Source organism: Vanellus vanellus (assembly GCF_965231255.1).
Source record: "Vanellus vanellus genome assembly, chromosome: 3".
Classification (NCBI taxonomy): domain Eukaryota; kingdom Metazoa; phylum Chordata; class Aves; order Charadriiformes; family Charadriidae; genus Vanellus; species Vanellus vanellus.
The window spans coordinates 125,268,620-125,780,514 of NC_138907.1; the positions used below are offsets into that span (position 1 = coordinate 125,268,620).

Here is a 511,895-nt window from a genome sequence, read left to right on the forward strand (position 1 = left end):
AGGCCTGGCAGATGTGACACAGGGCTTAAGGAACACTTATACCCTTCTGATGAGAGAGCTGGAGGCCTGGAAGGACAACCTCCACCTACATTTAGAAAACAGAGACCAGAGGGTTATTCAGCTTCCCAAAAGTAGATGTCTATTTGGGGATAAGCTGAGCTGCTCTCTCAGCTTCATCGTTTGGATCCCCATTGACTACGACACGCTAATAGACATGCCAGTGGTCCCTTTATTAGGCCATTTGAGATACCTTAGGGTTCTCCAGCTGCCCTCTAGCTGGTAGTACCGAAGAGCTGAGGGGTCTTATAATTTCATTTCCATGTGAATATCTTGCACGTGCTGGGCAATCTCAAATGGCACCAGATGTCTAAATTTGGGCAACTGTGTCTGTCCATGCCCCTATCAATACATTCATTTTGGATACCTACACTTAGGTTTGTGTACCTGAGTCTGAATCATGCCTAATAGAAAACCCCAGGATGTCCTGGCTCCCAGCCATGAACTCTACCTGAGTTAGAGTGAAACTTTATTCTTTTAAGAAGTCACTTGTCAATATTCTTTATTCCTGAGCCTCCTGAGTTGATTGTATGTACTTTAGGTGGGAGCAGAAACACAACAAGCAGGAAAACTTTATTTACGCTAAACCTAATAAGGCTGAAGATTTTGTGCATATTCTGCTGAAACTGCATCTGGAGACAATTCATATATATATGTACAAAGTCACGTTCAGGAGCATGCAAGGACTCCTGTACAGGTGCAGGTTAGCATGCAAATGCATGCCTGAATCTGTGAGCTTCAGTCGTTATTAAAGGGATTCCACGACTTAATAATTTTACTGAAACTTTAGTACTAAAACTCCCCAAAAAAGCAAAGTTGGAAGAGGTATTTTCAGGGTAATTGGCATGTCTCTTAGGCTCTTTTCACGAGCTGACTATAGCCGTGGGTTATTATCAGATGTTCAGATATCAGATTATCAGGGTACACAGGGGAGTTATTCCTGAGGTAGAAGACAAGCAAGAGGAGGAGAACACTGGGACCATGGACCCTGCACAAATTGGTCTTTTAGTTGCTCATATATTTTATTGATGTTGCAGAGGAGAAGTAAGAAAGACTGAAGAAAATTCCTCAGCAACTCATACCTCAATGGCGAAGCCTTCGTGGCCTGAGGGTTGAACTAGGATCCAGCACGACTAAGAGGAGGAGTTGAGCAGCTTGAGTTAACGTTTTGGTTTAACTCTGGTGAGCAGCTACGCCTCACACAGCCGCTCGCTCACTCCCCCTCAGTGGGATGGGTAAAAGTGAGAAAACTCATGGCTGGAGATAAAGACAGGCAAAAGCAAAGGCTGTGCTCACCAGCAAAGCAAAATAAGGAGTTCATTCAGTACTTCCCATCAGCAGACAGACGCTTAGCCATTTCCAGGAAATCAGGGCTCCATCACACACAACAGTTACTTGGAAAGACGAACACCATAACTCTGAACATCCTCCACCCTTCTTTCTTCTTCTTCCCCCAGCTTTTATTGCTGAACATGACGTCATACGGTACGGAATATCCCTTTGGTCAGTTGGGGTCAGCTTTACCCATCTGTGTCCCCTCCCAACTTCTTCTGCACCCCCAGCCTACTCGCTGGGGGGGCAGTCTGAGAGGCAGAAAAGGCCTAGATGCTGTGTAAGCACTGCTCGAGAGTAACTCAAACATCCCTCTGTTATCAACATTGTTTCGGTCACAAATCAAAAGCATAGCACCATATGACCCCCTATGAAGACAATTAACTACCCCAACCAAAACCAGTACAGCTAAGAAGCTATCCCCTCTCTCTGAGCACTGACAAACTCATGTTGGTTCTGTCTGCTACCTGCCATATGTGTTCTCAGTCACTTTGTATCTGAGCATCTTTGAGGCACGTGTTAAGCCATCAGAGAAGCTTTGGTTACCTGCCAGCTGTAGGAAACTGCTGAACGTCCAGACAGTGAGTGCTTTCATCTATGGTCACTTTTGAAAGGACTGAGCACTCTGTGAGTCCAGCACAGAAGTAGATGGAAGGAAGATGACTTGCAGGGGAAGCAGAAAGACCCCAATGTGTTCATGGGCACTTGCAATGTGCCAACCAGAGGATTTATGAGGCCTGAACAAAAAAGAAACAGTATGGGTCATGTGAATGCAACCTCAAAACATCAGGAAGCGTCAGGAAGTTTCATACTGTGCATAATTCCTCTCTTTCGCGTCATCACAAACACTGATAATGTCCTCAGTGTTGTCCAGAAATTGTATGAAAAGCCCTGGCATGGGCCCAGGGAGATTATAATTGGTAAAGACATGAAAAGAGGGAGAGAATGTTGGCACTTATTGCAAGTCTAATACCAATTCAAATCCCAAGGGTGGTTTGGTGAAGCAGTTCTGGGAGTTAATGATACGTGATGCTGATAATAACTTCTTCATCTCTTGTTTAACCCAAGTGAGATGAAGAGCACCCTATAAAAACTCATTCATACGAACATGATCTGTGATTGGTTCTTCCCTTAGTGCAAGAGACAATAGTGAGCCAAAATTAATGTAATAGGTCTCTGGCATCCCTAATATCTACAATTCACTATCCCACCTCCTATTCCCCGAATTTCACACATGTACACAAAGCATAAAAAATAATAGTCCATTTTAGAATTGGAGAACTGAGGCACAAAGGCCATATCTGTACCAGCAAATTAAACCTTTGCAGGACACACTCTCCTCTGAAGCCATCTGGCATTGTGTGGATGTGACTCTGCAATTAAACTCTCTTAGCCTCCAGAATAATGTGATCATACCCTAACTGCCCACTGGGAATGGTCCACAGCTCATGCTAACTCCCAAAACATGTCCAGGAATTGACTAGGAAGGGGTTCAGTTCACTTGTGAAAGCTACACTGATCACAGTTCCAGTACCACAATGGTGATGGCCACTGCAGATGCACTAAGATACGTGCATGACATGATTTCTTCACTGCCAGATAAGAAGAATCAACAGCACTTCTAGGATATGAACTTTGACTGTCTAGGAAGAGCCACGAGACTATCACCTTGCACCAAAGTTCAGCCCTGCACAGCTCTTGTCTATACCTCTTCCCTGTTGCACCTGACGTCTGCAACTTTGCATCTCATAACCACCTTTCCTAAATAGAGCCATTTAAACACTTCTACCGTTCTCTTGGTTTGTTTTCTGTAGGTCAGCCGCTGGCTGGGTGAAGCTCCAAGTATGGCACCCAGCTTCAGTACCCCCGCTTTGGACCTTTCTGAACGTGTTCCTCAGATTCCCAGGCTCAGTTCTGCAGGTGCGTTGAGGCCAACAGGCAGCGTGGGCAGAGACAGATGTTCACACCTTTGTCGGATCTACAGCTGTGCTCAGAATCACTCCACGTAACCCCTAAAGGTTACGCTGCCACTCCATCTCTTCCCCAACCCTTTCGCTGTGCTTCTTACCCTCCAATTTGTTTGACTTAGTTGGACTCTTTTGTACTTACTTCTGGCTTTTCTACGCACAGTTTATGCACCAATTTAACTAAATCAGTTTAGAAACCAATTTAGTTAAATCAGTACAACCCCCTTGGGTAGAACCAGATGGAGAATACCTTTAATTGATTTAATGTGAGTCAGGGTTTTTTTAGTTGATATGCCCTATTTTCTTGTTGATGTGTATCAGCAACACCCCACCACCAGTACGAACATGGTATCTCACATCTATGAAAGAGAGGAATTTGCCCATGAGAAAATAGGTCCGTTTGCATTCCCAAAGTATTTGAATAAGGTCTTGGTTTCCCCTTTTGCTCCTCCCACTCCTGGTGAGTAGCAGCGTTCTATGCTTAAAATAGTCTATAATTTTTAATATAATGATTCATTTGAAGAGGTGAGACGAGCAGAAGGCTCTGGAGAATTGTAATAAGATAGAAAGCCGACACTACAAATACAGTGCACGTCGCTGGTGACTTGGAAGCTGTAACTATCCTTTCACTGAATAAAAAAGGCTTGGAAAATGATTCCATTTCACACTTTCACATTTTATAACCCTTACATTAGCCAGGCTGAGAAGACAGCCGAGGACTGAATGTACAACAGGGCTGAGATGTCCTCCTCAGCAGAGAAACTGGAGTGGGAAAGGAATCCACCACGCTGCCCGAGTCCCATCTGAGGACGGAGGTCTTTTTATCCCATGTTCTGTCTTTCATGGACATTACATTATTGTTTATACAGAGACAGTCAGCAAAATAACTCCAAATTAATTGAAGGTGGGAATTTAAATTGCGTTCAGTTGGACATAATTCTAAAGGAGCCTAAACTCTGTCTTGCTTCACCTGATGGTAAACTGAATGAAGCAAAACTGAATTAAAGCCCCTTTAATTCTGAATGAGAGAGTCCACACGGCATTTTAATTTAGTTGCACTAATCCACTTCAAAAATTAATTCACATTAATTTTCCTCAGTATCCCTGAGCAGATCTGCAAAGCTGCCTGAGGGAGTTGGGAGCAATTTCCCTGTATACGGAAACGGAATGAAATAGGCTCCAGTCCAATGGCAACTCCACAATAGTGCCTTGTGTGACCGCTGTTATTCCAGAATTAAATAGAGAATGATTTCAAATTATCTGTTGTGCTCTGTGCCCTCATCCTGCCTTCCTTTGCCGTAATTTCCTTAATCCCAACAACATGAGAAATGAGCCCGAGATTTCTAAATCCCGTACTAAATCCTCATCCACAAAATTACATGACAACATGGAATGGCAATTCAGGTTCTAGTTATTTTTATGGGAAGCATTCCTTCCAAAATGGAAATAAACATATCTTCACCTTACTCTGCAGGGCTTTGAATTTCAGCATATCTGGGGCTAATTGGAACTCTGCAAACCAGTCAAAGTCAAACTGAAACTCTTCAGTTTAGCTTACATCGAACTAAATGTAGTGAGAGAAGTATGTGTAAAAAAAAACACCACAAAACAGCAAAAAACAAAGCAAATTGACTTTTAAAAGTTGCAACACTGTTTTTTTATTAGTGCAAGTGAGTTAGATATATTCTCCTAACTCGTACATTGACTGTATCATTTTCTTCACATATAAAATTGCAATGAAGTCCATGTTTTTATTTCAATTAAATTTCTTCCTGATTTCTTAAACTTTTTTTTTTTTTTTTTTTTTTTTTAGAGATAGTGAATAGTAATTTTGGAAAATTCCATGCCCTTTTGCACCTCATTTTTATAGCGGAAAAAGGTTTTGGCTCTATTTTTCTCTGGATATATAGAAATTGATTCTTTTTGAGAAAACTAAGCTAGTTAAACTTTTTGGGATAAACTTACACAATGGCCTATGAAAATCCTAAAGCATGTGAAAAACAATGTTCAGCATTTTGTACTAACACGGTACTGCAACTTGTGAACTCATGATAGCATTCTTACTTTGAGGCAGCCAGTTTCAGAAAATCAATAATCATGCAGTAGCTCTTGCAGGCACAAACCAGGCTGTCTTTGCCACTGGGAAACAGATTTTACTGCTGAACTTCTTCAGTGAAAATAGTGATTTTAGGTCATCGCTGTCAACGAATCAGGTGAATGTATTTCTTGCATTTTCTTTATTACTCTTTTCTCTTGACATCTTTTTTGCGTGTATGCATTGTATAAAATGGCCATATTTAAAATATACAGGTTTCAGATGCCTCTTGCAATATGGATGAGAAAAAGCAGCGTGTTCTGCTTAGACCCTCTGGAGGGAGAGTTGTGAGAGGGATAGTACAGAGGGGACCTTCCTACTGCAAATAAACATCTATTAGAACGTAAGTTCTTATCTATCCATTACCTCTTTTTGAGACATAACCGTTAAAGCAGTGGGTGAAAAACAGTCTCATTTTTGTTGAACGTCCTGTTGGTGGCAGCAGTTACAGTACATTGAATACATCAGCAAAAGTAAGAGCCTGTTCTGGCCAGGTAGCTCCAGTATGCCATGTACAGGCAGAGAGGTGATTGTGGGTGAGGATCTCCCAAAAGCTGATGACTTTGCTGAGACTTCAACAGTTCACCTTCCACAGAAAAACAAAGAAAGGAGTAGGGGGAAAAAAAAAAAACAAACACCAAACCAACACCAAACCCCAAAACTGTGTCCCAGGAGCACTGCAAAACAAAACTGTGTATGAGAGGTAGAGCTGGTAAAGCTCTGCGAATAAAAGATAAGGTTGAGCGATTGGTCTGGTCTGTGCGGCTGAGGAAAGTGATGGGCAGTGAAAATGTGGAGGGAGAAAGAGAGGGAGGCGGGGATGGGGACAGGGATCACTGGGTTTAGTCATTAAGGAGGAGAGTTGAAAGCTCACCGTTCTCTAAGTCATTTGCTTGTCATACGCCTCATGAGGAGGAAAAGGAAGAGAACAGAGAAACTAGATTGGAGGAGGACAGGGACATCTGAGGAAGAGTGGCAGTTTTCTAATCAGAACCAAACTCCTCCTTTTATCTCTTTCGAGAAGCAAAAAGAACTCATGGAGCATAAGTAAAACCTTCTTTCCTCCTTCCTGTTTTTCTTGAGAGAATAGATATTATTGTGGGGGTAGTCTGGAAGCAGAATTTTTCATTGTCCTGGTTTTCATTCAGACTTTGCTGTTGATATCAGGTGGTTTTGGTTTTAGTTGCCCAGCTGGGGTCACTCTAAAGAGTGACTGCCTTTTTCAGGATTTGTTGTGGACACCCACTCTGGAAATGCAGCATCTTTAAATTAGAAGGGCATACAGTTATCGAAGCTGAGGAAGTTCCTGAAAATGATAGCGAGATGGAGAGAAACGTTGTACTAGGGCCTGTAGCGATAGAGGACAAGGGGTAATGGGTTTACACTGAAAGAGTGTAGGTTTAAATTGGACATAAAGAAGAAATTCTTTCCTGCGAGGGTGGTGAGCCCCTGGCGCAGGTTGCCCAGAGAAGCTGTGGCTGCCCCATCCCTGGAGGTGTTCAAGGCCAGGTTGGACGGGGCTTGGAGCAACCTGGGCTGGTGGGAGGTGTCCCTGCCCAGGGCAGGGGGGTGGGAAGTGGATGGTCTTCTACATCCTTTCCAACCTGATCCACTCTATGATCCTATGACTCTGTGATCTATAATATAGACATAACAGAGTTTGACTTAGAGGAAGTAATTAGTCATTGCATGTCCCTCCTACTAATTTAGAGTCAGACATTTCACCATTTCATTTTGCTTTATTTGCCTCATTCATTTTAAAAGGAGACCAGTAGTCCGGTTACAATGTTTTCTGGCATAAAGGGATCTTCCATCAGTATCTCCTCTCTGAGACCGGGACTTTCCTGTCCAATGGACTTTGGAGGAACAAACAGAGACTCTTCTACTGCGGGCACAAGTATGAGATACTTTGCGCCATTTTGTGGCTTAGGAGTGGCTCCTGATGCTTTATTGCACTGCTGAGAAAACTTCCTGTAGAACTTTAAAAGGACTTCTAATGCCAGTTTCCACCTTGTAGGGGTAAGAGTTTGTACACTGAGGACAGTACTGGAGCTCTGGAAGAGAGACTGGGAAGGTATTTTGTACCTGCGAGTTGCAAATCCTTTTACATAGCAAGCACTTAGGGCAAGCTGTGTAAACTCATTTTTCTTAGGCAAACATTCTGGAAAGCAAAGAGTTTTCAACATTTTCAGGGATCCCCCGAGCTCCCATTGCCAGCTAGCAAAGCTGGATTGTCTCCCTTACAGGCAGCAGTGAAGTTCCTTGGAAGAAAATGAGAAGGGAAGAAAACAAAACAGACAAACCTCAAAGTCCCCAGGGGAATGAATAGAAATAAACACAGTCAATGTGGAAATCAGTGTTGATTCCTGCCATCAGATTCTCACTCGGTTTGACCTCAGGAACAGCACTGACATGTACCAGAGGGCAGGGAGTAGGGAAAAAAGGTAGGAGGCATGACTTGAGCAGCACGGACAACTGATGTGTTTTTAAGAAGCCCTGTGCCTTGAAGTTGTTAACATAAACCGCCTTCTAGTAGTTATACTTAGCTGTTATTTAGATAAGCAATAATAGTGGAATTTCTTCCCAGTGTTTAAAGCCTTTGGTAAACCAAGAGCTTAAGGGAGCATCTACGCTTTTTCACTCAGTAACTTTAACTACACTCTGTTAAATCACTAAGCACCTATGGTCCCAGATCGCAAATCATTACACAACTTTGATAGAACTAACAAATTAAGACTCAGGTTAATGTCATCAAACGTTGTCTGTCTTAAACTCAGGCATCTGATCTCGTGTGGCTCCCAAAGAGAGGTATCTCCAGTAGGCAATTGTGCCACTCGTGATTGACATCTATCTCAGGAGAGGAAACTTGATACCAGAAGCAACTGTAGTTGCTGTTATCTGGTTGTTATCTGGTTGCAGGATGCTTTTCTTGCTCTCCCCCCCTCCTCCCCCCCTCCCCCAAGCTGTTTCAATTTGTATAGCCTCATTAAGGCACTACGCCATCTCTTATAGAATTCAGATTGCACTCTCTTCCCTCTCCAACTCCATGCTGCATCTCCCACAACCTTTGCTGATGATGGACTGGCGCTTGCCACTTCTTTGCTTTTCCAGGAGAGGACTATTACAGTGCATTCAGAGATGCAGCTGGCCCTGTGATCACCAGAGAAAGAGAGGAAAGGGACATCTAGCCTAATTTTGAAAGGTAGCGTGTCTGTATTTGCAAAGCAAAAGACTTCGGTTTTCAAGTTTTGCTGAAAAACTGGTGTTTACCAAAGGTTAGGAAAAATATCTGTCCGTCTTTACCAAGAACACATATGAAAGTTTCAAATGTCAAAGTGTGGGTCAAGGCACACAGGCATTCCTGTGTCTTAAACAAGCAGCTAAATAGATGAACTGAGAAGAGGAGCATCATCTGTCCCATTAGCCGTCAGCTGCTTATTGCCCTAGGCAAAGACAACATATTGGGGGACTTTGTTATATTTTCTTTTTCACTTGGCTAGTTCTGTTTGAGTCAGTGGTTCAGACTAATTACCAGAAAATAAATAATAAAATATGTAAGAGCCTCAGCAGGAGTCAATCTCTTTGCATACAGAAAGAACCAGTTCAGGTCTCAGCAAACCTGCACGGAGCCAGGAAATTTAGCAATAAAGTTAAGGGCAAGAGCAACAAAAAACATACTTAATTTTGTTCTGGTTTTATTCACTTGATCAATACCTGGACATCCTGACAGTTAGCACCTTCGGTTTCAAAGCACACCATGTAGTGATTGGTGTGCTGCCTTGGGCTTCATTTCTTGTTTTTCCACAAGTGGTAGAACATTGCTGTGATGATAGGAGAAGAACTAAAGATATTCAAACCTAAATTACCCTCACTGTTCTATTAAAATGCCTTTGTCTCAAGCCATGAGGTTTTCTTTCCCCCTCATTTTCTCCCTCTTCTCCCTGCCCTACTGGAGGGGAAGGGGGGGTGAGCAAGGGGCTTCGTGGTCCTAGTTGCTGGCTGGGGTTAAACCACAATATCTGTGCTTAAATTCAAGATGTCAGACCAAATTTCTCCTCCAGCACCCCTTTACAGTCAATGGAAAGAAAGAGGCACTTTCTGAGAGCAATTTGTCTAACCCATCTTTGATACACAATTTAGAAGGTGATCAGTTATCCTCTCTGAGTACCTTTACTTCTCATTATTGATTTAGAAGAAACCACAGAGATTAAAATTTGAATTTAAACACCACGATTATGTGTTTTTAAATTACGTAAAAAAAACCCCTATGATTCCAGAATTTAAGGAGGACAATGTTTTGAAGTAAGATTTTAATGTTTGAGGCATTGGTTCAAGCCTGATACCCGTTAGCATCTGAAACAACAGTGGGATTCACCTCCCGTCGCTCTATACCACAGGAGCCATGGCTGTCATCACATTCGGTGCAGAAAAATAAGTGTGGTTCTTCTGCTGAATTTTAGAAGTACCTTAACAGAGAAGGAAATGCAAGCTCTTCCTTCTCTCCGTTGACTTTCAAGGCAGTTGGGATACAGCTACAGTCACACAGATATCTGATCTGCAGAAACATAACTGGATACCCCCTGAAGGCACTGTTTATGACTTAACTGTTTCTTTCTATCTTAAAGCTTCTGGTGGAACTCCAGGAGTGTGAATTCAGGTTGAATTCAGGTTCAGTTCTCTGTCCCCCGCAAGAAGTTGGAAGTAATCTCGATTGCTGACTACGATGCACATGTAAAAGTATGATTCAAGTTGAAAAAACAGCTTCAGAAATTAAGACTTTCTCTCTGCTGTTCCAACTACCTCCTGTTAAAACATTTGAACTGCTTTTTTTTTTTTTTTTTTTTTTTGTTTTTAGTAGCTGCCCTATTTGATCTGTATTGGAAATGCCACTAAATAGGATGGTCTTGGCACCATTCCAGCAGCTTCAAAGATACTGTCGTAAGAGCTCCTGAGCTTGTCCAATAAACCTCATAGCACAATGTCTCTCAATTTTCATTCCCTGTTCCAACATCTACTGAAGTGCCTAATGAACAGGCAATGGAATAAATTCAAGTGAATGTTCGTTATTGAAGTTTCTGGAAAAGTTAGCAATGACGTTATAGTGTCAGAAATGAGAACTTTGGGAAATTTACACTGGAACATATCTATCATTTGATGTGAGGAAAAGGAGTTTAATCTATATATTTGTGGAACAGAATGGGACCTGTTTGGGACACAATACAATTAAACAGAGGTTCAGTAGAATAACGGGTAAACTGATGCTACTTTCTTTCGCTTTATGATGTTGGGCTGCATTCAATTCCTGTTGGTTTTGTTGATGTCCTTGTTTTGGTGGATGTTCAACTTTTCTCAAATAATGCAAGTAGCTGTTTCATTTGTGTCTGTGCCCCAACTCACTTAGCAGAATCTTATGGCTCTCCCCATGTACACTTCAGTTCTAAACAGGGAATAAGTAGCTTATATTGCCGAGGACCTTGGCTTTAGAGACTAAATTAAAATTGAATGGTTGTGATGGCTCATGACTCATTGCCCACCTGATACAAGCCATAAATTCAAGAAGAGTAGGCAGTATGCCAGTATGTACCCAAAGCTGTTGATCTCTCCCAAGGGCTTGACCCTACCATCCTAAAAGCAGCAGGTCTAACAACAATGAGGAGGGTGTTGATCTGGGCATCTTGGCCAAGTGCCACCTGGTTACAAGCCTCCGTTTTAATAGCCGAGTTGGTACTGAGTTAGTACCAAGCTGCTGACCAACAATGGAATGATGTTGCTTTCAACAGGAAAAAATATATAAAGAAGGATCAGCAGACATTTGGGGGAATTCACCAGCTCACTGGAAATCAGGCATTACATAGAACTGAAACATAATAATGAAATTTTGCCTTCCAGAACTTAGTTGTGAGGATCTCAATATTTTTTTTTTATTTGTTAATGACTGCATTTAGCATCCTGGCATTCCTATGAGCTAGAAAATATTTTTATTTTCTTCATTCATATCCCAGACAACGTTCAGAAGACTGATAGGTGAATTAATTTCTTTTTTTCCCCATGGTAATTCCTAAGTAAAAGCTTTTTTTTTTTTTCTTTTTTTTCCCCCAGAAATACAGTTTAAGTGAAAACTTTTTAAACACTCCTAACAACCTCAACTATTCATTTTAACACCCAGAAATATGGGGATTAAAAAAACTGCAAACTTAGTTTCTAGCCTTGGAAAAAAAAAATTGCGTATGGCCTTAATGACATGAACAGTATAGATCTTGGGTCAAGAGAGCTGAAAAGACATGCAAATAAGTCTTTCTAGGACTGGTATCTTGGTGTATGAATTAATCTTCCACAACTGAGCATGGTTAGTCAGTCTTATCTGAATCAGAGTTGTTTTCTTACTCAAATCTAACGGATTTCAGATAGCGACATTAACAGCTTCTAAGATGTCTGTGAAAGTCTCATGATACTTCAGTAAATGTTTATTCTCATTCATTTTTAAGTGAATGTCATCTTTTTTCTTAACCTTATTTGTGTCATCCAAAATCAAAATTAGATCATATTTAGAGGACTACAGACTAGCACGTTACTTTTACTCAAAGCTGGTTGGTAACAGAGGACTGAAGTTTATTATGTGATATTTCCGTTAAAATATATCTTTCAGTGAAAAATGAAAATATCCTTTAAGCTGTGTATTTATTTTCTTTAAGAATAAGGAAAGAGTATATGTAAAAATGACCAACACAGGTGAAAGACGGGGAGAAGGAAACACAGAGAGGTGAACTGCCACATTTATATCATTCGTTATTGAAAATGGGCGATTCCACTTTCAACATCTTTTTAATCAACTCACTTGAGGTCTAATTTTCAGCTGAACCATTCAAATCTGGATATATACACATGAGAAGTCAATGCAATGAAGATTGCCCAAACCACAAAGGATGACCGTAAAATCTGCAAGACTTTGGATTTTATGTGAAGTCACGAGTCATCAAAAAAAAAAAAAAAAAAAAAGTCTGATTTGCAAAGCTTTTGATCTGTGTTTGGTAAAAGAGAGTGTCAAGTAGCGGTAGGGAAGTAGCAAGAGACAACGAGAAGGTTTTGGCCACTAAGGCTGTATTTCTACTAGTAAGCTTTAGGTGCTTGACGGGTATCCCACGTAGTCGATCATGATTCCAGTTATAGTCACCAAGAAAAGTGCTGTCAGATAGCAATTTAGCCCAGGCTGGATGTGCACCCCTCTCCATAGAAGCCTCTCTCTTTCCACTGATCACGGAGGGAGCCTAGGGCAACTACGCATCTAACGCAGGAGCCGCAGTTAAGCTAAATGAATGAGGACCACCATAGCCTGCATGCCAGTAAGCTGCAGTCTTTGAGGGCTTAGTCCTGCCACACTGTCATCAGAATCAATTATATTCCTGAGTAAATCAATTAAATGCTGGTTAACCCCAATAGAAAGAGAGAAAAAGGTCCTTTGTGAGCGGGAGATTGGAATTAAGTTTTTTTCCATAGGAAAATCATGGCTGGACTCCAAGGCGTTTTAGAAGTCTGATTTGTTTTTCCTCGCATGTTCTTCTGGTACATTCATCTGCTTATTTGTTTAACGAATGTGGTGCTGGTGAGAGATGCTGGATTGACGCCTTGGGGAGAACAAAGTCTTTTCTTTGTCCTCAGGCATGCTGTACCCGTGCTCCACAACCACGTGTCTTCCCTCTGACCTGAAAGGACCACCTTTAAGGGTGAGAAAGCAGCTTAGTACCGTGGGCCTTTTTAAACTTGCCCTTTCCTCTGCATCTACCAGCAAGGGACAGAGGGTCATTAGCGCTTATTTTTATAGACAAGGGCACTCTGTCAAGAGTTTCGTTTCACGTCCAAAGCTTGCTCATAAATTTTGTTGGCCTTGAAATTTCACAATACCAGGAGCTTTTTTTTTTTTTTTTTTTTTTATTTTAAGGCAACTGCTGGCCAGGCTAGCAGTACTGTTTCTCTCAGAGACTTTCCTGCCCCTATTTCAATCCAGGAAATTATAAAGGTCATGAAAATAATAATAAAAAAATTAAAATATTAATGGCAAGAACGTTAAAACTCACTCCATGGCTCTCTTTATATCTCACTTCCCTATATAATTGACTGCAGACCTCAGTCAAAAAATGATTGTATGCCATGCTTTGCTCTTACCCAAACTCTTTCTTTGTTTTTCTACAGATAAAACTGTCTCATAGGTGGTTAGCTAATGTTACCCACTTCTGGGTGTTTCCCTTCATCCTTTGTACCACTTGTGGCAGTGGAAACCTCATGTAACATTCCTGACCTTCAACAGGTCATTTTTCATGCAAAGATTAAAATTTGATGACACTCCATCTTTCCCTACCAAGGCCTTGAAAAAGCTTCTGCATGATGGGGGGCATGAGAGAGCAAAGTTGGAGAAAGGAGAAGGGAAAGCAAAGGAGAGAAGGAGAAAGAGAGAAAGGAATAGAAACAACCTTCCCAAACCATCTCTGATGAATTTTAGGAAAGAAATATTTTTTTTTCTTTTCTTCATTATTGGGTAAATACTGTCGAAACATGGAATATTGTATTAGTCTGAAGCACCTACATGTTAAAGCGCTTTTCTGAAAGTGGGTCCCAGGCTCTGCTTTGTGAGTTGGCTTAATAAAGGGCTTTGATCCTGAAACTTTGAGAGAGTCCCCATTTCATCTGAAGGACAAACTCCCAACAGTGGGAAGCAGGAGCAGAGTCACAAACATTTTCTTCCTTGAATGAAAACAACCTGTGCTCCACCAATGTAGGTTACCCTCCTCTGACATCCCTTCTTCAAAGGAGGGGAGGCTGCTTTGAAAACAATATCCCAAATCTCATGCTGGTTATGAGATAAACACTCTCGATATGGGTCTTTTTCAGTACTTCGGGTTTCGGAGGAACTTCTGTTTTTCAGCATGTGCCAGTTTCAGCTGTCTCTGTATGAACAGGTCTGAGGGTTTGAATATACAGAGCTCCACGGGTAAATCTGTTGCAAGTGGTATCTGCAACATCTTATTATTAAAACGGCAAAATCAGAGCTGCTGCGCCTTCTCCTCTTAATGTACTTCTTTATTGAATGTGTCAGTAAGCGTCTCCCATTTTAATATTTGATAAATATAAAGAGATGGGAGTGCTGCAAAATACTCGCTACCACTCATTAACGGATCCAGGGCATCCTCCTCAAATTATCACCGTGCGCCCTCCCTCCACCTTTTCTCTTTCCAACCCCTCCCCCCAAGAAACAAACCAGGAAATTTGTTACAGGAAATTGCCGTTATTGTTGTTATTACCATTGTTATTTCTTCCCCCTCCCTCCACCCAATCAAGAGTGCAAAGCCAATGGACGGAGAAGAGTAATTTGCCTGGAAAGATGACATTTAGGGTGTTTTGACACCAGCGCTGCGTTTTTAACATCCCTCCCTCTGAACATGTTATCATTAAAACTTCATGGCTATCGTTTTATTTATTTATTTATTAGCAGCAACGCCACCTCTCCGCTCGGCAACGCTTCCTGCCTTTGCGATTTCAGCAGCGCCTGACCCCATTTCAGTCAATTTTCCATATCCTGCCTGTCTCGTATCCGCCGAGGGAACACACTGATGCTGTGTTTATGCTAATTTTATGCTCTCTGAGTTGTGTCTGTTATTCAAAGCAGTTGAAGCAGTTATTGCCAGTAATCTTATTTCTGCGAGAGCCCCCGGGGCAGAGCGAGCCTCGGAGCCGGTCCTGCAGACCGCGTCAGAGCCATCACAGCCTGCTGGTAAATGGCAGCTCTTTCCTGCAGAATCTGATATCAGTTACTTCGCAAACACAGTAATAAAATGAAACAAATCAGATTTTCAAGTAAATAAACCAGACTTCAATGGCAACAACAATGGTCAGGACAACAGGATTTTAATAAGTGATGCTATACAGGGGAAAATATTGGAGTGCTGCATCCCTTCTTCTTCTTGCTCTCCCTCTGGCTCCAACCCAAAATTAGCTGCCTGAACCCCTTGCAGACTGAAATCAAAATAATAAAAAAAAACCCAACATACTACCAGAATGGGGTCTGCTCTCCTGGTTGGTAAAAAAAGGCATTCACTGATGGCATGCATGGAAATTCCCCTGCAAATGTGTTCTGATCTATTGTGTTGGGCAACAGAAGAAGAACATGAATTGTTGTTCCTGGTTTTCTACTCTATAATATCGGTGGGAAATTGCATGAGAACTTCTGCGTTAAGGGACAGGCAGCTGGTACCTACCAGGAAAAATTGTTGACCTTCTGCTTGGAAGACCTGGGCACAATTCACAGTTTTGCCACTGTTTTCTTGGGCACCCTGGGCATGAAATTTAAGGATAGATTTTGAAGTGCCCATCACCTTTTCAATACGGCTCTAAAACAAACAAACTCATCAGCTTCCTTGGCACCTTCCTAAAATCCAAATATTCAGAAGACAGAAAAAGTGTTTTATTCTAAAATAACATTTAAAGAAAAACTTGAAATTCTACATTTTCAGATAGACTTACCTTGGAAAGTATTTAAAATTTTGTCAGAAAGCCAATAGTTGGGAAAAAAAATTGAATTCTGTCCAGTTTTCAGTTGCCAAAAATGCAAACCATTTTTCTCATACGAAACATTTCCTCAAAAAAACCCTCCAATTTAAGAAACATTTTTCAACAAGAAGACATTCCGAATGGAACATTTTCATGTTTTTCTACTGCCGTCAACAGCACTCAGCTTTTATTGTGATGCTTAAGGCCATGTTTTCAGCATACTGTGCTCTTTAGAAACTTGCCCAGTTGCAGAGTCCTCTATAACAGCAGGAGCTTCCATATATAAATTTATATATGTGTATATACATATCTGTATACATAAATAAAGTATAAAATCCTGAATTCAGTCTCTCTGTACCGTAGTTTCTTACCTGTCTGATTATCTGATTAATAATTTTATTGCATTACTCAATTTTCAAACTTTTCTGAAAGTCTCTGTCTTCTGTTCTGGATGCTAAACTTCCGGAATAGGAGAAGTTTTATCATTAGTTCACTTTCTTCATATTTTGTAAATCTGATATAAGGATTTGAAACTGTACTTTTTTCTTTGAAATCATACAAGACCGATGGAAACATCCACATCACCCACGCCCTCCTCCTGGAGCAATCTTGATGGTATATCTAACGGTAAATTAAATATGCCCTGATCGTTCACTGTCCCTAAAGCCAATTCATGATCATAGAATCATAGACTGGTTAGAGTTAGAAGGGGCCTCTAACGTCATCCAGTTCTACCCACCTGCCATGGGCAGGGACACCTCCCACCAGCCCAGGTTGCTCCAAGCCCCGTCCAACCTGGCCTTGAACACCTCCAGGGATGGGGCAACCACAGCTTCTTGGGACAACCTGGTCCAGTCTCTCACCACCCTCACACTAAAGTATTTCTTCCTCATATCTAGTCTAAATTTACCCTTTTATAGTTTAAAACCATTACACTTCGTCCTTTCACTCCACTCCCTGATCAAGAGTCCCTCCCCAGCTCTCCTGGAGCCCCTTTAGGCACTGGAAGGGGCTCTGAGGTCCCCCCAGAGCCTTCTCTTCTTCAGGCTGAACCCCCTCAGCTCTCCCAGCCTGTCCTCCCAGCAGAGGGGCTCCAGCCCTCCCAGCATCTCCGGGGCCTCCTCTGGGCTCGTTTCAACAGGTCCACGTCCTTATGTTGGGGTCCCCAGAGCTGAAGGCAGAACTGCAGGTGGGATCTCAGCAGAGTGGAGTAGAGGGGCAGAATCCTCTCCCTCACCCTGCTGGCCACACTGCTGGGGATGCAGCCCAGGATACCATTGGCTTTTTGGGCCACCAGCACACATTGCAGGCTTGTGTTGAGCTTCTCATCAACCAACATGCCCAGGTCTTTGTCCTCAGGCCTGCTTTCGATCCTTTCTCCGCCCAGCCTGGATTTGTGATTGGGATTGCCCCGACCCATGTGTAGGACCTTGCACTTGGCCTTGTTGAACTTCATGATGTTTGACCACATCTGTTATAAGAGTTCTTGGTTGCCAAAACACTGTGTGGCCCCACACAAAATATATGTTGGAAGTGATTCCTGGTCCAGGGATCGTGGATATCTCTCCTGAGCCAAAACCACTCTATAAATTTACTGTCAGCAGTGGAGTTTCAAGGCCTGGGAATGTTTTCTGGAACTATTTCATCTTATAGCACACACACAGCCTATGATTTCTGATCTTCTCTGATCCAAAGATGAGCAGTATGTGTGAGGGTATTTGTGAGTTCTTATGGAGGTAATAGGCTTCGATAGCCTTCAGCTGTGGCAGTGCAAGCCAAAGTGGCAATCAGAAGACGTGTTCAGATCATCGACACTGAGAGCAGATTTTGACTAAACTTCAGCAAATCACATCTGTATATTAACCAACCTTAACTAAAGTTCAAGACCTTGGCTTTTTTTTTTTTTTCTATTCTGTGAAGTGTAATTTTTAAATTTGCCTATGTTGCAGATTTAGCACTGACGTAAATAGACTAGAAAAACACAGAAGAGCTGGGCTAAACGTCTGAAACAAGTGAAGTCCAGGAGAGCTTTTCCTTGACCTCCCAGGCCAGGATTTCACCACCACTCTCCTAACTTGGCTGTTTAGCTGCCTCTTGAGTCTGAAACCTTTACCAGGGCAGGATGGTGGCCTGGGCTGGAGATCCCGACAGATCCAATTGCTGCTCAGTAATTTCCTCCATCTGGGAGCGAGTCTGGTTTGTACCATGTGCCACAAAGAAGAGACGCCGAAACTAGGACTGCAATTAAACACACCGTAGCAGTTCACATCCTAAAGCGGACCGCAGGACCAAATGCATCCTACTGGACTTGATGATCTGAAGGGTCTTTTCCAACCCACGTGTTTCTGTGGTTCTGTGGTTCTGTTAACGGAGCCGCACTGTCTGCTAAAAAGCTGTACTTGCTGCTAACTTGGACAGCACTGTTACCTTCAGGAGACAAAATATTTTTGTCCCTAACTGTTCCTAAACTACTGTAAATAGCAAATAAATAAGAGTAGTACTGAAAACATTTTTTTACAGGGACTGAAATAAGTGGCATTATTTTTCCCCACTCTATATTTCTATTTTTCTTCCACACACATTTTAGATCTATTCCAATGGAAACTTGGGCACAGAATAATTTTCCATAAAAGTATTCATTTTTTTTTTAAAGTCTAAGCTTTTTCTTTAAAGCATGATCATCAATTTAGTTTTATTCCTTGAGAACAAAGATGTTTAGAAAAAATGATTTTTTGAAAACATTTCCAAATGAAAACAATATAGCTCCTTTAAGGTAAAAATAGAAGCAGAGTATTCTGCCTACTTCTGGACAGGTGTTCCTTCCAATAGTTGCATTTGACATGGAGGTATTTCTGCATTCATGAAACATATGTCAGTTGATTGGATTGTTCTATAGACTTCTTATCTCAGAAAAATATTCAGAATGTATATCTGTATATATAATCTAGATTAAAATTAAATTGATGGGCTCCATCAATGCTATTCCTTCTGAAGTAAATGAAAAAGTTATCCTGACTTTGATAGGAGCAGAATCAGGACACTTAAACTTTATGAAAGTGTTCCTTTTATTTTTACATCAATCTTCTTTACATCATTCTGGAAGAAGAAGTCTCACAACAAACGCATATGTCTAAGGTCCTTCATCCAATTACTTTTATATTTTGGCAATTCATACCTTTCACAATGGAATGTAGAAAAAAAATGCCTTATGAATTTTCTGGATTTTTTTTCTTTAATAACCTCTAAATATGTAAAAACAAATATAAATAGAAATACAGTCTGGGCGTGTAAAGCTTTGACAGCGTTTTCAAGTATCCTTTGGCAGGAAACGACTTTTTAATATTAATGGCAAATCGCTAGATTTATGATATCTAAAGAAACACAATTTGCTGTTTCTTTACATATTTGTTTTACATGTTTGGAAGCATTTTAGGCTGGGAGAATGAGTATTTATTGCGTATTTGATCCATGAGGCTGCAGTTTTCAGGAGCTCCAGTGTCTCAACAGTTCAAGCTCAGGGGTCCTCTTGTGCACCACTGAGGAAGGTGGTGATTCACCACCTGACAGGCAATACCAGCGCAAGTGTCACCTAAGCTAAGGGTCATATCTCCAAACGTCTGGAAAAAAATATATGATATATGCTGTATCATGAAACTGTAGAATGATTTTTTTTTCTTCTTTTTTCTGTTAACAAAATGAACCTAATAGAGCCAGGCTTTGTTGAATTTCTTATTTTCTAAAAAATACAAATCCAAGACAGTGGAAACTATCTGAGGATGTGGGTTAAATTTGGCAAATTCTTACAAACAGTTCAAAAGGGGAAAAAAGTATTATTTTTTTTTTTCCAGAATAGATTTAGAGATTTACACATCATAAACAAAAGCAAAACGAGGAATACTACTAATAGATCATTCACCCAGAATTCAGTAGGACAAAACTGCAGTTGTGACACAAACCTGGGGACGGATCCACATAACCTGGAAAAGTACTCCAACCAGTGGGATAGAGTAATTAACTTGGGTTAATTGAGCTGGAGCCAGCAGCTGTGAGGATAGTCTCTAAACCATCAGGCTATTCAGGATTTCTCTCTTCTTGTTCTGGACAAAATTTAGCTTTTTTTAACTAACTGATGCAGCACACAGAAGAGAAAAGGAAGGAGGAAGTCCTACTTAGAAGCTTAACATCCCTGAATTGCATCTGTAGCTAATGGAGACAAATAGATGTCTCTTGAGCTCCCGTGTAAAATATGTGTCTAAGCCTGGTGGAAGAAATAATCTCTTGGGGGCCTCCTGTGTAACAGCTTTGTGTTTCAACCCCAACTTGAGATGTAGAAGAATCCCGTATCTCCCCTGCCTGATGCTAACCCAAACCTCCCTTTTCCTTTCAAGACAAAAAATTAGCTTTGTCATTTCAAAGAAAAAGAGGCTAATTTTCCTATTACTGCTCAGTTCCTTGTGGTATCGAAGATATTACCTTATTTTAAACAGGTTATTTAAATTACATATATTTTCATTTTTTTCATTTAGCTCCTTTTATTGTATTATTTATTTCCACGGCAGATAGGAGGATTTTGAATGTATCGGTTATTTCTCATTAGAGAGAATAGCGCTACGTAAGACAGTGACAGGCCAGCCAGCTTCATTACTTTCCAAAATTAGTCTACTTAGAGCATAGGTTCCTTGTCCCTAAGATATTTAGACAAATTTTCTATAAAGAACTTTCTCTTCCATCCATTGTGCATGGTCTAGCACAACGTAAGCTTTCACGATTGGAATAAGTAGGTTGAGCTGTACCGCCAATACAACCATTATTATAGTAAAACAAAGTAAAAAAAAATAATTCCCAGGTCTGAAATTTTATCTCATCCTTTCACATGGAGTCTGGATGAATGTTCCTGGACTACACCAAAGGACGTCAATTCTTTCCATTATACAGACACCAGCAGGAGTATGGATTATTTCATTGTGAACGAACATGAGAGTCTTAAAACTACCCACTTGGGTAGGTCATTGGACTTTTGCCAATGTTAAGAAATGCTAATAACGTCAAGAGAGGTCAGAGATTTACTTTTTATTGAACCTAATAAAGATCCATCATTTCGCTCACTCTTTCTCTCCAAAGTGGTCGTTATTTACCCCAGACTGAACACTACTAGTTAGATGATTTTCAAACATTGTTTCCTTCCTGTTTCTCTTAATTGGGCTGGAGGTACAATGACCCAAGTGAATTGGAGCACTGAAATGCTAAAAACAAAGTACATCACTTATTTCTCTCCGATGCAGCAGAGCGCGCGCACACACACACACACACACACTTACACACATGCACACACGCACACTTGCGCACAGACACACTATTTTAAGTCCCAAATATTGTGTTGAAGCATTTCTCCCTCACATATAGGCTTGGGAAGAATTTAGTGCTAAATAAATGCTGCCTCAAACCAGGCAAGATAAAACATAAATCATTGCATTAAAAACCTCTAACAAGTCTATCTGCTTTTTGAAATGACTGGGAGATGAAAGAGAGGAGTCTCATTTAAGAAGGCCCAGCGGAACAGTTCTGCATTTATATAGCTGTTATCAAAAGCAATTCATTTGGAGATCAAATAGACTGACAGATAGGACAAGCAGGGGATCACTACTGCCTTCAGGCAGCCAAAAGCAAGGATGGTTTCCCAGTACCATCACTAATATTGGGTCTAGTCAATGCTCGTGTCTATTATGGCTCGCAGTAACAGCCAGCTGAATGTTAATATACACTTCTTAGACCCCGATTCGATGCCGATTTGGAGCTGAGGGAGTAAATAGTGTACATCCCTTTCTCTGCCTTTTTTCCCTCGTCTTTTTCTTCTAGGAGTACCTCCTTTTGTAAGCATTGTGTGTCTGATTAGTGTTTACTTCTTAAAAAGGCAATGCCGCCGAAGACAAAAGCAGGTTTCCCCGTGTCCCGTCGGCACCGACAGCACCTCTCTTCCTTGCCTGCCGGAGACACGCTGCTGCTTATCTACCCAAAAAGCTCGATGCTGTTTGCTCCTTCCAAAATAAAAAGAGAAACGCTGCGCCAGCCCAAGGCTGGCTGCGATTTCTCCAGCGCAAGGATTCAGCACACCCATAAGGAAAACTTATTTTTGCCTCTCCAAAACCACTACCCACCACCGCTGTGGTAAACTTGATGACTTATTCTGATCCGAGCCACCTAAAATATGTTTACAGTACGAAATAAGACAGGGTGAAGGAGCGACCCCTGGTTTCGAGATCAGGTAGCCCAGAAACGGCTTGTGTTTACCCAGTTTGAGACAAACCTCCTCAAAATGATACTATCTAATCCACACTACATCACACTTACAGCTTCTCAGGATCCCATGAGATGCCTCCATGGCCCTAAAACATGAATATTATTTTCTGCTGTTTTTTTGTATTTTTTTTTTTTTTTTCCTAATGTGAGGTCTGCCTTATGGCCACAGTGGTGTTTTTATTGCATCACACTGAGAATATATGTTGCATGCCTTGGGGTGTATTATGAAAGGAATTTAGGATGCTGCAGAGTATAAATTCTGCCAAGGATTAGCAGATTCCTCCCAACCAAAAGTAGCCATAATTATACTCCAACCATCTTATGATATATCTTAACAAGGGATTTGGGAACCAAATGGACTGGACTTATTTCTTACAGAAATCAGTGCTCCGCGAGATGCAACTGCCTTGAAAAAGGGGGATTTCAACTTTCTAAATGAGTAAAATAACAAGGCAGAATCAGCACAAGGGCCAAAATTTGGAAGATGGCGTGAAAGTGTATGGAGTGACGCTTGCAATCAACTTCTTTGCTGTATTTTTTTTTTAATTATTTTCTTTTTCTTTTGTTTTAATTTTACATAGTCAGATGCAGCCATCATTGTATGGAGAGCACTGGAGACTTGTTCAAGTGATAAATTACTGGGTGCTGTAGGAGGAAAGCAAGAAACACGTAAGCTAGATAATTTTTCCAGGAAAAAAAGGGTACTTGGAGTTGTGGAAGGAACAGGAGAAGGAAACAAAGGAACCAAAAGTAAGAGAAAAAGGTGGGGTGGAAAATATGTGAAATTGAGTGCAACTGGTAAAAGTAGAAGGCAATACATCAATTCAGGATTTAGGGCGTGATATTAACCGATATATAAATATTCCTTACAGGCACTGAACAACAGTTAAAAATTTGGCTCTTAAGTCCTACAAAATATCCTGCTTCTAGTGCATAGCCCCCTTTTCTTCAACGCAGAACTACAAATTGAGTCGATCAACTCAGCCTGGGAAGGGATGCACAGAGGGCAAAGAGGGAACATGTTAGAGAGGGAATGACCATTCACTCCCTCCTCCATTAAAAGAACCAAGAAGTATAAAATAAATAGCTTAAGGGCCAGGTTGGAAACATTCCAAACGACTATTTCTTCAAGGAATACACCAGTGAACTCATATGATGACACTTAAAACTTGCACAGGTTAAAAAAACAGTAGGATAAATAAATGGCAAGAAATCATCAAGGAACGTTAAATAGAAATGGGCTTCCTCCGAGCTGTGAGTCACAGGACAGTAGGAGAATATGCCAGGGAAATATCAATCTTTGCTGTCATGCTCTTTCTGTGGCAGTCTGGCCACTATTAGTCACTAGGTTAAATGGACCTTTGATGTGGACCAGCCAAGTTATTCTTATGTCGCCATCACAAGATGCCTCTTTCCGGTTCTCTGCTGGGTCTTACTCTTTGTTCCACAGCAGAGCTGCCCTGCAGATAGTTTGCCTGCAGAGTTCTTGATCTGCTGACCTGAGGACCTATTCATGGGTTAGATAAAAAAACCCACTGTCAATGAAACAAAGCCATGGTCCTTCCAGTGCAGCCAGCTCCGTCGTAAGGAAATGCAGCACAACACTTGGATGCCGAAAAAGATGGGATGAAATACTAATTATGGTAAGACTTTACAAAAAAAGGCTATCTGCCCCCGTGAGAGTCCAAGCCTCCAAGCTAGTCTCTGGTGGAACAAAAGTAAGTTGTCAGATTTGAATAATTTCCCTGCATGTAGGTAAATCCTCACATTTCTACATCCCCCACTCCACCCCCTCCTTCTCCCCCCTCTCTTCAGTTTTGCAAACAAGAAAAGAAACACTAGGAGCTATTTCACTGGATAACCATGCAAATGAAACAGGAGATTTAAATGTCTTAGCAAGGAGATCAGAGACACAGTTGGAAACAGCTGTAAGGGGCATTGGAATGATTATGAGGGAATAGGATGGGTGCATTATTTGGCTTGGTGACTTCATTAGTGATATTTGGCATCAGATGCTCAGCTGGTGTAAATCAGAAGAGCTCCTCTGTGTCTGCTCACCCCCTCTGAGGATTCACTTATTTGTCCTGAATATGGATTTCTACATTATTCTATTTTCTTTTTCTCCACTGCATTGGTCTCCGGGCAGCATTTTGAGAATAGGAATTTAAACCGTGAGAAGATATTTTGTTAGATGGAATAAAACTCAGGGTACGTCTGTTACCTTGAAGATTTTGAGGTCTTATTAGAGACAAATTCTCGACTGAGCTTGCCTACCAGTAAATGAAAGGTAGGAATACAGGATCCTTACACAGCCTAAACCCCAAAATTCCCAGTCTCTTGCTATTCAAAATAATTGTTGAAAATGTATCAGCTGTGGCTTTTTGTCCATACAGCAATATCAAATATCTGTGTAAAATTCAATAAGAATTTTCCCTTCTGAATTCCATGGTCCTTCTTAAATATTTCCTGAAATAAAATAACTATGAGATAGGAGTTTTTCTTCATTTTTATCTTTTTAGCTATTTTCACAACAGATATGGAATTACTGCTCTGCTCCAGAAGCTCAAGACCTGCCTGTACTTTTACTGTTTTTAAAGTGGAAGAATCTTTAGCAAAAAGTAGGAACATGATTTCTCTCCTTTGATACATTGTTTGTACAAATCACAATGTGTCCCTTGTTTTTGAATCTCTACCATTCAGTCTTTTTTTTTTTTTTTTCTATTTGAGGGAGGTGGGAAGAAATAAGCAATCATTTGAGACATCCTGTCCAACAATATATGTCAAAAAATTCACCCATTTCTGTCGATGGAGGTGTATCTACAGATGGAAAGGGTAAAGAAGAAAGAAAACCCATTTCTTTTCATGCAGCCAGTGGACACACAAACTTCAGACTAAGTAATGAAAGCGATTGCACCTGTATTCAGCAGACAAGATGTCGGTGGGAAGTTTTCTATCAATAACAGCAAACTTCTCCTTTTGTAAAAGGAGGTGTCCCCACCTTTCCTGGTCAAGCCAAGAGTGCGTGTCCCAAACAGTGCATAGTCTATTGCTTCCTCTGCCCAACCACTTGGGTGGAAACCTATCTAACACAGGGGAAGAATTTTTGTCTGTAAAGTGTTGGAAAACAGACAACTTTGGTCAATGTCTTCAAAAAATATCTGTATTGAGAGGATTATTGAAAGCTTGGGGAATTTGATTTTCCAAAGAAGCTCATAAAACAAAAATGTTTGAGGAAAACAGGCAGTCCCTGTGAAATGTTTAAAGTTTAGCTAAATATTTAATTTTCTATCAAAAAAAAAAAGAATGTTACAAATTTTGATCATCCTCATTGAGGGATCTAGCATGGAACCACAGTATCTTCCATAATAATTCTGGTGGTTATCAGGGCAAAGTCAGAAAGGAAAGATCGAAGAGTCATAGAAAGATTTAGGCTGGAAAAGACCATCAAGTCCAATACACAAACCTAACACTGCCGAGTCCACCACTAAACCATGTCCCTCACCCCCACGTCTGCCTGTCTTTTAAATACCTCCAGGGATGGTGACTCCACCGATGCCCTGGGCAGCCTGTTCCAGTGCTTCACAACCCTTTCGGTGAAGAATTTTTTCCTAATATCCAATCTATATGTCCCCTGGTGCAACTTGAGGCCATTTCCTCTTGTTCTATCGTTTGTAGCTTGGGAGAAGAGACTGACCCCCAACTCGCCAACCTCCTTTCGTAACCCCAGTTCCTTCATCTCCTCTTCGTAAGACTTGTTCTCTAGACCCATCACCAGCTATATAGATAGACATATAACACTGCAAACCTGTCTCCTGTAGGGAGATTTAAATAATGCGGATGCTAAGCAGAAAGACTGAAACACTGGCTAATGCTCTGAAATCCATAACTGTTGGGTTTTTCTGCCCTTCTTCTGTGTGCCTATGAGCAAACTGATGCACTTCATCTCTACTTGCATTGCCCACCCCAAACTGTGGGGCTGACTTCATTTGTATCTGTGTGATAATGTGGAAATTCTTGTTTGGAAAGCACGTGAGAAAAGCAGAGTTGCATTGTCAGTGCTGAGAGACTGCACAGGGCAGTGTTAAAGTCGTTCTTCACCAAAAGAGCTTGGTACAGGCAGCAGAGGTGTGGGGGGTCAATGGGACTTCTTCCTGATGAACTTTCAAAGTCGTCAGTTCATGGAGGTGCAAGTTCAAGAAGCACCTCTGCAGAAATCCATGTAATTATACACCAAATGACACGAACCCCTGGTCAGAAGGTATAAGCAGAAGGTATATAAAGCACGCAGTCCTCAAGATGATGGTGCTTTTAGAAGGTCCTTCATGGACAAGGTCTAGGGACTCTTGTTAGTCCGAACTGAATCTGCATTCACCATAGCAAACTGCAGAGGCACCTTTCAAGTGGTGCCAGAAAGGCAAAATCTTATCTCTATGAATACCTTGATCAGTCATCTTATGAGCGGGCACCAGTACATCCTTTTAACGTACCACGGCCCATTGTGTGTAAAGAAAATGTCCACGTTTTAAGCCCTCGGTGCTTTCGTTTCACAAAACACTGTTCACAAGATAACTGCAGGCTGGAGCCATGAATCCATTTTGCCTTATTTACATGAATTTTCCACAGAGTCCTTCAGGAGGTATCACACTCAGCACTTCCCAAAGGAAATTATGTGTATAAAATTCATGAGAAATCCTGCTTTCTCTAGAGTATTAGTAGACATCTCTCTATTATGCAACCCAGGAATATTATAAACCAATAAATAAACCTTGAGATGAAGGGTATTTGCCTCACTGAACCAAACATTTTGAGAAGTGCGGGGACTATATGTGCAGTGGTTTTAAAAGATAGTCTTGTGTTTTGGTTGTTTTTTTTTTTTTTATTTCTGAAATATCCGTGGTGATTAAGATCAGAGCAGTACTGGTTTAGCCTCTGCAGCAATCTTAATACCAGAATATGATTCTAATCTGTAATCATCCTTGTAATACGCCTATTTTATCAAGCAATATTAATGAGCCTTATATATGTCATATCCTGGTAGAGCAGAGGAGGAATTTGATGGCTTAATGCAAGTGACTCTTTCCAATTTTTTGTCCATTTGAACAGAGTAGGGCCAGGGTTCATCTGAAAAATGAGTTTGTCGCTGAGCTCAGGCTTCCCAGTCTGCCCATTATAAAAATCAATGCAGAATACATAGCTGTTATAGACTTTACAAAAGTGGAAGGTTATTTGAAGCTGCATTTTTGGAGTTACTAAGCTGTGTTTGGCATCACAGTTTGTATTCCACAACAGTTTGTACTCCACAGATCTGGGAAAGACTTAACCTAATGGATGGCTTTGAAAGAGGGCTTGTATAAGCAGCAAATTAACCACATTTACCTTTTAGACCTTATCTAAACCAGATAATGGACCAGATAATGGATCAGATAATGTCCAGAGAATGGACCTCATGGAATTGGATGGGCTTTGGAGTCAGACCAAAAGAGACACAGGTGGCTGCTGCTACACCCATTACTTATCATTTCTTCGGAGACAGCCTCTAGCACTTCACTGGAAGCATCTCTCACATTGAGGGGAACCTTGTGAAAAGCAAGTCCTGAGATTCATAAGCAAAAACCTGTCTTAGCTTCCTAATAATGCAGTCAGAGCTTTCCAGGATTGCTTACCGAACCTTTGTAAGATGACATGATTAGGCAGGAAAGACTTAATTGTATGGGATTTTTCTTAATATTAGAGGGTTGAAACAGCCCTGGATGGATAAAAAGGACTGGAAAGTGGTGTCAGAGGTGCGCCTGGCTGCCTTGCTTCCTTTCCTGGGCTCTCTTCTGTCTTCCCCTTGCTGCGGTGGGATATGGCACTGCCACCCTCAGCACACCTCTCCCAGGATGCAAGGGGAGGTCGCACACAGCCTCTCTTGCCTCTTCCTATGTCCTCCACCATCAATGCTGCAAGAAGTAGCTTCCTTTGTCCAGCAATAATTCCTGCTTGGTCTTGGGAAAATGAAGAGGGATGGGAAAAGGCGGTGGGACAAGCCGTCTTCTGAAAGACACAAGGAGATTGCTGGGCCAGTGCAGGAGCCAGGGGAAATCCTCAGGGATCTTATTGGTCTCTTCTGTCTGTTGCCAAGGGTGATGGTGGGTGTAAAGATGACTGCAGAGACCTTTGTGGAGTGTGCCAAAAGTGGAGAAGGAGGTGTTCAAACAAAACCATTTAGTCTTCTAGTCAAAACTGTGGCAAAGATCTGCCACAATCGCCCCCTCCCTTACTAAACTATTTGCTGATCGCCTCACTCTTCACATCCCAGTAACTCCACTCCAAATTTGCCTGGCTTATGGTATTTCATCTACGCAATAGAAAAGCTCTTTATTTTCCAAATTCTGTTTCACCTACAGGTATTTTTAGACTGTGACCATGTCATAAAATCAGCACTTTCAGAGGTGTTTTATTCCTCTGTAAGACTAAGATACAGGTAAGAGATGCCAGGTGAGGCATCTTCTGAAGGTACCCATTACTGGCTACATGGAAAGCCTAAATGACCCATTTACACCGGGCGTTTAATTTCCAGCTGGTTTAAAATTCCTGTTTTTTTAATTTTATTTTTTTGCTATGCAAAGTGTTTTCCCCATCTGTGTTTCCTTTGTGAACCCTCTACAAAATTATAAACAACTTCTTGAACTGGAGAGATCAAAAACAGAAGCAGTATCAGTCGTGGAATAAAAGCAACCTCTTCTTATTTAAAAGTTTTGTGTCTATGCAGCAAAATAACATTAGCTCCTTTGTAAGACCTTTATCCTGAAAGAAATCATCTTTAGTTATTATCTATTATGACGACAAGTTGTTTTCAGTCACCAGCTGTCAGAAAAGAAACTCTGCCTAGAAAATACAGCCATATCCTTAAGTACAATTTTTCTATCATTATAATAAAATGTACCTCACTTGTCTGAACACGGTTGATCCACTGATCCCACAACATAAGCGATCTGTCCTCTTATTTTATTTATCATCCCCTGAATCGCCATCTAATTAACCAATTGGCTGAATACCAACTTCTAGATTATCTTTGTGTTTATAGATAAAACACTGCTAAAATAGCATCAGGACAAAAACTGATCCCTCTGTGACCAGACTAGAAAGAGACCTGCTCGGCAGAGACTTCTATAAACACATCGTGAGGCTGTCAGCCTATTTTTAATCCACTTTAAGGTGTACCATGTTAATTTTGTGCATTTTTTTTTCTAGTTTTGTAATCAAAATGTCCTGGTGCACCAATTCAAATGCCACACAGATGCCTATTGCTCGAATACTGCTATCTTTATCGACTGAACTTGTAATCTCATCAGAAAAAAAGCTATCAATTTAGTTTGACAGAACCTATTTTCCATAAGCCTGTGTTGGCTGACGTTCACTGGATGTCCCTTCTTTATTTCTGAGGATGGGGGACTCTAGGGTATGAGGGAAGAGAGCTTGCCATAGCATATACATCTGCAGCTTCAAATTCGAGCACCAATTGTCGGCTCGTCTCCTGGAGACTACGGCAGTCAGAAATGGCCCTGAAGTTATTTTATGCTTTGCTCTCTCCAAATCAAGACTGTCCTGTCTAGAAATCCAAGGAGGCCTTTTTCAGTCTCTATATAAATAATTCTTTCATACAGCCAACATTATTAGTCATAGTGTGCAATTGGTTCTGTATTAGAATAGTAAAGAAGCCCACTGGCAGTGTGAAATGACTGATCTCCGGTGTGGATGTATCTGGAGCTCCGAGTCCCAACAGCCGTCTACCTTGAGGCATGGGAGAATTTAAGTTGGTGAGGCGGAGGAGGGATTGGTGATATTAGGGAAGCTGACAATTTGTGTGACATGACAGCTGTTCTGCACGGACTGCACTTTTCTTCTCCTTTTTTTTCTTTAACCCTCAGCACCTTGCAACCGAAACCAGCCTACATACTCTATTTCTATTTATTTCTATTATTTCTATTTCTATTTCTATTTCTATTTCTATTTCTATTTCTATTTCTATTTCTATTTCTATTTCTATTTCTATTTCTATTTCTATTTCTATTATTTCTATTTCTATTTCTATTTCTATTTCTATTTCTATTTCTATTTCTATTTCTATTTCTATTTCTATTTCTATTTCTATTTCTATTTCTATTTCTATTTCTATTTCTATTTCTATTTCTATTTCTATTATTTTTGTTCCTATTCCTATTCCTATTCCTATTCCTATTCCTATTCCTATTCCTATTCCTATTCTTAGTCCTAGTCCTAGTCCTAGTCCTAGTCCTATTCCTATTCCTATTCCTATCCCTATTCCTAGTCCTATCCCTATTCCTATTTGTTTCTTTCTATTTATATCACTATCACTATCGCTATCACTATCTCCATCGCTATCACTACTATCACTATTACTCTTTTGTTTCAAGGGTGGTTTCAATGGCAACTGGGATGCCAGGATTCAACTGCGCTTGGAAAATAATTAGAAACAGCCTCAGTGTTTAGGACCCTGAAGCCTGAGTGGGCAAAGTGGACCGAGGTACGGAGAAAAGCTCTATTAGCATTCTCATTTTGCACGTGAGGAGCTGAGGGGCAGAGACATTAAATGAGTGGCCTAAGGTCGGAGAGGGGAATTGGTGGCAGGATGCAGACTTGAACTGAGGACAGCTGATATCCACCCTAATGCATGAGCTGCAAGTCTTGCCCTGCGTTATTTTTCAGTGTTGCCTGTCTCCATTTTCCTCTCTGAAACAGGATTAGATAACAAAAATGGTGTAGTGAATTTGTCTGAGGACAAATAGCCAAGGGAAATGGCTGCTTTTGCTGATTTCTTTTTCACTTGTTCCTAGTCCAGGCTTTAGTGGGTTGCTTAACTCTTCCCTGCTTCATGTTGCCTATCCCTGATTCATGGACAAGGGCATAGCTTTTCCTCCAAAAGGAGTTAGAAAAGGCAGTGATTAGGGCTGGAAGGAGTCTACTATTTGTCTTTGAAAGGAAAACCAGAGGTGTTGATTCTTTTTTTTTTAAATATGAAAGCATTTAAATGTTTTCCAGAGTTTTGGGGGACTGCATAGACCTTCAGCCTCCTTGAAATGAAGTGGTGTAGGCAATTCTTGAAAGACCTTCAAGATGAACAGGAGGTAACGGGCACAAACTTGAACATAAGAAGTTCCATCTTAACCTGAGGAGGGACTTCTCTCCTGTGAGGGCGGCAGAGCACTGGCACAGCTGCCCAGAGAGGGGGGGGAGTCTCCCCCTCTGGAGCCATTCCAAACCCGCCTGGACATGTCCTGTGCCACTGCTGGAGGTGCCCCTACTCTGGCAGGGGGTGGGACTGGGGGAGCTCCAGAGGGCCCTTCCAACCCTCACCAGTCTGTGATTCTGTTATTCTGTGTTGGGAACCTTGACTCACCTTGTGGTTAACTCTCAGGATCATGAGATGGGCAAAGCCCTGAATCCCTGTAACATCTTAGGGGCTGCCTCAGGTGGGGGAACCAGGCAATCCCAGGACCCTCACCTCCAAGGTAAGATGGTACTGGAGATTATTGCTAAGAGGGGGAATTACAGAGCAGGCAACTATTTTCAGAGTGAAAATTTGTCACAAAAATTTTGCTTGTGCAGTATTTGTGCACTCCACTATGCTTTTCCCATCAGAAAATAACTCATGATGAGTTGGGAACTGATCAGTGAAGGACCCCTCTGGAAGTAGGAAGTGCATAGCCAGATTAAGCTGAAATGCCCACTTGACAAGGATGGAAGTCAACCACCTCATCTAAGCTACACCCGCAGAGACACAGACACTTCCACAGGGTGATCCAGCCCGTCCTGCAATAGCTGTGCATGAAAAGTGAGGTAAAACACCCACCTGAGTGCATACCTGACTGTAATAACCACACGCATGGAAGAGTTAGATTGATCAGACACCTAACTTTTAATAATTAGGGGTAATGAGTGTAGATGAAAGGTAGGTGGTCTTGGTTTTGCTCCTCCACTGGGAGTCTCAGAGCGCAATGGTCCAGTGCTTCCGGCATCACACGCTAAGATGGAGGGTTGGTTAATCGGTGACTTTGTCAAAAATATTCTCCAGTGCCACCTCTTGAGAGTAAAGGAAAATTTGTTTTGTGTTCAGGGTTTATCCCATATATGTATTGTCACTCTCTTAATTTCAAACTCTACACAGCCTGGATAAACAGATATAAATGTCTTCCCACTGTTATGGAAAGGAACAAATTGTTTTATGCTCTGACTGTGAATATCAAGGAAGTCAAATCAACCATGATTTTGCTCAGCAACAAGAAGCCTTGAATTAAAAGCTTCTTTTTCTGCCAATTTAACCTCTCACAGTGGACCAAGAATCTCATCCTCAGAGAAAGAGAGGTATTAGGACCCACAGCAAAGAACTTCTGATGCCATTCACTTGGGAATAGTGTTTCAGACTTCAGTACATCATATAATTTACCACGTAATTTTAGATTAAACAAGTGGATACTGAGTCATCTTTGGACTCATAAGCTACTAAGCCCAGTGGTGGACATGAAGATAAAACATCCCGATGGGCAAGTCTTAAAAGGGAGTTGCAATTTATGCTTCAGCTAATCATCGTTGCTGTGTCTGAAAACAAGAAGGAAGCATGAGGCATAACGGAATGAAATGTAGCATCCTTCTCCCTGCAATGCACATCTTTTCTCTGGGATTAAAATAGGGTTTGCATTTTAAATTTTCATTTACTAAACAGAAAAATATTTTACTAGGAGGGAATGGTATTAAGGAGAAATGATTCTTTGTGTGCCCTCAGGCCTGGTGAAGACAGGATTTGATTTGCTGTGTTAGGCTGGAATCTGGATTGATACACAGAGATGAGAAGGTGTTTAATAAAATTTACATTTCATTTTCTCACTTGACACCAGTCTCCTGTCACTCACCAAATGAAGGGAATACGACAAATAACTTTTGTCAGCACCTAGACACGGAGAGACGGTCGAGGGGGGGGAGGCAGAGCAAGGGTGGGATATTTTTAGCATCATTCCCTTTGACGGCTGCGAGACTTGGTGCGTCTTGGGCACCGGCTTCATCTTTGATGTACTCTGTAAGGGAGAGGTGCTTCAAGAGCGAAAGCACAAATTAATCCAACCACACCTAGCCCATCCCTGGGGATGGACAAATGACCTGCTGGGGAACGAATGGGATAACCTACACCCGAAGCAGCAGAGCAGTTCAGCGCATGCTCCACGCTCAGCTTGCGTGTAGCTCCTCTCTCTGACAAACGCAGTGTGATCTGGCTTGAGTCCATCTTCCACAGTGCTCCTGCAGAGATCCTTTTCCACACCATTGTTTGGGCCGCGTCACCCGTTTCTGTTCTTCTTCTTTCTCTACTCATCCCAAATTCAGGTGACTGGTTTTAGCACTAAACCCTTTCATCCCAGATTTCTTTTCACCTGAATTTTGGTTTCTAATCAAGGACCTAAAACCAGGGTCTTAGTCAGCCTAGTCTTGTTCTTCACTCAATGCTTCAGAAAAATTATTGTTTCTAGAGAAAACTGAATACTTCTCTGGAAACATTGGAGCTACCACTTACTGCATAAGGTTTAACTGCACAAATCCAAGGGGAGGGAGATATTTTGCAGGAGGACTGAGTATATATTCTCCTTTTCTTCTGTTCCTGTGGGGTACTACCCCTTACCTTTTCAGCTGAATTTTAGTCAGGTCCCTGCATCCCACAGGACTGTACTGGGACCAGTACTGTTTAATGTCTTCATCAATAATGCAGACAGTGCGGTCGACTGCACCCTCTTCAAGTTTGTAGATGACAGCAAACTGTGTGGTGCGGTTGACATGACTGAGGGACAGGACGCCATCCAGAGGGACCTGGCCAAGCTCAAGAAGTGGCCTGTCTGAACTTCATGATGTTCGACAAGGCCAAGTATCTGGGTATACAGGCTGGGGCATGATGAGATTGAGAGAAGACCTGCCAAGAAGGATTTGATGGTACCGGGCGATGAAAAGCTGGACATGAGCCAGCAATGTGCACTGGCAGCCCAGAAAGCCAACCACATCCCGGCCTGCATCCCCAGCAGCGTGACCAGCAGGGAGAGGGAGGGGATTCTGCCCCTCTGCTCTGCTCTGGTGAGACCCCACCTGCAGTGCTGTCTCCAGCTCTGGAGCAATCAACATAAGAAGGACACGGACCTGTTGGAGCGAGTCCAGAGAAGGCCACAAAGATGCTGTTTAACATCTTTGTCAGTGACATAGACAGTGAGGTCGAGGGCACCCTCAGCAAGTTTGCTGATGATACCAAGCTGTTTGGTGAGTTAGACACACTGGAGGGGAGGGATGCCATCCCGAGGGACCTGGACAGGCTGCAGAGGTGGGCCCAAGCCAACCTCATGCAGTTCAACAAGGCTAAGTGCAAGGTCCTACAGCTGGGTTGGGGCAATCCCAAGCACAAATCCAGGCTGAGCAGGGAATGGTTGGAGAGCAGCCCTGAGGAGAAGGACCTGGGGGTGCTGATTGATGAGAAGCTCAACATGAGCCAGCAGTGTGCGATCACAGCCCAGAAGGCCAACCGTATCCTGGGCTGCATCAGAAGTGTGGCCAGCAGGTCAAAGGAGGGGATTCTGCCCCTCTACTCTATTCTGGTGAGACCCCACCTGGAGTACTGTATCCAGCTCTGGAGTCCCCAACAGAAGAAGGACATGGACCTGCTGGAGCATGTCCAGAGGAGAGCCACGAGGATGATCTGAGGGGTAGAGCACTTCCCTTATGAGGAGAGGCGGAAAGAGTTGGGGCTGTTCAGCCTGGAGAAGAGAAGGCTCCAGGGAGACCTTCTTGCGGCCTTCCAGTCCCTAAAGGGGGCCTATGGGAGAGCTGGGGAAGGACTTTTTATTGGGGCATGTAGCGATAGGACGAGGGGGAATGGCTTTAAACTGGAAGAGGGCAGGTTCAGGTTGAACATTAGGAAGAAGTTTTTCCCTGTGAGGGTGGTGAGGCACTGGCACAGGTTGCCCAGAGAGGTTGTTGAGGCCCCATCCCTGGAGGTGTTCAAGGCCAGGCTGGACATGGCCTTGGGCAACCTGGTCTAGTGGGAGGTGTCCCTGCCCATAGCAGAGGGGTGGAACTGGGTGATCTTCAAGGTCCTTTCCAACCTAAACCATTCTATGATTCTATGATTCTATGCTGCGAGGGCTGGAGCCCTTCTGCTATGAGGACAGGTTGAGAGAGTTGGGATTGCTCAGACTGGAGAAGAGAAGGCTCCAGGGACACCTTATTGAGGCCTTCCAGTACTTAAATGTGGCTCACAAGAAAGATGGGGACAAACTTTTTAGCAGGGCCTGTTGTGATAGGACAAGGGATAATGGCTTTAAACTAAAAGAAGGAAGATTTAGACTAGACATAAGTAAGAAATTTTTTACATTGAGGGTAGTGAAACCCTGGGCCTGGGTTGCCCAGAGAGGTGGTGGATGTCCCATCCCTGGAAACTTTCCAGGTCAGTTTGGATGGGGCTCTGAGTAAACTGATCTAGTTGAAGATGTCCCTGCTCATGGCAGGGGCACTGGACTAGATGGCCTTCAAAGGTCCCTTCCAACCTAAATCATTCTATGATTCTGTGAAAAACAGCTATGATGACTACCAAAGGTGCTTCCTAAGTTGACCTCATGCTCCACAGAAAACTGTGCTTTTCTTTGGTTATGTCACCTAATATGTGAAATCTTGTGTCTCAGGTAGCACCTACCTCCTGTCCGCACCCCCTAAAAGCACACCCCTTTTATACATTAGAGAAATCCCCATGCAAACACCCTTTGTTGGTGTGTTATGAAATCTTGGAACAATCCTGTGGTGTATCTGGCTTTTGTTCTTGGGATCATCTGTATAATGTTGATCAACTAATCATCACCCAACATTTTGCACATATTAGTAGGTATAAAACTGGAATAATTTCAAGTACTGGCAAATGCATAATGGTTGAAAACATTAAATCTAAAAAAACTTGTGAAACTGCATAATCAGTAAGTACCCATAATCACCCTTGGAGTATTGCATCGTGCAGCTTTCCTGATCCAGTGAAGGTTTTCTCTCACAGTTCCTAGTCCACTGAAGTTTTTTATCAGTGTAATTTCATTCTTAATAAGGCTATTCATTGCAGAATCAGAAGCTCAGAGAAAAGCTTTCTGACCGGATACTTGCCTCCTTTATTTGCCACTTATACCTCTCATCCTATAGAAATAAATGCCATAATGAATGTCATAATAAATAGGGATTGGGATTTATACCATATAGAGATGATGAAAGGGTTTATAATCTCATTGCTGTTATTTGGTTTTTCTTTTTTCTTTTTTTTTTTTTAATTTTGTCTTAGGCACACAATTCCTTCAACCCAGTCTGTAATTAATTTTACTACATCACCAGTTATCTCTGCTCCCTAACCAGGCTTGTCATTTTAATTTTTCACAGGCTTTCTTTTTTTCTATCCACGTGCCTGTTCCTGTATCTTCGTGAAGTCTCATCAACTCTGGCCCAAAGCCTTAGGCAAATTTATCTGTAATGCACTCCTCTACTTCAGACATAAGAGGAAAAAATATCACTTCCACAAAATGGGGGGGGAGGGGAAAGGAAGAATAATTTTGACCATACATTGTCTAGGAATTCAGACGAGCTTGAAGAGCTTGGTTAAAAATAAGGCATCCTTTCAGCTACACTCTTATTTGTGTTGATAAAGGAACACAAGTGCTATTGGAGATGGGACTACAGGAAAAGGTTGGCAGGTGGAAAGCCCAAATGACAGAATCATAGAATCATAGACTGGTTTGGGCCGGAAGGGACCTTGAAGATCATTTATGTCCAACCCCCTGTCATGGGCAGGGACATCTCCCACCAGCCCAGGTTGCTCAAAGCCCTGTCCAGGCTGGTCTTAAACACCTCCAGGGATGGGGCAGCCACAACTTCCCTGGTAAGCCTGGGCCAGTGTCTCACCGCCCTCACAGTATAGAATTTATTCCTGATATCTAATCTAAATCTCCCCTTTTCCAGTTTAAAACCATTACCCTTCATCTTATCACTACACTCCCTGATAAAGAGTCCCCCCCATCTTTCCTGTAGCCCTTTAGGTATTGGACGGCTGCTTTAAGGTCTCCCCGGAGTCTTCTCCAGGCTGAACAACCCCAACTCTCTCAGCCTGTCCTCATAGAATCATAGAATTGTCTAGGTTGGAAGGGACCTTTAAGATCATCAAGTCCAACCGTCAACCTTGCACTGCCAAAACTACCCCTAAACCATGTCTCTCAGCACCACGTCTACCCGTCTTTTAAATACCTCCAGGGGTAGTGACTCCACCACTTCCCTGGGCAGCCTGTTCTAGTGCTTGATAACCCTTTCTGTGAAGAACTTTTTCCTAACATCCAATCTAAACCTCCCCTTGTGCAACCTGAGGCCATTTCCTCTTGTTCTATCACTTGTTACTTGGGAGAAGAGGTCGATACCCCCCTGCTACACCCTCCTTTCAGGTAGTTGTAGAGACCGATAATGTCTCCCCTCAGCCTCCTTTTCTCCAGTCTCAACAACCCAATTCCCTCAACCACTCCTCATCAGACGTGTACTCCAGACCCCTCACCAGCTTTGTTGCCCTTCTCTGGACACGTTCCAGCACCTCAATGTCCTTCTTGTAGTGAGGGACCCAAAACTGACTATATGCTCCACCACACACTCAGTTAGTGCGCAGCACTGTGGGAAATCAAGATCGATAATGCTGCAGTTTTATCTGCAGCTAAAGATATTTTAGCCCTGCTTATTCCATTAGAGTTCTAGACATGCAAGTTATTACTTATTCTGCAAACAAAATATGGATAAACACAAGTATTGTGAATTAAAGGATTAATTAAAGCCCTTATCTGTTTCCAATATGTCTATTTTTTTTTCCCCAAAAGAAGACTCCTTTCAGCATACGTTCTGACATTTGTAATTCTGTACTATTTGCTTTCACACTGCTTGGGTGCGAGAGTCACCTACTTGGAGTAGAACCACAGAAGGGGAGTGGAGTTCAAGGGATGGAGAAATTGGATCCTCTACCACATGAAAGCATCTAAAACTGGGTATCAGCTATGGAGGAAAGAAAGGGTCTCCAAATCATTTCACCAAACCTGGATGTCTCTGCAAGGTATATCTTTTTATTCAGACCCTGAATCACAAGCCTTAGAGATCTACCATGTCAATTCACATAAAATAATATTTTGGCCTCTGCAGAAAGTACTGTAAGAAATTGTTTTACCAGATCATGGAAGAGGTCAGGAAGGCTTCATCCTCAACTGTAGTACGCCAGAACAGCTCCTGTGCAGTCAGCCAGAAACTTTGCTTGACGCAGACTAATTTCACCTGAAAAAGATGCTTATAAACACAACATGGTGCAGGAGCCAATGCTGGTGAGTCTGGTTTTGTGCCTAGAAAACTGTGTCACTCACTGACCAGAATCTGCACCTTAGCTCCTTCAGCTTGAAGTGAACTGGTTTGTGGTTGGTTTGGTTTGGGTTTGGTTTGTTGTTTTTTTTTTTTTTTTTTCACATCATGGTTTCTTATCTTCTCTTCCATTGCTGTTCTGGCCAGAAAGCTCATCTTTCTGCTTAAGTATTTTTTTCTGCAGAGGTCTATAAATTTTATCTTGTGCCACCAGGCCACCTTGCAACCAAGAATTTTATGGTACGGGGAGGGCATAATAAAGTTCCTCATCTTCCAGCTCAGTAAAGCAAAGCACAGAGGAATTCTCTGAGCAACTGAAGAACATCAGCATTATTATTATCATTCATAAAGAGCAGTGTTTATAACAAGTCAGTGATTTAAGAGTGTCATAAAATGATGCCATGGTGAAGATTTAACTCAGTAACATACTTTAATTTAAAACAAAAATAACAACACAGATTAAACAAGGGAGGAATGGAAGCACTTGAGTCACAATGAAATGGAAGTTTGGGTTTCCTCAGAAAAGGGAAAAGGTTTATGCATATGTGGACATTCTTTGAATGAAACTAAAGGCATGATTGGAAGAAATGGGAAAATTCCTATATATTCATTTATATGTATATTCCTATATATTTATTTATATGCGTACGTACCAATCAGAATTGCTCTAGACACTAAGACTACATCAGTGCTGGTATATTAAAGCGCCAGAAATCCAATCCGCACTGTTGACTTGTTAGGCTAATCCCTGAATGCTTTTGAATGTAATCTCAAAGCTGACCCAGCTAACGCTCCCCTAAACAACCCTTGGAGAGAGTTTTAGAAGTGCCAGAAGGACTATTCCCAACAGGCAGTTTGGGTGCACCCAGCCTGTTTGGGAAGCTAAGAAAGGTCAACGTCATAGACATGGCCACAGTCTCCCGTTGGCTGCAGATCCAGGCAACAGGTTCCTTTGTCCACGCGCAGCGTGGCAGTCTGGTTCCCCGTGTTAATATATGTGTGTTTTTATCTGACCACAGAGACAAAGACTCAACTTTGCATTCAGTGCAAGCCAGGCAAAGCTTGCTTTGTCAGTGGTCCACCATCTCACATCACTTCTCTTACACCTCTGCTGCTATCACGGCAACATGCTCTCCGAGGTCATTCTGAGGTTTGGGTATCCTTTCGGTCTTCTCTCTTTCCTTGCTGTAACCAGCTGAAGGCTGGTGGCCGTCCTTCTGGCTGGAGCACCCCGAGGCAGTTGGCTGCTGAAGTTCCAGAGAGTCATCAGGAAATGTTGCTCTGCATAGCTGTTGGCGACTGTCGCTTTTCCTAGCAGAAGAAAAGGGGTCTCTGACCCCCGTCTTAAACTCGACAGTGCTTATCTTTCTCACTGATTTGGCTTCACAGGGCTGCATGTTCAGCTCCTCAGGTTGTCCTGCGGCATGTCCCATTGCTCCAGTTCCTTCCGTATCTGTGAAAGCAAAACTTGTTTTGCTTTACAATAATAGTACCTTCATTTTCCTTACCCTTCTATGCCTTTACTGTGTGTTAACGTCATTAATGAAAGAAAAAGCAGTTATTGTTGGAGAAATGATTGCAAAGGGCCACAAATTTTAATTTGATGGAAATAACTTGTTAAAACCAAACAACCATAAGCTTTTTCCACAAACAAATAAAAAGCAGCCAAAATAGCTGGTTTGTTCTTATTGATGCACTGACAGCTCCTAGAGCATCTTCCAAGGGTTGACAAATATTTCAATAAATGCTTAATAATAAAGTATATCGAACACAGACGGTTAATCAGCTATGTATTGCTAAGACTGATAATAATTTTAATACTACACACCTATAAAATACATCAACCCTCTATGAATCAAGATGTCATATAAGGTAGAACTTTTCATTTCCAATGGATTTGAATCCTACTGAAGGCAGAGCCTTGAGTGCTACTCAATCCTACTCAAGGCAGAGCCTTGAGTGACCTGCAATGTTGTATAAAAAAGATGATGTTGAAAAAACCGAACTGTATATCATACATTTTTCATGTGAAAACTAAAAATGTTTACATCTTAATAAACCAAATGGTTATCAACCACAGAGGCAGAACCTCTTCTAGTGTTACAGCAGATGGCTTCTGAGCTGACAGGGTGTGCTGTCACTTCAACGCAAGATTGGCAGTCTGCTTCATTTGGATGCTAAAAAAATTTGTAAAATTCTTGCAGTCCTCTCCCTTCCCCCTGAAAATGAAATAAAACCAGTCCAGACCCAAAACTTTTATACTTGTTCCAAGTCCAGAACTACTCCTAGATCACATATGTCATGTATTAGTGGACAATATCTGCTTTTGTTGTCCATTCATCAGCATATATTATAGGTCCTTATCACAAATGACCCCAGAAAATGTACTGTTATCATTCCTTATTTTTCAGGTTTCTCCTTGAAGTTTAACCCTTAGCAGCATGCAACATTCATTCCTGTGGTTTTTCAGACCTTTTCCTCAGATTCAGTCTCTTCTCCCTTTCTTTAGTTCATTAATTGGAACTCTATTTGCTGGACTAATTTTGCCCTGTCTTCATTTATTTTCTACAATTTCCCTATTTCTTCATGCTTACACTCGCTTTTCCCGTTAAGAGGTGCTGCTTTTTTTCAACTTGTACATTCATAGCTTTCAATTTCAGGATTGTACCTCTTGGAAATCCACTGCAAAGTTGTCAGTAAATTTTCAGTACTCACGTTTCTGTGTTTTCCTTCTTAAGATTGCTTTAACATTAGGTAGTTGGCTGTTTTGAAGTACAAATTACATATATCACTAGGTTCAACTAAGGGAAAAATTAGAAGGGCCAAAGCCCAACTAGAACTTAATCTGGCTGTTGCTGTAAAAGACAACAAAAACTGTTTCTATAAATACATTAGCAACAAAAGGAGGTCTAAGGAGACTCCATCTTTTATTGGACGTAGGGGGAAACAGTGACAAAGTATGAGGAAAAGACTGAGTTACTTAATGTCTTCTTCGCCTCAGACTTTAATAGTGAGACCAGTTGTTCCCTCAGTACCCTGTCCCCTCAGCTGGAAGACAGGAAAGGGGAGCAGAATGAACCCCCATAATCCAAGAGGAAATGTTTAGTGACCTTCTATACCACTTAGACACACACAAGTCTATGGTGCTAGATGAGATCCACCCAATGGTACTGAGGGAGCTGGCAGAAGTGCTCACCAAGACACTGTCCATCTTTTCACTATTTACAGGTTGCCCAGAGAAATTGTGGAAGCTCCATCCCTGGAGGTGTTCAAGGCCAGGTTGGACGAGGCTTGGAGCAACCTGGTCTGGTGGGAGGTGTCCCTGCTCATGGCAGGGGGTTGGAACTAAATGATTTTCAAGGGCCCTTCCAACCTAAACCATTCTATTATTTTATGATTCTCAGCAGTCCTGGCTAACCAGGGAGGTCCTGGTTGACTGGAGGTTAGCAAATGTGACGCCCATCTACAAGAAGGGCCTTAAGGAGGTTCTGGGGAACTACAGCCCTGTCATTATGACCTTGGTGCCAGGGAAGGTTATGGAAGAGATCATCCTGAGTGCACATGCGGCACATGCAGGACAACCAGGTGATCAGGCTCAGTCAGCATGGGTTCATGAAAGGAAGGTCGTGCTCGACTAACCTGAACTTCTTCTGTGACAAAGTGACCCACTTAGTGGATGAGGGAAAGGCTGTGGACGTTATCTACCTAGACTTTAGTAAAGCCTTTGACACAGTTTCCCACGGCATTCTCCTGGAGAAACTGGCTGCTCATGGCTTGGATCAGCGTACTCTTCACTGGGTGAAAAACTGGCTGAATGGACGGGCTCCAGGACTTGTGGTGAATGGAGTTAAATCCAGTTGGTGGCTGGTCACAAGTGGTGTTCCCCAGGGCTCAGTGTTGGGGCCTGTTCTCTTTAATATCTTTATCAATGATCTGGCCCCACCTAGAGTACTGTGGTCAGTTTCAAGTCCCTCACTACAAGAAAGACATTGAGGTGCTGGGCCATGTCCAGAGAAGGGCAACGGAGCTGGTGAGGGGTCTGGAGCACAAGTCTTATGAGGAGCGGCTGAGGGAACTGAGGGTGTTCAGCCTGGAGAAAAGGAGGTGGAGGGGAGACCTTATCGCTCTCTACAGCTCCCTGAAAGGAGGTTGCAGAGATGTGGGGGTCGGTCTCTTCTCCCAGGGAACAGGCAACAGGACGAGAGGAAACAGCCTCAAGTTACACCAGGGGAGGTTTAGATTGAATATTAGGAAAAATTTCTTTACAGAAAAGGTTATCAAGCACTGGAACAGGCTGCCCAGTGAAACGTTTGTGTCGCCATCCCTGGAGGTATTTAAAAGATGGGTAGATGTGCTGCTGAAGGACACGGTTTAGTGGTGGTTTTGGCAATACTACGTTAATGGTTGGACACGATGATCTTAAATCTCTTTTCCAACCTAAACAATTCTATGATTCTATGATTCTATAAACAAGATGATCATGTAATGATCCCCTATAGCAAAGCTTCAAGTTCTTTCTTCATATGTATTGATACCCTCTTTATCTTCAAAGGCGCTATTTTCAACTGTGAAAATACATCTTTTCAAATGAGTTTGAATTAATGGAGGAGGCTAGAAGTTTTCTGGATATGAGCAGATGAAATACTGCCTTGAGATTTATATGACATAGTAATCTAAAATATCCTGATTTTTTAAAATTAAGTACAAACTATTCAATATCAATAAAGCATACAATTAACTGGATTAAGTACCAGCTAACAGACAGAGCTTAGGCAGTAATAATATATGGGAAATAATTCTCAGAAGTGGGGATGTGTGGCAGTACCAGACACTGCCACTGAAATGGATGATATTCAGTCTTTCCACCAGTGGTTTGGAATTAAAAATAAAATTGAATCTGATGAAATTTTGTAAGTGGTGGGAAAAATGGCAAACTGGTAGAAAGGAAGAAGGAGGAGCTGATCTGAGCAACCTAGGAGCAAGGGATGGAGACCTCACCTGCGGAGTGGGAGAACCTCTTCAGGAATACAACAGTGATTTCTGGACGATGGTGGACAAGCAGTCCAGGATAAGGATCAATAAGGTATAATACCTGAAAGGACTGGAAACTGAAGCTAGGAAATGTGAGCTGTTAGAGGATGCAACTTTTCAGTGGTGAAGGTGATAAACCACTGGAATAAACTGCAAAAAGAAACAATATGTTCCTCCACCTCCAGGTGCTGTTCTGTTAACTATGTGTTAGTCAGCAAAAGTTATTTAATTCAAGAGAGAGATAATTATGTGAAGCTGAGGAGATTTTTTTCTTGTGCCAAGGTCAGACGAGGTAATATCTTAATCTCTTCTCCCCCGCAGTACCATATAGCTATGCATAACAGCTTTCTTCCTCATCTCCATCCTCAGCTACTTGTTCTGGGACAACAACCAGGCCCGTTCCTCCACCGGACTTTGCACTGTATAAGCACCTACAGAGAAAAACTCTTTGCAAGACTTACTGTGGTGATTAATAACAAAGGCTCCGAACACTTAATTGTATTAGAAAGGTGGGATTTCTTATGGGGGGAACAGCTATAAAGCAGAAACTAAACAAAAAGACTGCAGCTTTGATTTCTTCTCTCTCTCTCTCTCCAAAACCAACAGCACTTTAAATAAGGGGAAATCAAACATTAGGCGCTTCCAAGTCGTCTGTATTAAATTCACTTAAGATATTGTTATCCTTGTTTAGATTTGAACATATCGGGGAATCTTTTTGTCTTGCAACTATTCCTAAAAGACTTTAAGTGGCTGGATTGCCTTTTTCTGACAAAAAAAAAAAAAAAAAAAAAATTTCCATGAATTATTTACACGACGGCTCCAATCAACGCTATACCTGTCAGCCTCCCCAGCCAAAATGAAAGTTCACTATGTAAAGGTGCCAAGGGAGAATGGCAGCCTCCCACTGCGAGTTTATAGACAGAACTAAGTCAGCACGCATTATGTGTCAGAGCCGACATCAGACAGAATCAGATCCTTTGATCTCAGACCTCCACAGGAAGCTTAGATCTCAGACAAATTAGATAAAAAATGAATTTATAGCAGATATGTATCCTAAGGCACACAGCTGAACGCTGTGTTTTGGAGGAGTACAGCAAATATCAAAACACATAAACTGCAGAATTTCCTCTCTCCTTCTCTCTCTCTCCCTCTGCTTTTGTGATAGATGTTAATTAAAAGGAGATAAAACTCCAGCTCACCTCTTCCTGCCTCTTATGTAATCTGCAGGCTTTGGGAAGGAGGTGGGAAAAGAAATTCCCAAACCAGAGTAAACGGGTGGTTCAGTGGGGTTACCCGAATGCCCTTAGATCTGCGCTGTTGGCAGGTGAGACACAAAAAGAAAAAAACCCCAACCCCAACTACTATAAGAACATTTCACACTCGCAGTGAGGGAAGCCAGTGCTTTATGTTGCCAGCCACATGCCCCCGAGGCTGTCTGCTTTCCCGTGACCTCGGAAGAAGTCGTGTTTGATCAGCAGCTGATGAAAAGACAAGTCTCGAGGAGGTGTGAGGAAGAAGGCTGTTTGTGGCAGAGACCCTGGGGAGTAAAGAGGGACACACAGGGGCAGTGGGTGGGAATGTGGGAATGGAGCTGCTTTGGGGTTCTGGCTTGGGCTCAGTGCTCAGAAGTTGCAACTTGAAGGTCCAGTGAGGGGTGGAGACAACGGAATGAGCCCTGAGTGGTTTTTCCCACCTCCAGTGTACCTCACTGTCCTCCACAGCCTGCAAACTTGCCCGGAGCTTTTTGAGCAGTTATTGCCCCAGCACTTGGAGGGAGGCGAGGAGAAGCCCTGTTGCTCCAGGCATGCTGGAGACACTGTGGGAATGTCAGTCCCTGCCTTACTCCAAACACACTAGCTGAAATTATGGACTCACTGAGCGCAAGGGGGATTATGGTGTTGCCTTCAGTGGAGCTAGGATTTCAAACAATATATATAGAAAAGGAAATAAAAAGAAGATAAAAAGGGGATAAGAAGCTGTGGCTGCCCCATCCCTGGAGGTGTTCAAGGCCAGATTGGACGGGGCTTGGAGCAACCTGGGCTGGTGGGAGGTGTCCCTGCCCATGGGCAGGGGTGTTGAAACTAGGTGATCTTTAAGGTCACTTCCAACCTAAACCACTTTATGATTCTATGATTCTGTGAAAATGACAAAAAAATACCAGGGAGGAGGAGGAGGTAATAAAGTGATAGACCTGAGAAGAACTGTGCCGTTGATCTTATACAAACCTATAGTTTTTTAAGAGACCTAAACTGACTTTTGATGTCCGTCTGTTGATAAATTTGAATTATTGGCACTGAAGTCTCACCTCCTGCTACAGGCACACCGCTTTTATTTTCTGCTTGATTGTAGCAAGGCTGGATGTGAGCTCCACGAGGCAGTGCTTGTTTATGGGGTGCTTTGGTACTGGCTTTTGGTACATCAGCTCGTTCAGTCCTCGTTTCTGTATTGAAACATACAGCCGCATCACTCTCAATCAATCATCAGCTCAGCAGCAACTATCAATTCAAGCTACAATATATTGCTGGTGAATTAAAAGATAATCTAGAAGTGTTCTTTCTGCCCAAAAGCAGAGAGAAGTGCTTTATCTTCATACCATGTTGTGTTTTACCTTTGGAGATCCCACCCGTTCTCTTCAGTAAAATCTTTCCTTACGTCGTCTTTATGTTTGGTAATACCAGTAATTCAGACCTTAATGCAGCTAGTGGTCACGGTGCAGTTTAGGAGAAAGACTCTTTAACCTGGATTTGCAAAGTTACTTGAAAGCAAAAGTTTGGTAAAACCAGCGAGGTCTTGCAACCGGTGGGAGACATCTTATTAACTGGGATGTGCACTTACTCCTCCGCTGCTGTGCATTTGGCTAAGTCCCAGCTTGAGTTAGCACATCTGAAAGGCCAATCTATTGGTGACTTTCAACATCTCCAGAAGTTTTAGGTGCCAGCTTGGCAATCAAGCCACCAGCAGTTACAGTCACGTCCTTTTATCTTCAGTTCTTCTCTTACACAAATAACTTTATGCCTCCTGCAGTGGGAAAGTGTCCTTGAGGCAGCTATATTTGTTTTAAGGCCAATGCTAAAAAGAAATCAACCTTAAGTTAAATCAGTAGAGGTGTGGATCTGCCTGGGGGAGAACTCCAGAGAGGTTGTAGCCCTCTCATGACCACTTTGACTCATCCGATGCCGACAGTGTGATACGGGACACGAGCGTGGCTGTGCCGCTGTCTCCGTGGAAGTCGCGCTGCAGCTGTGGTTGGTCCTTGGACGACACCAAGGCTTTGCATAACCTCACCACAGCAATATCTCACTACGCTGTCCTTTATCAGGGAAACACAGTGGCTGAACAGACCACTGAAATCATAGCAAATACTTCCATCTTTTCTCAATTTTTTTGCCTGCGCTATAGAAATCTGATTTTCATCATGTTTCACGTACAGTTAGAAATTTTTCCAGCCAGGATTCAGGCACCCGTTACGGGCACAAAACTGTGTAACCCTGAACTACGTACTATACTGCGAATTGCTGAACTTCTCAGAGATTTTTATGAGTGCCACTGTCTGAACCCTGCTGTGGCCACTCTGGAGGTTTGTTAAATAAAACAGGGAGTCTGCAAGTATAAATTTTACTGGGAATTTCCAACTTACTGTTGCTTTTGCTCTTCTTGAACCAGCAGAACGCAAGAGCGAGGATGAACCCAGATGCTGCTGAACCCAGTGTGACAACAAGGATCAAGCTGGCCTTCGCTCCCGTGGGGACAGGGAAGATGGTAAATGGCTGAGACAGCACAGTAAATTTAGCCCCTGAGAAGTTAAAGCAGTCAGAGTTTGTTACAAAAGTAAGAACACTGGTTTCACGGGTGAAACACCAGGTTATAGCCTTTCAACAGTGATGCTGCCGTTAAAAAAAAAAACATGCAGGAACAACCCGTATCACAGTATCACAGTATCACAGTATGCTAGGGATTGGAAGGGACCTCAAAAGATCATCTAGTCCAATCCCCCTGTCGGAGCAGGAACACCTAGATGAGGTTGCACAGGAAGGCGTCCAGGCGAGTTTTGAATGTCTCCAGAGAAGGAGACTCCACAACCTCCCTGGGCAGCCTGTTCCAGTGCTCTGTCACCCTCACTGAGAAGAAGTTTCTTCTCAAATTTAAGTGGAACCTCTTGTGTTCCAGCTTGAATCCATTACCCCTTGTCCTATCATTGGTTGCTACTGAGAAGAGCCTGGCTCCATCCTCATGACATTCCCCCTTTATATATTTATAAACGCTAATAAGATCACCCCTCAGTCTCCTCTTCTCCAAACTCAAGAGACCCAGCTCCCTCAGTCTTTCCTCATAAGGGAGATGCTCCACTCCCTTAATCATCTTAGTTGCCCTACGCTGGACTCTCTCCAGCAGCTCTCTGTCCTTCTTGAACTGCGGGGCCCAGAACTCAGTAAGCCCATCTGTCTCCAGATCCCACATTAGCCAACGATATTTATTTAGGACTGAGCACCAGGAAAAAAAACAAATACATAACAATACTCCTCGAATATAAGTTCCCATCCTTCAGTGCTTCCTGCAGCAGAGGCAGCCGCTTTGTATTTAACAATCCTTAACATTTCTTCCATGAATTTGTCCGGCTGACTGCCAAACCCGGAAAATACAGTCACAGAGTTTCCATTTCCGAGGCCATACAGATCAGGCCCAGAGAGAAAACATGCACATTCTGCCGAGCAAGACAGAGAAACCAGTTGCGACAAGGAAGGTGCTAAATCTACACAGTTTTTACAGTCTGTACCTGATTCATATCAGTGTAAATTATGGGGAACCTATAAACATTCACTAACGTTAAGCTGAAGTCCATGATGCAGAAAACTCCCTGTGCACTTGTTGATATTTTCCGCCGTGTCAATAATGAGCATTATAAATAAAAAATGTCAGCGTCCTTGCTGTTAACATGGTAAGTATTTAGTCTCTTGACGCACACAAGCTGTGGGTGATGCTCTTCACCCAGAGATACTAAAGTTTTCTGTAAATGAAGTCAGAACCAAGCCAGCCACTACCTGCACTTTCTATGGTCAGGAGTTCGTTTGGTCTCAGCATCTGAGCTTCAATCAGAAATATAGAGAGGTTTTGGTTCCCTGAGTCACTTCCAAAACTCATTTTGAATGGAGATGTGCCTGGGAAGGACAGGATTTTAACAAAACTGGCCCTGGCACTCTCTACAGACCAATTTGAAGGATGTGAATTAGCACATCAACTCATTACCTGTCTTTCTACCTGACTCATTATCAGTCCTAACCCCACAACTCTAATCACTTTGACAGATAAATATTTCTAATCATTTTGACAGATAAATTTTTTTTCATCAATTCATTAAAAAAAAAAAAAATCAAAAACACTGTCAGGTGGAGGCTTGAAGACTAAGGTAAGTAGCTGTAAGTACTTTTATCCGAAACTAGTTAGATTTGTGTCAATATTGTCCACCTGAAAAATGCAGAGCTTCATCAGAAGAATGTGGGAAGCATGTTCCAATTGGGAAAAATTTGCCTGCAGGTACAAACACATATGAACTACAGTTGAGAGGAGAGAAGTAATCTCACGGATATCGAGGACTCTACAGAGACAAGTGCTTAAAGGTGCTTCACACTACTCTAATAGTTTGTGAGCAGTCTGCTATTGGTTTAAACGGAAAGTGGATGATCAAGCCCACTGGGACCCGTATCAGTTAAGTGACTGTTACTGCAAAACACGGAGCAAGACTATGCAGCAGCGCTATGAATAGTCTACTCTCCCCAGGAGCTACCACTACAGCACTTGGGATTATTGCACTCAACATCAGCTGCATCTTCTGAGCTGTCCCCAAATCGCGAACTATGCCAGGGTCCAGAGAGAAACCTGGTCATGAAAATGCATCCCAAACATCGTCAAATATTTGATTGTTTAATTTTTTTTTTTGTTTATCATCTCAACCAATAAGCAAATACCTTCAGTACGAGTCTGGCAGTATAAAAGCCTTTATTCTGTCTCCGGCATGGGTCCCAGTTACAAACAAGCAAAGGGGATTGCTTATTTGGTGTGTGCTTTTGCAACGCATATTAAAGGTGTACAATACTCTCATTTATGCAGGTGATACCTACAAAGATGCATCAGCCGTCCGCTTTGCCAGCTGTAAACGTCTCTTTGCAGCACTCTAAGTGGCTAAATGTTTCATAAAAGGGATCTGCATTCGACTTTTCTTCAGCGGAGAGAAGATTTTGACTCCCCTGAAGTAACTTTTAAAACACATTTCATTAAGCTGTACTTCCCTGTGAGGTGCTGACTCTCCATCTGCTCCCACTGAAGGGAAGGCAATGGGAGCTGCAGATGTTTGGCAGCATACACCCTCTAAATAGACGCGTGTCCCCCCTTTAAAAGCCCACCTCCAAGTACTCCCTGCACCCCAGTTCTTCCTTTTGCAAAGCTATGGGCAACACTTGATGTTGATTAGTCACTTGTGACTAGGAGGAGCAAAGGTTTCTCATTAAAAACGATTTCTAGACTTTCATTTAATTCCAGAATAAGAGGCATTTCTTGGGTTATAAATCCTATCCCATGCTATTGTGTGTACTGTGTTATACAGCACTACCCATAAATGTATTGAGCTCCATCCAAAAGCAGTTTGATCTCCTGTTCTCACTATTCCTATCTATTAAGATAGGCTGTTCAGAAAAATGCAGTCTAAATGTTAGCAACCTTCTAATTTTTTATCTCAGAATTTTTCACTAGCCACTTCCACTTCACCACTTCACCTGTCTGATGTGTTTGCCCTCTCTGTTTTTTCTAGCTGAAACAAGCCACATTTTCTTGGAGTTTTCTCATTAAAAAATGCTCAGTCCTCCCTCTCTGTACCTACTCCTTTTTGAGATGATTTCTGAACACGCATAAACAAAATTATCTTCAGCACTTTAAAGCAGTGCTCATCAGGGCTTTATGCAGTGGAGCACACATCGCCTTACCTCTCATGGAAATATTTCTATCCGACCTTCCTGAGCTTCTAGGAAATGGCCTCCAGTTACGCCAGCGCAGGTTTAGATTGGATATTAGGAAAAATTTCTTCACAGAAAGGGTTGTCAAGCATTGGAACAGGCTGCCCAGGGAAGGGGTGGAATTGCCATCGCTGGAGGTATTTAAAAGACAGGTAGACGTGGTGCTGAGGGACATGGTTTAGCGGTGGGTTTGGCAGTGTTAGGTTGTTGGCTGAACTTGATGATCTTAAAGGTCCCTTCAAACCCAGATGATTAGATGATTCTATGACTCTTTCCACCTGATGGGTCTCCAGTTGCATATATATATATGGAGATATATATATCTGTCTCTATCTAGATATATATATATATAACCATATATGTATGTAATACCAGAATAGAAACTTTACACATGATCTTACAACATCTGTATCTGAATATATCTTTGGACTGCATGCCAGAGAGCATGTTCCTGCTTCTCCATTGATGTACCCCAGCAGCCATTCTGAGACAAGAAACCAGCACTTTGACCCCTATATACTTTCAGAGCCAGAAACGTAGATAAATTCAAGCTCCTGACAGTTGGACAGGTGCTTCTTTTGTGCAGATGCCCTGAGCTTTTTCCAAGCCAGAATTCGTGTGGTGCCTTATCCCCGGGGTGCCCACATGCCCTTCAGCTGGGATTTCTAAAGAGGCATAAGCACACCTGCTGCTTCAGCATTAGTGGGCTGCTCAGAGATACCCCTACGGAGCCCAGTCCTGGAGGCATAACCTGTCGCACCCATAAAGATGACCAGGTGCAGATAAATAGTCAGTGGTCAGTAGGTCGAAGGAGGTCATTCTCCCCCTCTACTCCGCACTGGTGAGGCCACAACTGGAATACTGTGTCCAGTTTGGGGCTCCCCAGTTCAAGAGGGACAGGGAACTGCTGGAGCGAGTCCAGCAAAGGGCAACTAAGATGATTAAGGGATTGGAGCATCTCCCTTATGAGGAAAGGCTGAGAGAGCTGGGACTCGTTAGCCTGGAGAAGAGAAGGCTGAGGGAGACCTTATTAATGCTTACAAGTATCTAAAGGGTGGGTTGAAGGAGGATGGAGCCAGGCTCTTTTCAATGGTTCCCAGTGACAGGACGAGGGGCAATGGGCACAAGTTAGAACACAGGAAGTTCCGTTCAAATACACAGAAATACTTCTTTACGGTGAGGGTGACAGAGCACTGGCACAGGCTGCCCAGGGAGGTTGTGGAGTCCCCTTCTCTGGAGATTTTCAAGACCCGCCTGGATGCAGCCCTGAGTGATGTGCTCTGGGCAATCCTGCTTTGGCAGGGGAGTTGGACTGGATGATCTCTAGAGGTCCCTTCCAACTCTGAAACTCTGTGATTCCGTGATTCCATGATTCCATGAAAAGGCACTATGAAAATAACTGGGAGCACAGACAGAAAAATTCTGCATACAAACAGGAAAAAAAGAGGGAATAAGAGGACTCAATTTACAGGAAAAAGTTTTCTGTGGTAGCTTATCTGACCTTGAGTACCTGATTCCTCCACAGGATACATAGGTAGGCAATCCAGGGAGAAAGAGGCTCCTTTCGCTGGCAGTACTTCTCTGTACTAACTCGTTTTGGTTTTGGAGATCATGCATGAATAGCACAGGAGTCTCCCAGCCCTCTTGCTGCCTGGGTAATGCCAACTTCGACGTGTAACGGAAGTCAGGTTATTTAGAGGTTTGGTGTTGCTCCTCTTGTTCAAACAAAGCTTGATTCCCATTTTATAAAACCTGACCACCTGTAGGGTTTTGAATTCAGTTACCAAACCAAAAAACATGCAGAAAATGGATCTTACCTGGAGGTGATGTGACAGTGAACACAAGTTTCCAGTTTGTTCCTGAGCTGGAGACGGCCAGATTGGAAAAGCTTGCACATCCATCTATGACCTGCACTTGGGTGAGCCCTGCAGAGTAATAAAAAATTGCATTGCAATTAACAGCATCCATATAAGTACCACCTAAGTGCCTCAGACATCCCTTGTGACTTTAAGGGGACTTCAGAAAGCCTAAATTCAACATCCCTCCTAATCGTAAAATATTTGTCTAACCCCAGAACTTTCACATAGGGTCAGGTCTTCAGAAATACTTGGACACCAAATTCTTGATGGACTGGAGGACCTTAGCTTGAGAGTCTTGGTTCCTTGAGCTCATTGTGAAATGGCATTTACTGTACATCTCCGTGTTGTGGGGGTGTAGCACGAACACAGATGTTATGATCAAACAAAGGTCACGGGCTATATAGACGCATTAGAAAGTTCCAGATATTCATATTTTAGATTTAACTCATGTCTCGTGTGACAAAATCTGTTACCAAGGTTAGAAGAGTATTAGTGAGGGACTGAGTATTTTCTGTCCTAAAGGGCTCGTCTCAAAGAGCCAGCCACTGCAGCTAAGGCAAAAGAGCTGACTGTTTTGACGCTTTTCTGATTTGTAGGTGTTTCACCTCACCATTTGGGCATAGTCATAGAATCATATAAAGTTTTAGGTTGGAAGGAACCTTAAAGGTCATCTCATTCCAACCCCCCTACCATGGGCAGGGACACCTCCCACCAGACCAGGTTGCTCCAAGCCCCGTCCAACCTGGCCTTGAACACCTCCAGAGATGGGGCAGCCACAGCTTCTCTGGGCGACCTATTATATTATTATATTACCTCATGTCTTACTGTTAAATCATTTTGAACTTTCCTTCAACCCTCTCAGATGCTTTGAAAGGAATTTGGCCATGAAAAATGTCTGTGGGGACTGCCCTGAGATCGTACAGGAGAGACTTTCAGCTGGAAAGCTGGCAGGGGAAAGCTCCATGCGGAGCATTAAAACAAATCCTGGGGGAGCCTGTTCCTCCATCACTTTACTTGTTCTAAGCTATCAGGGAATGCATTCTGACCCAACATTTACACCTGCCATGGTTGTTAGTTTTGTAGGCTCTTGTTAAAAGTTAGAATTTACTTTGCAACTGGATCTCCATTTTATTGTGTGTATCTTTGAGCACCAGCCAAGCCCTGGCCTTTGAGCAATGCTGACCAGGTCTGGGCTCCATTCAGGCTCTGGGAGTGAAAGGGGTAAAATCCTGAAGACTGACAAATTTCTAAATGTTGGTTCAGGTGGGGGTGAGAAGGCAGAACTTCCTTAGGATGCTGGACCTGCTCCAGTGATCACAAATGCAGACTTTTGCCTGCTCAAAGACAACATGTAATAACTATTCGCTTTATGAAGCAGGTGGTTTAACATTTTATTGCCATTAAGCTGCACAGGTGAAGGTACATAAAGTCCGAATGTGAGGAGGGCATTTATACTCTGCCACCCCCGTGTCCATGATATTGAACAAAGTGGTGAATTAGCAAACATCTTTGTGAGACGTCTCGCGATCGCAAATGCACAGGAGCGTTCAGCAGGTAGAAACAAGATTTTTGATGGTAGGCCAGACTGCAGGACAATTTTTCTCTGGTTTTATGCCATTTTTTGTGCCTACACCTATATGATACAAACTAAACGGTGCCAGGATCTGTTCTTTGGCACTGAAGGACTGGCAGCCCCTGGCCAAACCTCTTAAACTCTTAGAGCCTCTGCAAACAGAGGTTTGCATTGCAGACCGCCTACTGAGATTACTTCCTCGCTGTGTTGACTTCTGAACCACAGCCAGAAACTGCCTGAGACAAGGTCCTGGGCAAAAGCATGCCACATTGTAATGATTTAGCAACAGAAACAGAAAAGTTTCCTCTCTCAGTGATCCAGTATCATTTAATGTTCTTATATCCCAGATAGTTTTGTCTAACTATGTGTTTCTCTACTTTTGCACAGCATCTAGCCCACCAAACCCCCAATTTCATTGTGAGTCTCCAGGACCAGCTGTGATGTATAAATAAGAAGTAATTTATACTGTGAATAGACTCGGTGGAGATGTGGGAATCTAGATTCCTCTAGCTGCTCCAGTCTGATCCTGGCTCATCTATTTATCTATCTACTATGCCTAAGATCCTCCTTATGACAGTATCTGCCCAGACTACCAAGACTTTTCTTGGCTCTGATGCTCACTGTAGCACTGCTTTTACAGAGGGTCTTGTCAGCTGCGTTCAAATACTTTATAATTGCCATTTCTAGTCGATGATGAAGCCTGGAGTGCTGTACTGTACTTCTCAACAGAGACTATCTCAGCTTTCGGGCACATATGCTTCAAAGCTCAGAATATTACAGATATATATGGGAGTCTTCACAAAGATCTCTCAGGCAAGATGGTATTTAACATAGAAGCAAGCTAATTTGGAGCTAAACTACTTTCCATGAGGCAGTTTGGCTGCTGTCAGATGAAGCAGCCTCAGTGTGCTAGACGGGACCCATTTCGATTAAATGCTGCTTTCATATGCTTCAAAAGACGAGTGCAATAAGGACGTTTGTCAAAGGAAAAACTGCAGCAAACTATTACATGCAGAACATCTGTACTACGCAGTTCTTCCTTTGCTGGAGTTTATTGACTATTAATTTGATGCATGTATCTTTTAAAGAATGTGAAGTGCATTTTCATTCAGTGACTTTCCTTTCTCTTTTCCCCTCTTTTTCTTCTTTTCCTTCCCTTTCTTTCTTTCTTTTTTCTCTTTTTTTTTTCCTTTCTTTCTTTTCTGTCTTTTTGTCTCCTTCTCTTTCTTTTCCCTTCCTTGACTCCTTCCTTCCGCCCCTCCTCCCTTTCTCCCTTCCTTTCTCCCACTGTTAGCCAGTAGCCGATACAATAATCTGTGGTTCATCTAGACCCATGTTCCTAAACCTGTGAGGAGTACCACCCTGAAGAGGCACAAAAACCAACAGAAAAGACCAAAGGAGTTTTATAACCTGTAAACCTGCAACTATGGTAGGAAGAATTTCTAATTAAGGGAAACATGGACTGAAAGGCTGAGAAGCTCTGATCTACATCATGAGTGCCACTTATCTTCTCCAAAGGTGAACTTTTCAAGTCAAAGCCAGCGTAGAAATGGCTTTTACTGCAAACAAAGTACCTTACCTGTAATAGGAAACCCCACTTTTCAATGTGTGTGCTGTTTGCTTACCTTTAAAGATTATAGCAACAAAAATTAGGATACTTAACAATCAATATCATTTCCACCTTCTAGTTTAAAAGAATATGATCATCCACAGGTTTCTGGTTCGTCACTGTGCTTAAACAAGGTTCTATATCTGAGCAAGTTCAGAACTTTAATAACTTCAAGGGAAATATTCGCACACTTCGAGTTAATCATGAGTTCAGGTCTTTTGATAAATGAAGACCAGAAGGGAAACATTTAGATCCCTCCTGAAAGGCATTTTCACATTGAAGTAGGCTAATTAAAAACAATAGGCAGTTGATTCTGTCTTTATTTGGCCAGATCTTTGCTGGGACACACAAATTGTCATTGACACTAAGGAAATTGCCCCGATTAACATTAGCTGAAAATCAAGTATTAAGATTTCTAATTATTCATTCTTTTCTTTTTTAATTTAAGATATGTCTTTTCAAGATAAAGTATTGGATACACTTCCTTTAAGCTCCCAGAATGCAAAAACACTTTTTCTTTCTCTAGCGTGTGACTGGGAAGTTCACCAAACTTCTACTGCAACCTTCTTTTTTTCAGCCCAAAGACTATCTTTCAAATCCAGTCGTTCTCAGGGAGAACTCCTAAATTTGTCACCACCGTTCCACATTGCTGTTTTGTCATAACACCTGCTATGAGAAAATACATCCAAACCTTTTAGCACAGCCTCGGAGGAGCCCTTGAGGTGAGCTGATACAACCCAGGGTTCTGAGGGAGGTCCCAATTTGTCAACTCTTTGACCCTGGGAAGAAGAACAAAAGAGAAGAATTAAGGTCTTGTCTCCTCAACAAGAGGAAAGAAAATTTTGATGGCTTTAACAGGGGCTTAACAGCTTAAAAGGGATTTAACAGTTGTGGCTGCCCCGTCCCTGGAGGTGTTCAAGGCCAGGTTGGATGGGGTTTGAGCAACCTGGTCTAGTGGAAGGTGTCCCTGCCCATGGCAGGGGGGTTAGAACTTGATGATCTTAAGGTCTCTTCCAACTCTAACCATTCCATGATTCTATGATTCTATAAACAAATGAAATAGTTTTTTAATGACCAGTGAGAAGACAGTTTGCATCTGCATGTTACAAATGTCATAACGCTCACCATAACTCTTTAAGATGAGTTTAAACTCATCAGGAAACAGTTCTGGCAGCTTTGGGTTTGTTTCAATAAAGTCTGTCAAGGTTTGCTGCTTCACTTGAAGCATCTAGGGTCATATTCACATCACCTACGAGAAGTAGCTAGATTTGACATCATGGCTTTTATGGTGTCTAAGTTCACAGAATCACAGCACTTTTGAGGTTGGAAGGGACCTCTGGAGGTCATTTGGTCCAACCTCTCTGCTGAAGCAAGGGTCACGTAGAAGGAGTTGCCCAGGACTATGTCCAGGTGGCTTTTGAATATCTCCAAGGATGCTGACTTCACAAGTTCAAGGAAACTGAGTAGACTCACTCTGTCTAATTAGTCAGGTTGAAGATTTAAGTTCCTCATACACTCAGTGAAAGAAACTAATTTTGATACCTAAATTACCCAGCCAAAATAGGTGTGCAGGATCTAGATCCTATAATATATGTGTGTATAAAACTACTAGCTATCAGTTTCTTTAATTTTTGAGAGAGTTACTGGTTCACAAGTCTAGTAGAAAACCTGAAGCATGTCTGAAGAAAGGGATGAAAGTCACGGGAAGATTCAGTTGCCTAGATGTAAATTTTGAGTGTCAGATAGCCAACAATATTTGACATCCAGTAGAGTTGGCTTGTGGAACGGTCTTACCTTTCTACAGAACCTGGGAGCCAAATAGCGTATTCCACAGCCTACAACACAACAACATGACTACATGTAGGGAACTGAAGTCAACAGAAAGAATCTGAAAGTTCTGTGCCCCACAGTTGTAAAATCAGTCTCATGGCTAATGGGTATACAGAGCTGGCTTTATTGTAAAGCAACTTTGCATCCAAAAATAATATCCAAAAGCTGTCCAAACTCGGACCTGCCACCATGCTTCAGGATCATCACTGTAAAAATGTCAGAACTGGAGCTAGTTATTCTGCGGCTATACTTTTGCCAGTCCAGTAAATGGGAATGATTCCATAATAGAAATTGGTTGGAAAACAGGAAAGAGGACATGAAAATATAAAGGAAATAGAAACATAGCAATAAGCCATGCTATGCAGATTTCACCTGACTTTAGGACTGAATCTAGTCCAACAACCCACCAACATCTAAGGACTCGTTGGACATAGCTTGCTGCTTCCAGGACCTGAGTTAGTACCTCTGGCAGTGGTAAATCCCATCACACAGAAGTCCAGGCTTGTTTTAAACATGGTGATCTCTACACAGCATTGATCTGCACGGTGTGGCCTTGCTTGGGCAGACCAGGATACCCCATTAGACCTGACATTGCCAGCCTTCGTGGTTGTGTTGCAGTTCCCACATTCCTCAATTATATCCTCTAAGCTTTAGAAGCAGACATCAGAAAACCGCACACAATCAATTCTACAGCACAGATCTAACCCTTGCAGGAAAAAGCCCAATAATGTTAACACAGTCCATCCTGGAATGTTCCCAGAATGGGAATGACTGCTTATTTATAGAGTTATCCTTTGCTGTATGTATTTATAGAGCTGTCCTATGCCATATTTAGTTCTGTCTCTGGCTTTTGGATTGAAACAGCACAATTGTACAGAATTAATAAAAAAATTTATCCACAGAGGGACAAATCCTACCTTCCTGTCCAGGAAAATGATTTTCGGTTGTACAGGAAGCTGCTTCTCGATTTCGCCATCTGATGGCTGGACCTGAACAGAGATGTTATAGGGCCTCACGTACAAGCATGTTCCTGAGTCTTGTCTGCTTCCGTTTCTTTCACGTGCAAAGGAATGTTAAAAAAAAAAAAAAAAAAAAGAGAGAAAATTAATGCTATGAAAACACTCAATGCTAGTCCCTAGGAATGACAGGTTACTTTCTGTATTTTGTATTCTGTATTTTCTGTACTTCCTGTTACTTTCTGCATTTCCTACCTTAGTAATGCAGGTGGCAATACTTGGTGTCTGTTATCAATAAGAAGGAGCACTATACAAAACGACTACTTATTTACCCCGTCATGGCACTTTGATTCCTTGGACGAGAGCAGCATTTATGGAAATATTGACCAGACATCACTTCCAAGCAGACGGCAGTACCAAACCAATGAAAAAAAAAAAAAAATCCTTTTGTTTCAATCCCCAGTTTACAGATGGAAAAGTGAGAATTCAACAAAATAAATTATTTCCCTGGTATCTCATGGGAAGTATGTGACAGAGAGAGGGATTTTATGGATTCAGAGACCCGATGCCTTAGTCCTAAAGTCTTCATTGCAGTGCACTGGTAACAGTGGAGGCTGCAAACACTTCCTGTCCAGCAGAAAGATTTCCAATAAATACCTTTGAGCTCTTCTAAAAGTTTCAGTTCCTCTGCACAAGCGCAGCACTGACAGGGCTTTATTTCTTTCTCCTGCCGTACCTGTGTTCTTATCCTTCATTATCCGCGAAGTCTGCATGCTGAAATGTAGCAGCGTACAGACACGCCATGGAAAGACATTCTTTTTTCCAAGACTGAAATTTAAATTAGAGCATCGCAGGAGAGGGCTTCTGCATTTGAATAAAGAATCAGCACTTTATTCTGAGCCTGTATCATTGCATTCCCTCTCCCAGTGCTTTGTGTCATTTAGTATCTCATATATATATATATATAATTTATATATATATAAGCCCCTCTAATCTGCAATTGCAGTGAAGCGGCTGGGGGTTTGATATTGTCTTGAAATGAAAGTGGAAAAGCTATTCATTCATCTCTAGTGCTGGCTTAAAGGTGTTTACAAACAGAAGATATATGGAGCTTAAGTTTCCTTTAAGTCTGTTTTTCGGTTTAGGTATTTATTTTCTTTTGTTTTGTTTTGTTTTGTTTTGGTTTGGTTTTTTTCAGGTTGTTACTATGCTTTATAAACCAGAAACTGTTTATACTGCAGCTGATGGGAAATGCTGGGAGGGCTGGAGCCCCTCTGCTGGGAGGACAGGCTGAGAGAGCTGGGGGTGTTCAGCCTGGAGAAGAGAAGGCTCTGGGGAGACCTTAGAGCCCCTTCCAGTAACTAAAGGGGCTACAGGAAAGATGGGGACAAACTTTTTAGCAGGGCCTGTTGCAATAGGACAGTGGGAAATGTCTTTAAACTAAAAGAGGAAAGATTTAGACCAGACACAGGGAAGAAATTTTTTCTGCTGAGGGTGTTGAAACCCTGTCCCAGGTTGCCCAGAGAGGTGGCGGATGCCCCATCCCTGGAGACATTCCAGGTCGGGTTGGACGGGGCTCTGAGCAACCTGATCTAGTTGAAGGTGTCCCTGCTCATGGCGGGGGGGTTGGACCCTTCCAACCCAAACTACTCTATAATTCTGTGGTTCTATGAAACACTGGTCTGAACCATAAACACTGGGAAGGTCAACCAAGGGTTTAAGGATACCTGACATCCCAAGAGTTATAACAAGAGTTTACTCAAAAAGTTTCAGTTCTTATCTTGGTTCTTTTTCTTTTTGGTCAGTGGGAAATCTGAAAGGCAGTGATGTATTTGAAATTCATGTCGAAGGCACCAATGGTTTCCTGAGTGGTCTTATCCACCTCCTTCCATAAATGTGCATTCGGCACTGTGACTGAAACAGCAGGAAGAACACACCGAGCCACTCCTGTTTTCATGGCACAGATCTGCACTCTCTGTGAGCTCTCTGGCTCCAGCTGAGTCCAGACAAGTTTAGGTGAATCTTGGCACGGCTTCTGTAAGCCAAAAATGTTTGTGGTTTGTTTTTTTTTTTTTTTTTTTCTCTCTCCAGCTTCTTTAAAACTACCTACAAACCAGAAAAATATGGGCATGAGATGCCCTGCCTCCACACCCCACACCCTACACGGTAAACCAGTGCTCATCTCACGCGTAAAGGAAGGGTGCTGCAAAATATGGTTGTAGGAAGTAGATGTTCCTACTCCCCAGGCAAGGACTGACTAACGGCAAGGAAAAAAAAAAAATACACACACACGCTTAAAAATGAATGTCTCTTTGCGGGCAATTTGAATCCAGCTAACACATCACAGCACATGGTGTGCGTATGTATTAGAAATAGCGTGGCCAGCAGAAGTAGGGAGGTGATTGTGCCCCTGTACTCAGCACTGGTGAGGCCACACCTCGAGTATTGTGTCCAGTTTTGGGCACCTCAATACAAGAGAGATATGGAGGTGCTGGAGCGAGTGCAGAGGAGGGCAACGAAGCTGCTGAAGGGCCTAGCAGACAAATCACATGAAGAGCGGTTGAAGGAGCTGGGACTGTTTAGTTTGAGGAGGAGGAGGCTGAGGGGAGACCTCATCACTCTCTAACTCTCTACAACTATTTGAAAGGACACTGTAGAGAGGTTGGTGCTGGTCTCTTCTCACAGGTAATTAATGACAGAACAAGAGGGAATGGCTTCAAGCTCCAACAGGGCAGATTTAGACTGAACATTAGGAAAGAATTTTTCACAGAAAGAGTGGTCGGGCATTGGAATAGACTGCCCAGGGAGGTGGTTGAGTCACCATCCCTGGATGTGTTTAAGAGACGTTTAGATGTGGTGTTGGGGGATATGGTGTAGGGGAGAACTTTGTAGAGTAGGGCAGATGGTTGGATTCGATGATCCCAAGGGTCTCTTCCAACCTAGACAATTCTACGATTCTATGATTCTATCCCACACGGTCCAACCTGACTCGCTGTGAGGGACCTTCTGCCTTTAGGGTGCGACCCTGCATGAAGCGAGTTACGTTCCTGCAAGCAAACGTCAGCATGGAGGAAGAGGAGGAGGAGAGAGGAGCATCCCGCTGCTCCCCTGGTGATTTGTGCTGGAAGGAAAATAGGCTTTCCCAGCATAGCTTTGCATGGGAGGCGGGGATGGACAAGGATGTCTGTAGCCTAGCAAGGGCTGGAGCGAGCAGACCTGCCTTCCTCCTGGTGGGCGAGAAGAGCATGTTGTTTTGTCACTACCCTGAAGGCTCTTGCTGGGGAGGAGCGGGCTGGTTTGCAATTCCCTGCTGACAGCGCTCGGTGGGGAGCAGCTCCGTCGCTCAGTGCCTCGCAGCTCTTCTGACCGTGGGCACAGCGGGCAAGCAGGAGCTGCTCCTGATACCTCAGTCAGCAGGGACACCAGGGTCAGCATCCCAGATCACCATCAGTGCTGACACACATATGCTGAACGTGCTGAGACTCGGCAGGAGAGCAAGTGTCTGCTCTTTAGGAGCAAAGAAATTAGAGGTCGTGGAAAGTAGAGAGTCTGCTGCAGGTATTAAGGCATGAGTGAGAAACTAGGTGGAGAGATTTGGGGCAGAGGGAAGGATGTCTCCCTGAAATCAAAGAGAGTTTGTCATTTTAATTATAACTACAATAATAACTATAAGAATAATGATACTAATAACAACTATAATAATAACAACCATAACAATAACAATAATAATAATAAGGAGGAGGAGGAGGAGGAGAAGAAGAAGAAGAAGAAGAAGAAGGAGAAGGAGAAGAAGAAGAAGAAGAAGAAGAAGAAGAATAGCAGCTATTATTATCGGTTGACTTCAAGGGGAAAGAGATCAGGTGCAGAGCCTGGGTCAAGAGTCCATTGAAGTCAATGAATATATCTATATTAGAAAACATATATCTATATTACAAATAACAAACCTTGGCATTGAAACTTGATCAACTCTACTGTTAAACTGCCAATGCATCGTAAGCTGTGGTCCAGGCCCAAGATCAAAGTCCAGGACAACCCCCAGGTGGTCTGGGAGCTGCTACAGTCAGAGGATATTCTCACTTGGCAGTTTGGATGAGGCCACCCTGCAATGGTGGGTGAGAGGATTGAATTTTATGGACACAGGCTAATCCATATTAGCCGGCCTCAGTGCCAGGGAACAGTCCCTGGCATATTTAATTCCCTAATAAACAAAGACAATCAGACTAATGGAACAGTTGTCTGGGTACGTCTGCAATGCTGGTGTTGTGGCGTCAGTATACCCTTGGGAGGGGAAGGAGACTAGGAAGAATTTGGGGAATAAATAGTATGTCAAAATGCATCACGATCAAGCCAAAGAGATTTTTTGTTGTTGTTCTTGAAAAGGTGGTGATTGCCGGTGAGGAGAAGACATGCTACAAGAAAGAAGATGCTCTAGTGAAGACAGGAGATAAGCGATCTGAGCTCTTGTGTAAGGCATAGTAGGTTCAGATTCACTGATGGGCTGTGAAATTTAACATCTTTGAGTGAGAAGTGCGTTCTCCCATTATGTGGTGATGAAGATAGCCAGATACCTGGTGCCTGTGCCCTCTCAGCTGCACTGTTAGAGCTTTGACTCCCCCTGCAGATCTTATCCTTAAGTAACAAAGACAGGGGAAGAGAGACATGGGCATCCAGAAAACAGTGAGGAGCCTGAGGTCATTAGGAGGAATAGCAAAAGAGCTATCCAGAATGACTTTTCCTTCCACCGGTGCCCATGTTTTCTCATATTATAGAAAGAAATTAAAACTAGAGGAAATAAACTCCAGTGGGAAGCAGGCTGCAGTTTTCCTTGACATCAGAGAAACAATAAATCCATAAGACCCCACCTGGAGTACTGCCTCCAGCTCTGGAGTCCCCAACAGAAGAAGGACATGGACCTGCTGGATCGTGTACACAGGAGAGCCATGAGGATGATACGAGTGCTGGAGCACCTCTCCTATGAGGAGAGGCGGAAAGAGTTGGGGCTGTTCAGCCTGGAGAAGAGAAGGCTCCAGGGAGATCTTATTGTGGACTTCCAGTCCCTAAAGGGGGCCTACAGGAGAGCTGGGGAAGGACTTTTTACTGGGGCATGTAGCGATAGGATGAGGGGGAATGGTTTTAAACTGGAAGAGGGCAGGTTCAGACTGAACATTAGGAAGAAGTTTTTCCCTGTGAGGGTGGTGAGGCACTGGCACAGGTTGCCCAGAGAGGTTGTTGAGGCCCCATCCCTGGAGGTGTTCAAGGCCAGGCTGGACATGGCCTTGGGCAACCTGGTCTAGTGGGAGGTGTCCCTGCCCATGGCAGGGGGGTGGAACTGGGTGATCTTCAAGGTCCTTTCCAAACTAAACCATTCTATGATTCTGTGATTCTATGATTACTGAACATATCTCCTTCTGAGGACTAAACTAATAGACTGAATAGGACCCATGATGTTGGACATTACTGATGTCTCCTGTCTTTCATGTAAGTTGAGTAAATAAGACCAAAATTCAAAACCCAAGGCACCTAAATGCATATTTTAGCTGGCATCAGCAGGGAGCTTTGAAAAAAACCCTGGAGGTCAGGTGCTGTGATGGCAGAAACCTGACAAAAGAACATCTAGTAGTGCAGAGGAGGAGCAAGGGGGGCGAGGTTGATGGTGAACTGGGGTAAGAAACAAGTAACTGAATTGCTTCTGTGAGCAAGGCTGGACAAGAGGAGTATGCTGCTTTATCTAATCATTGTGAGGGTTTCCTTTCATAAGGCAAAGGTGCTTCAGTTAGAAGCTGGATATTTTGTGGCTGGCGAAAGCATAAGGTAAATTGGTTAGACTGAAAAAGTTCTGAAGAAGAGGTCCAATGTATACTCTCTTGGAGTATGTATTAATTAAAATACCCAGCCTTTTTGTCCAGCTTCTTCTGACATTAGCTTTTTGGGGCACTACCACCATCAGATCTCCATTTCCCTGTTTGCTAGAGACTGTCCAAGATCTAAGTGGTTCCCAACCTAGTTTTCAGGACTTTTTTTTCCTCATTTTACAAATCAGTAAATATAGTCACAGAACACGAACACAGCTATTTGTCCTGGTTTGAGGTAAAACAGGACCAATTTTGTTCAGTAACTTTACTTCTTAAGATGGGCCTTTTCTAACTGCTGAAATTAGCAGCATATTGTGCAGACACTGTTCGCTCTCAGAGTGATCAGACCTATGTTGTAGCTGGTGCCCGGACATGGTGTGCGGAGAGGCTCTGCTTACGCTCATTGCTCTGATCCCCCGGGGCAGGGAACTCTGGTATTTGCCCCGTTGGGGGGTCGGAAGCGGAACAGCGCAGAGGGGTCCCACCTGCGGGGAGGAGCGGACAGGACGGGTGACCGAAACCTGGCCAACGGGGTATTCCATCCCATCTGCCTCATGCTCAGTGTAAAAGCTGAGGGGTCAAAGGGTCAGTCCTCTTCCTTCAATGGCCAATGTCTGAGGAGGACTCTGTTCGTCTGCCCTTATCCCGATCCTGAATCCAGATCCGGAATCCAGTTCCCGCCCATCACTGAGTCCAGCCTGGGACTGCCCCAGTGCCAGCCGGTGTCGTGATTGTCATCTCAGGAGATTGATACGGTTTTGTATATATTTCATTATTTCCTTTTTATTTTATTATTAATATTTCATTAAAGTAGTTTGGTTTCTTCTAAACTCATAAGTCTCTTTCTCTCTCTCTCCTGCCTCTCTCTTTTTTTTGAAGAGACATCAGGGGGAACATTTGTCACTCGCCCGGTGGCCAGTTCAGCCCAAACCATGACACTGTCCAGGAACACACAGGCATGTGTCCCCCAGAAGGTCAGTCTTCCCCCCCGCTCAGACAACCTTCATTTAGCGCTTTTCAATCCCTGTGGCACCTAAAGCTGAAAGCAAACTGCTGCCTGGTGGGATGCAGCTGGTGGAGTCCAGATTCCCGCAGTCTGGAGTGAGAAGACACCTTAAATGAAAAACAAGGATACTGGAGGGATTTAACGGATCCACTCAAGGGTGAGGTGGGATCACCCAGGAGCCTTTAGAAGGAGACGGACAGAGCCGATGTGTCAGATAGGAGAGAAATATCCTCCAAATTCATTAGTGACTTTCATTAATTGCTGTAAATGAGTGGAAATACGCCGACTTACAAAGCCGCCTGCCAGTGTCGGGGAGCTAAGCCAGGCCTCCTCCATAACACACTCCCGAAGTTTACTGTCGGAGGAACGTCTTTTATTAAATGTAAACAGCATCCCGCCGGAGGTCAGAGCCTTGCCGCTGCTGCGTATCCCAAGGTAATACCACTTTAAGCTCCACATAAACTCTTAAACAGTTTCTATCCTAAAACCAGACCGTAGGTGGTACAGTTTTTTACGATATGTTATAATAGTGCAATAAATCTGTTAGCTTAAAATCGAATCTCCGTGGCCTTTTAGAGAAATCATCATTAAATGTAAGGCCCTGTTAATGATGCCATCCCAGTGAAATTGTTTAATCTGCTAGGGGGGTGAAAGGTCACCAAATGAATTTTTTATAATACATCAACTTGACACGCAATAGGGAAAACTGTAATAGATAAAAGCAAAGGAAAAGGGCACTGTCTTCTTCTGATAGGTCAATAGCAGCCAAGAGAGTCACTCATCCACTTTTCCTTCACTACCGTGCTCCTTTTCCATTTAATATGGACACCCAATTAATACCTCAGCACCATAGACAACCTCATTTTAGGTGAATTATAGCAATTTCTTCCCCCTTCTCCGAAATGAAAGTGATCACAATACATCATAGCATTGTGCGAATTAACGTTAATTGATTCGAGTTACCAAGCATTGATGGGCCACTTCTATAATCTGGTCCTTATTGGGAGCTGGAAGGGATGGAGGGAAGATTAGATTGCATCCTCCGTTGCTTTGACGACGGCGGTCACCTGATGGCTTGTTAGACAGTTGTACGCTTCTATTGCTGGCCCCAGTGGGGTCGTCAGTAAACTGGAGTGATGTCCAAACATCATTACACGCTGCTCCGATATTAAAGCAAAGGGATTAGCACCTTATTGCAAGCAACCTGGATTTGTCATTGTGCTGTCGTTATCCAATTTCCAGATGATAATGTGACTGTGGCCTGCGGGCGCGAGGTCCTACAGCCAAACCAAGGTGTGTGTGTATATATCTCTATATATCTATATATATACACACATATACATACATACACCCCCACAAAGACCCAGCACCCAAAGCCATTTAACCCTCTGCTCGCCAGGCTCCTGCTAACAAAGCATGTGGAAGAATTTTTCCCCCTTTCCCACCCGACGCGTGGCAGCAGTCGAGCATGATGCGAGAGCAAAGCAGGCTGACCCGGGAGCCCACAGAGCTGTCACTCACTCGAATGTCACACCAGACAGGCTCTGCTGATAGAGGTGACACCGTTCACATGTTAAACAAGGCGGAGTGGGGAAAGGATCGGTCCCTCGGAGACGTGACCGGCAGCTCCTCTCTGCTGTGTCTGCACGTGTCGTGTAAATCATGGCTTTTACTGCAGGTCCCAGTAATTGTTAAGGGGGAAAATGGATCCATGAGCGAGGCAGGTTTTGTTTGACAGCACTGGGGTACCAGCACTGGAACCACATGTCCTTCCAGTCCCTGAGAAAGACAATGGGGAAACTTCTGGGTCTCCTGCATGTGTCCAAACAAACAAAACTTCTGGGGGAACACCAGGGAATTGCGAAAGGCTCCTCTTGAGATAATCCTTTTCATTTTTAACTGAGGCTTAATAATACAAACCCCACATTTGAAACACCCACAGTCATGTGGGGAATATATGGCAATATATCCCTCCTTCTCCCATAGAGACCTGCAAAGTCTGTGAACCTCATGAGGTTCAACAAGGCCAAGCGCAGGGTCCTGCACCTGGGCTGGGGAAACCCCCAGTATCCATACAGGCTGGGGGATGAAGGGATGGAGAGCAGCCCTGAGGAGAAGGACTTGGGGGTCCTGGTGGATGAAAAGCTGGACATGACCCAGCAACGTGCACTCACAGCCCAGAAAGCCAACCATATCCCGGGCAGCAATCAAAAGCAGGGTGGTCAGTAGGTCAAAGGAGGTGATTCTGCCCCTCTGCTCTGCTCTGGTGAAACCCCACCTGGAGTACTGCATCCAGCTCTGGAGCCCCCAACATATGAAGGACATGGACCTGCTGGAGCGGGTCCAGAGGAGGACCATGAAGATGATGAGAGGGCTGGAGCACCTCTGCTACGAGGACAGGCTGAGAGAGTTGGGGTTGTTCAGCCTGGAGAAGAGAAGGCTCCAGGGACACCTTATTGAGGCCTTCCAGTACTTAAATGTGGCTTATAAGAAAGATGGGGCCAAACTTTTTAGCAGGGCCTGTAGCGACAGGACAAGGGGTAATGGCTTTAAACTAAAAGATAGCAGATTTAGACTAGATATAAGGAAGAAATTTTTTACACTGAGAGTGTTGAAACCCTGTCCCAGGTTGCCCAGAGAGGTAGTGGATGTCCCATCCCTGGAAACATTCCAGGTCACATTGGACGGGGCTCTGAGCAACCTGATCTAGTTGAAGATATGCCTGCTCATTGCAGGGGGGTTGGACTAGATGGCCTTTAAAGGTCCCTTCCAACCCAAACCATGCTATGATTCCATCATTCCATGATTCTATGAAAGTTCTGCACTCCTTTTCCCGTGCCTCTCACACCCTCTTTATTTTCCTCCTCCTCTCCTCTCTCCTGCTCTCCTTTGATCTTTCCTACCTCCTGCTCCCTTTCCGCAGAGGAACCAGGTGGTTTTTGGAAGCCCATTGTCAGAGCAAGCTGTGTTTTCCACCTCAGTTACAGTGCGGGTAAGACTTTTAATTGCCTGAATCTTGTGATTCACAGGTGTAACCTTTGAGCTGGATCGGCAAATTTTTAGATAGGTTTACCACGATCATAACAGGAATGTAGTTTAAATATAAGGATCAAAGGGGGAAGGTAGCTCAGGGGACTTGTAGTTGGTGACAGAGCCTTTCACCCCTACGCTGCCAGAAGTGTTCCAGTCCAGGAAGGCAGTGGTGAAAAACTATTATTATCTGATCTGCGGTAGCAATATGAAGCTTCATGTCCGTTGTCTAGAAGTGTAGTTTGGAGCTTTGTTTGAAAATTTGCAAGGGAAATAATGGCCTCACACAAGGATCATATGCAAAAGGGCAGACTACTTTGGTTTTAGTTTTTTCCCCCACAAAGCCAGACACTCAATTGCACTACCTTTAACCTGCAGGAGTGACTCATATACCTACTCTGCAAGGTCTACCTTGGAACAGCCCCTGAATGAAAAGCATTTCTCCTTAAGCTGCAATTTAATTCCTCTGCTGAGCATGGATGGGGGCCACAAGATATCTCCTCAGTTTCCCACTCGGAATTAAATTTGAAGAAAAATGCTAAAATAGCAGACCTGGCGTCTAATATCTACATAGTCAAAGATATTGTGTGGCACCATTGTCCCTGGTATGGCTGTGCCTTCCTGACACCATCAATTACAGCCAGTTCAGTTCTGATGCCCAATTTCAGTACCTGGATTTTCTGCTAAAAGCCCACCTGAAGCAAAAAAAATAGCAAAAGGTTTTGTGATAAAAAAACTTCACATCTGGGACCCAGAATGACTTCCTCCAGACTCTTTTCACACACAAGCTTCCATTGCCACCATCTTCAGTGCACAAAGATCAGTCTGAGTCTCTGAGTTCTTGATGATCATCTACCTCTTGTTGGCAGATCCCGCAACTACCCAGTTTCCCACTTTGCAAAGAATTCAGAACAAAATAATGAAAGTCATCCTGCTTACTCAAGTAAAATATGATTACACAGTTTTATATGAAATAATATGCATCGGCCTCCACTTTATTCTGATGAAGTTTCTTATCCCATTGCTCCTACAAATAGCCTATTACAGAATCCCACTCCTCTGATTAGAAACCTTCTAGGTTTCACCGTAAATTTATTCATGTGTACTTTTCCACGGTTTTGCTAGACTTCTAAATGAGTTGTTGGCCCAAAATGGGTTTCAGCAATTCCCAAACTATTTTAAAAAAAGAAAAAAAAAAGTTCAAAATATTGCTTTGACCATGTGTAGAAAAACAAATTCATAAAAATAGATTGGTGTTGAATGGGAAATGGTCTTCTTCCAGTTCTGTTGGCAGTTCTTCCAGTTTATTCTCCGAAAAGGAACCTTCTTCTATTTTTAAATGTAAATTTATCTCTTGATACTTTACACCCATTTGTTCCAGTGCTGTCATTGTCCATTACTGTCTAGAGCTTCCTCTCTGGTATTTACTTCTCCAACATATTTTCATAGATGGGATGATCTCTCCCCTCAGCCTTGCTTTGCCAAGTTAAACAAACCAAGCTTTTTTATTCCAAATCTTAAAATAAACCCCATTTCCATGACCATTTTAAATGTCCTTCCCTGTATCTACTTGAACTGAGGTTGTCTTTTCCATACATCAACAAGCAGATTGGCACATGCTACTCAAGAACATGCCCTCTATAGTGTCCCTATGGACATCTGACTTGCAGTTATGTAACCTTAATTTTAAGGAGATTTTAAGCTTACAGTTCAAGCTCCTGAGTATCACCTTTTCCACATCTTCTCTTCAGGGGTGCGTGGCAGATAAAACCTTGATAGAGCCTCAAGTGCTGCAATAACTGCAGCTGTGAGGTCAGGATTTTTAGCATCCTGCCTTTGCCTACCCACTGGAGGAAAAGTCGGATCCCTACACGGGAAAAAAAAGTTGTCGTCTCCCTTTTTTAAAACCCTGTGCAATTCCATACAGCAGCCTGCCTGAAACCTCCGCAAAAGGTTACCAAAGCCAAGCATTTTTGGGTTAGGATGTGTCAGAATTAATCTAGTTTGGACTTCTAACCCTGCCCGCCTGTGTATATGTCGTGTGACATAGCAAATTAGTCGTAATTTTTAATTTAGTCCTCTGCACGGGTATTGATGTCTGAACGAGCAGTTCTATGATGATTTGCTTCACTTTTATTGCTTACTGTGAGTCTCAAACAGCGTTACTTCCTGCACATACCCTGTTTTTCGCATTATCCCAAACCTAACTTTCAATAAAGAAAGATTAATGCCTGCAAATTTCAGTTCGTAATAGGTTAAAGGTCCATCAAGAAGCAGCAAAGCACCCTGCACTAGTGTGGGGATACGGACTAAATGGCTCCTGGTTGACTGTCCAGCTTTATATTTCTGATTTTGTGTAAAGGCACCCGCACAAACACACACAATACGTACACTGTTGTGCTCTCTTGTTCTTTCACTTTTATGTTTATATTGATACTAGGCAAACTTTGCAAAACAGAGATTTCTATCTGTAAAAACATTGTGGTATATATTAATGTACAGACATTCTCAGAAAGATAAAGCTGTGTGATAGTCATCTCTCTGATTCTCCAGAGGTCACAGCAATCACCTCCATCTTTCCCCGACAAAGCGATGAGCCGTGCTTGAAGTGCCCCTAACAAAGGAGTGAAATTAAAATCATGTAAAAAAAGCATCTCAAATCATAACAGACAAGCCATTTTCTGAAAGTCTCGGCTATGTCATCCACAGGCTTACTGCCTCACTACCCGACCACAGCGAGGTTTCCAAGGCTCCCTTCAGCCTCGCTGTCCTGGGCTGCAAGGACGAACTCCCATCCTCTGCTGATCAAAGAGCTTTTTGTGGTTGTCTTGATGCAAAAGGAGCCACGAGTGTGAAACTGCAGGGAGGCTGGCCCGGCAGGAGTGCAGGTCCTGCGTATATCTGACAGCCTGATTGCATTTTGCACGACTCAGGGGTGAAAATATTTTTTCTTTTCCTTCCACAGAAAAATACACGGGGATACTTAGCCTGACTTGTAATCCCAGCCCCATTATCCTTGCCTGCGCTAGCATGTACTGCCTAAAGAGAGACAGATAGACAGGGGGGGATACTACATGTCCCAACAGGAAAACCCTGATTTCATTTCACAAGTTATCTGTGTCCTTATTGCATCAGAAATGTCAGCCATGAGTAATTCCAGAAAAGCTATGACTGATGGGGAGCAATAAATAACACTGCAGAGGAGCCCAAGCAGCTAAAGGTGGATGATCTCTGATCTGGTCCTATGATCTGGGGATGTTAGTATTCTCTTTAATAGACATTCTAGGTCTTTCCCTACTGAGACAGTGAATCTATAGCTTTAAGCTGGCTCTGCTCTTGTCCCTGTAATAAACCAGCCTCCTTCTTAGGGACCTCTCCTGATCCTCGCTGCTTAAACTGGTTTCACAGGGCATGCACAGATGGAAAGACAAACCCCAGTCGGGAGAGCAGTCCCCAGTGTGGAGAAAATGTCATTTGCGCTTGAAAAAAGACAGGCACAAGGTTTCTTGCCCAGTACACAGAAGAGGGTGGTCCACTCCTTTAGGTGATCTCTGCTCCCCCCCCCCATGATGTCACACTGATGGATTCAGGAACCTACAGGCATTTAATAGGGTTCTGGTGAACTTAATCTAAAAAATCTATACCTTGTTCCTTTCCCACAGTTTAGCTATTGTTGCTCCTCTTGTTCTGTTCGTCAATAACGGACATACCGAATGAGGGGTCCTGAACCTGTCACATTCTTCATGCTATGGCATGTCTTGGGACGGTGTAAAGACAGGATAACATTTCCTAGCACAAGCTGTAATCCTTCCCAAAACATATTTTTTTCTGTCCCAATTTGTAGTATCCTATGTTATAACACAAATACCCCCACTGACAATAGTGATGTTAGTTCTGCTGACAAAAAATATTGTATATCTTTGGAGTTTGGCGCAGATTTAAGATTTGATCTCGCAAAGAATAATTTCCCACTGTGCTTAATGTAACACCACTTAAAAAAAAAGTTAAAAAAAAAAACAACAAACCAAAACCAGACAAAAAAAAACCAAAACAAAGGTTCCTATGGTCACAGACCAGTGTCCTTACTGTTGGTGCTTCACTACCATAAGCCACATAGTGCCTAGTAGAAAAGTTAAGCATGTGAATAATAGCTTGAATCACTAGCAGCCAACAGACATCAGAATGGTACAGGGGTCAGTGGTAAACGCTGGAGGATACGGTATTAATTAGAGAAAGTAAGTCTTAGACAAATCCATTTTCTTTCTTGCATAGACGGAATACACTTATCCTTGGGTAAGGCTCAGTAGTGCACATCAAAAAAACAACATTATGCAATATCAAGAGAGTACACAATGCGGTTGCCAAACATCAAATCCCATGGCCCCTATTAAAAACAGATGGGATATTACCTTTTTCATATTTCCCATATGCTTTTAATACAGATTCAGGATCTGAGTCTGCAACGCACTGCTGTCTGCTCCTTCCCCAGCCTTGCTCCTCCCAGCCTTCTCTGCAGATAAGGGCTGCCGTCTGGGCCGTGCAAACAGTGGCTGCAAGAGGCTGAAAAGAGCAAGACGGGGGCAGAGGAAGGAGGGACAGAAAGGGTTGTTTGTTGCTGTGGTGGAGAGGGAAAAAATGACCTTCAAAAACTGAGCCTTGGTACAGAGCATCAATAAAACATCAGTATGTACAAAAGTGACCAAGAACTAGACAACTGACAGAGCTCAAAAGGTCGCTCCCGTTGGGAAATCACTGTAAAGTAAAAGACTGTCTTGTGTTGTTCTGTCAAAATCAGCTGCTTGCCTGATGCTTTATCATCTATGTCAAGAAACAAATATAAAGATAAAACGCACAGAAGGGTTGGTGGGCTGATATACATTATAGAATCATAGAACCATAGGATTGCCTGGGTTGGAAGGGTCTTTTAAGATCATTGAGTTCAACCATCAACCAAACACTGCCAAAACCACCCCTAAAACATGTCCCTCAGCACCATGTCTACCTGTCTTTTAAATACCTCCAGGGGTGGTGACTCCACCTCTTCCCCTGGCAGCCTGTGCCAGTGTTTGATAACACTTTCTGTGAAGAAATTTTTCCTAATATCCAACCTAAACGTCCCCTGGTGTAACATGAGGACATTTCCTCTTGTCCTATCATGTGTTACTTGGGAGAAGAGTTCAAGACAACGGTCTTGAGATGGAGACAACAGTCAAACATGGGCACCTAGACCATGTGGTGCGTTGGATCTGGGCAAATAAACTGGATGGATTGGCTCCTGGAAAACTAGGACTGAAAAGGTATTTCTGAATACAGTGAGCAAACAGAGGCCCATGAGCTCTCCTGTTTCTGTGGAAAAATGGGCTAATGGGATCATTGAGTTCTATCAGTAGAAAATGGGATTTAGCGCCACTTTTGCGTATGGCACTGATACGGAGGAAAACTGTTGGCTTTTCAGACATACACACTTCAAAAAGGACTCAGAAACCAGAGACAGAGAAGGAAAGAAACACTCTCCAGAACTCAAACCTTTCAATTTATTAAAAAGCAGACAGCTAAGTGATTTGATTACTTTGGAGGTATCTGGAGGAGGAGGAAGAGTCAATGCCCAGAAACTCACTGATGTAACAGTGAAGGAAAGAACAAGAGACTCTCGCGGGAAGCTGGAGACAGGGAGGCTGACAAGAGAAAACAAGCAAGTACTTGTGACAGCGGAACCAGGGACAGCATCCAACATCCAGACACACATTCAGGTAGTATACGATATGTCTAGCGCTTGTATCTTCAAGACCAGATGGTTTTCTGGAATAAGTATTTTTGTCAAAAAGAAAGGTTAACATTGAGGTATCAAAGTGAACAGTAGTGGCCTGTGTCATGCAGGAGATTGAAGCAGAAGAACGAACAGTCCTTTCTGTCCTTAAAGTTTAAAAGTATATGAATCGAGGTTTAGACCCACAAGTAAATTAAGGCAACAAGCTGTCTTTCATAACACATCTCTGTGTTATGTCAACTTATAAACATTTGTAGATTTAATTGCTTGAAACTTAAGAGCTATCATAGTCTGAACTTCTTTAGAAACATTGACTTTACCCAGTACTTTATAGTTTCAAGGCAGGCGAGCAGGAACTCTGTTCCTGCTTTAAAGCATCTCTGCACTACAGAGATCCACGAGCATCAGCAGAATACCACAGTAGTTCACACGCAGGAGTCCAGGCAGTACTCGGGCATAGCTTTGTTGTGGAAACTTTATAATGCGTTTCACCAGTGTTAGTCCTATTTCAGTCAATGGAGAACTTACTCCCCACCTCAATAACCAGATCAAGTGGTTAAATTGCCTCACTACACTTAAATCGGTAACTGCTGGTACTGCATCCGGTACTCACCTGTTGTCAGCTTCTGCTGCAAACAGTAAGGCAGGCTGAGTCACCATTAAGCTATCAACCGGCAAGCCAAGGCCTCTCTGAAGGTCTCCAGTCTGATGAGTGTTGATAATATTTCTGGCCAAATTCTTTAAGCTGTCACTTGTCAACTCATTTCTTGGATGGCCGGGTGGATCGCCAAGTTCTATGATGAGAACCCTTGATGGACCAGCCTCATCAGATGGCTGCAGAGCTCGGGTACTCACTGGTCCTCTCCCCACCTTCTGTGAGCTAGACCTGCTGTAAAAGGCCGTACAAAATGCCATGTTAGGGCAGTGATATTTCTTTTTGCTAGCGTTGGCTGAGATTACCTTCAACATGCTTTCTCCTCCCAGCACATGATGGACTACTCTGACTTGGTCATGTCCAACCTTCAAGAAATCAGCTAATCGATGAATTGTACGTGCTTCATCCTCTTCCCCAACAGCTTCAGTTACAGTGAAAGCCACAAGAAGGGAAAGGCCAGCAACTATTTCTACAGTTTCCTTCTCATGCAGGAGAACATAGAGAAGATTGTCCTCAAAGCTAAAGTAATTGGCTCCTGCCCCTTCGTTCAGTGAGAAAGAAGATGGGGTCGGAGGGATGTATTTCCCTTGAATGAAAACACGAAGGCTGAGTGGTTCATTGTAGAATATAGCAAGGGGCAGTCTGGTTGCATTTTGGCCACTGAGGAGGTAAAGCCTGAAAGTCAGAGGTGTTAGGTCTGGGAAGCATATTGTAGTAAGTTTGGTGGATGGCAACACAGAAAAGAAAGTAGAACGATGTTCTGCAGGATAACACGATGCCTGCAACATCACATCGCTGAAGGTGTCCATAAAGCTGCCAGTCATTGCTACCACTGGAAACAGTCTCTGACTGACCATACCGGGATCCAAGTTTTCTAAGATGACAAATGCATGATCTGCCTGTTTGCAGAAGTAGCTTTGTACTGAGGGCTTGAAGATACACTTGATGTCATCTCTGTAAATTCCTGGAAGAGAACAGAGGGAGATGGGGAGAGAAAAAGAACATGAATTGTTACCGACATCATCTCAACTGTTTGTGGTATCACTGTGTTTTGTTTTTTTTTTCCCATTCAGTGCTCCAAGTCAATTTGTTGATGCTAAATTTTACATAGTTTTAAGAGAAGCTTGGACACTAAGAGATATTAAATAGGTAGAAACTGCATCTACCTCAAGATGTTCTGAAAATGGTTGAAGACTACTAATGAATGACAGAGAAGTAGCACATACACTTGCCTTGTTCTTTCTAGATGTCAAATTATGGCCACTGTTGAAAGAGCAGGCACGCTAGATGGACCTTTGGTCTGACCCACCACTATGTCCTTATGTTGTCTACATTCTCCTGATTCCAAGCCTGTAGCTGGGTAAAAAATCAGGGCACGACTGCACTTCTTTGGAAAGATGACTTAACGGTACGCAAAGCCCTCTCGTGCCACTCACAGGGACTGTATGGAGATCCTTACTTGTTCTCCACGTGTCTATGCTCCCATGGCAGTCAGTGAAGATCTGGAGTTTAAATCGTTTGCCCACAGGCAGGCATCTAGTATCGCATGGGATACCCTGAGGTATCTGAGGCACGTTACAGAGGGTCTACAGAAGACCTATGCATGTCAAGGGTGGCAGCTGGAGGGCCGGTGGGACACCCCATAGCACCTGAAATTACACTGGACACACATTTGTGGTTACTGAAACACTCCCAATTCCCCAGCCATCAATGCAGACAGAGCAGTTTAGAAAGCCGTGAAGTTTACCCTGAAACATCTCTGGTTTGTCAGCTGGATGGCCCTTTACAATCCTCTAACTTTAATGACCAGAGGTAGGATCCTGTCACTTAAACGCAAGTGCATAATGTCACCTGGGCTCCTTTGGGTAGCTACAACATCTGCAGATGTAACACATGATCCACGGGAGTACAAAAGCCATTTTAGGTAACAATTTAGATGCTCTTTCACTGAATATTAGGGCAACTAAGATGATTAAGAGATTGGAGCATCTGCCTTATGAGGAAAGGCTGAGAGCGCTGGGACTCCTTAGCCTGGAGAAGAGAAGGCTGAGGGGAGACCTTATTAATGCTTACAAGTATCTAAAGGGTGGGTTGAAGGAAGATGGAGCCAGGCTCTTTTCAATGGTTCCCAGTGACAGGACGAGGGGCAATGGGCACAAGTTGGAACATGGGAAGTTCTGTTCAAATACACGGAAACGCTTCTTTACGGTGAGGGTGACAGAGCACTGGCACAGGCTGCCCAGGGAGGTGGGGGAGTCCCCTTCTCTGGAGATTGTCAAGACCCACCTGGATGCAGTCCTGAGTAATGTGCTCTGGGCAGTCCTGCTTTGGCAGGGGAGTGGGACTAGATGATCTCTAGAGGTGCCTTCCAACTCTGAAAACTCCGTGATTCCGTGAATATGACAGGAGCTAAGACACTTGCATGTGTGGCAGAATTTGCCACCGACTCCCATCCCAAGTGTCTGCGGTGACAAGTCAAGAGGATCCTTTTGTGGAAGGATCTATACAGAGAGATACATACAGTCTTCTGAGTTAGGGTATGGTCCCTCTGACCAAATATAGGTCTCTGCTTCAAGATGAGAGAAATTCTGCCTCAGGCTGTAGTGATGAGACCATCACTGATTAAAAAGGGAGAATAAAAGTAAAAGAGTTCAGATACGGGCACCAAAAGCGTAAACATTTCTGCCTGGAGCATCTTAGGAAAAGATGTGTGTTTCTGTTTTTTCCTTCCTCTCTTCAAAATAAAATCAAAGGAGGAATTTGCTGCTGTAGCCAGCTCTAATCCTCCTTCCCTCCACGCGCCCGCTCCTCCCCTGGTTAGCTGTGCTCACGAACGTGTTAGGCGAGGCACGGCCAATGTCTAAACCGACTCCGTGTTCCTCATTCAGCAGCTCTGGGGACACGCAGGCAGATCAGCAGTGCCCGGCGCTAATGATAAAAAGAAAGGGACAGCAATATCCTCGAGTCACGAAGTTTTGGATGAATAAAAGGGCATTCCCCTTATCGAGGGAACGCAACGTGAAACTCACTGCGGTGAAACTCACTGCTTAGAAGGAAACACCGGGCTCCTGGAAAAGAACTGAACTATGAGCAATCACTCTGGGCGCTGCTTATAGCTCCATCTCGATGCCTGGATCCTGGGGACGCTTACCTATGATTTATTTCAAGGGGATTCCTCATTTGCAGACCGCTACCCAGGTCTGTGAGCGTTTCCCAGAAGGAGCTCTCGCTCTGCCCGTCACCGAGGAAAGCAATGAAATTACGTAAATGTCAAGCTTTGTTCAGGGAGGACGTCCAAGCCAGATAGGATCTGTGCAAAACCCCCTATTTTTAGACACCCGCTTACCATTTTCTTTCCCTTTGTCTTGCCTTTCCCTTTTTTTTTTTTCTTTTTTTTATTTCGCTTTATGAGTGTCAGTATTTTGCTTTCGGCGCATGCTGGGGGCAGAGGGAGAGGCAGCAGCAACTTCATTTCAGAAGCAGAAGTGGAAACGCTGCACGCGGAGACGTTGGGTATGGTCCCGGAGCGGTGAGAGGCTGACACATCTCATCGTCTGCTCCCCCGGAAACCCCCCATCTCTCCCCTCCCCCCCCCCGGTGACATTTCTCTTGTCTACAAATGGGATTTGCTGCCTTTTTGTGATTTCCCAGGACTTTCCTTCTCCCTGCCTGCCTTGCTCGGTTTCCTGTCCGCGCAGCCCCGCACGCACGCGTATGGTTGCTTGTCTCCTTCCAAATGGCCTTATCTGCCAGTCACAATTTCTGCAGCCTGCAATTTCGATCACTTTTAAATGAAACCCACGCTGGCCTTAGTAATCATAATGTCATTTACAATTTACCACAAAACACGTTTATTCGGTTAGTAGCACATCGGAGAAAGAGAACTCCGTATGAACTCAACTGCTGAAGCTCTAATCTGATTATTTCCTCATGAAAATCCAAGCAGGGGTGCTTGTAAGAGGGGTCTGAGAGGAGAAGGAAAAAGTGAGTCCTGGCCACAGCTGACTCTCATAATCAATGCGAATAGATAAGTGAGGCGGCGTGTCAGGGCCAGCAGCTAATCTGCCCCCGGGCTTTCCTCTCAAAAAGGCCATAGTGGACAGGACTTAATAAATACTGAGTGACCACTGAATATTGAGCTGACATGTGCTATTTACATTGGCGATGAGCAATAACAGTGATAAATTCCAGGAGCATCCCCTCGCATAGGGTGAAATTAGATTAAACAGGTTATGTTTGTCCGTGCCGGTGTGTTTGCACACACGTGTGTGTGAGGGGGGGGGGGGAAATGGGGAAAAAAGAAAGAGAAACCTGGTGAGCACGAGTCAACTGGAGACCTTATGAATGGGTGGCAAAGATGGAGAAGATGATCCTACCTGCGGTGATATGTGCACAGGTGACGTCAAACATCACACCAGGAGCTGTGTGCACCTCAGCAGAGGAAGAGGGCGCATGTGTGTGCGTGTTTGGCACTCTCATGGGCACGTGTGCCGGGTGTGTGTCCCGCTCGGTGCAAGAAAGAGAGAGAAATAATAGGCAGAGAGTGCGCGTGTCCGCCCTCTCCAGCTGTTCCCTCAGCCTCCGAGCGCAGACTCGGCTTTCCGCAGATTCCCCTATCATCAAGTCAAGTTTATTATTTAATTACATACATGCACATACACACGAAGTCACACAAACATGTATATCTATATGAGATTTTAGCACTCAGGTTGCTTCTAGGGCTCCTGACAAATATTAACTTTGTGTCAATATTTGTCCTTCCTGTCGTGAAATGAGGATTTTCCACCTCATTTCACATTTGAAAAGAAAAATGCGCCGAGGGGGTCCTCTTTGCTTAGGAAAAAAAAAAACCACCACCACCACCAACATCTCATATCCTTTATTTAGAAAAATGGAGCGGGAGGGAAGGAGGGAAGAGTATTTTTAAAATAGATGTTTTGACTTAAAGGCACATAGAGTCCTTTGCAAGTCTCCTGCCTTTTCCCTAGTTCCCCAATGCCAAATAAATAAAATAAAATAAAATAAATTCTACATTTAAAATTGAATGAAATACATCAACATTAATGATTTTCCCCTTCAGGTTAACACCACCATTTCCTTCAATAATTTTTACCCCTTTCGTGATAGATTTCGCAATTCATGGTACAGGGAAAAATATAGTCATTTTTTGACAAAAACAAAAGGCAATGTCACTTTTTTATCAAAATAAAATAAATCTCCCACAATTTTCTTTCCATACGACTGGATTTGCCCGTCAGTTATTTCTAATTTAACTACAATTATAGTTACAAAAATATAAAAGCGAGTAGGGGAGGAAGGGGGAGGGGAGAGATAAATGGGACACTGTTTAGAAATTGCGATTCATTGGCCTTGGGCTGGCCAGCACGTATCTTTGCTGAGGGGGAAATATTCATCAGCATTAACTGTTCCTTTTGACCTGCTGACATTCAAATGTGAAATAAAAAAAAAAAAAAAAAAAAATAAAGGGCCCAGCAATAGGACCTTAGAAATCTAGCGAAGGTAAATTATTCTGAGGTCAGTCGTTTTATCTATACAAAAGGTTTTCTATGTTTCTTGGGTTCAGATGTTCCCCATATATAATTTTGGCACCGATTCTCCTGTCTAATCCCTGGCACAGGATCCTGATGCCTACGCGCTCATCCTTTGAAAGCAATGGCTCTGCACATGCTGATCTTGTAAATCTTTTCGTATGTAAAGGAAAACAAACCCATCGGCTTCAGCGGATGCTGAAATAAGGCGTCCCCCATCGTTTTTAGAAATCCCACTGACTGTAAATTAGGGATATCACTCAATTGAGTTTAGCAGTGTTCCCATGGGGGATAAACGCACAGATATGTAAAGGCAAGTAACTTATTTGTGGTGGGTTTCTCGCAAGGTGAGCTTCGGGAACACACGCATAGGAACGCATGGTGGGACACGTGCTTGCTCGTGCATTTGTGTATGTACGTGTGCGAGAAACACACACATATATACTCATAGCAGGGAGCGTGTAAATAAAAATGGAGCGATTGCTTTAGGCTGTTAATTCTTTCTTTTAGAGAAAATGATTTTAGAAGGAAATGAGTCTCATAACATCAAACTGTGTGGGGTTTTATGCTCTCCTGTTTATCGTTCCTCCATAAAAACTTTGAAGCCCCTGGCCAATTTCAATCACATTTGTGGACTCAAAGATACTATGTTCCTACAAGTTTTGCTGAAGTAGGTGCCCAAGTAGAGAAAAAACAATTATTAGAGCTCCCACTGAAAGGAGAAACTTTGGTGTAAGCTCACCCTCGTTACACACCACAGGACCCGCATCAGCCCTTCCCTTTCACACACAAATCCGTGGTAAAATAGGTGTAGTACTTGAAATATTTGTCCTCGCATTCATTGTTTGCATGCATTAATACAGACACACGCATTGTTAGTATTTATTCACTGTGAAATCAAGCATTATTTGCATCTTTCATATGGTTATATATTTTTATGCTAGCACCAACCCTCCAGAGCTCCCTCGTGCCTGAGAGGTGAGGCACTTATGCTACAGATGATAGTATATCTTTCCAAGTTATGAACAAAAAATTGCAGTTTTCTAGTTCCCATAGTAATAAAACATTCTTGACCTTAAAGCATAAGTGCACAAGTAAAGTCTTAACAAGAGACACCAGAAGCCCACCGAGGCCAGGATGCTCTCCAACAGTGATCGAAAAGAGTCACCTAAAAAGAGTATGGGAACAAAGCACAAGTGTAGCAATGTTCACCCAAAATGCTCCTCAAACCTTTCAGTGCTTTACAGGTCAGGAACCTCTTCAGTCAGAGAGATCATCTTTGGTCTTTTGTACCTGAGACAAAAATAATCAAACCTATCTCACAAAACTTCGAAAAGATGGGGAGGAGAATAACGTAGCCAGGAGAATATATCTTGAACCCTCTCAAAGGAGGTGGGGCGGTAAATCTGAAGTACCCTTTAGTGAGGTTGCCCAGCCCAGGCCTTGTGTTGTGGTTGAATTAAGGGATGTTACTTACAGTGCCACAGAACTTCTCAAATGCCCTGCTGCCCCCGCAAGGGCACCTGGAAATGCCTTGGCTGTCTGGGCCCAGAAGACTCAGCTGGAACTGAGCTGCTACGGCACTGCATGCATCAAAAGTAATAAAATAACCAGTGCCAAGGCCAGTTCCTTGTCCCTGAGGCCAGTTGGCGTGGCATTCCCATAGTGTGAAAGTCACTGACCCTCCAAAAGATGGTGGTCACCTCCAAACTGCCCTTTTGGACTGGCGCCTGACTTATGATAATTTCTGGAAAGTCCCCAGGAATTGGCTTGGGCACTGCTGGGTCGCCTGGGACCAAACTGGGGTTGGAGCTGTTCTCTTGATATAGCAGGACAGACGGGGAAGCTCCAGTGTCCATACCTTAGTGATGCTTGACTCAGTAGAGGTAGACATCGTGCCCGTTCCTGCTATTGCCAGCACTGCCCCAGAGCAGCTTGTCTTTGAACTTTTTATTGAACTTAATCAGAAAGACACAATTAGGGAGGATTTTTGTCCCCATTATCATTAATGATTAGGGAACTTTAGTCATTTTAACCATCCTGACAACACAAAGTTCCCCATAATGCTTATTTAGGGGATAAATCCAATAAGGTGACTGCTCTGATTTGGTTACCTCAAACCAGGACAGTGACAAAAGCAGCATTACCTGACATTATATTGTGCGTGGGGACAAAAAGGATTAAACAGCGTAATGGAGCTATACTTCGTGATTCTGTGCATTTTTAGAGAGTGCCCAAAAGTGCGGTGAGTTAAGCACCCTTAAATTGTAACCCTGAATGAAGGAGAATGCGGGAGTCATTACCTTAAACCCTACTGTAACGCAGTCAAAAGCATGGCATGGGACTGGGGTGAACAGCACAGAGTGAACCCTCATACGACAGCACAGGTGAGATCATTTGGGTCTCCATAGCCTTCCTGAGCTCTAACAATACACAGCTAAGGGTGGAAATGATGCCTTTTTGTACAGCACATGGCAAAATAGGACCCAGGGCCTTGACTGGAGCTTTTAGATGCTCTCATGAAGCAGATAGTACAAAGAAACTACTCCCCCAAACCTCTTGAAGTCATTAACCATCGTTCCAAGAGCCAACAGCTGAGCGTGAGAGGGATTCTGTCTCCCAGGAAAGATGATTAAAAGAGAAAAAACATAAAGAGAAACATCTTTTGGTCCAAATTATTTCACCCTCGATAAAACATGCTGGTCGGCAGGCATCAATTTGCTTCTCATGTCACTACCAAAGCCTTTCCCATTACGTCTCCCCTTAAGATAATCCTGGTTTCCTTTAGGTGTATTTAAAGCCCAGACGGATTTTTCTCTCCTCCTGACGAGCAACCCCGTCGACCAAAGCTTTGGTCAAACTGATACCCGGCGCTCAACATACAGGCGAGGGGCAGCGAGCGGCGGAGCCTTTGCCGAGGCGGTTCCAGCCACCATCTCTCTGGCCAAGGAATGATAAAACTACCACTGCCACCCGACAGCAGAACGGCAATTTCATCGGATGCCAGACTTAAAAACGAATGTGGCCGTGCCATGCACTGCTCTGAGCTCTGGATATAATGAGTTTTGAATGGGAAGTCCCGGACACAATAAATCTGTGCCATATGTGACCATTTCCTGTGTCAGTTCCTTTCTCATAACCAGTGGAGGCTTCGCCCTCCCCCTCACTTTCCCTTTCATGACCCCACACCAGGGCTCTGAAATCTTTCAGGGCTGCTTGTGGGCCCCAGGCCTTTCCACAGCGGTTGCATAAATAAATGAGTTTGACAGCAAACATCATAACGGTTAGCGGTAATGTGTGCTCCACACAAGTGCTTGTGCTACTCGCCGGAGAAATGGGGGAGGAGAGAGGTCGGTTTGTTACCGCAAACAAAAGTATGTTCTCTGACAAGTGGTGAAAGAATTAGTCAAATAAACTTGAACTCTATTAAGACCATCGCTGCCAGTTTTTGTTATGGACGGGGAGGTTCTCAGCTTCTCTTTCCCTCCTTGGCCCGCAGTCACTGCAAAGACAAATCATCCTTTTCTTCTGCAAAAATAAAGTTAGGGGATAAAATGAACTGCCTCAAAATAAAATTTGCAGGGAACTCCGTTTTAGCGTTATTATTATTATCATTTCTTCCCAATGAGAACAGTGCTCTGGTCCTGGGAACGGACTCACAAAGAGACTGAACAATTTTCCATTAGAAGCGGGCCAGAAGGAAAACACCAAATACCTGCAGATTTTGGAAGTATTCAGGTTAGAATTTGGCTTAAAAATGAAAATTATTTTTATAAGACATAGGTGAAGGAGAGGACAAGACAGAGTCCAGCATTTGCCCTGAATTTTTTCCCCTTTTTTAGTTTGTTAACAAATCAAAATTTTGACTAAATAGCAAAATTTTACTAATTTTTCAGATTTACCTGAGAAATTGTAATATTTTTGGACTGTGAAAAATTTTTCTGTAAAAATATTTTATAAAAACCCTATTTGTTTTCCTAGATACATCATTTAATCAAACGTATTTCAAATATCCCAAGTTCAACCTGAAAGACTGCAGACACCTTAATTAGTATATTAAAGCGTATGAGTTTGTAGAAGCTTTATAAAAATGATCAGGAAGGAAGGAAGGTTGGTTTCCCACGTTCAATGCAGAGAGATGAAAAAACAAAGTGTTAATATTTTAAGCAGGAAGGTTTAGGTTAGAAATTAGAAAAATATTTTCTAGTTAAAAAAAAAAAAAAAGCAAGGCCTTGAAACAAACTGATTAGGAACATGGTGGAACTGACACAACTGAAGAGTAGGTTATATTAATTGCTTTCAGGAGCCCTGTAAGTATAGACGCCGCTTTGGAGTAAGTGGGTGGGTGAGGTGACTTCTTGAGGTCTCTCCCCACCTTGCTCAATGCCACCAATATCTTTTTATCAGCAGCCCTGTGTCCACTTTCTTTTTATTTATTTATTTATTTACTTATTTATTTGCACCAGTAAGTTATAAAAAAAGTTACAATCTTGTTTGTACCTGCCTTGACGGAAGACACAGCCCTAGAGCCTGCGCTCATGACAGAAAGCTTCGCAAGCACAAGAGTCCCTGTGACATTATTAGGGTGATTTTGAGCAATATTAGTCCTGCATGGGCTATGGAGCTGAATCTTAAACAAGAAGGATTTCATTATAGGTACAGACAGCTATATTATGCCATGACATATTTATGACAATGAACAGTAATGGGAGGCAAGTATTTTAAGCCTTAGAAGTCGAAATTAATCTGAAAGCGTAGCGCAGAGTCTGAACACCTATGAAAACATATTGAAGAGCTAAAATTTGAGATACAAAGGCTAGAGTCATTATCTGAGCACATAGAATGGGACTCATCACATTAATTTTAGCTGCCTAAATGTTAAGCATCTAGTCTAAGCTAATTGTCTAGTCTAAGCTGCTCATTGAGACAATAATCATTAGAGAGAGGAGAGAGACTTTTTGAGGGCCATTCATTCCTCTTTCCCTTGGATGCATTGTGTCACTTCTGGAGGTGTCTGTCTCTGTTGGCTGTATGGGAAACCCGGACGGCCAGTTTGGACTGAAGGCCTGTGTTCGGACGGGTGAAGTTAGGTGAAATGAGCCTGACTCCTAACGATGTAATTAACACGGCTTGCAGAACAGCTAGGATAATAGCGGTTCCTGTTCTGAAATAAGTGGGAAATGATCACTCTGTACACACCTCTAAAGCAACCTTCACCTTTAGTTATGAACAAGGAGAAAGACAGAAAGAAGGGAGATGAAGCCACTACCATGTTAATCTAGAAAATAAGAAAGTTCCTCCACCCCTGACAGCGATCTAAACAGACTGCAAAAAAAAAATTTTGAGAGAGACCCTGAAAAAGATCAAACTCTGCATTTAGCATTTGTGGGTGTGATGGCTAAGCCACCCAATCCAGATATTCCCACCTGAGCCTGGTGCGGTCACCCTGCAGACCACGGCTCGCTCTGCTCCTGAGCAGTACAGCTCCCACAGGAAAGAGAGGGGGCACTGAGCAAAATACCTCAGAAAGCACAGAAATAGAGAATTTATTGCAAAAGAGACATCTGAGAAAACACAACGAGAGCCGAAAAAACTAATTTATAACTTCTGGAACCAACACGGGTGCAGGTACAGAAGCAGACTGGTTTCAAACACCACTTACAAGAAAATCAAACATGTCTGTAGGCAAAGTCCTAAAATACCGTGCCTACATCGAATCTTAGGAAAAAATAGGTCAGAAGAGATTTCTGGATGTCATTTATTTCAACCTCTTGCTCAGAGCAAGGCTACAAAGTTAGACCAGGCTTCTGAGGGCTTTGTCACAAATCATAGAATAACTACATTTTAGGCTTTTATATGGTTACTAGGACAAAACTCCTAATTTAGAGTATGTCCAGAGAAGCTGCCAGGGTTGCAAATGACTTGAAGAAGAGCTGTGATGCTAATGACGCTTTCATACATAACTTCACACACTTGCAAGAGGGTTTGAAGAAGCTTTCAGGCTTACTTTTGCAAATAGCTGTTATACTCGCATGTGCCGGTTTTATGTAGTCCAAGGTCCCTTCCTTGTTCCATCAAAGTCAACTGGAGAGCTCCAACAGGGAAAGAGTAGGTTTGGAGCTGGAGCATCTCTTGTGCTTTACCAGATAGCGTTCTTCATCTTCCTACGTGAATGCACTCAGAGTTCCACTGATCCTGGTTGTGTGGTACGGTGCCCATGGAGAAAAAGAATAACTCCACTGGTGGAGCACTGCAAACACCTACTCACTCCTGACTGTCCTGCTCTAACCAGTAGGCATCACTCCCTTTGCATTTTATTCCAGACTTGCTGGTGAGCCGTTTGAAATTTCAGACAGCCCTTGGAGTTATTTTGGCCAGGGAGTATATTTAAAACTCATTGTGCCTAATGTTGTCTTTCTACAATTGAGAAGTAATCAGGAAAGACGTGAAAATAAATAGACAAGTGAGAGGCAAAATGAAATATGAAGTGGCTAGAAAGGAGTCTGCTCTCTAATGTATTTTTTCAGCTTATTATTGTAAAAGCCCAGAGCAAAAGAATAGCTTTGAAGAGTCTTTTGTTAATAGTGCAAAGGTTGTCTTTTTATTTTTCTTAACTTTTTATTTATTAACCACACTACACATCACACTTCCATAAATGATGGCCGGGTTTCAGGTTACGGGAACTTGTTTAGTCTAAAAACACCCCAGCCTGCAACGGGAAACAGAAAAGAGAAGTAACGGCCCATCATACGGTGCTTGAAGGGACTAAAACCGAAGCCCATTTGTTCTCTGCTTTTCCCTGTAATTTCTGGTGGTTGAGCTTGCAAAGGTTGGGATGTCTCTGTTTGGATGGTTAAAATGCATTCCCAGCAGGCCACTTCCCCAGGTGGCCTATTTGATGACAGCTTGATGCTTAGGCCAATATAAAACAGCTGACGTTTTGACCCTATCTGAGAATAAAATCATAAAGCTGCATTCCTACATGCGGCAATCCTTCAGAGTGTTGTGGAAAAAGAAAAGAAATGTTATGGAGGGCGCTTACCTCATGCTCAGTCCCTGAAACATGGTGGTCAATAACATTTTTGAAACTCTTAGTGTTGGGATACTATACATTTACTTATCATTGCCCTGGCTATGTGGTTGTCATACAAATATTCAATTGCTACAAAATTTCGTTCAAAGGTATCGTGTAGGAACCCACTAGCTGTGCACAGGAAACCAGACAGGTGCATTAAGCAGATTTGTTTCTTTCAGATTTTGTAGTGCTTTAGCACCGGTGGAAAAAAAAGAGCACAGAAACAGGGTGAAGATGGGCAGAGCGATACAGGATTCCCAAAGGCCGCTCAGCTCAGGCATCCTGATGGTATTTGAAGGATGCCCTTCATGCATAATAGTCTATATTATTTAACTGTTATGAAAAGAATTGCCAGTATGGACAATTTTGGGTCTGGTTTTTTTTTGGTGTAACATCAGCATTGCCAGACAGATACATAAGATGAGCACAAGCATGATTTCCACTTGTTTATTCCTTGGCATCAACTACCTGAAAGGAGGACGTAGAGAGGTGGGTGTTGGTCTCTTCTCACAAGTTACAACCTATAGGACAAGAGGAAAAGGCATCAAGTTGCACCAGGGAAGGTTTAGGTTAGACATTAGGAAAAGCTTCTACACTGAAAGGGTTTATCAAAAACTGGAAGGGAAGTGGTTAAATCAGGGAATTGGTTGAATCACCATCCTTGGATGTATTTAAAAGCCATCTAGATACGGACATCTAGATAGGGACATGGTTTAGAAGTGGGCCTGGTAGTGTTAGGTAATGGTTCGACTTGGTGATCTTAAAGGTCTTTTCCAACCATAAGGATTCTATGACTCAACAGTATCAGAATATATATCAGAATATTCCGGGCATAGCAACTGACAAGCTTAGCTGGCAGGCTCTCATCAGGAACCTGCATGGGCCTTTCTGATGGTTTGGGCCACCAGAGCATCTCTCAGCTCCATGAAGAGCCCAGCCAGTTTGAAGAGCCTACGAAGAGCCAGTCTGGCAGGTTTTGCTCAGTTCTCCCATCCTTGCCTGGCAATAGTAAGGGACACCAGGCTGAAACTTTGTGGCTGGTGTTTGCATCCAGCTAGCATGGAAAAGTTCATTCCAGAGTCAGAGTACAGTAAGTACTGAGTACTAAGTACTAAGCATTAAGTACCAGGTACTAAGACTAATCCAGTAGGTAGAAAATCGGTCCAACCCAGTTCTAAATTTGCGCTGCCTTATCAAGACATCTGGGCTGTAGCCACTCTCCATGAAAGCCACAGGAATTCCGTTTATGTGTTATTTCCCTGGGGAAGAGCTTTCAGCAGATATCTCACTTTCCAACCCAAATCCTGCCCAAAAGGGTGGTACGCTATGTCAAACGCGTGTTGTCAGTTCTCAAAAAAGAACTCATGTTTTTCTTGTATGTTATGTTTCCCGGAGGTCCGAAAAGGGTTAATAATTCTGGCAGCACTGCGGTCTGTCACCTGAATACCCAGCCAGAAGGATGTGCTGTGGAAAAGATCCCTGTGCTGCCAAGGACATGGAGGGGAGGAGGAACATAAGGGAATCTTGCCTTTTTTTTTTTTTTTTTTTCTTTTTTCTTTTGCTCTTGGTGGTTCACATGGAACAGGAGCTCAGACACAGAGGCCTCAGAAGTAGAGATCTGAATTTAATAAAGCTGTCTGGAGGGGGAGGGAGACAGAGAAAAGAAGATCATGGAGATAAGAGAGGCAGAGATAGGAAGAGAGGAAAAAGAAAGAACATTACAGCTGACTGGCGATGGCTGTGCCCTTTCAGGCTCAAGTGGGCAGAAATGAAACATTTTTTTAAGAGGTGGGACACCAGTTCATTAAGAAAAGAATATGAAAGAAAAAAGAATATTTTATGGTAAGAACACGTACTTCCATGCCACTGTAATGAGATCAGGCAAAAGGCAAGGAAAGGGAAGGACAATGGCAAGGCACTGCAAGGCAATTAATATAGCTGCTTGATTTCACTGCAATTTTGCAGTGAAAATTTTTTGCAATTTTTACACCTACAGTATGCAAGAAGAATTAGGCCCCTGCTTGGGAAAATTACCTCTTTGAAGGTAATAATAAATCCCTCAGATTAGAAAAATTAGAGGGTCTGTTTGCTTCACCCTTTCTGCTACTTTTCTCCCGTTTCTGCTTGGAGAATAACAGTTAACTGAGGGGCAGTAGGGAGGAGGAGGCTCATCTAATCCCCACTGACATCAACAGCCCTCTCCACCAAGGTACCCAGTTGACTTCTTGATAGAGAGCAAACGCACTGCCAAAGCTCCCATCTAGGGATGCTTTTTCTTTTCTTTTCCTTTCTGTAAGATTCTGTTTGTTAGAAAAACCAAAAAGACACCAGAGGGAAAATAAATGCAGATTCATTTTTAATGCATACATTTCATTTTCAGAACATGGTGGGCACTTCAGTGCTGGGTGCTGGAGGTGCAAGGGGGAATTTATCTAATCAGTCCTCCGTGTCCCTGCTTCATTGACATAATGTGGTCCTGCCGATTAAAGCACTGGAATCACAGCTCTGCATTTTCCTTCTCTTTCATACTAAAAATATTGATGTGCTTTGTACGATGTGTAATTGCCATTATTGTATATGTGCCTAGAGCATGTGCAGAGCTGAAATTGAAATAAATAAGCAAACAAAAGTCATACGATAGGAAGCCTGTGATGGTATGGTGGGGGTTGGTGCCATGGCCTCACGAGCTGAAAATAGGATTTGATACTGCTGTGACTGGTTCTGATAGAGTGAGATTCGATAAGACTAGAAGGAAGGCTGCTGTGATGCTCTAGTCTGACCTCCTCTTTTTATATAGCACAGACCCTCAGTAAACACCTAAATCAAATACCTCTTTTAGCATCCCGGGTCAAAGCTTCGCCATCCAGAGTCTTCATCGGAGCAGTCCTGATTTACATCACCTGGGGATCTTGCCCAGTATCATACATCCTCGTTTGCTCCCTCTCTTTCTCTCTCTCTCATACACATGCGGTAGATTTGTTCTTTGCATTTAATTTATGCAAGCGAGGCACAGAATACATTTCAGTAACGCCAATTAGATACGCACTAATTTCTTCTCTGTGAAATAGCAGTAAGTAATTAATCAGAATTTTGATCACAACTCAGTTGGCAATTCTAATTGCACTTGCCATTTCCACAGCAAATACGGAATCATTATCTTTTTCGCCTAGTCCTCTCCTCCTAATCATCCAGGGCGCTAGAAGCAAAACATTTCCAAGAACTAGATATTGTCTCTATCAACCGGCAGCCTTAATACCTTTGGACTGAGGGTTAGTGGGTTCAGTCCGCGCCTGTGTTTTATTTCAAGCTTCATCATAATTTTAAAGCGAATAGCTAGTGGCAGGCTGGCTGCTTGCCTGGGGGAGGGGGGATTCTGCCTCATAAAATTATGAGAAAGGATAAAAGCTAGCAGCTCACTCCATTAAAAACCTTCTGGGAGAGCACTAAAGACACCTGACCTTTGCACAAGCATCCAGTAGGCATCGAAGGGGCATATGGACATTGATCGGATCTGTATCATCAAAGCCTGCACCGCATCTCGGAGCCACGACAACCACGTTTTAGCTCCAGGCATTACCAGTCATCTCGGTACCGAACAGGGTGATGAGGGAAGATCAGCACACCGTGGTTGACCATAACAGTGTTTATATCACCATTTAGTGACCATTCTGCTGATCTGTGCAAAATGGCAGCGCTGGACAGGAGCAAGAATAGATTGAGATTATCTGCCTGGAAAGTGTTATGGCCAGGGATCTGTGGGGATGGGACCCCCTTTTGATATGTTCCAAAAAAAAGCTGACAGTGAGACACTCCTTGGAGAGCTTGGGATTGAAAGAGAGCACGAAAAGAAAAAGAGCTTTACCATTTAGGAACTGAGCCCTACGGGGAGCTGAGGGTGTACCTACACCAGGTCCATCCTTCAAATTCAGCCTGGAGCTTCACCTCCTCACACTGCTGGGAACAAAGGTTTCTTAGGACCTGACAGCTACAGCCTAGTGTAATTATAAGATTCGTCACTTAATTCAAGCCCAGATGGTTAGTATTCTCCCAGGTAATCCCAAGACATACACAGTAAATTCACCAAGACATTCACAGTAAAACACCAAAACTGAGATACCAATTCTGTCCACTTAATAACTAGTGAAGAGGTTTACAAGAATCATAGAATGGTTTAGGTTGGAAGAGACCTTCAAGATCATCTAGTTCCAAGCCCCCTGCCATGGGCAGGGACACCTCCCACTAGACCAGGTTGCTCAAAGCCCCATCCAACCTGGCCTTGAACACTTGGAGGGATGGGTGCAAGAAGTCTCTGCATAGAATATGTTGTGAACAAGAATAATGTTGGATCTACTTTTACATAAAATTCGAGCAAGTAGCATCAATAAAACCCACTTTTTTGAAGACTGTCCAAGCATCTCCTGTCATCCTCAAATCTGTCTTCTCCCTGCCCGAACCAACAAAAATCACTGTAAGAACAGGAAGAAATCACTCAGTCCTTTCCTTTGCTTCCTCAGGTGTTATTTTTAGCTAATCCTCTTGCTTTTATTCCATATCTGAGAGCTTAAAAGGAAGGATTTGAGGGAAACAGTAACCTTTCAAAGTCCAGACACCAAACCTGGGTGGGAGTCACTCTCAACTTTAGTGCTGCCAATGGGGACTGAAGAGGGACAAAACATCTCAGAACCTAGCTGTGAACATCACAGCCAGGAACAACACGGTCTGAGATTGTGCTGGGCCGGATTTCTTTCTTTCACTGAGGACAGAAAAATACAAGCAGAAGAGATGTCTGAACTGCCACGGAGACATTTCTTCATCTGGGGTTGGGGTAGGCATGGCATGGTAGACCTGTTGCCCATGCTGAAATATCTCAAAGGCTTTAACCATACATTCTACCTACAGTGAGACACAGAAGTTTTCCATCAGCCTTAAAAAGCGGTTCACTGAGGCTATGTCTACACTTGTGACGGCTTATGCCTTAGTCCTGGTACTCAGTCACACATAGTTTACATTCCTAGAATTGGCGTGTTTTTTTTTGTCTAGGTCAACTAACGTTGAGCAAAACAGTGTCTAGGAGCTGTCTGAGGGTTAGTGTGGTCTTCAACCATTCTAGTTTGGATGCAACCAGTCTGATCTGGAGGATAAGGGAATTTAATAATTAGGCACATGGCCACACTGAAAGTCGACCCTAAGGCCATAAAATTGGCTCTGGTGCTTTGTAGTTTACCAGCACAAAGGCAGTCGGGAGGTTTGAGATCTTCTCAGCCACGTTGTGTGGAGCAGTACCACCATGCTCCTCACTGTTCTTGTGAGAACTATCCTACTCCAAGCAGCTCAGGAGCACCGGTAGAGTTAAAAATGAGATGGCCAGCAGCAGATTTTTCCTAACCGACTATCCATACTTGTACAGAGTCAGCAATGACTGTGCTGAGTATATAAACGTAACAGAAAGTAACTAGAAAAGGCAGAAAAGAACAAAAAAACTGTTCAAAAAATTTAACACATGGGCTGCAAAAGAGAAAAGATGCCTTTTAATCGACTATAATCAGGGTTGCTTAATCACCACAGAGTGGAAAAAAAAAAACAAACCAGCAGTTCTTGGAATCTTTGAAGACCGAGTAAACTGACACAGCACAGATTTATGAAGACAGCAGATCACGTCCCAGATCAGCTACAGCAGCCAAAAGAAAAAATAAGAGCTTTAAAACCAGAGGCAGTGGGATACAATCAGAGTAGTGCAAAAAACATCGACTTCAACACAGATATATAAGTAATGAATGGTCCTGAAGAGACATTCTGGCTACATCTTCACTAGTAAATTAAATGTGCCCAGGAGTATTCCCAGACATCGAGGCCAACCGACATGCTCTGGCTGCATTCATCTATTAAACTCTCTCAGCTTTCAAAACAGGATGGATTCATCCAACAGACCAACTGGGAATGTTCCTTGGCACACATTAACTCCCAGACTGCGCCCAAGAATCATTTGGGAGAGCGCTAATTGGCCCAGGACAAAAGCATGCCAGGGGCTGTTGCAACCTTTTTTTGCAGAGCAGAGGATCGTGTTGCCATGTCTGTGGCCTGCCACCGCTTTATTTATTTCGGCATGGGCATAGCCCCTTATCCACGCTAACGTCTGCCCCTGGAGAACGCTGCTGTGGCCACAAAATTACCTGCAAAATTTAAGAAAGGGGCACAGGCCACGTCAGTTAGAGGTGTACCTCGAGCCGAAGGAAATGGACAGGGAAACCTGCAGCCAGCATTAATTCCGGGCAGCTTCAAGACAAGAGTTCACACCCAGAGGCAAAGACCAAGCAGACGTTGTTTGAAATATTTGGTCTTCTCCTGGTATTGTTGGAGGCTGCTGATTTTTTTCCCACTTAGATCTTTTTAAGTTGTTGCGCCCTCGTTGCAAACAAACTATTACTGTTCACTCAGCAGTTTACAAGACTGGAGCTGACGTTCTCTTGCACTAGAGAAATATTTTAAGTGGAGAAAAGCAATTTGAGGTGATTATTATCACCTCATTATTAGTGAGGCAGGAAACAAAGCTGTTGCTGCCTGCCTTCTGTTTGTCGCAAGAGCACGCTTCGAACTTGAGTGGAAGAGGAGGAAGGGACAACCTAGTCACCTTCCAGCTGTTATCTCCCTGCTGGAAATGAGCAATAGATTAACAGCAGCTGAAGAGAGACATGTCTACCCGCTGCACCTTAATTAATACAGGGAGGACGGGTTTGGGAGGACTGGAGTCACCACAGGAGCAAACCTGGGAATAATTTCCTGTCTCTACTCAGCTGGTGCCTCGCTGGGTTGATGCAGCTGCACCCAAAGCTGGGCTTTAATAGTCTGTCCTAATCTTTGAGTTCAGTGAGGTTATGGCCTCGTGTAACTGTGGGAAACAGTCTGATGAATGATGCCGTGAAATAAGCCTCCTCCTCAACTCATCACGCGCGGGCATCTCGCTAAGCGAGGTGCTCTGAGAAACAGCGGGTGAAATGTGTGTGTATAAAGCCCCGCAAGAACAAACTAGCTGTGGAAATCCTTCTTACAGACACGGTGAGCAAATACAGGAGCAAGCGTGGGATGAGATGCAGCGTGGCTACACCACCAGGATGCTGCCACCAGTGCTTGTTGGAGAGAACAATCTGTTGTCTGCCTTTGCCTTGGCTGACAACTGTGAACCTCAGTAGAATCCTTTGCTGTTTCTTTTAACCTCGCGGCATGGTCTGCGCAGAAATATTTGCTCCAAGCACAGGCTCAGAGACAGACGGGGCTGATCCACTGCAGACACCAATGCCAGCAGGAGTCAGAAGCATGGGCCAAGGCTGTGTTCTCACAGAGAGCAAGAATAGCAGGAGCATGAGGTTTGCCCTCTTGGTAGGACCTCGACTAGGTCCAGCGTCAGGAACATCACCTCAGCCCACATACACCTGTGCACGAGCACGCAAGGGACAGGGCAGGAGCACGGCTCCCAGACGAGGTGGAGACAGATACCACTGCCCAGCCTGAGAGCTGTCCTCACAAGGACCATGGACACATCTTGGCCATGTGTTTCAGTTCCCCTTCCTCTTTAGATGCTCCACTGGTGGCTCTTTTGCTTGCTGTGGACGGGATTCCATTGTGCATCAGTGCAGAGAAGAATGAAATTATTGTGGCCTCTTATTTGAGACCTCCTTTGCATTTTCTGTCTGCTTTGCTCCATGGTGTTTGTGCTGGCGTTTGGATTTTCTGTGGAAAGCCACCTGGATCAGGCTCATTACCACCCTTTGCCAGGTGACTTGGGAGCAGTATGCGCACCTGAACAGTGAGTGGAGGGCTGAGCTGACGCATCCTCCTGGCCTGAAGGTACGGGGACGTGCAGGGGCATAGCCAGCATCAGGCTGGGTGACTCCAGAATGTGGTGCCATTACAAATAGCACTTTGCCTGGAGGCCCATCCAGTTGAATTAGAAAAAAAAAGAACCATTAATTAACTTGACTTAAGAGAGGGCTCATGCAGGGCAATGTGACCTTTTCTCTATGTCACATGCCACACGGATTTTAGCCTCCCCCTGATGCTTTGTCACCGCCAGTCCTTGTTTTTTAGATCACTGGATTGCAGGGGGGGGGTGACGGTGACCAAAGGGATTGGGGCAGCAGGAGAAAAGAAAGAGATGTCTTCGTTATTCCGGTGGTCTGTACACCAAAGACAGCAGAATCCCGTTATCCATCTACCATCTATTACCTTGCAACGTAAATATATATATATATGTATACATACTTTATTCACGTGTGACAAACACATGACATGTCACGTGTACGTTCAGTTAATATACACGCTTAAGGCAGTTTTGGCAATATTTTGCAGGAAAGCTAAGAATGGTATCAGTTTACAAAACGGAGAATAGAATTATTTCATGCCGCTCAACTTTTGCATAAATGTGATGGCAACAGAAGGAGCTTTCTTCGGTTCAACCAATCAACCCAGTGCATCGCTGCAACAGCCCAATCTACTTAAAATTTGTCCTTCAATTAGCCCGCCTCAGTGACGGGGGGGGGGGGGGGGGGGAAACCAGTTAACAGCCTCAGTGCAAACTGATGAGAGTGAAGAGACATTGGGCGAATAAAATAAAGACTTGCAGGAAGGAACCTCCACTCTCTTTGGCTGCAGGTCATAGACAGTCCCTGATACAGATGATTTCTGTCTGGGAGATTCAGGCAGACATAAGTGAACCTGCGTGCCTCTAACCCACTGTCAGGTTTCCCTCTGATATCCCTGGGGTCAAGACAAACGTATGGCCAGGTCTGCTAGTCTCTCTGTGGGAACAGGTTGAAAACCACATCTTCTGAGGCTTCCTCAGATGAAAAGTCACCTAATTTGGGGGTGTAGTCATACCTGGGTTCTCACACACCGTGTAATTTCAGCTTTGTAAAACAGGAGGAAGGACAGTGCTGGGGTTAAGGGCATATGTAGATCAGGGAGGGCATGTCAGTCCTTCAAAACTACAGACATGTTTTTATGCTAAGATGTGATAAGCTCTGTTATTTTAAAATGGGTAATGTGAATCTTAGGTTATTTTCATTTACGTCTTTCCCCTCCCCCCCTTTTAGTTGAAAACGAGTCTACTGGATTTCTTGTGGAAGCAAGATTATGCAGTCACCCCCTGGATGTGTTCCTCTACCACTGCCTTCATGTATCCTGGCATTTTTTTAGTTCACTTACCCTCTTCACTTAAAGGGGTCAGAGGAGATATCTTAAAAACATCTTTCAATAGCAAAACTCCTTCCAACCTCTAGTTTTTAAGCAGAAGGAAAAGATTCCTTCAGAGCTTTCAATTTCTTCATCAGTCAGTCACAAAAGACAAAACCAGAGGAAATAACAGTTCCCAAGTGTTCATGCTCACAGGACCATCTCCTAGTTTGGAAAACTAAAAAAAAATCACATCAATATTCATTTTTATGATTTTTTAACACAATAAGTATTTTAAAATCACCAGTTGTATCTAATTTCAAATAATATTTGTTGGACTGCTATCTTGGTATTCCTTTTACTATTACTTTAAATCAAAAAAAAAAAAGACAAGGGAAACAAAGAAAGATGAAAAAGTTCCTTTAAACACAAACATGAAAACTCAGGTTTGCATGTGAAATCAAAATAGACAGACTTTTCTAGATAAAACTGGAAAAAATAGTTTTTATCTCAAAAGCTTGAAAAAGATTTTAAAAAACCCAACACTAAAATTGCACAAGCTTAGGTATTGACATACTACACAAAAAATACAAGCCACATAATGATTGAGGCAAAAAATCAGAACCACTGCTATATTGCCCATATACTTTTTCTTTCACATCCACCACTAGATCAGAGATCTAACAATGAGTCCGGCAAAATTTCAATGAATGACAGCTACTGGCTCTCAGGAAATTTCAGTCAGAGGGAGTGAATATCTCTTCTAGATCTCACTGGAAAACCCAACCTTGATGCCTGGTACCATCCTCAGAAAGTCATGGGTTTGCATTACTGTATTTTCATGAACCAAATTACAATGGAGTTTTACAAAACCAGTTCTGAGAACATCTCCATTGACCACACGGGAAATAGTTTCCATGCAATTCTTTCTTTCTGAAAGTCACCGAGGTCTGGCTTCTCATCTAGCTTAGATGTTCATATGTTTATACATGCACATCTAAGTCAGAACTTTGCTCCTTCAGCTGAGAGAAATCAACACCTTGCAAGGGAAATTTATGCATCTTAGAAACCAATTGTAGGGTGAGATAAGTTATTTCAGTTAGGCAAGATGAATCTTCTGAGTAGAACTTGAATCTCTCTTTGAAATAGCAAGCTATTCTAACCCTAACCATGACATTGAGGATACACCTATGCCTTCTCCTTAGCTCACCACAAGGTATCCTTCAAGACCTGGCCCACAGACCACAGTAACAATAAACTGGAAATGAAAGGCCCCAGGAACAAGGGAAAACCAACTTTTTGGTTGTAGCACATGTAATGAGGTGAGCCTCTGTCTGCCTGAAAGCTTCGTAGATGGCAAGGCACACCTGGACAGGTTGTCCATGGGAGGCTGCAGGTATTGCTGCCCTGACATCATCTGCCTGTGTGGTCTTTGTGGGGGTGAAATGTGGATGGATCTGTGAGCTTCCCAAGCCTTGAGTTTCTCCACAGATCCCTCTTTGAGGGTTGTGTCAACACAGACATTGAGTTCAGAGGTGCAGGGTTTCAGCCTCTGAATTAGAGATTCTTTTTGACCACACTGTTGAAAAAGAAAATACAAGGAAAAAACACTTCTCAAATTCCGTTGGATAACATTGGCAAAAAAAAAGGCATGTCTATGTTATACCCACATCTATCTTACGTAGAGCAGAAAACCTCAGAATGGCTTTAAAAATACTTGTCCATGTCCCGTTAAATCACTGTGGCTTAAAGTATTGAAGGTGGGTTTTGAAACTTCTCTCAATGAAATCTATGCTTTTATCTCAGTGAAAACACTCCCATCTTACTAAACAAACACGATGTGATCAGCAGTGGACCTCAGAAAATCCTCTCACATCTCATTATCCCACAGTTTAGATTAGGGCTTTTGTAGCTTGACTCCATAATTCAACCACAAGATCAGCTCTGTTCCCCTCTGCCTGAGCCTCTGCAGTGCTAATATATTATTTCTGTAACATGAAGAGTAAAGAAAAAGAATATAACATGTTCTTGCAGCAACAAGTTAATTTTGATTTAACCTTCTGGTGCTTGACATAGCGGGCACTAACACTTTGGTTGTTTAAAAAGAAACACCAAGTAAGCAAGCAATAAACCCTTACTCAAGCAAAAAGCTTCCCGAAGGTGCTGGCTGCGTTGTCTCCCGCAACACAAAGTCTTCCCTCCTCAGTCCTGTTGGCGAAATAGGGTTATGCCCTTGCCATGCCAAGATGGACCCTATTGGACCTGCTAACCATGAAACAGCTAACCTGTGAAAAAGGGTCTGAAGATGAATTATGAGGGCTTTCACCCTGAGACCACCGGAGGATGGAGAGGAAAATCAAGATGAGACAAGCCACAGTAAGGTTTCTGGCTCTGCCATGGACTTGCTCAAATCCCACAGACCTGGCTGTGCCTCAGTTTCCCCTCCTGCCCTTTGTTTCCTCCATTTAGAGCTGTAAATTCCTCACAGCAGGATAATCTCTGGGTGTATGATGGTGCCTAGGATCTCCACTCCCATTTGCACAGTATGATAGCTCTTAAACAACTTCAAACACACAGAGACTGAGGCACTGCTGAGGAGCAGCATAAAAGGAGTTGCGTGCTGGACTTTCGCTCTTGCAGTTCAAGCAGTCCAGCATTAAGGTTGCTCAGCTGGTGGTACAATCCACTTTTATTTCTCACTTCAAAACTTCTTTTTCTCCTGGGTCCTCCATCAGACCTCTGCTAATATGTTCAAGTTCTTTGATGCATCTAATGGTGGGAAGAATTTACCTTCCCCAGACACTGCAAGTCACAGACTGAGATTTCCAGACAGAACCAAAGAATTTGTTGTCTGGTGTCCAACTCCTAAGTAATTTAAGACTTAGACATATCTTTTGCCAGGGAACAGTCTTTCACCAACAGACCCAAAGTCATCCTAACTTCATAAAATCACAGAATCATAGAATGGATTGGGTTGGAAGGGACCTTAGAGTTCCAACCACCCCCCTGCCCTGGGCAGGGACACCTCCCCCCAGCCCAGGTTGCTCCAAGCCCCGTCCAACCTGGCCTTGAACACCTCCAGGGATGGGGCAGCTACAGCTTCTCGGGGAAACCTGTTACAGTGCCTCACCACCCTCAGAGTGAAAAATTTCTTCCTAATATCCATTCTAAATCTCCCCTCTTCCAGTTTGAAGCCATTCCCCCTCATCCTATGACTACAGGCCCCTGTAAAAAGTCCGTCTCCAGCTTTCTTGTAGGCCCCCTTTAGGTACTGGAAAGCTGCTATAGAGACTATAGAGACTTCACTTCCAGATGATCACAGCTGAAGCGGCTGAGCTTAGGCTGGCACTGAGTCCTCATGAGTAGGTCACGCTGAGGAAAAGACGTGAAACGGCTGAGGAGACGTGGCCCCCTGCTCACTCCACACTGGGAGCACAGGCGAAGCCACCACGTGCTCCTTGCGAAGGGTCACACAGAAAACTTTGAGGAAGGATCTGGGTCAGCTTTGAGCTAGGGCTGCTGTTTTGGGTTTTTTTCTTTTTTTTTTTTTTTTTCACTTCACCCCCAAACTGTAGCCTAACCCTTTCAAAGGAAGGCACCTGAAAAAAGAGACTTTGCTTTTTGAAAGACCTTCAACACATCTGCCTCCCACTGGAGCTAAGAGAAAGGCAATATTATTTTCCTAAGCAGCCCCCAAACTGTGAATATAAAAGCATACAGATTCAACAGTCACAAAAAAAGAGGAATAAGATAATAACCCTGGACAATGAGAAAATTACACAAGTTCACTTTCCATGTCAGTATGCATTTCCCTTTAAGAATTTCCATTTCCCTTTAAGCAATTCTATTATTCACACATAGCATTTCTAATCATTCTTTCAAGTGTTTCTATGTAACTTATCAGGGCTTAATGAATGCCAGAATAAGCACTAGAGGGAAAATCCACATAACTGGACAGTAACCCAAAGGTTTTAACAAGACCTCTACATTTTTCTTTTTTAATATAATCTTTATTCAAGCATTTTCTGCTTTGATCAGAAAGATGGCTTTTTTATTGGTATTATTATTGACTTTTTCCCACCCACTCTCTTCTATAATCCACCATCCCATAACTTGTGAGCCCTTCAGGGTTGCAATGAAGAGTTATTAGTTACAAAGGGCTTCTTTGGAAACACAATCTACAAGTAAAATCGGTCAAAGTAAACAAGTTAACTTCTATACTGCCTTCTACCGAATCAGGCCCCACACTCACTTTGCAGAGAGAATAGTAAAAAAAAACCAACTGCAAACACCCAACATTGATACATGAATGCGTTAGAGAACGAGTGACTTGTGTAGTCTGCCATACATGGAGGTGGTGTTTGCTATTAAAATTAATTCCTACAGATCACCTTGTGCCCAGAAGTGGTCAGTCCCACAATTTCCAGGGCACTTTGTCACTGGAGGTTAGAATGGCTAAAAGAGTGGATGAGACGAGATACGTCAACAAACAGCCCAGGAATTGGATCTACTTTCAGGTCAAACTGTCCTTGAATGGCTGCTTTGGGAGGTACGGCTACGAGAAAAAAAGTCACAGAATCACAAAATCACAGAATCACAGAATTATCAGAGTTGGAAGGGACCTTTAGAGATCATCTAGTCCAACTCTCCTGCTAAAGCAGGATTGCCTAGAGCACATTACTCAGGACTGCATCCAGGCGGGTCTTGAAAATCTCCAGGGAAGGGGACTCCACCCCCTCCCTGGGCAGCCTGTGCCAGTGCTCTGTCACCCTCACCGTAAAGAAGTGTTTCCGTGTATTTGAACGGAACTTCCTGTGTTCTAACTTGTGCCCATAAGTCAGTCTATAAATTCTTAATACTCTTCCCACAGAATATTGGACCGCCTTCAACAAGACATTAGAAACACGCTAAACCTTGACCCTGATTTTTAAAGCCGGTGTTGGAGTTGTGTGGGCTTTGACTCCTGTTTGCGCGGCACTGTTGTGGGCAGCGCTGCGTTCGTACTTGAGCTCTGGCCAGTTTGGGGTTCTCTTCTCTGGAATGCTGGACAGGCATACACACAGTCAGATCTTTTCTCCAGAGAGCCTCGGGCTTTCCAAGAGCGAGGGATGTTTTCAGTTTTGTGTGGTCACCGACTTCCATTGGGCTTCCTTCTTACTTCAGACACGAGTTTGAGTGACTGAGGAAGTTTGTCTCCTCAGGCCCTAGAGAGGCAAAGCAGGTTTCCCTCACTGCACGGTGGTCCGGACCAGCCACCTGAAGCAGGCTGCACAGGGAGCTGGACAAAACATGTCCTCTAAAGCTGACTTAGATGTCTTATGCTGTGGTTTTGAACAGTGAGGGAGACATCATATACCTTTCCTGCAATGAAAAAGTGACTTTTATTGGTTCTACTTACACCTCTAATAATGTATAATAATAGCATGTAACATTTAAAGTGGGAGGGCTGAATAGTCCTCAACAAGTGACACAACCTATTCCTCTGCCCCACAGCAAGCCGTGCTCTACTGGGTTTCATTCCTGACAGGTGCTCCTATAGCTTTATTGCTTAGCTCCCTCTCCAGGGGTGGGAAGAAGACAGCCATGCCCGTCTCCTAAGGCACAGGGACCAGAGACACGGTCCAAGCCAAGCCCTACTCCCATGTGAGGTATGATTTTACCGTGGTCACTCCTCAGAGCCAGACATGGACAGAAAGTTCAATTAATTTGTCACAAGGCACACCAAATCCGTAGCAGAGGTCCAAGAAGAGCCAAGGGCTCTCCTCAGCTATTAGGAAAATTATATTTACCAAGTGTCTTCTTCAAATGAATATTTATCCAATAGAGCTGTACCCTTTACTTCTTTCATATTTATTTTTGGTACAAGCTTGAACCCAGTTGGCGCCTTTGAGCAGCTAATGCTACAATCTCCTATCGATCCCACAGGGGGAAGAAAATAGCGTGCTTGCGCTATGGACCTTATAGGGATGAAACTTCTTTTTCAGCCCAGTAACTGTTGTGTCCTAGCGAGCCTGGGAAGAAAACAGTGAGGCAGACTTACTCTAGTTTTGCAATCTGTTTATTAATTTCAGAGAAACCACCGCAGGAACAAAGTTTATTAGTGAGTAGGAGGAGGTTTCAGGAACAGAGCCCAACAGAAAATAATCAGCTCCCTTTAATTAATTACATACAGTTTTATTGCATAACTGATGGGTTTAAACCTTGGCCAATTAGCTTGTCAAACACAGAAGTTAAATTCTCTATTGGTCTCTCAAGTAAAGTCTATGCCAAAGTTTTAATTCAACTTGCCTTATCCAAGCAACCAGAAAATAGGGCCTCTTGAAACTGAAATTAGTGGGCAGTTACCCAGAACTGTAAAAAGGAATAGAAAAGACAAAGAAATAAACCAAAGACACAGAAGTCCCAAGCAGGACCGACATCCAACTCGGGTCCGTGACCCCCATTCAGGGGTAGATTATAGCTGCAAGGTTGCCCGGTCTGGACAACCTGTTTGCTAAGACAGGTTGAGGTACTGTTGCTTATTTAATGTGCTTGCAACACAGAATAAAAAAGAAAAAAAAAAACAAAAAACACACCACCTTTTCTTTGAAAAGAAAAGATGCGCTAGGAAAGCTTACGACACTTCAGAGTGGTAACTGCCTCACTGGCTGGGTTTCTCTTTTCCCAGCAACTGGAGAATGCAGGATGATTTTGCAAACTTATATATTTATATACGTGTATATTAAAATGCATATAAAATTTTATACGGTAAGTTAATGACTATGTTTTTGGCATAATCTTAGAATGAGTATTTGATGTCACTACCCAAGAAGCAAATATTTATTTTCCAGTTCCTTAAACGCAATGCTAGTGAACTAACTATTTTTCCAAAGCACTGATCTGTTTCTCCATAAAGGCATTAGGAAATCCATATGTTCTTTTCAATTAATTGCCTTAACTAATAATTGTGTTAATAATCACAGAATCACAGAATCACAGAATCATCAGAGTTGGAAGGGACCTCTAGAGATCATCTAGTCCCACTCCCCTGCTAAAGCAGGATTGCCCAGAGCACATCACTCAGGACTGCATCCAGGCGGGTCTTGAAAATCTCCAGAGAAGGGGACACCACCACCTCCCTGGGCAGCCTGTGCCAGTGCTCTGTCACCTGAACCGTAAAGAACTGTTTCCGTGTATTTGAATGGAACTTCCTGTGTTCCAACTTGTGCCCATTGCCCCTCGTCCTGTCACTGGGAACCAATGAAAAGAGCCTGGCTCCATCCTCCTTCAGCCCACCCTTTAGATACTCGTACGCCATAATAAGGTCTCCCCTCAGCCTTCTCTTCTCCAGGCTAAAGAGTCCCAGCTCTCTCAGCCTTTCCTCACAAGGGAGATGCTCCAAGCCCTTCATCATCTTAGTTGCTCTTCGCTGGACTCACTCCAGCAGTTCCCTGTCCCTCTTGAACTGGGGAGCCCAAAACTGGACACAGTATTCCAGTTGTGGCCTCCCCAGTGCAGAGTAGAGGGGGAGAATGACCTCCCTCGACCTACTGGCCACACTCTTCCTATGCAGCCCATGATTCCATTGGCCTTTTTGGCGACAAGGGCACATTGCTGGGCCATGGATAATTTACTGTCTACCAGGACCCCCAGATCCTTCTCCTCCAAGCTACTTCCCAGCAGGTCCGCCCCTAACCTGTACTGGTGCCTAGCATTCTTCCTCCCCAGGTGCAGGACCTTGCACTTGATTTTTTTGAACCTCATTAGGTTCTTCTCTGCCCAGCTCTCCAGTCTGTCCAGGTCACGCTGGATGGCAGCACGGCCCTCTGGGGTGTCAGCCACCCCACCCAGTTTGGTATCATCAGCAAACTTGGTCACGCCACATTCCTGAGCACCCCAAGGTGCTCATTGTGTCAACCATGCGTGCGCTGAACTTGATAGAGTGATGACATCCATTCAAAGATACGCCTTATAAATTAAGATCTTGCATGTTTTGGCTCAGTAATGACCACAGGAAAAGTTGGTTTTGGGGTGAACCAACCTCTTGGTCCAAGCTTAGACAACATTTACATTTTAATGAGTTAAAATGACCTATTGAGTCCCTGTCCCATATCCACTATGGCTGAAACTGAGATGGACGGTTGCTGCACTTACTGCTTTTTTGTGGTGTATTTATCACCCTGACTACATCTACACCAGTAAACCAAATAGTGTTAGCGTGCGATCTGATGCATTTACTCATGATAACCTACACACTTCAACCATTACACAGTTTTGGTGTCTGCAACTAGCGCTCTCCAGCACCATGCTCAGGCATGGCTGGATCTAGGCAGGAGACGAAATGCTGTGGGTACATGGACATGGCTGTGGGCAAATGGTTTGGTTTAAAAGACTTGTTTAATGTCGCTGGATTACTCAGACGGATTTCAGTAACCACCTGTGCTGCGAGACCTTCCTTTCTTCTCCTCCAGCCCTTATTCATCCCACATTTTTCAGTTTCTCCAGGAGACGAGGCAGAGCTCTTCTATACAAACATGTGGTACTACACAGCCCTGAGCCACCTCCAGAACAATCACGTTTTGGACCAAATGAGTCAAAACTGCTTGCTTGTTACTGTGATCATGCAATGCAAGACCGTGTCAAAACCTCAAAACTCAAATAGGAGAGGAAGGGAAACTAAGGTCATACAGGCAGACATCTAAGTGCTCGCCGGCTTTAGTAATGCCGCATGGACACTGTTAATTGCTGGTATGGATTTTTTCCCAGTATTTCATAGGAGCCTTAAACTAGTTTAGGATCACATCATACCAGATGCTACAGAGACACTTCTTTAGTCCCAACACTGAAATCTCATCACAGACCCATGAGTGGAGGAAACAGGAAGATTGACCTCATTAGACAGGATAATCAAGTGACTTCTTCAAATTCAGATGAGAAGGTTTTAGCAGAGTTCTGCGATGAACTCAGACCTGCTGAGTGATTCTGCAGCAGCCTGTGTTTCCCTGTCACTCTCACAGTAAATGACTCCTCGCACGCTGATGGCTGAACCTGCTGGCTCCTGTAATGCAAGTCTGCCAGTAGCGAAACCTCTAGCATGGCATGTTGTAAACTAGGAGGACACTTAAATTGGCCTTTAGAGGTAGACCTGAGATTGCTCTGCCCACAGTTCAAACTAGAAGGACCATGCCCAACTTGAAGTGGAAGCTGTGTAACCACATTGATGTGGAAACGTGCCCATCCTAGCCAGTCCCACCCTTGTGTGTCTGTGTGACACAGCTGCTGGTTAAGAGCTGGCCGATGTCCACTCAGCCCGGACCACAGACAGACAAGAGTGAGTTTTCTTGGAAGAAGTCACGTCAACATGGCCAAGGTGCGATGGCCCCACAAGAACTTGTCTTTCAGTTCTGCTTTCACATCACTGTCTTCAAGCCACAAGGCGATATTTACACTGCTTTTCTCATGGTTCTTTTACAGCACTGAACCAGCGTGGAAAAACTAAAGATGCTTTATCTGAAACATCCACGGAGGAAATCCTGTATCTCCGATGAACCTGACTTCCTCAATTTCCTGTTTGCTGCACAGCTGTCTGCATTGGATGGGTCTCAGGGACATTTTTTTGGACATATTTGTCTACCTCAGTTGGAAGCCAGTCTCCCTGAGTTAGAACATAAGAGTCTATAATCTTTAAAAAAAAAAAAAAGTCACAGTGAAAACAGAAAGAATGAAAAGAAAACAAACCAATAAAGAATCTATCCTGTCATAACATTTGAGGTTCTGGTATTTGCTGGCTTTGGAGTAGGTTCAAGATAAATGAAGGAAATGTGTATTTCATTAAATGCTAATATTTGGAAGATAAGAGGGAAAAAATGATGAAATGCTTCCAAGCGCAGTTGTGAGGACAGTGCCTGCGTGTGTGTGTATAAACACACACACTTGCATACACACAGACATACAGCCGTGTTTCTCTCTGGTTCAGAATACTGCTATGTAGGAAGAATTACAAGGGAGGGAAAAAAAGGGCTTGTTTTCCCAGGCCATTGCTCTTCATGTGCACGGCAAGGGCTTTTGCACTTCTCATTCTCCATCTCTTTTCAGAATTGCAATTGAATCCGTCCGTGTTTTTTTTTTTTTTTGTAAATGAGATACTATCATAACTAAACAGTCACTGACACATAGATAGGCATAGATTAAAAAAAATCTCAGTCCTACACAAACTGTGCTAAGTGCCTTCATAATAAGGCGGCTTAATCAAAATCTAAGCAGCGTTTTCCCAGTTGACGGCATACTTGTTAATGGCTAAACTTTGAGATCCTTCCACCGCAGATGACTCTCTGTAATCCCTTGGCTCCTCACCGACCTAGTCTGTAAAGTTAGAACATAACACGTGTTTGCCTCCTAGGGACACAACGTCTTGGGCAGCAACAAGGGTCGTGAAGCGCCCAGGATTCTTTTGTTAATTGGCAGATGCTATGCGAGGGAACTAGAGCACGGGATTTAAGGCTCCAAATCCTCAAGTAGTTTGAAGACGGCTGAAAGAAGGAGAGCATTTGATGCCTGCGCTTCCAACACGGCAGCAGAGCAGGAACCGAAATTTTCACAAGCATTAGCCAAAGCTTAGATCTTTCACAGCCCATCAGAAGATCATGAATCTCTGCAGTTTATTTTCATAGATTTCATAGATAGTTCTGGACACAGGTTGCTGGTTTTTTTTTTTTTTGTGGGGATAGTGGATAGAAAACATTTCACTGACCTCAAAGTTGTTTCCCTGCTAACCTTCAATCCTTTACTGCAAGTCCATAGGTTCTAGAGTTTAGACATTTGTTTTCTAACATACATCAAAAAAAGCGCTCCATTTTGCTCTTTGCAGCTGAACCATTTCTGAGCAAACTTGCAGACAAAATCTTTACCCAGGCATAAATCTAACATGGGAAAAGAAAGGCATCAAGTGTAGCAAATAACATAAAAGTACAGAGTATTCAAAAAAAAAAAAAAAAGTAGAAGCAACTGAAAAACAGGGATGATGATGGAACGTGTTACAATATGGGCTGTCAAACTGTGGCTTGCAATGAAATTCAGTGGTACTTTTGGATAAAAGCCATTGATCCGTGGTAGCATCCTTTTAGGTGGACAACACCTGCCAAGGAACTGCTCAAATGCCATGGTCTAGGTTTCAGGTAAGGCTCTATGGCAGCAAGGAGACAGTTTGGTCGCTGACTGGGAAGGCTGAGGAGGTTAAGAGGTTTGGAATTAGACCCCTGATTTGTGGAGAATGTGGTAAATCATAGCAGAAAGGAAGAAAGAAGTGACACAGAGTCAGAGTTTTGGTTTGGGGTTCAGAGTATCTTGGAGGTCCTGTCAGGTAAAGGAGGTAAGGGGTCCTGGCTTGTGGAGGTGGAAATGTGCGTTGGGGCTGTGGATCTCGGTAAGGTCAGGCAGAATGAAAGAGCAAAAAAGGAAGGGACTTGAGGCTGGGAGTCCTGGGGGGTACTAATGATGTGAAGGCTAGCTTAATGTCAGGAGATTTTGACTTTCTTGTGCTAGATTTTGGGCTTCGTCAGAACTGTCCTCACTTCTACCTCTTCCAGACCTCCCCTCCTCTTGTGCACACCACTCGACATGCAGATGTGCTGGATTTAAGGAGACTTTATCAGCGTGTTGTTTGAAACAAGCGTTGCCGAACCTTTCTCAGCAACAGACATCTCCAACACAACATCCCACCCAACTGGGAATCTCTTTGTACTGGAGATTATAAATCAGTTGAGCCCTCACCTTCAGAAATATTGTTTTCCCAATAACAGTATCTCACGCATGAATGGAAAATGTTATAATCCCAGTTTCATAACTTCAGATAGAATGGGGGACTAACAGATTTATGTTGGTATAACCAAGGGAGAATTCATCCCAAATAGTTCTAAATTATTCACAGTGATTAAAGATAACTGAAAATTTATTCTGGAAGCTAGATTTCTATGTTGTTATTGAAAGAAAACTGGGTTTTGACTAAAATCAGGTCATGTGTGTCCCCTCCAAATAAAGGAGGAAAAAAAAATTATTTTGGCTGAAATATTTTAAGCATTAAACACATTATTTTATTTTTTTTGGGGGTGTGTGGAAATATTCCCAGGAAACTCCAGTAGGAAAACCGTTTCTACCTGCTTTTATTCACCAGTGTTTCCCAGAGGAAAAACATTCGTATCTCATCATTCAGACGGCTTGCTATTTTTCTCCCTCATGTTAGAGCTCTGATTAAGTGGAAAAAAAATAATCTTGGGTGTTTTGTTGTTTGGGTCTTTTTGATCTGGTATCATCAGATAAAATCTGAACAGCTTAAATGTTCCAGTTTTCTATTTCCACATTTTGTAGTTACTCAATAATATGCTACAGCAGAGGAGAGTCAGGAGTTAAAGAAACCAGATTCACGAGAAGTGGAACCAATGCTTTATTACAGAGCTGTGGCTGGATTCCCTGGCACCTACCAATGTGCAAAAGTTTTTGCTTTATTTGGGACACACAAAACTGGAGTTTCTCTCCAAAGAACATTTCTTGGTATCCAAGAAATGGATACCAAGAGATACCCCCCTTTGGGGGGACAGGAGGTTCACTGATAGCGATTTTCTTCCCAGACCAAACTATTTTTTTTTTAACCTGTAGGAGTCTATCATCTTTGAGAACTTATCCATCTACTACTTTTGTTTGAAATTGAAAATAGGTTAAGAATTACGGGGTGGGATATGGCACTCACATACGTATGCACATACACTGCATGATCACATAAATCTCACACTTAAAGAAGCCCACTTAAAAAAAGAAAGACAAACATGACGTAATGACATCAAGGAATGGACTGTGTTTTGGCAGTTCAGCTGATACGCTCTTCTGCAAAACTCAGGAATGCAATCCACTGGGCGCCAATCCAGCGGTGCTCTCTGGTGCTCATTCAGAAATGTGTCCCCCAGAGGCTGCCCAACGCCCTCTAAAATGGATAAGAAAGCTGCTTTGCTATCCACAGGCCTTGATCAGTCCCACAAAGAGGAGGAAAAGAGGAAAGAGAGAGATATCCCTTGGTGTTTGCGCCTGCTTCTCTTTCAAATGGAATTAATGGTGGTTTAATGGGGTATGAAAGGATGTTTTACTGGAAACAATGAGGAACAATTGTCTAGCTCACGTTTCATTTCCACAGGTCATTATTGCATTAAGAAGTAAATCGACCAAGTCCGGTAAATAACAGTCTGTGTTTTGCCCAGAGCTTCAAACCAACAATCTTAGCAGTCACCAACTAATATTCTTTGTCAGTTTTAACCCTTGCAGGGATCTGCTGGGGGCGAAACAATTATAGTCTTCACCCCACCCTAGCAGGTAAGCATTATTCATTTTTATTTCTCATCCCTTCTTCCCGCAAACCCCACGAGGCTGGGTTTTTGCATTGTTGTTTTGTTTATTAGCCAACCTAGCCAACTGTGTGTCTGGTGGCCTTGAAAAACAACACGTATTTTAGCGACTGCTGCAGGCGTCTTTAAACAGGCTGCTTCCCCTGCAAAATTAATTGTTGCAAAACGCAGCGCTTCCCCTGTAAAGCTCTGCAAACTAACGCTCAGCAGTTTGGTGGGATTATAGATATGCCTCTGAGATGTAAGGGAAATAATATAGTTATACTTGCAGGATGAAATTCACATTTCTTTTCTTTATTATTTTTTTTTTTTTTAATTGCACGAACACAGGCATCTAGTCTCCTTAAAGGTAACAGCCGTCACGCCTAGAGAGGCTGTACGACGACGACGTCGGCTGCTGTCCTCAGCTCTGTCCCTGACTCACTTCTCCACCTTCCTCTGATTCTCTTGAAGCCTTCTGGGTTGACTAGCAATATCAGCAGCTTCTTCCAGAAGTACCCAAAAAAGTCTCTGGATGGCACCTAACAGTAATAAACCTCAGCTACTGACTCAGATCTGTGGGCATCACTGAAGTAGAAATGATAAATAAGAGTGAAACAGTGTCTCGGGAGAAAAGGTATGATGTCTGAGCTGCTGAGCTTTGAGGAGAGGTCCAGGATAAGGAACCTGCCTCAGTTTTGGTTCCCTGGTGCTGTAAACTCTGCTCAGACCCTGTACACCATTTTCCATGGGACTAACCTCTACACCTACGCATTGCACAACCTTTCAAGAGCATTAGCATTCCACAAGAACAGGCAGACTGGCTGAGAGGGATCAAGCGCATGGCTTGGGAGAGAATCTCTCTGCACTAATTACCTTCCTGTTAGTCACTCTTTGTCTTCATCAGCAGTATTTAGAAAGTCCTAATTACCAGACCTTCCCACTACAACACCCTGGCCTTTGGACCCATAAATCACTGTCAGAACTCAAAGGTTCTTGCAGACCACTGAGCAACCTTACCAGATTTTGAAAACAGGTCCAGAAAGGGCCTTCTGAAGTTATTTGGTCCAACCCCCCACTTCCCCCCCCCCCCCCAGGGAAAGATCATCTCTATCTGGATCATCTATTGTATAACTTCCACAGGACTCCACAACCCACTCAGGCAAACTGTTCCAGTGTTTTGCTGTCTTTGTTTTAACATTTCCTCCCCCACGTCTAAAATTATCTTTCATGACATTTCAGCCCATTATTTCTCATTCTGTAGACTTGGGGAGCAATTTATGTCTTTCTACTCCACAGGACTCTTCCACATTTTTGAAGGCAGTTCTTAAATCTCTCCTCCGTCTCTTCTCCTCAAGACTGAGGCACCCACCTTTGCCAACCATTCTTCCTACCTTCTGTTCTACAGATGCCTCATGAATCCTTTCACCTTTAACTGACAGGCTTCTACATTAATCCATAGGCGATGTGTGCCTCAGTTACTCAGGTTTCATGGACCACCACCGCTTTATAAATCACAACTTAAGAACCACTACTCTGAAACGTAGCCGCATCATGTCAATGATACAAAAGCTTATTCTCGGGTCATAGACAACATTTATATACAGAGAAAGGTAGAGAGGTGGATATCAAATGCAGAACTAGACTTCAAAATGAAGGTGATGTGGTGTTTTGGGGGCGCTGAGCTATTTTTTAGCTCGCAGGGAAACAAACGGGCTCTCCAAGAATTCACGAACTTTAAAAATGGTGTCTTTTTTCCTAAATAGCTCCTTAAACACAGGATTTTAGTTTTGAAAATGGCAAACCTGGTGTTTTATCCTCAGAGGTTAAGGCTAAAAGGAGAAGCCAAGAATTTCTGACAGCAATTGTAGGCATAAACTATTTGCTGGCATGTCTTCCAAAACGATTGCTATCCTAAGGGCCAAAGTTATCTCCCACAGTCAGGGACCTGACTTTGCAACCACTTTTTCCAAATTTCATTATCACTAATACATACGTACAAGTATTTTACATTTTATGCAGCTGAACATGGCCGCATGCCTCTTTAAAAGTACCTGAAGAATTTAGAAAAGAAGTAGAAAGGGTGGTACAAAAAGCTAAACTCCATCTACAGAGATGAACGTTCAAAATGGATGGGTTTACCCAAAGTTAGAATCATAGAATCATAGAATCATAGAATCATAGAATCAGTGAGGTTGGAAGGGACCTTTAAGATCATCAAGTCCAACCATTAACCTACCCTGATAAAAACACCACCACTCCTAAACCATGTCCCTAAGCAGCTCATCTACCCTTTTCTTAAACACCTCCAGGGATGGTGAATCCACCACCTCTCTGGGCAGCTTATTCCAATGTTTAATAACCCTTTCAGTGAAAAAATGCTTCCTAATATCCAATCTAAACCTGCCCTGACATAACTTGAACCCATTTCCTCTTGTCCTATCACTTGTCGCCAGGGAGAAGAGGTCAGCTCCCATCTCTCTAAAACCTCCTTTCAGGTAGTTGTAGAGGGTGATAAGGTCTCCCCTCAGCCTCCTCTTCTCCAGGCTAAACAACCCCAGATCCCTCAGTCGTTCCTCATAAGGTTTGTCCTCCAGACCCTTCACCAGCTTTGTAGCCCTTCTCTGGACACGCTCCAACACCTCAATGTCCTTCTTGTAGTGAGGGGCCCAAAACTGAACACAGTACTTGAGGTGAGGCCTCACCAGTGCCGAGGATCCAAGTTCTTTGCATTCATCATGAGAAATGCGCTTGATGGCCTCCATGAGAATAAGAAGATAAAGTTTGATAGGCTTATACATTTGCACATGTAGAGATATATATATGTATATAAATATGCATTTCTCTATACTGATCACATAGACAATGAAGAATGCCATTCCTCTTACGTCCTAGCTTCAGAATTAAGGAAATAACATCCCTGAAAAAGGAAAATAGCTATTTATCAGAGGCTGAGATACAGATGAGATTGGGGGAAAGCAATTTATAGTATTTCAAAACAAAAATGTCATATGGCCAGATCGGCCCAAATGCTGACCCAGTTTGCTCCTTCCCGATCTCCAACTCTGGCTTATTCTCCATGATTTATGAAAACACATTACGCAGAGGGGTGTTTTGCCTTGGTAGAGCTATCCCCTGAGGCACAGTCTCATGGTGGCATCCAGCTGAACTGTGGGCCTTCTTTCCCAGCGGGTGGATTCTCTGCCCAAGGATGTCCCTCACTCTGTCGTGCTGCCCTCGATGAGCAGAGCTGATCCTTTAATTCAGCAGGTTCAGCCCTCTCACACCTGATGAGCCATCACATAGGTATCAAAGATAGAAAAATAACTTATTTTCCCTTTGGCTTACTTTAAAACTTGTTCTCCCATGAACATCAAAAAAATCCTCCCAACTTTGTTCTTGACTTCGGTCTCAACTTAATTAAGGTCTGCCAAAATCTGTACCAGGGATCCGTTTTCAGGAAAATTAAGTAAAAGTTAGGGGCATTTTCTGACCATATTAGCTTTGTTTTTTATAAAACAATAACTTTGTAACAGCTCTTTTAATCTCCTCCATTGCCATTTTCAACCCATTTTGCATGGGCCATTTATTGCAGAAAAAGCAAATTTCTATCTGAGAACAAAAAAATAAAAAAGCTTCAGAGGAAAACAATAAATGTTTCAGGCCAATATTGCATCTGTTTCATTCCTTGCAAATCTACCAAACCTGCATTCTCTTCTCAAACATCTTTAATTACTACACATGATTATGCATAGCAGGTGTAGCTAATCATAGTCCCTGGAATATTAAATATATGTGGTGCAACATTTTCACACAGCTTTAACGCTAGATTATAGCGGCAGCCTGTGTGTCAAGATGATACTTTTCCTCAATTATTATTTGCAATTTTATTCAATAATAAAAATTACCAGAAGAAAGAAGATTGCCCCAAAAAATCCTTGATCCACATCCCTGGGAATTTTGGGCTGTTTACATCTAGATCTGACATTTTATCTTATTTTTCAGGAAACCTAGAAAACCTCTGCATATTCAGATATGATATTTAGCCTCAACACCACACCATCTTTCAGAGAGTTTTTGTAATTAGCAGTTGACAAAATCGAGTGTTTAAATGTCTGTGCAAGATGCTTCAGATAAGCAGTTACATATGAAATACCTACACTTTTATGATCTAGAAAGCGTACTGATTACCTCCGGAGACCAAGCAAGGCATTTTACTGCTTTAGATTTGTCTAGATTGACAACAATATAGGAAAATGTAGTCTCAATTATCTGTCGGTCAGATAAAAAGATCAATTGTCCACAACACACTAATCTTCTCTCCAACAGATTCCCACTAAAGCTGACTCTTTTTTTTTTTTTTTTTTTTTTTTAATAAAGCACTTCTTCAGCATTTTAAATGCTAATAATAATAAAAAAAAGGGGGGGGGGGATTTTTTTTTTGTTTAAAACCACACTCAGAATGTTAGTGTTCAATAAAGTTCCAAAAAATGCTCCAGGCATGTTTTTTAATAACAAAGTAGCATGTAAAATACATTTTTGGCTGATTCTAGTTAATGCAACCATACTTTTCAACCTGTTTAAGCAAGGTGGGGTGCTTTTAGATTAAGAGTCTGGCTGTCAGGGTTTTGGAAGGATATGCATTAATTCAATGTCTGACCTTGGGCAAGTCACAAATTCTATCGTCTGTCTGGGAAGCTACTGTCAAAATATATGCCTATCCCACAAGGGTATTACAGACCTAAATTTTACTAATGCTTCTACTGTATCCAGAGAACTTTCAAGGAGGTGTCAGGTTTGTGTAAGGTAGAAAATAAATGCAGTTATGCACAATAAATACAAGGAGAATGTACTAAGAACTGGAAGAAAATGTTGCACAATAGCTAAATCCTACAGCCCAGAACTTCTTTATCCTTCAGTACATCAGAATTACTCCATGGAGTCAAAGTAAGCAGAACAGGGATTCCACCAGTTGCACTATCATAAAATAGGATACACAAAGAAATTGCTTTCACGCAAACCTAAGGATCTTTCGGCATCTCTTCAGAAACCAACATGGAAGTCATACTGGGAACACTGAATTATGATTAACAATTACATGAGACACAAAAAGGTTATTCTTCTGACCAAATCTGAAACCATGCTAAAGGGGAAGAATAAAAACAGGAAGGACTCACTTTTGGATTTGCTAGCAGACACAGAGACGTGATCATCCCACTCTACTCAGTGCTTTTCAGGCTGTACCTGGAGTACCGTGTCCAGCTCTGGTACCCACAGTTCAAGAAAGATGCGGACAGACTGGAGAAGGTCCAAAGGAGGGCCACAAAGAGCATCAAAGGGCTGGAGAACTTGCCCGGTGTGACTGAAGGAGTTAGGTCTTTTCTGCCCGGAGAAGAGGAGGCTCAGGGGACCTCATGACTGTATTCCAGTATTTAAAGGGAGGCTGCAAAGAGGACGAGGGCTCTCTCTTCGCTATGAGTCACATGGAGAAGACAAGTCGCAAAGGCTACAATTTGCGCTATGAGAGGTCTTATGCTGCTATAAGAAATGTTTTTTTTTGTACATTGAGAACAATCTTTCACTGGAGCAACGTCCCCAGGGATGTGGTAGAGTCTCCATCACTGGAGGTTTTCAAGATGTGACTGGACAGTGTGCTAGATAATCTCATCTATGCTCCCTTTCCAAGAATGTTTGGACCAGATGACCTTTCAAGGTCCTTTACAAGCTAGGCTGTTCTATGATTCCATGATTCTATGATTATTCAGCCAAAATTGCTTTAAAAAATGCCCACAATCTGTCGGCCAGCAAGAAGAAAATATGTGTGTTTGTAGGCTCTAGATTAAAATGTAGAATCATAGAATGGTTTAGGTTGGAAGACACCTTAAAGCTCACCTAGTTCCAACCCCCTTGTCATCGACAAGGGCACCTCCCACCAGCCCAGGTTGCTCCAAGCCCCATCCAGCCTGGCCTTGAACACCACCAGGGATGGGGCTTCCAGAACTTCTCTGGGCAATTTGTTCCAGTGTTACTTGAAATGCTTGGGTTCATCCCTCAGACATCCATGTATCAGCCCACCTCACTCTTGCCCTTAAGGTGCAAATCTCTGTTTGTTCACCACTGTGAACAAATTTGGTGAATTTATTCACCAATGTTCTACTGGAGGCAATGGAAGTGGGGTCAGATGTATCTTCTACCAAGCTTTGGTCCTCAGCTACCTTTCCACCAAGGGAAGAAAATGATTTTCAGTGTCTCTGGGAGTTGGCTATCGTTGGGTTACAGATGTTGTCATGAGGCAGTACGATAACAGAGTCTTATAATTATTGCAGACAGCCAGCAAATGCTTGAAACTTTAACTACAGGATGATGGCTGTATCAGCAATCTTTCATGGAACAGGGGTCTTAATCTGGACACAGAAATCCGTAGAGTGCACGAACTGTTCACCTCTCCTTCATTCTTCAGCTAGACACACTCGTGTTTATAGCTAATTCTGCTGTACAGCTTGTGGTGCTGGTATTTCCTGTATCGTGGTAGAATTTAGTGCTCCAGGCCTGGCCCCAAGCTCTTTTGTAAGAGGTTTAGTATAGAGATGAGTTTTGGGAGAAAAACAGTTTGTCATCCAAAAATGGCAGCTCAAAGAGATTAAAATAATTACAAATTCATGTTAAACTCATTAAATTGTTTTGGATAATTTGAAAAATGATACTGTGAAAGTTCCTCATAAATGATTCAGGGGCAAGGGGTGTTGGAAAACATTTCATTCTAAACTTTTTGCAGTGTTATATTTAAAAGAAAAAAAAAGAGAAAAAAGTACTCTTGATTAAAAAATAATTATGCTTTGTTTGACTCAAACCCACTTTTATTGTTGCTCCTTTTTCTTTTAGTTGAAATAATAATAACAAAAATCTTAGATCTATTCCTCTTTGGGGTTTCTGAGTTTGTTTTGTTTTTTTTTTTGTTCTGAATTCTGTGGTTTATCCAGAAAACTAAAACTTCAGTTTTACGTGAACAACTCTGCTTCTACAGAAAGCCACAATACAAAGAGCTGGTCTATGACCCAAAGATCGAACACGGGAGGTAAAAGATCAGGCACACGGGAAGACAAAAAAAACCAAACGAGTGGGAACATTATTAAATATACATCGCATGGCTTCCTCCTGCCCAGCTGCAGTGAGCAGGACTCAGGAAGTCAAGCGGTTCCTCCTTGCCTATCGCATACGTGCACACATATATATACAAAAATAATATATTACATATATCCTATATTGATTGCGTCTTCAATAAAAGACATCGGATGAATTCAGCAACATTAATATCGTACTGAATGATCCACTGTGCCCCAGTTATGGCTCTGACAGCCTCTTCCCTCTGGTATTCTTCTGGGACAACATCTTCTTGGTTTTTGAGTCACTGAAGTACATTGAGTGTTTTGGTTTGCTGCCCCTGGACTAACCAGAATATGTAGAAATGGCTAAGGGACAATAACCTCAAGCTGATTGTCCAAGCTGGAAGCTTAAAGGGCATATATATGTGCATCTGGATGAAGGTGCAATTCAGAGGATGTGGAAAGCCACAGCTTTTGAGTCTCAAAGAAACTTGTAACCCTGAACTGTGGAAGTGGCAAGGATGTTGATTAGCTACCTGAAAAGACTATCATCTCCTGTTTCTGTGCTTAGTCAGGCGAGCAGAGCCCTAACCGCTGCGTTGCAGCGCTCTGTTGAAGCTACTGGAGGTGGTCAGAATTACCCAGGTCTCACAGGGTACCGGGTGGATGTGCAGATGAGAGGATCAGCGGGTTGGTCTTATCTACCCATATAACTTAAGTACCAAATGCTCACCTGGATTCAGGGCAGGTAGAACTCCAAGGGCCAAATTCTACTTAACAGCATCATAGTGCCACCCTCGTCACTGGCCTTGAAGCCTTGCCTTGCCAAGGGGGAATCTGGCCCCACAGAAGGTCTGTGGGAGCAGGAAAGGCCAGCATTTTCACCTCTGTCCAGCGTGGGAGCCTGTATTGCGCTGTGCAAAATGCTCAGTGCTGCAACTTCCAAGAGGGAGAAGGAGGGAGGAGAGAGGGGAAGAAGACGACCACAAATTCACCTTAGCATCAAGCTGCGCCTTTCCAAATGTCAACCTCAAGAGGAAAGGAACTGCAGGTCAGAACGAGGAATTAAGCACACAATCGCAAAGGGGGAGGGGGGAAGGGGAAATAATCCCCATTCATATCTGGGCAGCAAGAAGAAAACACAGCAATTTTGTTATAGCCTCAGAGGCAGGCAGCATTTACCATATGCTGTCGCCTCCATTACATGAGGAGATAAACCCTGTGGAGCACAGGTTGCGCTGTCAGTGCGCTTTAGATGGTGGGGACTGCTGGCACGCGTACCGCCGTGTGCCAGGGCGTGCTAGAAAACGGTGCGAATCTAAGTAAAATCCAGGTTTCTGTATGTAAAAGTACGCGCGCATCGACGTGCAGGTGCTAAGTGGTAACACCGATCAGGTATTAGCTCTGGCATGCGATTCGTAATCAGAGTAGAGTAAAAAACGGTGCGTTTGCATCCAGACAACACATTAATCAGCCCTGTAAGCAGCCAGTCAGAGCGGGAACCGTAGAGGAAAAGCCTTTACTGGATACACATTAGATATTTTGTTTAAAGATTAAAGTTCTTCTCGTGTTTAATCAGTTTTAGAGTGGGATGGAAAACAGGATTAATTACAGTCCCTTCCGTCGGTCTCCCATACCGCCGGAGTCACAAATGATGCGCCTCTTCAGCAAAATGGCCGCCAGGAGCAGCAGGCGCAGGAAATGCTAATTGTAATTAAAGAATTTATTTGGAATCAGAGAGCAGAGTTTTAATCAGGATGAGAACGGAGCCTTGCTGTGTGAACCTTCAGAAAGTGGTTACCGAGCAGAATGGGCCTTTTTAAACCGGAGAGAGGGGTCTTTAAACTTCTGGAGTGGGTTTTCAGCTTGATTATCTCCTCAGTGGGGTATGGATGAAAATCCTCACTGGGCCAATTATTGTTATTATTTTGCACTTCCGTAGCACTTACATGGCATGTCTTACTTAATGCTCTCCGAGTCTTGTGGTGTGCCCCTCACGACAAGAAAGACACTGAGGTGTTGGAGCGTGTCCAAAGAAGGGCAGCGAAGCTGCTGAGGGGTCTGGAGCACAAGTCTTCTGAGGAGCAGCTGAGGGAACTGGGGGTGTTCAGCCTGGAGAAGAGGAGGCTGAGGGGAGACCTTATCGCTCTCCACAACTCCCTGCAAGGAGGGTGTAGCGAAGGGGGGAGTCAGTCTCTTCTCCCAAGTAAAAAGCAATAGGACAAGAGCAAATGGCCTCAAGTTGTGCCAGGGAAGGTTTAGGATGGAAATTATAAAAAATTCCTTCATTGAAAGGATTATCAAATGTTGGAACAGGCTGCCCAGGGAAGTGGTGGAGTCACCATCCCTGGAGATATTTAAAAGATGTGTAGATGTGGTGCTGAGGGACATGGTTTGGTGGTAACTTGGCATTGCTAAGTTAACAGTTAGACTTGATGATCTTAAAACTCTCTTCCAACTATAATGATCCTATGATTCTATGACATACCTGCAAAGGGCAAGTATGTTCTGGTCTGGTCTTAAAATGAATGAATTAAACCCTAAAGGGGCTAAAGATACCAGGTGACGTGATTCTGCAAGAAGGCAGAGAGGTACTGGTGGACACAGAACTGTGCAGTGACACCTCCCAGACTTCTACGCTGTAATTCATTACCTCCATCATGATCCTGGAAAGGCATCACACAGTCTGGGACCACCACCATCTCGACCTCAGGGGTGGACCTCGATGAAAGCCTGGGGTAAACTCACACTGCATGGCTGAAATGTATGCATGACTTTGCAAGCACTCCAGATAGCACAGGTACTTACCCGCTTGCAAGTAGAACTGTGTCCATTCAAATTCTGACTTTGGGAAAACAGAAACAGGTGGTTCTAGGTCCAGGACACCTCCATCCAAATCCTTGAAAAGGGCCTTCCTTGAGCCTTTGCATCTCTTTTCAGGGAACATAGTGTCTTCAGAGGTCTGTACACTGACAGGTAGGAGAGGCAATGTTATTATGAAGAAGAGAGCAAAGTAAAAACATTGCGCTGTTGCTTGTAATTTGTTGAAACTGGCAACAACTGCACATACACGCAACATCTTGATATTTACTAGGTGAACTCACGTGCCCAAGAAAAGAAAAAAATAGAAAATAAGTGAAAAACGAATGAAACCTAAGTATTTCAGTCAAAGTTTGGCATATTTTTCAAATAAATTCTGTAACAATATTTATGTTTTGGCATGTTTGTAACCAAACTGCCAAAAATCCAAACCAACATCCTCTGTCTCCGAATATTAGTTGGATTTGGACAGAGAAAATAATCTTTTTTCCAGTATTTCTTCTAGCCCCAAATGTCGTTCTCTCTGGGGTTTGTTTAGGCCAGTGTAGACCGTCATGGTCCTCAGAGCCAGCTATAAAGTTGTAGCTTGAATATCCCTGGTTCTCTCGGATCTCCTGATTTGAGGAACTGCAGTGAATCAACCATCAATATCCATATGCCATTAATTTTTGACCTATGGCTGATGAAGTCTGCAGTGGTTATCGCACCAAGTGACCAGGAATATCTCTGTTGCAGTGCTTATATCATAGAATCATAGATTGGTTTAGGTTGGAAGGGACCTTTAAAAGCCATCTAGTCCAACTCCCCTGCAATGAGCAGGGACATCTCCAACCAGACCACGTTGCTCAGAGCCCCATACCACCTGGCCTGGAATGTTTTGGTTTGTTTTCTTTTCTTTTCTTTCATACCCAGGTGTTTGGAACTGCATCTGAAAAGATTATTGTCCTAATTTGTGTTCTAATAAAAAACTTGAGTTTAGAGATTCAGTGTCATTTTAGTGGATTTGATGGGCTTAAAGTGACGTGTACATAGATCTCACCTCAAAGCTGTGCCTGAGACAGGGTTTCATCACTCAGTCACACATATCTAGGAGTAAGTGATTACTCAACCAGTACTGTTTCCCACACAATGAATAGCTATTTCTGTCTTTCTAATGACAGTCTCAGGTCCTAAGAATAGAATTAGATCATACTTGAGAACAATACTAATAAGATAAGAGAGTTTCAGAGCATTAGACCAAAGTTGAACAAAGCTCTTTTTGGACGGCACGATAATGTATCTCGGCAAACTACATCTGATTTTCAAATAAGTTTATCAAATTTTACCATCACAGGAGGAAATTGTAAGTGTAGTGGCTTGAAACAGCCAGAAAAACCGATATGAATTTCTCTGTGCATCATTAAAGACTGGCTTCCACAGAGAGAGGTATCTGCAGCAGGACAGGTTTGTTGGAGGCGAATTCACCTCATCTGAGACGTATATAGGAGAGTTGAGAAAAATAATTTCCTAGACAGGGGTCTCTATTGACTACAGAATGAGTTTAGTGTCTTCTTTATATTGCGTGCCTAATTTTTGGATCATTAAAGTGTAGCGAGCTGAATCGCATTCGGAGGGTCGTAAGTGCTTTTAATTGCATTTTGACTAAAGGTTTACCACAGCTTAAAGGAACTACCCAACCGGTTGTAGCACTCCTATTACAAAACACAATGAGTTACAATGACGTGCAATCAAGCGAAGTCCATGGAAAAATCTACAGATTGTTACACGGATACACATTAAGTCTTGAAGAAAACTTAGAATTTCTTGGGCTTAGGTTGGAAAAACCCAATCATTGACATTTTGAATGAGGCAAACAGATACAGGCAGAGTTTTACAGCAAGGGCAGAGAAACAAAGGGGTCAATGCCCTCAATTAACACAGGTCAAAAGAAGTGGAGAAGAAAGACAGCTCCTCTGATGCTGACAGCTAATTCAATTCTTGAACATCTCTCAGAAGATCCAGCATTTCAGCTGGTTAGGTCTACCAGTGGGACAAGCAAAGTACTTCATGGTCCTGCCATATTCCCTGATGTTTCTATTTCCTCTCTTGCTCTAAGGCAGCACTCACCTTCTCTTGACAGGACATATCCATCAAGATATCCCTTCAGGACACTGAAGCAGAACAATGCAGCCACAGCCTGGATCAAGCTCAGCGGTTGCAAAGGTGGATTAAATAAATGCATGCAGATAACGCAGGAGGAGCACTGAGAGATGTAATCTCCCTCAGAGCTTTACCAGACTACTAAGAAAGCATTCAGTAACCCGTGTGTATTCATCATGTTTGAAAATCAGCAGCTCTTGCAGCAGACTGCGTATTCGGCAGCTCGCGAGTAGCATAATATTGTGGGATGGATACCGGAGTGAAACATAATGGGAGCTGACAAGCTGGACAGGTCTCAGAAATCTACAGCCAAACTAACGCCCAGAGCAAAAAGCAAAAATGTAGAATAAAATAAAAATTCTGGCAGAAGGCTGGAGGGGCTCTAAACATAGCTGTGTGGGACACCTCCAATTATTTTTGACTGGCAAGTGGAGTCCGTGCTGGATTTTTCTTTGCTACTTCAAGGCTTTCCTGACATAGCCCCTGTACTGTGTTCACGGGTTGTAATAAATAAATAGGCACGCGGTTTCCATTGGATGGGGTATGTCTAAACCGCTGCAACCAGCAATGACTTACGGATACAGACGAAGCTCTGCCCTCCCTCCTCCGTGTTCCTCCACGCAGATGATATTCTCCCTGGGCAGGAGCAGTTCTGGCAATCATTTGACAACTCACAGCCTGCCTGGTACTGATCAACATTTCTGATGTGATCTCGCAGGCAAAAATCAAGCTCCGCTTCCCCAACCAAAAGGATATTCCCTGTCTCGGGGTTTTTTGCTGGAGGTGCTGACATTTTCTGAAGCCTGAGGCTGAGAAGCCAGAGATGCTCAGGACGGAGTTTTAAGAAATGGGATACGTGAAGCTTGCTTTGCTACACAAATGTCAGTAAAAGGGGAAATCCAAAAGGATCAGTCTGGAGATGCACCTTGATGGAATCTGAACTTCAAATTTTAAAAAAATTGCCCAAAACTAAGGTTGTGTTTTTTTTTTTTTTAATTTTCTTGTTTGTTTGTTTTTTTTTTCTGGATTCAAGTTTTTATGCACATGTTTATTTGATGTCTGAGCTTGTTAATTTTTGCCAGACAGGAGCAGGGACAGAGACAAAGCACGGGACTGCTCTGCAGCTAGACATCCAGTCTAAACCAATTGCTCAGACTCTTTGTAAGACAATACAAAAAGACAGCTGATACAAACAGAGGTGAGGATAGTCCCAAAACTATAGGTGCGCTTTTTTTTTTTTTTTTTTTTTCACAAATCATTGAAAAAGATAGTTCAAAATGAAGCATATTACCTTGTTGGGTTAAAGTAGAACTTGTCCTTCTCATTGACAAGTAGCATCCTTGATCTCTCCGCTGTGATAAGAGGCATGATGCCTAAATGGTCAACATTTGACATGATGCAGACATCCCTGTCTTCACTGTAGCAGCTCTTTGTAAAACCAGTAAAGGTGACTTCTGCCAGGGATGAAGAGAAAATCAAGTGAGGAAAAGTGGTTAGAGGAGTGCCAGAACTAGAGAGGGAAAGGCTCTGCTCTATGACATTTTCCATGTTAAATTGCCCCCATATATATATATGTACAAAAATAACTTTTAAATCAGACTAATTGCATTGATCATAGATCTTCGGTTGGCTTTAAAATATTCCACGGCCAAGTTATACCTTAAGTTGACACAAACCAAGTCATGCCCACAGGAAATGGAATCAAAGGATCTAGTGAGAAAGAAACAAAAGCAAGAGCGATTGATAACTTTTCATCTGAATTGGTTAGAACCATTTTAATGACAACCTTCCTTGGATGGTTTATCGACTTGCCAGATGTTAATGTAAGATGAGCTGGCTCTGGTGAGATGTGCTGGGCTCCGGCACTGAACTCTTGTGCAGCCACAAAATCCATGCTTTGCCACAGATATTCTGTGAGACCCTGGGCAAGTCTATTTGTCTTTCTCTGTCTCCCTTATTCTTCAGTAAAAAGGGGTTAATATCTTTTCTTACAAAAGTAGGTAGCAGTGAGGGCTAAAGACATTAAAAATTGTGAAGTATTTAGATCCCACCACGGGAACCAGCTATCTAGGTTCTGCTATACGCAAATATTACTCTGGGGACTGTAAAATTAGTTTGAACCAAAGACGAGGGATATATAACTGACTTTTATCCCTCTTGTACAATCCCCTATAACAATAAAAGCCATAACTGTTTCTGTGCAGCTGTAGTCATTATGTTCCACACAAATTCTATACAAAGTGTGCTATTCACTTCTCAAACTTAGTATGTTTATTTAGCTAGCGGTAGCTGTAGATCAGAGAGATGAATCAAGTGGAAAAATAGATAGCACAGAAGGCGGGCGTGTTTGAGGTAAAACACATACATTAGCACATGACATAATTATATGGCAATAGAGTCAGGAAGTGAAAAGTACCAAATAATTTTTTTTTTTTTTAATTGAACTCTATCGAACTGAAGCAGAATTCTGTTATTAATTCCACTGAGGCTCAGATTTCCCCACCACGTTCATTTGTGGGTGTGGAAGGCTGCAACTTCAATTGGAAAAATGTAACAAGTGAAGCAAAGCAGCGACAGGATAGTCTGGCCAGCGGACACGGTAGACCAACCTTTCAGCTTCATGTGTCCCAGAACTTTTGGACAATGCCCAGTTTTGTGCCATGGGTTATCTGGCCTTTGGCTGGGAACAGTGGTGAACGTAGGCCATAAAATCCCAACACGACCTCTTAGAGGGTAGTATGGTGGTCGATCCTGGGCTGTTGGATCAGCTGACTGAGGTTTGATCCTGTCTCTGATGCAGTCAAAAGCTGAGCTTGTGGCAACAATGACGGAGTTTCTAACTTCTATGAATCTTTTCCCCGTGTGGCATTGCTTGGCGTAGAGGCAGTACACTACTGGCATGAGACCCACCGTGTTGTCCACCAGCACCACATTGTCCACGATGACACTGCTTCCAAGGTGGAACATGACACCATAGTCGTAATTCTTATAGGACAGAAAACCTGTGATTCTAGTGCAGGTCTGAAATCCATCTCCCCGGTACAGATGAATACCATGGAGACTTGAATGGGCCACGTTTTCACCGCAATACTCTCCATCTAGCAAACAGTCTTGGCCCCTGATGTGGAAGCCAATTCGCTCAGATCCTGCCACAGCATTGCCGCAGAGGGAGACCCCAATGGCAAGGTTCACCTTGATGCCAGCAACCCAGTTTAAGAAGCCTTCTGGCTGCCTGCTCAGAATAACAAGGTTCCTGATAAGAGAATGGTTTTGCCCTTCCAAATCGATGCCAGGTCCGACCGTGTTGAACACCACGTTATCATGCAACAAGATCCAGTTACTCATCACTGCTTTAATGCCAACTCCGCAGCTACCATTAATGCTGGATGACACCACCGAGGACACTTGGGATATATTCCTGAATTCAATGGCAGAAAGCTGAGGAGGCCCAAAGTTCAAAAATTCAGTATTTAAGAGCTGAAGGACACCTGCAAAGAGATAACTATAGTGAAATAAAAGCTTATCAATTTATGTAAGAACTGGTAAGAATGACCTGTTTAAACAGCACTTGGGCATACCGTGGCAGGCACTCTTTGTCAGCGTATTGCCAGCAATAGTTCTTTGTTCATAAAAATATAAATAAAGTTATAGTAAAAGCCAGCAAACCACAGAACAGCCCCTCCTCAAATATGTTCCGTTATTTATGAAATATTACTAGGAATCATGTTTTACACTTGTCGCCCGGTTACAGTTTGCTCAGAATTCACACGTGCGAATGGATACATCTGTTGTTAGACAGTCCTTTCTTGGGCTGAGCTGGTCTGGTGGATGAGGACAGGTGAATCCCAACTACCTTCAAACTCTGTCCCACTTGAGTCTGTAAAACGTCCCACCAGCATCCTCCCAGCGCAGGCCACATCAGATTTGATCTGTACGTTGCGTGTTAGGAGTCCGACCTCTGCAGCCAAAGGGATGCGTCTGCCGTCTTCTGTGTCATGGGAACGCCCTGGGGAGTTTCAAGAGAGAAAATGTGATAAGTGTCCATCATACCTATAAAGCAGTGCTTTGAGGGACATAAAGCCTGACAGCTTATGCACAGCTTCTCTGCAGAATCTGCACTGACATTCAGGTGTGTTTTTTCCTCCAGCACAATCTACGTGCATCAACACAAAAAGAGAAAGGCCACCTGCCCATCAAATATTCGCCATGCGCTTATATTTTACCAACATATTTCATTTTTAGAAGAAGAAGGTGCTAAATCTTTTCCCCGCGGCGCACAGATGCCAAATCAATGAAGAGGTTCACACTTCATTTTTTCTAAGCTACGTGTGCTGGGGTTATTCTTCAGTACACTGCAGAGCTGATCTTCATGAATTCTCGTCAGGATCAGACCAATGACAATGCTAAAAAACCAATTTGCTACGGAATCTTGGTTGCTGGTGCTTTCTAAAACAAAGCCTTTCAAAACGAGACTTTTGAGAGAGTTTATGCAGGTGTCTAGCTTGGAATTCATCTCAGCTGACTTGAAGTATGGACAGATATGATTTGGTTATCCAAACTGTTTTTATGTACAATGGAGAGCAATAGGCAATTCTCAAGTGCAATTTTTTATCTATTTTATACATCTGCTTTAGGGGGACATGAAATACAATCGAGCAGTATGTGGTTTTCTGCTTTGATTATCAAGGGAGCTGAGAGTGACTAGCTCATGTGTGAATATTTACTGTAGATATCTACATTTGCCCAGGTGAATGCCAGTAATCTTACTTCTCCCATCAGTCCTTTTTTTTTTTTTTTCCCATCTATATCTAATGACTGCTGCACTACTCAATGTGTATGTAATCATTTCATCTCAGGATGCGCTTACTATATCTACATTAACAAAGAAAATAGGTTAAGAAACACTCTCTGGCAAGACTGACTGGCAGGTTTCTTCCTTCCCTCGCAAAAAAAAAAAAAAAGAAAAAGAAAGGCCATGCATAAACAACTGTAAATGGGGTCTAGACGTGCTATCCTTTACACTGCACTTTTTTTAAAAAAATGCAATTGTCATACAAAACTGTGCCATGGGGGCTACTATCAATTAACACTATGGATAATTGCAGAACAGGGCTCAGTTCCAAGCGAAGCTGTGTTTACTAGCATGGCTACAGCCATTTAAAACACACAATGTTTCCGAACCTTTTTATCCTTCGTACTAGCTGCTGGGCCTACTAGCTTGAATAAAGATTAAATTAAAAAAAAGTATTGCTATCCACAGGAAAAAACCCTGGTTTTGCAGCTTCAGAATTTGACCTGTTAATAACAAGACTTTTATTTTTGTTAAGTATATGGTAATAAATTTACTTTATAGGCTGAAGTAAAATTAAATAAATTATCAACAGTGCATCTCTTTCCAGTTAAATACAGATCCCATGTAATCTACACAGGATATAGAGCTATATACAGATTTTATGTTTATTTACATACAAATACATCAGTTTCATGCCATGGAGTTGATAAAATTTTGCACTTGCAACTCCATGAGTCTAATTATTTTGCAATTTGAACAAAAGGATTTTTTTAAATTTTTCAGGTTTTGGAAAACCGCAGAAATTGTGGAAATGGCCTAAAAAAACCTGCATTTCGTTTTTTCCTTTAAAATTCCAGTTACTTTCTCTCTCTGTTAACCAGTTCTATTTAAAAAATGTGAAATACCAGGAAGTTTTCCAAAAGTGTTCAGCACTGAATTAATTCTGTTCCCCGAAATCCGTGTTAGAAGCAGCTATTCTGTGCAATTTTGAACGTTGCATTTTCAATATGAAAACAGTAAGAAAAAAGCATATGGAAAAAGAACTGAAGATAGCTCAGCGAAGTAGAATTGATCTTGGTGAGATCTGAAATGGAACGCCAATTCTTCAGAAGAAAATCCTCTCCAATGGAAAGACATATTCCTTACCGATATGCCTGTGCAGAAGGCGTTCATGAGTTCTTATGCTATGACCATTGACCTCTTTGAGTGTAACTACTTCAGCTTGGTGGGCTTCGTAGGAGGAAGAGCTGATCACAATACCCCCACCATGATTCCAATCCACTTCATCTTCCACAAAAATCCTGTCACGCCAAGATATTAAGTTAATGTCGTTATATTTATGAGAGTTATGCCCACAGGTTTCCTAAAAAATGAACAACAGTTTTGCCTAGGCAGATCTCGGAAAGAATCCACAGGCTAAGCTCTAGGAAAAGCCCCTTTAGGGCTTTCTGCAAAAACAGATGTCTAAAATATGTGGGAGGAATTTCATCTTGAAACTTTTATTATACCATTGATTAACAAGGGATACAGTTCCAGCAGAGAGTTACAGGGCTCAAGTAAGTCACCTATCAAAGATGTGTCAGACCATTTTTGGTGCCGGGAATATCCTACAGGGCTGAAAGTCAACTTTGGCTTAAACACCGAAATGTAGGTGTCTATGTGTAGGGGTATGTGTTTGCACTTGGCATTTAAGCTTCCACTACAGTTGATCAGTACTGCCAGTAGTGTGTGGAGGGCAATTCAGCTCTCTCTGGATTTGGAACACGGGACAGGATTTGATTGCCTGAGCAAGAGGACCTGTTGCTATCTGAGGTCTTCCAGGATACCTAAAGCATCAGCTGGTAGATATGATAGGACTTGTTCATGCAACATTCATGGAGACACAGGTGGAAGCCATGGAGAGGATTCAAAGGCATCTCAGATGAACCCAAAGGCACCCCAGATAAGACCAAAACCTGTGTTTATATACTTGAATCCTGACCTTGGCAGTGGAATAGCCCTCTAGGCTCCAGCAACTACAACTCCACTGACTTGCATGGGAATTTAAACACCTTTTTCAACATTTCACACAGATCCCGACATTTATCTGTTTTAATCTTGAACTGAAGATGCCCCTTTGCTTTCAAAGTTATATTTTTAGTTCAGGGTTTTTTTTTAGCTTCACATACAGATGATAAAAACATCTAGTGAAAGCAAAATTGATGATGATCAATGTTTGTAGATATTTGATAAACACCCAAAGGGTCCTATTACAGGGTGACTGGTGCTGGTCAGGTGATCATCTATACTCCTCAGGTAATTGTTGAGAAAATAGACCACCGAATGAATTCAGAGAATGCCTCATCATGCACTTAAAAATAACCAAAGTGCAGAGAGAAAGGGAAGTCCTAAAAAGTTGTAACTAGCAAGCTGTGTTGCCAAGTTTTCCTAGTGTCGCATCTCAGTTTTTTTCAAAGATGAGTAGGCTCAAGATGAGTACTTCCAATTTTCAGCACCTGTGAACATTCAGTAGAGAAGTCTACCATTTTGTAAGATGCTAATCCATTGAAATACTAATTTAGGTTTTCACTGCAAGCAAATAAGTACTTTTTTTTCTCTCCTTCTTTTCGAAAACATAGGTCCTTCCCTAACTCATGTGCTGATTCATGCTGGAAAATATATACAGCAGCTTCTCTCAGCCAACAAAAAGGCCACTTCCTTCAGCTTTCGTATTCTAGCACTGGCTTGCCTGTTTCCTGTATCTAAATATGTTAACCCTTAGCTGGCTATTAGTAAAGTTTTCATGATAAATAGTTTTGGGTTTTTTTCTTTGTCTTTCTTTTAACACTGGAAACAACTGTTTGTGTCATATTTAGGGTGGAAGAATGAATTCCAAATACTTGCATCTTAGCACCTCGTCATATTTCATATAAAACATCTGGGCAGCACACCAGTACTCGCCTGGATCCATTTCATCCAAGTGTTTAACTGTCATGCTTCAGTCAGGAATCTGCTTACTCTGAACTCCCATCCTTATTAGGGAAAGAGAAGAATTTCCCAAGGGTGATTCTAATGTCACATGGTTTGAATCAGCATCTGGAAGTCTCTCCACTGACTATACAGTAATCCTAAACAATTAATCTACATTAGACACCGAACGGTGTGAGAGCTATCAACAGATGAATCCTACTTGTGAGGTCTTTGTGCTTCTATTGCCCAACTCTATGATGAGTTTCCCAATGATTCCTTCCCTAAATGCTGATATTCCACCTCTACCCAGATGGGAACTCTTCTAGTGAGCTTTTGTTAGGTCTGACTGATAAAAATTTTTCTTTGAATATGTGTCTTTTGATCTAAAATGAAACACTTGGAAGAATTACAGCAAAAGGCAATGAAAATGTTGTGCAAGACAGAGTCAAGAATGAGAGCTCCAGAGAGAGCCAGTAGGTGCCCACCCCACACTGACTCATGGTCACTGCACTTCCAGGGGACATCCGGTTTAGGTGAAAGGTTTGAACTTCAGGTCAAAGACACCTATTCCCTTAATAAGCATCAGCGCCAACACCACTTTCCTGGGTAGTTTTGGCTAAACCTTCAGACTAACTTCATGGTATGCGATGCTGAAGATGAGTCAGCTGCGGGGGCTGTAAAAGCTTATGGATGGGCAGCAACAGGGGAGAGAGAAGGTAGGACTGCAAAGCTATTTTTGCCAAGGTTGTGAAAAACCTTGGAAGGCTCACATCCCAGACAGAAACTTTACTCTTCAGACTATACAGGCTATACTCCAAAAAACACTTCATAAAGATCTAAGATGTTAAAGAACGTCGTTCATAACCAAGTTTTGCTTAATTCAGAGATGAGACTCTAATGTAGGTGTCTGAAACCAAAACGAACATCCTATTCACCAAGATATTAGCCATTTTTTAGTATATCCCTTCTAAAAGGAAAGAAAAAGGCAGAGGGAGAGACGAAGGAAGGGAAGGAAGAAGGACGAAAGAACAGAAGCAAGCAAAGAAGGAAGGACAGAACGAAAGGAGAAAATCTCAGTTTCATTTTTCTTTATGATTAAAATTAATCTAAAAATCGTGTCATTTTCTTGCAAGATGTAACAGAGTTGTTCTTCTGCCTAGATATATTTTAAACAGAGCCTATCACAAAGGAAGAGAGTAATACAAGTCACAGGAACATTAATAGAAGTCATAGGAACGGGAGCCCAAACTTAATATTTGAAGGCATATTTGGGCAAAATACCACCTTTCATTGCCAGGAGCAACGTTAGTTCCCAGATGTGTCCAAGACGTCTTAGGATAAGCGCTATAAATTTGTACCTTTCCGTAAACCCCTGGAAAAAACAGAAGAAAGAGATCAAAAGTTAGGGGAAAGAGAGACTTGAGAAGAACTGAACCAATAACCAAATACATAGAAATCTTTATATTTACTAAAACCTGTTTCTATATTTTATAAAAGTTGTAAGAATAACACATGGCCTCCACTGGAAATACAAAGTGAATCAGAAATAAATCACTAATAAAGTAAAATCACTATTACATGCAAACGCAAGAAAGGGAATTGCACCATAGAAGTATCTTTAACTCAAATTGGAATTGTAGACAAAACTATCTACCTTAAAAAGAAGTCTACCTAAGTTAAAAAAATAAATAAAAAATCCAGGAAAGAAAGATACAAAAAATTACTCAGTTATTATTTATACATCTGTTCTGTGAAAAATTAACTATTTATTTCTGGAAAGGGGATCCAGAACCAGGGCAAAAAGCCAAAATACTGAAAATTTTCATATAGGTGACGTGTTCCAAGAAGATTACATTTGAGGCGTGAAAAATTTCCAATTTCCTGCATTGAAATATTTTGTTTCAGTTTGCTGACTTCATCTGAGATCTTTCAGTTTGAGTCGGTTCAACATTTGTTCTGCCTCTCTAATAGCGACACCTTGCTTCAGAGGAGTTGCGTTTCAAGTGGTGACCTTTTACTGCTTGGGCCAATCTCCTCCATGGACAACTTTTTCCATGACTTACTGAGTTGCTATAGTCCAAAAGGAGACTGCAGCACGCATTGGTAATGCAACCCTGATCATCCCACCGAGACAGACACTCAAAAGGACTTCTATGATCTTCCATTTGCTATGGTTTAAGAGGATAGCATGAGCAGTTGTGAAGTCTCATTTGATCTATGATAGTGTGCATCTATCTTCTCTTCAAGCCCCTAAAATCCTAGGAAGTCAAATTGCTAGCTACTGTTATGCTTCAACTCCTAAGTAATTTAGACTTAACCCCCTCCTTAGAATCCAGAATCAATTAGGTTTCTGTCTTGCCTTCTGAACTTAGCTGTCTGCTAGAAGTTTGTAAAACTGCTCGATGAATGCATGCAATTTTTTATCAGTGTCACTATCAGAAACAAAGTGGAGGGCTTTGTTTGCTTTGTTCATTTGTTTTTTCTCTTGATTTCCTCAATATTTCACAAAACTTGATCGAGGCAATTTCTCTTGATAACAGTTTGAATTTCTGATATCTTTATAAAAGTTCATCAATGAACAAAGTCTTGCAATTCTCAAGTATTGTTTAAAAACTTGGTTTAAGACATGGAAAACAGAAAAGTTAACTTATTTCTTTAATCATAATTATATGAGTAGATGTAAAAGTTAACATAAACCTCCTTTTGTCAGTCTTTCTGTGAGTCTAAATGTTTGGAAATACTTAAATGTGTATATTTGGATCCATCCAGTAGTTCTTGGATGTAATTCATCTCACTCAAATTAGGCATTTAAAAATAGTGATGTGAGTTTAAGCTTATCATCCTAGCATGGAAACTTGAGGACAATTTATTTCATCCTAAGAGAGACCAAAAGGAACTGAGACCAAACTCTCCACTCAACGAGGTCATCTTAGTTTTAATACCTTTAACTTTGACAACTACCTTTTAAAATCTCAAACCGAGAACCAAGACCAAACCCTTGTACGTGTGTGTAAGTCCTTTTAAGTCCTCTCCAGTTTCTCATATAAGGACCTCAGGATTGGACGCCTGGTTGATCACTTCTGTCAAATTTTGCCAAAACAAAATCTCCACAGAAAATTCAGGAACCGACTTGGTGAAAGTTAAAAATTTTCGCTCAAAAAACGTGTGTACCTTTGTTGGGTGTTTTCCTGTATGGCACAGTAACAGGCTCAACAGCAGTAGATTTGGTTACTGTCTAAGATTGGTTTCCTGTGAAAAAGTGAACTCATGTTTCATACCAATACTCCCTGGGTGGACATGTATTTCCTCCAGACGATCACAGGGAATCCCTTCAGATGCCCGAAGAAGGAACAGCAGCTTTAAATCCCTTTTTAGGGGATGTTGAGAAGAACCTGCAACAGAGACAAAACAGCAAAAACCCACCACAGAGGTATCAATGATTTTGAAATGCTGAAACTGGCGGAGGGGGGAACTGAGGTGTGTGAGTCCGCATTTAAAGGTCTAAATGGCTGAACTAGCATTTCTCTCCTCAGCCTATTTTTGCCTTTCTTCTCCTTTACAATTACCCCAGTTCCCAGGTAATCACGAGTTCTGCAGCCAGGATGGGTGAAATGGTCTTTCAGACCAATGGAAAGACTGAAGGAAAAGAGCAGGGGAAAAGAAAATGCCCAAGAAGTTTTGGTGTGCACGATGTCACTCTTATCTTGTGGTGATAAGTCTGTACAGTAAACTGTATTCCAACTGTGACTTCATTTATTTCACCCAGGGTAGTTTACAGTTTCAGAAGAAAATGGCCCAGCACTAAACAGATACTGAGGAGGAAAAAGTAGGACAGTTTTTGCCCTGGAGAAATGTATGCGGAGTCCAGTAAAAGAGTTCAGCGTTCCTTTAAAATTAGAGATTAAATCAATTATGCAACAGAAAACTGCAGCAGATGTAGAACTAAAAAATATATACATATCTGTACAAAATTAGCTGGCCTGTCATGTTCTTTTAATATTTAAAAATTACTAGTTTGGAAAAGAGAGTCAATTTTGTATCCTAAAGAAACATTCCTCTTTAAGAGCATTTTTTTAATTAAGTGAAATCAATAAAAAAATTCGTTGCTCCCCACCAGTGTCTGACTGATATCTGTAGATATTTAAATTCTCTATACAGCTTTTAAATGGGTAAAAGACAAACAGTACAAGACTTGCATGCTCCCCATCTAATATATCTCACACCAGTGAGCTCTTCTTATCTTCTCTGGGGACATGGAGCAGGTTCAGTCTTACAGTGTCCATCGTCCATCCAAACCATCTTTGACTTTCTTGTTTAAACTCCCATAACTGTGGTCTGAACAGAAGAAAACCCACCAGTGGGCTGTAACCAAACGCTACTTTCAGAAAGCAAAAGTAGTGATAAGTGCTTTCATCGCTGATGCACCGGGTTAAACAAATATCCACCTGGAGCAGCAGAAGAGTTGTGTAGACCTTTGTGTCTATTTTTGTACACAGTGATTGTTTTCCTTCTTCACCCTCACAGCAAACTGTGATTTAAAATACTCAGCCTGAACATACCTTTCCCAATCCTCAGGTCAACCTTGCCCTCTGGGACAAAGTTATTAGCTACACCGAAGACAAAAGAACGACTCAGCAAAAATATTGGGAGACCTTTATGTTGACCTCACAGTGTTATTCACAATTACCAATCATGATGATGTCCCCTTAAAGTGGGGGATTATTATTAATTATCATTATGAATTACTGTTGGTGGTATTATTTTACTGCTGGTTACAAAGCATTCACTCTTTCTACTACTTAAGTCAGTTAAAAACAGCTATTTGACATATCCAATTCTCAGCTCAATTTTCAAACCATTTTTATGTAGGCTTCCGGGCTTAACAATAACAGACAAATGCTTGGAAATGTAGATTCTAAAGGATTGAACTGGAAGTTATCACTTCTTTAAAAGAATTACAACTACATTTAGCTAAAATTTGTGATTTTTAATCCTAAAAAGTGTAACAATAGGTTAAGGAATGTTACCCTTGTTAAAGAAAAAACAAACACACAAACCAAGAATGAGAAACAAAGAAGTTCTAACAAATTTATTCATAATATCTCATCACTATATTAAATCCTTAGAAAAGAAAAGAAAAAATGGGAAGATAATGTTCACAGAAATGTTTCAGTGGCAGGAAACTGTAAATGGTATATGACACAAAAAAAGAGCACAGGAGATATCTACGAGTAGTAAAATTAGACTTGTTTTAAGTGTATTTAGAACAAAAATAATCTTAACACTTGCTTATTTCCATTAATAGTTCCATGGTTTTAAATTAATGGATTTCCGTAACTTGAATGCAAGTGCTATGTAAGAGTTGGCCCAGACACTCATTAGACTATTAAGGCGGACTTTTCAGTAAGTTTGGGGATCACTCGTGATGTCTCAGAGCACTTGAAGAAAGCTGATATTGTGCCAATATTTCAAACAAAGATAAAAGTAAGAGCCCCAGGTAATTACAGGCCTGTCAACTTGACACTGATTCTAGGGGAAAAATAAATAAAAATGGAATGTCCAACTCTGAACACAATTAATAAATCATTAAAGGTGGGTGATGTAATTAATGCCAATCAACCTGGTTTTGTAGAAAAAAGGTCCTGTGAAACTTCCTTGTTATCATCTTCTAATGAGTTTACAGGTTTAGTTGATAAAGATAATAGCTTTGATATCATATAATTGGCTTCTCCAAGGCACTTGACTTAGTAGCACAAAACTTTCTGATTAACAAACTACACTGGTACGACATGAACATGGCACACATTAATTTACAGGCTGACTGATGAGAACAGGGGCATTGACTCAACCAGGGCTGCCCTTGCAAGCCCTGTGATGCGCAACGTTTTATCAACGGCCCAAAGTAATGTGAAGATACTGAAAAAAAGCAGATAAGCTGACACAAATGGGAAAAAGAAATTTAAGAGATGGGCCGGCAGAGTCAGCAATAATTTGGAAGTGAAGAATTTTGAAAAGAAAGCAAAGAATGTTCAGAATATAAGGCCACAAATCTTGAAACCTAATGCTTTGTGAATGGATGGAGAAAAAAAGAAAAAAAAAAAAAAGGGAAAAGCTGAGCAAGGTCTGAGATCAGCACTTTGCATTAGTCTAAATACAGCCCCACAGAAGGGCTCATGAAAATGAAGATATGGAAACGGCGGCTTCATAGGGAAATCCAAAATAGTTAATGCACACGAGTCACTGGGGCTGGATAAGTTTGATCACCTTACGAAGTAACTGGCATATAAAATCACAGCTCTTGTAATAAGTAGTTTTGTTAAAACTGCCAAGTTGCCGTAAACACTGGAATCATTCTGCAACACGTCCGTGAATGATCTGGGCTTTAAGTGCCCATCTTTGAACTCTGGATGTCAAAACTTCAGGTTACTTGCCCCACTTTATTGTGGTGAACAAGTCCTACATGGGATCACAGCAAACTGTCAAATTACCCATCCTGCAGGAGGCGCGCAGAAATGGATCCCGCTTCATACTCCTACTACAACTGGAAGGCTGAGCAATTTGATGAGCAAGCTGGCGGGTCATAAGGTGAGATTGTAAGGCTCTGCTGGCTGAGAACCAGAAAAAAAGGTAGTTGCAACCAGAAACTGGCAGAAACGTCTGGTGAGATGCGCAGAGAAGGTCAGGAGGGACTAAAGACAGCACACACAGAAAATAGCCAGGGCTTCCTCAAACACGTCTTCGTCCAGCTGCAAAGTTTGTGTGGAATTTGAAGGGTTCGCTCATCTGTCGGGATTTGGCACGTATCTGTGAGCCCGAGCAGTGCTCGTAAGCAGCGGTTTGTCCACTCTGGATGTTTCAGGTATTTCTTCAGTGCAGACACAGGTCAATCTGTTGGCATGTAGGCAGCGACTGTCCAACTTCCAACGAGTTGGACTCTCTGCAGAGGCACTGCACAGTCAGTTTGTGCCTTCACTGTCTGTCTGATGGTAGATGTCACATCAAATGGCCTCATTGGCGATGTCTGACCTTCTACAAGGGGTATCTAAAGCTGATGTTCCTCCAGGGAGTGCTGGAACCACAATGCATGCATACGTGGTGCAAAAAAAAAACCCATATATGGCAATCCTATATAAAAAAACAACCTATGCTGCTAATAAAGTCACCACTGATTATATATTTTCCTGAAGAACTGTGAGGTCCAGATGCCTGGATTGCCACACAGAACTGTTAGCTCGGTGGTACAGCTGATTCATAATCCTCCATCAGGTCTACCCTCTGGAGAGGATAAAACCCTACTATGCAAAAACAGAAAACAAAAAAGGAAGAACAGAGAGAGAGATGTGGTTTTTTCTACCCAGATTTTCACTTATTCGGGACTGCAGCCTGGATCAAGTTTACTGTTGAGTTTCAAAAGCATTTTCCATTGTTTTCATATTTCAGTTTTATTCCAGATGTTCTTCCTGACAGTTTTTTGTTGTGTATTTCTTTTTCTTTTTCCAAAGCAAAACCCATTCAGTTCTTTCCTAGAATAGTGGGTGTTTCCTCCCTTTGAGCCTTTCCTTTCTTTACAGCATAACACTCTGCAACAGCTGTTGTGTATGAGAGCAAGGAAAGGTCTGAGATAAGATCCCCTCCCTTCCATTGGCAAATAGACTTTGCTGAGTGTCTTGTGACCACCTCCAACATCAGCTCTGCATTTCCTGAATCCAAAACTTCTCGGACTCTGCCTGCCCAGCTATTTTGAAAACTCGTATATTGTCACCAGAAAATCTGAGGAGTTTTTATTCATGGGCAGAGCTGGACAGTCATCTATTGTTGGTCCTCCTCCCGAGCTGTTCCTTCAGGTGTTCAGAGTGCTCTCTGCAAAGAAGGCTGTAAAAGCAGCCTGTAAACAAGGAGCCATGGCATGGGTTGCCTCTTACAGATGGTGATGCCAAATAAACAGAAGAGATGAGAGAGAGACAGCTGTGGAGTAGGAATCAGCAGCCAGAAGCGAGAGGTGAATGTCCAAGGAATAAGTGAGACACGTAGGATAGGATTCAGCTGCCTAAATACTGGCGTCTAATGCTGCCTGAGAGTCCCAGCACCCTCCTAATCCACTATGTGAGGTTGGCAGATAACAGACAGCGATCGGTGACAGAACAATGGCTTTTTAGGGAGAAGCTGGAGGCCAGATGGGACACCTGAGGGTGCCCAAAGTCACACGAAGTCCTTATAGTTATGCAACTGAACCATGTTTCCAGGGAGATTCATAAACTTACATTTAGGTTTCTCAATGCAGATGTTTCCATGTTCTCTGGCTGTTTGAGCTAACAATGATCAGACAATACAGCGTAGACTGTAACTTGCTCTAGATACCTGTATTGGCCAGTCCCACTGACTGCCGTGGCTCCACTGACTGGATTGGATACATCTCTACCGAAAGAGCCAGCTCACATGCTGATGTCCACTTGTAATGCCTAAATTTGGGTGTCTTAAATATGTGAACCAAATCCCTTCCCTAGATGATACTGTCAGTTAGAAGAAACCAAGAGGCTTGGGAAGGGTAAAGACCAAACAGACGGAGGCGGAGAGATGAATTGAAGGGGAGGCAGATGGTGCAAAGAACTTTTCAAACCACTTTTTCTGAGATGGGGGATGAAAAATTGCTCTCAATACATCCACAGCATTCCATCTTCACACAAGTTGAATAGCTGTGCAGGGGTGCTACGTGACTGCAAGATGGGACTCAGCTCACAGCTAAAGAAGAGGGGACGCCCACAATAGAGGAACTGGAGAAGCTGGAAAAGAAGAATCAATCGGTGAAACTCACTTGTGTCCTAATTGTCGCTATAAAGCTGAGCATTAATTGTCACTAACACGTGGCTGTTTCATGAAGTACGGTGATTTACCCTTTGGGAAGTCGATATGGGGGTTCTTACTTGTATTGAAAAGGAGGGGAGTGAACATATTAGAGCTCTCTTACCACAAGCAAGATAAAAGACATCTGAAATGTCTGGGGTTTCATCTCCAGACAATCAAGCCATGAGCTAATGATGACCCTAGGCTTCTTGCCTCAAATGAGTGACATGACTGACAAGAAGCCATCACGAGATATGCAAAAAAAAAAAAAAAAGAATGTGACAAGTAGAGACTAAAAAGAGAAATTCTATCTGGATAATTACTTAGTGAGTTCTACTATAAAAAGCAAAAAAAAAAAAAAGCCTTCCAGCAAAGAGCAGCTGAGTACAGTGCAGTTCAGGATGAGTCCAATGGATCAATTTGTTCAAAATGAACTTCAGCACTTTCTGCAGCCTTATCAGGAGCTGAGGGCTTTGTTCAGCAGTGGAACAGGGTGCTTTCTGCACATATCTTTAATGCTGACTTACGAGTTAAAATGAATGGAACCATCCTAGCAAAGAATCAAAAAAAAAAAACAAAACCCAACCTCTGAGATGTTGAGCTCAATATTTCTTTTCTTATTCTGACACAGGTGTGCTGATGGTATTTAGCAAATCACATCATTCTCTGAAACTCAAACTGTCCTTCTACAAACTGGGAAAATAGCTAATCATTTTACAGCATTGCAACACAGGGAGGGAGAAATAAATGGTGTTTCTAAAATGCTATTGCAAATATCACCATCAAAGAATAGAGTTTGAAAGTCTACATGAAAGAGAGAAGCTCCGTGTCTGGGAGCTAGGACTGCTAGAGAAGAAGTAATCAGAAAGTCGTCCTGGGTCCAACAACACTGAAGGACAAGGAACATCCGGAGAAATTACTGTGGGTGTAGATCCACACATTTCATTTCTGGCTTGTCCGAGGGCTCTGACAGAGTTCTTGAAGCCCTTTGCAGAGTTTCAGTCACCTCACATCTCCCAGTGATTCTGTTGATCAAAATTTACACTGGATTGTGATCATAGATTGTCGAGGAAAGTGATGACAAACCCTCCAGGAACAAATGTGCCCCAAGAATCCTGATCTCCCTCACTGTGTTTTCTCATCCCAGTTTCCCTGCAAATTATTGCTTTGATAAAATTAATAAGGTTCTGGTGGATGTTTCATAAACTCCAAATTTACACTATTTTTTTCCCCTTTGTTATATATGTCTGATCATCACTCAGTTCCTATGTACTTTTAGTCTTGTTTCAACCATCTGACTTTTTTATTCCCCACAGACAGGATGCCAGGTGTTCTGAAGGGCACCAAAGTTCAAGATTTGTTTGTAGAACTTATAATTGTTCTCTAGCAGTTTAAGTGAACAAAATACTCAGCCTCTACCAGGAAGTCTTTGGCCCAGGCCACTGAATTAGAAGCCACGGCACATCACCAAAGATTGCAATGCTGAAAACAGGGCATGGAGAAGTTACACAACGGGGAGGACCTGGGGATTTGGCTCACGTGACGTTAACCTCAGATCCTGCTCGGGCAACGCTGAATGCTGATGTCCACATCTATTAAATCTGTTTACTAAACTGTCTCATTATCTATTTTGTGTCAGGATTTCTTTAGGGTGTGGTGGAATTGGACAGATGGGCTTCAAAACCTTCCTTCAGGCATGGAACAGTCAGGATTGGACAGATGGGCTCCAAGAAGTTACCTTTAGGCCTCGAACACATGGGAAGAGAAAGAGGAAGGGAAAAGAAAAAGCAAGCATAGAAGCCAGTATAAGATGTGGGAAACTTGCAGAGTCTCTACCCGCCTATCATCTCACAGCTGAAATTAGAGCACAGATACCTCTCCAGAAGACTCTGGACTACGATTCAACAGCTGCAAATACCTGTTTGGCTTTTAATATCATTACTACTCACAGATGTGCTGGAGGGGAGTTTGTGCAGCAAAGAAGTGCCTCAATGTTTTTTAATAAGTGTTTTTAGCAATGAACACATGCTTTTTCTTAAAACCAATATGGAACCATATTTAAACAACAAAAGATTGTAAGTAAGAAATGATTGAGACCCTTTTAAGTATATATATATATATATATATTAACCTCCCAGATTAGGCTTTCGAACCCCTTTTTTCCAAAGAAAAACACAAGGCAGTGAAATAACTCTTTTGGCCGGTACTGTATTAACTAAACAGTCCCTTGAGATTAACAACAAACAAATATTGGAGCAGACTTCCTCAGGAGGTGATTACACAAACAAATTCTCTTTTTAAAGTTCATGAAACCAATCTTGGGAAAGGTCAAGCGGTGATCAACAATGTGATCCCAGCATCCTAAGGATTCCTGTAAGTAAATACAATGCCTGGCTTTAGAAACCTCGATACTTAAAAGGAATTATGTGAGTAATTACTTCTGTGTGGAAAAACATCGATCGTGTCCGTTGCAAATAATGTGGAACAGCCCCAGTGACATTGGGGACTCTGAAGCCACTAGAAGTAGGGGCAAGGTGGTACCTCCTTGAAGTCCTGGTGCTCATCTGTACAGAGGGATGAGAGGAACAAATGTGCTGAATCCAGCCGTGCCAGTTTCCCACCACAGCAAGATTTCCAGGCGCTCTGGGATTCTCCGTGACCCTGTTTATGTTGTCTTTAAATACTTCTGAGCCACCTAGAACGTGCCTTACTAACGCCCACGGACACCAGGCACCACCTGAACACTACGGTAAATCCTGACCCGAGGGATTATCGTCTCATAAAAGAGCCCCACATGAAGTAGGGAGGATTTTTACACATATCGGGTAAAATCTCAGCCGTGATGCCATCAGGAGTTTTGCCAACGACTTCAGTGGGGTGAGGGTAGCAGTATTTGTAATGTATTGCTATTAAATGAACAGGTAATTAGCTCTGGTGGACGATCGTTGTGCTTAACCTGGATCCTGGGTGTCCATGTCGCAGATACCCAGACAGCTATGTGGCGTGACAATGGCCGGCGTGTTTACAGTAGCGCTCCACGGTCTTTCTTCCCACTTCCTCTGTCTGCCAAGAGCAGAAATAAACCCCAGGCACCCATGCGACGGGCTGCTCACTTACCCACTTTCAGCGTACCGCCCACCACCACGATGCAGGCTGCACTCAGGACGTTGCTGGAGTTGCTGGGGAACTGGAGGGTCCCCAGGATGTAGAGGCCTCTCAGAGGGGGAAGAGCTGTATCCACCAGGATGGTCCGGTCTGAGAAACAAAGCACAGGGTTGTTTAGAACGATGGCGGCCTACCAACGCTACTTGCCAAAACGCATGGGGTGGAGGTGAAGAACGTTATCTTTGTTTGACTTTTGCTGTATTTAGATTGTTTGTGCTCAGAACTACTGGAGCAGGACTTGTGTGTTTGTGCAGCATCCACAACCAGAGCCTCATCTACAGCCGGGGCTCCGCGGTGTGGCTGTAATCTGATCAATAAATAATAAAATCATATTTACAATGATATTGTCACATGCTTAAATCTCATCAAATGTCATTTGAACCTTTAAGAATGCGTGTGAAGGGCAGCAAGTCAGAGACATGTTAGTCTCGCTAGGTGAGTCTGGCTCTGTTTATGAAAGTAAATCTTGATCACCCAATGCAATGAACCGGGAGTAACTTAAGCTGTGTCCTGACAGCATTTTTCCCCGTGGCATTGAATCGAACAAGTGACAGAGGTGAAAAACCCCAACAGTGTCAAATAGGTGGTGCATGGCACAGAGAGCCTACAGGTCCCCACCTTGATACCAGCAGTGATCGGGGTGACCAGCTGAAGCCCCACACCGTAACCCACCTTCAACAACTCCCTGCCGCTACTTTTCCCTCTCTGCAGTTTGGCTTTGCGGTCTCAGATTTTGCGTATAAAAGCCCTTCTCTTCCCCTCCAACCAAGAGGAAATCTCTGCTTATATCAACCCATCTGCCGGAAGCCAGACTTCTTCGATTCTTTATTCACAGGACCACTCATTCCCTATGAATAAATTAGTTAACGGTGTCCGGGGGAAGCATGGTTCCCTCATATCCTTAAGGACAAAACAAGGAGCATATTTTTAGATTGCAGAACAGATTGGGGACTGTCATTGATCGAACGTGATTACAACGTCACTGCTGCCTCCTAAAGCTGCAACTCTGCAGCCTGTGAACCTTTTAGATGCCACTTAGACTTTCCAAATAGGACATGAGGAAGGAGGTAACTGGTGCATCGTTTAGAGGTAGAGGTCAATTCCACCCTCAGGGCCCACCTCACGTTCTTTGATGTCACTGGGGGCTTTTCAGTTTATTGCACTGGAAAACAGCTCAGGCCCTGAAATTGCGGTTTTCATCTCCTTTCATTATTGACAAGAGTAACAGTTTCCTGGCATGGGACATCTCTGAGTCAGTGGATGTCCCTGGAAGAAGGAAAAACAAGGTATTTCCTTGACAAAGGGTTCAATGAGATGATCTCATTGAGACTTGCACAGAACTAGCTTGCAGAAAATAAAGATTTTGAACATAATGGCAGCTGCCAAATCCTACCCAGAGGTGTGCTGTGACTTCTGTTGATCTCGTATGCATTTATTGCGAGGCGCAGATATACAAAATGGGAGAGAAGAAGGAACGCCCATCTTTTCCAATGGATTTTGACAGAGCGGTGAGAATGTGACGTGAAACTTGAAACAGTTTTGCTGTGGAACATAGGAAGAGCCACGAAGTCTTGGCAAACGGATCAGCTGCTTCACAGTTTTGATTCTGCCTATAGCTGTTGGCAACTGCTTTGGATGAAGACACAAATGACCACGCAATAGGTAGCACAGGGAAAGTTTTACCCCAAAAACATGGGTTTAAGAATTCTTAAACCTTTGTGCTAAATGGCTCGAGTTAGCCAATTCTCCCAAATCCTGTTCGCAAGAAATGTAAACAAAAACCACACAAAATACACTCAGGAGTGGACTGAAAAAATATAAGTAGACAGCCTTAATATTAGCATCACAGAGCTTTTGACTCGTTGGTTTTGCAGTCCTGAAGTTTCACAGCTTCAGGGCAGAAGAAACTTCTACACAGTCCCAGGTCCTGGGTCTGCTTGCAAGATTTGGTTGTCTCTTCTACACACATGTTCCTACTCTGTCCCTGTAACTCAATTTTCCCACCTCTTCCATTCCCATTATTTTTTTTTTTCCATGTTTCTCTCTGGACATTGGCAAGGGACACCCTGAAAGCCCAAGACCTCTGTTCTCAAGGACTACGCCAAGTACTGCAGCAACACATGGTTCCTCTGAACACCCCATCGCAAAAGAAATTCCCTGCGTCCTCGGGCTGAAGCATCTTTCAAGCATGCAAAATTTTCACAGCATTCAGATGTAATAAGTCTCTACAGGGTAAGTGCAATCATTTATTATTTTTTTTCCCCAAAATCTCATACTGTTAGTACTTTGTACATTTTTAAAGGCATGAAGAAGCCCCTGTCTATAATCTCTTTACAGGACAGGTATAGTCCTACGCCCTGCGGAGCTGCGAAGTGAAGGCACAGTATGTGAGGATATGAAACAGAAAGAAGAGAAAAAGGGGGAAGATGTGGTTAAAAAGGTATCTCTCAGACAGAAGGGGAATCTAGTTTGTGAAATCACAGCTCAAGAATGTGGCAAAAAGCTGCAGTTGACAAAGGCCATAAGTATATTCATCAAACACAGACTGAAACATTTTTACAAGGAAAAGAAGAAGTGCTCCTAGGCATACCATTTATATGTCAAGTTTCAGTCTAGAACAGATATTTTTGCTGAGTTGCACATCTTTCTAAAAAAGGTTTTATAAAGGAAATGCTGACTGCTCTGTAACTGTAGCATCACGTATGTAAGCCTGGAAATACAGGAGTGAGAAATCCCCCGTTCAGAGACATCTCAGCAAACCTATGGCTTCCTCAGTTTAAAAGAACAACACTCTGGGGTGTGACGCTTCGAGTGTGAAGTCCTCGGAGGGTGAAATGTTGCTCTGTAGAAACAACAGGATGTTCCTTTGAGGAAAAAAGTCCTTCCACGCTTGGGGAGAAAAGCAAACATATTCAAAGGAGACGTCCTTACATGGTCCTTACAGAATAGGTTCATTTATGCAGTATGGGGAGATGATAACTAAGGGGTTAAAATCATAAACTTTAGGTCACTGAGCTCAAGGGATTTACTTTCAGAGAAAGACAAACTGGAGTTGTTTTTCTCCCATTAAGACATTCGTATAATAGCAAGCAACCACTTCCAGCAAACCGTAGTTTGAGCCTGAAAACAGGGCTGTTTCATTATACGTATACTTTCTTCAGACAAAAGCTCACAGGTATGCCACAATCTGAATGTTCAGATGTACAATGCTGAGAAGTCACTAATGACTCCAGCAATGACACAGAATGCCTTTGATCAACCGCATCGCTATATAAAACACCATAGCATGCCATTGAATGGAAATCAGGCACAACAGAAGAGCTATTATATGAGATACAGTACTCCAGCATTCATCTCTTCAAACAGAAAAAGTTCAAAGAAAATCAAAATCAGAAAATGAATAACAGAGTGAATTCCACCACTGGAAAAAAAAAAAAAAAAAGAAGAAGAGAGAAATTGCCAGAGGCTACATGATATCATATCAATACCCTTCAAAACAGCATTCCATCGCCTGGAATTATAACACGTTCTCCTTCCACCCAGAGCTCGCTGAGTCAGGAGCGTGTCACACTGAAAACCATAAACCAAAGCCTGAAAATCCGAGGGCTTGAGAAGTTAATGCCACTACTGGCCACCAGAATGTCATGACTAAACTCATCCAGCTTGTTTTTCAAGGTGGTGTCACTGCTGAAGGCTGACGCATGTGAGAGGTCCTTGTGGGATGGCTGTGGCTCTGGAGGATGAACCTCCAGAGATAAAAGCACAAGTTACTGTAGCCTGAGCTAAAACTTTCCAGCTGGGGTTGGAAGAGACTTGTATCTGCTGGGGACCCAGACACTGAGGGGACTTGTGGCACTTTAACACGAGGGATCCACCTCTGTTGCATGGGAAAATCATCCTGGTAAAAAGAAGCCTATGAACTCCTGAAGTCTTAGCAACGCTTTCAAAACTGGGCAAAAAATGGAATAACTTAGTACACAACCCCAATTTCCAAGCCCTCCAAAAAGCACCTTCTAAATGTGAAGCAGACACCAAGCAGTGACACAAAACTCGAGGTTTAAATATGAAGATTTTGCTAATAGAGGTGTTTTCTAGCTTTTCAGACTTTCCTGAGTGCAGCCCATGAGGCAGCCCTACTGATGAAATTTTGCTTATTTTGTTAAGTAAGCAAATTGAAGTCTTCGTTAGCTAAGTTTAGGCAGTGCCCTGGCTCTTCAGTGAACTCTGGGAAACCACATTCATTCAGAGATTTCAACACAGTGTCAGGCTCGGAGCAAAGTCTTCCCCTGCACTTCTGCACTCTAGAAATGAATCATAGAACCATAGAATTGTCTAGGTTGGAAGAGACCCTTGGGATTATCGAGTCCAAGCGTCTACCCTACTCTACAAAGCTCTCCCCTACACCATATCCCCCAACACCACATCTAAACGTCTCTTAAACACATCCAGGGATGGTGACTCAACCACCTCCCTGGGCAGTCTATTCCAATGCTCAACCACTCTTTCTGTGAAAAATTCTTTCCTAATGTTCAGTCTAAATCTGCCCTGTTGGAGCTTGAAGCCATTCCCTCTTGTTCTGTCATTAATTACCTGTGAGAAGAGACCAGCACCAACCTCAAATGAGCACTAAATATTTATTATTTGTTTTTATAAGATTCTAAAACTATTCTTTGGGGGCTGAAAGGACTTACCCGGTAATGCGCAGCATACCAGAAGTAGGCCCACAGTTTGGCTTTCAACCTGAAAATCATGACAGATGGCTCCCAGAAGAGAATTTATCAGTAATGAAAAGACAGCGGAGAGTGAGACACAGCTGCATCTTGCCAGAAGTGAATCACAAAAACTTATTTTGGTGTGTACAGCAGCACAAAGTTTGGGTGGTTTGCAGAACGTTTGCTGTCACGAGAACAAAGTCCCACTTTTCTGTAGCCATCTGGAGTCATTCTGAGTTTAGCAGGGTATGCAGAAGCCAGTGGACGTGGCAAGGGAAACATCCATAAAACTCCACGATTAAACATAAATTTAAAAACTGTCAATTTCATTTTAGATTTTGGACCCAAAGCAAGGGGCTGACTTTCTCGCCGCTGGAAACCCACACACACACTTGTGGCAGCAAAGCAAGGTGTGACAAATGGACCGAAAATTCGTCTTGCCTAACTACATTTTAGGTGCCCTCATTCGAGCAAAACACCCAGGGCCCTTATCACACCGATGATGACTATGACTCCAATTTAAGACCCTGCACTCTGTTGACTCCCACTGCCAATAAGTGTTTCAACACCTCCAAGCCAGCAAGGAAGAAGAGGGAGAGTAAAAAGAAAGTAGAGGGAGTATGATCAGAAAGCGCAGGCATGCAATAGAGCAGTTCTCTTTCAAAATAGATGGGTGATAGTTTGTGTTCATGTTTGTGTTCATGTTCTTGTGCTAAAATTGAAGGATAATTCCAGAAAGGCACTGGAGAGAAGAATAGCTTCTGCTCACCAGCTAAGCACACGTATATACTCTAGCGACAGGAGCTGAGATTTTTATCGCTGATAGGAAGACAGTCACAGAGTATGGCTCTCCACCCGTCCGAGCAGGTGGTGCATTTTCATACAGCATTTGCCTCTTTCCTTTCCGACTATTAAGTATTTGGTTGAGGTTTTGCTGTTCAGTAAAGCTCCTCTGAAGAGCAGAGATGGTTTTATTGTACGCTGTGGAGCAAGCTGCTCTAAGCAGCTGAACACGGTGATTCAGAACTGGGAACTCCGAGGGTCTCATCCTGCTCAGGCAGCAACTTGCATTCTGGTTTTGGGCAACCTTTATTATCCTGTCCCCTTAGTTCCTCATAGGCAGAGAATATTCCTGTCCGTGGTAAAGCACAGATCATATCTAATAGTCCAACCCTTATCCTGCTGCCTACTGACCAGTAGACACCAGTATGCTAGAGAGAATCCCACATCCTTTAGGACAGTGCAAACATTCCCCTGTTAAACTGACCGAACCACCACCGCTCTAAATTCGGAAGGTGTTATTTCTGACCTCAAAGGCTATGTGGTCATGCTGCACAGCGCCAGGCCTGAGCTAATGAGCTTTGCCTCTCCAGAGAGCTAATTAGTTCTGGTATACCAGCGTGCTGATGCAGCAGTATTGTTTCCAGTCCCAGAACTAGATCAGTTGGGATGGGTTGTGGGCAGCAGCGCGCAACGCTTCAGGCACAGCTTAGTCATGAAGGGCCTTGTGGTATGTGACAAAGGCTGTGGTCAATATCCCAGGTGGCAGCTAAAATGAGTTATTTTATCGAGAGGATTACACTCGCCTTTGCAGGAAGCAGAGAGGAGTTTTATTCATAGGTGAGTTTGCAGTGCACCAAAGGACCATCAGAACCTCAGTATCCAGCTTCCACTCTCTCACTCTAATCTAAACAGCAAAAGTCAAAATCCTTAGCCATTTTTTTTAATTAATTTCTTACTTTCTGCTTTTGTGTAGATTGTGATTTACCTCCAGTGACCACCTGAGCATGCTCTACGCGACCAACTCACTGTCAGTGCAGAGGCCTTAGCTACCAGTGGCACCCTCATAGAATCATAGCACAGTTTAAGTCAGAAGGGACCTAAAGATCATCTGGTTCCACCCCCCCTGCCATGGGCAGGGATACCTTCCACTAGACCAGGTTGCTCAAAGGCCTGTCCAACCTGGCCTTGGGCCTCGTCATACCTGCATCTGACATATGGTTTGGAAAACTGAAATGATATTGTGTTTTGACAATCATGGGCTGGTATTGGTGAATTGGTTATAATGTGATACCCAGGAATTGAAACAGATGATCTGGTGTTGTCTCTGGCCTGGTTCTCAAAGAACTATGAAGGACAAAATACGCAATGGCATGCAAAATCCAGCAGTAGCAAGAGGATGTGAAAGAGAGCAAAGCACATGAGAAATGCCCCGGTGTTTAATGCCTGCATAAGGGGTCAGATACAACGGAGGTGAAAGTGAAGTAGGAACCAGGGAGTGCAGGACAGAAAGGACACTTTCTGTGTTTCTGAATGGCCGGCAGGCACATGTTCAACATGAAGTACCAGTGGCGACACTGGAGTAATTTTGTTGGAAGAGAAAAGCAAGTCCAGTGTTCTGGGTGCTGCACTTGGGCTTTGGAGATTGGGACTCAATCCCTGTTCTGGTACAGCTTCCCACCAGCGAGACCTTTACATGGATGTTAGTGTTGCTTATACCACCAATGCAAATAGATATAAACCTTCATATCATGTTTCAGACAATGTACATTAACTGCAAGTTAGGTTCATATCTCAGGTGCTCCTGAAAGTGGTCTGGAGAAAAGAGGTTCAGGCTTCAATGTATGGCACCTGAACTGAGCTATCTGATGGGAGTTAGGTGTCTAAGCTCCCACTGTAGTAAATTCATTCAGGCATTTAGTACCATCTGAAATGCCCTTGAATATTTGAGACCTGATACAGAACTGACAAATATGACATAGGGGACACCTGTGACCATCTCGAGTTTCACCTGGGTAGCAGGATGTTTCTGGAGTGCTGCAAACAACACTAGAAATCTCTCTCTCTCTCTCTCTCTCTCTCTCTCTCTCTCTCTCCCAAAAACTTCATATAAGCAGGTGACTTCAGCCTTGGAACTCTACATAATACCATCAGTGAAGAACAACTCAATTCACATTAGATACCCTCATTTGGTCAGTTAGTAACTCTTCCAGTAACTGTAATGATGAGGAACAGGTTAAGATGCCTAAACATATGTGCTTACTGCTACCTTAGATGCACATAGGACACAGAACCTACAGGAGATAAGCAAACCCCTGGAGGGACATTTCTGTGTCTTCTCTGGCCTCTGAACTTACAAACACTTACCCACATTTATGCGTTACAGCTAGTGAGATGGCAGAACTGAAAAAAACCCGCCACATTGTGCTTGTTTGATAGGAAATAGTGACCTCATCAGAAAATGGAAATTATCTACTCTTCAGTTTAATCAAAGTTCCACCCAAAAAGTCAAGAAAAACATTATTTCAAACAGCCTGGGTTTTTTTAATGTTTGTCAGAAAACTGAAGATTAAACTAAATATTCATTGAAGGTTGAACATAATTCTTAGTTTAACCTGAAATTATATATAAGTATTACTTTTAATGACACAGGACAGAGAAGTCTTAACCATGACTGAGGCTCCACACCCAAATGCCAACACAAAGCAACAGAAACTTCCTTCCACAAACATTTCATAAGCCAAAACCAGGTGGAAGACTAAGACACATGGAGCAGTGTTATCCCCATATCCAGAAGTGGAGCCACGGTAGGCAGAGACACTTATCTGGTTTCAAACAAAGGAAGAGGAGCCAGCACGATGTCCCACAGTATGTGTGACAGATACTTAATGAACAGTATTCATAATGTCATACAATAATTATGTCTGAAAGGGACCTCAGGAGATCATCCAATCCAACTTCCCGATCAGAGCAAGGTTAGCTATTAGGTTAAAAGTTTATCACAAGTTTTCTCCTCCAGATTTCATTGCAAATTGACTAGTATTTTTGCTAGAATTCAGAAGGCTGTTCATGTAATGAGGTTGTAAACTGAGCTGGGATTTTAATGTAACTCAAGTCTGAGGTTGAAAGGCATAGGCTAAAACATCTAGGAGGCATCCACAGCAAATGAATAGAATAGAATAGAATAGAATAGAATAGAATAGAATAGAATAGAATAGAATAGAATAGAATAGAATAGAATCATAGAATCATAGAATCATAGAATCATAGAATCATAGAATGGTTTGGGTTGGAAGGGACCTTTACAGGTCATCTAGTCCAACCCCCTTGCAATGAGCAAGGATATCTTCAACTCGCTCAAGTTGCTCAGAGCCCCGTCCAACCTGACCTGGAATGTTTTCAGGGATGGGGCATCTACCACCTCTCTGGGCAACCTGGGCCAGGGTTTCACCACCCTCATTGTAAAAAAATTTCCTCCTTACCTCTAGTCTAAATTTTCCCTCTTCTACTTTAAAGCCATTACCCTTTGTCCTGTCATAATAGGCCCTGCTAAAAAGTTTGTCCCCATCTTTCCTGTAGGCACCCTTTAACTACTGAAAAGTCACGCTACGAGTACACTGTTTCAGTTGGAAAGGACCTACAAATTAATTGAGAGATTATCATTGACAGTGGGAATTGCAACAGGAAAGTACAATGGAAGGTGGTATAATTGTGGAAATGTAAAATATGCTCCCCGCACAAAACACAGAGGTGGGTCAAGAGATGAGCCCTTTGTGAGCTGTGATTTTGGGTCTTGCAAATTCTCTGCTCCAGAAATAAAGTCCCTGCATATTATTAAGTTTGAATATCAGTATGGGTTAATAAGTGTGTGTGTGTTTGTGTGTATGTGTGAATGGAAAAAAAAATACTATTCTGTTCCTCAAAATCGCACTTTTGGACTGTAGTCAAGATTTCAATGTGATAAGGAACAAACGTGGTGCCCTGCACACACTAGAATGGGCACTATTCCCAAGCAGCCGGCACTGCAACACAAATACATGTCCTAACATAGAGATACCCCAGCACCCCTACAGAAATGAAACAGCTTTCCTTCCTTCCTTACTAGGTAAGATGATGACGTCTTCCCCAGGGCCTGGGATGCTGTGGTTGGATCCACCCCAACCTTTTCCCACGTCATTCCATGTCTCTGGGTGCGACCATTTCAAGACAGCATCAGAAGGAACTACAAAACAGGACATACAAAGGCAGAATTATCATTTTCAGTAGCGGGGAACATTATCATTTCTTTGATAGTCAAGTGTCCGTGGCATTAACATCCTCCTTTTGTCACTGATGAAGCAACACTAACTGCTTTTTGTTATTCTCCATGCTTAAAGGAAGCTGCCTGATGGGAAAACAGATCTCTCCCAGGACCATGTTTTCAAAGTTAAAGGGCAGGGAAATAACTGAAAAAAACAGATTGAAATTCTTTGGGAGCCATCAAAAGCAAAGCAAATCTTGAGGTTTGTCGTACTTGTGTCACACCTTGTGAATATGATTCACAAGCAACCGCTTCATTGCTTTTATTTACACCATCCAAAGCTCTGAGCACTTTGAACACAAATTTAAGATGAACAAATGAAAATAAAAGCTCAGTCACCTGTGCTTGGTGGCAAAAAACAGGTGATCAAAATAGTACCTAACCCCACCAGAAAGTGCCAAATCTTCTTAAGCATTTTTTCTCCCCCATTGCTCTAGAAAGCAGATTGAATTCCCAGAGTATGGGAATTTCCACACTTTCCCAAAGTATGGAAGATTATTAAAAATGACCGATCAACTCTCACAAGCCTGTTAACCCTCAGAAAAGCAGGAGTCTTCCCATTGCAAGGGGACATTAAGACCTGCCGTGGAAAAAAAAAAAAAAAACATGTCTGAGACACCTAGCCACACCTGCTCCTCCCCCAGGAGAGTAAGGAAAGCCTCCGGGGGAAATATCCTGTCCACAAAGTTTAGTAAGACCTAAACTACTGCAGGCAGGGCCTCCCTCTGGAGGCCTCTACAAGCACCTACCTCTGGCCTACCACTGCAAAGGAAATTCTGGTGCTTTTTGGGGGGTTTTTTTTTTGTTTTTTTTTTTTTTCTTGAGGAGTGCTCCATTAGGTATTGAAAACACAGGGGCAAGCTCATGCTTACACATGGGGGGTTAGACCCCGCTCATGACACCGTGGAGTGGAAAAGCCCTCCATTGCCAGCGCAGGGAAGCACAGAGAAATTAAACCTAGGTGGAGCCCCTTAAGGCTGGGTTTGCCTTTCCGTTACTTGTTCTTTCAGGGGGAAACACTCTGCAAAAGCGTCTCTGAACCCTATTGCCGCATAAATGATTATTGTTGTTAACACGCAGCAAGGCAGCTATGCAATAAGACCAAACTTTGGAGGTCTCCCCTATCTCCGGTGCATTATTTTCCATCTGATTCGACATGTAACTGTGCAGTAATGTGACGCTACTACACTAACATCACTACGGAGCACTAAAATACACTGTAGTCTTACATTCTCCACGACCTTTCTGATCTGCTATGGTATCTCTCAACCAAAGTTTATAGCCCTCTCTGCTGTGGAATCACACATTTATCATGAGCCATGGTAGAAACGGCTCAATGAAATGCTTAAATGAATGCCAACGTCGGGTTGACAGAGCTACAAAATAAAAAAGTGAAAAATAACAATCTATTTCTGAAAAAGTAGTAAAAAAGAAATGGTGTGACTCCCAGACTTCAGAAAGACTGTCACGCACCTGGGGTGGGTAAAACTGTCCTTTCCTTCTCTTTCAGTGTGACCTGAATTAAGTCAGCTCCTGCGACTGAAAACAGAGAATTATAGGGAGTTTCAGCAAGGCCTTACAAATTAACAACAAAAAATCATAGTAAATGAGTTGCTACGTGTGATTTCCTGGCAACATTTTACATTTCTAACAAGAAAAAAAAAATTAAGAACAACTTTACATATTTTGTAAACATTTTGATCTTTTTATACTTTGAGAAAGGATTAAACAAACACATTTCAATTTACAGATGCGGAGGGTCTCAAGACAACTCATTAGAAACAGCCAAAAGAAAACATTCAACAATCAGAAATTCTAGGCTGAAACATGAATCTCATTTATCCCACTATAAATCCACAGCAGTTCCACTAACACAAGCGATATTACACCATTGAATGCATAATGTATTAACTGGCTCAAACAGCAAATTAAAGCTTTTGTTTTGTAGTTTGGTTTTGATTTCTTTTTTTCTTTTTTTTTTTTCCCCAAAAATCTGGTATCTGAAAGAGGTGCTTTAATTAGTCAGACTTCATAGACTGAAGACAGGGACCCTGTGTTCTCTACTGTGAAAAGAGGTCAGAAGCAATTATCACAGTTGTAACCTTTGTGCCAGTATATTGTCAGCAGGAGAAGGGCCAGGATAATGCGAATCAAACTGAGAGGAGCAGGAGAAAACTACTTCAGACCCAGCTAAAAGCTACCTCCTCTTCATCTCCAGTGGCATATAAAGGCACTTCCTTTCAGTCACCAGACTGGAACAACCGTAGGTTAAAATAGAAACACTCTGACAAACGTAAACCTCCTGTCCGCTGCCCAACCCCTTATGCTGACCCTAAATGTCATCGGAAGACTTTTTTGGTGGTAGAAGAATTGTATAAATGAAGCCATTGTCAGAACTTTCCTCAGTTCCACAACACACCAAGAACTTTCCTACGTGTCTATCAACCCACCGATGGGATTTCATGCCATATTGTAATTTACTTATTTTATCTTTAAACAAGTCTCTGTACTTTTAAATTGTGAGAACCGTTCTTCCCTACCTCCCTCCTTTTCTCCCAGTGCAACTGAGCAAATTTAAAATAACTGAGGTTCATTAATTTTAAGTGTTCAATAAATTAATATGAATAATCAAAAAACTTGATTCTTTCTGATAATTACTATTTGATGTCAGTTGAAAGCATTCGATTGAGATGGCAGCATATGCTCCTATGCCAAATGAGGCTTCCATAATTAAATAGAAACTGATTCCACGAGGTTTTTCTCATATCTGATTAATTAGTAATCAGGTGCCTCAGCCCTGTTCTTCAGTGACACCTTCTCTCCCAGCGGTAGCTGTGATCTGATCCATATATCAGTCAAGTCGGTCTTCCCCAATTCATCTCAAAGAGCTCAAACGGAGCAGCATCGCGTCTTTGGGTGGCCACAAGGTGGACCTCTGAGGAGAAAGAATGATGTGAAGCTGCTAATTTAAAGTCTTTGACACAGAGTTAATGTGGCTTTTAGACAATACTCTTCTACGGGTACTTTTGTGGTTATGGTGGCCTTCCTTCTCATAGCAGGGCAAATCAGGAGTCGAAGGTGTTACATCAGTCAAGAAAAAATGAGAGAACCAAGCCCTGACACTATCCTTTTTCCAATAAGTATATTTTGACAACTTTCCTGCGGGTCTTTTGCTTTATTTTGCAGCACTACAGTGCAATCATCTAATTAAGGGTGTTTGTATTGTCCAGAGGAAAGCCGTTCTAATTAAATCCTGAGGGGACATAAAATGTGATCAATATGCTATATAGACCTCATAATAGGGTTCAGTCCCCTTGCACAGTGAAGAAAGGAACTGTTAAGACTTAACTCAATAGAGTCATGTCCAGAGTCAGGGCAAGGATAAAAGTTTCTCATATTTAAATTGTCATCCAACCACAGAACACGGCAATTCAAACCATTATAAGTCATTTATACACGAGTGCAGGAATCGGGGGCTGAATTCTCCACAGCCCTTGCAACTTGCACAATTATTTATGTCGATGGGGTGTCAAGTGCAACAGTTGTGAATCCGTAGTATTTTGTTGCCATTCCCCACAAATACGCCTAAAACCTGCTCAAAAGAGGAGAGATACAGGCCTTGGGAATAATCAAGACTCCAGTGACATAGTCCTCCTGGTTGTTTTTCTTTGCTGCTGAGTACGTTATCACTGTTTCTGGACAGGACAGGAAGAGATATAGGCAATACAGACGGACGTCATTACTAAACATTGAATTAAGGTGACTCTTCCCAAAATGTAGTTATAAGGCTCCAGGGTTTAGTTGTATAAAACCTTTATAAGGCTCATCAATTTTCTGTCTTATTACAGCTCTTCCTGGATGTTTGGGCTGTGAATCATAAATATAGGCCTTCTTGACGGTACTCCTGGTAACTTTCTTCTGGTTCAGGGCTCCTTGAGTGAACATGAAGGAGGAGCAACTTAGTCTTTTATCAGCTTTGCAGCGATGGGGAATTTTGCCTGTGGATATTAGGAAGGGCTGAAACTAGGATAAATGGCTCCAATAGCCTGACTTACAAATAACAAGCACCTCCATGCTATTTAACATCAATTGGGCGAACATACATCACAGGGAAATCAAAAGTTTTAGACAGCACAATCCACAACACGGTGAGACACACCTCTCGAAACTGGAGAACCTGGCATAGGATATTTTGTCATCCTCTACCAGGATCCGTTACAGGAGGTGCCCAGAAATATGGTGTCATAGGGACACTGTAGTGAGAAAAGATGTCAAAAAAAAAAAAAAAAATCTGGGGGCTAATGGACACAGATTCTTGCTTTCAGCAGAGGCAGAGGTGAAGGCACGAAATTCCTCCTATAGAGATTGCACAGTCGAAAGACCATCCCTGAGAGGATTATAAGGGCATTTCATCATCTTAGTTCTGTAACTGCTATGTGCTCGGGTCGCTCTGCTGCCATGCCAGAAGGACAGAGCAGGAGCTCATCTGCCAGGAGATGGTTGGTTTTTCTCTCTGTATCCATCACAAAGAGCACCTCTTTGCTAAGAACTGACATTTCATTTCATGGAGGCCACTGAGCAGCCCATACCTGGCCAGCGGACCTTCTGAAACCAGTGATAGAGGGTGAGTTTTATCTAGCTGGAAGAAAAGACTCATGCCTGTACAACCAGTCCTCTGCAACAAATTAACTCCATTCTTTGGGTCTTTCACCTAGGATTCTCCTTTACCCCTGAGCAATAAGGCTGCAGAAAGCATCTTTGTTTATTTGTTTTCTGTATTTTAAAATTAGAAACAAACATTCTTAAGAGCCTGGTTTTTTCTCCTGTACAAAGCAATTACAGAAACCCACAGAGCGTAACGGAAGGGAGGTCATTCTTTAGGAATTTAGAAAAGACAATAAGTATAATCAAATTATTTTTTTTAAGAACTATGGAAACTGTAAACCTGCTTCTGACACAGCAGTAATATGAGGTAGAGCCTCAGGCCCTCTTAACAACTCACACATGAGTAGCTTGAGCAAAGTCAGCAGGATGACCCATCTCCATAAAAGTTGTGTCTACTGAAAAATGTACTTGGGGTAAATAAAAAGTTCGATAATCCTTTCAGTGATGTTTTCAATAATGTTTGTGTCCAGCACTTCAATTTTAGAAAAAAAGCCAAGATTAATATGGAGATGAAGCAAGCCAACACTTTGTTTCGTTCCAAAAGAAAACGGTTTAAACATTTCAAAAGTGAACAAAAAGGAAACAACATTTCTCTGGTTTCTAGCCAATTCCAGTATTGCCCAGAGACCTTAACCAAGGAGCAGTGCCACGCTGTGGCACCATATGCTCGTATTTGTAACAGACTTAAAAAGCTCATAATGCTATTATTGTAATTTACACAGGATATTTTTCCTAAAAATATCACAGATGTCCCAGTGCGACGTTTTTTTTTCACCTCCCTTGTTGCAATAAGGTTTTTTTGATTCAGTGTGGTCTGCTCTCATGAAACATGGTTGACCCACAACCCACCACTGCTTCGGGCGCCCACACAGCAATTTCGGGGCCCATCGGTGACCTTTGAAGAATGCTTCTGTCAAGACGTAGGGTGCCCCAGCGAAAATCAGGATGATGTTATGAAGACTGAACAGCGTCAAAGCAAAGCTGATGACGTAGAAATGACTGGCACGGGATGCCTCAAGCTTCCTCATCCCTCCTTCACCCAGCATCCAGCAGGGACACGGGGTTATCTGTCCTTCGATGCCGATTCCTTTAAAATGGTCTGAAAAGATGGGGGGCTCATGGGTTTGTTAACAGGGTTTCGTGTATTTAGGGAGCAGGGAGTGCCTTTGTTAACAGGATCATCACACGGGCAGCCCATATAGAAGAAACGTTCTCCATTACAATTATTTCTCTCCATTCAGCATCCCCTGCATTGTCCCATGCCAAAGCCTAATTTACAAAACTGCAAGCATGCAAAGTACCAGGACAACTTAACTCCTTTAATCCCCTCCATACGGTATATTTTCTTGCCTTTTGTGTGAGACAGACCCTTTTTTTCTCCCCCAAAGATAAACAAACACTCGCAGGACGCCAGGCAATTTTGGATGGAATGGGGGGAGTGGGGGGTGGCACGGAGAAAGCCTGAGCCCGACACAAACTGCTGGCCAAGGCGGCTTCATTCAGCTGCCCGCTTCGTTTGAATAACAATATCTTCTCAGTCCTGGGGTTCTCCCTCCCCTTCTCTCCCCCTCTCCCCCTCCCCCCCCCCCCCCACGCCGGCCTGAGCAAAAGGCTGTGTGAATTCGGGAGCCTGCTTGTGAATGAGCTGGCATCTGATCCGTATTTACCGACGTTAATTTGGGATGTAATGCACCCCTGCCACTTCCCCACCGTTTGCCCTAAAAGGCTTTCTGATGGGCACAAAAGCGGAGGGTCAAAAGTAAGTTGACCCCTGCCAGAATGTACAATTATTGGAAAGAGGCGGTACACCAGCAGCTGTCGAAACCCCACCGGCGCGGCCAAGTGCTTCCAAAAGTCGGGGGATGACTAATACGCCGGAGCTCTCCCCTCCGCCCTGCGAGAGCCGGCGACTTTCTGCAGGAAGAATTATGGCCCTCCCGAGCAGCTGCAATAATTGTCTCTCCATTGTCCCCCCAGCCCTCCCTCCGCCACCCCCTACAAGTGCCCTTTGTCGGCGCGGAGTCAAGTGATTATGTGCTTGGGCTGAGGCTGTTTGCGCCCAGCTGCCCGACTGCTGACACACGAGCACCGAGAGAGGGGACCCGCGTCTGCGAGACGGGACTCCGACATACCAGACCTTTTACATAAGTCAAACAGGAACAAATGACTCTTTATCAGCCCCCTTCTCCCTTTGAAGTGGCGGCTGCTTATAGGCCCTTACAGCTTTTCCTCCTTAGCCCGAGCAAACATCCTCCTTTTGATATGCTACATGCTCATTATCTCTGCCCCATTTAATGATTTTTGATTGAAGGGTGGCAGCGCAGTTGCCAAGAGGGTAGTTAAAGAGGCTCCACGCAGTCAGGACGACAAGAAAGGCTTTCCTTGTGCAGCAGCCTAAATTTGGAGTTTCTTAACAGTGTGTTCTTGTTCTTAGCAGCAGATAAGGGCTGAGCGTGAAATTCTTAATTAAGCAGTAAATAGAGAGTGGGGTGTCAGCAGATGCAGCCTGTAGCCATGGAGACCAAGTCAGATGAAGGAGGGAGCTGAGACTCAACGCCGGCCCGGGGCTCGGGCATGACTGACAGCTGAAGAATCCGACAAAGCTTGTAAATGGGATTAATTAGTTGGCTAATTATTTCATATAGTTAAATGTAAATAAAAAATAAAAAGAAACCGGCTTGCGGAGTTAGGCGGGAACGCATTCTGAAGGCCAGACCTTCAAGCGTTGTCCTCTCTGGATCAGTGCGTGGACTGGTGGGCTTTTAGGGCCAGAAGGGACTATTGTGGCAGCCTTCTCTGACCTCCTACGGAGCGTGAATCTCGCCTCATGAGGTTTCTAATAGCTTCTCGTAGAGCTGGAGCATATTTCTCTGAAAAGACGGCCAAGCATCGTCTAAGGACCCTGAGTGATGGAAAGTCCACCACATGCCACGAGTCTGCTCCGATGGCTAATTATCCTCACCCTCTCAGCCTGCACAGCGGAGATTAGGAGAGAAATTAAATGGCACACCAGGGCTAGGAATCCGCTCGCTTTGTTTCAGACTTTTACCCTACCAACAGCATTAGATATTAGGTACCCGACACTGAATTATTGATCTCGCCGCTATAAAAGTCCTTGCTGAAAATGTTCACAGCATGAATTATACATGTTAGGTGTTTTCATAAATTTCCCCTCGCGTACTCTGGATGATTGTTTCTCTCTGTATTAAAATGAGAAACAACAACGAGCTCTTCATATAATAAAAATCAAGATGAAAGGAAGGCAAGAGAAGGACAAAAAAGCATCTATGATGCAAGAGTGACATATGCCGGCCAGATCACTTTGTCCCAGTCTTCCCAAGACTGTCACCTCCTCTGTTTTCAACAGTAGTAAGAGGCCAAGACGGAGGTGTCATCTTCTGAGCTTTCCCATGCTGCCCTATTTATCAAAGTGCAATTCAGGATACGCAAACTGAAAAGCAGTTGACTTTTCGATTTGAAAGAACAAATTGACACTGCTGGTAAACTGAAATAATAAAATCGTATTTATTCTTTCAGTAGATACCTGGCATAGTCTTGGGTGAAGCTTAGACTCAACCACTAGATCTATACCCGCCAGTCTATATCTATCCTATACCTAAAAAGGTCCAGGACATGGAACTAAGAGCTGGACCACTATAATCTACATGGTTATATTGCTGGCCAAGTTCTTGCCACAGCTTTGGCCCAGACCAATGCGCTCTCCCAGATGGTGACCATTATGGTTTGGGAGTTAGCACAGGACAGGGTTCTTTCCTAATTTGAAGCCTGGGTGCTTCCAGCCTGTTTTGAGAGACAAAAAGTTAAGCTGGATGGACACAAGCTGCGCAATGCCAGTTGGCCACAGGACCAGAGATGGACGCAGCAAGTGTGACTCTCAGACTGAGGTTAAGGTATGGGGTTCTCCATTTCTCCTCAAATGTACGTTGGACGGTTTTCATTGCTGTCAGACTAAGCTCAGTGGAACGCCTGCCCGCATTCCAGCTGTTTTCTTCTCTACTGTCCCACTGATTGTTCCAGTCGCTCATTCCTAAACAGATCCTACATGTACATGAGAAAGCTATTTGCATGGCATCTCATCAGTGCAAATCAAGAGAAATTAATTAAAACTAAACGGATTAGATCAGTGACAAAATTTTCTGTTACTGTGAAAACTAGCATCTTTATACTTTAGCTTCCCTGTATGACAGTCAGGAAGGATAAGCTATGCTTCTCAAAGGCACTGACATGTTTTTGTGATTCCTGGTTCTGCAGTTATTAATAATGTCAGCAATCATTACTTTGACTTTTACATATAGAACTTGTATCTTTATAAAATCATTTTCTTGAGAATAGGAATTGCAGAAAATGTCCCAAATTTAAAAGAATAAATGAAACTCAAATAGCTATCAGTAAATATCTGAATTTCTTTAAAAAATGGCCACCACACTTCATGATCTAGTGTACAAAGCCAACATACTCAAATGTGTCAAAAAGTCTATGACAACTCTGGAAGTTTACAGTTGTAGGAAAAATTCTTGCCCAGTAATCCCATTGTCTTCAGTGGGCTCAGCCTAGATAGATTGCACATGATTTATTAATGATACCTGTGATATGGGACCAGCTGACAAGAGAGATCATTAGTGGATTTTAATGCCTTTTCCTCTCCAAAACACCAATTCAAATTCAACTGATGTCACATCACCCACTATTTATGACACTTTCCTTTTGTTGATAGATCAGGCATCAGATAGATAAGATGAAGAGGGACCCGATGTGCATGCATTTACCTATTTGATTGGTCTTTTTGAAGGACCTCTCACTTCCTGAAAGGCCATTGGCAGATAGCCTTGTGTCTAAGGCCTTGTGTCGTTTGGGGTTTTAAATTAGAAAGACATATCAGCTCTGTCACCACTCTTGAACAAAAAGGTACATTGCATCCCTCGCGTTGCACTTACCCAAATAGGTTACCTTCCTCAGTCTGCTGTCAAGATACCAGTCACAGCTCCTATGATGTCCGTATGAAGGCAGCGATTGGAGCGGCTCTCCAGTCTTCGTCCCGCAGGACACCACAACCTCAGGATGCGCAGGGACATCGTTGTGTTCCACCAGCAAGTAATTCCCAGTCGTGAAGTTGCTAAATGTCACTGAATACTAGAGAAGAGGGAACCAAAATAAACATGCCTGTGTCTGCGATCAGAAATCCACGGAGTGCAGTATAAAGGGATAAAGAGGTGGCGCTCCTCACAGGTGACATATTCTTTTGCAAAATGTGTATTGGAAACGTGGAAGAGAGGTGTAAAATTAAGCAGAAGGCAATGGTGAATGCAGACAAAAGCAACTGCCCTCATCATCTTTAAAAGGTGCAGAGGCCCAACATATTCTGAAAAACATGCCTCAGTATGTCAACAGGTAGTACAAATTTTGTTAATTCCTAAACACCACACTGAACTTTCATCTAAGACATCCAAAATCATCTTCCTGCTCCAAGTTACTAGTGGGAGCTTCAGGGACTAGGTCATCGTATCTAAGACCCACCTATATAGAGATTTCCTCAGTGCACTTAACACTTTTTTTCCTCTCTCTGCTCGCCCAGAAAGATGAAATCATGATTATCTCTTCCAAAGATAATTTTGAAATTACAAAAAATTCCCGTGTTACCTGGAGCTGTTTGCTGACCAAAGGGTTTTCAAATGTCAACGTGTAAGTCTCTTTATCCAAGAGGAGAACCATCCAGCCATACAGGTTTGATAAGGTATCAGGGACGTAATTGACTGTGGTTGTCTTATTCCTACTGTCAGTCACAGTTAAATTATAGGGAATGTCTGGAACTTCTTTTCTGGAGGAAAACAAATATAATCACATTTTTTCACTGAAATCTGCCATTTTGCAACCTTTACAGATCTGTTTTTACTTGTGTTACAGTAGTATATGCTGGCAGTCTCTCAGAAAGTGACTTCATTTGAGTAGTTCTTTACGAATGCAGTAAGAAACAATCTCTTCTGAAGTGCCAGGAAAAGAGAAAGAGAGATAAATAAAAGCCCAGAGGAGCAAAGCTTGTGCCAAAGCAGAGCAATGGCAACTGCCAGGGTACCAACGCCTTCACTGTCAGGCTGTTTCCCCATCCACCAGACTCACGAGCTTCAGGTTCAACTTTTAGGGTCTTCCTCTTCATCAAATGGTTTGGTAGAGTTTTCTGATTACTCACTCACATTTGAGTAGACAAAAGTTTCGTCGAGGCTGAAGGTGCAAAAAGCTGCTCTGTGCCCCGGTCAGTGCGCAGTACGAAGCTGGGGCTGCTGCAGGCTGGTGAAAGCCTTCACACGATGGGTGAACTTTTAGCACAGCAGTTCTTCTGAGCATCCAAATGAGAACTCAAACCCCTATTTCACTAGAACTTTGCACTCCTAATTTCTGTCCAATCTAGTTAGAGAAAAAAAACCTCGCTGAACAGATCAACAGTAGTAATTCTATCATTACTACTGTTACTTCTACATAGGAAGAAATTTTTTACTATGAAGGTGGTGAGACAGTGGTACAGGTTGCCCAGAGAAGCTATGGCTGCCCCAACCCTGGAGGTGTTCAAGGCCAGGTTGGACGGGGCTTGGAGCAACCTGGGCTGGTAGGAGGTGTCCCTGCCCAGGGCAGGGGGGTTGGAACTAGGTGAGCTTTAAGGTCCCTTCCAACTCTAAACGTTCTATGATTCTATGATCATGAGTGGGCATAAACCCTTTAGATTTAAGGCCTCTGGAGACCTTTCTCTACTAAAAATAGGAAATAGCACAGTGACGCTGGGATTGGTATAACCACCCTCCTTGACTTCCTCACCAAGGGCAGGCTCTGTCTTTTTCCTGGACATAGACTTTTTTCAAATTATGCTAAACTGGTATTGATTATTTGGTCATCTGTCCAGAAAAACCTCCTACTGTTATGATTGCTGGTTTCCCCAAGATGGAAGGCTGGGTAAGGTAAAGTCCAGAGATACAGAATACTCTGATTTCAGGAACGTCTTTGTTGAAAGCAACAGCTCTGATTGATCAGGGACACTTGATCATAAGCTGTCTCTTCAAAACAAAGATCTTACCTCCAGTCCTCAGCATCCTGTATTCCTACAACAGCTCTTGAAACGGATGGAAACCATATTTGAAACTATGCTCTGGTTAGATACACTATGTTATCGCTTTACATCTGAAATAAGACTGGGAAGGTCTCCTCTGCTTCTAGAGGCAGCAAGGAGGAGCAAGCTCCTCCAGAGGACATCAAGTGTGAGGTGGGCTAAAATGTTCCCTGGAGCTGGTGTTTCTCCATGGCCTGAATGAATTTGGGTGACAAGACTTTCACATTTGAAATGACATTTGGTATCAAAACTCAGGAAGAATAAATCATAGCTTAAGAATCTCCTCCCTGTCCCCATACTGCACACACTTGCACAGACTGTCTAAGCTTGTCTGAGAATTTGATGCATCTCATCTGTAGCATCTCTGTAGCAACTGGTAGAGACAATTCCCCACCCTGAGCCTGATCCCAGCTGGTTTGCAAAGGGATTGATGCAGGGCTGGATATGCCACTGAAGACACAGGAGGAGCTCTGATGGGCACATCCAAAATTCTAGCAAGGGTCTTACCCCATCAGCACCAGCATGTCCTATCCCTGGCCCTACCAACACTGGGCATTCTGGTAAGAAAATTGGCGTTACAGCTGCACAACTGCAACTAACAGGTTTTTTTCTTGTTTCTTGCATTCTTCACATTATGCATGGGGAATTGCTAGCGATACACGTCCCAGGACTGCAGATCTCGTTCCTAGCTGAAGAGAAGCCGTGCTGGCTTGCCAAGGTAGCCTGGGGCCGTGATTCTGCCATAAAGATGAACGCGGCAGATTTATACATGAATCAAGTGTTGCTGCAGGATCAAGGCAAGTTGGCAGTTTCCCTTTCATCCAGTTGGCATTTGAGCTGACACTAAACTTCAAAAAAAAAACAACACCCCTCTTCTAAACATATCTGAAATGGTATTTCTAAATGTTGAAGTATTACCCTACAACTAGACATCTCAGCACATTACCCAACACTCCAGACTGGGTATGGCTTACTTAGCCAAGACAGACAGTGCTAAAACTCATGTCATCCTGCAATTTGCCTGTTTGTATTTGTAATTTTTATTTGTTTTTCCCCTGGTTGCTTTGGAGACAATATATAATTGCAATAGGGGTCATCTTGGAGGAGGGTTGCCTGCAGAATTTTTATTTTTTTTTCTATTTTAAAATCAGTTCTGGGTTTTGTTTTGGTTTGGTTTTGTTTTGTTTTGTTTTGTTTTGTTTTGTTTTGTTTTGTTTTGTTTTGTTTTGTTTTGTTTTGTTTTTGCTCTGATGGCTGTCACTTTGGCAAAGGACTTTCCGGTTACCCGGAAACGTTCAGCTGAGAAACAGCACTGGGAAACGGGAGAAGTGTGAATCAGCAAAGAATCACTCAACCAGAAGATATTGGCAGACCAATGAAAGTGACTGGAAGGAGTTTATAAGGCTTAAACAGCTTTCGTACTACTAATAAACCTCCTCTTATAGGCATTAGCTGGACCAGGATATTAGGCTGCTAATTAAGCAAGTAAATGACGACAAGCACATTATTGCCGCTGTTATCAGCACCTGCGCAGGTATTCAGGAGAACGTTTCTGGCAGTAGAAACACACCACACATAACGTGGTGCCACATTAAACTCTCCCGCACAGCAGAAACTGCCTTATTGAGTTACAAAGGCGCACAACGCCACGGCAAGTGACGGAGACTCAGACCTGTCCTCTGTGCAACGTAAATCCATGTGTTTTTTCTCTTTACTCATTTTACTCTCCATCGCTGGAGGAGTCCGATGAGACAGCTTGAATTGCTTTTCTCAGGGAATTCTCCCTGGTATTTCCAAGAAATTTTAAAGACAGAGAAGAAAGCCTGGAAGGGGCAATCCTGCTGGGATATAGGGAGGGATACACACCACCTGACTGATCTGGCAGAAAGCTAGGTGTCAATTCCACATTAGCTGTGTAGATTCATGGAATCACAGAGTTTTCAGACTTGGAAGGGACCTCTAGAGATCATCTAGTCTGACTCCCCTGCTAAAGCAGGATTGCCCAGAGCACATCACTCAGGACTGCATCCAGGCGGGGCTTGAAAATCTCCAGAGAAGGGCACTCCCCCACCTCCCTGGGCAGCCTGTGCCAGTGCTCTGTCACCCGAACCGTAAAGAAGTTTTTCCATGTATTTGAACGGAACTTCCTGTGTTCTAACTTGTGCCCATTGCCCCTCGTCCTGTCACTGGGAACCACTGAAAAGAGCCTGGCTCCATCCTCCTTCAGCCCACCCTTTAGATACTTGTATGCCATAATAAGGTCTCCCCTCAGCCTTCTCTTCTCCAGGCTAAAGAGTCCCAGCTCTCTCAGCCTTTCCTCATAAGGGAGATGCTCCAAGCCCTTAATCATCTTAGTTGCCCTTCGCTGGACTCGCTCCAGCAGTTCCCTGTCTCTCTTGAACTGGGGAGCCCAAAACTGGACACATTATTCCAGTTGTGGCCTCACCAGTGCAGAGTAGAGGGGGAGAATGACCTTCTTGGACCTACTGGCCACACTCTTCCCTGTGCAGCCCAGGATTCCATTGGCCTTTTTGGCGACAAGGGCACATTGCTGGGTCATGGATAATTTACTGTCCACATTCATGGATAATTTACTGTCATTCATTCATTAGCTAGTGAATACGAATGTGAATGTGAATTCACTAGCTGGTGAATTAAATGTGACTCCAGCTGTGCTGGAAACCAATCTTGATAAGAGTGTATAAAGGCACCTCAAATAAACGTCTTAAACTAGGCAGCTAACTTCCAGATGGCTACAGTTAAGTGAAATACGTCTTTCCCAGTATGTGTCCTTATAATAGACAAGTCCTCTCTCCCTAGACTTCAGAGCTGGATGGACTTTTGACTGCTTCACACACTACCAAGTCTCTTTTTCAGTTAATTGATTGTTCTCATGTTTTGGGACAGAGAGACAGGGAGCCTTCACTGGAGAATTTTTGGTTTGAAAATGCCAATTTTTTATGCCAGCAAACTTTTCTGAGGACCTTCACCTGGAAGTTTGTTCATGACCCAGGAAGAGAAGGGAGCAGGAGACATCTTATGGCCTGAAATCTCTGGGATTTCCTTGACCTGGAATGCCTTTTAAACACCTTGCTTGAGGTGTTGCCACCCATAAACACATACGCTACTCCTGACAGAGTGCCAGCACACCAAAATGAAAATTTGGGGAACCTGAAAAACTTTGCAGCTCAGTGCAGAAGATAAGTGGTACAAGGCAACAACGAGCCTGAGACTGCATTCCCCTCAAAAGGATGTCAGTGTGATGTTTTTTTTCACCTATATGCCAAACAGACACCAAAATGGAAGTACCCTACTAATGGAATTACCAGTCACAATTAGCACCATTTCCATTTGCCCTAAATAGCCAGCGATTTCACTGTGCCCTAAATAGCCACCAATCTACCTCTCCTTAATGTTAATGAAGCAGAGTAGTGCTCGCGCACACGAGTATTTCTAATTCAGAGGATCCGAGGGAGCCTGCACGCATCATTAACGTGGAGAGCTTCATTATCAGAGGAAAAAGCCTTCCCCTCAACTTCCCCTGGCTTTATTTGAAAGAAACTAGGAGGCAATGGTCTTAATGCAAAATTAACCCTCACTTTAAACTGCTGGAAGCCTTTACAAACTGTAAGGGGGGAAAAAAAAAAAAAGGATGAGTCATTGGAAAGGCTGTATTTTTATATTGAAACAGGTTTCAATTAAGGAGCAATTTGCTTGAGAAATATGGCAGGATTACAGGATAGGGCTTTGCAGTCTGAGCCACAATTTAGCGATTGTGATTGTAGAAACCGTTATGTAATTTAGCTGAAGTGCATTGTGCGGAACTGCTCGACATAGATGGGCCACAAAGGATTTGTTAAACCAATCAACAACATCAAGTAGAACAAATATTAACTCTCCTGTTTATGTTTACCATTAACTTACGTATCCTAAGGGTCCATATCTGTGTGTATGAAGGCAGACGCTGTGTTTCGCTCAAAACGCTTTCTGTTTGATACATTTGTGTAATAATCCATTATGATTATCCTTCTCCAAAACAGGAAACAATATAGCATTGAACTTCAAATGCGACACCAAATGTTTATATCAACAGTCCAATTTCTTGTTGGCCAAATGGAGACTAATTCCAAATTATGACCACACCAAACACTTTACAGGTTTGATGCTGTGCCCAAAACCGGTTCATTTTATTTTAATTGCCAAGAATTAAGAATTTTCAGCTGTTTTGAGTAATTGTGTGTGTCTTTATTGAGAGACCAAGGACATGATTCAAATCTGCCTTATATTATTAACCCTTGCCATCAGTGAGTTTTCACATCTGCGGGTCTTTTCGAAAATAACTACATCTTTGCCCCTGATCCTGAGTAGCCACGATGAGATAGGTCTTCTGAATCTGAATTAAAAGAAGAATAGAGATGATGTCTCAGGACCAGAGAGGGTTGTGAATGACAAGCTAAGATGGCTTCCTCTAAGCTAGTTTTTGAGTTTCCTACCCCTGGCTTCCTAAGTCATCTGTGTTGCTAATTCAGTTCCTCAGCTCCTATAGTTTGCAGGCTGCTGTTTTAAGGAAAACTAAAATCGGATACAAATTCTGAGCTCGAAAGTGGCTGGTAAGCCAGCAGTTCGAACACCTCTGCAGTGTATGCATAGCAAAGACCTGTGGAGGACCACTTTGTCCCTCCACTCATCCCACGTCAGGCAGAGCTCTGAAGCTTCCAAAGTGAATCTTAAAATCTGGACACTGGTACTTTGGGCATGTTTTTACTGCACCTTCATTGTCAACTTGCAGTCCTCTACCAGTTAATACCCTGTTAGGGCTGATAATCCGTTGGTTATGACGGTGAGTCCCAGCTGGCGTGCCTGGCTTGGATCTATCCAGCCCACAAGAAGCATCTAACAAGCTTGCCAGCCTTTTCCTGGCAAGCGAAGAAACCACAGGGCTAGCAAATGCTGCCTCAATGCTAAATATATCTCCTTGCACCCAGAAACATCCCAGAGAATGGTCAGGCTGAGGGGGTAGCCCTGGGGAAACATCTTCTCCTGCATACTCATAAGCCTGTGCAGGACGTGGCTTTGCTGCCAATGGTCCTGGCTGCAGGGTAAATGGAAAGGGGTCCTACACCGGGAACCAAAGTTCCCTTGGCTGCTTTGGTGGGATGGCCCAGATGCCAGAAATATAGCGCAGTAAGAGCTGAACCTCTGAAGTTCAGCTGACGTGTTGGTTAACTGAGCAGTCAACAGCCAACGATTTAATATTTGCAACTTCCACGTTATGCCACGGGAGCCCTGAGAGGGCTGGGTTACGAGGCCAAGTGAGCGCGTGAGCTGCCCCGTGCGTGAATACAGTCGTGTACACAGGGAGGGTGCGTGACCAGAGAGCTACTGAACACGCACACATTGAGAGAAGTGTGATTGGAAGGGTGTTTCCCAGCAGGTGGGTGTTCATCTGAAGGCACCGCAGTAAGTAAATATCAAAGGAAAAGCAAAACTAGAGTAACCGTTCGAACTCTCTTCAAGACTCAAAGACACGGAGGTAGGGGGTACGCTATTCTTTTCACACTAACCCATCAGCAGCGGCTGGGTTTGCCGCAACTGAATGCGTGCACTACAGGAGAGGATATTAGACCAGCTTTAAGAATTAAGGCTATAAAGAAGAAAGTTAATCTTTTCCTCTGCAGCAGACTAAGAGGAGGGAAGCGATAACAGGCTTGAGCTACAAGACTGGTGCTGAGCAAGTCCCAGGTTTCCGCAGCGAGAAGAGGAAAGCAAATGAAAGGGAACAAGAGGCAAACTTCCTTCTGGTGTGCGTAGCCGCAAAGTGTTTGGAGTCCCCTTTGCCGCAAGGTGCTGCCCGGCTGCCGATTATTCTAATGCTCTCCTCTTGTAAAAATTATGCATAATGTGAAGAAACTTTTAAAGTCACTTAATCATGTTATGACAATTTTTTAATGAAAATTTGTTTTAATATTAATAGAGACTCATATTTTCATGATAATATGGGTAGCGGTGGCATTTGGAGCAGCCGTATCTAGCCTGCAGCCACGCTGTGCTGTGCCATGGCATAAGCTGTTCTTCAGACTACTCAATAACTTTCTCACATATAAATTTATAAAGACTTTTATAAGCTTCAATTACATTTTTAAAAGACATTAAAACCCTCTTTAAAGGGTGCTTAAGTGACACATTAGTTTAACTTTTAACTGGACTTCATGAAGAAGGCTTTTTTTACAGCAATGCAAGCTTGGAAATGGATCCCCATTGCCCTGGAAGTTGTTGGGTGAAGCAGTTCAGGACAGAGAGTCAGAGAGTCATGAAATGCTCAATAAACTTGTTTTGATTTTATATATATAAAAAAAAAAAAAAGTCCATGAGAGTTTTTCTCTAACAAAAACCTTTTTTTTTTTTTTCCAAACATCTGTTTAAGGGGGAAAATAGTGCCAATACACTATATGCATTCTGGTAAATTAAACAGCACAAAGACAGCCAGTCACTTGTATTCAGTTGTCCACATTGTAACCTAAATAATTAAAATGGTCCCAGATATGCTTTTAGCTCACATCAACCAGCCCTATCCCAGACAGCTCCCAGGCAGGGGATCTTTCCTAAAAGGCAGTGCTGATGGAACTGCCCTTGATGTTACCTCCATGTCCAAGGCTTGCGAGTTGCCCTCAACGTCAGGGAATGAGACTGAGGTTGCTGGGACAGAGGTTGCCATACTAGGACTCCCCTCTCAAAATCCTTTACTTGTCTCAATCTTTAAGATTTTTGGAGCTGTAGTCCATTCCTGAAACAGGGGGAAGCAAAAAAACCACCATATAAAGCCCCTCATGTTTTTTATTGAGGAACCCATAAAAGGCACCACTGTGGCCCAAGAGGAAGATACCGAGCACAGGAGATAAGACTGTTTTACTGCTATTGCCTGAAACTTTCTCCTTGTACAGCGTGACTTCAGGCCAAAATGAGGATGCTCTTGTGCCAGCACTTCATCCTGATGATCAGCAAATGTCGGTTCAGTGCTTAACGCCTGGGCTCAGAGGCTTGTAATCTGTTTTTCACCCGTGGTTTTGATAGCACCCCTGTTTTACTGACTACAGGGTTTACCACGAGTGGTAAGTACAACTAGCAAATTGCAAATTTGACAGGTCGCAGATTCCAGGGCCTGGTCAAGCACAACAGAAGGATGTATTCCAGAGCAATTTTTAGTTCTTTGCTCATCAGAAACTAAAGAAAGCCAAGCAACAATACTTTTATCTTTTTACTGAGATTAAATGAATCCAAGAGACTGGAAATTTTTCCTGTCACCCACCTATCTTTATTATCTCTATTCAACCTCTGCCAGTTATTCCTAGTCATGTTTTGATCTATTAATCCTAAACTATTCCCTTTTTATTGAGAACACTCTTCAAATACATCTGGACAAAATTAACCCATTCTTCTTCTCCTCCCATCCCCTCATTCTCTGGTCATGCTGTGGATACCTTACTAATTGTCTTTCATCCTTCACCCCCTCCAGCTCCTTTCATTCCCCACCTTGTTCCTCTACCAGGTCCGTTTTGGAGCACTGTCCCTGTCACTGAAGCCTCCCTGACTCCCCGCTTTGAATGCAGACTGCTGCCGGTTCTGCTTGGCTGCGTGCTGACAGTCTTTCAACCTAACATGACGGTGATTTGGCTGGTAGGAGCTACCCAGGAGGGAGGATCTGGAAGCAGCACAAGAGGATGCTCTCGGTTTCATGGGTTACTCAAGGGACAGGCTAACAGCTGGCTTCTGCTACTCCGACTGCCAAGTATCTTTGATGTAAGTTGACTCCCAGCTCATGTAGATGAAGAATAAAGAAGGGAAAGAAAGATGACTTGCTCAAAAGAAAAGGTTGATTGAGAAGCGCCTGGTCATTTATATGATTAATCTAAAACCCTTAAGCAATTTTATGGGCAAGACAAAGTTTAGGTCAGGGCTCAAACTTTTCCAGAGTTCAACAGCAGTGGTGCAAATGAACTCCTCTTTGTACTCACTCCTTAACCACCTTTTGATTCAAGGAAGAATAAGGTGTATTGAATACATTACCTATCACGAATTATTAACATTTACATTGTGGCAGTATCCAAAAAGACTCAAATCAAACTACAGGCAATGATGTGAGAAGTTCCATCCACCTGCACAGCATCAACCCAAAGAACTGTTAGTCCGTATAATCAAGGTAAACACAGACTAGAAAGGGAATTGATTTTCTAAGACCTCCTGGTTAACTGGTCCAAAAAGAGGACTGGCACAGTTGTATTTTGTCTTCTCCACAGTACCCTTTTTTGTTAAACCAGAATGATTCCCAACTCCTAATTTATTGCAGACTTTTCATTATGAGAAACAGTAATCACATGCAAAGCCTGCAGGTAGCTGAAAGTCTTATAATTTTCCCCTTCAATGGAACATGTGATTATTTTTTTTCCTATTTGGGAAGGTGTTTTGTTTCCTCCTTCTTCTAAAACATGAATTATAAGACAGACATGAATTATTAATAGCCCTCTGACAGAGCACTTCGGGTTTTCTGCCTGTGTACTACTAACCTGAAACAACAAAAAAACGGATAATGGTTCGGGCTTGTACTTCAAAAAGAAAGTAAAATGTTGAGGAGGACACTAGGAAGGGAAGATGAGCATGGGAAAAAAAGCAGGAGTGGTGTTTAGATCACTAAAAGCCTTTTCCACCCCCTTTCTTTTCACGCCAGGAATTCGCAAGTGTCTTCCCTGGGTAACAGAAGTGGTGGCAGAACTTTGCTGAGCAGTATTTCTCCACTGGATCCTTTTAGCTGCCAGCTGCTCAAAGGCAGGAACAGGTCTAGCTTGGGGCGGTACGTGCAGCAACAGAAGTGAGCTGGGAGCTGTATGACCACCAAGGCTGATGGGAAAGACCTGGCTGTATCCCAGGACTGGGTTATTACAAACATGGGATACGAGGCAGTGACAGCAGGAGGCTGAACTCTCCAAACTGATTTTCTATCCCTCCAGAAATTTAAAAAAAAAAAAAAAAATTCTAAAGTGGCATTCTGTTGCAAACTTATAGTAGACATGATTTACTGGGAGTGTGAAGAGATACCAGCAAGGAGGACATGGACCATACATCATAAGACACGGTTATATCCGCACAGATACACAAATGTTTTCCAACAAAACCATGTCTGATCCACTTATAGAACGTGTAAGCACTCAGACACAGAGCTGTGGCTACTCCTCTTCTGATAAGCTAACTGGTGATGTGGCCTGCCCTCTGGCCTTGAAGCCAGCTGGCATGGCCTGGCCATATCCATGAGATCAAATGCCATCAGCTTCCAAAACAACATGGGCACGTATAAACTGCCCTACTGAAACTGGTTCCTTGGGTTGTGTTGACCTCTAAATTGTACCAACGAATTGCTTGGGCATGGGATAGCTGTCCTGGCCTAAAACCATGCCGGGAACCATTCTGAGAATTTAACAGTGCAACCAGCTGAAACTGGAATGGGTTGAAAAATAAGCCAAAAAGAGAGACAGACTACATTTACATATATATGTTCATGGACAGATGTGCAAACACTTCCTGTTCTTGCAAAAGTTTTATTTTCTCTAAAACCAATGCACAAGACAGGTAGAGGAAAAATAGTCTAGTGGTAGACTTGGCAGTGTAAGATTTGCGGTTGGGCTCCATGATCTTAAAGTTCCTTTCCAACCTAAACGATTCTATCATCTTTACAGTAATTTTTGCCAAATTTTGAGAGCTATATCACATATTTACTGTACTCCATTTCACTCATAAAGTAATCTGTTCCTTTATGCTTTGGGTTCCTCTATCATGATTAAGACAACAAACAAATGGGATTTCATTTCTATCTATAAAGAGTGGTATTGTCACAAGTGCCCATTGAAATCAAATGAAATCTGGAATTTTAACTCTGGAAAGGCAGTTACCTATCTGCCAAAAAAGTTCTGTTACTCACAATAACAGAAGTTTATTCTTGAGTCTTATATCTCCCTCCCATAACTATAGACTGAGACAGATTGCTTAGGTTGTGAGCCTGGGTCAGTCGTAATAAAGTTTGATGATCTGAATTGACTAAATTCACCTTGTAGCAAGCAAAGAACAGCAAAATGAAAGACCAGAAAGTCCTGATGAGGTGGGTTAGGAAAGCATGGCTCCAACAGAGTGGCAGAAACATATCTACTGGAATATCTATTTTATTTAAACACATCATGAACTTATTATATCCTCTATACAATATGGCATGAGAGCTGGGCCTGCGACATCATAAAATGTTGAATCCAGTTTTAGTAGAAAACATAATACATGAATCTGATGGCTTATGAAACTAACACAGCAATGACATCAGATGGCAAGGATTTTCTGCCTAGGACATGAAAAGCTACCCTATTCATGACCACCCATTCTTTGGGAGGATTTGGGGAAATCTCTCACAGTAAGCATAAAAGCAAACACTCTCAGAACTTGACTTAAAATCTAATTCAATTCAAACTCTTTTTTTTTAAAAAAAAAAAGACTGCATCTTATTATCAACTGAGGTGTTTCTCTCATGATGTGGAAGTATTTTATAGGTCGGCATTCAGAAGATCTTGGCAAAGTTTGCAATTGGCTCACTAAATCTCTGTCTGTCTGGGGCTTGGCCATCAATCTCACTTTAAACATCAGCACCCACCTTGAACTGGATTCTTAATTCTACAAATGCCAGTTTATATCCCTCTGGTAATTTGAAGAGTGACAAAAGAGCAATACACCACAGCCTCCACTTAAAGGCCCACTTAACACTGGCAAATTGCCTCTGGACAGGAATCAAGACTACAGATAGGATACCAAGATAAGAAAGATAAGCAGCTTGCTGAGAACATCAGTTAAAAAAAAAAAAAAAAGAACTTGGGCAGGCCATATCTAATTTAGTAAATAAAATAAACCAAAGACTGTCCTCCGGCCTGGAGGCCAACTGGCACGCATGATTCTCAAAGCTGTCCGTGCAACTATGTTGCCTCCCAAAAACATAATGCCTACATCCAAATTACCAGTTGGGAGTGGTGCTTCTGCTATCTTTCAAACCATGCCTGAGAACTGTCTGGGTCAGAACAAGTAGCCAGAACAAAACCAGTGCCAGAGACCACGTGGACAACACCACGGACTAATGTATGCCAGTGCTCAGGCTTTTGACCTAGTTTAGGACCCAGCAGAGAGGCAGGAGTCCTGGGACCATGTTCAGACCCAGCAGCTCTCTCAATATAAAACATAGCAAGCAACAACCATGGCGATTTTTGGGAAGTGGAATGGTTACTTACAAATGAAGAGACATACGGTGGAAAACAAGGTCGCTGCCACAAACGCTGCCACCAGAAGCTTGACTGAAGTTGGCACTGGTTGTGCAAGACACCGCCAGGATATCTGTGGAAGGGAGGAGATGACTTCCTTTCTGCCCTGTGACAGAGCCGTCGAGATCCTCAAGGATGGCAGCGTGAGGAAAGGGGAAGGACACTTGGAAAGGTGAGTTGATGAAGGTCAGACGTTCAGCTCTCACTGTAAAACCACCTGGGAGGAACAAGCAGCAGTTCAGAAATGGAGACTGACCTCTTCGAGTAATAGGCCTGAAGACATCTCTGGAGAAAGAGACTAGCTTCATTTCACCTTTGCTTTTGAAAAATTTCTGCTGAGTCAAGAAGAAGTGGAAATTAAGGAACATACATAAATTAATAGAGATGGTTGTAGCAATTGCCATTGCCATGTTATGGCCAGGTCCCACCTGTCCAGTGCCCTGCTGTGACAGAACTTGTGGTTACAGACTCTCCTCTGATCCAGGTGCTGCTGCTGGTCCTACCAACATCTCCTCAGTGACTCCGAACGCTTCTTCACAAGTCCCACTGCCCAAAGTCGCAATCCCCAAACCAGTGATTCTCATAGATCCTTTCTGCCTCGTTAATATAAGATAAATCCTTTAGAGATAAGGACTGTTTCTGTGTGTGTAAATATACTTGTGTGCATATGTACAGCACCGGGCACAATAAAGCCTTGGTTGAAAAGTGTGGCTGGACCATCTTTTCATTACCGTGACACAGCTACAAAAAGGAGGAATATTCATGCAGGCTAAAGCACAGGAAGTTTTTGAACACATCAATATTTCCAAAAGTGTCAGAAAATCATTGCCCCATGGACCATAACAAGTCAGCTTTGACACAAGCATTCCGGCACCACATTTGGTTACTATTTGACTATCATATTGTCAGCTGTAGCTTCTCCGAGTCAGATTTTACTGTTCTCCCTGTCCTTTGATCTCACCTCCCGAAGTCTTTTTCTCTGTTATGTTATTGTAGGGCAGTATGCGTTCATATATAAATATATTTAAGAGGTAATTGCAGTTGGAACATTCTTCAAAGAGCCTTTGGGTACCTCTTCAAAGCTCAAAAGGACGCTTAGTTTACGCGTTATCTTAGGCAAATTCACCTAAGGTTTAGACTGGCCTGAGGTAGGAGCTTGGTGAAATTCTGCGAGCTTGTGTCATAGCTATTAAAGAAATCATCGCTCTTGAAATTTTACCTCCCAAAATGAAGAAGCCGTAACAAGCCAGTGTATAAAAATCCCTTGCACGGAGAGAATGAAATCAGTGCAAAAATAAGGCTATCTTCGTCTTAAAAATATGTGTGGTATAGGGTTTCAACTTAGTGATGAAGGTATTTCCAAGGTAGATTAGGGAGGACCCACAACCTCAACTGGTGCAGAGCAGCTGAAGGGTCTGGTTCAGCCCATCAGCAGCGTCAGCAAAATGCACACACTAAAGGGGGTGAGTATTGTTGAGGACTCGTTGCTATGCACATCTCCACAACCCCAGCTCAGGCATTTTCTCAGTTCGTCTGAGCTGCACATCACACACAGTATTTATCTTGCGTCTACATATTGTCATCTCATGTCCCACCTCACTGCAGATGAGGGAGAGCTATCATCCGTCTGTCCTGGGTGGGGAAGCGAAACATAGAGTGACGCTTTTGAAAACCATTCATACAGTGAAACCTAAGGAGAGCAGGTGTGCAAATACCTCAAATCCTAGCTCTTGATCATTCACCTATAGCAAACATAGGGACAAGATTACAGGAGCAAAACGGGGCCAGTACTCTTCATCATATGGTGCTTTTTGCGGGATTCAGCTGAAATATCTATCAGTGGTTCTCAGTGGAAACTACGAACTTCTGAACAGCTGAACCTGAAATGGGAAGAAGCCGGGACTTAAATAAGTGTAAATAAATACGCTGGGGCTTAAATAAGTGTAAATCAGACTCACCCTGCCCTTGGTAACAGCCAGAACAAGTCCTGATCGCTGTGCAAGTGTGAGCATCAAAGTTCCTGAAAGCTGTGTTGGAGATGAAGAGCTGGTATCTTTTGGGAGTTTTTAGTCCTGCTGACATACAGGTCCTGTCCTGCAATGAAGAAATGAAGAGCTCTGGGAAACGTCTCACCATGTGAACCTCCAGGTCTAATGAGTCCAGGGTGCAGCAGCTGGGACACAAGGATGTGATCGCACCCAAGCCCAAGGCTGTGGGGCAACGTACTCCGTTTGAAGGACAGAACTAAGCTGTTGCTTTGCAAACTCTTTAATTCACCATTTGCAGTATGTGACAGTATTACATTCAGGGCAGTGATTGCCTTGTTTGCTTTGTCCGGGTTGTTGCGTGCTAGGTAAGGTTGGATATTTGAAGGAAAAGAAAACTTCACATTCCCTGGGAAGAAAGAATCCACCTGGAAGACACAGTGAGCGGCTTTGTTTACAGCCCCTTTTACTTTAAATCATCTCATCCAGCAGGCAGGAAAGTTCCCTACTCTACAGAGCTAATCATCCTAATTCACCTTCTAAGAAAAACCTGAGCGCTGAGATTCAAAGCTCTGGTGTGTGATTGGGGTGGGGGGAAGCATGTAGGCTCTCTCCAAAGCTCTGCTTGACATCAGGGTCCATCGGAACAGCAGCTTGTAAATCAGTAAGAGACAGGAAAAAGTGTAAAACAGGAAAAGGAAGAGCAAAACCTACAAGTGATGGGAAACACAATGGACAAACTGGATTTTGTGGTGATTGTCAGCCATGACACAGGGGAGGTGTAGTCCCCTCTGCCAATTTATCGTGGAGGCAGGCTGGGAAGAAGGATGTGCGCAGAGCTGGTGGGTAGCCTGGAGGGGAAAGGGCTGGCAGGCGCGCGTGATGCTGTTTTTGAGGCCAATAAACACTTTTGTGGAACAACTCTCAAAAGCGACAGTAGAGATCTAATTGAGGAATCCACCCTCTGTGAAAACATTCTCTTCAACTGAAAATGTGGAATGAAATGTGGAGTTGTGGAGTCCCCTCCTCTGGAGATTTTCAAGACCCGCCTGGATGCAGTCCTGAGTAATGCGCTCTGGGCAATCCTGCTTTAGCAGGGGAGTGGGACTAGATGATCTCTAGAGGTCCCTTCCAATTCTGAAAACTCCGTGATTCCGTGAAATGAACTTTTAAAAATAGTTTATCACTTCGAAGAGATGGTGCTAACTTCAGTCTCATTAAGAGACAGTAGATAGTAGATCCATAACCTTTTTTACTCTGAAGCCAAAACACCTGGGGTGATGATCCCGGCGATCTTCTTCCAAGTCACTGCTAAGCAGAAATCCCTGGCTTCTGGTAACAAATTGGTCAGAAAGACTATCAGGTTTTCTGCTTACACTTGCCTGTTCTTCCATCCCACCCCCATTTCTACCTTTTTTTTTTTTTTAGTTAATTTATTTTATTTAAATAGATAGCAAATAGAAGAAGGGTATGAGATGACGATTCCTCCCTAGCGTGTGTCACCTGTCTCAGACCTCCTGCTTTTTCACGAAGAAACGCATTTCCTCAGAGGGCTCCACAAGGGCAATGAGTTGCTTTATGAAAGCATGGAAGAGAGTTGCTGAACGTATAGAAGCCAACTGAAGTCTTCCCCTTGCCTTTTACAGGCCCTGGGTTTAGCCCTGCCACTAATGTTTTAATTGATCAAAGCCCTAATTTTTAAATGCCCCGATATTTCCAGAAAACAATCTTGTTTTAAAGCACTTCCTTCAAAAACTGGAAGGGCTAGCAGAGGGGAATATCCAAGGTTCCCATTAAATTAATGTCATAAAGTTTTAATTGATATTAAAGAGACATCATTATTAAAGGGGGAATTACATAAATTAAGATGTAAATTATGACAAGGAGGCTCTTATCATGAGATAATCAAAGATAATCACCCCCCTGGGGTACTGCAAGAAACAAGGCACAGCTGAGCGCCTCTAAATCTCTTAACAAGTACAACATCGGAGTCCTTCCGTGGATCCGGCAAAGCAAAAACAAAGACATCCACCCTTTGGTGTCCAAGAGAAATTCATCGTGTCATTGGGATGCTGCAAGGTTGGACTGCTGAGGCCAGGATTATATCTTGGTTATCTATATACTTTCTACAAAGCAATACAGAGATGTCTTTCTGTGAGCTTCTGAAGAAAACTCATTTAAAGCTATTTTTCTGCCAGAGAGAAAATTAATTTCATAAACAACAGCAGAAAACTGAGCAAAGCAAAAAAAAAAAAAAAAAAAGCCATCAAAATCATGAACAAGCAGCTGTGGCCAGTGGTAACTAAGATTCCATTGTTATCCATGTTATTAATCTGTTAACAACCTGGTAGCACCCAAAGGACTTTGTCCAGCTGCCTAAAGAAATAATGGAAGAAGATCACATTTACGGCATAAATAAAAAGGTTACATTTCGACGGCAATTTTCATTCTCATGTTAAAAAGTAGCACTGTGTTCCAGGCGGACCAATGATGCCATGAGAGAGCAGAGGAAACCGAAATGTTAACTGGGATAGAAATCAAATCTGTTGTTCCCCCTCATTATTCTCAAATCACTGAACTAAATCCAGTTGTGTATGGTTAAATGGTGTCTGTTTATTCCAGCACACGGTATGGTATTTGTATTATAGTTTTTTTCTTTTTAATTTATGTTGAAAAAGCTTGTTTAAATAAAAATTATGATTTCTCTCAAAAATTCAGATTATTTGAAACTCCAAGTTTTTTTTCTGAGACCATGTCAATCTTGGAAAAAAACACAAGCAGGGAAAAGATTAAAACATGTCTTACTAAAATTCTGCAGCTCCTAAATTGAACGGAAGTGTGATTTTGTTTTTACTTTTGTATGTTGTTTTATAAAGAATGTACATGAATATGCATTATAATATAAAATCTTCTAAGAGTTCCAAATTCAAATAGAAAAATCAGACCCCTTGCTTCAAATGTATTTCAAAAAATCTTCAAAACTTCCATAACGAAATAAAAATATGTTTGGAAAAAATGCTGAATTTTCCTGCAGAGTGCAATCTCCGGTTTCTCAACAGCTGCTGTTTATTCAGCTCTACCATCAGCTGGTATGAATGGAGCACCTGAAAAATGATGCAGGATCCAGCTGATCAAATGCTATTGCTCTTCTGCCGCTGTCAGCAGAAGCAACAAAATCCTTGCTTTTTACTGGGAATGCTCCAGGTTTCTCTGCTTTATCATCAAATCATCGTCCCTTGCAGGTGCTGCTGCTAAAGGCATCATCTTTCCGAGGAGCAGAAGACAGCTAGAGGACTGAGCAAACAGTGGCCAAACTTCATCCTGAAGCTGTATTTATCTTTACATACAGTCTATTTAAAATCCAAGTGTTACCCAAGCTGCCATGGAGCAGGTGCTGGTCTTCAGGTTGCTTTCTTTTTTTTCTCCAAATTCCTATTTGAAGGGTAGCTGTGTAACTCAAGAGACGGTGCAATAATTCCTGCAGTGCTTACCTTTTGCCCAATGTGTCCAATTAAAACGCTATCAGCTACAGAAGTGTTTCCCAGGCTTTCTGCGATGTCAATGCCAAAGTCTTTGCAAGCGTAAATCGAGAAATGTTGGATTTCAAGGTTGCTGCTTCTAAAAATCTGTATAAAGGCATAATAAAGGATTAATACTAAATAATAATTTTTAAAAAATGGTTTACAACTCGACTTCCCTTACAATGCAATAGAAAGGGGAAGTGCAAAAACACATAAAAGTGTTTAAATGTATATTTAGTGTTTGAGAATCTCCCCTTAAGATCTAGTTACTGCTTTCAATTAATAATACAAAAATCTTTACGTTTTGTTAACTTATTTTCATGTTAAAAGGAAAAAGAACAGTATGAAAGAAAATCAGAACTGAGAATCAGTAACAGCGAGGGTAGAAGTGCTCTAAATTTTGGGGGGTTTATTACTGGAGAGAATAGTAAGGTAAAGAAGTTAATTTTTGTAGCAGAAAGATGTGTTGAAAATAACCAGAGGTATTGCTTGCAGTCACCTAACAGCGAGACGACTGTTCCTAGAGGGAGCCCAGGGAAAGAAGCAGAATAAACTTAGTTGCTCATGTATGCTAGGTCAGTAACACACACAGAAATTATAAGTTAGGCAGAGAAAAGCACGAAAAGAAAATAAGCTTTTCCTGAAAGAGGATGCACCAGTCTGAAAAAAAAAAAAGAAAAAACAAACGCACTGAAAAACTGGACCCCTACAAAGGAAGAGCAATGGGATGGGTTAGACTAGAAAACATGGCTTGCAGAGAGACACAACCATTCTCTTCGGGTCATCAGATGGGGGGTTAAGAGTATCACAGCCTCTAAGCACCAGTATGGGAAGAAAGTGCCAGATAATAAAGGGTGGTGGTAAAGATCACGGAATTTTCAGAGTTGGAAGGGACCTCTAGAGATCATCTAGTCCAAGATCCTGAGCATCTGTCCTGGTTTCAGCTGGGATAGAGTTAATTTTCTTCCCAGTAGCTGCTGTGTTTTGGATTTATTATGAGAATCCTATTGATATAACATATTCTTTCAGTTGTTGCTAAGTAATGCTTTAACTAAGTCAAGGACTTTTTCAGCTTCCCATAGAAGCTGAGAGGGAGCATAAACAGGACAAACTGGCCAGAAGAATATTCCATACCATAGATGTCACGCCCAGTGTATATATAATGGGGGTTGGCCGGGGGGCAGGAATCACTGCTCAGGACATCCTGGGCAACCAGTCGTCAGATGGTGAGAGCAATTGTATTGCATTGGCTGCATCCCCAGCAGCGTGGCCAGCAGGGCGCGGGAGGGGATTCTGCCCCTCTGCTCTGCTCTCATGAGACCCCATCTGCAGTGCGGCCTCCAGCTCTGGAGCCCTCAACATAAGGACATGGACCTGTTAAAGCGGGGCCAGAGGAGGCCATGAAGATGGGCCTGGAGCACCTCTGCTGGGAGGACAGGCTGAGAGAATTGGGGCTGTTGAGCCTGGAGAAGAGAAGGCTCCGGGGAGACCTTACTGAAGCCTTTCAGTACTTAAAGGGGGCTTATAAGAAAGATGGGGAAAAAGGTTTCAATAATGCCTGTAGGGATAGGACAAGGGGTGATGGCTTTAAACTAAAAGAGGGGAATTTTAGACTAGATATAATAAAGAAATTTTTTTTAGAATGAGGGTGGTGAGCCCCTGGTCCAGGTTGCCCAGAGAGGTGGTAGATGTCCCATCCCTGGAAACACTCCAGGCCAGGTTGGACAGGGCTCTGAGCAACCTGATATGGTTGAAGATGTCCCTGCTCATTGCAGGGGGAGTGGACTAGATGGCGTTTAAAAGTCCCTTCCAAACCAAACTATTCTATGATTCTATTCTATGATCACTTTATTTTGTATATTTTTTTACCATTATTATTATTATTTTTCTCCTTCCTTATTTTTCTATTAAAGTTACTTTATCTCAACCCATGAGTTTTCCTCCTGCTTTTTCTCCCTATTCTCCCTACCCTACTGGGGGCGAGGGGGTGGTGGAGATTTACCGGTCCAAGTTATTTGTTGGCGTTAAACCACAGCAACATCACAGAGGATGGTCAGGACAAACGTACCTGTGCTCCACCTTGGCTGCTCCAAGCTGTGAAGTCGTTGAACTGTACAGGTCTGTTTGGGCTGTCTGGTAAATATTCTGGGTACACCAGCAACCCGTACCTGTTTGGGGAAGAGAGCAAAGGAGACTGTTTCTTTACAGTGCATGTATTCGTGAGCAGATATTCCTATTCATCATGTTGATATCTAAAATCTTAAATCTGTAACAGTTCTCTGCATGAGTCTTTATCATTTAATCCAAAATCAGCGACTGGTGGATAGCAGTATTTGTTTTAGGCATCTAATCATGCCAGAGAACATACTTAAAATTTCTTTTTTCAAGTGTTTTCAGAATTAAATACACCAGGGTTAACAACCACGGTACAGTACCACTGACGTGCTCACTGCAAAACACCCCCACCATGCTCATGAGCTTTCAACCAGTGTTGGCTTTAGATGAGCCCAAGACAAATCTGAACGGATAAGGTTTTTCTAGATCCTGGATTCAGCCAACTTGGAGTACGTTCCAAATGTGCGTGTTCCCGAATGCAGCCTTTGGCTTGACCTTCTCAGAGATTTTGAATCCAGATTAACACCCAGATTTGCTCAAAATTCAGGTGACTTCATCCACTATTAGCAAAATGTAATTTTTTACTATTGCTTCGGCTTTAGGGAACTACAGGTGAAAACTCAATGAATAGCCGTTCCTGGGTGCTTCAGGAACAACTGTTCTATGTAAAGTGCGACACATGTACAGCGCCTTTTACCCCGTCGGACTGCAAAGTGCTTCGTCTCTATTTCAATCTACTTAATCAGAGGCTGAACTCTAACAGCTGAGCGTTCATGCTGCTATGGTGTAAAGCATCTGGAGGTCAGAAATGCTGCTCCACTTTGCCTAAGCCAGTGTCACGTCTCTAACGGTGGCCTGCAGGAGGTGTTAGAGAAGGACTGTAAGAAAGACATGGTGTATCTGTTCTGCACGCCACCCTCTTCTGCCCAAAACGCCTGGCATACTTTAGAAATGAGCTTTAAACGAAACACACGAGCACATGCTCCAGTGCTTTGCTGTTAAATGGTTGATGAGGAAATGTGTTAAATGTGGCACCCGAAACTGCATCAGGATCATTTAAACGAGGGGGTAAATTGAAGGAGCTTGTTAACGGCGCTGGAAATGCTGCAAGTTCACAAATTGGGCTTGAGATCGAAGGAGGACTGTATTGAAACTACTAAGGAAACCATTCGCCATCAGGCCCTGAAGAGCAGCCCCAGCCTCGCTGCTGTCACACACTGACGTTGTTCTGCTGGGGAGAACTCTGCCTACAAGAGAGGAAGCCCTCAAAGGATGCAAAATTGAAAAAAAAAAAAAAAATTAAAAACTATCCCGAAAGGAAGGGAAAAGCCTTTTCTGTTCACCACTGTGATTATAGTAAGCACTACCATGCACTGAAGGAAAATCTCTTTTAGCAAAAATCCCCAAGTACCTTCTGCAGGAATGAGCCACGTTCTCACTGAAGGACAGGAGAGGCATTTTGGATGGTCCCTCAGGGGAGAGATGAAAGAAATAGCCATACCCAGCAGCACACACTGTGTTACCCTGCAGAGAAGCATAAGTGACTGTGAAAAAAAATTTACCACAAATTTCTGAAAATTAAAATAAACTTAGGAAAAACCCAAATTAAAATCTCATCTGAGGCCCATTCAAATTCTGGTCAGTCTGACTGGCAGAAGCTGGTACCTTGTTTCTGTGTCCTCAATTTCATCCTGTTTTCGCTCTGTCTTTGAACCAGTCTTAAAAAAAAAACAACTGCTCAAGTCAGCCAACAAGGGTTGGTCAAGCAATAGAAACAAATGACAGAAAAATGGTATTACCATAGTTCTTCAAGTAGGTGAGTGTGTGGAAATCATCTTACCCTTATAAAATCCGTTCTAAGTAGGAAGGTCATGTCATGAAAGAAAGGTAAATCGCAAACTACTTAGCATATTAATTTACTTCTCAATCTGTACCTTTCTCATATCTCCCAAAGCAAATACAGCAAAAGGAAACAACATTGGCACTGAAATGTGAGACCTCTAAAAGTCAAGAGAAAGCAGAGAACTACATCTTTGGGATACGTCAGTGGCTAAACAACTAAACTTACTCAGATCTGTGGTAAAATACTTGGTTTGGACTCTTTTTAACAGGGTGAGTGAATAACCATAAGAAGATGTGAGTTAAGTTCTTGTCATTATTGTATCTTAATGAATCATAGAATCATTTTGGTTGGAAGAGACCTTTAAGATCATCAAGTCCAACTGTTATTATTGCAAGGGGGGGGGGGGGCGAAGTGAACATAATATCTGCCTGGCTTTAAAATTACGAGTTTGGTACTTATAGAGTCTGTAATGTGGTTTACATACGGTGAGTTAGGAGCTTTTCTACTCTAGGGGAAAAAAAAGCCCAACCTGCTCTTATCTGCTTCATTTGGACAGCAGCCAAACCTAGAAGGTTTTGGATGACGTCCATACAGTGATGTTTTCATGTGTGCATCTGGGCATGATCCCTCTCACCTACCTTAGATGTATAAAAGATTGATGCTGAAGTCCAGGCTGGTAAACCTAGGCTCCCTTTCCAGGCAAAAATAAGGCATAGGCATGTCTAGAGGGCAATTATTCTGGTCTGTCCTTAGGGAAGATTAATTTCTCTCTGGAGGAATCTAGTTTGCTAAGGGGAACCTAAGATGAGCTTTCTTACAGCTATAAGAAGAGTTTGTTCTCTAAGATTGGGACCCACCACTACCATTCACAGGTCACTGGACAGTGTTAAGAAACGAACGACTTTTTGGTCCCTGATGGTCCAAATCAAAGCCAAGCCTGGTGACCCAGAGGTGAAAGCCTCCATATGCCAATTACTTCCTTCTGACCCATCCGAGTGTGTTCCCTGCGGTCGTGATCTCTGACATCTGCCAAGCAACGAAGTATCAATACCCAACGCACTACTTTCTCTGTCCCCTGGGAAAACTGCTGCTTTTTCTGAAAGTGCGGCCACAGACCCTTTTCCTTTAACAAAATACTTCTGCAGTCCAGTCACATTATTTCCGGGATCTTTTACTTGCAACTCCAATCGTGCGTTCTACAGATGATTCATAAGGAAAAAAACCTGCATATTTATTCAGCCAGCCAGTGGCTGGAGGGCAGGGGTTTTAGGCAAGCAGGGAATTTTGTGTGGAAATCAATTCTTTGTGGAAGTCAGTATATTACGAATGTCCGTGCAACCAAAATTCCAGAGAGAAATTATCTCCCTCAGCATGCCAAATACCTGGAGGTCTGCATTGCAAGTCAGTAAAATAAAGTGGCTGACGTTTTAAGTGTCTCTTAACCGTACAACACTGCTAATGTAAATATTTCATGAATTTCTTTTAGGTAGCCGGAGCTCAAACTGGTGACCTTAAAGATGACATTAAAGCTCTGCGGAGTGTGCCCAGCACCACTGCCCCAGTTTCAGAACCCGGCAGGATGCACGGAGTACCCCAATGGGCTCCCTTCAACGTGCACCCACTTTGCAGAAGGTTTTAGAAAAGATCTCGGTAGGGGTGAAACGGTGAGAAACAATCGATGCCACACTGGTGCAGCCTCAACAACTCTTTGGTGCTGTGGAGAATAGCTGGGTCGGGTGGCATTGGGAAACGAATTCATTTACCAACAGGGTGACCATCGGTCACTCCTCTGACATGGAAACACGGGCTGATCTCCACCCAGTTCATTCATTTAAGCTGTTTCCCACTCCTCAACACCATGGCAAGAAAGGAAAGGGAGGATGCTTGTTGAATTTCTTAAATCCAGCCTGTACGTTGTTATGCATGAGCACTGCGTGCTGGCTCTGGGATTTAAGGGCGTCAAATGTTTATGAATAGGAAGTTACTACAAAAGGTCCACGACCCACTGGACCCAAGAGAACCAAGAAAAGAAGATAAAAAGCTATTATATTTTTTCCTGCACACAGAAAGAAAACCAGGTACATAAGGCATCCCTCTCAGCAACAAAAGAGCCAATATCAAAGAGGGGCATCTTCAGATCCTCATGCTGATAGCATTTAAAAGGCAAGAAAGGAGCCGGCTAAGGAAATTGTCTTATGACACTAAAAAGTGATAACCGGGGCTTCCATACTTTATTAAAAAAACCCAAACTAACCTTGTAATAATAATTTTGCACTTATACTGTATGAGTATAAAATTTTACCTAACACCCTGATTCACAAATGCACTTAAAAGCTTAAGTCAAATGGAAACCGGTGGGAACTGGGTCTCCGAATGTCTTTGTAGGCTCAGGTTTGAGTGACTGCTGTGTCCCAATTTCTACACCGTTTAGGAGACCACTGATTTTCAAGGAAATTTAAGCTCTTCAGTCACCGATGCAAATTTAGGCTCCCAAGTAAATTGAGTAGTTATGAAAATGTTATTGCAGGACTCAGTGTGGAAGGCTTAACCCATCATGCACAGAAGATGTGACGCAGGCTGGACCTAGAGCTGTCTATCTAACCTGTAATCCTTGCCTTAAAGATTGCAGCCGGTACATTTAAAACCGGTTAATTGAAAGATGGCAATGTGAAAAAAAAAAAAAAAAAGAAAAAACAAACACAAAACCCAACAATGACCTAACATTAAAATCTAGAAGGGGAAATTTCTATTCCGTATCATGGCCTGGAAACCAGGCAGGGGGAAGTTGAGTCTTTGCCATTACACTCTTCAAACCTCCCTATTAAATTAAGATTATAAATACCTAAAAAGCCACATCCAGTTCTTGAGCCATTTGATCAGCCAAAAGGTGCTGAAACTGTAACATCATGATGCTGGTGCTGAACCATCATCCCTGGCATTTAGTGATTATTGTTGTACTAAGAAGTTCACAAGACACAGGTGTTTTGCTTAGAAAAAGTGTGACTTTTTTCCCCCTTAATATCCGCGTCCTTTCATGTCTCCTGCTGAGCACTGCTTGGCCCTGTAGAACAGTAAGCGCAGCTAATAATAATTTTAAGCGAGGCAACTTCTTCGTATTTTCCTTTTGCTGCCGCAACGCCTCAAATAGCCCGCTCCGGGAGACTGCCGACAATGAGGTTTATCAGCAACCCTTCAAGGGCCATCTGCTATTCTGCCTTGAGTAGCACATCTCTGGAGAGCAGGCTTAACCCTGATGTTCGGGTACGCAGCCAGAGACGCAGCTTTGGGCATACCTACAAAGACATGTCAACCGAGAGAGCTAAACAAATGTGCTGAAAACCCACCACAGTCGGTTCACACGTACCCGTAGAGATAATTGCAGCAAACCTTTTCAAAAGCTGAGCCACTGGCGATAGAGCAGACAGCTCCAGGGTAAGTCAGCGCATGATAGTACAAAACTCTGTGTTTAGTGGAGCTGAAATTCATGTGATTCTGCCTAGTTGTTGTGTGTTTTAACCGTATTTGATGGTCTCAAAAATGATAAATACGCCCTTGAGGGAACTGCGGAAAAGTCCTCTTCTTCTCCCTAAGTACTGTTGTCTTCATACTAACATAAGAAATGCGTTGGTCTCTTTTCACCTTCAAATTTAGGTGCAATTATTTCCTCTTAGAACACAAGCCCAGGTGGTGATTAGGTCTTCACATACACTTAATAATTGGTTTGGTTTCTGTGGGTTAGCGATAGAGCAGCTCAGGATTTTTTTTGTTTTTTTTTTTTAAGGAAATGTGGATTTGTCACAACAGAAACTGTGGCAAGGAAGGTCAGTATCTATGAAATCTGAGACTTAAAATAGTTGGGAGGGAAAAAATGGTTTGAAATCACTGGAAATCATAGTTTCTTTCCATGAAGCACTTAAAAGTGACTCTATTCTGAAATGTGAGTGACGAATAAGACAAAAAAGTGTATGAACTAAAAGAAAGCATCAGAGAATTAGTGAATCAAAAGATTTTTACTGAGCTCAACTTTTTGATGTGAGGGTTGTTTGTTAGCTTTTTAAGAGTTCAATGTTTTATCACTGTTTAGAATACAGAAGTTCAGTTTCTTTTAAAATCAATGTCATTTCCACAGGACAGGGAATGCGTTCTCCTTCTCACCCTGGAATGCAAATCTTGGTCTATACATATGTTGTCATTTTAAATCCAGATGGAGGTGCGTTTGATATTGCTGAATTTTAGTGTGGTTTTCATCAGTCTATTAAAATTGAGATTTATTGTTTTTTAATGACAAAAGTGGGAAAACATTCTAAAGAAGCTGAGCCTAAGCTTTTTTTCCGGTTTTTATGAATCCATGAGTATTAGAAAATAAAACAACGTTTTAAAGTACCACAGGATGAAGAATCTCATTGCAATATTTCATTCCACTCAAGTGCAGTAAGATTTTTCAGTAACAATAAATTTGCCCATGAATATAATTCATTTTGCATATGTGCTTGTTTTAATATCCCAGCACAAGTACAGTTTCTGACAGCTCAGCCAAAAAACAAATGTTATGCAGAAAAATGAAGCTCTGTGTCTTTCTGATATCTTTGATTAGAAAGGCAATGCTGTATTTTATACCTGAACTGCTTACCTTGATGTGGTTGGCAGGAGCCCTGACGTAGATCCCTGCTGGTGACAGAGTCTCAATGTTGGATAAACCGTCTGTTCCAGAAAGACCAATCACTATGTTGTTACTGACTCTGTTCCCCTCTTCCAGTCCCTCTCCTTTAAAAAAAAAAAAAAAAAAAAAAAAGGAAAAAAAAAGAAAAATGTTGAAGATAAGAAAAAAAAAAAAAAAAAGGAAAAAGAAACACAAATGTAAATATAGCTGGAAACCCTCTATTATGAACCCTCTATTATGCAAATCACAGCACTTGCTGGGTTTTGCCCTGCCTACGCTGGAACGGCTCACCTGGGAATTATCTTTCCCTGGGTAAATCACGGTTTGAAAGGCACTTAGAAACCTGCATTTAACACACGGCAGAGATGGCTATGAGATGGTCAAAGACGGCCGTGACTGCTCAACATAGTGGTAATAGCATGGAAAGGGAAAGGCTACGTGCTTTAGAAATGTCAGGAGGCCACAAGAAAGATCTGACAAAATATGATAAAAACCAGTTACTGCCACAAAGACCTTACACTCTAATGAGATAAAAACAATCAGGGAAAGGAATATTACAATATATATTCTACAAAGAGGCAACAGAGACCATGATTCTGCAATTCAATGTGCACAAAACCCTGTACCAGGTGTTATACAGGAATATAATGCCAGCCATACTGTACCACAAGTTTATGGAGAAAACGAATAAAGAGAATATTATAAAGCACATTTGCAGTTGGAAAAAAGAGAGATTCAGAGTGGGGAAGTAGCTTACCTATGCACAGGCAGGCATGCTTCTGGCGGTACTAGAATTCAAAGTCCTGTCTATCTCCTGTGCCTCCATACATTGCGATACTTACGTGTAAGAAAATTTCTAAATAGACTTAAAAACACCTGGTGCAACTCCGCATGAAAGTGGGGGGTTTGCCCCCCTAAGCAATGAAGTATGAGAAGAAAAAGGAAAAATCAATCAACCAATTGATCACACAACTCAGAGTCATGGGGAGTCCCAGATTGACTAAGACTATTGAAGTGGAAAGAAAAAAAAAAAGAAAAAAAAGAAATATATTTTTAAACTGCATCATAAAGAAATGTGCCACCCAATGGTGGACAAGTGGACGGTCCCATACAGTCCCCTACAAGTCAAGTCCAAATAAGAAGACATCAGGGTATGTCCCCTCGCTCTGGTGTTTTAGAAGCAGATTACAGAATGGATCATCTCTGTTTGGCCCATATCAGGAGCAAATTAAATATATTTAGTTTTGTTTCTCAAATATAAACTATTATCTTCAACTATACCTGCTCAAGTTCTGTTCCAAATACAAATCCCTTCCCCAATCGTTACTGCCCCAAATGTAAGCCACTTCATAGGGAAAACCTATACCCTTTGGTTTTGTGAACGGCAATAATTATTTTTAGCCTTCCTCTCAGTCTTTCAAGCCTTTCTCCATTTTTGGAACAAGACCTACTTCGGAAATATTTCCTTGCCAGGCTGTATTTACTACTAACAATGCCACTACCAGAGCATGAATGGGGTCCTAAAGCAGACCTTTTGACAGCTGTATAGGTTTTTCAGGTGGCATAAAAGGTCTTGCCTTCCAAGCTGAGACCTGGTGTGTCCATTAATTTTAAGCCCAGAGCGACTTTTTATGACTGTCTTGCAAACCCGCTGAAAATAAGAGGTTTAGATGAAATCACTGAGGGAGTCCAATTCTGGAGCTGCAAATAGGCAGCTATAATAAATATTCCTTCACAGGCAACAAAATGATATATAAATTCATCCATCAGACCCTCTGGAGCTGCCGACAGTGAAGCTATTAAGGACATCTTGGGGAAGAGGTCTATTCAGGCTGAGACTTCAGTGGAAACGTTCAGCTCAGCTCAGAGCCCTTTAACTCAGACACGTGTCCCAGCACGAGTGAGCCAAGTCGTGCCGACAGGTTGGAGATCTTGTTCTGCTTCCCCACGGCCACGAGGGCTCCACGCATCACCTTGGGCAAGTCGTTGCATCTCTCTGAGCCAGCTCTCTTTTTCTGCGCGATGAGTACAATCACTCTCCTTCTCTAGGTCTCCTCTGTTTAAATCATCGTCTATCACTTCTCGTTATGTGTACGTGCAGGACCCAGCAGAGGCACTCGTTCTCTGTGTGGAACTGCGGGATCGGGACTGAAGGCTTCCCCTCCCCGACCCCCCTTTGTTTACCTTAAAATTGGTCATTTTTATCGCATCTCTGATGGAAAACAAAAATCACGCTAAATCTATAGGTATTCAGGCAACATGAGATCCCAGCAGAAGATGCTGCAAGTCAGTCTCCTGATGGTTAGTTAGGAGAAATATTTTGTTGTTTAACATTTTTGTTGCTCCAAGCTCCAATTTATTTAAGTGCTAAATCCTCTGCTTAACTTTTAACATATGCTTTCACTCCATTATCTTCGATGTCAAATGACTGAAGTTAAAGGTAAGTATGCTTTTAAATGCCTCACTGAACTGGGGTCTTAAATATCGCATAACGGTGCTCTTCCAAAGACAGATAAATCAATCCCCTAAAAAAAGTCTCCTTCCACTTGTTCGCTGAAAAAAAAGGGGATCCAGATCAAGTGAAGACTGACCTGAAGAAACAAGGAGTGTATGGTCAAATGGAAACAGCTGCTAGGACTTGCACGTGGAATTGTGGGAGTTTTATTCCGGATTCAGTGTTACCAGAAAATGCAGATGTGATTAAAGTTCTCAGGGTGCAGTTAAGGATCTGCCATTCTTTCTGCCAAAGGCATTTTCATGCAAACGGTAATCAGCACGCGTTACTGTGACACGTAGGATAGCTGTTTCCCTGCTTCACTTACCCAGTAGAAGCCCATGGCCTGAAATGTCGTAGAAAACATTACCGTCCACGCTAAGGTTTGAGATCCCGGTCAGACGGAGTCCTTGGCCAAAGGAGTCCAAAACACAACAGCCACGTATGTATGAGTCTGGAAAGAAATGAGAGCTGTGAGCAAAAAGCACACTGCAGCTTGAAGGCCTGGAGAGTTTCGTATTAGCTCCTCATCCCCTGATGCTGTGCCGTTGATCCTTTTGGCTCCCATGAGACTGCTCTGTTGCAGCTGCCCACCCTTAAGCATCTGGCAGATCTTCACCAACAGGCGGGCATTGCTGAGACCGGCACAGTAGAGAAGAGGGGCCCTGGGCGGAGAAATGGGTGAATGGAGGTGGTCTACTATTGTGAGGAAAGAGGAGAAGATCCAGTGAAAGGACAAGGTAGGATCCCAAGAGTGAAAATCTCAGGCAATTGGATGGTCGAAGTGGGATTGAAGAAGAAGAGGAATGTTTCAGAAGGGCGGTGAGGACAGGGCAGCTATCTTGTACACCTTGTCTAGCCAGGCATGGTGACCTGTCCACTGTACTTCAGGATCATGGCCAGTGCAGCCTTCTGCCACCAGAAAGCCTAGACCCCCACTCAGTGTTGAAGATGGCATAGGAAAGGCATAAGTGTGTGTTAGCTGGTGGAGAAAGTCCCATACAGTACCCTTAAAACTTTATCTGAGCCCACCTAACTTGATCCTATCACCACCAGTCTTCAGAGCCCTCATTGCCGCTTCCACAGAGGTGAATTTTGCGCTTATCAGTGACAAAGTCAAAAGAACTGAATATGTCCTTTAACATTCAGGTTTATTATTTATTATTAGAATTAAATTTTGGGCTATGCTACCACACAGCCTTGACCCCCCTCTGGGCTCCCTCACAGTATATTAGTGCTTTCATTTCCAGAGTTAGAAGTAGCACGTCAACTCAGAGGCGTGGCATAAAGATGAAATATTATTTTAGGAAGAAGCTGTTCAGAGATGCAAAGGCACTAAAGCAGCTTAAAGCACTCCATCAAGTTTCACCCGGGCTTAGACTACAGGTGAGGTTTTCTCACTTTTACCAATCCAATTTGTCGACTGACTTGAGAGCTGAGCAGGTTCTGAGGACATCTGCTCCAGCTTTGGGCAGGAAAAGGTGGACGTTTGGGATCATTCGGGCCCGTCTCCAGTGCAGTTGTCTCACCTGCCATCCATGCATTGCCAGCAACAGTAAGGGCGCTGCAGTGTTGCCGAAACGGTTGGCCCACGTGGCGGAATTGGACCCCCTCCACCTGAAGCCGGCTCGCCTCTCCATGGAAGGCCTCTACAACCATGATAGCCCCCAGGTCCCGAGACCCCAGCTGCCTCTCGCTTCTCTTGTACAGACACCTGGAGCCACCTAGAATACAACCCGGTGGGAGCTGTCAGTGTTACTTTCCCATGGTGACCATGGGATGTGCAGAGTGCCCCAAGCAACATCACGAGACCCACCACGTTGACTCAGTTAGACTCCATCTCCAGCAGTGATCTTAAACATGGGCCCAAAGACAAACAGCCGCAGGCAAGAATATTTGATACCCCCTCTAAATATTCTCATGGTTCCTTCCCTAAGAGTCTGGACACTTTTAGATGAACATATATTAAAACCAGCAGGAAGCCGTGGCAGTTTTATGCCTTGGAAAGCTCCTTGTGTTCAATTTTAAATAGTCCTATGCATGGGGAAGATGGATTTGACATTGATTTACCTTGGGTGAGGTACATGAAAAGGGGATTGGGCACGGCTAAACTGAAATGAGAACATTTTGAAATTTGTTTAAAGCTCTTGCTCTCCCCGCTGTGCCCGCAGATGGGTGAGGAACTGTTACTACCCACAGTCTGAAGACAAGGAAAGCAAATCATGGGGCTGAGGGAGGTGTAGACATTCCCGAGAGACATCCTTCCACGGGTCGGTGCTTAGGATATTTTGGTACGTGGGGATTCAGGCTACGAATGTGCAACTTGGGCTTGTTCAGTGGAGGTGCAGAGAGGATTTCAAATTCCGGCACCCTCCGCTTATGCTCAGTAATGCTCAATTTTCTTTAAAAGAAGGTAAATTAACCACAAACAACACTGCCCTCTCATCTTCTGGTGACTCCTCTGAGAAATCCTCCAATCCTTTAACTCAAATAGAAACCTCAAACGGTTAGCACATTTCAGAGACTATATTTATGAGTTCCACAGAAAATGGACCATAAATCTATGAGTAATATAAGCAGCTGGCTGAAAGCTGAAGGCATTTTATTTTTAAAGAAAACCTTGCACCTGGGTTGCCAGATAACCTAACTCTCCCCGAATTATAATCACTGTGTCTGATTCTGCTTCCTCATCAGCTGGCGTAAAACAGGAAGCCTCCTATCAAACTTTATGGTGTTTCATAGAGGTAAAACTAAAGAAGAACTGAGATACCACCATTTCACCAGTGTTACTATATGCCACAAGAAACCGTCACCTGTTGGTTTTGTTTTTTTTTTTCCTGGTATCCCTAAACACTAAACAACGTCTCAGTATTTTACACTAAAGAGTACAAACAGCATTGGGCTGTTTTGTTTTTCCCTCTTCTTAAAGCGACTAAATAGTAAACACAATTAAAAATTTAATATATTATGTACACTGAAACATGTTTTTAGAAGATACTTTCTTTTCTACACCCTTAGGCTCAGGCAAAACTAAAGGTTCTTTCCCAAGATGGCTTGAAAAAACAATGTGAAAATCGTACATCTGAGATATTACAGTGAAATGCGGTTTAACTCCCGAGACTTCACACTTCAATGTCAGACAATGTTTGGAAAGATAAACTCACTTTCCTGGTGCTGGTATGCCTCAAAGTCATCCTATTAAGAAAGATCTCTAATACACAGTGATACCGCAATATGATTTTAATGGAGCAATTTTCCTCCTCGGTACATTTCAGTGAGAAAAGACCTCCTCACCTCTTCTAACACCTGCTTTTGCACACTCTCTGAGGTGGGACAGCCTCTCCATCGTGACATTTCCTTGAACGACAACCCTTCTGCTGATCAGTGCCACCACAGCACTCAAAGCTGGGCTTTGGCCAGTCACCCATCCCTCTCCAACATTGTGGGAGTACCTAGGGAAAGACGAAAAAAAAAAGGTACAAAAGCATCTGCACCTGCCAGATGGGAAGAATGATGGTTACCCTAAGTTTATGACTCCAGCTGCCCAAATTCAGAGCTGGTTTGTTCTGTCTCACCATGGAGAGTGGCATATCCAGTGCGCAGGCATATATGGTCGAGGTATATTTTTCCTTGGCTGATGTTTCTTTTCATCTTTTTGTCTCTCAGGCTCACAAATTTTCCTTAGACAATGTATGTTTACACCGAAATATTTCGGCCTTTGAACTTCCTTCATCTTCCCAAGATGTATTTTGGTGAAAACCATCTGCGCTACCTTCCTCATTCCCCAGATACTTCTGAAAATTACACCACTACTCTTTCTGGGCATTGGAGTTGGGCTGCCTCCCAAACCGATAACATTTTTCAACACTGGGGCTCCGGGTTATGATGATAAGAAGTACAGTTTGACCAAGAACTCCACACACAGAAGAGAAAGAGAGCGTAAGTCAGTGAAACTACAGCTCACTGAAAACGCAGCAGCAGTATTTCCAAACTGAAGTAATTCACTTTGAGTGTGTTGTTAATCAGATTTAGTAAATCAGTCAAGAAGGGAGGATTTTTATCCTTTCTACAGAAGTCAGACACTTTTTGGGAAAAAAAAAAAAAAAAAAGCACTTTCTCAATAAATTAACTATGCAGTAAAATTCTTTGTCAGCTCTATGTAGAGGCCACTGGTCTGTACTGGCCATCAGTGTTTTCTGCTTCAAAGGTTTTCTGAGTTCATGGTTATGATACAGAATTTAGACATAGTCAGAAACATTTGGGACTGAACGTCCACTAGCTTTAGGGGGAGCGAGGAAATGAAATATCTCTGACCACCTTTGTTAAAGGGATTTATATAGTTATTACGTCCAATAGGAAACTGTAAATCCTCACTTTGACCAAATCTTCCCCTGGTTTAGCTCTCTGCTGTAGAAACCCCCTTGGCCCCTGAAAGGATACCTGAGTGGCGATCTAAGGTACAGCTCCGTGTTGTTCACAGACTCAATAACAGCCATTTCTTCTTGCTGCTCTGCGTCTCCAAGACCTGTCCTTCCCACCAGGATTTCGTCACCGGGTTGCCAGTCAACAGGTTCCTGGAGCACTAATTGTGTGTCGTTAGCATGAGCTGATGATTTCAAGAGTGTGAAAGCGACTCTGGGCATCCAGCCTGAAAAAAAAAAAAAACAAAAATTAAAAAAAAAAATAATTAAGAGCAAGTCAATCAACATGAAAAAGCCAGGAGCAGAATGTTTAGAGAACACTGCCTCACTTGGATCATCCCACAGCCACTCATTGTTTTTCGATGCTGTGTAGGAGAGATGGGATTAATGCTACAAAAGAGGGTTTGTGCACATCTGTTTGGATCGGAAAGGCAGAGCTTTCCAAACAACTTCTTCGTTTCATATTTTTTGTCTTTATTGGTCCCCAAAAGCTGAAAAGAAACATGCTGGAAAAAAGTTTGCTCAACAGGCCGTGGGAGCTGAGGTTCAATTTCTTTTCCCCAAACTGACTTCCCTATGTGAGAAACGGCTTCTTCTTAAGCACCCTTTATAACCAACGGAGAAAAGCACTGTCCGCAGGGACCATCATCCTTCTCGGAGTGCAAAAAGCACTTCAAATTATCAGATTCCCCGGTCAAGTGTCCAAAACAACATGCAGCAAATCCAGTCCCACAAGTAACCTGCACTTACAAAACCACATGCTTCTATCAGTAACATTTCAGAGACATATGGAAAGACAAATGTCACCAGTTTCAAAAACTTTTAAGAGCGCCTACAATCTCAGCTATCAACACAAGGTCATCTTGAAACTGTCTCCAACGGAGGAGCCAAAATGAGGGGTCATTTTTTGAAATCTTGGGTTAAGTGGCTTAAACTTTTAATATGAAAAATAATTTCCTTCGGCCTTTTTCATTCAAAAGCAGAAATAACTTCCCATACCATTTTAAATGTTGGAACTTTGGGGATTTTTTTTCCGTAAAACATGAATCTCAGAACACACTGCTGAAGCATATTCTTGGTGAGGCCTTAATTGGGCTGGACCTGAAAATATATTTTCAACTTTAAAGTTCAGTTGGTGTGAAGGTCGTATAACATCCCTGGGCATGGCGATGAGTTACAGGTTTGGCAGGAAATGTGAACACATGGGTCAGCATGACTGCAAGGTGAAGAGAAGCCCCCTCCATCGGCGACCTTAGGCCACCACTGGAAGGCAATAGCAAGGCTGCAACTGCAGATTCCCAAATTCCCTCCTCTTCAGTGGACGTACTACCAAGTCTGTGTGCAACAAGCCCCAGCAATGAACCATCTTGCCATTTCACCCTCCCTTCTTCACATCATGAGGTTTGCTTTAATTCTTGACATTTCTTTTTCCCTAGCAGGCTTTGGAACAGATTGGTCCGGTGAGATCCGACACACTGAACACCATCAGGGGAGAGCATGTGCCTCACACACCCACCTTTAGTATATTTTTCCTTCCCTCCTTTGCAATAGATCATAATTTACCTTTAGCCCACAGCAAGTTACTGTCCTCCCTGGCTGTACTATAGAAAAGTAATAACACCAGAAATCACTGAGGGTAGAGGTTGCATCCAATAAATCATTTTCAAATTATTTTAAGCAAGCTTCTCTCTCTCCATATGCTGTTTCACTTTCTTGTTGCTTATACTCTGCTGTCCCAACTCTTTCCTTAATGAAGATAGAAATAGGGAGTAGCACCTCCAAGTTAATAAATTCACAGCAGAATGAAAGAAGGAAGAATCAAGTCTTTATACTCCATCATCTTGAAGTACATTTGAGCACCTGCTCTGTGTGTCAATGATGGGCACCTAAACCTATCTGAGATACTTCTGGCTTATTATATTTTATTTGTTCTTAAATCAGACTTGAAATTTATCAACTTCCAGCTAAGGAGATCTCCCAGACATCCTTCACTTAATGTGCTTCAGTTCCTATCGTGGAAATGTTTTGGAATACATCAAATGGACTTCCTTCAGATGAAACTAATGTAGAAGCTGTAATCCAGTGGGACACTTTAGATGCTAATGGATCTGGACTGGAAAGACTCTACAGTAACCCCCAAAACACGTACAGCGTGGACCCTCCATTCTCAGCATTTACATCATTCGCTCTACAGATCTCCTTCTATTGGTCCATGCTGTCGTTTAACGGAGACATAGCCAAAACCCACCTTGCACCATTCATGAGCATAGACATCAAAGATTTTCCGTGTGAGACCTCATCCTCATCACAGTTTTAGCCAGCTCGAAAAAAACCCTCTTGATATCCGCCTACGTGCACTTTTACTAGCGGCAGTCTCATCATCTTTATTCATTTACTTCTTTCATTGAGTGATCCTCGTGAAATTTTAGGACTCGCATAAAAGCGAACGACTGGCAGGAGCCATCTGCGTGTTGAGCAGCATACAATTTTTCTCCAGCTCTGGACATTTTGTTTATAGTACTGATTTGTGTGCATGTGTTAATGTGTGTTTGCGTGCGTCTGTGGCCAGCCACACAACTGACTCCCATTGTGAACATCTGTCACACACGCACTACAGCAGCCATTATAAAAACACTGCTGGGCAACAACTTTTATCATTAAGAGGTGCAAACCACCATTCTGCATTCACAATATGCTGCAAAAGGATAAGGTTGTTTCAGGCTTTTTTCCACTTCCAGGCTCTGAAACAAAAACTTTTAAGGAAAATCTTCTCAAGTTGGTGTTTGTTTTTTTTTTTTGTCTTCTTCTTAAAAAAAGAGTATTCAAGGTATCCAAACATCCCCCCTTTTTTTTCCTTTTTCTTTTTTGACTTCTTACACTGCTCTCCCAGCCTCCCTCTCTGTCTCCCATTCCACAGTTTGTTTTACTTTTTTTCCTGATGATTTAGAAAGGGTGGGATGCGTAAGATCTACTTCCAGTTTCCAATAATTTTAGTATATTTTTGTTAGGAAAAAAAAAGAAATAAAAGTCTAGCAGATTCCTCCTTCTGTGCTTCCCATTTATATTCCCACATACTATACCACCTGTGTCCTGGTTTCAGCTGGCATAGAGTTCATTTTCTTCCTAGTAGCTGCTGTGGTTTGGATTTAGTATGAGAATAATGTTGCTCATAGAACCATAGAATGGTTAGAGTCGGAATGGACCTTAAAGATTGTGTGGTTCCAACGCCCCTGCCATGGGCAGGGACACCTCCCACCAGCCCAGGTTGTTCCAAGCCCCGTCCAACCTGGCCTTGAACACCTCCAGGGATGGGGCAGCCACAGCTTCTCTGGGCAACCTGCGCCAGGGGCTCACCACCCTCACAGGGAAAAATTTCTTCCTCATATCTCATCTGAATATCCCCTCTTTCAGTTTAAAACCGTTACCCCTCATCCTATCACTCCACTCCCTGATAAAGTGTCTCTCCCCAGCTTTCCTGTGAGCCCCTTTCAGGTACTGAAAGACCACTACGAGGTCTCCCCGGAGCCTTCTCTTCTCCAGGCTATATGTCATAACACATATTGTTTTAGTTGTTGCTAAGTAATGCTTATAGTAAATCAAGGGCTTTTCCAGCTTCCTATAGAAGCTGAGAGGGAGCATAAATAGGAGAAGCTGGCCAAAGGAGTATTCCACACCATAGATGTCATGCTCGGTACATAAATGGGGGTTGACTGGGGGGCAGGAATCTGCAATCACTGCTTGGGACGGACTGTGCAACTGATCATTGGGTGGTGAGAGCAATTTGTGTTGCATCACCTTATTTTGTATATTCTTTTGCCGTTATTATAATTATTATTTCTCTCTTCCATTACTGTTCTAGTTAACTGGCTTTATCTCAGCCCATGATTTCCCGCCCCGCCCCCTACTCTAAGCAGCACAAGTGACACACAGAATTTGGTCAGTGATAATTTTCTGATGAGTTGACTGAGGAGAGTGCAGAACCGAGGCATCTTTGCCTTAACTATAACATACTCCTACCTAGCCCTATGGTTTTGATGGGACCCCATCATACACCCACACAGAAATGTACTACACTGCTTCTCGTGCAGTCAACGCCCACTGCTGTTTAAAGTCACCCATTCCCCTATCTAGAAACAATTTACAGCTGGTAACCCTAAAATTTAACTTTTTTTTTTTTTTTTTAAGTAAGTGTAACTTTGCAACCTATATGTCACATATTTCCAATTATAGGAAAACTCCAACTTCAGTATTGAACAGGTCTAAACAAAGTTAGCTTGAAAAAGAGCACAACACCCACTGAGCCCCTCAGTCACTATCAACACTGGTGTCTGCAGTTGACTTGACTTAGTTTGGAGACTGTGGGTTGGCTTCAGGTGCCTGCATATGTCATATTAGATGTACAATTGGCCTCTAACTGCTGTTCCAGAAAGACACGGGTCTAATGCAAGTTCTGTGTCCCACCTGCCAGATCCATATAGATACACGACACCATTCAGGGTACCTCAAAAGGTCTTTTCTATTAACACTCAGGTAACTGAACAACCAAACAGCTAGCAGACAGCCAAATCAAATTACTCCTTGAATAAATTCCCTTGAAGAAATTCTGCTCATCTACCAGGGGTGGGCTTACTGGATAGGATACACCACTTTTCAGAGGCACTCCTACACCCAGCTTTTAAAAAAGGAGGGGAAATGTGCTGATGAACATCTCAGGAGGGAATGACCTCCAGCTGGGAGACAGCCTTTACTTCCCAGGGGTCTTCGCCAGCTTCTCTCCTTCAAAGAACCAAGGAACTCTCTACAGAGGTCATGAACAGCTGAAGAGGGTTCCCTGGAACAAAGATCCCTGTCTCTGCAGTCTGTCTACAGGACCACCCTTTGGAGGTCCAGAACCCTCTTTCTTGTTTCCCCTTGAAAACAAACTCTATTTCAGATGAAACATGCAGAGTTCATAAAATAACCTTCAGTGACTGGGACTGGACTTGTGCAACAGGTAAATAAATGACTTGTTTGAGAACAGCAGGTTTAAAAGACAAACAGCAGCAGTATATTTAAATTATTTCTTCCCCCCAAAAGTACTGCAAGCAGAAACACTCAGAAGTACTGAAAAATAGATGAATCTGTATAACTCCTCAATTATTGAACTCATTTTTAATAATTAACTAAGCTCAGATTGGAAAAAAAACACATCTTGAGATCTAAAGCAGAAGTGCCTTCATGTTAAAGGGACAGGATGGAGCCTTTAGACTCAAAATGCCATTGCAGGCAAAGTAAGAATTAAACATTTTACTAAATGACTTGACAGAAACACCTTTAAATACTGAGCAGAGCAGAACCGTATTGTCAAATGGCAACCCAGAGACGCAAGGGACTTCAAAGCAAATTCCAGAATGAATAAGTCACATCTGGGCACCGGGACCTTGGTTTATGCTTCCTGTTGGAAGCATGATGTGAAAATGCAGTCTTGTATAGACCTAGCAAACTTGTTAAGAGCAAGGCAGTTCTGCTGTGTACAGTGCCACTCTTTTCTGTGTCAAGTAGAGAAGAAGAAAAATAGTATAAATTTTATTTCTTACAGCCCCTACTACAAAACTTTTTATAAATCAACATAGGATGCTACAAGACTTCACGAACTGATTTCACCTAGTCCTAAGTGGTTCAACCTTTGACCTTCACAGAGATGTCTCAGAGTCACATCAAAACTCAGCAAACTCAGCAAGGAGTGTCAGGGCATACTTGTCTTCAGGATTACAAGAAAGTCTGTCTACAGTAGGCAAAGTGTGGATTGCACCGAGTGTTGTAGGTTTAGATAAATTAGGTCATTATTTGTAATCCTCCGATCACAAAATACATTAATAATATTTCCTCTTCCAGGCGCGTTCATCGGGTGCCTCAATGGGTGTTGAAAATTCGAACTGGGTGTTGGATAGCTATCTCTGATCCCCAGCTTTGCAAGCAGAAGCTGTTACCATTGGAAACACTGAAATAGAGGGGTTTGAAAAAAATGACTATAGGGTAGGGAGAGGCAGCTGTAAACTAACTAATTAGGAGTCGAGTACTATAGTCAATGGGAAAAAGAGGCTCCTGCAGAGACTACACACTCCGAACCACCTTCTAGAGGAGCTTCTTGCCTGCCCACTGCAGGCACAGGGGAGTTGTCTCCTAATTCAGGCAAGAGGATTGTCCCAAAGTGACTCAGAAGCACTTCAGTGGCCAAGGAGCCTTGGAAACTCCAGCTGCCCTGACTAGTGGCTGCCCCCACTAAGCGACAGGTTCCTTCAGACCTGGAGGGATGCACAGACCTGTCCTCCCTGATCACTGATTCCCTCCTCTCCGTTATAACTCTAAGCACGTCTCCAGCTTTTCTGCCAGCCTCTCACCACCCCAAAGCAGAAAGAGAAAGACAAAAATGCAGTGGTAGTGATCTCAGCTGAGAAATGCTGCTCCAGATCCCACTCCTCACCCCAGTGGGAATTTTGCTCCAGACGAAACAACTCCTTTAAAGTCTCTGTTTGTCAGACCGGAGGGTTATGAAGTGTTGAAGTGTTCATTTTACCCATTCCTTGTACATTTATGAAAAAATCACCTCCTGCCCACTGTCTTAAAAGGTCTTCCAGCTTCCACCAGAAGGGAAACTGGGATTGACAGTGGTCACCAAAGGAGGTGCAGAGTTTGTCAACTATTATTTTTATGAAATTAAGGCCCACCATGCTAGATATTCCAAACATGCCGCTAGCTAGGGCCAGACCTAATGGGAGTCTCTCCACTGGATACAGACAAGTCCTACCACAGCGCACATTGACCTGAGGAGCCTACGGCTGCGTACTCCACTCCATGCAAACATGGGTGAGACCTCCATGAGACAAAGTTATTGATCTTATTGTACACAAAGGAAGGTGCAGAGGAGATGCAGAAAGGCTAAGTGGTTACACAAGCACCGGGATAAAGATAGGAAGAGAGTTTCCTCTGAGCCAGACCAGTTTCTCAAAAATGAAGCCTCCCATTCCAGCTAGGAATAATCTAACGCATCTAAAAAAACAACACTTGGATTCCTGTTAGAACATAAGGAAAAACTTCTTTGCTTTGGGTGATAGAGCACTGAAACAAGCTGCACAGAGAGGCTGTGGAGTCTCCTTCTCTTGAGAGGTTCCAAACCCTGCTGGATGCCTTCCTGTGCAACCTGCTGTAGGTGAACCTGCTTTGGCAGGGCGGTTGGACTGGATGATCTCCAAAGGGCCCTTCCAACCCTGACCATTCTCTGATTTTGTGATTTTCAGTTACTACTCACTCTTCAGATATTAGGTCCAGAGGCAGTTGGCTGAACTGCATCTCCATGAATGTCTTGGAATCATTTTACAAGAAGGGGAAACTGAGTCAGTTCAAAGAGATAAACTGAAAAGTGACCAGTTTGTCCTGGTCTGAGAAGCAGATCAAAACCAACAGAGGAGGTCAGAGCCCCCTGAGTCACCCCCAGCTCTCTGCCAGGACACCATTAGGTGTTGATACTGCAGTTACCTTGTGTTACTTATCTCCCGTTCTCCAGGGGATAATGTTCCAGACAACAACTCTCCTTTGAATGGGAGAATGTGCCATTACATTCCAATCTTTTTTCAGTCTCCAACAGCCACTGCCTGCACACTTCTCTTCCCGTTGATCCACAGTTTCTTTCTCTTCATCTTCTTGTAACTCCTGTCCTTCACCTGTCCCAACCTCTCCCAGAGGATGATTCCAGTCAACACATAAATCTCACAGCCTTGCCCTTTCTCTTGTTGTTCCTTCCAACCTGTTCCCTTTCTTCTTTCTGTGTCTCAGTCTGTTGCCACATCTCCCAACTACATCTCTTCCTCCCATAACTTCAGGAATGTGCGGAGCATGGGCAGAGCAAACTGACGGATCAACCTGTTCTCCAGTTGATTTGTGAAGGCTTGAGGCTTGAGCAGGCAACCTTAGGCAACATGATTTTTTCAGCCTGCTTTGTTCAAGCATTCAATTCTTCTATCCACAGTTTCACCCTTTACATCTCTTCTTACGCTTCCAGGTCTTCCTGTCAGGTTCTGCCACTTCGTGGTCTGACTTCTTCTAAGTCTTCCCTCAACCTGTATTTTTTCTGTCTACTGTTTTCCTTCTGGAGAACATTCCTTTGGACTCCTGGCTTATTGTCTTCAACGTCAGCCAAGGCCACTGATACCACTTCTTTCTTCCAGCCAAGCTGTACTTTGGGTGCTGTGTTCCGAGACTGATGTTCAGTCATTTGGTTATATACACCTTCAAGTTTCTCCCCATGACTTTCTCAATTTCCATCTCTGCTTCTCCTCCTTTTCTCCAACTCTCTTTCCAACCCACAGGCTGTCTTGGGATCAGTCTGTATTTGAACAAGCCTTGTGTTCACCTCTTCTAAGCATTTGTGATCATCAGCTTCTTGCGCATCTACAACACATAAATCCAGTCACAACCAAAAGCAACTTTGGAGAAAGTCTTTAAGTCTTCTCGTTCTACAGCTCAGCTTCTTTCATAAGGCTGTCCTGTGGAGCTGTTGTTTTTTTCCAACATTTTCAGAGTTACTGGCCATAAACTTTCAACTTTGTTTGTTTGTTCCCAGAACATGCTGCTTCAAGATACAACAGTCCTTCCCTGGAGTATATTCAGCACAGTCACTCTTCTGTGTCTGATTTATCCTCTTGCAATCTTCATCCACAGAAAACGTTCACATTCTTACTCCAGTGGCAACCAGAAGGCATTTGAAACCCCAGATCTCACTGCCTAATGATTTCCCCAACCACCAGTTTGCTCTGAAAGAAACTCTTGCCTTTCACACATTTCTATTTAGTTAGATGAATTCCACCTTAAACCTATAGGGATGCTCCAGAGATAAGAATGTCAGTGGCTAGGTGACATGTTGCTTAGCTGGAAAACAGAAGCCCCTGACCTGAAACCAAGACTTTTTGGAGCATACGTTGCCACCTAACTTCTTGATACCCAGGGAAGCTCCTAACCAAGCCTGACAGCAACCAGCGTGAGGCACACCCAGAGTTAGGCAGAGCAGGAGAATCCAGGTTGTGCATGGGAGTGTCGGTAGAAACTAGACTCCTTAGATGGGTTTTAGGAGGACTGGTTCCAGCCCTAAGGCTGCCATGGGACTGTTGGTTTTTCTCCCAAAAAGTTGTTTAAATGTTTTAAACAATCTTCCTCTTCTGGCGTGGGACAGCAGGCTTTGAACCCGTCTCCTCTAACTACACAGGGGCCAGGATCCTGCCGCATCTCGTCTTCCCTCCTGTTTCCCACAAATTAATTAACTAAGGTTACGAACACACAGTTTGTTTGCAGTTTTGACAAACTGTAAAGCTCTTTTACACTTTTTGACAGTTTATTGGCGCTTTAGAGTTGAGGTAATGAGATCCCTTTATCCCACAAAAGGAATTTACAAGATCTGCAGGGCTCAGGCACACAATCTACTTACCGTGACTGTACAAGTTATACTGCAGATAATCTGTCAATCTGTTGCAGCTACATTGTAAATCTTTAGTGTAAATGAGAGTAAGATCTTTCAATTCCCATGAACAAAGTGAAAAGAAAAAGCAGTTTACATCCCCCCCAAAAACGAAAAGAATTTTGCAAGAGACAGAGTTAAAAACGTAATTCAATGCATTATAGCTATTGTAAAAAAAAAAAAAAAAAACACACCACCGGCATAAAAGTCTCCAGTAATAAAACACAAAACAATTTACTGCAGCATTTCAGGTGTCAAACTGCCTAAGGAATCCAGCTTCCTCACCACTGTCATAATCCCTTGTTATTCTCTTTTCCCTATCCAAATTGCACTGCCCACTCAGACTTAGTTTAGCCATTCCTAAAATTTCCAAATGTCAGAGTGATAAATGGCAATGCACCCACTGGAAATGGGCGTTTCAGAAAAGGGAATTTTTTAAAAGTATATTTTTAGATCCAGGACAGAGACTTTTTGCTGCTGCTGCTTCAGTTAATAAAACGAAACATAAAAAACAATAATCGCTAAAATTCCTTCAGTGAAAAAGAATAGAAAATCTTTTCCAGAAAGCCTCCTTGGTCAGGATAGCACGCAGCTGTGCTGCTACAGCTCTCTGTGGTCAAATGGACCTTAAAGCCCCAGATCCTTAATTAAGGATCTGCAGAAACTCTTTCATGAACTTGGATTAGATGAAGAATTTGGTTTAAAAAAATGTCCCAGCTGCCTCAACTCTCGCAGTGACTAGTCCAGTCACTGGCCAGAAAGCGCAGGGCATCAGAAAGGGGAGGATGAGAGCTGCTTCCCCACCTTCTCATCTGTGTTTAAAAACACCCACCTGAACCGTGAGCCCTCAGCCCTCTGAACCTGAAGGTTTCCATCTTATTTTTGCTCCCCGTTAATTCCAGTCCTAGGTATATTCCCTAGCCATTTGCACAACGTTTCTAGCCTGTTCTGCAACGAGAGGAGTCTGAGTTTGTTGGTTGTGTTTTGGTTTTTTTTTTTCCCCCACTACGCATCTCAGAAAGACAGGGATGTCTCTGCTCTGAAAGTGGGAGATGTCTTTCCACCCCCATACAGTCCTGCAGGACAAACTGCCGTGTGTGGGCAGCTCCTGGGGAGATGCAGACAGCTCTGCTGCTACTTCCCGACACAGCCAGAGCAGAAAGCTTTTCATTCATGCCCCGAGGTAAAATAGGAGGCCCTTTCTAATTCATAACTGCTCATTAACCCTTGGGACACCCAGGAGTTTATCAGCTTTTTGATCGCTGCACAGGCAACCTGCAGCAGCCTCCGTGCTGGGCGCTCAGGATCACCCTGGGTATTTTAAATCGCATGTGAGGGTGGGCTCAACCCATACCTCGTCTGATGTCCCCATTGTGTGGGACCAAACCCAGCATCAGGCACAAGCTTTATGCGAGCAACAGGCAGACTGAGACAGGAAATTTGGACCTACTGGGTCCCTTCACGTGAACCTTGGTGCCTATGCACAAAACCATCATGTGCCATCTTCTTTGTCACACTATCATGTGTTTGGCTCTAGGCAGAGGTCCTTCGTGGAGAGGCTGTGATCACATAATCACAGAATCACAGAATGGTCAGGGTTGGAAGGGACCTTCAGAGATCACCTAGTCCAACCCCTCTGCCAGAGCAGGGTCACCTCAAGCAGGTTGCACAAGAATGCATCCAGGTAGGTTTGGAATACTTCCAGAGAAGGAGACTCCACAACGTCTCCAGGCAGCCTGTGCCAGTGCTCTGCCACCCTCAAAGTAAAGAGGTTTTTCCTCATGTTGAGATGGAATTTCCTGGGTTCCAGTTTGTGCCCATTGGCCCTTGTCCTGTCGCTGAGCAACACTGAAAAGAGCCCCATCCTCTTGACACCCACCCTTTAGTTATTGATGAGTATCAATGAGATCCCCTCTCAGTCTTCTCTCCTCCAGGCTGAACAGCCCCAGGGCTCTCAGCCTTTCCTCATAACAGAGGTGCTCCAGTCCCTTGACCATTTTGTAGCCCTTCACTGGACTCTCTCCAGTAGTTCCCTGTCTTTCTTGAACCGGGGAGCCCAGAACTGGACACAGTACTCCAGATGTGGCTTCACCAGGGCAGAGTAGAGGGGGAGGTTAACCTCCCTTGACCTGCTGGCCACACTCTTTTTAATGCATCCCAGGAGACCATTGGCCCTCTTGGCCACAAGGGCACATTGCTGTATACCACCAGGGAAGGGAATTTGGGGTGCTGCTTTGGGCTGAGGCTGCCATGTTTCCTAGCAGTTATTTTCTGTCCTAGCACTGTAAATGCAGAGATGACTCACAGCTCAGCTTTTTAACATCAGCTTTTAACCTGTTTGGTGGCCCACTCATCCAAGGCCCAATGCAGACACAGCTTCAGCATCTCTCTGGCTTCTTCCTCCTCTCATGTAAAATAGGGGCGATGTTTTCCCATTGTAAGTGGATTCTGGAGGATGAAATCCAAGTCTACAGCAAGCCAGATGTGATTTCACTCCAAATTCAAATAAGGCGAAACTTTCAACATCTTCCACAGAAAAAAAAATCCACAAAAAAATTACTTTTGGAACTCTTACACCTTTTTTTTTTTCCTTTGTACTAATGTCACTTTGGGGATTTAGGGGTTTTGATTTTTATTCTGTAAAAACAATGCATTTCACTAGTGTAGAAATGTTGATATGAAACAGATACAACATTAAAAACAATACTATGAAAGTCCAGATGAAAGCAAAATAGTAGAATTAAACACCTTTTCATTCTCGCAGTGGGAAAAAGACACCCTGATATCATCCAAACAAGAGGATAAAGTGAATAATTTTTAATTTCTCCAGTAGAAAATATCCTTGAAAGTGACCTGGTCCTGCTGAATATTTCATGAAACCACAGTTTTCACCTTAAAGCATTTCCACCTCAATATTTTAGGACGGCACCCTCAAGAAAGCAAGGAGTATCCGACTAAGGATGGGAAGGGCTGTGTGATTAAACAGATCTATGGAAATGCTCATTGTTGCTCTTTCCTGCTACATTATACTGCAGAAAAAGTACTGTCCCTATGTGTCGCCCCATAAATGCAAACATTTCCTTTAATCAGAGATTACCCCGTCACTTTGCCAAGTTACATCAGTCCAGAAAGGAAAGGGAAAAAATCTCCCAGCTCCTTCAATGCAGAAACCAGTGAGCCTGACACAAAAACCACGCTCCGCACTTGCAAACAGCTCACAACCGAAGATGCCACGCAGGAAAACCTCTTTAAACTGACACCAGGAGCAAACGGCTTCGAACGCAGCAGCCAACTACGGCGCATCCCGTCGCGAGCCGCGCACAGCTGTTAACGTTTTGCATTATTGCCAGTTAATCTCCCGCGCTGCAGCCGCCAAAGGAGACGGGGAACGTCTGCCCGCGGGAGCGGGTACGTGGGGCGGCACGACCATTGAGATGCTCAGATCAGTGTGCTGCGACCCCGGCACGCGATGAAAGAGAGTCAGAGACATGGGAAAAGTGAAGATGAGCCCAAACGGAGGGTCCTGCAGGGCTCAGGCTGCAGCCCCGCGAAAACCCAAATCTGGATCCAGGTTTCTCAGTTTGCCAGACTTTGCAGTCTCTTTCCCATCTGGGGTGGAAATTCGCCCCGATTTTGTTGTTGGTTGCTTCTCTTCCTCCAGCCAATGTCCCGGTTGTAGTTGGGGCAAGAGTTGGAAGGGCTATTTCGACGTTATACTCAAAGGTTTAAAAGGGGCAATAATTTCATCCCACAAAAAAACCTCCACATTTGTAGTAACCCACAGACATCCCCTTGCCAAGAAACACAAGCTAATATGGTAGCTATAGTCTCTCTATATTATATTTTATATATATATATTAGCCCCCATCTCTCAGTCCCCTTTACATCCCATTTTTTCCTCATCAAGCACCAAAATAGAGAGCAATTGATTTTAGTTTAAATCAAAAAGATGATCAATGTATATCTGTTAGAGAGAAGGATGAGCTATAATAGACGCAGCAGCTTTCCCTAAACCCAGCTCTCTGTTTCCCCCCACACACACTCCCACCCCCATCTGCTAGGTCTTTAAAATCTAATGGTCATCTCATATTTGTGAATAAGAAAGTGAAGGAAGAAGTCATTGTACATTAGTTACTCCATGGGAAGTGCCTAAGTGCAGTTTCTTACCCCCAGTGAACGCAAGGGGATTCAAGGCAGCTTAGCCTTCTGTTCAAGAGCCATCTGCTTTAATGCATCATGTTAAAGTCAAGGTCTTGAAAGGAAAAATGCTGTCACAGCAGGCAAAAAGCCTCCTGCAGCAACGGCACAGAATAACCAGCATCTAAGGAAAACCAATCCACGGAACTGACCCCAGAAAGGGGAGAAGGATCTGAGCCCCTCGTGTAAGAGGAATGCGTAAATCAATGGTATCAGTTAGTGGGAAATAGCATAGAGTGGATGGATGAACTCTTCAGTACAAAAGCACATCTCATCTCTAGCAGATCTCTGCACCCTATCTTGAATCCCCCTGCTACAGATTTTTTTTTCCCTTTTTTTTTTTTTTTCCCCTGGGAAGATTTTCTTTTTAATATGTGAGTAAAGCAGAACAAATTCTATCATGTTGTCTATGATCTCTTAATCTCAAACTCAGCACAGATACATAACACTGCTTAATGGAGGAAAAGCAAAAAGCATTTGATTAAATGTTTGATCTCTTGAGGAATGCACAGGCTCTGTAGAGCGCAGTGCACAGCTCACAAATATTTTGTGGTTTATTATTGATTAAAAGTGATTAAAATTAATAGTTGGTTCAACTGATAAAATATACTTCTTTTCCTGAACTGACGCTGAAAGTGTATATGGTTTGGATGCAGGGAACTCTGGGATAGAAGAAGTGCAGAATTGCCTCTAGAATGTCATCTTCCACTGTCAGCATCCATTGCAAGTGCAGGGACATTCTTTGCAGAAGGACTGTCCATGACTTTAGAAACTGAAATGACCACTGACACTTCTGTTTTAATTATGCTGATTATAAATAGGTACGGTATTAAACCAAACACTCTCTTTTGTCTTTACCACGCAGCTTTCACAGTCTGGACAAACTGAATGTAGCATCGTATAAAATCTTAGCATCTTCCATCTAGTTGGAGAGCCATACATTATTAGGCAAAATGCAGAGAACAGGCTCATATGCTCATGCCTTGCATCATCACAGAGTTGCCGCTGACAAAGTATCAGCTAAATACACAGCAAAAGTGCTGGACTTTGTTTAGAAAGAGGCGCAATCTGCTCCGAGGGGACACGATGGAATAATGACCTCACCTACAGAGGAAGGCTAAAAGAGGGAACAGAATGGAAAAGGCCTTTAACATTTTTCCGTCCATGGTAATGAGAGTGTTGGGACCATGAATTAAGTTGTAGGTGTCCTCGGGTACTGATGCAGCATCTTGTAGAATCATAGAATTGTCTAGGTCAGAAGGGACCTTTAAGACCCTCAAGTCCAACCATCAACCTAGCACTGTCAAAAAACTACCACTAAACCGTGTCCCTAAATCCCCACTTACGCTGCCTCCGTACCCAGTCCCTGCCCTCTGCTCAGCGTCTGCCAGTGTCTCCAGTCCAGTTTCCTTGGAAAGGGCAAAGGCGCGAGAACAGCCAAGGCCACCATGCTAAACTTCTCTCCCAAAGCTTGTCAGGAGAGTTTCTCGGGGAATAAAGTGCGAACGGGGCTGGAGACAGTGATAAATTTCCCTCCTGAACGATCAATAACACTCTCTCAGCCCCGCTCAGGCCCCTACCGCGGATGCAAGGGCCATAATTACATTGTCAAAAAGTCGAGTTGCCCTGGCTGACTGAAACCCCCTCGAAAACTGACGCGTGATTGACAGGCGGTTTATGGGTGGCATGCTCTGACTGGCAGGGGAGTTGGCTAAAGCCAAAGGCAACAGTGAAATTTCCCAGTCTGCTACAACCACCGGAGCAAAGGACTGCCACTCACGAGGGAATTGTGGGAAACCCTTAGTCATATTAACATATCAAAGCGAGGAGCTGACAGCGCCTACTAAACGCGCTGAACTCAACCATGGCTGCAGAGCATCCCCCAAACTTCCCAGGCTGAAAGAGAAGACAAATTAAAATGCGCTCAGTCCTGTCTTCACCGAGACAGCGAAGAATTTGGAAGCCTGCTTATTTAATGATTTTGATCTGAGATAACATATATATGCGTGTATATATATGTATCTCACATATGTATATTGCCGAGCATGTCAGCCTCTTTCATATATATTTGAAAGAGGTTGTCATGCTCAACAATTTGTTCTATACCACAGGCCAGACTGGTACTAAATTGGAGACAGAACAGCGTATTTCTCTTTCATGTAAGCAATATGAACCCAGCAAAAGACTGCGCTCCTTTTGGTCTTGTTTTCTAGTGGGCTTCTACCACTTCAGTGCTAAATTGCAGATTACATGGTTTGAATGAACCTTAATTGCAGCCGTCTACTGGGATTGTACGTGGTTCAGCGCTTAAAAGGGACTTCATAGCTAGTCTGGGTTTCTTGGATAAGAAGTTGGTAAGAATTCTTGAATAGGAATTGGTAAGAAATTGAAACCAAGAGATGTTCTCACTGATGGGCCGGGCCACCTTTGGCTCCACGTATCTCCATCTGGGTAATTCTTGGGGTGCAGACCTCACCTTCTTGGTTTCCTCAGGAATGAAGGATCGCTGGGAATTATGGCACTGAGCAAAACGCGTGAAATACCAGTGAGAAATGCCTTGAGGGTACTGACATGGACACCTGGATTTACTTCCCTCCATCATATTGCCAAGGTAACCCTGTAAGAAGTACTTCTGCCCTGGTTATCTCCGTAATTTCATGGGTTGTCTGTGAGGATGGAGTCAACAAGCCAGTGATGATACAGGCTCAGAAGGGAAAGGAGAAGCAGCACGGGAGGCGCAGCTGCAAGGAGATGCTGCTGGTTGTTCCTGCATTGCTAGAAAACATAGCAGCATAAAGAAGACAAGGCTCTTGTCACAAAGCTCGGAGAGTTTAAGGACAAAATCCTGACTTACAAGGGTCTAACTGAGAATGGAAGGATACTTTAAAGCAGCAGGAGAAGATACAGAAAGCGAAACAGCAAAAACTGTTATCAGGCAAATTCAAATCAGACATTTCAATACTTTTCTTAAAAAAGACAAAAAAAAAAAAAAAAAAAACCAACATGGATGATTAACCAAATTAATCCCCCGGAACAAACTTCTACAGAAAATGCTGGCTTCCGTTTCCCTTGATGTCCTCAAAGACCAAGCCTTTCTGGAAGGCATGCTTTAATCTAAGGCGAGTTACTGAACTCAGGGCTGGGATAACCGTATGAAACCCAATGGCCAGTAACGGACAGTCAGTTCAGCCCAGACGGTCTAATAGCAGTTCTTCACACCCCCCCTCTAGGAAATGGGATAGAAATGCTCTGCCCTTCTGCAAAGACAGTTTACTGCAATTATTAAAAACGTTTGCAAGCACTAAATAATTTAGCCCCGCTGTGTCTCAACATAGTCATCCGGAGAACCTGACGCGGATTTCGGGAGTAGTGCAGCCCACCTCCCTTGCCACTGCCAGGAGCACCTTCCCCAGCCTCTGCTAATCTCTCCTCACGCCGAAAAGCATCTGTTCACCAACTCCCCTCCAACAGCGGACCTCGCCTGACCTTGCTCGGCTCCTGTGAGCTGACAGGCTCACCGCACAGCGGTACAGCTCGCTCCCTCTCTGTGCTCAGAGTGGACCCCCCCTCGGTGTCTGACATCATTTTTGACTGAGAGCCATACGTGTCAGTGATGCTCAAAGAGCAACATTTCTGCCTGTAGGCCAGGAGGGTGGAAGTTCAAGCCCTGCTGGAGGATACGAATGCCTACCAATATGAAGGTTGACACACAAGAACAGAAGAGAGGAACATGAGGCATTTAGATGCATTGGCTTTTTTTTTTTATTCCTCTTCTGTGACAGATACTGCCTTTAAAACCAACCTGTTAGTTAAAAGCTTGACATAGAACCATAGAATGGTTAGAGCTGGAAGGGACCTTAAGGTCATCTAGTTCCACCCCCTCTGCCCTGGGCAGGGACACCTCCCACCAGCCCAGGTTGCTCCAAGCCCCGTCCAACCTGGCCTTGAACACCTCCAGGGATGGGGCAGCCACAGCTTCTCTGGGCAACCTGCGCCAGGGGCTCGCCCCCCTCACAGGAAAGAATTTCTTCCTAATATCTCAATCTCCCCTCTTCAGGTTTAAAACCATTACCCCTCATCCCATGCATGCATTGCACTGATATTCTGATTCATGCTGAGTTTGGACCTGAATTCCATATGTAACCCATTGCACCAAGAAATGGCCATTTAATACCTGTATTTCAAGCTCTGTGTCTAAATTCTTCTACCTCACATCTGCAAAGCTGTAGCCAATGTCTGTCCTTCAGGTCCCCTGTCTCTTCCACCTGGTGGGAACACCCAGTGATTAGAGCAGAGGACCAGGCATCTAGGAGTAGAACTATTGGCATTGACACAGATTTTCTGCATAGCCCTGGTCTTGTCATTTAGGACAACAACCTGTGCCAAGCAGGTGAAGCTATGTAGACCACCAGGAAAACCAAGAGATGCCAGCTGTGCTCTTAATTTTTGAGAGAGACCACTGATGCTGGGATGCCAGCAGAGCATGAAGAGATGGAGAAGGGGAAAACACACTGTCAGGAGCACTTTACTTCTGCTTTGAAGAGAAGTATCATGTCCCCCACTCCAGCTGACACAGGCTGCTAACTGCAGCACGCTTGGCATTGGCCTCACCATGGGACATACCTGGAAGACCACCATCTCTTCAAAACCCCAAAAGCCATATCCTCTTTGGGGACGAAATGTCCCGATTGTTATGGAAAGAGATGAGGGGAGAAGGATGCCCCTTTCTAGCAGCAGAGCAAACCCACACGATACACAACAGAGGTCTGAGGAGACTTAAGTCGTGGACAGACATGCACATATTCAACTATGGTCTAGGTACCTAAACAAGTGCCAGGGTTTCATAGCTACTTGATACCATCTATCTTCTTGGGGTCCAGATTTTCAAAATTACTCAGCTCCTAGTAGGGGAGCTTTTATGGAGATACAGCACCAAGCTTTGGTGCATAAGGCACTGTAGAAGTAGGAGTCTGGTGGTGAACGTGAAGATATGAAGTTCTGGCCCTGAAACCTGATTTCAACAGACACTTAACTGTAATTAGAAATCCAAGTTCACAATCAATGATGGGGTTTGTTTTGGGTTTTGTTTTTTTTTTTTTTTCCTTCAGAAACCTTTTTGCTTTGCTTTTGAAGAGAAGAAAAAATGTACTCACCATGAATGGACAGGGTCCCATTCCTCACTGCCAGGAACTTGATCCCATATGGAAATAACGGCAGAGAATGGAGGCTTCCATAGAGATAGATGTGTGCTTTGTGACGGAAAGGGGCCTTGGGGGATCCCACCTGGAGCTCTCCTCCATCAGATATCAGAATGTAATGAGCATGCAGTTCTACAGGGCCTGGACCCATGAACAAGAGTTTGCCACCTGAAGACAACAGAAGAACAAAATGCAACTGTAGATCTAATAGTCAATCATTATCTCATGATCAAAGGAACTGTAAGACATGGGTCCACAAATGGTTTTGTGATAAAATTATCAGATTAAGAGTAAAACAAAATGTCTTCCTGTAAAAATTCCGCCTTGCCCTGTACTTATTCCTACAGATTTATTAGTTCTATACAGACCTTTTTAATTCAGTCCATTTTTCAATTCTACCACAGGCTGCCTTTCCGGACTTGAGGAAGGCCATTCAGCCTGGGCAGACATCTAGGTCCCTCCAATTCCGGTGCAAGGGAGTCATTTGGAAAATCCCAGTCTTAACCTACTTGCTCTCTAAATGCTAAAAAGGGATATCACTACTTAATTTGTATGTTACTTTTCAGATTACAAACTACTTGCGACAGGGAGGGGAGAAAACCTCTTTGGAACATTAGAACTGGCAACCTGTTTAGATCCGCGGTTGATTTGATCCTGCATACTCTTCCAGCTGCTGTTCAAAACCAGATGCTTCCAAATACAGCAGAAACCTCTCCCTGTTAGCTGGATGTGAGATGATCTCCCTATCCCATGGAAGCCTCATTTTAATCCCTAATTAGAGGTTAGCTTCGCCCCAAAGCATCAGGTTTCATCTCCCTGCCAACATTTTCCTTTTACCGTCTATTAGTATAACTGGGTAAGTTTTGTCAGTAATATAGATCTGATCCTTCAAATCTTTCTCATATTTAGGCTCAATGACTTCTTGAAGCAATGAAATCTGTGGTCTAAGTACATAGTTTATGACAAGGCATTTCCATCCCTTGGTTTTCACTCCCTTCGGTTCTGCCAAACGCCTCCTTTGTTCTTGCCTTGTGCGAGCTGGCAATCCCCGTCTATCATCTCAGGAGGGTTTACTCTTTTATCTGCTTTTATGTTTTCTCTCCCATGAAGGACACTATCACTATCTTTACAATGTATTTGGGCAGAGTGGACTCTCAGACATCTAATCATTCTGTAGATGGGATATGTCTTCCTAGGTCAAGCCATGCTTCCCAGGCGCTAGCAGGGGACACCTCAAAGCCTGAGCAACCTCAGAACTCCTTACAAAGGGTTTGTCACCCCTCCCAATGTTTCCCTTTATGTGAAGTAGCTAATAACTGTTCCATATCATATCATATCATGGCCCACTTTCTACTGGTGTTAGCACTTTTTGATGGTGACCTTTATACCTACCAAAATTTGACTTTCCTTCCCCGCAAGATACTAGCTAGCCTTATGATGAAGGATTAGGGAGATCAGACCTCTGCTTTAATTTCAGTATTGAGACTAAAAAAGAGGGAAGACATTTTAATATAAAAAACATCAGATTAAAAACTACGTTGGCCATTGCTCGCCTTTAACCAGGTCCTGCTGCTTTTAGTGATAAGGGAGATGCACAGCACTTGTGTGCCTTTCCCACCTCCTTGCATCCACTCCTGCTGAACACATTCTGCTTATCCTGATCTCCTCATCTTTTCTTGCATTGAGGGGCCTTCACGGTTTCGTTGATTTCTTAGTCTTACAACAAAGTCTTATAACTTACTCTTACTCCTAATTTCTTAGTTGTATAACAAAGATAGTATTTGAATAAGGTCTACCCATGAAATACTTTCTTTGCAGATTTAATAGACTCCAGATAAGTATTTACAGAATATGCTTAATAGAGGAAAGAGATAAGTCTCACGGTTTCTTGCTTATAACCTCTGGGAACCATGGGATCTCTCTCTCCCATAAACACCAACTCCCCTATGCGTAAATTGTCTCTTTCCCTAGACATACCTTTCTGTATACAAACGTATTTCTGCTAAGCTTGCTATATAGTGTTTTTACAAATTGTACTGAATACACTGTAATAAAACAGCAGGAATTTCAGCTTGCTTCATGCAAAACAACAGAAGATGTCTGACCATCATTGTGAGATACATCTGAGACTTCTAGAAAAATGAAATGTTCTTAATGCAAAGCGTGCTATGCTGGAATTGGAATAACACTCGAAATGGCATTCATTTGCAGACTGAAGGCACCATTAGATCATATCACCTGATGGTCTGTGCACATCATGCTATCAAAAAACTGGAGGAAGTCAAGTCGTTTGTGTTTGCCACATACCCTCCAGAAAGGCAGACAATCAATTAAGTGACTTGGTCACATCACTCTGCCATTCTCTACGATCATCATTTCCAACCGTTAATCTCTCTTATTGTTCACAATTTCTGCTTTATTTACAATCATAACTTGCCACGGATGAGCTTTCAGGCAGCGGTTCTCTTTGTACCCTCCTGCACTGCACCGCAGAGAGGTGTAGAGAACAGGGTTTGCTGTGAAAGTACTTACAGGTAAAATCAAATCTCAGCCCTCATTCAGACTGGTTAATAAGGTTTTTAGGACTCTCCCTGCAAGGAATCGTCTCTGATTCGTGAAGCAGTGCATCCTCTCCCACAACCCAGTGCTCCTTCCGAGACTGGAAAGCCAGACCTCCTAATCCATCTGCTCCTTTATTGTTCTTGACGTGCCTATAGAGGCAGAACTACCTTATCCCTGCACTCTGCCTCTTGCTTTTCACAGTAAAAAACTGTACTACCTCTTTTTGCCTCTTCGTTACACTGAGAGATCAGGTGGGCGTCCTTGGGCCACACTCACTTCTGATCCTTTTCATGACCATGGCTTTATTGTGGGGACTTTCATTCCCAATTTCTTCCTGTCCAGCCCTCTTCTTGGCTGTGTAAATCTGCATTTGGTTTGAATGGCATTCACAAAATGTGGTCAGCTGTGGTTCTCCAATTACTTTCAGGTCATCGATGCTGTGCAGTGGTATCCAAGCAGGCATGAATATGGTTTCCCATGAACAAGTTACTTTTTGACTTAGTACATTTTATGTCTGCTAGCTGCCATGACAGCCGGGCAGGTGATCTTCAGTTAGTCATCACCCTATCACATGTTTTACAGAATTAAATTTATCAAACAAACTTGTAAGTATCTAAAGAACTAAAGTTTGCTGTCTTTTTTTTCAACAAAATTTCTATTGTGTCATTCAGCAACTCCTGTGGTTCATCCTTTATGGATTCAATCAACTGTAACATTGAACTTCATACAGTTTTCTCTTTTGACCTGTGGTTGATATCAGACTAAGCAGCCAATATTTTTTCCTTTACCTGTCTGGATACTGACACAAGATCAGAACTTCTACAGCCCTCTGTAATTTCCTGTGTACTCTGAAATGAATATTTGTGGGCCACAGAATGCCTCTACAAGCAGTTTTAAATCTCTTGAATGAGACTGGATCTGTTGATATGAGAATGTGTTTTCCTGAAAGATATTATTTAACATCTTCATTATATTAACATTCTTCAGTAATAAATGGACTGCTGGTCCATCTTCCTCTTGTGATATAATTTACCACCCTGTTCCTTCCAATACTGAGAACAGAAATATTTATTAAATACATTTGCCTTATAGCAGCAGTGTTAATAATTTTATCACCGCAATCTAGAAATGGAACTATAAATCACTGCGATTTATTTTATTCCTAACATTAAAAAAAAAAGACATCTTCCCCAAGGTCTTTATTGACTTCCTATGCTCTGTTCCCACTGAAATATAGTAATTTCTGTTTCCACTCTCTTCATACAATTTTTAATGAGTATTCTAATTGCTGCCATGATGTACCAATGAACCAGGAAGGCTGGTAGCCAAAGTTGTCCTATCTTTTGATTGTAAAATCATAGTTCTGCCTCAAACAACAACCTCAAAAGTTTTCCCAGGTTTCAGCCACATTTTGTCCATACGAAATTTCAACAAAATTTTAAAATCCCCTGTTCCTCAGTAATAGGCTAACCGCACGTCAGTTGTCCTGAACAATCTTTCCCTCTGTTGATTCAAATATTTTCTGTATCTTTTGTGGACACCCAGGTGTCAGGCAAGCTTGGCAATGGGATGCTGGTGACTGCTCTATGCTGGCTGTACGCATACGCAATAGTCCCAACCTGTTTCAGTACCATCGAGCGTGCAGGCACTAGCTGTGCCATGCCTTTGACCCTTCCTGGAGGAAACCCTACATAGAAGCAAGCTTTTCCCTCCCTGGGTGAATATTTGGATGCGTACGGATCTTCAAGGTGAGGGTGTTTCCCCGGCCCTTGGGTTTCTCTGTCCCAAAGTGCGATGCCAACACAAGCACAACTGGCGCAAAGATTTGCAAGATCACAGCCACCAAAAGGCATTTGCTGTACGTGAGGCTTTGGCTTTCCCTTAGAAGCAGCAGTCGGACCCTACATGCAGTCATAGGAAACAGATAGATCAGCTGCACTCACGGTCACACCGTGATGCCATTGTCCCCTGGTTATTTGCAAAGCTTCTGAACTCCTCCCAGAACAAAGCCCAAAGGCGCTAAGTATTCCAGGGAGAAAAGAAAGAGTAAAAGGAAAAGTTCAACTGCTGAAGGAAAAAAAAAAAAAAAAAAAAAAAAGAGCAGGAAAGAAAAGAAAGCATTAGCAGGGATCCATTTAACCATTTACCAAGTCTAAGTGTAAAAAAGTAAAAAAACCCTAGCCAAACTTACAAATACTTATGTCAAAAAATTGCATATTGTCCCTCTAACCCTCAGCAATCTGTATCTCTGTGTTTTTCATTGGGTCAGAATAAATATACAGCTGCTGCTTTACAAGATTGTCTTCCCCTTTTTTTAAAAAGAAAATAAAAGTTATGCTTCCTTCTTTTATTGCACTTGACCTCTTCTCTGAAAGCAGAAAGCAAGAATATTGCTCAACGGAGCCTTTGGCTGTGACCCTCAAATTGTTTGTTATGGCTGCACAGGAAAGCAAAGTCCTACATATGACCTTGAGGGTGATTTTATAAAAATCAATCAACTACTGTTATGATGGCCTCCCCACCAAGCAAAATAAATACAATTAAACCCATAATCACTTCTGTACAGTAATGCGCAAATTCAATGGGTCTCTTTAGGTGGAGTGAGGGAGAGGGGGAAGAAATATGTTGAGGCTATTTGATACTTTGTGAGAACATCAGAAGCACCATTCTTCTCAATTAACCCAGCAATTAGCCTCCACCTCTCTGCTCAGAAAAGAAATCTTTCTTTCTCTGTCTTTCCAAAAAAAAAAAAAAAGAGGAAAAAAAAAAGAGAGAAAAACTAAACTGGAGGCAACTCCCTCTGTCCCACAGGAGGGGAGAAATAGCCAGACCAAATGATGCAAAAAAAAAAGGGAATATTAAGGAAAACAGACCTGATAATAGAAGGGGTCTGGGTGTTTGCAATCTGCTGTGTGAATAACCACAGCACCATCATACCATTGGCAGAAGTGGTTTTGTGAAAAGAGATTTATCTTCTGAAGTCCTCAGGAAATGGTGGAGGGCGCACTCGAAAGGAAAGGAATTGGAAAGATAATGTATTAATACCACTTTGTCAGGAGCCCCGGACTGGCTCATGCCACGGCACAGCCCGGGTGTGCAGAACATTCACTACGGAAAGAGGCTGCATCGCCCACTTCTGAAAAAAGAAACAAATAACGATGGAGTAGAGGCTTGTGGGAACCGCTGTGGGAAGTTTCTCCGTGCCTCTCAGAAGATTCACACTCTCAGACACCGCAGCTTATCTCCCTTCTCAAAAACTTAATTTTTAAGAAATCCTTCTCACATAGATGTTCTCGTAATACATAAAAGAGGTGTTGATATTTCTCATTTAGGTTGTGATTTAGAGCGTTCTAGAGATTTCTCAAACTCAAAGGGAAACAAAGCCCCCATTCCAAAGTGCACATTTTACATGGAGGGCTTTTTTATTATCATCTTTTGAGGTCACACTTTAACATTCGCTGTTGATATAAGACCATCCTGAGAAACAGCGTATTTTTTTCTAAAGAATAGCTCATTAGGGAGCTAGGATAAAAGTGCCTATTGCCAGATTTAATACTACTTCTTTATGTAAACCTGAATGAAGCGTTAAAACAAGCAAACTCCAAGAAAGGTGCTGGATAATCTAAAGATTTATTTTTTTTTAAATCAATAATAGGAGAGTACCAACAGAAGAATTCTCTTACATGTCACTACTATGTCATGGCCCCTCAAATAACTGAAAATCTCCTCTGCATGGAAGAAGGTTTACAGATTGGAAGGTCATCTCCTCAACTGGACCGCTCCTTCCCATCACCGTGCAGGAAAGATCTGCTCTGGTTGTGCTGTGGGCACACCACGGCCATGTATAACTAATATTCCCACAGCCTTTAGCTTGGTCTTAACGGTTCTTCTCACTTGGTGTTTCACATAACAAAGCCACAGAATCCCCCATGAGACAGACTTCAGCTCAGAAGCTGTGTTCCTGGCACGCATCCCTGAGTGGCAAACAGCAGGAGGCAACTGCCGGAGCTGGAATATCTTTGTTGGAACAACTGATTCTGCACAACAAGGCTGCAGTGTGCTGGCAGCCCACTTATTGCTTATTCTCTGGCTCCAAGGATATGCCTGGTGGGGCCTCCTAACAGGGGTGGGGGGGGAACCCCACAACCAAAATACAAAGATCCTCCTGTGTGCAGGAAGAGGAATAGAGAATTTATGAGCCTTAAATAAGAACAATTGGTTATTTCATGGACCTGTCGCCTGCACCCTGTTGACTTGCTCTCATGACATTCGGATGAGCCATAAAAGTTGATTGCAAGCTGGACCACTGCCGAGTAAGATGCAAAGGAGAAGTTTGTTGTATTGGCTCCACCCCAAAGGCTGCCTGAACCAAGAGTCCAAAACTCATTCTCCACCTCCCCGCATATGTTCCTCCGTGTTCGTATTATATAGGTACATATCCCAAACTAGCTGTGAACGCAAATGCCTGTGTATTTCCACCAGGACGTCACTAAGATGCTAAAAGGTTACGCTTATATTCCAGCATTCTGTTGGATGGAGGCCTTAATCTGTCCCTGAGTGAGGAACCAGCAGCTGCTTGAGTATTGTCAGACAGAAACTGTCTCCCGAGCCTGACAAGTCTGTGTTTTCTGGCTTGCTGTGCTCACAGCCATCTGTTCAGATGGCAGGTTCTCCCTTGTAAGCTGGTCAGGCTCTTCCCTGAGAGCAGAGGAACCAGGCAAAGGCAATTCAAACCAGCAGCCCACGGGACACTGCCATAGGTATGTATCCTTCAGAGAAGATCTTCTACTTCTTCAGCTCTAAGGCAGCCCCCAAGACATTTAGCAACACCTTTGATGCATTTGCAAGAGGAAAGCTAACCTGGTGGGAAAGAGCTGTGGACACTCCTAGGTGGCTTTAACAGCACATATCAGATCTCATCGTCTAGGATCTAATGAAGGAAGCTTCCAGATGAGCCTCGTGAAGGCAACAGTGTAAACATGACACAGAGACGTGTGAGGAAAAAATAGATCCTTGAGATATTATTTCAGGTTTAGAGGTGGTGGACACACATGTTAGGTGCTTCACCCTCAGGAAGGAAGGAGGGCACTGGGAAAGCACAGAAGCACTGTTTTAGGGAGCGGGATTACGTTTCCCCTCACCTAGAGCCTGCCTGGGTGACCATTGGAGTGTTTCTATTTGCTATACCCCTCCATCCACAGTTATCTAATTTCATGCTGATTTTCTGCCATTTGAATTTAAAGATATCACAGATAGGGTTGCTCTCCTAGTGCCTAGCAGAGTGGGTTGGACCTTGGTCTTAGTGACAGCCTGTTCCTACAACAAATGCACGGTCTGTCAAGCCACCAGAGGAAGAGGGGATACTTCAAAACTTAAGAAACTCACGTGCAATCCGGTTACACAGTACACATCCTCCATAGTTCTGGGCTCATGACACAAACTTACGCCTCTGAAGGTATTTATTTGCACTTAAAAACCTTAAGAAGTCTTCGACCTCGGCTCCCAGCCTGCACAGGTCGCAACGGCTGTACTTCTGTACCGCATAAAAGTGTGTGAGGACCAACCTACTAACGGTACGAAGCTTCTGCTGTAATGAGAGCCTGATTAGTGTCCAGGACAGGTGGAGACAGACTCAGCAGATCTTTCTATCCTATGGTTAGAGGCAGGATCTGCATCCCTGAAAGAGTCACATCTCTTCCTTCCACGACAGGAAGGGGATGGTGTTGCCTCGGGTTTCAGCCTGGTCCCTGTGCGGGACCTCAGCCGGGATTAACTTCCACCGATCTGCTCATCCTGAAACACCTCAGAGGAGTCTCAAGAGCTGCCAAAGTTGTGGGAAATCCATTTAATTGGCAAGCGAGAGCCCCAGGAGCCTAAGGCGTATGCTGTAAACCCGTTCTATACAGGATGAGAAAGAGAAACCTGCAGCCCGTACCCAAACATGAACCAGGGTTTACATCTGGGGGAAGAACTGAAAAAAAAACCCCATCAAATTGTTACAGATTTGAGGCCGTAAAACCCTGTCTCCAGGAATGTCCAATTCTGCGAGTTGTACTCTAATTCCAGCAAAAAAACCCACCATATTAACAAATTAAAGAACTGATGCCTTTCATTTTTTTCCATGAAAACAGCTGAGACTTTAAGACTCTGAGACTGTAATTATTTCAGACTTGGTACACCTCACTGTAAAAACACAGGAAAATATCACACAGGGAAAAATAGGGCTGATTTTCTTCCTTTTAAATCTCAATTAAAAAATGCATTGGATGAAATTTCCCATTAGCTGGTACTATTTGTACATCCCATGTTCTTTCTTTAATTAAAAAACATGCTTATTGCAATACTGCCAGAATCGCTTTTACGGTATTTTAATTGTAATGTCTCTGCCTGATTAAAAAAAGAAAATATGAACTAGAAACTGCCTGCAAAAAGTGTCACGAGGCACATCCCAAATGGGCTGAGCAAAATGGCATAGAGAACACCGCAACACAAGCAGTTTCCAACCGTGCCTGCTGAGAGGGGATTTTAAACCGGGTTTAAGGACTGGTTGATGCCGTAGACGGGAAAGCAGAAGGAAAAGCTTTATTTTTTCCCTTCCTTCAGTGGTCTTTATCAGCAGCGACTGAAGCACTAGTTATTTGATGACTACTTATGGAAGTGTATCAGCTAATGTTTGATGCTCTTTGCTAATAGCATCAAAGCCTAGGGAAAAGCCAAGCAAAATCAATATTGGAATTTCTCTCCTCCCTAGACCTACTCGTAGGATCTATTCTAGCCACAGCCTGATCTGAGCGTGGATTACAAGAGATCCAAAATATTGATGGATAAGCATTGCTCTTTGGATATGGGTTCAAAATCAAGATAATAACTGACAATGTCATGAGTATCTTTGGGGCTTGTCAGTTCTCTGAGCTCATAGTTTAAAAAAAAAAAAAAAAGGCCATATTACTCGTGGTATTTTGGGAACTGAGTGCATGGTTTTTAGAGGCAGATGAAGTGCGCTGGACCTTTTCAAAACCTCAGCCTGGAGTCTGACCGTGGAAGAGGGAACCGGCACGCTGGTTTCAGCAGGACCGCCAAGAGGCAGCAATGCCTACAAGTGAGAGGAAGAGCTGCGACAAGTGATATTGGGGCTTTTCTAGCGTAATGGCCAAAGCAATCTTCTCCCTTATGCCTGCAAGGGTGGCCACCTCAAGGTTGCCATTGCAAAGGCAATTGGTCAGTTAAACACCCGGGATCTTCAACCCCACCAGGCTACACCAGCAGCATCACTCCAAAATTCATCCCCGAGGTATTCCTGAAAGAACAGGAAGGTTTTTGGTCTCCAGACATCCCTAGGGGCTGTTCTACACAGCAATATAAATTCAGACAAAGGCAGTAGCACACGTCTGGGGTATCAAGCCATCAGACACAAAGGAGTTACTCCAGTGGAAGCTCTGCACAAAGGAAATTTCCATCTGTCCTGGGTTATCATAAATATTTCCATACTTGTGATGTCGGGATTACAAAAATAACTGCAATCTGCTGAATTTACAGAGTTATCTACAATCTGTCTATCTTGTATCTCTTCCCCAATCAGTATTGTCTGAGCAGTTTCACAGTCTGGCTATTAAACTTTCCACTGCCGATAACCACGTGTTCGTGCTCTGCTCGTTGAGGGGGAAGTAGAAACTGCTGAGCCCTCGTGGCAGCGAGCAGGACCCAGCTGCCTAATCCTATTTCTGTATTGCTTTGGCCTCCAGATCTTCTGTCCAGACGGTCTGGTCACTACCAGAACCACTATATGTATTTGGCTATATGTTCATGCAGCCAAAGCAGGGTCACTTTAAGGCTGCACACGTAGCTGACCTCCTATTTATAATACTTTTTAAACAATTTCTACAATGTTGAAATCACCATAAGGAGACACCATAGAGGCAGTATTCAAAATCCTCATGGTGTCTTAAAAAAGCGGAATTTCAAGAAATGGGCCTGTAAACGTGTGTTGGGTTTGCTGGGTACAGCACCAGAAAATAGGCAATACTGTGCCTTCGCAGAGGAGTGGACTCAGTAGCGTTACGGGTTTTTTTTCATCCATGAAGTCTGTTATATTTTCAGGTTGTGAATGCACAGACAGCCTGATGCTGAGTCACGAAAGCCAAAGGGAGCAGAACTACAGTTTAATCCCGTTCTCCAGCTCCGACTAAGAAAAACTCTCCAGCTCGAATAGGAATGGGATGTGTCAGTCGAAGCCCATCTCTGCACCCGCCTGCAGGTTAAGGGCTTATTGTGCCCATCTTGCAGCTGGGAAAAGTTGTCAATTATTTGATGTGCTCACAGACTCAGTAGTTGCTACTCTAAGAGCATCACCCAACCGTGGTTCGTCTTAAGATGAGTACCTACAATACCTAAGATGAACAAGTCTTTGGTGGTGTGTGTTTCTCTGTCAATGCAGGAACCTAAACAACTCCCCCGAGCTGGACAACTTAAAGAAAGGTAAGGTTAGGGAAGATAAATCTCAGTCTCATATCAGAGTAGATCTCAACATGTCCTGACTCCAAACCTAACCCGGGCTAAACGTGTAACAGCACCCATGTAAGCGAGGGTGGATGCAACAAGGAGAACTTCAGCAAAGATGAAGCTCAGCCAATTACCGTGTAGGTTTCTGCTTCTGAAACCTTTGGTACCTATGTTTGGCATATAACAATGCAGAAAATAATAACATCTAGAGTATTTTAATGCTGCTTTCCTAACTGAATCTACATTATAAACCAAGCTTCTTGGAAAATGTGATAAAGGGGAGAAATGATTTGAATGTCAGATGAGCTGAAGCCATAAAGATACTGCTCCAGACTTCACTAAATTCAATCAGACCTCCGTTTGCATCAGGAGTGCTGACTCATAGATCAAACGTGCCTTAGAGTAGACCCAAAGTTCAAAGGGTTTCTGCTGCAATATTGCGCCCCAATTCTTCACAAAGTCAGAGGCTGAGCCCCAAAATCCTCATCCAAATTTGCAGCCAAAAGACTCAGAAATCTGGGGCTCTGACCTAACTCCTCTGCTGTATGTCATAATCACACTGGGGTTAAGCAGAATCTTGCATCACCCAGTTTTAGGATTTTCACTGGGGAAGACAGAGAAGAAAATTGTATTAAAAAGTTTCACTTTTTAATCTCAAATTCTTACTTAAAAAAAAACAAAACAAAACAAAAACAAAAACAGACAGGAATGATGCCTGGTGTAGCAATTCTTGAAAATCTCTGAACCCAGCCTGAGCAAGTTCAATCTTTTTTGGAAATGTTCTCACAATAGGGATAAACCTGCACAGTTGGGTTTTTCTTCTTCATATAATGATCATTCAAAGTTAAATTAAAATATAATTGTCAAATACATGTTTTTCATCATTCGTCTCAATGAAAAACTAGTACCTTTAACATCCTTTTAATATAAAATAATTTTTGCCAGCAAAGAAAATCCAGGTCCTTAAACATATAAAAACCCTTTTTTTTCTGTTTTTTGAGCTCCAAATGGAGCTGAAAATCAGTGTCCTCTCAAATCAGCAGAGGCTTATACACATAGGCTGAACTTTGAGCAAGCAATTTCAGCAGAACAACTCATTCTCTTAATACCAGGCATACGCACAACAGTTTTCACAGCCAGGGCCTAATTTCCAGGGAGAAATATTTCTGGCACTGAATGACAAGTAATTTTAATTCTTACTTTGACACCCACAGACATACGCGTCCTGACGCTCACGCCGAGTCTACCCCAGGATACGTGAACCCTGCAAACCCCGTGTTTCCCCCCGTAACTGTGCTCGGTTGTTTACTCTCCACCAGCCGTGCTCTAGGATCTTGGATTATTTATTACGTTCGGTAGCTGTGGCCTGTAATTCTGTAACATCATTAATTTTGTAAAGGCTTTTGCAACACGCTTGCCTCAAAGATGCCAAAGAAAACTGAGTTGATTATTGTTATCAGCACTGCCATTATCACCGAACGCCGCTCAGGATAGCAGCGCTTTCAGTAGCTGGGGGAAAGAAAAAAAAAAAAAAAAAGGCAAAAAAAAAAAAAAGCCTCGCTACTCATATTGTCATTATGCCTCAAACAGCATAAACGATGCTTTCTGCATACATAATAATTAAACGCTTCACCCGTCCCCCATCACCCTCCTGTTGTATCTAACGAGAGCAGACTCAGCCTGCCTGGCCAGGTGTCTCCTTCGACCCAGGAGCTGGGCAAGGGATGGGGAGATCACGGCTGGGAAAAACTCCAGCCCTAGAAGAACAAGAGCACTGAACACCCCCCCCCCCCCCCTTCTGCAGACCTTTGAGATGCAGCAGGTTGAGGTTGGCGGTGGTGGTCCCCAGCACAAGAGTCCGGCCTTCTTCTATCGTGACGTTATCGCCATCTCGCGGCTGGTGGCCAGCAGGCCAGCTGGAGTCTTCGTCCCATCGGCCACAAAACTGGAGGGCAAGCTGGAAAGAAAAAGACCCAGAAAGGTTCAAAATTCAGCCCTTCCCACCCTTCAGGAAGCCAGCTTGCCGAAAGCACGGTGGAGGAGATGCCAATGCCACGCTGGCTACTTTCCCAGTGGGACCCTGTGTAGAATGAAACGATGGAAGGCCATTGGGGTTGAAGAGGTTCTTGGCCTTCAGAAGCGCCTATCGCCATGTGGGGGTTGCCCCTTGTCTCCTTATGCTGTGGGTAACGAGGACCCCGCTGCAGGTCTGACTGCGGAAAGTCCACAGGTTCCCTGGTGTGTGTCTCTCTCTGCCTCCCAAAAAACAGAACTGCACGTTAATTCCTGGCAATGTCATAATAATAGCCCGAGGATTTTAGAATTTAAACATCCTGCTGGGTGGGCAATAGTTTGCTTTACATGATTTTTCAACGGCTCTCATGCCACTCGTCCATATTTAGAGAGGACATTTCTCCCTTCAAATACTGTTTTGGTTTTCTCAGCTTATCTGGTATTATTATCGCCTCTCCTTTGGTGGGGATCGGTTCCAACTAAAGCACTGATTAACTTGAAAACTGCAAACAGGCTGGCTCATGATGAGCAATGGCAAAATGACTCCTGCCTGTTTCGAGTCATGGTTCCTCCTTACCTCTAAACTTTAAGCAAGTGCTTTGCAGTGAAGGTTTGACTGATTTCTTGAAGAATGTGTGCACATTTTTGCATGGACATGTGTGCACAAGTGTGGACATAACCGTTCAAAAATATTCTTTGGCACTCATGTGTAAACCAGCAAGTACAGCCTCAACTGATCTGAGAAGGGGGGGAACCAGACGTGGAAATATTTGTGGTCCTCACTGGGTTGTGCTCATCCGAAACAGCAGTGGAAAGAATAACCTCAATACAAAAGCAAAATATAGTTACTCCATTTTCAAGCAGAGCACATCGTGTGCATTAAAGCCTTTGCTCCGGAGCTGCTGTTTAGGTGAATCAATACTGGTGGTGTTACGATAGTTACTCTTTCGACTGTGCTATTGCCAATTTTAGATACATGTGCCTGATGGTTTATACACCATTTCTCATAGCAGCTAGAGCAGTCAGATAACTATTATATGGTCGCTACTGTCTTAATCATTTCCACCAGGGAGTGGGTGTTGGTTCCCAAACTGAATGATACAACTGGTTTATGCCCACGCTGTCTGCATGGTATGGATATTGGTGTTTTCTATCCCCTGTCCCGTTCTACGATTTCCATACACAGGGAATTACTTGGTTCGGTTTAGACTGAAGCCTGGGACTGAATTAACACGCATGCAGTGAAAACATCTGGGGAGTTACGTCCCCTGCGTCAGAGGCAGTGAGCCGCTTCATCATTGCAGAAGTACAGATAAGCCTTCACATCTGTACACAACTGTTACAGAGCACAGTTTCTCCGTGGTTGCCGAGTGTAATAGGACAAGTTCCATCTTCATCACTCGCAAACATATATTTATATATTTCAGAGATTTAGGACAAAGTTCCGGCTGAAAAGATAGATATCTTTATCCACTGTCTTTCCAGAAAGGCTGTGAATTACTCTTCACTGATAGTGCTTTGAAGCATATTACATACAATATACAAGAGTATACAACAAATTCACAGAAAAAGGAGCTAATTAAACTTGTTTTTATCTCAGAGCAGGGGACAGGGGAAGGTACAGTTCATGGAAAGGCACATGTTTCCCAAATACACTGCTTATCAAGCCGACTGTAGCACAAAATTACAAATTCCATAAATCCCTGTCTGGCACAACCCCAACCGATGCTGCTAGCAAAGCACTGCATGATACAGTTGTTGTGAAATGGTGGGATCCATCAGAACATGTTGCTGAGAAGGTTTGTTAAACGGCTTGAAGTCATTCTGACATCACTCTAACACTCTGAAGTCACTACGAAGCCTCCAATTAACTCTAGATGGCAAAGCAAGGGCATAAGGAATATACCAGGTTGTTCTTGTTAGCACCCGAAAACTTCCTAAGCTGTTGACAGAAGTCTTGCAGAAGTTAAGAAAAATAAACTCCTCTTCTGATTTTGACCACTTTTTTTAAGAGGGTTCCCCTTTCTAGGTAGGGAACACCTTAGTTCTTCATTTAGGGTTCTCTCTATATAACATCGGTGTTTACGTTATTCTTGCCAGGTTTTGGATGTCACCTCTTAGAAGACTCCGTACCCGTTCAGTTCTACCAATACCCTCTGACAGAAAAGCTAAGAGCTCATACATGCCAGTGTAATAAGGCACCAGAAATGGTTGAAACCATCTGGGAAACTAAGAGCTATTAATTGTCTGAAGAATACAACTCAGAAAAGACACAAACAGGCTGAAGCCAAGTGCTCTCTTATTTAGATGACACACATGTCCACAGTAAGAGGCAGTCCCTACACCGTCAACCTAAACAAAGACAGAGAGATTTAACTGCTCAAAAGGAAGTTTACTACCCAAGAATGATTACATAGAGGCAGAAAATGATTCGGCCAAGGTCATAAAAATCTCTGTTGTTTCACCTGGTCTGTAACTAAAGGTCTCCAGGGTGAAGGTGCCTGGCGTAGTCTGCTGCCATGTGCACCACCTGCATGTGCACCTTTCAAGTGATTTCTGCTTTGTTTTCTTTGTTTTCTTTTTAATAGAAGCAAACAGATGAACATCAACTAATAACACAGGACCAAGAGATATTTACAATCACTCGCACAACCCCTGCATTATCACGGAGATTATAGATTTAAAGCATCTGCCTGAATAGAGAAAAGGGAAGGTCCTTTAAGAAAGTACTTTAAATTACCGCAATGCAGAAGAATGTATGGAGAGGTTTGAGGGAAAGCAGCTCTGTAGCAATTGAGGAAAGACATTGAACTGATGGAAGAAAATGAGATAGTAGATGATTTTACTTGGTGACTCTTCTCCTGCAGTCCTACACCTTTCCCTAAGATGAAAGAGCATCCCTGTAAGACCTTTGAAAGAGGAAGGTGTGGTCTAGTGCCAGGCTAGTGAAATGGACAACTGCTCTGAATCGCAAGAACAGTGCCCCTGGACCTCGTGAATCCCGTAGGATTACCCTCTCCCTGTTTTCTGGGAAGAAAGCACAGCACAATCTCCAGCTGTAATGGACTAGTTGAGTCTTTTGCTGAATGGTGGTGGCTATGTCCAGTTCCTACCAAGCAGTAAAATAACACAGACTAATACACACATAAACTAATTGCACATCCCTTGTCAAGCAGGGTGGGTGATGGACTCACAGCTCTAGAAATCCACACTCTCGTCTGGTTCTGCTAATTTCCCTCCATGTGATCTTGGGGAACCTCCGTGGTTATCGTACCTGTCTTGTCTAGCTGCCCTGTTGTCAATATGGGACAGGCTGTAGCCCACACTGACCCTACAGACACCAAATACCACCATCTCTTCATGCTAAGGGTGGCAGACGAAGCATGCTCTTACAACCACTGGGATGGACCGACTCACTTGAGACCCCAAAGAAAAAACAGTGAGACAGCCATCTTATCTCTTGAAGGGCTCTATGGCTGCGTCCTAAACATCTTCATCATGCAGAGATTCCATCTCCTTTCCCTTTGCCTGCAGCTGAGCAGGATAAGAACATCTCCATCACTGTTCTTTTCATGGAAGCCAAACTCTTACTTTTCCTTCCCCCCCCCCCACCCCCCCGGTTTGGCACCCAGTGTTTGACCTACAGTGTTTAATTTAAACACATCTCAGTAAGACTGAAGAGCAGCAGTATCTGTAAGCGCCAGGGTCATGGCTGAGCACCCATCCCATGCCTTCTTGTTGAAGGAACCAGGGCCAAGGAAAGCTGTGTGTCAGCAGCTGGTGGGGGGCATTTTCCTCCTGTGCTTTTTCCAGCTGCAGCACGGGGCACAACAAACCGCAGGGAGCTTGAAAGTCAGGGTGGGGGAAAGAGGAGTTGGCACAAAACACTTGAATGTGGCCAACCTTAAGTAGGTTTAAGAGGAGGAGTGAGACCAGAAAGATGCTCTGTTCCTGTAAGGTTCATGAAAATCAGTAGCTAGGTTGAGGCAAGAGACTCTTCTGGCGTTTTCCGCAAGGCCACAACTATAGCATGAACTGAACGTTTAAAAAAAAGTCACCCAAACTTTTGCAGGATGTGCCCTCGCATCAGGCATCCGTAGGAAGCCCACCCTGGCAACACTTCACATTTTAAATCCAGTACAGCAGATGACACTAACTCAGTAGGGAACCGAATCTCCAAAATACGGGCAGAAATCCTAGACGGGTGGGAAATCACAAGCACTGGGAATCCCGAAGGAGCCAGTTGTTCTTCCTGGGCTACCAAAGAGCACGAGGACCAGGGAGGGGGTCTGATATGAAAATTCAACGAGCAGAGTTGTGCAACATCTTCCCACCTCTGACACCCACTTGGTGTGTGTCATGTGCAGTTCATTTCAAGCCCACACCTTGTGTACCAAGCCCATAGCTTGTGTATAACACAAGTTAATTCTGGGGTGTTTCAACTCCCTCCCCCTCAGAGCTCCAAAACCAGGAATGAATTGCGTAAAGATAAAACAGAGTTTTAACAACATACAATAAAAGATGTACAAGCTCCTTGTAATTCAGCACATTATCCCCTTCCTCCCTCCTGCACCTTCTTTTTTTTTTTTTTTTTTTTTTTTTTTTTCCCATTTTCAGGCAGATTTCTTGCCATTTTATGTTTTTAGCCGCTGCAGCAGTCAGCCAGCCTGGGGTTGCCTTTATGTCAGCCTTTGGGGACACGATCTCTCAGTACCAGTTTCTCAGCTTGTGCCTGTGACTAGCGGGGCTCGGGAACAGCAGCAGCAACTGCTACCAATGAATAAATAACAGTGATAAACTTGCATTCCCGCACAGGCTGGCAGACAGGTCACAAAGGGAAGGGATTGTAAGAGACCACTACTTCAATGTTTGGTCTAAATTTTTGTAACTAACAATCATTCTGCCAACACAACACAACACAACACAACACAACACAACACAACACAACACAACACCACGCGTTTATCTGGTGATTTTTAACTCCCTCTTCCCCGAAATGCAAAGTTTGGGTTTAAAGGGGTTGAGAAACCCCTGTTTAGACACAGTATAGATCATTTGATCTCACTTTGTGATAACTTTCTAATTTGTTTGGTTAGGCAGGGATTTTTTAGAGTATAGTCCAAAAAAGAGGACTGCAACAACTGTTACAGACACAAAGACAAGAGCCCTCATCCTCTCATCAGAAAAAGACAGAAATTTTAAAACCAAACCAAGACCAAGCAGTGGAGTTAAAGACCAACTCTGCTTGCTGCTGTGCTCAACGCTGTCTCTTCTTCGGGGATGTGGGTTTCAGCTGGGGGTTACCTTTGACATGGCCACGGAGAGAAATCTGAACTCAGGAGGGTTTTTGCACCAAATCCACCCCTGGCAGCCAGCTTTATCCTTTCCCCCAGACACTTCCAAAAAGAGCACAGCACTGCTCCTGCACAACAGCATCCTGGCCTGTATGAGGAACGGTGTGGCCAGCAGGACTAGGGAAGCAATTTTCCCCCTGTACTCGGCATTGGTGAGGCCCCACTTCGAGTGCTGTATTCAGTTTTGGGCCCCTCACGACAAGAAAGACATTGAGGTGTTGGAGCGTGTCCAGAGAAGGGCAACGGAGCTGGTGAGGGGTCTGGAGCACACGTCTTATGAGGAGCGGCTGAGGGAACTGGGGGTGTTCAGCCTGGAGAAGAGGAGGCTGAGGGGAGACCTTCTCGCTCTCTACAGCTCCCTGAAAGGAGGGTGTAGTGAGAGGGGGTCGGTCTCTTCTCGCTAGTAACAAGCAATAGGACAAGAGGAAATGGCCTCAAGTTGCGCTAGAAGAGGTTTAGGATGGAAATTAGGAAAAATTGCTTCATCGAAAGGTTTATCAAACATTCAAACAGGCTGCCCAGGGAAGCAGTGGAGTCACCATCCCTGAAGGTATTTAAAAGACGTGTAGACGTGGTGGTTAAGGACATGGTTTAGTGGTGGACTTGGAAGTGCTAGGTTAACAGTGGGACTTGATGATCTTAAAGGTCTCTTCCAACCAAAACAATTCTATGATCCTATCCTATGTTTGCACATGTAAGAAACTCCCCCAGTTGCTTCCTATGATCTCCAGCAGGATGACGGCGCACCCCTCCTTTTGTGCACGGCCACGAACAAGCAAAGGGTTTGAATGCTGCAGACGCAGCAGAGATTGACACCCACAAGGTAGCCTTTTCCTTGGTGCTGACAGATTGCCATTTAACCAGCAACTACGGAGAGCAAGCGTTCCTCTCCTCAGTCACCACGGAGAGACAAGGTTAACATTTTAAGTGATGGAGTACAGCGTATATTTCCCCATGCCGTAGACCCAGGACTCCACGCCACATTTGAAAACACTTTAATTTCAGTGATGGATACAGGGAGCTCACTTTCCAGGCTGTGAACTCTTGACAGCTCCTCAGTTTAATATATCAGGAAAAGATTTACACCCCTCACCCAACCCCCATCCACCTGAAGGAAAGAAAAACGTATATTTGGAGGAGACAAAAGAGGAGGGGAGGTATTTTATTACACTAGATGTCTTTTACAAGGGAAATATTTTCAGCCATCTGCTCTAATTATTCCTCCTGTATTGGCCACCATCTTCATGCAACAATAGAAATAATTATCTCCTCAAGGGCAAAAAAAAAAAAAAATATTTACAGAAACAAACAAAAGTTGATTATTTTTAGCTCCTAGGGAAAAAAGAAACAACAAGCTACTTCTTAATGAAGGAGCAATTAGGAAGGTGGGTAGAACATCTATAATTAAAACAGACAAATTGGTGCAGGCTCCTCCCTCCTGCACACACTTGGAAAAGGATGCAAGTGCATGTTATTTGCTACAGTCAGTGGAATTAGCATGCAAAACGCTGCCCAGTGCCCAAAGAAGCTGAACCTGTCTCTTGGCATCATTCCCTGCCTCTCCTGTTTGTAGAACCTCTAAACCTTTGTCAAATTAACTAAAAAATAGTCGTAGAATTTCCATTGGCACGGATAGGTCTTCCTCTGTATAAACAGCGTCCCCAAGACAAGCGTGATAGGATAATCTTTCATCTTGCTGATATAAGAACAGTCTCCTGCATGCACTCCATCACTCAGTGTAAAAAACGTCCTTTTTTCTATATAAACCAAAACCAAAAGAGGGCTTTTGCAATTGTCTTCTGCAATTGCCTTTCCATTCCCGGCAGCGTATAAGGATTTTGTGAACAGTGAGAATGAAGGCATATATACAGCTTCATGGGAAAGACAGAACAGGGTCCTCCCAAAGAGGACAGAAAAGACCTTACATTGTGCAAAACCAAGTATAAGCAGCAGGAAGAATTATTCTCTCTACCAACAGCACAGTGCAACACCTTATTTTGTAGAAAAATGTACGGATTTAGACTTCCACACAGAAATGGACAGAACAATTTCCTAAACAATTTCCCTCCCATTCCAAAAAGGCCAATTTTCACTGCAGAAAAGCAAATAAAACAGCGATTAAGAGTTATCAGTTTTTACAGGGTTTCTCTTGCCCAGACAGCAATTTCAGAGAAGATACCTTCAAATATTAAAGTAGCCTGTATTGCATTTCTTTGGAAATCAGAGTGCCAAAGCAGTCTAGTGCTTCTTACAGTGTGACCAGCAACCCCTTAAAGGACTTCCATTCATACGCACTTCATTACAGTCCTCCAACTTTGCCGTTGATCGGGGTATTTCTGAGGAGCTTTCTAAGCTGGATGTGAAGGAGTACAAAGTAATGAAAGCAGAACCTCTGGAGAAGTTTGCAATGGACAGTCTACTTCCATCCTCTCAGTAAAAGCATCACATCCACCTTTATAATTTCTATTTAATCTGGTTCCTTTTGGAAAGTCCTTTGAAAGAATGTGTCAAAAAAAGAGCATATTACAACTCTGATTTCTCCCAGCCTTCCTGCAAAGAAAATACAGCCTCTTGGCTCCTAGGAGTTCATCAGCTTCAAACCCAAAGATTGCCGAGAACAGGCCTGGAACATAACCCAACAAAGCCTTTCCAAGGCCATAAGATGATATTCCTATGACTATCTGCATCATCTGTTGCTATGTAACTTCTCTTTACCCCTTTTCTCAGGCTATAAAATGTAGCTGGTATTATCCTACCTAAAAGAGCTACATAGCAGTTCCTTCATTAATGACTCCCACAAGCATTGATACAACAAGGATCAGGGCTGGACACGTGGCTGGACACTATCCGATACCTTTACTTCTAATTGAGAGTCTCTGTCCCCTGAATTAAAAAGAAAGGATTTTTCTGGATTCTTCTTTCTTCTTTTCTTTTTTTTTTCTTTTTATATATATATATATATATATATATTTTTTTTTTTTTTTTTTTTTACTTTTATCTGTCCTGCAGGAATCTTTCTAACTTCTGCTGAGTTGCACAAGCTTAAGAAGGGAAGAATCTGGCTGGGCATGTTCTCTACGGGACTGATGAATGACCCTAGTCTCTCTCCAACTATTACAGGATAAATCTGTTTACACACAAAAAATTGACCTGGGCTGGTGAGGTGGGACTAGAACCAGGAAACTGGCACGTCCCAGAGGTAAAAATGCATTTGCAGCCAACAGCATTAGTAAGTCAAGACCATAAACAAACCCCGCTGTCATTAATTACTCAGACAGGGGCAGCCGCGAAAGCAGTGAGAAGACCCAAAAGCCAACTGTAAATAGTTCATCTAGCTGATTAGTTCAGAAAAAAAATGAGTGGGCAGTTTCAGAGGTCAGAGCCCATGGCACAAGTCAGTCTCAGGCCAATTTGCAACTGGACAATGGCATGAGAAACAGCTTAATTTCTGGTTGTTTTGTTGTTTTGTTTTTTTTTTTTAATAAATAAATAAAAAAAAATATCCCAAACAACAAAACCAGTGAAACCACTCAAAAAACAACCACCAAAAAAAAGACTTTTCCAGCAGGGGAGTAATCACTGCAATTTCCAAGCACAGAAGGTAAGGCTCTTTGCACCAGAGGTATTTAATTAAGGACATGGAGTATTAGTTAGATCTAATGGTGTTTTCATAGGGAGGGCACTGAAAAGACATCGCTGTTGTCAGGGGCTGCACGTCCCAGATATAGAATGAGCCAGCTTCTTATGGACAGGCAGCAAAGCTCACCCCAATTCAAGGTAAAATACTGAGCAATGGGGGTGGGGGGTATGAGCAGTATTAAGCCACCCCATAATTAAACAAACCATGAGACCCACGGGAAAGTCCAGGTCTATTTACCACACTGCCGTGAGCCCTAAAGTGTTGTTCTTGGGTCTCTCAGGGTCTTTTGAGGGCTATGGTGGCAGGTCGATCCTAGAATCAGAAGTCTTAACTTCAAATATTAAGGAAAACACCCTGGAAGCAGAGGAAATGTCTCGGAAGAGCCCTGTTTCAAAAAATGCAATTTTTCTTTACTTTACTTTAATTCATTGCAAATTCACAAGAGTCTTCCTAATGTTCATTTATGGCCTGATATTCAGGGACAGCTTATTTCAGTGGAAGCTGTCCCAGTGCAGTATTTTAATCTCACGCCCAACTTGCATGAAAATCCTGTGCATGTAAACACATTGGGGAATTCAGTGCAATCCTCCAGTTTAGATACAGCGCAACTGGTTTTGCCTTTCCAGGGAGCAGTTAAAGGGCACACATAATTTACACATCTCTCTAAACCAGTGATTTCTCAAAGGATGAAGGCTTCTGAGACAAATTAAAAATGGCAATTTAACGGTAATGAGAAAATTGCGACATCAAGTTGTTTACACAAACGGAATAGCCAAACGTGGTGACTGTGTTGGCCTTTGCAGTAAGTACTGTGCAAATATTGTCTCACAATCGAATGATCTTGACTTACTTTAACTAATCTGAGAGCAAATATTGCAAATGCAAAGATTAGCTGAACAATTTTCCAGCCACCTGCAGGAAAAGAAATCAAATTACGTGCCTACGTGTCAGCCAGAAGGATTTCCGAATGAGCACTACAGTAAACGGGGCAGGAGGAATGAGGCTGGTCCACCCCAACGGGAGATTTGGCGATGATGGGGGTTTTGGATCAGGCAGGAAAAAAAAAAAAAAAAAAAAACAAAACCAAAACAAAACAAAATCTTGTGAGACTCCCAGATCAGCTGCGAGGGTGGGCTGGAGATCAGAACATTGATGTGGGATCCAGCCCCTGACTTTCACACATGGGGATGTAGGGAATACAGCTGATACACAAACCATCTCCACTGCAAACCTGGTTTGCAAAGGGTTTGCAGTGACTTACCAGGAAAAGATGGAAAAGTGCTTTGAAGAGGGAAAGTGCTGCGTGCGGGCTACAACTTGATACATCCTATGCATAAAATAAAGCATACAGACAGCAAAACCACACAATCCAAGGACAAACACTGACACTGTTGTGTATGCATCCACATCTCCTCAGCCATAGCAGAAGGGCCACGTTTCTTCTATTCTTCTACTACAACTTTTTTCCCCTCAATTTCATTCAGAAGTTCAGGCGTACCTTGAACAATACTTCATTATCATCCCAGTATTGCTCCACAGAAACATCTACTACCACTGAGAACATTTTCAGCAGCGCCCAACTGAAAGGTCAGAGGCTTTGTAAGAGCTGCTGTTGTCTCATCACCCGTATATCCTCTCTCCCAAACAAATCAGATGACACTCGCCCAGCCGTTGCTCCTTCTGTCCACAAAATCCCAGAACATGATGGAAGGAATGACCTGCTAGGAAAACTGTAGGTTGCCGTCCCTGTTTTGTTGCAGGGAAACCGATGTGCCTGCTGATACCTTGTGTAGCAGGAGGGCACTGCTTCATTATCCCACAAAGGAAGTTCATGGCTGCCTGCACCAGGTTTGACTTCTGCTGAATCACTGCAGCAGCTTCATCAGAACGTTTTGCCTGTTTAAAATGTATTTTTAAAGTCAATTCCACGTTTGAGAGGGAGGACCTGAATGGGCACGAAGAAATTTCTTTGGGCTACACGGCATTTCTGCCTCCCAGGCTGGGATCTGATGCAGACCAGCGTTGAAAGTCATTACTTTCTGAAATCTGCCCCCTTGCTCCAACGCGGTACCCTGCGTAGAGGTAGGGAAGTTACTAAAGCCGTAGAATCCCAGACTGGTGAGGGTTGGAAGGGCCCTCTGGAGATCATCCAGTCCCACCCCCCACCAGAGCAGGGGCACCTCCAGCAGTGGCACAGGACACGTCTAGGAGTGTTTGGAATGGCTCCAGAGTGGGAGACTCCCCCCCCCTCTCTGGGCAGCTGTGCCAGTGCTCTGCCGCCCGCACAGGAGAGAAGTTCCTCCTCGTGTTAAGATGGAACTTCCTATGGTCAAGTTTGTGCCCATTGCCTCATGTCCTAAAGGAGGTTAGAGATGACCTGCCTTGGCACACTTTTTAATAATAACCATCACCCTCAGCACCGGCAGCCAGGGTCCATCCAGCTACTAAGCACCACCTAAACCAACCCAGCTAACATCACTGGAGCAGCAGTGTGTGTCCATAACAGCACGGTGATGCAAACCAGCTGGTCAGAATCTGTCCCCGAAGGCTACGTCCACGACGCAGGGGTAACACGGGCGTAAGGGGCTCGGCCAGCAGTGGAGGCGCAGTCTGTTCCCGAAGCCGCATCATTGCCCCGCACTTAGGTTGTGCTATAGGGGTGTGTGATTCGGGGCTCCCGGCAGCCGCTGAGACCCTCCTGCTCCTGGAGAAGTGGGCGGCAGCAACCAGCAGCACCGGTGGCAGATCTCCGTGACGGAGACCGAAGGGCAATGCTGGGGGAAGCCCTCGCCACCCTTTCAATCCTCTACCTGCCCAGCAGGGAGAGGGTTTCACCCCGCACGGCTGTCATTTCAGTGATGCGAGCTTTTTAAATGGCTCAGCCTAATCTGCGAGCTTTCGGAGTCCGCTTTCAAACGCGATGCCCTGTTTAGTTTTAGCACATCAACAACATGCTTTCTTAAGCCTATCTGTATGCATTATCTACTGCTGTAATGTATCATGTACTGGACTACAGCATCATTACAGGTAAGTGCTCAGGTTTAAATGCAAACATAATTGCATAATGCGGTACAGCCAGGAAGAATAATGCAGGAAATAAGAGCCAGCTCCATCTGATAGCGCAATCTGACTGGAACTCCGGCCGTTCGGATCAAACGCGCAGCCCAGATGGGGCAACCAAGAATAAAAGTGCTTTGCGGTATCTTTATTGTCATCATCAAAACACTTATCTGCCAGAAAGGTAAAAAGGTGAAGATGGGACTCTTACAGAAAAGGTCACATAAGCAATAGGGTAACACTGGGTTATCGTGGCCCGGGAGATGTCTACCTTTGCACTGACACTTTGGGCTGAATTTACCAAGTCCTAATGGGAATCTGAGCACTGTGTCGCATTTGGAAGACTGGGAACACCTATGCTACTTCTCTGCAGTCGAAGGTGTCTATTTAACTGCAATAAATTCAGATAAACCCTCAGATCCTACTGTGCAAGGAGCTGCACAAACACAGGAGAACCTTCCCTGATGCAAGACGCCTTCCAAATGAGGACATGTCTACAGCAGATACGTACACTTTAATACATTTATTTTATATAGCTAAAATTAGAACTGACCCTCAATGGAGCAGTGCCTCCATCTATTTCATTTTCTATTTTTTTTTCAGCAGTTTGAGCTCACAGCGGCACGTGATAGGCAATTTCAGCAGGGGTGCAGACAGCACCGCAACACAAGCCAGAAGGCAGCTGAAGCTAATTTGGTGCGCTTTGTACTGAACCGCTATGCCATCAACGACTACGCCTCCGCTGAAGAGCAGCATCACACACGTTATGGGACAGTAACCACTCTTGTCATTTCAAGAGATTTTCGCCCAAACTTCATTTTAATCAGACAACGAGATGAGAGGCTAGCGTGAGAGAGAACCTCTCGACCAACACGCTGCCCGCTGAACTGAGAGGCCTTTGAGCTGAAAGCACAAACTGCTGCTGTTTGAGCTATAAAGCCATCCCTCTGTCTTGCAGGGCTGTAATAGCTCATCTTTGTTGGGAATGCAGATCCCCTGAAACAGTGTACACTCCATGGCTTTCACGGGCTGCCCTCCCACACACCATTTGTCTGCCTGGTAATCGTTCGGCAGGACATAAAAATCCAGGGTGCCTTTCCCAAGGACCCTTGCTGGCACATCCTGAGCCCCATATCTGAATGCATTCACAGAATCTTCTAGATTGGAAAAGACCTGTAAGATCATCCAGTCCAATCATCCACCTAACACTGCCAAGCCCACCACTAACCCATGTCCCTGAGCACTATATCTATACAACACTTAAATACCTCCAGGGATGGGGACTCCACCACTGCCCTGGGTAACGTGTTCCAATGCCCGATGACCCTTTCAGTAAAGAAATTCTTCCTAATATCCAATCTGAACTTCCCCTGACACAACTTGAAGCCATTTCCTCTTGTTCTCTCCCCTGTTACTTGAGAGAACAGGTTGACTCCCACCTCTCTGCAACTTCTTTTCAGGTAGTTCAAGTGCTTAAGGATGCAGATGGGTGTCTCGTAGCATTTTCCAAAGGCAGATTTGATTTCAGAGAGAGATGGGCGCCGTATGAGGGTACGTACCCAAATGAGGACGTACATACAGGAGATGGAAGTGCCTCGGTCCAAAACCTAATAGACCTATGCACTGCTAGCTATCACCACCTGGAGAAACTTAACCAAAATTGTTACCCCGTGGTACCTGCCTTCAATCCCTCAGGTACCTGGCAATCCAGCAACCGCCTCTCCTCCACCTGAAAAAGAACTCTGGCTTGGGTCACGCCGGTGACTGGCGACTGCAGTCCTCCCTGCACGGGAAATATCAATTTCTACAGCGTTTGCCTGGGCCACCTCAGCTTTGAAGCCACGTTTTCACCTCCAGTGGCTCCAGCCCCTGAACTGACCCTGGTAGTGACACCAGTAGAACTTCCAAAAAAGCGCCGCGGAGCAGCACTGACTGCCCGGCCGTTTCTTCTGCATCGATTCATTTGGCGCAGAGGGGTTCAAGAAAACAAGGAGCTAAGTCCTGGAAATAGGGAAACAGACAGACAGACCTTGGCTGAGTCATCTCTACAATTAATACAGAATTATTTCACACCTTTCTACCCAGCTTTGTAGAGTTTTCTCGACACGTAAAGCCGTGCTGCCTTGCTGTGCGGGCCCGCGTGGGCTTGCTGGCGAGCTCGGGGAAAAGTTCTGCTCAACAGTGAAAGCAAAAAGCGCGTCTTCCACTCACCAAACAGAGGTTACGGCAGGAGGGAAAAAAAAGGCAAATAAACTAGAATTAGAGAGTGAAAGAGCAAGAGAGTGTGTGTGAGAGAGAGAGAACTGTAATCCCTAAGTGGGTGAAGCTGAGCCCGACCCTTGATCAGAATCACAGACCCAAAGAAGATGTGTGAAAGCAGGAAAATAAATCAATAAGCAAAACGGCAATCTCTTTCCTCAATTTTATTTGAGGAAGTCAAATTTACCAAGCTCCTCACAAACTGTCTTTGGCTAAAATCAGCGGTAATGAGCTCTGACATTTGAAATTTAACTGAATATGAGCTAACAGCTCCCAGCCCTGCACCACCCATGGAGTTAACTGGGAATATTTTGTTAAAGCCATAGATGGGCTAAACTGCCGCTTTATTGAGAAAACGCAGCGTTCACGGGAAAGTGTTTATAGCGTCCACTTCACCTGATGCTCCCCTGCCCTGGGATGTCTGCTTTTCTTCAGGGGGGACCACAGAGCGCGTGGTCCCCTGCGCTCCTTCCCTTCGCTGCCGTAATTATTTGCTGGTTTTTACGAGGTAGCCTTACGATCCCTTAATGAAGTCCTTTGCTCTGCAGCTATTCACAAGGACAGATTGGAAATGAGGGGTTTCCACTTTCGGAGCCGCCAATCAGGAAAAGGTACCCAGCATTTAGCAAGCAGTTGTTAAGTCAGTCCATCACCCGGCTATTACAGACTCATCATGAAAACAGCTTGTTTTTACTGGCAATCACATAAAATTAACCCTTTCCTTAAAGACAGAAGGAAGGCTCTAGTAGATTAATTGTGGCACAGTGCTTGAACATGCTGGCTTTTCCTCCTGCTGCAGCAATTATTTTTTTTTATTTTTTTTAATAAACGCTTTCTGAACTGAAATAGTACAGTAATTCATTTGTCCTCTAACTGTACACATATTCACACTCTTTAGTCTATGAAAACCGTTGTGATGGCACTAAGAGTAACAAAACCGGAGAAAAATCAAACTTTAAAAAAAAACAACACAACAAATACTACTCATCCTTACTCTACTCCTTACTCTAAAGTCTGTACACAAAAGAAATCCTGATACAAGACAATTATATTTCCATCACTACCAGTAGCTTACGACAAGACCAAACTTTTCAGGCTTTTGTTACCCTCAGGATTTAGCCACTTTTTTTTTCTAAATGAAGAAAAACCCAACTGCCTCACACGTACCCTCTAACCAAGGCTTCTTCTCACTTCTTGTGAATTGGATGGGAAGCCTGAGCCTGCAGTCATGGCTCGAGGCCAGGCTGGGTGCCAAACTCAGCTCTTTAGAGCTACATCTCTGTAGAAGTGGTGTAATCCACCACCCGCCTCTCACCAAAGGCCATAAATGACAGAGGTATTACACCGGGTTCAGGTACACACTACAGCCTAGCAGAAACACTGTAGAGACAGAATCCCAGAGTTACAGTCTGGTCAGGGTCAGAAGGGCCCTCTGGAGCTCCCCCAGTCCCACCCCCCGCCAGAGCAGGGGCACCTCCAGCAGTGGCACAGGACACGTCCAGGCGGGTTTGGAATGGCTCCAGAGTGGGAGACTCCCCCCCTCTCTGGGCAGCCTGTGCCGGTGCTCTGCCACCCTCAAAGTAAAGATGTTCCTCCTCATGTTAAGATAGAACTTCCTATGGTCAAGTTTGTGCCTGTTATCTCTTGTCCTGTCACTGGGCACCGCTGGAAAAAGACTGTTCCCATCCCCCCGGCACCCTCCCTTTAAGTATTTATAAGCATTAATAAGATCCCCCCTCGGTCATCTTTTCTCCAGACTAAAAAGATCCAAGTCACTCAGCCTTTCCTCATAAGAAATATGCTCCAATCCCTTAATCATCTCCGTAGCCCTTTGCTGGACCCTCTCCAGCAGTTCCCTGTCCTTCTTGACCCGGGGAGCCCAGAACTGGACACAATGCTCCAGATGTGACCTCACCAGGGCAGAGCAGAGGGGGAGGATGACCTCCCTCGACCTGCTGGCCACACTCTTCTTGATGCACCCCAGGATGCCATTGGCCTTCTTGGCCACCAGGGCACAGTGCTGGCTCATGGTGTCATGGTGAGGGCAGAAGAGAAGGAGATCCTGCTCCTCTGCAACTTATGGCTAATGATAACCAGCCCCACTGAGTTATTGGCCCATATCCTGCCAGTGCTTATCCAAAGGAGTAAAGGTCCCAGAGAACTCAATGATTTTGTGCTCGTACAGCAAGTTTTTCTCCTGCATAAATTCCTGTGAATAAACCACCAGGAATTAGGAGTGATTTGCCGGAACATGGAGCCACCATAGCACCTGACACATACCAACACTCACGCATAGGCTCAGCATTTTGCAAGATCAAATCAAATCACTTTTGGTTTGGATGAGGGAACCACAGCATAGAGGGAGAGGTTTAGAATGAGCTCAGAACTGGACATTCACATGACAGTCAGGGCCTTAGTGTGTGTGGCTTTAGGTGCCTAAAATGAAATACCCAGAAAACATAAAATAAAATAAAACAAAGTAAAATAAAAAATGTCTCTGATTATTTCTAAGGTCTAGAGGGAAACTCATTCCACCTCCAGATCTGGCATTTCAGTGCTTCACACCAGGGGCTGTCTCCAACGTTATGGTCAAACCCAGTTCTCAGTCTTGGCCACAGGTTTTTGGTGTTGCTTCGACAGTATGGAGACAGCATCTCCATCCATGATCCAACCATGTCCAGGGCCCCTCTCCAGTGGTCCCACTCTGGCCATTTCCACACTACTAAAACCTTCCAGCTTTCAGAACAGCTGACTACATGCCTGGCCCTTGCGTGGTGCTGAACCAAGCCCAAGAAACACTTGGGAAGTGGTTGCAGGTCAGCCAACACCCTTGTTCCACAGACACCTCCCTTGTGGAACATCGAGTGCACAGTACTGTTCTGTTTGGTATTGGAAAGAGCACAGAAAGTCAGATGGTGATGCAGAGTCCTGTGTTAGCGATGCAAGTGTCTGAAAGCATCTTCAGCCCACATCACACCGAAGGAGGGGCAGCAGGACCCTCTTGTATGTTAAGCCGTGCTCCAATGCAAAAGAACAAGGAGTGGGTTATGTGTGTCCCCAAGGAGCTCAGCCCTTTTCCTATTGAATTCAAAATGGGAAGATGGAGAAAGCTTCCCTCTGACTGCATCCAAAGCCCAATGCCATGCAACCCGGCACAAACCCAGGCATCAAACACCCCCAGCCCCTTCCCCTGAATCCAGACTGCCTAAACACAAAACTGCATAAACACCAAAGGAGTCAAGTAGAGTCTCTGTCATAATTAAACAGGAAAGTGGCAGCAAGACTGTGCAAGAGCCTCGGAGCAAGCGGAGAGAAACCGTGCCCCCAGTCCCCCAGGAAGGCTTCCCCGCACCCTCCTGACCTTAATTCGAGCCTTCTCTTTGTGCGGGAAGGGAAAGATTTGCTTTCTCTTGCCTGGAGGAGCGCCTCCGAAATAACACTTTTCACTCTGAATCTGTCTTTCCTTTAAGGGTGGAGAGCAGGAATAAACGGAGGAGGGGAGAAGGAAAACAGTTCTCATTAGAACTGAGCCACGTTCAGTTCTGATTTCACACGGGTGTGTTTAAATGCGAGTGGAAAGGTTTTGATGCGCTGTGGGTTATGGGGGACCGGCGTCCCACCCTGGGGGTAACAACATCCCATCCTGGGGGTAACTTCCAACGTGCCTCGAGTGCAGCAGTATGAGTGATGGGGAGAAGAGGGCTCCCTGAAAAGGCATGTGCAACTTAGGAAGCAATCTCCTCAGAGACACTAGAAAGATGGTGGGATTGAAAAAAACCAAGAGGCTGTTCAAAATGGGGGGAGGGGGGGGAGCAGGGGGGGAAGCTACAGTTCAGCCCTCGATTTTTGATCTGACGGTAAGAGAGGAAAGAGTTAAACCTCAAATCAGGAAGCAAAAAGTTAAAGGAAAAAAAAAAATATCACACCGCAAGCACATCTCCTAAATTTCCCACTGCAGCCCAAGGCTGATCCCATTAAAAAAAAAAAAAAAAAAAAAAAAAAGAAGGAAAGAAAGAAAAAAAAAAAAAGGAAAAAGAAAAACAGAGAAAGAGAAGCAATTTTGCTCATCCTTTTCTCACACACCTAGAAGCCACTTTTTTTTTATTATTTATTTATTTACCTCCCCCTTTCAGAGCAAGGCCCTTATTTTCTCATTTAGTCCAACAGAGATTGTCCTCCCGGAATGACCTTTTTTTCTTTCTCTCTCTCCTCCTCTCCTTCGTCCTCCCCCCTCCTCCTCGCTGCCTCCAGGCCATTGCCCTCGTGCCAGTAACTAGATAACACACTCTATCAGAGATTTTTTAAAAAATCATTGCAAAGGCACTAGGGCTGATAGTGGCATCAATCCTAGCCTGACACGGGCTCGGGTCAACCATTTATCTCTTCACATTGCCTGTGGTTACTGTGGAGGCCATCTTGGTTCCCTACATCTTAACAACCTTGCAGATGGTCCCTCTCTCTGCTCCGATAGCAATCCGCACCCCAAGACTGGCTTTGTGCTTTTCTTTTTATTAGATCCTTATGGACTCCACCATTCCCTTTCTGTGAGGCTTGCAAATCTTGGTTGGCTTTGTTGCATTCTCTGCTCCCCTCTGAAAATAACGCCGTCACCAAGCAAGGAGGTTAAGAAATAAGGAAGGTGGAGACGTAAGGGTGGGCTTGCTGGGCTCTTAAAAGTGCGTATTTATGAAAAAATACACACAAAATATTTTAGAAGAATTTCATTTGGTGCTACTCCTGGCATCCCGTCCTGTGTAACATGGTCGGTTTTGGCTATTTGCACTGACAAAGTACTCAGGAGCCCTACTCAAAGCCCAGGACACCATAATGTCAGGTTCTATCAGGATGGTCCCTAATATCCTCTAGTCAAAACCATTCCCCAGCCTCTGTGAGATTGGATCCCTATGGCCAAATAAAGGGACCTGAGCATTTACAGTATCTAAAGGGGTACACAGGAATGAAATATTATATTCTATTATAATTATCCTTCAAGTTACAAGATATACAAACAAGCTACATATCAAACTGGAATCTCCTCTGTCGCTTCCTCTGAAAAATTTTTAAGGCAAGGAGGGTGAGGAGGAAACGCTGCTCTGAAGCACCCTTTAGCATCCCTCTCCAGAATACGGTGACGCAGGGAAGGTGGCACTGCTTCCCTTGCACCAAGGGGGAGGAAGCACAAATCTGATGGCCTCATATTGGAAGTCACAGAATCATAGAGTCACCTAGGTTGGAAGGGACCTTTAAGATCATAGAAGCCAACCATTCACCTAGCACTGCCAAGTCCACCACTAAACCATGTCCCTCAGCACCACATCTATACGTCTTTTAAACAACTCCAGGGATGGGGAGTCCACCACTTCCCTGGGCAGCCTGTTCCAATGCTTGATAACTCTTTCGGTGAAGAAATCTCTGGTATCTCTACTAGCACATGGTGCCAGGGCTCATTCACGGGCTCCCACTCAGACCAGGATGCGTCCATCCTTGCAGGCAGCAGATTTCATCTGTACCCTGCTTAACCAGTCTCAAATTGGTGCAGTGATTCTCCTCATGAGTGTTACAGGAAAGGGGAGCACTGGAGAAGGCAGAGAGAGGATCGTTTACCCTTTCTGGCACCTTTTGCTGCTCCAGGAATAAATGGACAGTATAGGAGAAAGAGGGCAGGTGGAGATAGATGGCCGAAGGGTACCAAAGGGAAGACAGTGTAGGAATTAGAGTACGCCAGGGCTCTGAAGGCAAAGGAGCTTGAAGGATTATACCCCATCTTCACCTTCAAGCACTGGTACTCTACTGAAGTTACTGGATTTTTATTATTTTTTTAGACAGAAGATACTTATAAAAATATCTGACCATAAACTGGAAGCCCACGTGTGTCTACAAGCATGGGCAACCTACTATGAGCACTTCACCCTCAGAAATCCACCCCTCAAACATCCAGGCCATGTGCGGATGGCATTAAAATGAGAGTGAAAGAGCATCACACATTTACCATGGGGAGCTCAAAGAACCTGCTGGTCCTGCAAGGGAGAGTCACCTCCCATCGCTTGTAACCCTCACAGACGGACAACACGGTCGAGAGATTCAACGTGAGTCCTGCTGTGAAAAATAAAGTAATGCCCTTTATATTCAGAGTACTCTCTGCTTCCAGGGAGCCTTTTAAGCTCCCCAGAAAGCCATCGAGGATTTCCCACCTATATACAGTACCAAATACCTCCAACGGGGAAAATCATCTCATTTCCTTCCTCACCTCCAAACTCTGTGGCATCCAGAGAGATGGTAAATGGGGAAAATAAGGGCAAAAAAAAAGAAAGAAAGAAAGAAAGAAGTGATTCTAAGATCTGCAGAGGAATCCAAGGGATTTGGCGAGCTAGTCCTGATTACATTAAGCGGAGGCTGAGCAGCACGGGTCTCTTAGGTGACTGTGCATTTCTCAGACACAGACTTTGTGGTTTTTTTTCCCTTACCTTTTTTTTTTTTTTTTTTTTTTTTCTGCTGAGAAGTGAACAAAGCGGTTATCCCGGTATCACTCGCCTTGCTAAGAATTCACAGATCCTCAATATTCTAAGCTACTTCTTAAATCTCAAGACCTTCCCTTAATGCCCTATTTAAAAACAAACTAAAGACAGCACAGCGTACCCGGGAAGAGCCATAATCCAGGATGGCGTTTTTATCCTGCAAGTTATTTTTTATTAGCCTTCCATTTCTTAATAGAGACCCCTGGAGGGTTGGGTTGTAGAGAATTCACTAGTATACCAGTTCAGCTTCCCTACGACTGACTTAATACACGTGGCATCTGCCCTCCGATGAACATTATATCACCCATCTGGGCCAGAGGAGGGGGGCGAATCGGAGCAGGGAAACACTGCTCAAACAGCATGCTTGCATGATGATTAGCTCTGGTCCAGTGATCCGGAATAATAATCTGAAGGCTCACTAAGCATAATGGGTTCGGAGACATCCGAGCCTGGTCAAACCTTCCCACGAGCATCCTTTACGCGTGTTATCGGTGCGTTTTGCATGTCTCATCAGTGTCACGGTAGCTGACACCTCATTATGCAGCCAAGGTGGAAGTGGACAGGTACAGAGTGAGCATTAGAGCTTTTCTTTTCCCTTTATTATTTAATTCATATCTTCCCATTATCCAGTGTATCGTGAAACTGTGAACTAATTAAGTCCTGTGGGATATACAATCGGTGCTGGATTTTTTTTTCCCCTTCCCCTCCCTCCTCCCCCCCACTTTTGGTAGGCTAAATTACATTATGTACCGATACAAAAATAATTCCGCGACTCTTCCTTAGATAATAATGGAGCAAGTTACAAACACTAATGATGCCGAATGCAACAGTGGGGCAGAGGCCCGCTGCTTACTTCACGTGACCTAATTAAGTCATACGGGGGCCAAGACTTCAAACACAAAGTGAGGCAAGAGCCTAAATCAGCTTCTAAAGAAACCCATAAAAGCTGTTCTCTGGGGGATGACCAGGCACAGACCAGCTCCCAGGAAAAAGCCAAGCTGGTGAACTCAAGCTTCATGAAGCCTGCCATGAAACTCACAGATCTCCAGCCAGCAACTTGAAAATCCCAGAAATTTTGGGGGTCCTCTAGATTCAGAGCTGAGTCCAGCTCAGACTGACCATGCAAACAACAGCCCAGAGACCAGATTCGAAGGGACAAAACTTAAGTGATGGATGGAAAGGGGCCCTACAGGAGAGCTGGGAAGGACTTTTTGCTATGGCATGTAGTGATAGGACAAGGGGGAATGGCTTTAAACTGGAAGAAGGGAGATTTAGATTAAATATTAGGAAGAAATTTTTCATTTTAAGGGTCGTAAGGCACTGGCCAAGGTTGCCCAGAGAAGCTGTGGCTGCCCCATCCCTGGAGGTGTTCAAGGCCAGGCTGGACGGGACTTGGAGCAACCTGGGCTGGTGGGAGGTGTCCCTGCCTATAGCAGAGGGGTTGGAACTCGATGATCTTCAAGGTCCCTTCCAACCTAAACCATTTTATGATTCTATGATATCGCATCACCTCCCAGAAAATACAACTGTTTTCCCTGGCTGAGGATCCTGCCCAAAAGTTTTCAAAGGGGTTCGACCTGGACAGTAAATTCAAGTGGCTGACTCATGTGAGCAGCATGCACAACACGAATAGGACAGCCAGCACTTTCAAAAAATAACCTTCTAATTTTAAATGGGAGATACAGCCCATTTTTCAAGCAAAGTTATGTTGAAATCAGAGGTTGAAGAGCTCTCTTCCCTGTAGAATTAAGCTTAGCTATCTCATGCAGATCATACAAAAATTGTGGTGTCTAGAGTTAAGCTCTTAATTTTCATTAATATAGATCTTTATACATATTTATCAGCGGGAAAAAAAAAGAGTTAATGTATTGGGAGAAAAAAATGTACATGTGAGGAGTTCGTATATGTACATTATTGTACAATGATCTTCTAGTACTTGGAGTTTCTGTATATCTAAGACAATGAAAGAGGTCAAAGAACAACCACCTCATTAACTTCCTGAGAAAGAGTGCTTGTGGTGTTTGCTAATCGCATCAGAAAATTTTGGTGTCCCCAGTTTACACATGCACTTGCAATTCAAACAGATAGCGAGGGAGAACCTTGGGAATGTATATAATGTATTCTGGATGTGACCAGAAAAATGGAGCAATGGGTCTGGCAATGTGTTATTCAAAACCCAAGGAGCGTGGTTAAGGTCTGATTCCTTGAGGAGTTACAACAGACATTTAATCCAATTTTTAATAAGGCTGATACACAGATCCAGGGTGAATTTACTGTCTGGATACTGTTCTGCAGAGTCAGGCAAGAGAAAAATGGACTATTTCCAGTTCAAGGGTCCTGCTGGTCAAAGAAGGCAGATCAGGCTGATGGACATGTCTCTGCTGCACGCTGTCCACCAGGATCCTTATGCATGGATTCCTCTTCCATGTCTCTAGGTTGTGTCTGTGAGCTATTGGTAAGGGAGCTGCTAAACGCATCATAGAAACACAGCCCTGGAAGAGACCACCATGTCACTGGAGTTTGGTTTCCTGCTACCAGGGGTATCACGTCACCCAGCCTCTCCCATACACCCACCACGCTCCTTTCCAGGCATCTCTGAAGCCTTCTGCCCAGCGTTGTCCCACCAGGAGACTGCTGCAAAACCTTGTCACATTCACAGTCTGTGTTCGCCTCATTTCCAACCTACCAAATCCCAGCTAACCACATCAATCTCTTCCTTATTATTTTAAGAATTATAGACAGGCCCTATTAAGTGTCTTATAAAAACTGAAGAAAAAAAAAATGACTTCACCCTAAGACTTGTATTCCTTAGACTGAAGTTCCTAAAACCAACCGTTTGAGGTTTTTTTTATTGCTTTCTGCTCTGAACTGAGGTTATTCTCTCTTCTTGCCAATGCCCATTCATCCCATGCTCTTGACAAGACTCCCTCAGCCTTTCTGCCGTGCCTCTTCTTACTTCCAGTGCCATCCTGGAGCTAATCCTGGCTCCATCATCATCTAATCATCTCTACTCCAGCACTCCCACAAAGCTCAGCGGAGATAAGGCACTGCTGAGTTATCAGCCTGCCTGGGCATCGTTCAGCTGGCAGAAGAGTAAGCAGAAAACAAAACCGGGAGCAGTGCAGCCATGCCGAAAACAGCTAGGGATCAGGCCCGTTTTTTATGAAGTGCTTTGAGATCCTTGCATGAGAGTGCAACAGAAGTGCCAGATGTTATTATAAAGAGACGCAGTCCCATTACTTGTACACAGAGTTGCGCTGCCTGCTAATAGCACCATTATCCTAAGGCACGTGGTGCTATTAATGCATTGCACTGCTTGGTGCTGAACCTGGGGACCATTATTTCCACTGGAAAGGTAAGGCCAGTTCACATGACATGATTTAAACCTCTACAGTGAAGCATGCGTATGCTGCACCAGGTCGTAAATCTTAACGGGATGCTGTCAGCTAGAAAGGGACCAAAATTGAAACCATTTATCTGAACTCCCCACCCATCCACCTCTGCTCACCCAGGCCAGTTTTGGGAAGAGGGATAAAATGCTTCCAAACGCCCGCTGGGTTCATTAAGCAGCAGCAAATCCCAGATCTGAAAGCACTGCTGGTTTCGTCCTGCTCTCCCTGAACGAATTCGTTCATTCAGCACACTTTGGACTCCCTCGATTTTCCCCACTCTGAGCAGAAAAACCATAGCGGGGACAAACCTCACCGCTACTTCCTATTCTTGCCCCCACCCGAGTCAAAAGATAACCTGTCATCATCTCATTACTGAGACTACAAGACCCGTGACAGAGCCGTTCAGATCACAGCCAGCGGCGGGTAACAGCCCCTCTACGCTGCAGCCCGGGCTTTAGGGCAGTAGAGATGCCCTTCTCACATTTAGGAAGGGAAATATGAATGAAAGGAGTAGTAACTATTTAATCTGATACTCACATGAGCACTTCCCTTCACTGCCCTCCTGTAGTTGCCAACTAGAAATTTTTTTTATTTTATTCTATTTTTTTTTTCTGGGTTTTCTCCTTAGCTGGGCACGTTTCCCGTAGCAGAACTAGCAAACGAAAACTAATAGGTAAAAGGCTACGTGTGACATTCCTTCACAGACCAAGGACAGACTTAAAACAACAGAATGAAGAAAAGCAATTGTATTTTGTGCTACTCAGCTGCAATAGTACATGTAGACTAGATTTGCAGGGCAAATATTCGAAGACTTTTAGTAAAAGATCTCGAATCTGATGCTAGATTCTACACAGCAAAATTACTCTGCCGGGACACAGCAGCTACTTCTGGGGTGGTAAAGGAAATTTCATTGTAACCAGAGTTAAAAATTACCATTATAGCTTTAATATCAATCCTGAAAAAACAAACTGGTTCCCAGGTCTCAACCACACTAAGACAACTGTATGATGATTTAGTTTACGAGATAAAACCCAGGATTTGTTCTAAGTCAGGTGCGCAACTCTTCCCACTTGCACTGTCCTGTATGGGGCAGGTCCCCATCACTTCTCAGGAGCTGCTCATTTAGAAAAGGATGGTGCCAAAGGGATATTTGATGTTCACCAAATACCCAGCCCCTCTGAATTTCCTCTCACAGGTGGCACAAACCTTATTCAGCTCAGCACCCCCAAAAACCACCCCTGCTCATTGCAGGGGGGTTGGACTAGATGACCTTTAAAAGTCCCTTCCAAACCAAAGTAGTCTATGATAAAAACTCTGCAACACCCTGAGGATTCTAAAAGGACATTTTAGGTTTGCAACGAACACTTTTAGATGTAGAACCTTACAATGATGTCGGTTCAGGGCCATAGTCTTTGTAATGAACACTTTGTGGACGTCTTTCTTCTTGCTATACCCACACATAGCACTGGGAAGACTGTCCCGTTTTACTTCAGATACTGAAGAGGGGCAAAAAACCAAACGCTTGATGCAAAGTCTCTGCCAGAGAGCTGAAACTCTGTATCCCATGGCTAAAATTTCTGCTCAAGTAACATCAAATAATATTTTTAGAACAGACTTTGAATTTATGTAAAAAAGGAGAGTGTTAAAAAAAAATATACATTGCCCAGAAAATAAGGTAAAGCTCATTTATGTCTTATAAAATACATGATTAACCATAGTTAAGCATTAATTCAGCAACACTGCATTAGAACTGCTATTCAAAGTTGGAAAGCATTTAATATTATATATTGCTGCGGCTCAGCCTAAATTGTTTTCTCCCCCCCGCCCCCCCTTTAAATGTACACAATATTACAAATTTAATTTTAAGCTGTTTGAATCAGTCTGTAAAAAAGATTTGATTATACCTGAGTGTTCTGGCCCCAGTTTTTCCATATCTCAGTAATCTTGGCGGTAATTGGCTGATTAGCTCCCTCACACTCCATCTCTGCCTCAGTTTCCATGGTAATGTTACAGGAGCTATTATAGATGAGAACTTCATCTCTTTCCACTTTAGGGCTGAAACGAGAAGGGAGGTTAAATGGGGTGTCATCAATCTTAATGAAATGCAATTATTTTTACTCTTATTAATCATTGCAAGCCATTAGCTTGTGGCAACTCCTGACCACCATTTGTCAAACTTTGCAAATTTCTGTAATTTTGTTTCCATTCTTTTATTGTTTATTTGTTTTTCCCCCCTTTATCTGCACACGCTCAGGATGAAAATACATGCAGTAAATATCTCTCAGTGATGCCTTTCTCCTTCCCCAAACTATTACAAACAGTGGCAAATGCCGTTCGAGGACCAAGGCAGGAAGACAAGTGCAGACAACAAGGAGGGAATCAGCAGCGTTAGGATCAAAGATGGACTCCTACACGGAGTAGGGTTTGTTCGTGTCTCCCCCCTCCCCGTCTTACTCACACTTAGCAACAGGGAATGAATAACTTGCAACTCCCCTAGGGCAAGTGGAGAAATTGGAAAAACCACACAACTGGCTAACTGGTCCCTAATTCCAACTGTGAAAAAATGAGCTCATTTAGGGGTTCCAATTCCTGCTACCCAGCTGATTGCAATGATGCTTTGTTGCTAGCGTTGGAACATTAACTTAGTAAATTAATTAAACTTACTTAACAGCCCAGACTAAGCAGATTCGATATATGTGCCAGTTATACTAACAGACATTTGCTCTAAAGCCTCTCCTTGCGCAGGGGGAAGGAGTACTAAAAAAAGGTGGTGGGGAAGAAACATATTTTTCCTTGGTCTTGCCGCTGACAGCCGCCGACTTTGGTAGCGCTTCGCTGCGGGGAACTACGGGATCCAACCTCCCTCAAAATGAGGGGAAAACTTCCCAATTTACTTCTACAGGTTTTGGATCTCAGGGCGGGATAATCCAATGTCACTTTTCATTCCTTCCTCAGCCATTGCTCCTTCTTCCTCCTCTCCCCGCCCCACCGTCAGATACAGACCTGCAACTTGTGGGAAGGAGAGTGGAAAGGGGATGAGTTATGGCAACACCGACATAGCCCAGAAATTGTACCACTTTTCTGAGTAGCTAAGAAAGGGCAGAGTTCATGATGTGATTTCCTCAACAAAACAGAGGATCAGATAAGTGGGACCGGGATTTTTAGAGGTCTTCAGGTTCCCTGAAAGCCCCATCTAACGGGAATTTCTCAAGTGTCAACGTTAGGAGCCTAAGTTCTACCAAAATAGACCCAATTGGAAAGCCAACACTCAAGAGCTCTGTTGGGAGGGTGATGATCAGGATGATTTGATGAACCTGCAGTTTTCAAACCGTGCTGGATGTGGCAGCCCACGGTACAAGCAAAGAGCTGCTCTGACTGCATTTAGGGGGTGTTTGTTTTGCTGCCCTTTTTCAGGGTTAAAGTGTTAAAGGAAGGAACCACTTTAGAAACGACAAAAAAAAAAAAAAATAAAATAAAAAGCCTTCTTCAAGTAGCTGAACCTTTTTAAGAGAGAATTTTTATTTCTATATTTAAATGAACCTTTCCCTCTGCTGTATCAATAATCAAAAGCCAGCCGTAGGGAACTACACTTGCTTTTGATAGCAACACTTTGAGAACTGCTCTTGTCCTGTACAATAAATTCAACGGACTGGGCTATCTTTCAAGACTGCATAGTACTTCTTTTTAATGCTACAAGAAAAAGCTGCATCTTTTAAATAACCGACTGTTTTAAAGGCAGAAGAGGGTGGCTGTTGTTGGCGAGATGCAGAGCATGGACGCAATTTGCCAGGCGCTGAAGTCAATACAAGGACCTCTGAGTGGTTGTTCACATCTTTTAACCAAAATTTAACAAGCTTTGCTGGTAGGCAAAGAGCCAATTCCTCCCTGCCCTCTAGTAACTGCATCCCGAAACCTCGATGCTGGAAAACTGTTAACAAATAGCAGTGTTTAAAGGAAATGCAAGAAAAGGAGGAGTGACTTGTTAAAGGGAAATTCGGGGATGTATCTTGGTACCAGTGATGTTAACTGGAAACTTCGCACCTCTTCTAAGGAACATGCATCTGCCACTGCGTGTATGCAACGCAGAGGCTGTATTAGAAAGTAGATTAGAAAAAGGCTTATTCGAACCACTGTAAAACTAGTAAGAAAGACCAGGAGAGATTTAATGTGCAGTTAAGCCAGGAATTATTCCTGTAGTTTTGTCCCCATCCTGGGATGAATTTGAGCTCAGAACTCAAATCCAAATATTTTTTTGTTATTGTTAGCTACTAGTATTAATTCAAGCAATTAATGTGTGTTATTTCAGGAACTTCCCAAACAGTTCATTTCTAGTTTGAACATTTTCATTTTCTCACACTTTGCTACAAATTCCATTAATATTTTGAAATTAAATATTTTTCTGAACTGAAATTTGAAAAAATGTCTTCAAAAGCTCTGAAGTGGGTAATTTGGATGTCTTCTAACTCTCTCTTCCTCTACTTCTCCCCAGATTTTTCAGGTCGGGGAAACTCATCTGAAATCAAACAATCTTCTTTGCCCCTGCTCCCCTTCAGCAAGACCCAGTTAAGAAACAGAGTCACCGGAAAAAACATCAGTGCTCTGGTAAATTCCTCCGCAGCCCAAGAATTTCATAATTCTTAAGACATTCATCCCTTATGAAACCCAGGTCAAACTAATCAGAGCTCAAAAGCGGGTGGGGAAGGAACGACAGACAGACAGGCAGATGCTGCAACTGTGTAAACTTTTTTTTTTTCTTTAAACGTTCTTTTTTATTTGGTTGGGGTTTTTTGAACAAATTAAAACAAAATGTGTAACTTGTGTCTTGTTTTCTTTGTTCAGTAAATGCCAGTTGGCTTTATTCCCTTAACACAGGGCATCCAGAACTCCCTCTGGTGACTCACACCACCAGCTGTGACATAAGGACCAGATAAGGATGGGGACCAAATCTCTGCAACTCCCTTAAAATACCTGGTCTGTGGAATCATGCGCCAGCCAGGAATGAGTTCACTGTGTAGAGCAAATCACGGGCAATGTGTTGCAGTGATATTCGAGTTCTCTATTTGTTTAACATCTTTTGGAAGGTGTTTTTTTTTTTTCATCTGTTTATTCCTTAATTCGGACCTCCCTCTTACTCCTAAGAGTAAATGCTCCGCAGGTATAAATCCCCACCACTCCATTAAAGGCAATGGTCCCAATTTATATTCCTGGGCAACCTAGCCTTGGATTTGCAAAGCCTGAGCCTTGACTAAGTGCCTGAGTAAATATCGCGCAGCCTGCTGAATTTTCTCTGTGACTTCTTGCTCGTGAAACTGCTTGGAGAGAAGAAGGGTGAAAAAAAAGGAGAAAAAAAAAAAAAGACTTCTGCTTTTCATAATGCCTAATCTTTTTTCCCATTGGCATCCACCAGATGTTGCTTTGGATCAGAAGATAAATATTAAAACCTAAGAAGGAACAAAGCAGGCTGTTTACAAGATGGATTTTCTGATGTCTCTCAGACACTTTAAAAAGATGGGAGGGAAGGAGGGGGGACTAAAGATGCTTTGATAGACACAAGGAACAAATTTCGCAACCCAGCGGAGCTCTCTAGTGGTCTCAAGGCTAAATTGCTCGGTTGGCTGAGACCTAACAATTAGAAATTTGCTCCCTCAGTCTATCAGGGTCAGATTCTGCAAAAGGTGGGATACCTTCTGGGAGACGTTGCTCATGGATGGGCCCACTCAGCTGCTGGAGAGACTCAGCACTAACCTGGCAAAGAGTCCAGCAAAACGCCTCTGGGGTGGGTTGATGTCCCTCCAGTGCCGCTGAGGTGGGCTGTCCTCACAGACGTACAGGTAAGACAAAGATCCTCTCTGGCGATAGGAACCCACCCTGACTTGCACATCACATTCAATGAAGGTGGGTCTGTCTTCTCGGCAGTCAATGGAAGAATGTGTCAGGCCACAGAGAATGGCCAAAGACGCTGCAAAGACAAGAGGAGGGAAGAATAACCCAAAGCAGCCTACACACCACCGACTTGAAGCAGATTTTAGCAACTGACAGTTGTCACTGTGGATTGCTGATGTGCATGTCCCAAACTCCCTTCTGGTGCATCCTTTTTGAGGATAAGTAGGTCTCCATGCAACTCCTTCAGCCCCTTTTGCTTCGTGTGAGCAAGGGTATAACCTCCTTTGTGCATCAAGCATCGGAATGGTCTTTAGGATCAAATTGCTCCATCCAGGAGGAGGTGACATAAGCGATTAAATATGAGCAATGGACATTTCTTCTGGGGAAGGCGGACCATGGTTTACAGATCAGGAGTAAGGCACAGATCTTTTACCAGGGGGATATGACAACTTAAGGTCTATCCAGCTTTGAAATCCAGAAATAGGTTTAGTGAAAACATTGCCACAGCTTGGAGAGCTTCTAGGGAACTTGTGTGAACTGGGATCTCCCAGTTCAGCTTGCTTTGTACCCGAGTGTGACTAGAGACTTGATCCGAGTTTGACTCCACGGATGTGGTAGGAAATGTAACGGGAGCAGCTGCTTTGCTTTGAGCTGTATTTAAGGAACAAGTGGTGTGAACAGAAATCAGGCTTTCTTATTCTAAACCCAGACAAAAATGCTTAAGAAGTTGTGAACTGTCACTGAAGTTCATATCAGTTTAAATGTTTGGGTTTAATACCTTAAAAAAAAAAAAAAAAAGAACCCTTTAAGCATTAAAACACGTCAGAGATCAAAACTGTTTCTTCTCAAAACCCTGAGCATGTAAAGACATTTGAGAATTTTCATCAATCCTGAACTAATAAAACAGTCGCCGTGAACCTGGCTGTGGATGGTATTACGCTCTGCACTGTGGTATCCAAGAGTGTTCCTCAAGTATTAGAAGTGCAATCAATGGCAATTTATCAAGAAAGGAATTTTTTTGTTTGTTTATTTGTTTTTTTCAATTCCCGTTTGTTCAAATGGTATCTTGTTTGCTGTGAAAGTGTCATTGTCAATGAATGTCTTGGCTCCTATGCAGTTCTGAAAATTATTTTTGACATGGTAAAAATACAAAAACGTTGCATTTCCTATGTTAAAATATTTAGCAATTTTTGCTAAAAATCATTGTTTCATATGGAGTATTTTTGAAAAGTTTATAGCTGTTTAATGTTTAAGGTATTTTTTTAAATATTAAAACCTAGCATTTCATCTGCTCTGAACTTCAGAAAGAGAGATCATATTTTTTCTGTATTTTTCTTCTCTGGATTTAAAATAAGAAAAAAAGTTACCCACATCTTCACATGTTTTGCAATATGCTTAATCTCTTTCCTTCCCCATGTCCAATGACAATTCTCTTGCTCAGCATCCATTCAAACACAGCCAGACACAATCGCTGCCTCAAAGACCTACATATAATCATGAGAGAGACAAGTAATGGACGGAGAAGGCGAAAGGAATGATGGCAGCGTGCCTACATTTTGCTTTTATTGTCCAGAAATTATGCCTAGAGCCACCTGAGGTGTCCTAGAGAGATTTCCCACAGAAGCTTTGTGTCTTCCTGGAGGCCAGGCTGCCATTCCAAGGGGATTTTAAGTGGCACTAGATATCTGTGTTTTGGCAAATGAATACCATCCAAGAGAACTAAATACTACCAAGAACTTGCCTTTGCAACAGCCTGCAGCAGAACCAATTCATCACACGAATTTCTCTAAAAGAGACGGCACATATGCTTTTCTTTTCAGCCAGTGGGAGGATAAGAACTTCTCAAGACGTTAGACCATGACATGAGCAAAGATGAAGGACATCTAAGCAAGCGATAGCACTGCCCTTTCCTTCTTCCACAAACCCACAACTTTCCTGTAGACATAATTTCTTCCCCTTTTGTATTAGGGTATAACAGCTCCTTCTGCTTTACTATTCTATTCTGCTAGTGACTCGAAGGGTTGTGATAAGCTCAGTTGTGGTGGTGGAGAATGTACAGCTACCTTAGATGAATAAACATCTAGAGCAATATTAGGGAATGGAATGGAATATTTTTGGTGGGGAGGGACCTACCATGATTATCTAGTCCAACTGCCTGACCACTCCAGGGATGACTAAATGTTAAAGCACATTACTAAGGGCATCGTCCAAATGCCTCTTAAACACTGCATGGGGCAGTTGATGAATGGGGCATCAACCACTTCTCTAGGAAGCCTGTTCCAGTGTTTGTTCACCCTCTGAAGGTGGGTGGTCAAAGGCAGATTAAGTTCCCATTCCACAGTTTAAGAAAAAACAACAGGTTGCTGAGATAACCAAAAGAAGTTTTGGTTTTCTTTTAAGGTCTTGAAAAGAAGATGGCAGAGTTTTCCTAGGTGGAAAAACCCTATATTAGGACGACTGGTAGAAATGACCCACAGAATCTCAGGATACCTCAATCCTCAATACCTTGCTGCTGTCAACTTGCCTGGCTAATGTAAGTCACCAGAAGATATTTCCTGCACAGTCCTTAGAGCTCAGCAGAAGAACAGCCTGTCACTGGATACGCCAAAAATGTTATGTGGGAATCGGGCATTGCTGCCGTGCTCCAGTGCCCTCATCTCAATGTTATCGTGCCTGTAGAGATGAGACCTTGTATCCTGCCAACTGCTGAAGTCATCTTTAACTTAAACCAGGCAAATGAAGGTATTAATTTATAAAATCTAAGCTAAAGAAAATGTTATAAAGTGATCAGTGGAAGCAAAATCCAAGGAAACTCTGCTCAATCTATACACCCCAGAATCAAACCTAGGACTGCTTTCTCCCTCTCAGGTGGAAGGAGGGAGTGATCTTGTCTCCACGTCCTGCAGCTCCTGTCCGTCTGACGGAGACACCACTGTTAGAGGAGACGTCCAATTCTCATTCCTTCTTTGGGGATGTCTGAGGTCCTCCTGTTCCCCTGCTCCTATAGAATTTGATACTTTTCTCAGTTAGGAGGAAGTCTCGGCCTTTCACCCTCCTTCCTCTGACCATTAACCCCAAATATCGCCTGGTACTGTCGGTGCCGTTATCTCCAGCCACAACAGTAGCAAAAAATATCAACTAAAGATTGCAACACCCTTAGTATGCCTTAAAAGGGCAGTCTGTCTGTTCTGGGACACAATTCTTCTCCCTGCTTAATTGGTTAGCGTTCAAACCCCAGAATTCTTTATGTTTTACATCCCCCATAAAGATAAAACCTGGTAATCATGTGTAATACAATCCCACCACCGAGATGAATGCATTCATCCCATTACGGCTTCTCTTTTGAGATCAGACACGACGGCAGCCAAATCTCCGCATTTTGGTAATGGATTAGGGACCGACTGCCCCCAACCCTGCCTTTGAGGGATACTTTGGCTTAAGCCAGGATCCTGGGATGCTCAGCACAAGGGCTTTGTTCTGGGTCACTGTTTAATAACAACTGCCGGACATGTGATGAGGCTAAAACCTACAGGAGTTCCAAGGGCAGCTGCAGATTGATTGAACAACTGCCCAAGGAGTCCCGGTGCCAAACCGCACATCCCTAGTTATCCACCGCTCACAAAAACGGACTGCAGAGCATAACATTAACATGTGCTTGGCAGAGAACACAAAGGTTAAAACAAAAAAAAAAAAAAAAAGAAAGAAAGAAAGAAAAAAAAAAGAATGAAAGAAAGAAAAAAAAAAGAAAAGGGAGAGGAAAAAAAGAGACCTGCTAAGGTCATCAAGTCCAACCTCTGCCTATGAAGAATTGCTCCCTAGGAGACATTCATTTCTCACAGACGAGTTTCAGAAGTCCCAAGAGGTGACTTTGCATCTATTCCACCGCCTGATAGATCTCACTGTCAGAATGTTCCTGCTGTGTAATCAATATGCATTTTTTTTTTTTCCTCTTTCCTAATTTCATTTCCGGGTTTGAAAAACAGAAGGGACCATTTGGATCCTTTGGTTTGATGTCCACAATAAACAACAGAGGTTCTGGCTTCTGCTGAAGTCTCAATTGCCACAGCTTGTCCTCTACGTATCTTCTGCATTTATTCATACGAATCACCCCATTTCCCTGACTATAGCTGCCCACGGTTCCTGCTCAGTGCATCTCTGGCACGTCTGCACTACTGCAACTAAAAATCATTCCTCTCCCTCCTCTTGCCCCGAGCGAAGAGGTCCACCAAGCCATGTCTCTCTTGCTTTTAAACCAGCCTAATTTCATTTCTAGATCAAAATCCTCTTCCTTAAACATCCACTTTTACCAATATAATCTGGCTAATGGTAGGTCCAGGACTCCCTAACAAACATCCCAAGAGCTGCTATATCAAAGCCCCAAAGCCAGGCCTGTTAGTCCAAACACGCTGATGCAACCAGGCAAAGCAGACTCAGCTTTTTCCCTGATGGATCTTCTTATCAGGTCACATACACACAATCTTGGGTAGTGGCTTGCTGCAAAATTTATACATGGTACTTACCCTAATATCACCTAACATGAATATTCAGCTATTTTCTCACCTGCTTCAAGCTTCCTGCCAGTCATCTCATCTTTCACAGCAGCGCAATTCAATCTCGCAGACATTAACCATGTGTTCTGTAAATTTAACCTGAGCTGAACAGAATCCACAGCTGTATTTGCCCTCGTCAACAGTGCTGCGACACGAGAAACAAAGCGAGAACAAGAGAAGGGGAGAGCTCTCGGGATCAAGCCAGTTATCTCTATATCAGACCTTTAAAGACTTGTGTGTTGGTTTGGTTTTGGGGGGTTTTTTGGGTTTGTTGTTTTTTTTTTTTAGTTACGTTTTTATTTGAAGGGAGCGTGGTTTTGTTAATTTTATATAACTTTGTAATTTTCTTAAGCTTTAAGGGTGAAACTCAAATTTTAGCTCTGTTCTGATTTGATTTTTCTGCAGCTTGCAAAAGACAACCGTTTTCATAAAAGACTCCAGGCTTGACTTCCTATTCCTTGTATTCTGGATTAAGCATGTTTCAGTACTTAGCATCCCCAGCTCCTGTCAATAATCAAACTGAAACCTTGCTGCAACCCCACTCAACACACATTCCCCTAAGGAAGACCCCGTGGGACAGACATGGATGGATCCTGCTGAGATCGGCAGTTCTTCACATCTTAGAAGATCACATAGTTAAATGGGAAAGTTGTCATTTCCTACCTGCAGAGCCTTGCCCTATGGATTTGATCACATAGAATAATAGAATGGTTTAGGTTGGAAGGGACCTTGAAGATCATCCAGTTCCAACCCCACTGCCATGGGCAGGGACACCTCCCACTGGACCAGGTTGCTCCAAGCCCAGTCCAACCTGGCCTTGAACACCTCCAGGGATGGGGCAGCCACAGCTTCTCTGGGAAACCTGTTCCAGTGCCTTACTACACTTAAACTGAAAAATTTCTTCCTAATATTTAATCTAAATCTCCCCTCCTCCAGTTTAAAGCCATTGCCCCTTGTCCTATCACTGCATGCTCTAGTAAAAAAGTCCTTTGCCAACTCTCCTGTAGGCCCCCTTTAGGTACTGGAAGGCCGCAATAAGGTCTCCCCGGAGCCTTCTCTTCTCCAGGCTGAACAGCCCCAACTCTCTCAGCCTGTCCTCATAGCAGAGGTCCTCCAGCCCTCGGAGCATCTTCATGGCCATCCTCTGGACCCGCTCCAACAGGTCCATGTCTTTCCTGTGTTGGGGGCTCCAGAGCTGGATGCAGTACTCCAGGTGGGGTCTCACCAGAGTAAGCTAGGTGCACCAGCGGGGGGTTCCTGTGTGAACATCTCTAATCTTAAGCAGTCCAGACACAACACGACCTAGCGCTGAAACCCCAGGGCAGCGAGCTGCCACCTGACATCCTGCAATGCCGCAGGGAAGGTGTTTCTGCTTCACAGCGTGCTGTAACAGAAGAAATGCAGCTTGAACTCTTCATTTCTCATCACCAGGTCCATGAGCAGCATCAGGAAACGTCAGACAAACATCTGACCCGGCCGCACCAGCCTCTGCATGGAAGGAGCCCTGGGGCACCACAGACCTATCCCTCCCATCTCCTTCATGGCTCTTGGTCCCGCATCCCTGAGGTCGCTTTTCCACCTTTCCCACGTGGACGAGGCTGTGAGAGAAAGGTCTGAGCACTGGCTGTGCAAGGGCCAAGCAGCAAACTTCCCCAGGCAAACATCAGCATGTAAACCACAAGGTGAGACTGGACTAACTGCTCTTAATAAGTCCAGTCATGCCCTAAACTGTGGGGGTGTGTAATCCCTTAAATATTAGGAGCGCTGTCTGGAAAGCATCTTGCTCGATATACAGATTCGCCAATGCCACAGGTAAAGAACAAAATAGCCTGGCAAACGCTCAGATTTAAGCAGCCTCCAAAGGATTTTGATTTTTTTTTTTTTTTAAATGCAAAAAAATGTATCATTTTCCTGTAAATACTTCATTGACAGAGAGACATTTTTGCCACTCGACTGGTGAGATTTGAAGGCTGCACACTGCAAAACCCACGGCAGAGGAGAGAGGGCTTGTCTCGTAACTGGCCTCAAAGCAATAGTCCCTGTGTCCCTTTGGTGAGTGGGGCAAACGCATCCTTTGCATCTTCTCTCCAGAAACCCGACCAGCAAGCGGGCAGCCATCCGTATTCACTTGCTGACATCTAGTGTCAGTAATAAGCATCGTGGTCCTGCCTGTGAGATGGTTTTCCCCAGGCTCCCTCTGCCGCTTACCACTCACTGAATTTTGAACACAGTTATTAATGTTTTCACAGTTTGGATCAATTTGATTGCATTTTATTCCGCTATTCTTCCTGCAATAACCAGACTTCCCTGTTTTGTTCTCCGATTATTTTTTTTTCAGCAGTCCAGCACCATGTCTTTTTTCTTGTTTAAAAAATAATAATAACCTGTTTTGTAGACTGTGCCTGGATCTTGTTTAAAACAAAGAAAATTGAGCCCTTACGACCTCTTGGTGTCTCCTTTTGAGTGCTTGTGGTTGGCTTTTAAAGCCTTCCCTCCCCCTCCCTCCATTTTCTTTTTAGTATTCTTCATAGATGAGGAAACATTCTGTTCAAAATGACAAGAGCAGATTTAGAATTCTGGAATAAGTGAGACAGAAGAGGAACCCTGGGTGTCTCTTGTCCCAACTGTTGCTCAAAAGAATGTTAAATTTCACATTGGACTGGCTTCTCAGCAATTAATCTCATCAGCTTCTGCCCGTTTTGGAGGATGGACATTCCATGCACCTTTGAGCAAAACCCTGGCAATTTACCCTGATGGACACCCTCACTGTCACCTTTCTTCCAGGTCCACAAAGGATTAGAGGCCATGGATCTATGGTCACCTGGATGATGGATTTCTGGATGGCCACTGAACAGCAAATATTTCTGTAGCTCTCAGGATGTTCTCCCAACATCAGAGATGTGAAGGGGCTGAAGTGTTATGCTACCAGGTGTTGCAATGCTGCAGCACCGAGATAGGTGCTCTGTGCTTAGAGTTTAGCATTAAATCTCAGGGTGAGATTTAAAAGTCTTAAATCCTACCTTTTGCAGAAATTAGGAGCCTAATTCTGTGCGGCCAGTAAGAGAGGGAGGAAATACACCTTGTCCCAGAAAATGCCCATTTCCAAGAGTCTCCTCCAATACTGAAGCAGGTTTATTTCTCTCTTTGAGAGTGCTGGAGACCGTGGCATCATTGCCTGCTGCCTCTCTGCAGTTAAGGAGGATGTTCTGGCTGTGGGATGATCCCACCTTCCTCTCAAGGAATTCAAATCCTCATCTCCAGCTTCCCAAAGGCAGGAACTGGCCATAGTACATTATTTGTTCACCCTCCCAGTCATTCGCCCTTTTCTTCCCTCCCCATTACCCCACTGAAGGTGTCCCACCATGCAGCCAAAACACGAAATGTATGGGGCCACAGAAGAACAAGCATTTAAGGAAGCTCAACTCACTAAGACAGTCAAGATGGCCAAGAGGCACTTGGGTACCCAACCCTACAGCCCTTGTGCACATTTTATGTGAGACAGTTTTCCCAAGGAACAGCTGCCACGAGGAACTGCTGATGTTATGCACATCTCATACACATCCACAAAGCATATGTAGCTACCACCAGGCACGTGGTGGATCTAGTCCAAAGCCCATAGCCATTGACACAAAAACTCCCCCTGACAGCAATTGTTTTTTGACTGCTCAAAAACCAGAAGTCAACACTATGTTTTCTCCTGTCCTTTATCCAGAGCTGCTGCTGCTCTCTGTTCCCCCGGGACAAGATACACTGGGACCCCCCACTTTTGGGTCAAGGTAGGTTTTTAGGGGATATTTTCAACACAATGCCAAGTTTTGTGTCTTAGCTGACCATGTAGGCGTGGGGCAAGGCAGCTCAGGTCAGTCGTCGTCATGTTGCCTGACATTTCACATGGGGCGCCACAGACTGTGACCAAAGTCTTCCCTGGGGAAAACCCAGTTCCACACAGGTAAACTGTTCCTCCGTTCAAGCCACCTTGGAAAAGGACAGAAAATGGGATTTAGGACAGAGCCCAACAGCCAAGTGTGAACAAGGGTGTTGTTTTGAATTCATAATTTTTGTTTTCATGCCAGAAAAAACACAGTCACCACAGTCCCTCGCTCTGCACCCCACAGAGGAGCTACAATAGGTCTTCATGACTTACCCCAGTTGTGATGCACAGCTGTCACCATCAGCTGAGAGGTGAACGTCAGGTTGGAGGAAGCCCAGCCCCTGAGGACATCCAGGCCCAGCACACGGTACTCACCAACAGGGAGCAAAGGAGCTGAACACTGCAAAGTGGAGCGAGTGATGGTGACACCACTACAGGCAAAGTCTCCAACAAATACATAGATGGTGTCCATCTCTGTGACCCGTGATACGGTCACTGTTAAAAGGAGACCAGTTGCAACAAGCGAAAGGAAAGCTGGGGTAAACTCCCTGTTGTAACTTATTCTTCCAAGGTAATAGGAGATGCCATCTACATTTAGACTCAAAGCCCTAGTCCCATTACCTGGAGGCACCACACACTGGATAGTTACACAGGTGACATTGAGAACATGGCAAGGGTGATGATCAATGAGAACAGAAGTCATTCTCTTTCCTTTCAGTGCCGAGCCTGCTAAGGTGAGCAGGCCTCCACCATTGGTGCTGAAGTTTTGTGGGTAAAACCGATGAACCTGAGGCAGGATGGTGAGAATGCTGGACGCCTTTCTGAAGCAAGCTTGCCCACTTCTCCTGTTGGATATGGAAATGTTGTGCAGCCCTGGGGCAATGCAATCTGTCTGGCACTTGATGCTGGTCTCATTCCAAAGCATTGCTGTGCAGACAGCCTGGTTATTCACGTGTACCACGGGGCTGTCCCTTGGCCATGCCAACCTCTGTCCTTTGATCATCAAGTAGGTGAATGTCCTATTGGTCTCCCAGGTCACCAAATCTACAAGGGGGGTCCATTGCTCGTGAAGGTGGAGTGTGCAGTCTCCAAGGCAGACGCTGTTGATCCCATTGACAGTCACTGTGATATTAAGAGCCCAAGGTGCCTCAGCCAACCACCAATAATGCAAAGGATGGGCCCCTGGAAGGACAATACAACTAATGGCATTGTTATCAGCATTCTGGATCTCACAGGAATAATTACTCTCCAGGCTGACCTGGACCAAATCCTTCCTGGATTTTAAAGCAATACCAGATATAGTGAGTAACATCCCACCACAGATTGATCCTCGTGATGGGAATATGGAGGTTATCTGTGGAGTTACAGTAAGGGCCTGCAGCCTTGCTGTCACGCGGGCATATCCCAGCTGCCTCTGGATAACCTGGATGGGGAAAGTGCCAGGTTCCAGGCTGTTTAGTGGCAAAGAGCACCGATAAAACACTGCAGACTTGTTGCCACGTTGAAACTCGAGTTCACATTCACTGCGTCCGAGTTTAGCCACAGATCCAGTGATGTTTATCCCCTGGACGCTCAACAGCAGGCTGCTGTCTGTGATTTCCTTTTCAACAACAGTAATCAGAGGAGTCAAAGCTCTTTGGTAATTAAAGGTGGTGGTCCTGTTTGCAAAGAGAGCATGATGAAGTGACCTACTGCTGATGAACACGTTTACGCTAACGGAGATGTCTTGTGGATCTTCGTTAGACATGTTAGCAGCTGGTGGGGTCAGGCACCAAATTGTCTCTTCTGCCAAGCGCGTAACCGTACAGGTTCGCCTGTTCATTGAAACAGAAACCAGGGCAGGATTTTGGGTAAAGCCCACCCCAGAGATCGTGAGCAGTGTTCCACCTAGGGGTAAAACAGAATAGGAAAGAAGGACATTATATGCAGGAAAGGAATTAATGACTGTCTGTGAACAATCACGAACCATGATAAAGCTGATAAGCACGGCAGACGGTCTTAGCCAGGTCAAATGGAAGAGAAATTAAGTCCTTTTTTGGAACAAAACAGCAAGAGATAATAGCAGTCTTGTATTGGGATAATTCTATGTGGACAATAGGCTAACGTATCAGATAGACACGGACCTTTGTGGCAGTAAATGACAGTAGAAAGCCACCATAGTACTGGAGGAAGTGGCTGGAGAAGACCCCTGAGAGTAAACAGAGACTGAACTCTTCAGGGAATAGCACCGTCTGTACGAGCAGGTGGGGACATGGTAGAGATGATTTGGTCCTGCCGCACACAGGGAAGCAGAATGCGGTATGACTACTTTCAAACAAAAATCCAGAACCACAGACCTTCCTTCAGTCTTCCACTCTGCCTGGCCACACAGGTGGAGTGCCAGATCTGCCATGCACTGGTGGTCACTTGCCCTTGAGGAGTTCACTGACCAGGAAAGCTGATACATCGGTGAATGCTTCCAGCTTCAAGCCCTCCCCTACTCATACGCTCCCAGTTTGCACCATTTAAGATGGGTAGAACACGAAGAGGAAAATAAGAACCGTTCACCCTCCACTGTCAAAGGCAACCCCGAGCAGGGCTTCCCATGCATGGGCTGGAGGAAGGCAGGCTGGCTGCTTTCCCCTGTGGTTGCCTGCATGGCTTTATTCCCTGGGCGTCTACTTAAGACCACAGAAGAAGACAGCAAATGGGTAAACAGACTCTTGCTGTGAACCAATAGGGTCATTCATACGGAAAAGCAATTCAGGAAGAGTTAGACACAAAGTTAGGACTTCCAGCTGGAGCTGGCTGTGTGTCTTGTGTTGGAAGCTGGAAGACTATTGTAGAACAGTATCATCATACACTGCTCCACTCATATAATCTTCCTAAGGCGTCCTGGTTTTGGGTCACGCTGGGAGAGAGGCTCTCTATGGTCTGATCCACAAGGTTGTTTTAGGACGTGGCACTGGAGTCTCCCTCTCCACATTGACAGGAGCAGCAGCCTTGGGAGGCTCTGCTACCACCCTGGCCACTGAGAGCAGGTGCTAATTATCTGTAATGAGTGTCAATCCTGATGTCTGGATGTAGGTAACACTGCAAAGCAGCGGTATCTGCAGTGCCTCCCCCGGTGCTGACAATAGGGGCAGCAATGAAGAAGGAGCAGTTTGGATTTTAGGACGCAATAATCATGAAAATGCAAACCCACCATCATTCTCAGCCTAATCCCATGCTTCCGAGACCAGTAGAAGCCTCTCTCCATCTTCCTTTAGTTTGCATTACTGGCACTCGCAGTGCCCTGCCTTTCTTCACCCTCTTTATCCATTAAACCCATGCCCTTCCTTTTCCCATGATCTGGCTGAAAAATAAATTGGTTTATAATGGGGTTCTTTTTGAGTCAGCTCAAATCCTTAATTCAGATCACCACGCAAGTGTTAGAGACAACAAAAGACTAGGGATAAGGCGGGGGAGAACTGGTGCTTTTCGGCAGCGATGAGATTCTAAGTCAGCTTAAGCCATTCATAAAACTACAGCCAAAAAGTTAACCAGTTCTTATTTAAAATTCATTTTACCCTTAAACATGAAAGGAAGGGTACAATAATTATATATATTTTTAGCACAGCTTAATCGTCAAAACCGAGAGCTTTTGCTCTCCAAGCTCTATCCACGCTCTCATCTTTCAAGGCTTGAGCACTTCACCAACTGTTGAGCTAATCATTTACCACAGAGCCTCTGAGTTTTCATATCTTTATATGTGTTGTGAGACCGAGAGAGCAGTCTGAGGTTGCATCACAAGAATTTCTCTGTCTTCTGTAAAAACGTTTCTAAGGGCTCCTGTAAAACTCACCGCAGGGATTCGACTCTCCCCCGCCCCCAGCCAAATGACAAAATAAATCAACCACCCCAAATCTGCTTTTTAAGATTTAAAGCAAAACTTTTTAATTCGGTGATGTTTCGCGCTGAAACACACTTAAATTATTTCCATTGTTTAAAAGCTTGGAACAGGATTAATATATATTTCGCTTTTGCTTAAAATTAACACCGAAAAGGGTTTGGTTTTTTCTGCCTTTTCAACTTAACAAAAAATGAACATCCCCTTTGGGATCACTTGAAATTGCTTGCTTCAAACCACAATTGTACCCTGCTTTTCACCTAACTTTCACATTGAAAGCCTTGAAAGATGGAGGCGTAAAGACTGAAAGAAACAGCACGGATGAGTCAGGTGTGGGCGTGCTTTGTTTTCCCGATGGGAACATGCAAGGATACACGAGCAAACACTTAGGGAAATCAAATTCAAAGCACAGGGTCCCCTGAGCCAGCCAACCAGATTGAGGGATGCTCACGACAATCCCACGTTTCCAGACTGCTGCTGTCTGCCCGTTGATGTCTGCATAATAAAGGGTCACAGATTTAAAACACCCTCATTTAAGCTGATGTGAAACGGGATGCCCTTTCCATTCCTGCAGGAAAACTGTGCCCTTGATCCCTTTAACCTCCATAACTGGCTGCAGATGTACCGACGCTGTTTACCCAGAAAGGAGCCGCAACACGGCTCTATGCTGAAGATCTCTGAGAGGTACTGGATTAACGGCTCAACCCTGCAAAAACACAAGCAACATAGAAAGGGGTTTGCTTTTGGTTTGGTTTTTTTTTTGTATTTTTCTCTCCTGCTGCAGCGCTATTCTTTCTTACAACTACTTCTAGGTTGGAAGGCCAAACACCCACCTGGGACATCGCTTTGTTCAATGCCAGAGTGATAAGACCACCCCACACCCCAGATTTTTCCATGTGATTTGAGCTACTTCTACGATGAACACTGTCTCATCAAGTGACAGCCTGTGGGCCAAATTTAGTCCATGAGGTGCAACTGAACTGCCCACAAAGAATGAGGGTTTTTTTTTTGCCAAACAGACCCCACTGTAGCAATGCCCACAGCCAGGAGATGCAAATGCATCGAAGAGACATCCCAGCTGCCTTCCTTCCTTACATTCTCCCACCAGACAATGGAGACAACTGCAGCAAGAGGAAACCCAGACATAACTTTCTGAAGCCCACTTAGATAAGGGTGTAGCTCTGCTTCTGTCCCACCTACATCTATATTTCCTCCTCATCACCCTCCTTTTAAAAACGCTCCCTGCCCTAAAATGACATGGTAGAGCAGTAGACCTTCCCAAGCCTGCAATCCAGCCCTTCAGAGATGAGTTGTCTCCTGGGATGACCCATCTCCCCCACTCTCTTTCTCTGGAGACAAAGTGGCGGCGCTGCTAACAGACTACGGTATCGGATGGGATGAATCCCTGCGTGCCATCCCACCGACCACAGGTTTTCTCCTGCTGAAGTTCATTAAGGCAAGAAGCAGCTTAGGGTGGTTTGTGAGCAATAAAAACATCTCCCTTCTCCCCAGTCTCATTGTTTCAGCATCATTTCTAGCAGCTGCCGTGGATGAGACCTGCATGGCTGAGGAGCTAAACTGTGCTGCTTGTGAATGCCTTGTCGTATCCCACTTTCAGCTTGGTTTTCCCCCACGTTTTAATTCATTTATACTACATTTGTCTAGGCATGAAGTTAAAGTGTCACCTTAAAAGATGGAAATAGCAGCATTTAAAAATTCTCCAAACAAAGCATTTTTTTTATTTTTCAAACTAGCTTTTGTTTTTCTCATGAAAAGTCTTTCTTTTCTTCTGCTGTTTTCCTACAGCAGGATTTATCTGCATTTGACCTGAATCTGTGAATACCTTTGATTGCCTGAATATGCATTTTTCATCAAATCAACTGTTTTTTCTAAAATGCTTCTCTCCTGCCTCCTACTGATCCAAGGGGAGTTAATTGACTAGCATTAGCAGTTTGCTGACTTGAGTTCCACAGATCAATAAATGCCTTGATAATTATTCATAATTTTATACCACACTGCAGATTTCACCGTTAGGTGAAAACAGAATTTTTGAAAACTCTTACCTTCCTTCTCAGATTAACCCTAAAATACCAAATAGGATGGAGAATGAAATTTCTATCTTAAGGAAAGTACATGCATTCACACACCTGGTTGAAGGGACAGCAATGCCATTGATGATGACAGAAACATTGTACCATCCCGCAGCCAAGGCTGGAAGTGTCACAGTAACACCATGGTCCGTCTGTGCCTGAATCTGTGCCCGTAAGCCCCCAATTTGCACCTTGACATCTGACCCTCGGTAGCTGGCAAACTGGGATATTCCAATCTGAAGCTCCTGACCCCCTGCAGAAAGGAGAAAGGATGAAATTATTTCAGCATTTCTGGCAACAGTTATTTTGGGCAACGGTTACGTGTGCTGAGGAAGAGCATGGAGTCCCACCATGCCAAAATAGGTCCAGTCATGTTCATCAGCCCAGAAAAGAAAACTGAAGGAGAAAACAGAAGAGCACAGTGTTTCTGTATCCTGCTCATCCCTTGGCATCCCTGATAAGGTCACCAGCCACCAGGGTTGTCCTGAGACATTTAGCACAGTGAACTCAGCTATGACCATCTACGGCCACTCTCAGCCAGCTGGTATATACTTGGATTAGGATCCATGCCCTCTTACCATAAATGTCTATCCCATAAACATCTGCAGCTGATAAAAGCCAAATCCAGTCTTTCTGAAGATCACATAAACTGGAACTGAGGAGTTCTGGGATTTTTTGTAAATCCCTGACACATAATCCAAACCACATTTTTCAGCGCTATCTAACAGGAGCCTCCCACAGCTAAATGAACATTTCCTTGGGTACCTAAAGTCCGATGCCCACATATGCTCCAAAGCACCTTGTTTTCAGCAAACATGGTGCTCTTTCCAATTTAAGCTCTGCTGTGAGCCCAGTTACATTCAGATGACAGAGGATATTTTCTTATATTTGCTCATATTGCGGTAATAGAAAAGGACAAGGGCAGTAGAGATGGGATTTTCAGAACCCAAATTCCTCCTGAAATATCTTAAAAAATTTAGAGTGGTATGCATTAGTCCAAATAAAGGTATTTTCACTGAGTGTGCTATATCTGTCTCCAGTGAAGAGAAACAGAGCCTTTACGGAATGATTCGTCTTATTGTAAATGAGACACCCAAAAGATCTGTGGTGAATGCCACCACCACAGAATCGCCTATTTCTCTTCAGTGATTTTGCAAGACATCTAAGCAACACGCACAGACGGAGACATGTTTAGGAGGTGAATCTCATCCTCCTGTCTCCTCTGAAGGGTGTGGGTCCAGTTGCACAGAAGCAAGAATAAACAGGACAAGAAGGGGTCTTCAAGTCCAACTCCCTGCTCTCATAGACCACTATGTTAACAAATCCCTTTCCTAAATGCAGCAAGCCAGCAGTGTTAATATCTCTTCGTCATCCCCTTGTGCCAGCCAGCCCAAAACACTTGTCTACCCACAGAGAACAGCTGGTGAAGATCAGTTGTCCCAGAGCAGCTTCGCTTTTGCCCATTCCTCTTCTTCCCTGAGCTCACTCCATTTCAAAAGCGATGCTGCACATGGCGCTGTTATCCCGACCACACAGGACAGTAGTCAAGGGCAGCTCATCTGCTGTACACTCTTACCTTGTCTTAATCAAAATGAACTTTTATAGATTGATGCATCCTTACTAGAGATTCAGATCCGAGTAGCAATTTTGTCTCCCAAGCAGGAGTGAGGGGGACTTGCCTTTAGCATCACCTCCACATCAGGCATGGTCCCCATCACCATTTAGCTCCACAGCCTCAGCTTTGAGGAATTCTCTTTCTTTCATAAAACAGGAGAGTCTGTACAAAGCTCCCATCACCTACCAGCTCCTCTTAAGCAGCTCTGGAAGCCAATACTTTTCAATTCTGTATGCGCAAAGAGTCAAATAAAGTTTGAAAGTTTGAAAGCCTGTGAAGTTGAATATATTAATAATGTGAACTCTTTGGACTCTTGGTCAATTGTCAGCTTAATCCTAGATGCCTGGAAGGCATCTGTGTAATTTATTTATTCTTTTTATTATATAGGAGGAAAATTATATTAAAAGCCAACGTCATGGAGGTTCTGAATAGGAGATTGAACTCAGCCACACCACCATTCACGAGATTCTATAACATTAAGGAATTCCTTGCACCTGGGCTGCCCGCGGCTAGAAAAATCTCCCCTTGGTGCTATGGTATCTGAATAATATTCAGATGATAAAGGACGTTTTCTCTTATTTATGCGTTCTGGAGTAATAGAAAACGACAAGGGCATTTCGGAAAAGGAACAGAAATGCCGTGTGTGCAGCAAGAAGTGTGTATTGTCACCGGCAGTCAGCTAACTCCTTGCATCCCCACCAAGTCCAGCCAAACTGCTGAGCTGGGGGGAACTTTATTAAGCTGTACACTGGAGAGGTTGTGAAAAGGGGGGGGGGGGGGGGGGGGAAATTGGATGATTGCATCCTTGGAAGAATGGGAGTGGGGTAAGTAAGAAAGCAGGAATATTACTGTCGTCTTCTTATCTTCCTTACTCCCTCTCTCAGATCTTAGGAATCTGGTGTCTGGTTGTCACACAGAGATGTAGTAAACTTTATTCCTAAAAGACTTGTCTATAAGTGGCCATGATTCACCATTAATATCTCCTATTCCCAATGTCCAGCCAAAACCTTGTGGGGGAAAAAAGAAAAAAATAAAGAAGGTAAATAAGCGGAAAAACCCAACCCCAAATAGAAACTTTAAAAAGACAGGAATGCTAAACACTCCATAAGACCTACTTCGGATTTTGTCCCCATAAAGCCCACAAAGTCTATGCTCATGTTCCAAAATCATGGATCACAAGGTCAAACTGGAAGAAACAGTTTGGCTTGGAAATAGGAACTAGCCAGACAAGTCTTGCCTCTCTTCTGCTTTCAGCAACACAAAATATGTACGATGCACTTAATGACCAATCCTTTTTGAGATCCTGGAGAAGGACACTCTCTAGAGCTCATTTCTCTTGTCATAGCTGAACCTGTTACCAAGAATGAATGGGTGGGCTAATTTCAGAGGAGGGTTAGAGAAACGTGACACAAAAGGAGCATTATACCACACCTGACATCCTGTGGACATCATCCATACTGGCCTAGGGCAAGCCTACATTATCTCATGTATGCTAAATAAAACCAACATAAAACAACCAAGACCAATCAGGACTAGCAGGAAACATGGGGACTACAAATTAAGAGAAAAAAAAAAACAAACAAACAAAAAAAAAAAAAAACACAAAAAAAAGCACCGATCACCAAACTCCATAGACCTAAATTCCCTCTGCCCCACCACCATCAGCAATAACAAAACTTCTACAGACGATGCCCAATACGTGTTTGCAGCCTTTTCACCTGCTATGCCACTTCTGTTTCTGCTCAGTGATACAACAGCAGGGTTTAAGGCAGGATCATAACGGAACAAGTTGGTCACTCTTGTTGACTGGTACCCAGAAATTACTGTCACATGGACAGCAGCATCTTCTGTCCCCTAGAAATGAAGAAAATGTCAGGGATAAGAATGCACCAATTAAAAAAAAGTTATTCCCTATATTCCTGCATGTCCTGTGCTTAATAATTCAGGCACATGGGCACTGACAAAATTTGTATCTACACCAGACTCTACTCAAACGTGCACAGTTACGTTGACCTTAAAGGGACATTTATAGAGAGTTACAAACCTTAAAACAATCCCAGACTATAGAGATTTTCATTTGCTGTATCCAAACTAGTAAACAGTGGTAAGTCATAGACATGGAGAGTTACCCCCACACTTAAACTATTAGCATCATCCTGGGTATAGTTTTGTCACGCAGCAAAGAGCACTGCTGCTAACAATGCCTAGGTGTGCTTTTGCACAACACACAGATAATGCCCAGAGGAGATCTGGATGTAAAGTAGAAGATTTGGAGCTGAAAAGGGTTCAACAATGTGAGAAAGAGCAATTGTCCCAGGCATGTCTAATCTACCGGTAGACAACCGAAAGGTGAGGCGGGCAGTTTTGCTGGAGTTCAAAGCCCCAGTTTCATGTGAGGCTGAGCTAATGGCATGGCCATCTGAATTTGTTGCTGACCGGTTTTCATAAATCACCCATCAGTCTATCGTTAATTAAGCTGGTCTAAACTGTATGTGGAGTCCGTGTTAAATTGTCCCACAGCAAAGACTTGGCTGATGGGCTACTGTTTGCCCTTCCCCCGGTGTAGCTCAGGCAGCAAAACATAGAAAGGCCTGTCGGCTGCTGACTGGTCCCCCCAAAATGTGGTTTCTTACCCGAGAAGGAACTTTACATTCAATTCTTGTTGAATTTCGGTCATCCTCCAAAATCGGGCAAGGCTGAGATCCAAACAGCACTAAGTTTACCCCTTCCAGATTGGTCCCCCTGAGAGCCACTCTCAGTCCTCCTACAAAATGAATTATTCCGTTACATTCAAGACATAGAATGATATTTTTATAAGCAAAGGATTCTTTATTAATAGGTGACTACGAAAGGCAGTACTGTCTCTCAGTTGATCTGATGATGATCTGCTCCCACCTTGCTGTGCTTAGCTTCCTCTCTTTCACCAGAGATCCTCCTTGCTTCTTATTTGGATTCTTATCCATGATACAGGAGGACTGGGTTTGTTTCTCGGTTTATTTTTTAATGACATATTTAAACCGGCAGGGTCTGGCCTGTGATCTCACCCTCAGAAAGACCCCCAGCCCAAGAACGAAATAAGGAAGGAAGGAAGAAGCACTAAGAATGGAAAATGAGCTTAGCACAGCGGGTGCTTTCACAGTTCAAATAGCTGCCAAGCACCCTGCTGTCAAAAAAGCCTGTAGCATGTGTCTAGGAAACTCAGGTTAGAAAGGGGACTTGGCAGGGCTTGAGACTCAGCAGAGTTGTGAGGGAAGTCACGGAGGGCTTGATTCTGTGGAGCACTAAGCAACCCCAGCTCCGCTTCGTGCCAGCCGGAGCTGAGCCCCTCCAGTCACGAGCAGAATCATCCCCACCACAAGCCAGGCTTGCGCTTGATCTTTCTGCGGCACCCAATTCCAATGCAAATAGCCAAGGCGCCCCTCTGCTTTTTCAAGTGACTAGAAGATTCAGGGACGTTTCAAAGAGAAACAGGAAAGAGAACAGGAATGGACGTTAACGACAATAACGACAATTCCAACCTGGACTTTGTTCTTTGATGCTGTTCAGATACAAATTAAAAAAAAAAAAAAAAAAAGAATTTTTTCTGGAAACTTACAGCTGTTTGCTCTAATTGTCAGTGCTACAAAGTTTTAGGGCTATGACTGGACAAACTGCTCAGACAGGAACTTTATTAATGCATTGTTTACGTGTATGTGTTTGTATGGCTTTATGTGTTTGTCCATAGAGGTGAGGGTCAACCTCTTCTGCCAAGTAACAAGCAACAGGACAAGAGGAGATGGCCTCACGTTACACATGGGGAGGTTTAGATTTGATATTAGGAAAAATTTCTTCACAGGAAGGGTCATCAAACATTGGAACAGGCTGCCCAGGGAAGTGGTGGAGTCCCCATCCCCAGAGGTATTTAGAAGACGGGTAGACGTGGTGCTGAGGGTCATGGTTTAGTGGTGGACATGGCAGTGTTAGGTCGATGGTTGGACTTGATGATCTTAAAGATCCCTTCCAACCTAGACAATTCTATGATTCTATATTATGCTTTAAGCATAATATAAAAAACTATAAGCTTTTACGATGCTTTACATTTTTGACGTAAATAAATGTCTATGGTAAAGTCGTTACATATCAATGGCAGGGTTCCTTGCACCTTTTCCTCAAAGCACCGTTTCCTGCTAATTCTTTAAATCAAGAGAGAAGTTTGGGAATTTAATCTTCCAGATTTCTCTGGCTGGCAGCAAAACCAGGCAAACAGCAGCAATCAGATACGTTAACAGCAGGCTCCATCCGCCCGCTGGAGCATGGTAGTATCTTTAGAAAGGCATCCCATGCTTATAGAGTTAGGTCACAGGGAACTCCCAGCACAGCACCACTGAGACCGATGATATCTAGACAAGAAGGACCTGATGCAGCAAAGTACACAATGCTTCCTGGCTTCCTCTCCTGTAACATTAAGTTCGCAGAGCCAGAAACAGCAAGAACTCAAAACTGAAGCCACTTGTCTAATGCGATAGCTGTCAGATAAGGAGCCTCAGATTTAGAGTACAAAATCCATGTGTGTTGTCTAAAGGCTGATGCTCTTAAGTTTTGATATCTACCCTTGTATCCATATGCAATGAAATACTGCATATGTGCACTTTACGATAAGATTGAAGAGAGGTATTTTAAATGGAAGAAATTAAAAACACAGATGGAAGCTGTAATTCTTTCCAATTATAAATGTTCAAGGCATATGTAATGTAAGATAGCATTATACTTGCTTTCTTTTTAATGAGTGACAGATCACTGTAATTGGGAGAAGAACTGGATTGTCAGTGAAGCAAATAAGAAACAAGGCCCAGGCACTAAAACTTGCCTTTGCTGACTTTTTTCTTTTAGTTTTGGGGGGTTTTTTTGTGGTTTTTTTTTTTTTTTTTTTAATGAATTAAAGCATTTAGTATAAACCTTATGTACTATATGACCCTCCCACTGGAGAGGAGAAAAAAAATAGGAAAGGGTTAGAATGTCTTTCTCGCCATGCACTCCAACGAAACGTAAAGAAAAGAGGTGGCCATAACTTCTTGCTTTTCATCTTAGGAATCCTACATTTTCCCAAGACCATACCATGGCTCATCCACATAGATGTTCACAGACCATCATTCCTTTCCTCTGCCTGCTCCAAGGTGGCCAAGCACGGCACAGTCAGTTCTTCAAGCCATATGGCTGAGGTAGCTTCATACTGCACCGAGGCCAGCACTCCTGCTCGCACTGATATTTGTTACCATGAGTTCAAAGCACCTCAGCAATGAAACTAGGAGGTTTCCGGACGACAGCTGGATAACTTTTACCGTCAGAGTAGACCTGGGTCATGTTGTTTCTAGGTGCATTCCTAGCTGCTTGAAAACAAGTCATACGGGGAGAACATTGGTCCTTACAGAACAACCCAGGTGTGTTCAAGAGTGTCCTCCACATTTCTCATTGGGTTGGGAAGTCTTCCTTCTCCCAGAAAAAAATAAATGGTGTTTTTTTTACAGCACTTGGTTTGGCTTAGCTGCAATTGGCTAGGTGCCTTGCTGGAACTTCCAGGTGAAGTCTTCTCATCTGTGTCGTGTACAGAGCAGATGACAGTTGTAATGATGCTTTGGCCCCAGAGGTGGAAAATATGCCAAGCTCTTGTCTTCAGAGATGGAATGTATCACCCTTTATTTCTTGTTCTGTTTCAAGGGGAGGAGCCGTAGTGGAAATGGAATGAGCTCTAGTTTAGTTTGAGCTTCTCTAGGTTTCTTAGTTTTGTGTCTCAACACAGATGAGTTTTCCATTTTATTACTCAGAATATGAATTCACTTCAATGGGACCGGGATGAACCAAAATTTGGCCATTTCATGATTAGGCCTGATTAATTCAAACACTACAAAGCTATGTGTCAAATAGCTATGGGAAGACGAGCCACGAAACACCAACAACCATCTGGTTTGCTGGAATGAATATAGCTCTACTTGAGCTTTCTATTCCAAAACAAAACTATTCAGGAAACTTGTTGCCTCCACAAAGAACCAAGGAAAGTCTGTCTCTCCTTAAGAAACCTGCCCCAGTATTTTGGGGTACACACAACGTGTCCAGCCATATTATGTCTTTTTCATCAGACTTTGGTAGTGAAAGTACAGAAAAAACAAAACACGCCATGAAAAGCAAGAAGCAGAAAGCAGACATTCCCTTAGAGCCAGTCTGACATTCAGACCTACCAATCTCTGAAGCTGTAGGAGGTTCGATGGCTACCAGCTTTGGCTCAACTCTTAGGAAGACACCTTCTCCTGTGCTGGCATTGAGTGCGAAGCCATAAGGCCTCACCAGTAGTGCCAACTGGTAGACTCCAACTGGCAGCCTCTCCGTCTGGCAAACCACTTCAGTTTGATTCAGCGTTATGACATGGCAGGTCGTGTTGTTCACCTCCACCTGCAGGGCTGGCTTCTCCTCAGTGAAGCCAGCTCCCCTGATAACTACTGTGGCCTGGGACCCAGCATCTGAAGGAATATAATCAACAAGATAATTCATGAATTTTGGTGTAGCAATGCCCAGGATTTACTTTCAATCAACAATTAAAAGTTTTTACCATCTTCATCAGTACATCCTAAAAAGTACAACACCAATGATCTCTCATTGTCCCTCATAACACCTATTCCTGCCTGTCCCTGTTCAGCTATTACTTTTCTTAATTTTTTATTAAAAATAACTTGAGCCAAGAGCCACCTTACATTTTAAGCACCAAGCTTATCACTGTTTATCTCCCTTTTATGCCTCTATCATCTTCTTGTGAATGTAAAAACATATCTGTACTACATATTTTAAGACTGGAGCTGATCAGAAGTGCCCCACTAGCAAATGCAGTTTCCATAACAATCAGAAATTTCCAGAAGAACGCGCACACAAAATCATCAGCATCTGGCAAATCTTTTCCACTGAACAGTGTTTATGCCACTTTGTTCGGACACAAAGCCCCATTACCTGATGAATACTCCACGTCACTGACGAAGGGTGTCAATTCCTGGCTGAACTGGAAAGAGCACAAACCAGAACAGTTTGCAAGGACATCATTCACCACCACCACCACCTGGAGACAGAGGAGAAGGTTACCCTAAAGCTGGGAAGGGAGCCGAGGTGTTTTCTACAGCCGCATCCACCTCTTTGACCTTTGGAGAGATGCCAGTAGCCACACTGAGCTACCGAGAGCACTCTGACAGCTCTCAGACAGCTGTTTATCCTGCTGCAACCTCATTACAAATCTAATTGCAAGGCTTGCTAGGGTTCAATCTTAGGCAAAGCAGAGCACAGCTTTGGAAGCTGTATCATCAGCCTGTCTTGGTGTCTGCAGGATCCTGTCTCACACCCTGCTGGTGTCCACAGCTCCTCCCAACTCCTGTTCTTCTAGTCATCCTTTGGAGACCCTGCTTGCCATGTACCCCAACCTGGCTCTTCCCACCCTGCCTTGGGAACAGGTTTATTGTGTTTAAAGCATCCCATAAGACCAATTAGAATGAATCTCAGAATGTGTTTTTTTCAGCATGCATCCCTCAAATATTTTTTCCCTCCTTGTTTTTCATGCTGAAACAAGAAAGCTGGGCTGTGAGTTTGATATCTAGCAAGACGTATCAAGAGATATCTCTTCTGAGATCTTGATACATCAGAAGAGGCAACTGGCAAAGAGTAGGGCATAGAAGAGTCCCTCTTCACCTCTCTCCCAGGTATTAAGGGTGTGCCAGGAGGGTACACCAATGTCTGCAGAAAGCAGAAGCGGACCATCTCCAAGAAACACAAGGAGCAGAGTTTTAAAGTACTCTGCTCGAATAGAGACACAATAATTAGAGGAACATTTTTACACAACAAGCCAGCATAAAGCTTCAAAATTGGAGAGCAAATCTGATTGCTGCTGCTGTTCTTGTTTCATTTGGTCTATTTGAGGGTATGTCTGCACACAGATGGCAGAGATATTATAGGTGGCTGAGCCACTGGAAACAGTGGCTCATATCTGGGGAACAGACTTGCCAAAAAAGCAGGATGACCTAGCCCCAAGTGCTGCACAGCTGGGCTTCGAGCACATCCAGCATCGCCCTGTTATTGCTACAGCGCTTGGCATTTTTCACTGGCAGCGAAGCCAGTGATGCACACTGCTCTGCAGCAGCTGAGAGCAGAGCTTGCAACACATTTTGTCCATCCAGCAGACTCACTGGGCCAGGAAGCCCTCCTTGCTCCTTTTCACACGTGAAGAATTGAGATCCACAGAGGCCAAGGGACTTGCCTGATTCACAGACTGGTAGTGCAGCCACTGCCTCATTTATTTTGCCCATCAGTGTAACATCTGGAGCACAGCAGATAAAAAAAAGTGTCATTCCTAAGTTTGGTGGCCAACACTATAGGACCCAGCAAGGGTGGGAGTCCAGAGATGGCATCAGCCCTTGGCCACAGCCTCAAAAGAAATAAATTGTCTTCCTTCACCCATGATGACCATTCTCCCCACCTGCAATAGCTCTTGGAGGAAAGTCCTGTTCCACAAACCAGGGAGCAGATTCAGACTGATTTATGGCAAAGCACAAAACGGTAGATTTCTGAAAGAATTTAGTGGCAGAAGTAGACACCTGAATACCTGTGAGACTCCTGGTTCTACACAACCAGGTGAATCAACAGGAAGCATGACAGCACATCTCACCTGTGTTTTGTTATTGAAGGTAGCAAGCATGTCCCCAAATATCGGCCCAATAAACACACCTCCATCATAAACCACACGACTAGAAATAGTTGGCTTCAGACCAGTGAGGTTCTCGGCAGAGACCTGGCAAAGAACAAAGAATTTAAGTTTCTTGTCCTTTTCTGTAGCATGATTTTAAGTGAAAACCATTCCCCAGAGTTCATACAGAGTCTTTACAAGGCAGCAAAAACCTCCTGGAAACCTCTTATCAAGCTTCTTCCATGAGTCTTATCTCCAGATCTAAATCTTCATTACCCAAGACTTCACGACACCTCCCTGTATTCATCCTCAATTTTCAAGCAAGAAACTGAGGCAAAGAGATTCAGGAGCCAGATTTGCAAACAAACTTCTAATACTTAGTAATATCATTTGGAATTAGGCATGGAAAGAACTTTGAATATCTACTTCTCAAAGATGTGACTTCGCGTGGAATAAGGGCCAGTGCTACAGCTGAAGATGCAGCTCAAGCTTTTTTCACCGTCCAGGCCAATGTCTTGAGAGTGAGAACTCATTGCTTCATCAAAGATAATTTTACACTTTTAGAAGGTGGATACACAAAGAAATAGTTTTTCTTTATGAGGATGGAAGAAGCTCAGTCTGAGTCCTTATTGAATAAAGACCTGTCTACATAAAGCCAAACTTAAATGATGTCTTGGGATGGGAGAGTGTAAACTGAATCTTCATCTGAGACTTATGACCACCAGATATGAAGCCATACAGAATAGTTCTCAGAAAAAGACCTTCTTGGCCCATAAATGATGCCACAAACCTGTACTGAGCTTCAGTTACTAACTGAAATATTAGTGAGATTGTAATAGCTTTCACTTCAGCTTAGCAGTCCCTTTATTCTGCAGAACTGCAACAAAGCACAGAAATTACAACCTGGCTGCCTCATTTTGAGGCACAGGCTCTGAAGCTGTAATTTCCCCTCCTCTAACTGCAAATGCTTTTTTAATAATCTAATCTGGAATTTGCTTAACTGCAATTCCTAATAGGAAGACACTTAGTTTAAGGCCCTACAGGTGTCTGTGTGAAAACAAATGCTGGGAGAATGAATCAACCAAGACCAAAGACATCAAATAGACATCAAAGTGAGTATTAGTAGAAGAAATTACTGTACATTGATAACATTGGGCAAGTCCCCAGTTTTTGTTTTCCAAGTCAGTGTCCAGATGCTTTCATAGCAAGAGTTTGAGTCTTTGGTCACCATGAAATCACTGGTGTTGAAGTACGGGGCTGTGGAGTTATCTACGTTGTCTTGCAAAAGCTTGCGGAGACGGTGGGAGGAGATGTGCACTGAAACATCTGCAAAAGACAATAGAAAAAAATGGATAGCTTCATTCCTACGAGAGCACATCTATCTGATCCTAGAAAAGACAGATGTTTCATTATCAGTGTGAGGCTGTTGTTGTTCAAACATCTGTAACTGCCAAAAAGCAGCAGAAGAAAATTTACTGAGTCCCAAATGCCAAAAGATCTGCACTGTTTAATAGCTTAGAAAACCTAGAAACATCACTCCAGTTTCCATTTCCATCAGAAATTTTGTCCAATTTTGTCCAAAAGTAATACTTTTCATTACATGCAACTTATGTTTTTGGGAGACATGAGATTTCAGTGTGTAAGTCATGTTCCTTCAAAATATAAAGGTCAGAAACTTCCTAGATGAGAGGGCACAGGGGGAGTCAGACTCTCAAGATGACTTTGTAGAGTTCAATCCCAAATAAATGCAAATGATGTTTTATTGCTTTTGACATAAATACCCATAGCTATTCAAAGCAGCAGATACAATAAGTCTCTCTAAAACGATTCATAAGAAAGAGAGGAAAGCACAAGACTTGGGAACAGGGCAAGAGGAATGGAGAACAAAGATGCTGTTCAAAGCAGGTCACTATTGAGACAACCTTCGGCCATTGCAGGAAAATCTTAAGAAACAATACGGAGGAAAGAGTTATTTCACAAATATTTTAAGGCTGCATTTCTCTATTTTATTATGTGACTTTACAACTGAGTCACTAGTTCCTCAGTCAAGAACTTTATCATTGACCTTGTTCAGATTAACCTATTGGCTTTCATTTTAAGCCCCTTTGATTATTTAACCCAAACATAGGAAAATCTAACACATCTAAAGGGTGACTAATTCAAGTCAAGGAATTCTATGCACAAAAGCTTTTGTGGCATTTGCAAACCAATTACCAATCCTGGTAACCCTAGAAGAGAATTAATTTCTGGTAACCTGCAAGGGTCTCGTCATACAAGGCAACCAGACGTACACGTGCTGGAGAAACATCAGCCTAACAAAACCTTGGGATGCAAAATCCCAATTCAGGATCTGATCCAAAGTTCTTAACATTAAGGCAAATATTTCATAGTGGCTGTATGCATTTTGGAACAACCCCATGCCTCACATCTAGAAATACTGCCCTGCCTATAATCCTTAACTTCCCATCTTGAAGGACATCAAATGCAAAGATCTAGCAACTATGACAATGGGTTTAACCTGCCAGCCTGTACCTGAGCATTTCCAAGGTTCAATATTGTCTTCTTCCCTTGGCTTTCTGCAAAGGAAATCCAGGACCTGTACGTGTCTTCTCTTACCTGATATCACTGTATGGGGCAGGTGGATGCGGAAGGTTCCTCCAATAGGTGGGGATGACTTTTGCAGTCTCTGAATGGTGAGGCTGACTCTCACATCCTCCGTGGAGACGTAGAGGTAGCCGTACTCCTTAGAGCCCTCCCCAAGCAAAGCACCTCTGTGTGACAGAGAGGTTTCACATGAAGGCATTAGCAGTCAAGTCCCCCAGCTCCTGACACCCCCATGTCACCCGCAGCAGGGGGACACTTACAGGAACAACACTCTTGAAGGACCTAAGGAGAATATGTTCAGAGCTCAAAAAGAATTGAATACTCCCAACTTAAACCTACATGATGTATGCAACGCACACAACAGAAAACAGTGGGAAAACATTTTTTTTTTTAATTATGATAGAAGAAACAGTTCATACAGCACCAAACACAGGCAACTGATGCTGGTGTTTCAAAGGACCAACTCAATGCAGCCTGGACAGCAGCTACATGGCAAAAAGCTTTCCTACTTCATCCTGTAGCCTCTTCGAGTCTATCAAAATCTTAACTCCCCTGAATTACAGCGACATTTCGTATTAGAGTTCACCCAAAACCCAGTTTCTAAAACTTAAAATATTTACTCTCTTGCCACTAAAATTCTCCTTTGACACAGGCGAGACTCTCTGTGATACAATGATGCCACCACGCGGCTAAGTGTCTGGATAACAGCTGAAGGCTCAGAGCTCAGCCGTGGCTTCTGCAGAGCAAATTTCAAGAATCCGAAACCGAAAAGACCACCGAGTCTTCTCGTGTGAGGTACAGTGGGTACACCAGACTTTCAGCTCACATCCCTGCCTCGACCGCAGCAAGTTCTACTGGAACACAGCACAGGACGTGCTCTGTTGAGAGAAAGAGCCAGGTTTGTTTTGAAGGTACCCAAAGACAGAGATCAGCCCACCCATTCTTAAAGCACATGCCGATTTCTGTTTTCACTCTTCCTGGCTTCAGCATCACACACTGGTTTCTCTTACATCTTCCTCTGTGAGATGGAGAAGCCCACCAGTGCCAAACACCTTTTTTTTCTTTTTTCCTGAGGAGAGGTACTGTGATCAATCCATCTCTTAATCCTGGTTTTGATAAACTGAACAGATTGAGCTTCTTAAATCTCTCTCTCCAAGGCATCATCACATCGGTCTTTTCCTTTGTGCTGACCAGGATTGTGTCTCTGAACCCCAACAGGCGATCGATGAATTCACCAAGGCCTTGGATTCACCAGGAAATGTAAGAACTTGGCTGCTCTGGGAACCAGATCAAACAGGCTAAGTATCTTCAAATTTTAGCCACCTCTTAAAGGAGAATCTGTCATTCTTTAGAGCACTCAAAACTAATGACGCATCACTTTGCTTTTGCTTGAAGGAGGAGAGACCCCAAGGTAAGAAACCAAATTAAGTTGCAGCAGACTGATGCTCACCTTTTTCTGAAAGGAGGTTTCCTGCAGACATGGGCAAATCACTTTTTGAGTGAAGTAGCTGAGTCAAACCAACAGCTGGCTGCAGCAGAGGAGACGAGACTGCACCATTCCAGCTTCTCCCTTCCCTGGGTCTATTCCCATCAGGTCTTTGCTTACCGGACTGGATACAACCCAACTTTTACAGGACTTATTCTCTGCCAGTATGACCCTTTAATGTTTTTCTTTCTGGTCTGGTTAGCCTATAGCTCTGCCTCCTCTTTTGTTCTTGGGGCTTCCAGAATAGAAACTATCTCAGTAAACAAGGACACATAAGGTGGACCTCTGTTGCCTAACATGGCAACTGGTGTCATTAAAAGTGCTTGGAAGCATTTCTGGCTGATCTCCATCTACTGTTCCAGGATGGCTTAGATCTCCTTTGAGTCCTACGTCGTATCTTAGTGGCCCGTGTATATTTTACATACATACATCTTAAGCACCTCTGTTTCAGCAATAGAATCCCACTTACACAATGGAACTTCAAGAACCAGATCTGATTTGTACCAGATCTGATTCAATACCGGAAACAGATACCTTCATTAAGATGTCTACAATCTATGTTCAAGATCCTATATGGTGAGCAAAGCTCAAAACATTCACATGCTGAGAATAAAATTAAATATCTTTATTTAGAACTGCAGCCCATCAACTGAGTGCAGACATCTGTGCAGGATTCAGTAGTCTAAACAGTCTGAACACGGGCCATTTGAAATGCTTAGAGGAGAAGACTCCAAGGGAAACACAGGGATTGCCAAGCTGGAGTCTTGTCCTCCACTGCCTCTCATGTCCTGTCTTAGATGACAACCTGCTCCAGACATGTCAGGGCGAACTGCAAAACGTGTTATGGGGTATTGAGATAGTCCACTCACTGCCCCTACCTTAGAGAGAGAAGGGGTAGACTTGTGCCACAGCCAGACACCATCCAGGACACGTTGTAAATGGGAGAAGACCCCACCACAGATACTGCTTCAACTACCCTCCCACCTGGCCGAGGTGGTTTGGGATCTATCTGAGAAACTGAAATAAGAAGAGCACAAGCATTCATCAGAGCAAGGAGAACAGCTGTCAGTATGCCTAGGTTATTTTCATTTCACAGCTGGAAGCATATCTGCTTGGGGTTTTATTTATTTGTTTTTGTCTGGGAAAGACCATTCAAGAGTTACATTTGTAGAAACATGTTTTCGAATAAATCAAGTATATTGATATTTGGCAATTTCTTCATGATTGTTTCCACAAAAAGGTGTAACTTCAAGAAAACATAATTATTTTTGTGCTTGTTGTGAAATGCCCTTCCCCTTTGAAAAAGTTTAAACCAGCCCTATCATTAAAGATTTTTAATGGAATATCTTGGTAAGACAGTGACATTAACAGAAAAGAAAAAAAAAAAAAAAACAAAACAAAACAAAACAAAAAACCAACTCCTTTACCAGTCACAGCTCTGTCTGCGATGATGACTTCATCAAGGTAAAATGACCCAGATGTTTCCTTTTGGAACACAGGGCTCAGGAAGTCTATCTGATGCACAAACACCGGGGAATCGGCAGGGAGGTCCTGGAGAAGTGTGGAGCGATTCACACACCCCTTCCAGAGGTCAGTGCAGGTGAATGTCCAGCTGGAAGACACAGAAGTTGTGCAATCTCTCTTTTGCTGTCAGGTAGTGACAATAACTGACTTTTGAAGTACTTTGTGAAGCTTCCAGGTAACACCAGGAAGCTGTTATTACTAATGTTATTTACTCGTACCCAACATACTTAGGCAACGGTTTGTGATTGCTTTCTACACGTCTCTGTTGGGTTCCCCTTAGGGAGAAACAAAGCCTTAGATCTCTGCTTAGGTTTCCTCCTCTGCATCACAAGAGTGGGACATGGGAGTGACTACCGCTGCTCTATTTTTGGTAAAAACACTATGATACCATCAGTGACCTCAAGAGGGGTCAATCCAGCATTCAGGCCCCTTGGAAACACCAGATGATTGCTCAAGGCTCCCAGCTCTCTCCAATTTAGTCCCACCCCCCTCTTCCCCTTCCGGGCATGCACACTACACCCTCACACAACCTTAGAGATACCCAAGATGCCAATTTCCCTTCCTGAAGTTCTTCAGACATTCCTGATTTTTCACCCACCTGCTCCTAACTTTACTTCTAACACCAAAAGTTTTCCACCCATGTATTCTGAGTGAAATAAAGAAAATCAAAGCCTACACCAACTTTCAAAACTCTGAGTACCAATGATGTCATAAGTTTCCTGGAAGAAAAATAATTCAATTACTCTTTCTGTCTCACTGCAGAAAATCTACTGACTGTTGACAAAGAAACCATGAAATTAATGTCCTCGGAAGCCTTCTGGTGTCCTTACCAGCGACAGAACTAACCCTCCATCTGTGCATTACTATGGTGAGCTAGCGCATATAACAAGAAACGCAGATTTACTCAGTAAGACCTCAAAAAGAATGGAAGCATGGTGCGGGAATGCCTTTGCAGGGCCAGAGGATGTGTCAGCTTACCCCAACTGACAATTTGTTCCATACAAATAAGAACTTACTTCTCCCAGTTTTCCTAGTACGCCTTCTTACCACGGAAAGTGACATCTCGGGAAACTACAAGCGTCTGGATACCTTTTGGAGTTAGTTTCATTGAAATCCCATCGGCAGGTGAGGTTCCTCTTCACTGAGTGTAAAGAGACATTCGTGTAGGACACTGACATATGAAGGATATTGCTCATACGGCCTTTATGTGCAAAACACACCTGGAAAAATGGGGAAAAAAAATTCAAACCAAACCACAGGTAACTGTTTAAGACCAAATTGCCTTGAATAGCACCTATAGAAGACAGTGCATGGCATCTGGGTGACCTGTGTGTCACCACATAGCGTCAAACTCACCCCTTAGGCTTCAGTGAGGTTTTGGGGAAAAAACATAGCTGGGAAACACCAATGGGGATTTCAAGCAGCTGGAAGGGAGGAAAAGAGACTGGAGGAGTTGGTTTGATTTGCAACGTTTGTGACTGGTGTCAGGTGAGGAAATAAGACTGGAAGACGTCTGTGAAGCAGAACTGAAGGGACTCTGAAAGGACTGCAGGAGGTTTTGGGGATGAATCTTTCCCTCCCGTCTCCTTCCTCTCAGCCCCCAACTATTTGCCTGCCCCCGGGTGGCAAAGAAAGGGTGACAGAGTTGAAATCAAGACCTTATTCCAATTTAAAAGTAGAAGATGAGCGGGAAAGTGAGCAAAAGTGGAACTCCAGATAACAAGGTTTTTTTCCTTTTGTCAAGAAGTGGTTATCCCTGCATCTTCCATCTTTTCCAACACCACCCCACCTTTTCCTTTCCCTCACCAAGGGTTGCATCTCCAGGAGCAGACAGCAGCCAGATATGTTAAACAACATCTACACTTCAGGGATCTCAAATTATCCACCCAGTTAATAAAAAACACTCTGCTCTGTCCACAAGCATAGTCCAAAGACATGAATCTTTCTGGATTTAGAAATCTAAACAGACCAGTTGATTCTGTAATCACAGAATCACAGAATGGTCAGGGTTGGAAGGGACCTCTGGAGATCATCCAGTCCAACAGCCCCACCAGAGCAGGGGCACCTCCAGCAGTGGCACAGGACACGTCCAGGCATGTTTGGAATGGCCCCCCTCTCTGGGCAGCCTGTGCCAGTGCTCTGCCACCCTCACAGGAGAGAAGTTCCTCCTCATTTTTAGATGGAACTTTCTATGGTCAAGTTTGTGCCCGTCACCTCTTGTCCTGTCGCTGGGCACCACTGAAAAGAGACTGTTCCCATCCCCCCAGCACCCTCCCTTTAAGTATTTATAAGCATTAATAAGATCCCCCCTCAATCTTCTTTTCTCTAGACTCTGTGTATCTACTCCTCAGTGCAACCTACTCATCAAGAACAGCCACTTACATGTGTGTATTCAGTAAGATCGTATCTTGGTGGAGTTGATGGAGAAGTTTTCACCAGCTGGCTTGGTCTCTGAATGCTGAACCTCCCACAGAAAGGCTCCGGACCACTGACGATGTGTCCTTTGGTAATGAAGCCCTTCGTATCTGACAGAGGTAAAAAAAAAAAAAAAAAACAAAAAACAAAAAACCAAGAGGGGATGTGAAGCTTGAAAATTATTCAGAAGATACCGTTAATGTCAAGACAATCATGAAAATACAGGAAGTGGGTATCCAAAGGTTGTCAAACGGTCCTACTCCTGCACAGGTAAACATCCACAGGGCAATTGCTCCCCAGCCTAAGGATGCTGAAAAGACAGGAGGAGGGACCATTAGATTACTGTTCTGACTATAAAACCTCGTGGTAAATAACGCTGTCTTTAGCCACATAGAGTACGTTTGGCCAAATCCACCCTTCCCTTCCAGAAAACACCCAGGCAAAGCTGGAAATTGATGTATAAAGCACAACAGCGAATTCACTTTCCCCTTTGGGATGTTTGTTCCATTCGTTTACCAACAATGATGCTGAAAAACTACTGGGATTTCTTTAGTTCCTAGTACATAAGATATATTCTTCCATCAGTAGGTACTGACAATTCACCTTTTCTTCCAGTAAGAGAAATAGAGCCTGCCAAATGAAGTTAGTAGCAGAGTGGGGGGGGGGGGGGGGGGGGGGGGGGAAACAAACAAATAACACAAACACCAAAACAATCAAAATGATGTAGCTGTGGTTCTTTGCACAGCAGGTGTTGGACCTGTTGAAATCTTCACTGGAAGAAACTATGTAGTAGTTTAGCTCTGTTCAAGGGGAGACAGTGTAAGTACAGGGAAGGGAAAACCACTGAAGGTAATTAAACAAAACAAAATACCACACTCAGGAAATTGAGCTAAAAATACTTCCTATTTGGAGAGAATTAATGATGAATTATTATACACAATCATCCAGGTTTTACTTTCCCCTCAGCATCCTTTTCGGTTTCTGCTGCAGACAGGACACTGGGTCTGAATGCAAGTGGCTATTCTTTTAACTTTTTGCCATCCGTTCACCACAATTTCACCATTGTTCTGCTGTCTTTTAGTATTTTCTACATTTTACAATTCAAGAATTCAAGTCCTCCTTTGTTCTACTTGTTATGTTTCAAAATTTTTATTCCCGTTGTGCTGTTGAACCATCATTGGCTTTTAGCTCAAGCTTTTCCTCTTTTTTGTTGGCAGACTTGTAGATTTGGGATCACATAATTAGATTAAGAATGTCCACTTGCTGTTTCCATTTTTTTGCCTAAAGCTTCCGACCCTCCAGAATTAACTTAATTAATGGCTTTCCTCCACTCACAGGAATCAACCACCAAATATACCTATTACTGGATGGGGTCTGTTTCCTGTCCATACCGAATATGAGGACATGATACGAGGTCTCTAGACAATCATTTACTTTTTGGCATAAGATTAGTATACTATTATTGCTGTCAGATATATAAAATAGAGTAACTGTCTTATGGGCACAATACCTTTATGTTAGAAAACTATTATCAATATTTTATTTTTTTTTACAAAGACAGTTGATGTTTTGCACCTTGCCTGACCAGCATAGATATCTGCACTCTTTCACCTTCTGTCATCAAGAAACACTGAAAGCAAAGACCTCCAGAGTCCGAATTGCCATTTACGCAGCCTGAGCTGTAGCTATGGGCTACACCAGATTTGCTTCCCCAGCAGACATATCAAAACATGAATAATTTCACATGCCCCAGAACTTGAACTTTTTTGTCTCTACTCATAACGTTTGTAACAACCAAAGCATATCACCTGCTTTGAAAAGTGTGTTGCAATATGACTGAGTCATGCAACATATTACAGAAGAAGCTCTCATTATTAATCACATTGATTTTAATATTAGTTCCATAAACTCGCCCATCAAATACATACAAATAATGAATAGCTGAGAAACGCAAATCTATGTACTTAAACACATTAAAAGCATACATTTACCATCATTACAAGTTTCAAGTACATATATTTCATAAAAGGAAATCAACTCTCACAGTAAACACCACTTATTTGTCACAGAAGATCGCTACCTGCTTTCTCAAAGCCATTGCGGAAAAGGATTTTAGCAGAAGTTGGCTCAGTTCCACATCCTATTGAAAGGAGTTCCTCTATTGCTGTTTGCACCTTTAAAAAAAATAAGAAAGGGAAAAAGCAGTCACAGTACGATGGCGTCTGGCTCATTTTAGCAGAGAGCTTCAACACACAAGTCATCACTGCATTTTTCATCCAGGGACCGGTGTCAAGGCAGGTCTGACTAAGCAGGCAGCCAAATGGCAGAGAATGAAATTCAGCTGAACACAGAGAATGAACTTCCAGGTCTAATACCCTTCAGGGGGTGTGAGGTATCCTTTAGGCATGTAGCAGCCTCCTTAGAAAGGTGCAGATTCTTTACATGAGCTATATCACAGCCTGGGCATCTGCATGCTCCTCCAGGCTCCACCAGCTGCGTTGACTAGATGTCCAACAACTATCATGGAGTTATCACCCAGGGTGGTTTTGACAGGGACCAACTACTGCATCAAGAGACTGTAGGATTTTGAAGACACCAGATCAGAGCTCCTGCCTGAAGCAAGAGCTGTACACTACACATTTGGTCTTAGAGGAGAAGTCCAAGGGTCTGGTACCTGAAGATACCACATACTTCATTTCACACACGACAGGCCAAGATAAGATGCTCTGATATGCTTAGAATATACCTGGGAGTCAGCCCCCCCAAAAAAATACCCCTGCAAGACACTCCCAGTAACAAAAATCACCCCTACATCATCTAACATCTCAGCTTCTGGGCCAAACATTTAGCTGCTGTCAAGAACCAGAGCTCCATCAAGAGAAGTTGCCCAGAGAGGTTGTTGAGGCCCCATCCCTGGAGGTGTTCAAGGCCAGGCTGGAGGTGGCCTTGGGCAACCTGGTCTAGTGGGAGGTGTCCCTGCCTATGGCAGGGGGGTTGGAACTTGATGATCTTCAAGGTCCCTTCCCACCTAAACCGTTCTATGATTCTATGATCAATCACACCCCAGCAGGGGACTGGGTGTCTGCATTTAATGATGCATACCTGGCGAGCTGTAGCATTTGTGGGGATCATTCTGCGTGATATGTTATTCCAGGAGATACTGAAACACCCTGTACCAGACACAGTCAACATCTGGCAAGGAAAGAAGCAAATAAATACGTGAAAACAGATACAAACTGCACGAGACGCACAGACTTCAAACCTGGTATCTTCTATCGAGGAGGATTTTACTGCCAACATTTTGCCTTTTTAAACCTCTGTAAATCACGAGTCCCTTCAGCTACTCTTAAACTCCTCTTGTCCTCCATGGTCTCTCCTGACACAAGCCTTGGGCTCCCGTTCCTAGATTAACAGGAGCACAAGGGATACATCACCTCTGCAGACGTACTGAGAGCCACAAACGGTCCCTGAAGCTCCTGACCAGTGGCTCTGAGGTTTAACCACCAGGACAAACTTCCACCATTGCTGAGCACTTCACCAAGCTGAAAGTTTCTGTCACCCAATTGCAATGTAAGATTGAGCGGACAACACACGTTTAGAGTGTGCTGTCACTAAGGGGAGGGAAGGGAATAAAACTGTTTCAAACTTGTATTAATTAGCATTAGTTAACAAGGTGAGGCATCAATGAGTGGAAAAAAAACCTGAGGGGAGTCAACATCGCTTACACTTAAACACGTGGAATAGACTAAAGATGCACTATAACACAACCGTAACGTTTACATATGCCCACCAATGTGTGTAAAAGCCACAAACACCTTCAGCTCATGATGCCATTCACATCAACTCTCTCAGCAGGTTAAAAGCAAGGTGGGAACGCACTTTCATGTCCAGCACCGACAAAGCCTTTACAGTTCGGATTGGCTGCCGTCCCCGTCAACCGAGTCAGGGCTAGTCCAGCTCCCAGGGTCAAGCACGCAGCACTGACCTGCACTTCTGGAAGATGCAAGGCGTGAGCCCGAATTTCGTGTCTCTCCATGTAGTAGTTGTTCACCACTTGGGGATTCAGCCATGTGTTGTGTATCTGGACTCCAACCCGCATCCCATTGCTGGGTGCCTTCCCATGATGCAGCGCTTCCAGGTAGTACCTCGAACCAGCACTTAGCTCAAATTTCTGGGACTTTGGCTGCCAACGTTCACTCCAGCTCTTCACCCAGTTCTCAGACCACTCCGAATTTCCAGCAGGGAGAGAAGCTATTCTCACCTGTGTCCAGACCAACCAAATCAATCTGTTACAGAGACATTTCTCCAGCCCCAAAACCACACTTTGTCCAGTGCCACAGCTCCAAAAAAACAGGCTGGTGTTTACAGCTGATAGCAGTGGGTTGATGGTTGACACAGAATCACTGAAAGATCAGGGTTGGAAGGGACCTCTGGCGCTTCCCCGGTCCCACCCCCCGCCAGAGCAGGGGCACCTCCAGCAGTGGCACAGGACACGTCCAGGCGAGTTTGGAATGGCTCCACAGTGGGAGACTTCCCCCCCCCCCCCCCCATCCCCCTCTGGGCAGCTGTGCCAGTGCTCTGCCGCCCGCACAGGAGAGAAGTCCCTCCTCAGGTTTAGATGGAACTTCCTATGGTCAAGTTTGTGCCCGTTGATTCTTGTCCTAAACAAGAACACGTTCCTTTCTATTATACAGGAAAAAAACATCATCTCAAAGAGGGTTTAGGGTTCAATACCATAAAGAAGATAGTTCTTATAGCTGACCCTAGCCCTAACAACAGTTCCCCATGCAACTTTTCATGGATGATTTCAGTTCTACATCTCATGTCCTCCAAATGCAAAAGAAAGAACTATGCCTACAGCCTTCTTGGATGTGGTATGTTACTATTAGTAAGACCAGCAATGCTATCTTTTTTTATATATATAAATAAGAAGTCCTTTATATTTCTTCTTGCCCTGTTCAGTTACTTGGCTTAAGAATAGGCCAGAGAAACAGATCCCCTTCATTTATAGCATCATCTCAGCGTTACAAAGGGAAGGACCAATGTATTAAGAGGGCAAAATTTCAACAGGCAAAAAAAGGAGGTAAACTGAGGAAGTCAGACAGCAAACCTCCAGGTCCCCTTGCACAGTTCAATGGTGATGTGCTGAACTCACAAAAAGGGCTTCTGGAAAAGACAGAGTCTGGTTGCAAGAGCGAGTTTTTCATGAGCTGAGCAGCTGATAGGGCAAATGCAAAACATCAAATATAATCATGCAGATGTCACTCTGCAACAGATTCATAATAAGAGCCAGTAATCCAATTCACACTGGGGAAATTCCCACTTGTTATGACCTTAATTAAAACCATTTCCTATCCTGATCTCATTGTTTCCTCTACCGAGGATAATACCTTATTTTCTGGATCTTGGGACAAACTTAAGTAGAGAGATGCCTGACCGTCTGCCTGAATCCAGAAGGTGTAATTGTTGGTCTGAGGAGCCACAAAAAATCCACGAAGCCTGGAGCTAAGCAAAAGTAGAACATTCATAACACACAAAAGAGTTACTGCAGAAAAACCCCAGCCCCATACCCCACCTTCGCACTTACACTGAGCAACAAGGAAAGACTGCAAGACCAATTAATAACAAAAACTCAGAGATTTTAAAACCGAAGGAACCTCAAAATGACCTATTTTCACATTAAATGTCATTTATGCTTCACAGACATTTTCAAAAAGGAAAAAAATGTCCATGAAAATAAGTATGGCTTTGTTGTTGGTCACTTTTTTGTTCATTGCTTCTCAAGTCTTAACCCTGAACAGGCAGGAAAAGGTTCAAACACACACACAAGATCAACTGAGAAAAACAGAGAAGTGATAGAAAAATGAAAACATTCATGCGTGTTGCACAGCTTTTCAAGGATTTATGTGACGAGGCAATGGGCACCAACACGCTTCAGATATTTTCGCAGTTTGAGGCAAATTGGTTTATTTCCATTAACTCCGCCTGCACTGCAGCTGCCAACATCAGCTGAGGATCCTCCACATCTGGCTGGAGCTCCAGCCCAAGACAGCCCCGAACTGGAGCTCCTTCTACCTCCGCAGCAATTTCTTTCACGGTATTTCAGCACACGTAGGCCAGGTAGAGCAGAAATACTGAGTGAAAGCAAAGGGAGGAAAAATAAAACACTTCGCTGCATATTTTGAGCTTCAAAAGGACCTCAGAACAGAGGGTTTGCTTTGATGTATAGGAGCTATGCAGTAAGGCTCTGCTATAAAGAGCTGTCAGGTGTTATTGCTACACCTTACACTGCTAAAGGTGATTGCCGTGGCTTCATCTCATTTTAAGATCACCGAGTACCTGAAGGACTTCTTTGCCCCAGACAGAAATCTTACTGGGGAACTGGCATTAGGTACAAACTGCCATCTATATCCAGGACCTGCTTCTGTCAGATCAGAGGCGTCATCCCAGACTTCAAAGAGAAGCCCTCTGTTTCCTAGAAAGTTAAAATAAAAGCGTTCTCAGTAGCAGCCAACAAAAATCCCAGAGCACATACTAGAATCAGTGGTGTAAGGAGGCAGGCCAGAACAGAAAATTTTGATAATAAATTGGCTCTGTCTGTGGGTCTTTTTTTGCAGTCCAAGACAGAACACAGATCCCGCTTCAGGGAATTTGTTCTACCTTGAAATCCTCCACCAGAAAGAAGGGAAATCTGCAGAGAGCAGAGCATCCAACCAAGCTCACATGTCTGCTCTTGCAGGAAAGGGTACTGAGATGACTTATAGTCAAGATGAGCTAAGCCTCATTTTATGCACAATAATTTCCTACTGCAATGCTTCACTCAAACAGCGTCCCCAGAACCCTCTGCAGTAGCTCTAGTTTAGTTATTCTTCCCCTAAATATTATCCGTACTTTTTTCCCCCCCTCATTTTCCGCAGCCCTACACACCAGGCTGACCTTCCTCCCACCATCACCACCTGCAAGTAGTAGGCTGAGCTCTTCACCTTGCCTTTCCTTGTTATAGAATCACAGAATGGTTTGGGTGGGAAGGGACCTTTAAAGACCACCTATTCCAACCCCCTGCCACGGGCAAGGACATCTTCAACCAGACCAGGTTGCTCAGAGCCCTGTCCAGCCTGACCTGGAATGTTTCCAGGGATGGGGTAGCCACCACCTCTCTGGGCAACCTGGGCCAGGGTTTCACGCACCTCATTGTAAAATATTTCTTTATATCTAGTCTGAATCCCCCCTCTTTTTGTTTAAAACCATTAGCCCTTGTTCAAGTGCAACAGGCCCCACTAAAAAGTTTGTCCCTGTCTTTCTCATAAGACCCCTTTAAGTACTGAAAAACCACTATAAGGTCTCCACGGAGCCTTCTCTTCTCCAGACTGAACACCCCCAACTCTCTCAGCCTGTCCTCATAGCAGAGGTGCTCCGGCCCTCTCATCATCTTTGTGGCCCTCTTCCCTACCAAACGTAAGAGAAAGTGGATTGAAGCTGAAGCAGACAGTGTTTTGGAAAAGTCTATTTCTTGGTTGCATTCATCACCAAACGATTTCTGCCCCCCACTGCCATGTGAGCATTTGCTTGTTTGCACCTTCGGTTATGTGAATACCGTACCTGGTTGGGGGGCACCAAGCCTCCTGCCCTTGCCAACAGGCTCAGTGGTGCATCTGATTTGCTGGGGAGAGACGTGCTTGACTTTACAGGGGACACCTGGCAGCAGGAACAGGAGACAAACGTGCTGTGTGAGACTTGCAAAGACAACTGAGCTGCAGCATGAACCCATCTTTCTTCCAAAAGAGGTCTACACTTTGCCAAAATCCTGGGCTCATAATATCGAGTGAGCAAAACGGTTTGTGCCCACAGTCAGAATAACTGGACCTTCCTGATGGAGAGTCCTTCAGCTCCCGCACTGGTATCCATTAACATCAACTGGGTTTTGTTGTCAGGGCCGTGACCCTTGTATTTTTAAAAATAAAAACCCAAACATTTAAAACATTTCTTCTCTTACCTGCAGCAGTGACCTGCACCGGCTCCTCAAAGAAATCCCCAGTGACAGTGAGATCGGTGCCACCTCCGAGACTCCCACCGGCTGGGAACACAGCGGCTATTTCTACAGAGGAAGGAAAAGGGGAATCTGAAAACGGGCCTTGGAAAGGTTAATCCCAGCCCTATTTCTGTCTGAGCCAGCAGTGCCCTTGCACTGTTTCCAGCCAGAGCTGGCTCCCGTGAATGAAACGGGAATCCCACTGATCCTTCACGGGGCTTTTGGCAGCCCCTGGGATTACACCAGGAATGAACAACACGGATGATTTGGCCACATGACAGGAGAAATATTGTAAAGCTTGCACTGTTACTTAGCAGTGGCTGCATCTGTCATGCTCAGGTTTCAAACTGGTAGATTCTGTGCTACTGAGCAGCCCTTAAAAAAAAAAAAAAAAAAAAAAGGTCTAATTAAAACAGTTTTAATCCTTTTGACCACGTGTAACTCTCCTATCAATTTAGACTGTAGGTTTAGATGCTACCATGCTTTCCAATTGTCCCTTCGGGTTCAGGGACAAATGGATGGAGCTGAGCATCTGAATGTCCACATCATGACCACAACAGTCTTTTGGGATTTTATCTCTTTTATAATCACTCCCTTCCGCACTGGAAACCTATTTTTCTCATTGATGATGTTTACTCGCTTTGCACTCATATGTCACAGTTTCACCACACAATTGTGCTTGTGTAGTTATGAAAAACAACTGATAAAAATATAAGGGACTTCTTTCCAGATCTGCATTTTTCTTATTTTATCTGATATTTAAACTTTACTTTTACAATATTGACTACTGTCAAGTGCAGTACAGTCTACTGGATAGATCTGGCAGATCTCATTTCTGCCCGTGCTCTGCCAATAGCCAGCTCCGTTCAGGGTTGTTTCACTTTATTGTGCCTCAATTTATAAATAAAAATTAACATAAAATTACCCACCTTTAAAAAGTTACTTGAATTTATAGGTGAAACAAACTGTATGCTATAAACAATATACAAAAATACATACACGTATTGGCTATATTCTAAAAAAAGCAAAAAATAACGTTCTTATGACTTCTCCCAAGCTTCTTAGATACAGCCCATAAGGAACTAGTGCATTCGTTACATTAATTTCAACCAACTTAATGGCAAACGCTTGATAGAACCTCTCTGGGGACCTGTGCGGGGGTCTTTTAGCTTGACTAAGGTCAAAAGCGGCTAAATGCTCTGCAGCCACTGAGCCCCTACTTCTGCTTTAGCTGGTGGGCATATGGCCTTGCTGAATCTTGGACACTATTTGCCCGTGACCATAATCTTGAGCGGGTGCTCAGGATTTCGTTGTCTGTTGTCTACAATATAGCTGGAAATGTCACATGGAGGTTATTGTTGTCCAAGTACTTTAACTATTTTTTTTAAAGCTAACGGTGCAGTAAGCTGCCATTCATGATTTATCCAGAACTCAATCCTTGGAGGGGCTGAACATCATCTCCTCCTTGTAGCTGATGTGAGATCTATCACATCCTAAAGTCTGCATTTCTAAAATCTCAACCTTACCGAATACGGTGGGATTTAAGGGGGAAAGGCTTCTCTAGGTGCAACACCTCAAGTCTACAACTGACCCGACAGGAAAAAAGAACAACAATAAAGTAACATCAACACAAACCCTGTCATACTGCTGTTCCCTGGCTGACTGTCGCAGCTTAGGCTATCCAAAACAAAAGTTCAGACATGCCACTGTCTGAGAAGAACACTAACTCTCTGGGGATGTGGGATGTAGCCCGTGGCAGCACAACCAGCCTTAGCACATAAATCTGCTTTTCCTGACTTTTTTGATCTGCAGCTTTTTGTGTGGCCAAGCCAATACCAGGAGAGTGGCATACTCAAAGTGAGAACACAACAGGATTACATCATTGGGAAGAGCTATCAAGGGTCTCTTCTTAGACCGTGCTGGGACTACCAAGAGCCAGAGCAGACAGTGAGGTGGATCCGTGCAATACCTGAATGTGTTTGATACAAGAAAAGCTCCTGCTTGGCACTGACGAGCCAAGCACCTTTGTGAACTGCTGACCTGCAAGAGAGAAAATGCCTGAGACATGCTTGGCCATTGCAGTTAAAGTACAACTTCTTTTTGCAGAGCTGGACACTCGCTCTCCAGAGGAACAGTGGAACATTTCTACAAGGACCAACAACACGTTTCACCAGCGCTTTGAAATACTGATTCGAGACACTCCATTACATGGCTGAAACTCTCTATTAGAAGTACTGTCCCATTGTACAGTATGGTTTTGACAGGGTCAAAACCCCTCTGCACCTCCTTTATGGCTATATTCTTTCCCATTTGGATGAAGAGTTAAAAGCAAAGTGAAAAGGTTTTATTCATCTAGGCTTGACAGATGATTTATGCTTTGGGCACTGAAGCTAAGGTATTAAAACCCCAAAGCAGAGGTGCTTTGGGGGAGAAACATTCTCCCTTTTCATTCCCAATCTAATTACCATCTTCTCAAGATAGCAAAACCTCATTTCTAAGCAATGAAACACAAGATTCAGTAAAAAGTTCATGCACTTATCCTGGACTCAAATGCAGCTGTGTTCACATGCAAAACCACAGAAAAAGAATGAAAAATATTCTTTTACTCACTTTCCTTTGTTAAACACCGAGAAGCTAACATTGTGGGACCCTGGAGGGGAGAAAAGTAATATGCTTTATGGCAGAAGCATGGAGGGCTCCATGAAGAGTACATCCTACCAAACCTTGTCCAGGTATCCTGGATCTGATTGTCCTCTTCCTCACATTTCCTTTACAGCAGTGTAACTGTGTTGATTTCAGCAACATGTGCAGGAATCGAATTGGATATCTGCTTAGGCAGCTTAGATCCTACCTTAGATCGTAGGTAGACACTGTACTGTAGCTACCTACAGTTATGCATCTGAACCTGCAAGCTGAATCTGAAGAGCAGGATTTGGTTGACTAAGCATAAGTATTTTGTGTCATCTCAGACCCTGCGGATCCTATCTGACCTCACTTACCATGCTAGAAAGGTGTAGACTTCCTTCAAGGGCTCCATTATCTCTGACAGCCCACTGGAGAGATCCCAGATATCCCGAGATATCAGTGTCTACATGAGAGCTAGATATTAATTTCTGTTTTATATATTTAACTCAGATCATCTTTCCCAAGCAGGAAGCTTGCTGCTCAGACAAAGCCTTGGAAAGAAATCAGAAGTTTTCTCAGAGTGCTTGGAAGCAAGGAAAAATGAGATGGATCCAACCTGCTGCCAGAGACTGCGAATAGAAGGGAGCACCCAATTTATGCCTCCAGTAAAGCCATGAAGGGATGGTCCACCACATACAAGAAGGATTAAATTAAAAGCAGTAAAGTGAGCAAAGACCCCAAATCACATTCTTGCCGCCACCAACATCCGCATCATGTCATGGCTTCACTTGAGCACTGCACTTTATTTTCTCCAAGGCTGTGCGTCCGGCAAATCACGGCAGTGGTTATGCTGAAGACTGGTAAGCCTTGATACGAAGCAGGTTTTGTGGACTTAGCCCTGAGCCGCGTTCCTAACTGGAGGCAGAGCAGGAACTCATGACTGACACCCTCTCTGTACCCTCTGGAGCTGCAGGAATAACCCATGATTTTCATCCCTTTTCACCAACCTATGTGGTTCCCTTCCACCCGGCACTTCAGGGTCCCAAGTCCATCCTCTGCCTGAATAGGATAGCTGTGGAAAGACAAAGGAATTCACTGAGCCTTGGGAACAAAAGGGCAAAATACAGCAAGAATCATCAAAGAAAAGATGTGGACTTCCACAACTAAGATAGTCGCGCTTGGCTGCCTTTAGAAACAAAGCTGAGAAACAGGTGAGATGGGAGAGGAACAACCCATCTCCCCACTGATGATGAAGAGTTCAGCAGCTTAGGAGGATGTCTCCCAGGAACACACAGTGCTCCAGCTTGAACCTTTACCCTTGTTCCCAGAAGCTGATCCTGTCTGTGACCTTCAGAACCCCCATTTGAAATAAAAGGTGAGGAGAGACAATTCTGGGCACATGGTGAAGGTCAATAGGACAAAGGCATTTCCTCTCTCCTTGCTCTTCTGTATGTCCCTAATCTGTATGAAGGAGCAGGTAGCAATTAAACCAGATATGCTGGCATTGCATCAACCCTCTGGAGCCATGGAACGAAGAAAGTCCCATCATCAATTCACATTTGCATACAAGTCCCCCTCTTGGGAGCCAGGAGGAATTTTACAGTGCAATAAGAGGGCCCAGTGAGGACCCCAGGAGGCTTAGCACTAACTTCTGCAGGAGCAGGTTTTTTTCCCCCTTGTTCCCTGTAAAAGCAGCCTGCTTTTTTCCGGGGCTCACATGCACTGTGAGAAGTACATCATTCGTAAAAGAAACACTGCTGCAGAGTCCATGTTTTTCTCTGTAATTCAACAGTGTGCAAGAATCAGCTTTCTAAAGGGTCTCCTGCAACTTACAGGAGACAAGGATTCATTTATTGGTATCAATGTACAGTGTTGGGGCCCAGGCATCTGAGCATCTGCCATATGACATTTTTAGAGCTTTCCTTGCCCAAATTGGTCCCAGGTCAGCTAAACCACCTTTCAAATTATTTTCCATATATGACTGAAGACCCTGCATTGACCAGGGTCAATAGGCCCTTTGGAAATGGCTACCCTGTTTTGGAGTCTAAAGAGTTGAGTGGAAGAGAGGTGGCCAGGGCACAGAGTATCATCTCCAGGCAGAGAACAGCCTCTGGCCCTGCCTGGTTATGGCTAGAGCCACAGAGAGACGGCAGCCCTCGCTCTCTCCTCTCACAGACCATATGGTCAGCTCCCCATCGTCCCTCTCCATCTGAAGTCAAAGCAGAAAAGCTTCTTCAAAAGCCAAGAAATTATTTTTTTTGTGCACAAGCTGTGCTGAGCCCTTGCACCAACACAAACCAAAGTGAAGTCAGGAACTGACATGTTTCCAGCTCGCCTGTCAGCAAAAGAGCAGAGACTCATCCATCCATCTCCTTCTGCCGCAAGGACAGCTGGCCTAGGGAAAAAATAAACAGGAAAGATGAGCTATGATATAGCAAAATTTCAAGAATGAAATCCTGACCCTGTTAAAATCAGCAGCCAATATTTTCAAACAGGACAGGAATTTTCCCTCACTTGTATCTAGGATTTATTAACCTCCTAGAAAACTGGACAAACCCTAATCTCTTCACCTGCAAAATATAATTCCCCAAATACTGCGGGAACTGCACCTCTGTAAAGATTGTGGCAGGACCATCTTCGAGACACCCATGCTAGCTCTGAATGACCCAACACCTTCTCCCTGTAAGGAAGAGTGGCTAGTGTGAGCCCCAGAAGGACTATACCCACCCTTACCCTGCAGAAGCGACACAAGTGCAGCACCATGCTCGTATGGCCGTACTGATTCAAGATGCAGCTCAGTCATTTCCTTATTTCATTGAGGAAAACCACCACCAACCACCTCTGCTAGAAATCACCTAAGCTCCTAATACCAAAATTCAAGTATCCCCACCTTGGAGAACCAATAAGGCAAGGGGCAACTTCCACTGAAGAGGAGGAATCAGGTGGAAGCAATAAATTCACAGTAATTAGCATAATAAGCAACTGTTGGCAGAACAGTTTTCCAATGGCACAGGAAAATGTGCAATTAAACCTGTAGTGCAAACATTTTGCTGTGACCCATGCTTCAGAGCGTAGGTATACGAGGTTTTAGTAAGAGTTTGCTTTTATTAATACAGCTTGCTGGTATTGAGATGCCTTTCCTTTTAAAGATGAATAGAAAAAAAAATTTCAATGCTGCAAAATGTTTGGTTCAGCATCACTGGACCGTTGCATCCCATACAAAGCATGGAAAAGGGTGCAGAAGATACTTGGAAGTATAAAAATGGTTCTTTTTTTTTTTTGCTTTAAATCCTGAACCAGCGTGACTGGGTGACAGATTGCTCCGGTTAATTCCAAGTCTCCACCTGGTACGTACTTACTAACCCACCAAAAATGGGCAAATTATTCATGTGAAGCTATGATGTGACCCTGTTTGGTATGCTAAGATTTTGAAGCCGTTTCCTTTTTGGCCATCGTGAGGTTAAGCTGTAAATGAGTAATCTGTCAATGGAGCACTCAGGCACGTCCAGCCTGCAGTCAGACAGAGCAGCCTTTCTTCCCGCGGATCAAAGGTTTCACAGTTCCACTAGAGACAGGTAAAACAATAATTAATATCGAACACAGGATGCTAATGTGCATCCAAGTGAGCAAAAATGTAGGGCTGATGAATGGGTGCAGCTGGTACGGCAGGAATCCATCCGCCCTGGACTTTCATTTATGCTGGTGGAGAATTTAGTTATTTAGCAAAGGATATTTCCACTCAGCGTGAGAAGCAGTTAAAAAAGGATCTAGTGGTCGAATACCTGCTGCCGCAAGTAAAACTTCTAACTAGTGAGAATAAACACCTTCCCTGACTCCTGAAATGATCTTTAAAATGCCATCACAGATTAAGAGTTTATCTTTAAAATACCCACCTTGGCTTAGTTCTTCCCTGCCATTGACACAAGTGCAAGGAAATCATAACTCAGCAGCATCTGCGAACTCTTCCATACATATGGAAGAACATACATATGGAAGTTCTATACATATGGAACTCTTCCATTCATATATGGCAGACGGCAGGTCAGCGGTCATGATCGTTTTGCATTCACTGTGCTCAGAGTGCTGCTGGCCTGAAGTAAATTTTTAAAATCTACCTGCTTTGCTCTGTGGCATGTAACCATAGAAGCAGCAGAAAATAAAAATCAAACCGTCCTTGAGAACAAGGAAGTGACCAGAGAGAGTTTAAAGCAGCAAACAACAAAGCCTTTTGTCTCAAAATACTTCTGCTTTGTCTTCTGACTCACCAGAGCATCTGTTTCAAACTAATAGTTTTTTTCTAAAAATGCAAATGGAAGGGAAAATTTATTTAACTTTTAGATTCTGACATTATTTTAATTAGTTAAATTTTAATTTGCTAGCCAAAATAAAATCTACAGCAACCAGACGCAATTACAGTACAATTCACACTGAGCTGTGATTGACTGTGCTGCCAGTAAACAAACCAACTAGCTTAATGGACCAGTTGCAATTAGATTAACAAAGTTTGCTGGAGCCCAACTCATGAGCTGCAATAAACCACAAAGGAAGTAAATGGCAATTCTGGGCCAACTGGTTGCAATTTATTGCTGTCAAGGAGGCTGATGGAAGAAATGCCAATTTACAAGGACTGGGTCAGATAGCAGCCTATCTATAATTACCCATCAACATAATCCACATCGAAGTCCAGGGTCTCATATCTTCCAGCAATTGTCTTCCCATGGATCTCTATTAAATTTCCTGTTTAAAAGACAATAGAAATTGGAGAGAGTCTTTTAAAAGCGGAAAATTTGTGTTTGCAGATTTTGTGAGTTAAGCAAAAGAAATTCTTGGCCCTTGCGAGTTTTGCAGAGAGGTGCCCAGCTGTCTGCACTGATGTCTACTCTCAGCTTCTACCTAAGTTCAAGGTGCACTTAATTCACTTTTTCCAAAACACACATCTTTGTTTCCCCCCAAAAAAGCCCATTTATGATTTTTTTTTTAGCAGATCCCTAGTATTTGTACTAAGAAGACATTTTCCCCAAATCTTTTGTTAACTAAACCCCACATTCTAACCAAATTCCACTGTAGAACCTCACAAGGCAACCAAAATGACATCAATTGTACACTAGACAGGGTCAAGGTCTAAAGAAGCACCTCAGCATCTATGTGGCCACCTGAATCACTCCCAATGCTCCCCTGGCCACACTGGGTGACAACTTGGTTCAGTTGCCCACGCAGAAGTGTCTTCAGTCAGTTGAAGCACCCTATCCTCCCACTGTGGCTCCAGAAGGGAACGAGTCTTCCTCAGTCTGTGTCATGTCTATCCGCTCCATGCAGCTTCTGCATGCTCCAGGACATCTCAAGTAGCACTTGACACCTAGTGTTACTCTCATGTTCTTCAACAACTACACTGGGAGGTCAAACATCTGGCTAACACATAGAAACCTCCATACAGACACCCTAAAGCAAGGCATGAGAATCTGGAGCTGAACTGCACCTGAAAATCATTGGAAATGAGGCAGAGACTTAGTTTTAGGAGCATCTGGGTGATCTAACCACCCAGGTACCTCTCTGCGCTCTTGAGAGACCAAAATGGTTTGATTAATCTTGACTTTGGAAATAAGCATTTCATTTTTTTCTAAAGAAGTCTGCAATTACAAGCAGAATGGAAATGAGGGGTGGGGAGGGGGAAAGTCTTCCGTACACCAGTTAAGTCTTCAGACCAAAACCAGTGACTGTCTTCTCATGGAACTTTAAAGTCTGATCGAAAGCCCCATTAACAGAAAGGTCTGGCATGACAACATCATCACCTAACAACTAATTCTTCTTAAAACTGTTACTAAATAAATAGGGCCAGATAACTCAAGAGTTGAGACTGATTAGATCTACCCGTCGGCTGAACAACATCTCTCTGCTCAAGCAGAGTTGGGCTGCAGAAGGTCAGTACCAGATAACCTGGTCACCGTGCATTACCCATTTCTCTTGTACTCAGTGCTGCAAACTCTCTCCCCTCGTGCAAACCCATTTTCCTGTTCAGCATGAGCTTGGACATTAAGTTCTGGAGGTGCCCATTTTAATCCCCAGCAAGACAGATCCTTCATAAAGAGAAAGACAGTGTGGAACATCAAATAATAATTAAAGTGGGCTCCAGCTTAAAGAAAGGTCCCATACCTGGGATGCCAGATGGTGGACTAATTTGGTAAACCACAGGTGTCTGCGCAACAGAGAACTGCAAAGAGAAATTTGTAGTTAAATGGCAGTCATTTTCTCAGCAGCCCAACAAGATCTGATTACGCATCGCTCACAACACAGTTGGTGACCGCTTTTCAGAGACTCACACTTGAGGGCTTGATCTTTGAAGTGGAGTCCTGCTCCGAGAAGGGAGTGAGTACAGTGTCCCCTTCTTGCCCCCTCTGCAGAGTATGGCTTACTGCTATTTTTGCATCCTCTTTGTGCCCAAATTGTCCATCCTGGCTTGACTCAGTTCCAGAAGATATGGTTTAATACACTATAACGCTTCTAAGCCATGCTTCATCCGAAGTCAAGACCTTCATTTTATCTGGCGTTATGGCACCTTTTTTTCTTCCCAATAATATACTCCAAAAAATATTTCTACATCACAGAAGTGAGACACTTCAACTGGCCTTTAGCAAGCTTGTTGGGTACCCTAAAGCAGTGTAGCCAAGAAAAGGATTGTATTTGCCCATCTTAATGCAGTATAATACATCAGAGGTGGGGAAAGCACTACCTTGCCCTCTGAGGAAACAGAAAGGAAATACTGGAAATCTGCTATGGGGTACTATTTCATGACTTTGAGAGAGTCCAAGAAGGAGCAGAGAGATCGTGCTTTGAGACAAGCCTCTGGGAATACGGGGAACACACAGGGACCCTTTCCAAGTGGAGGAAGGTCATCATCAGCCTCCCAAAGTGGCTGAGAGACATGGATGCCTGACTTGGCACATGCTTTCGCTGCATTTTCCACAAGTAGAGCAGTCCTTTTCCCCCCTTTTCTCCAGCTGACTCTAAAACACGAGAGACTTTTTCTTTTTTAACCAAATCTACTGCAGAATTTTTTTGCTTAGGCTGACACCAATCTTACTCAAATGGCATTGTGTCGAGGAGCACTACTCATCAGTTGAGCGGCCAGAGGCTCACATAGTCCTCCACACACTGTTACTCACACAGAACCATTATTATCCGTAAGCGTCCCTGTCCCTGCCTAGAACATGGCAAACCGAACAGGACAAATAAATGGACGGCTTCAGCAGCTAAAAAGTGTCTTCTGTCCAAATCAAGCGCCTGGATCCCAGTACTAAAGGAAATAAAAAGGCAGTCGAAACTCTTTGGATGTGTTTAAAATATTCCTGCTCTGGATAAGGAGTTGCCTCCAGCACACGAGGTATTATCCAGTGCTGGGTTAGCTGAATATTCTCCTGTAACAGGCTGATGTAGCCGAGACAGTGTGGTCGGGCGTCAATGGGAACGTACCTGAGCAGGCAATGGCAAAGAGCTGGAAGTCTTGGGAAAGCCACATGGAGTGTTATGGAAAGGGGAGGTGAGCTCTTGGACTATGGCTACGTGAGTAAGTAAACTATCTTGGGAGATGCTATTTGGCCCAGCGCACTGAATGGCTTATATCCATGTAGGGAAACTCTCTCCCTACACTGAAAAGAAGGTGGCCTCATCCACGCTAATGGGAGCAGACTTGTCATCACCCAAAGCAGAAAAAAACCCACACCAAGGAGCAGTAGGTAGGTGATCTCAGGCAGTGCTGGACACCACATCCTCACCCTGCCTCGCTCGATAACACAGGCACAGCCTTGCATTTTACAGGGAGACCTTGGCAAAAACACCTCGCTTCTCTATTCTTCACATCTGCTCTGAAAAATAAGAGTAATGTCATCTTCTTTCCCCGGTGCAGCTTTTGGCTCTCTGGAAATGAAAATCATTATGTGAAAAGCGAGGGTCAGATCCATCAAGGCATTTAGGGGTCTTGGGCTTAAAGTGATGTATAAAGGCATCTGGCTTGTTCGGGCTTTGTAAGGCCCGTTTGTCTCTCTGCTTTCTTGGGCACTACAAATACCTCCATAAATCCGGCCCGCAGTCCTGCTCAGCGGCTAAATCCTGTTTCCATCTAGGTCATTAGCTGCTTGGTTTCATTAACCTTACAGAAAAATTACATTTCCTGTGTGTCCCCATTCCCCAAATCACTCATTTCTCTGAGCCTTCTCCACACATCTCCATCCTCCCCACCTTCTTTTTGATCCCTCTCCTGTCCTCGCTTGTACTTACCGATGCTGCTGTCAGCCCAATAAATAACAAACTCATTTTCTGAATCAAATCAAAGACACCATTGCATATCTCGGGGGGGGGGGGGGGGGGGGGGGTTGAGCTTTCCTTGAACCCCATTCCCTTTCAAAGCTCAGTCTTTGCTTTCCCTCCTCCTCATGGCCATGGTAAAAATAAGTGAGTAGCTACAAACTCCCTCCAGTAATGGCCACTTCTAAGAAGCAAAGGCAACATCACCCCATAGCCTGGGCTGGAGCTTATGGAGAGAAAGAAGTCAAAGCAGCATGGAAGCCAGGGCCACTGGCTGACACAAGTCTTCCAAGCTGTTCAGACTTGTTGCTGCCTGCAGCGGGCTTTTTCAATCTACTGCGGAGGCGAAATTAATTTTTAATACGCATAGCTCCCAGGTCCCAGTCCCAAAACAAAGAGACACATTGTGTTTTATTTAGCTTGGAATGTGCCTCATTAACAGCATCCCCTGGTGATTTTTCATCAACTCTCTAAGCTAGCTGAACCACCCAACGACTCTTCAGCTTTAATGTGCAAATTACTGAAAATGCTGGGCTTTCTCTCTCGATACTCAAAGTTAGCACAGAAGTGGGACGTGACTTCCGAACACGCCAGGCCTCATCCCGAAGCTCGCAGCCATGGTTAAGGATTCTGCTTTGCAAGAGGTCCCGACACCAGCGTCACGAACTGGACTAATACCACCATACCCCACAACCTCCTGAGACACTGTGCTTTGACATTGAGTGCCAAAGGGAAAATAGTGGTCTGAGGGGGAGCAGCGAGCTCTCAAAATAACTGAACAACAGATATGCAATCACAACCGAGGTCTGAGCTTTCCAGTTCTTCCTCATCTCACGTGTGGAGAGCTGTCCTAGACCTGGAGAGATGTCCTCTCCTGAAACCAGCTGTGCCCACGGCAGGTATTCTCTCCCATTGCAGACTGTTAATTGCCACCCTGCAGCTTGGAAGGTAACACCAGAAGAAGCTGACATAGGGTCTTCTGACACAATAGTGCCTTCTGACTGCTTGGCTTAAGTGCACAGATTAACTTCTACTCAGATTTTTGATTCAGAAGGACCTCTTCGGTCACCTCATCTATTCAGTGCCAGACTGATGAGTACCTCAATGCACCTAGTTTTAAGGGACAGGAGGAGCATCCTAACTTCTTGTCCTGACATGCAATCAGACATACAGTATGAGAGACAGTATCACAGGGGATATATTGAAATACTATGTCTGAAGTTTGACTTCCTTCACTACCTTTAATTCTTTGTCATCACTTCTATCCTTACCTTGAAAGTACAGTTTTCTTTCTCCACCTCAATCAGGTTGTTAATTACACGTCCTTTAAAGATCACCTCCACATAGTACAAACCCTCCTGGGGTGAAGACCTAGGTGGAAGAAAATGTGTTATATTATTTTTACACAGGTTGGGTTTATTTTTTAGGTAAAGCCAGGTCCTTCACAGGGGTCTCCATTCTTAGCAGGTCCACTAAGGCTTCCATAGAGAAAAAAAATTTACATTGCAAACCCAAACTTTACACACATGAACCCAAACTCTAAAACTACAAATTAAAAGAAGTGTGGAAGTACCACAAGAAATTACAGTTAAGCGCAGAAGGTGATAGGACTACATCAGAACTCTATCCAAATTGGACGTTAATGCAAAACATGGACATGCTCATTAGTGTTCATTAATGCTAATGAATAATTGTTATTCATCAGTTTTAAAATAACCCAGGGCTGCCTGGATTTACAGGGCAACTTGATCCTGGGTTGTAAATTAAAACTGCATCCATAATGCATAGTTTCTCAGCACTGCATTCAGCTGGTGCTGGAAAACATTTGTTTCACACTCTACCCGTAACCTCTCTATCATCTTGAACAGGTCACAGACACCAGAAGTTGGTAGAATTCCCCCGGGGATTTTCTTGGGAGTTTCGCATCTAAGAATTAGACATCTACAAACCTTTGAGGGTGTGAGTCTGGCCTCTCCAAGAAACCTCACTCCAACTCCCATGCTAGCTAGCCCAGTGCTTCATCAAGTTGAAACAATTATCAATGCAACACAACTTAGGAGGTGCTCAGGTGCAGCCACAGCAGCAGCTGTAGAAATGCCTTAAACTCTCAAACTGCCTGTACAGACACTGAAAGAAAAATGAGGATCATACCAGACAAATGGCAAGGTCTCACCCACACTGTAGTCGTGGATCATACCTTGTTCTGCATCTTATAGTGGATAAGTCAAAATACACAGGAGAGACATCACACGGCAACCTGGGCAGATCTGGATTCACCAGGGACACCTCCAGCTGGGACCCACTGGCTGAAAAGACGTGTTCTAGCTGGTGGGATGTTGAGCCTAAGTAATCAAAGTCAACCAGAAGAGCTCTGTGAGGACAAGGTTGCTCACGTTCAGTCACACGTGGTTTGAACATTTTTGAATATGCAGCCCAGCTTCTCTTTAGGAAGAGCACTTAGACCCTCTAATCAGACTTTTTAAAATCATGTTTGTGTAGTTAAGACCAACTTCATCCCACCATGCAGCTGCGTGGCTTTTTTTGCCTCTAATACAATACTTGGTCTCTTCCACATGCATTGCCCCTCAGAGACTGACAGTTATTGGGAGTTTGAGTCAACTCAGCCATCTGCACTGGAAAAGACACTGTGCCCATAGATACTTTAAGCACCTACAAAATTAGTAGTTTGACACCATCTTTGCAGTTGCTGATATCTTGCAGTTTTGCCGACATGACCTCAAGTTGGCCTGTGCTGTAAGGTGGACTTGCTTAGCTCATTTTTTTTAAGATTGAGCTGTCCAAAGGATCAAAGACTTTTCATCTTCAGCTAGTCAAGCTTTACCTGAACATAAACTAACATGCTTTACTTTTGTAGCATAATCAAATACCACTACAAATAAAGAAGGCTTACAAACCGCTCTCCCTTTGCTCATGATCTTCACAGGTGGTTCCTGGCCCGCAGACTCACTATCAATGACATCAGCGGTTTCTCAATTTGCAGCAGACTTCACATTTCCTCCTTGTTCCAGAAGGTTGGTTTTTTTTCCCCCTTCTCCTAAGGCCTGACTGCTCTCCCCACAGAAAACCCCACTCTGCTTGAACGGTGAGTTCCCAGCTGTGACTGCGCCTGCCTACCACACAGTCCTGTCGGAGAAACACCTCCCTTGAAGACACGAACTCTCTTTCTTCCCTCCCTTTCATCATTATTATGGGAACACACAATAACCCAACAAATAAGACTGACACCATTCATCATAATTATAAAGGACAGTGCCGGAACTTGAGCAGCTCAACCAAACATACACCTGGCCCAGAAACCAACTCTCTTCCCAAGGAATCAATATGCAGCACTGCAGAAAATCAGGCTGAGTCTTGTACAGCTGGTTTTGGGCCCATATGAGCACGAAATATCATTTTTTTCTGGTGTTTACTCAGATCTCTGTTTATTATTAGTGTTTTTAAAGCTCTGGCATCACAGGACCTATGAACAGAGGAGACTTCCAGCTTTTCTTCAATAAAAGTGTGGCAGGGAGGAAAATTTCTAGCCCTGCATCTACAAAAATGAGGCAGAAGTCTGATTTCTCTTGATTAGAAAGAACTTAAAAACAAGCAACCATCAGCAACAGCTTATGAAGTAATAATTTCAAGCCAATTTCATGTTCTGGGTGCCACAGCCCATGTACCTGTTGCTTAGGGTTTGTCACTCCAACCGCAAATCTCAAAATGGAGCTGATTCTCTGTTACTTTGACACGTGCTTCATAAGAGTTTAAAACTCACCATCCAGGGTAATAGTAATCCATGTTCCTCCAGCGACGCTGCCCTCTCGGGGCTTAATGAACAATCCTGTGGCTGTCACTGCAAGAACAACCCCAGCTACATCAGGTTGAAGTGTAATGCAAACATCTAAAAGACCCCATTCAGGACAAGACATAGTAATCTGGCAGCCGTCCTCCTGTGATCCCGCCCTTCACCTCATTTCTCCTTCTCAGGCTTCCAAATTAGTTGCATTGCTCATCCTTGATTTCCCCCAACTGTCTCCCCTATGTAATAGTCCTGCTTCTCCTAAGGGGGTTTGATGCCTTCAGGACAATCTCCAGGGAGGTGGTGGAGTCCCCTTCTCTGGAGATTTTCAAGACCCGCCTGGATGCAGTCCTGAGTAATGTGCTCTGGGCAATCCTGCTTTGGCAGGGGAATTGGGCTGGATGATCTCTAGAGGTCCCTTCCAACTCTGAAAACTCTGTGATTCCGTGACTTGGTGAACCAAGCTACAGTCTGAGCCTCCTGTCCTCCTCAAGAATTAAAATAAAAACAATAAACCTCGTGTTTATTCTTCCAGCTCTCAAAGAAATGTGTTTGCTGACTTCTGTACACTCTCCCAAACTTAGAGCTGCCCACAAAATATATCCTCTTCTGGCTCCACATTGGCTTGTCCAGCTCGTTCTTGACAAAGTCCTTAGGAAAGGAACGCAGGCCTGGAAGAAACTCTTGCTTCATGAAATTAAGTCACCTGTAACTTGCTATACAACGCTTTTCATAAAGGCGTCCAATTTTTAAGGTGATTTAGGATTTATTTTTAGGACTCTCATCCTCTGAACCTAATAGAGGTGGACCAGTGGCTGGCTTCTTTTTTTGTAGCCACATATCAGAATTTTCCAGAAGTCCTTTCACAGTGATATCCAGTTTCCTATTTAGCATTTCAGGAGATTCCAACTTCTTAGCTGCACATGAATGCAATCTCACCAAACACCAGTATTGATCACTGAAGCCAAATATTGGACATACCTGTGTCACGAACCCTTAATATCAAAATGCAAACAGCGATATATCTATCATCAAGTGAATGAAAATCAACAGGCATGAGATGAACCCCGGCAGAACAGGGAAAACTAACAATGAATCCAGAAGTCTCCACTGGCTATGGAAATAATGTCATGAAAAGCCACTGAGAAGGGTGGACAATATCCAGTATGCTGCAGTCAATATCCCGTAACATTCAACACCTTTTAGAGACAGATGCTTCCCCACATCTCTCACTCACAATCAGTCTGTATCCAACCCAGTGGCACAAGATTTTGCTGCTGTTGTATGACCAGTGTGGTTGGAGACAACACCTCTCTGTCACCCACCTGCAAAGAATATCATCCCGGCACTCAGAAAGGATGATCTCCAAGGGTTCATCTTGAGCTTTGGATGGGGAGTTCACAAAAGACTGGCTCCAGGATCATGGCTTGGGGTTTCAGCCCCTTCCATGTAACTTTAAGACAAGCCTCATCTGTATTCTTTCTTCACACTGCAGACACGTGGGAGCAATGGTCTGTGTTCTAGCAGATGAGATGGACTGCAATGTGAAATCACAAAGAAAACACCAATTCACCTCTCACGCAGTATAAAGGATCAATATATTGCAAACCACACTCTTCTCCCTCCCACCCAACAGCTCTAAACAGAACATGTGCTCCTCCAAGCAGACCACTTTCCTGTCAAGCTCAGAATGAGCTTTCCCCAACTGGGGCCATGTTTCAGGAGACTGACTCTCATTAAACTGTATGCACAGGTGAACTAGTGAAAGCAATTACAGGATTTAGAGCAGGTGATGTTAAACTCTCCTAGTTTTGTGCTGCTTTGTGCAAAATTATTACATCTATTACAGTAAACTAAATCACCATCATGGTCATTCTCCAGCTCTGAAAGCAAATTACTTGACTATGCTATTAAACTCTCTAGCCTTCCACAGCTAGCTCCAAACTAGGAATGGCCCATGCTGGCTCCTGTAGGTGTGTATAGGTGCTGCTTGGAAGAGCACTGGTCGACTTGGTCACAATGGTGCTGATAATTGGGCCCTCTCCAGAAGGAAACACAAGAACTGGTTACCCTGGACAGAGACAGAGCTGAGGTACTCAATGACTTTTTTGCCTCAGTCTTCACTGGCAAGGACAAAAGATGCAGCCACACTACCCTTGATGCAGAATGCAAGGACAAGGATTGGGAAACTGGAGAACCGCCCACTGTAGGTGAAGATCAAGTACGAGACCACCTGAGGAATCTGAAGGTGCACAAGTCCATGGGACCTGATGAGATACATCCGCGGGTCCTGAGGGAGCTAGCAGATGTGGTCGCTAAGCCACCAGCCATCATATTTGAGAAGTCGTGGCGGTCTGGTGAGGTTCCTGCCAACTGGAAAAGGGGATGCATAACCCCTACTTTCAAAAAGGGAAACAAGGAAGACCCAGGGAACTATAGGCCAGTCAGTCTCACCTTTGTGTCTGGCAAGATCATGGAGCAGATTCTCCTGGAAACTCAGCTGAGGCACATAGAAAACAAGGAGGTGATTGGTGACAGCCAGCATGACTTCACCAAGGGCAAGTCATGCCTGACAAATTTGGTGGCCTTCTACGAAGGGGTTACAGTGGCAGTGGACAAGGGAAGACCAACTGATGTCATCTACTTGGATTTGTGTAAAGCATTTGACACTGTCTCACATGATATCCTGGTCTCTACATTGAAGACATGGATTCGACAAATGGACCACTCAGTGGATAAAGAACTGGCTGGACGGTCGCATTCAAAGAGTTGCGGTCAACAGCTTGATGTCCAAGTGGAGAGCAGTGACGAGTGGCATTCCTCAGGGGTCGGTACTGGGGCCTGTACTGTTCAACATCTTTGTCAGCGACATGGACAGTGGGGTTGAGTGCACCCTCAGCAAGTTTGCCAATGATACCAAGCTGTTTGGCAAGGTAGACACGCTGGAGGGCAGGGAAGGGATGCCATCCAGAGGGACCTGGACAGGCTGCAGAGGTGGGCCCAAGCCAACCTCATGCAGTTCAACAAGGCCAAGTGCAAGGTCCTACAGAGCACTGGAACAGGCTGCCCAGGGAGGTTGTGGAGTCTCCTTCTCTGGAGACATTCAAAACTCGCCTGGACGCCTTCCTGTGCAACCTCATCTAGGTGTTCCTGCTCCGACAGGGGGATTGGAATAGATGATCTTTTGAGGTCCCTTCCAATCCCTAGCATACTGTGATACAGCTGGGTCAGGGAAATCCCAAGCACAAATCCAGGCTGAGCGGGGAATGGTTGGAGAGCAGCCCTGAGGAGAAGGACCTGGGGGTGTGGGTTGACGAGAAGCTCAACATGAGCCGGCAGTGTGCGATCGCAGCCCAGAAAGCCAACCATATCCTGGGCTGCATCAGAAGAAGTGTGGCCAGCAGGTCAAAGGAGGTGATTCTGCCCCTCTACTCTATTCTGGTGAGCCCCCACCTGGAGTACTGCATCCAGCTCTGGAGTCCCCAACAGAAGAAGGACATGGACCTGCTGGAGCGTGTCCAGAGGAGAGCCACGAGGATGATCCAAGGGCTAGAGCACCTCCCCTATGAGGAGAGCCTGAAAGGGTTGGGGCTGTTCAGCCTGGAGAAGAGAAGGCTCCGGGGAGATCTTATTGCAGCCTTCCAGTACCTGAAGGGGACCTACAGGAGAGCTGGGGAAGGACTTCTTACTGGAGCATGTAGCGATAGGACAAGGGGGAACAGATTTAAACTGGAAGAGGTCAGGTTCAGAGTGAACATTGGGAAGAAATTTTTCACTGTGAGGGTGGTGAGGCACTGGCACAGGTTGCCCAGAGAGGTTGTTGAGGCCCCATCCCTGGAGGTGTTCAAGGCCAGGCTGGAGGTGGCCTTGGGCAACCTGGTCTAGTGGGAGGTGTCCCTGCCTATGGCAGGGGGGTTGGAACTTGATGATCTTCAAGGTCCTTTCCAAACTAAACCATTCTATGATTCTATGAATTATTCTAAGAATATAAACATTTGAGTTCCTGTAGCCTGGAAAGTTCCTTGGTCTTACTTGCTATTATAGCCAACAATATCACACATTCACTTTACAAAGGCTATGGCAGAAACTGTCCTAACATTTAAAAATGTAGACCATCAACTTTACTGCCTTCACCCTGGATTCTATACTAGTATGCACTGATTCAAGTCCTCTTCTACATTGGTGAGGGACTGTCAGGGCACCTGAGAAAGCCTAAACAACTGTCCACAGCACTGTTTGCTTTGCTGGCTTCTGTAAATGTCTATAAGACCTGTTAAAATGAAGCTGGTTGAGTTCATTAACATGTACATTGAAAAAAAAAGAAAAAACAAAACAAAAAACTGCATAAAAACCCAAACCGAAACAAAACTCACTGTTCAAAGGGAAAAAAAAGGAACAAAGCACCCAGGGCTGGTTCATTGTTTGTTACTGCTACAGTGGTTCATAATTGCTTATGTTTTAAGTCATTTTTAAAAGGACTGACATACCCAGAGAACTGATCTGTGGCTTATAAGCACAATGGGCTCTTGGACGTTTATTAGAAGATGTGGTCAGCTTGTGTCCAAGGGCACTGGATATAGTCAGGGTATGGCAAGTTCCATACTTCAGAGGAAAGTGAACGGAAAGGAATTTGCTCCTTCTGTTTCTTTCTGCCTGGTCTCTGCTAGATAATGCGGGAAAGAGTTTCAAGGCAGTTGGTGAAAGGTTAGAGAGGAATCATTCTCCAAAAATCAATGGAGAACAGGAATGACTGCTCAGAACTGGGCAGCAAAGCACTGGGTGATAATGGCATAAGCAGACAAAATCCAAGGATTGACATCTGTTCACTGAGACCGTTCTGTGGTGTGAAACAACTCACCTTGACTGGAGACGAGACATGCTTCAAAAGTACACTCCTGGTCAAAAATAGACACTACAGGAGATACTGTGCAGCCTCTAAAGCACCTCTCCCTCCATTGGGGGTGGGGATTTTTTTGAAGATAAGAGTGGAAGGCAACACACCCATAACAGGTGTTCAAGAAACCAAGTCAGCTTGTTGGTCCTCTACGAAAGGCAAATCTTCATAAAAACAAAGCTGATTGTTTTTCACGTGCTTCCTCCCTTATTGCTATTACCATAAACGCGGTTTTAGAATAATCTAAATACTATACATCATGGCCACGAATTCTCGAACAAAAAGCCTCAGAGCTGCTGGGTAAGAGCAGAGAAACACGGGGCTGCACGGTGGAAGAAGTGGAAAAGATGCAGCAGAAGAACGACATTCTTAGAGGTGAGAGTTGGGCAGAAGCTTTAGTTATCCCGTAACTGAGGCAAACACTCGGTCCCCATAAAGAAAACTTCTAAATTTCTATTGCTTATTGTACCACAAGACCTACTGTAACAACTCTCCCTATATGTCTTGCACATTTTCACACAAGTGCAATTTGTCGGGGTCAGAGCCCTGAGCCCTGATGCATGGGAACATTGCATTTCAAAGCAGTGCATAAAAGTTTACTTTTATTATTCTTATTAGGACTTTTTCTGGTATTACTTACTGCATTCAATTTGTTCTTCCCATTCCTCCGATGAGCAAAGTGCAGAAGCTCCCATACCAGTGTAACTGCTCCATCCCTTTGATGTCAGCTCTACTGCAATTTTCAGGTCGTGGTAGGCACTCAGTTCAGTCCCTTCATGGGTAACTGAGTCACCCACCATGCGCTGAAACCCACCAGACTAGTTTCTCAAAAGTCTGTCACAGACAGCTCAGAGGTGCCCATTGGGTATGCTTAATTATTAACCTAAGTTACTTGCTGCTGTTAACTGTTTTGTTCCAAGTCTTTAATTACCACAAGGGAGTAACCTGGAATTGTTCTGCTATTGATATATGACTAGATCCGCCAACAGGAGGACAATGAATCCATTTTGTCCCCTTATTCCCCCAGAACATGACAGAAAAGCTGGTGGAATGGTTTCTTAACATGCTGATATCCAGTCTGGGAGTGACTTTCACAACAAGTGGACGTCAGGGTCTCCTTATATACTTTTAATTCAATTTTTCCATGGCATTCCCAACCATGACATATTTGGCAGGAATTCTGCCCAAAGGGTGTTTAGACCTCTTCCCACATGCCAAGTACCTACACCCCTGCAGGTCCTTATTACAGCCAGTGGTGGAAGACAGTGCAGTGGCCTTACACAGTATCACTCACCCCATAGAGAACCATGTGCCTTCACTGGCTGCAGGGAAGACCAAATCCAGCCTACATCAGATGCTGAATAGCTGTGTGAACATTGCCCCTATTCCCACCTCTGCACCCATCTATTTGAAGCCAAAATGGTGTTTGGTGGAGCCACCAGAAACATGATGGATTGCTGAGCCCCTGCACTAACATGGATGTCTTCATGGGTGTTTCCACCGAAATTCAGAGGAAGCTCTCAGACACCACAGCATAACTACAGTTTAATGAGTTACTGTGCACCAGTCAAACAACAGCAGTACATTTGCACGCTCTTACCTCATCCTCAAAGGAAGGTGGGAACAGGCTTGCTTGATCTTCCTCGGCCTCAATTCAGAGACACAAAGTCACAGGCAATCAACCTTCAGGGAAGTTCTGGACCTCTGCCCAGCAGTGGAACCAGTTATGTTTGGTTTATCCTTAGGCCAAGCCTCAATGTCTCAGCTGCATATAGCCAATGATTACAGGAACCCAATGAAAGTTAACCCTATCCTGCTCAGTAGTCAATGCTCAATTTACTTATCTGCCAGAATTACACTGGAAAAACATTTAGAAAAAAAAAAGTAAACTTGAAGGAATTAAAAAAAAAAAAAGTATTGCCAAATAAAAGGAAGTTCAAATACCATAATTTGAACACAGCAGACAGAGCCAGATGCTGGTAACAGGGCCCACTGACAGCGCTGAATGAGGAGATGGACCAGGTCCGGGGTCCCTCCAGGGAGCCCACTCAGAAGCAAGAGGAGACAGGACTGGATGCTCAACTACAAAACATGGTCCCACGATCCAGCTAGAAAGCAGGACTAGAGATGGGATGAAGACCAATACTCCTACAACATAACTCATAGAGGGGCTGCAGGCCCAAAGCTGAGGTTAAATAGCACTCCTGACCCATGGGCAGGGTGTGGGTGGGGTCCCAGGTGAGGCTCATCAGCTCCATTAAGGCTTATTGCTGCCCTCAGGGCTGTGACATTTCTGCTCCTGACATACTCAGTCACTCAAATTCTTTACATCATAGTGAGCAAAGAGGTGAGAGTTATCACCTCTGTCATTCTGTGTAGCATTTTGTGATCCAGTCCTAAGGAAAAGCTTTAGATAGGAAAAAATCAAAAAAATGTCCAAGGTTTGCAGAGCCAAAGGATTTGATTGGGACGAGGAGTTCATTCTTTGCAAAAAGTCACAGGTTAGGTAAGACACTGCATGGGGAACCATCCCTCTGAAGGAGCCGACATGTGAAAAGAAAGAGAGAAGGTGGTGAAGAATATTGTCCTTAACAATGAGAAAAAGAGACCCATAATTCAGACCAGGAGAGGAAAGGTTGAGTCATGCAGGGGTCTTGTTGTATGAAGTGTAAATACTCTCCCACTACAAGCTGATGGCCACGTTTAGGTATGATTACCCACCAAAAAGCAAAGCAGTATAGTTCGATGAATAAGTGCAAGTTTGTGTATGTGTACAAGCAATTTTTTTCCTACTGAAGGAAAGTTCTGCTCAAAACCATCGCCCCGGGCCATCTGGTTTTGTTTGCTTGCAGTTACTCATTTGGAGGTTGCAGATTTTAGGTGTATGAGTAGAAATAGCGTTACGGACAGGCTCAGCGTCGGGAATCTGAGAAATGTTCCCGCGTCGCAACCAGAAAGGACATAGAGAAAAGCAGGAGGTGTGAGCAGTAGAACTTCGTCACTAGGTGGAAGTATGGAGCCGTTGAAGACCTGTCTACCACTTTTAACACAACTGAAGGCCAGCCAGGCTGTCACTGCTCTGTCCCACACACCGTCTAGGACAGCTTTCTGTTAACCCCCTGCACCTGAAGGAAAGAGGACGACCCAGCAGACAGAGCACAGGAAAAGGAGATGTGGGACCTATTCCCAGCTCTTTCACTCACTAACCCATGATTTGGTCCAAACAGCATCATCTTGAAGTCACCTGTGTGTAAAATGGGGCGACAGCGCACTGCCCATGAGGCCTTTGGCAGGGCAGGTGCTCTCCAAGGGTAGCAGCATCTTCTGGAGACACTGTTTCCCCAGGACTTGGGGCATTTCTGGGATGCAAAGACTTTACAGGAGCCAAGTGAGGGCTCCCCTCATGCTCCTCCCAGCCATCGCACGGCGGCCACCTCGCGAGAGGAATGTGGCAGTTGTTGAACACCACATGGCATCACCCAGCTGAACAGCTGAGGGGAGGATAATGTGGGATAAGGCGAGGTTTAGCAATTTTGTCTGCAACCGCTCAGGAGCTCCCCTCCTCCCTCCCAGCCCTGCTGGTCCGTGCACCACCCCACGCTGAGGGCACCAGCCTTTCCTGCCTGCTCCTCACCAAAATCAGACACCACCGTGAGAGAACGATGTGGGAACGCTGCCTGGACTCACCACCCCTGCATCCACACCTGCAAACAGAGCATAAAGCACCCCAAAGGAAAGCAAGCCTCAGAGGGCTCGTGCTTGGACCAGCAGCATCATGTTTCTCTAGGACACGGTTGTTGATAAGCAGCCATCCTCCAACACAAGTTGTGCCATGCTGGACACAGGTGCTGGACACATAGTGGGGAAAATCAACATGAAACTGCTTGAACTTGGAGAGTAAGCCCAGACACGGGTCTTGGAGAAAGGTCTGTGCTTTCCAGCTTGGCACTGTTGGTAGTTAGTGTCCTCTTCCAGCCCTTACCTGTCACATTTGTCATTTCCCAAGGAACCTGCAAACTGTGTGCCCAAGAGCAGATGGGTTATCCACTCACACCACCAACCTCCTGCCTCTGTCCCTGGGAAGGTAATGGAGCGACTCATTCTGGACGTCATCTCCAAACACGTTGAGGAACAGGAAGTTATTGGAAGTGGTCAACATGGATTTACCAAGGGTAAATCATGCTTGACCAATCTGATAGCTTTCTATGATGTTATAACTGGCTGGCTGGATGAGGGGAGAGTCGTGGATGTCATCTACCTTGACTTCAGCAAGGCTTTTGACACTGTCTCCCATAATACCCTCATTAGGAAGCTGAGGAAGTATGGGCTAGATGAGGTGACAGTGAGGTGGATTGAGAGTTGGCTGCGGGACAGAACTCAGAGGGTTGTGATCAGCGGCACAGAGTCTAGTTGGAGGCCTGTAACCAGTGGTGTCCCCCAGGGGTCAGCACTCGGTCCAATTTTGTTTAATATATTCATTAATGACCTGGATGAGGGGACAGAGTGTACCATCAGCAAGTTTGCTGATGATACCAAACTGGGTGGGGTGGCTGACACCCCAGAGGGCCGTGCTGCCATCCAGCGTGACCTGGACAAGCTGGAGAGCTGGGCAGAGAAGAACCTAATGAGGTTCAACAAAAGCAAGTGCAAGGTCCTGCACCTGGGGAGGAAGAACGTAAAACACCAGTATAGGTTAGGGGCGGACCTGCTGGGAAGTAGCTCAGAGGAGAAGGATCTGGGTGTCCTGGTAGACAGTAAATTATCCATGGCCCAGCAATGTGCCCTTGTTGCCAAAAAGGCCAATGGAATCCTGGGCTGCACAGGGAAGAGTGTGGCCAGTAGGTCGAAGGAGGTCATTCTCCCCCTCTACTCTGCACTGGCGAGGCCACAACTGGAATACTGTGTCCAGTTTTGGGCTCCACAGTTCAAGAGGGACAGGGAACTGCTGGAGCGAGTGCGGTGAAGGGCAACTAAGATGATGAAGGGATTGGAGGATCTCCCTTATAAGGAAAGGCTGAGAGCTGGGACTCTTTAGCCTGGAGAAGAGAAGGCTGAGGAGAGACCTTATTAATGCTTACAAGTATCTAAAGGGTGGGCTGAAGGAGGATGGAGCCAGGCTCTTTTCAATGGTTCCCAGTGACAGGACGAGGGGCAATGGGCACAAGTTAGAACACAGGAAGTTCCGTTCAAATACACGGAAAAACTTCTTTACGGTTCGGGTGACAGAGCACTGGCACAGGCTGCCCAGGGAGGTGGTGGAGTCCCCTTCTCTGGAGATTTTCAAGACCCACCTGGATGCAGTCCTGAGTGATGTGCTCTGGGCAATCCTGCTTTAGCAGGGGAGTGGGAGTAGATGATCTCTAGAGGTCCCTTCCAACTCTGAAATTCTGTGATTCTGTGATTCTGTGAAAATCAAATCAGGATTTCTGCAAATACTGAGGATCTGAAGCAAATCTCCCAGGCATGGAAAGTCTCTGAAGAAGATTTCAGCCCTGCCCTCAGGCCAACCTGTGCTTCAAACTTTGTGGATACATCTGTGAGTGAAATAAAATCACCAAGTGTTTGGGCATTGTATTTCCATAGATCACAAATCGCAAATATGGTCTTCTGCATGGTTTTGACCCAGACCAGCTCATGTTTTTAAGGCTGTTTTGGAGTTTAATAGCATGGGTATGGCTGCAGGAACAGAAGAGGAGCCCTACAAGGTTGGCTTGCTAGGAGAGATGTAGCCTGGAAGACTACCGTGTCCCACAAGGACAGCCCCTGCACTGGCCGTGCCCCTCTGTGCAGAGCTCCCATCAGCTGCTCTTTCTTTCTATTAATACTTCACTTTTTGTGTATTGACACAAATTTCCTAGCAACCAAGGTCACAAGAGAAGGTGCTAAGAAGCCGGGCTGATTAGTAATAAATCCTGGGGTTCGATGTCTTTTTTTTCTTGAGAGGCTTGTTAGACACCAGCGGGCAGGGTGCTGAGCTGGGATTTCCAAGGGAACCTAGGGGATTTGGACACCCCGCTCTGATTGAATTTCCCTCTCTGAATCCCAGCCTTCCTCCTTATGGCCCGCAGCATCCAGCTGGGTGAAGTTGCCCATGGGAAGGTGAGTTGCGACAGTGCAGTAATGCTACGCAGGGATCTGGCATCTATCAGCCATGCTGAAAGTTGTCCCCTAGGGTCTGCAGTGGATGAATTTCTTTATTTGTAATCAGGATCCAATGGTCTCCATAGAACAGGTAAATACCTCTCACTGCTATCAAGTCACACCGTGCAGGGTGGACTGCACCTACTGCCTCCCCACTTTTAGGAGATTGAGAGCACCCTCAGTAAGTTTGCAGATGACACCAAGTTAGGTGGGAGTGTTGATCTGCTTGAAGGTAAGAAGGCTCTTCAGAGCATCCTGGACAGGCTGGATCGATGGTCTGAGGCCAATGGTATGAGGTTCAACAAGGCCAAGTGCCGGGTCCTGCACTTGGGTCACAACAACCCCATGCAGCGCTACAGACCTGGGGAGGAGCGACTGGAAAGCTGCCTGGAGGAGAAGGACCTGGGGGTATTGGTTGACAGCCAGCTGAATATGAGCCAGCAGTGTGACCAGGTGGCCAAAAAGCCCAATGATATCCTGGCCTGTATCAGGAATAGTGTAGCCAGCAGAATTAGGGAAGTGATTGTCCCACCCTACTTGACACTGGTGAGGCCCCACCTCGAACACTGTGTTCAGTTTTGGGTGCCGCAGTATAAGAAGGACATTGAGGTGCTCGAAGGTGTCCAGAGAAGGGCAATGAAGCTGATGAGGGGTCTGGAGCACAAGTCTGATGAGGAATAACTGAGGGAACTGGGGGTGTTTAGCCTGGAGAAGAGGAGGCTGAGGGGAGACCTTATTGCTCACTACAACTACCCGAAAGGAGGGTGTAGAGAGACGGGCATTGGTCACTTCTCCCAAGTAACAAGCGATAGGACAAGAGGAAATGCAACCAAGTTGTGCCAGGGGAGGTTTAGGTTAGACATTAGGAAAAACATCTACGCTGAAAGGGTTATCAAAGACTGGAACAGGCTGCCCCGGGAAGTGGTTGAATCGCCATCCTTGGATGTATTTAAAAGCCATCTAGGTATGGTGCTCAGGGACATGGCTTAGAAATGGGCCTGGTAGAGTTTGATAATGGTTGGACTTGGTGATCTTAAAGATCTTTTCAAGCCATAATGATTCTATGATTCTACAGCCCTGGGCATCCATGAAATGGGACCAACGTCACAGCCTTAAATGTCTGCCCTCACCAAGACACTCTGTTTGGTTCTGGGTTTGCTGAAAGAGGTTGAGCTTCCCACTGTGGTGAGAACCGTACCCTTTCCATCATGGTCCTAGCCACAGGAATAGGGCTGAGATAAGCTGGCTTGAGATTTTAGGTGCATCTTGTATTTTAAAATAACACATAGAAAAGTCCCATCTTTCCTTCTGAGTTTCAACGCATTTAAGTCACGAATCACTTATTTCTGGATGCTCTTAGGTCAGACAAGAAGAATAGTCAGCCAGGGGTGTGCAGAGGGATTTCAAAGCGGTGTCTGGTTTTGCCGCATTGGGTCCCTCATTAAGCACCTTGGCACAGAAATCTGAGCATGAGAAAGCCAACACAGCTGGTTCGTGAACATTTCCCAAGTCAAGAGAAGAAAGAAGCCCCTGGTAGGTCAGGAATGGCGCTTGGATGCACTTGCCTTTACTTCAGTGTTTTAGGCACCAGGCCATAATGTCCCAGCTGAGCTGCTTCCCTGTCTCCCATGATTCACACAAGGTGGGGTGGTGAAGGCAGAGAATTAACACGAACACCACATGATCTGGTCTGGGGAAGATAATAAGAATTTTACAAGAGGATTGAAAGTCAACTAAGAAGTTGAAAAGTAAAAAGTATCCTTTGTATTTATCAGGCAGTGCCAATATCTTCAAATTTCCCTTTATTCCTGCTCCTTTGCACTAAAAAAAAAGCTTTTTGTTTCCTGAAAATGTTAACATTCATATTATTAACATTTTTTTCAGATTTTAAAACCCTTTATTATCACTACCGCTATTTACACTTGCAGCCCATAGCTGAACTGCAGACTCGCTTGGCTCATTTTTTCTAGCTGATTTTCAACAGGCTCAACTCTTTCCCGTGAGAGGAAAAATGCTGGTGATTCCGGGATCCTTTCTGCATGTCTTTACAAGGTCACTTTTCAGCATGATGAAACTCTGTTGAAGTTGTTCCCATAGCTACTCTCGCTGCGTTTGAAACAGGCGATGAACTTCTTTAAATACTAAATTTATTGCCAGTGCAGCTGCTTTAATGACAGGTTTGAGGCTTCTTTGGTTTCAAGGTTGAGTGTGTTTCGGCTCGTGCCCCCTGTGGTCGCACGGGTCGCGGAGGGGATGCGAGTCGCCCTGCCGCCTGCCCATGGCAGATGCTGGAGCATGGAGGATGTGCAAGGCAACTGGGTAAGGAGAAACCAGCACCTTGCAGGAGATTTCTCTGCTGCAGCTTTGGTCCTCTCGCCCACCGGCATGCAGAAGGAGCTTCCCTTCTCCTGTGGGATCTCTGAAGCACACGGGATGGCCAAGGAAAGCAAAGGTCAAGGCTGGCTCCTGGACCCATCATGGCATAGAAATCCTCCTAAATAAAAAACACAACCACAAGAAAAAAAAAAAAAAAAAAAGCAATTTCAAGTAAAGCACTAGCTGCCTCTGTAGTGTGAAAAAAACATTCCTGTATTGAGGTCTTCCCAGAGATTTTCCTCTTCTGGGCTGCTCATAGACACCAGCTCACTCACGCTCCCATCATGCAGGGCTCAGTTTCAGTGTGATGGACCATCAGTCTCTATGTTACAGGGCTTTTTATCGTGCTAACAATAGTATCCAAGAAAGGCTACAGCTCCATTGTGCTGAGTGCTCTGTAACCACGCAACACCAGATAGCCTCCAGCCTAAAAGAGCTTTCGATTTAAATAGGGGCAAAGAAACACAATCCCACATGACTGTGAGAAAAGATGCAAACTCTGCGATAACATCCCCACCGGAGATCTGCGCAGGTTGGACCGCAGGCTCCGGAGGTGGCATTCCCCGTCAAAATCAAGAGGGGTCGCTTTGATGGAAGAAATCTCCCAGGGAAGTCTGGGCAGGCACTACTGCAGGCTGAAGCCATGGCATTTGCTTAAATAAACAGCTGGTAGCGGATTGGGTTTCCGAATCAAACTACAACCCTGCACCTACTGAGCTTCATCCATCATTAGTCTTTCATTAGGAAACTTGTTCTTGGCCTGGTCCCCAATTCTCAGAAGGATTCAAACAAATACCGACCCCACCGCTGTGTCCAGCCATCTCTCTTCCTCTACCCCTCCCTGCGGCAAGGCAAATGCCTACTTATTTCTCATTTTAATATGAAATTCCTCCACTTTGACGAGTTTTCATTCTAAAGGCTGTTGCCACCGCCCCGTCCCCTCCGTCCCCGCTACCCATGTCTAAGCAGAGGGAACAGGTGGGACAGCTGACCCTGGTGAATGAAAGGAGAGCACAGTTTCGCTCCCTTCACCCCTTTCTCACAGCCCGCCGCTGCTGTCAGCGAGCCCCGAGCCCCCGGGGGCCGGGGATTTGTGTGTATTAGTCACATGAAAGGGAAGAGCCTGCAGCAGGCAGCTCCCGGGCTTTGCTTCACCTCCAGGAGAGGGGATGGCTTGCCACTGTATTCCTCAGGGCTGGAATCAAGTGACACCGGTTTTCTTTCCTTTTTTTTTTTTTTTTAATTATTTGCACAAATTGACTTCTGTGTCAGATGTGCCACAGCCCTGGGAAAAAAATAAAAAAATAAAAAAAGAAAAAAGAGAGAAAAAAGAAAGAAAAAGGAAAGAAAAAAAAAGAAAAAAGGTAAAAAGAAAAAAGAAAAAAGAGAAAAGAAAAAAGGAAAAAGAAAAAAAAAAGAAAAAAGAAGAACTTACAGTGATCCCCGTCTTGCAGGAAAATGTGTAAAGCCATCCACTTAATAGAAAATTACATCTTTTTCTGCCGTCAAATCTTTGGGGTGGGATTTGGTCTCATTCATTCACCCTGCGGGAAGCTCCACAGCTTGTCATCGCACAGTGGGTTTGAGCAGAGCGTTAATGGTCTCTCTCCGTCTTCACTCCTTTAATCCAATGCAAACACAACATAGTCCCAGTCAGACCCCTACTAAGGTGGAATCATATTTGTGCACCAGTCAGTGAGATGCTTCTTGAGGATATTGTCCTTCTCTTGGGAGTAAAAACCACAAACTTGGGGAAGACGCACAGATGAACAATAAATTTGATAGACTATGAAAATGCAGTGCAGGTACCTAAATAACCTTAACTCTGCTCTATATTGTCAAAGTCAAATAATAGGTTTCACCATAGGTTTGATTAACCTTGTTTTTTATGGACACACTAATTACCTGCCCTAATACCAGCAGGTAGGAGCAGTATTTCCACCGCTCTCAGCCATCTCTGGTTGCTGGAAGCCATGGAGCCCCCACATTAGCTCAACAACAACAGTTACACTGCAAACAGAGTTTTACACTCCATCCAGCGAGAGCAAAGCCTTTTTCTGAAGTATTTCAGGTGTCTGCACACACAATGAGCTCTGCTCCTGTATCAGCTTGGCCATTCCCATAACCATCTTCAGGCAGAAATACAGGTCCCAGAAAGCAGAGGGAAGGATTCAGTCCCACCAGTCTGGGACAATAACATGCCTACATCGATGAGACGCTAAAGAAAAAAAAAAAAAAGAAAAATCATTGACTGTTGGCACAAGTATCTTGACCATTGGTACAACTGTGGGGACAGATTTGGTAACTGGGCATTGCTTTTCTCTTAAATGACGGTGTCAGTGATGTTTTGGGCTTCAGTTCTGACCCCCCTGATGGGATGCTCGTTGCCCAGCACGTTTGCTGGTTATTACTGCTGTGATTCTTAATTTATTTTCCCACTCGAAACCACTTCTTTCACATTTCCTTCTGGTTTTCTCCTAATGTTCACAGGGTTCGTAAACTGCCCGAATCCAGCAAGAAGCCATTTCCTTCCCAGTCTTAGAAAAAATACTTCAGTTAAACCACAGCAAAACTTTTTTTTCTCCGGATTTCAGTACTGCCGGAGACCTGAATAACCGGTTACTCACACGGCTCTCATCAAGATACCCCTGTGCCTGCTGCTGCACAGACCCATCGACCCGACCACGACGTGAAAAATAGAAAAAGAGAGGACAAAAGCACACAGGTGGGATGAGGAATCACAGCCTTCTCTCTCTCTCTCTCGTCCATGTGATAATGCTTTAATTTACAAGTTTTGCATGAGTTAAAATGCAAATTGATAGAATATTCAGCCCCCCAAAGTGAGACAATCCCCTTGTTTTTAGGGAGGGGGGTTCATTCAGTCCAGTCGGATGCTTCTCAGACAGTCGTGTCTCCTTTCCCAGTGCCGTATGTGCATGTACTGGTGGGAGGGGGGGGGGGCAGGGAGGAAGGGCCTTTAAAAAATAAAAGTGTCAGTGTTCCCACTGTCAGCCTTTAACCCACCTGTTCCACTTTTAGCCCAAACCGGTCCACCTCTGACCCCGCTGCGGGACTGAGGCACTTGGGAGGCTGTGCCCCCCACCTCTCTCTCCTCGGCTCCCCGCGGCAGCTGTGTAAACCTCAAGGGCAACAGCTGGGGGGGCCGGGGACCATGCCTCCAGCTCCCGGGTGGAGGTACAGCCAAAGCTGGAGGTACATCTGCAAGGGCTTCAAATCACTGGACGGACTGGTGGGGACTCTATTTATTTAAGTGGCACAAAGTTTGGCGCTACCCCCGTTTGAACCCCGTGCCCATAAATCCAGCTCAATTAGCTCTCAAGGCACCTTCTCGGCACAGGGTGTTAATCTGGTAATCACCTGCCCCCGAGGGACTCCGGGTTGGGGTTTTGGGTTCGGGATCCGCTCAGCCGTGCTGTGACCCCAAGGGGCTCCCGAGGAGCCCTGGTCACTCGCTTTTTGCAGCCACAAGGATGGGGAAGGGAGAAAAGGATGAGACGAACTCTTCTCTTGAGTGCTGGATGGAGCCCTAAAATTACCTGGAACTTACAGGAAGGATTTTTCCCTCCTCTGGCAGTCAGGGGCAATAAATTTCACACTTAAAGACAAAGATGCACAGGTTGACCCAACCAGGGCACCTGCCTGCCTGCCTGCGGGCTATTTTCCAAAAGCCTGACACGGAATTGGGCCCTGATGAGATCCTCCTTAATCTGCTTAATTGTAAAAACACCAGTGGGGTGAGATCGAAACACTACCCTAAGGCATCACTTTTTTTATCCCCTCTAAATACATGCCAGTACCCAACAATGCTTCTCCGGGATCCTTTTTCCTGCTTCAAGGCAGATGGAGCTGTCCTGCCTGGAAAGGCATCCCTGTACAGGGGAGAAGGCAACAGGAATCCACTGCTCCTATTCTAATGTCAATAAATTAAGATAGTTACAAGCTGTCCAACTCAGCAGGTCAGTGGGACAGTGGCTTTCCAGCTTGGGCAATGGCTAGAAAAAGCAGTCCTGCTGCTGCAGTGAGTCCTTGGTCACATATCAGAGCAGCCTCCTTGGTGCTCCTGACCTTCATCAGGTAAGAGGAGCAAAGAAATTAAGACTACTGCCTTCCCAGCAAATTTACCTGACCCACCTTTACTACTGGATGGCCTCAGAAATCTCTCTCCTCTCTCCCTAGCTTTTGGAAAGTATCTGGAGATTTAAAGTGGCAACTCCATAATTGAGACTGGGTGTCCTAAAAGGCAGATCTACCTGGAGCACAAGTTCACTTGCCAGCTCTGTCCTAGACATACCCTTGGTAACTCACTTAAGGTACTCAGGTCTTCATTTTTGGTCTTCTTATCTATCAGTAAGGATAACAGCAGGAATAATATGAGATTAATGGCATACTGGATCCTCAGACAATGAGTTTGTGGAGGTAATAAATGTTTTATGAACCATTTTCATAGAATCGTAGAATGGTTTCGGTTGGAAAGGACCTTGAAGATCATCGAGCTCCAACCCCCCTATCATAGTCAGGGACACCTCCCACTAGACCAGGTTGCCCAAAGCCACGTCCAGCCTGGCCTTGAACACCTCCAGGGATGGGGCCTCAACAGCCTCTCAAGGTTCCTCTCACTAGTCCAACACCAAAAGCAGATAACATCCTCGTGTTCTACATTATTATTAATTTTGTCCTGTACCTTTACCACATCTATGCCCACAGCTGGACAGCACTGTACTGTTTGCATAACTCATTGTAGTCTTCCTGTGTTTAAACCCTGATTTCACAAGAACTAATGGTGATATCCCATGATGGGATATCAGCCTGATGAAGCAGGGAATAATACTTCAGATCCCTTAGACTGGGGATACCCTAATGAAGGAAACAAGGAGCACTTGCCACATGAGCTACTGGCATTGCTGGGAGGAGCTGAGGGCTTCTGAGGTCTTTTCTCTCTTAAAACCCACTCAGTGGAGGTCTACTCAGATGCTTCAAATCAAACATGTTGTCAAACCAAACTCAACAACAGCCAGCTCAGAAAATGTCAAGGTTCAGGACACTTTATTAGGACATTCAGTCAATATTGGGTGCAAAACAGGCTACTTCTTGGCCTTTTTCTTGAGATTATTGTCTCCTCCCATACTTGCTGTCCCCTAGTAATGGTGCAAGGGACTGTTCGAGTCGAAGCTTTGACGGCTGGAATTGGAGCTATGACATCTGTTGGCAGTCACTGTATCGGGCCAAGTCTGAAGAGGTGAGCAACCTGATCTTCCCATCAACTGGCCCAGATGGCACATTCAAAATCAAGCACAGACTCTAAGACTGGGTGTCTCCCATAATTTCTGCATCCAGGCCATAAGCGTTGCAGGTTCAAACAGCCTTTTTCATTCCAGAGTCTATGACAACTTTCCACCTCCTTTCCCCATCACCTTCTCTCCCAGGCAGCGTGCAGGCACGCTCCCCCACCCAAACCCTCTCCAGCTCAATCAGCTGTCACAGGCCCTGCATTCCTACAGGACTCCCAGAATTGGCAGCTCTGGACATCTGCTCTTTTCCACCCCCACAAATATGCAAGCAGGTGTGAGGCACCATGACTTTCCTTGTTCCTAGCCACTTTTACCCAGGCAGTGTGAACGAAGGCACAGCCAGAAGGGCAGATGATCTGTTCCCCTCCATCCTCTTCGCATCTCTCCAGGGAACGTATAGAAATAAAAATCAATCTATATCACCACCGTTGAAGCACCCAAAAAAGATGAATCTTATGTGTTCAAATATAATTCCTCTCTACTTCATTCAGAGACTTCACACCCACGGTGAAAATGAGAAAAGTCCATGGCTTTTGGTGCACCACAGCGCACAGTTACCAAAGAATATCTGGAGCATGTGCTGCTTAGGCCAGTAAAGCAACAGAATACTGTGCAAAATAAATGGCATCTGTATTACTCTCAGACTTAAAGGAACATCAGTGAAGGGATTCTGAAGAATAACAGTTGCTAGTGAAGGCCAAGATGGAAAAAAAAAAAACAAATTTTTCACTATTTATGAAAAAAACAACCACTGCAGGTTGCTTTCCTCCAACCAGACAAGCAATAACGTGATGGTAGGTATTTACAGGGTTACAATGGCAAAGAAAACAAAGTGGGAAAGCAAAATTACCTTATTTGTCCCAGCTAGGAATACCAGAACTACCATACAAAATCGCCAGGAGGTCCAGGTTTTAGATGTCCATCATTAGCTTAGAGGGGATCAGGCTGAGCCACCTCCCCAGACTCCTCATCCAGCCTCTGGCAGCAGGGATGCTGTCCCCTCCTGTTCGGGAGAAAGCCCGGTGTGACTCTGCTCAGTATATCAGATCAAGCACAGCCACATGACAGAACATTTTCACTCTGGACCTAAGCATCTCTTCACTTACCTGCCACAGCAGAAGTTGACATCACTACAACTGTTCATCTCTCATAGTCTGTACTTGCCTTCCCATCCCAACTCCTCCATCTGAACACTTGTGAGAAGCTCCAATATTTACAAACTCTTTCAGTCTTTCATGATTTTATAAACTCTTTGCACTGCCAACCATCTATTACTGACTAAATGTCCTACATTGCGAAGAGAACTCTAGAGAAGAGGTGTTTGGCCATTAAAGAAACAATTAGGTGCAATCCCCATACAGAAGTTTTAGGTACATCTTTTGCATTAATTACACAAAATGCCTTTATGTAGTGATGGTTATGTTTTTTTCTGTCCTATTGAGACCCGTCACCTTACACAGAAATTAGTCTCTTCTTGGTTAATGTTACAGTGGCTCAAACGCTACAAGACAGTCTCCTGGAAAGTTTATAGTTATCCATCATATCAATTATTTCATGTATGGTAATCGGCATGGAACACCGGGGAGAACTGGTTTTACCAAGACAACAATAAATCTTTAAGTGCTGAATAAAAATAAAATAAAAATGAAGTGAATGTCGTTTAGGCAGTTTATGTCCCTAGGTACCTGGGACTCAAAAAAAGAAAAAATTCAGCTCATTCAATCTTTTTATTTCAAAAAAGTGACATTTTAACAAAAAATGCAAAAAAAAAAAAAAAGAAGACCAACTATTTTGCACTGAAAGTTTCAGCTCACAAGTGTGTGCAATGCACCAAGGTGGTGGGTTTAGAGGGACAATCACTTTTCTTTCCATAGGAACGGGCTGATAACCCTATAGGAAATTCAGGCCGGCCAGGGTTAATGTCATGACCGCATGGGAGCATGTGGGGTCCCTGAACTAAACTGCTGCTCTCGATATCACTACAAGGTGTATCAGTACCTCTAAATAGAAAACGTCCACTTTTTACAGCCTCCACGTGGCTGTGGAAGAAGTCAGATGCCCAGCTTGTGCCCAGCTGCCGTCCCCGCATCCTCGTGAAACCCGGCACTGCCTCCAGGCACCGGCACGCTCCAGCGACACCAAACCCTGCTCTCAGTCTCAGCTTGACGTGACCAAAATCAGCCCGGTGTCTTCCCTGGGGCGTTACAGGAGAGCATCAGCCCCCAGCCGCCCAAACGGAATCTTTCCATGGCAAGATTAATGCAGAACTGGGACAAACTCCAAGCGGGCAATGGAAAGTCAACAGTGTCATTCTCCCTCTTTTTCCAGAGAGTAAACTGAGACATGAAGGTCTCCTCTCTCTGTTGTGTCCTCCTCCCTTCTGCTTCACATTGCTGGCATGCACAAGATGTGGTGTTGTCCCTTTTCCTTCCTTTCTATGGTGTCCTTGAACCTGTGCTCCCATCAACTTGATTCAGCTACAGCTTTCGGAGAAAGGGAGGGCAGAACAGCGTTGACTTCAGCACCCTGATAAGACCAACATGCTTTTCCAGCTGTGCTTCCCAGGAGCAAGCACTAACACCAATACAGCTACAGTTCAAACAGTTGAATGGAAAGATCATAGAATCATAGAATGGTTTCGGTTGGAAGGGACCTTTAAAGGTCATCTAGATCAACCTCACTGCCATGAACAAGGACATCTTCAACTACAGTAGGTTGCTCAGAGATCCATCCAACCTGACCTGGAATGTTTCCAGGGATGGAGCATCCACCATCTCTCTGGGAGACCGGGGACAGGGTTTCACCACCTTCAGTGTACAAAATTTCTTTCTTATGCCTAGTCAGAATCTTCCCTCTTTTATTTTAAAGCCATTACCCCTTGTCTTATCCCTACAGGCATTATTAAAAAGTTTTTCCCCATCTTTCTTATAAGCCCCCTTTAAGTACTGAAAAGCCACAATAAGGTCTCTCCGGAGCCTCCTCCAGCCTCAACAACCCCAACTCTCTCAGCCTGTCCTCACAGAAGAGGTGCTCCAGCCCTCTGATCATCTTTGTGACCTCCTCTGGATCCTCTCCAACAAGTCCATGTCCTTCTTATGTTGACGGCTCCAGAGCCGGAGGCAGAACTGCGGGGGGTCTCCCCAGAGCACAGCAGAGCGCAGCAGAGGGGCACAATCCCCCCCTCTTCCCACTGGCCACGCTGCTGGGGATGCAGCCCAGGATGCTGAGTCCATGCGAAAGCCAACACCAGAGGTTCTGCTACACGGCGGCGATGAGACGCTCAGATTTGTTCTCCCGTTTCTTTTCACCCCACTCCTGCCCCCTTTGAGCACAGACGGCTTTTGCAGGAGGGTCTGAGGCAGAGGGTGACCCCCGCGTGCGCAGCACCCGCGTCCCCCTGGCTCACACCGCAAGGAACACCCACCTGTTCTGCAAAGCACGTCAGCTATGAGAGCTGCTCTGGGGGGGTTCTACAGCCCCCCCCGGCCTGTGCCATGCACTCTCTCAGGCTTGAACCCTGCTTCGAAGGAGCAGATGCCCATGGGGAAGCACCCTGAGCACCATCCACGTAGTATGGACAAGCAACACTTTGCATTGAACGACAGAAGGGTTTGGATTTTAAGTAGTTTATCCATATTGCTTAAGGGGGTGAAATGCTCCTTCCCAGTCCGTTGTGTTTCAAAGTGCTGATCAAATACGCATTTTGTCCCTACTATCCAAAAAAAATCTAAGCACTGGAAAAATGTTTAAAGAAAATATGATTTTTTTCAGTTGCAGTTATACACGTTATGAATTCAGTTAAAAAAAAAAAAAGCACAACAGGTTAGATCTTTTTTTCAAATTAACATTATTGTTGTTTACCATGGCCAGGGTTGTACCAGATATGACAGGACCAGTACAATGCAACTTCCTAAGCGACCTCTCTTAGTTTCACATTTTTTCCCCTTGTTTCATTTTTTTTTTCCCTTTTTTCTGTTGTTTTTTTTTTTTCTTTTTTTCCCTTGTGTCAGAATTTGGAAACATCCTCATCTTTCTAAGAGTTAAAGAAGCAAATTGAAATGGAAAATTGTCGCTCTGCTCCTTACCAGGCTCCTTCAAGACCTAAACCAAACGAACTTTTAAAAGTATATATCTTTACTTTTTCCCCCATTTTGTGCCAAAATGTCAATGTTAATGTCATTTTTCTTCTTCTTTTGAAGTTTTTTTAGCAGGGAAACTTTTTCACATTAAAAGCAGAGTGACCATTAAACCCCTTGCGTGGGACAAGGCAACTCCTGACAGACAGCTGGATGCAGCAACCGTGTTTTGGGAAGTTAAAAGGCTTTAATAATACTGATGTGGAGCGTTTGGCATCAGGGCCAAGGAACTGTGTCAGCCATATTTAATTTAGTAATTAATAAGCAAAGTAAAGGGTGTGATTTTTTAAAGTACTTGCTGTGCCATAAACTCCTTCCAAGAACTTGGGCATGTCATCCCATGCCTCAGTTTCCCAACCGTAAATGACATTTTGATAGCACTTCCCTCTCCCAGGGTGGGATGAGGACATAAGAGCACTCTGAAGCACTCAGACACCCCATTAATATTATCTGCCGGACAAGAGATTGGTCAAAACCTCTCTGCAAACATCCACCCATACAAATGGATTCATTTCCAGTCTCCCAGGGATGCTATTTTGATGGAGAAGAAAAGAAAAGGCAATTATAGCGAATGGCGTACTCGTAAAGACACCGGGGTGGGGAGGACCCAGGGCACGGTTCGTATTCCCGGCTGTACCAGTGTGACCAGTGGAGCTGGTTGGGCTCAGCCCCTGTTGTCTGACCCCAACGTTTGCAAAAGCCGAGCTCCTCCCGTCCTGCCCGACCACAGAGCCCCACCAGGATTTCAGACCAGCTCCAGCTCCCTCCTCCTCCTGCAGCAGCCCTCTGGTCGTTAAAATATTAAAACCTGATGTGCTTGCAATAAATGCCTCTATTCTCAGAAATCTTTGGTGGCGCTTGGGGGGCTTTTTTGTGTTTGTTTTTTTTTTTTCTTGATGGGACTGAACTGCAGCATCGGAAAAAGGGATAAAATGAAGACGTGTGCCGGCACAGGACAGCTGAAGCGGTGTCACTCAACGTGCCGCTGTCAGTGGGGTGATTGAGGTGGACAGGAGGGATGGGAATGGCCACAGGCTGTAAAGGACACGGGCAGGTGGGAGGATGGGGAGATGGGGTGGGTTGGCCAGAGGGGGTAGGCGATACAAAAGGGACGGTGACAGCCTGCCAGGGCAGGGACCACGCGGGGATGGCAGGAGAGCATCGCAGGGGTAGAGCGAGGCAGAGAGGGGAAGAGAGACGAGGAAGATGCATGTGAAGAGCCAACGGGTGACCCCATGCCAGGGTTGCAGAAGGCTGGTCTGCCCGCAGCGGGATGAGACAGGAACACTGGTGGAAAACCCTTAGCAGTAGACCTGGCAAGGGAGATCAGAGGATGCTAATGCGAGGTGGGGGAAATGAGCCCAGATGGTGGAAAACTGAGCGAGGGGAGGGGAATTTAACATTAATGTCACCAGGGAGAAGGAAAAACTGGATGCAGTGGTGTAGAGGAGAGTGGGAGAGGGGGAAATGCCCACCTCCCCATACACACTCGCACGCACGCACGCAGAGGGGTCAGTAGTTTAAGCTGCTTCAGGTGCTTTTTTTTAGCCTCAGCCTTTGCCAAGAGACTCTTCGGCACCCCCGGGCGTAGGCTGCTTGCTGGACAGCATCTCTCACCACACCAGCTCCTGCTTCCTTGGGGGAACCTTGACGAGGAGGAAAACACCCCCGGCTGAAGATGCCAGCCCAGACAACACCCCCGGCTGCTATGAAGCGACAAAGGACATGGGAGAGGAGGATGAAGAGACCAACCGCTTCTTTGCTGAAGGTAATGCCTGAGATATTAATTTTTTTTTTCATGCAGTATCTCCTGTGGCGTGAGACATGGCCAAGCCTAGAGAGCACAGGCAAGAGCCAGTGTCACACATCCAGGGCTGTGAGAAGCATCCTAAGGGAAGCATAAGGAAATCTGGGCGGAGCAAGAGGAGTCAAGGATGGAAAAGGGAAGGGTGGTGAGGTGGTGCCCTCATTTTCCAAACAGGACCCCAGACTCACTACCAAGTTCCCAGGTACCTGACAACACCGCCTGGATGTGTCCCATGGCCGTGAGGCATCCCTTCAAAGCGCGCGTGTTCAGGCTCATAGCTACAGACAGTCAAAATCAAGGGATGTGTTGGATATTCAGGAACATCTTCAAAAAAAGGGTTTGGGTCACAAGGGCAGAGAAGTTGGTGTTTGGTGTCCTGTTGCCAGATCTCTCAGCTCACAAAACAAACCGTGAATAACCCAGGGGGTACAGGGACCGTTGAGGAGGGACAGTAGGATCTCAGCCGGTCAGCATAGGCTGGAGGGCCAGTGTCATCTCCTGGGAAGCCCTGCAACCTCAGATTGCTCCCGAGGAGCTTCCTTTGACTGCAAAGTGTGCCCAGATGTGACTAACACCTTCCAGGGGAGGTGACCTTCTGATTTTAATTCTCATCTTGAAATAAGCAGTCACCAGCAAGTTCCCACTACTGCCTCCCTGTCCACCAAAGCCAGCTGTTAAACTATGTCATCTCCACACTTGTTTGAGTATATTTTTTCACTCCAGAATCCTTATTAGACAATGAAGTGCCTTCTCCATTTCACGGATGGAAAGCAGGGGTACAGACACCATAGGTCCAACTTCATCCCCATTACCCTTAGACCTTTGACTGAGGGGTCTAAGTGAAGAGCACAGTCAATCCTGGCTACTGGATTCAGCAGTGAGAGGTGGCCCCCTCTTGACACACTCCTGAGCCCTCTCTGTGGGTCCTTGCCCTCCATGGGTGGCTGTTCTTTGTATTTCCATCCTGTTACAGAATTGGTTATTTTAATTAGGAATGCATGACTGAAGCTGTCAAGAGCCTAGCGTGGGTTTATCCTCCTCCTGGGTCAGCACATCCCCCCAACTCCCTACAATTGGACCACATGGGGAGGAACTAACAAAAAAGGAAACTGGAGGAAAAGGCCACTGTCCTTCTCCCCGACACTGTACCCTTCACACCCACTCTCATACCGGTAGGCCTCCTGGCCTCCAGGAGAAAGCTCCAAGATGGGAAAGGGCTCATAAAATGAGGCGATCCAAAAATCCCCAGCTAAACAGTCTTAGATGCAGAAAGAAGACAAGGGAGATTCCCCACCGTTTCAAGCCAGCAAAAATCCTACCAGCTGCTCGAGGGACAGTTATCCTAAATTGCACTGTTCCCTAACTTCACTTGCATTCAAGGTATGGGGAAAAAGGGAAAGTTAAGGGGCAAGGGAGGCCACGCTGAACCTGTACGGGCATTGCTACAGTTTGTCCCAGGCAAACAATTTCATCTCTGTGCCTCAGTTTCCCCACCCATAATCTGGGAATACCGGTGAGCGGCTTTGCTTGGGGGAAGTTGTTCTGCTCTGGCACAAAGGATCAGACTGGCTAAATAAAATACGATGGGGCTAAACAAGAGCCAAGATGTCGGTTTAAAATTACCATATATTATACCAGATAGACAAAGCAGAAAATCTAACTTAAAGAGACCTAACGTGAATATAATTTTATACTGAGTTAGAAGTGGTAGAAAAACAAACAAGGAGACTAGTAGGATGGACAGGCATCTTGCCAGGACCACCGGTGATTCTGACAGAGCCTTTCCAAATAACCTTGGGCAACTCACTTATTTTCTCCAGTTTTGTGCTCAGCTTAGTGCCTCCCTTTTTCAAGACATTAAATATCAGCACACTAGGACTGGACGTTTCAGAGGTGCTCATGGAGGTTTTATTCCCACTGACTTCAGGCAGAGGGTTCATTCCCATGGTTTATGGAGAAAACTCAATAAGCTCTGAGACACCTCCAGGAAACCCAACCAGAGTTTGAAAAACCCAAAGCACGCGAAGCGCCTCCAAAACCCAAGTGCCTAAATATAGTCTCTGGCTAGACATAGGCAATATTTTGCAGACAGATGCAAACTTGCTTTGCTGAGTTTTAAGCTTCCTGGAAGCTGTGGTTAGGATGGTGTTTAGATAAAACTAATGAGCCCTGCTGCACAAATAAACCCCCAGACAACTAATTTGGCTCCCAAGGCTAAAATGTTAACCTAACTGCTTTGCCCACGGTCACACAGAAAATTTGCAAGACAGGCAAGAAAAGGTTCTACATGAGATTTTGCCGTGTGTAAGATGCCTTTTGATGTAGGCAGGGGAACAATGAGGCGGTAAATTCCAACCATGCGAAGGTTTGGGCTCCAACCCTTCCTGGGGAGATTGGCAGAGTATTCGGAAGGATTAGGGAGAGAAATCGCAGCAGATCCCAGGTTGGGGTTTTTTCTCCCCCTTTCAAGTCAATGGGATGACTCTTATTCACCCATTCACTTCTCTGCACTGCTGTCACATCAATGCACCTCACCATGCGTGTGCGTGTAGCCAGGGAAGTGAAAGGCGAAGCAGCCTCCATCCTTCCAGTGACAACTGCTCCGAGGAAAGCATTCATCTTGCAATCCAGGGTGGAAAACGAAACTTGACAAAGAGCCCAGACGAGTGAGTGCCTGAATGCCAGGCGTATTAGAGAGCCCGTTTCGGGAGTATCACCTCCCATCTCGTCCTCAGTGGCAAACCATCCCAAAGACAGCAAGCCTTGGAGGACAGCTGCCCCATTCTTTCCTGCTTCTTTTCCTCACGCCAGGCGGGGACAGATGTGGTCCTGGATATGCCTCAGATGATTGGGTTACTCTCAGAGGCTCAAAAAGGCATGATCTGTTGGCTCTTAGTTTGCATATCTGCTGTTCACAATGAATATAATATTCTTGGCTAGTCAAAAACAAAGCTACTGGCTCTAAATGGATGCCTTTATACCCTATTGGCTTCCTTCTTTGCAGGCTTTTATTGCCACTCTCATCAATTTTTACACTCTAGTTTGTGTCCCATTCAGCTCCTTAACTTCTAGTAATTTAGCTATTATTTCCCAACCCATATTTCTTCATTCTACCTGCTTTGGGTTTTCTAAATCTTGGAACAGCGTGGTCTGGAAAGTCAACCTAAGTGAGCCTTTACTGTAACAGTCCCAGTTCATTAAGGCATTGAATTTAACAAAAATCTTGCTCAAGTTAGTTTTTAGCATCATCAGTAAATTCCCATCTATACTGACATAAGATTTTAAAATCCCAGGCCAAAAAATTGTACTAGAATAACGTACATAAATAAGGAATATTTGCCTACCTACATGCTTCGGGCCAAGGATCTCCCAAGCAACTGGGTTTGTTTCATCGGTAATCGCTCTGAACCCACTATCTGGTCCCAGAACTTGTATGATGCTTCGATACAGGCCTGTGAGAAATCTCAGAACGTGCTGCCAGTAAGCGGCTATAAACATCCCCTACAGCTTGTTGAAGGACGATATATTTTCCATATATATTAGACAAGTCTAGAAAACGCATCTATGCAAACCTTCTTTGCTGTAGAACTCTTCAGCTTATTTCAGAAAAAAGCAACACGGAAAAACCTTCAGAAAGTAGTAATCCTGTTCGTCTTTCCTATAAGGACGCAGGAGTTTAAGCAGCTTAGGAAAAGTCAGGAACCAAAATGAAAGGTTTCCTAAAGAGAACTGCAGCTCAGGTCTGAATGAGAGTTTTCCTCCCTTATCGTTAATCCTTTTTTTTTTTTTTTTTTTTTAAATCTTTGGGTTTTTTTAGTCCATTTACCATTATTTCCCTCCGTATTCTCTAGATAACAAATTTTCATTTTTCCCGTTGGAGGAATGGGACTCCTCTCTCCTGCCCTGTCTCCTTAGGTTAAGCTTCTGGCCTCCCACTGCCAGTCTGTGACGGTACATGTCCCTGTCAAAGCTGCCAGCAGCTCAGCCCCTAGTGAGGTTGGACATGTCCGACACCAAATGAGGTGAATCTCACCTCCGTGAGTTCCCCTGTCGTGCTTAATAACCAGGTGCGTGAAGGTACAGTAACCTGCTTGATAGCAGACGGGGTGGGGATTCTGGAGAGCTGGTGCTGGTCCCATCTGTCCACTTCCCTCTGCTGTGCCTTGGTTTCCCTGTCTGACACCTACAGGGGCAGGTTTGCAATCAAAAAATTTGTGCAACTGGAACGAGAAGGGAGAAATCTGGGGTCAAAGCCTTGGAGAGGGGTCACGTTGCGACCCTAAACTGAATTTCCTTGGCAAAGTTACCTTTTTCCTTAATGGAGAAAATTTCCTATAATACATGGGTGGTGCAGAAGCCCCTGTTTCAGTCTTGTTCTTGGCCCCAAATGTAGCACAGAGATGAAACAGGGTTGGTCCTGTCTACCTAATTAAGTGCTTATAATCATGAATAATAAAAATCGTGCAGATCCATCTGAGGGTTAACGGGGCTACGAGGAAACTTACAGTCATTCATTATTCTTGATAACTCACGTAACCAGATTTCTGCACCCAAAAGATTGGGAACCCACAGGCTGAGTCACGGCTCTCCTGAAATCTCTGGGAGTTTCACCCTGATGTCAGCAAGACTCAGCTTCTTCACCTCTTCTGAGTGAGCAGCCTTCGTGTGACTGAGAAATAAATATTACATTGAGTTCTTAATCTCAAATCAAAATGTAATAAATGCTCCTATAATCCTGGTCTGTCTTACATTTAAAAAAAAAAAAAAAAAAGAAGAACAGGAATGTTTTGCTGGGGGTGTTTTTAACACCTCTGTTGCACTTGGTGTAAAAATGTCTGTATAACACAAATGCAGACACCGCTCCTGACCCTGTGGATTTTTAAGCAATAGCGTTTACTGGGTCACTGCATGACTCATCTGTCTCTAAAATCTGCATTCATTTGTTTTATCAGTTACTGATGTTAATGAAGTAATGACTATGTGGAATTCCCTGCCATGAGTCGTTCTAGAAATCACAAAGGAAGGTCTTTATCTTGCTTTAAAATAAACAAGCAACTCCCCCCCCCCCCAAAAAAAGCCACTCATCTCTTCGCTGCAGTCAATAAGTCTTTTTATATGAGCAAAATTACTTAGAGCATCACGTGTGATATCAGGATCACAAAGTTTTTAAGCGAAAATAAATTTAAGCCATTCCAAGACTGAGCAAACTCTAAATCCATAGAAAAGAAAAGCTACTAATGCTGTACAAACTGTGAGTTTATGTTTGTAATTACCACAAGTTTTCCCAGTTCTGCTTGCAGAAATCCACTGGATTGCTGCCACTTAAAGGGATGCAGCTATTACCTGTCCCAGGATGTTCTCCATCAAACGTAGTGATAACCGGGGCTTGAAATACTGTTTGAGCAACGTGCCAGCAAATTAATTTCTATTACAAACATCTGTAGCTGCTCTGGTTGCTTCTCCACTATTGGCAGATAGAGAAGGAGGGTCCAAGCTGAGGCTCAGGAGAGAAGTATGACTCTCTCTTCCACTGTGAGCTTCCCACGCACAAGGGGACAGCCGTGTAGACCTCAACGCCACTTTTTCTACTGACGCACAAAGAGCGTATGAATCCCCTTCTGTGCCTTATCATAGCCACAAACTATTTATTCCTTTGAGTTTGGCTGTAAGTAAAAGCATATGTTATTGACCTGTTTGGGCCCAAATCAGAGTTACAACGAGCCATGCCATGGGAGGGACTTCCATCCTGAACCCTTTTGTAGACATTCATATAATGACACAGATTTACTGAGTAGCTGACGGGGAGAAAAAGTAAGGGCAGAAAACCCAAGGTGCTGGCATGTGAGATGTGAAAAATCAGTAGTGTCAGATATTGGGGGAAGTTGCAAAAGAGATATTTTCTGCAGTGGCATCATGCAGGGAAACACCTCTGCCACGGGGAAGGCTGGAGAACCCCATAGGCATGGAGAGTAACTCTGACCCAACTTCTTGAACACACAATAAAACATCTGGAGAGTGACAGCAAAGCTGGGGAGAGGTCTCCATGCTCCAGGGAGACCTGCAGCCACTGGGGAGAGGTCTCCATGCTCCAGCGAGACCTGCAGCCACTGGGGAGAGGTCTCCATGCTCCAGCGAGACCTGCAGCCACTGGGGAGAGGTCTCCATGCTCCAGCGAGACCTGCAGCTTCTGAGGAGAGGTCTCCATGCTCCAGCGAGACCTGCAGCCTCTGAAGAGCTTGTGTAGTGCTGCTCTGCAGGCTGGAGTCTGTGCCTGGCCAGCAACCTCCCACTAAGGTCTGTTTTCAAAGAGCCTTTGTGTTTCCTTCAAAGCTTGGGGTTATTCCCACCTTGATTTTAGTGCTTTTCATCAACTGAGATTGTCCCTTTGTCTTTTGGCTCTTTGGGAAGAGAAGACATGGGAGAAAAGCTTATTTTCTTTCCCTGTTATATATACTTGTGTGGACTAGTTGTGTATCACTACCCTGGTTTCTTCCTTCCCCTTTCCCATCCTTGGAGATGCTTCCACTTAAAAATTAATCATCTTTTTGAATCTGGTACATGGACAGATTTATTCCAACAAGCTGTTTCCCAAACATGGCCGTAACTCCCTTTGAGCATGTCCCGCACCCCTGAGCGTGCCAGCCCCACCCAGGACAAGAATGCACAATAGCCCCAAATCAAGAGCTTTTAGCATAGGAGTGGACACCAGGGCACCCTGCGTTTCACTTCTGCTGGTCATTTCTATCATCAAATACAGAAATCCGTCCATATGTCCTGACCTCTGTGTCCTGACAGACTCCTCTCAAAGGTGCACCAGGACACGACACATGTTGAAGCAGAGGAAATTCCAATTAGATATTGGCAAACAGGTTTTTCACCATGAGGGAGGTCAAACTCTGGAGCGGAGACCCAAAGAAGATAAGGCATCTCCATCCTTGGAGAAATTCGAACTCAGCTAGACGTGGTGCTGAGCAAGCTGACTTAAGCTGGCCCTGCTTTCAGCCAGGAGATGCACAAGGGGCCTCCGGACATCTCTTCTGACCTAAATGCCTCTGTGACTCTACAACTTAAAAGTTTGTCTCTGAACAACCAGGCCAGGCTTCAGTGAGCTGCTGTCTGGTTTTGAATGTGTCGCCTATTTGGCCAGGCAGGTCTCCAGGGCAGGGACCATCTCCCTGTACGTGTATGAGCAGCTCCTCTTCTCAGCCATGTCCTCAAGGTCCTGCCTCAATACCAATGATAAAGGTAAAGTGAAAGGAAAGAACACTATTTATCACCTCTCACTCACGTGACTTGTTTTTTTACAGCAAACTAGTTTTTCAGAGGTCCCTTCCAACCCTATGATTCTATGATTCAGGATTTCGGGACTATCGAAACACATCCAAGACATGCCCCAATGTGCACTTCCATGCATGCACATGAGATTCCAGCCTTCAGCACTGTGCAATGGCACACACGGGGGTGCTTGCAAATGAGGGGGGCTGGAAAATCTGAACCGTCTGAAAATATACCTCCAAAACATCCCAAACTGACCAAGGGCACCAGCAAAATCACAGGGTTTTGTGCTGCCACTGTTTTTCCAAGGAGGAAGGAGACCACCAGCTGTGAGGCACATCTGAGGAGCAACGCTACCTCTTCAGGAGTGGAAGATGGACAGCTGTCCTGCTGCCCAGAGGTCACGATCCAGACTTCTCTTATGAGATAACATGCTTCTTTATATCCCCATATGGATAAGGCTGCTATGGAATGTAAGGAAGTGTGTGGTTTCAGGGAGACATCGCCAGCGTCCTCTGCTTCCAGCTACTGCAAGGAGCCAAATGCTTTGCTGTAACTGCATTTTGTTTGAATTTGACTTTGTCAAACATGGGCAGGCAGCTTATATTCACCCTACCTTGACCTCGGTGCCTGTGGAAAGCATATAGGGGTCTGCAAATCTGAAAAAGGCTGCAAACTCCTGAATCCATGCAAATTTGATAACAAAGATGTATTCTCCACATCTTTCTCCAGAAAAAATGGCCCATCTGACTATAGGCTCCACCTAAACAAAATAATACTTACATTGTCTTGAAAGTGCTTTTCAAGGGCATTCTGAAAATCACTACATCCCAGAGAGCCTCAATGACTGTCATCCGTTCTCAGCTGGTGGAAAATGCTTTGGATTTAGTGACATGGAGACAGAATTAAACAGCACTGGGTAGGAACGACTTGCAAGGAGCGAGACTTAATATGATCTGTGTTTTATACCGGTTACAAAACTCTCTTCTTTAATGGGATCTTCTTTAATGGGATTAAAATGAGTGATACAGATACAGGCATTGATGTAGCGGATTGATCAAGATTAATTCACTACACTGTCTCAATAGAGTAATAGACAGAAGGGGCTGCAGAAAGTTGCCTCCTATTCAATGGGACACTATGGAGCAAAGCAGGCACGCAGCCTTTTCAAACATGATAACCTTTTTCTTCCTAAATGAGTATTATCATAACTCAGGATAGTCTTGCCATGTACACAAACGTCCCTCCCTCTTCTGAGCACTGCTTAATTGTTTCCTCTCATAACACCGTGTAGCAACGAGTTTGGTATATTTTTTTGCAAAGTGCAAGACAGTGGACCAGTTGCCTTTCAGCAACCTAGGACAGCCTGGAGACATCCTGGATATCTCCAGGATATCCTGAATATCCCGTTCCACAGAGCTGAAAAGCTCAAACCATTTCTCATACATTACCTTCTTCCATTATAGGCCAAATATTCAAAAATCTACGCGGTTTTCAATCAGTCTTAATTTATTTTAAGAAAGCATTTAGAAAACGGTCTGAGGGCTGGAGCACTTCTCCTATGAGGAGAGGCTGAGAGAGTTGGGGTTCTTCAGCCTGGAGAAGAGAAGGCTCCAGGAAGACCTTATAGCAGCTTTCTGGTCCCTGAAGGGGTCCTACGGGAAAGCTGGAGAGGGACTTTTTACAAGGGCATGTAGTGATGGGACGAGGGGTAACGGCTTCAAACTGTAAGAGGGGAGATTTAGATGAGATATGAGGAAGAAATTCTTTCCTGTGAGGGTGGTGAGCCCCTGGCACAGGTTGCCCAAAGAAGCTGTGGCTGCCCCATCCCTGGAAGTGTTCAAGGCCAGGTTGGACGGGGCTTGGAGCAACATGGACTGGTGGGAGGTGTCCTTACCCATGGCAGGGAGTGGAACTAAATGATCTTTAAGGTCCCTTCCAACCCAAACCATTCTACGATTCCATGATTCTAAATTTTTTGAAGCTCTGCAGTGATGGGGACTGTTGTTAGTATTACAACCTAGGTTTTGAAAGATTTTCAGAGCCTCATTTCCCCTAGAAAATTATAGGAATTCTGCCCGAAAATACCCTCAACAAACCTGATCTAGTTAGAAGGTTAAGTACATGTCTATGCTGCAGTGATTAATGTTCACATCTTAATTTTAACCTGGTTATGAGAGGTACAGCTAGCAGGTAGACCTTGTAATTCTGCAAACCCATGTTTTGGTCCAACCTCCAGGCCAGTTGTGTAGTTCAGGCTGCTGGAGGCACTGCTGGAGCCAGCTAGCTTTTATCACAGGAGCTTGTATTCCTTGGCCTCATACTCCAAAGAAGCTGTGGCATCTTGGAGTCCACGTTTCACTGTATACACCACTAAATCGTTCAAGGGCCTGTGTTCTTGCCCTCAAACCAATGAGCAAAAAAGGACAATTCAGCTCTCACCTTCTTAAATAGATGGTCATCTTCCAAATCCCTACTGGGAATGATCCTTGACCTGCCCTAATTCCCAAGCTGAGCTTGGGAACTGTTAGGGTCAGTGCTAGTTAATACAGGTCAAAACTGTGCCAGCAACTGTGCTGAACACAGCAGAAACCACTGAGTTCCTGTGCTTGCACCTCAGCACTATTTAATATACCAATATAGACCTTGAAACCAATGACATTTATGTTCCTCAGCCACCAAGACGCTTTGCCAAATTTCGGTCTGAATCAAAACCAAGGCTTCTGCATCTGACCCAAGACCTGTGGTCTCCTAGATGTAATTCAAGAAGGTGCTTGTCAAACTTTGTTTCCTCCTGTCCTTTTTCTAGACATCTAACTCTTAGCATATGAAGACTAATTCAGAAGAGAAACAGTAGAGGAAAATGATCCTTTTCTATTTAATTGTAACAACTGCATCAGATAAAAGGGCACCCAGTGGAAAGAGCAGGCAGGGATGTGAATCCTGACCTCTGTTCTCTCTCCGGCTTTGCTGATCAACCTGTTGCCCACGTCTCAAACATAACACCTCCTTTCTGCACCCAGTGGCGTCTTCATCTCTAAAAGACTGAAGACATAGTCTGTGGAGATCTGAACTTTATTTAACTGCCTAAAAAGATGTTCCTAGTAGTTTTGGAGACACCCTAAGAATAAGCCCACTGTTTCAGGTATGTTCTATTCCATACCTGCGTTTCGCAGACACCCTATGGCTCCTCAGATGGTGCCAGATGCTCATGTGTTGGCAAATGAAGCCAACCCTTCTGGCTGGTTGGCTGAACCTGTCCCTAGTCTTGACTGACTGTATAAATTTGGGGGTTAAATCTGGAGTGGAATGCCATCCCTGCAGCTGTCTCCAGCCTGCAAACGCCTGTTCCACTGGAGCCTGCCATCAGCATTAACTCTTGCTGCACAGCATGGGCCAGGATTGAGTTACGGGCACACACTTGCAAGGACACACGAGAAGAAATAATGCAGACTAGTCATGCCGGCACAGGGCTAAGGTTTAGGAAAACTTACGGCCTGGCTGGGGGCCAAGGCCACTGTTTTAACTCTGTTCCTCCCTCCATCCTCTGGTTGGGCCATTCAGACCCTGACTGAAGGTAAAAATATCAAATAGCTTAAGGACAGGTCTACTTTTTCCCCACTTCCATCAAGGCTGTGACAGTCTAGCGATGATGGGAGGGTGCATTGAATGAATGTTGTAGCTGAATGCTTGCCTGAGCTGTTCTTTTGGCAGCAAGGTGGATGTCTCCATAGAGAATACAGAATTAATGTTGCTGATGCTTTCCTTGTTGATGAATAGCCCTGAAAAAAAAAAAAAAAAAAAAAACCATAGAGAAAACAAGAAGCAAGCAAAGGAGTCCTGAGGTTACTCAGATTAATATTCCTCCCAAGGATAAGCACTGAGAGGGGAATGTGAGGAAAAAATAAAAAGGAAAAAAAAAAAAAAAAAAACACAAAACTCCTAATTAAAATTTATTTCAGGGAAAAATGTATCAGGTCCCTGAAAAACCACATGCACATAGAAAAGGGTCTATGCACAGAGTTGGAAAAATGCTGCTTTTGTCCTGTTGGGAAGCTGCCCTGTGCCCCGCTGCTCATGGTCTCCGGCAGCTGTCTCCTCGCTGAGGCTCCCAGGTACAGCTGGAGGGCTCAGGGCCGCTCTCTGAAAAGCGATGCCTGACTGACAACCGGCAGGTGACTTCCCTTCAATTGACAAAGGATGCGTCTTTCCTCCCTTCCTCCCTTCCTCTTGCCTGCTTCTCCTTTCTTTTTATTATTTAAAAATTAAAAAAAAAAAAACCACACAAAACAAAAACCAACCAACCCAAAAATACAAAAAGGAAGAATAGGGAGAGAGAAAGCAGCAGGAGGAAGAGCTTTATGAAAAGAAATCTTCAGGCACATGTTACTGTGGCTCAGGATAGGTAAATGCCAGTCCTCCAAGCTTCAGAAGACTTTCCTCATTGCCCATGTCCAGGCTTGTGAGCTGGGACCACACTCCAAAACAAGCCCAGAGTCTATGAAACATCTAGACAGGGACCCAGAATTTGGCTCCTGAGGCTTATCCCCATCTTTAAATACTGTTGACTTATACATTAGTGAGAAATTCACCCTAGTCCAGACAACCACGCAGGAACTGGGGCATCACATGGACCCTGTGCACGGATCAGTTCTCAGCCAAAATGGATGTACCCAAAGTCATCTAAGGTGGAACGTGGTGAGGTCTCCTAAGATGGTGTCCGAAGTGCAGCAGCAGCAGCATCCTTCTCTCCCTCCAAGCAGTGGTCGGCACCAGTGCTTCTGTCTAATCTATCTAATTCCCCTTGCAGGTAAGGCGTAGCGAAGCCAAGCGAGTTACGTGGTCAGGAGCTATGCTCTGCTCTGGCTGGTCAAACGGAACCAAGCCCATCTTCCTTGGAGGTTTGGTCCCCTTCAACCAGCTATAGCAGTGTTGAAAACATCAAGCCGGGAAGGTGTGCCTCCCTCCGCCTCAGCTCGACCCCACCAGTCCTTCCTCCTGGATGGATCTGCTACTCCTCCGAACATCTCCAGAGGTGCGTCTGGGGATGAGCCACCTGGAAAGGTTTGGGATAGGTTTTGGGTTTAAGAAGCATCACTGCAAGGGTGCTTGCCCCTGCAAGGGCACATACGCGTGCCTGCTCCAGCATTACCACAGGCCCAAAATATCGCATACATGACTTGTTGCCTCCTCAACGTTCAGCAGGTTTCTAAGTCAATGTAGGTTTCTAAGTCAACGTGGATCTGTAGAGCCCTGACCCTCTTTATTTTCCTGCCCTACCAAGCATGCATTCACTCACCCCTTTTGCTGAGCTCTGCCAGTGCAAGTAATTTGCATTTTAAATTAAAAAAAAAAATCATAAACAAGGGTAACATATCCTTGAAAGTGCACTGTTTCCACGTGTCTTTTCTTATTTATTTAATGCAAAAATGAGCTGTAAGTAACCATTATCTACACGGTGAAGGTTTGTGACCCACAGGAAACAACTTATCAGTTATCCCATAGCCGCTTAGCCCGCAAGACACACATTGCCTCACACATCTTCATGCAGGGTATCTTCTGAATCTTCCCATCCACACCACACTGCAGTGAATGAAGAAATCCGGCCAAATAACTTGAAAATGGCTTTTCTGAGAGGGCCTGACCTCTTCTCTGAACGAGGCAATGAATTTAGATGTCTAACTTCAGACATCCATCTCAACAAGTTGTTCCCCACCCTCGCCCCACCAGAAAAAGTGCAATGCTATCAATAAATTAATGAGCAAATGCGTATCAACATAAGTTCATTATCATCCATGATATTTTTTGCTGGATGGATGGGGAGGAGGATGCAAACTGTACAGAACAAGGACTGGCATCAGTGTGTCCCAAGCAGCTTGGGTCTCTGCTACAGGACAGCGATACTCCATGGAGTACCACCTGCTCCCAGGCCCTGCATTTTCCCCATGGGAATGCATTGGAGCACTACTTCATTTCTGCCGGGTCTCCATGGCCAATGCCCTTGGGAAGACCCAGACACACAGGGGTGACAGTGCATGGGGGGACAGTCTGGCCAGGAGCATGTGTGTGTGGAAGACAGAGCAAATCAGCTCATCAGCTATTGAGTCCCCATCACATGTCATGGTTTTCTGAGAGGCAAGGAGGAGTATGCACACTGTATGGGTTTGCTGGCACTACTGAATCTAAAAGGTTTAGTAAATTCAGATCAAAAGACAAATTTTTCCAAGACACCCAGGTTTCCTCTCATGCCAGATACAAAATTCATCATGAACAAGAGGTGTGTCATCACTGACAGCTCATGGATCTTAACCACTGCATGGGCAGAGATATATCGCATTTCACAGTCCTAAATCCCTGGAGGTTTCTTCGCGCTTCAGGGCAAACTGGTCCCGGTTTGAAACAGTTCCTGGAGATGAGTCAAAAGGGGATTTTTTTAACGCCTCATATCTCCCTGCACCTCCACTCTACATGACTTGGGTTTGCTCACCCTCAGCGCTGCCCTGCAGTAAGACCGTGTCCATCTACACAGGGTTTGCCTGCAGGGTACAGCTTTGGGTTATGCAGTAGGTAACCAGAGCCTCCTAAAGCAGTGGGCAAAGCAAGCGTTAGGCTATGCAGTCCTCAGCTTCTCAGGCCTTATTTTCCACAGTAAGAAAAGTTGTCTGGAAATACGGTCCCATCCAAAATGAAAAACAGCCCTAACGGAAGATCCAACAGTTCCAGCACAGTATGTAGAAGACATATTTCTGCTAAAGAAATGGTGCCAAGGCCCATTCTTTGTTCCTGAGGCCTGCTGGACCCATCTGGCCATGTCCACACTGAGCTGCCCCCACGTCGCTGTGTTCGAACCACTTCCCAGGAGGAGGCCAGGTACTAACCCGTCTCCCAGATGGCTGATGGAGAGGAGGTGGTGGGTCTCTCCCAGCCTCTTGCTGAGCCAGCCACGGGCAGCAGTGGTGAGCAGGCAGCAGTGGTGGTTAGCGCTTCTCAGCTCTGACACCTCTAGCAGGCATCACTCACAGGCCAAGCTGTTCACAGGAGACCCAGGGCATCCCTTGGGCACCAACAAGGAGCAAGTCCTACAGCACTGGCAGTGGCTGCAAAGCAGGGACACGGCAGGACATGGCAGCTCGCATTCAGCCAGCACCCATTGCACCCTGAAACCCTCTTGCCATGAAAGAAGCTGGTTTTGGGGGTTATCTAGGAGTATGTCCTTATCTGTAAATCCTTCCCTTGTGTTCAGCTCTCTAGGACCAGAACTGGTCTGTGGAGGATGAAGATCTTTGGGGCAGAGCTGTGGGGATGGGGAAGGGTTCACCACAGGCTGGGGCCAAGTGCTCAGCAGCAACTCAAGCTTCAACAGAGAAAACACCAACAGGGGACAAAATCCTTAAGGAAAGAAACAAGGGCAGGATGCTTCAAGCACCCCGTGGCCACCCTGTCCCCTCCTGCCCAGGGTCTGTTGGGCCAGCAAGGGCTCTACAAACATCTGACTGGCGTAACCAAGATAATCTGTAGGAGCTTGGTAAACCCATCTTGATCCAGAGGCACTCTGTGGCAGAGGAGGTACCTCTGAGGGCAGCCATGGGCACTCCACACTGGGGCAGGGAGTCCTGAAGGGTCCAGGAGGATTGAGCACAATGTGTGGTGACAACAAGGGGACTGGAGATAAGGAAGAGGGAGGAGAGATGTTGGGCTGAAGCTGAGCCTGAGAAAGGTGAGGAAGATTTTTGCCTAAGTGTTTGCTTAACAGTTTTCCTTCTTTGTTTCTCAATACCCAAATCAGTAATTAAAAGTTTGTCAGGTTGGGTTTATTTGTTGCTAATAACTTAAATTAACTGAATTTCCCTTAGCTGAGACTCTTGTGTGCCATAGCATGGGTTTGAACATTCCCCTGCAATGGCATTACCAACCCCATGCTACCTCAGGGTATGGCAGGACCTCCTTGTCTGTGGCAGAGGAAGCACCCTCATGCTTGAGCCCATCTCTGTTCAGCCTCTTCCTCCCAAAACCTGCCTGCACATCTGAAGTTCCTGCAGAAGGTCTTTCAGCCAAGGCTTCCTTCACCATTGAAAATGTGACTTCTCATTTGACCTCCTCTCCTGGAGCTGAGCAGCTCCTGCAAGGCTACAGAAGACATAGAATCACAGAATGGGTCAGGTTGAAAGGGACCTTGAAGATCATCTAATACCAACCCCCCTGCCATGGGCAGGGACACCTCCCACCAGACCAGGTTGCTCCAAGCCCTGTCCAGCCTGGCCTTGAACACCTCCAGGGATGGGGCAGCCACAAGTTCTCTGGGCAACCTGGGCCGGGGGCTCACCACCCTCACAGTCAAGAATTTCTGCCTAATACCTAATCTAAATCTCCCCTCTTTCAGTTTAAAACTGTTACCCCTCATTCTGTCACTACATTCCCTGATAAAAGAGTCCTTCCCCAGATTTTCTGTAACCCCTTTAGCTATTGGAAGGCCGCAATAAGGTCTCCCTGGAGCCTTCTCTTCTCCAGGATGAAGAACGCCAACTTTCTCAGCCTGTCCTCATAGAAGAGGTGCTCCAGCTCTTGGATCAACCTCGTGGCTCTCCTCTGGACTCGCTCTATCAGGTCCATGCCCTTCTTATGTTGGGGGCCCCAGAGCTGGAGGCAGCACTGCAGGAGGCTTTCACCAAAGCAGAGCAGTGGGGCAGAATCACCTCCCTCAATCTGCTGGCCACTCTACATGGGCGTCAGAGATGGCATCTCCACTGCTCGGTGACTCTATCACCTGTGGATGGAGGGGGAAGCATAACCTTGTACCTCTGCAGCTCTTTTCTCGTGGTCCTTCTGGTAGGACCTCCATATGGAACACCGTTCCCAAGCAAGAGGAGTAATTTCCCTCCCCTACACCTTCTCAGGTTTCCCAGGCATGTGAAAAACAGCAATAATCCATTTTTACGGAATATCTCCTGAGCCCTTTTTCATGTTGATTTTGGTGACAAGCGAAAGCCAAAACCTTTGTCTAGAGCAATAACGTGCAGCAGAAAGCGGGGCTGGAAAAGCCATCCCAGCAGGTCTTGCTTGTCTCCGGACTGAGTGCAACACATGCTTAAATCCCACCCTGTTTTACAAAGAGGTCGGTGCCACAGTCTCATTTAAACTGTTGCCTGAAATGAGATAAAACAGTGTTTCCAGGCATCTCACATCTCTCCTCTGAAACACACGGTATCAGCGAAGTACGGTTTTGCCAGCCAGTGCTGCCCTTCCCCTCAAATACTGTACTTCTTTTTTGTGTGTGTCTGTGCCCTTTTTTTTTCCAGTTTACCCTTTCAAAGCTGTTAAGATTTTTTTTTGCTTGTTTGTTTTCTCTTTAATCATTTAATTGCTTGCATTATGTATATAACAGGATTCTCCTAGCTCCTCAGCCATTACGGATTTTGAATGTAAAAAATTTAAGAAGTAGCTTTGGGGGGTTTGAGATTTAAACAAACCCAAAAAATAGATTATTACCTTTTATTTTTTCTGAAGGAGAAAATGCAACCATATTAAAAAACAAAAACAAAAAAAAACCCACCCAAAACAAAACACACACCCTCCCCCCCAAAAAAACCCAAACCCAAACCAAAATCAACCACAAAAAAAAAAAAAAAAAAAAAAAAAAAAGCCCAGGAGAACCAGCATATAATTGGAAATAGTCCCACAACTTGAAAATGAATAAAATATTTCATCCAACTGTCCTGCCAAGTACCTCAGAAAAATCTCATCAAAAATATGAGTGGGGAACAAGTGTATATGTCTCCTTGCCCCACAACGTGAGGAAAACAAACTGTGCAAAACAAGGCAGAAGTGAAGATTTAGCTCCTTGATACGATGTCCCCTCTTGGTAAGCATCCTTTGTGTTGGAATAACTGGGCAAAGGATATCCTTCCCATGCTCGTGTTCCTCCTGCATTTGAGCAGTTAATATAGCCAGAGCTTCCACCAAAAGAATTCTTACCACTGCCATAAATAAAAGCTAACATAAAATACCAACAATTATTAAAATAAAAGGCCTTTTTGGATACTCAAAGCTCATAATTTTGTTTTATGATGATCTGGAAAAAAATATCTTGCTTCACTAAGGATCAAAAATCCGGTTTCTTTCCATGTTAGATTATCGTGTAAAAAGAAAGAAAAACGTTTTGCTTTGTTTTGCTTTCCAGTGAATTTGTGAGTTATTTTGTTCCCTTTAGAAATCTTTTGGAAAGCAAGAAGTAACATTGACCATTGAACTGAACGTGGTTGGGCTTCCCCCGCCACGGAGTAAGCATGGCAGGACAACGTCTCACTCCCTTCTCTGCGGAGCTCTGTAAGACCCGAGCACCCATGGTACTGAGTCCTGGCACGGCAGGAATGAAGGGGACTGTAGACAGGAGCGTTTCCACACGTATGTCATGCGTGTGATTTGACTGTCACCACGTCTCATTTCGCTTCACCACCGCTGATGTGATTTTTTTCCACTGACTTAAGTGAAAAGACATACTCTTCCATTGCACTTTATTAGCCAAACAATTATGAGATAGCAAGGAGCAACAATGAGTAAATACAGGAAAGAAAGAATTCTTAGAAATTACCAAGTTCCTTTGTCTTCAGAAAGCACAAAAGTGACCCGATTTTTGTTCCCTGCAGACACTTTAAAGTCCAAACCACTTCAGAAACAGCTTTCAGCAATTCTGCATTTAACAAAAAACCTGTTCACAAAAAACGACAACATGGTGTAAATCCACCTTGAGAATATTCTGCAAAATATTTATGGATGTAAAATAAAATGGAATTTTACTGGGCATTATACGTCACAATTGCAGGTTTTCACAAAGTGTTGTGTTCACCCTGAAAGGCCATTTTTCAGAGGAAATATTCGTATGTGTCTATATATTCTCTCTATACGTATGTCTAAAAATTCAAAAGAGAAGACATCTGTAAGCCTGATGTAATCCACTTCATCACCTCAGTCTTTCAAAACCAGGCACTTATCACTCAAAAGCTTTTGAGCATCATTGTTGAGGACCACTGCCGGTGCGTGCTTTCCGAGGGGAAGAGCACCACCATTCTCCCCTTTCTCCTCCCATGAGGAGAAGGACCCAGACCCACCTCCTGACCAACTAGTGTTTATTTGCTCTTCCCTCAGCCATGTCCAGGTTCTGCCAGGGCATGAGAGCTTTTAATCCAGTTTAAAATGTCCTTTTCTCTCCCCTGAGGGAACACAGGTCGCCCGCGCGCGTGCAGAAAACCTCCTTCGTTAACAAGGAAGAAAGAAAATAAGACAGACAAGCAATCACCCCACCATCTGATTAACGTTTTGCTTCGCCTAACGCAACTTTATATGGTAAAACCCTTCTTGAATCCTTTGCAAACAAACTTCAGACTGGGATGATGAGACATTTGGGTACTTTGCCTGCTTGTCTCCTTCCGCTTGTCTCGTATAAGCTTCTTATCAGTCATCAGCTCTTGTGCACCACAGAAGTCTTGTGATATCTGGCGTCCCCTGCGCGGCTGCTCTGAGAGTCAAACCCCAACGCCTGAGCCAGCCCAGAGAAACCCCCTTACACTGCATGCAACTCCCATACATTGATACAACCCTCTCACTGCTCCGCACAGTGTGGCTTATAGAGGTAACGTGAGGAGCAATCAGAAAATCCACCTTTAATTACCCATGACTTTTATTTTCTCTCCTCCAAAAGGTCATTACTTCTACCCCATTCGGCTCGCCCCCTCTAACGTAATGGCTACCTCTGTTCCTGAGTGTGTGTATCTTATTTCAAGGTTTGGTGTATCTAGAGAGACTTAATTTCAAGCATTGGTACTTTAATTTCAAGCATTGGTACTTTAAAAAGGGTGCGGATCTTCCAAAGTGAAGGTTGGATGCAAAGATGATAGCTCCTGGACAGTTACCGTGATGATCATGTGGCCATAATTACGTAAATAACCTCTTCGGTCCAGAGATGATCATTTCATATTTTTTTCTGCTTGTAGGGTAGTTCCAGATGGATAAAACTGGTATTTTAATTCTGTGCCAAGGAACTGTGTAAGTAAATACACAACCAGCCTGCACAACCAAACCTGGTATTACAGCTTACAAGTGGAAAGTAAAAATAATACACAGATTCATCTTATGATGTTTATGAAACTGAAAAGTGTGTTTAGATTAGAGCTTGGTATTAGTCATTAAAACTTTTCGTATATCACTTCTTTAGTTCAATTTGTGGTCCTTATAATCTATTTCTCTCCGAAGAATAAATCAAAAAATTCTCACTTGGTTGATTGTAAAGTTATTCTGTAAAATCAGGAATCCGATTTCTCTTAAGCTCTTAAGTACATTCAACATGGAGAATTCAATCCATATTAAAGAGGACGGCAGTTCAGAACTGAAAATGATGCAAGTAATCCTCTTGAAAATCAGTACCAAGCCAGAATGCTTCTGCTGCTTTTGAGATGGAGAGCGGACTCCTGTATGACCCCCTAGGATGTGGACCCATGAGGGAAAAAGTGTTTGGAAGCACAGGAGTCAAAATGCAAAGAAATGCCTTTATATGTCCGGGATTGGTATCCCTAGTCTGGCATCACAAAGGAGTAGCTACTTCACCATGAGTAGCGGTGTCCCATGAAAGGTGCTCCTCATGCGCTGTCCTGCCCAAATGTTTCCACTGTAGCCTACGATCCATTACCGTTTCCCAAAGCTTCTCTGGTGGAGAAACCAGACATTTCTCAATTCCCAGAGGAGCAACGGGGAAGCAAAGACCAAAATATGGTTATTGCAGTCCCTCTGCGGTCCATGTGAGACCTTTATCTGCGCACTGCTTTATAATGTTTTCTACCAAATTAGACTGACCCTTAGCAACAAGGAGGTTTTATAAACATTTGTGAGAACTGTGGCCACACCGCTCCTTGGCTGGGAGGCTTTTGAGCTGCAGCTACAAATAAAGCTCCACTCTGGCAGAGCTACTTGAATTATCTTTTGCAAAGATATTATCTGATGAAACGAGCAAGTTATCTGATCATGCCTTTTGCAAGCAAATAATTTACATCCTAATTTGCTTTTTGTGACTCTCTGCCATGGATATGGCTTGGATGAACTATTTTCAGTTAGGGTTTTGCCCCTACCTTCTCCTGTTGATACAGAATAGATACTGTTTGCTTCATGCCCACTGTTCTCTTAGTGGATGTGCGAGAGTTTGGCCACAGAAATATTAAAGGAGTCACAAGAGTCGAAGACCTGACTCTTTCACGTAGTGTGGACTACTGTCACTATGGGATCCAGCAACGTGTTCATGTCCTGCAGTGGGTGGAAGCATGAGACACAGATGTTCAGTGGATTTGGGGCTGTGGGTGGTGTCCCTTAAGGGACTAGACTGTACAAAGTTGATCATATAATCTCATGCTCACAAAGTCAGAGGCTAAACTGCAGTGCTCTTCACAAAAACCTCTTCACTCTCACCTGGGATGTGGTGACATCACCTGTGATGCTGGTTGTATCCTGGGAACCACGAACTCTTCTTTCCCAGAGACCTTTGCTTCTTTCTTCTGGTCAGGGATGATCCACGTTCTTGTGGTCCCATCTACTTTGGGCTGAAGGGGGATTGAAGAATGAAAAGCCCCCAACTCTTATGGTTTGCTGAGCTTTGATACTGGACCTTCTCCTCCCCATATCCATTTGGGGGCTCACTTGTCGGCTCTCATTCCTTGCCTGCTCTTTGCCATGGAAAATTAAGAGAGTAAGTCCTGCAAACGAGCACCAGAGAATGGGATAATGGCCTCCAACATTGATGGAGAAGCTGCTATAGAAGGAATAAATGATCATGCAGGATTGTACATTGGTTGAAATACAGACAGGACCACAATTCCTTTTTCTAGCCTTAGTTGAGTTCAGCACAGTCAGTTCACCCAGAATAAAGAGCTATCAAAAGCAGCAGCAATGGCCCATTTCAACAGAAAAATCACTCAAGAGCTCTGCCTGGTGTACACCTATTCGCTTTGCTCTTGTAGCCATGGCATCATCACAGAAAAGAACAGGTCTGGTCAAGAGGCGTCGTTCAGGTTAAAATAGGACAGCGGGCTTCTGTCGCCCACTCATTGCCCCCACCCCACCGCTGTGACGCTACACGTCTCAGAGGAGGACACCTTCAGCAGTGGTTATTCTCTGAAATCTCTGCCTGGGATAGTTCTGGAAACTACATTGCACTGTGGTCAGAATTTGCATATGTTTGGAAAAATGATTAATTTCCTTCTCTTATTTAAAAAAAAAAGTCAGCTCAAACCCCTGTTAGGTGAAAGGGCTCAAAAACTGGGATCCCCGTGGCGTATTTGCGACTCTTATCAAAACCACTCTGAGTCACTTATTCTTTAATACTTCTGAATTCTGAGACTTTTTTGTACACAGAATGTGGCCAGGAGTCAGCCATTTCTCTGTGAGAAGGAAAAAAAAAAAACACCAAAAAAAAAAAGGAGCTTGACTTCTTAAAACGAGACGATGAATGACTGAGTTTTTCAAACTTGACCTGGCAGTGGGCAAATGGCCACAGTGGAAATGACTTCACTTCTGCAGCCCGCCTTATCAAACCTCCCTGGCAGCCCGGAGAATAAGCCCTGGGATATAGCTACAGTGAGTGCATCGATGATAAAACGAGTTTTCTGAACCTAATTTGGTTTGAAAGCAGTGGGCGGTGGAGCAGAGGCTGGTGGCCGAACGGCTGCCGGCTAAGGGCTGGCGTTTCGGCACGTAGCACCGACCTCTCAACGCTCCACGCGTGTCCCTTTCCTACAACGTCACCTTCCACTGCTACCGAAACCACCGACCGGTTTCGCAGGCGCTGCATGGTGCCCTGCATGGCGAGGACGAGCTTCTCCTCTGCCGAGCAGCTGGAGGAGGCGCATCCCGAACCTGGTGGGCATCGTCGCAGCCCAGGGCTGAAGGGAGAGCCTCTTGACGGTGAGAACTGAGATTGCAGGGAGGTTGCTCCTGTTTAACCATACCGCCTCACCATCCCTCTGCTTCGGTCCCCATCCAGATACAGTTGAAGGTTTCAGGGTCAGATTCTCATTGGTAATGTGCTTTCCATAAGCCTTCCCAAAGAAGTGAGCTTCATCGCACTGGGGACAAAGCTACAGGGCTTTGTCACGAGGCTGAAAGGGCTTTTCTCACAAGCTACAGGGCTTTTCTCATGAGGCTGAAATTTAGCCCTGTTGCTTGGTCCCCATGTTTGAGAGCAGGAAGCGAGGAATTTCAGCATCTCGCATTCTGGCATCTCTCCTCTCCTGCCTCGGCCGGGAGAGAGTATGCACAACTGCAGGGATAACCTCAAGCACTGCTGTGTTCCTCATTTTGCTGTCCTGCTGAAGTCGGGGGCGACACCCGAATGTAAAATCACAAGTTGTGCCCGTCTGTGAGAAACTTGTAAATTTTAACAGCTGGAACTGATAAAACTACACAAGGAGAATTTGTCTTTTATTTTCCCCCACGGATGATACAAAAAACTGACTCTCGGCTGTTCTCCAGACAAGTCCGTGACATGTTTTTCCCCCTGTTTGCCACTGATTTTCAGTTTGGGAAACTCTGAGCCCTCCAGTGCAGCTACTCTTAATTTACTGCAGAAAATGTACGCGCAGCTGGAGGTGAAAGAGGCTGACAAATCTGCAGCTGGCAGCTGGTATAGAGATAAGGACAAATACACCAAGGACTTCCTGGCAACCTTCAGAATTTACTTTCTTTCAGGTAAATCTCAATTACAATGGTCCCAAAAAGGAAGAATAGAGTTTTCCAAAGGGTAGGTCACAGACTGCCTGGGAATCTGACACTGATTTTGTGCAAACAGGGGACTTTCTCAGGGCTGTGATTGTGAAGAGGTGCCACGTACCAGTTCCCTGTCCCTCAGAGGGTCTGTGAGCATCAGGACATTGAAGGACCACACCAAGGGTTTGTCTTGAGCTTGGAGCATCACCCTGCAAGGGATGGATGGGTCAAGTGGAGATCCTTCCAACAGAGGAAGGGAAAAAAATATGCAAAGGTGTTGAGACCATGACCCGAGAGGGAAGGGGGACAGGAACAACTTGTCCCTGTACCCACCGGGGATGGGAAATAAATGTCTCAACCTGCAGCAAGTGAAATTGTAGGTGGACATTCGGCAAGGGCTGCGGGCAGGAGCTGCTGGGTGGGGGGCAGCAGCAGGGACCCCACGTCCTTCTCCCCCTGCTTCCTGCGGCACGATGGGGCCGAGGTGTGGGCGAGACACAGGATGCGAGCAGAGGTAGATAGCACAGCTAACAGAGAATTTCAAAATGACTTAATTGCTTGTGTAAATCATTCGACCAGCTTGAATATGCGCCAATTTTGTGCAGAAAGGGTTTCTTCTTGTAGAGTTTATAACTGGCTGTGAAACGTATTGCCACAGGATGTCTTTGAAGCCGTGAAAATAAAGCATCGACAGTGAGATCTTTCACTGATAACAAAACTATTTGGTCATTAACATCATTGATGACCGCAAAAATGAATAAGTGAGGAGACACACTAAATCATGTGTGCACAAGGGAGATCTTTACCACCTCTAGTGATGTGGTTTCAGCCTAGACCCCTTCTCATCAGCCAGTCGTTGCCTTTCTCAAAATTCCCTTTGCATGCAGACACGTACACTGTTGGCCAGGAGATGTCCCTTCCATTAGGTGTTAGGTGTAAATTTGGCCCAGCTTTACAACGAACCCTTGGGCGCTACAATACCACCAGTAGTGACACTGCTGCTGCTCAGGATCCGGCTGTAATCTCAGCAGTCCTATCCTGCGCCCACCTCCTGGCCCCATAAAGCTCCTCTTCGCTTACCCAGCCTACATTACAGCCACATATTAATCAGCTATTAATTACCACAGAGCAGGCACAACGGTCCTGCTTCTCGTTAAGTCTAACTCACAAATCTGGAAACCCTCTTTTTCTGCTGTCCCTCCAAGCAGCAATCAAAAAGATGAATCAAGTGGTCGACTTCCTTTATGTTGACTTCTCAGCTACCGAATATCTATTAGATATTAGTCATGCAGGAGATGTGTCAGCCACCGACAGCAACCACAGCTGATGAATAACTGAGATATCGATGTAGCTGTGTTTGGAAAATTTAGGCATGCAGGAGGAGATGATCATTCCTACTGCAGCTGCTGCAGAGGAAAAGTAAAGGTGTAATAGAGGAAAAAGGTTACTTTACAGAATCACAGAATCACAGACTGGTCAGGGTTGGAAGGGCCCTCTGGAGCTCCCCCAGTCCCACCCCCCGCCAGAGCGGGGGCACCTCCAGCAGTGGCACAGGACACGTCCAGGCGGGTTTGGAATGGCTCCAGAGTGGGAGACTCCCCCCCCGCCTCTGGGCAGCCTCTGCCAGTGCTCTGCCGCCCTCACAGGAGAGAAATCCCTCCTCAGGTTGAGATGGAACTTCCTATGGTCAAGTTTGTGCCTGTTCCCTCTTGTCCTGTCACTGGGCACCACTGAAAAAAGACTGTTCCCATCCCCCCGGCACCCTCCCTTGAAGGATTAATAAGCATTAATGAGATCCCCCCTCAGTCTTCTTTTCTCCAGACTAAAGAGACCCAAGTCCCTCAGCCTTTCCTCATAGGAGAGATGTTCTATTCCCCTCATCATCTCTGTAGCCCTTTGCTGGACCCTCTCCAGCAGACCCCTGTCTTTCTGGAACCGGAGATCCCAGAACTGGACACAGTACTCCAGATGTGGCCTCACCAGGGCAGAGTAGTACCTTTTCTGTCATGTCTCCTGTGCAAAGATCAAGGGGTGGAAGATCGGTGTAGTGATTTATCCAGTTTGGAGGCACCTGTGATGTCTCTGATCCACTCAGATCAGGATGAAACGAAGTTAAACTAAAATTAAACTTCAGTGTTTAATCAGGGTGCTCAGAGCCTTGACCCTCAAGTTCTGAGCTTCTCTCAGATAACCACTGCCCTCAGGCTCAGTCTAATCATTGGTCTCCTAGAAATTACCTCCACCAATGCACAGCAGGTCATGCAATGCTTGTATGTAAGAAGAAGAGTGTTGCCTTAGCTTGCGGGGATTAATAAGAAAATTACTCAAAAGGAAGAATATGCATTCTCTCCAACAAGAATAAATAAATAAATATCTTCCTAAATGTAAATGGAAAAGCTCCTTGTTTTCCAAAAGTAGCATAACTTAACTGATAGTAACTGAAAAAAAAATATGTTTTAAGTATTTGGAGATATCTGGCATTTCTGTTTTCATTTGCAGCAATCTCAGTCAGGGCACCAGAGCTCTGGCACTGACTCACACTGTGACTTTGAGGGGAGAAAGTGTCATCAAGGCCAACATACTCAGATTTGGGTGCCTGAAGGATCTCAGCTGGGTAAAGTGCTTCAGTAGCAACTTAATGTCAAGAAAGCTTTCACCAGAGCCAAGAGAAGGACTAGGTTTGATTTCAAAAAGGCTTTAAATCATCCTTAATCCTTTTGTTTCAGTAAGCTTTTGTTTGTGTCCTAGTTTTCAGACCTCTAGTTGAGAGAGCGCTAAGTGTCAGAATGCCATGGGGAAAAATCTAATCTCATGGAAAAAATCATGTTCAGTTTTTGTTTGCACTTGAGACCAAGAAAAACTGGAAAAAAAAAATATCTTGGAAATATCTTGGAACCAGAAATGTGAGAGTTTCATTCCTGTAATTCAGACCTGGTGGAAGGATTTCAAGAGGTATATTATCTCCTGAGACCCTCTCATTTTGCCTATCACAACTGCAAACGAACGTGTTCATGGCTGAAAACAAACCATGGAAAGTTTTTTGGGTTTTTTTTCACCATTGCAATGCTGCGTTACATTAGCCGTGTCTGAACTGTTAACTATTCACCTTTCAAGTACTGAGGTAACCCAAACCACTGACACATTTAGAGTAAACGAGCCTGGATTTAGGGTCAGGCTGGTTGAACCCGACCTTCCACTACCTTGCAAGCTTTTCAAATACTTTTTGCTTCTAAAGTTGGAAATTTAACTGACCCACTTTGAATGGATATTCCAGTAAATGGCATTAGAGAAAAACCCTTCTGAGGGAAACATTTCCTTTAACCTCTACATCTCAAATTCTAAGAGGGAAACTGAATTATACATGTAGCTTTTCAACCATCAGCATCTTTTAAACAAGCTGATATAGGTCATGGCTATCCCAGAAACCGCAAACTAAATTCTACCCTTACTTACACCTCCTTTGGATGGCACAAGGTGAGTAAAACTTGTACTTAAACGTAAATATTAAGCAAATGTAAAAAACACACCTTATTTGCATTGTTTTCATCCGAAAACATCACCAAAATTGGACGTGAGAAAAAGGCATGTGCCAGCAGGTCAGGGCTGTTACACTGAGTGTTACTTCGTGGTTTACATCCTAGCTACTCGTAACCCACTGTCGGAGCAAAGCAATGAGAGTCTTTTCCTAAGGAAAAAAATGTTAGAGAAGGACAGATTCAATGTTCACCGTCTCCTTTCTAAAACGTAAGCCCTTTTGTCAAGAATCTCTCTGAAATTCAGCATACGAGCAGCATCAACACCCTTCTGTCTGTCCATCTCCCACCTACTCTCCAGGAACCTCATCAGAGAGGATGGCAGTAGCTGGTTTATTGTATCTCATAGTTCATTATGATCAGCATCATTACCTGGGGAGCTGAGAGACCTGAGCCTGCCCCTCTCCGTGTCAGCCAGGTTTTGTAGCAGTCTAGGGGGAGAGTCTCTCCTTAGGTCTCTCCTGAGCTGTCCTAATTAGCTATGTCATGCAGTATTTTCCAGGGAGAAGAAGACACTGTAGGCTAGTGGTTGGGATATTTGCCTAGGAGAGGCATCATGTTTCTAGTTCCTGGTCCATAATTATCCAGAATTTTTACACCTCTACTTTGCTGCCGACCGGCATAACTGTAGAGCTCCAAGCTCTCAGCAAAAGATATGGGATAATACTGCAGAAACAGCCTGTCCCAGAGCATCCCATACATCCCAGTGACCAAAATACTTACTGGAATCATGGAATCACAGAGTTTTCAGAGTTGGAAGGGACCTCTAGAGATCATCTAGTACAACTCACCTGCTAAAACAGGATTGCCCAGAGCACATCACTCAGGGCTGCATCCAGGCGGGTCTTGAAAATCTCCAGAGAAGGAGACTCCACCACCTCCCTGGGCAGCCTGTGCCAGTGCTCCGTCACCCGAACCATAAAGAAGTGTTTCCGTGTATTTGAACGGAACTTCCCATGTTATAACTTGTGCCCATTGCCCCTCGTCCTGTCACTGGGAACCATTGAAAAGAGCCTGGCTCCATCCTCCTTCAACCCACCCTTTAGATACTTGTACGCCATAATAAGGTCTCCCCTCAGCCTTCTCTTCTCCAGGCTAAAGAGTCCCAGCTCTCTCAGCCTTTCCTCATAAGGGAGATGCTCCAATCCCTTAATCATCTTAGTTGCCCTTCACCGGACTGGCTCCAGCAGTTCCCTGTCCCTCTTGAACTGGGGAGCCCAGAACTGGACACAGTATTCCAGCTGTGGCCTCACCAGTGCAGAGTAGAGGGGGAGAATGACCTCCCTCGACCTACTGGCCACACTCTTCCCTGTGCAGCCCAGGATTCCATTGGCCTTTTTGGCAACAAGGGCACATTGCTGGGCCATGGATAATTTACTGTCTACCAGGACCCCCAGATCCTTCTCCTCCGAGCTACTTCCCAGCAGGTCCGCCCCTAACCTATACTGGTGCTTTACGTTCTTCCTCCCCAGGTGCAGGACCTTGCACTTGCTGGAGAGCTGTTCATTTAAATCGCTGAAAATAGATGAGAGGATATAATACAGACATCCCTTCTTGAATGTAAGGTCTCTTTCAGGGTCAAGCCGAGAGCTTTTAATGAGCATTCAGGGCTCATTAAAACATCTCCCTAATGTGAAACAAAACCCAAGGCAGTTGCTATCAGCCAGAGCAACAACTATGACCCTTTTTCCAAGGACATGTAGTGATAGGACGAGGGGGAACGGCTTTAAACTGGAAGAGGGGAGATTTAGATGAGATCTTAAGAAGAAATTCTTTCCTGTGAGGGTGGTGAGCCCCTGGCACAGGTTGCCCAGAGAAGCTGTGGCTGCCCCATCCCTGGAGGTGTTCAAGGCCAGGTTGGACAGGGCTTGGAGCAACCTGGGCTGGTGGGAGGTGTCCCTGCCCAGGGCAGGGGGGTGGAACTAGGAAGATTGGAATCTTCAAGGTCCTTTCCAGCCCAAACCATTCTATCGTTCTATGATTCTGTGACCCTAAGCCAAAAGGGGGCACAGCCTTGAAGCAGCCCAACCCCTTCAGGTCTGCAACCCCCCTTACAATATCTCAGTGAAAATCTAGAAAAATCCCCCTGAATGGGAGAAAGGGATCCTGACTGCCACCACGTCACATGGAGTCTGTCCACTTGAACACACATATTTAAATACTGCGTGTCTAAATACTAACGTGGCAGGACACATCACAGCTGCTGAATACTGGTCTTCAAGGATGAAGAGACAGCAGGGTGGCATCAGGAAATACATAGGATCATTGGTCACTGTCACCCAGGACACAGGCCTGGGAGACAAGGAGTCCTAATGCCTTGGGGCTACACAATGCAAGGTATTTTAGCTCCCTATATTTCCAAGCGCAGCATGCTACCACCTATATGCCATAGACGAGGTGCCTGCAGTTTCTTCCAGCATTCCTGCCGACACGAGGAGTTATTTTGCATCTCTCAGCTTTCACAAGGTTTCTCTTGAATCCCTCTGTCCTCTCCCTAAGTTAGGACTGGAAGGTTTAACCACATCCATCACACTTCCCAAGCCTTTTTCCTCAGGATCACAGCCCTGTCTCATAGCACAAGAGCCTGAGTAAAATTAAAAGGTGGACAGCTCAAAATCAATTTTCATGTTTTGTTTGGGGTTGGGTTGGTTTGTTGTTTTCTTTTTTTCCCCAGATGGAGAATGACTGAATTTGTGAACCCTTTATCACAAAGCATTCTGGTCAAAACTGACATATCACACTGGAGGTGTAGACGTGCATAAAAATAGTCTAATCCAGGCTAGGAAATTTGAGAAAGAAATAAGAGATTGAGAAGGAGACTGGGTCCCTAGGCACCGAGGCAAGTGTCAGCACACGGCAAGTATGGAGAGCAATTGGACGGGGGCCAGCTGTCCAACATCTGCCTGATTCAGGATGAAAAGACACCAGACTGACCTCAAAACAAGACAGCTAGGAGCAAACGGATCCAATCTGGCAGTGCCAGTGACATTAGTGGTTTTGATACCTACAGAACCCCAAGTCAAGACCGTGAAGTGCATCAACTTATGTTTGATTAGATGACAACTCTTGCCCCAATTTAAAATTGTGCACTTTCATAGAATTATAGAACAGTTTAGGTTGGAAGGGACCTTAAAGATTATCTAGTTCCAACCCCGCTGCCACAGGCAAGGACACCTCCCACTTTGCACCCGCTCACTGCAGTGTGTGCCAATTTTTTGGTGGTTTTCTAACACCATCGTTGAGTTTTGTTACTACTTGAGCGACATGGCTAAAGTAATGACATCATCTACAGATCTAAGAAAGGGCGAGCCCATATCCTGTCTTCCACCTGCGTTGATGGAATATATATACATACACTTTTTAATTTAAGTTATGGTCAGAAACCACAGTTAAGGTTGGGAAAAAAACACCTACTCCACATTAACTAGGACAGCACAGAAACCCTTATAAAAAGTCCACCAGCAAATGTGCCCAGACACCTTCAGTTCGACAGAGCCCAGCACGAGCATCTGCCACAGTAAAAGAAGGAAGGAAGATGTCTCCGATACTTTGCAATTCTCTGGTAAGAACTTGCTTTCTAGGGTTTTTTTCCCCAGTTTGACAGAGACATATTTAAACTCTAACAGATGATTGCCAGGAATGGGGATCTGCACCCACCCTTAAAATGCTTCTTCAGACCATTAATAATTGAAAACAACTGAAACGGGGGACTGATGAATAGCACCAGCACGGGGCAGCAATGAGACTGTACCCGTATATTTGCGAACGGGGCTACAGCAACATAGTCTGAAGTCAAGAAATACATTGAAAACTCAACCTTAGAGTGTCTTTTTGTTGTTATCCCCTTTCTGCTATCTCCTGTATTATATTATTTTATATAATTTATTTTTTTATATAATTAAATTACAAATGAGTGTGTACCATACCTGTCCACACTGTAAGAATTAGTTAATGAAAGCAAGCGTAAATGTGATATATGGCAATTTTTCCATAATTACTCCAACCTGCAGTACAGACTTTAACTACCAGCCAGGCTGGCTGTGGGTGGGTTTCCCAGCCCCACAGGGGAGTCGCGAGGCGCACTGCGTTACAGCAGCTGTATCTGCACTATGTCCTAAATGCACTGATTGTCTTCAGTTCAGATCGCTGCTCCTGATGCTGCTGGCCGTGCTGTCAGCCAGAAGCTCTGCCTACGGGAAGGTGATACAGCCTGGACTCAAGCCGGAGAGCCTCTTCAAGCAAGCATATGCTGGATGCCTGACCCAAAAAGACTCAAAATTCCCTCAAACCGTGAGAGTCAACATAAGCATCAGCAGCATGAACCAGGACACCGAAACGACTCTTGATGTCAGCAGCCGCTCTCTGGCTCCGTGGGATTACAGGTACCGTCTCTGTCCTTATGGTCTAGAAATACACTGGCGGCAACGGCCAAGAATAATGCAGAGGTCATGCCCACATCTTTACTATCAGTGCTGTGCTGTTGAGAGGTTTTGGAAATATGAGGGTATCCACAGCCTGTGTAATTCTCTTTGAAAGGTAACCAATACAGAAAGGAGCACAGAGCAAAAAGCGTGGTTGAGGCTCACATGCAGAAGGCAAATAAATTACTTTTGTAATTTAATTAATTTATTTGTATATTGGGGCAAGCTTTATATTCAAAAGCATTCTTAACCTAAAAGATCATCAAAAAGACCTCAGAGGGCTCACATTGCACCAAATTCAGTGGTGGTTTAATAACACCAGCATCAGGCCCTAAGAACGTTTCATATTTTGGAGGGGAGCTGAAGGTCTTTGGGTCCATTAGTCAGTCTGACATGTTGGGAAGCTCAGATAATTTCTAATCGGTCTTTCAAAGTCAGCACCTATTTGAAGCAAGTTCTCTGCAAAGGCAGTTGTGTGCAGTCCTGTCATGCTTGTCTTACACTTAAAAACCTGCAGTATTTACTTACTTACACTTAAAAACCTGGAGTAGTGGAGGGTCTACTGTCCCTCCATAGGAAGGAACATAGGAAATCTCCCAGGAGGTACAGGTTCCTAAGCTGGGAGCCCATAGTGATCCAGACTATCATCCAGCAGTATTCTCATTTCAAATACTTCCTTTCATGTCATCTTACAGAATCGATGAGGACCACAACCGCTTCCCCCAGGTGATCGCTGACGCCAAGTGCCGCCACTCCAGGTGCGTGAATTTGCACGGGCAGCTGGACCACAGCGTCAACTCCGTCCCCATCAAACAGGAGATCCTCGTCCTCCGGCGGGAGCAGAAGGGCTGCCACCAATCATACCGGTTGGAGAAGAAAATCATCACCGTGGGCTGCACGTGTGTCACCCCCTTGATCCGACACCAGGCTTAAAGGGAGCCAGTAGTGTGAGAGCAGGGAACCGTGGAGGAAACCTTCCTTGCCTAACAGCAGTGAAATGAAGGGGCCCGATTCAGTCTCCGTCAACCTGAATCAAACCATAATCACTAGATAGAATCTATCAGAATATATTAAAAATTAAGAAGACTCAGTTTTTTAAAAAATAATAATAATTATTTCCCCCAAAAAATCTTGAACTCTATGAATTCAGAATCCAGACACCTTCATGTGCTGGGCTGAAAAAGTAATGGGAACTCTTTACACATCTTCAGTTTACACTTTGAAATGTCTATTTATGAATTCTATTTATGCTGGTGGAAAAATTAGTAATAATGTACCTGCTTATTTATCTTTGTGTAATAAAAAAAAATAGCAAATAACTCTGTGATATTCTCCTTTCTTTCTAAAAAAACCTTATCGGTAAGGTAAGAAATCACAAAATTCAGCTATGACCATATAAGAGACCTGCATCACGCTCTTGATAGCATCTAGGTCTGCTGCAGCAGAATGTAAAGCCCATAGAAAAGTTAGGGCTTGTATCATTAACGCTCTTTTAACGATAGAGAAACTAAGACACCTGGAGAAAAATGATTTACCAAGTGACACCCAAGAGATTCACATTAAAGACAGACTGGCAAAAAAAGCAGTGAGTAACTACCCGGTTATCCACCTAACTATCTGATTGGAAAGGCGTTTGTAAAGATAGGTTCGACACAAATCTTTGAATGCTTCTTTAGGGGGAAAGAAACTCTCTCCCCTAAAATGACGAGTGAGTTTCCACTGCTGAGTTTTAACTTTGGTCCGACGCTCTCTGTGAATCCCAGTCCAACCCATTTCAACTCATTTTCTTGTGGAGCAAGGTCACTACCCGGCTACACGGGGAAAAGCACGTGAGTGAGTCGGGTGGATGACTGAAGCATTTAACCACGTATCGCTAACTGCAGTCGTCATTTTCTCCACCCTCGTGCCCTTCCAACGCGCTCGCTGCCAGCAGTCAGTGCTTCAAATGTAGGGCGCACTGACACAGCACTTCTGCCACGGTTTGCGACGGGACTTGCGTAGGTGGATGTCTAGCACTGCAGGGGGGGGTTATTTAAAGAACGCTGGGGTTAAAAGCGCTCAGCTGAAAACGTTCCGTGTTTCAAAAAGGCGGGCGGTTTTGCGAAGACGCGGCTGTTTTCGCTTGCCGCTGCCTCAGGGCCGTGCGACCCTTCTCAGGCGCTGGCAAAGTGCCGTTGGCAAACGCACCACCACATACGGGATTCCTAGAGGTGCAGAGCAGCCTCAGGGGTGCAAGTCCCTAATGAGAGGCCAGGTCCTCTCAGGTGAGAGCATCTTCTCCCCATCCAGCTGTGCTAACTGGAGATGCGACCATCCCAAATTTTGCCGCTGGGGGTTATTCCCTCCAGCTGTGCCAGTGAGCCTCAACCCTCCCTAATCTACTCCAGGCAAAATCAGGTGGGTCAGCCTGTAACCTAAACTCACAGCCACAGGCTTCATACCATCCCTCGACCTAGTAGATATACACTGGTCCAAGGAAACACTAATTAACTCGCAGTGATGAGAGTATGTGCAATCACAGCGATGAACTCCCGTCCACTCCTTTAGTTGCCTTCGAACACTGCTATAACTATCTAGCACTACACGTGATCCTAACTTAGCTTGTCTCCTACCTTTCCTCCAGCTATTCGTCCTTAAGGTCTTCTGCAGGTCCTGAAATTCATGCAGCTGGCTGTCCCAAGAATATTAAGCATGGGAACTGACTGCCAAAAAAACAAACCCATCGAGGAACACTCATCCTTGGAGGTTTTCAAGGAGTTAAATAAATATCAGTTCAGGAAGACTGAAACAGAGCTGACTGCTTCGTCCATCACATTATCTCTCAACTTCCTACCACTTGCTATAGAAGGAACTTTAGCAATTTGTCTGCAGCAGCCCCAGTAACTTCTAACAGTTAAAATTATGGTAAGTCCCACCCTTTATTACCTGGTAGTGATGTGCAGTTAGCCGGAGTTGGCACACGAGTAACAGAGACTAGTTAGCAACGCTGAGAGAGCGCTGCTTTGTGGAAAAAAAAAATCAGAACCAGGTCAGCAAGAGATGACGCAGTCAGAGCACCAAAACGCCGACACCTTTCTGCTGACGGGCTGAAAAGATACTCCGCTCCCCCTTCCAGCAGCGTCATTCTCCCTTGGACCACTTACCAACCCAATTAAACCCGTGTCTTAGGATGCAACCCTTTTTTTTTATTTACTCGGCCTTGTGCCAATTTCATGCTCACCTCTGCAGGCTGCGTGGGTGTTGTGCGGGCTCCTACGGAAGCGTTTAGTGGCATGGTTGCCTGGGTTCATTTGGCCTGAGGACTATTTTCTTTCCTACCGCAAGTTCTCCTGGAAGCCCTGGCATCATGGAGTCCTTCCTTCCCATTGCTGTGTTCCGCTGGAAAGGTGCAGAATAATTCCAAATCGGTGCACTCTGCCATGAGGTCACCTTAACGGTGCCTTTGTTTCTCCGGGCAAACGTTCATGACTACAATCAATAATGATCACAACAGGTGACCGAAGAGAGTTGGACCACTCTTTCACGCCTGTGCAGCTCTCATCAGTTTGAGGTTCAATGGGTAAAGCTTGCTCTTTCTTGGTTTGGAGAGTTTCAGTGCAAATTCCTGCTGATTTCATGTTCTTTAATGATGTCATCATGTGGGGGATGAGGGATAATTGCTGCAAAACCTTCTTCAACACAAAGGTTTCCAGTCCAGCACCTCTCCCTTTCTCAGTTTCATGTCAGTTTGTATAAAATCTGAGCAGCAACGGCTCAGCTGCCGGATCGCTTGGCAAGCTGTGAGCAAAACCCAGCAGAAAGGGAAGTTAGAGGTTGGATTTGTGTAGCAAATCATCAGATAACCATGTTCATCATTGCCGGTTATCAAAGCAAGCTGGACAGACACCTGATGCTTGTAGAAGGTAACGTAGATTTAATTGTCTGGCAAGCCTTACGAGGTGAAGGAGGCCAGGAGTAGAGATTTCAGAAGTCTGAAATAAAAAACAAACTCAAAAAATTATAGGGGAAAGTTAGAGAGAAGATAAACAATCTCTATTCATTTACTGGAACGGGGAACCTTGATCATGATACAAACATATTGCGCTTACTAAGAATGAAGATAAAGCAGAAACATGACACTTTGTACTGGTAAAACCACTAAAACTCACTCATCAAAAGCTGTGCCCAGAAAACGGTATTTTGAGTAGACGTGCTCAGTCCACAACCCCCAAAGAGCATCAAACATATTTTCAATCTTTTGTTGAAATTACAGAAAAGGCTGGAGAAAATGAGCTAGTTTTCTGAAGGAAAAATAAATAATAATTAAAAAAAAAAAGGAAAATAAATTACGCAGAAAGCAGGAATGGCTTTATCTGAAGAACTGAGGACTTGAAGCTGCTACTACAGTCCATCCCTGGAACTACAGAGAATAATTAGCAAAGATGGAAAATGTTTGTATGAGTAGCAAAGCAAAACTGTGGTTTGTTTCTGACGCTGAGTCTGGCTGGTATCGTCTCAGTTCCTGCAAGCCAGCACCAGCACACCATCCCATCCCCATGGACAACTCTGAGCCTGACGAACGGTATCAGGCAATCACTGACATTTTAAGAAGGCTTTTTTTTGTCACCGCCTTGTAACAGTGCTGTAGAATCATAGAATCATAGAATGGTTTAGGTTGGAAAGGACCTTGAAGATCATCGAGTTCCAACCCCCCTGTCATGAGTAGGGGCATCTCCCACTAGACCAGGATGCCCAAGGCCACCTCCAGCCTGGCCTCGAACACCTCCAGGGATGGGGCCTCAACAACCTCTCTGGGCAACCTGTGCCAGTGCCTCACCACCCTCACAGGGAAAAACTTCTTCCTAATGTTCAATCTGAACCTGCCCTCTTCCAGTTTAAAGCCATACCCCCTCATCCTATCGCTACATGCTCCAGTAAAAAGCCCTTCCTCAGCTCTCCTGTAGGCCCCCTTTAGGGACTGGAAGGCTGCAATAAGATGTACCCGGAGCCTTCTCTTCTCCAGGCTGAACAGCCCCAACTCTTTCAGCCTCTCCTCATAAGGGAGGTGCTCCAGCCCTCGGATCATCCTCGTGGCTCTCCTCTGGACACGCTCCAGCAGGTCCATGTCCTTCTTCTGTTGGGGACTCCAGAGCTGGATGCAGACCCCCCAGGTGGGGTCAGATGCAGATTTGTCCCACACACCTAGACTTTTCTTAAGCATAACGTTAAAAATGATATCAGAAAGCAAAGGGGAAGGAGACAAGGGAAGGAGATCAAGGCAAGTCTCACATTTTACCCCATGATGGTGGCATGGGAGCAGGTTTCTGGTCTGATCTGTCAGGCCATCTCCCAGGACAGCCAGAAATCAGAGCTGATTTGGAAATTCACCTCATTATCTGTATCCATCATGGTGGCACCAAACCACAGGTCCCCACAGGACTGGTCAGCAAATCGCTCATCCCCTTAAAATTTTGTCTGTTAGGTCTAAGTCTCAAAAAGCCATGTCAACTTTTGGATTTTCAAGCCATTGCTCCTCTGGCTTAACAAAGACAAAGACAAACACAAACAGGTTTTGGGTTGTTTCAGCATTTTAGGTTGCAACCTTCACATCCTTTATATATTTAATTTCTGTGCACTTTTAAAAGCCATGATTTTGTGGAACAGGCTGACCTGGTCTGTAGTCCGTTTGAACACCCCCAGGAGCATCTGCCTGTTGTCAAAGGTCCAGAGAAGCCTGACTCACACCTGCAGGCCAACACGTCCATGGGTCAAAGCACAGGTCTGGGAGGAGACATCTACCCAGGCTCACGTCACTGCTGTGCCTCCCAGCCCACGCTAACGCAGGGACCCGACCCAACCCTCCAACACCCCATGAGAGCTGCTACACAACAGAATCGCTGCTCAAGCTGCCAGAACAGGCACAGCCAAGGGAGGAATGAGCGAGGGGACATGGAAAGGAGGTCAATGAGAGGCAAGCAGAAGAGGGAAGGAATAGGAAAGGCCACAAGGCTCAGTCACCAACCTGTGACCATAGGTTGTTTAGCCTAGCAGGTTATGAGAAGACTCTGCGGGGCTGCTACAACACCTACAGCTGTGTCTTTTCCTCCTGATAAAACAACCAAATCCCTGAAGGCTGCTCTAAGCTGCACTTCAGAGCCAGAGATGTCCAGCTGGTCACCCAGGGGCTGGGACCATTGCTGCAAGGGGAAAAAAAACAAGCAAAGCCTTTCGCAAAGGCTGGTCCTCAGCTGTGAACTGTGCCTGCTCTTGGTGGCTTTATGACTGTGCTGTTTACAAGAAGCATAAACTCCTTTGCCATGTTCTTAGATTGCTGGGAATGAAAGCCAACCACCTACCTCATCACAAAAGCCAGCGCCTAAAAAATAACCAGACTCATATTTAGAACCAGCTGCACTCTAAGAATGATGCCATTAGAAGGAAATAACCCTTGTTGATCGTTTTATTTAGAAACAATCCCCACGTACAAGCGCACGCCTTACCGAGAGGTGTGTGGTTTGCAGTTGATAGCGCCGGCTGCAAAACCTCATGACCCCACGGGTGAGACTTCCTTAATTAGCTACCTTTGCACTTTCTTGATTAGCTACTTCATAATTCATCCAGTTAGAATGACTCTCAGGGTAAGCTGATGGGTGTTTAAGAGCATCAGCACAGGAGATGTTTAGCTGCGAAAACCCCAACGCCCAAGTCATTGTGTCTGGAGACAGAAATGTAGGCTAGTTTTCTCCCCGCAAAACAAGTGAGGACGACCCCACGGGCTGGGTTTATCGAGAGGGAGAGAAATAGGTCAAGAGTAAGAACCGGGGTGTGCAGCGTGCGATTTCCTGGTCAGTGGTTACTGTAAGAGGAAAGCTGGTGTTGCGCAAGAGCGTGCAAGAAGACGCCTCCATGGGGTTTGCGCTCCACCACATGAAGAGCTTGGTGGTCATAATGAAACAGCTGCTGCCGCAAATGAGTACAGATGCTTGTAACTGAATGAGACGGTTACCCTGCGTTGTTACCTATGGCTTGTTGAACTGGCTCCCGGTGACCTGCGGGACAGGGAATACACCCAGCGCGACAAACAAACAGCAAAGGAGCCGTTTAGACCCAATGACCCGTAGGAACATGTGTATCTTCATATACATATGAACACAGAAAGTTCTATCTTAACACGAGGAGGGACTTCTTTCCTGTGTGGGTGGCAGAGCACTGGCACAGCTGCCCAGAGAGGGGGGGGGTGTCTCCCACTGGAGCCATTCCAAACCCGCCTGGACGTGTCCTGTGCCACGGCCGGAGGTGCCCCTGCTCTGGCGGGGGGTGGGACTGGGGGAGCTCCAGAGGTCCCTTCCAACCCTGACCAGTCTGGGATGCTGTGACCCAGTGGAAGAAACCCAGGGTCTATCTGCAGCAGGTGTATCTAATGTAAAGTAGCTTCTGCACAGCAGAAGTGAAATACGAGAACGTTTGCACACAGGTTTACCCTGGTTTAAATGCAGGTGAGCAAGGAAATACGGGCTTAAAACCTCCACCAGCAGAAACCAAAATCAGAGGTCTGAGAATCTGGCTCAGGTCTGGATGAAAGATGAATAATGTTAAAAAAAAGCAACACTACAGCAACCTGATAAAATAATTAGCAGTGAGCCTGGCTAGGCTGTGCTCCTTGAGTAGCTAAGAAAGAGAGGGCAAATCCTCCTTTGTTAAGTTAGGACACCTCAGCTCAGCAGGCAACCCTGCCCTGGAGGTGTTTCTTCCTTGTTCCCTTGATGTGGAGAGGTCCTCATCCACCACTTCAAGCCCAACACCTAATATTTGGCTGGTTAAAGAGCGGTGAGATGAAGCCATCTTTGCATATTTCCCTGCATTCCTGCTCAGCCCACCATCCAGCTAGTGGAGAAGAGGGGAGATTTTGAGGATGACACCTTGTTTGGAAGAGGATAGGACTTTCCCAGCTCACGTGAACCAGGCTAGAGCCCCATCCCAAATTTCGGCTGCAACCCTGCAATGCGGCGTCTCCTGTCTCTTTTCCCACCATCCATAGAGACCATCCCAAGGTCTTGAGAACCTGACTCTATTGTCAACTCGCCCAGTGCTGCCTGTACAACCTCAATTCACCATTTTCAGCCCTTTTTTGCATCTAGGCTGCAAGTTCTTTTGCGCTCCCTTTTACTCATATCACTGCACCGGAAAAAACTCTGATCTTTGCTGAAACCACTCAGTGCTACTGCAGCACTGTGTCTGCTTTCATTTTGAGCTACCATAAAACACCATTCTTTTAAATAAAATACAAATTTTATTCAGTGGATAAGTTATTGAATAAATACAGATAAACATTTACCATTTTTTGGATACTCTGAGCACATATAAAGCCATAAATATAGTCATAAATAGAACTTATAAATAGAAATATAAACAGTCATTAGTTCTTTGCCGTTTTAACGCTCTATGCAAGTGGGTTCAATTCTCTCCCAAATTGTTCTGGAACAAGTCAGCCACTGCTCCCCATGGAGCAGCAGTGCCACAAAACCAGAGTGCGATGAGAATCAGCACTTATCCCAGATTTACACTAGAAATTCACTAGTGAGCAGTGATGGACAGAGAAGGAAAAGGGACCAGGTGATGAGAGAGGGAAGGAGAAAGTGCAGGAGGAGGGATTTTTTTGTGGTACTCCTGTTTGGCATGTATACATCAGGGAAATTTACTGCCAAGGACAACTTTTGAAACTATAATTCATAACCAAACTGATATAAGCCGCAATGAGAAACTGCTTTACTCCCTCCCTGGTTGGAGTCACAATCAAAACTTTTCCTCCATCCCCTTCTCTCCCCTCCATCACCAGCCACAAGTGTATCCCATTCTAAAATCCATAAATAAACAACAACAAGGATCAGTACTTCCAGGAAGTAATTTGCTCAGATTTGGAAAGGAAATGTCATGTTGAAGTCCCGGAATGCGAGGTAGGCGACTGTGGGATTTCTCCAGAGGGATGTTCATAGGAGACATTTCTTCTTCCCAGTGTTGCCTCCCCTACTAATCCCTCCTAGGACTGGTGGTGGATGACTGGAACGACACACGTGCAGCCCACGGTGATGACTTTCTTCTCCAGGCGGTAGGTGGGCAGGCAGCCCCGCTGCTCCCGCCGGAGGACAAGGATCTCCTGTTGGATGGGGACAGAGTTGAGGCTGTGGTCCTCCTGCCCCAGTGGGTTCACGCAGCCGGAGAGGCGGCACTTGGCATCAGCAATCACCTGGGGGAAGCGGTTGGGGTCCTCGTCGAGCCTGAGGATGGGGACACAAAAGGGTTTTATGCACTTGCACAACACAGTTGGGCAGGATCTTCTGGTTTATCTCCATGAAAGGCCCATACTATTTACCTCTGTACCCTCATTATGAGAAAAGGCCATAGAAATTCCCTATCTTCAACATCTTTAGAACGAATTCCTAGAAACAGAATCAATTTTGGGAGGGTAATACTGCCATATCGTTCTTTAGGAGATGATGAATGGAGTGGACCTAGGTGAAATACAGAACTGATGGCAAGTGAACTATTCATTTTTGTTTGGTTTTATTTTAATTTCAGCATTTAAAAAATTCTTCCAGCTATGAAAACGTACAATTGCAATGTACTGACATTTTTCTTTTCCTAGAGTAATAATTCTTTGACAAATATTGGTAAGATGATTAGAAAATATTCCAATGATGTCCCTTTGCACTGCAGTTTCTATGTCACCTAACATCAAAATGCATGTGTCAAGAAGTATTCTCAATATTCACAGGACTCTAGGCATATGCTGAGAACCAGCCATCATTCACCCAAAAAAATCACCTGTGCAGCACATCTGTTACAATTTAGATAACAACTAAACAGCTACCTGTAGTCCCAAGGAGCGAGAGATCGGTTTCTGACATCATGGACCACGCTAAAGGCATGATCTGAATTGCTGATGCGAATGTCAACTTTCACTGTTGTAGGGAATTTGAGGTCCTTTTGGTCCAGGCAACCTTCTCTAAGCCTCACAGAGCCACCGTCCTTGCTGGGCCGAGGATGAACTGCCCTCCCACGGGGTGAGCTCCTTACGGTGAGTGCTAGAACCAGCACCAAAAGTAGTGATCTGAACTGGGAGAGAGAAAGGTGCCGTTAGCTGTGTTCAGTCAAGAAAGAGAGAGCTGAAGAGCCGAGTCTTGGCTAGACAGGACCATCTTCATACTTATATTTGGGAGAAATGGGCCAGAATGAGCAAACAGCACAACAATGACAATGATACTCATCACAACGGATGCTAAACTCTGATTCAAATTCTTGGCTCTGCACCAAGAGGAGCATCTCTCCAACAAGCTAAGAAAGGTCCTCCTCCACAGTCAAACAGCAGTGTCTCGTGATCTACAAGGCAGGGTAAGAACCCAGCTGACCCCATGCCTAAGCTTAGAAACCTGGGAAGCCGTATGCTTTCTCAGGACAGGAAAGGTTGGCCACTTAGCAGCCATCTGCTGGAAATAGCCCTTTTCTTGGCGAAATACGAGTTTCTTAGGCCATTTCCAGGAGCCAGAGGTTTAGGAAAAGGAGAGAGATATATGCATAGCTTTTAAGAAAATCACAAGACTTGACAGTGCTGCAAATACTACCCACGTTGAAATGTAAATACGCGTACATTCACTTCCCAATGACATCTCAGCAATTTTGATAGCACGCTGCCTGAGAAAAGGACTGTCTGTCCCAATCCCACATCAGCAGTGCTGCCCTTACAGATAAATAATGGATAGTCCGTTGCCTCTTTGTCACTCAGGCACCAAACCCACTTGCAAAAGCTCAGGACAGAAAGCCGTATCAGACAGATCTAGCAACCCATTCAGTTCCCTCTAACACCAACTAGAGTTGCTCCTAGATAACAGCATCATGGGATCTGCATTCTGCTTTTTAATCTTGCAGCAATTACATCTTAACGCTTATACCAAACAGAAGTACTTACCATCCCAGAGCAGCGGGCAAAAGCCATGGCAACCTCTCTGCCGCTTTAGAAGGATGCACACAGTTGACAGAGCACAAGACTTCTCCCAGACCTCTTCCACTCTGCGTGTGTCTCAAAGCCAGATATGGTCTCCTTTTTATAGGGAAGTTCAACCACTACCATCCTTTCCATTGCAGTACATAGCTGGCTTACCTGACCCGAGGTTAGGAGCTGATATTTCATTTTCTAGCCCACTTCCTTCCGTCTACCTCCAGAAAGGGGAGGGCAGATACTATGTCATCAGAATCCCGAATCAGCCAATACAGTTCATTCAGGCAGATAAAGAGATAAGCGAAGAAAAGGAGAAAAAAAAAAAAATTGTTCAGGCAGCTTTTTTTCTCCCCTTTCCTCCCCCTCTTTCTATTATTAATGTTCTCTCGCCACAAACACATCTGTGGATGCACTTCCACGTGCCTCCCCCAAACCAAACAGCTGAGATCAGCAAGCTGCAAAGTCAGGTACCCAACAAGGGTTTCAAAAGGAGGACAGGACATGGAACTTCACGGTTTAACCTCCCTTTGCTTCAGTTGCACAATCCGCCCCCATCTAATCTCGGGGAACCCTGTGTCCTGCAGTCACCAGACAGGGGAAGAGTAGATGCCCAGGGGAAGTCCTCCTGGGGCACCTCAGGGTACCAGGAGCCAGGATGCTTTCCCTACTCGTTACTGTGATCCTATGTTGACATGTTCTGGAGAGCTCTTTGAAACACTCATGCATGTCCTGTAAGTGCCCTGAGGGCACTAATCAGCCTTCCTGGCCTTGACCAGCATCGCCACAGGTCTCCCTTCACAGCCCATCACTAGGAGCCCCATTTCAGTTCAGCTTTGGGCCCCCAGTTGCTGCCTGAGCTCCACTGTAGCAGTGCTGGTTTCCCACCCCTTCTCTGGCCTTGTCTGCTGGGTGGACCTTGGAGTAACATTTCTCCTGGATTGACTCCTTGAAGATATGTGGTGAACAATCTCCATGGCCATACTGTACTGCATTTTGCCTCGGTCTCCTCTGAGTGCTGTGTCAGTATGTCATATCCGTTCAGCATATATATACATTTAAGCCCTTAGAGCGATGAGAAAGTAATGCTGTCCTTGTTTGCAGTTGCCAAATCCAGTAGCCCTGAATTCAAACCCAGCAGAGATGAGGATGCCACAGCTCTATGCCCCCATGTCCCTCCAGTAGCAAAGCTGAGCACAGGTTCATGATAGGCACATACACACACACGTATGCAACGTGTATAACATACATATATATGCAGATGTCCAGCCACGTGGATCAACATGGGCAAAAAACATAGAATCATAGAGTCATCCAGTTTGGAAGGGACCTTTAAGGTCATCAAGTCCAACCATCAGCCTAACACTGCCAAGTCCACCGCTAAACCATGTCCCTCAGCACCGCATCTATCCATCTTTTAAATACCTCCAGGGAGGTTCCACCACTTCCCTGGGCAGCCTGTTCCAATGTGCGATAACCTTTTCAATGAGAAGTTTTTCCTAATATCCAATCCCTAGTCCTGCTCACACTATTCCTGGTACAGGTCAGAATGTCACTGACCTTCTTGGCCACCTGGGCACACTGCCGGCTCATATTCAGGTGGGTGTCCACCAACACTCCCAGGTCCTTTTCTGCCAGGCAGCTTTCCAGTCACTCCGCCCCAATCCTGTAGCGCTGCATGGGGTTGTTGTGACCCAAGTGCAGGACCCGGCACTTGGCCTTGTTGAACCTCATACCATTGGCCTTGACCCATCAATCCAACCTGTCCAAACATCACTCATGCAAACACAAACAGGATCAATGGCCTCATCTTGTTCCCTTCTCTGGTTGATCAAGATGAAAACCTGTTAGTGGAAAATACGTACAGATATATACACACACACATACAAGATGGATCTCTCCAGTTCTTGGCCTTAGACCATATCCAGTAGCTGCCCCTGGATCCCTGGGTCTCATTGCTTCATGCACAGGCACAAACACACACCAGTGGGTCTCCCCAGCAGCTGCTCCAGACTTATGACCTTACCAGTAGCCAACCCCCAGATCCCACAATCTCTCCAGTAGCTGGTCTATACTTCCTACTATCCCCAGTAGCCAATTTGAAGACCCTCTGGTCTCTCCAGCATCTTGCCCAGACTTATGGCTGCTCCAATACCTGGAGCTAGTCCAACTGGATGTCTTTAGCGTTTCCACACTGACATACGTATCCATGCAATATGCACGCACACTGGTGTCTTCATGTGCTGGCCCTTAGACCGTGCAGCATTTGAGGGAAATTACACTAAAAAAAAAAAAAAAAAAAAAAAAGAAAAAAAGGCTAAGAAAAGGATTTGATAAGAAGACAGAGCACCCTGGGGTGCTCAGGGACACAGCTCAGCCAGACAAGCGTACTCACCGTACTCACCACCATCCCCTATGTGACCAGCCCCAACCATCCCTCCTCTCATTTTCATGTTTGTCCCTCACTGATCCATCCTGATTCTTTCCTTTGTCCAAGTTTGCCCCTTCCCTTAAACATCCCATAATAAGTCTTGCACAATCCCATAATTCTCTTCCCAGCATGCCATAGTGAGTCCCATAGCCCTGTAGTCAGCAAGGTGATGTGGAGAAAGCCTCCTCCATCGACTCATCTGGTGGGTCTCACATCTGGACTTGGGTTGACCATCCTCCATGGACAACCCTGAAAGAGCCGGGTCAGGGACTCTGTTGGCACTACGTTATTTGGGTTGCTCCACCTGACACCGCTCCTCTGCTCCTTTGTGCTCGTGGAAAATAATGGCTCTTAATCACACAACCTAACAATCCCTCGTTTTATAATTAGGGATGAGAGGCATGAAAATAAAAGGGGGAGCAGGAGCAAGGACTCTGTTGTTTGTGATCCAGCAGGGATCAGCCACAACCTGGATGAGAAAGACCAGTGCACGTGCTGTTTCCCCAGAAGAACCAGCAGCTCTCTTTGGGAGTAAAAGCTGTTTTTATTGCAGAAAAAGATCACGTAACCAGTTTGAGCAGCTTCTCTGTGGAGAAAAGCCCTGAGAGAAGCCTCTCCCAAAGGCATGTAGCCAAGCTGGAAGAGGAGGACTGAAGCGTAGGACACTTCGCACAAATTCATCCATGTTCCTCCAGAAAATCAACAGTTTCATGGCATTTTCAGTCCACCCGAAAACCAGGATCCTCCCACAGATTCATGGCATTTTCAAATGAGAAGGGACTAATCCGGTCCCTGCTCTATCACCTCTCTTGAGTAACACCAGCAGAAATCTCCACTGACTTATGTCACTGCAGGACATCATGATTTTGTGGTCTGATTCAACTGACAGTTCGGAGACCGGCAACTCATCTTACCTAAATTTTTCATATTTCATGTTACTAAGTTTACCTGAGGTAATATCAATTTTGTGACACATGTTCCTATTCTGACTGTTCACATCTATATAACCACGAACTCACCTACTGAGACGCAGGGTGGGGAAGACCAAGAGAGGGTAGAATTACCAGAAATCCACTTTTCTAGCCCAGCAAGTGACCCCCTTTTTTTCCCCTGAGCCCTCACAGTGAAAGGAAAAGGACATTGCCATGAAATGGGTTGGATTTTGCAGGTACGGGGTTAAGGGGAAATTGTTACGTGTGATAAAGTAATGACATCATCACGCCAAATACTGGGTTATTAGCCCTGACTGCCACTTTCCACTCACATCTTCTATCTTCAGTGGCTTATAACTTCATTGAGGACTCCTTCTTTGACCTGAAATTTCCTACGACTGAAGTTGTCTTGTGTCAAAGTTCGCTGAAAATTTGATCTAAAAGAGGTCACCTAATATGAGTCATTATAAGGGAGAAAAAATACTCATTATCTCAAAGAGCTGTTCACTCCCATGTTGCAAGGGCTTAGAGCAGGGGTGGGAACTTGGAAATAAAAGAGATTTTTAATTTCACCTGCAAGAACGCTTCTACACTTGAGTTACGATAAAGAAAACCACTGTTTGCACTGCAGGATTCATTATACACTTGGGTTAAGGTTTTCATTACACACTTGGGTTAAGGTTTTCATAGCTCTGCGGGGGCTTCAGGCATAAGACACGGCTCATTTCAGGTCGGGCTTGGGCCCCACAACCTCCTAAGCTCCTCTGAACATTGCAGCTTTCACACCTCGCAGGAGGCACCTGCACCACCTCCAAGGAAACACGGAATTAAAACTCTGGAGCAGATAGAAACCAAAACTACTCAAATGCTTTTGAACCTAGAGGAACAAACACCAGGCACTGAACCGTGGCCAGCATTTGACTGATTTCTCTACTGGGCAAAGCAAGTGCTGTTTCTCAGCTGCATCTCTGTAAATATTCATAGCTGGTAGTCACGCTTCGATGATGTGATCGTTTTCTGCTTTGGAATCAGGTGCCCTGCCGTGCGGGAAGGACTAAGGAGACTTGATATGGCCGGAATCCTAATAAATTAACAGGATATATCTGGAAGTAATGTTTGTCTAGCATCCCTCTGCCCCACGACAACCCTCTCCTGTGGATGGAGTCCATTGGACCCAGTGTTGGTGTCTGCATCCCACCAAGCCACCAGCAAGGTGCTATGAGAATAAGCAGTATTTTGGGGGCAGGTATTTCAGCTAGCTCAGCTGAAGAGCATCGGAGGACCTGGATCTGGACAGGCTGGAGAGCTGGACAGAGAGAAACCTTATGAAATTCAACAAGGGCAAGTGTAGAGTCCTGCGCCTGGGGAGGGATAAGCCCCTGCATCAGTACAGGTTGGGGGCTGGCCTGCTGGAGAGCAGCTCTGTGGAAAGGGACCTTGCAGTCCTGGTGGACAACAGGATGCCCATGAGCCAGCAATGTGCCCTGGTGGCCAAGAAGGCCAATGGCATCCTGGGGTGCATCAAGCAGAGCGTGGCCAGCAGGTGGAGGGAGGTCATCCTCCCCCTCTGCTCTGCCCGTGAGGCCACATCTGGAGTACTGTGTCCAGTTCTGGGCTCCCGGGTTCAAGAAGGACAGGGAACTGCTGGAGAGGGTCCAGCAAAGGGCTACAAAGATGATGAGGGGATTAGAACATCTCTCCTATGAGGAAAGGCTGAGGGACTTGGGTCTCTTTAGTCTGGAGAAAAGAAGACTGAGGGGGGATCTTATTAATGCTTATAAATACTTAAAGGGAGGGTGCCGGGGGGATGGGAACAATCTTTTTTCAGTGGTGCCCAGTGACAGGACAAGAGGGAATGGGCACAAACTTGACCATAGGAAGTTCCATCTTAACATGAGGAGGGACTTCTCTCCTGTGGGGGTGGCAGAGCACTGGCACAGCTGCCCAGAGAGGGGGGGGAGTCTCCCACTCTGGAGCCATTCCAAACCCACCTGGACGTGTCCTGTGCCACTCCTGGAGGTGCCCCTGCTCTGGCGGGGGGTGGGACTGGGGGAGCTCCAGAGGTCCCTTCCAACCCTGACCAGTCTGTGATTCTGTGAATCCAACATACTGGCTCAGTTCAACTGACCTCAGTCATCTAAAACCAAGACACCTGGAGCTGAGCTTGGCAATTTAGGTGTGCTTTAGGCCCTCTAGAGAGCAACACGCACATTTAGACTACAGCTAATCGTTATTACTCCTAACTCCAATTAATCCAAACTCCTGCAGATGCTCAGACTTAGTCCCATCTATATTGGACCTAAAGCAATCCAAAATTTGTTTCACCTGGTTTGCAATTTAATATTATTTCTTCAAGATATAGACATTCTTTTCCAAGCTGTCTTCCCATGGGATCTTCCCTATTGAACCCCTAACATTACTCAAGACAGGCTTCTCAAGAATTGCAGTCTTTACTCTATGGTCTCCTTCCTTTTATTTCCAAGTATCACAAACCACCATTTTCATCCACTCCCAAATTTTCAATCAGTTCTTTTCCATCAACAAGAATGAAGCCTGGAAATGAAATATAATAGCAAAAAATATTATATTAATATTAGAGAATATTAACAAATTGAACTGTAGCAGAGACTGTTTTCTAAAACCGAAACCAATTGCCACAGTCTGGCCATGTATTAAAAGCTCCCACCCTCCAAAACCAGGTGGTTATATCACAACTGCTTCTTGGCCCATACACACTCCTGAACCATAGCCAAAAGTTGGATGAGAGCTCATTAAGCCCATCAGAACTGTGCCAAGGACCAATCCAGTCCCTAATCTGGGCCCTGTCACTGTTTATTTCATAAGAGTAGATATAGCTTCAGTTCCATGTTGATGAGCATCCAAGAACTCTGCGACCTCTCCAGTAACAGTGTAGATTCAGGCGGTTCATCAGACTCAGCTGATCCCCATGAACCCCTCTGCCTTTGGGATTTCAGGCTGAGAGAGTTGGGGTTGTTCAGCCTGGAGATCCGGGGAGACCGTGTAGCGGCTTTCCAGTACCTAAAGGGGCTACAGGAGAGCTGGGGAAAGACTTTTTACTGGGGCATGTAGTGATAGGATGAGGGAGGGAGATTTAGATTAGATATTAGAAAGAAATTTTTCACTTTAAGGGCAGTGAGCCCCTGGCGCAGGTTGCCCCGAGAAGCTGTGGCTGCCCCATCCCTGGGGGTGTTCAAGGCCAGGTTGGACGGGGCTTGGAGCAACCTGGGCTGGTGGGAGGTGTCTCTGCCCATGGCAGGAGGGTTGGAACTAGATGATCTTCAAGGCCCCTTCCAACCTAAACCATTCTATGATTTGTAGGTCCAGATTTTCCATCCATGAGGTCAGTTGACCACTCGTTGCCAAGAAAATTTTCTTAATGTTGCCAGCAAGCTGATGTTGCTCCTGCGCATCCCACTCCTTTCTTCCTCTCTCCCACCTACTCCCACCATGGTACCTCTTCCCTCAATTCCTTTGGCAGGGACAAGGAAGCCACATTCTTGTTCGTCCAAAGCAAAGCACTAAGCGGAGCATTCAATGGTGCATTTCGTTGGTCTGAACAGCCCATGTGGGCCAAAGAGCAGCTAAATGAAGAAGTTGCCTTCCTAGACATTCCCAGCCTTTGTGGTGCTTCTGCCTATACATCCTCGCAAATATCTATCTGCTGCCCTCCATTTCCTAAGCTACTGAGTTCCAAATTCTTTTGGCACAGACATGCCCCTGCCCCCTCGTACGACAAGGATTTGCATGTGTGCTCAGGAGCAGGGATGCTGGAGGACCTGGTGGCTGCCAGCCAGCTGCTCTGCTCACCATCCACAGTTCCCACACCAATCGTCCCACAAGCTGTGGACCATCCACAGAGCCACCAGCCAAGTCAGCTTCTCTCCAACGATCGGGGATTTGCTTTTCCCTTGTCAACAAAGACCCCTCTTTCAAGGACCTGAGACGGCCACCAGCGCACAGGGAAGGTAGATAGCTCCATCCCACCGTCCAAGGCTATGGGATAGGAAAATAAACCAGAGCTTTACCTACCCTGGAGCTCCTCCTGGTGTCTTGTCGTGGGAAATACAATATTAGCAGTTCCTCAGCTGTAAAGACAGGGAAAACACAAAGGCCTCAGCAGGAGAACAGGAGACGGCTCGGAAAAGCTGCTCTGGCCAAATGCCCTCACTGATCCCTGGTACGACCTGCAGAGAGGAACAGCCTCCGAAAGTCTGGGAGAAGTGAGGAGAGAGGAAGATGACAATATCCCCCCTCCTACAAGGCAATGTTGGAGCAGCAGAAATTACTGGGAGCATTTCTACAAGCACCCAGGCACCTCTCCAAAAGAAAAAAGTTGGTTCCTTTGCCCCAAATTAGTCAGTAAGAAAACACCACCTACACCCTGAAAAAGGCACCTGGATACGTTTGGCCCATCGTTTCTGCCCAGGAGCTTTGCAGCGTGGAGCCACCACAGCGGCGGCCATGCGGGAGCAGAGCATGTTGGCTCCCCACAAAGCTGAGGACCAGAGCTGTATAATAAACCCATTGAGACAGAACAACTCTGACAATCTGTGTGTTTAACTCACTTTCACTCATCTTTGCAGTTTCACGAGGCAGACACCGGCCGTAGGTCTGAGGTCAGAGAATCACAGAATGGTTTAGGTTGGGAAGGACCTTGAAGATCATCAAGCTCCAAGCCCCTGCCATAGGCAGGGACACTTCCCACCAGACCAGGTTGCCCAAGGCCACCTCCAGCCTGGCCTTGAACACCTCCAGGGATGGGGCCTCAACAACCTCTCTGGGCAACCTGTGCCAGTGCCTCACCACCCTCACAGGGAAAAACTTCTTCCTAATGTTCAATCTGAACCTGACCTCTTCCAGTTTAAAGCCATTCCCCCTCGTCCTATCGCTACATGCCCCAGTAAAAAGTCCGTCCCCAGCTCTCCTGTAGGCCCCCTTTAGGGACTGGAAGGCCGCAATAAGATCTCCCGGGAGCCTTCTCTTCTCCAGGCTGAACAGCCCCAACTCTCTCAGCCTCTCCTCACAGGAGAGGTGCTCCAGCCCTTGCATCATCCTCGTGGCTCTCCTCTGGACACATTCCAGCAGGTCCTTGTCCTTCTTATGCTGGGGACTCCAGAGCTGGATGCAGTACTCCAGGTGGGGTCTCCCAAGAGTGGAGTAGAGGGGCAGAATCCGCTCCCTTGACCTGCTGGCCACACTTCTTCTGATGCAGCCCAGGATGCGGTTGGCCTTCTGGGCTGTGATCGCACACTGCTGGCTCATGTTGAGCTTCTTGTCAATCAGCACCCCCAGGTCCTTCTCCTCAGGGCTGCTCTCCAGCCATTCCCTGCCCAGCCTGGATTTGTGCTTGGGATTGCCCTGACCCAGCTGTAGGACCTTGCACTTGGCCTTGTTGAACTGCATGAGGTTGGCTTGGTCCCACCTCTGCAGCCTGTCCAGGTCCCTCTGGATGGCATCCCTCCCCTCCAGCGTGTCTACCTCGCCACACAGCTTGGTATCATCTGCAAACTTGCTGAGGGTGCACTCGACCCCACTATCCATGTCGCCAACAAAGATGTTGAACAGTACAGGTCCCAGTACCGACCCCTGAGGAATGCCACTCATCACTTGTCTCCACGTGGAGAGGTCACTCTGCAGAAGTGCAGTATATCCAACCACAGATCTTTAGGAGGCTGCAAAGATGCAAAACCCCCTCCAAACCTGAATAATCTGCTGACACAGCTGCCTTGGGTGAGGGGAGCTCAGAAATCACTTTTATAATTCTTTGCAGAACAAAAATGGGAGTTTCACCCGCTCCCCGTGCAATGAGATGCTACCAAGTCCTCTTAGCCACCAGACTGCACAGCTCCAAGGTGGGCAAGAGGCCACATGGCTGCGCTGGGAGAGGCAGGAGCTGCCCACTTATTACCCACCCCCCCCAAGGACATTTCTGCAAGTGCCTGGTTCACAGAGGCAAAGGCACAGTGGTGGATGTGCCCAACATCATCCCGGAGCCCAAAGGGACAAGCAGCTGCCTGAAGGCCTTCCATAGCAGCACAGGTCCCCAGAAGACTGGAGAGTTGCATACCCAGAAGTAGGAACAGTTTGAAGTCCAAGTAAGCAGCAAGTCACGGGAGAAACGGTATCTAGGCATTTTTATTACTCAAATGAATACTTATGGCATCCAGAAACAAGGGCGCATGAACTGGGAAGGCGCCGAGATGGGAAGGTGCCCAGAGATGGGCAGGGACAACAGCAAAGAGCCTGTGCTGATCAGGATCCTCCCTAAAGCTTAACCTCAAACGCGCCAAGACCGAAAGAAAAAACCACCCCAAACCAATTAAAAAAAAAAAAAAAAAAATCCCAAACCTTCAGCAGCTCTGGCATCACGAGCAGCCAAGACTGGTCTGACCACACGTTTGGCTTTTCTTGAAAACCACCTCAAACCATAGAAGCTTGCTTGTTTCTAGGAACAGCCTTTCTCCAAGAAGCCGTCACCCTATGTGGTCTCAGAAAGCAAGACGGTTCAACAAACCCCCCAAAAGCAAGGGAAGGCTTTTACAACCTCAGCAGCTGGTGGTTACCTTCCCCAGGACATAGGAAGATTTGCTCCACCGGCAGGACGTGCAGGGGATGCAGGACCCCAGGTCCCCGTAGCTTTGACCCTTCCTTGCTACAGGTGGTTTCCTCCCATTTGTGGCGGCCCTGTAATATTCATACAAGCACGAACCCAAACTGGAGGGTGAGGAGCAGCTGGAGACCAAACCCACCTGCACCAGGGACGTGCCCTCTGGGCAGCTCTGAGCATCACAGGTCCTTCCCACGCGTTTGGGGCCAAAACTCCCACAGCAGCGCTGTGAAATCTAGAAATAGAGCTGACCCATCGGTGATGGAGCAGGTTGGACTACACTTGTCCCTGCATCACCAGAAATTGTCCTCCCCAACATAGGTAGGAAAAAAAAAACACTAAAATAAAGAGGCTGGTCACAGCCAACAGGACCGGCATTAGACAATTTTACTTGTGAGTCAAGCAAATCTAGGCTGTGTAATTGGGAAAAAAGGGGGAAAAAAAAGGGGGAAAAAGAAAAGCTTCCCTACTAACAGTGGAGCTCCCATATTGCTTCTTACCACCACTGCTATTGAAGGTTGGATTCCTAAATCCAGATTTTTTTATTCAAAGGCTGGAACTATAACCACCAAAGCTAAAAACAATATATTAAGAACATCATTGATAATTTGCACAGAAATTTTTCCTTTTGGCTCCTTGCAGAAACAAACCTCTTCCCAAACACTCCAGTTTGGAGGCAGCAACAGTAAAAGAGCTTCCAGAGTTCCTGGCTTTTTTGGTGCCAGCAATGCACAGTGAGGAAGGAATGTAAAGTGCAGAGACTTGAGCTCCCCAAAGTTCAGCTCAGCCAGATGAAGCATTCCGGAGAGAGTTGAAGGCAAACATGAAGAGCTTCCAGACTGAGAGTCCATGAGAACTTGGGCTCTTCCACCCAGAAGCTCAGATTAAGAAGATAATGTCATCAGACACCATGATCTGGTTGTCATCTTGCATGTGGGCCAACGCCACTTTCACTTCAGCCAGTGAGAAGGGCTCAGGGTTGTCACGGTTGATGGACTCCATCACATTCTTCAGACCCACGGACTGGGCATGGGAAGCTTTGAAGACATCCAGGAGAGCAGCCTTGAATGCTTTCAACCTGGTCAGGCAAGGTGAGAAGTAATGCCCCTCAGAGACCACACACACACAAGTCCTTCCCCTCCCTTCCCAGCCCAGGGTCCTCCATGAGTGGCACCCAGCAGGAAAGCTGAAACCAGAGCTGAGACCACCACCGCAGATGCATCTCCAGCATCAGACAACAGCTTGGACCCACCAGAGTGGGGTGGGACACGTAGAGACAGATGCATCCTCCAGCCCTGACTCACCTCGGCTCAGCCAACTCCGGTTTCTTCGCTTCACCAGCGGACGAGGCTTCGGGCGTCTTGGGAGCGTGTGCCTGGACTGGAGCAGAAGGAATAGTTACCTTCAACCTGCCTGGTGTCCAAGCACCCAGAAAGCAAAAGCACTTGGCCCTAGGATGGGGTGGGAGATGCCAAACTCCCACCCAAACTTCTGCAGCAGTTAAAAAAAAATAACCAGCAATACTAATTCTCCTGTCCCACGTGGCCATGGAGGGTTTAAAAAAAACAAATTCATCTTGATTTGGTGGTGCCACACTGCACCAGGGATCCCAAGGGACCCCAAGGCATTGCTGCTGCTCCCCAGGGTGTGCAGACCCATCAGGGCAGAAGGCAGCAGCACCCTCAGGAGCCAGCAAAACCCCAGGGACTCACCCTCCGGCATCTCCTCCTCGGCGTCACTGAAGTCATACGGGTCGTAGGAGTCCTCCTCGCCTCCTGTGCGGGCCTTCTTTCTCCTGGGTGGGGGAAGAAGAGATTACCCCTGCTCCAACCAAACCACAGACCTCAGGACACACCCCAAATGCTGAGCTCCTGGCCAAAACCAGGCAAGGTACTTGCAGCTCACAAGTAAGCCACTCTCCAGCCAAAAACCCCCACCCATGGCACAGGACCCAAACCAGCACCAGCCCTGAGGGTTATGGACTGTCATAGGATCATAGAAGGGTTTGGGTTGGATCATCTAGTCCAATCCCCCTCCCATGGGCAGGGTCATTTTTTGCTAGATCAGGTTGCTTAAAGCCCCGTCCAACCTGACCTCAAACACTTCCAGTGTTGGGACATCCACTTCTCTGGGCAACCTGGGCCAGTATCTCACCACCCTCAGAGTAAAATATCTATTCTTTATGTCCAATCTAAGTCTACCCTCCAGGTGGGGGTCTCCCCAGAGCAGAGCAGAGCAGAGGGACAGACTCCCCTCCCTCGCCCTGCTGGCCACACTGCTGGGGATGCAGCCCAGGATGCAGTTGGCTTTCTGGGCTGACAGCACACATTGCCGGCTCATGTTGAGCTTCTCATCAACCAACACTTCCAAATCCTATAGAATCATAGAATTGTATGCCAGGCTGCTCTCAATCCCTTCATTCCTTAGCCCACATTGATGTTGGGAATCGCCCCAACCCAGGTGCAGGACCTTGCACTTGGCCTTGTTGAACTCCATGAGGTTCACATGGGCCTGCTCCTCAAACTTGTCCAGGCCCCTCTGGATGGCATCCCTTCCCTCAAGTACATCAACTGCACCACTCAGCTTGGTGTCATCTGCAAACTTGCTGAGGGTGCACTCGATCCCACTGTTTATGTTGTTAATGAAGATATAAAATAGTACTGGTCCCAATACAGATCCCTGAGGGACACCATTTGTTATTGATCTCCATTTGGACATTGAGCTGTTGACTGCAACTCTTTGGATGTGGCCAACCAGTCAATTCCTTAACCATATGGTGTCCCCATATTACAAATTGGGGGAGATGACCCACTAGGTCGAGCAAAACATGGAGTATTTCCCCAAAGCCGGCACTGCCCGTTGCAACCTCAGAAGAGGCTGGTGCTCCTTGCAATGACACCTCCCACCTCCCTTGCTCTGGCACCTACCTCCTCGTGCTGCGCTCCTCCTTGGGCTGCGACTCCTGGTCCTCCTCCTCAGTCTCCGAGTCCTCCTCCGTCTGCTTTCTGCGCTTCTTCTCCTTCTCCAGCACCTGTGTGGCAAAGGCAAGATGGACTCAGCCCCTTTTTTCCAACCAAGCTGCTTTTCAGGGGTCAACCCTGAGAGCCTCGAGATCCCATCGCTGCCCCATCCCCATGTGGTCACCAAGAAAGGACCCCACCAGCAGCTCGGGGTGCTCATCATGCACCAAACCCACCCCTTTCAAGGACAGTTTTAGGACCTCCCGAGCATTGACGGACACCTTGCCCCCACCTTTTTGAAGTAGGCGAACTGCACCAGCTCCAAAGCTGCCTCGGCATCCTGCAGATCAACTGTCTTGTTCATCCTGGCCTTGGCATGGGCCGTGGAGAGGCGGATCAGGGTCTCCAGAGTACGGGCTGTGACGGGGGAGGTCTGGTGGGGACAGAGAGGTGTTTCTGCGAGGCTGACCCCCACCACAGCATCCCACCAAGGGTGGAAACACCAGTAAGGGGAGAAGGGAGCCTGTGCCTCAGTTTCCCTCCTCCCGGCGTGAGAGGGAGCTGCTCCCGGGGCTCACCCTGGCAATGTCCGAGTTCATCTGGCTCTGGCTGCGCAGGCGGGAGTACTCCTCTGCTATGTAGCTTGCGGACTCCTGGGTCAAGACGGGCTTAATCATCTTTGCTACGTGGATGTACTTCCTCATGAACTCCATGCTGACGATCTTCTCCCTGCGGGAGATGCATGCACACTCGTGTCCTCCAAAGGTTGTTTGCACAAGGTGGTACCCTTTGTGGGCTCCCAGACGTGTGGGGAATTCAGCTTGAGGAGATGTTCCCCATCTGCCTGGCGTAAGAGATCAAGCCCTGGGCATCCTGCTCCGGTACCTCCCCACGGACCCCCTGGAGCATCACTGGCACCATCAATCAGCCACCACCTGGATGCTCAAGCCAAACCCATGAATTCACAGTGCTGGAAACCTCCAGGGGACATGGGATCGGGGACTCACTTGCGGCGGTTTGGCCCATGCAGGAGGTCATCATGTTTCTCATACACTTGGAGCTCCTGTTCCTCCTCCTGCACGAAGTCGGGGTCCTCTGTAGCCAGGATCTCCACGGCACTGCCCAGGGGCATGGCTGGAGAGGGGAGGGTCACAGAGAACAGGCTTTTAGCCTCTTGCAGCATTGCTGGAGTGACTTCCAAAGGCCACCAAAACCTGTTCTCAACAAAGCCAAGGATGCTGAACCCAATGAGCTGTCACCAAGAGGTGACAATCCACCAAGGAAGGACAGGACCGAGCAACAAAGCAGCTGGACAATTACAAGCAACTTACCATCCCCATCCTGCTCGTTGGGGTTGCGGTATCGGTGCATCCGCAGGACATGGTCCGAGATCTCCCTGTCCTGCTCAGGGTCCATCTGATCCAGCACAATAAAGAGGAGGTCAAAGCGGGAGAGCAAGGAGTCCTGCAGGCCAATGTTCTCCATGGGAGTCTTGTACTGGTCATACTGCAAGAGGACGAGATAAGGGATTACAGGAGAGCCTCATGGGCCAGTCTTGGCTGCCAGCGAGGCTGGAGGGACCTCCTCAGGCCAGGCCTTAAAGGATGGTTGTCCAGGCAGCTGGCCACCACACTAAACCCAGCCTGCTGCAGCAGTAAGACCTCTTTTCCCCATCCTGGAAGGTGGGTGTAGGTCTTATTTGCAAGGAACACACGTATTTTTTGTGATCCCAGATGAGACACCAAGACTGAGGCTTGTCACAAGGATGAGGGTCCACTGGATTGCCCCGAGACACCCAAGCAGAACTGAGCCATGGTGAGAGACCCCATGAGCCCTCTCTCCTCCAGGATGGCCATAAGCAGCAACAGAGACCAAACCAACCAGGTCTTTGCTTCCTCATAGATCCCCAGTCCCAGCAAGAACCAAGTCACTGTTTTTTGGGGGATCCAGCTGCCTTCTCCACCAAGACAGCTCCCAGCGTCCCTCCCTACGGAGGGGACCACCAAACGCCAGCACTCACCCGGCCGTAGACAGGGTTGGCTGCCGCCAGGACGCTGCAGCGGGAGTTGAGGCGGGCATGGATGCCAGCCTTGGCAATGGTGACACGGCCTTGCTCCATCACCTCATGGATGGCTGTGCGGTCAATGTCGGACATCTTGTCAAACTCGTCAATGCACACCACCCCCCGGTCAGCCAACACCATGGCCCCTGCTTCCAGCCGCCGTTCCCCTAGGATGGGGTGGGAGAAAAAGACGGTCAACCACATGTCCCACCCTGCCACCCCCCTCCACCACAGCACCACCCCTGTGTCTAGGCTAAGCCTCCAAGAGCAGCAGCGCCCTTCAGGGCTGTCCATCTCCTACCCAACTTGACAGCAGAAAGGACACTTAGGATGAGGAGCAAGCCCACGAGGAAGATGAGATCCAGGCTTGCTGCTAGCCCTCACATGGGGTGCACCAAGTAGAAGAAGAGGAGTAGAGAAGACCACCACCTAACAGAGGTGGAGTAAATACCCCCTAAACACCATTATCATTGCCATAAAACTTCTGGATGGAGCAAGTCCTGCAAGCATCTCTGTAGAACAAACAGCAGCCCTGGATCTTGCCGAATCTCTCCAGATGTTAACAAGCATCCCTCTGCCAGCTCCCAGAGGGAACCAGCCTGCTCCTCACCAGTTTCTTGGTCAGTGGTGACAGCAGCAGTCAAGCCAACGCCGGAGGAGCCTCTGCCGGTGGTGGGGATGGCACGGGGTGCGGTGCTGAGCACGTACCGCAGCAACTGGGACTTGGCGACAGAAGGGTCTCCTGAAATGGAGAAGACTGCATTTAATAATCACATCACCTGGATAACGTGTCCAGTTCAGGGCTCTTCAGTGGGGAAAAAAGAAGGGGACAGAGAAGAGGGGTTGTTCAGCATTCAGAAAGGAAGGTGATCAGATCATCTCCTCGCCTTCCTCAAAGACTCAATGGGAAGAAATAGAGAAGATGGAGTCAGTGTTTTGAGATGTGCCTGGTGATGGGACCAGAGGCAACGGGGACAACTTAGAACACAGGAAATCCCAATTGGATGGTGGAAGAAAAAGAAGTCTCCTTGAGGGTGGTCAAACACTGGGATAGTGGCCCACAGTGTCATGGGATCCCATCCCTGGAGATGTTCAAAACCAATTGGACAAGCCCCAGAGCAACCTGATCTACCAGTCACACTGGCTCTGCCCTGCGCACATGCTTGGACCAGAGGCCTCCAGAGGTCCCATCTAACCTCAATTACTCTATGAAACTAAGTCCAGGAAAATGGCCCTTCATCTCACCCCCCCAACAACAACCAAGGGTGCCCCTGCCCAGCCTTTCCAGACCTATCAGCAAGATGTTGATGTCTCCTCGGATGCGGCTCCCGTTCTCCAGGACCTTCTCCACCCCTCCAAGCAGCATGCAGAGAAGGGCCTTCTTGATGTAGTCGTGCCCATGGATGCTGGGAGCCAGGGATTTCGCCAGCTGGTTAAAGATATCCTAAGGCAGAAGAGACCAAGTACAGCCCTTCAGATGGACTGCAGCAAATAAGAACAAGGAGCGATGCTCCACAAGTCCGTTCAGAACAAAAAATGAGTTTATTCCTATCACAGAACCACATGGATGAAAATTATTTAGAAAGGAGAAGACCCTTTCCTGGAGTTTTCTTTCAATGGGTCTCTGAAGTCCTAGACCATCCTGACTGTCATGGTCACCCAAGCAAGCACTGGAAGCAGCAACCCCTGTGAGAGCAAGGCTTTCTCCTCTCCACACTATGAAGCAAAGGTATGAACATAGGACCAGGCTGGAGTCCTCATTCCCTCCATATCTTATTCTGGTTTGGGGTTTGAAGAGGAAAGAGGGAGGTGTTTCTCCTGCAGACGGAACTTCTCTGGCAACCAGCTGGCAGGGTCGGGACACACAACCCAGACCGATTCCTGTCTCAACAGCTATGCACAGCACAGCCGCAGATACAAAAAAAAAAAAAAACAAGACCTGATCAAAGCCTAAGCAGAAAACACAAAGGATTTGAGCGGGAAAAAATCCAGCAACGTTGCTAAGAGGGTTGAAGAGTTACTTGCAACCCAACAAGACATCTCCTTAACCACATGCCAAGCCTTAAAGATGCTCTAGCTGAAACCTCACGCTTGGATACAAGCCTGTCTTCTAGAAGTAAGACTTAAATACCTTGGAGCGACTCTTGCTGAATCTCTTGATCTTGGCCACATCAGCAGCAGAGTAAAGAGGCCGAACGTCTTTGCTCATCTGCTTCACGTGGCAGGCAATGAGGATAGTCCTGGAGAAGGGACACAACCATGATCAGGGCTGCAAACCCCACAGAGTCTACAGGTCACAGCACCAGCAGAAACTTCCACAGAGTCATCATTTGTTCTAGGAAGTCCTGGGGGGCAGGGAGGGCTGGAAAGCTTCAAGAGCTGTAGCACCCTCTGCCTGACTGCACTGCACCATCAATGGAGCATCTTTAAGAGCATCCAACCCCCTCTGTGCACAGCTGGAGCTCACAGCTACACAGTGACGCTAAGGAGCACGGTGCAAACCACTTCCAAGTGATTTAAGCCAGCTCTGTGATAGCCACCTGCCCGCCCTAGATCTCACCTTCCAGAGATGGGACCCAACTAAAGAGGGTGGGAGGGCTGAACACAAGCCAAAAGAAGGCTCACCTGAAAGTCCCCGAAGTGTAACCCCCTTTCTTTCCTGGCAGACAGCGATACGTCCCCACCACCTGGATGCGGTCCCCAGGCTTCACCTTGTCCACCAGGTCATCATCCAGAATGACATCCACTGAGCGTGGCAGCTGCCCTGCTGGTGCCTTCTCGGGCATCTCCTGGATGGTGATGGTCTGATGGTCCTTGTAGACAGAGAGGCCAAACTCTGTCTCCAGGGGGTTATTCTCTTCATCCTAGAGGAGGAACCCCAATAAAAAGATGTCCTGGTTTGAGGGTGCCTAAACCACGACAAAAGACTATCACCATTTTTCAGGAGCACAGGGAGAAGAGGTGGGTCAGAGGTGGGCCTCCCAACTCAGAAGCCCCAGCTCCACAGACCCCCAGTCTGAAGCTGCCAACACCCATCACTGCTGCTACATTAGGTCTCTCCAAGCCCTGTCCTTGTTGCAGGCAGTGGTGACATGCCACCCATGCACCCAGGTGGTGGGCACAACGGGGACAAAGCTCAGATCAGCCTTCCTGCATCCCCAAATACGGGGCAAACCCTCTACCCAAGGCTGCATACACCCTCCAGGACAGCACAGGCATGTCCACACTGACCTGGGTCCCAGGAGCAACAAGACGGGCTGACAACCCCCAAGAAACTATGCTCCAGCAGAACGAAGATCATAACTAACATCTGAACTAGTGGGTCTGGTGGCCTTATGTCCAACAGACATTTTCCTCACATGTTCCTAGCGGCTCTCTGGGACTGTCATATGTGTGATGTGTCCTCTCTCTACTCGATGGGCTATGTTGGCTGAGGGAGAAGGGATGCAAGATCCTGGGCTCGAAGCTGGTACATTCTCCCCAGAGGAACCTGCTGACGTTTCCCACAAGGCTGCTTCACCTCACCTTTGTGGGGTAGACAGAGCTGGATGGGAAAGCATCCAGGGAGGTCATGTCCGTGTATCGGCGCTCAATAGTCTTCTTGGTAGCTGGACAATAATGGACACTCCGGACAATCTTTGGACGAACCAGAGAGCCTGAGGTTGGAAGAAAGAGGAGTTAGAGGCAGGGATGTCCCACCCCTCTGTCAGATAGTCCCCAACAGGGTCTTCACCGCTCAACTGCACTTGGGACACAACTCGCTGTCAACCATGGCCAGGATTTGCTGAGCTTAAAGACCATCCCAACACTCAAGACCTTCTGCTAAGCCCCCTGTTCCCTTCACCCAGGTTGCCAGGACATACCATGGCTCCTGGTGGACTCCAACCCCTCCGCAGCAAACACCTGGACCCACCACCCCCAAAGCCCTTGGATCTTCCACCAGGCTCACATTTCGTCACGATGCCCTCCACACAGACAATGCAGCTGAGAAAACAGGCCGTCAGCGTCCGCGGCGACACGTGCTTGGAGCCGAAGCTGCCCTCCAGTCCGATGTAGAAGTCCTCGTACTGCTTGGCGTAGGTGGCATCAACAGAGGCAACGAAGTCCTTCAGGGCGCGCTGGAAGGCGATCAGCTCTTCAAAAGCATTGCTCAAGAGCCTACAACAGAGGGAGGTGGCGATGTGGACCGATCAGTAGCCCCTTCTGCCTTCCACCTCAACACCTACCCATACCTCCACGTGTGCTGAGAATTTACTAGGAACAAGAGGCAAAAAAAACCACTAAAGCCCATCATAGCTCTGCATGATGTCCAGTGCCACCAACAGCCAGGAGCTGAACAAACCCAACCGCATCTGAAAAGCCTCACATGTCCCTGGGCAGACTGGCAAGCCCGGACCTAAATATCCCCAAGAAACCTAAAATAAGGGACGATTTATATGGTGTACAATCAACCCAAGCTTGCTGCAAAAGATTTTTGGCAAATCAAGGATTTGCAAGCTCGGAAGGGATGGGTGTCATGGGGGGAAAAAAAAGCAGGTCCACCTTTTACATGGGATCTGCTGCACAGGACAAGGTTTGGCCCTTCCTCACCACAAAGGACCCACAAAGTCAGGACTGGACCCCTAAAAACCCGCCAAGGGCAGGGTGCCAAAGGCGAACCCCGCCGCCCCACACCAACCGGTTGGCCCTCTTCTCGTTCTTCCGCCGCAGGTCGTTGATGCTGACGAGGAGGCGATACTGGTTGTCACTGATCATGTCCCGGACTTTGCTGTGATAAATCCCTTGATCTTCCTGCAAGAAAGAAAGCGGGATGGGGGGGGGGGGGAAGGACACCCCAAAAAACTCAACTCACACTTTGCACGACCATCTCTCTGAGCCATCCCACGCCCCCCACAGGAGCTGATCCCTGCAGAGCTCCATTCCCTTCAGCCCCACCGACCAAGCATGGGGGGGATTGGATGGGACTCACGACAGGGACAACAGTGGACCAGGTGCCCCCCATCCCCCGGGGACACGGAGGAGGCGATTCAGCACCGGCATCTCCCAGCGCGGCCCCGCTCCAGCCCTCACCTCATCGTCCAGAAAATCGAGGTAATCGCGCTGCGCCTCCCGCAGCTCCGCGTCCTCCAGCCCGCCCGCCGGCGCCGCCATGCTGCCGGCCGCTCGGGGAGGCCCGGGGGTGGTGGTGGTGGCGGCGGAGGGGGACACCCGCGGAGATGCCGCTGCTGCAAGGGGGAAGGCGGTGGTGGAGGCCGGGAGGAGCCGGCCTGGCCCCGACAGCGCCCGCGATACGACCCGCCGCGATACGACCCCCCACGCCGGCCGCCGCGCTGCCTCTTGGCGCCAAAACCGGGCGCCTTTCGCGCCACCGAGCGGCAGTTCCGCCTGGTTCCCCGCCCCGCCGCGCTTCTCATTGGACGGCATCGCCTCCCCGCGCGTCTCATTGGATGGCGCTGTCCCGCGCCCGCCAATGGGGCAGCGAGAGAGTGATGCGCAAGAGGTCCAGCCAATCAGCGCGCGGAGGGGCGGGGGGTGGAGCTGTTGGGGAGGTCCCGCACTCCCCCCGCGGCCACCCGGGCTGCGGCGGGCGGGCGGGGGCTGGAGGGGCTGGGGGTTGCGGGGCTCCCGGGCTCGGCCCCGGGGTCCTGGAGGTCCGGGGGTCGCCGGGGTCCCGGAATCAGGCCCCGGGGATCGCGGAGATCCCGGGATCGGCCCCGGGGTCCCGCAGCCCCGGGGGTCTCGGGATGGGCTCCGGGGTCCCGGAGGTCCGGGGGTCCCTGGATCGGCCCCGGGGGGTCGCGGGGATCCCGGGATCGGCCCCGGGGTCCTAGCGGTTCCGGGAATCCCGGGCGTCACAGGGGTCCCGGGGTCGGTGCTGGGGTCTTGGGATCGGTGCCTGGGTACCCGGGGGTCCCGGTGGTCCTGGAATCGATCCCGGCGGCCCGGCCCGGCTCCCAGCTCCGGCGCTTGGAAGTCACCGACTGGCTGAAAATACCATTTTATTTAAAAAACAAACAAACAAACAAACAAACAAAACCACAACAACACACACACACAAAAAAAAAAAAAACAACAATAAAACAACAAAAAACCACACAAACCCACTTTTTATTTTCTATTGCATTTTGGGGAGCTCTGTTTTCTGGGTGGTTTTGCCCCAAAGCAAAGAGCCTGGGCATTGCTTTTCCCTTTTCCCAGAAGTTTGGGGCTGAAGACAACAAAAGCAAGAGGTCCCTGCCATGAGGTTTCCAATGGAAAGGATGATTTTGGATGCACCATCTGACAGCAGGAATCACGGGAAAGTGGGGACAGCCGTGCCCCTCCGCACGGGGGAACCGACTGCTCCCCCTTAAAAAATAAATATATTCAGTATCCCTTAAAAATCTTTATCTAAACTCTGTTTAAAAATAGAATAAAAAGCCGGACAAACCCATTTCGATCAGCAAGGCGTAACAGACATCCAAACTTGGCTGTGCCCCCGGGATGATATTATAGCTAAAAGCAGTTTTTCCAGGGTTGGCAGTAAATATTCACCCCAGGTCCCTTTGGCTGTGCGAAATCCCGAGGCAGGAGTCTTCCCGCTGCCCGATCGCACCAGAGGGAGCAGCTTCCGTTCGTGTTTTGGAAGAGGAGCAGGAAACAGCCCCTGCCCTGTATCCCATTTTCTGTTTGTGTGTCTGAACCAGATCCCTGGAAAATCATAGGAAATGATACCAGTAACCCCTGTGGCTGGTTTAGGACATACGCAGCCCAAGTCCTGGGTGTTTCTCCCACTTCCCGAGATTTTCTCATGTCATTCTGCATCAAAGTGAAAGTTCAGATTTTCCTTCTCAGGCGTTTGGGCCCTGCCCTGGAATAATTTGATGGAGTATTAAATTTGGCAGGTTGGCAGGAATGAAGGATCTCGTGCTCTGATGCTGTTTTCTTTCTTTCTTTTTCTTTATTTTTTCTTTTCTTTTTCCTTCCTTCTTTCTTTTCTTTTGTTTTTCTTTTCTTTTTTCTTTTTCTTTTTCTTTTTCTTTTTCTTTTTCTTTTTCTTTTTCTTTTTCTTTTTCTTTTTCTTTTTCTTTTTCTTTTTCTTTTTCTTTTTCTTTTTCTTTTTCTTTTTCTTTTTCTTTTTCTTTTTCTTTTTCTTTTTCTTTTTCTTTTTCTTTTTCTTTTTCTTTTTCTTTTTCTTTTTCTTTTTCTTTTTCTTTTTCTTTTTCTTTTTCTTTTTCTTTTTCTTTTTCTTTTTCTTTTTCTTTTTCTTTTTCTTTTTCTTTTTCTTTTTCTTTTTCTTTTTCTTTTTCTTTTTCTTTTTCTTTTTCTTTTTCTTTTTCTTTTTCTTTTTCTTTTTCTTTTTCTTTTTCTTTTTCTTTTTTCTTTTTTTTCTAATCTTCAGATTGTTCTGCTAACTCCAGAGCTGCTTTCTGCAGCTGGAATACCCTCCCTTCCTCAGTAGCACCCATTTCCCTTCGTATGTTCCTCAAATCCAATCCTTCCCCAGATTTTTGGGAGATTTCTCACTTTCATGGCAGCCGGCGTGAGCAGAGGCAGCACAAGGAGGAGTGAAGAGAGAAAGCCTTTGCTGCGCCCCTGCCACAGGTGCTGGGCCATAGCAAGGTACCGAGGTGGGCACATCAGCTGTGGGGATATAAATGGGTAAGTCTGGGTAAGTCTCCAAAGGAAATATAATGTATCCTATATAAGTTGTCAGAACCCGACATGAAATTTCACCTCTGACACAGTTTTTCTCTCTCTGCAGTAGACAATCTATCAAATCCAGCAATGAAGACAGCCTGTGTGCTTTATTGCAGATAAAATATGCATGGAAAAGATAAAATACGGATGGAAAAAATAAAATATGGATGCAAAGCAACCCATGAGTACAGCTGGCAGTGCACAGAGTGGTACCAGAGTGGGATTCAGACACATATATCTTGATTGCAAATAGCTCTCACCTACATTTAGGTGGTCGAAATGAATCCCCGCCCATAAAGACGTTGTAAATCGCTGCGGCGCTCCTCCTGCTGAAGACAGCCGGCTCCATGTGAAGGGAGCTGGCAGGGACCCATCGCTCCTGACCGCAAGGTAACAAGAGTTAGGGATAAAAATAGCCGCCTGTTGTTATTCACAACGGTGCCCTATAGCAACTGCTGCCCAGCGCTGGCTCCCGCCTGAATAATTAATTGGTCAGGCCAGGGAGGACAAAGGGATGAAGAGAGATGGAGAACGTGCGGATAACAGACACCTTCCCTTTTAGGACTCCATAGGACGCTGCCCAGGATCTCCAGGGATTCACCTCCCTGCCACATCCCAGCGATACGGGGTGGAGAGTGCAGCACAGGTTCACAGAGCCATGTAGCACCTCCTATCCACTGGAAAAAAACAGGAATTACGCACCTAAATACACGGAGAGCCGGAGCTGCAGAGCTTGCAGAGAAATAGAAGAATCACGGGTGGGTGCAGGAGTAATTTCCACGGGTGAATTGCACACCAGGGGTGGTGGCCAAAACACCCCCAGCATCCCCGTTCACAGCTCCTCCCTTCCTCACATCTCTGTGCGTCGGCATCCTCATATGCACTAGGTTTCTGAGATCGTCCTATGTAGAAATAAGAAATAACTGGGGTCACTTTTAATAAGAGACGAAAAAAAATCCCTTTATGGGTACACTGTGATCCCTTCCAGACTGTTTTTCGGTTGTTTTTTTCCCCTTAGTTTAACAGAAAGTCAATTTTCAAGCCACAAATCAATTTTCAAGTTGCCATCTCTCAGCTTTCCCTTATGCTGAGCAACCTTGTCTCACCCACGGAGGGGAAAGGAGCAACTTATGGCTCATTCACAGCTCCAAAAACGGGGGGAGAGTACCCCAAATTCAACAGAGTGTCACCTCACCATCAAGCAACACGTTGGCGTTGACGTTTCAAATATATTCATAATAAAACGGAAGGATAATAACACAGAATGAAATGTTTTGAACGAAAAAAAGGTCACTTTTTATAATCGAAACAACGTGGAGAAGGGATACCACCTACGAGATGGTTTTGTCAGTGTAAATTTTAGATTTTCCAAGGGTTTGTCCTTGCTGATGTCTCCCACAGCTGCACTTGCAGGAGCTGAACCCCGATCAGGGAATTTGCTCTCGCAGGAGGAGAGTCGTCCTCACCGCATGCGGAAGACGTATAATTTAACGCTGAAGGAACCATTCTTAATCCTCTAACCTGCCCTTTCCCCTAACTTAGACTGGAGAATTTCACCCGATTGCATCTGCGCCCAGCTCAGGCATTTCTGACATCATTTTCTTGAAGTATTTGTTATTCCCACGCACTCTGGTAAATCTTTAAACTGATCTAACTCTGGGGTTTTTTTTGCTAGTCCTGGAGAAGAAAATCACAAAAAACCAACTACCAGTGAATATTAATGGGATTTCTTTACTTAAATGCATGGGGAGCTGCTGGTATCTCCCCAGGAGAACCCAGTGAAGTGGGTGAGAAGTTAAGACTCTGACCTTCAGCACGTTAGGATGGATCGTAGCCACCTTCTTGCTTCCCAGAGCAGGAGCCTGGCGTATACGGGTCTGCTTCTCCTCCCACATACCACCAGAAACGGTCTTAGTACGGCCAATGGGAGCAGAAAATCTCGTTGAGGTCCCGCTTCTGATGCGCAGCTACCCCAGATCCCGCGGGAGATTCGTTCTCTTCTCCTACCATGCAGAAGAAAAATACAACAATTAATAATAAATAAATAAATAAACAAACAAACAAACCAAACCCACGCAGGCCGTGACTCCGGGCACAATGAAAATGAAATTTGCCGGGCAAACAAATCCGAAGTGGCTGAATCACCAAAGCTCTGGGGAGCATGGCCAGGACCCTGTCTGTGTAATGTGGCAACCCCACCAAGTTTCCAGGGAAGTCCGAAGGACCCAGATATAGATCGCCTGAGGTTTGGTGTTGCTATTTCGGTCTGCTCATCTGCTCTCATGAGTTCTGGCCGTTACTAAAGACAGTGACAGCTGGTTTCATTTTTCTTTCTCCTTTTCTCCTCATTTTCTCCACCCCCAAGCCTGGAAATCACCCATCTGTATGCAAAGCATCATCACCTCCACACTGGGATCTCTAGGATCCGCATTTGGCCGCGGGGCAGGATCTACTGGTCATTTTGGCAAGTGATATCCAGCTTCAGAAGATGGGAAGCTGCAGCAATTTCTGTAAGCCACATTAGCAATCATCATCTGACTGTCACGATGAGCTCCCTGCTCCGGGGAAACCACAAAGAGGCAGGAAAGTCCTGACCCCGAATTGCCACATGCCCCTTGTGCAACATGGGGGGATCAGCTGAAGGTGGCAAAATTAACTGTGTCAAGTGGATGAGGGGTAATGGGCTTAAAGTGGAAAAGGGGAGATTTAAATTAGGTATCAGGAAGAAAGTCTTTCTTGTGAGGGTGGTGAGCCCCTGGTGCAGGTTGCCCCGAGAAGCTGTGGCTGCCCCATCCCTGGAGGTGTTCAAGGCCAGGTTAGACGGGGCTTGGAGCAATCTGGGCTGGTGGGAGGTGTCCCTGCCCATGGCAGGGGGGGTGGAACTCGATGGCCTTTAAGGTCCCTTCCAACTCCAGTCATTCTGTGATTCTAAGTGCTTCTCTCTGATCACAGGGACCGGACTTGGTAAGCCAGGGCTCTTAAGACTGTGGATTTTTTTTCTGAATTATTAAAGAAACCATATTAGCAGGATTCAAAACAATTGCAAAAAAATCATGTAACCCATCACCCTGAGACTTGCCAGCTTGTGTTAGTCATAGAATCATAGAATCATAGAATTGCTGAGGTTGGAAGGGACCTTTAAGATCATCAAGTCCAACCATTAACCTACCCTGACAAAAACCACTTCTAAACCATGTCTCCAAGTACCACATCTACCCTTTTTTCAAACACCTCCAGGGATGGCGAATCCACCACCTCCCTGGGCAGCCTATTCCAATGGTTAATAACCCTTTCAGTGAAAAAATGTTTCCTAATATCCAATCTAAACCTCCCCTGATGTAACTTGAACCCATTTCCTCTTGTCCTATCACTTGTCACCAGGAGGAAGAAGTCAGCCCCCACCTCTCTACACCCTCCTTTCAGGTACTTGTAGAGGGTGATAAGGTCTCCCCTCAGCCTCCTCTTCTCCAGGCTGAACACCCCCAGTTCCCTCAGTCATTCCTCGTCAGACGTGTGCTCCAGACCCCTCATCAGCTTCATTGCCCTTCTCTGGACACGCTCCAACACCTCAATGTCCTTCTTGTAGTGAGGGGCCCAAAACTGAACACAGTACTCGAGGAGGGGCCTCACCAATGCCGAGTACAGGGGGATGATCACTTCCCCAGTCCTGCTCACCACACCATTCCTGATACAGGTCAGGATGTCACTGACCTTCTTGGCCACCTGGGCACACTGCTGACTCGTATTCAGGTGGGTGTCCACCAACACCCCCAGGTCCTTTTCTGCCAGGCAGCTTTCCAGCCACTCCGCCCCAATCCTGTAGCGCTGCATGGGGTTGTTGTGACCCAAGTGCAGGACCCGGCACTTGGCCTTGTTGAATGTCATACCATTGGCCTCGGCCCATCGGTCCAGCCTGTCCAGATCCCTCTGCAGAGCCTTCCTACCTTATTATAGAGGAAGATAAAAGAAACCCCCATAGAAGAGTTGTGGATCACAAAGGAATTTCCCTCCTGAGCCCTGTTACCCAGAGATTTTGTCTCAAAGCAAAAATGTTTATATCCTCTCCAAAACTATCTTTTTTTTTTTTTTTTACTTTTTGCCATCCTCAATATTATGCATCTGCACGATCTTCTCTAAAACTTGTCAAACACGAACATCAGTTCTCGTCCAGTGGAAAGGAGTTCAATAGACAGCAATGCACGGTGCAGAAAGATTCTCTTTTCCCCAGTTACGATAACAACAGGTCAATATTCTTTATTACAAGAAAATACAGGGAAAAGGTGACTTGTCCTGCTTTCTGTATCCTGTTCAGTGTTTTGAATATCTCAGTTGCCTTTGTGTAAAGCTGCTGGTGAGCAGCACAGCCTGAACATGGTGAGTTTAGAGCCATAGAGTCAAAGAATGGTTTAGGTGGGAAGGGACCTTAAAGATCGTCTAGTTCCAACCCCCCTGCCATGGGCAAGGACACCTCCCACCAGAACAGGTCCAAGCCCCCAAGCCCACCAAGCCCCGTCCAACCTGGCCTTGAACACCTCCAGGGTTGAGGCAGCCACAACTTCTCTGGGCAGCCTGGGCCACTGCCTCACCGCTCTCAAAGGAAAGAATTTCTTCCTGATATCTCATCTAAATGTCCCCCTTCCAGTTTAAAACCATTACCCCTCATCCTATGGCTCCACTCCCTGATCAAGAGTCCCTCCCCAGCCTTCCTGGAGCCCCTTTAGGTACTGGAAGGGGCTCTAAGGTCTCCCCGGAGCCTTCTCTTCTCCGGGACGAACAACCCCAACTCTCTCAGCCTGTCCTCATAGCAGAGGTGCTCCAGCCCTCTGGTCATCTTCATGGCCCCCTATGGACCCGCTCCAACAGGTCCATATCCTTACGTTGAGGGCTCCAGAGCTCTATAACGTGTTTGGATGCACCTTGGTGAAGAGAGACACCGATCCCCAAAGCAAGCTCCTCTTTTGGGGTGGTAATTCAAAGCACCCAAAATAGAATCACAGAATGGTTTAGGTTGGAAGGGACCTTAAAAATCATGTAGTTCCAACCACCCTGCCCTGGGAAGGGACACCTCCCACTAGACCAGTTTGCTCAAAGCCCCATAATGGGACAATCAGTTTGCAGCCTGCAAGGAGAGGGTTTGTGTTGCATCATAGGGCGGGTGCGTGTATATTTGGGTGGAGAACGAAGGTGTGCAGGGGCTGTTTGAGGGCGCAAAGCCTGCTTGGGTCATATCAGAGGACTGTGAAGGGTAGAGAGAGCTCAGCCTGGTACAACCTAGTCTGAACCGCCTGCTGGGAGCAACCTCCTGGTCAAACACAACCACACCTGGGCTATGCCTTGAAGGGGACTGGGTGATTCATTTCAGAGTGTGAAATGTCAAAGATAGGGAGCAGGATAAGTCTGAGACAAACTACAGAGCAGGTAGTTGGTGCTGGCAGGTGCTGGCAGGTACCAGTCACTTGAGAGCAGGTCATGGAGCCCGCAATCAAAAAGATCTCACTGTGCAGCATCCACCATGCTTGGTGTGCAGAACAAGCCGTCAGCACCCACCCAGGAGAGCAGTTTTTCCCACACGGAACTGCCCTTCGTCTTTCTCCAAGTCTGTGCCGCAGTGTTCCACCAACATAAATGGGAGAAAAAACCTTTAATCAGAGCAGAAAATATGAGCAGGCGACCCAGCGGCATTGAATTAGGCATGTTGCAGCAGGAAAGTCCCACCCCACCATCTTCATCTTCTTGGGTTGTACTTTTCTTCCCACTTCATCTCCAGCCTTGCTGTGACCATCGCCAGCACTCAGCTGAGTGTTCCCACTTCTCCCACATGAGCAATGTTGGAAAGACAGGTGGAAGAGGAGAAGCCATGCTATGACCTCCATCTAACAGCTACAGAGCATCCCTAGGGATATCATAGAATCATAGAATGGTTTAGGTTGGAAGGGACCTTGAAGATCATCGAGTTCCAACCCCCCTGCCCTGGGCAGGGACACCTCCCACCAGCCCAGGTTGCTCCAAGCCCCGTCCAACCTGGCCTTGACCACCTCCAGGGATGGGGCAGCCACAGCTTCTCTGGGCAACCTGGGCCACTGCCTCACTACCCTCAAAGGAAAGAACTTCTTCCTGATACCTAATCTAAATATCCCCTCTTCCAGTTTAAACCCATTACCCCTCGTCCTATCACTCTCCTCCCTGATCAAGAGTCCCTCCCCAGCTTTCCTGGAGACCCCTTCAGATACTGGAAGGGGCTCTAAGGTCTTCCCAGAGTCTTCTCTTCTTTGGGCTGAACAGCCCCAACTCTCTCAGCCTGTCCTCATAGGAGAGGTGCTTCAGCCCTCTGATCATCTCCGTGGTCCTCCTCTGGACCCAATCCAACAGGTCCATGTTCTTCTTATGTTGGGGGCCCCAGAGCTGGACACAGTACTGCAGGGGGGTCTCACCAGAGCAGAGTAGAGGGGCAGAATCACCTCCCAGCTTAGGGAATGGAGGAGGGTGACGAAGTGCTGTTATGGGTGTTACAAGGGAGATGTCTTAGAGGAGCGGAAAATTAGTGCAAGATGTTGCCAAGGGGGTTGGGAGCTGACAGTTGTATCCCATCCCCATCTCTGAGCGAGATGACAGGGAAAGGCCGAGGCACTTTTTAGTCTAGAGAAAAGTAGATTGAGGGGGGATCTTATTAATGCTTACCGATACTTAAAGGGAGGGTGTCAGGGTTTTTTTTCAGTGGTACCCAGTGATAGGACAAGAGTTAATGGGCACAAACTTGAACACGGGAAGTTTCATCTTAACATGAGGAGGAACTTCTTTATTTGAGTGTGGCAGAGCACTGGAACAGGCTGCCCAGAGAGGTTGTGGAGTCTCCCAATCTGGAGACATTCCAAACCCTCCTGGATGCCATCCTGTGCCACTGCTGTATGTGCCCCTGCTCTGGCAGGGGGTTGGACTGGATGATCTCCAGAGGTCCCTTCCAACACTGACCATTATGTGATTCTGTGACAGGGAAAAATGGAGGTCCCTTGCCCACCTTCTTCACCCTGGAGGTTTCCCTTCCTCACTTTGGGAGCGTTTGCTCTCCCCGTTGCTGGCAGATGGGTGCTGCGATGTGCTGAAGCTTCATCCAGGCTGGAGTGATCTTATCGGAGCTGGAAAGTCCCACTCCTGGGCTGCCTCTCCTGCAATCTTCTCCCTGCAGAACAAGCGGTCCTTCTGTTTCCCTTGTAAACCCATCAAAAAATAACAGTCCTGACCTGCTGGAGAAGCAAAACCTGCATAATCAAGCTGACATGGAGACGGGAGAGGGGAAACAGGTACTCCATATTCATAAATTAACCCGCTCCTGGGATCGTGGTGACTTTACAGCTGAACTGATCACCATGGTTTTGGCACGGTTTGGTCCCAGACGTTTCTCAGGCATAGTTCAAGGGCCTAGAGATCACTCCTGAAAGGCCATTTGGGTGCAAATCCCTCTTTTCTGGAGCCCAAAGATGTTGGTGCCGTTTTTATGGTGTAAACCTTACTGCCCTGCTTGTTGGGTCAAGGCCGTACTCTCTTTAGGCTGCAAATCCTGGGGAAAATCATCCTCTCCTCCATGCTTGCATGTCCACAGCAACAAAATCAGGGGGTTTGCCCCAAACGGGAGCCCAGAAACTGGGCAGTCAGCAGCAGAACTTTTTTTTTTTTTTTCATTTCACTCATTTTCACTTCCACCAGGGTCAGCTTGGGGTCAGCATAAAAACAGCTATCAGGACGAGGAATTTTTTTCGTTTGACACCACTGTCCTAACAGTCACAGCTGGAAACCATGAGCTCCAGCAATCACCACCCACTGCTGCATGGAGTCTTCCCTGGCCTCTCTCCTGCGTTGTGCAGCTCCTTGGCTCAGAATCACAGGATGGCGGGGGTGGGAGGGCAACTCTGGAGGTCATCTGGTCCAACTCCCCTGCTCAAGCAAGGCCACCTGGAGATGGTTGGCTCTATGACTATGTCCAGATGGCTTTTGAAAATCATCAAGGATGGAGACTCCACCACCTCCCTGAGCAACCTGCACCAGTGTTCAGTCACCCTCACAGTAAAAAAGTATTTCCTGATATTCAGAGGACCCTCCTGTGTTTCAGCGTGTGCCTATGGCCTCTGATCCTGTCTTGTCTACTGTGCAGATCTCAATCCTTGAGAGACAGCTCCATACATGAATCTCCATCCATGTGATCTCCATCCTTGGAGATCTTCAAAACCCGTCTGGACATGGTGCTGGGCAACCAGCTCTGGATGGCCCTACTTGAGCAGGGGGTTGGACCAGGTCACCTCTGGAGGTCCGGTCCCACTGCAACTTCCCTGTGGTAACTTTATGTCCCTCCCTGGGTGTCTCCCCTTGAACTCCTTGCTCCATCTCTGCTTCTCCACAGCCACCACTAGATGTAAGGAAGAAATTATATGCGCTGGCAGTCCAGAAATCCACCGGCATCCTGGGCTGCATCCCCAGCAGCGTGGCCAGCAGGGTGAGGGGGGGATTGTGTCCCTCTGCTGCGCTCTGCTCTGCTCTGGGGAGACCCCCCCGCAGTGCTGCCTCCAGCTCGGGGGCCTCAGCACAGGAGAGACATGGAGCTGGTGGAGTGGGGCCAGAGGAGGCCCCGGAGATGCTGGGAGGGCTGGAGCCCCTCTGCTGGGAGGACAGGCTGGGAGAGTTGGGGGGGTCAGCCTGGAGAAGAGAAGGCTCCGGGGAGACCTTAAAGCCCCTTCCAGTACCTAAAGGGGCTCCAGGAAAGCTGGGGAGAGACTCTTGATCAGGGACTGTAGTGAAAGGATGAAGGGTGATGTTATTAAACTGGAAGAGGGGAGATTTAGATGAGATATCAGGAAGAAATTCTTTCCTGTGAGGGGGGTGAGCCCCTGGCCCAGGTCGCCCAGAGAAGCTGTGGCTGCCCCATCCCTGGAGGTGTTCAAGGCCAGGTTGGACGGGGCTTGGGGCAACCTGGTCTGATGGGAGGTGTCCCTGCCCAGGGCAGGGGGGTGGAACGAGATGATATTTAGAGTCCCTTCCAACCTAAAACAGTCTATGATTTACGACTCCCCACCTCAGCCCCCCCCCCCCCCCCCGGGCTCCCCTGGGCCCGGCTGGGCCCGGCTCAGGCCGCGGGGCCACCCCGGGGCGGGCCGCGCATGCGCAGAGGCGCGCGCACTGGCGGCGGCGCTGCCGGAGGCGGCGGCCGCGGGAGTCGGTAGAGGCGGCGGTGGGTCGAGCGCGGGCGGGCGGTGAGTGCGGGCGCGGTCGCCGGTCCCCTCCCCGCGGGTATCTCCTCTCCCCCCCAACCCCTGGGGGGGGGACACCCCGCCGTGGGGGATCCGCCACGGCTCTTTCTATTCCCCCCCCGGGGGAGCTCCGGCGTCCCCACCTGGGTACCGCAACTCCCCGCTCCGCGCCGCATCCCCGCCGCGGCAGGAGCATCCTTCCATCCCCGCGGGGGAGATGGGTCACGCAGGGAGGCGGGTGCGTGGGGAACACCCCCGCGGGTTTCCCCAGGGTGGGTTCCCCGCGGGGGTAAAGCACGCGTGGACCCCGAGGTGCGGGGGGGGGGGGAGAGGGGCGCGATTCCCGCCCCCCCCCCCCCCAACCGAGGTCCGTCGAACCGGGGTCGGTCCCGCGGGTGGGCTCTGGGGGAAGAGCGTGAGGAGGGGAGGAGAAACTGGTTTTTGCTATAAATTCCGCCCCCACCCCCCCCGCCCTGACCTGTATCTCAAGGACTTCGTGGAGGAGAGAGGCGGGCGGTGGTTGTCCTTCGTGTTTGGTTTTACTAGCCGTGGGTGGCTTTTCCTTGCCTGACTTTGACCTCCGGCGTGTTCTGGCGGCCGCGACGAGGAGGCAAGGTGTAGTTCAGCCCTGAGCTGGGTGAAGAACCAGCTCCTGATGTTTGCTTTGGAGCTGGTACCTGCCCGCTTGGTTCGACGCACCCCAGGCGGTGTCTGGGAAGGGTCGGTGAAGGGTTGTTCCCTGCTCGTCTTCTCCAGAATGCTTTGGGGATTGTTGGTCGTATTCCTCTAATTTCCCATCTGGATTTTTCCTGAAAATACCACCAGCATCTCGCTTTTTTGGGGAGGAAAAGAAACTGCAGACAGTCTTGAACCACTCTCTTTTTCATCGATCCAAAAAAAAAAAATTATATATATATGAGTTCAGGTAAACATGTAACAGTCATGCGCTCAGTGTCAAACCGAGTTCTCTGAGATGAGATGCCGGAGATGATTTCTCTGGCACGAGCAGGGATGGGTACGGAGCTTCCCAGTCGCTGTGCTGGGGTGGGATATGCCACAGATGAACCTGCGCTGGGTGTGAAGGACCACCGGTCCCGCACCTGATGCTTGTGTAATAACGAGCACACAGCTTTTTTACGGCGCCGCAGGACAGAGATGCACGGTGGTTGTCATCGGATGCTGCAGGATCATCGCCGCAGAGCTGGGAAATGCCCCGGCGCGCTGTCAGTGGCAGTTCGTTTGGATTGCCAAGCCACGGGGTTAGGATGAGGATGTGTGTGACACTGCCCCGGCAGCAATCGTTAAAAAAGAGTGAAATCCCGCTAAAGGTGATGGAAAAAGGATGAAAAACATGTGCAACACTCCACAGGGGTGAAATCCAGCAGGTCTAAAGTCTGGTTTTGCTCTCTGCCGGGGCAGGGAGGGGATGGGCAGCTGTGAATTACACCGGCAGACCGTGCTCCTGCCTTCGTGTTGGGGTGTGTGGGGGGTGTGGGTGTGGTGTGGGTGTGTGATATGTGTTGCAAACAATTCCTAGAAGCCCACGGGCTCCTCGGGCCAAACCACGAACCGTTACACATTTCCTCCCACTCAGCCGGTGAAGGTGTGGGTTAACAGCCCCGCTCGCTGCGGGATTTTCTATTCTCCGGGCATTGCTTTTATTTATTTACGCTGAAGCCGCGTCCGGAGCCTGTGGCCGAGAAGAGGGTCGCGTCCCTCCGGATGCAGGGAGGGATGGCCGGGTGAGCGACGTGCTGTCGGCGCAGGCAGAGGTTGAGGACAGGGGAGCTGCCATGGCCGGGTCACGTGCGGGCACTTGCAGCTACTTGTGCATCTTGAGTCATGCACCAGCTTAATTTTTAGCTGCCAGCGTACGTGATAACCCCCGCTCCTGAGGTCAGGCAAGTGGCCTTTTCGTTGCAAGTGTCCATTTATGCTCAAGAAATTCCTCCACAGGAATAAATTCCCAGGAAGGCTCCTGGAGGCTGCGCGTTTGGTTTGCAGCTGTACCTATGTGGCCGTACCTTATGTCCTCCATCCTTCAGGCACAGACAAGTGGAAGCTTGCTCCCGGTTGCTTTTTTAATCCCCGGCATATCCTTGAGATTGAATAGGGATGTATTCACGTGGATGCAGCACAGCTCGCATCCCTTATTTGGGGGAGAATGTGCCATCTGGTCCTTGCTCGGGGCTTCGTAGCCCCCCTGGAAGGGCAGCACTGCTGTCATTGCAAACCTCGAAGCTCACTGGGAGAGGCCACGGGATTAAATAGGAGGAGGTCCCGGATGGGGACAAAGACTTTTAGTGCAGGGAAGAGGAGAGCTTGCAGCTCCGGGGGGTTGGCACAGAGCTGCGGTCTCTCTCCGGCAGCCTGCTCTCTGCCCGCAGCAGTGGCAGTGGTGTGCATGATTTATATACATTTTTTTCCAATGACCGAAGCTCTAAAATCTGCAACCTTAAAAAAAGAAAAAGAAAAAATGTTTTTGTGCAACAGGCTTTTGTGGACGCCAGCAAAGCTAAGCGGCCTCAGCTCATAGGCTCTGGGAGATCTTTCGGCAGCGGTCCAGATCCCTAAACGGTGCAGGGGTGGTTTGGTTTGGTTGCTGTCCCTGCAGGCGGACTGTCCCTGGGTTGTCCCATCAGCAGATAGATCTGAGCAGTGAGGGATTTACGTCCTCGTTGAGGTCTCCCAGTGCTAGCAGGAGTTCCCGTCTCCAGCAGATCTGCGCTGAAGGATCTGTCCCATCAGTGGATGCTGGTCCTGTGGCTTTAGGGAAGGCTCGTGGCAGTGACCTCTTGCTCGCAGAGGTGTGCACACAGCTACTCGGGGCTTGAAGGGAAGGATACTGTATCCCACAGACCTTGCAGGAAGAAATTTATAAGGTGAACGCGGGATGCAGCTGAAAAAAATCCAGGCTTCTTTTTCAGTCAATAGGGGAAAAAAAAATCACCCTTCTTCTCTAGCACAATTCCAGCATTGGTGTGTGAAATAGGTCAGTCGTCCCACTCCATCAGTGGCCCCTGCATGACTGGATACGGCAGGCAGGGAGCGGTGTGGGTGGCTGGACCGAAACCGTGCCCAGGAGTGAGCTGACACTTCAGGAACATGATGGTCGGAGGTCATTGATCGGGATCATGCTCGGGTCTTGTTTGATTACTGTTTGATTACTGGTGTACTCAAAGCATGGGTGCTCCACCTGGAGATCTCACACCCAGCAGAAATCGAGTCCCAAAGCGTTGGGGGGCTGTGTTAGTTGCGTGTGGGAAAAGAAAGCGGTGAGCTGATGTGGAAAGCACAAACAGCAAAGGTTTAGTGAGATCAGGAGGAAAAGCTGCAGAGTATTACCCTGATCTTGAGCCATTTTTGATAGGGGAGGGATAGATTTGCCAGAGGAGATAATTCTCAGCCAGGGTCTATGGGTAGAAATAATGAATATTAACATTTTTGCATCTGCTTGTGCTGCAGATGGGTTTCTTTTTTTATACGAGTGTATTGGCTGTGTTATCAGTAGCATCGCCAGGTTTTAACCCTGGTTAGGCGTGAAGAAACTGCAGCTGTGTTTTATTGCAGCAAATCAGAAATGTGCCGTGGTGACCCACACCGTTCCCTGGCATGCTTTGGGAGTTAGCGCAGTCCAGGAGTTGTTCCCAGCAGACAGTTTGCATCTCGTCACCCATTTCACAGGTGTTGCAGCACGGGAGCATCCATGCCAGCCTCAGAACCAAGGACTCGGTGATGCCTAGCTCAAGGTTTGGACTCTCGCAGTAAAGCCAGCGGCCCCAACGAGTCTTCGTTTTCCTAACTTTGGATTCCCACTGCCCCGCTTTGCTCCCCCAAACATTGCAGGACCTGGGGGGCTTCCCCTCCTTGGTGGGATGCTCTTGACCCCCTCCCGGCCTTTGCTGCAGGGACGCAGTGTTTGCCAGCAGCTTTGTTTTGCTCTGTCCCCTCCGAGCACAGCGTTCATCGCGCCGACTTCACTGCTCTCATCCCCTGGAGCCGTCCCAACGCGCAGGCAACGCCGAACCCATGTCAAGAGGCACTTGCTGCTCAGCATGGCTGAGCTGGCTGCCGGCCCGGCTTGCTTCCAGGCCAGGAATCGCGGGAGAGCTGACACCGCCATGGCTTCCGTGGGGGATCCTGCCATCTCCCGCCGGCTCTAATGGCTCATCTCCCAGCATCACGGGACGTTCGTTTCCTGATTAATGCATGCTTGGGCAAACCCCGCTTCAGCTACACGCTCTATGTCTGTGTATGCATATACAGAAAGGTAGAATTTGAGCCATATTATTTTACTTGAAATTTTCTACAAGCCTGCTTTGACCCTTTTTCTTAGTAGGTAAGGTTATTTCCCAGCTTGTTCTTCAAGGTCTCCAGTAAATCACATCACATCACCTTTTACCTTCCAGAGCATCCTAACCCATGCAGAGTCCCTGTTGGATGAGTGCTTGTAATACACCCATTGGGCTGATGTAGATGTAACGTACGTGAGTCAAGAGAAATAAAATATGCTGTGCAATGCACTGTTAAGTGGTCCCAGCACTGCCTGGTGCATTACGGCCGTGCTTTAAGAGCCCAATATCTTGTTCTCATTAGGCAGATGAGGACTGGTATCCCCATTTAATAGATGGGGAGGTGGAAGCCTAGCTTATAGAAGTCCCGAGCACCTGGCCCTTCTCTGGTTGTGAAAATTTCCACTTCTCCGATACTGGAGTGTAGATCAGTCCTTCATACCCTGCTGCCGGCTCGGGCAGGGCTCATCACTGGCAGAAACCACCAAATGCCACCTCTTCCAGTTTCTGGCCTCTGTGACACCCACATAAATCCCAGTAACTCCCTGCGGAGGGGGTCTGAGCTGCAGTGAGCCGGTCCGTGGTCTCTTAGTTTCTCACCCCTGGTGGAGCTTTTCAAAAACACCAGGCAGAATGGGATGGAGGAGCTGGCATCGTGCCCCCAAGCTGGTCTTTCAAAATCTGCCCTGAGCCCTCGGCAAGTGGTTTAGTTATAGGAGGAGATGTTTGCGCTCAAGTAGAACCAGCCTGCAGGCAGCACGTTTTGGGATGAGGCTTGTCCACCACCACATCTGAGCTGGGTGCAGCCTTCATGCGGCTTCTCCCAGCCCTGGAGAGGCGAGCTGGGCTGCTCTCTGCCATCCTGGCGCTGTAGGAGCTGCGACGCCAAAGTTAACCCCATGTAGGAAGGGGTCAGAATAAAAGTTCAGGTTTTAAAATGACCTGGAGTTTCTCCAGGGAGTTTTGCTCAACTCCCAGAAGAGAAGGAATTCAGGAATTAATCACCTGCAGCTCTCAAAACTGGCCTGTTGCCCACTTCTGCATGGTCACTGCTGGTATTTTCATGCTATCCACAACCACTTTTTTTTTTTTTTTTTTAATGCAATGCATTTATTAAAAACTTCCCCATAGCTGAGTTCCTGGGTCCCGTCTGCTTTGTTTACTGCGTATTACTGCCTTTCTGGAAGCTTGTGTTAACCTCTGATGCCTGAATACTGTTCTGCAAGCAAATGCATCACATTGGTACAGCCTCAGTCCCAGTCAGTTAACGCTGAGGCCAGACCTGTGGGAAAATCAGCCGTACTCTGTAGGAAATTTTCTCATTCAAACCCCTCCATCAGACTGTGACCAAACAGCAAAAGAGCTGGGAAAAGCTCGGGTTTCCAATTACTCGCTTCAAAAGGGAGAGAAAAATTGGAACGGGATCGTTCTCCTCCTGTGCTGCGGTTCTTATTGTGGCTGTAATGATACAGCCTGGCCATCATCCACTCCCTCCTTCTTGCCTTGCAGCTCCCTCCCTGAACAAACGATACTTGGTTGCCGTTAATTGGGAGCAGCCAAAATAACTGAATCCCCCGGAGATGAGGGGTGAGGACAGAATCTCAACGAGACGTCCTGCGGATGAATGTGGCTTTCAGCCGCTCCTACGCCCCCGTGGAGGGAAAAGAATAGGGGCTCTGTGAAAGTGAAGCAGCCAGTGCTGACCTTGGATTTCTGGGTTGGTTCTCCCCCCACCCCCCCTTTCTCTTTGCTAACGTTAATTGCTCGTTGCTTTGTCCATCACATGATCGCTGGAAATCGCCAACTTGTTCTCACTCGTTAATGTCACAAGTTCGGTTTAAAATAAGCAGTCTACCAGGTTCCTGATTTAGCGCCGTTTAGCCGAGTATCAGATGTGTTTCTTGTGATTTCGGGCTATTATTTTGAAAATCTCTGACCCTCCATCAGTTTGTTAAAAACTGGCATTTTCCAGCTATGAAAGCCTGCCTGGAAGAATCTCTCCCAACTGCTGCTGTCAGGACGATCTGCAGCGTCTTAACCTCTCCCTAGCCCTGCTCAAAGGCAATGCTCGCTCTATACGCTGAGCTCTCGGGATGAGAGACCGTGGCAAAATCCTGGCACTCGCACACACCGTACCAGCCGGAGCCAGCCTGTGCCTGGTACAGAAGCTGCCTGTCTCTCTCCTACCCTTGTCAGCATGCAAAGCAGGCAGGCCACGGATGGTGGAAGGGACGATATGCCCCTCACATTGCCCTGCATCCTTATGCCCGGGCTTGATTACCGTCTTCCCAGGTGTCTTCTGGTTGCCTTTGCTCTTTACGGGCAGGTTGCAGCATATCGGTGCCTCTCTGCAGGAGATGAGTGCTCCTATGCAGCTCACCTGCTCAGTCTGTGCCGTATCTGAGCTGGTTTTCAGTTCCTGATGTCCTGGGGTCCGCGTTGCATTAGCCGGTGTTCTCCAAGAGGTGGGGAGGTTCAGCATACCCTTTTTTCTTGTACCTTGCCACCATGATCCCTGTCTGCAACATCAGTGCCTAAAAACCCTGTTGGAGGGTTTTCCAGCATCCTGCTGGGAAGAACTGGGATGAAGATTCAGCACTGAGCCCGCTGTACTGCACCCAAATCCTTGGACCACATTTAGTTAAAGGGAAACTGGGAGATGGTGAGCGTGGGTCCAAGCCCTCTTGTTTGGGTTGTATCAGAGCAAATGCTGGGAGAGGTGTAAAACACATTATGGCAGGTTAACAGACAGGGCAGAGGAGCTCAGGACACACAAAGCACTTCAGAGTCTGTACTCACACCTCTGCACAGAACAAAACCTGCGCATAAGTCCTGGAGATCATCTGGAGACAGCAGATGTCTTGGCATTGCAGTGAAGGGGATGCAGTCAGCGTAGGGAGCTCTTCTTTGTGTATTTAGACCAGGAAATCAAACACTTAGTACAGACACATCCATAAAACCTCCCTGTCCTTCCCACCCCAACATGCTTAGCCTCCAACCAAAGGAGATATGGGGCAACAGAGGGTGAGTACTACAGTGCTGCATAGCCAGGGATGGTCTCCTTACTTGGGCTTTGCCTTATCCTAGAGGAAGTTGGAGGAATGACCTTTCTTTCTCCATGTAGGATCTCTATCTCCTCCTCTACAAGGAGCCAGAATAGACTGGCTGTGCATTAGAACTGAGGAGAGGGAGCGTTGCCCCTTTTTCACACCATCCCGTCCTAGGAGTGCCCCAGCATCAAAATTTGCCTTCCTAAATTTTGGCATGCATCTCCAGAGATACACAAGCTGCTGAATGAACTGTGTGTTCCCGTCACAGATCTGGACCCCACAGAGCCTTAGGAGAGAAATGAAGTCTTTGTGAACGTGCACAACGTCAAACACCCCAGCAAGGGTGCTGTCTTCAGTCTTAGGCGTCTCCGAGACTAAAATACCGTTTGCAGGGACCATCTGCCACCTTTGGTGGCTAAGGTATCTCCATCAAACTCAGCAGGCACATTCCCCTGTGGCAAACAAGGTAAAAAAAACCCCAAACCCAGCCCTTGAGAGGTGCTAAGGGAGAAAGCCTGGTAAGCGCAGGGGTAGAGAGAACTGGCTGGAAAATGTAGCTCTTAGTTATGATAACTGCCATCTGCTAGAATACGGAAGCACATGAAAATATTTTGTCTGTTATCGGAGGCTTTGGGTTGCAAGAGGAAGTGGGACTTGCAACCTGGTTCAGAGTCTCCTCTGACTTTGCTCTTTGTGCTCTCTCACCCTGGGACCGTTTGATAGGTCCCATCCCTCTGCTTTCGCTCTCTCTTGGTGTTTTAGCGCCTTCCCATCCTCTGTACCTCCAGCCTAGCGTGGCTCTCCCATCATGTGCCCATGCAAACTATTCCTCCAACTCACCTCTGGCAGCAGCTGGTGTCTGATGCAACGGAAGAAAACTAAGCCATCTCCTACACTCAGGCAAAATACTTATTTGCATTTACGTATTTTTGGCCAGCTTCAACCCCTGCAGCTCTTGTTGGATGCACATAAGCTTAGGAGGCAGGCTCCACTCCTGCAAACATGTATGTATTGGCTGCACGGGCGTAACCACAGCCCTGCAGAGTCTGGTGGGGCTCCATCAGCATCAAATTCAGTTCAACCATGGGCATCTGTGCGATGAGTTCTCCTCTTTTTTTTTTTTTTTTTTTTTTTTTGTGTGTGTGTGTGTGGCATAAACACCAGCAGGGAAGAGAAATATCTAGGGTGGAAGGGAAACAGAGGGTATTGGGAGTGAATTCAGTGCTGTAAGGTAGTCTCCAGACATTAGGATCCTGCTGTGCTCTGAATCTGAATCTTTCCAGCTAGAGCTTAGCAACTCCAGAGGTTGCCAAGGAGCAGAGCAGGCAGAGGATTACCCAGCACTGGGGTTTGGCTGCTTTGAGAGCATCCAGACACATCCCCTCTGGCAGCCCCTCTGCATGGCTCCATGGATGCTCCCAAGGCTTCGATGCAAAACCCAAACTGCAGCCAGCTCTGATGCAGAGCCTCTCATTTCTCCATCACCTCCCAGTCCTGCTGCTTCTTACACATGGTGGGATGAGGGTTTGGGACTGTGGACTTCTCCTCTTCTCCCTATGCCCCACTCACTGCAGCAGCCCCAGGCATGCAACCCGTGTGCATGTTGCGTGGTGGGGAAGCCAAGCTTATTTGCAACCTCCACGATTTGGTTTGGACCCTCTTCACTCAGGTGCAGAAAGGCGGGTTATCCCTTAAATGAGTAATTATACCCTAATTTGGGGGTATAAGTCTGCCCTAATTTACCCTCTACAAATCATCAGGTGTTTTCTTGACATCTAACTGCTTCTTGCACCCCCTTATTGGCAGCTCCTGCCTACTCCTGAACGTATTCCAAGCTGAATGCCCGAGGAAGAGAGGAAGAAGGACAGGCTTGTGACATTGCTGCGCCCATCTGACATAGGCTGAACTGCAGGGATAGGGTTGTGCCATCCTTCTCCATGCTGAATTTAGGTCTGCCGAGTCAAGAAAAGCTCCTTTCCCCTAAGAGCAGGGCCAGTGTCTCAATAGCGCCATGGCTCATCCCACCCAGGAATGGCAGCACGCTCTTCTCCCTGACGCATCACCATTAATGTCTCTTCTTTCTCCCCTCCCTGCAGGGCAGGAAGAAAACGTTCCCCAGAGCCAGGCTCACAGCCGCCGCACGCAGCGAGATGACAGCCATCCTGGAGCGGATCAGCACGCTGTCCCTCAGCGGGCAGCATCTCAGCCGTCTCCCCCGGCTGCTGGAGGATGGCCTCCCCAAGATGCCTTGCACGGTCAAAGAGTGCGAGGTGCCGCAGCTCTTCCGTGAGCCATACATCCACACCGGCTACCGTCCCACCGGCCAGGACTGGCGGTACTATTTCCTTAGCCTCTTCCAGAAGCACAATGAGGTGGTCAATGTGTGGACTCATCTCCTGGCAGCGCTGGCCGTGCTGCTGAGATTCAAGACGTTTGTGGAGGCTGAGCAGTTACCCGTGGACGCGTGGTCCTTGCCTTTGCTCATCTTTGTCCTCTCCTCTGTCACCTACCTGACCTGCAGCCTCTTGGCTCACCTACTGCAGTCCAAATCGGAGCTGTACCACTACACCTTCTACTTTGTGGACTACGTCGGAGTCGGCATCTACCAGTATGGTAGTGCCCTGGCTCATTTCTACTACAGCTCCGACCAAGCCTGGTATGACAAGTTCTGGCTTTTCTTCCTGCCGGCAGCTGCTTTCTGTGGCTGGCTGTCGTGTGCCGGCTGCTGCTACGCGAAATATCGATACCGACGGCCTTACCCCATCATGAGGAAGATGTGCCAGGTGATCCCAGCCGGGCTGGCCTTCATCTTGGATATCAGTCCTGTCGCTCACCGGGTGGTTGTGTGTCACCTGGGGGGCTGTGAGGAAGATGCTGCTTGGTACCACACGTACCAGATACTTTTTTTCCTTATCAGTGCTTATTTCTTCTCCTGCCCGGTCCCTGAGAAGTACTTCCCTGGCTCCTGCGATATTGTTGGCCATGCCCACCAGATCTTCCACACCTTCCTGGCCATCTGCACCCTATCACAGCTGGAGGCCATTCTTTTGGATTACAAGAACAGGCAGGATATTTTCCTGAAGAGACATGGGCCTTTCTCCGTTTATCTCTCCTGCATCTCTTTTTTTGGCTTGGTGGCTTGTAGTGCCATCACAGCTTACATCCTGCGATGCAGGATCAAGGCCAGCCTGGCTAAAAAGGACTCCTGAGAGTCACAAAAGTGACAGGCGTGACATCACCACAGTGGTGAAAATCAAGAAAAGGGGCATAACATATTAGTGACTGTCTTACTTGCCTAACATGCTGTGACTAACCGGGACCCTGGACTCGGGTGGAGGGCTGGAGACTTCATGCTGGATGCATTTTCACAGCAGGGAGTGCCTTTTGCCATCCTGGGGGACATGGGGTGTTTTAAGCCAGAACAATTCATTTAACCAAGGATGCTGGTATAGGCAGAGGTTTCTTGTTCATTCTGGTAAACCTGTGGGTGATATCTTGCTGAATGTCGGGGAGGACAGCCTGAAGGCTGTGAGGCTGTAGAAGGGTCTGCCAGGGCTCACAACGCAGTGGAGAACGCGCCATGAGGGCCACAGCTGGATGGGATGACCTCGCTGGGTTTTGCCATCTCTGCTATCAGTGGGAAACCTGTTACTATCAAAGGCAGTAGCAAGGGTTCAAGAAGAGCCTGCATTTGTAGGGTTCAGCTGCCAGGGCGCGTGTGGCACAGTGGCTGGTATAATCCTTTTCCTGCTCCAGCTGGGCTAACCCCGGTTCTCTCTATGGTCCCTTTGTCAAGTATCTTAACGCCAGGTTGCTGAGGTGGCTTTAGCAAAGCATGTTTGGAGACTTAGGCCTGACCTGGGGTCCTCTAGGATGAACTGGGTCTGAACCTGGGTCCTGTGTCTGCTGGTGACTGGTGTGGGTCCAGCACAGGTGGAGATGTTAGGTCAGCTCCATCTTCTCTTTCTGTGTGACTGCACCATCTGCAGTGGAGCTGCTCATCAAAACCAAGGAGCCAAGACTGGCCCAAAGAGAACTAATAGGAGATGGGGTCTTTCTCAGCAGTTTGAATTTGACCTAAGGTAGTGGCAATGCTGTTTGGTAGCCTACAAGACAGGTCTTCAAAGGCTCCTCATTTCCATTTTAAGTGCCCAGTTGCCTTTGAGGAGCTGGGCCTGGGTCAGGTTGGAAATGGTTTTGAGCTTTCCTCACTAGCAGTGGCAGAGGTTGAACACCCCTGCAGCCATCAGCATTCAGGGCGCTGGCCCCAGGAGCGGACATATTTTTGATGCTGGGTCCATCATTTTGGCTGCTTGTGTGACATTCCTGCATATACTGACTCTGTATCATCTGGAACGCTTCACGAATTTGCGTGTCATCTTTGCGCAGGGGCCATGCTAATCTTCTCTGTATCGTTCCAATTTTAGTATATTTTAGTATATGTGCTGCCGAAGCAGTCATCGGGGACACTTAATGTCCATGGGTCAGTCCTGTCCAAGGCATAAAAAGGGTTGGTTTACTGTGTCCCCCACTAGATGAGTCTCTTCTGTGCTTTCATGGGGGAAATATCAGATATGGAGCCACACTGTTGCACTGAAGTTGGTAGCACTTGCAGGACAGGATGCTCAGAGCTAATGCAGAGATATGGTCCCATGCAGCCTAGACACCTTCTCTTTGACCCACTGCTTGCTTTCCGTAGTAAATCCTGTCACGGCTCCTCCCAGCTATACACTGTGCAAGACCTGAAACCTTAAATGCCTTGACATCTGGCCAGTTCCTAGGAGGTATACATCTTTGCTGAAAGCAAGGAAGCCATGGGATCTATTCCAGCCACAGATTTGTCTCACTGAACCCAAGGGCAGGCAAATGAATTGTGATTGCAGGTTCTGAGCAGGCAGAGTTTAGGGTTGGAGACACGATTTGTCATGGCAAGCACTGATTTCTGCACTTGATCTGTTTTTTTTAAACTGTTGATATGTGTGTGTGTTTGCGTATGTGTGTGCGTGCACGGTTTATCAGCCAGAAAGGATTGGCCTTTGGCTTTTGAATCTTCAGAGCTTCCTAGTTGGGTCAAGATTAGCCTGAAGGAAACGGCGCTACACTGCTGGAGGAGCAACGTGGGCCAGACAAGAGCGTCTCTGAAAACAGATCTATTAATAGGTGCTTTGCTGCATCCTGTGTTTTGTGGACAAATTTGAAACTTGTGGCCCTGTTGCTAAATACAAAGGGAGAGGGAAGTAAGTTTTGATTACAGGAGAAGAAATCATAGGAAAGCCTTCAGGAGGTCATCTAGTCCACCCTTTCTCATCACTCTAGGCCTCCTGGTTTACATCCAGTCCAGCTTAGAAATTAATTACTTCGTTTCCTACGGTGTATTTTGATGGTACAGCCATGCTGACCTAACAGCAAATTTGCCTCAGGGGAGGTCCCACTTACACCTCGTCATTCCCCTTCCCTTGCACAGAAGCTTATCTCATCGGAGAGCGAGCCAGTGCCGGGAGATGGACCAGCGGAAAACCAATCCTACTGAAAAAAATGTCAGTAATTTTCTGCTGGTTTTAACTTTCAGCCAGCTTGGACAATGCTGCTGCCCACAGGGAAGGGCCGGAGCGGAGGCCAGCAGCAGTTCCTCCTTGCACAGCAGCTGGTGGTTCAAGTAGCTTAGCTGCACCGATGGCTGCTCCCTCCATGGTCTCTTGTGGCTTTGCTTGTGGGTCTCCTCCCAGTTTGGGGAAAGACTTCTAGTGGGAGCAGTGCTTTTTCTCACAGCCTAATTTGCCTTGCTTTTGTGCTAGGTAAAGCGGAATAAGGCACTGAATGTGAATCTGGCTGGACGGTATCAGTGGGCTCCTGTGCAGGAAGGGGTCCAGAGCTCCTTTCTGGGATAAAACTGAGAGGGAGCAGCAACTGCTGCTAATAGCAAACCCCGCTCTGCTGCTGCCTGGAGTTACACTGGTACCAAAGGAAGGGATCACCCAGGTGTTTCCTTCTCCAAGGGCTTGAAAATAGATGACATGTCCTGCCTTTGTCAAAGGAGGATGAGTACAGTAATGCCATCTATTTCAGGGACAGGGAGAGGAGGTGCCCACGTGGTTCTTCCGAGGTATTTCTGGTCATATGTCTTCTCCTTCCTGGTCCAGCAGAAGTGAAACTTCTCCATCTGGAGCAATTGTGTGACAGTGGTGGTGGTTTTACATATTCTCATGTTACCCCTCAGGTGAAGCCACTCAACGTCCCCATGTGGCCCTGCGCTCAGACCTGGAGCTGACCTCCTGGTTACTATGATGGGTTGATTTAGCAGGGAATTTCAATACAGATCGCTGCTGCTGTGAGGATGCACCCTCGTGTCACGAGGGGCTCACCAACACTGGAGCTTTCTTCATCCCTGTCTCCATCCTCCTCCTCTTCCTCCAAACAGTTTATTTCTTCCCCTCATCTCCAAATTTCATCCTTGTGCCTTATGCACCTGGCTGCCTACCTGGGCAGACTCCACATGCCGTGAAGTCTGCTGCACCTCCACCAGGCCAGGACTGGAAATTGGCTGCCGATGCCCTCCTGAAAGCCCTGCCATTGATCTAGGGAGACCAGGGCTGGGTCCGGAGAGGGTAAAAGTGCTGCTGTGATAAATGCTCAGCTTGTCTGAGAGCCTCTCAGGGCCTTCTCCTCAGGTTCACAGCTTGGAGCACGCCTTGTTCCATCCTGGCGTTCCTCTAAGGACACGGTTTGGCAGGGTTTCATGAAGAGCTGACTACCAAAGTTGAGCATATTCAAGATCCTGAAGGGACTGAGGTTCTAACCATCTCCCACAGGAATCTCTAGTCCTGAGACAGTATCTTTTACAGATATTGCAGCCTGGATCTGCACAGGACAACTCCTGAGAATTCATCCCAACGTGCCTTATGCTATTCCTTTTTTGGGATTCATCCTGAAGGAACCTGAGGCTGACAGGCAGCTGACCAGCTGGTCAATGGTTGCTCTTAATAGCTGATACCCACTGACAGGATTTGCTTGTTGTACGGAGCAGAAGGGGAGGATTGAGAGAGGTGCCTTAAACTTGTATTTATATGCCTAATGATTTGTGTAACAAAGCAAGGATGGGTTCCTCACGTGCCTTGCAATTTACATCTTTTACTGACAAGATGATTTTTAAGCACTGTTTGTTACTAAACAGAAGTACAAAAGAGTTTGTATTTTTTTCCCTGGGAAACAGGGAAGGGTATGAGTGTTACATGTTAACCATCCCCTTCCCAACTCCCATCTGCTGACTTTGTATTGTTGAAAACATTGACAATATTTTAAGCTTTGTACTGTACTGATCATTATTTAAAAACCTTAGTGAAAAAAAAAAAAATCTGTAAAAGCAAAATAATTGGTGTGGTGTGAAATTCCCAAATGCACAACTACAGAAGGCTGTGAGTCATTAGGAAGAAAAATGGATAATAATTACAGAGTGGATATATTAGAGTGGATAATAATTATAACAATAATGAACAGCCGGGTGTGGGTTTGTCTGTGCATCTCAGAGTACTTTCCAGGTTTCACAGTAACTGATTTTCATTCCCTCTTCACAAGGGAGGTGCAGAATGGCTCCCCTGACACTGATTAGAGGGATTTAAGTTCATCATCCATAAAAGTATTTGGGTGTCCGGTTTTCTTTAATTTCTACCAGAGGTGAGTAATTTGGTGGCCTTGTCCAAAGCATTGCAGCTTCAGTAGCCAAGTTGTGAATAGAGGTGCCTGTTCAAGCAAATCATTACAGTGTGTGCTTAAAATTAAGCCAAAGAGACACAACCATTGGTGGACAGCAGGATATCAGTCAGTTAGACATAAGCCTACATGAAATAAGGCTGGAGTTTCTGTTCTTTTGCTGATAGCCGTGTAGAATCGCACAATGGTTGTGGTTGGAGGGGACCTCTGGAGGTCATCTGGTCCAGCCCCCTGCTCAAGCAAGGCCACTGAAAGCCAGTTGCCCAGGACCACATCCAGAGGGCTTTTGAGTATCTCCAAGGACGGAGACTCCACAGTGTCCCTGGGCAACCTGCGCCAGTGCTCGGTCGCCCTCACAGTAAAAAAGTGTTTCCTGATGTTCAGAGGAAACCTCCTGTGTTTCAGTGTGTGCCCACAGCCTCTGGTCCTGGCACTGGGCACCACTGAAAAGAGCCTGGCTCCATCCTCTTTGCACTCTCCTTTCAGGTACTTATATATATTGATGAAATTCCTCCCAAGCCTTATCTTCTCCAGGCAAAACAGTTCCAGCTCTCAGTCTTTCCTCATAGGAGATGCTCCAGTCATCTCCATGGCCTTTCATTGGGCTCTCTCCAGTATGCCCATGTCTCTCTTGGACTGGGAAGCCCAGAACTGGACACAGTGCTCCACGCATGGCCTCATGAGTGCTGAGTTGAGGGGAAGGATCACCTCCCTTGACCTGCTGGCAATACTTTGTCTAACGCGGCCCAGGATACCATTCACCTTCTTTGCTGCAAGGGCCCATTGTTGGCTTACATGCAACCTGGTGTCCATCAGGACCCTCAGGGCCTTTTCTGCAAAGCTTCTTTCCAGCCAGGTGGCCCACAGTCAGTTTTTAATCCACCTCACTGCCTGCTCATCCAGCCCATACATCAACAGCTTGTCTATGAGGATCTTAAGGGAGACAGTGTCAAAAGCCTTACTGAAGTCAAGGTAGACAAGGTAGACCAAGCCAATCGTTTTATCATAGAAGGTTATCAAGTTGGTCAGGCATGCCTTCCCCTTGGTGAAGCCACGCTGACTACTCCTGATGACTTTCTTGTCCTCCATGTGCCTGGAAATGGTTCCCACAATTAGTTGCTTCATCACCTTCCCAGGGATCAAGGTGAGGCTGATTGTCTGGGGGTCTTCCTTCTTCCCTTTTTTTAAGACAGCAGTGACATTTGCTCCCTTCCAGTCCTCAGGCACTTCTCCCAGTTGCCATGACCATTCACATCATTGGCAGTGGTTTTGCAGTGACATCAGCTCGTGCCTTCAGCACTCATGGGTGCACTCCATGCTTAAATATTCCTTGACCTGATCCTCTTCCACCAAGGGTACATCTTCCTTGCTCCAGCCTTTCTCTCTGGTCTCATGGACCTGGGATTCCTGAAGGTTAGTCTTGTTCGTAAAGACTGAGGTGAAGAAGGCATTCAGTACCTCAGCCTTTTCCATGTTCTGTGCAACCAGCTCCCACATCTTGCTGACTAATAGGCCCACATTTTCCCTAGTTTTCCTTTTGTCACCTATGTACCTATAGAAGCCCTTCTTGTTGTCTTTGACATCCCTGGCCAGATTCAATCCCCCTTGGGCTTTGACTTTCCTAACCTCATCCCTGCACGCTCAGATAATGTCTCTGTATTCCTCCCTATCCGTGTCCTTGCTTTCACTGTCTGTATGCTTGTTGTGTGTTTGAATTTTGCCAGGAGCTCCTTGTCCATCTATGCAGGCCTCCTGGCATTTTTGCCTAACTTCCTGATCATTGGGATGAACCACTCTAGAGCTTGGAGGAGGTAATCCTTGAGTATCAGCGAGCTTTCTAGGGCCCTGTTTCTCCCTAAGCCTTATCCCATGGGACTCTACCAAGCAGGTAGAGGTCTTTAAAGAGGCCAAAGTCTGCTCTCCTGAAGTCCACAGTTGTGAGCTTTTTACCCTCCTCCCTCCCCTTGGGATCCTGAACTCCACCATCGCATGGTCACTGCAGCCAAGGCTGCCTTTGACCTTCACATCCCCAGTAAGCCCTTGTTGGTAGGTGCAAAGCACCTCCTGGATTGCTTATGCCTTGGTATGTTGTCCCTCCAGCAGATACTGGGGTGGCTGAAGTCCTCCATGAGGACCAGGAGACCTGCAAACATAGGACTGCTCCTATCTGCCTGTAAAAGACCTCATCCACTCGTTCTTTTTGGTTAGGCAGCCTGGAGCAGACACCCGCTACAATGTCACTCGTATTGGTCTTCTCCTTAATCCTTACCCATAAGCTCTGTGTTGGCTTATGGTCCAGGCAGACCTCCATGCACTCCAAGCTGTTCTCTCACATAAAGGGCAGCTCCCCCTCCTCATCTTAGAATCACAGAATAATTTAGGTTAGAAGGGACCTTGAAAATCATCAAGTTCCAACCCCCCTGCCATAGGGGGGTTGCATCTTCCTGACCTGTCCTTCCTGAAGAGCTTGTATCCCTCCATTGCAATGCTCCAGTCATGGGAGCCATCCCACCACATCTCTCTGATCCCAGCGAGATGATAGCCCCACAGATCTCTAACTCATCATGCATAGTCCCCGCGCTGTGTGCATTAGTCTACACACACTTCAGAGAGACACCTCAGCACACCAATTTCCCAGAAAGGGTTTTCCGGATTTCTCTATAACGGTGCCTTGTAGGCACTGCCTTGCTTACATGCAAATGCTGGAGGTCACCCTGCTTAAGCCCCGATTTTGTGACCCCTTTCATCACATCACTCCAGGCCCTCTGCTCATCAGCCTTGTCCATCGCTTCCTGACAGGGCTGCTGGTAACTCTTCCTCTCCGGTTTAGTTTAAAACCCTCAATACCAGGAGGATCATGTGCAATCATTTACATACCCCATCCCCTAGGATATACACTCAGTGTGAATTTCAGTCCTCTAAAAAATCTGCTGGTTTTCCTTCTATTACCACCACAGCAATAATTTTAATTATTACATCTTAATAAGCAGACCAAGGCTTCCATACTGTTGTGTTTTTACCCACCAGAGGGCGAGATGTCTTCAACTGTGGCCACAGAGAGTGCCACGAAAGCAGAGCCTTCAGCGCTAGCTCTCCAGCCAGGCTTAGGAAAAAATGCTCCCACTCAAGCAGGCACGCAGCCAGCTCTGCAGAGAGATGCGTTTCTGAGCGAGGGATGTGCTCTGCAAACGTCTCACCCCCTGCGTAAGTCATAGGGATTTCACCAGACGAGTTAGGCCAAAGTTTTTTAAGTTTCCATGAAGTAAAAACTGGAGAGGAATGAGAGAAAATACCAAAACAGAAAAACGGGGCTGTTATTTTTTTTTAACTAGAAACAAAAGTAGAGACTTGTGGTACGCTGAGAAGAAACTGCTTGGTGATAGTGTTTTAGGGAACATGTTTACTATGTGTTACCTGATGTCACACACACACATCCTTGATATGTGAAAAGCCACAAATGGTTATTATCAAAAGAGGGAAATGGCCTATCCAAAGCACTTGAAGCCAAACGTAAAAAGTAAAAGAGCTTCCAAGTCAGAGGAACGAGGCATCTTGTTTCGGTCATTTTGTGTGTCACCAGCCACAGAGGAAAGAATGTGAGAGAAGGTAACGATTTTTACTTCAAGCACCAAATATTGCAGCAGTAGTTGCCTCAGAAAGGTTCTTTTACCCAATGGCAATCTTTATCTGGTCTTATCCTTGCAGCTCACAGATAATGTGGGCTGAGAGGTAGAGCATTACTAAACAGCTCTAAGTGAGATGTTTCCTTCTTTGTTCTGTTAAGCAGCTGTTGAAGGTGGTCTCAGGGACTAGGTCCAGGAAAGAATATTTCCCAATGTTGCCTGCTGCTCGTGTTGACTTAGGAGAGAGAAGTGGAGCCTTACCAGCCCTGGAAAAAAAGAACCAAACATGCCTGAAGTTTAAGGCATTAAGCTACCTGGTGTCTTAAATTCTGCAGCTGATCCCAGTGATGCCTTATCCTTTATCCTGTAGTTCTTTGCTTAGTTCTGGCTGATGGTTAAGACCTACTCTCAATCCAAACCAGTTCCTTTTGCTATGAAGAGCACTAAATTCATTCCTCGGCAGTACCTTTTCTAACACACCTTTATCAAATATTTGGCCCTTGGGGGCCAATAGACGGGGTGGAAGAAAGGAAGAAATCCCAGCTTGTATTGCTTCATCAGGGTGTCTGTCAGTCGTTTGGACAAATGCTGGATACGATGACAAAGCAGTGTAGAAAGTGGTGTGGGAGAGCACTCAGATCTCTGAATCCCTGAATATTTCACTAGATGTGTGGATACTCAGGGAGCAAATTTCAGCTTATTGCCAACAAGCCTGGGCTTGTGTTTTTTATGAAATCCATTAGAAGCAGCCCTTGGATCCCTCAGATCACAGATGGGTCATATTGACACATCCACTCTTCTTGCATGAGGATTCACAGGTCGGACATTTTTATTGCTGTGTATTACAGTAGCGTATATACACATAATAGCAGCCTTTCCTCTAAAATGCATAACCTTTAAACAGATAAGAGACAAGAAATCTTGTTAAAGACTTCCTTTCCCTTTCATGAATAGAGTAGAGATGCAGGAGGCTAAAGAGGCTTGTCTGAACCTTGACAAGTCGGACTTGGCTGTACAGGAGTTGATGTCAAAGATGATGCTGGATCTAGATGTTCTGAGTTCCACTTCAACACTTACTCCCTGTTTCTCCTCTCTCCTGCTTTATGGTCACTATTCTTAAGAAAGTACAAGCTTCTGCTATGGCTTTTCTTAATCTTCCTTCACTCCCATCTGCCTTAAAACACTCAGGAGGAATGCATTGGGGCCACAGTCTTCTGATCCTGTCCCTGCTCATATCCAGAGCCTAAGATCCTGCTTGGCGACCCTGGATAAATCCCCTGACCCTAGTTCTCCACCCATGCAAAGAGCGGAACAACAGCACTCCTGCCCCACTGCAAGCTGTGCACTGGGGCACTCTGCCCTACAGCCTTGTTAAAAAGTTGCTGTCACTCTCCTAGAGGATGACCCATGGCCCACGGAGGCAAGTTTCCTTCTCTGAGGAAGGCTCTGGCCCTTGCTAAGTTCAAGAAACCTGCTAAATGGTGCTTGGATATCACAGCAGGAGAAATCAGAGAGCGTGCTTCGGTCCCAGCACCTGCATCTGAGTCAGCAGTCACATTACCAGCTTGCTGTCTTTCAGATCCAGCTCTTTCAGCCCTGCTTGGCCTTCAATCTATTATTTTCCTTTCATAAGCTCATCAGACTCATTCTTTATCTCCCACCGGCTGCCTTTCTTCTGTCTCCCACACCACGCTTAGACAGACGGTCTGGCTGCATTTCTCTCTGCTTGACTTCTGCTTACAAAACTCTCAGATTCTGCTGCCTGCCCTTGAATCACAGCCTGGCCTGTCTTGTGTACTGTTGATAAAGAGACCAAGGGAAAGACATACAAAAACCTCTCTTCTCCATGGTGATTAATTCAGCTCTCTTTTATCTCCTACATTTGGGAGTGACTTTGGCACAACAACCTTTTCCTTGATGCCCCCCCCCAGTACCCCCCCAGTCCCCTCCCCCCCGCTGCTTCTTTTTGCTGCTTCCTTCAGAAAGAGGTAAAAATTGTGTTTAAAAGAGAGGAATTATTTCAGTGCTACATATTAAAAAACCCACTATTTCACAGCTAATATACATACTATATACATATTAAACCAGCACAATCACATCTGTTAAAAAGTTTTGAGCACTCCAGGTATGGATTTGGCCCTCCATGGCTACTCTTCTGTCTGGGCACCACACAGGGCAAGTGCAACTCCTAAAAGGCATCCTGGATGCCACCACCCGTTTTGGAGGCCAAGAGATTTTAATAGCACTAGCCCAGCTGTGCCGAGGGGGTCAGGGCCTGCCAGAGGCAATACCGAGTTTACGCTGTGGGATGCCGCAAGGCCCCACCTGGGTGTGAAAGGGAGGGAGAACATGGCGGCGGCCTGTATTGGAGCAAGCCGAAGCGCGCTCAAATCCGTAAGAAAACGGGATTAATGCTTCCTACTGCGCTCAGGACTACTTCTTTTCCCCACTGCGGGGACGAGGCCATCCTCAACCCCCACACACAGCCTGCCGGATCCGGCCCGGCCGCCCCGGCCCCCACCCCGCAGCTCGGCCAGGCCCCACCGCCCGGGCTCCCACCCTCCAGTTGCCACGGCAACCCCTCCCTGTCGCTCACTGCGCAGGCGCAGAGCTCTGCGCGGATCAGTGCGCATGCGTGTCCCTCCCCGCGCCTGCGCACTGGGCCGGCCCGCGGTTGCCGTGGAGACGGCGTCGCCGGAGCCCGGGGAAGGGAGCGCCTCCGCCGCCATGAGCTCGGAGCCGGGCCCGGGCCTGCCCTTCCTCCCGGGCTGCGCCTTCAGGGACCCCATGGTGAGCGTAGCCGTCCTCCCGGGGACTCCCTCCCCCATTCTCCCGGGGCACCCCCAATCGCGGCCCGGCCTGGCCTAGCACGTCCCCCCCGAGAATCCCCCACCTGCTCCAGGCACCCGTCAGTGACTTGCGCCATGTCCGGCTTCCCCCGGGGGACCTGAACACACCTCCAGGGAACCTGCGGCTCTCTCAGACCCTCCTCTAACTCCCCAGGAGACCTGGTACCCCTAAACTCACCTAATATTCCCCCAGGGGACGTGTTACCCCATGAACCCACCCTGAGGGAACCACCTATTCCCTCAGACCACCCTCTAGTTCCCCCAAGAGTTCTGGTACCTCCCAAATTCACCTAATATCCCTGAGCAGACTTGGTGTCCTGTGAACCCACGTTCTCAGAACCCCTCAAGCTCACCGGACACCATTCAGGGGACCTGATACCCTATGAAATAACCCCCAAGGGACCTGGTGCCCTGTAAACTCACTTGATGCTCCCCAGCAGATTTAATACCTGTTGATCTCTCCCCCAGGGGATTTGGTGTTCGCAAAGCCTTCAAATATCTGCTGAACTCACTTCTGGGAGACTTGAACTCTCTGAACACACCTAGTATGCCCTAACCCCACCCACAGCACACCTGGTACTCCCTAAATTCTCCCAATGAAGTTTAAAGTCTGTTCCCAGGGGACCATGTATCACTGAGCCCATCCTCCAGGATACTTAGTACTCTTAATCTTGTCCCCAAGGAACATATTGCATCTTGCACCCATCTGATAACCCATCTTGCACCCATCTGATAACCCTTGAAATTGTCCTGAAAGCTTTGGAGAGGCAGGTTACCCCAGCCTAATTTGAGACCCCAAAAGCTTTCCCTATAACTGCAGAACTACTATCTGCAAGCTCACCCCATGGACACTCAGTACCTCTGAATCCATCCAATAGTTCCCCCACCAGTTCATATGGTACCCCAAGGGAAGGAGTATCCCCGTATTCACTTTACAGTCTTGAAAGCCGATTCCTCCAGGGAAACTCCTGTTTCTCTGAACTATCTCAGTTTTCCCAAAAGAATGTGTTCTGAACCTGCTACTCGTTCTGATACTGCCTTGAACCAGGACCCTTAAACACACCTGATATCCCCTCAATTGATTTGACATACCCAGGAGCGCCAACGCTGTCCAGACCTCAAGCAGTCCTCCACTAGGAATTAATCCTCAAAACCATCCCTGTACACCTAGAGAAACAGGTATGTCCTGGACACACTCACCACCCTTAGAGGGACAAATACACCCCAAAGTCACCAATCTCCTGGGCAACCAATACTTTCCTGATACCCTCTCCTCCAAAGTTCTGATACTTCCACAAATGGTCTCTCGGTATCACCTGGAGAACTAAACCCTTGATAGTCCATAGGGAATTAATGGTCTGGAACCTGACAACCTGATAGTCTTTAGAGAACTGGTATCCCTCCACAGAACTAATACCGCCACAGCCTCCAGGACCCTGCCAAGGAAGTGAGACCCTCTCAGCTTCTCCCAGGTTCCTTGGAAGAAGTAGTGTCATCCTCATCCTCTGCACTTGAATTGATACCTAAATGAGGAAGCAAGCTCACCTTTTCCCTATTCCTAATGGCCCACGCACTGAGGATCTGATAGCACCAAGTCCTTCCAGTATCCTCTTGAGGAAGTAGTACCACAGATGAGAACTGATACTCCCTGAGTTCCTTCCAGTACTGTTTCAGAGCAGCTGACAACTTTGCCCTTCTTTCTCCCTGGGGAACTAATATCTTGAGTCTTGACACCATTGCTCAGCTTCAACTCAATGCTACTAATGTCAGTTTGAGAAACCAATACCCTGACTACTTCCCTCAGAAGCAATGCTCCAAGGCAGGGGAGCAGATAGACCAGGGCATGCCTTACATTTCCCTGGAGCTTAATATTCTTAAGAACAGGCTCCTTCCTTTCCATAAGGCTCAGTATTCTGAGTGAGGCCCTTTCTTCCTCCTGCTCCCTCCCAACACATCCAAGTTGCCTGCTCATCAGGTGAACAGGGGCCCAATATGCTCTGGTATTGCATGATAAGGAACCTCGTGTACTTGCGTGTGAACATTTGTCATGGGACATGGTCTATTGCAAAAAAAAATAGAGATATACCTTGGGACAGTACTCCATGTCGTTGAAATTCCCATTGAAAACTGACACCTTCAGAACAAGTACTTCCATATCTTCCTGATATGTCCCCTAGATTGTGCTCTACAGAAGAGAGAACCTCTTACCAATCCAGTCTACGCTTTGGCAAATCTTCTCGAGTGATGGTGAGAGGCACTGTAGTCAGCCCACTCTGCTCTTCCCATATCGCTCACAGAGCCTCTTAACTCCCCGGGACATAGACTTCATGCATATTTGGTGTTCCAATGGAAATGCTTATTCTCCCAAAAGAGGAAAGCTTCCCTTCTATCTCCTGCCACCGCAATGCTCTTGATATTTCTAGAGGTGACAACAGTACTTCCTAGATACCCTTGTGGTAGAAATTTCTGTAACTCTTGATTGATCCTCAGATGGAGTGGGGAGGAACCTCTAAAGGATCTTAACACTTAAAGGATCTAGTGCTCCCTTAGGAAGACATTGTCCCATGTTTCTTAGACCGGTGGTGGTATTGTCACTAGTACCTGTTTGACAGATGTGCTCTTGACAAGGATGGTGTCATGACGGGCTTTGGTACATCCAGTCCAGATCATTCTGAATGCTTGTGTGGGAACTCAGTTTTCTCTTTTTTCCTTAATAGACACTCTCTTTTCTTTATTCTGCTTGTGTGTGGATTAGGATGACCCAAGGATAAATTGTCACTGTAGCAGTCTTAGCAGTGCCTTCCAGCATGAAGAGTCAAACTAAGTCAGCAATGACCGAGTTGTTCAACAGGAAGTGGATTCATTTACTCATAACAAATACTCTTAATCATGCAGTAATAAAAGTTCTCTCAGAATTATTCTCATCTTAATAATATTATTTCCCCAATATAATTTGTAACATCTTGGAAATCTGCAATGCAATTTTCTGCCCCTAGCAAAGTAGTATTTCCTCTATCAGTAAAATCCTGCCTGCTTTAGTCACATGAATGCTTCTACTGACTTCAGCAGCGCTGTGTGTATGTAAGAAACACCCACGGGACTTAGCAGAGCAGATCGTTATTTTAGAGTAATTTGCAGTCTTGGTAATGTTTTAAGGAGATCTGGACTCCAGAAACGGGTTTGCAGTGTTCCTCAGGATGAGCCCTAGTGAGTGCTAACAACTCACTTTGCCTCAATTTTCCAGTCTCTAAAATGGGCATCGCGATGCTTGTTTTCCATGTGAATGCTGAGAATTGCTGAAGAAAACCTCTGTGTTCAAATAAGATAGTATTGCCATCGCTTAGTGCCCATGTGGCAGAGGAACAGAGACACTGGGAGGGGGAACATCGTTTGTGTGAAGTGTTATAGACTTGGCAAAAAGAAGGACTTAATTCAGTGAAATTTCTTCAGATATGAACTGGCAGCAACTGTGATTAGGAGTTTACATTCTGGGTTTTCCCTTTTAAATTTACATTAGTCACCTGATACTGTGAGGTGTTATCTGTCATCCATGCTCGCTGGGGAGAGCCTATCGACTTTGGGAGTCTTATGAATTTATGAGGTGTTTTCTTTAGGCAACTGTGGGCCCTTAAAAGCCTGTGCACTTCTGACAAACATCAATATCGCCCAATTTATAGACAAACTTCCTGGTTTTCCTTCAATATTTTCCCCACAGGTTTCCCTTGGTATTTATTTAACAGAAGGAAATGGCAGTTCCATGGCAGGGCTAATGTTTATAAGACGTTCTGTTAACATGTCTTCAGTAAACTTTCTTGTTTTCACCTGAACCTGTTGTCCTAACTGCTCTGTCCACGGCATTGCAAGATCTGTTGTACCAGTTTAAAGAGAAAACAGGCAATTATGTGAAATTCAACTGGGGCCTTGGAGGTATAAATAAGATTAGAGGCTTAACCATGAGGGGTGAGGGAGGGGGTGGAGAAATAGTTCATATGCCTGAGGTTGGACTGATTGCAAGTCTGGGTCTGTAAAAGGAGCTGAAGCTTGTTCCTTCAGTGCTAGAAATGTGTACAACTCTGTTTTACTTGGCAAAAGTAAAGGTAAAGTAAGGGATTTTATTATCAGGGACTCACAATTTCTTCTGCTTTCTCTGGAGTGTTGAAAGCCCAGTGGGACCAGCCAGGCACGTGTTATTTCAAATGTTTTCAGGGTTGCCGGTGAGGTTCCAGGCGTGGTGGCCTGTACAGCAAGTTGAGTAGCTTGGTGTCACTCAAGTCTGATCCTGATCTTTAGTAGTGAAGAACAGGACTGGGCTGACAGAGATCAGCTCCTATTCACTGACGTTTTCTTGTTGTGTATCCTTAAGCAAAGCAGGGACCTTCCTGTGCCATCTGGATAATTATTTAGCTTGAAGAATGGCTCAGTGGCTGGTGTCAGGCAGATGGCAAAGATAGGTGAAAGGCTCCAAGAAGCTCAAAACCAAAGTTAAACCAACAAAACAAAAAAGTAGCAGGTGAATCCTATAGCCAGCATTATACAGTGTTCACACAGATAGAATTCTTGTCTTATAAGGATTCTCATTAATCTGCTATAGGGTCTTACACTGGGGTTAGAATAGAATAGAATAGAATAGAATAGAATAGAATAGAATAGAATAGAATAGAAGAGAAGAGAACAGAATAGGATAGGATAGAATATTTCAGTTGGAAGGGATCTACAACGATCATCTAGTCCAACTGCCTGTGTGACCCTTACATGGACTGTAGAAAGAGGTGGTGGAACAGCTCATGTGCTTTGGTAGGTTTCGTAATTGCTGTTCTGTGATCATGACACACCTTGATTTAGCCCATGCCCAGGAGAGGGTTAACAAAATAAATAGTGACAGAAAACACAGAGGGTGCACAAGGTGTAACAGTCAAGGGAGCACCGTAAGGCAATAACAGAGTGAGGTCCCATGGTGAGGTCCCATGGTACTCTGTAGTGCCATAACACAGAGTAGGGAACAAAGAGTTTGTGAGACAAATACTAGGGCAGATAAAGTACTGTCACCCCGTTCTAGGCACTGAGAATGGTGGCAATAGGGAAATTTAGTGATTTAAGCTCTCGGGGAAATCTGTGCCAGTGCTGGGATTTGAATTCACTCTGATGCTTTGTCCCTCTCAGCCTCTTACTGTTTTTTCAGCCTTCTTGATCTAAGTGTAAAATCTAATTGTAAATAACTGCTGCAGTAGGTTATAATAAAATTCTGAGGGGGGGGCATTATGGATATTATACTCTTTTACTGTTTCTCTGTGCTTTCAGTAGCTGTATCTACTAAGTGCATGCAGTATTTTAACAGCTGGATTTCCTTCCACAGAAAAAATCTTTTCATCGGTCCCAGACACTGGGCTACAAAAATGGATTTGCCTTTTCTCGGCTGCCAACAGTGGGGATTGGCGGGGAGCGACTATATGTGAATCAGCTTTCTCAAGCTGAATTAGATGAATTATCTAACATGAGACCCACGCTGACCTATGGGCAAGCCAAGCAGGCTCCACCTTCAGGCTTTGTTCCAGCACACGTGGCTTTTGACAAAAAGGTATAAAGCAGCTTATTCCAGGAATATCACTGGCCAAGTTCGGAGACATAAGCAGTCAGCTCCAGGGTTCATGGGACAGCGTACAGCAGTTTTCAGATGCCATAGCCCTTAGTCAGAGACAGCTGAACCCCAGACTGAAAGAGGCTTTCTTTGCTTGGGAGGAGGATTATCATACGTAAACGATGTAAGACATTCCCCACAAGTTACGCGAGAGCATTTCCAGCAGGCGTTGGAAAAGAAGTTTGATTAACTCTGAAAAGCTTCAGTTTATAACCATTGCCCTGTAAGCCACAGCCTGGCCTTCTGTGTTTCCAAAATTATATTGAGATTGTAACTGATCTTAAACTGTAATGGACAGCCTGCAATGGGAACCTTGTTAGACTGTTTAGCTGTGGTCTGTCTATTTATGCTTGTGTTTGTCACCAGAGCAGGTTACAGCCTGTGCTGCTCCATTAATGCTTTCTGTGTTGTATCTTGGTGATTGTATTGGACTGGGAGGTGTCTGTGTGTCTGCTCAGAGCAGTCCTGAGCTGACCCTTGATTTTACATGTGCCAGTGGCAGAGACTGCAAGCTGGCGAGTGCAGCCACAGCCACGGACTGAGCAGTCGCTGCGGAGCGAGTCATGATCCCTTTTGAAGCACTTTTGCTGGCTAGTAGGAACTTGCTGGCTTTATCATCACTTAATTACCAAGGCCTGTGGTCTGATGTGGGCTGGGTATGTGAGGCCTGATTGATCTGCAAAGCTGACAGTAGTAAAGAAGGTCATGTATGTCAGAAAACTAGATTACTGGCAGTAACCAAGCACTTGGCAGTAGGTAAAATAGGGGGGGGATCAAGAAAGAGTAGGGAAAAGGCTGTATTTTTTACACCTATCCCTAGAGTACCAAATTTGTAAAAGGCAGGTCTTGATAAAAGCCCTCATGATGTCTCTGCCGTCAGTCACAGATTAGGCTACAGTTGGCTTTGATGATTGTATAGGTTACAATCCAGTAACTTTGCACTGCCAAAGCACATTAAAAATAAATTATTTTTCTTAATAGACTAATCATGGTGTTCAAATTGTTTCTCTCTTTCTCCCTTTGGGATATTGTCCCTTTGGCAGATTTTGAAGTTTGATGCCTATTTCCAGGAAGATGTTCCTCTCTCCACAGAAGAACATTACCGGATCCGCCAAGTGGGTATCTATTACTATTTGGAAGATGACAGCATGTCCGTCATAGAGCCTGTTGTGCAGAACTCTGGTCTTCTTCAAGGCAAACTTGTCAGACGTCACCGGGTGCCCAAGAATGACCATGGGGATCATTACCACTGGAAAGATCTGAATCGGGGCATGAACATCACCATGTATGGCAGGACGTACCGCATAGTCGACTGTGACCCCTTCACACAGGTGTGTTGCTTTTACAGAGAACACTAACACAAAGAATCCTGGCAGTTACAGGTAGATAGACTTGTTAGAGTCCAGTAGACTTGTTAGAGTCCAGTAGTCTGCATCTGTAGCTTTCACAATATGGTTGCTTGAATCTTTCATTTTGCCTTTTGTGAGGACTTCTTGCTTCAGATCAATGGGGAGTTCCAGGCATGATATTTGCTGAGGGCATATTTATTGCTCAGTATTTTTGCCGCAGGGCTACTGGGAGTCCACCCTTTGTCCTCAGGACTTCTCCTTACAATACAAACTTTAAGTTCATTTCTGTGTATACAATAGTTTAACTGCTTAGAGTCCAGATAAAACATTGTGAGGGGCAAATTACTGATCCTGACTCTTTTCTGACTTCATACTCCTCTGTTAAGAATAGGGGAAGGGAATGCAGTCAGTAACTCTGCACCCATCTACAGCCAAGCCAGAAGAGTGGTCATGATCCATGGGTTGAGAATAGTGGTATGAACTGACCTTTTTAAGAGAGCTTACTTATTGCCTGCTTTTCTATTTCTGGCTATTTCTGTACCAGTAAATGAAATAATAACAATTGAATAACAAATAATAAAAAATACCAGTATAATGGTACCTGTCAGGTTGTCTCCAGTATAATCTGAGCCTTGGTCAACTAGTATTCTTCCAAGTAATTCCCAGGAGCAGTTCAGAAGTCAGAATGCTCCAGGGACCATTCCCAATTGGTGAGTTACGTGCAGCCAACCTGCCCTGGAGGCTGAAAGAGTTTAGATGCGGATTGTTTCTTGCCAGTTGGCCTCAATGCCCAGGAATGTTCCCAAGCATGTGTAATATATTGGTATATATGTGGCTGTTGAGAACATGTTGGGCCAGCTCTGCTGGAACTGGATGACTGTTAAAGTCAGTTGACATCAAATGAAGAACTGGTTCTCGTGTTTATTTTGGTTGGTTGATGGAAAACATGAAATGAGCTACATGAGTCTACATCTCAAGGCCATTAGTCTATTTATCATTAACTGGCATCCTCCAGACCAGAAAATAGTGAATCTGGAAGTGTGAACCTGCCTTGTGAGTCTTCAGGGTGATCTCACATGCCTGTTGGAGATGTTTGCATAGGTGCTTCCTGGGCTGAATGTTTTCATGGGCTGCTTCCCAAGGCCAAAAAGGGAAGAAGTCCATTGACTTCAGAAGTTGTTTTGAGTGACTGATGCGACTACACGAGTAATACCATAGAGTTTGTTGAAGCATCTGAGGTAAACAAAAAATCTCCTTATAAATAAACAGATTGTCCTCTTTTTTTTTGGAAAAGTACTCCACCTGAAAGATGGACTGATGCTGCTACTCTGGCACAGATCCTCATGGGCTGAAGGGCCTTGGTGGCCCTGATATGGATAACACCAACTTCCATGGTCTGACACATTGGGAAGCCCTAGGTCTCTTGCAAATTCAGACTGACTACATCTGCAGTTATGCACTAATTTAATCTCTTTCATTTACATGAAAGAGACCAACTGACAGTTATCTTCTATCTAAAGCCCTAAGGCCAAGGAAAACTGTGCTTAAGTAAAATCTGAGTTAGGATGTTGAGGACAAGACTGCCCTAAGTAATTAAAGGGCAAGCAAAATTTATATAGAAACATCTTGGTCATCTTCTATTGTACCTGCTATTGCAGTAGAACTAATACTCCTGCAGCCTGGTGGTCTGTGAGGAATGAACTTGCAGTGTTTTGTCAACACTCATCTCAGCCTATCTGTAATCTCTTGTTATCTCTTCAGAACTCACAGCAGCATTAATATCTTAGATTACCTTCCTAGGTGTTCCTGGAGAGCCAAGGAATTGAACTGAACCCTCCAGAGAAAATGGTTTTCGATCCTTACACCGAACTGCGTCGGATGCCTGTGCGCAAGTACATCACACCATCAGATTTCGACCAACTCAAACAGTTTCTGACTTATGACAAGCAGGTGAGAGAGCTGGTAGTGATTACCCACATTACAGACTATTTGTGTCATTGAAACCCGAGTTTTGTGATTCTAAAAAATCTTGGTCCCCTGAACAGACTCCAGTTTTGCTCCTTTCTTGGCTTTTGTAAGAAACAAACCCTTTTCTCTTTTTACTGGGCTTTGTGCCTTGTGAACAGCTTCTCTTTGGATTGCAGAGCCAGTGCTCTAGATCCTCCATCTCTCTTGCTTTCTGTTGGAGTAAGATAAGCCAGCTGCCTCAGGAAGTTAACAGATAGGGCCAGTTGCAGTTCTAATATGAAAGGGCATGCTGCATCCACTCCTCTCTTCCCCCACAACATTGGTGCCAGAGTGGACTATTTCAGACAAATACAAATGCCACTTGCTCTGACTGAATTTTCCCTGTGCACACAGTTGACTTATACTCTCCTCCCTGCACCTCTGGATCTTCTTCTTTTCATCTAGCAACAATATAAGAAACCCTATAGACTACATCTATGCTAGCAAATAAAACAGGGCCAGGACATGTCCTGAGTTCTGCATATTGTCCCTGGCCAGCTATCAATCAAACATTTCCTTGCCATCAGCTAGGTGTTAGCACAGGTCAGGATCATATCCAGTTGCAATTTTGGATATCGTCCCCCTGTTTTGAGGGGAGCAGAGAGTTTTGCTGTGTGGATGCAAGCTGGGCCATGCCTGCCGCTTAACTTCCAGTTTAGCCTCACTGACTCAAGTCTGCACTGGGCCAACTCTGCCTGTGACAGCTATTAGGCTGCCTGTTTAGGAGCCGTACCTTGGGGAACTCTCGAACATTGCAGTGTGAAGAGTTTTATTTCTGTGGCATTACAAGATGATATTTCCACTCAACAGAAACAAGATGGGGTCTGCAGTGAATGCAGCCTCCTCAGGACTGCCGAGTGCCTTTCCCTCTGCCTTCCTCAGCATGCAAGTAGTAAAGAGTTGGCTGTGAAACTTCTAAGAGGTTTAAGAGTCAAAACAAGGTTCTGTCTTGCTGTGTTAAGTTTCATTATAAAAGTCACTTCCCTTAGGACTACTTCCCTACTCATCCCTGGAAAATTATTTTCTGCTACTTTTTAGTCACCAACCCCTCTCCCATTTTTCCTCATGCTTCCTGAACTAAGTTTCCTGTCTTAGCATAAACTGTTCTCTCTCACTTGCGGCCTTCAAGGTAAGCCAGGCCTGTCCACCTCTCCAGACCTCTGCTGCCCTTCTCACTGCTGCCTCAGCAGCCCATTCATCCCAGTACTCACAGTACAAGGGCTTGGTTCTTCTGTACCTGGCAGAGAAGATTGCTGAGAAGCCTCCAACCACCCAACCCCTTCCAACCCCTTCCAACCCACTATGTTTGGATGAGGCATTAGTAATTCTAATCCATAGTTGTTTTCTCTGGCTCTTTTTTCTCCACCCTAGGTCCTTCGCTTCTATGCTACATGGGATGACACTAACAGCACGTTTGGTGAGAATCGGCCTTACATCATCCATTACTACTTGGCAGATGATACAGTGGAGGTTCGTGAAGTCTACAAGCAAAATGATGGTCGAGACCCATTCCCAATACTGATAAAACGCCAACGCTTACCCAAAACCTTTGTGGACAAGAAAAGTAAGTTTAGATTCGCCAGCAAATCTGTCTGTGCTAAAGTCCCTCGGTGGGTAGACACATATGCGGTGGATGTGTCAGAGGTACACCGAGTCTGGAGAATTTTTGCTGAGAGCACTCCAAGTGTCATCATTTTTTTGGCCAAAGAAAAGTTTTTTAAATGATCACTAAATTCTTTATCTTTTGGGAAACAGTGGCAGGACAGCAGTACCAACAGCTTGCTCTTGTATCCCTTTTCACTAGGAAATGTTAACATCTACCTGATTTATTTTTCCTTTTGCTCCCTTGTCCTTAGAGACTTTCCCAAGCTGTGTTCTGGAGATCTCTGATCAGGAGGTACTTGAGTGGTACACAGCGAAAGATTTTGCTGTTGGTAAATCTACCACCCTCCTTGGACGCACCTTCTTCATCTATGATTGTGATGAGTTCACACGAAACTTCTATCGTGACAAATTTGGCATCACAGACTTCCAGCCAGTGGAAATAAAGAAGGAACCACTTCAGGAAGTTCAACAGGTACTGCAGACAATTTCTCAAAGGAAGGGATGCAATGAAGCAGTCGGTATAAACTCTTACAGTAAAGTATAGGTTCACCTTAATAAGAACCTATAGTAAACAAGTTCAGCGTAAAGAAAAGAGCAAATAACTTGACAATGACAAGGCAGGAATGTTTATAATCGGTATTAAAATGAAAGTCCTCTGAAACTGTTGATTTCTAATACTCTAAAGGACAAAATGCTCAAGAGTGATAGAAAGAACTCTGGTCATGTCTATACTAGAAAATTAAACAGTGTCAGGGTTTGTTTTTGGCTGGGAAGCCAACAGGCGCAGTCTGGCTGCACTCATACTACTAAACTCTCCCTCACCCTCCAAAACAGGATTGCCAGATCCAAACTGCCTGCTGGGGATAGTGACAGCCTTTGTCACCTCCCAAACTGAGCCTAGGAAGGGTTTGGAGTGCTAGCTGGCCTAGACCATAAATATGATGGGGATTAGGTTAACCATGTAACCATATAGATGATTGAGTTCCTGTGCACAGGAGGGTTTAGTTATTAGTATAGCCGTAGTCTCTTTATTCAAAGAAATGACCTGGCTTAATTCTCTTAAATATTTTCTATAAGTAAGGGGTCCAACACATGGCCAGGCTAGTAGCATCTCCACTGGGCAGGATGGCACAGGTATTGCTACCTGGTGACAGAAGATTTCTTTCCTAACAGATGGTTTCTGATAAGCTGTCTTGCAAACATTGTCTTGTTTTTAGTTTCAGCTGTTTATGCTTGATATCTCCTCTGGATGCAGGTAATTCCTCCCTATAATGGTTTTGGCATCCTTGAAGACTCTCTTCAGAACTGCTTTTCTCTGCTTCCAAAGCCTCCCCGGAAAGATATAATTAAGATGCTAGAGAATCACCACAAGGTGCTGCGATACCAGGTGGCCCTGGTAAGTCCTTTCCTTGATATTATCGTGCCAGCTTATGTTGTTGAGTCAAAAAGATGGGAGGAACAGCCTGCTCAGAGAAGGCCGTTAGCTAATTCTCCTCTGTGCTGGTGAGAAAAGAGAGTTCCCCAAGCCAACACAAGTGCCCCTCAGGGGATGCCATTGGGTTATTGTGTACTTGCTGTGACAATTAGTAGCACGCAAAGGTAGGAAAAAAAAAAAAACAAACAAGGCCAGAAAGTACAAAACAGACATGCTACAAAACCACAGCCATTTATGGAAAAACTCCCACTGACATCAGCACGTGACAGATGGCCCTAACTGAAACAGCATTGCGACTGGGCACTGTGCCTCTGCCTGCTTTCAACCGCTGCCACAAGCGTGAGCTTGCTGTCTCCCTGCTGCTGGCTCCCAGCACCTGTCCTTCTCCAGGCTCATCTTGGCCACAGCAGCCGGCAAAGGGTTGTGCTAGCAGAGCAGCCGAGTGCCAGCGCAGGAGCTGGGGAGTCCATGGGGATGGTGCTTTCCACCCACGACAACAGCATTCAGGCCCTGGCCTTTGTGCCAGCTTTACAGTTGGTTTATGCAAGGAGCCTCTGGCACGTCCAGCAGCAGCAATGGCATTTCCTGCACTGCCTGGTGCCTGCCCTCTCCAAACACTCAGGGTGAATAAGGGCTGATTTCTTTTCCCTATTTTGCAGGAGTTCCTAAAGGTCACAGCTGACGAGTTCAGATCCACTTAATTTTAAACTAAGCAAGTAAACCCACTGGTGTGTCAGGGGAGTGTCTTCCTGTGACTAAGAGCTGGCACTCTCTCAAGCACCCATTATAATGAAAAATATAAGTTTAATACTAAATTTTACAGCCAGGCTCTCTCCGTGATGAATCATTCCATATAGGATATTCCTTTCTCTTGGGTTACTCAGCCTGTGGAAACACTGAATATACTTGGTCACTGCAGCCCAGATTCTGCTTCTGTTAGCTTGACTAGAGCACGTAACCTTTGAAAATCAAACACTTAACACTGTCTAGGGCTTTGTTAACCTATGTCAGCATATCTGTAGCTTTTGGCCTACATTAAGCGCTTTGGTTAGTCGGCTCTAAAAAAAGCTATGAACTCTGGGTGCTTATGAGTGGGTTACTAGGTGCTCCTAAGCACCCCAGGAGAGAAAAACCTAGTTGAAATGTTCTTTTCCAAAGCCACTACCTTTCCTCTAGGAATCACCAAACCCTGAGGACAGAAAGCGTCGTTTCATCCTCTCTTATTTCCTCTCCAATGACATGATCAGCATCTATGAACCCCCAGTCCGTAACTCTGGCATCATTGGAGGCAAATACTTAGGAAAGACCAGAGTTGCCAAACCAGGCTCTACAACAGAGAATGCCACATACTATGAGCCCTCTGACCTCACCATCGGTTCTACAATTGAAGGTAAAATGCAGCTTGAACTGATAATACTCTCTGAGCATTGGTTTTTAGTGCCTGCTCTGATATGTCATTTATTGCACGGACAGTGCATATACCTTTCTTCCCTTGAGAGATCTATTCCTTCTGGCTCTCATTGCATTTGAGTTTCCAGATCACCAGCTGGTGTACGTTGATATAACTCTGTTACTGTCATGTTTGGACCTCTGACGTAATAAGGAAAAGAGCTATATTCTCCATAGTATGCGTTCAGTTTACATTTTGGGACTGGCCAGGATTCACAGGGTTAAAGCTTTGCCGGATGACTACTAGCAGCAAAGGCCATAAATCTATCCTGTAAGGAAAATAAATGTAATACTGAAATATTTAGAAACCAGTGGTAGTGGGGGAGTCATTGTAGGTCCAAGCACAGGGCCTTTGCTCGCAGCAGCTGCTTTTCTTGCAGCAAAACTCCTTTTGAATCAGTGAAACTATTCTCACTTTGAGGACTGAAACAAATAGCAGAGCACGCTCAAACCTGAGCCCAGCCACAAGAGAGAAACCGTGCTCTCTCATGGACGATGAAGTGACTTACCCATGCTGAAAGGCAAGTAACGCTGCTTTCTTTAATGCCTCTTCCCCAGTGTTTGGCCACAGGTTTGTTATCACTGACGCTGATGAATATGTGCTTAATTATATGGAGAGCAATGCGGAGAGGTTCCCTGCGGCAACACTGCAGTCCCTGAGAGATCATTTTCGCCCACGGCAAGTGGTAAAGGAGACTGACAACAGGTAGGCTTCAAAGGATGGGGTTGTGAAGCTAAATAAGACTCAGGGTTGGCAGCTAAGGGCATTTCCAGCAACTTCCGTGGGCTCCAGCCTGCTATCTAATGGCTGCTCAGCTGATTAATCAGCTCCAACAGCCTGTGTCTGGACACGTATAGTGGGGGTCAGATGTGTATAATGTAATGTTGTGGCTGCTGCTGACCCGAAGACCTTGTGGGACAGCTGTGGCTCAGCAGCAGAGGTACTTTCACCTAAAAGGACACAGTCCTCTTTTCCCAAAAGACAGTAGTTAACTCTAACAAATGCTGCTGTTGTATCTGTTGTATCTGCATGAGCCACGAGATAGTTGCAGGCTCAGCGGAGGGTTGGTGGAGTCTTTTTTTAAATTTGCTCTGGCTGTGCTTATCAGCCCATCAGAGCTTAGACCACATCCTCTTTTTCAGCTGTCTGGACCCATTTTGGGTGGCCCACTCTAACAACCCTATTACTTCACATGACACTTTAGAGTCAGTTAGTACCATGGTAGTTCAGGGGCTCTGCTTGATATTAGAATCACACACAGTTCCTAGGGCTGTACGGAGCTCACAAGGAAACACTCCTTGTCCCAGAGCACTTGCAAACAAAAGGTGCATGGGGGAAATGTCCTGCAAAGGGAAAATAGTTTACACAATGCTCCAAGATGAAGTGTGAGCTTCATCTCCAAGTCCAAGCTGAAATGAGCTTGCCATAAAAACTGAGCCGCACAGAAGCATGTTGTCTGTTCAGAAATACAGTCTGGCCAGCCGTGGTGGGCAGTCAGCATACAAGTGTCACAGTAAGGCTGCCAGAAGTAGCTTTTAGATGAAGTTCCATTCTTCCTTTCTTCTACAGTGACATCCCCACGCTTGGGACCAGCAGGCAGGAACTGGATGAATTAATTGCACAGGTTCAGGAAGAGCTGAAGCTCCATAAGTGCTTAAGCAACAAGGACATTCGGGAGGCGTTTCTTCGGTGTGATGAGGATGGCTCTGGCATCTTGGAGAAAGCAAAATTTTTAGCACTTTGTGACAGCTTGAGTGTGCCAACCAATGCCTTTCTGGTTAACAAGGTCAGAAGAAATGGGTGCTGTGCATATTGAATTTCTCTCTTGTAGCTCTTCCAAAAGAGCTCTTCTACAAACCAACCCTAGCCAGGCGAGAACAAAAGCTGCTCTACCCTACGAAGGGGAACAGCTTCAAGAAAAGGACAAGAGAGACCCAGTTCAGAAAGGCCTCTGAGCTGTTGGACTGAGCCTGTGTCTTAAAGGAGGAGATGATTGCTGTAAAGGAAAGACACGTTACCCAGGTTGTCCCCCAAATGAACAGATGGGTGCTTGGCTGCACTGTTACCTGGAGCCTGAAAATGCCTGCTGGCCCAGGTCTCAGAGATGAGCAGAAGAGGTTGTATATCATGATAGAGATCAGGCACAGGCTACTGCAGAGCCACTGAGTGTCCGTCATGACTCAAGCACACCTGGGCTTGAGTCGAGATGACACTAAGGTGCTCAGGGAATCAGCCTTAGGAAAGCTTAGATGCATTCTGGATTTAACGGCAACTGAAGTGAAGATTTGAGAACTAAAAGTATTGTATAATTAAAAAAAAGAAATTAGAATCATAAGCACTTGGTTAACATAACTAAAACATAGGCTTGCTGGGCACTACGAGCAACAGCACGTGGAGATCACAGGTTGCATAGCAGAAAATGTGAGGGGAAACTGAAGAGAAAACCTTATATAGTAGGGATGGAGGATCCTTTCAGGAACATGCCTGGCAAGGATGTGTTCTTAGCATAGTGTGGTTTGCAGTAGATTAGTGGCCAATAAAGGCAGACTCAGAGAGTCTAGAAACCAGAGGGAGTATTTCCTTTGCTAAAAAAAAACCACCACATTTTCTAAACCAGCCAACTGTGAGCATCGCAGCTGTGGTTAGAAAGGTGCGCAAGCAGGGTATTTATGTCTCTGAATGTGCACTGAAAAAAGGGCTTTAACCAGCACCCAGGGCTTATGCTGTACTAGAGTTCATCAGGGACCCCTCTGCCCTGAGGAATTTACAATGTGGTGACAGTCCTTCCTGCTCTCATTTGGAGAACGGGAGACGAAGTGACGTGCCCAAAAGCATGTGGGGAGCCTGTGACGATTGAGGCTGAACCCCCCCATGTTTGAATCCCCATCTAGAACCTAATCACTAAAAGCATCCCTCTTCTCTCTTGAAATCTTAATAATAGTGTGCTCAGAGCCCTCAGAAGTGTGGCGGTGCTATAAATTAAACATATGGCAGATGATAGTTAACTACTGTCTGGATTGGAGAGGAGCACAGCTGTCAGTCACACAAGAGCAACCCTAGTCAATCTGTCTCCAGGCGACAAGGGGAAGAAGAATCCTTCCAAGGAACTGTGATATTAGACCTTTTCCATCTCCCTGGGTGTCAGAAGGAGATTAGTTATGCAATTAAAGAAACAAAAACCCTCTTTCTTTCCCTTAAGCATACAAAGGCTATAGCTCTGTAACACAATGCAGGGTTAGGCATGGATACCAGAGCTGGCTCATTAGCATGGCTGTCGCTGGGCTCGATTATCTGTGCCTCCACTTTATGCCATGTGCGTGCACCAAAGCGACACCAGTGAACAGTTAACTGTTCAGCTATGCTGCCCCCACCCCACTTTTGGAAGGGATTTCTGTGAGGCTTCTGAAAGATTTCCTGTGGCCTATGTCAGTATGTGGCCATGCTTTATTTTTTGTGGATATTTTTTCTTGTGGTGATACTCAGAAGGCAATCGGGATTAAACTCAAACACTGTAATACTTCTGCTTGCATAGATTAGTGTCACCTATAAGCATTTAAGCTTACCTGTGATTCAGGACTACTGAGGTGGTAGGATCTTCCACACAGGGGAATCGGATCTTCTGCTCTGTCACACAAGGAGTACTTCTGGGCACTTTCCCCTGAAAAGAAACATTTGTAGCTTCTTCCAGCTCTTTATGGTGTTTGTTTGTTGTTTTTTTCCCCCCAGCTGATTGACCTATGTTCTTGTGGAGAAGACAAGATAAACTACCATGACTTCCTTAGAGCCTTCCCCTCGTGATCTTCACCCAGAAGCTGAAGCACACGACCAGCAATAAAATTCTTGGCTGAGTTGACTTTAAGACATTGCACCTCAAAAAAGATGCTCTAGTCTTCACCTTTGCTTCACTCGCTTTCTCCCTTCCCTCCTCACCCAGAGCCAGCTGACTTCACCCTCACTTTGTTCACTTTTTTTTCCTTCCCTAACCTCTCCCTGCCCTTTTAGCTATCACCAAACTCAACCTCACAACTGCTGGATATTGAAATGAAACTCACAGGAGAAAAAACTTCAGAGAACCAAAGCCAAGTTCTCCTGTTGGTCTCTCAACTTTTTCATGCAGTACAGCGAGGCTTGCGAGAGCTAAAGCCCTTTAAAGACTGGAGTGATAACAACTTTAGATTTCTCTTACAGAGTCGAAAGGGGCCTTTTTACCTTCAAGCAGTGAAGACTGCCACTTTAAATCATTATTTGCATTGCGAGAAGATCTCAGAGCCCTGCCATGGACCATGATAAACCCATGCTTGCTAGTCTGAATGTAAGCAAGTCATGCATGGCTGATATAAAAGTGTTAATAAATCTGCTTTAAATAGAAGTACCTCAATGCCTGGAATACCTAAGGATTAAAGTGAGGGGGAAAAACCCCACAAAACTGTGATTTTGGGTTTATTTGAATGGGAGTGGTGAGTTTAGCTCTCACATAGCTATGGAGATAGCGGAGCCCTGTACACAAATTGCTGGCAGGAGCTTTGCATTTTTTATCAAAAGGTTGGGAGAGTGGTTTTAACGCTGAGATACTATCTAAACCCATCTTATGCAACCTGCCATCTTACCAGACAGGTCCAATGAAAAGGGAAAACTAGCGATCGGTGTAGCAGTAGAGTTGTGACCCTTTGTGCTCCACTTCGAGTTACACTGCTCATCTCTGCATGAAGGTAAACGTGGCAGGGACCTTCTCACCTGCCAGGTATTGCCATTGAGCATGCATGAAAGGCAGCTACCATGCATACACAGCAGATAACAAAGCTTTTTTGAACAAAATGCTGATTTAAATCAGCTTTTGTGCTGTGGATTCCCACTTCCCATCAGACAGCTGAGAGTCTCCACATGACAGCTCCCTCCCGCCTGTTTGGAAAGGTCACTGCTCTTCCCTTCTGGGCCCGTTTCGTGCTGCTGCTCGCTCCGACCAAGAATCACTACAGCGCTCTCTGGTCCACCTCCGATTTCAAAGCATGGCTCGGCATTGCACGAGGTGCCTTCCAAGCAGCAGCTGACAAAGGTTTACTTCTAAAGGCCACCTCAATCAGCTTTTCCAGAAACCAAGAACTTAGAGATGAAATTACTGGAGCTGCAGGCTGCAGAAAAGAAAGTCAGAAACTGTTTTCTGCACATGCTATGAAACTGTAACCTAATACTCAGCCAAATCACGTAGCGTGCCTGGGGCCAGCTGCAGAAAGTATACAATTTAGCTCACCATAAAGTATGCACCTAAACCACATCAGATAAATCATATCCTACAAATGCCCTTATCCTCCCCTCCCAACGATGAAGGCAGCCACACATAACTAACTCAGAAGCAGCTGCCCATGCTGCAGACGTGGGAAATGCGAGAAGATGAACCCCAGCTGTGGGGAATACGAGGACACGAGAGGCTGCACCAAAGGGGATGCACCAGTCTGGTATGGCAAGAGAAAGCCAAGTACGACCCATTGCAGCCTGCTCTGGAAACGCACAGAGCTTAGCAGAGTGATAAAGCATCAGCGGACAGCAGCCATGGAAGAATCTATGCCTTTTATTTATTTATTTCAGAAAAATACTTTTGTCGAGTTTATCACAAAAGTCATCGAACAACAAACAACAACAAACAAAATCCGTACAAAAATTGAAGTGACAGGAAGAATGAAACAAACAGGATAAAATATCAGAGACTGTTACTTCCCCCACCCCCTCCAAAATTCGGAAATTTGCACTAAAGTATAAATATGGAAGAACAGAAATTTTCCTCAAGTTCCTTTGCTGAAGTTTGGTCCATCGAGTTCAACGTATTCCAAGAAAAACTACGTGCCTCCGCCCGGCTTTTACAACAGCCATTCTTCCCTGCTGCCAGCAAAACCCCACGTGCAGCCCCAAGGCGAAGTAACATACTTCACAGCTTGAGGATAAAGCCTGCCAAACCATCTACTACACGCTCATGAAGTTTACCAGAAGGGTGTAAATCAACCCCCATAATCTCCACCTACTGTTGACGCAAGTCGGGGTCCGTCTAGCAAGACTTCATCTAAGGCCAGAGACGGAGGCTGCTGTAAACCCCCGTGCCCTGCAGGGTATCTACAGGCTTCAAGAGTCGCTTGGAGGCAAGGGGGAGGCATCCTAGAGTAGTTATTCTTCCCTCCAACCAGGAAGCCTACCAAAAATACATTTGAAAATGCTGAATGAAAAGTAAGGGGACCTACAGGGGAACTGGAACTTGTCTTCTTGGCTACTAAGCCGAACACGATGAGTAAGAAGAAAGAATCCTAAACAAACAACAAGAAAAAAAAAAAAACCAACAACAAACAACCACAACTGTAATGCCCCATAAGAGTCGCTCAAAAATTATATGTGAAATGCTACATCTGTTCTTCCTCTGCCCCTTTCTCTTCCCAAGCCCGTTCCCCAACTATCTAAAACAAAAAGAGAGAACTACAGCTGGTATTTGACAGCTCTTCTAGGCGAGGGCAGGAAAACACTACGCTTCACACCAAAACTCACAGACTACTCAGTCCCTGACCTTCTTAGGTTGGATAACGGACACAGACTACAAAAGCAGCCTCAAGCCCACAAGGAAGGGTGCAAGCAACAGCATTACACCGAAAGTAAGGACTTGCAGTTTTACATCGTCTCTAGGTTGCTGCACTATGGTTGGACGAGTGCTCCTGGGTTGGGGTTGGATCTTTTTTGGCAGAAGACACAGAGCTTGATGAGATGGGGCTCCAGAAGAGCATCCACTCAAAGAAAGTGGACTGACGGCATCTTTGTACGTGGAGCAGTCAAGGAAAGACTGACCACCAAGGGCTTGCAATGAAAATACTCTGTTTGGGAAAGAAAAGGCTCTTTGGGCTGAAGAGAAGGCTCGGTCTGCTGAGAAATGACATGGACATAGAACCAGTTGCTGCAGGCTTGCAGCCAAGGGATGGTGCTTGGACTAGAAGACAGAGACAGAAGCAGCCCGTGGCAGCCCCTCCAATGGAGGGTGGATTGCAGACCTCTGGGATGACAGCGCATATTGCCTTATAGCACAGGCTCAGCTCAACAAAAAAAAAACAAACAAACAAAAAAAAACCCCAAACCTGCTGCATTTGGGCATAACAGGAGAAGGATGGGGATTTCTGAGACCTAAAGATAGAGGAGAGCAAAAAAAGCCCTGTCATCTATAGGTTAAAAAATAAAAAATGCTTCCAAAACAAACCGTCCCTTTTACTGGTAGCTCTATCAAAAAAAAAAGAAAACAAAAACCACATAAATGTAGCATATGTTGTACATACGTTGTAAAGATTGAGGGCGTTCAGCTACTGATATAGTACACAGATCAAGCGTACGAGAAACTACATGGCAACATAAGGCACTTGGGATACAAAGCATAATCAGCTACTTTATGAAGACGCGGGATTGTGCAAGTGGAAAAGCTGCCTGAAGTGAAGCAGGCAGGAGGAGGAATCATTCAGCAGCCAGTTTTTTTTGGGGGGTACTGTATGCGTCACCTGTTAACAGAGTCAATACCTTGGCAGCTTTGCAGGAAGGACTGGCTGAGGCTCGGTAGAGATGCCGGCCAGCAGTTGCTCTCGGAGGGCACGTGGCAGCAGATGACTGGGAATGGGAAGAGGCAGCAGAAAGGAAAAACCTCTCACACTAGACCTTTTCCACATCCTCCCTAACGTAAAACTCTTCCCCCCTCTCATCACATTCCACTGCAGGCTCTGTTTGAGCCAAAACGTGTATTATCTACCCGACAAGGGCAGTGAGGAGCAATGGAAGATACCACCAAAGGTTCTGCTCCAAAGTCTCCTTCCTCAGTTCCCCTGAAAAAAGGGGGAGTCCCTCTCCTGGAGTCCTGCTGACATCTCTCATTTGGGACTCATGGGGATGGAGGCACAAGTAGAATTGACCAACTGTCCTCACATCCCTGCACATTTTCTCCCTTGGGTGCCCAGTGTTAGCTGGGGCTCAACAAGGAGAGAGGGAGGAAGGAAGAAAAGACACCGACAAAAAGCGAAAAACCTGACCCAACTCAGAGGGGCAAAAAAATCGACTGTCATCCATTCCTCAAAACACAAATGATGCGAAAGACGCCTGTGCCAGCCTCAAGCTAGAATTGCACTCGGAAAGAGCCAGAGTTCAGCTGCCCGAAGGGCTGAGCAAGAGGCATGCTAAGGACCACGTGCTTCCCTCACCCACAAGGAAGGTGGACTTCAATCCTGGCTTGCATATCGAAGAGCACCCGAGCTCCCGGGAACCCTGCGCCCCCTCTTCTCGCCCAGCCAAGGGAGAACACCACTCGCCTGCTCCTGCCATGGCGAAGGAGAACGAAAGCTATAGCCAGCTTCGCTGCACAAGAGGCACCAACAGCAAAGCCCAACTACAGAAACTGCCCTGGAGGAGAGCTGTGGGATGAGAGGTGCCAATTTACTGCGTGCCTACCAAATCTAGACTGGTACGTGGCACCCCAAAGAAGCTCAGCGAGCTGGCACTGACCCACAAAACCCTGGGCAGGAGATGCTGCTCCCCAGCAAAGAGACGGCAGGGAACTGCGCTGGTGGGATCTGGGGTTCCCACGAATCTCCTGCCACTGCGTATAGGCGGCAGCGGGCAGGAGCAAGAGGGGAAAGTGGTCTGCAGCAACAGATGGCCTCTGAGGTAGATTTGAGACAACTCCATCTGCCAGCAGCTATGCATCACAGGTCAGGCTTTTCCTAATATGCAAGCTGCTCCTCGCAGCCCCGGCTTCCTTCCCCTTCCCTGTCATATTGTTCACAGCTCAGAAAGGGATGAAAGGGCTAGGTTTTTTGGAAGAAACCCTGCATTTGATAGCACCTCGGTTGGATACAAGCTCTGTATCCTTTGGAAACAAAGGGTGAAGCTGGTGGCTGCCGATGGCACGGCTGGACTGGTACGGTAGGGATGAGGAAGGCTAAGGCGACAGCATGAGGGGCACAGTCCCATTGACACAAAAGCCTTTGCAGCAGCCAGTTTGTCATCGGGACATGGTCACAAGCCATGAGAACACCAGGTCCACGAGGCACAAGCAAGCTGGCAAAGGGCCTGGGCTGACAGGAGCCAGGCCAGCGCTCAGAACGGGGCAGGACTCAAGGTTTCACAAGGACCCGAGGATGCTGCTGCTGCCCCATGACAAGGCACTGTGAGCTGCAGAGCCCCAAGCCCAGCTCTTTGGGGCTGGGAGGTCCACAACAACTACGGGGCAGCTCATCTCCCGCAGCCAAGAGGGTAAGAGGGACCCAGCTGTACCAGAAGAGCCGGGGCAAGCAAAGGCTAGGATGTGGGTCCTATATGAAGAGGGAAATTCTCTCCCTTCTCTGCTGCCCAGCTTTCCAAAATTAGCTCAAAACCAGGGGTCAGAAAAACCCCACTTAACCAGAGGTCCACCATGAGACGAGTCATGGTTGAGGTTCCTCCCTTGGATCCTGGTCTCTATTTGCAGCACCACCATCCTGTGGCACTTGGCAAGCACTGGCCAGATGTGCCCCAGGAAAGGCAACAACCCTGCCTGAGAGCACCCCTGAGCCTCAGGGTCACAGTGCCCCAGCACAATCCCCCAGGAGCCTGTTCCTGTAACAGATACGTGGTGCCTTCAGGCTGCCATGGCCCTGACCCCGGGGCTCAGGGAAGCACCATGGAGAGAGGGGAGGAACATGCTGTAGAAGGAAAAAGGATTATTTGGAACCATCTACGATGTATTTGTAACAATAACCCAAAATAACCAAACACTAAAATAGAAAAGAAAAAAGATTGCACGCTGATTTATGATGAAACAGAGGAAGGCAAAACCAGGAGGGATGGAAAAGGCTCCTATGAGGGGAAGGGAGCAGGGGAAAGGGACCTTTTTGGTTTTATTGCAAATGGTTCAAGAGAGCAAGAAAGGAAGGGAGGAGAGCGAGAGACACCTTGGGAAGATGACCGGTTTCCAAGCCGTTCAAGACGACGCTCGGGAGGACCAGGCGGAGGGGCTGCTTCTTAGTCCCGGTATCTCGCCCTCCTCCCCAGGAGACGAGCCTTTGCTTCTACGGTGATTTCAGTTTCTTGGTTCGCGGTGAGGTGCCATTCTCAGCTTTCACCACTCCATTTTCATGGTAACCTGGGAATGGAGAGAGAAATCTTTGTCCCTTGCACAGGCCAAAACCTTAACCATTTTGAGGCTGGCTCACAGATGTGGGGAAAACCCCCACCATGGCACAAAGCTGCTGGGGACCTCCTGGGCTCAGCACAGAGCCAGAGGCACCGCCACAGCGTCACCTGTATGTGCGGCAGCCTGTCCGAGGGGATGCTGAACCACAGGATTGATGCCTCCCATGATGCCACCCCATGGCATGCCATCCCTGGCACTCACCCGAGTCCCTCTTGAGCGGCTTGGCTTGCTGCTTGGCGCCGGCAGCGGCTCGCTTCCGACTGCTCTGCTCATTCCAGTACTCCCGCCAGCGCCGCAGCTGGAAGTGGATGAAGCGCCACATCACTGAGGCCTGGAAGAGGCACACCAACAGCAGCACACTCATTCTGGTAGGGGCGGAGAAGAGGCAGGCTGAGAACAGAGGAGCAAAGCCACCACCGGCCCAGCCTTCCACCCACACTGGGGCCGGTGGCTGAGGTCCCCCTGGGTGGCTGCACCGGAGGCGTGCGCCATCCCTCCAGCCACCATCTCTGTTTTCTGCCATCTCCTGACCTCAGGGCCATTCCCCTTTCCCTCCTCCCTACAAAGATCTCAGGGCTTTGGTGGCACTCAAGACTTTAGGGCAGGAATGGACAAATAGGATCATCCCAAGCAGCACTGCCCAAACCACAGTCTGCATGGTCAAGGTAAGACGTCCCCAGCTGCTCTGTACAACTAAAAGGTGGATGTGTTTGGAAGGGAGCTAAGAATGTCCCACAAATCCTCAGGCATGCCAGCAGTCCACAGCTCCATAAAGCTTGGGAATGACCAGGAACCTGTCCTAGCAACTTCTGAACTGAACCTATAGCTGCTGTATGGGTGAGAAAGGCTGCCAGTCTTGACAGACAGACTGTAAGGCATGAGGAACCCATCCCATCCCCTGCTCCCCATGTTAACAGGCAGCAAAACATGTCCAAGCAGAAGGGAAAACGCCTTTTCATTGACCACATCCCTGTAAGAGCGGTTATGGGTGCAGAAGGGCAAGCCTGCAAGTCTTTCTCTGAGATAGGCTCGTGCTTTATAACTTCACTCAATTTGCAACTTGTTTGCTGGCTTCTCCCTCCCGTCGATGCTCCACAGGCTTTAACCCCTCCTCGCTCCCTCCACACCCTCCCAGCTCGCTAGGACCTTCCCTAAAGGGAACCTAAATCAGATCCCCACTGGCATTTCTGAGCTCAGCAAAAACAACTCTGGGATAACAAAACCAAGGAACATACAGGACAGGTTTCACAATTCAGTTTTCATGTGAAAGGATGCATTAAAAAAAAAAAAAAAAAGGGTGGTAGATACGATAGGGAATATTCCTACCTGAAGAGGATATTGTTGAAGAGAAAGCTGAAGAAGTTCCCTCTCTCTGGGTCAAGGGCCTGGTTCTCCACCCGTGGCAGCCCGAAACCGATGACCAGGATGTACAAGGTGAGGGTGAAGAGCCTGGTGACCACGAACACGACAGCCCACACGTTAAACCTGCGGGATGGCAAGCAGAGGTGTCGGCAGGAGCAGCCTCCAGAGCTGAGCTGGAAGGTGAGAGCGAGCCCCCCGTCACGCCAACGGCTCTCCTGGGCACCAGAGGATGGAAGCCGTGGCCAGCTCGCCTGCTTACAGCTTCTCGTTGTTCTCATCAGTGAAGTAGACCAGCCGGGCCATGTGGAAGAAAAATTCGGCTAAGTACTGCAACAGCAAGAGGATCAGTCCCAAGCGGGTTAAACTAGGAGGTAAGAGAAGAAAAAAAAGCATCACTGGGCAGGCCAAACTTGGTCCTTCATATCCAGCAACAGCATCTCCCCTGCCATCCCTGAGCTGCAGCAAGCACCAGCCCAAAGCTGGACCACTCGGCAGCAGCAATGGTAGGATTATGATGGGGGAATCCCTGTCCCCAAGACATCAAAGCAGGCCAAACCAGTAGCAGAGCTGGGATGGGTCCGACACAAAGCCCTAACCACTGGCATTGCTGCTCTGTGCGCACACTCAGAGGGAGGATAAGAGCTTGCTCACCCATGCCGTGCTGGGAGAGCACCCCAGCCAGGGGAGATGCACCCATCAGCCTGCATTTTGGGTCCCTGGTTAACTTTTGCTTTACAACATTCTATGAAGAATGACCGCCCGTGTATCATGTAACATTGCTGACGTCCTTCAAAAATCAGCTGTGGGTCTGTGAAAACTGTTTGACTAAGGGCCCGCAGTCGGGAGGTCAACTTCAAGACCATCTGCTTTTTACACACTCGCCATTATTCCCTTCAAGCCCCCCGCCCCGCTGAGGCTTCCCGAGTGACTCGCACTGCGAAAGGACCTGCTCAGCCCCATCCGCAGCACAGGATGGGATGCCGAGGACACGGACTCACTTGAGGAGGTATGCGCCAGCGATGTGTACCAGGTAGAGCGCGATGCACCGCAGCTGGCGGGGAATCTCCTCCTGGCAGGAGCAGAAAGTTGCATTAACCCCTCGCCCCTCTTCGCCCACCCTCTCCCAAAGCTTGCTTTTCCCCAAAGCCGGTGGGCAAACCGCCTCAAGCATCCTCAAGGCACATGGGAGCACCCACCCAGCTCTCACCTTGCGAACTTTTTGGAAGTAGAGCTCCGGCAGGGCGTGCAGCCAGTATGCCAGCTGGCATAGGTAGAAAAACTTCACCTGGAACCTGAAACACAGGGACAAGCCACATGAGCCAGCCCAGGGCACGGCAGGGACCCCAGGGACCCAGGCACCAGGGCAAGTGCCCAGCCGCACAGCACCAGGCAATCCCTCCACCGCTTGGAAGCCACGGGGTTTTGGAGGCATCATTTCTGGGCTGAAATGATATGTTGAGCTGAGCTAGCCGTGCCTGGAGTTGTGCTGCGGTCTCCATGCTCTCAGCTAACCACACTCTTGCAAAAACCCAAGAAGGGAGGATTATCCACCACTTCAGTTCTACTGTGAAAAATAAACCAGCAAAGCAACTTGCCCAAGGTGATGCAGGCAGGAACCAGCCAGGATGAGTGACCAAGCCCACAGGACCTTCCTCATGGAGGAAATCCTCTGGGAACACCCTCCCTGAGGCCATAAATGACATGTCCACCATCCCCCGGGATCTTGCTGCGGCATCGTTGCAGCAGGGTGCGTGCAAAGGGTGCTGTGCTGTCAGCACCCTGCTCCCAGCCGCAGGGAAAACCATATAGAGGAAGGAAGCGGTCAGCCCGAGAACAAAATGCTTTTGCGAGTGCTTACGGAAGATAAACATGCGGGTAGTTTTCCCACAAACTCCGGGGGTTTGATATGTATCCTTCCTGAAAAGAGAAAAGATGCAAGCCTTCAGCAAAAGAAACACAAAGCGCGTGGTTACGATGGGGCAGGCTAAAGCTACAGCGAAATTAGGAACTGAGGATGACACCTGAGTCCTTTCAACCTGCAACAAAAACCGTGTTCCCTGCACAAGCCAGGACTGAGCCCTCTGAAGCTCAGCCACATTCAGGGGTCTCTAGCACACTGATCAAGTTTCATGAAGTCCCTGTATTTGGGGGTTGAAGGCTGCTTGCTCGGTTGCCCAGAGGGCCCCAAGTTGAGGACAGGATGTTTTGGGGTCTGGGCAATGCAAGAGGGATGCTCTGGAGGCGTGGGGGCGAGATGACAGTAGCACAGCTACAAGCAACCGTGTGCATGGTTTGGGGGTGCTTCTTCCCCACCAGCATTTCCAGCCCAAGTATCACTTAAGCAAAAAAAAGTACTTCTGAAGAGAAATGGGAACAGAAAACACCTACAAAAATCATTTAATATGCATTGCATAGTCTAACTTTCCACCTGCCTGCCTTCCCCTACAGCCTCTCGCCTTAGGATTGCAGGGCAGATTCCAGGATGGGACTCCCTGCACAGCTCCTGCCATGGGGGTGCTGCACTGGGCTTTGCAAAGAGATGTTGGTGCGGAGAAGTCATCTTGCCCAGGACCTGTCACCGTTGCTCATGCTCTGTCCACCCTAAGCCCTTTTTTCGGTTGGGGGAGACCAGGGAAAGTGCAAGCACTGCAAAGAGTGACCTACTCTGCACATGTGGAGTGTTTCGAGGGCTCTCTGTGGCAACGTGGCGTTGCACAGCAGGCTTCAGCCTCAGAGCCAACAGGGACGGATCTGGCACTGGGCAAGAGCAGCCCAAAACCAGCTTCCCTCCCTGCAGCCCTATGGGGTCAGAAGCAGTGCCAGCAGATCCCCAGAAATGCTGGCCTGGAGGGGGTAGTAGCCCTCTAAGGAGGGCTGGCAGGACCCTCCAAGCAGCAGTGAGGGGACCTGCCCCTGAGCATCCATCCTCAGCGTCGCCGGGGACCACAGCTGGACCCCAACAGCCACTGCTAGCAAAGCATCATCATCACTTCACACTGTATCTCTCCACCGCTGCCTGTTCCTCCCTCCCCATTCCTCCTCAAAATGAAATATTCCCACTTCCAATTTTATCCCAGCGGTTATGGGTTGAGACATCCCCAATGCAACCCAAGGCATGGCATGGTTCCCCTGCTCTCAGCATTCCCCTCACCGCCAGCTCAACAAGAGAGGGATCACAGAGAGAAGGATCACAAACATCTGCCCTTTCACCCCATGTCCCTGTAGAGGGCATCCGAAAACCCCAAGGCACTGAACACAAATAAGGAGGAAAATAAGACTGAGAAAGAAGGCAGGTCCCGGAGCAGAGGATGGAGATGACAGGGCCAGGCAGGATTTCGGGGGTCCAGCTCCGAAAACTTTTTACAGCCCAGTTGCTTGTGTCTTGCATGAAGCAGAAGAAGGATGTCCTGAAACTACCCTCACTCCATGGCTGGAAAGACCCACCATACCTGTAAACTAAATTTGCTGAAATGTGCCCATCTTGGCCCAGGGGCTGGCTGGGGAGTCTCCTCTGCTGCCGTTGGGGTTTTGCGCTCCAGAAACTCCAAATCCCACCCCAGGGAACCCAAAGCCCAGCCAGCCCCATGCCTTACCGTCACCACGACGTACAAGCACCAAACCATGGAGGTGAGGTGGAAGGCAACCAGCTGTCCTGATTCATTGAACTTGCTGTGTTTGACCTTGGAGAGATGGAGACGCCTGTTGATTTTCTGGGAAGGAGCAGAGGGAGAGAAAAGGAAAAGGAAAACATGAGCCAATGGGTCAACAACCCTCCCTTCTCCTCCTCCTTCCCATCCCAAGCAGCCCCCAGAGATGAAGGCTCACTCATGACCACCCCAAACCCCATACTACCCCCCGAGTGGCATTAAATTGCAGCAGGACCACATGTCCCCAAGGTATTTGAGATATTTGGGTGAGTTGAGATGCTGAACAGCACTCACGTCCAGAGCATACTCCTGCACCACCGCATGCAGGATGATGGCGATGAAGATGTAGAAGAGGATGGTGACCAGATCCTTCAACCCATAGTGATACTGGACCAGCTCCCCATCTGCAAAGAGACCAAATGGTGGGTCAAATGCTCACAACCCAAACAATTTCCAGGGTTTAAGGGTTAGTGGAAGTTCGGGGGGGGCTATTCCCAACATGCAGCTTGGATGGGGCCAATAGAGAAATGGAGGCAGAAAGAGATCATGACTGTGCCAGTGGCCACAGGGCTGGGAAAAAGGGCTCTAGCCTGGGTCAGTTAATTGGCAGAGGGCGGATGGTTTCCCCTTGAATAGTTACACACGTCAAGGGAGGTGACAATCAGGGCACTTCAAGCTTCTCCTGCCAGAGGTGAGGGGCTGGGGACAGAGATGGGAATTTATCAAGGATGAAGACATGGAGGCAGCGCTGAAGCAGGTGATGGGCAGGCAGAGCTTGCTCTCACCTTCAGGGACACCCCGCTGGGAGCATTAGGGCATAGGGACGGGATTTCCACCCTCCCCCAGTTATCATCCAACACCCGGTCTCTCCCACTCACCCCGGAAAGCTGCTGGAGCAGGATTCAGCTTCCTAAATACAGATGCCTTGTGCTATTAAGAGATCCAAGACAGCGGCTTGGGGCTGGCGGATGAGAAATAGGACCCATGGGAGGTCCTGCTCTTTCAGAGCAACAGGAGACCCAACAGCACCCAAAACACCCCAGACGTCTGCATTTAGGCAACTATTTGCTGCCCTGGGGCTTATGGGGAAGAAGCAGAGTTGGGGAAGCTGCTGTCCTTGTGGCACGCTGCAGAAAGCCCTCCCCTCAGCTGCCGCTCTCCTTGACCCCGATCCTGACCATCCTCTCCTAATATCGATGCTGGGAAGTGACTTGTCTGTCACCGACCCTGTTTACCCTCAAACAAAGCTTCAGTCCAGATTTCTAAGGTTTGAGGTACATGAATAAGGTTTGAGCAGGCTTTATGAAAACACCTGGCCTAAGGATGTGAAAGCACTTGGTCCTGAGGAGCCCCTCGGCTGGGTGCAGCGCAAACTCAAGAGGTAAAAACATTGCCCGTACCACAGAGCTCATAACCCCGGTATAAGATAAAAGAATTGCAAGCCTGAAGAAAATAACATTACGCTGCGTGTGACTGCTCTGCCTCCTCTCCTCTCTCTAGGGCATTTCGGAAGCTGCTCTAGCGGGAGCTGTGCGTGCGTTGAACACAGGAGATGAGAGCGAGATCTGCCGACTGATGGGCAATGGCATCCGTGTTGCGAGGGATGTGGAAGAGCCTTGGAAAAATTCAGGTGAGCAAAAACCCTCCATCCAAGCAAGCTCGCTGCACCAAGGTCTCTCTCCCCACGGCCTCCGGTAGCTCATGCCCTATATTGATACCCCAATACCTGATGCTGGCGAGAAGGTTTTGAGCCCCCCCTGGAGATTTCTGGTAGCAGGAAAGAATAAATCACTTAACACAAAGGCAGCGGAAGTTGTCTGGACTGTGCCATAGGGGAGCACGGACCACAATTTAATCTGGAAGCTGGAAGATTTCTTCAACCATGGCATTCAAAGGTTTTAAGGGCAGACCTTTTATCTTCCGCTCGTCTGCCTCATCCTGGTTTCACTAATCCCAACAACCCCAGCTCTTCCCTTGGATGATTACTCAAACACTTCTAATTAACTGCAGTTTTCTGCCACCAAGCCATGCTCCGTGCCCTAGGCGTTTGGCTCGCTCTGAGCCCAGGACTTTATCCAAACCACCTCCTGCTGCCCCCATGCCAGTGCCCAGATCGCTGCCAGCTAGGAAGGTAGCAACTAGCAGCCAAAATACAAACAGGGACGGAGCCTCCAGCTACCTCCTGGCTGGGAGCTGGGACACGTCCTCTGCACCACGGGGCTCGGACCTGCACCAGCTCAGAGCCTCCTTGAATTACTCTCCATGTGCATCAGGACCATCAGCTGCCTGGAGCAGGGATGCTGCTGCACCATATGCATCTCTGCACCCTCACCTTGTGCCATCCTCAATAAATAAAGCGAGATGGGAATTATCTGCGCAGCTCCTGCTGCTTAGCAAAAGAGCTAAATCCCTCCTGCCCCTAGGCAGGGCACAGAGCCACTCTGGGCATGCAATCAGGCAATTTGATCTTGCCTGACCAGGCTTGGAGGAGGATCCTCACCCTGCAGAGCACACAAAGTGGCCTGAGCATGGTAGACACAGGAGAGGAAAACCTAAAACTGGCTGGATGGTCGCATGCAAAGATTTGTGGTCAATGGCACGATGTCCAAGTGGAGGCCAGTGATGAGTGGTGTTCCTTAGGGGTTGGTACTGGGACCCATGCTGTTCAACATCTTTGTTGGTGACATGGACAGTGGGGTCAAGTGCACCCTCAGCAAGTTTGCAGATGATACCAAGCTGTGTGGCGAGGTAGACACGCTGGAGGGGAGGGATACCATCCAGAGGGACCTGGACAGGCTGGAGAGGTGGGCCTGTGCAAACCTCATGAAGTTCAACAAGGCCAAGTGCAAAGTCCTACATCTGGGTCGGGGCAATCCCAAGCACAAGTCCAGGCTGGGAGAAGAATGGCTGGAGAGCAGCCCTGAGGAGAAGGACCTGGGGGTGCTGATTGACGAGAAGCTCAACATGAGCCAGCAGTGTGCGATCGCAGCCCAGAAGGCCAACCATATCCTGGGCTGCATCAGAAGTGTGCCCAGCAGGTCAAAGGAGGTGATTCTGCCCCTCTGCTCTACTCTGGTGAGACCCCACTGCATCCAGCTCTGGAGCTCCCAACATAGGAAAGACCTGGACCTGTTGGAGTGCATCCAGAGGAGGCCACAAAGATGATCTGAGGGATGGAGCACCTCTGCTATGAGGACAGGCTGAGAGAGTTGGGGTTGTTTAGCCTGGAGAAGAGAAGGCTCCGGGGTGACCTTCTTTTAGCCTTCCAGTACCTAAAGGGGCTACAGGAGAGCTGGGGAGGGACTTTTTACCGGGGCATGTAGTGATAGGATGAGGGGAAACAGTTTTAAATTGAAAGAGAGGATATTTAGATTAGATATTAGGAAGAAATTTTTCACTCCGAGGGTGGTGAGCCCCTGGCCCAGGTTGCCCAGAGAAGCTGTGGCTGCCCTGTCCCTGGAGCTGTTCAAGGCCAGGTTGGATGGGGCTTTGAACAACCTGGGCTGGTGGGAGGTGTCCCTGCCTATGGCAGGGGGGTTGGAACTGGATGACCTTCAATGTCCCTTCCAACCTAAACCATTCTATGATTCTATGAAACAGAAGAGGAAGCCCTAAAACCCCCTGGAAAATATTTCTTCCCAACCCCAGCAGCACGAGGGCTGGCAGACAGGATCAGCAGGCTCTGAACCACTCAAACTTTGTTTTTCCCCGCTCATTTCTTATTTTTAAAAGCTCTTTTACTACCAAACAAGGGCCTGTGCATCAGTAGAGGGTGAGCCCAGGCCAGCCGGCAGCAAGCGTTTGGGGTAGACCACTACTTGACCCTCCCCTTGGGGTGTCAGCGGCAGAAGCATCTCTTACCTGCTGTAGGCACGCTAACGTTGTACTGAGGTAAGATAAACAGGAAGGCAGTCTTGGCTGTGACCTGTCAAAGACACACAGAGGGGGGAAAAAAAAGCAAATCAGTCGTTGAATCCATTCCTCTGCCACCATTTATTCCCCTTTCCTACCACGCTGGGAAAGGCACATCATCCAGGGAGATATGCAGGCACCAGCTTCACTCAGAAACGCCTTTCAGCAAGGAGATTGCCAGGGGAGAGGTTTGCCAATAGGAACTTGGGATTTGGGAAGGAGAAAGGGGTGGAAAAAAAAGAGGGAGAAACCTGGAAAAGCAATGCAGCTGTAAAAGCCACCAGCCAGCCTGACGGGGGAAGCTCCCCACTTCCCCTCGAGGATGAGCATCCCTCCAGTGGCATGGACCATCATCACATGCAACCCGCTGCTCAGGGGACACCAGGAGTCTGTCCCAGTGGGCCGTTTGCACTAATGAATACCATTCCTCATTCCCATCTGCTCTGGGCCGCCGTTCCAGGAGCCCAGCCTGGGTAGAAATGACAATATCCTCACCTGAGGAAGCTCATTGGCTTCAAAGCCCCACAGGCTACGCATAGATTTAGCCCCCGCATCTTTGCGGATACTCTTCCAGTAAGAGCAGCCATGGGACCGGTGAGGCCAGACCCATTTAGAGACCAGGCAGGTGCTCAGGAGGGTCCCACAGGGCAGGGGAAAAGCAGCTTTGGCAAAAGAGCTGAACCTTGTGCTGGCCACGCATGAGATCCCAGCCGCGTGTCCAGCATCACAGGCTGGTCCACAGAGGTGGAAGAAAAGCCTGGGATGAGGCACCAGGCCCCCTGCACACCAGGGCTGTGCTGCTTGCACTTCATTCACTGCTTTTAATTCAAGGGGATGACCCTCCCCAGCAGTGAAGCAGGCTTTGTGGGGTTGGGGCAGAGCATCCCATCCCAGAGCATCTGCAGGACGCCCCAAAGGAGCATCTCCAAAACCAATGTCACCCGCAAGTCATGGCCACAGCAGAACCCGGTGCGCAAACGTCCGACACTAAACATGACTTCACCCCGTCCAACCCCACACCGGCAGCAGGTCACAGAGATTTTTTACCTTTCCGATGGCTCCTCAGCCACCCCTCCAATACTTCGCAAGCGCCTGGCCTCATACGCAACCAGCCCCAAAAAATCCCGTGCCCGTCGAACGCCGATGGAGACGAGCTGCATTTCACACAGACATCGCTGCAACCGTTTCGGAGCCGCAGGCTATTAAAAACCCGGCTGGAAATATTGCTTCACGTCTTGCGGGACGTAGCTGTGGTGGCCGGGGGATGAGACAGGGGCTTTGCCAAGTGTTCCCATCCCGCCCCTACGAGCATTGAGCAACCAGCCAGCGGCTCCGCTCTGCTGGCGCAGGCAGCGCTGCCCATCCTCTTGCAGCCTTGGCTGGGGGAAAGCAAACTCCGCGGTGTGTTTTCATGTTTGGGGATTATTATTACCTTTTTTTCTCTCCCCCCCCCCCCCCCCCCTTAAAAAAAGGAATCCCACATGTTGTGCTCTGCTTGTGGAGTAGATGCGAGAATCACTCTGCTGAGGGAGATCACGGGCTGAGTTTGGGTCGGTAATGGAAAAAGCGCATCGCCTGGCCTCATGCTGGCTTACGGAGACACTTCTGGCTCTTGGAAACCTTGCTGGCTAGGAAAGCAAAGTTGCTTCATCCCAGAGCGGTACAGCGTGACTGGGACCTGGACTTTACATCCAGACTTCGTCAGCTTTCACAGGGCGTGAAACAAATGCACGAACCCAGCGGTGGCTGTGATGCCGCAGGGATGGGCGGCCGTGTCATGGATGTGCCAATGGCAGCAAGCACTGAAGGATTTACATCCTACTCGAGTACCTGGCTGATATCCAGAGGTGTAAACAGCTGGAAACAAGGCATTATCTGCAGATGAACTCTCCTAACCTGCTGGAGGGACCATAAGCCAGACTTGCAGGTCTGAGAAAACGATCCCGGAGCATCTCTGGGGTAGGGAGCAATGCCCACACAGCGCTCAGCCCCAGCACGGTTTGCAAGGACTCTCCTTATCTTCTTTGCTAGAGGGCCTGGTAGGAAGGTTTCCTCCATCTACTCGAGGATCAGCTTTGTCCTATCTCCACACTTGCCTTTGCTTTCCACGGGCCAGAGGACCACCAGCAGATTCGGGAGCCACCTCCGCACTCCTTCACCCCTCCACCTTTCGTTACAGAGAGGTAGCGGGTTGTTTGCTAAAGCCTGCGTAAAATGTTTTACAGCCTAAGGAAAATGTAACCTCCTGGACGCAGGCAGGCTCCTGACTGACCAACTTCCAAAAACGAACTGCCTCTCTTCTCCACCTGGTGGATGGGGAAGCCCAGGCACACACCATCAGCCAAATTTGAACCTCCCTATCCACCTCTGGACATCTCACAGACCTTACATGGAGGGAAGGTCTCCCCTTGGGCATCAAAGGCATTCCTTTTTCCTGGTTGGGAATTGTTCACACTGGCCATAGAAATATATGAATTTGTGCAGGATTTCATCCTTCACCCTGGTGCAGACCCTGCACACGTTCACCTGTGGGCACCAGCAGGACTTTAATGGCCAAGGCAGCGTTTTCAGAGGTGGGTCCCTGGGCTTTCCAAGGGCTCAAAAGATGGGTCGCACCGCACTGGTTGCATCTCATTTTGTGAGCGCTTATACCTCCATCTTTCCTTGCTGCAGTTACACAAGAAACCCAGAACAACGTACTTATCGTCCAGCTTAGCTCTGTCCTCCGAGACTCACCACCCGCAAGGCCACCAGGGTCCTGATTGTGCCGCACACCCTTGGCCGGGTCACCTCCGCCTCCTTGCCACCACTGCAAGGACATCTCAGTTCAGATAGGAAAAGAGTTGTGGTTTCCAGCAGCCGAGGCAGATGGAACATGAAACACATGGGACAAACCACCTTCAGCCAGACACTGGTTACATCCCTCCAGCCTTGAAGGTGAAGGACACCCTGCATGTCCACGGAGGGATGCGCGTCTTTTTGCCATTGCTCACAACACGCTCCTTACCAGCGGGCACAGAGGGACAGGTGACTTGACCGAGGTCATAACTGAACTCCATCAGGTGAACATAATCTCCAAAATCCCACACTGTAGCCATAACCCCCACACCATCTCCTCCACCGTATCAACTTGGAGCACCTGTGGTGCACCTACTGCTACACAGCCCTGCGTAGTGTATAGAGACAGAAGCACCACCGAGCAGCTGAAACCTCCTGGAAAACAGGGAAGACCTGAACCATGACCTCCAGCAATGCCACCTCCAGCTCCCCTGCAAGGCAGAAACCAGGTCTCCTCACCTCGGGCAGGAGCACCGGGGATGGCAAAGCTCTAGAGCTTACACTGAGCGTTTCACAGGCAGCAAGAGAAAGGATAAGTTTGTAACGGGAAGAGCAACGTGAGGATTATTCAGAGGCACAAGACGCTCGCCGCCTGTTCGCTCTGACACAAGATGCTGGTACGGGAAAGGAAGCACCAGGCACGCTCCTGCCCCGCGGGGCAGCGAGTAGAACCGGAGCTGCCGCAAAACTGCCCCGGCGAGGGGCAGAATTGGGCCTCTCCAGGTATTATTGTATTTGTTTGGTTATGCTGTGAGGTCACCTCCTCAACCTGCTTCTTTGGTTTTCCCCTGTTATCTCCAGCCTTTTCTCAAGGCAGCCAGAAGTCCAAATCCTACAGAGCATCACCATGACTCGGGTAAGGATTTCTATAGGTGGGAGAGGGATTTGTCTGCATGTGATGGGCTGACCGGGGACCATATAGGAAAAGCTGTATATTCCTCGTTTGGTCCCTGCCCTGCATTAAGGGCACCTCTATGCAACCCGCCACTGCCCAAGGCAGTGAGGGAGATGCTCCTCTCCCCGCCTGGCATGAGGGATGTGCCTGAACCAGCTAAATTTGGGAAGCAGTTGTCCTGGGGGCTCTCTACAGCCACACAGTGAGAACAGCATGCTCAGCAGCAAGTGGGTTTCTGGTGATTAATGACACTAACCCGAGGACCAAAGGGCAGCCGGATGGTGAAGAGGCAAAACCCGATGAATCCATCAGGAGCACCGTTTCCCGCGATGCTCAGAGCAGCCGGGACAGGATTTGGGCTGTGTCGCATGGAGCAACGCGGCCGAACATCAAATCAGCGCATCCACCTCACAGCCCTCCATGGCAGGGCGATGGATAAAGCCCAAACAATCCCACCAGGATAATGCATCTATTTCCTAATAAATGCAGTGACTGGAAAAAATACACACCCCGGCTAGCCTGAAGCCTAATACAAAGCAGCAAAGCTCCCCCCCCCCCGCTCCTTTTTAGAAGACACTGTTTTTTTCCCCACTACAAAACACTGTAAGAGTCCAAAGCAAAATCCCAATTCCACTTTCACAGGCATGCAAGCGGCTTTTAATAAATACGCCTGAGCACGCAAATGTGGGCAGCTTAGCCCCTCTCCCCCCCAAAATCTACCCTCCACGACCCTCAAGCCCTAATGTTTTCAGGAGCGAGGGATAATTTTTAAGCATCTTTCGCAGAGAGGTACCAGGTCGCTCTATGACACCCGGTTCCCTTCCTGAAAGCCTCAGCTCGGTGCGATACACAGGGTCCGTTGCCGCCTTCGCCCTGGCTGGGATGCCCCAGACACGCAGTCATCCCCGCGGTCCTGCCTGGGTTAAAAGAGTTTCGGAGGAAGGAAGCGGCTCCGAATCTCTGGCGGGGGAGGCTGGGGGAGTTTCTGCAGCCTGAGCCGGGAAAAAATATTTCCAGGCCTTGAAAAACAACTCAAACTAATTAAAGATAAAATGCTGTCCGAAGGCTTTTCTCACAACTTAGGGATTGTTTCCCCCCGCCACCAGCCGCAGTGTTTATTGAAAGAAAAACTTGTTGATCCACGGTATGGATTGACACAGGCCCTATATGTAAACTAAAGAACAAACTTTGGACCAAAGCCTTTAAAAGTAAACAGCCAGCTTCAACACAAAACCCTTCCCGAGGGCGGCACAGCCCCTCTGCTCCCACAGACACAGCACGATACCATTATCACCGCCCTGTTTATTCCCTTTTTAAAAGCAGAACGAAATTCTGCTTTTTTCCCCTTCCCCCCCCCCTCCCCCCCCCCCCCCCCCAATTCTCCCCCAATTGTTCGGCCTTGAAGCCGCCCGCGTGCCTCAGTTCCCACATCTGGCAAAGACCGGGGGAGGCAGAAACACGGTTTGTTTTCCCTCGTTAACGACGGGAAGGCCTTAATTTTTGCAGAGTACTACGGAGGGGACTGGGGAGGGGAAAGTATATTTAGCAGGAAGCCTGGAAATAGCAGCTCATTCGTCAGCCGCCTTCGTTTGACAGTGTCACAACCTGGTGTTTGGGAGACCATGACTCACTGCCCCGGCTCTGCACGCGGGGGGAAGCCCGGCAAGGGCACGGCATCTCTTATAATATAATGTTTTATAACTTTATCACCGTCACCCCACGCGTAAGCATCAGGACCTGTCCTCTGCTTTGTCCCTGAGCTCGTGGCACCAGTTCTGGGCATGAAGGAGAGATAAGACTGAGCCTCAGCTTCCCCATCTTACAGAGATTGTGACAGGAGCCCCCGGCTAATAGAGAACCCCCCCCAAACCAGCGAGGTCTCCCCCAAATTCAACCCGCATGGAGGTTGATCGATCCGACACCACGCGCAGGAGCCATCCCAGAGGGGACACAGGTGACCGGGCAGCTGCAGGTTAAACCCAGCCCGGCCTCGGCTTCAGTTTTCTGCAAAACGGGGTGGAAAAAAAAAGATATGCAAAGCGATTTCAGCGCGAGGATGGAGAACACCTGTTTCACGTTTCTATACGCAGTCATTTAAAATGGGTTTTGACCCCCCCCCCCCAAGAAAAAAAAAAAAACATAGGGGGAGATTTTTCTTTCTGAGCTCCAGCTCGCTCGTGGACGAAGCAGCCACAGACACACAGCAAAATCCCTCCCTGGCACCACCCAGTTGCGTGCCAGGTTTATTTTCACACCCTGAAGGCTTAGGGCTGGCTGGCAAGGCAGAAAACCCCGTAGCACCCAGCTCAGGACCCCTCTTTTTTGGGGGGGACCCCCTCCACACCCCGGGCTTCCCTCCCTGAGCAATGCTATTATCACCTAAACCGCGTGCAATACTCGAATAATCAAGTCCAACGCACCCATAACACCATTGAGCATCCCCATGCCACGCTTTGTGCCCCCCAAATTTCCTCCCTGGAGCCGGGACTGTGGTAGCGGTGCAGCCGGCAGTGAAGCCGGTCATCGAGCGAGATGCGAACGGTATCTCCGTCGCGACTGGTACCTGCTCCTTGCTGCGGAGAAATTACCGGGCTGGTGGAGCGCACTGATCCGTTTGGATGGGGAAAGAGGTTGCGCGCCCAAAAGGATGCTCAAGGCGTACCTTGCGCCGTGCTTTGGGAAGGGGAGACCCCCTGGCAGCCCCTCACGCATCACCACGAGCACGGTACCGGAGCAAGCAAGCACTCAACTCCCGGGGGCCGCCTGGGAAAAGGTTAAAATTCCCATTTGTGCCTCCGCAGAGAAACCTTCCCTCCAGGAAACGGCCCATTGTGAGCAGGATTCGGCCGTTTCCGCTGAGCCCGAGCTCAGCCATGGCCACCGAGTTCGGGGGGCTGAGCTCGGCTGTGGCCACCGACATCAGGGAAGGTGGGAGCCCAGCAGCGGGGTGGGAAGCAGGGTGGCAAGGAAGAGGAGGAGGAGAAGGGATGGTGACATGTCCTCCCCACCACCACAGAGGAGGCACCGAAAAGGCATGGAAAGACAGAAACATCTGAGCTGTCCCCAAACCTCACCGTAGAGGTGGTGCAAATGGAAACGGATCGTTTGGAGAGCTGGGGAAGAACAGAGCCCAATTTCTCCTCTAGGGGAAAAGTAGAAGGAATAAATAAAATAAAATAACCACAAGGACCAGAAGAGTTGTCCCAAACCCCACGCCGAGGGGAAGACAAGGGCAGACGCTACAGAGTGGGTGCAGAGGGAGGAGCATCAAAAGCCACCCCAGCACGGAGAGCATCGTCTCCCCAAGGTCTGCTGGGAGAGTGGTGGCACCAGCAGGAAATCACTGCCTCTCAGCAACTGGGAGAGATTTAATTAAAAGACATAAAAAAAAAAAACCAAAACAGAAATGCCGTAAAACTCTCCCTGCCACCACCTCCACAGGGGAAACCAGGGTTTCATCCCATCGCATTTCAAAACCGCCCTCACAGCATCATGTCAACCAAAAGCCCTCGCAGCAGCGAGCCCAGGTACCACCTCTCCAGGACGGGGTTCCCAGTATGCAACCATCGGCACCAGCACCCCGAAAAAAACCAACCAGCTGCGGGGAGAAACCCTGACAGAGCTGCAACCTCAGTGACTTTTTTTTTTTTTTTTTTTTTTTTTTTAAAAAGTACAACTACGAAACTTGCAGCCCAACTTTGCAGCATTTGCATGTGGTTTCGGGATACAGCTGGCCCTCTTGGGTTAGTTTTGAAACCTCCCCAATCCTTAAATAAATATATATATATATGTATATAGGCACACAAACACATCGAAAGGGTTTTGTGCGCTGGAAGCGACTCGCTCATTCAATCCATTTGCAGAAAAAAAAAAAAAAGGGGAGGGGGGGTGGGAAGAAAAAGAAGGGGGCTGCCACCGGGAGGGTATTAAGGAAATGGATTTCCTCCTCCTGCGATTTGCTACAGAAGGAGTCTTTCCTCCTCCGCCAGGCCCCCCGGCCACCCCTTTCCCGTCCGGATTTGCTTTGAAACGTGGCACTTGCGCTGAAGGGGAGGGTTTGTGCGCGGGGGAAGAAGGGGAAGACGGGGAGGAGGGGAAGGGGGGGTCCGATCCGGCCGAGCCGATGAACACGGCTCGCAGCCGCCCGCGGTTCTTCGGCGTAGGGTGTCGGGAGCCCGAGCAAAAGCTGCACGGTGGTGGTGGCCTCCAAACCCTCCCCTGTCTCCTCCCTGAAAGAGGAGAGGAAAGAAAAAAAAAAAAAAAAAAAAAAAGCAAGCTGGGAGGGAAAAGGAGAGGGAACGCGGCATTCCCGGCATGGCTCCGCATGGCGTTGGGGCGACAGTGGTCTTCCCAGGGTGGAGGGGGGCGGGGGGAGGGCTCCGGCCACCCTGGCTGGGCAAAGGTTTGCCATGGAGGAGCCCGGGGATGACTTCTCACGGGTCGGGATGGCCGGGATGGGAAAAGGCCGGGGAACCTCTGGCATCTGCGGGAGGCCCAGAAGCCTCCGGTGCTCATCCCACGGTGCGGGGTCAGTGGGCTGCGGAGAAAACACCTGGAAAAGGGCTAACGTTAAAAAAAAAAAAAAAAAAGGCAAAAAAAAAAACAACCCACTACTCTTATTTCCAATAGTTGGGAATGAGGGCTTGACTTCTCCCGGCATGTGGCCGACGCACCGGCGCTCGGGAAGCGGTGCGGGGCAGGGACTGTCCCCAGCGGTGCCGGTGGGTTGTCAGGAGAAGGGGGTTCATCACCCCCCCCATGTGCTCCCCATTCCGCAGCTGAGGACCCCGAGCAGGGCTGGGGGGGGGGGGGGGGGGGTGTCAAAAGGATGCGCCACCCCAAAAACCAGCACCGGGCTGGGCCCCCACGGGGATTTTTAGGGGGGGACGGGAGATGGGGAATGAATGGGGCGGCACTTGGTACCGCAGGGGCGGGGGGGAGGGGGATCCTCGTACCCCAAGAGGGATGGGGTCACCTCGCCGGGGTGCAGCACCTCGGAGAAGAGGTAGAAGGGGAGGGGGGGGGGGGGGGGCAGCCGGGATGCCCCGTCCCCATCGGGGGGTGCACACGGGTGGGACACACACACACACACAGCGCCGGTCCCGGGTGGGATGGGGGGGGGGGGGTGTCCCCGGGGGTAAGGCGGAGGTGGGGGCAGGCCGGGGGGGGGTGGAATGTCTCACCTCGAACATGAGGGCGATGAGGACGCTGAGCACCAGGCAGAAGCCGATGTCGGCGTGGTTGTGGATGAGGAACTCCTGGCTGAAGAGCGGGTGGCTCTTGGCCCGCCGGCGGAAGGCCATGGCCGCGCCGGGAGGGGAGCGGGAGCCGCCGCCGCCGCCGCCGCCGCCGGAGCCGGAGCCGCCTCCGCCGCTACAAACTTCCCCGGGCCCCCGCGCAACTTCGCGCAGCTCCGCCACGGCCCCGCGCAGGCGCCGCCTCCGCCCTCCCCCGGCCCCGCTCCCCTCCGCCCCGCCGCCCCACGCGCGGGCCTGCCCCTCCGCCGGCCGGGAGTACGGAGCGGGGGAGGCACCCACCGGCCTCGGCACCCGCCTCCCCGCCCGCCCGGACGCGGCTGCGCCCGCCCGCGGTGCGCGGCTCCGGCAACCCGCCGGGCGTCTGCGCCCCACCTAGCGTGCACATCTGGGGGCTGGCCGGTGGCTTCAGCCCTTCCCCGGGCACATCTGGACACCCACCCGCCTCTGCGCCCCACCTACCGGGCACATCTGGATGCCCGCCCATGTCTGCACCCACCTACCATGCATGTCTGGACACCCACCCGCCTCTGCGCCCACCTACCGGGCACATCTGGATGCCCACCCATGTCTGCACCCACCTACCATGCATGTCTGGACACCCACCCGCCTCTGCGCCCACCTACCGGGCACATCTGGATGCCCGCCCATGTCTGCACCCACCTACCATGCATGTCTGGACACCCACCTGCCTCTGCGCCCACTTACCATGCACATCCAGACACCCACCCACACCTGTGCCCGCCTACTGTGCACATCTGGGTACCCACACACATCTGCACCCACCTACCGTGCACCTCTGGATGCCCACCTACATCCGTGCCCACCTACTGTGCATGTCTGGACTCCCACCCACACCTGTGTCCACCTACCGTGTATGTCTGGATACCCATCCACATCTGCATCCACCTACCATTCACATCTGGACACCCACTCACATCTGCACCCACCTACTGTGCACATTTGGACACCCACCCACACCTGTGCCCACCTCTCCACGCCATGACCTCACTCATTGCCTGTCCATGGCCCAGCACCCACTTCCCCATGCCGACCCTGATACCCACCCCCCAGCTCCCTTCCTCCTCCCCTGAGCCCACACCCCCAGCACTGAACTCCAAATCTCCCTCCTCATTAACCAGGGAGAGGCCAGAGGCGTGGGGCACCCTCCCCTCCCCATCCCATCCCATCCAATCCCGCCCCGTCCCATCCTGTCCTGTTCTGTCCTATCCCATCCCATCCCATCCCATCCCATCCCATCCCATCCCATCCCATCCCATCCCATCCCGTCCCATCCTGTCCTGTTCTGTCCTATCCCATCCCATCCCATCCCATGCCAACCCACCCCACTGCATCCCATCCCATCCCATCCCATCCCATCCCATCCCGTCTCATCCCGTCCCATCCCATGCCAACCCACCCCACTGCATCCCATCCCATCCCATCCCATCCCATCCCATCCCATCCCATCCCATGCCATGCCATCCCATCCCATCCCATCCCATGCCATCTCGTCCCATCCCATCCCGTCCCATCCCATTCCATCCCATCCCACCCCATCCCCTCCCTCCCCATCCCATCCCGTCCCATCTCATCCCATCCCTTCCCATCCCATTCTGTCCCATCTCATCCCATCCTGTCCTATCCCAAACCCCATCCCAGCTGGGGCTGGGGAGGAGCAGCCACCAGATGCTTCCCAACATGGACGGAGAGACGATTCGGCTGAGTCTCTGGGGCAGAGCAGTGGCACTTTCACTGTCATTTATTGAAGGGAGTCCCTAAAAAAGCCCCCCGAATCTCCCCAGGGAGCCTGAAGGACATTAAGGGGAGTGGGCTTTGGTGGCTTTGCTTGGAAAAAGCGAGGCACAAACAGCGCTTTTATTTTAAACACATCCCTTTGAACAAAACGAGCCCTGGATCCTTCAGCTCCCGGGATCTGGCCGGGCTCTTCCAGCATCCCTGGATCCTCATGGGTCCCTCGCGGCGGCGCATCCCGTCCCGTGGCCGTCGAGGAAGAGCGTTGGAAGGAACGGAGCTGTCTCAAACCCGGCATCGAGAGCACAAAGCATTTTCCTCCAGCCAAATCCGGCGCAGGAAGCACAGTCCCTGGGTTCTCGTTAAGTCGGCGCTCGTATTAGGCAAGTCCTGATTAGCCGTGTTTACCCTCTGCAACGCCTCTCCCCCCCCTCCTCCCCCCCCCCCCCGCGTTAATGTTCAGCCTCAGAGCGATGGGCACAGAGGTGCCGCCTGGGCCGAGCCATTTACAGCAACGGCACCAAAAAGGGATTTGAGACTCACCAAAACTGTTTAATTAGGGGAAAAAAAAAAAGTTTCAACTTGGGAAAACCAAGCAAACAACAATCACAACCACCCCAGGGCAAATACTTCCAATTTTCTGTGATGTCCAAGTATTGGCTTTCAATATTTTTTGGAAGCGAAAAGATGTTTTCCCGGGTAAATCTTCCCTGGGTTAGCTCACCACCTTGGAGGCGGAGGGAACGTTTTTCACCGTGCGACGGGTAAAACCCACCCCGAAACGGGGCACCCGCGGGCGGCGCTCGGAACTGGGGTGGAAAAATGGTGGCTGCTGGAAGGCGAGATCCCAGGACGGGGCCGCTGCCAACCCTCCTGCCCTGCCGGTACCTTTCCAACCCACCTTCTTTGATTTGAAAGAGGGACGAGAGTGACCCATTGAAAACAACAAGGCAAGGGGTATGGTGCCAGCCGTGTCCCCAAGCCGAGGTCCTCACCCGGGTATTGTTTCAGGAGGGACGGAGCCTCCGTTCCTGCCTGTTGGCTCCATTTATCAGATCAGCGGTGAGCGGGACAGCCCGTTCTTGGGAGGCCATGGGTCACTCCCCGCATTGTCAAAATTCCCTGTCGGTTCCTGCTCTCCGCTCCCTTTGCCGCCCTTTCGCAGCACATGAGGTCTCTCATCGGCGGCCCTCCCCTCTCCTGGGCTGGGACGTGATCTTCTGCCTCTCTAAAGAGCTGGAAAGGGTTTCCTTAAAAAATAAAACAAAACAAATAAAAAAGCCCCATAGAAGGCAAATGAGCAGAAATCATAGAATCATCAAATGGTTTAGGTTGGAAGGGACCTTGAAGATCATTGAGTTCCAATCCCCCTGCCCTGGGCAGGGACACGTCCAACCAGCCCAGGTTGCTCTAAGCCCTGTCCAACCTGGCCTTGAACACCTCCAGGGATGGGGCAGCCACAGCTTCTCTGGGCAACCTGCGCCAGGGGCTCACCACCCTCAGAGTGAAAAATTTCTTCCTTATATCTCATCTAAATCTCCCCTGTTCCAGTTTGAAGCCATTCCCCCTCATCCTATCACTACATGCCCCAGTAAAAAGTCCTCCTCAGCTCTCCTGTAGGCCCTTTAGGTACTGGAAGGCCGCTATAAGGTCTCCCCGGAGCCTTCTTTTCTCCAGGCTGAACAACCCCAACTCTCTCAGCCTGTCCTCATAGCAGAGGTGCTCCAACCCTCGGATCATATTCGTGGCCCTCCTCTGGACCCTCTCCAACAGGCTCATGTCCTTCTTATGTTGGGAGCTTCAGAGCTGGATGCAGTACTCCAGGTGGGGTCTCACCAGAGTAGAGTAGAGGGTCAGAATCACCTCTCTATCCAACCTGGCCTTGAACACCTCCAGGGATGGGGCAGCCACAGCTTCTCGGGGCAACCTGCGCCAGGGGCTCACCACCCTCACAGTGAAAATTTTCTTCCTGATATCTATTCTAAATCTGCCCTCTTCCAGTTTAAAGCCATCCCCCCTTGTCCTATCACTACATGCCCTTGTAAAACTCCTTCCCCATCTCTCCTGTAGACCCCCTTTAGGTACTAGAAGGCCGCAATATGATCTCCCCGGAGCCTTCTCTTCTCCACTTCCATTCCAGTGTAGGCCAGAGCACAGGATCATCTGGCCAAATGTGGTGGGATGGAGACATCCCTCACTCCAGACCTTCTGCAGGTGGCTGAAGCGCGAATGTTGGTGATGAGCATCCCTCAAGGCCAGGCAGATCCTAAGGTGCAGCTCAGGATAATGTATCTGAAAAAAGCTTCAGGGGAAATACTGAAGAAGTAGCAGAGGGTCTGTTTGGGTGTCCTCAAGCGTTTGGGACATGGGGAGGAAACACCAGCTGGTTCCCCCGAGTGGTTGGTTTATTGCCCCTCTGCCACGCTTTTCCCCAGCTGCAATTTCTCATGCAGCTTCAAACCCAGGGTTTGAACTGGGCCCAGGGCGACGTTGCTCCACAGGGAGCAAGAGTCTGGACTTTGTGGGACCTCTGCTCCCCACGGGTAGATGTGAAGACAGACCTGAGTGGGAAGTGACCATGTCACCCACCCAGGCGCACGTGCTGTGCTCCATGGATACACCACCAAATATCAGGATGTGGCATCATGGTAGTGACAGCTGGAGCCGGTCCTACTAAACCAGCAGGTTCCCATGCCGCATCCAACACGGTCGGTGGCAGCTCCCCTTGCACACCTACCTTTGGACCTGAACTCACCGTGGGACATTTGCAGATGGATATCACCCTTCCTGACCCTCAATACCACCTTGGAGAGATCCTGGCAGGGGCTCCCAAACTTTACCCATATCCTGATACCTGGGGAGGTGGAAGGAGCCTTCTGCAGCTATGGCCACATTCCTCCAGGCACTGCGTCCACCACCTCCGGTATCCCAGAGCTCTCCATTTCGCTCCCTCTGGCTTCCAGCTGCGATGCCACAGCAGAATCGGTCCTGTGCATCCTCTCCTCCCGTAACTCAGGCGCTGGATGGGCACGCAGCCTCTGGGACAAGGCGTCAGCTTTTGTGGCCTTGAGCAGCATCTCCCTCTGGTGGCTGAGGAACAAGGAGCTACGGGGAGAAACACCTCCCCGGCACAAATTCTTCCGTCCTGCAGCGTTGAGGAAGAATCTGGATGTCCCAAGGCATTGGGGCATCTTGATCTCCCCCCCACCCCCCGGGGATGGGAAGGATGGGGAGGGGTATCTGGAGCTGTGATTTGCGGCTGGGCAGTCCTCCTCCTCCAAACAACACTTTAGACTTAACTAAATAGAAGTACTTTCTATAGGTGGAGACCTATAGTTCAGTGTGGGGACTGTACCCAGCATGCAGGACTTGGACTCCGGGTGTGACAGGGCTCTGACACCGGCTGCAGGTCTTTAAGGACAGATAATCCACGTTATTTCACCTCATTTTGCATTGCTCCCAAGGAGAAGGTGAGAAGGAGCACGGCAGGATCTCACCAGTGACCATCTCCCATCACGAGGGAGCAAAGCCACGGGGACACGACCCCCCCACCTACACCCCCACCCATACCCCAGCCATCATGCCCCCTGCGGTGCTGTCCCCAGAGTCCCCACTCTCTTGGCCACTCCTCGATCCACCTGGGATTTCCACAACCACCTCCTCCAGGGTGAGAGGGGTCAGCTCATGGTGCACCTCCAGGTCCTCTGTGCATCGTGGATGTGCTCTGAGAAATGGAAGTCCTCAGGCACTCCTGTCTCCTATCCCCAAAAGTATTTCTCTACTTTCTTAAAACTGTCTGTTTGGCCATATTTTCTTTTCTGACTGGTCCATGGGAGAGTTTCATGACAGCTGCTCAGTGCTGGCAGACCTTTACCATCTCCAGTTAGCCCGTGCCACGACAAAGCGGGTGTTGAGCTGTAGGATATAGCCCTCCCAACCATTTCATGACCCTTAACAATTTTTGCAGTCACAGCCAAAGCAGACCCATGGCTCTTCAAGACACAGTAACCTGGTAAGCTCAAGTTTAGTTGGTCTGCTGGTAACAGCAAGAATTCTGTATTTATGGGGTGAAAAACACTTAAATCACTCACAGGTGCAGCAAGGATGGTGTGAATCCTTCTGTGTCTCGAGGCCCTGGAGCTGGAGAGAAGAGCAAACCTTCAACGCATTTGCTTTTCCTGCCTGGTCTTTCCTTGTGGTAACCAGCACAAGTTTGAGGGTAGCCCATAATTTGGGTAGTCATCACTTGACCTCTTAAGGATTTGAATTTTGTAGTCGATGCAAACTATTACAGGACATGGGGTTGCAACCACAAGAAGTAGAGCCAAGGTCAAAACTGCTGCAGCTGGAAAGCGTCCAAGGAGAGATTCCCACCAAGCGCAATGCCACGCACTGTGATCCTTGGGTTGGTAGCTTGTTTTCCAAGCTGCCGGACTTCAGGTGTTAGGGCTGGATGCTCTTACTATCTGCAGCAAGTGCTCAAAATCTACCCCAAACTAGTCTTAATTTAGCATACAGTCTCAACAATTCTTGTCATGTTGGTGCTTCTTCTTCAGGTAACTAAAATCAGATCATAGAATGGTATAGGTTGGAAGGAACCTTAAAGATCATTTAGTTCCACCCCCTGCCATGGGTAGGGACACCTCCCACCAGACCAGGTTGCTCCAAGCCCCGTCCAACCTGGCCTTGAACACCTCCAGGGATGGGGCAGCCACAGCTTCTCGGGGCAACCTGTGCCAGGGGCTCACCACCCTCACAGTGAAAAATTTCTTCCTCATATCTCATCTAAATCTCCCCTCTTTTAGTTTGAAGCCATTACCCCTTGTCCTATCACTACATGCCCTTATGAAAAGTTGCTCTCCAGCTTTCTTGTAGGCCCCCTTCACATACTGGAAGGGGCTCTAAGGTCTTCCTGGAGCCTTCTCTTCTCCAGGCTGGACAACCCCAAATCTCTCAGCCTGTCCTCACAGCAGAGGTGCTCCAGCCCTCTGATCATCTTCGTGGCCTCCTCTGGACATGCTCCAACAGGTCCACGTCCTTCCCAGATCTCTTGGTCCAAGTTATATAGGACACAGCCCCTTTCATGGGACCCCTCCAACCTAAAGGGAAGGCTCTGGGTTAGGAAGGGAATGATCCCGCTCAGGGAGGGAAAGAACTTCTTTGTCCTAGACCCAGTTTGGTCCTGGTTTGGGGAATGGGGTGAGCAGGCACCATTGCCTGGTTCAGCATCACTCGCCCTTGTCAGGGGGTGGGGGACAGGGACAGCTGCCACCAGCCACCCCCCAGTGAACCTGGGTTCCCACCTTGTCAAGAGGTAAGAGACGACCAATCCTTCCTCCCAACAGCTGCTGCCTGGAAGAGAAATTTGGCCAGTAAAAGACTTTATCCCATCCCAAACATCTGCCAATATCCCAGCGTGCCATCCCAACTCCTCCTGAGCCCCTACTTGCCCGCAGCAACCAAACTCACCCAACCCACCACTACCTGCATGCCACATCAACGTGCCCGGGTCCTGCAGACTGAGGTGGCCCCAGCTAGAAACCTGCTAGTTGCAGACCCTTCTTCATCCTCCCACCGCATCCAGCTCTCCTGGGGCTGCGGGAACAAAGTGAGGAGAAGAGAAAGGAGGGGATGTGGAGTCTCATGCTAGAGAAAGAGGAATAACCCTTCTTAATTAAACAGACAGCTTGATTGGGGGTGGGCAGAACCGGAACGGGTAGAAAAATCTAAGAAAACAGAAAAATGGAGTTGAGAAGGAGAGGGGAAGAGGCAATGTCACATCCAGCCAGGAAGCAGCGCAGCGGTTCACTTGCAAAGCAGCAGGAGATCAAGGTCCAGCACCCCCTACGGCAAGGTCCAGAGGACCTCTCTCCATGCTGACGAGCAGCCCCAACACGAGACACAGACACAGCAGAGGTTTGTTTGTTAAAGCACCACCATATATTATCAAAGGTGGAAAAAACAAACTGGATAAAAGCATCCCGTAACGCCACGGCACCTCCGCTGCCTTCTGTGTGATGTACATAGCGAGGAGGGCTCTGGAAAAGCTGCTGCAATGGCTTCCTCCCCACGGAGCAGAGCCGCAGCATGGCGGTGCCGGGCTCCGAACGGAGACACGGAGCTTTCACCACGTCGGAAAGGGGCTTCACTTCCCAACCGGCACCAACCGGATTTTCAGTGCCCAGATCAGCTTGAGGAAACATCTGGCTGGGTTGATCCTGAGCAGTGACTGCTGCATGGAGGCTTTTTCTTCTTGATTCGTCACATGCCTGTCCTTCCTGCTGCCTGTCCTGCCCCGCGGCACCACCGGTGTCTTGCCCGCAGCCGGGCAACAGCTGGAGGACGCAGCCAGATGTGCACCAGCTGAGCTCGTTGGCGAATACCCAGCTGACCGGACCTCAATCAACATGTCAAGCCATGTCCTGGGGACAAACCCATGTCCGGCCAGCCCGGCTGGAAGCATTAGCTATTTCTGAGACCACGCTATTAAGGCTTTTAGTTCCCTGATAGAAATAAACCCCGCCTGCAATGGGGATTTTTGGGTGGTAGGAGTCTGTCGAGCTGAGGTTTGGCTGGAGGCTAAATTTAGGAGGCAGCATCCAGCCACATCTGGATTATCTCCAGCTGGGTGGAAGCAGGCAAGGAAAAGGCTGGAAAAGGCCACTTGAAGCAGGGCGGTGGGCAAGCAAGCGGGATGTGGCTTTTGTCTACAATTCAGGGTCCTGAGGTGGTGGTCTGCAGTATGAAGAAGGTCTGGGCTCCCATGGCCCCAGCAAATGGAGTCGGTAAAGCTCTGAAGATGAATCGGGTGGAGGAAAAATCAATCGAGCAAAGCTGAGCCTTACTTTAGGGCTTATTCTGCCCAGAAGGAAGGGCATCTGAGAGTTAAACTCATGATTTTTCTTGTTTAGGCACTTATTTGTCCTGAGAAGACTCCTGCTTTGGCCAGCATTGCAGCTCCTGGAGACAGCAGCCAGATCTCCATGCTGGGACAAGCCAGCAGCTTGTACAGGCACTTGTTAAAGGACACGCTTCAAGACATCGTCACACATATATCAAAGGCAGCATGCTCCAGCTGCCTAGCAGGACTGCTCCATAAATAAGTTTAACAAATACCTAAACCTGGACTTTTAAGGCTTTTTAAGACCTTTGCAGCTCTCCAAAACTGCACGTAGAAGATGCACTGGGAGGGAAGGTGATGTCCTAACAATGGAGGACCACATCTGCCCAGCAGCACGTTCACCATGGGGACAGTCCTCACGGCCAGTGTTAACACCCCACCACCTCCTGCCGTATCCCACCAATGAGGCTGTCACCCCAGTGCTGACCCAAAGTGATGGTGCGGTGATTTCAGGGTCACTCCAGCAACCCAGACAGGTCTGTCCCCTCTCCCAGCTCCCCCAGTCCCTGCTGTGGACATCTAGGGTCGGCCTTGGGGGTGGAGGTGAAGCATGGTGGCCTCAGCTTGCTGCTGACAGTCCCTTCTGTGCCACAAGGGTGGGTGTCCCGAGGGCGACGCCACCCCACGAGGGCACCCTCCAGTCCCACGGGCTCTGAGACCTCTTTGGGGGGATCCACCACCCCACAGCCGCTCGTGCTGCCAAGGGAAGAGCTGGTCTGCAGATGTTTGTGGGCACAAACGCCCAGGATTGGGCTGATGCTCACCATCCCACGGGATAAATCCCCTCCTCCTCCTCCTCCTTCCAGGCAGCCAGGGGGAGGTTGGACTTCGTTGTCCCTTCGCACCAGGGCCACGTGCATAACTGTGGCTGTCCCCACGTCGGGTGAGGTGATGCCTCCGGCGCTCGCGCTGAAATATCTAGAGGAGCCCTCAGCTGGATCTGGGGAGAAGGTGCTGGGAAAGGATACTGCCGAGCGAAAACCAGGCTCCTGCCCCGCTCCATCCTCCCGTGCCGTTCTCGCAGCGTCGGCGCTGGTTTTGCTGCCTCCTCTGTTCCCCACCGCCTGCAATGTCTCATCACTCAGACCAGATCCAAGACCCCGAGGACCGATTTCCCTCATGGGGAAGGAAAGTCGTGCCCCAGGCTCGATGCCAGCGGGTTTCTCCATCACCCATCCTCCAGGGTAAACCTCTCCAAAGCCGCCGTCTCCAAAAGCCGCGTTGATTATGGACACATCTCCTGTCTTCAAGGCCAGCTTGACCAGCAGCCAGTGGTGATGGTTTCTCCAGTCGTCCTCCAAACACCCTCCAAATTGCAGGAGCGATGTGCTGTTCCTGGTTTTGGGATCTGCCGTGGTCTCTTCCCCTGCCAAGGACCTGCTGTGTCCCAAAAATCCCAAGCTCTGTCCTTCTTGGGAGCTGCCTCCAGCAACCTCGTCATCACCTGCAGGCGCAGAGCTGCAGGTTGTCTCCAGGAAGCCCTGCCAGATCTCTGTGGACTTGGGATGGAGCAGGCTGTAATAGACCGCCAGAGCTGCGACACCTGAAAAAAAGCAGAAAGGTGTCAAGGGACAAGTCCCAGCAGCGTTTGGGTGAGGTGCCACCTCCAAATCAACAGGCCCTCTGCAGAGATGCTGATGGACATCAGGTGGCCACGCAGCGTGTCTTTCAAGCATTTTTAGGGATGCAAAAACCCAACTCGAGCAGCTGTTGGGAAAGGGGAGTGCTGAGTGATCTCTGAAGACCGAATTTAATCCGGATGGATTTGCAGACCGACAGCCGCACAGCCAGACAGCCGCTAAGCGGCAGCAGACAGGGCGCGGGGCAGGGAGGAGATGTGTCACACAGGGATCCTTCCCATCTCGCGGCATCCTGGTCCTCTAGCCACTAAATGCAGCAGGATTTTAAGACACCTTCCTACTTCTATCCTAAACTCATTCGAGGGCAGAGGAATTGCTCCTTTTCCAGCCTAAATTTGCCCTTTCTCTAAGCCACCTGCATCCCAGGCTGCATCCCCAGCAGCGTGGCCAGCAGGGCGAGGGGGGGCTGTGCCCCTCTGCTGCGCTCTGCTCTGCTCTGGGGAGACCCCCCCGCAGTGCTGCCTCCAGCTCGGGGGCCTCAGCACAGGAGAGACATGGAGCTGGTGGAGCGGGGCCAGAGGAGGCCCCGGAGATGCTGTGAGGGCTGGAGCCCCTCTGCTGGGAGGACAGGCTGGGAGAGTTGGGGGGGTCAGCCTGGAAAAGAGAAGGCTCCACGGAGACCTTCCAGCAGCTTACCTATTACGGACCCTGACATGACGGCCCCGGTCAGGCACAGGCTGCTCCTCAGCTCTGCCTGCAGGAACCGGGTGGCCAGCAGCAGCAGGAGGGTGTTTTCCATCAGCATTATCTGCAGAGCAGAGGGAAGAGAGTTATCACTTTTACTCTTCCCAGAGAAGCTGTGGCTGCCCCACCCCTGGAGGTGTTCAAGGCCAGGTTGGACAGGGCTTGGAGCAACTTGGGCTGGGGGGAGGTGTCCCTGCCCAGGGCAGGGGGGAGTTGGAACTAGATGAGCTTTAAGGTCCCTTCCAACCCAAACCATTCCATGATTCTATGATTCTGATGGTTTTAGACGTGCTTCTGATGACAGAAAACACTCAGTTTCTAGATTTTGCTGAATTATTTTACGCTTAAGTGACCACTCAAAACATAAGGGTTGCTGAACTGAATTTTGTGTAAGGTCTCGACCTTTTCTTTTACCACGAAAAAATAACTCTGGCAGAGCAGCGCAGCCGCTCTGGTGCTATTGAGACGTTGTACGGTGGCTGCCAAGAAAACAAAGCCAGCGCAGAAGATGCATCCACCTTGGTGACCACGTGGCTTTGTCAGGACATGGGAAACGCTGGATTTTTATCAAGTGGCGACATGAGAAATGAGAAAGGACAGTCTGAAGCTCTTGATACTCCCCAGCAGCTGCACACATGTGGAATACTGAATATCCCGGGTACTTACGGCATAAAACACAGCCACCCTGTGCTTGGAGGGACCAGGACGGACGTTAATGTAGCAGAAGATGTACACGGCTCCCACCAGGCAATTGAACAGCCTCCAGCGGCAGGGCTGGGCCACGATGTCCGTCTGCTGGGCCACCAGCCAGAAGGCCATGAGCAGCCAGTGGACACCTGCGAGGAGAAGGGACCAAGAGGGCAAAGCTGTCGCTGGGGGAGGCTGCAAAGCGCTCCAGGACCGGGAGCATCCCTGCGGTTGACAGCAGGATGGGACACGGCCAAGGTGATGACGGGTCCTACCTGCCACAGCAAAAACCCAGAAGGAATACAGCCTGGCAAAGAGCACCAGGGCCAGGACCCTGGTCCCCAGCATCCCCGTCCTCCAGAGCAGCAGGCAGAGGACGGCCGCGGCCGGCGGGCAGAGGTGACCAGGTTTCAGCAGGCAGGTGAAGCGGCTGTAGGAGACCAAAGCCCAGGCGAGGGAGAGCAGGGACAGCCCAGCGCTGACACCTGCATGGGGACAGGGGCAGTCAGGCGCTCTGAAGGACGCCCGACTGCATTGTAGGACCGTACCTCAACGCTAAGGAGCTGCTGGTAGCACGGCACCCCGACACAAGCCAGGCACCCCGCTGTCCTGCCAAAGGGAGTATTTCAACCAATTCCTGCTGAATCTGCTCTCCTCCGCACGCTCGGCATCTTAAATCCTCTGACCGCTCTTCGCCACGGGCAGAAGTCTGCAGTGGCACGGCAGGTCCATGGCTGGTCACCGCCATTGGACCAGAGACTGACACTGATTTGAGCAGGACATTGCGCACGCCATGACACCACACACCCCAACATCTCCTTTTGCACACCTGAAAGTTCACCTTTTCTACAAAGCAGCCCCCAAACCATAAAAGCTCAGCATGGCACTGTGATTAGGGCTGGACCATCAATCAGAACATGTGTTGGGTTCAAACCCAGCCATGGCACTGTCTTGCCATGGAGGTCCCCTGTATGGGGGCCTGACTGTACCAGCCAGGAGAAGCCATGGATAGATAGCTCAGAGACTTCTACAGGTTCAGCCACAGCAGATCTTTAAGCCACATTTGTTCACACACATGAAGTTCAACAAGGCGAAGTGCAAGGTCCTGCATGTGGGTCGGGGCAACCCCAAGCACAGATCCAGGCTGGGCAAGGAACGGATGGAGAGCAGCCCTGAGGAGAAGGACCTGGGAGTGTTGGTGGATGAGAAGCTCAACATGAGCCGGCAACGTGTGCTGGCAGCCCAGCGAGCCCCCAGCACCCTGGGCTGCATCCCCAGCAGCGTGGCCAGCAGGGCCAGGGGGGGGTTGTGCCCCTCTGCTGCGCTCTGCTCTGCTCTGGGGAGACCCCCCTGTAGCGCTGCCTCCAGCTCGGGGGCCTCAGCACAGGAGAGACATGAAGCTGGTGGAGAGGGGCCAGAGGAGGCCCCAGAGATGCTGTGAGGGCTGGAGCCCCTCTGCTGGGAGGACAGGCTGGGAGAGTTGGGGTGGTCAGCCTGGAGAAGAGAAGGCTCCACGGAGACCTTCCAGCAGCTTTCCAGTATCAGAAGGGGGCCTACAGGAGAGCTGGGGAGGGACTCTTGATCAGGGAGGGGAGCCATAGGATGAGGGGTGATGGTTTTAAACTGGAAGAGGGGAGATTTAGATGAGATATTAGGAAGAAATTCTTTCCTGTGAGGGTGGTGAGCCCCTGGCGCAGGTTGCCCAGAGAAGCTGTGGCTGCCCCAACCCTGGAGATGTTCAAGGCCAGGTTGGACGGGGCTTGGAGCAACCTGGTCTGATGGGAGGTGTCCCTGCCCAGGGCAGGGGGGAGTTGGAACTATATGATCTTTAAGGTCCCTTCCAACCCAAACCATTCTGTGATTCTATGATTTGTCCCTGCTGCTTTGCATTGGGACCTCCCAGCCTCTTTGCAGATGCAGAGCCTGCCCAGCGCCCTGCCAGCTGGGCACGTGCGTCCCCCACCCAAATGCGTCACCCCTCTGCGACTCGCAGCATCCTCCTGGGAACTCCCTGCTCACCGGGGACGAAGCCCGCTGGCTCAACAGCCACGACGACGTAAGCCTGCAGCAGGAGGTGAGGCAGGGTCTGCAGCAGGGCTTCCAGGAGCCGCAGCACACACACGTCCCCGTGCTGCGCCAGCACCTCCCCAGCACGGGCACTGCCGCCTGTCTTTGCCGCCAACCGCAAAACATCCCAGTACCTGCAAGAGTCATCGTGATGGGATGCCCACCCTGGTTTTGGCGGGTTTGGGACTGCCAACTGGGTTGGGGGCGGGTGGGGTGGCTGGATGGACTACAGGGAGCATCTCTCACCGCTTCCAGAGGCCCAACTGCAGGAGATGGAGCACCAAGAGCCAGAAGCCGAGCGGGTGGCCGTCTGCCCTGAACCAGAGGATGCTGAGGAGCTGAGCTGCGTAGCCGGGTACCACGCAGGCAATGGTCAGCCCCAACCAGCCCAGTTGCCCACGGACCAGGTAGTGGATGATGGCGCAGAGCTCTGGAGAACGGCAGAGAGGCACCGCTGAGGGATGCCACAGCCACACACACCCCGCGACTGATGAGCGGTACCCACAAGCCACCCCAAATTCATCTCCCAGCCAATGAGGAAAGGGGGGGAGGAGGGGGTTGGGAAGTCCATGGCCCCCGTCTTATCTCTGGCTGCCGGCTTCCTGGTGGCTTGTCAGTGGTGGCACAGCCATCACCACCAAGGGGCCCGGCCCAGAGAAGGGCCCTCTGATAATGAGCGCTCATGCTCCAAATAAATAAATAAATAAATAAATAAATAAATAAATAAATTTTAAAAAATGCTCATTTTTTCAAATAATAATAATAAAAAAGTACTTAAATGGCTGGGATGTGCGTGGGTGCGGAAAGCCCGCATGACTCCATGAGTCCCCCGGGGTGGGGGGGGCAGAATCGCGCATCCTCCGCGGGGGCGCAGGGACGGCCACCACCCCCCCCCCCCCCCCAGCTTCAGAGGGGAGGTTACAGCTGCCCCAGCCCCGCCCCCCCCCCCCCCCCCCCACCTCCGCGGGTGCGCAGCCCCCACCCCACCACCCCACCGCGCATCCTGCGCGCTCACTCACTCGCTCCGCGCTCCGCCGCCAGCAGCGCCAGGCAGAGCCCCGGGAAGGCTCCGCGCATCTTGCGCGCCCCTTCCGCGCAGTGGCTGCGGAGCCGCGCAGGAGGAGGAGCAGGAGGAGGAGGAGAGAGAGGAGAAGGAGTGAGGAGGAGGGGGGATGAGGAAGAGGAGGAGGAGGAGGAGGGGGGATGAGGAAGAGGAGGAGGAGGAAGGGGGGGTGAGGAGGAGGAGGAGGAGGGAGGGGGAGGAGGAGGAGGAAGAGGAAGGAGAAGGAGGGGAGTGAGGAGGAGGGGGGTGAAGGGGGGGAGGGGGAGAAGGAAAAGGAGGAAGAGGAAGAGGAGGAAGAGGAGGAGGAAGAAGAAGAAGAAGAAGAAGAAGAAGAAGAAGAAGAAGAAGAAGAAGAAGAAGAAGAAGAAGAAGAAGACGACTCCGGGGCCGGTCCCTCCCCGCCCGCCCCCACCGGGCCCCTCCCCAAGTGCTCTTCCCCCTCACCCCCCCCCCCCCCGCCCGCGGCCGCCGCACTTCTCTCCCGCCGGGCTATGTTACGTCACGCCGCTTGCGTCACGCGGGGTCCTCAGCGTCTTGCGGCCACACTGGTGGCATCAGCCCGACAGCCCTGGGGTCCCAGTGTCCCCCAGGTTGTTGCCGGCTTGCACAGGTCCATCCTGATGGTCCCCAGGTTCTCCTGCACCTACACAAGCCCATCCTGATGGACCTCAGGTTCTCCTGTGCTTGCACAGGTCCATCCTGATGGTCCCCAGGTTCTCCTGCGCTTGCACAAGCCCATCCTGATGACCCCCAGGTTGTTGTGCAACCTGCACAAGCCCGTCCCGATGTCCCCGTGAGCGATGCCCAAGCGGTGTCCATCCATTGCTGGGATGAGCACTAGGTGGCAGCCGGGACATGATGTGCAAGGAGCCATAAATTCGGTTGTTTCCCGCCCCCCACCACCCCAACCCAAGAAATGAAACCTTTGTGAAATGTAATTCCAAACGTTATGGTCGCAGTTGCCCTTGTGAGTGCAGAGACGTGTCCTATCTCCTTTTTCCCCCCAATCTCCAGCCCTGCAGAATCCATCCCCAGAGGAGCAAATGCTTTTTAGAAAATAAAACCTCAGCAAGTCGCTACAGGAAAGACCATGAAGGGGTTTTTAATTAGGTCTAAATATCATCTCGGGCTTTGTCGCTGCTTTTCCAAAGCCACACAGGAAGCTCCCAAAGCTTTGTACGTCGGGATGTGCGCGTGTTTGGGGGCTGTCACGCATTTGCTGTTGCTTTTTGAAATTTTAGCGGTTTCTTTGCAAGCTTGGGAACACAGCCTGGACTCTGCTGCTTACTCACCCATTCGGTGGGGACTTTTTGAAATGGGAAGGCTCAGTTTCCAGCGCCCTCTGTAGGTCCCCGGTCCCTGACACGCTCTATAATGCCCTTCTTCAATTTTTGTATGTAAGTGATGAACTAAATCATCAAATCACAGAATCATAGAATGGTTTAGGTTGGAAGGGACCTTAAAGATCATCTAGTTCCAATCCCCCTGCCCTGGGCAGGGACACCTCCCACCAGACCAGGTTGCTCCAAGCCCCGTCCAACCTGGCCTTGAACACCTCCAGGGATGGGGCAGCCACAGCTTCTCTGGGCAACCTGCGCCAGGGGCTCACCACCCTTAAAGTGAAAAATTTCTTCCTAATATCTCATCTAAATCTCCCCTCTTCCAGTTTAAAGCCATTCCCCCTCATCCTATCACTACATATCCCATTTGTGCTCAGGGCTGTGGACGTGCTGCTGGCTGGGAAGCCAAACTGCTCAGAGATGTCATTGCCTGATTGTCCCTCCTTGAGGCAGCATCACCAGGGGCTCTGCTTTGTCTCCAGCACTAGCTTTGACCGAACGCGTGAGAACTTTGCAACTTCAGCTCCAGTGTTTGGATTTGGAGGCCAGTGGGTTAAAGAAGTCAGGGGTGGAAGGGAGAGACTACTGTTCCTCTTGTCCCACTGCCATGTCCCTATTCAGCAAAGTGTTTCATTAACTAACAATGTTAATTCGGCGTGCCTGGCTCCAGCGAAGCATGGTAATAAAGTTAGGGGTGTAAATAGGGCTCCGGAGCCAAGTGAAGCTCAGCCCTGGCTGTCTCCAAGCCTTGTCCTCCACAGCTGATACTGCAACAAATACCACGGCTGCCAAATGGCCCGTTCCTAGAAACCCCAACTTTTTGCACGCAAAGCACAATGAAGCCTCTAATGGGCTCCAAAGCCTCTTCCAAAGCTGAGGGCGGACTGTCGAAGAACCGTCTTCGCTGGCAACTCCAGCAGCGAGGTCGTTGCAAGGGTTCGAGGTGCCTCGACAGCCTTTTCTCCGTCTCAAAGTGACTGATGACAAAATCGGTCCCTCCTCCTGCCCAAAGGCTTCGTGCCAAGCCAGGAATAAATTCCCATGCCACACGAGATGTGCCATTACCACCCCGAAACAATGCCAAGCAGGGAAGGAGAAAGCCAGAAAGCCTTCCAGAAGATATTCCCAGGGCGAGCCACTCCCCCCCCCCCCCCGCCGCCCCAGTTTCACTGCCAGCTCCCAGTTGCTCTGGCTGCCATCCAGCCACCGGTTTGGCTGTGCTTTTCTCGGCTGGGTTTCAGCGCCCAGGAGCCTCTCTTGCTTAAAAAAAAAAAAACAAAAACAAACCCTTCAGGTCTCCAACGAAGCTACAACCAGAGGATGGGGAAGTCACCTCTCCATATTGCATTTAGCCAGCTTAGCAGATAAAGGTCCTCCAGCTCCACCACACCAAGCTGTTTCTCTGAGCTTCAAGTGATTTTTGGGGGACTCTCTGCTGCGTCTTCTCGTATTTTAACCCCCCCTTGAAGCAGGAGCATGAGAAGTTGCAGAGACTTGTTCGCTGTGCTGCTGGAGCTGCACACAGAGAGGTATAACAACATCTTGGTGGGGGTCATTCTGGATTCATAGAATTACAGCATCGTAGAATTGCTGAGGTTGGAAGGGACCTTCAAGGTCATCAAGTCCAACCATTAACCTACCCTGACAAAAACCGCTTCTAAACCATGTCCCCAGGTACCACATCTGCCCTTTTTTTAAACACCTCCAGGGATGGCGAATCCACCCCCTCCCTGGGCAGCCTATTCCAATGGTTAATAACCCTTTCAGTGAAAAAGTGTTTCCTAATATCCAATCTAAACCTCCCCTGGCATAACTTGAACCCATTTCCTCTCATCCTATCACTTGTCACCAGGGAGAAGAGGTCAGCCCCCACCTCTCTACACCCTCCTTTCAGGTACTTGTAGAGGGTGATAAGGTCTCCCCTCAGCCTCCTCTTCTCCAGGCTGAACACCCCCAGTTCCCTCAGTCATTCCTCGTCAGACATGCGCTCCAGTCCCCTCACCATCTCCGTTGCCCTTCTCTGGACACACTCCAAAACCAGTTAGACACGCTCCAACATTCAGTCTCTATGTGGCTTTGGGAAATCTCTTTTTTGGGATTAAAATATTCCTTTCTGTGCAGAATCTGGATTTCTGGAGGCAAAGATGCATCGTATTGAGATTTGAGTGAGCAAATACCTTGAGGTGAAGTGGGCCCTGTGCTCACAGTCATTGCTGAAACATCTGTCTGTCTGGGCTGCTCCTGGAGGAGCTGGTGCTTTGGATAAGGACACGGGAGCCAGCAGGTGCTGGTGTTAAGAGGATAATTCCTCTCTGGGCGGGGACATGCAGTGGTATCTACCCACAGAAGAGTTTGTAATTAGAGGTTGCAATGTGCGTCCTTTAAATGTATTATTTGGGTCCAAATAGGATTGCTAAATCCCTGCAGATTGCATTCATCAAAGCCTTATAAATACAGGTTAGTTCCTTCTTCTCGCAGTGCCTCTTGGTCTCCGCAGCTTTGTGGTGGTGCTCCACAATGTCAACAAAAGCCATGAAGATACTTTTCCTGCTTCTTCTTCTTCTCCCCGTGGTGGCCCAGGCTGCTGCAGGTAAGTGTAGATACAACCAAGGGGCATTTTGGGGTTTGGGAAACGGGGAGCGATTCTGTAAATGAGGAATGAACTTGTGATACGCGTGGAGCTGATGTGGTGGTATGGGGCATTGAACCCTCCCGCCTAGCACTGGAAAAACTCCAGTTAGCCATTCCAGTGCTAAGGGGAGAGAGCGGCACCATTTGCCGAACGCACGAGTGCTTTCGGACATCGCTGCAAAACTCAACAGCAGGTTGACCATCTCCCCGAGATGCCACCTCTGCTGTCGACAGATCGAGATGTTGTGAACGTGGGGACAGCCTTTCTTCACGTGTGCAAACCCAAAGAAAAATGCTTACCGGCTCTTTTTCTCAATTCCAGTTTCAGACACTGTGACTTGTCGGAAGACCAAGGGCGAGTGTTCATTCCTGCTGTGTCCCTTGTTTAAGAGAGCCACCGGTACCTGCTACAATGGACTGGCAAAGTGTTGCAGGCCCTTATGGTGACCCTACGTGGTCCGTGCAGGGGCTGGTAGCGTCGGGAGCATCGTTAGCAGTGGCAGCAGTAGCGTGGTATTGTCCTTCTTTACATGAGTATGTGTTGGGTTTGGTGATGTCTTTCCTCAGAGCTGGTGGAAGTTAATTTTGCACGTGGTCATGTGTTTTCTCTTCACCCATGTATCCACACCTGGGAAATCACGCTGTGGCACCTCCTCTTCCATTGGATCCTGTCCCTCCTCTGCCACTGAGGCAGAGTTGAACGGGTAGCCTGAAACTGGGCAGCTCCTCTCCTGTCCCTGCCACTGGTGGTTTGTGGTGGGAATCAGGCAGATTTCCTCCTTGTGGTGGGGGAGAGTGTGGTGTGTCCCATGTGATGCTGAGATACCACAGCAGACCCCACCCATCCCATATGCTCTCCTGTGTTAGTAACCCATGGAGCCCTGATGGCCTCAGTTGCCACCCTGGTGTCCCAAGGGGAGACAACAAGGCTGATTTCCAACCACCAAAGAAGTTTAGCGGGAAGGGGCTCCCTGTTATGGCCCTGCTGCTTCACCTTGGTCTAGCCCATGGAGAGGTGAGGTGTGGAGAGCTGGTGCTGACCCTTGCAGCCCCCTGGGACCTTCCTCCAGCTCTGCTCTTGGACTTCTGCATTGCCCTTTCCACCCACCACAGGCCAAAGGGATGTGGGGCAGGGACACCACTGCTTGCTCCCCTCACCTTCTCTTTGCCTGTGATTTGTCTCTCTGCCTTCACCCTCACCAGCTAGGTCCTGCATGGTGAGGTCCCAGCTCCTCTGGCCAGACCTTCTGCCTCCCCTGGGGCACTGTGTTGCTCCTGCCAATGTAATATTTGGAAGTATCTTGGCTAATGTCTGTTAACTTGCCCACCTTCTCCATGCAGGATGGCTGTCTTTCCTGAACGGATGGGTAAATGTGAAATATAACCCTCCTTCTCCCATCTTCCCTGTGGGACTCCTTTTCTCTTCCATTAGACGATTTATTTCCCGTATCCCCGTATAATCATCTCAAGAGAAGGTCTTTTATCTTCCACCTTTCCCATCCTGTATCCTCAGAAGATGCTGCCCTGGCTCAGTCATCTGTCCAGCTTCTCAGAGGACATCTGGCTGATTCAGACCCTGGTCTGGAGAGGAGGTCTGGTGAACTCTCATTTGACCTCTATCGTGATACAGCAAAGGCTGGAAACTGAAGTCTTCAGGGATGTTCTGCTGCTCTCTTGCAGGTTCTGCAAAACACCTCAACCTTCCAGTATTGAAGCAATCTGCTCTTTTTCTCTCCTCTAACACATATTCGCTGTGTCCAAAGAGGCTGTGGTTGACCAAATACCTGAGTTGTGTAAATATCTAATAAAGTATGAGTCAAAACACAAAGCGCTTTAAACAGCTCATCAGTGAGGAGTGTTTTGATCCCTCCGGTTCCTGAGGTCTAAGGCCTAGGTCCTGTGGGTCTTATATCCAGCCACATCTCATTGGCAGGCATCTTCAAAACCTGGGAAAGGTTTCCTAGGTCATCTCCTAAGTCAAGAGGAGGTTTGATGACCTACACTACTTTTGGTGTAGCAGCTTCTCCAGGCACAGGTTAGTCCTGCAAACTCCGTGCAGCTGACATCATTGCATAGCACGTGTCCACCACCGAAGAAAGAAAATCGTTAATAATAATCGAGCTCTCCAAGCCCAAAGATGCCATTCGAACCTTAACCACTCCTTCCATCTCGCGATTTGGAACCTTTGTACTCGTGAACTGGGGCTTGCACCACCCGTAGGAGGTAGCCAAGCAAACAGAAGGTACCTGCTGTTGTAATTAAGCCACGCTCTTCCACATAGGATTAATTTTAACCCTTTTTGTTCAGGAATAAGAAATAATAATAGCAAAAAGCAGGTATTTGGTGGTATGCCAAAAAGTTTCCGCGACTCTGTCACAGGGCTGGGTTTCAGGAAAAATAAATAAGACTCTTCGGCGGTTGTATAATCATTGCAATTAGGAAATTAAGAGCTTTACAGAGTATGCAAGAATTGCTATTCATGTTGCACTGATGAAGAAACCGGGGCGCAGAATGGGGAAGTGTCAGGAAGGTCATTGTCTCCCGGTCACCCACAGCCAGGAGGAGTGGAAAGATCCTGGGAGTTGTTGCTCTGATGTCCTGAATTGTTTATGTCCTTTGAAAACAAACACAGGCATTATTAACAAAACAGCATGCAAATTCATTGTTAATTGTGACCAACAACTGGGGGCAATGGATCCTTTGGTGTAGAGCACGACTGCTGGCCACCACGTCCCAGAAATCTGAATAGCCATGTTGTGGGTATCGTGGGGCAGGCGTGGAAAAAACCTCTTCACAGAACTCGGGAAGATTCACTCAATGGAAAACATGGATAATGTGAGAGTTGGGGCTATAGTGAGCTGGAAATGCCTTCATCGTTTGAAGGGGGTTCCCAATCTGAGGCTCAGTGAAGCCCAACAAGACTGGGGAGCTGGACAGTCCATGCTTTACTCATCGGGTGGACAGGAACAATGAGGAGCCTCAAAACCACCCACAGAACCATGTTCCCCAATTAGCACTGCCCCCGCAGAGAGGAGAGGAGGTAGCGAAGGCGAAGGGAGTCTTGGCTTGCCTACAGATGGCGTCACAGGGACCCAGCTGGCCCTCACGTGTTGAGCTACCTGTGTGCACCAGTTTCAACCCGTGTTTTGCTACACACCCCAGCTCCAAATATTTCTCAACACCTTAGAGAAGGGTTTAAGCAATAGTCCTTCCTGGATGGACCCAGACAGAGAGTCACATCTTTTGCAGATCATTCCCCTGCTCGAGGTGATGCAGCAGAGCGGTTGTGAGGTGTGATCGTGGATGATGTTAAGAGATGCAGAGCTCAAATTTTTGTTGCCATAAAAGGGTGATTCTTAGAAGAACCAGTCCTGGCACCCACAAGAAGAGCTGCCTTCCTGGATTTGGTTGCGAGCGGTGCAAAAGACCTAATTCAAAAGTTGTTTGTGAGAGAGATGCTCTGTAAAAATGACCACGGTACAATTAGGCCTCACCGTGTTGTGGTACCAAATACAATCAACATGTGAATATTTAATCTTAAAAAAAAGGCAAAAAGGAGGAAGGAAAAGCACCAACAGGAGCAGTCCAGAGGAGCAAGAAGCCTGCCGGTGGTGTTAAAAAAGGCTGTGCTAGAAACCTCAGCAAAATATTTGCTTTCACTGGGAAAGAAAACAAAGACGTCTCAGGAAAATCCCTGCAGGGCAGGAAGGGCAAGTCAAGGGAGGCTCTGGAAGGGAAGAGCTCAGTGGTGAAAAAAAGGCTGACAGAGGAGAACGGCAACTCCCATAAAATGTGGCAGGCCAGATTCAGGTAGGAAAGAGGGCTAAAAAGGAAAGGGACGATGTCTTTGCAACAGGTACCTGAACTGATAGTAGAAATGTCAGTAACTGCCTGGAAAGCAGGACACCATTGGGGGAGTCCTTGATGGGAAAGGACTGGGAGGGCACTTAGAGGTGGTATGCAGTAGCTCAGCACACTCTTCTGTCCACAGCAAGGTGGTAAAAACTATAATAAAAATAAAATTGCTGAGCAGGGGCAGTGAATTTCTGGACGTTGCTGGCACGGGAGGCTGCAGAGGTAGAAAGCACCAGCAGGGCCAGAAAGGATTAGCCAAATTTCAATGGGTGTTGAAACGATGGGCAAGGATGTCCCCTGCGACGTCCCCTCTTTTGCAATTCTGGATGCTGGGGCAAAATGGGAGGACTTGCCCACAGATAGTGCCCAGGCTCACATGCTTGCCCTGAGCTGCGGGGAAGAGAAGGCAAAGAGATGGCATGGAAAGGGGTTGCAAAGAAGAAGGAAAAACAGCATCCAGGGAGAGGTGAGGGATGGTGAGCAGTGTCTGGAGCCAGGCTGGTGGCTGTGGTGTTTAATTGCAAGCAATGGATCTGTAGACTATTTTTCTCCTCATTTGTGAGCTGTGAGAGGACTGGGGGTGTTCAGTTTGGAGAAGAGGAAGCTGAGGGGAGACCTTATCACCCTCTACAAGTACCTGAAAGGAGGGTGTAGAGAGGTGGGGGCTGACCTCTTCTCCCTGGTGACAAGTGATAGGACGAGAAGAAATGGGTTCAAGTTACATCAGGGGAGGTTTAGATTGGATATTAGGAAACACTTTTTCACTGAAAGGGTTATTAACCATTGGAATAGGCTGCCCAAGGAGGGGGTGGATTCGCCATCCCTGGAGGTGTTTGAAAAAAGGGCAGATGTTGTACTTGGGGACATGGTTTAGAAGCATTTTTTGTCAGGGTAGGTTAATGGTTGGACTTGATGACCTTGAAGGTCCCTTCCAACCTCAGCAATTCTATGATTCTATGTGCAGCCCTTGGACAAGCCCAGGCATGACCTGCTTGATGGAACTGCCCGTGCAAAGCTGACAGCAGGGACTTCAGCTACTGAGAGCTTTCTCATGGAGAAACCTCTGGGAAACACCCCGGTGGGGATTGCTCACACATCCCTCAGCTTTTATGGGTTGGGTGCCCATTGATGCAAGCCTTCACGGGCTTTGGCTTTTGTTGGGAGGCTGAAATCCTTTCCATACTCAATTCATTAACTATTTAATTAATTCAGATGTTCTCTGGATCATCTCTCATCAGATGGCTTTGCTTTGCAGAGTTGTTACCCAGGTAAGTCCCTGTTTTGTCAGCTGTGACACCCGAGTGTTGACAGACTCATCACTCACAAGATCTAAGACACGGCTTCACACTCTTGGCGGTGCAGAAACTGCAGTGAGCCCAGGGCAGGCAGCACAGAAAGCTTTAACCTCAACTAGGTTAGCCTCGAGGTCTGTAAAAACCTCCACATTTGCAGAGAGATCAGGAGCAAATAATATTCAAGCTATAATGGCAAATGTAACCAGAGGTATGTCTTCTACAGTTTACGACCCTATCCTGCTCCTCACTTGCTGATAGGTGTAAATGAGAAGAAACTCTGCTGAAATCATTGCTTCAGCTTCTGACATTGTGACGATCAAAATCCATCCATGGCTGAGCATGGAAAGACTCACCAAAAGGAAACAGTAGTGATCTTCCACCCTTCCTCTTCTTGATAGCCCATTGCCAAAAGGTCCCAGGTTCTAATCCTGCTGGGCACCAGAAACTTCAGGCAGAAGGAGGCTTTCTCCTCTTTCCTACCTGAGAGGCACACTGGAAAATCTGCCACAGATTTGTCAAGGCAGAGATCACTTTATCCTGCAATATCGCAGAGGTCCAGGAGCCTGCGCTATAAGACAGCAGGGTTATCAAACACTGGCACAGGCTGCCCAGGGCAGTGGTGGAGTCCCCATCCCTGGAGGTATTTAAAAGACGGGTAGACGTGGTGCTGAGGGACATGGTTTAGTGGTGGGTTTGGCAGTGTTAGGTTGATGGTTGGACTCGATGATCTTCAAGGTCCCTCCCAGCCTAGACAATTCTATGATTCTATCTCCACTAGCAAAGGATTGCACAACCTGTATATCTGCCCCTGAGCTTGTGGCCAAGCTCTGCCTACGGGCATCGCAGAGCATGGAAGGTGCATTTGCGCCACCGTGTCAGACACACGCTTCGGGGTCCTGTGAGGCACCCAAAAACTGCCTTCCCTTGTCTTTTGTTTCAGTTCCTTTCCAGGCGTGTGGTATTTGGAGCATCCAAGCATGTGACTGTCCTTATGCCTAATCCTTGAAATATGGAAGACAGCAGTTGTTTCTCCAGTATCTCCTTGAGAAGGTAGACCAACAGCAGCACAAGATACAGAAGAATAAATGCAAAACTCCTGCCCATGCCTGACAACTTCACCCAATGTCGGTTTCTTGTTCAAGCTGACCAGGGCTCATACCAAAGAGGAAGGTCCCTGGAAAACCAGTGTGAGGGAAAATGAAAAAAGAAGATTTAAACCGCCACATCGTTGGGGTACTTCTAGAAGTGATTTCCATAAATAGAGGTGGCTTAAAATGTCTTACATAAGGTGCAGGTAGTTAATAGTGAAAATTTTTTGGTACAAAAGTTTTAAAAAAAAACCAAACTGCCTTTTCCTTTTTTCTTTTTTTTAGTCATAACCATTAGATTTCTGTTTTACTTGCTCACTTTTTTCCTACCATTCCCTATTGCAGACCTTTTTCATGTCCTTATTCAAAATAGAAAGAACTCTCCAAATTTTCCCTTCCAACAGCAGAAATGATGTAATGTTAATGACAGCTCATTAACCCTCTTTCTGAATTTCCAAAGAAGCGGTGACTTCACATTTAATGCAGTTCTTCTTAACCTAATTCCAGCTGAGGATTTTTTGTTTTCTTTTTACGGTGACATATTTTTCACATTTCTAAGGGATTAACACGAAACCTCTGAAAACAGATGGAGACAGTGCTTCCCCACTAGAGAGCTGTGGGCGTTTAAGGAGAAATTCCCTGCTGGGATTTATTTGGTAAATGGAATAACTGGCTAGTTCATTAATAACACTCAGATGCACGCGACTACCCTCATCAAAACCTGAAGCGTGCTGCTGCAGAAGTAAAAATTAATACCTAGAGCTAGAAAGTGTTGGACACCCCTCAAAGGACTGGATTATATTAAAATCTACTTTTTTCTTCTCTTTTCAAGTTACAAGAGCAAAGGCAAGCTTAGCCCCAACACCTTTCCATGATTTAGCCGTAGAGCTGCACAAGCTTGGCTCTTGTGCTCTCCCTGCGGTTTCCAGATGTTGACAGAGATCAGGGGCTGTTCCCAGAAGACAATTTATGTGAAGCCAATCCAGGCTGGAGGCTGAGTTTAATAGTACAGACGTGGCTAGACTCTGCCTTTTGGCCTGGAGATAAACCTAGTGCAGGGTACCTCCCCAGCAGAGATATCACCTTCAAGTAGCAAATACTTTTGTGCTCAAAGAGCAGTTAAATTGAGTAACAACAACTGGCGCTGCTCGTGTTAGGCCTGAAGCCTACCAGAACCGAGCAGCCTCAAGCTTCAGGTTTATGATTTTCTGCCACGCCACAGGCACCAAAAGTTGTGGGTGAGGGACATGCCTTTGCTCTGCGGGCATCTGAGTGGACATCTGCTGGGTAAATCCCACCAGACCCCACTATGCACCATTTTGTAGAATCATAGAATGGTTTAGGTGGGAAGGGAACTTAAAGATCATCCAGTTCCACCCCCCTGCCCTGGGCAGGGACACCTCCCACCAGACCAGGTTGCTCCAAGCTCCGTCCAACCTGGCCTTGAACACCTCCAGGGACGGAGCTTCCACAACTTCTCTGGGCAACCTGGGCCAGTGCCTCACCACCCTCAGAATGAAAAAATTCTTCCCAATATTTGATCTAAATCTCCCCTCTTCCAGTTTGAAGCCATTCCCCCTCGTCCTATTTCCCTGTGGGATCCCATCACACAGCATCACCTTCCAAACGAGCTGTACAGAATGACCATCCATGAGCACGGCAGCCTGTATAGCTGTTTGTACTGTGCTGGAGAGTAGCTGCCACCAAGCCTCAGCCAGCAAGCACAGGGCGTATGGCACAGAAACTTGAGCGAGCTGCTGTGGAGCAGCTCGTTGCATAAATGGAGGTGGCCTAAGGCGGTTTGCACGCAGCTCAGCACATTTCCCGGAGCAATGCTGCAATATTTTGAAAGTGATACCTCGGTTCCTCATAGGGGGACTGCAACAGAGAGGATTCATTGGACCTCCCCAATGCTCCCCAGAGCCGTGGGGATTGTCTGATTGGCCACTAGAAGGCTGTGAAGATCAAGCATCCTTCACCACCCTCCAGAAACAGCATAAAGCCAAGCTCTGCTCCTTCATCTTAATGCATCTGAGTGGCTGACACTGATCCAAGGACTGTTCCAACCTAGAGACTCCTCTTACCTGGTAATGACCCAAATCTTCTTATTATTCAGCCTCTGTTAAAAAGTTCTGTCCTTCTTAAATGGGCTGGAGACTTTATATCTTTCATGTATTTCACTGTTATAGCCCGAAGTGTGGAGTGATTCTGGTCTACCAAGAGTCAGTTCTAGAGATTTCAGATATCAATAAGGGAGAAGAGTTTTTGTTGGCTGTGGGAAGAGAGCTGAGAGGAGACATAAACACACAGAAATTTATCCTGGAAGTCATGTAATTCTTGAGGCAAAAGAAAAGCAACAGCCTCTAAGCAAGAATAGAAAGAAGCTGGATTTTAACTTAACTGTAAAGGAACTTTTTCTGCCTCTTTTTTTTTTTTTTTTTTAATTAGAAAAGCTTGAGAACACACATTGGAGTTTTTGTATAAATCTAGCAAAAATTGTCTTATCTTTCTTTCTGAATTAAAAGCTTTAACTTCCATAAGGCAAATAGAATTTATTACAATGTATTGCAAAGTATCAACCAACCTAGGATAATTATGTAGTTAATTAATACAGTGATTAAAAGGGGTTTTAAAATTGTATTTTTCTGCCAGAAGTTTCATCCTGTGCCATAATCCTATGTATGCTCCAGGGAACCCTTAGGAGGGTCTTATTATAAAGAAAGCGTGTAATACCTCTTCTAGATAATGCTTGGTCTTGAAGGACACTTCTGTGTGTCACTTCTCAGCCCACAATAACTGTGGAGGGACAACCCCCTTACTAATGTCTTGGTCTCCTTTCTCTGTAGTGACGGGAGTTCCCGGTCCACCCTCTGCCATGAAAGTCCTTTCTTTTCTCTTTGCTCTCCTCTTGGTGCTATTCCACGGAGCTGCAGGTAAGGTGCAAATGAAGATGAGGGGCTATATAGAAGGAGATACTGGTGTCTTATGAAGGTGTCCTGTCTCCTTTGGGAAGTGGCCGAGCTGTTTCCTGCAAAGAAACTCCACACGTATCATCGAATCTTGTCAGCAGATTACTGATGATACGTGAAATTAGCAGGCAAACGCTCCAACCACCAATTCAGAGCCTTTGCTACTCTGAAAAAACAGTCTGAGTCGAAAACACCGAAGGCAAGCCCAAAATACCATTCAGCACCAGCATTTTCCCCATTAAAGCTTGCCGACTGTTGTATTTAAATCGCTTATATTCTCTCTATCTCACCCTACAACAAACCACTCATAATCAAAGATTCTTAAGCCACACAGAAAGAGAGGAATCTGGCCCCATGCTCTCCAAATATCCTTTGCTTCAGGACCTTGTAGTTGGGGAGGGGAGGCAGAAGATCATGAACTGAAATTGAAATGCTTACTGGTAGCTTCTGCTCGGTGGAGAAACCTGTGCAACCGTAAGTGGTGGTGTAAGGCTGGGGGTCTGGAACCCAAAAATCCACCTTATTGTCCAAAAAAAGGGACCGTGTTTAAACACCATCCCTGAAAATGGCACAATTAGAGTGCAGGGCACTGTGCGCACAGACAAGTGCCAGCGGTTCGGGGTTGATCTCTGCGGGAATAGGATGGGAAGTGCCCTCTGGGGAGCAAGGATGGGAAAAGACTGTGATGAACTGCAGAAGACCAGGACCGTGTGAAAAGCATCATATATATATTTGCCTGATCTTATTCTTACCTGGGCCTCTATTTATGCCATAGAAAGGACACTGGGCAAAGTGTTCCTTTGATCTGGATCGGAACGGTGGTTTCATGTCCCTGTTTAACATACAGACACACACGGTGGATATTTGGGCTGTTTTCAGTAGGACCTGTCTTCTGGGTATGCTAAAGCAAGAAATGTATCCAGAAGAAAGTGTTTCTGAGAGCTGAGACTGCTCAGTATCATCTCTGCAATGTCCCACAGACGGGTAGTTTGGGACCAGAAGTGTGTTATGGATCCTTCCCAGCACTTCTTTATTGCCGCCTGGGGTTTTCACAGAGTTTTTCAGAGTTGGAAGGGACCTCTAGAGATCATCTAGTCCCACTCCCCTGCCAAAGCAGGATTGCCCAGAGCACACTACTCAGGACTGCATGCAGGCGGGTCTTGAAAATCTCCAGAGAAGGGGACTCCACCACCTCCCTGGGCAGCCTGTGCCAGTGCTCTGTCACCATCACTGTAAAGAAGTGTTTCCGTGTATTTGGACGGAACTTCCCATGTTCCAACTTGTGCCCATTGCCCCTCGTCCTGTCGCTGGGAAGCATTGAAAAGAGCCTGGCTCCATCCTCCTTCAACCCACCCTTTAGATACTTGTACGCCATAATAAGGTCTCCCCTCAGCCTTCTCTTCTCCAGGCTAAAGAGTCCCAGCGCTCTCAGCCTTTCCTCATACGGGAGATGCTCCAAGCCCTTCATCATCTTAGTTGCCCTTCGCTGGACTCATTCCAGCAGTTCCCTGTCCCTCTTGAACTGGGGAGCCCAAAACTGGACACAGTATTCCAGTTGTGGCTTCACCAGTGCAGAGTAGAGGGGGAGAATGACCTTCTTGGACCTACTGGCCACACTCTTCCCTATGCAGCCCAGGATTCCATTGGCCTTTTTGGCCTTTTACCCTTTCTGTCACTGTGTGTGTATGCACCACAAAACCCACGTGCCGTGAATCTAACGCACCAGGGATGCCCTGGATCTACTGCACGTGTGTAATACTCATGGTCCGGTTGCTGAAACAAGCTCTCCACTTTCTGGATATGCTGGACTTCGTGCCGTTGCATGGGCGAGCTGTGAAACTGGAATTAATTGGTTCATGTGCAGTCAGTCAGGTGCATCCAGAACACATCAGCCTGCCAGGCTACATCTCTTAATCAAACAGAACCACTCAACGTGCTGCCTAATTGGTAGTTTTCTCCCCCGGGTAATTTTGATCCCTGGCAACCAGCACTTTAATGGATAAAACCTGTCCTGGGAATAGCACAAGCTGGTGGCCGTTCCCAAAAGGCAGTCTGAACACGGATATGCTATTTTAACGGGGAAGAAAGTTTATCCGTGTGGATAAAAGCAACGCCACGCTGCTTGGCCTCAGACCCAAAGGGTCTGGCGTGCTGTATTTACTAGCATGGAAGTGGTCATTCTGCATGCTTTGTTGAGTTTACCCATGTATGGTGGCCATCTATATGGACTGCTAAACACCAGGACCTGTTTTGAGGCCTGGGTGGAATTTACAGGGAGGGAAATTAGCCAAATCTATGGAAATCCAGATGCACAGACATGCTCATCTTTCTTCCTCTGGAAGTGGGAGTCTCCCAGCTGAGTTGGTGCGTCTCTCCTTAATTGTGACCTACAAGACTTTAAGGGCTGGTAAGTGTCCACATTGCTGGTTTCTATCAGGTCTCTGGTATCCATCTCTGAAATCCAAGTTCCTAAGGGAGTCCTGGGCTTGGAGACACATTTCTTACATCTGAAGAATGGATTAGAGCATTTGCTTGGTTATTCTGCCCATAGACCTCCTCCTCTGCGTCAGGACTGTCATGACTTTGGGCACCAGTACAGCATGGTGGCAGCAACCAGGAATGTAGCGAATGCAAAACCCTGCCAGAAACAACTCTCTCTTGCTTGCTTTTTTTTTTTTTTTAATTGATTTTTTTTTTTTAAGGCACAGGCTTTGCACGACCTCCAAGACCTTTTATGAGATGTGGATATCGTGGGACTTTCTGTTTCCCTGGGATATGTCCTCGTGGCAACACTTATCTGGGGGTGTGTCGTTCAGGTCATTCTTGCTGTAAATGGTAAGTTTAGAATTTAACTGGGGCAGAGAGGACTCTCTACATGTTTAGTTAAGTTCTGCGTGGAGGGATTTTCCCCATCAACGTAAGCCTGAAAACCCTGAAATATTCTTTCCTTTGTGTAGGTTGTAGTGTGGCTAATTGCACAGGATCTCCAGGGATCTGGGGATGATCGCTTCTCACATCATTGGATTCAGGGGATGGTTGTACCTGTCATCAAGGATTTGTCATTCTTCTTTCAATAAATGTAAGACCTGGGGAGATTGTACGGCTGCTGTGTATGGTGGTGTCATTCTTTTCTCAGTGTTATTTCCCTTTAGAAGTTTGAAGAACAATTCTGAAATCGGGTTAAACCTCCCAGGAATGCTTAGTTCACCAAAATATTTCTCCCTCTCAGGCTGCTGATCAAATGAGTGCTGGCATGTTCTCCACCCATGTCTGCAAGGAATCCTCTGCCATGACCAAAGCTGGGGTCAGCCACTGTTTCTGTAGGGACCATGAAATTCTCTGGTGTGATGCTTCATAGCACCTCTGCTCTGAAAACTTTCCCACTTCCTGGTCTAGGGTTTTCAGACGTGGGAAGAGCACCTTGTTCTGTTATGGGAACTAAGAAGGAGACACTGAGGAGAACAAAAGGAGGCGGGTGACCCCATCTTAAGATTTGAAACCTGGTTTTACCCTTGGTTATTTTGGCTGACATAAATTTAGAGTAAATCTGCAAAATTCATATCAGCTGCAGTAGCAAATCAGATCAGATTTAGACCTACAACATCGCTTGAGACAATTAGATAACACATACAAAAGGCCAACACTCCTGCTACTTCAATCACTCCTCTTGCAAGAGGTTTCTCCTGTCCTGCCCTGAACCCGAATAGAAAACTGAGAAGGTGCAGGTTGCTCAGTGAGGTCCTGCCTCTGCAGCTGCTCTGGCATGGTCAGGAGCAACCTTCTGCAAACAAATCACCCTTAGGAATAGCACTTAGTGGCTGCAGGCAGTAGATGTAGATGGTTTTCTGCCCTGAGACCATCTAGAAGGGCAGAGTTCATGGATGTACAGGCAAACTCAGCCTCCAAAGCAGGGCAACCTCAGCCTGATCACAACTGTCCTGTGCTCATGCTGTCATCTATTGGAGCAGGTCCAGAGGAGGGCCACAAAGATGATCAGAGGGCTGGAGCACCTCTGCTATGAGGAGAGGCTGAGAGAGTTGGGGCTGTTCAGCCTGGAGAAGAGAAGGGTCCATGGACACCTTATAGCGGCCTTCCAGTACCGAGAGGGTGCTTTACAGGAAAGCTGGGGAGAGACTTTTTAGCAGGGCATGTAGTGATAGGATAAGGGGGAATGGCTTCAAACTAGGTGAGATTTATTTTAGCTATTAGGAAGAAATTTTTCACTGTGAAGGTCATGAGACTCTGGTGCAGGTTGCCCCGAGAAGCTGTGGCTGCCCCATCCCTGGAGGTGTTCAAGGCCAGGTTGGACGGGGCTTGGAGCAACCTGGGCTGGTGGGAGGTGTCCCTGCCCATGGCAGGGGGGTGGGAACTAGATGATCTCCAAGGTCCATTCCAACCCAAACCATTCTGAGTCCTGCCCAGCTATTGCCGGGGTCTGAGCCCAGGCCAGTGAGGTCTGTGCCAGGATAAACCTGGGGCTTAGCACAGGCCAAGGACCTTTCTGAAACGTCAGGCTGGATGTAGTCACTCTTCTGCACAAGCGGAGGGAATTTAATAACAAACACGGCCGTGCTGGGCTGGCTGCTTTTAGGGCAGATCTTTGAGGATAAGGGGAATACATGAATCTCTGCTAAACAGTGGGAACTGACCTCAGCTCTCCCGTGGCCCCTGTGAAGGGCAGCACTCATGGATGCTCAGCAGAGGCAGGAGCAGTAACGGTTGGCTTTTTAAGGGAAACAACCAACACAAGTGCCTACACGCAAAGGACTGACTTAAAGCCCTGAGCTTGCCATTTGTTGCAGAGCGTTTGGCCTTCCTTCAAAGCAGATGTTTCTGCAAATGACTTTGCCGCCCTCGAAACCACAGCCTTGTGAAGGGCAGGAAACTGGGCCAACGGCCACCTCGCAGGGATTCCCCTGGATGGAGACCTGAGGAAGTTGCCAAGTGGAACCAAACCAGCAATTTACAGTTTATGTCCTAAGAGGTTTTGCACAATCAGCAGTAGGTGAGTGTTTCTTTCACAGACTGGAATGGCACAAGAGGTTTTGCTCAAGGACTCAGGACTTTGCAGAGAGGGTTCAGCCCTTGTTATCTGAGATCCAGCTCTGGAGATGGTCCGGTGTCTGTAGCCAGCATCATGCAGAATACTGTATCATCAAGCTTTTAATTCACCACCACAAACAGCTGCCCGTGCATTTATCGCTGGGGAATGGCTTCGAGAGTCAGCTTAGAGTGAAGCCTCACTCCTTTGGATCCATGCTGCACATCTCCTCCCTGCTTCTTACCCCACTTCCATCTCCCCAGCACTCTGGGCATGTTTGAATTCATATCTCTGGGGAGAGGAGGTAAGGATGGAATAGAAAATACTAGACAGATAGACGCCGAGCTGGTGGAATGGGACTGGCCGTATTAAATGCAAGGGTGTGCGGCACCTAAAGCTCATTTCAGATACACATCAAGCCCTTGGTGGAATGGCTGGTCACGCAAAATCATAGTTTGGGCCACTAGGACTCTGCTACATCCCCCAATGGTACTGCCATCACTCCTTTAGCACAGCCCCTCTCTCTCTGCTCAGGTCTGAGAGAGGACATTGTTTCATGGCACAACGGCATGAAGAGTAAGAGATCTGCTCACCCCAGTGCCCCAGCAGCCCTCTTTGCAGGTGAAGCTTCACTGGAGAAGACAGATGCTCCCAGCATAGCTAGCAGCACTGTCTGGGTCTTTCTTTTCCATAGTATTTTTGCTCAGTCACAGCTGCTTGGTCTGGACTCACATCCATCATAGAGATGATGAATGTGGAGCAGGACGCAGAGTTATGAGCTCAGCCTGACCTCAGGGTGAGCACACACAAGTGTTCAGGGAGGGCTGAAGTGTGTATGGGGCAGGACCAGTGCCCATAAACAGCTTGGATGCAGCTACCTGGGAGAAAGACTGAGGTGGTTGACCTCAGGAACAGGCTGGTTTAGAGTTGGTTTACGTCCGTCTGAAATATCCTGGGAAGTCACCAGCTGCCAGTGTCCTTCTTGTAATCACAGTACACATAAATAAAGTTTCCTTAGAAGTGGGCTGTGGAATTAGCAGTTTTCTTGTTTCAGGAGGGACTGGTGAATGGATGGAAAGTCTATACAGAGAAGCCACTGCCATCTGGGGTGGTTTCATCTGAACTTAACACTAGATGACAATGACATCTCTATCAGAGCTGGTCATGGTAAGTTCCCTTTATAGACCATGTAAGAAAACCAGGAGGTTTTTAAGTGGGATTTGCCAGGCCTGTTTCGGACATCACCGTGAGGATGACATGACTTGTGCTCTGTCTGTTGTGGAAGGATGGGGAGGTGAAGAGCTCAGCCCAACTGCTTCATCACTGCAAAAATCCACATGTGGGCAGCTGAGTCCCACCCCTGGTATGTGTTGACAAGTGCTCTTGTTTCAGCTGTGTCACCTCCGTCCCCTTGCACACAGCAGCAGGCACTGGCAAGCTGCTCTGTTAAGCAGGATGGTACTCTGGAAGAGCAATGGCTGGTGGCCTCCTCCTGGACTCTCCATGGCTCCCAACCTTGTGTCCCAGATGAGTCCCTGCAAAAGGACCTCTGTCTCCTGGCAAAGTCCTGGACCAACCTGCTGGGTCCATGGCTCCTCTGCTTCTTCCACACATGCAGCAGCTGTCTTCCACCATTTCTGCAGTGGTTGGATTGCACAGGCACGTGGCATCTTGACAAGGTGGGAGAAGGAAAAGCCCAGCTGCTGATCTCCACTGCTGAAATCCCCAGCCCCTGGTAGCTGAGAGGACCATGAGTACTCTTCCAAACATCAGAAGAGACAACCCAAAACGCAGGCATGAAGCCCTCTTCAGGCAGGCAAGGACTGTCACTTGTCCTGGTGGTGCGCTGATCCTACAGTACAGCCAAAAAAAGGGAAAAGGCCTTGGCCTGTATTTTTTTTTATGTCTGATAAACTCTCGTGGTATCAGAGCTGCAGGAGGAGATGGGCTGCAAGCAGCTGCATCTGGTGGCCAAGCTGCATTAAGGTGGCAATTAGCTGTATATCTGCACTGTTGCTCTTCAACACATGCACTAGCTCAGTTTTGGGGTGGTGGAGGAAGGGAGAAGCTGTCTTGAGTGCTCTGCTCCTGACCACCATGGCAGTGTTGTCTGTCAAGAGATAAAGAGAGGGCCACAAAGATGCTCAGAGGGCTGGAGCACCTCTGCTATGAGGACAGGCTGAGAGAGTTGGAGTTTTTCAGCCTGGAGAAGAGAAGGCTCCAGGGAGACCTTATTGCGGCCTTCCAGTACCTAAAGGGGCTACAGGAGAGCTGGGGAGGGACATTTTACCAGGGCATGTAGTGATAGGATAAGGGGGAATGGCTTCAAACTAGAAGAGGTGAGATTTATTTTAGATATTAGGAAGAAATTTTTCACTGTGAGGGTCATGAGACTCTGGCACAGGTTGCCCCGAGAAGCTGTGGCTGCCCCATCCCTGGAGGTGTTCAAGGCCAGGTTGGACGGGGCTGGGAGCAACCTGGGCTGGTGGGAGGTGTCCCTGCCCGTGGCAGGGGGGTGGAACTGGATGACCTTTAAGGTCCCTTCCCACCTAAACCATTCTATGATCCCCCCAGGGACAGACCTGCAAGTACTTTGTGGAATTTCCCTTGCTGGGGGGAGAAATTGAGGCAGGAAAGAGCAATGAAATATGATGAGACATTGGGATAAAAGGTATATTCATGTAACTACTCAGCAAATATACATTGTGTATGAGTATGTTTTATATATATATGCACACATACATACACATATGCTTGATGAATCTGCAACAAGACTGAAAACATATATGAAGAGCGCACCATCTCTATGTTGAGGACCAATAAAGGGTTACATACAGCAAATTCTTAACACAACAAAGTCACAATTAAAGCTTGTCATTCAGGGGGCTGCCGGTTGGGCAGAGATGTCATCCCATGTGGCGTCTTCCCAGTTATTTTCCAGTGAAGCATAGAGAGCACGCTTCACTTGGGGGGAAGAATACAGAGCTCCTTTGTGTTGTGAAAGCAGATTGCTTGCCAAGGTCTAACGAACAGGGATGCAGTGTGTCCCAAGACGTGTCCAGCAAACCACAGCGCCGAGTGGCCCTTACGCAAGGCGGGATGACACAAGAGCCTGGGCTGGAGGCCTGGGAATCCTTCTCAGAGGTGTCAGAAGAGGAAAGCTGTGCTGCTTTTTCTCTAGCAGCGGGGGGAAGGGGGGAAGAAGGAAAAGGAGCTTTTGGGCTGGACATTTTGAGGTGTTGGCCATCCCAAGGGACACTTTGCCACGTCTGGCTGGGACCAAACTGCTGCTGCTGCCGCCAGGAGCCGAAAGGCTGCGGGAAGCTCCTACCCCCGGGCTGTTGAGCGTGTCATCATACTGGTGACTGGTCACATCTCTTCCAGGACAGGCTGTCCCCTCTCCTTAGTCCTGTCCCTGTGCAGGTTCTACACAACACGCAGGTAGGGACCCTCTCGTTCATCTCTGCTGCCTTTCTCTTCTCCCCAGAGCTGTGACCCTGCCGGCGACTCCCAGCCATGCGGATCCTGCCTCTCCTCTGTGCTCTCCTCCTCCTGATGCTCCAGGGAGCAGCAGGTAAGAAATGTGTGTGGGGAGGTGGAGGATTTGTCCTTTGTCAATATTCTGTAGGGAGGATCTACCAGCTGAGATGATGAGTCGCATGTGACTTCTGGTTTCTGTGTCATCCCCCCTGGGGCCCCGCACACCCCATACCTTTGAGAAAAGGCTCCTGCTGAAGGTTCTGCAGCTGGGACAAGAGCTGGGACCTTGTAACAAAACTCTTGTGCTCCACAGATGAGGATTTGCTACCTTCTCCGTACCTCCCAGCCCTTGCCTTTCTGAGTCAGCAGCACTAGGCACAGTAGCCCTGATGGAGAGAAGGAGGAGGGAGGAAGGCAGATCCTACTTCCACCCTTGGAATCCTCTCTTGTGCCAGGAGGGAGCCAGTAGATGTGTCGG

General features: G+C 45.8%; 10 protein-coding genes across 10 annotated transcripts; 5 read left to right on the forward strand and 5 right to left on the reverse strand.

Moving 5' to 3' along the window:
- Nucleotides 1-39,821: 39,821 nt before the first annotated feature.
- PKHD1 (PKHD1 ciliary IPT domain containing fibrocystin/polyductin) lies at nt 39,822-314,682 on the reverse strand (the record flags this gene model as incomplete). The annotated part of the gene is made up of 65 exons (XM_082481732.1): nt 39,822-40,174; nt 46,058-46,192; nt 47,390-47,545; nt 52,574-52,681; nt 56,489-56,576; nt 58,545-58,680; nt 74,852-75,847; nt 119,930-120,100; nt 123,382-123,544; nt 124,700-125,578; nt 125,944-126,096; nt 128,029-128,183; nt 131,116-131,203; nt 133,110-133,223; nt 141,790-141,927; nt 151,432-151,551; nt 153,103-153,168; nt 161,250-161,445; nt 161,953-162,130; nt 174,715-174,961; nt 176,703-176,838; nt 180,221-180,355; nt 182,319-182,418; nt 183,777-183,889; nt 188,839-188,972; nt 191,691-191,816; nt 192,892-193,086; nt 194,657-194,814; nt 195,803-196,010; nt 214,621-214,833; nt 227,533-227,683; nt 253,861-254,011; nt 257,702-257,915; nt 266,221-266,364; nt 266,534-268,147; nt 270,767-270,834; nt 272,276-272,471; nt 275,552-275,687; nt 276,467-276,597; nt 280,046-280,324; nt 280,806-280,911; nt 282,505-282,627; nt 283,664-283,848; nt 285,139-285,293; nt 287,491-287,629; nt 288,040-288,224; nt 289,226-289,356; nt 290,519-290,661; nt 292,632-292,725; nt 293,654-293,743; nt 294,537-294,812; nt 295,942-296,056; nt 296,891-297,026; nt 298,151-298,246; nt 298,545-298,646; nt 300,550-300,620; nt 301,191-301,230; nt 302,213-302,277; nt 303,526-303,600; nt 305,864-305,942; nt 307,356-307,413; nt 310,775-310,874; nt 311,701-311,845; nt 313,282-313,359; nt 314,631-314,682. 65 exons carry the CDS (start codon nt 314,680-314,682, stop codon nt 39,822-39,824), a joined length of 12,081 nt encoding a protein of 4,026 aa, XP_082337858.1.
- A 53,370-nt stretch (nt 314,683-368,052) lies between these two features.
- LOC309670356 (interleukin-17A-like) lies at nt 368,053-369,871 on the forward strand (the record flags this gene model as incomplete). Its single annotated transcript, XM_082481254.1, has 3 exons — nt 368,053-368,079; nt 368,655-368,899; nt 369,634-369,871. The coding sequence occupies 3 exons, from the start codon at nt 368,053-368,055 to the stop codon at nt 369,869-369,871; spliced, it is 510 nt and encodes a 169-aa protein (XP_082337380.1).
- Nucleotides 369,872-377,954: 8,083 nt separating this feature from the next.
- Nucleotides 377,955-382,317, reverse strand: LOC309669971 (interleukin-17F-like; the record flags this gene model as incomplete). The annotated part of the gene is made up of 3 exons (XM_082480766.1): nt 377,955-378,192; nt 378,786-379,030; nt 382,303-382,317. 3 exons carry the CDS (start codon nt 382,315-382,317, stop codon nt 377,955-377,957), a joined length of 498 nt encoding a protein of 165 aa, XP_082336892.1.
- A 7,929-nt stretch (nt 382,318-390,246) lies between these two features.
- On the reverse strand, nt 390,247-404,795 carry MCM3 (minichromosome maintenance complex component 3). Its single transcript, XM_082480365.1, has 20 exons — nt 404,409-404,795; nt 403,303-403,502; nt 402,861-402,979; nt 399,991-402,543; nt 399,599-399,711; nt 398,870-399,078; nt 398,446-398,576; nt 397,546-397,784; nt 397,052-397,160; nt 396,211-396,364; nt 395,531-395,662; nt 394,879-395,087; nt 394,190-394,364; nt 393,866-393,992; nt 393,437-393,587; nt 393,151-393,291; nt 392,826-392,929; nt 391,611-391,693; nt 391,203-391,278; nt 390,247-390,976 (listed from the first exon to the last, which is right to left on the reverse strand). Exons 4-20 carry the CDS (start codon nt 400,342-400,344, stop codon nt 390,778-390,780), a joined length of 2,706 nt encoding a protein of 901 aa, XP_082336491.1. The 5' UTR covers nt 400,345-402,543; nt 402,861-402,979; nt 403,303-403,502; nt 404,409-404,795; the 3' UTR covers nt 390,247-390,777.
- A 16,484-nt stretch (nt 404,796-421,279) lies between these two features.
- On the forward strand, nt 421,280-422,437 carry PAQR8 (progestin and adipoQ receptor family member 8). Its single transcript, XM_082480297.1, has one exon. It carries the CDS (start codon nt 421,329-421,331, stop codon nt 422,385-422,387), a length of 1,059 nt encoding a protein of 352 aa, XP_082336423.1. The 5' UTR covers nt 421,280-421,328; the 3' UTR covers nt 422,388-422,437.
- Nucleotides 422,438-433,235: 10,798 nt separating this feature from the next.
- On the forward strand, nt 433,236-450,636 carry EFHC1 (EF-hand domain containing 1; the record flags this gene model as incomplete). The annotated part of the gene is made up of 11 exons (XM_082480296.1): nt 433,236-433,298; nt 438,711-438,932; nt 440,036-440,323; nt 442,142-442,291; nt 443,720-443,912; nt 444,205-444,425; nt 445,209-445,349; nt 446,565-446,778; nt 447,396-447,543; nt 448,408-448,624; nt 450,565-450,636. 11 exons carry the CDS (start codon nt 433,236-433,238, stop codon nt 450,634-450,636), a joined length of 1,929 nt encoding a protein of 642 aa, XP_082336422.1.
- Nucleotides 450,637-456,887: 6,251 nt separating this feature from the next.
- On the reverse strand, nt 456,888-475,025 carry TRAM2 (translocation associated membrane protein 2; the record flags this gene model as incomplete). The annotated part of the gene is made up of 11 exons (XM_082480555.1): nt 474,850-475,025; nt 465,883-465,946; nt 462,316-462,425; nt 461,968-462,084; nt 460,233-460,291; nt 459,582-459,666; nt 459,373-459,443; nt 458,634-458,738; nt 458,339-458,497; nt 457,214-457,377; nt 456,888-456,961 (listed from the first exon to the last, which is right to left on the reverse strand). Exons 1-11 carry the CDS (start codon nt 474,967-474,969, stop codon nt 456,888-456,890), a joined length of 1,128 nt encoding a protein of 375 aa, XP_082336681.1. The 5' UTR covers nt 474,970-475,025.
- Nucleotides 475,026-484,024: 8,999 nt separating this feature from the next.
- Nucleotides 484,025-489,732, reverse strand: XKR5 (XK related 5; the record flags this gene model as incomplete). The annotated part of the gene is made up of 7 exons (XM_082481051.1): nt 484,025-485,120; nt 485,854-485,965; nt 486,568-486,737; nt 486,864-487,073; nt 488,608-488,789; nt 488,902-489,085; nt 489,675-489,732. 7 exons carry the CDS (start codon nt 489,730-489,732, stop codon nt 484,033-484,035), a joined length of 2,004 nt encoding a protein of 667 aa, XP_082337177.1. The 3' UTR covers nt 484,025-484,032.
- A 3,843-nt stretch (nt 489,733-493,575) lies between these two features.
- On the forward strand, nt 493,576-494,136 carry DEFB1 (defensin beta 1; the record flags this gene model as incomplete). The annotated part of the gene is made up of 2 exons (XM_082481584.1): nt 493,576-493,648; nt 494,012-494,136. The coding sequence occupies 2 exons, from the start codon at nt 493,576-493,578 to the stop codon at nt 494,134-494,136; spliced, it is 198 nt and encodes a 65-aa protein (XP_082337710.1).
- A 7,724-nt stretch (nt 494,137-501,860) lies between these two features.
- LOC309669742 (gallinacin-4-like) lies at nt 501,861-505,735 on the forward strand (the record flags this gene model as incomplete). Its single annotated transcript, XM_082480505.1, has 3 exons — nt 501,861-502,014; nt 502,774-502,860; nt 505,599-505,735. Exons 2-3 carry the CDS (start codon nt 502,803-502,805, stop codon nt 505,733-505,735), a joined length of 195 nt encoding a protein of 64 aa, XP_082336631.1. The 5' UTR covers nt 501,861-502,014; nt 502,774-502,802.
- Between the last annotated feature and the right edge of the window lie 6,160 nt (nt 505,736-511,895).

What these genes read in the sequence shown, in the direction of transcription:
- PAQR8 (XM_082480297.1), top strand. Translation starts at nt 421,329, where the DNA reads ATGACAGCCATCCTGGAGCGGATCAGCACGCTGTCCCTCAGCGGGCAG.
- MCM3 (XM_082480365.1), bottom strand. Translation starts at nt 400,344, where the DNA reads ATGCCGTCCAATGAGAAGCGCGGCGGGGCGGGGAACCAGGCGGAACTG. An exon ending in GGAGGGCATCGTGACGAAAT is followed by an intron (nt 398,577 to 398,869) that starts GTGAGCCTGGTG and finishes TTCCAACCTCAG; the next exon opens with GCTCTCTGGTTCGTCCAAAG. An exon ending in CACCACTGACCAAGAAACTG is followed by an intron (nt 395,088 to 395,530) that starts GTGAGGAGCAGG and finishes ACCCCATCCTAG; the next exon opens with GGGAACGGCGGCTGGAAGCA.